This window comes from Canis lupus, chromosome 12 (genome assembly GCF_003254725.2).
Source record: "Canis lupus dingo isolate Sandy chromosome 12, ASM325472v2, whole genome shotgun sequence".
Taxonomy (NCBI): Eukaryota; Metazoa; Chordata; class Mammalia; order Carnivora; family Canidae; genus Canis; species Canis lupus.
This window is the reverse complement of record NC_064254.1, coordinates 66,442,584-67,019,299: the sequence shown is the minus strand read 5'-3', so window position 1 is coordinate 67,019,299 and position 576,716 is coordinate 66,442,584. Positions and strand designations below refer to the sequence as shown.

General features: G+C 41.2%; 9 protein-coding genes and 4 long non-coding RNA genes across 48 annotated transcripts; 5 read left to right on the top strand and 8 right to left on the bottom strand.

Annotated features, from left to right (window-relative positions):
• Nucleotides 1-826: 826 nt before the first annotated feature.
• Nucleotides 827-2,453, bottom strand: GPR6 (G protein-coupled receptor 6). The gene has a single exon (XM_025444647.3). The coding sequence runs from the start codon at nucleotides 2,451-2,453 to the stop codon at nucleotides 1,365-1,367; it is 1,089 nt and encodes a 362-aa protein (XP_025300432.1). The 3' UTR covers nucleotides 827-1,364.
• An 88,541-nt stretch (nucleotides 2,454-90,994) lies between these two features.
• FIG4 (FIG4 phosphoinositide 5-phosphatase) lies at nucleotides 90,995-215,071 on the bottom strand. 4 transcript variants are annotated; one of them, XM_025444479.2, is made up of 23 exons: nucleotides 215,000-215,071; nucleotides 198,282-198,380; nucleotides 196,706-196,829; nucleotides 189,067-189,223; nucleotides 184,753-184,803; nucleotides 177,314-177,462; nucleotides 174,016-174,144; nucleotides 171,389-171,489; nucleotides 169,977-170,139; nucleotides 169,390-169,487; nucleotides 165,038-165,171; nucleotides 163,657-163,773; nucleotides 161,836-161,881; nucleotides 161,015-161,163; nucleotides 159,686-159,852; nucleotides 146,656-146,794; nucleotides 140,095-140,153; nucleotides 138,759-138,906; nucleotides 135,934-136,017; nucleotides 133,657-133,852; nucleotides 131,295-131,377; nucleotides 127,795-127,881; nucleotides 90,995-91,325 (listed from the first exon to the last, which is right to left on the bottom strand). In XM_025444479.2, the coding sequence occupies exons 1-23, from the start codon at nucleotides 215,054-215,056 to the stop codon at nucleotides 91,148-91,150; spliced, it is 2,715 nt and encodes a 904-aa protein (XP_025300264.1). In that variant the 5' UTR covers nucleotides 215,057-215,071; the 3' UTR covers nucleotides 90,995-91,147. The 4 variants fall into 4 exon arrangements, with proteins under 4 accessions (XP_025300264.1, XP_025300263.1, XP_025300266.1 ...); XM_025444478.3 differs by lacking the exon at nucleotides 215,000-215,071 and adding an exon at nucleotides 214,203-214,497; XM_025444481.3 differs by lacking the exons at nucleotides 198,282-198,380; nucleotides 215,000-215,071 and adding an exon at nucleotides 195,691-195,827.
• Nucleotides 215,072-215,307: 236 nt separating this feature from the next.
• AK9 (adenylate kinase 9) lies at nucleotides 215,308-343,320 on the top strand. 6 transcript variants are annotated; one of them, XM_049092455.1, is made up of 41 exons: nucleotides 215,308-215,368; nucleotides 224,069-224,196; nucleotides 225,677-225,740; nucleotides 227,117-227,169; nucleotides 227,271-227,367; nucleotides 232,162-232,274; nucleotides 235,040-235,228; nucleotides 240,486-240,614; nucleotides 243,848-243,922; nucleotides 246,962-247,060; nucleotides 251,652-251,791; nucleotides 251,872-252,052; nucleotides 255,716-255,860; nucleotides 258,052-258,165; nucleotides 258,256-258,351; nucleotides 261,665-261,813; nucleotides 272,610-272,766; nucleotides 273,596-273,710; nucleotides 275,662-275,732; nucleotides 277,955-278,113; nucleotides 289,636-289,725; nucleotides 290,196-290,396; nucleotides 290,723-290,844; nucleotides 297,842-298,054; nucleotides 299,749-300,012; nucleotides 300,959-301,083; nucleotides 303,838-304,057; nucleotides 308,264-308,329; nucleotides 316,035-316,241; nucleotides 316,596-316,814; nucleotides 320,185-320,398; nucleotides 323,114-323,315; nucleotides 325,447-325,593; nucleotides 325,692-325,912; nucleotides 329,515-329,711; nucleotides 330,763-330,932; nucleotides 331,154-331,252; nucleotides 333,318-333,420; nucleotides 334,550-334,664; nucleotides 342,881-342,926; nucleotides 343,119-343,320. In XM_049092455.1, the coding sequence occupies exons 2-40, from the start codon at nucleotides 224,080-224,082 to the stop codon at nucleotides 342,895-342,897; spliced, it is 5,475 nt and encodes a 1,824-aa protein (XP_048948412.1). In that variant the 5' UTR covers nucleotides 215,308-215,368; nucleotides 224,069-224,079; the 3' UTR covers nucleotides 342,898-342,926; nucleotides 343,119-343,320. The 6 variants fall into 6 exon arrangements, with proteins under 6 accessions (XP_048948412.1, XP_048948411.1, XP_025300416.3 ...); XM_049092454.1 differs by lacking the exons at nucleotides 342,881-342,926; nucleotides 343,119-343,320 and adding an exon at nucleotides 335,067-335,745 and having other exon boundaries at nucleotides 299,749-300,009; XM_025444631.3 differs by lacking the exons at nucleotides 342,881-342,926; nucleotides 343,119-343,320 and adding an exon at nucleotides 335,067-335,745.
• LOC112658438 (uncharacterized) lies at nucleotides 265,604-276,416 on the bottom strand. Its single transcript, XR_003135701.3, has 4 exons — nucleotides 275,581-276,416; nucleotides 272,931-273,036; nucleotides 272,318-272,507; nucleotides 265,604-266,158 (listed from the first exon to the last, which is right to left on the bottom strand). It is a non-coding gene; the product is annotated as an uncharacterized LOC112658438 (long non-coding RNA).
• On the bottom strand, nucleotides 283,814-285,622 carry LOC125752272 (uncharacterized). The gene is made up of 3 exons (XR_007401355.1): nucleotides 285,571-285,622; nucleotides 284,981-285,297; nucleotides 283,814-284,056 (listed from the first exon to the last, which is right to left on the bottom strand). It is a non-coding gene; the product is annotated as an uncharacterized LOC125752272 (long non-coding RNA).
• LOC112658437 (uncharacterized) lies at nucleotides 324,016-343,319 on the bottom strand. 3 transcript variants are annotated; one of them, XR_003135699.3, is made up of 5 exons: nucleotides 342,860-343,319; nucleotides 341,344-341,518; nucleotides 338,279-338,394; nucleotides 334,082-334,240; nucleotides 324,016-325,570 (listed from the first exon to the last, which is right to left on the bottom strand). It is a non-coding gene; the product is annotated as an uncharacterized LOC112658437 (long non-coding RNA). The 3 variants fall into 3 exon arrangements; XR_004804122.2 differs by having other exon boundaries at nucleotides 341,381-341,518; XR_003135700.3 differs by having other exon boundaries at nucleotides 343,108-343,319.
• Nucleotides 330,781-333,847, bottom strand: LOC125752273 (uncharacterized). The gene is made up of 2 exons (XR_007401356.1): nucleotides 333,185-333,847; nucleotides 330,781-333,090 (listed from the first exon to the last, which is right to left on the bottom strand). It is a non-coding gene; the product is annotated as an uncharacterized LOC125752273 (long non-coding RNA).
• Nucleotides 343,321-343,441: 121 nt separating the features above from the next.
• ZBTB24 (zinc finger and BTB domain containing 24) lies at nucleotides 343,442-356,201 on the top strand. 10 transcript variants are annotated; one of them, XM_025444590.3, is made up of 7 exons: nucleotides 343,442-344,058; nucleotides 344,244-345,227; nucleotides 347,810-347,977; nucleotides 348,433-348,516; nucleotides 349,192-349,275; nucleotides 353,425-353,506; nucleotides 354,587-356,201. In XM_025444590.3, exons 2-7 carry the CDS (start codon nucleotides 344,273-344,275, stop codon nucleotides 355,284-355,286), a joined length of 2,073 nt encoding a protein of 690 aa, XP_025300375.1. In that variant the 5' UTR covers nucleotides 343,442-344,058; nucleotides 344,244-344,272; the 3' UTR covers nucleotides 355,287-356,201. The 10 variants fall into 10 exon arrangements, 6 of the variants coding, with proteins under 6 accessions (XP_025300375.1, XP_048948415.1, XP_025300377.1 ...); XM_049092458.1 differs by lacking the exon at nucleotides 343,442-344,058 and adding an exon at nucleotides 352,644-352,795 and having other exon boundaries at nucleotides 344,273-345,227; XM_025444592.3 differs by lacking the exons at nucleotides 343,442-344,058; nucleotides 354,587-356,201 and adding exons at nucleotides 352,644-352,795; nucleotides 353,991-354,562 and having other exon boundaries at nucleotides 344,273-345,227.
• An 8,252-nt stretch (nucleotides 356,202-364,453) lies between these two features.
• Nucleotides 364,454-373,849, top strand: MICAL1 (microtubule associated monooxygenase, calponin and LIM domain containing 1). Of its 3 annotated transcripts, none has more exons than XM_049092452.1 (25): nucleotides 364,454-364,511; nucleotides 365,541-365,832; nucleotides 365,949-366,156; nucleotides 366,426-366,530; nucleotides 366,857-366,961; nucleotides 367,081-367,236; nucleotides 367,865-367,965; nucleotides 368,118-368,375; nucleotides 368,639-368,754; nucleotides 368,925-369,051; nucleotides 369,163-369,244; nucleotides 369,359-369,497; nucleotides 369,891-370,093; nucleotides 370,202-370,290; nucleotides 370,388-370,441; nucleotides 370,638-370,721; nucleotides 370,849-371,005; nucleotides 371,283-371,359; nucleotides 371,639-371,924; nucleotides 372,033-372,148; nucleotides 372,270-372,383; nucleotides 372,492-372,585; nucleotides 372,765-372,864; nucleotides 372,968-373,041; nucleotides 373,576-373,849. In XM_049092452.1, exons 2-25 carry the CDS (start codon nucleotides 365,575-365,577, stop codon nucleotides 373,701-373,703), a joined length of 3,231 nt encoding a protein of 1,076 aa, XP_048948409.1. In that variant the 5' UTR covers nucleotides 364,454-364,511; nucleotides 365,541-365,574; the 3' UTR covers nucleotides 373,704-373,849. The 3 variants fall into 3 exon arrangements, with proteins under 3 accessions (XP_048948409.1, XP_025300325.3, XP_048948408.1); XM_025444540.3 differs by having other exon boundaries at nucleotides 364,456-364,511; nucleotides 365,538-365,832; nucleotides 370,400-370,441; XM_049092451.1 differs by having other exon boundaries at nucleotides 364,456-364,511; nucleotides 365,538-365,832.
• A 138-nt stretch (nucleotides 373,850-373,987) lies between these two features.
• On the bottom strand, nucleotides 373,988-376,698 carry SMPD2 (sphingomyelin phosphodiesterase 2). 2 transcript variants are annotated; one of them, XM_025444542.3, is made up of 10 exons: nucleotides 376,547-376,698; nucleotides 376,339-376,435; nucleotides 376,174-376,250; nucleotides 375,899-375,992; nucleotides 375,721-375,810; nucleotides 375,442-375,524; nucleotides 375,171-375,303; nucleotides 374,975-375,079; nucleotides 374,477-374,630; nucleotides 373,988-374,393 (listed from the first exon to the last, which is right to left on the bottom strand). In XM_025444542.3, exons 1-10 carry the CDS (start codon nucleotides 376,594-376,596, stop codon nucleotides 374,005-374,007), a joined length of 1,272 nt encoding a protein of 423 aa, XP_025300327.1. In that variant the 5' UTR covers nucleotides 376,597-376,698; the 3' UTR covers nucleotides 373,988-374,004. The 2 variants fall into 2 exon arrangements, with proteins under 2 accessions (XP_025300327.1, XP_025300328.1); XM_025444543.3 differs by lacking the exon at nucleotides 375,721-375,810.
• A 286-nt stretch (nucleotides 376,699-376,984) lies between these two features.
• Nucleotides 376,985-408,103, top strand: PPIL6 (peptidylprolyl isomerase like 6). 13 transcript variants are annotated; one of them, XR_003135665.3, is made up of 9 exons: nucleotides 376,985-377,142; nucleotides 381,276-381,371; nucleotides 384,363-384,551; nucleotides 387,810-387,872; nucleotides 388,006-388,153; nucleotides 392,785-392,841; nucleotides 396,895-396,988; nucleotides 399,439-399,509; nucleotides 403,101-403,239. XR_003135665.3 is itself a non-coding variant. In XM_025444545.3 (9 exons), the coding sequence occupies exons 1-8, from the start codon at nucleotides 377,008-377,010 to the stop codon at nucleotides 405,050-405,052; spliced, it is 915 nt and encodes a 304-aa protein (XP_025300330.3). In that variant the 5' UTR covers nucleotides 376,985-377,007; the 3' UTR covers nucleotides 405,053-405,081; nucleotides 407,897-408,103. The 13 variants fall into 13 exon arrangements, 10 of the variants coding, with proteins under 10 accessions (XP_025300330.3, XP_025300331.3, XP_048948410.1 ...); XR_007401350.1 differs by lacking the exon at nucleotides 396,895-396,988 and adding an exon at nucleotides 396,211-396,446; XM_025444545.3 differs by lacking the exons at nucleotides 396,895-396,988; nucleotides 399,439-399,509 and adding exons at nucleotides 404,962-405,081; nucleotides 407,897-408,103 and having other exon boundaries at nucleotides 403,101-403,236.
• A 6,806-nt stretch (nucleotides 408,104-414,909) lies between these two features.
• CD164 (CD164 molecule) lies at nucleotides 414,910-429,251 on the top strand. Its single transcript, XM_025444557.3, has 6 exons — nucleotides 414,910-415,203; nucleotides 418,021-418,104; nucleotides 419,450-419,521; nucleotides 420,760-420,795; nucleotides 424,476-424,532; nucleotides 426,664-429,251. The coding sequence occupies exons 1-6, from the start codon at nucleotides 415,023-415,025 to the stop codon at nucleotides 426,828-426,830; spliced, it is 597 nt and encodes a 198-aa protein (XP_025300342.1). The 5' UTR covers nucleotides 414,910-415,022; the 3' UTR covers nucleotides 426,831-429,251.
• Nucleotides 429,252-438,692: 9,441 nt separating this feature from the next.
• On the bottom strand, nucleotides 438,693-574,843 carry LOC112658433 (coiled-coil domain-containing protein 162-like). Of its 2 annotated transcripts, XM_035697563.2 has the most exons (45): nucleotides 574,766-574,843; nucleotides 574,269-574,379; nucleotides 570,513-570,626; nucleotides 569,268-569,462; nucleotides 568,000-568,153; nucleotides 566,188-566,345; nucleotides 563,145-563,297; nucleotides 561,277-561,378; nucleotides 557,162-557,323; nucleotides 548,869-548,981; nucleotides 548,345-548,480; nucleotides 547,876-548,079; nucleotides 540,062-540,254; nucleotides 538,117-538,244; nucleotides 530,800-531,000; nucleotides 529,935-530,056; nucleotides 527,902-528,130; nucleotides 524,094-524,296; nucleotides 521,535-521,690; nucleotides 519,244-519,337; nucleotides 518,601-518,738; nucleotides 512,281-512,435; nucleotides 511,128-511,239; nucleotides 509,713-509,762; nucleotides 509,184-509,360; nucleotides 500,770-500,887; nucleotides 498,158-498,323; nucleotides 493,585-493,723; nucleotides 485,729-485,882; nucleotides 483,580-483,675; nucleotides 482,302-482,457; nucleotides 473,887-474,116; nucleotides 472,803-472,941; nucleotides 471,479-471,599; nucleotides 461,979-462,088; nucleotides 454,439-454,588; nucleotides 453,480-453,533; nucleotides 452,652-452,819; nucleotides 450,423-450,575; nucleotides 450,066-450,197; nucleotides 449,324-449,476; nucleotides 447,481-447,690; nucleotides 443,996-444,116; nucleotides 440,585-440,712; nucleotides 438,693-438,900 (listed from the first exon to the last, which is right to left on the bottom strand). In XM_035697563.2, exons 2-45 carry the CDS (start codon nucleotides 574,338-574,340, stop codon nucleotides 438,775-438,777), a joined length of 6,345 nt encoding a protein of 2,114 aa, XP_035553456.1. In that variant the 5' UTR covers nucleotides 574,341-574,379; nucleotides 574,766-574,843; the 3' UTR covers nucleotides 438,693-438,774. The 2 variants fall into 2 exon arrangements, with proteins under 2 accessions (XP_035553456.1, XP_048948407.1); XM_049092450.1 differs by lacking the exons at nucleotides 557,162-557,323; nucleotides 561,277-561,378; nucleotides 563,145-563,297; ... (4 more) ...; nucleotides 574,269-574,379; nucleotides 574,766-574,843 and having other exon boundaries at nucleotides 438,694-438,900; nucleotides 450,066-450,200; nucleotides 548,869-549,097.
• Nucleotides 574,844-576,716: the final 1,873 nt, after the last annotated feature.

Sequence of the window (576,716 nt, the reverse complement as noted above, 5' to 3'; positions counted from 1 at the left end):
ATTTTGTTCACTTCTGTATTCCCAGCCCTGGAATTGTGTCTAGCAAACAGTAGGCACTCGATAAATTTTTGTGGACTCTAGGAAAAAGGTTTGCTTGTGGTATTTCCCTAAGGCCTAAGACATGTGCTTGTGGGCAGATTTCTTCGTAGATGCCCAGAGTATGTCCATATATGTTAGCTTCACATCATCCTGTAAGAAGGGGAGGAGGGGAACCATTTAACTGTGACTCATATCTATTGGTGGAATCGGAATGTTTAGTCCCTGGGAGTCTTAACACTCTGTTTTGAAGATACAAGCACCTCAGAAGGGGCTGCTGGGTATACCTTTGCTTACCTCATGAGCACAATGTATCTTGGAATCCTGTCTTTATTTTATAAGGCTGTGAATTTTGCTGCAAGAACTGGGCAGCAAAGATATGCTCAGTCAATATGAATTTTAAACATTTCAAATTCTTTCCAGACCGGAAAAGCTACAACTAAAAGTTGTGGTTTCAGAATTCATAAGTGCGCATGTAGGAAGAGGAAGGAATAGTTTCAGGCATCCCCTGGAGTTTATCTTCCAAACCTGGAAACCAGGGAGTAGATGAATTTGCACAGATCACATCAATAACCTTTTAGCGTCCTATGAATATCGTTACGTGACTGTCTGACTTCCTCTCAGCCCCCATTCCAAATCTGTAGTAGGTATTTCAGTGACAGTTTATGAACAATGTGCAAATGCGTATGCATTTTAATTTTTTTTTTAGATTTCATAGGAGGGAGACGATACATCATAAATTTTTAAGTAAATGTACTAATCTTCCAGCTCTTAAATAGTAATCCAGTAGTCACATGGCCAAAATTACATTTTTATTATGTTTATTTGTGTACAAAATATGTAGTAATTTACCGATGCATGTGCAGCAAAATATTCTATCACATACAACAAAAATACACCTTTTTTACTCTTCTTCTTCTCCTGCCCCTGAAAATGGCAACACTGTTTTGGCAGTTCAGCAGCTAAAAATAAAGTGCTATAATTAAGCAGTATTGGGATGTCTTCACTTGACAAATGTGATGTACGAGTTGAGTGCACAACCACACCTTTGCTAGTTTTCTCACAGAACAGGAAATCCCACATCCTGAACAGCTCCAGAAGATACAAATATTTGTATATATATGTACACATGTATACACTGTATATGTAAAGTGCCAATGAGCCTCTTTTTTTGTGAGTTTGGTGTATTTATGTTTAGTTTCTCTCTCTCTCTTTCCGAAGTCGGGATCGCAGCCCTGGGATCTCAGGGTTCATCAGCAGGCACCGAGCAGCTCACGAGCGGCTGGCTGGTTGTGGGTGTGGTGTCGGCGAGGGGACGGAGGGGGCCTTCAGACCTCGCTGGGGGACCTAGAACGGAAGGGCACTTTGGACTGGAAACAGCCACAGAACAGGAGCCACAGGGCACGCTGGATCTCCTGGTTGCGGAAGGCATAGATGATAGGGTTGATCATGGAGTTGTAGGTGGCGGGCAGCAGGGTGGCGTAGGTGTAGACTGCCGGGTCCTCGCGGCTGCCCACCACGCAGTAGATGGCGAAGGGCAGCCAGCTGGCGCCGAACGTGCCCAGCACCACGGCCAGGGTCCCCACCCCCTTTCTGGTGGCCGCCAGGTGCGGCGGCGCCAGGCAGTGCTGCTGCAGCGCGATCTGGTGCGCGTGGCGCCAGACCACCTGGCAGATGCGCACGTACAGGTGCAGCATGACGCCGAAGACCGCGAAGAACGCGGCGGACAGCAGCGCCACGTGGCTGCGCGTCAGCGGGCGCACCACGCTGCAGGTGGCGCGCTCCGCCAGGCAGTTCCAGCCCAGCACCGGCAGCAGCCCGAGGCCCAGGGACACGGTCCAGGTGGCGGCGAGCAGCAGGTGCACGCCCAGCAGGGTCCGGCGCGAGTAGTAGGTGAGCGCGTTGTAGAGAGACAGGTAGCGGTCCACCGTGATGGCCAGCAGGCTGCTGACCGAGGCGGCGAAGGAGGCCACGAGGAAGCCCACGGTGAGCAGGCTCACGGTCTCGGAGGGCACCACGTACTGGAACACGAAGTGCAGGATGAGGCCGCAGCCCGCCAGCAGGTCCGCGGTGGCCAGGCTGCCCACCAGCACGAACATGGGCGTGCGCAGCGCCGGCGTGGACGCGATTAGCGCCACCACCAGCGCGTTTTCGCCTGCGATCACGGTCCCCGACACGCACAGGAGCACGTCCCAAGGGTTCACCGCCGACAGCAGCAGCCCCGGCGGCCCGGCCGGCAGCTGAGAAGACAGCTCCAGGGACGCGTTAGCCGCGCCGCCGCCCCCCAGCGCCGCCGCAGCCGGGGGCCCCCAGTCGCCGCCGTCCCGCGCCCCTGCCGCCGTGGCCGCCGCCGCCGCCCCCTCGGCCGTCACCGCCACCACCTGGGACTCGTTGAGCGAGGAGGCGCTCGCGTTCATCGCGGCCTGCCGCTGCCACCCTGCGTGGAGAAGAGGAGAGCCGAGCGTCAGGTGTGGGGTTCCAGCCGCCGGGCACTTCCCGGGGCGTAGGTGCCCGGCTCCTATTGCCCACCGCCCCCCCCCACCCCCGGGACCCCAAGGCAGAGCGAGGAAGGGCCTCAAGTCAGTAAATACCTGTTGAGTGACTGAGCGAGCGTATGCGTGCAATGCACACGAATGTCCGCACAGACAGATCTGAGTGTTTGCACAGATGCTCGCCTGCACTCAGGTCAGTCCCGCGAGGGTGCCTGGAGTTGCGCACGCACCCGTGCGCCCCGAGCTCGGGTCCCGCCTGGGGCCTCCCGACCCGGGCGCTGTCGCTGTCCGCGGTGCTGAAAGCGAAGTTTCTGAGGCCCCGGAGGTCCCCGGGAAAGGGGGGCTTGGGGAGGGGGTGCAGCCGGGCGTGGCCCCGTTTCTCCGGCTGGAGGGACTCATGCATGGCCACGCTTCACCCCTTCCCCCGTCCACACCCTCAAAGTTGGTCTCGGGAGCCGGGCTGCTCACCTGGGGAGTCAGGGCTCCTGGAAGTCGCTGACCATGGGCGCTGGGCCGGGGCGCCGGGCTGCGCTCCCCGCGCGGACTGAGCCTCCGCCTGCGGGGCGGCCGGGCCCGCGCGGAGCAGAGCGCGGGGCGCCTGTGGCTGTGCGGGCGCCGCCGAGAGCGAGAGGCGCAGCCGGAGGCAGAAAAGGCGGCTGCGAGCAGCGCGCCCGCTGGAGAGGGATGGGCAGGGCGCGGTGACGTCAGGCTCCCCGCTCCCGGGTGCGAGGCTGCACTCGCTGGGCCCCGCGCGCATCACTAACCCCGCGGCCCCGTCTCTCCTCCCCCGAAGCACGGCTCAGGGGGGCCGAGGAGGGAGGAGAAGCCGGAGCGGCCGCCTCCAATGCAGAGCGTCCAGGAATGGGACGAGGGAAGGAGGAGAGGGAGAGGGGAATGAAGTCCTGGAGGAGGGGGAGCTCCTGGGGAGGGGGGCGGTGCAGGTGTGAGCTGCCCCGCGGGGCCCCGAGAGCATCAAGGCCAAGTCCGCCCCTGGAGCAGCGGACGGTTCGGCGGGGAGGCCTGACCACAGACCCGCTACCTTTAAAAAATTGAACACCAATAAAAAATAAATTTATAAAAAAAAATTTAAAAAAATTAAACCATACAGTACTGTGTTGGGGACAGGAATGAACGGACTAGGGGAAAATGAGATTTTTGAGAGGTTGTTTGTGGCACAGGGTGTCAGTTGGGTACAGCCAGAGAAGAAATGTAGACTTGTGGGAAACAGAGAAAAGATGAGACATTTGAGGAAAACAGTCTTTTTTTTTTTTTTTTCTTTCCTGTTTTGGGAAATAACCTGTGCATTTCCTCTCTCTCTCCCTCCGTCCCTTCCCCTGCCCACTGACTTTCTAGAACTCTACACAGCAGGTTTCACCATAATTTCCTAGCCCAATGTTTCCCCATTTCAGTGTGGATAGTGCCCTTGGAACTTGCTCTTCAATTAAATACCAGGTCTGTGTCTTGTTAGAAAAGAAGAAAACAGCAAAATGTGATTTACTTTCCTGGCAACAGACTTTGCCCTGTTAATTAGTACCCTATAAAACAAATTACAGGATGAAAATAGTGATAACTCAGCTGCACCAGACTTCAGTAGGCAGGAGTTTTATTTTCAGCCCAGATAAATCATCCTTTTGGTTTAAAGGTGTTTTGTTTTGTCAGTAAAATACAAGTAGTAGCCTTCTTCTTCTTTTTTTATTCAATCAGCCAGAATTTCCAGTAGTTGTACTTGGGCAAAAGCTGAAATAATCGACTCCTTCTAAGGCTTTAAAATAAGTGACTGCGCGTTGGCATGATGGCATAATACTGAGGTCACAGCCATGGTTTTCAGGGACCACACGCTCTCGGAAAAGTGAAAATAGACAACATTTGTTATTGGTGCTTCCCCTACTTTTCCCTGTGTATCTCCTTATCTTCTTCCCTTTCCTGGCTTCACTTTGCCTCTAGCTGCATGGGCTCTACAAGGAAAAACCAAACTGAAACAAAACTCAGACTGTGTAGAGGCTGGGGTGGGAGGTAGAGTTTTTACCCTGGCTTTTCCCCTCTAAACATAGTCCCCAAGTCCAGCGTCCTTCTGGACACCCTGCCTCAATGCAGCTGAACTTAACTAGAGTTCTAGAGGAAAGAAAGACAATTCAATTCTTTGCTGCAATAGATACTGTTGGACCATGGAAAGAGTTAATACACAGTTTCTCCATCTGGGAAGTTTTAAAAATTCTCCAATCACCATTTTTATCAATCCTCAAACTGACTGAAGTTCTAAGTTTCTAAAAAGAGCCATTTTGAGCTTCAGTAAGGGATTCTCATGTAAAAGCCAAGAATGCTTTACAACTGTCAAGTGAATTGCCAAACCACCGTAATAACACATTAATCACAAATTTCCCAGACAATCAGATAAAGGCCCAGGAGAAGGAGAATCCTTCTTAATGTCTAAATGTGTTACATTTTTACAGGCTGCAAGCAGCAGAAAGTGTGAGATTCAACTTGAACAGAGATCCTGTGTCTTGGATATCCTGCAGCTTTCATCATTGCTAAGAGTGGACTTTTCGGTGATTTTAGGAGGAAGATAGGCACATGTAGAATTATGTCCATAAATGCTGGTTGAAGGTTTGTAGGTTGTCTTTTGGTCGTGCCAGTCTGTGGTTACCTCTCTCAGGTGCTAGACTGAACCTTGAAAGTAGCCAGAACATATTCTTTCAAGCTTCTCTATATCGCCCCCCTGCCCACCCATCTCTTGGGAGGAAAGAAGAAAGGGGTATGGCCACCAATTATGAATGAATATTACATGCCCTTCATTACCTGCTCTGCCAACAGTTCCTCCCAAACATCCTCCCTTCCAGTGGTCTTCTAAAATGTTCAGCCTATGAACCATATGACATTTTCCACTCCCAGCCCAGCTTATGGAAGGAGATTGACACCTGACCCAAGGCTAGGTAAGACCAGCCATCCTTTACTGAACCAGTGACCAGATTCCTCTTCTTGAAAATGTGAACTAAAGCCACTTGGTGACAAAGGGCCAGTCGGTGTCGAGCTCTGGACATAAAAGATCATTACAAGTTAGGGCTGGAGCACTCATGTTGATCCTTGTGTGAAATGAGTAATTAGAGAGATCCAGGTGCAATGAAAGAATAAAGCAGATGTGCAGAGAGGAACAAAGATTAAGATAAAATGATTGAGAGATGAAGGGGATGACTTTAGTTGCTGAGGGTCTGGTTCCTGACTCTGGGAGTCCGGATCCCTGGATCCCTTGAGATTGTTACTTGTGTCTCTACTACGAACCTTCCTAATCTTGAGCTACCTTGAGTGAATTTCTGTTCTGTGATCATTGATACTTGATGAAATGTATTATTCATCTACCAGCTTGTCTGGTTCTGGCTATGTGTGGGGCATGTGAAATTTGGTTTCTGGATTGTAGTCACAGGTTAAATTCATCATTGCCAACCCTGTGACATGCCCATCATATCCTCTGGTGCCTTTTTATTCTACCACTATCCAACCACTAACATGAGAATGCTTTCCTTGTCTAAGGTTATGCCCAGAAATTATAACCTCTCAATCACAACTCCTTCTCTGGCTCCCCTGGGTATCTCTTGCCCATTTCAGCCTAAGCCAGTGATTCCCAACACTGGCTGCACATTAGAAGTGCATAGAAAGCTTCTAAAAACTATTTATTCCTGAATCCCTCACCCTAGGATTCTGATTCATTTGGTATGGAGTGAGAACTGGGCATAAACTTTTCTAAAGACTCTGATAGAAAGCCAGGGTTGAGAGCACTTGTCTAAGTGATCGTACCGTCTCCTTCCTTATCAGTTTAGCATGCAGCAAAACTCCTGAAGTGGCAGATTGGAGTGTGAAATAATTGCAACAAAGGAATTTTAGTAACAATCCAGTCACTTAGTTTAATTTCTAATGTAAGGCATTAACCAGATCTCCTCTGAAAACCTTCTATTTTCTACACCCACAAGAACCTCCTTTATGGTCCAAGATGATTACTGACACTTGCTTCCCTTTTGGCTCTGATGAACTCCATAGTTCCCATCAGGGAAATCTAAACTCTTGTTGTCCTGGACCCTCTATTTTTTGGTAACTCTTGGGATACCTGTTCATCTGCCTCCTTCCTTGTTCCGAGTTCACAGCCATTTCCCAGGTGTGCCCTCTCCTGGCCCAGATTTTTGCAAATCCATTCTGTTTCACAAAATTAGAGCTGTAGTCAGTCAAGCTGTCTATAAAACTAGGTTGGAAAGACCCATGCTAACAATTCTGTCCCATGTGTCTGGACATCTGCAGAACCCCCCCACCCACGACACACCCTCACTCTACGTGGTTCTTAGAGACAAGCAGTATAGTTTTCTACTGGAAAGTATAAGTCTATTCGATGGTGCACAGATACTTATGTTGACAGCTCAGGAAGAGAGCAGGTGTTTAGCGAGATGTATGAAGCTGTTATTAAGAAAGATTGTTGCTGAAAGAGGCAGCAATCACAAAGGGCCTTTGAAAAGCCCACATTGTTTGTCCAGATCCAGGATATTGGATGGAGTGTAATCTTTTGGGGACACATGCTGAGGCAGACAAGTGATATTCAAAATATCTTCATTTCTCTGCTCTCACTTGTCTCCAGGCTTTCCTCTCCCCTTCAGGCACTGGAGGTATGTCATGATGTCCCAGGTACCTACCTACTGCTTCAGCATGTTCAAACATATTAGGGATAGTCTTGCTTCATGCCAGGTGAGTAGTCTTTACTCCAAAGGGCTGTTATTCTGGAAGGTCAGCATAACCTGATGTTCCCACCAAATTTAGAAAAAGAGCAGACCACTGTTATTATCATTACATGTCCACAAGTTGCAGAACATTGTGCAGGGCAGTTGAAATTTTTTATTCAATTCAGTGGTGAGCAACATTTTTTTCTTTTTTGCATAAGAAACAAATTAGGAAAAATAGTAGCATTTAAAGACATATGTCCTGGAATGCTTGGGTGACTCAGTGGTTGAGCATCTGCCTTCAGCTCAGGGCGTGATCCCGGGGTCCTGGGATCGAGTCCCACGTTAGGCTCCCTGCAAGGAGTCTGCTTCTCCTCCCTCTGCCTATGTTTCTGCCCCTCTCTCTTTGTCTCTCGTGAATAAATAAATAAAATCTTAAAAAAATAAAGACATATATCCTTTTTCATAAATAACAAAAATAACTTTCATGGGGTTTTATAGAGATATGTTTAATGTTACAATACAGATTCAGTTAGATTAGATTATTGGACATGAGAATGACAAAGTTGGGCCTACTGGTATTTTTGAAAAGTAACACAATTATTTATATTCCCCAAATGAATGAGAACATATAATGTTTGTCCTTCTCCGATTGACTTATTTCACTCAGTATAATACCCTCCAGTTCCATCCACATTGAAGCAAATGGTGGGTATTTGTCATTTCTACACCCAGTGCTCATCCCGTCAAGTGCCCCCCTCAGCGACCGTCACCCATTCACCCCCACCCCCTGCCCTCCTCCCCTTCTACCACCCTTAGTTTGTTTCCCAGAGTTAGGAGTCTTTATGTTCTGTCTCCCTTTCTGATATTTCCTACCCATTTCTTCTCCCTTCCCTTCTATTCCCTTTCACTATTATTTATATTCCCCAAATGAATGTTATTCTGTACGTTGGCAAATTGAACACCAATAAAAAATAAATTTATTATTAAAAAATAAAAAAAAAGAAAAGTAACACAGAAAAAAATCTTCTACCACGCTCTACATTTTCAAAGTGCTTTGGACCTCACATGGCAAGTTCATACTCTTTATCTCATTTCATTCTTTGAAGCAATCACATAGATTTTGGGGTTATTTTCTTTGCAGGTGGAGCAATTGAAGTTCAGAGAGGTAAAGTGAATTATTCAAGGGCACACAGGACATCAGGGGTACATTATGTACAAGATGTCAGCAATATTATGGGAAAGCAAAACAAATATCATTCAATGTGTGCAAAAGTATGTAGACTCCAAAACTCTAAGATGCTTTACTTGGAACAGATGTATTCAAAATGATGGAGATTGAATTTCATAACTTCAATATTACTTTGAGTAGCTGTTTATAGATGACCCTTTTCTGCCTTATAAACTGCTTTTTAAATGTATTGTAAAACATTAGTGGGTATTTTTTTAATTTTTATTTATTTATGATGGTCACAGAGAGAGAGAGAGAGGCAGAGACATAGGCAGAGGGAGAAGCAGGCTCCATGCACCGGGAGCCCGACGTGGGATTCGATCCCGGGTCTCCAGGATCGCGCCCTGGGCCAAAGGCAGGCGCCAAACCGCTGCGCCACCCAGGGATCCCCATTAGTGGGTATTTTGAAAGATAAACTTTCACCCATAGTCCCATCAGTTAACTAGGATTGCTTTCTTTTTTCCCCCCAGATTATAAACTTCTTGAGGATTGGACCAGTTCTTAATTTTTCCATCAGTATGATCTATATGGCACATAGTAGGTACTCAAGAAATGTTTAATGAATGACTATTTTCAGAATTTACCACATGCATACATATTATCTAGGACATACATATTTTATCTCTATGTACCTAGTATGCCTACTGTATACATAGTAGACAATTTAAATTTTCACTTCATAATAAAGAGTATGTTGTCAATATTTTTATGTCTTGCATTAGTTATTTTATAGTTACTTTTACTTAATCATTCACACAACAAACATTTATTGAGCTCTTACTACATGCTAGACCTTGTGCCAGAAAATGAAGAAGCCAAAATAAGTGCCCATCTTCAGAAACAAGTAAAGATTCTATGATTATACAGCGGTAATGGGGACACTCGGGAGAAGACTCATCCTAGCTGGAGGAGTCAGAAAAGGCCTCTCAGAAGAGATGGCACCCAAGCTGAATTTTGAAGGACGAGTACCAGTCATTTAAATTAGGAAGACATGGAAGTGTTTCAGGCAGAGGGAGCTACAAGTTCAGAGGCATGAAGTCAAAGAAGCCTAGCACAGGCCACTGGGACTATGGGTAGTTAATTGTGGTTGACATGTCAGACCAAAAAGTAAGAGCAGAGATACACTGGATAGATGGAACCAACTCATGCAGGACTGGTCTCCTATGCCACGGCCGGAGTTAGACTTTATCCTGAAAGTAATGGAGAACCAGTGAAATATTTTCTTAAGCAAGGGTGGTTGATTTAATCAAATTGGATCCCTCTTACCTACCAACAACTATATGATGAATGGAGTAGAGAAGGGTAAGAGTACAGTGAGGCAAACCTGTGAGAAGTCTGTTGCAGGGATCTATACAGGAGATTCGAGGGGTCTAATGGGGTAGTGATGGAGGAGATTGGAAAAGTTGATGGATCCTTTGCTTGTTTTGGATATTATATTATTTAAAGTAAATCTAGATGCTATGAAAGATATTTCTTCAGGTTTTAGTGACATAACATACTAGAAGATTGTTTCTTACTCACATGAAATTCAAAACAGGTTTTCTGACCGGCAGACAGCCTTTCACAAAGTCAGTCTGGAAATCCAGCTCTTTTCATCTTTAGTCCTACCCTCCTCTAGGACTCCAGGTTTTCAGCTTTCATCATTTTAGCATTTCACTATTCTGGTGATTAGGAAATGAGCTTGGAGAATTCTACCTGGAGTATTTTGTGGGACATGCCTGGAAGTGGGTGGGGAGGTAGACAGACAGATAAAGGGAGAGAAGGTATCAAGGATGACTTCCAGATTTCAGGTGTGGACAGGAGTGGGATTGGAGAAAGGCAACGTGGTTAATGCAATTGTGAACATACCAAGTTTAATATGGGACATTCAGGTGCAGATCCCCAGTAAAGATGAACAGAGGGGTTGTTCTAAAACTCAGCAGAGAAGGGCACCTGGGTGGCTCAGTGGTTAAGCATATGCCTTTGGTTCAGGTCATGATCCTGGGATCCTGGGGATCCAGCATCAGGATCCCTGCAGGGAGCCTGCTTCTCCCTCTGCCTGTGTCCCTGCCAATCTCTATGTCTTTCATGAATAAATAAATAAGATCTTAAAAAAAAAAAAAACCTCAGTAGAGAGTGTAGATTGGAAAAGTAAGTTAAAGTACTAAATAAATTAATAATAATAATAATAATTAATAATACTAAGGCTACTATTCATTGAATTTGTACCAAGGCATCCTTCGGGTAGATCCTAGTATAATCCTCATTTTACAGAAGAGATACTGAGGATTTAGGGGTGAAGTAACACCACATGGTTGGAAAGTGAGAGAGTCAGAATTTGAACACCACTCGTCTGAATCCAGTTGAAGGGAGTTGATAAACCTAAGCAAAGAGGACTAGAGACAGTTCTTTGGGGGAATACAGTCTTTACTGATGGAGAGATGGGGAAGTTGAGAAGAGTAGTCAGAGAAGCAGGACATATCATGGGAACCCAGCCATAGACAGAGAGTAGAGAGCAAGTGTAGAAGTCAAAGGAAAGGTGAGTTTCAGGAGGAAGAGAGTTCAAGGGATGTCCTGAGAGGCCAAGGAAGAAGTATTAGCGGAACAGTTTTCAAGAGATTATTGGTGACTTCACTGAAAGTACAGCAATGGTAGGCAGCCCGGCTGGCATGAATGGGCTATGAATGAAAGATGAGAAAGGGGAGTGCTGTTTGGCTTGAAGAGGAAGGGAATAATAGGGCAGTAGCTAGATAGAGGTGTAAGTTCAAGGGAGAACTTTTCCTTAAAAATGGAAGAGATTTGAAGGGGGAAAGAGATGGCTGAGAGGCCAAGGTTGACTTGGGAGAAAGGAGCTATTTGAGGAGGTGAGATGGTAGGAAACAGGAAAACAGGTGGAGGGACAAGAATGACAAGGGGTCCAGATGGATCCATACATGTAAATTTTAAACAGTGGGGAGCCAAACACTTCAGTGATCTCCTTGTCATTCTTTGTGAAATTTGAATAGGAAGACCTCAGGTAATAGAGGGTAAATGGAAGGGGACTTTACAGTTATCATTTTGACGGCTGCACAATATTACATTGAAGACATAGAGTGGTATTTAATTTACCATTCTCCTACAGTTAGACATTTAAATTGTTTATATGTCTGCTCTTGTAGATAACTCTGCAAAGACTACTTTCGTGAGCATAATTATTTTTATCTTGTATGAGTATCTCGACATGAAAATTGTCAGCCAAAGGGCAGAAACATTTTCATGGCTCTTGAAATGCACTGCCAAATTGCTTTTCAAAATGACTATAATCATTTACCACTGCCAATAACACTCTGTTTAAGTATACAAGTTTCTCCGCAGCTTTTATAGCACTGGGTTTTATTATTTTAAAATGTTCTTTCAATTAGAAGGGCATATGCGGCACCTCATTAACGATTTCAATTATATTTATATGATTTCCACTAAGGTAGACCACTTGTCTCTCTTTCTTCAAACCATTTGAATTTTCTCTTATTTGAATGATCTGTTTTTAACCTCTGTCCGTTAGGATTTAAAGCTGGTTTTATATAGCTGATCAAGTCTATAGTAGATATTAATCCTTTGCATGTCAAACTTGAAGGAAATTTCCTCTTTTTCACTTTAGTTTTGATTCTTCGAGAGTATTGTATTTTTATGAAGTTTTTTTTTTTTTAAGATAACATATACATCCTGTCTAGCCTAAGAAAGGCATTTACATGGCTTTAGAGTAGAACTTTTCTGACATTTATTAGAGAAGAGAGAGGACAGAGATCTTTTGGGGACATGAAAAGTCCTGGAAGAGCCTGGATCCTAGAGAGGCTGCAGTCTCCTCTGAGTGCCAAAAGCCCAACTCTCTGGCCAGGGCTGTATGATTTACACAAGGAGGGTAATGGCACATGAGGACAGCAGAGCCTTTGGGCAGGGCTAGGAGACCATGACTCTCAAGTTATGGGACAGAGCTCCTTAGAGCAGTCAGAGATTAGGATGTCAGCTACAAGGGAGGCCAGTAGGCTCTCGGTAATGGAAGAGCCCAGCCCAGTGGGAGCACAGAATAGACCAGCCTTGGACAAGGGACATCTGATTGGAATACAACCCACTGCAAACTCTGAACGGAAAATAATCCCTAAACAGAGAGAAATAATTACAGGAGAAGAGGAGAGGGGAGAGTAAAGTCACATTTATTCAGATCCTTGCCATGGACCAGGCACATCATTTTACCCACCCGTGCCCCTGTGGGACCATCTCACTTCCTTAGAAAAGGTCTCTGCTCTGGAAAGGGGAGCTGAGGTGTCTTGAATTCCATGCAAAGCATGGTGGCTTGAGGCAAAGGGAATCAGCTGGGGGGACAGTGAGCAAATTTTGGAGGGTCCCTACAGGTCAAGTGGAAGAATTTGGACTTGGTGCAAGAGGAAACAGGGATGCGGGGCAGATTCTGAGTGGAGAGATGATTCGAATGGATGCTTCAGGAAGACAGCAGGGAGTGGAGAGGAGAAAGTGACTGCTTTTCTGTGACATACTTGTGGGGAAGAAGCAAACAAAAGCAGGCCCATCAAGGAGAGCAAGCGGGAACTGAGACTTCTGAGTTGCTGCTAAGATAACTCACCATTCTGGATGCTTATCTGAAATGTAATCCCCTGATCTTCTGAGAAGGATTCTAAAACCTAGGAGAGGTTGCTAAGGGAATAAAGCCCTAAGTATCACAAACAGCTGAATCCATAAAATAATTTTCCAAAAATATCATGAGCTCAATAATCTAGCCAGCAGAACTTGGGCTCTTCCCTCTCCCCCTCCATCCAGACCTCCTTCCTATGTACACAGAGGACAATCCTAGCCAAGGATTTTCTTTACACCTTTGTTTTCAGGGTGTCGGTGGCCCCAGGTGTTCCTTCAGCTAGAGACCCTGCCCTCTCATGGGTTCTCACATCCTCCCAACTTCTTACTTGATGTAGATTGACATCCCTACCCTGTACCTCAAGCTGGATGATGCTTCAAGCAAGAATGATTGATTCGAATGACTTGTATAACATGCTTATTTTATTAGGTGGATGCGGATTAATTAGATTTTTCTTTTGAACTTTAAAAAAAAGAATAGATATCTACGTATAGTCATAAAGAGACATTCCTAAAATGAAGACAACAACAACAAAAACCAGTGTATACAGCATGGACTCAGTTTTGTAAAAGAAATTATGTTTATGTATATGTCTATATGCTACCTATCAAAATGTTAGCGGTGATTACCTCTGAGTGGAGGCTGTACTTATCCTTTTAAAAAATGTGTCGTATTTAGTGCATTGGCAGAACCCAGAAACTATCTTCCAGTATCCATTCTCCTTCTGTTCTATAATAATGGAACCTCCAATTTTAGCTGGGCACATGGCCACCTAGAATTAAAAGCATATTTCTAGGCATCCCTTGCGACGAGGTGTAGTCATTTAACTGTCCTGACCAGTGAGATACAAATGGATGTGTTGTATGGCACCTTCCAGAAGGTGTTCCTGAAAGGAAGGGGCATGCCCTTCTCCTTCCTCCTTCTTGCTTGCTGGAATTTGGGCATGATGACTGGGGGTGGAGAAACTATCTGGGATTCTGAAGCTGAAGGTTTTGGAGCAACAAGAGAGAAGAAGCCTGGGTCTTGGATTAACATGGGGTCAATATACCAGCTCTGGATGCCCTACATGAGACAGAGTGATTTTTCCTCTTAAGTCTTGTTTAAGTCACAAAAATTTGAGTTTCTGTCACTTGACAGCTTAATAAAATCACGTATAACATTTTTGTACATTTTAAAGCCATGTCTGGTTATATCGACAATTAGAATCCACGTTCTGTATATGAAATGATTTCTCTTTCAGCGAAAATCTTTCATCAAAACCACCTGTCCCAAGTTTCACTCATACCTGCCCTCACACTCCGCTCAAACAATTGTGTCAAGTCAGCACTTAATACTGTGTTCACCAGTTTTGTTTTGTTTTGTTTTATAGAAAAGACACATTGTCCCATCCCTAGTCCATGGACTGTCTTACTTTTCATTCAAAAGGCTTCACAACTGTCCTGGAATAAGATATTGATGTGACTCCACTGTGATGATTTGGGCATATTTATAGTAGCCTTTTAGATTGCTGGAGACACTGAGTTATGGCAAAACTAAAGCTGAGATGGTCTAGGTGGCCCTTTCCCTGCCCAAGTGCGGTCCTTCGATCAAGATCTTGAAACTGGGGCTTGTGAGGACCAAGAGAAAAGTCAGTGTGTGTGTTTGTGTTCGTGTGTGTTTGGCACAGCTGTGTGTTACTCATGTTTTATGTGGCCATGTAGGGCTTATGTTTTGTTGGCACATGGGTGATGCCCACACTTTCAAGAGGTGTCTGTGTATTCATGTGTGTCTTGCGGGCATGTGTTTTTTGAGCCTTTGTGTCTTAAAAGGGTGTGTGCATATGGGGATGTGAACTGTACACCTGTGTCACATTGGGGGTGTGTGCAAGGACATGCATATTATGTAGGTGTGCGTTTGTGGTTTCTGTGTGTGATCGTGTGTTTGCACACACGCGTGTGTAGTGATGTGTTACATAACTGTGACCGAGGAGGTACCTGGTGTTACTGGGTCCTAAGAATAGTTGCAACTGATTTGGAAGCCATTCCAGAATCAACGATACGGAAAACCCCTGCCCCCGCCCCCAACGCCTCATACATTTCTAGATCAGAGGTGTCCCCATTCATTCCGAATAATAATGCGATATTTACATTATGTCTACTTATCTAAACTACAGGCAAGTACCAACGATTTCATTTTAAGTTGGCCTCAATTCAGCTGGTACTTTTTGCTGTTGCTGCTCCAAATGACTAAAGTCATTTTTTTTAAATTAATTTTTTTCTAGGCATTTGTTTACACTGTGAAAGGAAAATTATCCTGAAACATAAGGAATACTTAATATAACAAAATAAAAGGGAGCTATCAGATGAAGAAAAGCAGATGTCACTGAAACATAGTGTTGACATTTCAGTTATTCTCACACATTTGGTGTGAAAAATAGTCTCTGGCGTCCCACACATCACCACTATATCCCTGCAAAGAGTCCATCATCTCATGGAGCTCCTGGGTGGCTCAGTTCGTTAAGTGGCTGACTCTTGATTTCCACTCAGGTCATGATCCCAGGGTCTTGGGATCAAGCCCTGCACTGGATTCCACGTTCAGCAGGGAGTCTGCTTGAGGATTCACTCCCTCGCCCTCTGCCCCTCCCTCTGCGTGCTCTCTTTCTCTCTAAAAAGTGAGTAAAAAAAAATTTTTTTTTAAAGAATTCATCATCATCTTTTGCTCTTCAGTTCACTTATGTGGCTGTTACTCAGCAGGCCTGTGTTCATAAAAGAGAAAAAATGGGGGGGTCTCCATTCTTGTGGGAATATTTGCAAATTACATCTCAGTGCATGTAGAGGTGCCTGACTTCTCAGGATCATATTGCTCATCTGAAGTTTTTTGTTTATACACAACATTAAGGTGCCCATGGCCTTGGAGGTCTCCAAGGAGAAAACACCCCCAACTTTGCATTTCTAAGCCAAGCTAAGGAAGGGCTGTTAAGCATTTGCTGGGAGGTGCACTTGCTACATATGAGGTGAGGAAGTAGGTTTGGGTAGGTTTGGGGAGAGTTTCTAGAGCCTTATGTCCCTCCTGGTTGATTCTGGCTGTGTTTGAGAATATGTCCAGACTGCAGACACAGGATCGTTAGCATGGGCCATCATGCACATAACCCTATGAGGAATAGTGTTACCCACACTTTAAACTGGAGCTGAAAGTCCCTTGTTCAAGGTTATATAAGTAGTAAGTATCCACTTTGGGGTTTGAATGCAGATAATTTGGTTTCAGAACTCTACTCTTAACTACACCTCCTACCTGAACACTTGCAACATGGACTACACAGGAGGCAGGCAGAGATTGGGGGTTTTATTGAGGCACAGACTTGATGCCTGTTCTGAGAGGCTCAGCTCATGCATGCACTTGGCCAACAGCCCAGCATCTTGGCGTGATGTTCATCTTATTGGGAAACATCTCATGAAGTGGAGAAAGCTCTCTTTCCTCCTGGAATGGGTTTAAAATGTTGATTGGTAGCATAGGGAGAAACATGGACCTCTAGAAAATATTTCTATCAGCTCCCCCAGATGATGAATCCATCAGGACATCCTGTGGGCTCCACTTTCAAAAAAGAACCAGGAACTGACCATGTCTCCCCTCCTTCAAGGCTGACTCTAACCATCTTCATTCTATTCTCAAATCTGACCAAGTTTGTTCTATTCCTGACACAATAAAGCTTTTAAGATGAAAATTAGACTCTCCCCTTTCTCTGATCCAAAGTCTCAGTGGCTCTCATCCTGTGAGGCCTGGCATTGGCCACGTGGACCCCAAAAGTCTCGCCTGACCCTCTTCCTCTCTGAACACAGCTACTGCCTTCCTTTGCCCTGACTCCACTTCAGTCTCACTAGTCGTGTTCTTTCTCCAACACACCAGGCCTGCTCCCAACACAGGGCCTTTGCACTGGCCATTCCCTTTGCTGTTCCCATAGATATCATGGCTAACTCCCTTACTTGCTTTAAGTCTGCTCAAAGTCACTTGCTCAATGAGGCCCACTGTGACTCCCCTATGTGCAACTTGCACTCCCACCCCTTGCTTTCCCCTTTCCTACCATTTCCTGCTCTACCTTTTCCCCAGGGTCCTTTTTTGGCTTTTAGCACACTATATAATTAATCATTTATTATGTTCTTGTTTATTGTCACCCTCCCCTCACTAGAACATATGTTCTTTGAGGGCAGGGATCAACACATCATTTACTAATGTATTCCAAGCACTGAGTAGAGGGCCTGACACATGCTGTAGGCTCAGTAAATGTGTACTGAGTGAATGAGGAGGAAACCTGCAGCCTGCCAACATTCTCCTCTGTGGAGATTTTAGGAGGCCTGTCAAAGTCCGATGAGCAATGGCCTGGGCCTGGTGATAGTGGAGGGCTGATAGAGCTTCCTGGACTCTAGTGGGAAGCCCTGTGTATTCTGCACAAGGAGGGCAGGGGTAGGGTGAGCCATCACTGCTTCTGTCCAAAAGGGATGGACTTTATCATAGCTTCACACAGCATCTTTTTGAAATAAATATACTAAGAACAGTTGGAAAATGCCATTTTGTCTTATTCATGCAGACTGCCTTAAGGGAAGGACTGTATGGCAAATGCTTAGCACTGTGCTTGGCACATTTTACATGTCCCATAAAGGCTGGTTGTTATCAGGGTTATCTGTCTGCCTGTGTATGAGGGAAGCCTGGTTACTGCCATGAGCTTTGCTCCCTGTTTTTCCAAAGCAGCTCCCTTTCTGCCTCCTAGAGTTGGAGCTATGTTTGGGCTCAGCAACCAAGTTCTGTTCAGGAAGCACCCAAATCTGACATGCACTATATGTAAATCCCCCAGTCTACTGAGGACATTTGCTCTGCCAAGGGGATAGGCGTGGCCAGGAGGCAAGACTGGGGAAGCATATCGTCTCTTTCCAAGTCCAGGGGGGTCATTGACAGATCACTCTCTGGTTCAGTGGCTTTTTAATAGCCTGAGGGATTGAAGGATAACTGAGCCAGTTTCTTTAGCATTCAAAGATTCCATCACTTAAAAACATCTGTCACTCCAGACCATCTCTAGATACCGAGCCAAATGTCTTAGTTGGCACATGTTCCACTCTGGGTAACAGGAGTAGCAGAAGGCTCCATCTCCGTGATGTTTCCTGTTGGTTTTTTGCAGGGAGGGGACATAAAAAACCACAAAGTTATTATCTCAATGTTCTGTAGGTTACAAGTCCCACATGGATCTCACTGGGCTAAAGCCAAGGTGTTAGCAGGGCTGCATTCCTTTCTAGAGGCTCTAGTGGATAATCTGTTGTTGCCATTGCCTTTTCCAGCTTCTAGGGTCTCCCCTATATTTCTTGACTCCTGGAGCATCCCTCCATCTTCAAGAGCAGCAATGTCTGTCATCCTTCTGATCTTTCTTCTATAGCCCCATCTCAGACTAACTATGGTCAGGAAAGATTGTCTGCTTTTAAGGATTCATCTGATTATGTTGGACCCACCTGGATGATCCAAGATACTCTCTAGGTCTCTAGGAGCTTAGTCTTAATTACATTTTCAAAGTCCCTTTTGCCATATGGGGTGATGTATTTCCAGGTTGCAGACATTGAGATGTGGATATCTGTGGGGGCCATTATACTGCCTACCACAGCCAGCAAGATGATGATTATCTTTCAGCTATAAAATTATCCTTATGTGTATGGAAGGCTATATACTGCAATTTTAACTCTCATTTTCTCCAAATATGGCCTTTTTGGTTACCCACTGATAGGGTTTTAGAAGACATTGTTCATTGCTTTCGTACAGAATCTTCCTATTTGGACAGCGCCACATCTTTAGTAAGAGGAACATGCTATCTATCCTTAATGTAGGGTTGCTGAGGTTCACCAGGGGTCCTGAAATCCAAAGATGAGAGGTTCAAGCCAGGTCTGACTGACAGGGGAGGATCCTACATCATTCAGAAATACCAAGGGGTCCTGAGGCATGGGAACCAGTCATCACCAGGACTTGTCAGGAATGAGTGCCCTGCAGGTGGGCTCCTAGTAAAGGGCAAGGCTAAATGGGGGAAAAGCAAAATCTGCCTGGGCTTGTCCACTTCTATGGTGAATAGACATGGGAAAAAGGGACTGGTAAGTGTCTTGCTAGGGAAGTGGGTCCTTTTTAATGGATTGCTCTTGAGGCAGGTCTTGTGTAATATCTGAAAGACAGAATTTGTCCTCCAGGTGCCCAAGTGGCTCAGAAACATAAAATGGTTGATTTGCTGCCTTGGGTCAGAGCAGATGCTAAATTAAGGCATTTGGGAGCATGGGCATGGAAGGAGCCAGAAGGAAGGGCAGAGGCACCTGGGTGGCTCAGTCTTGATTTTAGTCTCACTCTCCCCATCCCAGCCCCATTGCTGCCACTCTGTCTCATGCTCTCTTTTTCTAAATAAATAAATAAATAAATAAATAAATAAATAAATAAATGTTAAAAATCTTTTAAAATTTTTAAAATTTTTAAAATTAAAACATTTTTTAAAAAAGAAAAGAGGAAGGACAGGGTTGTGGCTGGCAATCCCTGGATAGAAGTGGGAAACAGTGAGAAATATCAGTTAAGACTTAGAGAAGAGCAGAGTCTGCTGAGAAACTGACAGGTCCCTGATAAGTCTCAGATACCTCATTCCTCTCCTTTTGGACTTTGGACCAATAGCTGACTAGAATTCTGAGGCTCATTCTCCTTACCCCCTCCCCCCCACTCCCACTTCTGAAAGAAACATTGACCTTCTCAAAAGTTTATTTCAATTATGAGTTGTAAAATAACACACCAGTCGTCTGGCAAACTCTTCTATCAAGTACCCTGACAACTGATGCTCCACATTTTATGTGCAACAGTTCTTGCACATTAACCATAGGCAAATCTCTTACCAGAACCTACTTTTAATTTCATCACAATAAGGATAAGCTTTGACTGTATTTTAAGGCTGCATTTTATCGAAGAAAGAAAGGATCTGTGGCCATGTTCAGAAAGGACAGCTTGGATCTTGACCGTAAAGATGATTGAACTATCATGACCAGACACAAACTCTGTGAATATTCAGTGGAAGAGCAAATATCTCTCTACCTGCAGACTCTCTGGAACACTTCCTCTGATAGCACTCTCACTCATGATGATGATCCGGAATTCATCAAGAAGTTAACTTGAACACTTTTTTAGGAGGCTGGAGAGTGTGTTGTGTGTTTTAGAACTTCCCATTAAATACGGTTAATATAGAAATACCTCAGGGCTGAAACTACTGAGAAACTCGGCTACTTAGGGATGACATATTTCCTGGGAGCACCTGAGGGTCAAGATTGTTCTGTTTCATGGGAAGTAGCAGTGAGCTACCCCTCGGGATCACACAAGTGTGGCTGTTGAAGCCAGCAGCATCTGATGACTCCTGGGTGGCTCTCTGAAGTCAATTTGAAGACATTCTCAGGCTACAGATGTTTTGCCATGTACTAGAGGCTAAAAATCTGAGAGTGACCTTGACTGACTCCTCCTCTCATTCCATTTAATCTTGCCTCATCTCATTGCACCCTATCTCATTCCATCTCATTACTTAATTAACTAGTTCATCCAATGTTGAATGCCTACTGTGTGCCAGGTACTATTCTAGTGCTCAGGATATGTTAAAAAGTAACAAAATCCCCCCATTTCTTATATTCCAGTGAGGGAAGATAGATAATACACCAAATTCATAGGTAATTACATAGCCTAGTAAGTGATAAGTTCTATGAAGAAAAACATAACAGAGAAGAAGATGAGGGTGCTCAGCTTCCCGTTTTAGATAGGGCAGTCAGGTAACTTCCTTGAGAAAGTAATCTTTGAGCAAAAATTTAAGAGGCGAGAGCTGTTTAAGAGCTGTTTTATCGAAGAACATTCCAGAGAACAGTAATTGAAAAGGCCCTGAGGCAGGAAATTGCTAGTATGTTGAGGAAAAGCAATGAAGCCAGCAGGGCTAGACAACAGAGGGAGAGAAGAGGAAATGGTCAGAGATTTAAGGGACATGCTGCACTGGGACTCGTGGCCATTAGGAAGACTGGCTTTCACCATTAGTGGAGTAGAGAGGCTTTGGAAAGTTTTGAAAGGAGAGGGATGAACTTGTACATTAACAGGGTTACTCTGGCTTCTGTATAGAGGAAGAAGGAGTAGAAGCAGAAAGATGAGTTAGCAGACTCTTGCAATATTCCAGGCAAAAGATGGGCACCTACGTTGTGTGAGGAGGTGACGACAAAACTGGGTGTATGTGTTATGACAGAGAAACAAGTGTCAAGGATGACTCAAGGCAGCTAGAAGGATGGGTTGCAGAGGAAGATGAGGAGTTCAGTTTGGGACATGGGAAGTTTAAGATGCCTATCAGATGCCCATGTATGGTTGTGAAGCAGGAGCTAGATTTATAAATCTGGAGTTTAGGAAAAGGATCTGGGCTGGGGCTATTCATCTGGGAGTCACCAGCTTGCAGACGATATTGAAGACTACAGGGCCATGTGGGCTCAGCAGGGAAGCGGGTGGACATAGACAGGGGAGAGAATGGACGCAGGCCTGAGCTCTGGAGCCCTCCTATGTTGAAGGACAGACAGATGTGGAAGAAAGAGCCAAAAAGCCTTAGGAGGAAGAGCCAGTGAGGTCAAAAAAGAAAAGTGGGAGGGTACGATGTGCTTGATTGAAGTCAAGGAGGGGGACTGTTTCAAGGGGGAGATGCTCAGCTACCAAATGCTGCTGTGTGTTAGATGTGACACAGCTCAGGGGCCAGGCTGCAAGGAGGAGTTTATTGGAGGTGTTGACAATCAGTCCTGACAGCTGGCAGTTCTTTCTCCGATGGTTGTCTCAGGCCACCATCCTCATCCTCCTTGATCCCTCAGCCAGCTCTGCCTCAGTGTAGACGCACTTGGCCACAGCACAGTAGGTGTTAGTTCCTTCTGTTGCTCCTGAGCACCTGAGGTGTGGCCTGCCTGAAGTGAGATGTACAGCGAGCACACTAGAGTTTAAAGGCCTAAAACAACAAATGGACATGTTTGGGGACTTTTGAGTTCAATAAAACATATTATTCAGATCAATTCTATCTGGTTTGATTTTTTTTTTTTTTTTTTTTTTTTTACATTTCACAAACGTAGCTACTAGAAAATTTAAGTTACCCACGTGATCTGCATTTGTGGCTTACATTATATTTCCTTTTTTTTTTTTAAAGATTTTTAAAAAATTATTTGAGAGAGAGAGGTGAAACCAAGAGCCAGATGCTCAGCCAACTGAGCCACACAGGTGCCCCGACTGAGCCATCCAGGCACCCCGACTTGCACTATATTTCTAATAGGTAGTGCTGGGGTACACCCTTTTTCACTCGGCACCCAAAGTAATCTTTTAAAAGGACAAAATTGACCGTGTCAATGCCATGCTTATTCCCTTCAATGACTTCATGCTGCTTTACAGCTACAACTCCCTCATCTTTAACCTGAGGCTCTGAGGGCTGGGCCTGCTGTGAGCCTAACCTCCAGGCCCTGTCTCCTTTCTTGTGCGTGCTCAGGGCACACTGGCCACCTTCCTTTTCACCTGGGCTCTGCTAAGATGCAGCTCTGGCTTGGGGCCACTTCTCCAGCTTCTTGGCGTTGCTCACACAACTTCCTAGACTCAACGTGTGTCACCTCCTCAGGGAATCTCTCCATGGTCCTGAAACTAGGAGAGGCGTTCCGCCGCTAACCTCAGGGCCTCCTGAGCTTTTCCTTAATAGCACTTGCCTGACCATCACCGCTTGCATTATCAATTTTGTTTTTTCTCTACAAAGCTGTGTGCTCCCCAGGGCAGAGTCTGTGCTGTCTGTTCATTAGTATCCTCTGCACCCAACACAACAGACAGAGGAGTTTTACGTTTTACGTTACACTGTTACATTATATTGTTATGTAGAAATTATTTGTGCTCTTTTTCTTTTAAATTGTTATATCAAACCTTCTGATGTGGTGTTGCAGAGTTAAAAAATACTTAAAAAGACTTTAATTATTTAGAGCATATTTTTAAAAAATATTTTATTTATTCATGAGTAACACACAGAGAGAGGCAGAGACATAGAAAGAGAGAGAAGCAAGCTCCCAGGATCACGACCTGAACCAAAGGCAGATGCCCAACCACTGAGCCCCTAGAGTGTAAGTTTTAGTTTCACAGCAAAATTGAGGGGAAGAGACACAGATTTCCCATATATTCCCCTGCCCCCCACAAGCACAGCCTCCCCCACTGTCAACATCCCCCACCAGAGTGGCACATTTGCGACAATTGCTCCATCTAGTCACCCCTTCCTCTCCCCAAATCATCTCTCCGAATCTTTTTCTTTCTACTGTTTCCATAGTTTTGCCTTTTCCAGAATGTTATATATTTGGAATCATACAAAATGTAGCCTTTTCAGATTGGCTTCTCTCACTTGTCAATACACATTTAAGTTTTCTCCATGTCTTTTCATGGCTTGATAGCCCATTTCCTTTTATCACTGAATAATATCCCATTGTCTGGATGTGCCACAGTTTATCCATTCACCTGCTGAAGGACACCTTGGTTCCTTTCAAGTTTTGGCAATTGTGAATAAAGCCACTACAAACATCTGTGTGCAGGTTTGCATGGACATAAAGTTTTAACTACTTTGGGTAAATTGAAAGACTATTTTTAAGTTGAAGAGAATTGCTTGCTAGCTTTGTGGGGTTTTTTTTGTAATTTATTCTTCTTGCTGTTTTAAAAACTAAAGTAAAATTTGCGTAGATGGACGTGCACAAATATCAAGTGTATGATTCTGTCTTTTGGCAAATCGAAATATTCGTGTAATCAACATTCCAATCAAGATATTGAAGACTTCCATCACTGTCAAGGAAGTTCTCTGTATTCCTTTATAGGCTATCCCTGCTCTCAAATACAACCACTCCCTGATTTTTATAATCAGATATTAGTTTTGCCACTTCATAAGCTTCATGTAAATAGAATCCTACAGGACATAGTTGGTTGTATCTGGCTTCTTTCACTCAATGTCATGTTTTTGAGATTCATCCACGTTGTTGCTTGAATCAGTGCTTTGTACCTTTTTATTTCTGGGTAACCGACTAGCTATATTACAATTTTTCTATTCACCTCCTGGTAGATATTTTTGGGTTGCTTGCAGTTTGGGGCAATTATGGATAAAGCTACTAGAAATATTTGTGTACAAGTCTTTTGCACATGTTATAATTTTATTGTAAATACTTAGGAGTGGAATGATTGGCTCATGTGGTAAGCATGTGTTTAAGTTTATTTTTTTTGTTTAAGTTTATAAAAAGTTGTTAAGCCAACTTACGAGAGCTTCAATTTTTTCCCATCCTCATTAACATTTAGTCTTATTAATTTTCAGTCTTATTCCTTTCAGTCATTCTGATGACTGTGAAGTGATATCTCATTGTCATGTTAAGTCGCATTTCTTTGATGACTATTGATGCTGAGCATTTTTTCATAAATGTTCTTTTATTTGTTCAGGTATTTTGCCTATTTTAAAACTGGGTTGTCTTGTTCATTTTGAGTTTTTTTTGTATATTGTAAGTAAAGCAATTTGTTTCAGATATATTATATGAATATTTTCTCCCTATCTGTGACTTGACTTTTTACTTTCTCAAATGAACTTCTTAAAGAGCACAAGATAAATTGATTTCAAAGTTCATTTTATCCATTTTTTTTTCATTTATAGTAGATGCCTTTTGAATCCTAAAGAATCTTTGCCTACCTCAAAGTCTCAAAGATTTTCTGTTAAGTTTTCTTCTAGATGTTCTATAGACTTTACATTTAGGTCTTATTCTGATTTGATCCCTGCTGTGGTGTGAGGTACGTATTGAGGTTGTTAGTTTCTTCCTCTCCCTATAAATATCCAATTGTTCCAGTACCATTTATTGTAAAAACGATTTCATATCCCACTGAATTGGGTTGATATGTTTGTTAAAAGCTTTAAAAACAAAAACAAAAACGTGTGTGTGTGTGTGTGTGTGTGTGTGTGTGTGTAGGAGTGTGTTTCTGGATCCTATTCTGTTCCATTTACCTTATAGGTAATGTCTGTCTTTCTGTCAATACCACACCCCCTTGATTGCTGTAGCCTTAAAGTAAGTTTTGATTTCAAGTAGTATAAGTCTTCTGATATTATTCTTCTTTTCAAAATGGTTTTGACTATTTTAGGCCCTTTCTCTTTCTACACTCATTTTAAAATCAACTTGTCAATCTCTACAAGAAAACTCTGTGGGAATTTTGATTGGGAGTGTATTAACTTTATTGATCAATTTGGAAAGAATTGACATTTTCACAATATTAAATGTTCTAATTCATTAACGTGATATATTTCTATTTGTTTAGGTCTTTAATTTCCCTCAACAGTGTTTGGCAGTTTCCAGACTGTAAGTTTTTTAAGGTTTTTGCTGCTGTTTTAAATATCTAAATTTTTCAGTTTTTGTTCACCAAAATATTTTTAAAAATAATTTGTGAATGGTTGATGTCATTATTCTGTGACTTGCTAAATTCACTTATTAGTTCTAGGAGTTTTTTGTAGATTCCTTAAGATTATCTACAAACACAGCTGTGTTGTCTTTGAATAAATTTTTGCTTATTCCTTTTCAATTTCTGTGTAATACAATTCTTATTATTGCCCTGCTTCACGGGCCAGGACCTCTAGTAACATGTTGAAATGTTGTGATAAAAGTGGACATTATTTATATTCTCAGTCATAATAAGAACATGTTCTATATTTTTCTATTAAGTAAAGTGTTAGCTTTATCAAAATAGAAGTTCCCTTATTTTCTCAGTTTTCAGAGTTTTTGTAATGAAAAGGTGCTAAAACTTTAAAAGTGCTTTTTTCTTTATTTGATGCAATAATCATATATTTTTTCTCCTTTATTTTATTAATATGGTGGATTACACTGACGTATTTTCTAATGTTGAACAGACTTTACATTGATTATAAGCCAATAAAGAGATAAAAGGGAGAAACCTCCCTTTCATATATTGCTTGATTCTATTTTCTAGTCTTTTACTGTTCATGTTTGCATCTATGTTTATGAAGATTATTGATCTGTTATTTTCTTATAATATGCTTATTAGATTTTTGTATTAAGATTATGGAGGTTTCATCAAATGAACTGGAAAGTGTTTCTTCTTTCTATTTTCTGGTGGAAAGCTACAATTTTACCAGAGATGAGGAATGGGGGCTGGCATGGGGCCTGGAAAGTATGTGACAATGTGCACACGGAGTCCTGGCCACTGAGTGCTGGAGGGTGCAGGGTATGAGTGCATGATGCCCAGGGGCTGAGGGCTGAACAGAAATTTCAAAGACTGCACAGGCTAGGACACCTAGGAGTTTGAGCCCAGTCTGAACAGAGTCAGTTTGCAGAGAACCACAAGCTCTGCCTGAAACAAAGTACAAACTGGAACAGATGTGTCCATTTTCTTAACTTAGTTGTTCTAAGTTAGATGCTCTTCTTTCTCTGCGTCCATTAATACTAATAATATCCAACCTCTCTAAGGTGCTTACTATGTGTCAGGTGGGCTGCTTTGAGTGTTTTACTTTTGTTGATTTATCATCCTAGCAACCCCGTAAGGCAAGGAATATTTTTTATCTCTCGTTATAAATGCAGAAATGAAAGTACTAGGAGATTAAGTGACTTGCCCAGTACTACACAGTTAGTAAGTAGCAGAGCTGGGCCTTGAACTCCTGAGCTGACTCCAACACCCACATTCTTAACTACAATTTTTCTACTTCAGTTTTCCCCAAGATGATACCACAATTGTTTCTACTTTCTTTTCCCCAGGGGAATAGACCTTGAAATATCCACAGGGTCCATTCCCCTTCTCTTCATTTCCTGTCACCACCACCTGGGTTCAGATTCTCTTCATCCCATGTCTAGATTTGTTTCATGATCTTCCGATCATTTCCCTGCCTCTATATTGTATCAGAAAGATATTTCTAAACTGTAAATCTGATCATACAAAAATTTTTTTTCTGTTCAGAGTCCATAATGATGGCACCTAAGGTCTGTTATGATCTGGTATTCACCTTCCTACCCAACATTTTCTCCCTTCCTCTTTCTTTTTCTCTCTCATTCTTTTCTCCCCAGCTTTATTGAGGTGTAATTGAAAAATAAAATTATACTATGTTTTAAGTGCATAAGGTAATGATTTGATCGACATATACTTTGTGAAAGGAGGCCCACAACCCCACAGTTAATTAACCCATCACCTCTTGTAGCTACCTTTTGTATGTGGTGAGAACATTTAAGTCCTACTCTCTTGGCAAATTTCAATTATGTAACACAATATTATCAACTATAATCACTTTAGACATTAGATCCTCAGACTTTGTCTTATCACTGAAAGTTTGTACCCTTTTACCAACCCTCCCCATCTCCCTTACCCCCCCATTCTACTCTGTTTCTATGAGTTCCACTTTTCTCTCCTTTATTCTTTGCCACTCCAGCAATATGCAACTATATGTCATTTTAAAACATTATTTTATTTCATGCCTCTGCGTTTCTGCCCATGTTGCTCCCTGTGCCTCAAATACTTTCTGCCTACTTGTCAGCCTGACATCCTCACTTCCTCTCTCAAGCCTGTGCAGGATCCTCCCAGGCTCACTTAGGCCCCTCACGACCCCCACTGCGGGGCCCGACAGATTTCTGGTCCCTGGTCAGCTCCCTCCTGCATCCGGGCCACATCTCACTCATTCCTGGCATATGCCGAGCACACAGTAGGGACACGACAAATGCTCCTTGAGATGTGGTACACGGCAAACTCCTAGCGCCAGCTGAGTGATGATGTCATACTGCCCTTCCCTCCCGTGAGTGGGGGTGAAGGTGAAGGGCGTCTTCTGAAACCTGATGCACCAGGAAGGGGGATGTGTGAGGCAGTGGGTTTTCTGGTTTCACAGCTTTCCTGTGGCTGGCCTTGGTTATGAGCAGCAGGCCAGCATTCTCATGAGAACAAGAGATTTTTTTCTTCCTTGTTTTTTAGGCCAAGCTGAGATCCCACTTAAGTGTTTCATTGTTCTCTGCCTGCCTCCTTTGCCTGATTGTTTTTTCTTAGAATTGTCTTTGTCTCAGAGGGAGCCCTCACAAGACCCAAGAGATCACAGGGAGCTGAGGGATACTTCCTTGGGGTGGGGGTCCTAGGCCCGAGCAGAGGAGCAGGGGCCCCAGCACCCTGGTCTTCCTCTCGCCCCCCATTTGCACGTGAATGGGAAGGGGGCTCTGTTAACCGAGGTGCAGCTAAGCAGCTCGCCCACCTTCCTGCTTGAACTTGCCAGAAAACTGTGTCATAGGATCTCTTTTGGTTTTGCTATTTAAATTTTTTTTTCCTCTTTGAAGAAATTTTACTAAGATTCTAAGCAGGTAACTGACTAACATGCAGCTCTGGGGAGATGGGAGGGTGCAGACCCTGATGATCCAGGTGATGGGGGAGGGAGCCTTAGCCCGGGCTTGCCCAGAACAATTTCCTTAAAGCTTTGCTGTCCTGGAGCGGGTAGTCATGGACTCAAGGTGCTTCCTTCAGAGGGAGGCCAGCCTGTCATCTGACCCGACCAGCAAGCTCCAGACTCCCCCAGGCTGGCTCAGGTACCCCAGGGCACTGCCTCCCCCATGCTGTGTTTTTCCTTCACAGCACTACCAGAGTCTACACGTATCTGAAGGATTCTCTTATTAATGATTTCCTCCTCCACTGGACCATGAGATCCACAAAAAAGGAATCTGCCGATGCCTCGCACATACTTGTTGAATGAGTGAATGAATGTTTTGGAGCTTGGGAGAGAAAGAGTTTTATAAAATTCTTTTATCATAATATATTGTCCCCCTCTCACCAGCGTGACACTGACTGAGACAAGGCCACTTCTTACCTGCTTGTCCAGCCGTGGAGGAGGTTGCCATTGACACATGCTCGGTCTACGCCTGAGTCCACGTCTTTGCTTTGGACTGTGCCAGGCACTATGGTAGGGAACCTGGTCAGGGTTGAATTGTGTCCCCTCATCATTCATAGGTTGAAGCCCTAACCCTCGATGTGATTGTATTTAGGGACGGGGCCTTTAAAGAGGTAATTAACCTTAAATGAGGTCACATGACCTAAACCAGTGCTATGAGGTCCTAATGTGATAGGACTGGAAAGGCCATGTGAGGACACAGTGCTCACCTACAAGGCAAGGAGATTGACCTCAGGAGAAGTGAATCCTGTTTGATCTTGGACTTCCCGCCTTCAGAACCATAAGGGAATACATTTCTGCTATCAAAGCCACTAATTGTGTGTTGCTTTATTATGACAACCCTAAAAAATTAATATAGGACTTTGCTGTAAAAATAAATGAGGGGTATGGAATGGTAAGGGACAGAATCATTGGTTCCATGGGGTCTGGAAGACTTTGAGGAGAGGTGGTATGTAAGTTGGTCTTGAAGAAATGAAAGGACTTTAGCAGATGGCTATGGAGCACCCTCCAGGTGCCAAGCTGGTTCCAGACTGGAGGTTTTATTTGTGTGACTCTCCTTGGTGCTGACCACGTTGTTGGGGGGAAAGAAGTTCCAGTTGAGGAACTGGAGACTAACTGAGGTTAAGTGGTTTGTCTAAGATTACCCTATGGATAAGTAGCAGAAGCAGAATTTGAACCCAAGACTGTTTTAGACCGAAGCTGCTTTTCTTTCCATTACACTAGACACAGAGGTACTAGAGGATGATGATGATAATAATGCCATGCCCACGAGAACAATGAGCCTGGCATGCACATAAGTGATACACATCATCTCATTTAATCACCTTCAAAAAAGAAATGAGGGAGGTACTCTGATTAGCTTTCTCTTATAAACTGCAAGAAGAGGTACTGAAAGGCTTAATAAAACTCATTCAGAATCACACACAACTAGTGAGGGATGGAGTTAGGAAATGAATCTAGGGGGATCCCTGGGTGGCTCAGCGGTTGGGTGCCTGCCTTCGGCCCAGGGCGTGATCCGGGGTCCCGGGATTGAGTCCCATGTTGGGCTCCCTGGATGGAGCCTGCTTCTCCCTGTGCCTGTGTCTCTGCCTCTCTCTCTCTCTCTCTCTCTGTGTGTGTCTCTCATGAATAAATAAATAAAATCTTAAAAAAAAAAAAAGGAAATGAATCTAGGCTGGCTTTAGAATCCATGTACTTAACCAATTCATTAGATTTTTACACATGTGCAGAGGTCTGGGGGCTGGGAAATGGCATAGGGGAAGGGAGGAGTAGGGGTTGAATGTTGCTGGTTTTCTAGTTTCTAGATTGAGAGTCTTTTAGAACCAGGACTAATTGGCAAAATTTTGTCTGAGCACTAATAGTAGTAATAACCAGCAATAATAAATATTGTAAAATATTTGCTTTCTCTGGGGCAAACCGATCAGGGTAAGGACAGTGTGTCTCCTTAAATCACCTCTGCACTTTCCAAGGGGCACAGAGTTCCCGGTGGTTCTGGGATTGAAGCATGTGTGAACTGAGGCCAGTAGTGGGTGACTAATAGCCCTTGAGGATGCTGCAGATCCCTGGGTCCTCAGCCTCACAGCTGTGTTTGCTACAAACTCTATATCCAATCGTCCCTCAGCCTGGGAGTGAGAGCTAGTGTTGGAGGACCAGGGTCCCAGGAACCTGCAGCTTGGGGTGGGCTGAGGCTCAGTCTGGTTCCTTTAGGTGGCAGGCAGCTTCTCACCAACTCAGCAGCCCTGGCCTGTGAGGTAGCAAAGGTACAAGATAGCCCCCTTTCAGTCATGGTGCCTGGTGAATCCCTAGTGCTCCATCACTGCACACCAAAGGAGACTCTTTAGTGCTCCATTATTGTGTACTGACAGTGGGTCTGTGTAGGATGGGCTTAGCTCAGCCCCAGAGCCCCCTGAGAAACAGGCCCAGGGCCTCCTTGCCTTCCCATTTTTTTGCTCTCCTCGCCAACAGTCCTCATGGAAGCCCATGGTGGTTGAAAAACAAGACATCTTGACATCTTCCCTCTAGTTTCTAGATTTCTCTACTTGGATCCCCTGTCTCTGGGTGGAGCTTCTCTGCAGTCAAATGGACAGACCTGGGTCAGAGATTCTGTAGAATCCCTGCAAGGACACCTGGGTCCTCCTTCTGAGAAGAGACAGTTATAGCCCCTTGGGGGACTTCACCTTCCAATGTTGCTGGTGTTTCTTTCTTTCTTTCTTTCTTTCTTTCTTTCTTTCTTTCTTTCTTTCTTTCTTTCTTTCTTTCTTTCTTTCTTTCCTTTCTTTCTTTCTTCTTTCTTTTTTCTTCTTTCTTTCTCTTTCTTTCTTTCTTTCTCTATCTATCTATCTATCTATCTATCTATCTATCTATCTATCTACTTATTTGCTTATTTACTTATTTATTGAGAAAGAAGTGGAAAAGGGGACAGAGGGAGAGGGAGAACCTGAAGCAGACTCCCCACTGAGTGGGAGAGCACACCACTGGGCTTGATCTCATCACCCTGAGATCATGACCTGAGCCAAAACCAAGAGTCAGACCAGGTGCCTCTGCTGTTTCCATTTTGAATATCAAAAATATGTATATTCCAGAGGCAACTCATTATAGAAATGTTTATTAGTTTAGGCATGAGTTATCTGAAGGTTTTCCTATTCTCCCTCATGCTTTACTTTCTGGCCATTTTTTGCTCAGGGGTCAGAGGTTTCTGGGCATGGAAGATTAACCTATGTTTTACAGCCATGATTTTGCTGGTGGTGGTTGGAGAATGAAGGGGACCAGAACATGCCACCCCCAAATACGCCTCTTTATCATAAGCATTATTTTGAGCTGAAGGCAATAGAGGAAGAGCAGATACAGGAAAAACTAAAAACAAAGCCTAAGCTCCCCTTTCATAAAGGAAACTTCCGTTTGCAAAGGTGTCCCCCTCTCTTGTGGTAGGAAGGGAAGGACGCTTGACTAACTCTTATAATGGAGAAGGCGCTGGCTTAAATCTGCATAGCAAACCCTACTAAGTCACCCTTGCTAAGGATACTTTTCCTAGCTACCTTTTCATAACTTCCTCCCCTACCCCAAAGCCTCCAGCTCCTCATCCTTTATCTAGCCTCTGTCCATACCTTGTCACCTTTTGGGGTGGGGTATATGCCCCCAAATTCTATATGCCTCCTTGAGCCACATTTTTCTTTGTGAACTTCTGTGCCTACATACAAAATCTTTTCTCTAGTTAATCTTTTATCAGTTTGCTTTACAGATTCCAGCCATTGAATCTACAAAGGTAGAGGAAGAGTTTTCTTCCTCCCTACAGTTTTGGCAGCCATGAAGCTGGGACACTTTACTCACTCAAGTCTTGGAATGTCTGATAAAGGGTAGAAACTCTTACTTAGTCAGCCTGCAGGTCTCGGCCTACAGAGTCCAATGGACAGAGGGCAATTCAAAGTCTCTTTGTCTTTTCCTTGCCAAATATAGATTAACAAGAGAAAAATATTGATAAGAATTCATTATCTGCATTGTGACTCTTGTGAATTTGGTTTTGAGTACTAATTGGCTATTGGTCCTTTCCTTCCCAGGGATGGTCACTGTTTTCCTGTTTGTCTTCCTTCATGTCCTGAGAGCGTGTCTTCACTCACTGCCTGCCAGAGGCATGGGTTGGTAGGTCAGTGTCTATAAGTTGGGGGCCCCATGATTCATAGATGACCAGACAGAAAGATGGGTTGTATCCCATTGTGGCTGACTTCCTAGTGACTGTTGCCAGGTCTCAGAGGGTTCATCTAAGTCATTCTCCTTTTTGAATATCTTTGGGAGTGACTTTGAATCATGAGGGCTGCCATTTTTGGAAGACCTCTTGCATCCATCTTTAAACTAGAAAAAGGCTTATTGGTTTTTGTTTTGAGTCACAATTGAAGTAGGTATACTTTTGGTTAAAAAAAAAAAAAAGCCCCAAATCCCTTTTCCTTTGTCTAACCTCTTCTCCACCCTCTGTGCCCCTCTGGGATGGTACATGAGTTCCCAAATTCTAACCACCTCCACCTATAATGAAAAATGTTTTTTCTTTTGTTAATATGTCTTTTGTCAGTTTAATTTCTAGGGTTCCAGCCCTAGAACCCAGGAGGGTGAGAAAAAAGTTTTTTCTTCCCCCAGAGGAGGCAATGTGTTGTTAGAGAGAGAGAGAGAGAGAGATAACTTTCTCAGTTCCATGGTCAAAGATGAGCAGGTTGCAGAATTAAGAAGTATCAAATAACCATCCCCCCTTCCTCTTTTTACTCTTCATGTAAAGGAGGTGTGTGGCTTCCATCAGGAGGCCTGCAAAGGTTGCCCTGTGCTGCTTCACCTGCTTTACTCTGCATCCTCCTGTCCCTCTAGATTTCAAACCTCATTTGCATAGCTCTGGTAAAACTCATAAGCAATGCAGGACCAAGGAAAATGTCAATTAACCAAGAAAGTGTTATTTAGCAGCCTTTAAAAAAAACCACCTGGAAGATTTCTACCAAATATTCCCAACATCCTGTGTCTTTTCTGTTTGGATTCCACCCAACACACACCCCATGTTCACCCCCAAAAATAGCATTCTTTGGCACCCATCACCCCTCTTTGTTCCCTCCCTGCCCATCGAGGAAGCTTTCTCCTCCCAATAGTCTTTGCTTCTGTCTAGAAAGTCTGTCTTCCTGAAAGAGCTGTGGTCTCAGGAGTGGAGAATCAAGGGGGAGATAACCAGCAGTTATAGAGGGCCACCACTGGCTAGGTACTGCACTAGATGCTCTATCTTTTGTACTAAATGCTTATAATAATCCTACAACATATAAACCCTGTTTTAACAGGGAGGAAGCTAAAACTCAGAGAGATTAAGGGATTTATTCACTATCAGAACAGCTGGTAAAGCCCCCAGCTGATTTCCCGTGCTCCTCAGTCAGTTCTTTCCATTCAGGGTAGAGTCCCCAAAGCAACAGGGGTTTGCTAATCCTCACAGATATCCATGACAATCTCTGTGGCTCAGGCACAGAGACCAAGGAAAATGAAGGGTGGCAGGTGGAGTTTCAAGCCCAGGTGTTAACACTTGTAATTAGCTGCCCAACAAAACAGGGCTGACCAGAGAGCCCAGAATAAACTGGAGGCTTAAGAAAAGCCAGCAGGAGGTGAGCAGGTTTCCAGCCTTTGCCTTTCCATTCCTTGGATGACCTTAGGAGATTTTGGAAATGCAGCCTTGAGGACCCTGACTGTGTTTTCAGAACTAGTAGATTGGGAAGCTAAGTGGAAGTTAAGGTATGCTTGAGAATGTGATTGTTTCTTTTTCAAGGAGAGCTTTAGTCTGAAGAGGAAGAACTTGGCTGCTGCATTCTGTGATCTAGCAGGAGCAGCAGACTTGAACTGCCATCTTCGTGTTGCTATAGGAACAATTTCCTACACATTTTCTGAAATAGACCTGGGTAAATGCTGTCATTGTCAATGCCTGTGCTGCCTGCCACTGGTTCACCTGGGAAAGAATGGCCAGGTGATCACCTCCCAAAGATAGAACCTGAAGACCTCCTTCCCAACTTGAAAATTGGCAATCCCATTTCTAATAATAGAGGTGCCTACAGACTCTGCCTAGTGGTACACTCAAGCTTTCCCTTTGGGCTTGTTTCCTAGGTGAGCAATGATTGGTGAGGGAGATGCTGTTGCTTCAGTTCAAGGAATGCATCCTGGTGACTATGATTCATCTTAGGAGCCTTGGCTCAGGGAAAGCACAAAGTAGCTGCAGATGAGAAGTGGGGTGTGTATGTATTCATTTTGGTACACATGCACACACACACAACCCCCAATTTGATTGTTGCTGTGCTCCACCATGTTCCCTTTCTGGAGGTCACACCGCATTTGGTAGACAGAAATCCACCATACCTTAGGATTCAGGCAGAGCTCACTTCGCCCAGCATTGACACCCACAGTCTGCACACCATTCTTATTTTGCATTGTGTTCAGGACATCTAATTTTTAAAGGAAGATGAGGACATATTTTCAAGGTGGAATTCTCCATGTGGAAGCAGCCTCAACATAAGTGAGAAGAGAGGTAGAGTAAGACTTGGAAGGCTTGCTCTATCACTGATCTAGCAGTAAGACCTTGAGGAAGTCATGTGACCCAGCTGGATGACATTTTTCTCATCTGTGAAGAAGGATGATCAAATCTCTCTCACAGCCAGCTTGATATAGCTAAGTAAATTGATCTATTCATTCCATAGTTATTTAGGGCTGAGAACATTTCAAATGAGCATGAGACAAGGTATCTGCTCTCATTGGAATGTACATAAATGAATGAAAAAGATAATAAGTAGGGAGTAAATACTGTGTAGATGAATAAGCAGAAAATGTGAAGGAAGAGATGGGATGATTGCCTTAGAAGGGGGAGTTGTAAAGAAAATAAAAAAACAAAAAACAAAACAAAAAGAAGGGGGAGTTGTCAAAGCAGATATCTCTGAAGAAGTGACATTAAAACTGAAATCTGAATGATAGGAGGAAACCAGCCATGCAAAGATGAGGGAGAAAGTCCTTTAGTAGAAGACACATGTAGGGCAAAAGCCCTGTTAAGGAACTAACTTGGAATATTTGAGGAACCAAGAAAGGGTAATAAGCTTGGAGCATGATGGGTAAAGAGGAGAGGAAGGCAGGGGCCAGGTCCTGCAGCCCTTGGTAAACTCAGGAAGTGAATTGAGATTTTATTCTAAGAGAGACAGAAAGACATGAAAATGCTGTCAGAAGTGGTGAGGTGGGGAATATCACAATTTGATTTTTGTTTTTAAAAAATTTCTCTGGTCACCATAAGGAAAGTGGAAACAAGCAAACTAGGGAGGAGGTTATTGCATGGGTCCAAACTGAAGATGAGGATGGGCTGGTCTAGGCTGATGAGAGAGAATGAGAGAGAGAGAGAGAGAGAGAGAGAGAGAGAGAGAGAGATTGACACTGCTGAGCCATGGTTGCAGATAGATAGTACAGAGTTGTGCTGGTGGACTGGAAATGTGGGGGAAAGATAAACAGAGGGCAGGTTAGATTTTTGGCTTACACAGCCGGTAGAGTGAAATGGGGAAGACTAGGAAAGGAGCAGACTTGGAGAAATCAAGAATTCTATTTTATTGGGCAGCCTGGGTGGCTCAGTTGTTTAGTGCCACCTTCAGCCCAGGGCGTGATCCTGGAGACCCAGAATTGAGTCCCACAACAGGCTCCCTGCGTGGAGCCTGCTTCTCCTTCTGCCTGTGTCTCTGCCTCTCTCTCTCACTCTCTCTCTCTGTATGTCTCTCATGAATAAATGGATAAAAAATTTTTAAAAAAAGAATTCTATTTTATTTTAAACATGTTAGATTTGCAATAGGGTCTTTTAAATATCCAAGAGGAGATGTTATTTAGGCAGTAAGGTATAGAGCCCAAATTGCAGGAAGCAGGTCCTGGAGATGGAAATGAGGAATTCATCAGCATGGAGGAGGTATTTAAAACCGTGGGATTGGTTGAGTTCACCAAAGAATGGAAGCTATGCAAGAACTGAACCATTGGCCTCTCCAACATTCAGATGATGTTGAGTCCCTAACGAAAGGGATTGAGAAACAACAGTCACCACAGTAAAACAGTCACAGAGGAAAAGAAAGCAGGAGAGTGGTGTCCCAGAAGGCAAGAAAAGAAGAGTGATCAGAAGGAATGAGTAGTCCAACTGAGAGGCCAAGTGATAAACTAAGAAAAGTGACCCTGAATTTGATAAAATAAGAAAAGTGATGAAATAAGAAAATGGACATAGCCTCATCAAGCAGTTGTGTGGAATGGAAAAGTACTTTGAAAACCATGAAATGCTACTAGTGCTTCTTCAAAGGAGCATTTGTGCAAAAGATGTACCCAAGGAGAGCTTTTTCAAAATATGTCTGGATCTCAGTCCCTGATCAACTGAATCCAAATCTTGGGGGTTTTTGAAAAGCCTCTGATGCAACTCTAAGAGCTACCATTATCCAGTTGTAAGTTAGTGTTACTATTATCTCCATGTCCTACTCCCAGTTATATCCTATGTCACTGTCACCCTTTACACAGATGTCTTATGAATATCTTTGTGGGAGGGCAGTTTATGTTCTTTATCACCATATATACTGATAACGTATAACAATCGTGTTCAATGCCCCTACTGTAATATTTCACATAAGGGAGGTGGGTTTTGCTTTTTTGTTTTTTTGTTTGTTTTGTTTTTGTTTTGTTTTGTTTTGCCTTGTTCAAATACTCTTGGAGCTCTGGGATTATTAACTGAAGTATTCACAGTCAGTGTTGCAGATAGAGGTTTTTGCATTAGTTTGTGAAATCTCCCTAATCAAACATGAATTCCAGTTGGTTTAGATGAGAAAATGAATAGGTAACCAAATATGCCCAACAATCACCTCTCAAGGTGCAGCAAACCATATGTGTTCCAACCTATGGCAGGTAGCCAAAAGTGACCCTGCAGAAGGCTTACTCATTATTTCTCTTCTCTTCCTTCAACTCTGTGCCTTTGACTTTGCATATTCTTCCATTTTCGGGCCTCTGAATAAATGAGAATATGTGGAATAGTGAAGAGAATATTTTTTTAAAGTTCTCATAAATGCTTTATTGATTTAAAAAAATTTGAAAGTAATGAATAATTGTATGACAATTGCTTCTGAGGAGGCTGCTGAGCCTCTGGGAAAATGCTTATGAACACATTATTATGTCAATTATCACACAAATAATCAAATGGCCTTCTTCTCACATTCATACACCTGGATATGGCACAGGAGGGCTGTCATGGGAGTTGCTCTGCTGTGATATCTTTATTAATGAGCAAGAAGCAGAGGTAAATATTGTGCTAATTAAATCTACTGTGGATACTAATCTGGGAGGCACAGCTAGCCAGGGGGAAGCGCAGACGCCACACTAACTCACTCTGAGCTTTTAAGTATGTGGAATGAGAACAACAAAATGAGCTTTGACGACAGACGATGAAAATGAAGGGAAAATATCCTAGATGCACAGATTATTGGTAAGATGATAGGAAGAAGGAAATACCAATTATTACTCTTGCAGCTAGAATACTGAATTAGCATGGTCCTGCCCACAAATCAGATCTCCAGAGAGGACTGGAATATTAGTTGGAAAATTAGTTTTCAATGACAGGAAGGAGGAAGCCAGGTGGTTTGAGACCATGTTTACAGACTAGGGCCTGTTGAGATGCAGTCAGCAGGGCCCTAGAAGTAGGGGCCAGTTGAAGCAGCCTGCCATAGTGGGAGAAGTTAGGAGGCAATTGAGGAAAAGGAGAACTGATGTAGGACCTGCCATAGTGGGAGAAGTTAGGAGGCAATTGAGGAAAAGGAGAACTGATGTAGGACCTCCTTCCTCTACATAAAGGTAGAGGGTTTAGGGAGACAAGAGGATATCAGCGCTGATGTGGACTGCTGTGTTGAACCTCCTTGGACCTGGAAAGTCTGTTTGAGGGCGGGGCCCATGAGGAAAGACCTGTGCCCTCCCCAGTAAAGTGCTACATTCATTCACTCAGTGTAATTCTATCCACATTTACTGGGCAACTGTTGCTGTCAGAGTCTGTGTCAGGATCTTGGGACATAAGGAAACTAGAAGAACAGATACATCAATAAATGATGTCAATGTGCAAAGGTAAGCTCAATGACTCATCCATGTCCCAGGAGTGTTGTGGCACTAAGGAGGGTGCAAACCCTTCATTGTTGGAGCCTAAGGCTATTAGGGAAGACTTCATAGAGTAGATACTGAGTCTGGTTTCTGAAAACCAAGTAGGAGAGTTTCCCAGATGATGTGCTGGCAGAGACAGAAAAGCTGGGAGAGATGGGAAACTAGGGAGGAGAGAGGCATTCTAGAGAGTGGGGAAGCATGTGCAAAGCCATAGAGGCATCCCACAGCAGGGTGTGCTACAGTGGCCACGGGTTTGGGGAATACCTGAGGCATACGGGTTATACATTAACATCACTAGTGTTGAACCATATATGGTTCTCCTTTCTCGCCCAGCACAGTTGAGATTACACTTCCTGCCTTCTTTGTGAGGACGTGGTGTGTTGAAACACAGAGATCGGGGAGTTGTTTGTTACGGTAGTATACCCCAACCTACCCTGACTTGTAGAGGACATGTGGGGAATGATGAGAAGTGAGGGTAGAGAGATTGGCAGGCCAAAGACCTTGGATGGGATATTTGGGGGGCTGTTTCTCTCTGTGTCGAGGAATTTGGACACCTGGGCCATGGAGAGATGTGAGAGGTGCTTGAAACTTGAGAGTGACATGATTGTGTTTGGTGGCTGGCTGGAAGGATGTGGCTGAGGACAGAGATCAGTCAGGAGATAGTTGAAGCAGCAGAATAATACTGAAGGCTTGAAGTGAGGCCATGGCAGTGAGATAGGAAAAGGTTGATATAAAACTAGGAGGACTTAGCGGCTACTTATATAATTGGAAAAAAAGAAAAGCAAGATTACATTTAGAATACTCTTTGGTCTTTGGCTTGGGTGACTATATAGGTCATTTTATCATTAACCAGGGCTCTGAATAGTGGACTGTTTTGGATGATATATCATTTATTGCTTCCCCCCTCCCCCCCATCAATTTCCCAAATGAGCTTGGTGCTACACCCAGTAAAAGGTCAGTTCATGGGTTGTAGCTTCTTCCTCTACACTGTTTCTCAGCTACAGCCTGAGTCTAGTCCCACAACTAAAATCATTCCCAATGAGTGTTTCATGGTCCTGCTGCCCTACTGATAGAGAAAACGGTCAAGGTATCCCTCTAGAAGTTTGGGCTATGAAATCAGCATCTACCTAGGCTTTGCACCACACACTTGTGGCTTTTGGTGAAGTCATACCACTTGGAACAACAAGTAGTAACAATCCAGATCCTGTTAGACTCAAAATGCTCATAAGTCACCATGAACCAAGAGAAGATGAGTCAGGTATGATCCCTGACCCAGAAAAACCACCCCATAACAGTGATGAAAGGAACTTCTTGACTGGTAACTTAGGACCTAATGACCATCAAAAGCCATGGGGCAGTGTTTTTCCCAGATGTGACTTGATCACCCACTCTTCCCACCAGTCATGTAGGTCTTTGGAATTCTATGGCTAAGTTCGTAGGTTAGCCACTTGAAATGATCACATACCAAACCTAAGAATTTATGTACTGCTGCCAATAATAGAAATAATGAACATTCATTGAGAAGTGGCCCAATATATAGAGGTTCCCAGGACCTGGACTCTGTGGTCAGCTTCTTTATTTATAGGTGAGTGGGTACACCCTAATCCTAGGGCTGGCTATCCAGATTAGCACAGGGTTCAATCTAGGGGGCTGCATGGAGAATGGAACAAACTGGCCATTTCTGGTTGGCAATGACATGAGGATCATGATTCTGGTCAGAAACGGGCACAAGGAGAGGGACAAGAAGTAAGGGAGAAAAGGTACAGTTTGGTGCTCAAACAATTGCCATATGGCTGCCATGGGTCATGAGGGTGCATTCTAGCCTTTTCCCACTGAGAGAATTGGCCTGCTTGGCCTGTCTTCTCCCAAATTTGGCAGCAGGAGAGGCCTGAGTCTATGGGTGCTGGACATTCGGATGAATAGAGCCCAGTGATGACCTCTGGGACCTCAATAAGAAAAACAAACCCACAGTGCAAGCTACTTATTCAGCCCCAATATCCATTCTAGGGTCCCCTTCCTCAGAATAAGAAATACATGGGAATTAGGGGGGGTGACAATTACTAGGGTCTTGGAGCTAGCATCTGTGTGTTTCATCCACCTCACAGGTTTTGGACCTCAGTGCAGCAGCTAAGAACACAGGCTGACTTCACTATATAATATTTGAAAATGGGCCTGTCATTCTCTCTGAATCTTGTTTCTTTCCTAGAAAGTACAGATAACAAGACCTGCCTCAGAGAATTATTGTTGTGAGGGTTAAATAAGGTAAGTTATGTATAGACGAAGACCCACACTCCCACCAACAACTTCATGTATGGAAAGGTGGTCTGAAAAATGGAGGATGGGAACCCCATGTTGGGCAATTTTTCATCATAGAAGAAGAACTTGGAAATCAAATGCAAGAAGGACCTGGTGGCCATGGACTTAGGTCATAGGACCTTTACTCCTCTGATCTCCCAACTACAAATCTCCAGTATAAAGTTTGTCAGAATCTGCACTCAGAAATTATGACTCACTTGGGATTTTCTTTTATTCTTGGTTGCTATGAATAAGTCCCACATGTGTGGTGAATTTTGTGCTTACAACCATCTGCCAGCAGGCTCAATACATATAAATATTATCTGGCTGCAGTTCACAGTTTTACAAGGTCTCTGAGCTCACTCCAGGGAGCATGTTTCTGCTCATACCTGGAATCCTTGACCTATGCTTATAACACCAAACTGAAGTGCTATTTCAAAGAAGAGAAGAATGAAAGCAGGAGGCTCAAGGTGGCTGAAAACCTAGCTGATAAACAAAGCAATCAAGTTTTCCAAAGATCAAGTGCAGCAGCTTTTCTCAGATGTTAATACTCACAAAAACGATGTTGAACATACAGAAAGAACTCAGTACACACTAGTTTTGAGTAGTTCAAAATGGTGCCCCTGACAACAGGAATTTGGCAATATTTAGCACAATTACAAATGAATTTGCCCTTTTACCTAGTCTCTCCACCTCTAGGATACTACCTCGCAGATACTCTGGAAACAATACTTGATGATATACACATCAAACTAGTCATTAAGCACAATGTGTAGAGCCAAAGACTGGAAACAACCCATACGTCCATAAACAAAGAATCTGTGGAATAAACCATAGGACATACTTTAAATCGAATGCCATGCTACCTTCAAAGAGAATGAAAAAGATCTCCACAAACTACTATGGAGTATCTCCAAGATACACACATGCACATATGGGTGTGCACAAGCACACAAACACTCATTTTTAAAAAGTTACCATTGGGGAAGAGAGAGGACAGGAGGAAAGGGCGTTGAATAGAAGCTAGACTTCTCTGAATGTACCTTGTTTTATAGTTTGACTTTGGAACCAGCAAATATTCTTTTTTTCTAATTTTTGATTATATTCGAAGAGTCCCCTACAAATTGACAGCAAACTAAAAGCAGAAAAACCTTATATATCTAGTTGGTGGTATAACTACTTCTGGGAGGGTTATTTAAAAATATAATGCCACAGTATTTTCCACTGCATACCCCTAGCGGTATCTATCCCGAGGACAAAAAAAAACACCAAGATATCCAGAGACCTTCCTCTGCATTCAGTGGTCTTATTGGTGGTGGCAGCATTGATATTATTTTGAAACCAGAAAATCAGATAAAACAAATGTGTTTGCCCTAATCTTATTAAAAAGAAACCAAGATTTTCAGTGCAAGGAGATACAATACAGACTTATAAATGAATAAAACCAGGAAATTTAGATAAAATCCTGTTTTTCTTGCTTCAAATTGAAAATATCAGTATTAACTCATGACTTATTTTTTCATTTTCTAAAAATTCAGATTTTCCTAGTGATGTCCACTGAAAAGATTTGGAAGCGATAGTAACTCAACAACAATAAACGCCCCTTGTTCCCAGATGGTAGTTTCTAGATGCCTTTCCCCACTAAAGGGAACAAGGGCTCCTTGAGCTGGAACATCTTGTCATGCCTGAAATCAAAGAAGCTGTCAAAGATTACTATGATCACATCAAAATGACATGGTAGCCAAAATGAAGGGGCCCCCACTTACCAAGGATGAGACAGTTTGAACATAAAAAAAATACTTCACTGGAGTGAAATATGTAAAAGTCCTAGGTTCATCATATACTCCATATCCCCCACACCTCTTTCCCACAGCCACAATAAGTGAAATCTCCTCAGTCAGCTTTGGAAGTTGCCAGAACACCAACTCATTATCCTGCAAATCAACAAATAAAGGAAAATAATCTACTAGTTATCCTGCCTTTCCTAAACTGTACTTCATGGCAACCAAATAGTTACTGTGGGAAAGTTCTTGATAGAAGACATGCAACTAGTAAATGCAGTAGGAATGATAACATAGTAATCATGATAACATATGATAGTTATGATAGTTACTTCCCCTGATAGTTATCATACAACATGATGATAATATAGCACTAGTTTGCAAAATCTAACAAAATAATGGTGGGAGGCAACAGTCACCAATGGCTGCTAAAGCCATTAGGTTAATGGTTGTTGAGAAGTTCTATAAAGTTTGGGTCAGGCTGACACCATCTGAACCCAAAGATGAAGGTCAAATGAAGCCGATATCATGCACCTCCTCATGTGATACAACAGGAAGTATACAACATCACCTGTGAAATATTCTTCTCCCTCCTCCCCCCCAAAAGAAGAATCTGAATGCAATCAAATCCTAGATCTAATTCCCAGTTCTCAGGAAAATATGGGTATAGACGAATATGTTAAATGACACCATGAGTAATTTAACCAGAAATGTTAAGTACGTGGGAAATTCTACGGGTCATATGACTTAGTTTAATCCAGAAATAGATGACATTTCTTAAGTCAAGTGGAACAATTATAGATAAGAAGAGATTTAAGACATATACCAACTTTGGTGACATTTATTAAGATATATATATATATATATATATATATATAGGGGTTAATTTATACTGTTTTTTTTTAACTTTTCTGTAGGTTTCAAATTTTATTTTTTTTAAAGATTTTATTTATTTATTCATGAGAGACAGAGAGAGAGAGGCAGAGACACAGGCAGAGGGAGAAGCTGGCTCCATGCAAGGGAGCCCGATGTGGGACTCAATCCCTGGACTCTAGGATCACATCCTGGGCTGAAGGTGGCGCTAAACCGCTGAGCCACCGGGGCTGCCCAGGTTTCAAATTTTAAAAAAATTATAGGGAGGCAAAGACTAATCAGCCAAATAAGGTGTGTGGCTCGTGCTGATTTGAACAAGCCAATTTAAAAAGACATATTTGAGACAACTAGGGCTCTATTGTCAATAATTGTTAATATTGTTGGGTATGACAATTATGTAGTGGTTATGTTGAAAAAGTCACTATTTATTAAAAACTGATAGTGAAGGAATAACAAATGAAAATATATTGACATAGGGCTAAAGCCATAAGGTATAGTAGCAAGAACATGTTGGGTGTTGCTAGAGCTAGATGTTGGGCTCAAATCCTGGTCCCTCCACTTTTTAACTGGGAGAACTTGAGTGAGCTTTCTGGGCTCTCTTAAATTCAGTTTCTACCAAATACCACCTGCCTTGCAGGAGCTGTGAGCATTAAATGAAATAATGTTTATGATAGTGCCTAACCCATAGATCAGATTTGGCACAGTTTTTCTTTTTTGAATGTAAAGGGCTAGCCCATTACAGATGCATTTGCATTTAACCAATGACAATATTTTTATCTAGTGGCTCATGATAGATTTTCAAGCATTCACTATAGGCTAATGACTAAGCTGTTTTTTTTTTTTTTTAAGATTTATTTATTTGTTTTAGAGAGCACACAAGCAGGAGGGGCAGAAGGAAGGGAGAGAGAATCTCAAGCTGCCTCCATGCTGAGCACAGAGCCTGATGTGGGGCTCCATACCAGGACCCTGAGATCACCACCTGAGCCAAACCCAAGAATCAGACACTTAACCAATTGTGCCACTCAGGCACCTCATGACTAAGTTAATCTTTATATCACATGAGCCAGGTCACAATAAAGGGCAGAAATCAAGGAGAGACCTTAAGGAATGGGCAGCTCCACGTTGGTCATATCAATGAGATGGCTCCATAATGGTCTGACAAAATGAATTTCTATATGTAGAATAGTTAGAACGGGGCCTGGCTCATGGTAATATTATATAAGTATTATTATTATCATCATTATTATTATTGATGATCTCGCAGAATGTAAGTTAACTTGGACTTCTGCATATTTCTCCTTTTTCTGTTTCTCTGAGCTCCCTCTCAAGTACTGAGATGACAATCTATAAATTGATATATTTTTCTTAGGCTTAGAAAGGATGACTCAATCTCTTAATTCACAGATTCTGCTCTTGTCTTAGACTTGAGCCATTTTGAGTTTCCATTTTGACTGCATTATCGCTAATGGGTCTTTGGTTGTCATAGTTAACAACTGCCTTGACCCATAATGATGAGGGAATCAATGGTCCCATGGGGTCCTCCCTTCAGCCTCATCCTGCTGCTCCAAGGGAAGTCTGGTCCTCGTTGCAGTCAGTGGTAATCAGGGATAGAGACACGAGGACTTTGCTAATACATCAAGAAGTTCTCAGAGAAGAGCTTGGGCTAACTAGTACCCCAGGAAGTCTGCCAGTTTGTAGCCTTTTTGCTAGAGACAAAATTTCTATGTCTCAAATTCTTCCCCTGACCATGGGATGCAGGGTACACATCCACATCTCAATGTAGCATGTAACCTGTGAGTTGCCCTGCGAGTGGTCACTCTGGGCTTGGAGATGCCGCAAACAATGAATGTGGACTCGAAAATGTGACCTTCATGAGGAATTTGCAACATTGGTAAAATACAGCATCCCAAAACAAACGAGTTGGCAGCAAGACCTATGATTCTGAGGCCACATCAGTCTTGGAGTAAAACATGTCATTGTCTTCACCTCAGTCAGAAATTGCAGGAAGTTCAGCTTCCTAGAACCCACCACTGCCTCAGTTATTCCTGGGTTCCCCGAGGCTCATATTCCCAGCTTCCCTTGCAGAGGGGTGGTCATCATTAGCCTCTTCTCTCTCTGGGTTCTCACCACGAAGTCCACTGCTGGGCTTCTGATGCTCACCCAGAGAGAGTGGTTCCAATGCTACTACAAAGCCCCCTGGAGCCTCCTTTCCCTGGCCATGTTGTAGCCCAATCTTCTGATGTCATATTCCTTTAAATGGACAGGTTGGGTGACAGGTGGTGTTGCTAGCAGTTTTGGAGAAAGGCATGTAGGTAAGATGGTTGGGGGGCTGGATGGCTGGTTCAAGAAGCCAGTGGACCATATTTGCCAGTGTTAATTGGTGAGGCCGGGTCAGGTCTTGGGTTTCAAGGAGAGAAGTCCATGGGGCCTGTCGAACTTCGAAAGAGCACGAGGACATCTTAATCTGACCCAAATGATAAGGAACAGCCCTCTTCTGAGAGAAGCCAGCGGGGTTTAAAAGGACCTGAGTGGGATTGTTTGCCCAGCATTCATTTTCATAAGCTCTTCCCACACAGCAACTTTACACACCCATCCTCTCAGTACCTTGCACTTCTATCCATTTCATACCAAAATGACACCCAAATTCAAATCCCAGCTCTACCACTTAAACACATGCCTTTGGGCTTATCATTTAACCTCTCTAAGCCTCAATTTCCTCATCTATCTTTTTTTTTTTTGAAGGATAATAATTATATCTGCTCTGTAGTGTTGTTTGGAACATCAGATCTACGCAAAGCAGTTGGCAGAGAGCCTGGCACATGGGAAATGTTCAGTGAATGTCTGTATCATCACCACAACCACCAACACCACCATCGGCATTTTGATGATCTGAATCAAAAGAATCTGTTCATTTTTGTATTTGACATCAGTAAAGCCCCTCTGGGCTTATTTTCTGCATGGAGTTACATATTGTCCAGGAGCCAACATTAAAAATAAAGGCATCCCAATATTTAGTCATATTTCCTGAAGAATACTCATGAGATTCCAGTCCATGGTCAACCCCAGTCCTCGGCAAACCCCACTTCCTGTCCTCTCCAGTTCTTCTCTTATTACACCAGCTTCTCCAGAACCTCTTCCAAGTGACCCACGGCCCTAAATCTCTCCCACACCTGGCCTCGTAGTCTTCCCTTCTCCTTCCCTCCTACCCCTGCCTCTTTTACAACCTTTGCAACCTCTCCCATAGAGTCTCTTTGAACACTGTTTTCCCTCCTAAAAGATGTAGACCAGAGCTGGTTGGCAGCAGACTGGAGATTTCCTCAATGAATAAAAATGTCACTGGATATGTATGTGGTGCCTTTTCATATGCCTTCTAATTCAATTCTGAGTGGATAAAGGCAACATTATCTTTAATAGGCAGATGAAGAAGACAGGAAAAGTCAGAAATACCAACAGGTTAACAAGTCTTGGCCCCAGGCAATATATGACATGACAGTGACTTGGGGCCATCACTGATTGGTCTAAGCTGGGTATTGGGCCTCAGCTGTCTGTCCATTCAAGGGCTTTCATGGGGAGACTTGGTTTGAAGACCAAGGAAGTCTTTGAAAGTCAAAACTGTAGATTGTGGGGCACTTGGGTGGCTCAGTGGTTGAGCATTTGCCTTTGACTCAGGTCGTGATCCCGGAGTCCCAGGATTGAGTCCCACATGGGGCTCCCTGCAGGGACAATGCTTCTCCTTCTGCCTGTGTCTCTGCCTCTCTTTGTGTCTCTCATGAATAAATAAGTAAAATCTTAAAAAAAAAAAACACACACACACACAAAAACTTAGATTATAGATTATAAAATTTGGATTTTTAAAAAATTGAAATCGTGTTTTTTCAAATTTATTGAAATCACATTGTCTGTTTTGTCATGAAGATAAGCCAGTCTATAGCAAGACCTAATAAGCAGGAGACAGGAGAGAGACAGCAGGTGGAAAGAGCTCTTCTGCCTTCTGGGTCCCTCCATCCAGGGGTTCCTGAGGCCTTCGGTGATATTGCTGCCCCTTCTTTCCATAATTTCCTCAAGGCATAAGTGGTTTCAAGCTATGATTCTGTCCCTTATAACAAAAAAATCTAATCCACACCCATGATTGAGAGAGGCTGCAGCCTGCAGGCCTCACTAAAGGTGAGTTAGAGCTGGAGTGAGAGACAAGAGTGTGGCATGAGGCAAAAAATAAAAAATAAAAATAAAAATAAGGCCTCCAGCTCTCTTGGGCATGAAAAGTGGTGACCAGCAGCTTTATCTGTGGTGCTGGAAAAACCCCAAGTTCATCTGCAGGCAGGGCAGAAACCAATAGAGAGTTTGTACAGGAGTGGGGAGGGGCAGGCCTGGGAGGTCAGGTTGCCTTTAGGGCTGGGGCTTGGCTGTCTCTCCTCCACCTGCCTCAGACCTGCCCCTGTCTCTGCATGATCCTTCTGTGCTCACCTGCCTACCTGTGCCCAGCACCTGGCTCCAGCAGGAACTTCTCCTGCCTCAGACCATTGCCAAAACTCCTCGCCTCCCTTTCCCTCTCAGGTCAAAACCTGACTCCAGGCTTTCCACCCTACCTTTCCCAGCCACTGGGTTCCCCTTGGCATTTGCACGGGCATGTAAGGGCCTCATCTGAGCTCCAAGGGAACCACAACAGATGTTGTGTCCTCCACTGGCTGGTGTCCTCCTGAGCTTGTCCTCCCTCAAACCCTGGGGGTCTCCTTAGGGAACATGCACACTCACTCCTACAGCCATGATTGTCCTATTTGAACGTGAGATCCAAACTGGGATGGGAAGTTCGCTTTTAAAGTACCTTCCAGATGTTGCTATCTCTAGTTCAGTCTGGGACCTGTTGTGAGTGATAGTCTTTATTCCTGTAGGTGTTACTGTTAATTATAAAGTTTCCAGTAGAGGGAAAAGTAGTTGACAGTATGCCTGTGTTTAAAGATTCAGTCAAAATAAATAAATAAGTAAAGATTCAGTCAAAAAAATACCAGCCCCGCTCTACAACTGAAATCATCAGTCCAAGTAATAAAATTCTTTTGAATCCTACCAGGTATATTTTTAAACATTATAGTTTAGGACTTATTTTTTTTTAGAACAGTTTTTAGTCCACAGCAAAATTGAACATAAAATACAGAAAGTTCTCAACACCCCTGAGTAGAGTGGGAGCTTTGTTACACCTAATGAACTCACATGTGCACAATGTAAGCACCCAAAGTCCATTGGTTACATTATGGTTCACTCTTTTTTTTTTAAGGTTTTATTTATTTATTCATGAAAGACACAGAGAGAGGCAGAGACCCAGGCAGAGGGAGAAGCAGGCTCCTTGCAGGAAGCCCGATGTGGGACTCGATCCCAGGACCCAGGATCATGCCCTGAGCTGAAGGCAGACGCCCAATTGCTGAGCCAACCAGGTGTCTCTGGCTCACTCTTGATGTACATTTATCTTATGTGTTTGGACAAATGTAGAGTGAAATGTATCCTTCTACAGAATAGTCACACTGCCCTGATCACCTACGCTCCATCTAGTCCCCTCTCTCACTCCAAACCTCTGGGAACCACTGGTCTTTTTACTATCTCCATGGTTTTGTCTTTCCCAGAATGTCATATACTTGGAATCAGACAGAATGTAGCTTTTTTCAAGTTAGCTTTTTTCACTTAGCATTATTGAAGATTTCTCCATGTCTTTTCCTGGCTGGATGGCTCATTCCTTTTTATCGCCAAACAGCAGGCCGCTGTATGGATGTACCACAGTTTGTTTATCCACTCACCTACTAGAGGATGTCTTGGTTGCTTCCAGGTTTGGGCAATTGCAAATAAAACTGCTGTAACTATTTGTGTGCAGGCTTTTGTGTAGACATAAGGTTTCAACTGCTTTGGGTAAATACCAAGGAGTGGAATTGCTGAATCATGTGGGAAGACTATGTTTGATTTAGTAAGTGTTTTTAATACACATTATCTGGTTTTATCTTTAGGGTAAACTTCTAGGGTTTCTTGGATGAATCTCACATTTCACAGGTTAGCAAACTGAGACTCCAAGGGGTGAAATGACTTCCCCATGGTCACCAGACTGAACTGTGTCCTTCCTGACTGGGAGGAGGAAAAAAGCTTTTCCCCACTGCTGAGTCATGACCCCTGCCACGTTCTGGCCCATCAGGCAGCCCCATCAGCTAGCTCTGTTTCCAAAGCACTTCTCTCATGTTGCATTTGGCAGGGTTACCTAGAAATGGGGATCTGGTGGACTCTAGTGCCCACGTCAGCTCCGGGCTTGCTTGTAGCAACTCTTGCCCATTGCTCACTGCTTCCTCCCCAACGCACACCTCACACCTCTTCACCCTTGATTCTGTAAGAACAAGAGACCGTCTTTCTCCTGAAAGGTTGGGGAGCTGCCTGGCTCCCCACACATGGGGGCAACACTGGCTCAGACCACAGTTATCATGGGGATGGAAAAACTCTTGTTCAGCAGCACGGTGTCCCATAGGCTGTGCCATTCTGTGGATGCCAGGGTATTCCCACCAGGTGAGAGCCTGTGTAATGTGGGGAGCAGGGGGAGGAAGGCCAAAGAGCGGAGAGAGAATAGTGGCTTATGGTTTTGCACATACTGATTGGCAATAGAGGGAAGTTTGAACCTTGTTTTCTCCTTGGAGGACAAGCAACCTGACAACAGGCAATTATTCGTCTTGTGGGTTTCTTCCTTTTTTTTTTTTTTTCCTTAAAGACTTTCAAGCTCTGTTCTTTTGGCAATTATTTGTTTAAAATCGTTTCTTCAGAATTGCCTGTTTATACTTCCCTAAATGTACTACATTGTGTTTCCTGTACGGTATGTCCTCTTCAGGGGACATAGAGAAGCCATGCTAATAAAGACCATGCACATTTTGTTCTCTTAACAATTTGTGTCGTGTGTGTGTGTGTGTGTGTGTGTGTGTGTATACAAAACACTCAGAATCTGGAAATTTTCTTTTTGTTAAGATGGATGGGAAATTGCTTGTGGTGTGATCAGGATTGTCTTTTCACAATTGTGAGTGAAATCAATTTATCCAGCCTGAGGAGCTATAGGAAAATGGGAGGGAGGAGCTGCAGGAAAATACAGCCACTCATTCCTATTCCACCGCTTGATTTCTTTTTATTCCAAGCAGCAAGGAGACAGACACAAAAGAAGGTGACATAATGGCTTTTAAACATGGACTAAGCATCAAGCACATCCGAATCCATGGGGGAGAAGCTCCTATGCTGGGCCCCTTCTCACCCCCCCCAGCCCAGACCTGGCCCTGTTCCATTTGGCTCTTGTCTCTTCCACTGGGCTGCTTCTGAGTTGTATCCTTTATAATAAAACTGTAAGTGTTGTGTGAGTGTGTGTGTGTGCACGCGTGTAAAATATATATATTAAGAAAAAACATTAATTACGCATCAGAATATATTGATCACTAAGACTAGAGGGGTGAATGTTTGTAATGTGCCCTTTGAGGAGCCTTTGTGGTATTTGGAAGCCTTAGAAAGCAGGTGGGTAAAACAGAAGGCAAGGGCAGGGACAGTGACCGACCACCCCTGACGACGCTCACCGGTCACCACGACAAAGCATCCTTTCAGCACATACACGAGGCACTGGACCTGCGCCTCTGGAGCCCTGAGCGTTGTGTTTCTGGTAATATGACGTCATGAGGACTGGTGATGCAGGTGTGGGACTTCTGCACATCTGTGCCAAGGGGAGCAGGTGAATTAGTGGCTGACCCTTGTACCCAGGGATGCAGACGCCTGTGGACTCAGGGAGCCAAGATACAGGGCCGAGCAGAGGAGCTGGGAGAGAAGTCTGGGAGGGCTTCCTGGTGGAGGTGACTTTTCTTGTTAGGTGTTAGTGGAGACAGGTGGTGTGCAGGAGGGAGGGCCTCCTGGCTTGGGTGTCACTGGAGGAGGGGAGGAGCAGGCAAAGCTGGCGGGGCTAGAGTGTCATCCAAGCTGAGGATAGTCTCGGGGAAACAAGTTGTCTTAAGTGGAGTTGGATGGTAATGGGGACAGTGAGAGCGCTGTCATCACACGAGCTCAACAATTCTTTCCATCCGAGGCCCAGAACCCCTACCAACTGAAAACAATTTCCAAATGGTAAAGTGAAATAATACTAATGCTGTTGCCATTAGCTAGGAGTTTGTTTTTGGTTTTTGGTTTTGGGTTTTTTGTTGTTTTCAGAAGCACAGGGGGGATTTTTTGCCCTTCATTCGTTTCTTTCTCCCTCTTAATAATAATAATAATAATAATAATAATAATAATAATAATAATAAAAAGTGTGATACATTCAGTCGTGGCCGGAAATGGAACTTGCTGAATAGAGAATGCTTGCTCCCTACCCCCAGGAAGTTTAGAAATATTTTTAAGATCTTTAAATATATAAGAATCATTCTATCACAGACACTTGCAGGATGCTCATATTAATGTGTATTTATTTCAAAAATATCTATATGAGCTTATTATGCAGGAGGCGTACTGCTGGGTGCTGGAGATTCGGTGCACCCAGGGGTGTGAGTGGGAGTCAAGAGATGCAGACACCTGCAGTGGGACAGGACCAGGTATAGGGTGTAGACGCCAGACACAGGATGCCCTGACCAGGAGGGAGCCACCTCTGAGCCTCCCCGTCTCCCAGGCCTTCTCTGCATCTATAAACACACTCCAGGCTCTCCCTGCAGGAGAGAAATTCCTGGTCCCTCACAGGAGACACCACCAGCTCTTTCTTCACCCCTCAGCATCTGAAAAGGGAGATAATAATGCCCATCTCACAGAGCTGTGTGGACTGAATAACTGAATACAGGTAAACTAGTCAGAATGGTGCCTGGCACGTAATAAGCACCCAGTAAATGTGAGCTATTGTTATTAACTCAGTCTTCGGAAGGAGTGGGAGGCAAATGCATCTACTTAGTCCATCAATCTGAACCAGAACCTATTCTGTGTCTATTGGCCTAAAAATAGTACATATTAAACAAATTTTAAAAGCAGGTTACAAAATAGTTATTACGTTACGATTTCCGTTTGGGGAGAAATGCATATTTTTACATAAAGATTAGGAGGCTGGATTGTGTACCCCCCACATTTACATGTTGAAGTCCTAACCCCCAGTACCTCAGAATGTAACCGTATATGGAAATAAGGTATTTAATGAAACAATTAAATTAAAATGAGGTCATTCGGGTGCATCCTAGTCCAATATGACTAATATCCTTATAAGAAGAGAAAATTCAGACACAGACATGAGCCCACACAGAGGTAAGACCATGTGAGGCCACAGCAAGAAGGTGGCCATCTGCCAGGCAAGGAGGGAGGCTTCGGAAGAAACCAAACCTGCTGACACCTTGATCTTAGACTTCTAGCCCCCAGGACTGGAGGAGTCAATTTTTGAGTCCCCCAGTTCTTTGTTCTGGAAGTCCTAACAAGCTCATACAACAGAGAAAAGTTTTGAAGGATACACCTCAGTGGTTATTCTCCAAGTGAAGGAACTTCAGCAGGTTTCAATTTAACTTATTTCCTGATTTTAACACAACCCGATACTTCTTATCACCGAGTTTCACAGAGGATGGCGAGACAAAGCCATACCTGCAGACTGAGTTCCGCGCATGGTAAGATTTCAAATCCCTGCTTGCCACCATCCCATCACGTCCCCGGCTTCTCTGCCACCTGCGCGCAGGGCCGGTTGCGGGAGGGACTGGCCCCGGGGCCAGCCTGCCGTGGCCCTTCCCCAAATGCTGCCATGGGAAGAATGAGCATCCATCCAAACCTGAGGGATTTTCCTGGGAATTGAATAGGGCTTCTGGAAAGGATTCCACTCAAGAGAAAGGATGGTCTATTTTTACCTAATGAATACTTGAGTCTTCTTGGTCACATCTACAATGTTAGCTTTTCCGGTAGGAGTTCTTCAGGGCCCTTCCAGGAACACCCCAGAGAGGCTGCACAGCCTGGTGTACGTCCCTGGGGTTGGTTAAGTGCCTGTGCCTGCACCGATAGTGGGTTTTCTGATTCCTAACCTGTTAAGGTAATTCCGAATGAAAAGAGGTCAGTCTCTGAATACCCTTTGCCCACAAAGTTGCCACGTGCTCGGACCCTTTCCAGAGACAGGACTTCAGACCAAGGGGGGCAGGGAGGGGCAGACAATGGAAGACTACAGAAGCCTCCTCTCCCCGATGTTCTCCTTGATCCCAAGAGAAAAGCCAAAGAGATGAAAGCCAATCCGAGGAGGAAGAAAGCACCAGTGCAGTTTCCCTCAAGGGCCTGGCCTCAGTCTATGGCATTAACCCCTCCCCGGGGCAGCAGACGCTCCCTCACACCCCCACTTGGCCCCTGCCTGAGCTGCTCCCCTAGCTTGTCCGCAATGGGAGATGGAGGGGAATTCTTTTCACCATGTAGATCTATGGAATTTCTGGAAACTGGCAGTTCCTAGGCCACTTGTGAGGAGGGGTTCTCAGTTTCTAGCTGGTAGGGGTGTTGGGAGGCACTGACCTGCTCTGCTGCCCTGGCAAGTCTAGTGCCACAATGGGGGTGAAAGGAGTGATTGGGGAGTGGCCCCAAGGTGCCTTCTGCCTCAGTGACTTCCCCCAAGCCAAAGAAAGTCAACCACGTCTAACATTCTCACGGCTGAAGGTGGAGGATTGGCGCCCAACATTGTGTGTTCAACTGGTGTCCAGAGCCCAGCAGGGAATGCTTCTTAGGGAGAGTGCACAGTAGCCCCTACGGAGCATCACCGGGTGTCACCCCAGAGCCCGGAGTTCCCACCCACCCTGTGCTGTGACACCCATGCTGGGGCTGTTACCCTGAACTTGTAGGCTTTGGGGCCTGGACACATTACTCAAGCTTTCGCAGCCATGGGTTCCTCATCTACCAAACCCAGAGAAGAATGCATGTTCCTCACAAGTTTGTCAGGAGGATAAGCGTCCAATAAATTAGCCATGATCAAAAATAACAAGTCAGCACTGTGTGTACCAATAAGGAAAGAGCTCTAGGACATCCAGTTAAAAAAAGAGAAGGGCGCAAGTGGCCACAGAAAACTAATGCAGTAGGTTCCTATTTATGTAAAACGGAAGGAGGGATGGGGTATGTGCACGCTGGGTGGCTGGACAGTCGTTTGAGGTTTTAAGTCATCTCTTCCCTTGTTTTTCCCTCCTCTGCCACGGGTCTCCCAGATGGAATGAGCCAAGAGGGTGGACTTGGCAAAGTCTCCCCACCAGGAGCTATCTTCAAGGCCCTGGAGCTCCAGGAGAGCCAGTGATGACTCTGGAGCCCGCAGCCCCAGCAGTCCTTGTCGCAGACCAAGGCAGCCGCTCCTTAGGCCAGCAGCCTGCAAACAAGACCCCTCCATCCCCACCGGTGCCTGCCCACGGCCCCAGGATGAACCCTGGCTGTACCCCCATGACTTGGTTCCATCTCTGACCAATTTAATGTCGTATATATATCTCATATATATGTGTGTGTGTGTGTGTGTGTGTCTATATATATGGAGATAGAGATAGAGATAGATAGAGATAGAGATAGGGATAGAGATAGAGATAGATAGAGATAGCTATAGATATGTCCCTACACTCCTGCATTATCCAAGTACAACCAAGACTAGTGGGAAGGACCTGGATACCTGGGGAGGGACACCTGGGCCCTCCTCCCCCAGCTGTGGAAAGACATGAGGACCTCTCAGCCATGGTTCTCTGGAGGAGGGCTCTGGGGCTGCTGAGGTGGGACAGAGACTCACTATTAAAGCCTCCCCTTCCTTTTTGGCCCAATTCCTGGGTGTCACTCTCTGCTAGGAGCCTCCCTGCCTTCTGTTCCTCCTTCATGGCTGAGAGCTGCTCCATCCTGGCATAGGTTGAGGGCCCGAGGGTCCTGGGTTTGAATCTCAGCTCCATCACTGTTGTGACCATGAACAAATTATCTAACCTGTTTTCATTAGTCTCCGCATCTATACAATGGTGAGTATTGCAGTACCTACTTTACAGGGTCAGGGTCACGATGAAATCAGACGACGTAAGTAACTGCATAACACGCGGCAAGCACACAGCCAGCATTTAGTAAACACTAACTAGAATCACTAAAGAGAAATCTTTAAACCGGTGGGATGATTTACTTAAGAGAGCACTAAAAGATAAGTGGACAGAGAGAAGAGGAAGACACCACAGGACACAGGGTTGCTCTCTGGAAGCCAGAAGGGCGTGGTTGCGTCAGAGCCTGGCCGAGGAGGAGCTGAGGGGACCTCCTGTGGTCCCCCCAGCTCTCGGCTTCGCTGAAGAGGGAGACTGGGTGTGGTGCAGGGCAAGCACTTAATCAAGTTTTATTGGACAGTATTGGGAAAATATAAAACGAAATCTCTCCCAACCTAGAAAACCCCTCCACAAGGGTAGTAGAAACCTACATGATGGCAGTTGAAGAAGCATTAAACCAGAATGTGATGTGCATTGAAGGGGTTCAGAGGATGACACCCCAGAATATGCTGCTCTGGTGTGATGATTATTTTAAGCTGAAGGCAACTGAGAAAAAGCAGACACAAGAAAAACTCTCTGCCCGCCCCCCCCTTTCTACCAGGAAGGGCCGGACAGTTCTTAATCACCGGAGACAATTTTAGACTCTCACCAGCCCAGAGATGGCACCAGAGAATCCACATAACACATCTTACTAAATAACTCATTGTAGTTATTATAAGTATTTATATACATTTGAAAAGGACAGAGAAAGACACAAAACAGTGAGGGAAAGAGAAATCGTTTTCCTTCTTTTCAACAGGGAGAATTAAGTCTCTTATTTTTAATCCGTACCTACCCACTCTTACGATTTGTGATAAAAACCACAGCAACTATAAAGATTACTGAGAGCTTGCTAAAGGACAAAGAGGTGTTAATTTAGCATTCACAAAATTCCTATAAGATCCATAAAATTATGGATCCATGTTACAGATGAGGACACTGAGGCACGGGAGATGATCGTACACGTCTTAGGTCACGCAGAGGTGGAGCCAGGGTCAACTCCAAGCACTCTGGATGAATGGACTGATAGAGAGGGACGGATGGATGGATGGGACCTGGAAAGAGGTGAAGAAGGAATTGCCTTGCTGAACATAGAGAAAATATTTATCTTCAGCTAAGTGCAGTATCTTGTAGACTTCCCACAAACCTTTTGCAGCAATTTCTGAATTTGATTGCAGTTTAAAAAACTCCTCATCTCTTTCCAGGAGCAAAACAAAACGAAACAAAACAACCCCCAACGTTACCTTCTTCCCTCGGCTGCCTCTCCCTACACAGCCGTTAGACGATCCACGCCCACCCCTGCATGAAATCTCAGGTCCCACAGCCTTTTCTGGTCAGTCTGAGACATGAAAAGTCCAGTTCTGTCTAAAAGCAAAATTGCAGTCCTCATCCCATTGAAAAATTCTTCCCTTTCCAATTGTAGGTTGAACTCAGGCTTGGAAACCTGCAGCGGTAAAAGGCAGTGTGGGTGGTTTCTCCGCTCTTCCCCCGCTGACTGCAGGCTACCTCTTTTCACCCTCACTCCCTGCACTGCGCATGCTTGAGGCAAGGGGGGCAGAGGAGGAATGGGCAGCCCACGGGCCCTTACTTGATATATTTGCACTTATTATCTGATGGTGAATTCTCTAGATAAGATGAATGTCCATAGTCTGGCTCTTTCTCTTGTGGGACACAGATTAGAGTCATCTCAAAGAGTGGGTCCACCTTGCAGGCCCTTGTTACCTGGGACAGTCCTACTCCAGGATACCCCAGAATGAAACATGCTGTCTCTGGCAGGTCACTTAGAACCCCCCCCACTGATGCACCACCAGCCCCTCTCTGTTATAGTTGCCTCTCTCCTTACAGGAAGCCACAAAAGACATAACCCTGCTTCCGTGGTCTTACCTGGGCCGTTCTCTAAAGAAATAGGCCCCTCGCTTAAAAAGATAGAAAAGGATAGGGCGCCCAAGTGGCTCAGTCAGATAAGTGTCCACTCTTGGTTTTGGCTCAGATCTGATCTCTGGGTCATGAGATCGAGCCCCTGGTTGGGCCCCCGCTTATCACAGAGTCTGCTTGAGTTTCTCTCTCCCTCTTCCTCTGCCCCTCCTCACTTTGTGTTCACACACACGCTCTCTTTCTCTCACTGAAATAAATAAATAAATAAATAAATAAATAAATAAATAAATAAATAAATAAATCTTTAAAAAATAGAAAAAGAAGGAAGGAAGGAAGGAAAGAAGGAAGGAGGGAGGGAGGGAGGGAGGGAGGAAGTGAGGGAAGGAAAGAAGGAAAAAAACCTTGAACATAGTCATTAAAATTGAAAATTAAGTTTCTTCTCTGAGAGGCACCTGGGTAGCTCAGTCGGTTAAGCACCTGACTTTTGGTTTCAGCTCAGGTCATGATCTCAGGGTTGTAAGATCAAGCCCGATGTTGGGCTCCACACTCAGTAGGGAGTCTGCTGGAGATTCTCTCTCTCTCCCTCTGCCCCTCCTCCCACCCTGAGTGTGCTCACTCTCCCTCTTGCTCTCTCTCAAATAAATTAATAAATAAATTTTAAAAAACAGTTTCTCTTCTGAGAAAACACCAAGTGGTGGATGACGCTGGTGCTGTGGTATGGCCCTGAGGGCCCAGGGTCCCTGGATTAAAGAAGTCTGAAGAAAGAAAAGAAAAGAAGAAAAGAAAAGAAAAGAAAAGAAAAGAAAAGAAAAAAGAAAGAAAAGAAAAAGAAAAGAAAAAAGAAAAGAAAAGAAAAGAAAACAAGATATCTTTTTTTTTTCATGTGTCAAATTGACAGAGATTTTAAACTGTTAAACTATTCAGGTTTTGTAAGGGTGCAGGTACCCTTTATTCTCTTGGTAGGCATGTGAATTATAAAAATGTTTCTGGAAGATACTTAGAAATATTTATCAAAGTGTTAACAAATGCACACCAGGTGGCTGGGGAAAGCTTACATTCGGGAAAGCCTTGCATTCAGGCACAAATCCTGAATAACAGTTTTTCTGATGGACTAAAGGGGGACAAATCTCTGCATCCTGAATGAGCCTCAAAGTCAGGAGCCTCGAGTGTTTATCAAAATGACCCAGCTGTACCCCATCAGAATTGCTGATGCCACACAACTTGAACTACAAAGTTTGCCTTCTTTGTTCTGGGAGCCAGTTGTTCTGAAGGCTGGACTTTCTGGCACATGCTTTGCTGTTGCAAGTAAAAATTCTACTCAGTACTCAAGAAATGGTTTGGGTTTTCCTTTTCTTTTGTAAAACGTATCATTGTATTAATTAAAGGAAAAAATGAAAGTGGAATTTTAAAATGATGAAAGGAAGATGAGGGAGGGATGTTACTCGATTGTTTCTAGAAAAAACAGTTTTAGGTGTTCTACAATTACCAAAACCACAAAACGTAACAGAAATCACCCATCTCTGTGGATCAGGTGTGTTGTTAGTGCCCTGTTGTAAAGCAATTTTTTTGCTATAGTTGCTTAAAACCTCTGTCAGTAGAGGAGGCGACAACGAGGCCATTCTGGCAGTTAGCTCATTCGGTTAAAACGCCAATTAAAAGAAAATAGGCAATGGGCAAAACAAAAATCTCACCAATAGACACCTCACTGAGAAGATACACAGATGGCACAGGAGCATATGATGACATGCTCCTCATCATATGTCATTAGAGAATCGCAAATTAAAACCATCGTGCGATCCATTACGTACCTATCAGGATGGTTCATATCCCAAACACTGACGATGACGACGACGACGACATTGGCAAAGAGGTGGAGCAACGGGGATTCTCCTTTATTGCTGTGGAAATGCAAAAGGGCACAGTCACGTTGAAAGGGAGTTTGGCAATTTCTCACAAAGCTGACCACACCCCTACCATGCAATTCTGCAATAGCGTTCCTTGGTTTTTACCCAAATTTGGAAGCCACCAAAATGTCCTTCGATAGATGAATGGATAAATAAATTGTGGTATACCCAGAAAACACAGTATGATTCAACAATAAAAAGGAATGAGCTTCAGGCCACAAAAGGACATGGAGGAAACTTAACTGTATATTGTTAAGTGAGCAAGAGACAGTCTGGAAAGGCTACACAGTGTGTGATTCCCACAATATGACATTCTGGACAAGCCAAAAGTAGGGAGACAGTAAAGTATCAATAGTCCCCAGGGATTGTGGGGAGGGAGGGAGGGATGAACAAGTAGAGCACAAGGAACGTTTATGGAAATGAACTACTCTGTACGATGCTGTAATGATGGATACATTTGTCAAATCCATAGAATGTAAAATGCCAAGAATAAATCTTATTGTAAACTTCTGTGTATAGAAAATTATGTAAGCTTAATGTGGACCTTAATTACGTAAGAAAAATTTAAAACAATAACATAAACACATAATCTTTAAATAAATGTGAAATAAACTAAATAGACAATATAAACAATATATCAATATTGGCCCATCAACTGTGACAGACGTACCACACTAAAGCAACACGTCAATAATAGGCAAAAATGTGTGTGAGGAAGTGAGGGATGGGGTATATAAGAACTCTTTTCTCAGCTAAATTTTTCTGTAAACTAAAACTGCTATAAAGACTAAAATCTAAATTTAAAAAAATGAGTCAAGCCAATTGTTTCTCTGAGTTGGCACCTCAAAAGGTGGGTCCAGTTTGACATGGTTTAGAGTAACTGTACTCTGTGGGACATTATTTTTTCTCCAAGACCTTTGACTGACGTGACTCCATGTGTTAACGCCATTGTGAAAATATCCCTAAATTTGCTATGGTTAATTGGGAAATTTTCAGGACCCGAAATGGTGAAGAAGTGGTTTCTCTATGAACGTTTGGTCCCCTCTGTCCCCAGTGCCAAGAGTCTCACCATTTCTCTCTCTTTCCAGCACACCAGCTCTACCCCCACCCCCCACCTCCCTCACCGATACAGTCAGCTCCTCCTGATGGAAGGGCATTGGCTTTCCTGGTTTGTCCTGAAAACTTGGCTTTTCTGAGCTTTCCCTTCTTTCATATGCAAGGGAAAAAAGTAGTACCAGATCCCTCAGTTCCCATAAAACAGTCTGCTCCCACCCCCAGAGTGTATTCAGTTTGAAACGGTGCATGTCTTGGCATTGGGCAGCCCAGGGTGGGGGGACCCCAGGTGAGGGCAAATCAGAACTCAGAGCGAACATTTGTGTTAATGGCTTCACAGAAAGCTGTGAGACTGGACCTTGGAGAAGGGTTGGCGACAGATGTGGCTGTAGAATCTGTGCAGACATATTGATCCTGGGCTTTTGACTGCATATACACGGACACCCACCCCCTGGCATTAAATAGGGGTAGGTCAGCCGCAGAAGATCCAGATCCCAGGCAGTCTTTACTGTGAGAGGAGACAGCAGGAGACATGTGGGACATTCTGAAGGCTTCCCTTGAAGGGCACCACCCCTTTCCCAACCTCCTGGGCTGCTCTCCAGGACTCCCTGGCCTGCCTGGTTCTCCTACACCTCCTCCCTTGAGTTAAGTAGAACGAGGTAGAAAGAAGTTGAACCCTCCCGTAGCTCTTTTGTCTTCTTTTCCTCCTGCCCTTCTACACTTCTTTTCTTAGCTCTCTAATGTAGTAGCTGGAATGATCATCGGGAAGAGGACATCTAAAAAAGTGTAGCTGTCTGAAACTGACAAGTAGACTAGGTCACGAAAGTGATCTCTTGGCAAGCCTGTGTCCCCTCAACCAACATGGATCAAGGCCCTTCCACACATCAGAGTCTGTTCTTGGTGCTAAAGACACAATGAGGCACAGGGAACTGCTGCCCCCATCCTCTGGCTCTAGAAGCTCTCATGGGAGAGGCAGACACTGAAGAGGTGATGACAACGATAATTCTCTGGAACCTCAGTTCCTCTTAACATGAAATTCTAGCATATATCTTAGGAATTCCACTTCTGGTATTTATGCATTGAATCATTCCCATTTGAATGGAATTCAAGAGCTGGGGAAGAGAATAGAGCTTGGGGTAAGAATGGAGAAAGGGGATATTGTGGATGGCAGGGCTGAAACAGAGACACTTTCATTGCAGTGTTGGAAGAGAGAGCAAAGAAACTGAGCATCTCCCTTGGGAGGGAGAGAAGTGGGGATGTTTATCAGAAAGGCTAACAGAAGGGATGTGCACGAAGTTATCACAGTCGGAGCCAAAGCTGAATGACCTTGTGTAATAGGGGAGGGACTTGATACACTTCTATGCAGCTAGGCCTCTCAATTGTCCAAGTTATTTTGAAAAAGCAAGAGCTGGATGTCAGGAGCTGACAACTCTAAGATATAAAATCAGAAAAGCTTTGAAACTTTGGTTGGCAAAGCAGGCAGAAAGGTAAATCTCTTTTATTGGGCATAATTATTTATAAGAAAGTAAAACTTTTAACCATTCCCCTGAAACGTTGAGGAAGGGAAAGCCTAAAGATTCTTCTCTTAACAAAGGGAAGTTAATTATACAGTATACATTACTACTAATGCAGGATGTGCAAATGTTATTAATATTTTCTTTATCTAAGATGCCATCCTAATTATTTTATTTTAGTGGATATAATAAGTAGTTTCATAGAGTCACTTAAGCCTCTACTTCTCAACTTATATTTTCATATAAGGTATTAAACTCCTTAATGTTGGATTTCCTAGGGATTTTCTGATACTGTGTTATATGGTTGGAGAGAAATCTTACCATAGATACTATTGGAGAACAAAGAAAGGCAATCCCCTGTTGACCTGGGGGCATTCTAGGGTGTCTTCTCAGGGAGTGATTTTTTTAGGCTGGGTCTTAAAAGATTGAAATAACATTAACCAGGAGACTAAAGAGGAGATCCAGGTCCTTTTCGCACCCGGTCCTTCTCTTGGTCTGCACAAGACCATTCTGACCTTACCTGGTTGTGTTTTCAGTTTAAGAGGGAGTTGAATGGGGCTATTTGAGATTAGTAATAATATTAACAAACCACCCCTCGTTACATAATCTCATTTGAGCTTCACCAAAGTCCTGTGGATAAATGCAAAGAGTTCAATTTATAGGACATTGAGGCTCAAAGATGTTGAGCAACTTGCCCAAAATCATGCAGGTAGTAAGTAGCAGAGCCAAGATTTCTCCCAGGTCTTCCAATGCTCAAACTTGTCTACTGGTTTACCATTACCCTATGCACATCAGAAGGAATGCCCCGCATCAGCACGGATGTATTTTATTGTGACCAGAAGGAGATGGGATAACATTTGGAACTATTTTAGAATGGAAAAATCCATTATTTGAAATCTTAAAAAAATATTTTTTGACGTAAATGACTCCAATAAATGACAGTAAGCAAGACAAGTTGGGAAAGAGACAGGGCCAGTGCCAGCATTACATATTTAGAGTAATATTAGTCGAGCCAACTTTTACAAACCAACAAAAAGGAAAAAGTCAAGAGAGCATCAGAAATCGATAACGCAATTTTAGTGTTAGCTGCATTTAAGTGAGACAGCTCTGACTCATTCAACATGTGATGTCAGGCCAAGCAGGTTACAAGGGGCAAAAATATATTTTGGGGAAAAGTTGAAAAAAGGAATGATAAATTTGAATATACCACATCTTGGTAACTTATCTCTGTGATGGAGATAAAAGAAACCATGAAGGACCTACTCAGAACCCTGAGGAATTCTATACTTTTTCTTGTCTTCAGAGCAGGACAGAGCATGCATGACCCTATAGGAAGCTAAGGCCACATGCGAATCACTGCGAACAAGTGGAAGGTGCATGAATGCTGGGAAGCTAGAAAAGGAGAAAGTTTAAGGGAACAAAACAAGAAAAGTCCTTAAAGCTCCACGGCCTTTAAACTCTGCAGGCAAAGAGTGATCTATAGCAACATAGAGAAAGAAGTAAGTATTTAACTGCCAAGAAAAGGAGGATCGCTAATGGTTTTTGGTGGTCCGATCCACAGTTTAAGAATACTTGCCCTCAGAAGGGGTCTTCTGTTATGTTAACTTTACCTCTTGTTTACAATTAATATGCGATTTAAGCGCCTGCTCTGTCCTTAGAGTCCCTACTTTTTTTTTTTTTTTTCTTCTCATCCTTTATCTTCTTGAGCTAGCATCTATGGCAGGCCTCCCTGGGTATTGCTGTTGGGAGACAGGATTGGCACATCACATAACTGATGTTGCTGTTCTACTTGGAGAGGCAGTATCTGACCCAGAACTCTCTGGAGCCACGCAACAAAAGATCCGTGTAGGTTTTGTTTTCTTCTATTTGTATTTGTTATCATTTTCGGTGAGAAGGATGCTTCATCCAACAATATTTACGAATTCCTTCCCTAAATTACAAAAATCTCCACTATGAATATGACTCTGCTGACTTTTATGTCTCCCTGCAGAATTCCCCAGAGCATAGAAAAGATTATTAAGATGGGCAGTGAGATTCCTGCAGGCCAGCGAAGATGAGCTCTAGAGCGAAGGAGATGTGCACACTGCCTGGTTTATAGCAAAATTTAGAGCAAGTTCTGAGGCTGTGACTTCCGGGGACAGGGAGCCCTGTGCAGGAGGAACTTGAGAATGGGCCCTTTGCTTCCTCTGAGTGAGCCAAGCTTAAGTCATTGCTGGCTCCCAGAGTGTCCTCCAGCTGTAAATCTGCAAAAGGCCACAGCAACTTAACTTTTATCAACAACTGCCCAGGTTATTGCGCCCATGAACTCAGCGTCCATGCAATGCCTCTGGACTGATGGGCCAGGCCGGCTGGTCATAAACTGGACCTGCAGGTCATAAACTCTTTACACTCTCAGCTGTTCAGGTTTTCCATCTCCGACACCTACTTGTTAGATAACTGGGACCTTGGGGTGTCATGAAATAACCAATGTTCTTTGGAAATTCTTTCTTTCTTTTTACCGAGAATGGAACAAATCCACCCATGCTCGTGGTGTCGGCTCTCAGGAGACTGGGAGTGATTCATCTCCACTGTAAAATGAAGGGTTTTAGAGGATATGAAATACTGTTGTTCAACAAGAAAACCCCTAGATTGTTTTTTCTCCTTCACTTTATTGAATTTTTTTAATACAAAAGTTATCCATGCTTGTTATTATAACGCAGACAGGGAGGAAGCTGACATTTGATAGTGGTGTCTCCTCTGCATCCCCCACCCATCCCCTCGCCCTTCAGTCAAGTGTGTCCTAGCCTGGCACGCATCCTTTCATGACTTTCTTGAAATGTGTCTGCACGAACTTCGGTGTACCTACACCGGGGCCACAAAGCTCGAGTTCTGACCCCTTCTGTGGGCTTCTCTCACCTTCTCAGTTGGAAATCAGGCTTTCAACACTTCCTTCTTCCTATGCATCTCTATTGTGCTCAGCGATTCTAGAGTAGCTCTTACTCAATCCACTGGGGAAACGGGATGAAAGATGGTGGAGGAGACACAGTCTGGGGGATAGGCTCCCTAGGTCAGTGCTCTCTGCTTCTTGAGGGGCCAGTGGTCAAATAAATTGAGTCGAGTCTCTCTCTGGTCTAAGCTTGTTGAGGGCATGAGGATTGACACAGTGAGATACTGTGTTGACCCTGGTGGAAAAAAAAAAAAAGGCAGACTCTAGAGATATTTGACCAAGCAGGAGAAGCTGGGGAGAAGATGGTTGTTCTCCTTTCATAGCTGGTTCTGGAATATTCTGCAACAGTGAGTGGATTATTCAGGACTCTTACTTCTCCTCCTCGGCCTCCTGCTGAGGACAGTGTCAGGGCTCATTAGCACTTTCAGTAGAGGCGAGCCCTTGCTGCGAGAAGAGGTGAGAGCAGTCAATTTTGCCACTCATTAGCAACTCTGGGCAGATAGTGGTGGGAAGATTGACCCTATTGGCAAAATGAGAGCCTGCTTCTCTGGGGGCACAGTTATCCATCTAGTCCTTTTGTCATCTGCATGTCACCCAGCGTTGACTGTCTCCCAGCGTTGACTGTCTGCTGGTCACACAGAGCAATGAGCAAGACGGTATTTTTTAAGGTATTAGTTACTTTATATAATCACTCAGTGAGTTGCCAGTGTTGTGATCCTCACAGTAATGGCGAGATGGCAGGAGGAGGACTCTCTCGTGTAAAACAGACACGACAACCATCCTGGTATCTCATTGCTCTAGCCTAAAGGGTAAGGATTGGGTTCAAGAACATTTGGGTGCTTCATGTTTATTCACATGCCCCACAACAGCCCACTCTGATCAGCCTGCCATGGTATTTGTATAACATTTTACAGTTTGCAAAGCACTTTGGCATGTCCTTCAATTCCTATAAGAACTCTGTTAGGTCATGACTTCTATCTTCACCTCATTGACAACTGAAGATCATAGCAGTTAACTGAGTCACCCAAGGTCACATCAAGTCTGGGTCTCTTTCTCTGACCCCAAAGTATATTTATGGGGATATACCAGGGCTTAATAAACAGGAAGAGGAAAGGCTTCCCCTGACATTGATGAAGTGAGGAATGTAAAGGGAACAGAGGAAATCTAAATGCACCCCCACACTCCAAAGGTGAGTTTCAAACCTCAGTAAGACTGGGTATTGAAGGGATACCTGGGTGGCTTATTCGGTTAAGCATCTGACTTCAGCTCAGGTCATGATCTCAGGGTCCTGGGATTGAGCCCAACACTGGGGAGTCTGCTTGTCTCTCTGCCCCTTCCCCTGCTCCTGTTTCTCCCCCCCTCCAAATACATAAATAAAATCTTTAAAAAAAAAAAGTATTGGTCATTGAAGGTTCAGGTGAAGGGTTGGACCAGCTAAATTAGGTGGGAAGGATTTCTTTTTCTTGCCTCGTCATCTTTGGAACACTGACTTGTTTTCATACAATGTAGCTCCTCATGCCACAACATGGATGAACCTTGAGGACATTTTGCTAAATGGAATACCAGACACGAAAGGACAAATATTGTCTTATTCCACTTATCTGAGGGATCTAGAGTAGACACATTCACAGAAAGTGGAACAGAGATGACCAGGGACTGGGGTAGGGGGAATCAGGAGTTATGGTTTAATTAAAGCACATGAAGTTTCAGTTTGAGGTGGTGACAAAGTTCTGGAAATGGATAACTGTGATGGTTGCACAACATTGTAAATGTAATCAAACGCCATTGAATTATACACTTAAAATTGGTTAAAATGATAAGTATTATGTAGATTTTACCATGATTTTCACAAAAAGAACAAACTTTTAAAAAATGTAGTTTCTTTAGCATAAAAAGCTTGATTTGTGGGTTCTTCACAAAACCGATCTATGGCAATCTGCCACGTTAATAACTTGAACTACTTCCTTTTCTGGTTGAGCAAACACATTGATATTAAAATATTTTCCTCAAGGTTTTTGTCTATTAACTATTTTGTTTGTTTTCTTTTGTTTCTATTTCTAAGCTCAGACCAAAAGCTCTTAGGAATTCACAGAATTATAGATAGTTAGGTAGTTCCTTCTTAAGATAATCATTTCGTCTTTGTTAATGGATCATTTTTTTTTTGTATTAAAAAAAACTTGCTGTTAGAAAATGAATTGAAGTTTCCACATGATTAAAAGCAGTGTCTCATTAGGAACTTACCAAGTTTGGGAGACCCTTAATAAATACCTGAGGATCTATATTGTAAAAAAAACAAAAAAACAAAAAAACAAAAAACAAAAACAAAAACAAAAAAACAAACAAACAAAAAACACCTGTGGAGAAACTGGAAGAACCACAACTTTTTTTTTCAATGTTCAAATCAAGTTTGAGTTCAATTTGTTAAATTGAAGGCATAGACCTAAACACATCCCTTTAAACATCTTTCCTTGCAAAAGCAAATGATGGGGTAAAAAGAGTATGTGGGAGGATTGAACAAAGTAACATCAAGCAGAACCTTCAGCAAGGTAGGCGAAGAACCACAGCCAGTATGGGCCCGGGCCAAGGCGGGTCTGTTTGTTTGAAGATTTTATTTATTTATTTATTTATTTATTATTATTATTATTATTATTATTAATTTATTTGAGAGAGGAGAGAGGGCACAAGCAGGGGGAGCAGCAGAGGGAGAGGGACAAGCAGGGAGCCTGATGCGGGGCTGGATCCCAGGACCCCGGGATCATGACCTGAGCTGAAGGCAGATGCTTCCCGTCCTGAGCACCCAAGTGCCCCTGCCCATTTGCTTTTTATTATAATAATAAAAAAACAAATTATGGTATTTTATTATGGTAAGAAAACCCATAGCAGGAAATTGCCCTCTTAACACATTTTCTAGTATGTAGTACACCCTTGTCAACTACACGCACACTGCAGGGCAAATCTGCTTTTCTGTCTTGCATGACTGGAATGCTCTACCATTGACTAGCAACTCCTGCCCTTTCTCCCTCCAGCCCCTGAAGCCACCACTCCGCTTTCAGCTTCTATGAATTTGGTTTCTTCAGATACCTCCGGTCCTTGTTATCATGCAGGGTTTGTTCTTGGTGCCTGGCTTATTGACTTAGCATCGCTAGCATACCTTGTCCTCAAGGTTCACCTGTGTTTGGCAGGTGACAGGATTTCCTTCTTTTGGTGGGGGGGAGGGGGTGCTGAATAATATCCCATCGTGTGTGGTAACACCACATTTTCTATATCCGGCTGTCTATGCGCCTTTAGTGGTTTCCACTGCTTGGCTCTAGTGAGTAACATTCCTGTCGAACAGCAGAGCTTTTCTTGGTTTGGGGGTGCATTCTGTCTCCAAAGCTATTAACTACAGGACTGGGGGCCAGGATCGTTTTCTCTTTTTCTTTTCTCTTTTGCTGTTTACATGTTTTTATTTCTATTTTTTGTGCTAAGAATTTTCCTCAGGGATGCCTGGGTGGCTCAGTGGTTGAGCGTCTGCCTTTGGCTCAGTTCATGACCCCAGGGTCCTGGGATCAAGTCCCCCATTGGGCTCCCCATGGAGAGCCTGCTTCTCCCTCTGTCTGTATCTCTGCCTCTCTCTGTGTGTCTCTCATGAATAAATAAATAAAATCTTTAAAAAAAATTTTTTCCCCTCAAATGTCTGAGACTACTCAGGTCATTCACTGAACACTGAAAAGTTGAACTCTGTGAGCTGTGTGCGGAAGGGCCTGTCCATGGACGCGTAGGGTTTAGGGTGAGGATCTATAAGGTGATTCAGGGAAGACTTGGGTTTCTTTTTCCTTCTTTCTCTTTTTTTTCCCCTCCAGAAACCCCAACTGTCATTATCCTTCTACCCTTTCTTTGGGACCATTCATTTTCTTCATAGAGAATGTACTAGTTTCCTGCCTGTGGGCTCTGTGCCTGGGGTCAGTCTCTTGGGGGGGGGGGCGGGGCAAGGCCCAGAGCCTCCTGGTTCAGACAACAATGTTTACTCTTAGAACAGCCTTTCACCCCCACCTTTCTGCTGTGGCTCAGCCCCTCGTGGCTCTGCTCTCCTGGGTGGACAGTGTGACCACCGCTTGCTGCTGCTCCAGATGGACAGCGACCCGGGGACCTCATTCCTCCTTAAACGGAATTTCAGCCAAGCCTCTAGTTTCCCACCTCCTACCCACCAAGGCCTCCCTCCCGTGGCTCATGTGGGTGTAGTTCTGCACCCTCCGTGGGCACCTGGTGGTCAGATTTCTCTGCTCCTTTACTTTCTTTCCTCTATTTTCCGTCCTACCAAACCTGGTGACGTTTCTCACCATTTGCTGTGGTCTCTTTTCCAATTCTCTTTGCCCTTTTTGGTTTGCGTGTACATTTTTTTTTTCCCCTGTTAGTCTCATTTTCCTACATTTTCAACAGGGAGCAGAGATGCACACTCAGGTTCAGTCCACCGTGTTTCATTGGAAGGTCGTTCCACGCCACCTCTTGAGCACGCAGGTGCTTCTGCATTACACTCAGGCTCGCATCTGTTGTTGCTTGGCTGCCTCCCCTGTGGACTCTGGTTTTTCCGAGGGCAGCGGTCTCCTTGCCTCCCCAGCCTCTAGCAGAGAGGGCCTGAAGCCATGATTTACTCAACTGAATGGAACTTAATTTACATAGCTGGTGCTGCCCTGTTCTTCCAATCCCCTGTTGAAGATGGTCCTGATGAAGGAAGTTTTTTAAGACTGGAACAGAAATAGCAGAGTCCGACTCCTATAGTGCCTTGTTTACAGTATATACAGCTTTTTCTGACTCTTTCGGGGAAGTGCTTATTTTACTTAGAAGCAATTGCTTTTCAAAGGCTGGCAATTCTCATTAGTTACCAGGTGAGTGGATCTAATGAGCAAAGTCTTCTGACTGAGCCCGGAAAAGCAATGGAACAAAATGTATAGTGGGGATTTTTCCCACCTTGCAAACCAAAATGCTCCTGAGCTCCACATAATTGAAAGAAAATTGACGTGAATCATCTAAGAGGCATTTTCCCCATGTGCACCGAGAGAACTGGGCAGGGAGGGGAGAGACCTTTGAGGTCCAGGAAAGGGCTGTGCAGAGGAGAGCATCTGCCTCTTAGGGAGACGTGATGGAGCATCGCTTCTCTGCTTCTGGGGGCGACCTCTGAAAGGGCTGGTATTCATTTTCTAGGGCTGCTGTACAAACTACCACAGGCTGGGGGGCTTAGAACAACAGGCTTATTCTCTCACACAGTCCAGGAGGCCAGGAGTCTGGAATCAGCAGGGTTGGCCCTTTCTAGAGGCTCTGAGGGACAACCCATGCCCGCCTCTCTCCCTGCTTCTGGAGGCAGCCTGCATCCCGGCATCACCCCCACCTCGGCCTCTGCCAGCACATAGCCTCCTTCCTCTGTGTGCGTCTCCAAATCTCCCTTCCTTGTAAGAACATGGGCTGTAGGGCCCATCCTAATCCAGTCTGGCCTCATCTTACCTGGTTACATCTGCAAAGACCCTTAGAATAGAGCCTATTCTAAGGTTCCAGGCTGGTGTGCATCTTTTGAGGACACAACTCCATCCAGAAAATGGCCTAAAACCCTTATCTTCCTGCCTCCTGCTTCTAGGTGTAATTTTGGAGACTATATTTGTAATCAAATACTTTTTAGTTGCTGATGTAGGAGAAGACATGGGAGACACCCCCCGCCCCATCCCCGAGAGACTCTCCAGAGAAGAAGGTGCCTGCAAGATGAGGAAGGTGAGCTTGCCGGTGAGGCTTCTGCTTGGGCAGGGGGTTCTTCACCTGGGCTGCACCCTGGACCCACTGCGGCTTTCTTTTTTTTTTTTTTTTTTGTGATAGTCACACAGAGAGAGAGAGAGAGAGGCAGAGACACAGGCAGAGGGAGAAACAGGCTCCATGCACTGGGAGCCCGACGTGGGACTCGATCCCGGGTCTCCAGGATCGCGCCCTGGGCCAAAGGCAGGCGCCAAACCACTGTGCCACCCAGGGATCCCCCACTGCGGCTTTCTACTCCTGCTGCCATGCCATCAGTTGTTTTCAAAGCCTCCCAGGTGGTTCCAACCAGGAGGTGCAGCCCCAGCTCCAGGCCCTCTCCCTGGAACAGCTGCAGGGAGAGGGCCCCGCAGGCCCCCGTGGAGGCAGGTCCCGGGCGGGTGTGCGGTCGCCGGCTGCTGAGAAGTCAGCACCAGCACGGGTGGATTTTCTTTCCGTGCCTTCCTCTGCTTTGAAGGAGAACAGCTTCATCCGTACCAGAAACTCAAAAATGAATAAGGAGAAAGAGCATTTGGGGAGGGGCGGGGTGTGGATAAGAGGAAGGTTAACATGTGATTTTATTTTTCAGAGATAATTTTTGTTCTTATCCAAATAGCATGTGCTCATAGAAATGGGAACCCCCCCCCAAAAAAAAGCATAGAGAAGAAAAGAAGATCACCCATAATTCTGTCCCTCTGGGAAAACAACGGTGTGGTGAATGTTCTAAGGATTTTTTTTTCTGTGCATAGATAAATACACAATATGGATTTTACCAATATGGAATTTTGTGGCTTTGGAGTTCAAGTTCTTCATTTAGCAGCACAGCCTTAAATATATATCAATAAATGCATACTGATAAATATTTCCCATTAAGAAGCCTTTAGATCTTAAAAAAAAAAAGCTTTTAGATCTTGAACGGCTAGATTTTATTCCTTTGTAGAGAATATATCATAATTATTTAACTAATTCCTATAAGAGAATGTCAAATGGAATTTTTCCCATTGTCTGCTTAATGGGACAAGACCCAGAGCTGAGAGGGAGATGCCCTACCTCTCCATCCTAGGGAGGACCCCCACAGCCATCCCCACCGTGCTCCACTGACCTCCGTGCCACCCTCAACTCTGTTTCTATAAACCCAAGGTGTGGAAATTGGAGGAGGCATCGAATAGGGAGCTCCTGACCTAGGAGAGAGTGCTTCCCTGGCCCCACATCCAGATGGATGGTAGGATTCGAGAGCATCTGCGAGGAGAGACAGGCAGCTCACCTCTGAACATCTGCTTAGAGCACAATTGCTGACCTGCATCCGGTGCTGAGTGAGCAGGAGAGAAGGAACTGGTTAGAGACGGCATGCAGAGAGAGAGAGAGAGAGAGAGAGAGAGAGAGAGAGCAGCCCGCACGGCCCCACCCACCATCTGCAGTGATAAGAAGGCACGGGCTGCCTGTGGCCAAGTGGGTGCTGCGGCAGGGAGCCAGGCGTGTGCTGTGTTGCTGGGACCCTGCTCAGAGGCGACAGCTGGCTGCAGGGAAATGGATCAGCAGCGAAAGCCTGTGGGTTTTCCAGTGGGGGCTGGGATTGACGGGGGAGGTCAAGGTCCAGTACAGGCCCATGTTCCACGGGACGGGAGGCATCGCACAGGCCTCCCCAAAGAACCTACCACATTTGGGGGTTCCTGTTAACCCCCTTTCAGATTTAAGAGTCCACTGGAATGACTCGGAGGCCTTGGAAAAGCACTTTGCTAATGATTTCTAGTTCATTATAAAGAATACAATTCAAGAAAAGCCAAGTGGGAGAGACGCACAGGGCAAGGTATCTGTGGTGGGAGATGCAGAGCTTCCATGCCCTCTCTGGGTGCACCCGGCCCCCACCCTCCGCCAGCACAGCAACGTGTTCATCAACACAGAAGTTCCCCCTCATTGTTTCAGTTTTAATCAGGACGTCATTACCTAGACTTGGCTGACTAAATCCTTGACCACTGGTGATTGAACTCAGTCTCCAGATTCTCTTCCCCTCCTTGGGTGTCGGGAGGTGGAGCTGAGAGTTCGAACTCTAATCACATGGTTGGTTTTCTGGCCACCAGACCCCATCCTGAAGCTATCTAGCCCTCCCACCCCCCCAATGGGGTCAGGTCATTAGCAGGCAAAGACAATCCTATCACTCAGGAAATTCCAAGGATTTTAGGAACTGTGTGCTAGGAACCAGAGACAAAGAGCACATACATACATTTTGTACTATAGCACAACATAATACACATTATCTATGTGCCCAGCACAGGGCTGGGTGTTGGAAATCTAAAAAGGAGGAAGGGATGGTGCTTGCTTTTGAGGATCTCTGAATCTGATGGAGAGGATAGGAACAAAACAAATTTCAGCAAATGCTGTGATTTATGCACCTCCTGGACTCGAAGGAAGAGTGACCAGCTGTGTGCTGGGCAGCAGGTGCTTTTAGAACTGTTCTCCACCAAGGAAGAGACAAATCTTTACTTGTTCATATTCCCCTGACTGTTCCGAACACTGCCATAGGATTTTATCATCGACACATTGCTTATAAAGTGACTGCTTTTCATACGAGACTGTAAGAGTACAAGGGTTTCCAGGTCAAATCACCGTTTGACAATCAGAAAGGGAGGAAGAGAACACTCAACAACTAGAGATAACCTCTGTATACAGTGTCCTTCGTAACATCCAGTAAAAATGCAGAAAGGCTCTTGATGGGAAGATAATTAGGTCATGGTTTTTATAGAGGTGGCGCTGCGTGTGCCTGAGCATGGCACCCTGAACCTCCACACGGGAGTACCAAGGAAGGCCTGTACCCACAGGTCTAACTTTTGAAGATAGAAATCAAATTAACAAACCACTCAGTGTATGTTCTAGTCTCCTATTTTGACAAATATATCTTCGTAATGACTTGGATGGGCCGGGTTCAAGTGTAGGATCTCTTTTTTACTAGAAATTCGTGGCCCTACCCTCGGTTTTCTTTTCCTACTTGAGATGTGGCCTTCCAAGTCATTGCTCCATATCTTTGTCAGACAGCCTCACATCCGGCCACTCCGTTTGCTCTGAAGTTCAACCAAGGAGAGACTGGAGACACGGTGGGCTGCGTTATACCTCCTTAGACCAGGAAAGAGGGGCCCACCCTGAGCTCTGAGCTTAGAGGGCCCAGCTCTGATCTTCTCTCCGTGGGTCAGGAATCCACTGAGTCAAGGGGATGTGTCCCGTTGAGAGCCTGTGAGCCCTCTGCTTCTGGGCCAGGCACCAGGTATCCAGGACCCAGTGTTCCTTATGTGCTATGGACTGAATGTTTGAGTCCTCCCACCCAAATCTGTGTGTTGAAACCCTAGTGCCGAGTGTGATAGTATTCGGAGATAAGGCCTCTGGGAGGTAATTAATTGGTCATAAGAGGGAAGACCTTATGATGAGCCCTTATATGATCAGTGCTCTTAAAAGAGATATGAGGGAGGTGATCTCTGTCTCTACCATGTGAAGACACAGCAAGAAGTTGCCATCTGTGAGCCAGGAGGAGTTGCTAGCCCCTTGTCTTGGCATTCCTAGCCTCCAGAAGTGTGAGAAATAAATGCCTGTTGTTTAAGCCCTCCAGTCTATGGCGTTCTGTTCTAACAGTCCAAACAGACTAACTGGGGACTGCCCCGGTGTCCCTGAGCCCACTGCTGGGCCCTAAGTGGGCCTCTTCCTCAGGCCCCCCCACCCCCACGGCTGACTGCCACACTGGCACTTGTATCTCTGGGCCTGAGGGCTAGCAACGGTGGCTGTTTACAGGTGTGCGGGCACGTAGGCTGGGGTGTCTACTTGTGGGGGAGTTGGAGCCAAGCACAGGATGACGAGGATGACGGGAGGGGGTAGATGCTGCGGGCCAGCCCCTGCCGTTCCACCACATTCAAACATCACAGAACTGCACTTAATGGCAACATAAAACGGCCCAACAGGGAAAGAAGGAAAAACACGTCTGTGACATAGATAAATGGGGCTCCCACAGAGGGGTTGCAGCCCAGCTCACTATCTGAGACAGAGGGTATTTCTTAAGGTGCAGAGACATGCCCTGGAGTAGCAGGATGGGGGCCGGGGAATCACCCTGCTAAGCTGATGGGCCATTTTTGGAAAAGAAGAATTTGAAGGAAGCCCTGAGATTGAAGAATAAACTCTATGCCGTAAAGAAATGCAAATCCAGCCAATTTCAGAGACTGGCTAACTTTCATGAAAAGTTTTCCTGGGAGTGAAGAGTCAATTGCCAAACCAGAACTTTCTGGGAGGTAAGACCTTTTCGGGGGGCTAAAAGACCATCCAGAGAAAGCCCGTGGATCCGCCACTGCCACACGCACATGCTGAGATCAGGCGGGAGCAGGGGCCAGGGCAAGTAGCCATAGGCACCTGTTTCTCCAGCTGCATTTCTTCTAGAACAACCAGCAGTCATGCACTCATTCGGCACAATTCCATGAGGGCCTATTAGACACCGCGTATGTGTTGGGGGCTGAGGTGGATACAAAGAAAGAAGGCGTAACCCCAGCCTCATGCCTGCAGCCCGGAGATCTTTCCCGGCAGACCGGAGGCCACAGGGCAGCGGTGGGAGGGCTGGCCTGGCTTTCACACACCGAACCATTGATCTCAAGGTCATACCGTGTCTTAGGTCTCAGTTTCCCCATTTTTACATTGAGGGCTTGGGTGGAGGAGAAGCAAGGTTGCTTCCACTCCACTTTTTCTAATTCATGTCAAGCTCCTCCTCCTGTCCCTGGCAGGGACACCCATTTGCACGTAAGCACCCGTGCCCGGGGACCTGAAATCCTAGACACAAACTCCGTTTCCACAGTTCTCACCAGGCTCGTGGGCAACACGAACAATCAGAAAGTGAAGCTCTTGCTCTTCTCCAGCTCCTCCCTTGGGTCTCCCCTGGCTCTGTTCAGGGGAGCCCCTCAGGTATCTCTTGGATTTCGAGGTGGGTCTCACAGGTGCTCACGAACCCTGTCTTGCCTGAAGGTTTGTCGAGAGACACTACGGTTTGGGCCTCGTGGTTAAGAGCCCAGCATCAAGGACCGAAATGTCTGGTTTAACTCCCAGTTCCTCTACTTAGAAGCAAATTACTTCTCTCTGGGCTTCAGTTCCTCTTGCGTCAGATGGGATGAGAACATTATTAATTTCAAAGGATTGCCGTGACAATTAATTGAGTTATCACACATCAAAAGTTTGGAACAGGGACGCCTGGGTGGCTCAGTGGTTGAGGCGTCTGCCTTCGGCACAGGGTGTGATCCCGGGGTCCTGGGATCGAGTCCCGCATGGGGCTCCCCGCAGGGAGCCTCTGCCTCTGTCTCTGCCTCTCTCTGTGTGTCCCTCATGAATAAATAAATAAAATCTAAAAAAAGAATAAAAAGTTCGAAACAGCATTTGGCACATACTAAGTGCTCAATAGAGGTCTCTATGTGCGCATTTAGAGACGGCTGATTGTCAGAGACCGCAGGGCTCCCCTAAAAGAGGCAGAGAGCGTTTGTATCTCTGCAAAACGCTTATTTGTGTTTGTATCTTTAGCTCCGAGCACCCACCTGTTACAGGATGAGCACTTGTTTGGGGGAACAAACGTGAGCCCCGAAGCTGGATGAAGGAAGGGTGCCAACTGGGAAAACAACCACAGTGCCACCACCAGGAAGACTCAGAGGCACAGGGGCACCTGGGGGGCTCAGCGGTTGAGCGTCTGCCTTTGGCTCAGGGCGTGACCCCGGGGTCCCTGATCGAGTCCCGCATCGGGATCCCCGCAGGGAACCTGCTTCTCCCTCTGCCTGTGTCTCTGCCTCTCTGTGTCTCTCTTGAATAAATAAATATAATCTTAAAAAAACAAAAAAGACCCAGAGGCACAGGGTGGGTCCTGGGCGAGGAGAGGAGGGTCCCCCGCTGCATCAGGACATCCCCCAGTCATACACTCAACAGAAAGCCAACTTGCATCAGACTCCAATTCAGCTCCACCGTGGCCGGCTCCTCTTCTTCTTGGAGCCCTGTCCTCAAAGGGAAGAATCATGTCCTTTTCCTGGGGGAGGGGACAGTGAGGTGGGGCCTGGGTTGGCCATGGTGGCCTTGGGAAGGGACACCCGCAGACATTTAGGCAGACTCATCTCTGCTTTGACTCTCCATTTCCAGTGATAAGAATGCTCTCCTCTTCCTGACACCAGGAGGTCACCTTTCTCAGGAAATTTATGCCCTGCCTTTAGGTAGAAATGAGGAGGTCAGAGAGCCATTCCTGCATCTCATGTTCCTTGGTTGTCTTCGGGTCAAAATTACCAGTATGCCAAAGTGGCGTATTTTGGGGTGGTATGTTCCGATCCCTTCCAGGATCCTGTCCCATTCAGATTTCCCAGAATTGCATCCTTGCCCACATATTACTGAGGAATATGTGGGGCGATATGCTGGGGAAGGTCCATCTACTAGAGTATCTGTCACCCCTTCTGTGATCAGCCATTGGTTGGCACAAGCCACCGCTGAGACTCTCCTGTTCCTTTTTGCAAGCTACCCACACACATTGGCATTTTGCAACTTCTAGGTCTCTCTTGACTCAGAACTTGCTAGGACAGAGATTAGGGATCTCATTGGGGAAGTTCAAGGCCATGAGGCCATTTCCCCTTCCAGAGCTTCTGTCAGGAAAACTCTGTGTGGATTCCATCAGCCTTTTCCTTCCAGGTCCTGGCAGCCTATGGCAGGGAAGGAAACGAGTACTGGCTGAGCCCACACTCCTGGAGACTCCGATTCCCACCTCTGTTCCTTCGGATGTCCAAGATAACTCCACCAGAGCCCACCCTGGCCTCCTTGGTCCTAACTGTGGGCTCTTTGTGGATATGGCCCATCATGAGGCTCTTGGTTTTCCAACAGCAAAGCCAGAGAAGCATGCTTGCATTGCCTCCAGCTAGGAGCTGTCATGTGGGACACATGCCTGCTGGACACTGGAATATAAAATGTTTCTACCTTTTCTCAGCACACTGGTTCTCCCCTGGGACCAAGATTTTGTCCCTAGCCTCTAATCCTGGGAATCCAAAAGGGCTAACACGGGACAGCCAAGAATTTTTAGTTGTGTCTCAGTTTTGGGGGGTCTTGCATGTTGCCAAGTATTTGGTGGGGCTGCAGCAGAGAGTGGCCTTTGGTCTTCGGTGCCATCTGACCACCTGGACTTTTTTAAACCACCGTGTCTGACCCTGGTCATCTGCCCTCACAGGTCACCACTTCTTACCATCTCTTCCCATCGATGCCTTGCTTGGGGATAGAGGGATTGTCCTGCTAACTGCAGAGCGTGGTAAGTTTTAGAATACGAGAGGCCGCCCAAAGCCCTGTCTACCATCACGTAGCCGTGTGTCTCTGAGATCGTACCCCAGAGCCCCCAAGAAGCACAGATCCTCAGTTCTGGAATCCTTAAACCCACCAATAGGATCTCAGACTTTCCTCAGCCCTGGAGAAAAAAAATGCTGGGCCCTGTTCTGGTTACGTCTACACAAGGCGTCACCCCAAAACGTAGGGCCTCGCAGCAATCATTGTATTATGCTCATGGAATCTGTATGGGGACACCTTACCTCTCTCCGCTCGGATGTCGGACTCTCAGAAAGGTACAACTTGACAGCTGGGAGCTGGAGTCATCTGGAGGCTTCTTCCCTCTCTTGAGCGGTTGTGGATGGCGGTGGGGACCTCAGCGGGGCCTGCTGGCCAGGACACGTCCCTGGGGCCCCTCCCTGTGACCTGGGCTTCCTCACAGCCTGCCTGCTCAGGGCTCCACAGGCCAGTGTCGTCGGCTCCCAAACAGAGCTGCGTGGCCTTCTAAGACGACTCTCGGGCCCCACGTCATGCCTCGGCCACGAGTCTCCAGCCTGCCCAGACTCTAGGAGAGGGGGCCTACCTCCCAGCTGCCTTTGAGAACATTGCCACAGTCACACTGTAGGGACAGCATGAGGCACGGGGACATCGCCGTGAACATCTTTGGAAACTGTAACCTGCCACAGCCCCTCCAACACCCTCTAAAGTCTATTCTTTCTTCTCCATCATCTTTTCCTAATGTGGGTGGGTGGGGAGGGGCGCAAAAGAAGATTCCTTTTTTTTTTTTTTTTTTAATCTTCTAACATTTTGGTGCTTCTAGTAGTCCTCTCTTTTCTCCCTGTCACTGGCTTGTGGAAACCAAGACAGAAATGCTTCTCTCTGTTTCCTTTGCAATCAACGGCTGTGATCCCTACCGGGGCCGTGAGGGGAGAGAGGGAGCAAAAGAGGGAATCATCAAGGGCATCTCCCCAGATACTCTCCCACCTCAAGGAAAATAACAAGGATCCCAGAGACTTGTGAGCATTAAAGTGAGAACCTCTGCAAAACCTAGCAACAAATTTGAACTTGAGCCTGTCTGCCCTTCGTCTGCAGAGACCACCGCATGCAGGCCTGGCCCTTCAGTGGAGTGGCTGTTGCTACGCAGGGGTGACTTGAGGACGGTGAATTAATATAAACTTGACTCGATGGTAGAGATTCATAAGTAGTCCTTTAAGAGCATCCGGAGAGGGCAATGCTATTTCCTCAGGCCCTGTAGGGCTCTAAACCGCCTCTCCGGCTCTCAGAGGCCATCCGCTCGCGGGCCTCGCGGGTCCCCAGGAGCCCCTGTGGCAGCTCCTCATTTCAGGGTAGATCATCTGTGTGAGCTGCCCGGGCCGCCCCCCTGGGGGGCTCGGGGGTGCATTGGCCTGGCGAGTGGGGCCTTCTCATATGCGACGTCTGGGTCCCCAAAGAGCGGGGTCTTCAAAGCCCCGCAGCCTGCGGAGTCACTGCTCACTCTTGCACCCGAGGACACGGAGGGAGGCCGTTCCCGCCCCCCCCTCCACAACAAGGAGTCACCTGCGCCTCCCACTGGGGCTCCGGCCTGAGAAACCGGGGACCGTCCATTGCCCGCGGTGACAAGGGCTCCCCTACTACCTTCTCTGCCCTTTCTTCAGAAAACGGGAGGAAAGTCAAACGCTCATAATGAAAACAATTTTTCAAGAAAACATGTGGGAAATTGCTTTGTCATTTGCAGCAAAGGGGAAGCTGGCCTAAATCCCCCCCTTTTTTGTTTTTATTGGAGTTCGACTTGCCACCATATAGTATCATGCCCAGGGCTCACCCCATCACCTGCCCCCCAGGGCTCGTCCCCCGGTCCCCCGTCCCCCCGCCCGCCTCCCCTCCACTACCCTCTGTCTGTTTCCCAGAGTTGGGGTCTCTCAGGGTTTGTCCCCCGCTCTAACTTTCCCCACTCAGTCCCCCCCTTCCCTTACGATCCCCTTCACTGTCCCTTACGCTCCCCGCACGGTATGACGGGCCTACATCCTTTTATGGGGGAACAGTGACCCTCTCGGGGCAGGGAGAGTGTGCAAGGGCCCAGGCTGCGCTGGCCTGGACAGGTGACACCTGTGCTTCTCTGCGCTTTCCACTCCAGTGCGGCGTTCTCAGCCGATGTTTTTGGGGTCACAGCCTTCTTTGTGACCCCAGCACGTTCGGTGATCTACGGGAAGCTGTTAGAAAGGCGACAGGCTACGCCAGGTTGACCCAGCGTTGGGCCGAGGTCATCGGAGGCCCTTTCCAGGCCGTGTGGCTGTGGGGACAGGATGGGCGGCTGTAGGGGCTGCCTCCGGGGGCTCTGGGGCCCCGGCCCCCCGTCTCACAACACAGCCCAGCACCCCTCGGTGCTTGTTCCTGAGTTCCCTTGCTCGGTGGTACCCAAGAGCTTCGGTGGCGAAGGGAGTCGGGCACCCGAGGACGTCGTCCCCATGAGGCTTGGTTTTATGCATTAATCTCAAGCTAAGCAGGAACATCCTGATGGCCTGGGGCCCCCTGGGCGCTCCCCTCTGGTGCCCCTACTTCCCACGGGCCGTCATGCCGCCCAAGGAGCCCTTCCTGGCCTGTCTGCCCTGTCAAACCACGGCCCCTCGAGGCAAGCTGTGTGTTGCTTGCCATCGATCCCCCAATCTCTAGCAAAGGGTTTCCCACTACCCGGGGCTCCGGTCCTAACACTGTGTCCACTGGTCTTACTGAGCCACAGGCAAGAGCCGCATCCTCCCTTGGGTAACTGGTGGACACACCTGGGGAGACCTGGCCCGTAATCCCTTCGTCTCCCTAAGCTTGCTCCCTGCCTCGTACATAGCGGATGCACTGGAGAAAAGGGAAAAAAAAGTTTGGTGAGTGGATTAGCTGGAGGTATATTTAAGCCAAGGAGAGACTGATGCATTCCTTTACCTGGCCTAGTCCCTTACCTTAGCCAAGCAGGCATCTCCCCATGCTCTGGGGGGACCTCAGGTGGGGACCTCTCGTGACAGGAAGAGTCGCATGGGAGGCTGGTGGCTATGTAGTGGGGAGGGGAGGGGTCAATGCCCGGAACCCCCCAGGAGTGCTCATTTCTGGAACTGTGTCCAGATCTGGAGATCTCTGGCTGACTACAAAGGTGGAGGCATATCTGGGGCTCCAGGTTTGCCTGGTTGGGCCACCTCCCAGGCGCTGGGGCTCCCATCAGCCAGACATGGGCACCATGGCCCTGCCCTCCTGCAGCATCCCACCCTGCACACTGTCTGGCAGGCAGCCCCCTCCCCATGAGGCTGAGCGGGACTTTCCCTTCCTCGTGGGCCCCAGAGAACACTGTGTCCCAACAGAGGAAGGAAGCCCCCCTGTAAATCTCCCCATAGGAAATGTCTGCCCCATTCAAGTCCCCACCCTATTTCATAACATGTTTCCCTATGGAAGGAATGGCTAAAGTCGTTGGCTCCAGAAATCCCAATCGGAAAGCCTTCTCACTTTGAGGAACGCACATCTATTTTTTCCCCAAAATACATAGCATTTTTAACTTTGAGACTGATCTCAGTGCATTATTTCTGCCTCATAAACCGGGTTCATTCAAAACCCATGGCGCTGACATGGACTCAGTGGGAGAGTCACAAAACCCTGGCAACAAGAGCCCTAGGTCCATGCTCTGCAGGGGCCCCACGCTGCAGACGGGCACTGGGGGTTATTCTGTATGTTGGTAAATTGAACACCAATAAAAAATAAATTAAAAAAAAAAACAAAAACCTCTGGCAATAAGAGCCCTAGGTCCACGCTCTGCAGGGGCCCCATGCTGCAGATCGGACCTTCCAGGATGCTCTGGGTCCTCTAACAACCAGCAGTTTCCAGTCAGCGCTGGGCCTCAAACTATGTTTTGAGATCAGCCTGTTGGCACATGCTTGCCACCCCATAAGTACTCATAAAATGTTTGTTGAGCTGGAGGTAGATCCTCCCATTCCATCAGATTTCTGTTGCTAACAAGGGAATCCGCACCTCTCAGTGTGTCTTAAACAAGGAGCTGATAGGTTGACACTGATACCTGGAGATGCAAAGTGTCATTGTGATCCTGGTTAGAGCGAGTGGCCACTCACAGAGGCCAGGTAATAAATGGAAACCAGGTTAGAGTCCAGCTCGCCATGGACCCACATGGGGGCTGCGGTGGCCACTTGCCCAGATAGCGAGTGTGTCGTTGGATCTGATGTACGTGGCAGCTGGAGTAATCTCCACACTGGATCCTTGGACTGAACACGGTTAACAATTCTCAGAGTAAGCAGGGCCGAGCCCTTGAAATGGCTCCCTCCCCATATACCAAGGTTGTGGTGAATCAAAAATACCACACTCCAGGGCCTAAAGTGGAGATTAGTGCCACTATTCAAGAATAGTTTCCTATTGTTCTGGATTGGTCCTAGCCCCTGGGAGGACATTAAGTCTCCTGGGTGAGTGTCAGTGGATCTGGATCCACGACCCAGATCCAGATGAGCCCCTTTGCTACAGCTGTCAACACCCTGCAAGTTTTGTCTAAAAAAATAATAAACTCCCCCTAATAAGCCTGTAAAATGGAGATTCTTAATGAAGGTAGTAATTTGAGTTTCCTGAACAGAACTTTTTTTTTTCTTTCTTTCTTTTTTTTTTTTTAATGCAGAAGACTCTCAGAAGATGTATAGAGACATTTAATTATATTATCCCAAAGATTCATAAGAAAAAGATAAAATAGATTTTTTTACACAACTTTAATTAACCTAAAATGATGATTAGAAAGATCGTATACTTCCATGTACTAAATGTTTTCTGTGAGCAAGCTGACCTGCGAATTTCTGCCTCTGAAGATACAGACAAAATTAAATGTTTTATTGAACTGAATTAAAGATGACTTCATAATCAGGGAAGTGAGATTCATGAAAGCTTTTATCACACATGATTTGCCAACATGTGGTATCTTTTCTCAAATTGATTTTTCAGAGGTATTAGACTTGATTGAGGCAATGCCAAACTTAACAAAATTGCTATCCATATCTTTTGGAAAAACCCGGACCTTTATAGTCCATCTGGAAGTGGAAAATTACGCTATAATTCTCCATAGTTCAGTGAATAGTTTAAAAAAAAAAGCACATTAATATAACCTCTAGTATACCTTCCCCTGCTAAAAAGCCATCAAAAATAAATACATGGGGTGAAAATACACACAGTTAAGAATTTTCAGCTTTGTCAGTGGAATATTTAATGTTATAATGGCTCAATCCAACAGAATTTGGAGTTGGCACTGGCTGATTCTTTTGGATGTGATAAATAAAAGAGAAATCCATGTTCAAATAAATCTCTTTTCTCCAGAAAGGCAAGGCTTATGGTCTGTCCATATAGCACATCCCTGGTGGCCACAGACAGAGGCATGCAACAGGTTGGTGAGTAGGGGTCAAAGGAAGGTGCACTCACATCTCCCTTGGATGTCTTTCAAAGCAGGAATGAATGAACATTGTTTTAATTAATGAGTTAGACACTCAAAGGCAAGAGGATGATTCAAGTCTCCCGCTGGTTCTGAGCCTCCATAGTGTCATACGGTTGCCAGAGTTACTCTCAAGCATTCACTCGACAGCGTGTACTGAGTGCCAGTTAGAGGGGCTCTGGGCTGGGAGATGCAGAGGAGGGGGGCTTGGCTCTGCTCTCCCAGTGCTCAGTTTCCCTGGGAAGACAGATGCACGCTGCAGAACTGTATGGTAAGTGCTGTCAGAAGCCAGGATGCTGTGAACAACCAGAGCAGAAAGTGTCCAACTGAGGCACCCTCCTCAAGACCCTCAATGGGTCCCACCTGTCTAAAAGGTGACCCGTAAAGCCTGTCATCCCTTAGCATATTAGTTCTCAAAGTGTGGTTCACGGAGGCATGGAGTTCCCCAGACTAGGTCAGGGAGTCAGCCAGGTCAAGCTCTTTTCATAATGATACGAAGATACTATTTGCTTTTCTCACTGTGTTGACACTGGCACTGATGGTACCAAAGTAATAGGGAGAAAACTGCGGGAGCCGAGCATGACTCGAGGCAGGGACACACGGTAGTACCCTGTTGCGTCACCCACCGCTTCCCATGAACAGCTAGCTTCACTTAAGAATGTCCCTGATAAAGTCCCTGATTAGACCTCCACCCCTGAATGTAGTCTTTTGAAATTTTGTGCGATCACAGGGGAAGGGCACCTAAGCATTTCGGCTGCATACCCAAGTACGGTGGCCGCTTTGAGGAAAATTGCAATTGTTTGAGTTGTGAGCTGGATTAGCCACTCTTTCCAAGGAAGACCATCTTTACTCGAAAAAAAGGACTGTCAGACCAACCATAGTCATCAGGCTTGGCTATCTGGCAGCCACTTTTCTTGAAAGTGAATAAAATCAGCCTGTCTGCCGTTATATAGAAAACTGGCTATATTTGTTGCCAATGATAACATTTGAGCTTCCAAGCAAACATTAGAATTTTGGAAATTCTATGGGCTTGGCAGCTACTCAACACTTAAAACTGGCTACAAATGAACACGTCAACATTTGGAAGATCTGTCTATCTCAGGGAACCAATATTTTCCAAATGACCAACGCGTGATGTAACAAAATCAAGCTTGGGTAAAAGACCCATTCGAAGTGTAAGTAAGATATACCAATTTTAATGCCGCAGACTATGGGAAGTTCACTGATACAGTTTTGAATTTCACAATGCAACTAACCTTTAAGAAACGACCACTTACTGAGCTTTGGGATAGTAAGAAAAAATATCCATAATAATCCAAAAGGACTATTATCAAAATACTTCTCCATTTTTCAACTATGTATCTGTGTGAAAATGGATTTTCTTCCCATGTTTTAACCAAAATAACATATTAAAACAGACTGAATGCATAAGATATGAGAACCCAGCTGTCTTCAATAAGCCAAGCCAGACGTTAAGAAGATTTGAAAATGTGAAACAATGCCAATATTCATTAAATTTTTTTGAAGTTATTTTTCATAAAATATGCTATTTCTGTTGACCTCTGATGAGTTTATTATTTTTTGTTTTGGAAAGGTTATTTTTTATTAAAACTATAGGGTTAAGGTGGGATGGCCTTATTATTGCTATTTTCAATGAATTGATAAATATTTAAAAGTTACCAGTTTCTGGGGTGCCTGCCTGGTGCAGTCGGCTAAGCATCTGACTCTTGGTTTCAGCTCAGGTTATGGTCTCAGGGTCCTGAGATCGAGCCCTGCATTGGGATCCACACTCAGTATGGAGTCTGCCTGAGTTTCTCTCTCCCTCTGCCTTTCCTGCTCATCTTCTCTCTCTCTCTCTAAAATAAATAAATCAGTCTTAAAAAAATAAAAAGAGTTACCAGTTTCTTAATGTGGTAAATGTAGATAGATAAGACCCATATGGAGGTCTTTCATAATTTTGAAAATTGTAATGAGGTTCTCAAAAAGTTTGAGAACCACTGCATTAGCCTATTGGGTCCTTCACAATCTCACCTGACCTGTCTTTCTTTTCTTTTTCTTTTTTCCTTTCTTTTTTTTAAAGATTTTTATGTATTTATTACATAATTATGTATTATGACAGACACACACACACACAGAGAGAGAGAGAGAGAGAGAGAGAGAGAGAGAGGCAGAAACACAGACAGAGGGAGAAGCAGGCTCCATGCAGGGAGCCCGATGTAGGACTCGATCCCAGGTCTCCAGGATCATACCCCTGGATGAAGGCGGTGCTAAACCGCTGGGCCACTGGGGCTGCCCTTCTTTTTTTTTTTGACCTGTCTTTCCAACTTTCTCCCTGACCTTTCCCTTCTCATCACCTCCCCGCCCCCCCTTCTACCACCCTCCCTCTGTCCAGCAATGCCAAATGACTTTCTGGCCTCCCCACCCCCAAGAGGCTGCCCATCTTGTTCCTATTGTTCTTTTGAATACCCTCTCTGCTATCCTTGTCAGGTTTCTAGTTGTTCTCTTAAAATCAAGCTCAGTAAAAAATTTCCCTCATTACCCTACGTAGTTACATCCTCCTCAGGGCCCCAGGGGCATTGGGCAGAGCAGTGATCTTGAGAAATCATTTTGTATCAGATTGTTTACACATCTGTCTTTCCCTCTATGCTGCAGGCTGCTTGGGGCAAGGAGCAATCTTCTTCCCCCTTAACTCATTAAACTCCAGCAGCTAGCATGGCTCCAAGCATACTGCTGATGCTCAATAACTTTGAGAAGGAAAGGAGCAGAGGAGAGGAATTTCATCCGAGTCTCCTGCCCTGACCTGATGACTCTGGGTCAGAGGGAGGGATCATAGTGGGAGGTGTGGTGAGGCAGTCCTCGGAGGAAGGCCTGGGCGGCTCACATGTGCACCCTAGCTGCTCAGCACACACATAAACCTTCTTCCTTCCCCTTCCAGAAACGTCTTCCAACAGAAGCTGGAGATCCTTACACGCAGACTTAAACATGCACTCCCTCCCCAGAGGAAATCATCCAGAATCCAATGCATGTCTAGTCATCAGAGATGATGTCATGGCACCACTCTTCCCTGACTGCTGGATCTTTGGGATGCACCTGTCTTAGATGCTCTGCCACTGTGGGACAGGACGGTAAATTTTATCATCAGCCTAATCACCTCTAAAGTGCAACGCTTGAGAGGTGAGGAAGAGACAGGGGAAGAGAAGAAAACTTTGTACTTAAATTATAATTCCCACTGTAAAAGGAAAAGTGATGGTTATTTGGGGAGTGCTGGAATGTTCTACCTTTTAACAGCAAAGAAAAAGCAGATGGTGGCACTGTCCTTGTCTCTATAACTAATCTTGGGGCAACAGGATTTGTGACCCTCTTCTGGTCAGCCATGCCGTGTTTCTCTTTGATCAGCATCTTGGCTGCTGCCTGGCTTAGCAAATCCTATTTCCCAGTCCCCTTTTTCTTCCTCTATAAATTAATACCAGTGGTTTAGTTTTGTGATTTTCTTTATGAAAAGTCTTCTTCAATTATAGAGGATCTAGTTTTTACTTACCAGTTGGATGGCAATGACAATGGGAGTCCACTCAGATGAATGCACTCAAGAAATGAACCCATAAAATATTTTGTGTGTGGGTAGCAAGAGTGAAATGGTAGCTTACTGTTCTTTATTAATAAATGGCCCTCCAGCTTCTGAAAATGAAAAGGGGACTCACGAGTCTATTGATGAAAGCTGCTCATGTGCACGCAGATATAGAAACCTGAACTTCGCTACGAGTAGGTCAGAACACGTGCGGTTTCCAGAGTCATCTATCACCTCTTCCAAAAGGGAGCAAATTAAGTCTCAATAAGGAAGAAAAATAGATCATTTTTCCTTCAATAAAGGATTCATTCAACCATAATAATCATCAGTTAGCCCTATTGTTTGTCAGGCAGGAGAGATTGTGAGAGGTGGTGTAGATCTCAAAGGAATAAAAAAAAAAATGCCAGACAGAGGGGCAAACCAGAAAAAGGGAATGTATCTTTAAACTGATTTTAAAAGGGCAAAACGTGATTTGTAAGAAAAGCGTGTTTGGGATAATCGGCCAGCTTTGCCTTCTCTGGCTCCTCTAAGCAATTTGTTCTGACCAGCCAGCCCCAATGGCACGTGTGAGGACAACGGTGAAGCACATCATTTCCCAAAAGGAGAAAAGGCTTCTGACTCAGCAGCTGGTAAATTCTAGGAAGGAAAAAATTCATGGAGTTGGGGGGGAAAAAAAGCTTTACTGTGAAACATATAATAAGATACAGGATAATTTTTGAACTCTCTACCTGCAGAAACCCAACAAAGTTGGAATCACATCTTCAAGTGGCAACTAATTTATTCTCATAGAAGAGGAGAATAAAATCAATTTGAATTCTGACAGGAGTTGTTTTTCTGTTGGGGAAATGGAATTCACATAAAACAATTTCAATTTGGATCCACAACATCTAAAATTAAACTCTTCTGAGGACAGGTCACAGTCATATGGATTTTTGCCTCATGACCACAGACTGATTTTTTTTTTTTTTTTTTTTTTAATGTCTGATCATTTGTGCAGTAGAAGCTTCCAGCCTTCTCAACATCATTGGTAGCAGCGTATAAGTTGGAAAAGCTCAACCAGGACCACAGCATCTCTCCGTTTCCCGAAACAAGATGTAGCTTCCTCTGTTGTCGTGTTTAGATTTCCACCAAGTGGCTTTAAGAAAGCATGTCCCCCACCATCACACACACACAGTCCTAGTAGGTTCACACTGAATTTTGATGTGAACATGTGAACATTTTTACTTCGCTCTTAGGTGTGATAACATGGTCAATAAAATTTTATTTCACAGAATGTCATCATTGTTTGCTGATATTTCAATTTATGATCTACCGTGTTTCAAGGTTCACTCATATTGGTTGATCTAAAGAATTAAGGGGGCGCCTGGATGGCTGCGTCAGTTAGGTGTCTGCCTTCGGCTCAGGTCATGATCCTGGGTCCTGGGATTGAGTCCTGCAGCTGGCTCCCTGCTCTGCGGGGAGCCTGCTTCTCCCTCCCTCTGTCACTGCTCCTGCTTGTGCTCTCTCTCTCAAATGAATAAATACATACATAAATACATACATACATAAAATCTCAAAAAAAATTAAAAAAAGTTAAAATTGAAAATGCCACGCCGAAGTAGGAAGGCTTCTCTTCTCCCTTTGCAGTGACAATGGCATGGTGAGAGTGGAGACCTGGTCTTGCTCTGAGTTGCTCAGGCACCAGGTGAGCAAGTGGTGGCGACTACACACTATCGGTGATCTTATCAAGCTAACATTTGCCAAATATTTGCTACGTGATAAACACCAAGTCCAATGCTTTATAGGTATTCTCTTGTTTCTTTCAACCACCCTTTATATTAAGTGAGAAAAATTGAGGCTTAGAGATCACTTGTAAGTGACAAGGGTCATAGCTCATGCTCTAAACTAAGTACATGTTTCTTCTCTTTGGGTCTAAAAATTAGAGCATGGGTGACGGGCACTGGGGGTTATTCTGTATGTTGGTAAATTGAACACCAATAAAAAATAAATTAAAAAAAATAAAAAATAAAAATTAGAGCAGCCTCTGTACTTCCTTTTACATGTTAGCCTTTCAGTGTTTTCATATATACATTCACTTCATTTACATGCTGCTTGAGGTCATTAACTTCTTTCTAGAGATTAAATGTTATATCTAGTTTGGTATCAATTTGTAAGGCCTTCCTTGTACAGCTAAAGTGGAAGTGATCTGAATTAATGGGAAAATTAATGGTTCGGATATCATTTTATGTGGAAATAATGTTAATTTGTTATGTTAAAAACCATGTTAATCATGTTTAATTAAACAGTGGCCTTATTTTGAGAACATTGTCTGCCCCACCATCACCAACCACCATCACTGCACCACACAACTATCTATTTTCTGAGCATCATGTATGTGCCAGGAATCCTGGCTACCTGTTTCACATACATTCCCTCCAAACTTCACAACACACCAACAGAGGAGGCACTGTGGGCCTTACTTCCCAGCCAAAGAAGGATCTGAGAGAAGTCCTAGATTCTAGATCTTCACAAAGGTTTTATTCTCGTCACAAGGAGACAGACCTCCAAAAAGCCATGTTTAAAAATAAATTTTAAAAATGAAGATCAGTGTTTGGTCTATAACTTGACACTTCCCTGGCAATGTGAGATAATTTCTTGATTTGGGAAGACTCGGGAGAAACTGCACATGCAGTAGCAAGCTACCGAGGGACATAACCAAACCATGCCAACACAAATTTTCTCTTGCCTGCTGTCATTCTCTAAACCAGGTTTTATGATGACAGCAATAAAAACATATCTACTAATTAGGGGCTTTTTACCTGCATTGTTGAACTTTCCACAGAATTCCAGCATCTCGGGGTTAGAGATACCTTTTTGTTTGTTTGTTTGTTTGTTTTTTAAAGATTTATTTATTTATTCATGAGAGACACAGAGAGAGAGAAGCACAGACACAGGCAGAGGGAGAAGCAGGCTCCCTGTGGGGAGCCCGATGTGGGACTTGACCCTGGATTCTGAGATCACACCCTGAGCCGAAGGCAGACGCTCAACCACTGAGCCACCCAGGTGTCCCAGGTTGGAGATACCTTAAAGGTCATTTAGGCTGATAGTTTTCCTTCTCCCATTAGACAGCTTGGTTTTCTACTCTATTTATGAGGAGGGAGAACAGAGGCATTTTATATATATTATATATATATTATATATAAGCATAGGCATAATGAGATCATATCACTTATGTCAAACTGTCAGACAATGCAGAAAGTTGTCCACGTTATGTTTGACTCCACAGAGAGCAAACCATGTGTAGGTGATGAGTCAACCCTGACTGGACACCAACTGTCTAATCAGGTAACACAACTGTACACCACAAAAGTTATACAGGATAACACATTTTTAATGCTTTCTTTTGATAGAATTTTATATTTATAAGAATTGTTCAAAAAAATCCCCATTTATTCTTTCCCAGATTTACTAATTATTAATATTTTGCCCCATTTGTTCTTTTTTTACTGAACCATTGGGGAGCAGCACTTTATTGACATCTTGTCCCTTTATCCATAAATATTTCAGCATTTATTTCCTAAGAACAAGAGTTTTCAGTGTAATACATTTTTTAATCAAACCCCAAAGTTAACATAAAATCAGAATTCATTTAAAAAATATGTTAACAATAAAGAAAAATACTTTGAAGAAAAATTCTTCATTTTGCACAAGAGAGTTTTTTGGCGTTTTGCTTACTGTGCTACTCCTAGACTCTACCACAGATAGTGCCTGGGCACACAGCAGACACTCCATAAATACTTGTTAATTTCCTAATTATGGTGTGATACTATATTGGCTGCATTTTTTAAAAGATTTTATTTATTTATTTATTTTAAAAAGAGAAGAGACAATTTGCAAGCGGGGGAGGGGGCAGAAGGAGAAGGGAGAGAGAATCTTAAGCAGATTCCACACTGAGCATGGAGCCCAACGTGAGGCTCAATCTCACAACCTGAGATCATGACCTGAGCCAAAATCAAGAGCTGAATGCTTAAGTAACTGAGCCGCCCAGGCGCCCCTGTTGACTGCATTTCTAAACAAATGTTTCTAAACTAAAGCAAAGACAAGGAGAGCAAAAATATTCAATCATTTCTTTATTTCCTATAATTTATAGTTCACTAGTTACAAAAAGGAATAACTCTCAGATGTAAAGGACTCCTAGGAAATTAACTTTTTAAGATGAGACAAAACAGACGACAACGTAAGCAATTTCATGGGTGGACCTGCTTTCTCGTCAGAGGTAGCGGTTCCTGATGTATTCTCGGTACATGGAGAGGTCTTCTTTTCCAAGGGGCTGCATGATACCTTGACTGGCCTGGATGTGGGCTTGGAAGATTTCTGTAGATTTTCTATCTACTCTTGGAGGCTGAACTTCGTAGATATTGTCTTGTGAGAAAGCTGAGATAGGTGTTCTGTAAAAGGGAAGAGAAGACAAAGGCTACATGAAAGAAAATAAAGTGAAAGACTCACAGGCAGCTATGGTCTCAAAGCATTCAGGAGCTACTGACCTTGACCATGTGGACTTAATAACGGGTTGTAGGCCCCCCACCCCCACCCCGCATTCTCTAAGCTGGCTTCCTCTCCCACCCAGAGGATGGAGCTGGACCAGCACCTGCCTGGGAAGTCTTCTGTGAAGCACAGGCTAGGTGGGCACCCATTCTCTGTTCTAGCAGCCCTGGGGACACCCATGTCTGGGCACCCATCTGCCTCCCTCGCATGACTGGAGTAACTTTAGGGGGGCTGTATATTTTTTGCTCCTTGACACATCATAGGAACTCAATGTGTTTTTTTTTGGTGTATTTATGGAATTCATTTATTTGTTCTAACAATTATCTATAGTTTTTAAAGGAAGATTTAGTAGGAATCAGTGAAGTAAGAGATACTAATTCCTTCCTCACATTGATAAGAAGAGCAAACGAGTTTATACATGTAAAGGGCTCACTTAGCATAATGCTGGGCACACTGTAAGTGCTCAGTAAACATGAATTATTATTAATAATTACAGGTGCATAATTCCTTATCTGCAATTCTGAAATCCCAAAAGCTTTAAGACCAAATGTCACTTTGATGGTAAAACCTGACCCAATTGAAATTCATTCAGTGGCATATCCTAACCTGAACCAACAATACCCATTCCATTTTGTGTGAATATTAATGTGTTCAGTTATCAGACAAGTCCTCACATCACACTGGGGATGTACCATCCTGTTATGCTAACACCCCCAAAATTGTGAATTCTAAAACACATCTGGCCTCAGGCTTTTGATAAGAGATTGTGGATCTGTAATAGGCAGGCTCCTTCCTTTCTGAGGTATTGAAAAGCACCCAAGAATCTCTTTATTCAAAAATATCCCTCCATATCCCACCATCCAGGCTAACTTAAGGCTTGAAATTTCCTTCACCCACTGGAGAAGGTGTTGTCTCCAGAAAAGCCTCATCAAAATGCAGTTTGGTGTCTGACACAACCTTTACTCAATGAACACTGAGCACCTACATCCTTAGCTGAGAGCTGGCCTTCAAGGGATGAGTCAGTCAGCCAAGTCAGGTGTGATGCAGAATGAGCATGTGTGTAGAGTGTGGATGGAAGGTCAAGAAAGTGCCACTGATGGGGAGGACGGAAAGCTAAAATGTTGTGAGGGACTCCACACTCTACCACTTGACCCACGGCTGGCCCTGTGAGGTGGGGGATACATCTTATGGCAAGATAACACAGAGGGAGAAGATCTGAAGACTCTATTCTGCTGGGCTGGAATCTAGCCTTACTCATCATATCAGAGGCATCAGGAAGGCATCCTGAATATGTGGTTGTTTGCTTAGCTGGGACCCCTGATGCTGGGGGCAGGGGGGGATACCTTGCTGTCAGGAGCAGAATTGGGCCTGAGTCCCAGTAAGTCTGAACCTGGAATGTCAGCATTTCAAGACACATCAGGAAGTGGAGACACACAGTAGAAGACAGGAGTCGTACAGTAACACCCCAATCCTCAGAGGATGCGTTGCAATCAAATGTGGATCTTTCTTACCCAGAAAACAGTCAAGGTAGCTCACTGTGCTTTGTCTTTACCTGGAACACTAGCACATCCTGCCATGGCTGGAGATGCATTACATTACATCAAAATAAAATATAGCTGGAGGTGAATATTCTTCCTGGAAGCCAACCTCAACTGTTTTCATCTCAGGATCATACAGTTCAATTCAATTTTGGTATATAGTTTGTGAAATACCCCCATTTTTTTTGAAGCACTTAAATTATTTCACACAATCTTAGAATGTAACCTTATCTAAGTAAATAAAAAAAAAAAAGGAAAATGATTTACTCAAAGTTAAAAAAAAAAAAAAAAGACCAAGGTGAAAGAATCCTGAGATGTCTGAATCTCCGTCTGTCCTCCAGCCTGGCTGCAGTGCTTTCTTCGAAACACACAAGTTACAGTTATTCTGATGTCTGTGGAGAACACGCTGTGATGGTGAACAACTAGGATGATGAATACATGAACTCTTCTCAATTTTCCCTCATAAAAACATGCAACTCTCCAGCCATTTACATAATTCACACTGAAATGTTAGAATTCTTTCATGGTTGATAATATTTAGGGTCAAACCTTTTTAATCTGAACCTTTAAAATGAAGACTCCATTAGGGTTTTTAGAGATTCTCCTCAAAGTACCAGCCAGAGCAACTACTCCTGAACCACATCACCTATACCTGTCTAGAATCTTCCCCTTCTCAAATCCCTTTTTCATATAGTATCTTACTTAATCTTCACACTTGCCCTGGAGGCAGGAAGCACTGGGATTATATGCTCCATTTCACAGATGAGATATTTAAAGTCAATTTTAAAATGGGACCAATGGTTTCTATCCTGTCTTGGAAGCCAGACCTTTGCCCAGAACCCTCTGTGCATCAATGAAGACCTCTCTGGCAGAAATCACACCAGACACCCAAGAGATGCAGGAAGAGGCTATCTTGGGTACTAAACCGTAATGAGGCTTAAGGGGAAATGCCAAGTGACCAAGTCATTGTTTTGTCCTTCTGCAGAGGCCTCGGCTGAATATACAGGTGGGCAGACTGAGGAATGTAATAGCACCAGGGCACAGGAAGCACTGGGATTATACCCTCCATTTCACAGATGAGATTTTTTTAAAAAAGATTTTATTTATTTATTCATGAGAGACACACACACAGAGGTAGAGACACAGACACAGGCAGAGGGAGAAGCAGGCTCCATGCAGGGAGCCTGATGTGGGACTCGATCCCGGGTCTCCAGGATCACGCCCTGGGCTGAAGTTGGTGCTAAACTGCTGAACCACCAGGGCTGCCCACAGATGAGATATTTAAAGCCAACTTAAAATGCCTGTGGATGTAGGGCTGGGACAACCATGAATGGGGCCATAGACCAGCCATTTCTGCCCAGTGCCTTTGCTTGCTTACCAGTAAATCAATCAGGAGTCCTCACCCTACTTCTTCGTTAACTGCTTCACTGCCATGTGGATGTCTGACATTTCACCAAGTCTGAAATATCAGCCTGAAATGGCATCAGATTGAGTGGCGGGTGGGTTTTGGGCTCCAGCACCACCTCACTATGGTTTCAAAACAATGTAGGGAGTCAGAAAATGCATCAACTATCCTCTTTGTCCTTTTTATTCTTCTAGATTCAAAGCCTGTATTAATCAACAAAATTGATATTAAAATGGCTCTTACTGGGTTTGGGCTGGAAAGAAGCTTAAGATATACTCAATATTTTTGGCATAATCAGAAAAATGAGGAGGAAGAGGCAGATTCAGAGAAACTCTTGTTTCTTCATTTTACTCAGACATCAAGAAGCCAGTTTCAATGAGCTCCCCATGGTCGTAAGGCAGGGGTTCTCCAAGTGTGGTCCCCAGGCCAGGCGTGTTAGCATCACCTGGGAACTTGTCAGAAATCTAAATTCTCAGGCCCTACTCCAGACCTACTGAATCAGAAACTCTGAGGGTGGGACCCAGCAAAGATGTTTAATAAGGCTTCCTGGTGATTCTAACACTTGCTAAGTTTGAGACTCTTTGGTCTAAGGAGGCTAAAATGTATCCAAAATGCTAAATAAGATTTATTTGTGGTCAGTCAGTAGCACTGTACATGTTTAAACCAGAAACCTTTTTTCAAATGATATACCACCACTAACCTTCCATCAACAATGATAATTTGATGTTTAATTGTAAATATATAAGCAGTGATATTAGATGCACCACACATTTCCTAATGAGGAGACACATTTGATTTTCCCCATTGGCTTACACACCATTTCCAAGGTGGGAAAGAAACACAAAAACATCCAAAACCCTCACAAGGGGCCGCTGGTCAGCACCTTGTCTCTGAGGGTATTGGAGAGAGATGGATAACTCAATAAGGCTTTCGAAACTACATGGAATAGTCTTTTTATTAGCTTAGATGGCATCTGTTTCTAGATTAAAAGACCAGTACTTAAACACTAAATGATGTGGAAACTGTGAAACTACTTTCTTTTATTCATTCTGGTGGAGAGAGCTAGCTTATTACTGCACTTTCATGGTGGAAAAGATGGTTCCACTTTTCTCTCTTGGCCATAAACAGAGGGAATTTTGTTTTCAACTTGTCCTCGGAGCCCCGTAAAGGGATAAGACCTACTGCCCCTAATTCAAATGCCAGTAGTATTTCTGGAGATAAAATATTATAATTACAAATGTGCAGGCTCATTTCTTTTTATCTACAGAACCTCATTCCATCTTCAAAGAAGAGCTCTGTATTTCCCCTCAAGGAATGTAACAGTCTTATTTAAAATAATATATTTGCCAGTTCATTTATGGGCTGCTTAACCCATACCTCTTTGGTACACTCAAACACCAAAGATCGATGACACTTGGCCTTAACTGCAATTCCCATTCACAGAAGAGAAACACTTCAGGCAGAAATTCATAAGATGCACCACATGTTCTTAAAGAAAATACTAAAAAAAAAAAAGAAAAAGAAAAAGAAAATACTTACTTGTGCCTTTTTATGCCTTTTCTTAAATGTGGTATTCCTCACTTGGTTATATTATATGACCATGTCTGACAATAACCGTATCTTACACTTGGATGTAGAACTAATGTCTGAATCTCCTTTAAAGTTAAATTCCTATTGAGGCCTTTTTTCCTAACACATACAGAATACTCAATAAACATGCTGCTCTGACAGGAAGATATTTAATTGGTCAGATTGAAATGTCTTCTGAATTCAGTTATGTCATGGTAATTTGTGGCTGGCGATAGAAAAATGGGACAATATTTGTATAATTTCAATAATACTATCCAGGTGATGATACTTTTGCATATGTTAAAAGGTTATAGCTTTCCTATGATTAGCATTTTGGCATATATCAAATCCCATTTGGCATTTCCAGAAAATTTAGTAATGGTTCTGGTCACAGAATATCTATCCCCTTCTGTTGCCATCACAAATTCCAAGTTTATGTTTCTTTCACATCACCAAATAACTCTTTGTTGGTCGTAACTGATCATCAGGTCATTTCTTTCATCATTTCCTCTGATTTTTGAGAGAAAACTGTAATGAGGCCAGGTTCAAAATTGATCGGATGCTTCTGGTCTCGGTGGAGTGAAACCTCAGCAAATGCCTTAAAAGCACCAGCCCTTGATTATTAGTCTATCTGTCTTTCTGCAGGTTTTACAATTAGAAAATAATGGCCCTTACCTAACCAGCAGAGGAGTCTATGGTACACATTGCCATGAAATACATTTCTCTCTCTCTAGCCTTTACTACTGCTCAGAGCCTTCAGCCCTCAGTGTGTGGATGCCAATCTTACTTTTTTTTTTGGACGATCCATTGCTTCTCTTTAGTTGCCTTATTAGGTTGCTGGTATCTTTCCAATAAGGTACTCCCAGTCATGAATCTATTTACCAAGATGGTGTGGCGAGAATGTGTCTGCTTTATCATGTTAAAAACTCAAGAGAATGTTGTGTATTACTTACACTCTGTGCATAAGTATAGACACCTAAATCCAAAATGTAGCTCTTAGATGCCTAACTCTGGGTAATGAACAAGGGGTAGTGCAAGGGGAGGTGGGCGGGGGACGGGGTGACTGGGTGATGGGCACTGAGGGGAGCACATGACAGGATGAGCACTGGGTTTATACTGTATGTTGGCAAATTGAACTCCAATAAAAAATATACAAAACAAACAAAAACAAAAATGTAGCTCTTTACTATACCCATCCAATATGGTAACCATTAGCCACATGTGTCTACTTAAATTTAGTTAAAATTAAATAAAATTTAAAATTAGCTTCTCAGTAGCACTGGTCACACATTTCAAGTGTCTGCTAGCCACATATAGCTAATGGCCACTGTTTGACACAGTGTAGATACAGATTATTTCTATCATCACAGAAAGATCTATTGGAAAGACTTAGAACCTCTTTCCTATTATTCTTTCCTCATAAATTCTGTGTACTTTAATGTCTCTCTAAGCCCATTACCCTAATAAATCTCTGTATACCATTTCTTATTCTCTGATCTTTTATTTATATATTTACTAGGAATATTTATATACTTACTAGGAATACGAACTCCATTTTGATCACCTCTTTATCTCCAATGTCCAGAGGAGCCCCTGGCATATGGTAAGTGCTCAAAAGTTATTCATTGACTCCTAACTCTGGGAAACGAACTAGGGGTGGTGGAAGGGGAGGAGGGCGGGGGGTGGGGGTAAATGGGTAACGGGCACTGAGGGGGGGCACTTGACGGGATGAGCACTGGGTGTTATTCTGTATGTTGGCAAATTGAACACCAATAAAAAATAAATTTATTATTAAAAAAAGAATGAATTAATGACATCTGGTTAAAGATTAAAATTTTACCTTGGTTTTCTAAATTCAGAACCTGAATTCATTGTGATTGGATTACTTGAGATGACGAGGAGGTTAGGCTTTCCCACTAGAGGCCTTGCTCCTAAATTCCTTTCTTCAGATAATCCATATGTGGACAAGGTAACTGAGGGCAGGCTGGAGTGCCTTCTAGCAGGGTAAAGCCATCAACATTGGTCAAAAAACAATGGTTAGGCAGAAGGGGTGAGTCCTTATTCTCTAGAGGTGAGAAAACAGCGACTCAGGCAGATTAACAAAGTTAATAAATGGCATGTGTCAACCTTCAAATCACCTCTAATAAAACAAAAGGCAAAACATAGCCCTCTATTTTGGGATCCGAGAAAGCAGGCACTGCCTCTATTCCCTTTTATAAACCTGTCATGCCTATTTCAACACTGGCCGTATGGGTCAGCACTTGTTATTTGCTGCCTTGCCCCTCTTAGGGTGCTTTCACATGTCTTCAGGTATATACATGTGATATCATAGAGTGAAGGTGACAGACTTGAGGGGCAAAGTCCTTACCCATGTGTTGGGAAATTAAACCATGTTATTACCTGTTGATGACATTCTAAACATTATCAAGGTAAAGAAATTAATTTACTTTTTTATTCCTACTAAAAGACAGTAAGTCTATATTAACACACAAAATGCTATGAATCTATGGGACCCATGGGTGGCTCAGTCAGTGAAGCCTCTGACTCTTGATTTCAGCTCAGGTTGTGATCTCGGGCTCAGGAGATCGAGCCCTCCCTTGGGCCCTCTGCTCAGTGGGGAGTCTGCTTCTCCCCCTCACCCTCTGCCCCTCCCCCTGCTTTTGCACGTGTACACATGCTCTCTCTCAAATAAATAAACCTTTTAAAGATTTATTTATTTGAGAGAGAGCGTGTGTAAAATCCTAGAGGAGAACGCAGGCAACACCCTTTTTTGAACTTGGCCACAGTAACTTCTTATGAGATACATCCATGAAGGCAAGAGAAACAAAAGCAAAAATGAATTATTGGGACTTCATCAAGATAAGAAGCTTCTGCACAGCAAAAGAAACAGTCAACGAAACTCAAAGACAACCTACAGAATGGGAGAAGATATTTGCAAATGTCCTATCAGATAAAGGACTAGTACCCAAGATCTATAAAGAACTTATTAAACTCAACAGCAAAGAAACAAACAATCCAATCATGAAATGGGCAAAAGACATGAACAGAAAATCACAGAGGAAGACACAGACATGGCCAACAAGCACATGAGGAAATGCTCCGCGTCACTTGCCATCAGGGAAATACAAATCAAAACCACAGTGAGATCCCACCTCACACCAGTGAGAATGGGGAAAATTAACAAGGCAGGAAACCACAAATGTTGGAGAGGATGCAGAGAAAGGGGGAACTGTCCTGCACTGTTGGTGGGAATGTGCACTGGTGCAGCCACTCTGGAAAACTGTGTGGAGGTTCCTCAAAAAGTTAAAATTAGACCTGCCCTACGACCCAGCAATTGCACTACTGGGGATTTATCCCAAAGATGCAGATGCAGTGAAACGCCGGGACACCTGCACCCCGATGTTTATAGCAGCAATGTCCACAATAGCCACACTGTGGAAGGAGCCTCGGTGTCCATTGAAGGATGAATGGATAAAGAAGCTGTGGTCTATGTATACAATGGAATATTCCTCAGCCATTAGAAATGACAAATACCCACCATTTGCTTCGACGTGGATGGAACTAGAGGATATGATGTTGAGTAAGTAAGTACTCAAGTAAGTCAATCGGAGAAGGACAAACATTATCTGGTCTCATTCATTTGGGGAATATAAAAAATAGTGGAAGGGAATAAAGGGGAAAAGAGAGAAAATGAGTGGGAAATATCAGAGAGGGAGACAGAACATGAGAGACTCCTAACTCTGGGAAACGAACAAGTGGTGGTGGAAAGGGAGGTGGGAGGGGGGTGGTGATTGGGTGACGGGCACTGAGGTGGGCACTTGGTGGGATGAGCACTGGGTGTTATGCTATATGTTGGCAAATTAAACTCCAATAAAATAAATAAATAAATCTTTAAAGAAAATGCTACGAATAGAATATATGATCCCTAACAAAGTCTAATTATTTCAGCCTTATTATGCCACTGAAAGCTAATGCCATGTCACAGAATAATGGACAAATCTGATTTTTTTATATACAAACATGTCCAAATACTTTTAATAGCTGCTGTTGTAACAAGATGATTGTACTGTCCTCCAGCAGAGACACTGAAAAGGAGATTGGAAATCTCATAGGCAAGTTAAAATTCATTAAAGGGAAGATGACAGTAATGCCAGTCTTTAAATGACCCACCACAGAGGAAGCAAAAAGTGGTGATGAGAAGAAGGTGAAGAATATAATCTGTGATGGTGGAACATAGAATGTATCACTTCACAGACCAGAGACACAGGCTGCTGTCTGTATGGGAGGCCCTTCAGAGGCTCAGCAATAAGCAACCTTGACTCCACAGGGTAGACTAGGTCTTTTAAGATTTTGATAGGACAGAAGTAGGTGGCATTTTGGTAATGGAGAGAGCATGAAGACAGCAAAATCCTTATTGTGTGTTTTCTCAAACACTCATCTGCCTTCAACCTGTCAGGGAGCCATGTCAATGACAGGCCAACCAGAGAAGCACTGCAGTCTCACAACAGTGGAAGATTTTATGCCTAAGCCTAAGCAACAACAACACAGAACAATTATTTATAGAACACAATGACCTTAATATATCTCAAAAGATTTATGCATTTGTAATGTCTAAGGCTGCTAAACTGTATCTTTTGAAGACTCATTTGTCATTTTTCATCAGATCTACTAGATGAAAAAATTGCATATGTTTACACACGGACAGGATACACACATAAAATATTTATATATGATACTTATTTATCCTTGTATACACTCAAATACAATATATATTTATGCTTACATACATTATATACACATATGCTGTTTAGACATAATGCTGTGGAAAGATGCAATCTATATATTTCAACCTTCCCCACAAAATGATGTACTTTAAATGACTCTATGTGAACTCATTTTTATCATGTTCGTTTTATGGACATTTACAATGTGCAGATACTGAACCAAAAGTACAGTTGATGAGTGTTTGGAGTAATGGAACCAATAAATCTAGACAACATATTGTAACATTTACTATTTCTTAGATACAGTTGGAACATCTTGCTCTTAAAATGTGACTTTTTATATTGTCATATGTAAAAAAATCAGTGTATTACACATAAGGGCCCTAGAGGCTGTTATAGGTTTGTCAGGGAAAAGTTTTTGGTTACATTAAATCACTGCCATATGTATATGTCAATTAAATATAAAATATTAACAATGTTTACCCAATATTTACCATGGAAAAACTACTGTGTTTCAGAATTATCAACGTATTTCATTTTTATTGTAAAATAAAACATAGTTACAGGAAACCACACAAAATGGACACATAGAAATATTTAAAGGTGAACACCACCCAGGTCAAGAAATAGGAATTCTGGCAGCTAAGCAAGCCCCTTTCATGTGCCCCATTCCCATCATAACCATAGTAGCCATTATCCTACAGGATTCACTTCTTTGCACTTTGAAAAATGATTTTTTCATTCAAATGTGCATCCCTAGGCTTTAGTTTAATCTTGCCCATTTTCAAGAGTGTGACATGCCTTTTTTATTTTTTAAATTATTTTTTAAAGATTTTATTTACTTGAGACAGAGACTGAGTGACAGCAAGCAAGAAAGAGAGAGAGAGAGAGAAAGAGCACAAGAGCGCACACAAGCCAGTGGAGAGGCAGAGGGGGAGGGAGAAGCGGACTCCCCATCAAGCAGAGAGCCAGATGCACTGATCCCAGGAGCCCAGGGTCATGACCCAAGATGGAGCCAGATGCTTAACCGACTGAGCCACCCAGGTGCCCCCACATGCCTTTTAATCTATAGATTCTCTCTCCCTTCTTTTCCTTACATACAATTCATCGGTTGAAGAACCCAGGTTGTAGTTATTCTCAGCCTGGATTTGCTGACCACATATTTATGATGCAATTCAAAATGTTCCTCTGTCCTTTATATTTCTGCAAGTCAGCAATTGCTTCCAGAAGCTTGGTGAGAATTTGCTTCAATTGCTTCGGCAAGACTATAGGTGGTGGTGTGTTGTTTCATCAGGAGGGTCATACTGTCTAAGTTGTTTATCTCTTTTGATGTTAACAGCCAATAAAGCTCAATGCCTGCATCTGGTAACACTGGGGATTGCCAATGCTAATTATTTCTTTTTCATTAATTAGTTGTAACACTGTTTTTTGTTTGTTTGTTTTTTTTTTTTTTAGATGCTTTCCCTCACCTCTTACTTGGTTATCCAGTGGTACAATTCATACGATTCAAAGTCTTACATGCTTGATTTTTCCACTTTATTTTCCAGTTTTCTGTAAAATGAAATGATTCCCTATAATCTGTCATAGTGATCAGGAATTTTAAAAAACATTATAAACTTATGGATGTAAACGTATTTGATGAGTCCCATTCCACTGCAATTATTACTATTATTGAAGTTCAAACTGTCCTATCTTTGTTCAGTGGGAGCCTTTTCGAGTTCACTCCTGTGTCCTCTTGATATGATCCCAGCAATTTTAATAGCTTTCTTGCTATCTGGATTGACAAGATGTCCCAGGTTCTTTGTCCATTTCCTGACACTGACCGGGAATCAATGACATCTCCCGGAGCTCTGGTTCCTTTTAGTGGGGAACTGGTATTTTCAAGACCACAATGTGGGTACTAGGGATTCTCCTTGTTACTGGGCCATTGCATGTGTGCACATGTATGTACATACACATTTATGTGTGTGTTTATGCCATGCTGAAGAGAGTCCTGCATATCAAGGACAAAGAGGATGACAGAATTAGAATAGCCCATAATTACTGATTTGATTTATCCCCTGTTGAACATACATCAGCACCGGAATAACAATACTATTGCCACTAATAAGATTCTTGAAAACTCTCTATCTTCATGGCTCCCCAAAGCACCTCCTCATCTTTTCAGAGTTGTACTATAGCCACATTGCTTGAGCATATAGCCATCACATACTATGCTCTCTCTCTTTTAACCCGCATTTTGATTCTATACATTTCTAATTCACATTGGTCTTTAGGTCACTGGCTCTCGAGTCATTTTAATTGCCTAAAGCTCATTCTCTAGTACCTTCCATAAGAAGGGCTCATGGGAACAATATGCCAAGTTCTTACTTGTTGGTAAGTTTGTCTCTGCTTTTATACTTAAAAGATTTGGAAGTAATATCCTCAGCTCGCGTTTTTTTTTTTCCTTGAGAATCCTAAATATAGTACTCTATTTTTTTTTTTTTTGATATAAAGAGTTGCACGTAAAAAGTCTGAGGATCATCTAATTTTTTTCCCTTAGAAGTCTTCCCTTCTGTTTGGATATCTAAAGGATCTTTTTTTTTTCTTTAAAGTCATTTACTTACTATACTGTAACATTACTATTCTCTTGTATGTGGTGTGCTCTCTCAATATAGAGTTTTAGGTAGTTATTTATTTCACAAAGTTTTTATGGCATTACAGTTTTTAGTATTTTTTTTGTTCTCTTTTTTTAAAAAAGATTTATTTACTTATTTGAGAGGAAGAGAGAGAGAGAGGTTCAGAGGGGCAGTGGAAGAAGGAGAGAGAATCTCAAGCAGACTCCCCACTGAGTGTGGAGCCTGACATGGGGCTTGATCTCATGACCCTGAGATCATGACCTGAGCCGAAATCAAGAGTTGGATGCCTTAGCCTACTAAGCCACCCAGGCACCCCTACTATTTTTTTGTTGTTGTTCCCTTGCTTTATTTTTCTTCTTCGAGACTCCTATTATCCATATTAAATCTTCTTGACCTACTGCCAGTATTTGACACTTTCTCTTAAATCTTTGTTCTTCTTCATTTCTTTTTGAAATTTTAAGTTTTGTATTTTAAGCACATGTTGAAATAGAATCATTCAGTTTTGATCTCCTTTACTGACACCTTCCTGGCATGCTTTCATGGTCTGCAGGGAAACATTCCTGCTCTGTGTTCTTCTGTTCTTTTCATAACTTTATATGGGATTGGATCTTGATAGTTTTCTGACACTTGTGATGCGAAATTAGTTTTCCTGAGCCTTTAGAAGGTGTAGTTCAAGAAAGTTTGGTGGATTGACATAACTCCTTCTTTGGTTGTTTTTGTGAAGCATTCAAAACCATGGCATGCCACTTTCTGAGATGTCCTGAACCTCTCCCCTTTTTCTCCTTTTCTCTTTTTTCATGTCCACTGTCATTGTCTTGCTCAATTTGGACTCCATAGGGAGTCAGAGGGGTCCCCTGAGCTGGAAGGGAGCTTTGGTTGTTTGGTTTCAAAAGTTTATGTGGCCTCGACTGCCCCACCTCCTTCCAGAATCCACCCAGAAACCCTGCACTCAGCTATACTGAATTGGGTAACACCCCACCCCCACCAATTTCAGCTGCTGTGCTCAAACTGGCCTGTAGTGATTCTAGTTCACTCCTGTTAGCTATTCAGATGCATCAGATACCCTGTTGTTCCTTCTCTGCTTCTTCCTCTTGTACAAACACTGATGGAATGCAGGTCTGGTGGCTGTTGGTGGTTTACCTCTACCACCTGCTTATATTTTGGGATCTGTGGGGATACCTTACTACCTCGTTTTGAGGTAAATGCCGATGGGTGCTTGGTTTTGCTACCTAGTTGTTCTGTTTTACGTGAGGATTCAGAGTTTTAAACTATGTTGTGTTGTTGTCTTTCTCCCAGAACCAAGTAGGCATGGCTCTTATTTTAGAGGGGGTAAGGGCAAAGGGAGAGAGAATCTTAAGCAGACTCCACACCCAGGGTAGCAGAGTCTGATGCAGGGCTCGATCCCATGACCCTGAGATCATGACCTGAGCCAAAATCAAGAATTGGATGCTTAACCAAATGAGCCACCTAGGTGTCCCCAGGAATAGCTATTTTTAAAAGAATATTTTTCATCCATTTCCAAAGCTGATTCCTAAATGTGATACATTACTGCCTGCATGGCTATACTGTCCTTGCTACCGAGGTAGATGTTGCCACAACACCTCTGCTCATCCAGGCAGGGCTGCTCTGAGGGAAAGTCTTCTCCAGCTTGATTCCCATTTCTACTCTGTCAGGACTTGCTTTCCTCCAGGACAGCTGTATCCTGCAGCTGTGCAGATGCAGCAGCTATTCAGTGACGCAGAGACCTTGGGGAGCCCGTAATCTTGTGGTTCATCTGCATCTGGCTAACTCGGCAGTGCCTATGTAGTAGCAGCAGTCCAAGCAGAGTTAGGAAAATTTAAAAACTGCCTATCAGCTACTCTTTTATTGCAGTGGATGGGAAATGGCTGGTATACTAGTTAGATTTGGGTCACGGGGCTTAGTGGACAAGGCAGTCCTTCCAGAGGGCTGCCCAGGTTGCTTATTCCACTCTCCGGGCTGGGTGCCTTCACCTTTCTTGCCTAATGGGAGTGAGGACTGCTAGTGCAAATGGCAGTCATATGTTTCCTATTCTCTCCCTTTCTGAGAGTTTTATTTTCCTTTGCAACCACTGTATATTGGGAGCAGACAGGTAGTCTTTTCGTTTATGGGTCAGTAGACTACAAGAAGTCTCATCTGGACCTGATAAAGACGGCTGCGCAGAACCCAGATAGCAGCGTTTAGCTTCCCCAATATCTACCTGAACTCCTTCCAGTGTGCAGGAGCTGAAACATGGGGAAAAAACCCAAGACTCCCTTGCAATTCGGGTTCAAAATGTGATTTAGGTTCTACTCACCACATGTACTCAGAGGAGGCTTTGGTTTAGAACTGAGTTATATGGAAAGAAGCAAGCTAATGGCTATCAGTTCTGCCGACTGCAGCAACACGTTCTTGGGTTGGTCACAGCAGTGGTGGCTTCCTGATTAGAGTTGAGGGGGCAGCTTCTGCACCCAGCAGCTACTTGTGATAGTTTCCTGAGCAAGGCAAATGCAGAAGCCGCTCTGTGGTTTGCCATATGGTTTTGTGAGTTGTTCCTAAAAGCCTGGTCTAGAGTTTTCTTCTTCTTTAGCCCTCCAGTTGATTCTGAAAGTCACTTAAAATCCTATCATACATCATTTTCTGTTTAATCTATCTAAAATGGGTTATGTTTTCTGCAACTGAGCTCTGACCAACATATCCTGCCAATGAACAGAACACATACAGCTCTGGCTCTCTGTTGCTTTATCAAAGGGCAGGCAGCCAGTTTTCCCAGGTGACCCCTGTTCCTAGATGGGCCAAGCGGGACGGGGATACTTCCAGCAGCCGGGCATGAGTATGTCTGAAGGGGCAGTCCAACACAAGCACATTTATGAGTGGCAATGGTGGTACTTTTTACATGTTGGCCATACCCATTGATATCTTTATTTGTCCACGTACAGCAGAGAGACACTGTACATTCTGAGAACTGCAAAACAAAAATGTCGTTTGTGTTTTAAAAGAACTTTTGGGTTTAGAGAAATGAAGCGAGATGATTTTCCAATCTAAAATATGTAAAATGCTTCCAATTTAGCGTTTTATAAACTGTATGGTTTCCCTCTCATGTGTAGGGCACGCGACCTATCTTAGTATAAAAAGAAATGGCAGTTTTTCCTCTCTTTCAGCTATGTTTTATTGCAAACACCAGAGGAGCAGCCAGCGATATTTGGCTCCATTGTTTTGCAGGCTGTGACTTGAACATTTCAGCTGTTGTGTGATGACAGCATGCTCGGCTTTCAGCCACAGGCAACAGGGGCTGGTTACCCTGTATGGCACTGGGGCTGTCCTGCCAACAAACGACAGGTGGCACATCAAACATGTAACAGCTGTTCTCAAAGGGCAAAGAATGTAACTGCACCTCCCAGAGTCAACCTCTCCCTGCCTGATGTAGGCCCAGACTCTCCCTCGGGTAGCTGGTCATCCATCAGACATTACACAGTGACCTCTGGAAGCAATCTGTGCCTTCTGTCCTCAAACTTCCTGGCACAGCAGCGGCAGTGTGCCTGCCACTCCTGAAAACTCACACCAAGGGGTTACAGTAATGGTCATGTGTCTTTTTTCCCTCACAGAGGGGAAAATCCCCAACTTATATTCTTCATGCCCGCTCAGAAATTTCTACCTTTTCGGTTTACAAAATGCTACCACTGACTTTGCCATATCACATCATTATATCCATGGTATCCCACATTGTTTTTCCAATAAACTTTTTATTTTAGAACCTCTTAGCACTTATAGAATCATCGTGCAGAGTACAGAGAGCTCCCACATAGCTGCACCGAGGTTCCCCTGTTATGAACACCTTCCATTAGTCTGGGACATCTGTTGCAATTAATGAACTGATACGGGCACATTATTATTAGCTAAAGTCCATACGTGTCCATTCAAGAACCATTACATTCACTCATCATGTCATCTTAGGCTCTTCTTGGGGGTGACAGCTGATTTTCTTGGTCTTAGATGACCTTGATAGTTTTGAAGAGCGCTAGCCTGCATCTTTTCAGAGTTCTCCTTTACTTTACTAACAAGGAGAATCACAGAAAATGGTCCTTTGGAAGGAGGTATCAGATGGATCATGAGCCTTCAAATCAAAACCTAACAGACCTGAGTTTTCAGAAAGACTCCCATGGCTTCATTTCTGTCAACATTCATCTGTGATGGAATGTTGGGGCTGCTGCCTGGTGGATATGTGGACAGCCACTGAGGGAACTCCTATGGAGCAGGGGCTCCCTAACCTGGCTGATCATTATATTGAAATGGAGGCTTTTATAAAACACAGTTCCCAGGCCTTAGCCCAGATGTACTGAATTACAATCTCTACCAACAGGGTCTTAAATTCTGCATTTTGTATTCTGTATTTTCTTTAAAAAAATAATAATGCTAATTATGTATTTAATATAGAAAATTATAAAGCATGGCCCATAGTCTGTTAGTATTATTATTATTATAAATAAAAGTATATATGGAAAATTTAAAGAGTAACCAAAAGTCCAAAATGAAAAGTGAATGCTTCCCTATAATCTATTTAATCATTTTCTAGGGACATTTTGGCTGTTCTGTTTTTACTGATGTCCTTTGCTTGCTTTGGGATTTGTGCTCCAACAAGTTCCCAAGATACTGCAGTGTTATCAGAGATTTGGAACCCACCAAATAGAAGAAATTCAATGTCCTTCAGCTGTGGAGGGACAGAATGGCCCTTTCAGGATGACATCCTTTATAAAATCATAAGTCCCTGCTCTTGCCTCCTTCCCCTGAACAAGTCAGCCCAAGAGCCATTAGATGAGGCAGAGCCAAGGAGAGGCAAGCCTGTGACAGCCTGTGGGTATCTGAGCCCAAGTGGAGTTAAGAAGGCATCCACACTGGGAAGGAAGGCTTGAAGTGGGAAATCGGAGGTCAAGCAGGGTATGGAGGGCGTCCCTATAGAGTACAGATTGAAGGGAGTTAAGGTCTGAGTGGGTGAGGAGGGTATCCATGTGTAGGGGCAGCCTGAGGTGGTATGTCAGGGCCTGAGCAGGGAGAGGCAGGTGTGGGTATCAGAGGGAGAGGTGGCCTGGGGTCCAAGGCGATGAGGAGGTCATTCATGAGGGTGGGTGCCTCTGCAATGGAAGTCAGAGCCTGAATGGAGGGTGTCTATATGGGGAAAGCAGTAGATTCAATGGTGATGGCAGACTGATTATATCAGGGGGATTAATCAAATAAATAAGCATAATAAGGGTAACTGGAACCAAGTTTTCAGTTGAAGAAAGAAGTCTCTAATATGGAAAGGGAGAAGGATAGAAACCCTGGATATCCTACAATTAGAGGTATCAGTATGAACTTACAGATTTAAATATATGTATATTTAAACTTACTATACTTATAAATTATATACACTTGTATTATATACTACATAAAGCATATGTAGCATATATTTGTATATACATATATTAGTGCACATTTGTATTTATACATATGTCTATACATGTTTACACAGATACATATGCAAATGTGTTCATGTCTTTCGAGTGCACCTGGGCGCAGCAACACCCCAACAGCAACAGATAAACTTAGTGCCCAGACCTTGGCTTTTATACCATTTTCCACTAAAAAGAACCAGGGATCCTTGGAGAAATGACTGATTTCAGGGCTGGGGCCAGGCAAAGAACATGATGAGCTTAGAACATCGTGTGCCAGAAATCAAGGGAAGTGTTCAGAGAATGATGAGGACATGTCCAAAGAACACAGGAACCAGGTTGAAGGGGCTCAGGTGAAACTTGGGATAATTTGACCATCAAAATAAATAACGGCAGTAACGGATTATATCCCATTGAATAAAATAAGAAGTCAAGACCTCATACTGAGAGAAATAACTGAAAAAGTTGTAAGCTGCATAAAGAACAGGATATTTATGTAGTTTGAAAGTATCTCCCACGAAGTATTCATCGATTAAAAGAAAAAAGAGCAACTTCATAGGGGAAGAGCTCAGAAGGACACCACTTTCAACCAAAAGATGGAAATAAAGTTCATTAGTAATGGGACAAATTGAAATTGTGCGCCTTGTGATAGGATGCAATGGAAAGAATACACCATCGCTTCTGTGATATTCCTGCGTGTATTCATTTTGTACCCTAAGCCAACATTTACTACGTCCTAGTTTCCAGGGGTTAGGTGATTGTGGTTGAAGTCAAATCGCCAGGGTGACAGGCAACTCAAGGTTTAACCAGGGCTGGAGAATCCACTTCCAAGTTCACTCAACATTGCTGGCAGGCCTGTTTCTCACTCGCTGTTGGCCAGATGCTTCAGCTGCCATGTAGGCCTATCCACTAGGGCTGCTTGTGACATGGAAGCTTGCTTCCCACAGAGCAAGTGATCCAAAAGATCACTTCATAACTTAATCACTTCTGCTATATGCTCTGGGTCACAAAGACCAGCTCTGGTACCACAAGGGAAGAGACTGCATAAGGGGGGGTAGGTAGATAACAGGAGGTGGGGCCAATCTGAAGGTTGGCTACTGTGCTGTGAAGGTCTATAACCTGAAAATAATCACAACAAACCCAAATCCTTGGCCACTGTACAAAATAACTGGCCAGTATCTGTCAAAGTGTCGAGGTCATGAAAATCAAGGAAGAATGAGGAACTCCAGGGTGAGACAGACTGAAGCGACATGACAACTAAACACGATGTGAAATGTGAAATCAGATCCTTTTGTGTTTAAGGACATTATTGGGACAACTGGCAAAAACTGGAATGGGCTCAGGGGATTAGCTGGTAGCAATGTATTGATGTTCATTTCCTGATTTTACTAGATTGTAAATTGTGGTTTTGTTGGAGAGTGTTCTAGTGTATACCCACTCAAATGCTAGAGAGACAGAACATCAGGCCTGAAACTTACTCTCAAATGGTTTGGGGAGGGGAGCATGTTCTTCTGTAATTGCAACTTTTATGTAAGATTGAGACTGTTTCCATATTAGAAATGAATATAGGGACGCCTGAGTGGCTCAGCAGTTGAGCGTCTGCCTTCGGCTCAGGGTGTGATCCCAGAATCTGGCATCGAGTCCCACCTCAGGCTCCTCATAGGGAGCCCGCTTCTCCCCCTGCCTGTGTCTCTGCCTCTCTCTCTGTATCTCTCATGAATAAATAAATAAAATCTTAAAAAAAAAGAGAGAGAAATGTATATAAAGACCTATGACAGAAATTTAAGTGTCTAAGGGAGAAAATCCTAATTCTTCTACAGGTAGAATTTACATGATGGTAATTTTTGTAGGTCAAAAATGTATGAATATTGGTAATTCCAAAGGGCTCATCTTCATACAAGAGCACCCCAATGAACTAATCACTATCGAAGATAATGAAATTATACATTTCAATAAAAATACAAAACAACTTACAGTGCCCTTTCATGGATCTCTCTCCTGCACTTACCCACTCTTTGTCTAGCATCGCTAGCATCTGCCTCCCTGTACACCCCCTTCCATCAGCACACAGAGAAGCTGCTAAGAATAACTCGATCTTAGAAACAATCCCTTGATTTCATAGTCCCCTTCAGATAGGTTCCTATTTCTTTCCACTCCTTCGCGTTTTTTGAAAGAATGGCTTCTATTCCATGTCCTCTTACTCGCCCCCTATTTTTTTCCTTAAACTCATTCTAAATGGGTTTGCAAAGCTACCACCCATAAACACTTGCTCATCAAGGCCATCAACTTTCCTGCTGATTTTTCTGTCTTCAACACTGCTGCCCACTCCCTCCTTCTTGAGACATTTTCTTCCCTTGGTTTCTATAAGACCATATTTCTCTTCAGTTTCCTTTTTTTCCTCTTTAGCTTGCATCCTCGCCCCCTACAATTCATCCTCCAGAAAGCATGCACAGTCATCTGTTACCGATGTGAACTGGAGCATGCCAATCTACCCAAAACCCTGCAGTGGCTTCCCACTGGGCAGAGTGCCACTAAGCCTTCATGGGGGTCCTGTGAGATGTGGCCCCTCCCAAGCCCACTCCATCCCATATGCATCCCTCTCGGCCTCTCACTCAGCCTTCTACCTGCTTCTCAGACCCGCCAAGCTTGTCCCTACCCTGCTCTTCCACGTATGCCCTCTCTGTTTCAATCATTCCTCTCCAGTCATCTTGGCATTCCCAGCCTCCTCTGCACTCCAGTCCCAGCACACATGTTAACTCCTCAAAGAGACTTTCCCTCAAAACCTAACCTAAAACAGATTCCCACCCTTACTGCCCCAATCCTTCTCTCCCATCATGTTGGCTTGTGTTCTTCAGAGCACATATCCTAATAGGAAACGTGTTATTTACCTGTTTATTCGTTCAGTGCTCATCTGCTTGTCCTCGATCATAAGTGCCCCGAGCATCTCGTCAGTCTTGTTCTTTACCGTACCTCTAGTGTCTAGAACAGTGCCTAACACATAGTAGGTGCTTAATAAATATTTGATGAGTAAATGAATCACCCGCTGTTTCAAACTGCTAATGATCTCAATACATCAGAGGTCTTATCGCTATGATAATAATGATAGAATCTGAGAGATGACCTTCCTTCCAAGTCACTCTGTCCCCACTTAGATCAAATGAAGCACCTCTTCACAGCATGGCTGGCAGGCCAGGTGGTTATCCAGCCCCTGCCTGAGCACTCTCAGGAAAGGGAGAACTCACGATTTTTCATAATGGAATGTTTACATGTCATTGCTGAGAGCTCTACGTGTTGGAAAGATCTTTCTCTTCAGTGACCCTAGATCTTCCTCCATGTTTCACTCCTATTAGTCCCTAAAGCAGCTTAAAAAAGCTCTGCTTCACCTGATAGTGGCTCATATATTCCTTGAGGGAGTGAGCACATGACTCCTAATTCTCTTCTCCCAGATAAATACTCACAGCTATCTCAACACTTCATGTGACATGAAAAATGAACCAACACCGTGTCCGAGGAAGGCCTGTAAAATTTTAGCAACTTGGTTTAAAGCAGTAAAAGCTTTCTGATGTTTTACCTGAGAAATAAAATGTAAGAGTGCCCTTGAGTATTCAGAGAGCTCAGTCTCATTTCTCATGACCGTCCTTCTGTTCTCTTAACACCTGCTCCTCTGCCTCACAGCCTCCCTGAGACTGAGTGAACCGCAGCCGTCACAGCCGGCCAGGCCCAGGAGCATCTTCTCCGAGACAAAGACCTGTCTTTATCAGCATATCATTATGGCTCTATATTCTCATTTCTGGATAAATTTTACATTTTAATAAGATGACAGAGAACTCTCGTGATGTCACTCTTTGCTAATGAGCTTTGTGGCAAGGGCTCCTTGCCAAGGGCATTAAACAGTTTATTCTGCGAGTGAAAAACCAGTTTGGATCTGACTCCTCTTTGGGCTCTCATTGTGTATGTAGTGCCGGAGGAAGAACAGATGGTTGTGGTTAACAGGCAACCGCCTAGTGCGTATCTGTACCCTGTGACTTCCACAATAGAGTAAGCACTCTATAAATGCTACTGAATGAAGGAGTGAGTGAGTGAAGGAAGGAACCAGTGAAGCAGACGGTCTTGGGACTAGTGCTCTACTTTACCAGGTGAGGCTGTGACAGGGGATTCAGACCTCAAGAGTACCAGATGCAGGACCAGACCCCAGGGCTCCTGTTTCTCAGGCTTAGAACACCTGCCACAGATTCACGCTGCCTCTCTTACTGGGCACCTGTGCAAATGAACTTCCAGTTAACTTATGGGGCACAAGGGGCTTTTTTGTTTTTAATAACTAAGCCATTGTAGATGATTTCCTCATATCTGGCTTCCCCAAACTGATGATTTCAAGCCAATCACAGTCAGCCCACAACCCTTGGCACTGACACATTTCAGGACTGGATGTGACCCAATCCTGGCCATGGAAGCAAGAGGAAAAGTTCTCCTACCAGGTTCTGGTGCTCCCTGCTGCTAAGGAGGAGATACTGGGAAAATGTCCATCTTCTCCTTTTGGCGCTACCATGTCTGATGGGGGCACTTGGATCTGCTGTGGCTGTCTTGATACCGCTAGTCTGAAGATGCGGATACAATGAGGATAGGAGCCAGAAGCTTCCAGGAAGCGATCCCATGAAGCTCCTCAGCCAACCAATTCTGGAGCCACCCTATCTACAATCTTTCAGTGAGGTGAAATTATAAATCATCTTATCCTTTATTTTTAGATTTTATTTATTTATTTATGAGAAACACAAAGAGAGGCAGATACATAGGCAGAGAGCAAAGCAGGCTCCTCACAGGGATCCTGATGTAGGACTCCAACCCAGGACCCCGGGATCATGACCCTAGCCAAAGACAGACACTCAACCACTAAGCCACCCAGGCATCCCATCCCTCGACACTCTTAAAACCATTCCTGAGGACCCTAATACGCTTAAATGTTAACATAATATGTTTTAATGAAAAATAACTATACTTTCCAAAACAAAAGAAAGTTCGTGACAAAGGAAGTAATGTTTGACATGTTCATGATCTCTAATGTCTTAATATAAGACAACTGAATTCTTAAATCTGTGTCTGGCTGAATCTGTCATGATAGGTTGGTTTTGGTTGAAGTATATGAAGAAACTCTGACCTCACAGAGATATGTAGTTAGAAAATGAAGGAGTATTTTATAAATCATTCCAGATAATTGTGACTGTTTTTTTTGATATTGCACCATAACTTGACACATTTTTTTAAAAGATTTTATTTATTTGAGGGAGGGAGAGTTTACAAGTGCATAATAGAGGAGAAGAAGGGCAGAGGGAGAGGGAGAGGCAGCCTCCCTGCTGAGCAAGGAACCAGAGGCAGGGCTTGATCCCAGGACTGTGAGATCATGACCTGGGCCCAAGAAAGATGGTTAACTGACTGAGCCAGCCAGGTGCCCCTTGACAAGTTTCTTAAAGGCTAGGTTGCAATAGAGATGTGACAACACAATACTGACATTAACAAAAGTTTGCAAGAAGCTGATTCCAAACCTCAAGGATTAGTGGAGGGAGTAACTGCAGATGTGGTACAATTAGCAAGAGAAGTAGAATTAGAGGCGACGTCTGAAGATGGGACTGAATTACTGCAATCTTGTGAGAAGATGTTAGTCCATGAGGAGTTGCTTCTTAAGGATGAGCAAAGAAGTGGTTTCCTGAGATGGAAACAATCTACTCTTGATGAAGATGCCACGAAGACTGTTGAAATGCCAACAAAGGATTCAGAATATGATATAGTTGATAGTTAGTTGATAAAGCAGCAACAGGATTAGAGGGGACTGTCTCAAATTTAGAAAGAAGTTCTATTGTGGATAAAATGCTATCAAACAGCATCTCATGCTACCAAGAAATTGTTCATGAGAGGAAGAGTCCATCGATGCAGCAAGACTTCATTGTTGTCTTATTTTAAGCAAATGGCCAGAGCCACCCTAGCCTTCAGCAACCATAACCTGATAAGTCAGCAGCCACCAAAATCAAGACAAAACCCTACACCAGCAAAAAGATTATAACTTGCTAAAAGGTGAGCATTTTTTAACAATAAAGTATTTTTAAGTTAAGGTCTGCACATTGTTTTTTTACACATGATGCTATTTTACACTTAATAGACTACACTGTAGTTTAAACATAATTTTTATATGCACTGGGAAACAAAAAATTCATTTGAATTGCTTCATTGCAGTATTGCTTTATTGAAGTGGTCTGGAACCAAACGTATAATACATCTGAGGTATGCTAGCAATTTCATTTAGAGTTCCCAAAAAGATACCCTAAATTAAATTTTGCTTTTTCTGTTAAACATTTACTGATTCTTCTGAGATTATCAGAATGTTTTTCCTAGCTCTATTCTATTATTAAAAAGAAATGTATCTAACATAGTAACTGCAGTCCATGTACTTTCCTGTTTTCTAACCAAATCATAAAGGAACTACCAATTTAGCTATTCATCTTTTGAAATCACCTAAAAGAGTTTTATTTTCAAAGAAATATTACTTTGATGTACAGTGGTGGTTGACTTTATTTTAACATTAAGTAACAAATTTCTAACACAAGTATACAGAGTAAGACAAAATGGTTAAGAAAGTCTAGATAGTCCCAATCCCTTTTTACTTCTGGAGAAGGATAGGATACATTCTATCCAGATATTCTGGGGCTTAATTAGTGTTTTGGTGATATCACACATACAGTAGAAAGAAACCATGACCCTTTACTAATGGATGTAAACCACCTTAGAGAGTTTTTCAAAAGCTAATGGAAAATGGGTTTGGGAGGAAATATTTTTAAAAATGGAAAAATTTTCATTCTTTTCAACTGAGATCAAACTGCCATGATTTTTTTAATCATAAGATTATAAGAGCAAGTTAAATATAAAAACAAAGCAAAACTTTTAGAGCTTCATGTATTTGAAAACAGGCAAATGGAAATCAGAAGTCATGGTTCTATTCTAGGCATGCTGATCATGGGACTCTAAGAGCTAGTTACATATGGGGAAGGAATTCTTTTGAAGAGCTTCTGCAATTTGGTAGCAGCAGGGAACTGAAAATCAGAAAAGTATGGATCAAGGTGGTGACATAGGTCATTCCTGACCTCAGTCCCCTTTGTAAGACCAACTGGCAAATATCCATAGACAAGACAGCAATGTGAAATCTCAGAACCCATGGATGATGCTGAAGCACCCACTTGGAAAACAAAGACTGAGAAGGATGACCTTAGAAAGGCTAAGAGGAGTGGCTACACTCTGATCACATTGCCCCTTCCCAGGGGCACAGCACCGTACCAAGAGGGGCCCTCTGGGCCTATGGTTTCTACAGTGGGAGGAAGAAAGATCCCGAAATGGACATCCAGCTCCCCCAGCATTGCAGGGTCCTTCCCAGGAGGCCCATTTGGATCTTGCCTCACAGGGGTCACAGGAAATCTGTAGGACTTGACCACTGAGAATCAGAAGCAGAGAAGGTAGGCAGGGTTTACAGTAACCAGTACTCAATTTTGGCAGACCACATTTCTCTTTGCAGCTGTGCCCCAGCAGAGATCCTAGGCAGTGCCTGTGCTTATATGCATAGCCAAGCTGGTGGCCCTGTCTGGCAAGGGGGACTCGGTGGGCAGTGGAAATAAAACAATGCTAATTAATATCACAAAAACATATGAATGTGTAATACTGGTAATAGTAAATATATAATCAAAGTCAGATTCTCTAATATTGTAATGGTAGTGTGTAATTCATTTTCAACTCTAGTTTAAAGGTGAAAAAAATAAATGCCTAAAAAAATAACTACAGTAATTTGTTATTGGATATATAATATAAAAGATGTAAACTGTAACATCGGGAACCTAAAATGTAAAGGGAAAGAGATGTTAAAGTATACAGTTTCTGTATGCTATTGAAGTTGTCATTACCAGTTTAAAATAGGTAACAAAAAGAGCTACAGCATACTACTACAAAAAGTCATCATATCACAAAGGGAAGACAATTTAGAAGCAAGGAACAAAGAAGCTACAAAACAGAAAGCAATGAACAAAATGGCAAGAGTAAGTCTTTACCTATCATCAATTACTTTAGACATAATTGGATTAAATTCTCCCATCAGAAGATACAGAGTGGCTGGCTACATGGATAAAATGCAAGATCCAACAACATGCTGCCTACAAGAGACTCATGTTAGTCTTAAGGACACATACAAACTGAGAGCAAAGGGATGGAAAAAAGATACATCAATTGCTTTTTTGTAGCCAAAAAAAGCAGCGGTAGCTATACTTTTATTAGACAAAATAGACTTTAAGTTAAAAATGGTCAAAAGAGACAAAGAAAAGTAATTATATAATGGTAAACAGGGTCATTTTACCACAAAGATATAAGAATTGTAAATACTTATGCACTTAACTATATAAAGCTCACAGAACTAGAAGAAGAAATAAACAGCAACACAGTAATAGCTGAGAACTTTAATATCCCAGTGTCAACAACAGGTAGATTATCCAGACACAGAGTCAATAAGGAAATAGCAGATTTGGAAAACACTATAGACCAAATGAACATATAGACACACATAGAATATTCCATCCAGTAGCAACAGAATAAACATTCTTCTCAAGCATACAACAAAACATCTTTAGGATAGATCATGAGTTAAGCTATAAAATAAGTCTCAACAAAGTCAAGAAGACAGAAGTTATTATCAAGTATCTTTGACTACAATATAATGAAACTAGATATATCAATAACAGGAGGAAAATTGGAAAATTCACAAATACATGTAAATTAAACAACACACTGATGAACAACCAATGTATCAAAGAAGAGATCAAAAGAGAAATAAAAAATAATAGCATGAGACAAATGAGAATGAAAACACAATATACCAAAACTTATGGGATGCAGCAAAAGCAGTTCTGAGAGGAAAGTTCATAGAGATAAACATATTCATGAAGAAAAAAAGAAAGATCTCAACTAAACTTAATTAACTTAACACCTTAAGGAGTTCTTAAAAGAAAAACAAATTGGGACGCCTGGGTAGCTCAGTGGTTGAGCGTCTGCCTTTGGCTCAGGGCGTGATCCTGGAGTCCTGGGATAGAGCCTGCCTCTCCCTCTGCCTATGTCTCTGCCTCTCTCTCTGTGCCTCTCATGAATAGATAAAAATCTTAAAAAAAAAAAAAAAAGAACAAATTAAGCCCAAAGTTAGCAGAAGAAAGGAAATAATAAAGATTTAAGCAGGGCAGCCCCGGTGGCCCAGCGGTTTAGCGCCGCCTTTGGCCTGGGGTATGGTCCTAGAAACTCAGGATCCCGTGTCGGGCTCCCTGCATGGAGCCTGCTTCTCCCTCTACCTGTGTCACTGCCTCTCTCTCTCTCTCTCTCTCTCTCTCTGTCATGAATAAATAAATAAAAATCTAAAAAAAAAAAAAAAGATTTAAGCAGAAATAATGAGAGAGACTATATGAAAAATTTTAAAAAGACTCACAAAATCAAGTACTGATTCTTTGAAAAGATTAACAAAATAGACAAACCATTAGCTAGACTCCCCAAGAACTATCTTGAAGAGTTATCTGCACCCCTATCAATGTTCATCACAGCATTATTCACAAGAGCTAAGACATGGCTATCAATGGAGGAATAAAGAAAAATGTGAGATGTATATATTTATGAAATATGTGTGTAATGGAATATTATTGAACCATTAAAAGATGAAATTCTGTCATTTGTGACAACATGGATGAACTCTGAGGGCATTATGCTAAGGGAAATAAGTCAGACAGAGAAAGACAAATACTGTATGATCTCACTATGAGGGGTGATGGATGTGACAACTAACCTTATTGTGGTAATTATTTTATGATATATATCTATATATGAAATCAATACATTGTACACCTTAGACTTATTCAATGTTATATGTCAATTATACCTCAATACAGCTAAACCCAAATAAAATAAAAAAAGAAAATCATGGCCCTATTTTAGTCTATTTACTAATATAATGTATAAGTTAACTAATCAAGACAGCAATATTTGTCAGCTGAAAAACTCATGAGATACCTGATAAGATTGAGGTGCTACCTCTAAAACTGAAAATAAGCTACAGGTGATCCTTGAACATCATGGATTTGAATTGTGCAGGTCCACTTACAGGAGACTTTTAAAAAATAAATACAGTATAGTACTGTAAATATATTTTCTTTTTCTTCTGATTTTCTTAACAATTTCTTTTCTCCAGCTTACTTTATTGTAAGAATATAATATGTAATATATAAAACATACCAAATATGTGTCACTTGACTTTTTGTTATCAGTAAGGCTTCCAGTCAACAGTAGACTATTAATAGTTAAGCTTTGGGAGAGTCCACAGTTAAATACAGATTTCTGACTGCTCAGTGCAGGAAGCGTTGGTACCCCTAAACCCCATGTTGTTCAAGGGTCAAGTGTACAGTCAAATAGAAACTTACAAAAAGCTATCATTTGTCTTGCCATTTGCTTCAATTGGTTAACCCTGGTATTTCTCCCTCACACTTAATTATTGCATGATATTCCTAAAAGAGGTTAAAAAAAAAACAACTATCAAATATTGACTAGTCCTCATTTATAATTTATTTAATGCTTGCTGTGTACCAGGTATCCTCCTAGGGCCTGGGGATACAAAAATAGATCCACCGTGCCCTCAAGTAACTCACAGTGTTTTTATTTATTTATTTATTTACTTAAAAAATTTTTTTTTAAGATTTTATTTTTAAGCACTCTCTACACCCAACACGGGCCTTGAACTCACAACCCCAACACCAAGAGTCGAATGCTCCACCAACCGAGCCAGCCATCCATCCCTAGATTGATTTTAGATTAAAAATACCACATATTAGGAGTACCTGGGTGGTGCATTCAACTCTTGGTTTTGGCTCAGGTCATGATCTCAAGGTCGTGAGATTTAGCCCTGCGTCAGGCTCAGTGATCAGCACAGTCTGCTTAGGGACCCCTGCTCCCTCTCCCTCTGCCTCTGCCACCCCCGTTTTCTCTCTCTCTCTCCCCCCTCAAATAAATAAATATTTAAAAAAAATACCACATATTGAGTTCTAGTTACCAAAGACTTTCTGTTCCCATAAAATGGGGAGGGAATGGCAGAAGTATGTTTATAAAACATGAGCAGACTTCTAATTATGAAAACATAGTGTAACTGATTTCCATGGTAGTATTCCTCAAATTTCTTCATAGGACCATAAGGATAATGAGTAATAATATAAAATGATAAATAAGAAAAATTATTTATATAATATTAAAAGACTATTGATGCCTGTTGGTGAATATTAAACATGATCAGGACTTAACATCCTGGATAGTACAGCTATGTTTAAATATGAAATCCAAAGTGTTTTTGCCTTTCAACCAAAAACTTAACTGCAAAGACTTCTCATATATAATAATCAAAGAAGGCAGGGGCCACGAATACATCATACCTGGGCACACATTCTCACTGTGCAAAAGGAAGCCACGGTGACATAGTACGAGACTCAATCATCATCCCATCTGCTCAAAACCATCCCACTCACCTTCCTTACACAAAATTGATGGTAATTTGGTAAACTAACAAAATAGCAAAAGGTTAAACAGTTACAAAATGTGATTCCTGTATACAGAGCAAAGAAAACCAATGAGTAATACCCCTTTACATATCAGATATCTAAATCTGTTCCCCCAGGACTGACCTGCTTGCTCATATACAAAGTAAGACAGTGTTTTATGGGCTAAAAATACATTTAGAGCCATAATAAATTCTTCATCTCTATCAGCAATTGAAGAATTTTCCCCCCTCTAATCTGAACATGGGTCTCCAGAAAATTTTAAGTATGTATAATATTATCTATTTAACTTGGACTCGTTTATAGAAAGAAATTTTACTTGCTTGTTTTTTTAAATCAAGAGTAATAAAATTCGTGACACCTGGGTGGCTCAGCGGTTGAGCGTCTAGATGCCTTTGGCCTTGGGTGTGATCCTAGAGTCCCGGGATCGAGTCCCACATGGGGCTCCCTGCATGGAGCCTGCTTCTCCCTCTGCCTATGTCTCTGCTTCTCTCTGTGTCTCTCATGAATAAATAAATAAAATCTTAAAAAAAAAAAAACAGTAATAAAATCCCCCAAACTTAAACTTATCTACTCTCTGTAATCTAGAACTTCTTGAGCACCAAATCATCTTGTATGTGCTATTACTGTCATATATGAAACACTTTAGCCTCCAAACTTAAATCTGTCATCTATCCCCAATCCCAGTGACCTAGATTTAGTCAACAAAATTAGAAAACAGCCTCTCACATGTTCCTCACACCCAATCCACTGCACCGAGTTTTACCAAGCTGTATAGATTCCACCTTTGCAAAATAATCCTTTCTTTATTTTAACTGCCAATAGCAGACTGCATCCAATTCTTGTCCTGATGTTTCTGACTGATATGTCATTTATCTCCCGGCCTCCAATCCATTCTCCACGCTATTTCCAGAGCGACCTTTCTAAAATGCAAATATAAGCCTATCACTCCCCTGATTAAAATAGGCCTATAGGGTAAGGGCCACACTCTCTCACACCATCTCTGCTTGATCTTGTTCCTACCTGCCTGTGTCTCTCATTGACAATCCCCTTGCATTAGACATAGAATTAATTAATTACGTATGGATCTCCAAAAGTGGTGCATGGTCTTGAACCTCTGCCCAGAGCCCTCTTAGTCTTCTTTAACCAAATAACTCCCATCTTTCTCTTAAAATTTAGCCTGAGAATAAAGCCTGCCTGGGAATCTCTGAAGGATTTAGGTTCTTCTCTACACCCCCAAAGCCTCCTCTGCTAACATCTTCATAGCACCTCCCTACCACCTAGAAACACTGACCCTACATAGGTCAATGCAAACCCTTAGAGGCAGGGACTATATCCCATTCAACTATGCACTTGGAACACCTAACCTGGCACATAATGAGCATACATTGAATATCTGCCATTTAATGCCTTTAATGTCTTATGTGTACGATAAGTATACCTTACCTTACAGAAGAGCTATGTTTCTGAAAACAACAACAACAACAAAATCCATATTAAGGGGGTATTTAGGACCGCATGTGAACCCGAGAAAGCACCCGTAAATGGGAGTTACCAAAATAAAACTGGCAATACATATAATTTAAAAATATACAATAAAGACAGTTTGATACCTTAAATTAACAACAAAAGTATCTACAATTAAATTTACATTTATTATTCCTTATATGCTAGAAATCTTTCAGGATACCCTCCCTAAGAGTTTCACCAAACTCACCTTGTTCTATTAAATTTATCTTAACATAGTATGCAGATGCTATTGTAGATAATATTCAATTCAAGAGACATTCACTTTATGTATCTAATGGCACTTTCATTCTGACTTTCAGCTCCCGCTTCCTGCTACCTCCTCCCCTAATGGGCCCCTCCTACTTTTCGATTTATTTTACATAACAAGTGTATATTTTTCAAGGCCTACATTTATTTTACCCACTATGGACAGACCACAGAATACTCTCTTCCCTTACTGATTCCTTTTCTTCCTGACTTCTCTGTTTCTAATTATTCCCGAGAGAAATCACTCACTCACACACACACACACACACACACACACACACACACACACACATTGATTCAATCAACATTTATTAAATGCCTACATGCTGGGAACTGAACTAAGTTTTTTAATTCATGTGGTTCCAGAAAAGGTGCATTCATATAAATCCAATCTGTGACTATTATTGAAAATAAGAAATGCACTTTGCACAGCAAACCAATATATAGCTGTATTTATGCAGAGAAATAAAATTCCACTTAACAAGACAACTATACTTTGCACCATGCACTAGAATTCTCTCTTGGATTCAGTTCAGTTTCATTTTATTTCATTGTGTGGAGGCCCACTCGATCAGTTTCATGGCCCACGAATGAGTCAAGAATTACAGTTTAAAAAGCACTATTCTAAAATACACGAAAGAGGGGTGCCTGGATGGCTCAGTCAGTTAAGCATCTGCCTTCAGCTGAGGTCATGATCTTGAGGTCCCAGGTCTGAGCCCACGTGGGGCTCCCTGCTCAGCAGGGAATCTGTTTCTCCCTTCCCCTCTTTCCCTTCTCCACCCCCTGCTTGTGCTCTTTCTCTCTCAAATAAATAAATAAAATCTAAAAAAAAACAAAAACAAAAACAAAAAAACAAAAACCTGAAGGAAACTTGTGTTTTGGAGAGATTACTGTATCTGAACAAAACAGCTAAAACTATCCTGGAAGGACAGAGAGAGGATGGTGAGGGAGAGGAGATGGACAGAGAGAGAGGAAGGTAAAAGTAAAAGAAGGGCAGAAAGTAGACAGACAGGGATCATGTAAGAATAGAAAAGATAAAAAGGAAAAGCCAAAGAGAGTAAAGAAGAAGACAGAAAAGTAAAGACAGGAACGAAAGGGGAAAAGAGACAGTCATGGCCACTTCTGGAGTGAGCAAGAGGTCACAGACTAGTTTCCTTGTCAACTGTCATCTCCTGCCTGTGGAGGGAATTAGCTGCTTCATCACTGATCACTGCCTCCCAAATGCTCTAAATCCTTAAACCTTTAAAGACTGTACTCAGGGTGTTTAGGAAAGATAACAAGTGTTGTCCACGAAAGTGGAAATATTGCACCCGCTGCAGAGACCAGAGAGCATTGTCTATAGAGGGCCAGATGAAATCAGTGCGGGGGACCCCAGAAAGTGACTCCTCGTAAGTAGGGAATACATCACTGAAAATGATTCATGAAAAGAAAACAAAGTGGAGTGAATCATGGCCACTGTGCTGTGCTCATCTCATCAGTGTGAAAAGGTGCGCTAACTCTGTGTAAAAGCACCCTGTGATTTGTGAAGCGCGTCCCCTAACAGAAACCCTTACCGAGGGGCATTCACCGTAAAGTCAGTAAATGCTTCTTACTATGAGATGGACTTGGGGAATAAATTCAACCTGATGGTCCTAAAAGAGTAAACATACAAATTTACCTTATTTTGGTTCATCCTGTGTTGGAAGAACCCTAAGTTAGTATTAACATCCAAACTCTACGTATTATATTTTGAACTATTTCTTAGAGGTAGTTTTTACACAGTGAGACATATTCCTGGAATAGGTGAGCCACAGAATAGAAGGTACTAATAATATGTGTGTTCATGCTCTTTTTAACCTACACTGATTGGCATTTGTTGCTTAAAAACTCCCAGAGAACTGGTAGGAGTGTAAAATGGAAACAGGTCGGTCTTGCATGAATACAGTGAATCACTGGTGAGCCACGCAACAACCCACTTGCCCTGGCACAACCAGTCCTTCCACTCGGGTCCTCTTCACTCTGCATTTGGTCACAGGTGCAAGTGTAAATACAACAGAGGAGAAGAAGAAGAAGAAAAAAAGCTAAAAATTTGGTGTGCTTAGTTTTTTCTTCTGCCAGAAGGGAACAAAGTAGGGGAGGGCAGAGGATTTATAAGCAGGAAACAGAATAGGGGGAAAAACTAAAAAATGTTCAAGGATAGGGAGAGAAAGGAGACATTGGGAGGGTGGCTGAAAACTAGGGAGATGCTGGTGAGGTGGGCTTCTACACAGGGATGCTCAGGGGGCCTCATACAGACTCTGAGAGTAATGGGAGGGATGGGGTAGGGACAAGATTCAGAACATTTTAGCAAATATTTCCTGAGAACGCAATTTAACATACTATTCTTTGTATGGGCTGCCCTCTAGGAACTTATCCTTAGTAGGATAATAATTGTAAAGAGCAGCAATGCTGTTCTGACAATGGGTAAATGGCCTCTATACCATCCTATGAGTCAAGCAAAGTATCCTTGCCTACAAGGTATGTCTACATTGGGGACAATATGCTGGGTATTGGAAAAAGAATAATTTTAAATATTATATTTAAATATGAAAACAAATTCAATATTAGCAAAGCAGAAACATTATGCCTGCATGCAGAGATGTCTACAAACCCAGATGAGGTCAGAGGATCAAAGGAAAGTGAGGGCTGTTCACACTAATTACTCAGTATTTCTACCACTGTTGTTATAAAAGCAGCTGGTAACTCTGGGCATTTATAGCTCAGTGATGGGGAGCTAGCCTATCTGAGTTTGAATCCTGGTTCTTCCACTTGCTAGCTGTTTGACCTTGAGCAAGTTTCACAACTTCTCTGTTTCAGTTTCCCCATCTATACAATGAAGATCATAGAAAGATCATAGGGTTATTATGAGAATTGAGTTAATTCAGGTAAAGTATTAAGTGAGTGTCAGTAAATGTTGGCTGATGTCATCTCTCTCTAGTCACCATCCATACACTCAAGGAGTGGTATGAGTCAAAGGGCAGGGTCACATTCAAACAAAATACAGCTACAAATACAGAGTATTTGGGCTAACAGTGTAGACACTGACCAGTTTGGATTTAACATCCACTTCTAAGAAATGTCCCCAGAACCTTGGGTGAAAAGTGTCCAGCTACCCCACCCAGGTTTCAGTACCTCCCTTTCAGGGGCCCCAGCTACACTGGGTCCTTGTCAGTTGTTTATGGTCAATACTTTTTATATTTGGTGTTGTATTTACCTCACATTTAGAAAAGGAATATTGGTTTGCCTCAGGATTTCAAGAAAAAATGGTAAGACTGCAAATTATCTGACAATGAGTGGACATGTATGTATATAAACTTAAACTTATTACTGTTTTTAAAATATATTAGAACCTAAAACATAACAAGATAAGAATTTCAATAATTTCATACAAATCTAATTGCTCTTGATCTTGGCATAGCTTTCAAAATCTAAAAATGAATAGTTGACATTTTAAGAAACTAGTTAGAGAATTTCAAGTTAAGTCAGGCTCCCATGAATACACACAAAGACACAAACACCCAAAACAACTACAACAACACTCTTGGACAGTTGCCATGATGACACAATGCTGAACCTATCAGGCTTTCTGATATCCTGTTTAAGATGCTGTGCAAAAAGACACTCATGTTAGATTCTTTACTAATTAAGTGCAAAGATTAAAAAAATTTTAGACCCATAAGGTTTCCATATGGGTTAGGACCCAGAAAAGCAAATATTAAATATTTTAAGAAAAGAATTTAAAGGTAATTACTGCAAGGCCAATTGTGGATCAAAGTGGTGTAATATTGAGGAAAATACAAAATACTTTTATTTTGTATGCTATATTCACTTTTTTTCCCAAATTGTGCCATACTATTTTAATGGAATAATCAATGTGTATAATGCAATTTAGTTAATTAAGAGAGGTTTTTTCTTTTTTTTTCTTTTTCTTTTTTTTTAAACTAACACATTTAAATACTTTCCTTTCCTTTTCTGGTCACATTTATTTTAATTCATTTGGGAGCCCAAACTTCCATTTGCTAATGAGACTTAAGAAAGGAAAAATGGTCTCTAAATTAATAGGAGTTTATATATTTTTTAAAAAGAGGAGAAAAAGAAAAAAATAATGACAGGGAGAGAAGGGAGGAATAAGTACCCTTCTGGAGGCTGTGATAAACCTCTATCCCATTCCTTCCCCCTCTCTGATTAGCTATCTCTGCCTCCCTGGGAGGTTTCTCTCTGTCTCAGCTGCTAGATTCAGATCCCCTGAAGACTCAGTTGAAGAGCTTTCTCACTCTATTCTCTTTTCCTAGATGGTCTCATCCTAGCCAGTGGCTTTAATTATCATCTATAGACATGTACATCCCCAGAAGGAAATGACCATCCCTAGCATAATCCTAGAAGTTCCAGAACACCTGACCCAGTTGCCTCTACACATGGCTACCTGGATGCTACTGTAAATCCAAACTAGATCGTCCTTTGGCATGCCTTACCTCAGTAAATGAAAGCTTTGAATTGTCCTAACACAGGTGTCCTCAATACCTATCTGCTACATGAATAAATGCATCAATCAAACAATCAAACCTGATACACAAACCAAAAAATTTAAGGGTTATTCTTGATAAGGCCTTCTTTCTCTCCCTCCATGATGAGTCAGTATCCATCTCACCTCCTAAACATTCCCCAAATCTATTCCATTTCCTAATTCCTCCCAGCCACTACTCTCTAAGACTCCAGTCTTTGCCTGCATTAATACAACAGCATCTTAACTACCAATCAGGAGCATGCGGATATAGTACACAGAGAAGTCAGGCAATCAGTATTCATCAAAAAGTTATTAAATGAACTGATAAAGTTGCTCTAAGGGAAGAGAACATTTGTTAAATGTCAACTATATGCCAGATGCTGATCTAGACACCTCACATATATACCACCTCATTTAATAACCACAGGGATCCATTTTCTAGGAGAAACTCAACTGAGTATACGGCATCAGGAGCCGCTTCTGGTCACAACCTTTACTTTGTTTGGTCCCAACAAGCAGAGAATAATGATGAAAATGAATATGAAGATGATGATGATGATGATGGTGGTGGTGGTACTGATCACAACTTACTGAGAACTTTTTCCAAATACTGTTCTCAGTACTTTGAACGCATTACTGCATTTAAGCCTACTACCTTCCTACAAAGTAGGTGTTACTACCATCCCATTTTGCAGATGAGGAAACTGAGCCATAAACACTTAAGTTACTTAATCAAGGTTAAAAAAAAAAGAAATACTAGGCTATGATCTAGGATATGAACCTGATTCTGTTTAAAAATTAACTAAAACACCTGTTTAACTTACAGCACACCATTAGAACCAGTGGGGATATACAGCTGGAAGAGATAAACTCATCACTGCCCTCAAGGGTCTTGTATTGAACTGGAGGAGCCTATCTCCAGGGTCAGAACTATTTTGTCACTCCCACTTCTACCCACGGGAGAGCCGAGTTTATGGAGAGAGTCCGCCACCAACTCCAATCCCACCACAGGGTACACTTCAAGTCAAAGCTGCTGGTCTCTTCCCCATCCCCACAGCTACCCAGCTTTTTTTGGAGATTCTTTAGGGCTTATACTAATATGGTGACAAACTGAATCATTTTCTTAAAGAGTTTGAAAAAAAAAAGTACGACAAATGACATGAATACAAAGATCTTTTAAAGGTCTAATCTAATACTTACAGTTTTATAACACCATCTGGGCACCTGGAACAGAGCTGCTGGCTGCTCCTGTCTTGTTTATGTTGACTTTGACCCAGCTGAACAAATCTACAAGTTACAATGGATAACAAGTGAACTAAAGAAGGGGCTACTTGCAATAAATTCAGTAGATTACACAGAGATGGTATGAGCTTCCACAGGACAACAGTCTGCTTATTTCAGAAAAGCACACGAGAGTGCCGTATGCAACACAAAAGGGGGCCTGATTTTACAGTGGGTTTGTTACAAAGGAAGGAGGGGGAATCCTGTGTCTCTGTTTACTTAAACACGATGGAGAACTTGAACCACAGTGTTCCTGAAGCCAAGGAGATGAACTTTCATAGCCTCAGTTATCTAAGCCTTACCTGCAGCAGGAAGTGGTGAACATGAGGGGAGGCTTTTGCAGTGAGACAAATGACAAAGAAAGAACAGGATCAGGCCAGGGATCCATCTCCCAAAGCAGGGACACTGCTGAAAACCCAGCACATGGACTCTGTTTCCTTAGGACCACGAGAATCCCCAAGTGTACTCTAGCCACTCCAGTACTTTCAACTGTGAAGGATGGGGAAGGAGGGTGCCTGTGGAGCCCCACTGCCACACCACCCCTCCCTAGAGAAGCCTGGAACAACACTAATTCATGCTTGAAGCTGAGAGTCACAGGGAATCAGGGAATTGCCCCAGCCAGCTCCACAGGACAGGAGGATACTTAGCAATGGGCCAATGGGCCAAGGACCACCAGCTATTTATTCCTCAAGTGCATACTTGTCCTAGTGTGGTCTGTGCTACAGGCATCCGTAGTCCCCTCAGGGACAGGGCTTGTAATTGTGTTCTAATGTGCCCCTGGGAGGTTATGGGGCATGTTTAAAGGGCTGATCCCTTTCCTACTTTTCTACAAATTCGAATATTTTCTTTTGATGATTATAGATACTTGTATCATTATTTTTTTATTAGCTTTTTTTTTAAAGATCAAAAAAATTGCCGTAGAAACTACCAATTACTAAGTAGTTAGGGCGCTATTGGGAAACTTCCAAATAACTTATATTTTTTCAATTTTGATCTTCAGCAAATAAACATTTTTGATCCATTTTGGGGAAAGAGTGTCACATGACACCTGTTACTAGTACAGAACTTTCAACTTCCTAAATCATGTACATAATCACTGTCAGAATTTTTTATTTTTAAAGGAAGATTTGCCGTAGGTCTGAGGCTCTGAGTTGGTAAGCAGAACATCTCCGGGTCTGGCTGAGACCGCAAACCAAAGATATCAGAAATGCTAAAGGCAGAGGAAGGTATAGAGCCTAGGGCTATGCAATTAGAACAAAACTACAAAACTGAGAGATCTTCAGCAGTTTGAAGGTGGTTGAGGTCAAATGTAGGAAAAACAGGCAAGAGAACAGGAAGTTAGAAGACAAGTTACAGTTGCCAGTTCTAGAGCATCTCTCCTCCTGTCATCATTCTGTGGTTGCCCACGTGGGAGCTGCTACAGGCCTGCCAGGCCAGGGCACTGTCTTTACACCCACAATCTTTGCTGGATACTAGCCAACTGGGTGTAGGACTGCAGTGGGAGGAGGCCAGAATGACATAGGCTCTCTGCCCTTGAAGCTCTGCTCTCTGGATCAGAGGAGGCACCAGGAGAGCCCCAGGGCCCAGCTAGGGCCAGAAGGGGTACCAGTCGGTTCCTAAGCATCCATAGCCATCCCCTGGCACAGCTACACCCCCCATACTGATGGAGAGTGGCTGCCCCTGCCATAGCAATGCCCATGACAGATGGAGAGGGGAGGCGCTTCTGTTGCCAGAGGGGGCAGTCTGCCCACAGAAAAGAACTACTCACAGAGAGGGGAAGAGATGACTAGACCTCTGTTTCTTCCCTTCCTCCCAGGCCTGCCTCACAAGCAGGGGCAGCTGATATTATTAAGAGAATAAAGAGGTTGCATGGTCAAAAATCATAGATATCCATGAAGCCCAGGGAAGGGCTCCTGAATAAGTCATTGAATGGCTCTTTCTGTGCTCTTAGCCTAGAAAGAGGGATAATAATATCTTTCAGCCTACTACACAGTTGTCTAAAGAACAAATAAAACACTGTAAAGTGTTACACAAATCAAAGGAGGAGGTGTTGTTCTTAGGATATCAAGTACAGAACTCCAGAACATGGATTCCTTCCTCCCCTGCAGTACTCCCTACCCATGCGCCTATCCTCATATCCTTCTTAGACTGTTTCCCAGCGATACTCTGGCTAAACAGGGTTGTATGTCACTCCCTGAGAAGGGATAACTAAAAGTGGGCCTCAGAGGCAGACTGAGCTAAAAAGGCTCCAAAGGAAAGTCATGCCTGAAGCAAGAGACACTTTCTTTTCGCTTAGTTAACAGGAGCCTAAACCCCCCCGCTCCCTGTAACAAGCAAAGTAGTATTAGACAGTCACTAACCCCAGATAATTCATTCTTCCAGACCATATGGCTTACAAAGGCTCACTTCAAATGCTGAAGTTTAGCCATATTGCTGGGACAGCTATGATGGATAAGTGACTGTGCACCTGTGTGTCCAGGCTGAATTTTGGGTGACTAAACTGGCTTCTGTTAAGGCAGTAATGTGGGGTCATACCAGTGCCTCTGCAGTTAGGAGATGCTATACATTTTTATATCTTACATATTATAGCAGATCTTACTAGCTTGGAGTAAAAAGCTGTCAATATCCAGTTTGATGGATTCAACAAATGAAATACTCTCCTTAAAAAAGAATGCAGGATCAAAGCTCATTTATATCACAGAGTTTATGTAAGCCAAACGTGAATGAAGTGGAATGGTATTCACATGCAATAATTAGGTCTTCTTAATGCATGTATTAAGCTGAGGAAGTGTTTACAGTGGTCATCGTGGGTTCTTGAAGATTTCCAGGTGAGGGATTCTTTTGAAAATCTGATTAACTGTGAGTCTTCTCAGAAACACATGTACACACAAACACACACACAATTATGTATACATACTCAGGGAACACCTTTTGGTGGATCCTCTTTCAGCTTAGTCTAATAATGGTCTAGAACATTCTGACTCTTGATGCCCTTATATCACCACTTCCTTCTTCCACCACTCCCACCAGCACTCCACAGCTAACGCAAATGCAAGGTCCTCAATCATCAATATCCCAGGTTCATTTTGTAAGATGTTATCTGATCTTGAGATTTTGTGGATGCAAGAATACAGAAATGTATGTGTACTTCAGTTTGCAGCTTATGTATGGGCAGTGAGAATACATGGATACATCATAAATTTTTATCATTGAGGGGACTGAGAGTATCAGGCTTTAACTCCAAATAGAAATCAATATTTCAGAATTTGACCTTCTAAACACTACCACTGTATTCCAAGTGGAATTCATGTCTTTCTATATTGTTGACTATTTTCATTTTTTCAAGTTATACTAGATATAAGTTATTGTGATAATACATTTGCATTTTTTTTCTTAATTTCCACGTAAAAGTAGTTTACCTTGAGTAAATGGAGAAATCCTCTTCTGAGAGACCATCTGAGAGGTTAATTCCATATACTTCTTTCATGGGCTGGACCACATTCTAGGGTTACAAATAAAGAGCCAGGAAGAATTTTTAGACATCGAGCATATTAATTATTTCCAAAGATGAAGAACATGAGCCTGTGAAATTTTCCACAAAAGCAATCACAATATCTCTTCAATCTATTCAATAAACTCAGTTAATGGTTTTTTTAAAAATCTGATTTTGTTTCCACTAAAAATACTTTGTTTTAGAGTAAAAAGCTATTAAATAACTACCAGTTCCCTTTGTATAGTATAGGAATTAGAAGACTTTTTCTGCAAAGGGCCAGATAGTGAATATTTTAGGTTCTTTGGGTTATACCATCTCCGCTGCAGCTACTCCACACTGCTGTTATAGTGCCAAAGCAGGCATACTGATATGTAAACAAATAGGCATGGGAGAGGGCCAACAAATCAGGCAGTGGGCTGGATTTTGACCATTGGCAATACTTTGCCAACTCCTGGAATAATGAATTCAGTTCTTACATTATCACATTTTACTTGCCATAACTATTTCTGTGACTTTTGGCTATTTCTGGAAATTAAATTTCCCTAAAGCTACATTTGGTTATTTTGAAGTTTACTTCCCTTTTATGTTCCTTAATATTGGTAAATCAGATTGAACAGGGTGAATTTCCCACTCAGGCTATACAAAGATTATGAGGCCCAGGTCCAAACCCCACATTCCAACAGTGTGCTAAGGAAGGAAATAAATGGACCTCAGGTGGATATGCTGCTCAAAAGTGGACAGGGTTCTCTTAAAAATTCTGAAGTGCTGAGAAATTTATTGTTCTACGTGGGAATAAAAACACTAATTTTATTTCAAAATGAAACTATTTCAATAATGTCTATGCTAAATGTATTAATCTCTTAATGATCTAAATGTGAGATCTGAAAGCATAAAACTCCTAAAAGAAAACAGACAGTCAGCCCACCAATATATTTATGGATAGATCCCCTCAGGCAAGAGAAACAAAAGCAAAAAAAACTATTGGGACTACACCAAAATAAAAAGCTTTTGGACAGCAAAGGAAACCATCAGAAGAAAAAAAAAAAAAAAAAAAAAAAAAAGCAACCTACTAAATGGGAGAAGAGATGATATATCCAACAAGGGATTAATATCCAAAATATATAAAGAACAGCTACACTCAACACCTAAAGAACAAATTTTCCGATTAAAAAGATAGGCAGAGGACCTGAATAGACATTCTTCCAAAGAAGACATCCAGGTGGCTAACAGACACATGAAAAGATGCTCTACATCACTCATCATCAGGGAAATGCATATCAAAACCACAATGAGATATCACCTTACACCAGTCACAATGGCTAGTATCAAAAAGACAAGAAATACAAGTGTTGACAAGAGTGTGGAGAAAAGGGAACCATCATGCCCTGTTGGTGAGAATATAAATTAGTGCAACCACTGTGGAAAACAGAATGGAGTTCCTCAAAAAATTAAAAATAGAAATGTCACATGATACAGTAATTCCACTACTGAGTATTTACCTAAAAAAAGACAAAAGCAATTCAAATTCAAAAGATATACACACCCCTATGTTTAATGAAGCATTATTTACAATAGCCAAGATATGGAAGCAACTTAAGTGTCCATCAATAGATAAATGGATATCGAAGATGTGGTACACACACACACACACACACACACACACACTGGAATATTACTCAGCCATAAAAAAGAACGAAATTCTTGACATTTTTCACAACATGGATAGACCTGAAGGTTATTATGCTAAATGAAATAAGTCAGACAGAGAAAGGCAAATACCATAGGATTTCACTTATATGTGGAATCTAAAAAACAAACAGAAATAGACTCATAAATACAGAGAACAAAGTGGCGATTGACAGAAAGGAGGGGGTTAGAGCATGGGAATAATGGGTAAAGGAAATTAAGGGGTACAAACTTCTAGTTATAAAATAAGTAAGTCATGGAGATGAAAATCACAGCAGAGGGAATATAATCAATAATGTTATAATAACACTGTATGGTCATAGGTGTGACTACACTTATCATGGTGAGCACTGACTAATGTAGAGAGTTGTGGGATCACTATGCTGTACACCTAAAACTAATGTAACATTGTCTGTTGCCCATACTTCAATTCAAAAAAAAAAGTATTCATCTCTATAGTGCCTCAAATACCACACATTAGAATAGTGTGCATGAGATAATGTGACCTTTTCTGACTCCTAGTCTTTTAACAGAAAGTAGAATTTTAGAGATTGTTCTCCAAAGCCTCATGCTGGACCCGAGGTCACACCTATCCTGCACACCTCGGTCACTTTGGCACTGTCTCCCGTGTCCGTCATCTTCACTGGAGTGGAACGCTGAGACACAGAGCCCTCCTCTTCCCGGTCAGTCCCAGAGTCATCCTCGGAGCTGCTGGACACAGCCTCCTCGCTGGGAGGTGGTGGGGCACTGGCTGCTGTTTTCCGCTGTAATACAGCTTCTTCTCTATTGCTCTTGTTCCTTTAAAAAGATGAACATTGCTACAGAGCATCTTTAAACCAAACCATTGACAGTCACTATGTATGACTCTGTCCAAAATCTTAATCCTAGTGAAGCACAAGAAAACGGGGGTGAGAAACTAGTTTCTGGGTTCAGGTTACGAATAAGAGAAAACCTTAACATTTTACCATGTACATGTACTGACCTTATATGAATTTAAATCCTGTTGTAAATTCAAAAAATAAACCAGTAAGTAGGGGTAAACCAATGCAGAAAAGTCTTCTTACCACCTGGTTACTGTGCTTTCCTTTGGTAACTGAAATCAATATTTTCAAAATTTATGGTGCAATTGTAGACTATATGTTTGTGACATTAGTAAAATTATCTACCTATAATTTGTAAAAGTTTCAAGAAGAGTCAATAGCCAAATCCATGTAAACTTCCTTTCATTCTATGATTTGATCAATCACAGCATTAGTTCACGATTTGTACCATAGTATTGAGCTACTGATGAACATAAACCAAAATTTAAAATTATTGTTACCAGTACATAACCATATTTGCTAGACATTCCTGCTAATAGTAGGGAATAGATGGGGGTTAAAAAACTCCAAAAACCCAGACTTATAAAAGTACTTACTTTTAGTTCCAAATATGAGAGTAGTAAGAATATTGCTTTTTAAAACTCAGATAATATTTTATAGAATATTTTTGGCTTTTATGAAAAAAGTTTTAATATTTCACTCTTTAAAAACTACTTTCTACAAAAGACTTAAATACTGTAATATTTTAATATTACAATATTATTTAATATAATATTAAATACTGTAATATTCTGAAATGTTCTAAGAAAGGAAAATGCAATACTGTCTGACCATGGATTAAATATTTTAGAAAATAAGCTAATTTCTGACTTTCTACAAAGTAAAAATTAAAGTCAATGGCATTTCTGTGCTACGAAATGTAATTGATCAACTTGTATTTGTAATTGTAATTGATCAACTACAGTAATGTAGTTGATCATGTACATATTTATTCCAGGAACCTCTTGAATTCTGAACTCCTGAGGACATCTCTTAAATTCCTTAGTTTTCAGTTCAAGGCTTAACATGCCGCTATTTAGAGCCATATATTTAAGGCATAGAAATGGTGTATCTGGAAATAGTAATACATATCCCATTGTATAAACCACATGTAGCTAGAATCCAACCAGGATCTCACACATGCTCACAAATACAGTTAGGACTCAATTATCTACAGCCTGGCCAGGGTTTCCAGCCAGAGTCTAGAAAAAAGTCTCATCACTGGGATTACTCAAGTAAATGGCAGAAACCGATCCTTATGCTAGAACATATAACATCTCATTCTAGTTTCTAAGCATGAAGATGTAAACATGGTTTGACTTCTTCCTCACATTACTGGATATAATAGTCTTCCCCCAAACAATGTTACAGTAATACACAGAAAATCTATTAGTTTCTCTACCTGAGCATATTTTTTTTTAAATCTTTTTTTTTTAATTTTTTTAATTTTTATTTATTTACGATAGTCACAGAGAGACAGAGAGAGAGAGGCAGAGACATAGGCAGAGGGAGAAGCAGGCTCCATGCACCGCGAGCCCGATGTGGGATTCGATCCCGGGTCTCCAGGATCGCGCCCTGGGCCAAAGGCAGGCGCCAAACCGCTGCGCCACCCAGGGATCCCTGAGCATATTTATTTTAATGGTTCCTCTGGATGCCAACAAAAAATAAATAAAATGACTATAAATTTTTATGTAAGTATTTTATGTTGTGGGAAACAGAGGATGCTAAGTTATTTCTAGGACATAACACATAAGATCTGCTACCTATTCTTATGCCATCTGTGATATTCCTAATTTAAAATAACAAAATATACCATGTTGCTGAAATTCCTATAAATTCTTTCAATGTTGCATTGTTTAGTGATCTCAATGCTATGAATAAACTACCTGTATAGATGCAATACGTGGAATGTGCTCCAAACTATGTGACTTGCAGTTATTGTTTTTGGTGAAAATTAACTGCAAGTGTCATATTATTTTACATGAGTCTTTAAAATTTCATTCTATCTACAAATCTTACCCCAATACTGATTTTCCGGTTTCATCTGGTTTCCGCACTGTAAATGGACTCGGATCAATGCCAACAGTCTTAGGCATAAAGTCACTGGAGAAAGAGGAAAAGAAAGTCCATATGAATCGCTTTTCATCCAGATGATAATGGCTTCTGTTCAATTCACATTCTTATACCATGCCTTCTTAGCCCTCAGAGCTACTTATTCTGAGCCAAATGTTCAGGGGAGCTTAGGTGATCAAGGCCATAAAATCCCATGAACTAATGGCACCGGTAACTTCAATGCTCTCAGTCTTCACTGTGAATTTTCTTCATGATTATGAGACTGAGTGGTTTTGAATTAAAATTTTCTCTACTGGAATGGAGTTATACCTAAATTACTGCCAAGATGTATATGCTTTGTTTATATGTCACAATTACTTTTCAGGTAAAACTAAACTCATAAAACTAATGGCCAAACACTAAGCTGCTCAGTTTTACAGACAATGTTTTTATTACATTATACCACCCAGGGAGGCTGACATAATGATCAAAACACAGCAGAATGAAGTATCAGCATCTACCTCATTAAGCTGGGGTTAATTCATTAAAACACTGTTGGAACACTTTAAATAGAGACTCTTAGTTTACCACATACTAAGATAAGCTGAAGCTACTTCCACACTATGCAAGACCTACCTCCTGATTATTGCTGTAACCAGACTGAACTCCTCCTTATAGATGCCAAAAAGGTAAGAGAAGAGTCGCATGATTTATGCTGATGAGACTTATGGCTCTGGAAAGGATACTGCCCCCAGTGTGACCCATTACATTTTTTGAAGGAAAAGAAAGTAACATTGAATTTGACCCAAAATGCCTATTTGGCAGTTTGAAAATGCTATTTTAAAAACGTAAGTGGTTTAGTTTTTCTTTCTTTTTGAACATATATAGTTGATACTTATTATTGGGGAATCCGTATTTGAGAATTTGCTTGTTTCTAACATTTATTTGTAACCCCAAACCCAACACTCAGAGCTTTCACAATCACTTGCAAACATGCATGTGTAGAAAGGTGAAAAATTAGAGGAACTCAACAATGCTATGTTCTAGCTGACAGAGAGCAAGGCAACATTCTGGCTTCTTGTTTCGGCTCACACACTATAAACAAGTGTCCTTTCCATGGACTATTTACTGCCATGTTTTTTGCCTTTTTGTGCTTTTTGTTGGTAACCTTGTTGTCTCAAATGACCCCAAGCATACTGTTGAAGCTCTCTAGTGCTTTTAGGCCCAAGAAAGTTGTGTATTAGAAAGAAAATATGTGTATAGGAGAAGCTTTGTTCAGGTATGAGTTATACTGTTGTTTGCTATCAGTTCAATGTTAACAAATAGTGTTGACTGCTAGGAGCTCGATGTTAGTAAATCAACAATATATATTAAATAAGGCATTTTTAAACAGCAACACACGTAATATGGTTATGTATTGACTGGGTGATAAAAATATGACCAGAGGCTTGCCAGGAACCTAACCCTGTATTTCCCCCAAAGAATAATGGTTTAGTACTCTCTAATCCAGCTGTTGCAGGAACTTATTAGAACATAACTCCTGCAAATACAAAAATTAACTGTATATTCATATATGTATGACATCATTTATCCTTTGCTGGGTTGACATATTCTGGAAATGATAATAACCTTATGGTTACAACTTCTAAACTTTTTTTTTTTTTTTAGATTCTATTTATTTATTTACGACAGACATAAAGAGAGAGAGAGGCAGAGACACAGGCAGAGGGAGAAGCAGGCTTCATGCAGGGAGCCCGACGTGGGACTCGATCCCAGGACTCCAGGACCATGCCCTGGGCTGAAGGCAGGCGCTAAACCGCTGAGCCACCCAGGGATCCCCAACTTCTAAACTTTTAATAAGTTTAACTGAAAATCAACCAAGTAAAAATTCTAAACTTTCCATCTGAAACCAAACTAAAATATAGAGTGGTCTAGGAAGAAAAACCACAGAATGTGTTTCTACGTGTGCATTAATTTTAGGCATACGTGTATCACATTGGATGAAAATGTAAAATACAAAAATGTAAACTTCAGTATAAAATGTAATAATCAAAAAGTGATTTGCTTTGTCTAATTTTCTTATTCTAGTTTCATCACTTTTCTAAAAGATCCCAACAAACTCTGAAAAATGAAGTATATTAAAGAGTGATGGACCAAGATGAAGAGTCTGGAAACAATGTCACATGAATTATGAAAAGACAGAATGAAGGATATTTACCCTAAAAAAAATTAACACTGCTTCCTCAAATATCTGGAGGGCTGTCGTACAGAAAAGGAACCAGACTTGTCCTAGTCCTAATAAGAATTATAATATGATAGCTACAATGTACCTGTGACTTGGCTTGTATGTGTATGATACACATGCCCCTATCTACGTGAAAAAAGAAACTCAGATAAGTAAGATAATTTTCTCAAGGTCATACAGGTAGGCAGTGACTGATCTATGATTCACATCCCTACCTTTCTAGTACCAAAGACTATACTTTTTTCCACTAATTTATGCTGGCTCTTGATTTCTATGTTCAATTTTTAAAAGTGTGTTTATTCCAAATAACAAACTAGTATCAATGGGAGGCAGGTTTCAACTTACCAAAGGGAAGAAATGAACTCCAGCTGTCTAACACTAGAAGAGACTGCTTCCTATAGTGGGCTCCCCATCACGGTGGTTTTCAGAGGCTGTACAATCCCCACTAGTGGGCTTTTGGAACGGACTTATGTCAAAGCAAGATATGTCTATATAGACTAGGAAAACTAAAGTTCCTAAATCCTTAGTCAGGACACTCACAACATACCGTGCTGAGCTTGTCATAGCCAAGCAAAAGGTATCATCAAAACTACTCAGTTCGTACGGTCGGAAGAACTCGTTGTGGATGTCAATCTCTTCTTCGTATTTGTGGAATTTCTTCACTATCAACTTCTTTAAGTTTGCAGCACAGATAACTAAGAGAGATATGCCTGTTACTTGTAAAGTCTTTAGATTACATCTGGCGAACGAGGTTCAGCTCCTGCTCCTAGCACTCACACACTTGGGAGAGATGAGGTGTGTGCACAGAATATACGGTGCAAAGTCAAGTGTGACAAGCTCCAAGGAGGCAGGAGGGTCCCCTGAAGACAGGGTGGGAGCAGGCAGTTATTTTAGAAATCAAACTACTCAACTCTTTAAATTCCTTTTTTGCACTTAAATATGTACCCTCTGCCTTCTAGATAAAAATCATGCAGCTATTTCACTAAATTTTCCTTTATATTTCAAATCTGTTTATGGCCAATATTAGACCGTTAAAATCTTTTTCCTTTCTCCTAGAACAACAAATCTTCGCCATATGAGTTATGATTTTTCCCAGAATTTCAAGGTTATAAATACTTTTTAAAAATTAATTAATAATTTATTTAAAACTTAGTTTATGGCCTTTACCACCCAAAGTTGGAATACCTAACCATGACTAGATGGGAGTCTTTAAGTGGAAAGTTCCAGATTGGCAGTCAATCTTACTTAGTGCCCTTTCATAACTGGGAAAACTGGCTTGTTTAAGGTCAGGAGAATCAATAACAGCAGTACACTCTATTTAGAACTGAGCAATTATTTCAATTTGCAAATATCATTCGAATGTATTATACATTTAAGCTCATTCACTTAATATAAAAATTTTCTTGTCTTTCGACAAATTACTGAAATTAAATTTTAACCCTACTGACTAAAATGCACTTTTATATACACATCTGTGTCTTTTTTCACAGTTTAGATACAGGAAAAGTTTTTATTTCTCCTTGTGAATGGGTCTTCACTTCCTTCCCATTACCCTCAAATATCTAGAAATGTAATTAGTACTAATTTTAAATGGTAAACTAATATAGTATATCTATTAGACATTTAAGGGCCATACCTACTAACTATAAAACACAATACAAGGTACTGGCCTACTTAGATAAAAGAAGTATAACACAGTCTCCACACTTAAAAAGCTGTCTAAGATGTTACAATCCCCTAGTATAGCAGCAACATAAAACTGAGTAGTCATTCACGTCTTTTTAATGAAATATTATATGCAAAGAATTTAATGCTTCGAGTTCATTTAGGAATAATTCCAAAATACGTTGTTATAAAAACTAAAAGAGAAACAGTGTACCTACCTTCATCATATGGCAGTGGTAAATGTTTTATTACCTCTGGTGTCCACCAGTGAGTATAACTATAAAATTAAAAAAAATAAATAAAAAGGTTAAGAGGGACCAAACATAAATGCTGGTTTTCTACAATTCACTGAGTAAACAGGGTTTACAGAGTAAGATGCTGCCTCTATTTCAAAGTGAATTTTTTTCTTTTTAAAACATGTGTGTAAAGTTTTGGCATAAGAGGTCTTCAACATGTTTGTTTCTTTTCCAACACCTTTCTTGTTTCAACCATATCACAGATTTATGAAAATGCCGTGAACACATCTGAGAGTCAAGATGCTCTGATGTTACTTACTTTTAGCTAAAAAAATATTTGGGTATACTAAGCCAGACTCTAGGAGCTGCTGTTTACTTCTCCCCAGTGACTGTGCCTGCATTACTCTGCAAGCCAATAAGCAGCAGGACCTTTACCCAAGTTCTACAACCAAGACTCTCTTGCACATGGTTATATAAGAGCCAGATTTACTTTTTCCACTCTGCTCTGGGTATATGAGTCTGTGTGTTTAGTGAATTACAACAGCTAAGTAAAATCATTAAGTGAACGGAGAGTCCTAAAGAACAAATTCTCTTAGAAAATAGTAGAGGCCCTGTTAATCTTTAACTGTAAATATTCACTACTTGATTACAGAGGCCAGAGGGAGGCAGGGAATTTCAATCATCTGGATTTCTGCCAAAGGACTCATCTGCTGTGAGCAGAGAATCTGAAAAAAATCCTGAACTGCCCTTTCTCTGAACATTGAACTTAATTCTGAATCAAATTCTGATAAATTGGGCTTTTAGGATGAAAATGCTGTATCAAAGTTCATGAGCACTAGGAAGGAGAATGATGTGAAATGGTATATCAAAATGTATTAAAAACATAGATTTTCAAAAGGTTCAGGAAAAAAAGCCTATGACCAAAAATGCTAAAAAGAGAATTTTAAATAAATGAAAGGCTTTCTAAAAATAAAACACTGACATTACAATCTTGAATAATCCCAATTATGATGAATAGGGGCATTTAAATGAAACAGGCAACAGAGAGAACTCTCCTAAAGATGGCAAGTAGAATACATAACCAAAGATGATAGAAAAAAGGAATATGATGCCTAATGAACTGTGAGGGGGAAAGTGAGATAATAAAAGGAAAGGCTCTTCAAGTTTTGCCTGAGACCAAAGCTATGCTTTAGAACAGTGCTTCTCAAAATTCACTGCACAGATGAACACTTGGGAGATCCTGTTGAAGAACAGATTCTAATTCAGTAGGTGGGGCCTGAGATTCTGCATTGATGGTCAGCTCCTGCATTTTGCCAGAGGGGCTGGCCCTCATGCTGCTTTTTGAATAGGAAGGCTTTAGAACATGAAAAGAACACAAGAGGGTTATGCCTCCTGCTTGTCAATAATTCATTCAGTCTTTCAATCTTTACTGAGCGCCCACTGTGTGTCAAACACTATTCTACGTGTTAGAAATGTCACATTGAAAATAATGATAGAAAAAAGGGGAGCTGCTTAATTCCAGCACTATTTCTATCTTCAATAGTCATGAGAAGTTTCATGCAAGAAAGATAAAAACAAGAGAAGAGAGAAGCTTGTACAGTCCAAGAGATGGAACAAAGCAGCAGAGCACCTCTAAATCATTCAAGTGTCCTTGCTAAAAATGGGCAAAGGTAGTCTTGATGCTCAAAAGTGAGAGGGTAATAGATTCCACAAACTATACACTGGTGAGTGCGATGTCATTTCCTGCAAGATCGCCGAATCAAGTATTAAGTAGAGTATTAAAAAGATGGCCAGTGACTTCTATGAATCCACAACCAAAATATACCAGTCTAATCTCATTTGCATTTCTCGTAGGAGAATCAGACTGTCAGATCATAAGAATGAAAAAGCATAGACTAATCGCTTAAGGTATGTGTGTGCATGTGTGTGTGTGCATGCCATGTGTGCACAGGTGTAAATTCTATTTTGTAATCACTTAATCTTGGCAGAGGAGGAAAACAAAGAAGGTATCAGCTACCATATAAGAAGTTTCCTAAATAATGTTGCTCACAATTAACTTACCTAAGATAAAGAAGTAAACTTTCTAAAGAATGGGTTTAAACTCAGAATGTACCATGTGGAGAAAAAGAATTAAGAGATGATCTTTTCATGACCTGAAACAGGCACAGATATTTTTTCTGAATATTATTAAGCTGTTATTTCCCTAAGCAAGATAAAGCAACTTAATATTTTTTAAAAAGTCCAGCTTCTGTGGGTGGGTCTCAGAAGCACAGAAGCCCATGAGAAATACCTGTCCCAGGGAAGATGAGCTAAGATGGATGGAGGATGAGAGCCTCTGAGAGGACAACGCAAGATGCCAGAGATCTGGTGCCACTTCTTCCTTTGCATACAATGCCTAATCAGTCAGCTGCTCTCCTCTCCTTCGGTCCCTAGTATTAACAGGGTTCAATTCCACTGGCTTACTCACATAGGAAGGTTTGGGAGACTTAAAAAAAAGACTCAATTCCCCTAAATTGGGAGCCCTCTGAAATAACATATGGACTTTAGCAAAGCAATCAATACTTGTGAACAAGATACACAGATGTGGGCAGGAGGACAATATAGTTAAGTGAGGACAGCAGAGTAAGTTACAGCCATGTAAATAATTCCAACCACAAATTATGAAACAATGTTAAGGTAGAAGAAGTTGTCAGGTGGTGTCCCATAGGCCTCTGCCATCTACCTTATTCCAGTCAACATTTTTCATCAAGGATTTGTATGGGGATCAAGATGGCCAGCTGGTTAAATCTGAAGAAGCTGTAAATCTACAGGTAATAGTTAATAATAAAAAGAATACACATCTAAACCCCCTTTTGGGGAAGCAGGCAAAGCATATATGAACATGACCCAGAATGCTCAAATAAGCATACAAGAATGGTATAGATAAGGCATGGTGGCAGGACATGTTAAAAACACTCAGGAGTTCTAATGGACAGGAACCTCGGAGAGTCAACATTGTGACGGCACTGCTAAAAATAGCTAGTGCAATTTTATAGTTAATGATAAACACAGAGTATCCAGGACAAGAGGAATAATGGCTCCAATGGTCCCACAATATTTGGCACAAATCAGATCAAACTGTGACCATTACTGAACCCAGGTCTGGGTAGCACAGTTTAAAAAGAACATTGACATTGACTGGAAGCCCTAAGAGGAAAGCATTCTTAATCCCAGAGAGACTTGAAACCACAGTCTGTGAGGAACAGCTGAAGAGAGTGGGGCTGTTTAACCTGGAGTAGAAGAGATTCAGAGAAGGTATGAACTTGTCTTCAAATATTTAAGACTATGAAGTGGATAGGGAAATTGTGTTCTTTGGGTCTCAGTAGACTGGACTAAGATTAGTAGGTAGAGTTACAGAGCAGCAGATCTCAGAGTGATATGAGGAAGAAGTACATAAGCAGACTGTTGGAAAAAAACTGCCTCAACCAGACATGGCCCAGAGGACAAACCAGGACTAATCTGCACAGGCCAGATGACCTCTCCTGGGGAGACACAGAGCAAACTGACATAGCAGACAATGAAGAGAGCCGAGAAACCTCCCAACTCTGAGTCAATGAAGCAATTAATGCTTAATATCTCCAGACATCTTGGTGACATGATAAACACTAAATCAATAAATAGCATCTTAGATGATATATGACATATTAACCTAATTCAAAGAAAGCTTCATTTAGTGGTTCTAGGCAGATAAAAAAAAATGTGGGATTTTGAGTAATAGAAGCAGCTACCTCAAGAGGACCTGTTTTGGATAAACTCTAGTCAGAGCTACAATTATTCCACCTTCCCTTATCATTCAATAAAAATATATCACAACAAATCACTGGTAAACACAGTATAAAACATAGGACTGTCATCAAGTTTAGAAACACAAGCAAATATATGTAAAGTGTTTATTGATATTACATTATAATAAGTGATAAAATAATATTATCTAAGTTTCTAGATTTTATGGTCATCCTGTAAGATTTTGAATAAATGTCACAACTAGGGAATATTTTCTCCTTAAAGAATAATCACAGTACTGACATCTATCGCATTTACCATGTGCTAAGCATTTATATAAACCCATCTGATGCTGAGAAAAACGCACAAGTTAGATAGTATTATTATCTCTATTTTACTGATAATGGCCACTGAGACTTAGTTATGTAACTTGCCCATAGTCACAGCAATTTTAACTAGAGGCCATCTCTCTGAGCCTGGCAGCTTGAGGACTACGCTGATTCTGTGTCAGACCCAGTACTAAGTAGTCCCCACACATTTTCTCAATCCTCAAAATGACCCTGTGAGATGTACATAGTCATCTCCATTTTACAAATGAGGAAAAAAGATTTCCAGAGTTCAATAGGTCTGAGGTCACACACTGGCAGAAATTCTAGCTCAGCCCCACCCAACCCTGAAGTCCATGCTGTCACCCAGTTAACTGCCTCTGACTAAATTGTTCATTTTGGGGACACCTGGGTGGCTCAGTGGTGGAGCATCTGCCTTCAGCTCGGGGCGTGATCCCAGGGTCCTGGGATCAAGTCCCACCCACATTTGGCTCCTTGCAGGGAGCCTGCTTCTCCCTCTGCCTGTGTCTCTGCCTCTCTCTCTCTGTGTCTCTCATAAATAAATAAATAAAATCTTTAAAAAAATACAGATTAAAAAAATAAATTTTTCATTTTATTATAATATTAACTGTCACCAAAATAACCAGTATAGTCCAAAATAAAAACACTGAAATTTATTTTACAGGATCTGTAAGTACTATTTATGAGCGGTATCTTCTGTTGATAGCATGAACTAATTTTTGGAATTGTGACATTCTGGAGCAAAGAACCCACAAAAACAGGAGACCAAACCAACTGAGAGAGCCATATTATCTACTTTGATAAAACTTTATTTTCAGTGGCAGGCTTGCTGCTGATTCTTGCTGAATCATCTAACAAGCTGAATTATCTCAGTCAAGACACATTCTCTCTGCAACCTCAGTTTCCTTTTTTTTATTTTTTTTAAGAAAATAGGGACATAACAGCAGCTTCTTTTGATGCCACAAATAAGCTCCAACACCGCCTGCCTGTTATCAGTTACATAACTCAAGGTAAGCAAGTGGTTTAATATACACGTGTAATATACTAGCTAATTTGTGCAGCAGACAATTGAGTTTTGGCTGTTCCCAAGCTGTGTGTTAATAGCTTTAATACTTGAAGGTGAAACAAAATTTTGGAAAAATCACCCACATTTACCTATAGTCAATTGTATCACCATAGCTAAATATGGGTATTTACACTCATCTCTCATCAAATAAACATAATTAGTTCCAACTTTTTTGTCAGCAAGAATTCAGAGGCAATCATTTAAAGTGAAAATCAGCAGTGCTTCTTTAATAGGGAAGGAAACTCAAATAACAAGCTGGTTATTCCAACAATATGCACTTACCAGAACAAATCTGAGAAACAGAAACTCTGACACATCCCTAATATTCTAAGCACCCCGAAGTGACACAGAATTTGGTAACAGCTGTAACATCAGCACTTGCTAATTGTCCAGTTGCCTGTCCACACAATTAAGCACAGGCTGGCAGTGACCCCCATAGTATTTGGGAAGCACTGTTGCACAAAATATGGGCTATATTAAACTGATGCTGTGAGAAGAGCATTATGAGGGAACTTGACATTGTAGGCCTTTGAGCCGAATGCACCGGTCTCCAGCCTCCTAGGTGAGAACATTTTACTCGTGTGGCAAAACTCCCTATGTTAGTATGTGATGCCTCCATTAAAAGAAATGAAAGTCTTCTCACTAAACCCTCACGATGACTCTGGGAAATGTGTCCCATTGCTCACATTCACACATAAGGAAAATAAGGTGGGGAGAAGTTAAGTAACTAACCCAAGGTTACCCAGCTACAGAGTCAACCTGACCCTGAGGCTACACTACAGGTAAATACTTTATTTCTTTTGAGAATATTAATATCAACTCAACTGTCATCAAAATAACCTGAAATAGCTATTAACTCCAGAAAGCCCTGAGTACAAAGGGATATGGGAGTGGTATCTGCCACCAGAGTCACTGCTCTCATTTCCCGATTTTGCCAGGGTCACTAAGAGCTGGCTGTGTTTCTGGAAAGAAGGAATATTAGAATTCCAAAGTGATGCTGCTTGGACCCCTCACCTGAAAAATCAAAAACTGACTCCTTAAATGGGAGGGTTCCTTAACTTGCAGGAAGCACTCAGAAATAATGTGCATGGTTTGCTTTAGTGAAAGAGCTACAACTTACGTTCAGTGATGAAGTTCTGAAACTTTCTATCTTATGAAAAATGCAAACCCCCCCAATTATTAATGACAATTTCCCAGACCAGTATTAGGACACCAACAATACTGAATTCCTTATGGCAAATGTGTAGTAAAACTGGTGACTTTAGTAGTTTTTAGTAAAACTGGTGATTATTGCTCAAAAATGAAAGTATTTCATATTCAAAATAACACCAAATCTGAATTTCCATAGGAGACCAGGAAGAAAAATACCTTCTTCTTGTTGGTAAAAGCCTCATGGTATTTTTATGATGCAAATAAAAATCTGTCGGGAGTTCCCAGAGATGAGGCTTCCCTTCAGTGGGATGAAAAACTCCTAGAAAGAGATTAATGGAATCTTGTCTATCGGCATCTAAAAAGCAAAAATAGGCATTTTAGGAAACCACTACTGAGATATACAACTGAAGAGAATGTTTTCTCAGGAGGATGAGGGTACAACTGTGATTTCATAAAACACACCTTTGAAAATAATAGTATTTATACTTCAGAAGTCATGCACACACACAAAATCTAAAATAGTCACCAAGATTCTGAGCAGAATTAAAATCTTGTTTCAAACTGCTTCCTTTTTTGCTCCATTCCTCTCATAATCTAGAGGACAGTGAGCACATACTGCTTCTTGAATTTTGAGAGACTCTTAATCTTCAAGAACTGCCATCAGCCCATAGTGATTTTATTTTTAGGGTGACAAATTTTCACCATTCCTTAGTCTACCTGAAACAAATACATCTTCCCTTTTGTTACAAAGACAAGCAGAGCTGTGGGAAACAAACAAAATGATCCAACTGCTATCTGTATTCTGTTGTACAACCTAGAACAAGTTGCTCTGCATAGTTTCCACTTCTAATCCTTGAAAAGATATTCTCCATTTCCTTAGCAGAGACAATGTTTACCACATTTTCTGTCCTCCTCAGCTGTGGGTCTGGCCCATTCCCTTCTGTGTTTGACAATGAAGGTAAAGTGGGCACATGGATAACAGCCTCATTCTAACTATTCAATCACTCCGAAATTACTAGCTGCATATGTACATGTATCGTATTTCCTTCCTTTTTTAATTATATTTTGGTAAAAATGATGATGAACACTAAAGGGTCTCATGAAGCACCATCTCCCCCACACCCTAGTATCATCCTTCATTCTTTCCCTTCATTCTGCCTTCCATTCTTGTGTCAGAGCCCTGTTTATTCAAGTTTGGGGCTGACATCCACAATTAAATAATACCCTATTTCTGAAAATGAGCATAGAACTAAAAAGACAGCATAGTAGAAATGACTGCTTTCAAAACAAGAGAACATTACCATAACATCAGTCTTCTTCCAATAGCTACGGTGAACATAGATATTTCTGAAATTAGCAACACTGTTCTCATTGGACTATTTGGTCATTTCAGCAAAAGCAGTAAATGAAATATGGCACATCAAACATGTATTCGCATTATTACTTTTTGACAGGAAGTGTTCCATTAAAGTAGCATTTACTTTTCAGGCCAAAAGTAATATATAAAAGGAATGTGTTTATATGGGTAATATATTTAGGGCCTTTTTGCCACTTTTGAGAGAAAACAAGTACTAAATGATGCAGACATTATCACCTCAATTTGCATTCTCCTTAAACAATACAAAAGTAAACATACCGCTTTTTAAAAAAGACCTTTCTTTCTTTCTTTCTTTCTTTCTTTCTTTCTTTCTTTCTTTCTTTCTTTCTTTCCTTTCCTTTCCTTTCCTTTCCTTTCCTTTTCTTTTCTTTTCTTTTTTTTCTTTTCTTTCTTAAGAGAGTGTGTGTGAGCAGGGGGAAAGGCAGAAGGAGAGGGAGAGAGGGGGATCTCAAGCAGACTCCTCACCAAGCAGGGTGCTCAATGTGGGACTTGATCTGAGAACACTGAGATCTTACCTGAGCTGAAACCAAGTGTCAGATGCTTAACTGAGCCACATAGGCACCCCCCCATATTGCTTTTATTAGTAATTACATGGCACTTAATAATTCATAATATGCAGGACCTCAAGATATCTTAATACTATCTTGAGAAGCTTTTCGTTTTTTCAGTCATGTTTTCAAGGAGTCTTTCATCCTTTAAACCTCATAGTTGCTTCCTTTAAGTTTTAGCTAGTATGATAAAATGTGAGATGTGAGAAGTAATCAAATAAAGGATATTCCTTTGAAGGATCATAATGAAGACTTGCTGAATGTGCTGCTGTTTCCATAAATATATATCTATGATGCATATGGTCATTATAACTAAGGACTCCAAGGCCAATTTAAGGAACCTGAGGATATTTTCCTGGCTACTCTTGACTGCAAATAAGACAACCACCCTTAGGAACACAGTAGAACTTTGAATATGGACAAGAGCTTGAAACAGGTGGGTTCTTTGTAGTTATGGATAACAAGAGGGCAATGATTACCTATCTTGGTTTTTTTTTTTTTTTTTTTTTGATTACCTATCTTTGTACTCAATCATGCTTTAAAGGAAAAAAGAGTAATGTACCATTCACACTCCACTCAAATAGCTAAACACTAACCAGTTTTATTATGTATGTATTAAATAGATTAGGCTTGAATGTAACAATTCTTATTTTTAGTTAGCAAAAAAATATTTTAGAACTAGAATATTTATTATTCTAATATTAAATTAAGTTTGTGATGAAGTGGCCTGTGAAATTAGTAATGGAAAGGAATATTATTCAATAAATAGTACTGTTTAACTATTGCAGGGGAGGGAACAATAAAGAATTAGATCCCTACTTCATACTATATATTGAAATAAATACCAATTAATATAAGAAAGACAAAGATCAACACCCTAATAGAAAAAGAGAAACATGGAATTTTTGAAAGAAAAAAAACAGAAATAGACAACAAACATACCAAAATTCAACTTTATGTTACCAAACAAATGCAAATTAAAACAAAATACCATGTTTTACCTATTTAAGGTGGCAAATACTTATCAAAATGGGCACTTCCATACTCTGCTGAGGGGATATTAACTGTGATACAGTATCCTTTTTCTAAGTCAATTTGGCAACACAGGTGTTACTTGCTTTCTGAAAGTCTGCATTATGCCACTTTGCTTGGGAAAGGCCTACATTAGTACCTGTTCATGTTAATGGAAAGAAATCTGAAGAGGATTTTAACTTTTATGGAAACAGCTATTACTGTAGTAATGTAGGTCTTTCCTAAAAGCAAAGTGGTATAACTCAAACTTCTGGAAAGTGGGAGATATTCTTCCCTTTATGCCATTTCAGCTTACCAAAGTTTCCGTGAGATATGTATATGGGTGTGTGTGTGTGTGTTTTTCCTGTCAAAAAGTAAATACATATATATGTATATGTATTTATATATATATTTAAAAATGTGTATGTATAGATATGTGTGTGTGTATATATATAAATATAAATATAAATATATATTTTTTTATATAATAAAAAAGGGCTTTTTTATATAGTTAAAGCCCTGAAAATATCCACACTCTCTGACCTAAAGTATGCTTCTGGAATTTCCCATAAGATAACATCAAAGATATGCAAAAAAAAAAAAAAGTATATGTTTAAAAATGTTTAAAAGGAATCTAAATGTAAAATAATAACTAAATTATGATATTTCTAAAGGACAGACTACCATAGGCTACTAAAAATCATGTTGTAGAAGAATATTTAAGGTCATAAAGATTACTCACATTATCTAAAGGGCAAAAGCAGAATATAAATATTATGTGTATGGAAAGATTATGTTCTCCTTAATATGAACGAATGGCTATCTCTGGAAGGTGAAGGTTATATGATTTAATTGTGACTATTCTACGCTTTCTATAATTCACATATCTTACTTTCATATTTGAAAAGAAGAACTGCCATACATTCATTCACCCAAGAACCTACTATGTTCTGTACTAGGGACATAGTAGTACACAAGCCTGACTCTGGCTCTGGGGTGGGGCTTACATTCCAACTGACAAACAAAAATACATATAAGGAAATAATGGACAAGGCACATTCAAGGGATGTAAGTTCTATGAAAACAATTAAAAGAGAGTGACATGAGAGCAAAGGGAGAGGATGAGGACACTTAAATTGGGTAGCCAGGGCAGGGGTAGAGGCTGCAGTATCTGAAGAAGTAACACCTGAAGTGTAAAAATGAGAAAGAGGTGGTCACATAAAGCTCTGGGTGCTCTGCCCATGCAGAGGGACAAACAAACACAAAGCCCAGAAGGAGGAAGAAACTGGGCAGCTCCAGGACCAGGAAGGAGGCCAGGGAGGCTGGAGGGCAGTGGATAGGGAAATAGCCACATTAGAGACAGATGGGGCCTGGGCATGCAAAGTTTTGTAGGTCACCATATAGAGTCATATTTTAAGTGCAATGGAAAGCCCTGGAAGGGTTTTTAAAAGAGGCACGTGATGCTATCTGACTTAAGCTTTTTGTTATTGTTGTTTAAGATTTTATTTATTTATTTGACAGAGAGAGAGAGAGAGAGAGAAAGCATAAGCAGGGGGAGCAGCAGACGGAGAGGGAGAAGCAGGCTCCGCACAGAACAGGGATCCCAACATGAGACTCAATCTCAGGACCCTGGAATCATGACCTGAGCCAAAGATAGATGCTTAACCAACTGAACCACCCAGAACCACCCAAGTGTCACTATCTGACTTAGGTTTTGAAAAGATCCCCCTGGCTGCTGTGCAGAAGTGTGGAGGTAGAGAGCTGAGTCAGGACTTGTTCAGACAAGAAGTAACCGTTTCTTGCACCAGCACAGCAGCAGTCAGGATGAAGAATAGCAAAAGCATTTAGGGTGTACTTTGGAGGCTGAGACAACGAGATGCACTGAGAGATGGGACTGGGACAGTGGGGCTAAGTAATGAAAATATAGGAATAAGGGTTGATTCCAAGGTTTCTGAACTGAGTGATAGGTACTGAGGTGGAAAAAGCAAGTGGAGAAACAGGTTTGAGTCAGTCAGGAGGTTCTATCTCAGAAATGATCAGTTTGAGATTCTTATTAGATCTCTATGGTAGTAAGAAATTTGGGCCCGAGACCTTTCCTTCCTAGTGTCATACCCATAAATATTTTCTATCACATGGCAAAAGGGACTTTGCAGATGTAATTGAGGTTACTAATCACTGACTTCAAGAAAGGGCAATTATCCTGTATTTTCTGGGTGGGCCCACTGTAATCACATGAACCCTTCAAAGGCAAAGAGGAAAGTAGAAAGGAAGGTGGAAAGATTGAAAGCACAAGAAGGATTCAATGTACCACTGCTAGCTCTGAAGATGGAGGGGCTACAAGTCAAGGAAGGCAAGCAGCCTTTGGGAACTGAGAATGACCCCCAGCCAACAGCCAGTAAGGCCACGGGGACTTCAGTCCTTTACCTGCACAGGATTCTTCCATCAACCTGAATGAGCCTGAAAGCCTCCAGGTAAAAGCCCAGGTTGGCCGACACTGACTTAACTTTGGCTTCTTTCGACTCATTGTCTTCATTTTTACCAGCCTTGTGAGACCCTAAGCAGAGAACACAGCTGAGTAATGCTGTGCCCAGACTTCTGACCCACAGAAACTGTGACATGAGTGTTGTTTTAAGATGCTAATTTTGTGGTAATTTGTTATAGAACCTATAGAAAGCTAACACAGTATTCAAGAAGAGAGGCTAGCTAGGTGGGCTTTTGGATAAATGAGTCCAATGTTCAGTAGAGAAGTCAAGGTTAGAGACGCAAAGGTGAGTTGTTAAGTGCATGGTATTTATGAGCTGGATGAGATGCCCTATGGTATAAGTGTGGAGAGAAAAGAGAAGAGGGTTTAGAAATGGGGCTGGAGACATCAATAGGGAGATTGAGTGAGATATCACAGAAGCGAGTTTCAAGAAACAGGGGGCGGCCACCTGTGATAAGAGCTGATGAAAGGCTGAGCAAGATGAAGACAGAGAAGGGACCAGTGAATTTGGCGATATGGAGTTGGTTGGTGATTTGGATGACCACAGGTTCAGTGGCATGACAGGGCAGATGCCTAGTGAAGCAGGTGGAGAGAACAGGCACACAGAGAACTCAAGAAGTTTTGCTTAGGAACGCAAAGGAAAAGGACTGTCGCTGGAGGGGGATGTGGGACTGGGGATGGAAGGAAAGGTCAGAGGGAGAATACTAAGGAGTGCTTTCATGCTAATGGAAATGAGGCAGTGGAAAAGGGGAAACCGATGATGTGCAGGAATGAGAGTGTACTTACAGGGAAAGCATGAAGGGACGGGATTCAAAGCATGGCGGAGGGGAAGGCCTAAGATGGGACAGGGCTACTCCACTCATTGTCATCCAGTAGAGAAACTACAGGTACAGGTAAGGACAGGCTCTGCATTGGGAGGGAAGATGAAGAGGAAATTCAGCTCCATGACGTGTTCTCAGTGATGTACAAGCAAGGCCACCAGCTGAGATTGGGGTGTTGTGGATTTTAGAAGACATGAAATGGTCCTTTTGGAAAGTGGTCATTTCCAAATAGTCCCTGCCTAGTATGAATATACGTAAGAAATGCAGTAAGACTGGAAGGCTGTTTTGAGTGTCCTTTGGAGAGCTGCAGGCAGTTTAAAGTGAGAGTAATTAGCTGCAACTTTTTCTTTTGCCACGTTTAACTGCTTTGGTTGCAGGAGAGGCGAATAATTATTGTTACTTAAAATGTTCTTAAAACATTTTGCCTAGTGTCTTCTTCCTGCTAGAGCCAAACCCAGCTCATCTACTCTAAACCTGCTGTTAGAAGCATGACTTGAGAAGGCTGTCTCACTAGTCTTGATAAACTAAAATCTCTTCCTCTCTTGCATGCCCCTGTTCCAGTGGTGAGCAGAGTGGCGGGGGGCGGGGGAGGGATACCTCCCACTACCTTACAGCACTATCATAAAGCTGAGTGATGCCACCTCCACATGTTTCCCATGTGTGGTACGCTTTGCAGTCTTTACCTTGTAAACTTTTCTTTTTTAAAATCTCTGTTTGAGAAAGACATGATTCCCCTCCATGCATGCACACACATGCACCACAATTTTAAATTGCACGTGTGTGTATGTATGCATGTACACAGCAGATCTATTATTAACTGCTGGACTCCTATAGCTTTTTTCTTTTTTATATTTCTTATAGTAGGATTTAAATTCAGTAAGTTTCAATAAGAAAATTCAGTTTACCAAAATGTAAATGTAAATGTAAAAAAAAAAAAGTTAGGTTAACAAGGTGCTTCAGGCAGTTATAATTATAAAGCTCTTCCTAACATCTGAAGGGAGTACCTAGGTATCCCTTCTTGTTGGCCGATGTAACCAACTATGTTAAAAACCAAAGGTACTTCTTAAAGACAAACCTCAAAGCATGTTAATAATGTGAAGCCTCAAGAATGTTTTTTTAAATGATCATGTAAGAGACTCAGATAGGTTGCCTATACAGATAGGTTGCCTATACAGCAATAATCAGTCTATACAAACCAATGATAAAATTCCTAACAACCTAGGGCAATAGAAGTAAAAATAAAGAAATGGGACTATATCAAGCTAAAAAACTTTTGCACAGTGATGAAAGTCATCAACAAATGAAAGACAATCTACTGAATGGGAGGAGATATCTGCAAATGAAATGCCCAATACCAGGGTAATATCCAAAATATATTAAGAACTCACACACTCAATATCAAAAAAAAAAACAAAAAACAAAAAAAAACAAACCAAACAACTGATTGAAAAATGGGCAGAAGACCTGAAGACACACTTCTCCAAGGAAGGTATCCAGATGGCCAACAGACACATGAAAAGTCACTCATCATCACTAATCATCAAGGAAATGCAAATCAAAACCACAATGAGACATTATCTCATATTTGTCAGAATGACTAGTATAAAAAAAGCAAAACAAGAAGAAACAAGTGCTGGTGAGGAATCAGAGAAAAAGGAACCCTTGTGCACTGTTGGTGGGAATACAAAATGGTGTGGCCACTATGGAAAAGAGTGTGGAGGATCCTCAAAAAATTAAACCTAGAACTACCATATGATCTGGCAATTCCACTTCTAAGTATTTATCCAAAAAACCCAAAAACACTAATTCAAAAAGATGTACCTCTATGTTCATTGTAGCATTATTTACAATAGCCAGGATATGAATGCAACTTGAGTGTCCATCAACAGGTGAATGGATAAAAAGATGTGGTATATGTGTATGTACACACACACGCACACACACACACAATATTACTCACCTATAAAAAAGAATGAAATCTGGATAGACCTAGCGGGTATTATGGTAGGTGAAATAAGTCAGACAGAAAGACAAATATTCTATAATTTCACTTACATGTGGAATCTAAAAAATAACACAAATTAACAAAATAACAAAACAGAAACAGACTCACAGATAGAACAATCTGGTAGTTTCTAGAAGAGAGAGAGAATTGGGCAAATTAGGGGAAGGGGATTAAAAGGTACAAACTTCCAATTACAATTAAATAAGACATGGGGTTGCAATATATAACATAGAAAATATAGTTAATAATATTGTAACAATTTTGTATGGGTAACAGATAGTAGCTAGATTTACCATGATGATTACTTCATAGTATATATAAATGTTGAATCACTATGTTGTATACCTGCAACTAATATAATATTGTGTATCAACTAGATTTCAATGACACAAAACACTCTCAGGTGTCCTGTTTCCCCCGTGCCAACAAAGTAGTGCCAATCTTTTTGATCTTTGCTGATGCATGAAGTGGTACCCTACTATAATTTTATTTTTCTTATTATGCATGAGGTTAAACATCTTTCATATGTTTAGAATCTATTTCCATTTCCTTCCCTATGAACTATATGTATATGTGTCTTTCGCTCATTTTTTCTGTTGAAATACTGGTCTCTTTATATTAATATATAAATATTTCTAAAGGAAATTAGCATTTTTTGGTAGGTTTCAAATTTCTCCCTAGCTTATCTTTTGACTTAATTTGCTTTTGCCTGTCAACATTAAATTTTTTTGGTAACAAGGGGGAAAAAATTCCTAACAACCTATTTTCAAGTATTTTCCTGAGGAATAACATGAGGAGGTTAAGTTTTGTAAAATTATCTTGATTGCTTTAATGAAGATGCTTCCATAATTATTTTATCATTATATGATATCCACTGTAATTTTAAAATAAGTTGTATACCCCGATGACATCATGCTTCTCAAAATAAAGTCTGTTTTAGCCACATTATTCATAAAATAATTGTTTTCATAGTAGTTCCCCCTTTCAGTTGACCACAATTCTGCTCTACCTTTCCATTATGTGCATATTACACTTTTTCACAACCATCTTCTATCTTTTCATAGTCCTCCTTGGTTTTTAATGATGTACAGCTCCATAGTCATTCTCCCTGTCCCCTCGTATTATTTAAAAACACTTTACTTGGTCCTTATCTGTCAATAATGATTCCCATCACAGGCACAACATAGATGATAGAGGCAGAGAGTGGATGTTCCCTCTCCCTCAGGGCAGTTTTCAACATTTTCCATGGTAACTCACCCCCAGAGAGATACGTACTTGTTGGCACACAACTTACACAAGTGTTAACAGGTTGAACTGTATCTTCCCAAAAGATATGCTGAAGCCTTAAGCCCTGGGACCTGTGCATGTGACCCTATTTGGAAGTTGAGTCTTTGCAGATATGATCCAGTTAAGATGCAGTCACCCTACATTGGGCAGCCCATAATCCAGTATGACTCATGTCCTCACAAGAAGAGAGAGACTCACAGAGAAAATGCCATGTAGACAGAGACACAGGGAGAAGATGTCAGGCAATGTTAGAGGTAGAAATTAAAGTGCTGCAGTTGTAAGCCATGGACCACCAGAAAGTCTCAGAAGCTAAGAAGCCAGTAAGGATCCTCCCCCGGAGCCATCGGAGGGAGCATGGCCCTGCTTATACCCTGATTTTGGACTTCCTGCCTCCAGAACTGTGAGATTAAATAGATTTCTGCTGCTTCAGGCCACTCAGTTTGATTTTGTTACAGAAGCCCTAAAGAAACTAGTTCAACAGAGCATAGCCAGTAAGAATGCCTTTAGAAAGATAACCTTAATTACTGTTTTAATTGGTAAAAACAAATGAAACCAATTATAATTTGTGTTTTGCTGATTGATAGTAATTAATTACTTCTAACTCACATTGTAGCCAATTTGAATACATCAATACATATTAAGGTCTTCACTGGGAGCCAGAGCCTAGTATAATAAAGGATGATGGAAATACATAAATATTTTTACTTTAGAAATCCAGAATTTAAACTTATGCCACAGGCCAGAATTCCTAAATTCTATTTCCCTAACTCTCAAGTTTTGCTTGGATTACTATACTTTGAGTTTTAAGTTTTGAACCCAGCTCAAGGAGTCAGGCATAGACTATCTAAATACTCTTAAGGTCCATAGTGGACTCTGTGGTTTATGTTACACGTTGAGCTAACTCAGAATACTATGATGGGCTCATGATTTCAAAATAAATAATCTGAACAGACTAAAAGCATTGCTGATAGGCTACCTGCTCTGAGGCTGGCATACTTAGTCCTATCAATTTTTTAATTTTAGGAAAGGAGGAATTGGGTAAAACAGAGGTAACAAATTAACTCATGCATTTATTAGTTTATCCCACATATATTTTGTGTGCCAAGAGCAAAGGACTGGGGACCCTGGGGTGAAGAAGCCACACATGGGGCTCTCAGGTCCCATGGCAGGAACTAATTGCACAGGTAATGATTTAACCACACAATTGCACTACGTGCTACAATGGAAAAGCACAGAACACCATGAGAACAAACACTGGAGGACTTTCTTTGAGGAAGTTAATTAAAGTACAGTGAGCTCTAAAGGTTGGCTAGGAATTAGAAGACTGCAGTCCTGTATTCCAATGGGTGGACCAACATGCAGTTAAACCTGTGGCAGAAGCAGCCTAATTTATTCAGGAAACTGTGAGAGGGTCAGTGTGTCTGGAGAGTAGCAACAGAGGGTAGGAATGGAGTAAATGACAGGACATCGAGGTAGGCGGGGCCTCTAGATTGCCTTGTACTTCCCTCCCACACCCACCAGGCTAGCAACCAGTCTCTGGCTCTTCCACAATGTATGAACAGGGAAGGTCTTAACTTGATATGGTGAGCTCCAAGGTGGACTCTATGACCCACCCCCCTCCTGGTCTTCGCACCTTAGAATGATACTCTCTGCTATGGGGTGAACTGTCTTGCCCAAAAGATACATTGCAGCCCTAACCCCAATACCTGTGAATGTATAATTGTATTTGAAAATAGGGTCTCTGCTGATGGAATCAAGTTAAAATGATGTCATACTAAATTAGGATGGGCCCTAATGCAATAGGTAAAGTGTCCTTGTAAGACAAGGGAAATCTGACACAGACATAGACACATGAAGGAAGGAGGCCATGTAACCACGGAGGGAGAGACTGAGGTGCTACAGCTGCAAGCCAAGAACACCAAGGAATGCTGGCAAACTACCAGAAATTAGGAAGAAGTGAATAAGGTGTCTCACTTATTGGTTTCAGAAGGTGACTGGCCCAACAACTTGATGTTGGACTTGTAGCCTCCAGAATAGTCTCTATTGTTTTGAGTCATCCAGTTTGTGCTATTTTGTTACAGCAGCCCTAGCAAACTGACACAGATTTCCCTTGTGTGGGGCTGGGATCTATGATTTGCTTCTGAACAATGGGATATGGGAAAGGGATGCACCATCACTCCCACAATTACAAGACTCTCTTGCTAGCAGACTCATTTCTAGAGACTCACTTCCCCTTGCTGGCTGCAAAGAAGGAAGTTATTAAGAGTCCTACGGTCACAGAAAACTACAAGGAACTGATTTCCACCAACAAATAGGCAAGCAGGGAGTAAATCCTTCCCTAGTCAGACCTCCAGATGAGACCACAACCTGGCTGACATCCTAACTGCAGCTCTGTAAGACTCTATGCAGAAAATCCAGGTAAGCTGTGCCTAGACTTCTGACCCATGGACATTGTAGAATAATAAACGCATGTTGTCTCAGGCTGTCTTTAGTAATCTGTTACACACCATCGAAAACTAACACATTTGTATTGCAGCATAGCAAACTGACTTTGTATTCTCTCTGGGAATGGAAAATGCTGAAAGCTCACTCTTATGGGTGCTTTCATGCATGCTTCAGAAGTTCCCATCATAGGGACTCTCTCACAGTTTCCTTGGTGTGGACCAAGCATCTTTTCCTATCAGTATCTTAAAACTCCTTCCTGAAGAATGCAGTGATCACCTCCTGGTTCTTGCTGCTAGGGGTCCTGTGGCCAGGACTGAGGTCAATCCCATGCTAGCACCCTCCCTCATGAAGCCTATGTCTGGTCACCAGTAAACACTCAAAGATCCTTTGGCCCAACCACATCTAGGAGGGCAGGCCATTCCCAACATAGCAGCCCTCTCTTCAGCCCATCCTCTACTTTGGTTTGCTATGCAGCAACCCAAGGTTAACAGCTCCAGGGGGTCTATCCAAGAGCAGAATATGAGGATTCGATCTGTGATATCTATTATGCTGGAAATTCTATCAGGATGGTGGCAGCAGAAGTACCATTTTAACAACTTGTTACTTTCAGTACTCACAAGTCACAAAACAAGATATAATTTAGTGTTAATGCTATTATTCATTTCTAGTTGACATTTGAAAAATTAGCTTGTCAAGACTATGAACCCTGTTTTAAAAAAATAATGATTAAGTACCCTCAAACAAATTTATCTATGGATTGCAATGTGACAGAAGCCAAGGAATCAAAGTACTTTGCATTGCTGGGTCGTCTGGGTGGCTCAGTTGGTTGAGCATCTGCCTTTAGGTCAGATCATGATCTTGGGGTCCTTGGATCAAGCCCTTCATTGGGCTCCCTTCTCAGCAAGGAACCTGCTTCTCCCTCTCCCTCTGTCCCTCCCCGCTCACTTGTGTTCCCATTCTCTCTCTCTCTCTCTCTCTCTCTCTCACAAATAAGTAAAATCTTTAAAAAAACTTTTTTAAGTATTCTGCTTTATTTAAAATCTATTATGGGTGGCAAAATGCAAAACTGCACTATTTAAAACACAAAGTTCATTCCTTTATTTATTGAACAAATGTTTATTGAGTACCTTCTAAGCAAGATTCTATTCTAAACTTTTAAAATAAGTAATTCAGACTTTACTTATAGTGACTACTTAAAAAAAGTGTATGTATAAGAAGTAAAATGCGTATCAGGTTAAGTTTTAGAAATGCTTATTATTCCAGAATTACCTGAAAAGGCATTGCTGTAATATCTAGACAGGGTCTGCATGATATCTTTTGAGTGCTGGGTCCATGGTGCTATCTTTCTGTAGGTTTTTACACGATGAACAAGTTGAGAACCACCATACTGAAGGGACAGGGTATCCCCATGATCTTCATAGAGTTCCTCAAATAACCTAAACCATAGAAAAGCAAACATTAAAAAAATTTACCAAAAGCATTATACATGTTGTTCACTTAGCCACATATGAATTCCTATGAGCCTGTCAAGGAGATTCTTGATGATAAATGCACATGCAAAATACATGCTATAGTAATAGTCTAATAAGTACCAAAGTCCTAGAAAACACTAACATGGAAGTGGGGGCACTAAAAACATAGCCCACCAAAACCAGACCAAAGTGGTTCTAACCTTACTGAAAGAGTCCTATATTCAGCAGTCAGATCAATTTACCTCCCACAACAGAATTTTCTACCTTTCTGAAAAAAGGACATGCTCTTGTCACTGACAGATAAACCATATTCTTTTCTAAAAACACGTTTGAATCTTGTATTTCTTCAGGTGCCTGTTAAAATTTTCAGTGCTGTGATATCTGTGGATCTGGCCATTTGGAAGCTGATCATTTTCCTCAACAGAGCCTTTATGACTATCTCAGATGACCAATAACAACAGTCACTGTATTTTTAAGAAATTGCACTTCATGCAGTGCCATAGATCCAATGGACAGTGAAGAAACAGTAACCTTTAATAAAGAATCAATCTTTTACATGTTTTATAATTTTAATTTTAATTTTAATTCACATGACTTTTTCTTTTTAATGCTCTCTGGATTTGTTTTTTTGTTTTTTAAGATTTTATTTATTTATTTATTTGAGAGAGAGTGTGTGCATGAGTGGGGTAGGGAGGAGTAAAGAGGGAGGAAGAGGAAGGGGGAAAGAATCTCAAGCCAACTCCTTGCTGAGCAGAGAGCCCAACTTGGGGCTCAATCCCAAGACCCTGAGATCATGACCTGAGCCAAGGACCCTGATCATGACCAGGTGCCCTTGGATTTGTTTTTTAAAAAACCCACTAGTCTATATTTGTCTAAGGCACTCTGGATTTCTCTAAAGAGCACAGTACTTACTGATAATTAACACAAACAAAAAATAACAAAAACCATGGCAATAACATGGCAACACAGGTCTTTGATAGAAATATTACAGAATTAATTTGAAAGAGGTCTTTTAGCAATATAATTTTTGAGAAGCTAAAAGAAACAAGTTCACAGAAGTCATTATTATTAATCAGTTTTGCTTTCTGTTATTACCAGCATTCAAAAGGCAGAAAATAAGATTTACCTAACTGCGTCTGTATCAAACTGTAGATTAGGCTTGTCGATCAGTCCCAAGGAGTACAGCTGATAAGCCAGAGCACATTTTCCCACCATAAACTGTGCTGTGTTAGTGCGGTCTAAACAGTCTACACAGTTGGTTCGAAGAACACCAGTCTAAAGAGAAATAAGTTAAGACTTTCACCCATTATTCAGTGACCAAAACTATTATCTCACTTTAGATCTCTTTTCTTAAAAAATAGAAGAAAAGCTGTAGGCAGGGTATTATTCCTGAACAAATAAGGAAGAACAGTATAAAAGGTTATATTTGCTGCTCACTTAATATTGATGCAATGGCATCATTACATCTTCTAGTCTATATTTGAATTTTCTCCCTGAGTTTAAGATAAAACAGCTAGCTAACATTTTCCACATGTACCAATTAGTAAAGTATATGTATTTTTTTGATATATCTCCTATATATTGGTATAGACCAAATATTCAGTAGTTGAGGTCATATCTTTCTGGAGCATTATTAATATATGTATAAGTGATTATTTCTGGCTCATTTTCCAAAGTGGTTCTAATTTATTCTTTTCCCATTTCTGTTAATGTTTTGATTTTCAAGAATAAAATTTATAATGCATAGAAAAATCCACAGGCCATTATTATTTTGGCTGCACATCATTTGCCAGTTAAATACTAGCAGTTAGGCTTTTAAAAATCATTCCCAAAGAGTTAATAATTTTGCATTAAATAAGAAGTATCTCTTTCTCATGGATGCTTTCAGAAAACATCATACACTACAAATACAGATTCTTTTTATTATTAATATAGTATCATCTATACCTGCAGGCGACCAGTGGGAATCACACATCCTCCTAGTTCATTCCACCTGTGTTTAAAAATAGATGTTTAAAAAAAAATAAAAAAATAAAAATAGACGTTTAAGAAAAATTTTAACAGCATAATCTATATTCATTTTTTGTTCTAGCTCTTTATAAAGAATCAAAGTAATAGGCCTGAGTGCACCAGAATACTCAGCTGATTCTGTTTACTTTCATTCTTTCTGGTAAGTGACTATACAAATAACCGAGATGGAGTGCTATCCATGCTCTCTTTCCTCACAGGGAACCCAGGAAAGAAGCATTTTAACTTGCCCCCGTGTCCCACACTCAGGCATTTGTCACCCATGTTCAACCAAAATCTCTCTCGCTTTAATTTAAGGCCATTTCCTGTTTGGTTTCTACAGACATGAATAGTAATTGCAGGGCATCTTTCTAATAAAATCTTCCAAGTCTTATCCTTCTCCCATCAATATTAAGATTCTCTACTTCCTCCAGCATCATTTCGTGGAGCTTTGTTGCATTGGTTGGTTGTTTTTGCAGACCTAATTATTTTCCTTTCTACTTATTCTTTTCTCCACGTGCTAATGAATGCCTGGGAATATGTTCTAAGTGCTAATATAATGATATTGATGCTTTTAATGATTTAAAACATTTTAATTTCTTAGAATATTTTAATTATTTAAAAGAAGGTGCAGTACAGAAGAGAGTTAACACAACAGGCCTGCCTGCTATCCTCAGAAACACCTGCTTATATGGCTGGCCCTTAGCTGGCATCTGGGAACTCGTGTTCCCACCATTCCCAGACGGATAAGAGTGGATCACCATGCCTAAGCTGTCTGTAGAAACAATATGGTTTTACTGAACATCCTCTTTCCTTATGGGAGTAAGGAATTTTGGTATGTGCCAAGCAGAAGCTGCCCAGGGGCCCGGCCTCCAATAAAAAACCATGGCACTGGGTATCTAATCATCTCCTCTGATTGGCAACATTTCACACGTGCTGTGAAAACAAGTTGTCAGGGGAATTAAGCATGTTCTGTGTGACCCCATTAGGAGAGGACTCTGAAAGCTTCACCTATTTCCTCTGGACTGTGCCACATGTGCCTTTTCCTGTGATAATTTTGCCTTGTATCCTCTGAACTTAATAAATCACAGCCATGGGTACGACAATATGCTGAGTGCTTTGAGTTTTCCTACTACATCATTGAGCTGGGGAATGGTCTTGGGAACCACTGTCACAGGTACCCTAAAATTCAAACTATAACGAAAAGATGATTTCTAAGACATACACACTACAGTTGATTGTTTTTTGCTCTTTGCTTTTTTTTTTTTTGTAAACAATTCTAGTTAGCTGAAAATAAAATGATGGGGATATATAATATCAGTTCCTTAAAAGACAGATAAAACATGGTCCTTGACCTGAAGAAGCTCACAAAGTATCAATAAAGAAAGATTTGTAACCAAATAACTATCATACAATGATAAATATTATTTTCACAGAAGTATTAGTATTTGTAGAAAAAAGTTCCTGTTCCTATTTAATGCTGAATAGAATTTACTGCAAAAAATTTTACTTTACAGAAATATTTTGTGTAATGTTTACTCCATGAAGAGATAAAGATTCTGTGGATTCCATCTCAAGATAGATAACCAGAGGAAATCTTGTGCCCAGCAGGAATGTTCATTCCATAATCACATGAATGTCTTATCTCCCCAAACAAATTCATCCATCTTTCAGGTACTGCAAACTGCTCATATTTAGAATATTTTTATCTATAAGAACAAAATGCTTAGCTTGATTTCAGTTTTTAAACACCGTACGTACTTTTCATCTGGCCGCAAAATGCTACAGTAAGAATCGGGGCGGTTTACAAAGAAACCTGTTTTCTTCACCACACTTTCCGCAATCACATTCAGTCGATCAAGAACATTACACAGCTTGCTGACGGGAGGAGAAAGAATGAGAACAGTGAGAAGAGCACAAATTTAATACATATTTACCTTCACATATAAAGCAAATAAAGGCCCTAGTAAGCATATTCAGGGATTTTTAAAAATCTCTGGTTTGTATCCAACAGGAACGTTGTAATAATGAGTTTCTATAGTATAATGTGTACTCAATAACTAGCAAGATTTGGTGCAAAGAGACATTAAGGCCTGTATCAACCCTTGGCAAGCCCCAATCTTGGCACATTGCATCCCCTGGAGAGCCTTCCACTACTGAAAAGTCACGTCAGCCAAATCAATATGCATTCATAAGAGGACTGTGAGGAAAGCATGATGCACAGTGTGGGTGGCAGGGGAAGAAAACAATGGAAAATAAATATAAACGGCACCCACCTGTAATCAGGCTGATTCTCTAGGAAAATGTGTGCCTATGTGTGTGTGAGTGTGTGCATGGGTATCTAACTACATGAAATGATTCAGAAAAAAAGTGCAATGAGCTAAAGTACAAAACAATAAAGTATCATTAAAAAAAATTAACAAGACCTCAAAATAAACCTACTGTTTATATGATGCCTAGGAGATGAGTAAAAGGGGAATTTGAAGTTAATGAGAGAAAGTTCCTTGGATGAGATGTTTTGAGTCAGATCTAAGATGGGTGCAGGAGAGGGGGGGAAGTGCCCCAGGGAGGTGGGGGTTGAGCTATAGGCATAAAAGGTCAGCAGTGGGACCCTGGCTGCTACACTAGGGGCTGAGCATGCAGTTTCATTTTTCAGGAACAGAATGGCCCCAGAATAAAGAAAATGTTATTACGTTCTGAAACCAGCCAGGTGTTGGGGCTCTAATACTACGCTAAGGAGTCTGGACTTACTATGAACACTCAGGAATTACTGCAGGTTCGTTCACAAGTGAGACTGTCTGAACGTGGTATCTGAGAAAGTGATTAAACAGGAGGATGGGATGAAACAGGGAAAGGTGAAGCCAATGCCTGGAAGGGAAAGTCTCAGAGCGGCGATGTCCTGAAATGACTAGCTACTTCAAAGAGAATGTGCAAGTGGTCTAAGTCGTGGGCAAAAAAAAAAAAAAGAGTTTGGTCAAATAATGTAAGCACTCAAATTGTACATCAGCAGCAAAAAAGTCCCTCAGCAGGTTCATGGAGGAAATTAAAAGAGAGCATTCACTTTACTGTAGAGAGCAGCTTCCTGCTATTTCACATCACAAGAGAAGGAAAATACCAGAACCAAACATGAGTATCTACTCACCTTTTGGTGTACTTGGCCATATCCCAAGGAATGTAAATAATGGTGTGTTCAGGAGGCAAAAACTGGTTGAGGTACGTCACAGCAGCTACAAGTTCTTCACTCAGAATTCTCTCATGCTTTCTTTTCTCTCGTTCCTTTATCAAAAATGAAAGATTTTCAGGGTTCTAATTACCTTAAATCAGAGGAACAGACTTTTATTTTATTTATTTATTTATTTATTTATTTATTTATTTATTAAGGTTGAGGAACAGACTTTTTTTTTTTTTTTTTTTTTTTTTTGAGGAACAGACTTTTAACATGTTTACTTTCCAGTGATGGCAAGAAGCCTAAGTCTTAAATATCCTGAAATAAAACCTAAAATAAAAATAATATAAATGCAAAGAAATAAATACTTCGTTGAATTAAACTCAACAGATAATTAGCTTCGAAAATTCAAGGAGATGAGATTTTTTTTTTTTTTTTTAAACAACTTCCTGCAGCCCCAGGAGGACTGGTTCACCCTCCTGGACCTGGTCTACACATTCCATAATCTGCTTTGGCAGGGGAGAACTCAAGGAACAGAAGAAGGGAAATTCCCAACTCCAGCGAGCTAAGAACCAGATGGAAATCAACTGGGTCTGGATGGATAATCCTTAAACTGGCTGAAAGTGCTTCTGTAGCCTACCTGTGTTTTTAAATTTGACTCTCCTAACACACCCTGTGAGGCAACCAAGGCAGGCACTTCCCCCTGCCCCTTTTATACTGTGGTTACACCCTGTGAGGCAACCAAGGCAGGCACTTCCCCCTGCCCCTTTTATATTGTGGTTGAATATGGTTGAGAGGTGTTCATGGGACCAAATCTTACCTTCTCCCTCCCTGCCCACTGTACCTCCTTACATATTACATGCCTCTCACTCGAGAGAGGCTAACGCACTGCTGTACAGCTCTGGGGCTGGCATGCTGGCAGCAGCCTGCTAGCCACATAGCCGTGGGCAAGGCTCTCATCTTTCCTAGGCCTCTCTTTCTTCATCTATAACATGGGGTAACAACAGTATCTTCCTTACAGCAATAATGTGAGGTTTAAAAGAGACAAAGCATGATAATCTCTTATCAGAGCATCTGGCACATGGGGACTATTCATAAAACTTAACTACTTTTATTGTTGTCCTGTTCAGGACTTCACTTAGAAACAAAAACAATTCAGTGATAGTAACACTGACATGGTGTGGAGGCACTATTGCTGGCATCAAAATGGGTCTCTGCTGTTTTCAATCATGGTGATTAGTTATCAGTTGTCATGAACGTAATTAGATAACCACAGTGGAAACAAAAAGGGTATCTATTTTGCACAGCTGAATGAATCAAACAGAGGAATTAGGAAAGATTAAGAACAGTGTTAAATCAGTTTAGGATGAACATGTATTTAGCTTTTACATCTAAGAAGATTAAATTATGTATCTGGAATTTTTCTCAAAAGCACTTTAAATCAACTAGGGAAACAAAACCTTTTTGAAATTCCCTGATCAAATCTGACATTTCATGAGATGGGGAGGAAAGGTTATCTCATCAACCTTTGATTGTGTCTGCGTAAAGAATCTGCTTTGTGCACTGCTGACCATCACGGATTAGTGTACTGGGTTGTTTAGGCAACGTCCTTAGGGTCACAGACCCTTATTACAACCAAATGAAAAAATCACATTTACAAGTGGTCTTGTATATCATCTCAAGGGTTCGGACACTCTCCCCATGGCCATCCATGGCTAAAAATCTCTAGCTACAGTTATGCTTGAATCCAGGTTGACTTCCTAATCGTTCCCCGGTAACAGCATGGAAGGTGTGTAGATGACTGCAAAATGTCAACCAGCACCTCCAGCTTCCGTAACTCGGGAGGGTGAGGAGGGAGGTGGTTCACAACACACGGTAAAAGAGAAAAGAAATCAAGAAAAGTATTTCACTTTAGTGACTTCATATGGAGGCAGAATAAAGAGTGAATATCCCTCAGTATCACTCCACAGACACAAATGCATTCTTTGACTCTAATCACAAATTAACAGTTTTCCCAAGTGAACTGAATAAATAACTTTTGTTCCTATGAATAACTAAGGAGAAAAACAACAACTTTTTTCTGTTCCACAAAACAGCAACTTAATCTCTAAACTATTTTCTAGTTAATATCTAGTTATTGCCAGGATTTTTACGACAATGGAATGATAAACAAGTACAATTTTGAAGCCCACTGACTAGCTTTTAAATATTAAAAAATTAAATGTACATTTAGGAAACCTGGGCAAGAACACTTTACAATCACATGTATTGGTTATCATTTTTTTGAATCTCTGTGCTCAATGCAGAATTATTTCAAACATCATGACCGAATCTCCATTTAGCCATAGCTTTTAACAACAGTATTCATGTTTGTAAAACATGAATAAGAGTCAATGTTCCCTATTTCAGTGAATGGCATCACCATCCATACACCTGTGCAACCAGAAACCTAGGAGTCAAGCCTGACCTCTCCCCTTCCCTTATCTCACATCCAGTCAATCGCCAAGTCTCCAGCCTCAACATACTTCTCTCCAGCTCTGTCTACCACACCACTGTGGTTTGGGCCAGGGTCACCCCTTTCTTAGGCAATTTGAATAGCCTCCTAGTGGTCTTCCAGCACTCTTTAACCTTGTGCCAATCCATATGGTCTCTTTGTTGAGGTCAGGATAGTCATTTTAAAATGTAAATCTGCTCAAAATTCTCTCAATCATGCAAACCCTTTGATGGTTTTCCATGATGCTCTCAGGATAAACACCAGACCCATTGACACACCTTACAAGGCTGTGTGGTCTGACCATAACTATCTCTTCAGCCTCAGCCCACAATAGTACCCTCATCATCTCTGAGGGCCAGAGAGCAGTACCCCTACCATAAGGCCTTTCCTTCCTCAAACATACCATATGCCCTCCTGTCCCAGGGCCTTGATACCTGCTATTCTGAATTGAATACTATTCTCTTCTTGGCCTGGTCAATCAATGCCTCTTCCTTCAGTCTGCATGGACTCATCATCTCCTCAGGGAGATGAGATCATTCTCTCCCATTATAAGCTCTCATGGCCCCATTTACCCTGTCTTGGTACTCTGCCATACTTCACCATCCCCTCCATTAGACTGTTAGCTCTGTGAAGGCATGAACTATTTCTATGACTGCCTTGGCACAAAGGAAACCTTCAAGAATACTTGTTAAAAATGGGAATCCCTGGGTGGCTCAGTGGTTTAGCACCTGCCTTCAGCCCAGGGCGTGATCCTGGAGTCCTGGGATCAAGTCCCACATCAGGCTCCCTACACAGAGCCTGCTTCTCCCTCTACCTGTATCTCTGCCTCTCTCTCTGTCTCTCATGCATAAATAAATAAAATCTTTTTTAAAAAAAGTACTTGTTAAAAATGAACTAAAAGGACACAGGATTCCTTGTGTTTTTTTTTTTTTTTTTTGATGTAATTGAGTTATATTTATTAACCAATCTCTCAGAACAATCTCAGACACTACTAATTTATTGGTCACTGCTACAACCACAACATATCAACACCCTTGTTTTTCATGCTTTCAGGGTTTTCTTGTCTGTGGACTGAAATTCTTTCAATGCACATGGATGCAACAGATACAAATACAATTTATTATCTAGTCTCCTGCTCTCCATCCTAGGCTGTTGACCCAAGGGCCCACTCATATACACATGATATGCTGACCACATAGTGTACTCTCACCAGGAAACACAGAACTATAAGGCCATGCCACTACTTTGTCCACCTGGTTCTTAAACCACGGCAGTACTCCAATTTCCGAATCCAGCCCCTAGAACTTATTACTACATATTAACCTTCCTAAGAGATCTCTGGATGGTCAAGGGGATGGGCTGTATCAAGGCTAGGCTGTGTGTGGTTCTGTGATTTCCATGCTTCCATCTCTAAGCTGTCCTGGAAACTTAGGCAGAATTTCACTCATTTCCACTTCACCCATGGAAATCACTTCCTTCCCTGGGAAACATACTGCTGCTTCTCTCAGGTACCCAGGGAAGAGGCCACACAGAATCTAAGGCCAAAGGACAATAGCTTAGGCAGTCAGGCACAGTGCCCTAACACAACACAGAAAGTCTATAAACTTCTCCTCTGAGAACTTCAATTTATTATATTATATTATATTATATTATATTATATTATATTATATTATATTATATATACACAAAACCAAAAAAATATAGAGAGAGACAAAAACAAAAACAAAAAACGTCTCTTCTGAGGAGAGGTAAAGCAAACTTGTAAACCCCTTTGTGCTGAGGAAGAAATTTTCCAGTGCAACTGAGTTTTATAACCAAACTGAGCACATCATACCTTCACTAAATTCAAGATGATGATGGGGGAGCCAAACCTTTGAAGCATCTGGTCAAAGTGAAGGGCGGCCACATGTGCAAATGGATCGGCCTGATCCACTAAGGGGGATAAAAAGGATGAATAAATACCAGAATGAAAAATATAAAGCACAAATAAAAGAAGTATACGGTTTGGTTTCTTTTTTTTTTTTTTAATGTTTAAAGAAATGCAATTCAACTAATCTAGCAGTTTCACTTCCCAAATACCTGTTGAGCTTATCCAGATACTGATTCTTCACATATTATTGAATTTGACTGATTCTTACATTTCTTTTTTTTTTATTTTTTTAATTTAAAAATTTTTTTTAATTTTTAAAATTTTTTTGATTCTTACATTTCTGAAGTAAAATACAATTTACTAGCAGCCAAAATTAAAGAAAAATTATAAAGTTATTGAATAAAATAACAGAAGTCCTTCTTATAGATTATCTACCTTCCAGTTCTAAAACTTTGTTGGAATCTATGATTTTATGGACTTCTGTGACAACAGTTCATCATCTCAAAGTGTGGGTAAAGAAGAGTTACTATTAAAAAGATTGCTCCACGTACATGTAATAGGTGGTTTAGGCATCATAGTTGAAATGTCCTGAGACCAGTATAAAGGAACAGATCCTCTAACTTGTACATATGAAGAATAACTTCCTGCAGTAAAAGACATCACAGAAGCATCACAGAGTATTTGCTCAGTCTCCACTTCATTTGCAACATCACCCTGAAAAGAAAGGTGACATTAAAGATACCTTATATTCTTAGAACTTTTCAGTGAAAAAAATTTCTAAGTATACAATGAAATTATAATCCCCATTCTTTAGGACATTATAAAAGAGGTAAATGTTGATCAATATTCAATGTGCACATTAGAAAAGGAAAACCATTAAAATGCAACAATGAAGGCAATTAAAAATAGCTGAGAATAGACTAGGAAAAAATCGAATTAAATAGCTAATAATACAAGTAGCAGACAGAGAACAGCTTGAGTGATATAAATGGCAGAGAGGGAGAGAAAAGGAAAACAATTACATGAAATTATACAGGAGGTTAGGAAGACCAGCAGAATATAAAACTTCAATTCTGAAGACCGGGGAGGAATGAAAGGACAAAAGAGCAAGATTCAAATAATGCCTGATGGACAGAAGGGAAAAAGGTTTTGAGTTAGCTTTACTCATAAAAGTATAGAAGGATACGACAAAGAATAATTTTGGAGGCATTGATAACATGTCTGTTTGATTATTCTCGAAATATTTGAAAATTGTAACAGCAAAATTGCGATTTTTCTTAGAGCACTAGTTATAACTATTTGCATTGTGGATATAATTTTAAGCACAATGTTGCTATTTTAACACAGGATTAAACCCAATGTCTCACTCAATCTGTCTACTCAGTCGTACATCTGCGTAAGACTCAAGCTGTCTACTGCAAATAGAGACGAAATACTTCGAGGGGATAACAGGACTGATGGCATGATAGAATTTGTTGTGGTTATTTTCTAGGAGTGAGCATATTAGGAGACTGCCTGGAGCCAAACCAAAGCAGAGGCGAGGGGGCAAAGGGTTTCCATGCCTTGCTATACTCTGTCTTCTCATCAAGGATGCTCTACCAATGACTGCTCCCCTCCACTTATTCCTCTGATGGAGGTGTTCTGCTATTTTAGTCACTACACTAAATATGCACTACATTTTTTTCTGTATATTACAGAAATGGCTCATCCTCCAAAACATGAGACATGTTTCCTAACTCCCCAAGGCAATGCATAACTTGCTCTAAGATAGTCAATTTTTCAGAACATCTGTATACTAGTCACATTTCTGACAAGCCTCAGATAGTCCGGAGCATTAATTATTCTCTTGATCATGTCCCGAAGTAAGAAATGCCACTTTCTAGAATTCCACTTTGCTTCCTCTGTTGGCAAAGCTGATGTGAAAGGTTAAGATGTCAGCAGCTCTGCTGCTTCTCCACCTTACCTCACAATTTGCACCTCTCTTGAGAAAGCGGGTCCCGGCAAACTTACTGGATCTTCTAGCTATTAGAGTCACATAGACTGGTCGTCCGTAGATCAACAGCTCTTAGAAATCAAGTTAAAGCTGTTTGAGCACTCACACCAAACGGTCACACCACACCAAGAGAATCATTAGACCCTAAATATACATTTAAATATATCTTGTCCAGGGGCACCTGAGTGGCTCAGTGGTTGAGTGTCTGCCTTCAGCTTGGATCCCGGGGTCCTGGGATCAAGTCCTGCATCAGACTCCCCTGTGGGGAGCCTGCTTCTCCCTCTGCCTATGTCTCTGCCTCTCTCTCTCTCTAGGTCTCTCATCAATAAATAAATAAAAATTTTAATAGATAGAGATAAATAAAATCTTGTCCAGAAGGTTAAAGAACACCAAAAAGCTCCATTCAAGAAGGGAGCAGCATTGGGTCTGTTCTTCCAAACTAGGTAGGTAGTAAAGCAAAAAGAGGCCTCCCGAGGGAGTGGTTTCCACGAATTTCAGAGGAAATGGTAAAAAGGTGTAGGGTTAATGGCCAAGGGAAGAACTGGTCTCTCACCACCAACTAAAGGATATAGACAGGTACAATGAATTCTTCCTTAGTCTTCAGAGATCAGACACCTCTCATAGAGAGTATATGTCACTTAACAGGGGATTAATCATGAAACAATATATAATAGGTAGGGAATGCAGTAAGCATAATACTGTAAGAGTTGCCCAAATTTGTCACCCAACAGCAAGAACTAAACACTGTGAATTGTGTAGTTGATATGCAGCTTTGATTATGTCACCTTATTTAGCTTTCTGAGCCTCAGTTCATCTTCTGTAAAATGGTATAAGAACTAGTAAAGTAACTTTATGCAGTGGTTGGCAGGACTAGGTTACATAATGTGTGTAAACCAGGGTCTGTCCTATGGTAAATGCTGAATAAATAGCAATTTTTTTTTTATCATCATAAAGACTTCTGGAATCCATTAAGTGCTTGGTAACTAAGAAACGAGATTCATCATCTAATCTAATGAGCTTTAAAACTATAATCCATGGTTATGGATTTAAATAACCATTGTTATTTGCTATTTAAATAAACACAAACAAAAACATTTACTGTGCATAATACCTGCCTGGCCCTGAATTAGCTCTTGGTGATACAAAACAGTGTAGAACTACCTCTTAGAAAATGCCTTTAGAAACTGTAGCACATTCTTTTTTGGTGTCCTTGGTGGTGAAAACCTTGTGTTCTTTCCAGGTAGATTTCACTTTTGGAAACAGAAAAGTGAAATTCAGGGCTGAATCTCATTATTCAGTGAATAAACCAGGCAGATAATACTACTCACTGCTTGGAAATGATTATAAAGTAATGAGCCTGACTTGCAAGTATAGCACATAAATCTCACTCATCCTCATTTCAAACTTCCTCTGTGCCTTCATCTAGCATCTCTTCTCCCTCATTTGCCATAAAGAAAGCGCCACCAGCCCTCTTTAGGACGAACCTCTCCAGGTATAACCCTTGATGCCACTCCTCCTAAATGTTCTGGTACAAGAAAAAAATATTACTAATCACATTCACCCACTTAATGATCGCAAAATAACCACTTCTTTAAAGTTTTCACCATAGGTATTAAAAAAACCTAAGGTAAGAAAGAACATCAACTGGAAAACTAGCTGGGTGTACAAACGTCCTTTTCATCTCAAAAAGGGACAGGAAAAACCTAAATACCACTCCTCGAAAGTATACAGTGTGTCTCTCAAAGCCTCATAGCATAAGAACACTTTCTGGAAAGGTTTCAACTATAGCTAGAAATTAAATAAAAGGGGAAAAAAAGTATTGATAAAATTGAACTCAAAATCAGCTTAACCCAAGGTTCAACCTATATCTACTTAATCTGTTATATCCCTTTCCAATCCAGGATTTTATTATATTATGCCTGAACCACGGCAATTTCCTAACTCATGTCGACTACTCAAGTCTCATTTTATCTAATCCAGCCTGAAAATAGCTGTCAACTCAACCTTCCTAAGAATTCCCCTCTATGTTACCCTCTTGAAAAACACTTTCAAAAGTTCAGGCACCAAACCCAAAATACTTACTTAGTCTGACCAGCAAAGCAATTTGGTGACTAGCAATCTGACTCCCTGCAACCCACTACATTGTACCTCCCAAGGATTTTATATGCAACTCCCATGAACTTTTCTACCCCTATACTTGTGGTGCTTTCTCCTCCTATGAGCTTGCTCCCTGCTTCCTTTTAAAGTCCTACTTTTGTTTAAAGTGAAGGCAACCCTCACTTTTCCTACAAGCCTGCCCCATCCTCCCCACCTGTCAGTGATTCTGCTCCTCCTCTCAGGTATGAATGATATTTATTGCCTATATTACTTACTCTGCACATAGTATTTTCTTCCCTGCTGTTTATCTCTCCATGTACATAACAGATCTGTTCAAATGGTCTGCATTACTCTTTATATTTCCACTACCTGATATCATGAGTAAGTTTTCCTGCTAGGTGCACAGAATGATAATTATAATCTGATAATTCATATACAGTCTGCTACAGATTGATACACCATAAGTTTAATATTATCTTAGTTTTTTTAAAAAAGGATACTTGACTGCCCACAGAACCCATGAATAATATACAACAGCCAGTCACGATGCACAGTATTTTTAATTATATCCAGAAGTTCACCATTCCACACATACTTCATATAAGGCTCACTACAGATCCCAAATACACCTGAAAAATAAAAGTCGGTGTCAGACATACAAGGAAATTGGTCTACACTCATCTCATTTTTAAGTTCTTAATTTTTTGTTTTTAACTTCAAAATAAAATGCCTGATTAATAGCACTGCCATTTTCAGTGGCTGGAATTCATATCATCACCCAGAACACCGTGTTGATTCAGTACAAAGTGAAAGAATGAACACATTTTTTCCGATGTGTGAAAGTTTTTAACCTAAGAGAAAAGAAAATAATAGGGAAATTAAGGACACATGGACAAACACATGATGAAGGCCAAAGATTCCAGAGTACAGTGGCTGGAAGCACTGCTCTGGGGTCAGAGTGCCTGGATCCAAACACTGGCTCTGCCTCTCATCAGCAGGGTGACAGAGGTAACCAAGAGTGTTACTACCTCAGTGCCCACTTTCTCATCTGTACCTGCATCATGTGGTTGCTGTAAAGATGGTAACGTTGGTAATGCGCATCAAGTGCTTCAAACAAGCTTGGTGCCTTATGGATACTTCCGTAAGTGGTAGTTATTAGCATATCAGGCTTCTTCTAGATGAAGTACTTAATTTCACCAAACGTGATTCAGCATATTCAGATACATTGATTAAGCATCAATGAGTTTTACTAAACTTATATAAAGTGCAAAATGAGAAATAAGTATGATTATGGCTTAAAAGACTGTAACAGTGGGATGCCTGGGTGGCCCAATTGGTTGTGTGTCCAATTCTTGATTTCAGCTCAGGTCATGATCTGAGGGTCATGGGATCAAGCCCTGTCCTGGGCTCTATGCTCAGTGGGAAGGTTGCTTGAGGATTTTTGTCCCTTCCCCCATCAAATAAATAAACCTTTTTTAAAAAAAGACTAACAGTTCTGGATAGCAGGCTATTTTTCTTCTCAAAACATGGTATGGTAAGAGTGTTCATATACTGCAACAAATACACTTGGTTTGATGATAAAACCTAAACTTTCCCTACCCTTTCAATGCTTTACACAGAGCATGAATTATACACACAGGAACTAGAGTCCCATCTTTGGCACTTATCAGACTCTGTGACCTCTGGCAAGTTACTTTACATCCCTGAACCTCAATTTTCTGAACTGTAGAATGATGATACTACCTCAGAGACAAATTCAGATTAAATAATACATGCAAAGTGACTAATATACCACCTGACATAGTAGGGACTTTTAAAAAATGTATTATTTTCCTTTCTACCTACCCCTTTATCTTCTACTTCTACCCTCACTCTGTTTCCTATCAGTTTCCCCATGTGGTAGAAGAATAGTGCCCACCTCCCCCCCCCCCCCCAAAGATGTGTATGTCCTAATCACCAGAACATGTGAATATGTTATGTTATATGGCAAGGAAGAAATAAAGTTGCAGATGGAATTAAGGCTGGTAATGACCTTGAGATGGGGAGAGTATTTTGAATCATCCAGATGGGCCCAATGTAATCATAGGGTCATTATTTATAAGTGAAAGAGGAAAACAGGAATATAAGTGTCAGCGTGATATAATGTAGGAAAAGCCTTGGCCAGCCGTTGCTAGTTTTGAACATGGAAGGGGCCCCAAGCCAGGAACTATGGGCAATCTCTAGAAGATGGAATGGCAAAAAAAAAAAAAAAAAAAGGATTTTCTGCAGTGTCCAAAAGGAGCAGAGCCCTGCCAACATCCTAATCTTAGTCTACTGAGAGACCTACTTTGGACTTCCAACTTCTGTAACAGTAAATTTGTAGTTTTAAGTCACTAAATCTGTGGTGATTTGTTTTAACAGCTATAAAAATCTAATACACACTGTTATTCATATCCATCACGTAGAATTGTTCCAGAGACAGTAAAAAATTAAGTAGCTTTTAGAGGCTTAATTCAGATTTCAGAAAAAATATTCAAATTCATATTCAGGATGACATAGTAGTACTTTTAGTTTTTCTATTCCTAAGTGTGATATTTAGAAGAAATGATGCAAGTAAATATTCAGCCACACATTATCTTGACCTCCACCTGTCTCTATAGCATAGGTTACAATTTGGGAGCCTAAACCAGGGCAAATTTATGTGATCTTGACATTCTGAGGTGGAGAGCATGCGCTGAGTTTGGCCTTAGAAGGGATAGTCAATCTAATAGATTAAGGGCAATGGCAGGGATGGCATCCAGTTTAAGTAACTCTCTAAAGTCTTCTTAGAGTGACCAAGAACCTTTGGCAAAATGCTAATAGAGCATAGGCTCTTCTTGAGTGTCCTGCAAGGACAAACCTTCTGGAACTTTAGATTACATTCTAACTCTGCACCCACATCTTTATTATCACTATTATTAAAGTTGCACAGAGCAAAGTGCCCAAGACACTAATGACTTACTATGTTTCCATAATAAATCCAACTCAGCTAAACTGCTTTAAGTCTGAAATGATTCCTTTACAATATTCACTTTAGCAATGCCTCTGGCTTTAGCTCTCTAGACCAACCCAAAAATCTAGGGATAAAAGTACCAATCCTGCTTTGTGGTTGGTTTGTTTAGGATCTCGAGGGTGGCCCCCACATGTAGTCCTGCAGTGATCCCACAGTGGTCCTGACAGAACCAAGGCCTATGGGGACACCTGGGTCAAACTGGGACCAATCAAAATAAGAACAACCTCTGATCCACTGCATTGGTTCCTTGGCACACTGGCCATGTGATCTTAATCTCTATGTCTCAGTTTCCTACTTAATCTTTATTTCCTTAAAAGTGGCATCATACCTACTGAGCAGAGTTTTTATGAGAATTAGAGATATTGTAGTAAATGTCTACAACACAAGAGAGAACTCATGGTGAATTTTTTTCCAAAACTCTATGAAGGAATAAAAGGTGATGGTATGTATTCCCCAATATTAAAAAAAAAAAAATTCTCTGTTCAAACTTCATCAAAAGTCTAGATCTAAGTGTATTCTATTAAAAATACATGAAAATTTGCTAGGAAAATGTCAACATACAATTTTCTGGCTGGCCCACAAATGAAATCACATTGTGATTAATGATCTCTATAAAAATGAATTAGTCAAGTTTATATATCCAAAATAACCTCATGTAAGGACACAGAGCAATAAAGGACAGAGGAATATGAAGGAAACATGAGTTAATGAGATGCCATTTCACAGATGCTATATAACCTACATTAGATGTGCTGAAAACCACCTACCACTTCCACCTTGTGTAATTAATCCTTCATCTTCAAAGATGTCGAAACTCTCCTGGCGAGTCTGAGTTGTTTCTGACTTTAACATCTCCAGGGGCATTCGCAAGACAGTGAGATTATACTGAAGTGAGTGGGACAAATCATAGCTGTAACTGAGAACATAACTGAAACTTAGTAAGAATTATAAAAGCAAAACATATTTCAGTCTTGGCTCCCATATGGAATTAAAAACTCTGAATGACATTAGCACCTGTTCCATTACTTGAAAGTGATGCTATTCATTTTTTTTTTTTGAAAGTGATGCTATTCAAATAAGCACTGTAAAACACAGTAAACCATGTAATTCGAAACTTAAATATCATTCCATCCTCAAAAAATTAAAAACAGAAATACTATATAATCTGGGAATTCCAATTCTGGGTATTTACTCAATGAAGATAAAAACACTAATTTGAAAAGATATATGCACCCCTATGTCTGTTGCAGTATTATCTATAATAGCCAAGATATAGATATGGAAGCAACATAAGTTTCCAGTGATAGATGAATGGATAAAGATGTGGTATATCTGCACAATGGAATATTACTCAGCCACACAAAAGAATGAGCTCTTGCCATTTGCAACAACATGGATGGATCTAGAGGGCATTACACTAAGTGACATAAGTCAAAAAGAGAATGACACATACAGTATCATTTCATTTATATGTGGAATCTAAAAAACAATACAAACAACCAAATAAACCAGAAACAGATTCATAAATACAGAGAACTGGTGGTTGCCAAGGGGAAAGAGGTAGGGGATCGGCAAAAACAGATAAAGGGGATTAAGGGGTACAAACTTCCAGTTATAAAAAAAAGTCACAGAGATGAAAAGTACAGCTAGGAAATATAGTCAATAATATCATAATAATGTTGTATGATGATAGATGGTAGTATACTTATCATGGTGAGCACTGAGTAATGTATAGAATTGTCAATTTACTATGTTGTACACCTAAAACTAATATAATATTGTATATCTACTATGTTTCAACTAAAAAAATTATTGCATGACTTAGGCATTTGCACAATTAGAAATATAAAATACATGTATCTATTGGCCCATTTGCATGTCTTCTTTGGAGAAATGTCTGTTCATTTCTTCTGCCCATTTCTTGACTGGATTATTTATATTTTGGGTGTTGAATTTGAAAAAATGTTCCACATCACTCGGCATCAGGGACATACAAATCAAATCCACAATGAGATACCACCTCACACTAGTCTGAATGGCTAAAACTAAGAAGTCAGGAAACAACAAATGTTGGTGAGGATGCAAAGAAGGGGGAACCATCTTATACTGTTGGTAGGAATGCAAACTGGTATAAGCCACTCTGGAATACAGTATGGAGGTTCCTCAAGAAGCTGAAAACAGAGCTACACTATGACTCGACAATCACTATTTGGTATTTACCAAAGACACAAAACATGGTGATCCAAAGGGGCACCTACACAATGGAATATTACTCAGCCATCAAAAAAGATGAAATATTACCATTTACAATGATATGGATGGACTGGAGGTTATTATGCTAAGTGAAATAAGTCAATCAGAGACAGACAATTATCACATGATTTCACTCACATGTGGAATTTAAGAAACAAAACAGAGGATCATAGGGGAAGGGAGGGAAAAATAAAGTAAAATGAAATCAGAGAGGAGACAAATCATAAGAGATTTTTAACTATAGGAAACAAACAGGATTGCTGGAGGGGAGGAAGGTGAGAGCATGTGGTAACTGGGTGATGCAATGTGCACTGGGTGTTATATGCAATAGATGAATAACTGAATTCCACATTAGAAACTAATGATACATTATATGTTAACTAACTGAATTTAAATAAGTTTCAAAAAAGAGAAATATACAATACAATGTGAGTGATCAACATTCACTGATTTGCAATGTGCATTTTTTGCTTCACAATGAAATCAGTCTAACTTCATGGCCATGTACAAAGGGGTCACATTCTGATACATATCAGAATGGAGTTCTATAGATGTTACAACATCCATGCAATAGTGCGTGGTCTGTACTCTATGAACAAAAATATTTCTATTATTTATTAGTGGTAATATCATAACTGACTTCATAATAAAACAAGAATAAACAAATGATACAGCCATTACAATAAAAAAATGTTTTAGGAGAGTAATAGCCATCCAAACAGTCTTTGCAAATAAAATTTGGCCCTGAGGCCAAAAGAAACCCATTTTACAATCCTGATTTTTAAACAATTAATAATTTAAAAAATATCTATAGCCTGTACATTTTAGCACAGAATTTCAGAAGGTATCTAGAATTCTTTTGGTTTACACAAATGTACATTTTAGTAATATTTTCAGATGGCTACAATTTTGTCTAGAAACTCACATATTATTTCAATTATGATTTCTTCTTTAATTTATTCATACAATTTGATTGAAATTGATTTGTTTCATCTATGAAATTCAATTTTACCATATTTGCTAGATGGAGCCATTAATTTTACCAGCACCTAATCTCAGGGATAAAAGTTATATTAATAAGTTGGTTTTTCAGGGTGCCTAGGTGGCTCAGTCAGTTAAGTGTCTGCCTTTGGCTCAGGTCATGATCTCAGGGTCCTGGGATCAAGCCCTGCATCAGGCTCTGTGCTAAATGAGGAATCTGCTTCTCCCTCTCTCTCTGCTACTCCCCCTACTTGTGTTCTCTCTCTGTCTCAAATAAATAAATAAAATATTTTTAAAAAGAGGGTGGTCGGGATCCCTGGGTGGCGCAGCGGTTTGGCTCCTGCCTTTGGCCCAGGGCGCGATCCTGGAGACTCGGGATCGAATCCCACGTCGGGCTCCCGGTGCATGGAGCCTGCTTCTGCCTCTCTCTCTCTCTCTCTCTCTCTGTGTGTGATGACTATCACAAATAAATAAAATTATTAAAAAAAAAAAGAGGGTGGTCTTTCAATCACATTTACAATAGCATCAAAAAAAAAAAAAAAAAAAACCTCAGTAATAAATTTAACCAAGGAGGAGGAAGATCTTACACTGAAAATTAGAAGACACTGATGAAATAAACTGAAGCTGCAAATAAATGGAAAGATATTCCATGTTCATAGATCAGAAGAATTAATATTGTTTAAGTATCTATACTACCCAAAGCCATCGATAGATCCCTATCAAAATTCCAAAAGTATTTTTGACAGAAATAGAAAAAACAATTTAAAAATTTGTACAGAATCACAAAAGATCTCTAATAGCCAAAGCAATCTTAAAAACAAAAAAAAAAAAAAAGAACAAAGATGGAGGCATCATACTTTGAGATTTCAAACTTTTTACAAATCTATAGCATTCAAAGTAGCATGGCATAAAAATAGACACATAGACCAGTGGAACAGAACTGAAAGCCCAGAAATAAGTCCATGCATACAGAGTCAACTATTTGACAAGGGAGCCAAGAAGACACATGGGGAAAGGACAGTCTCTTCAATAAAGGGTGCTGGGAAAGCTCAACAACCATTTACAAAGAATAAATTGAACCCTTGTCTTACACCATTCACAAAAATTAACTCAAGGTGGATTAAAGACTTAAATTAAGACCAAAAATTGTAAAACTCCTAGAAGACGACAAAGGGTGAAAACTCTGCCATTGATTTTAGCAAAGATTTTATGGGTATGACACCCAAAACACAGGCAACAGAAGTAAAAATAAACAAGTGGGATGACAGCAAACTAAAAAGCTTCTGCACAGAAACAAAAACTCAACAAAATAAAAAGGCAACGTATGTAATGGGAGAAAATATTTATAAACCATTTATCTGATGGGGGTTAATATCCAAAATACATAAGGAACTCATACGACTCAAGAGCAAAACAAAACAAAAAACCCAAAAAAGTCCAATTAAAAATGGACTAGACATTTTTCCATAGGAAATGGCCAACAGATAATTGAAAAAAATGTTCAACATCACATCAGGGAAATGCAAATTAAAACCACAATGAGGGATGCCTGGGTGGCTCAGCGGTTGAGCGTCTGCCTTCAGCTCAGGGCATGATTCCAAGGTCTTGGGATCGAGTCCCATTTCTGGCTCCGTGGGGAGCCTGTTTCTCCCTCTGTCTATGTCTCTGCTTCTCTTTTTGTGTCTCTCGTGGATAAATAAATAAAATATTTTTTAAAAAATTCTAAAGCCACAATGAGATAGCAACTCATACCTGCTATAATGGCTATTATCAAAAGACAAGTGTTGGCTAAGCTGTGGAGAAAAAAGGAACCCTGTGCACTGTTGGTGGGAATGTAAATTGGTGTAGTTACTGTAGAAAATAGTATGGAGGTTCCTAAAATATTTAAAAACAGAACTACCATATGATCCAGCCATCCCACATTTGAGTATATAGCCAAAAGAAATGAAATCATCATCTTGAGAGCTATCTGCAGCCCCATATTCACTGCAAGCATTATTTACAATAATCAAGACATGGAAACATCCTGAGTCCGCAATGGATGAATGGAAGAAGAAGATGTGTCTGTGTGTATATATACATGTATGTGTGATCCCAGAGCTCAGTATGGGGATACAAACAAAGTTGAAGTCATGGAGAAGACCATCTCTAACAGTACACACACACAGAGGGTAGGATACTACTCAACCATTAAAAAAAAAAAAAAGGAAATTCTGCTATGTGCAACAACACGGATGGATTCGATTCTGGATCTCAGGATCACACCCTGAGCATGAAGGCAGATGCTCAACCACTGAGCCACCCAGGCGTCCGTTTAAGAGCTGTCATTGCCCAAATTATAATTTCATTTAGTTGAATGTTTTTGTCTTTTTCTTTGTGAAAGGAATCCAGTTCTCAACATATATAATAATTAGAATGAGAAGTTTGTTATTAGCTATGGTCACTCCAATCTTTCAAAATCCTCACCTATGTATCTTTAGTAAACTAATTTTCTGTCTTCATAATGATTATTTTAAATTTATCAGCTGTTTTCTAAGTTCTGGCCAATTATTTCCTGAACTCGTAAGTAAAAATAGAAGTCCTTAGATGGATATCTTTCTTACTTATTGGGCTCCCTGCAAGAAGCCTGCTTCTATGTCTCTGCCTCTCTCTCTGTGTCTCTCATGAATAAATAAATAAATCTTAAAAAAAAAAAAAAGAAAACTCTTAATCTTGTGATTTCAACAAGTACCTTGAATCTGTTTTAACTTATGATTCTACATTTGAACATATTTAAATATCAACCAAATGGTTATTACTGATAAGCTTTTGAATTTCTGAATTTTACATGACTGCTTTGAATATGCCTTCACTTAAAAAAAAACATGGATGGAATTTGAGGGCAGTATGCTAAGCAAAATAAGTCTGATTATTTCCATATGTTCTTCACTTCTATGCAGAATCTAAAAAAGCCAAACTTATAGAAATAGAAAGTAGAATGGTAGTTTTCAGGGGCTGGGGCATGGGAAAAGGTAGGGTGGGCAAAAAGGAGACACGCTGGTCACATGATACAAACTCCCAGCTATAAGATAAATAAAATCTGGGGATCTAATGCATAGCATGGTAACTGTAATTAACATTAATGAATTACAACTTGAAACCTGTTGATAGTACATCTTGAATGTTTTTACCACACACACACACACACACATACACACACACTCATAATTATGAGAGGGGATGATTATCCCAATAAGATTGAGGTAATCACGTCACAATACATATGTGTATCTAATCATCACACTGTACACCTTAAACCTATAGATGTTATATGTCAATGATATCTCAACAGTGGAGGGAGATGTTGATTTTTAACTTCTAAAAATCAATTTTTCCTGGTTAGAATAATTGCTTTATTCCCAGCTGAATCCAAGAATGCAGTATATCCATTTTAAAGCTTCCTAATTAGACACAAAAACCTTAACTGAAATAAGCTTTCATTTATGGGATGACTTGATCCCAGAGCTCAGGATGGGGATGCAAACAAAGTTGAAATCATGGAGAAGACCATCTCTAACAATACCCACCAAGTCTCAGTGACAACTTGCAGATGCTATAAACATAAAATTAAGCAATAAAGACAGAAAAGCAGGTGACTGAGATACACACAATGGAAATATACATTCAATAAACACTTGTGGAAGTGAAAAATCTTTCTTTAGGAGCCCTTCACTATACCACTGTTAAAATAATGAACTTCAGTTTTACATCAATGGAGACATAACTCATTCTATATAGGACACATTTTTCTTTATTTCACAGATAAATAAGTGGTTAACTGTATGAACAATTTAAAAAACTTTTTAAATAATGCAAAGTACCCCATCAATGCATAGCACCAATAGCTACAAGTCCTTGTTTAGTCTTTGGGACCTGTATCCTTTTTGGTGCATGCTATTTTGTGTTCTCCCTTTTTATTTTTTTATTTTTAAAAAAATTTTTTAGAACTATTTATTTATTATTTATGTATTTATTTATTTATTCATGAGAGAAACAGAGAGAGAGAGAGAGAGAGAGAGAGAGAGAGGCAGGCAGAGACACAGGCAGAAGGAGAAGCAGGCTCCATGGAGGAAGCCCAACGTGGGACTTGATCCCAGGTCTCCAGGATCATGCCCTGGGCTGAAGGCGGCGCTAATCTTCTGAGCCACCTGGGCTGCCCAATGTTCTCCCTTTTTAGTTTGGATATTATAGCTGACAGAATTTTCCATTTAGCATAATAACTCTGTATCTCCTAAGCCTACATATTGGTCACATTGGTGGTGATATAATACTCTACTGTAATGCTCTGTTAGAATTTACTTGCCTGTCATTCAGTTACTGATATTTGAGTTGTCCCTACACTGGCTGGGTTACTTGTTTGGGGCTATCATAAATAGAGAAGCTATACATGCCTCTTTAGAAACAGGAATTAATATATTCTCTCCTAATTTATTTTCTTATGATATATTTTCATAAATAAATAATGCCACATCCCTCTTCAGGAAAACTATTAATTTATGAGACCATTAGAGGTATGTTGGTATTGTAACAATTCTTCTTATTATGAATTTTTACCTAATTTTGATAGATTGCTAACTAAAACAATCTGTGAAATTGTTACAACTCTGTATTAGAAACTGATGAAAATTTCATTTTTATAATTAAAAATTACAAAATAATGCATTACAATTCCACCTAAAACAAGGATAGTTTTTATAATGAGAATAATTACCCTGTAATTTGTCCATTCAATATGGACCATTTGTCCATTCAAATTCAGATTTGTAAAAGGAAGAAATACCCATTATCTTTATGTGTTTAGATGAAATAATTTGATCAATAAAAAAAAAAAAATACAGGAAGTACTATTGTGTCCTCTGATTCTGTTTTTACACCCTGGAAAATAATATAACATTTAAGTGACAGACAGGAGAAAAACTAAATTCAAACTTACCTAAAGTAAAAATTGCTAGACAGGTCCACATTTTGAAATATTCGCAGATACCTAAAAAACAAAACAAAACAAAACAAAACAAAAAACACCAAAGCATATTACATTCACACAATACTATTATATTTTCATGGTTTAACATATACATTTATATTTGTAAATACTCTCATGAAAATTGAGGAATTCAGGGGGCTCCTGGCTGGCTTAGTTGGTAGAGCATGCAACTCATAATTTTGGGATTGAGTTTAAGCTCTATGTTGGGAATAAAGATTACTTAAAAATAAAATATTAAAAAAAAAAAAAGACAAACACCCACCATTTGCTTCGACATGGGTGGAACTGGAGGGTATCATGCTGAGTGAAGCAAGTCAATCGGAGAAGGACAAACATTATATGGTTTCACTTATATGGGGAATATAAAAAATAGTGAAAGGGATTAAAGGGGAAAGGAGAGAAAATGAGTGGGAAAAATTAGAGAGGGTGACAAAACATGAGAGACACCTAACTCTGGGAAATGAACAAGGGGTAGTGGAAGGGAAGGTGGGGGGTGTTTGGGGTGACTGGGTGATGGGCACTGAGGGGGGCACTTGACAGGATGAGCAATGAGTGTTATGCTCTATGTTGGCAAATCAAACTCCAATTAAAAAAAAAAAAAAAAAAAAACTCTGAGGAATTCAATCCAAAACTGCAGTGGGAATTTCATCTGAAGCATTTTCTAAGTCTGTTGATTGTCCCTTCAGAGACCCTTAACTTTACAGTCTGACCATTTCCTCATCCCTGATTATGCCGGAGCGGTAAAGTCATGCACTTACATGTGTGGAGCACTTAGACTTGGGGCAAGACAGAAGTAAACACTATCTTGTTTTTACAATTATATGTTCTGTAAATGCTTTGAGGTTAGAGGGAGGAGAGTAACAAAAACAAGCAAAAAAATGTTTGCAAAAACCGTAATTTTAAGTTGTGAAGTTTTGCAACTGAAAAGAAAGGGCAGAGTAAAACATCTGCATATCTACACCTCAGGATTAATAAATGTTAACATTTTTTTTCATATTCTTTCAACTTTCTAAAGACTTTTGATCACAAATGGGTACTGAATTTGTCAAATATATTTTCTACAAACATTAAGATGATCACAATTTTTCCCAATAATAAATATTTTATTGTACTGAACTGCTCTAGCATAATTTTCTAGTGTTGATACAACCATGCATTGCAGGGATAACCTCTACTTGTCATTATGTATGAAATGTTTAGTAGTACTGTATTTTACTTCCTTATATTTTACCAAATCTTTTTTTAAGCTCATTTATTTTTTTTTTTAGTAATCTCCACACCCAACATGGGGCTCAAATTCATGACCCTGAGATCAAGAGTCACATGGTCCTCCAACTGAGCAAGCTAGGCACCCCAACCAAATCTTTTTACTAAAAGAAATTATTATATTCTATAGTTTCTTAAGTGACTTAAAAGTTTTACCTATTTAGTAATAGTACTTCAGTCTACTATAATAAGCTTTTAATACAATTATATCTTATTCTGAAAAATGTCCACTGCTACACAGTATTAATCCTAAAATAATTTCACTCTTCAAAGAAAGTCAAATCACTATACAGAACCACATAATTTATTTTACTATTCCTGGCTAAAGAATCATGAAGATGAGGTTTATAAATAATATAAACTTTTTCCCATCCCTTGGATTCATATGTGCTGGTCTGATTCACTTTTGTAAAAAAAACTTATTACGGTAGTTGACAAAAAAATGTATTAGTTTCAGGTGTATAACATGGTGATTCGACAATTCTAAACATCACTCAATGTAATAATAATATTATTATTTATTAATTAGCAGGCCTATTATATAATTATAAAAGCGGGCCTATAATATTATTATTAATTATTATGTTTAATAATATATTATTAAGTAGCATAATATTATATAAATATATATTATCATATTATATTACAATCATCTGTTATAATACAACATTATCACAATATTATTGACTATATTTCCTATGTTGTGCTTTCCAGCATCATGACTTATTTATTTTATAACTGGAAGTTTGTACTTCTTAATCCCCTTCTCCTGTTTTGGTTATCCCCCGACTCCTCCCGCTATGGTAACTACTAGTTTGTTCTTTATATTCATGAGTCTGTTTCTGGTTTTTGGTTTGTTTGTTATTTGTGTTGTTTTTCAGATTCCACATATAAATGAAATCATATAGTATTTGTCTTTCTCTGCCTATTTCACTTAGCATAATACCTCCTAGGTCCATCCATGTCCTCATGAATTACAAGAGCTCTTTCTCTTTATGGCTAATATTCCACTGTGTGTGTGTGTGTACCACAGTTTCTTTATCCATTCATCTACTGATGGATCCTTGGGCTGTTTACACATCTTGGCTATTGTAGATAATGTGCAATAAACACAAGGGTGCATGTATCTTTTCAAACTAGTGTTTTTGTTTTCTTTGGGAAGTACCTAATTCACTTTTAGTCAATATACTATGCCTGTCTATAAGCTATGTAAGATATAATGGTTTTTCAGTTAGTGCAAGGCAAAGACCACTTTATCTGTTAAATTCTTCTTATTTTAATCTGAAACAGATTATTTTTTAGCAACCCAACTTCCAAACATCACTGGAGTCCAAAACCTACTAAGAGGGTCTTAAGCAAGAGAGCCACATCACCTTTAAATTTGTGTATCTAAAACAACACTATAAAAGTATAGAGTGTAGTTAAAATCTAAACTTAAAAACATTATAATAAGGCATGCCTGGGTGGCTCAGTCAGTTAAGCATCCATCTCCTGATTTCAGCTCAGGTTATAATCTCAGGGTCAGAGACTGAGCTCAACATTTGGCTCCACAGTGGGGGTTGAGCCTGCTTGAGATTTTCTCTCCTTTTCCCTTTCTCCTCCTCTACTCTCTCTTTCTAAAAAAAAAAAAAAAAAAAAAAAAAATTACTAAAAAAAGAGAAACAGTAATAAACTGCCTAACTTTGTTCCATTTTAATCTTTATATATATAATAAACATATTTATATATTAAAATAAATCAATTCTACTCTTTTCTCTATCAACTTATTAACAGACATTTCCCACATTCCCAAGGCTCCAATAATTTTCCTCTGGAACTTTTTAAAGATTTCAAACCTACAGAAAAATTGGAAGGAACAACAGTACAATAAATACCATTATGTCCTTCATCTGAATTCACTGTTAAATCTCTCTCCTTAAACATACACATATACATTCTCTCTCTTTAACTGTGCATTTCCTTTTCCTAAACCTTTTCAGTAAGTAGCAGACATAATGCTTCAGTAAGAAGCAGACACTTCACTCCTAAAAATATATTCACACACACACATACATTATGAAAAAACATAATCTAAATAAGAATATCATTACACTTAAAATTTAATACTGATTCAATATCACCTGGTATATTATCCATATATAAAATGTTCCAGTAAAGTCCTTTATAGCTATGTATGTAAGTGTGCATACATTTTAATCTAGGATGCAACAGATATTCATGTGTTACATTTGATTGTTATGTCTGTTCTGTTTTTTTCTGTCTTTGATGACATTGAGATTTCTAAAGAGTCCAGGCCAGCTGTCTCAAGAATGTCCCACAAGATGGATTTGTCTGATTATTTCCTCATGCTTAGATTTAAGTTAAATGTTTTTACAAGGTATTGCCAGAGGGGAGGATGGGTGAAATGGATGAAAGGGATTAAGAGGTACAAACTCTCAGTTATAAAATAAGTCACAGGGATGAAAAGTACAGCACAGGGAATATAGTTAATATTATTATAATAACATCATATGGTGACAGATGGAAACTACACTCACTGTGGTAAGCACAGCATAATAAAACAAAAACATATATATTTTTAGCAAGAAAACTACATAGGTAATCTGTGTCCTTTCCACTGCCTCATATTGAGAGGCAAATAATGTTAGTTTTGTCTCATTATTGGTGATGTGAAGTTTGAATATTTGAGTATGTATGTTTGCCATTTTTTCTTTTGTAAATAAAGAGATTCATGGAGAATATGTTGAGACTGAGCAAATATTCTGTTCCTCAATGATAACATCTCACTTAATGGCTTTAGCAGCTTTTGTTGATTTTCAACTAAATCAACTGTTATAATAGAGGTTTATAATAGACCTTGAACAAAATTATAGAATTCTGAGCTAGTATTTTACATTTTTAACATAATATCTATAATCTTTTGAGTATATTTTGTTTTCTAATTGGTCTACCATATTAAAAACAAACAAGCAAACAGTAGTTACCACCACTACGTACCGAGCTTCATCAGGATGAGTAACTCGTACAGAATCATTAGGTATATAGATCATATTTGTATCTTCAATCTTATATATTGCATGACCTCCAATATCTGCCATCTTCCTCCTTTTAGTTATTAACACAATATAATAGCCTTCTAAAAACCTGACAAAACCTACAACAAAAAGAGACAAATATAATGTTTCCTATACTTAGTAATGCTTTTAGATACATATTTAGAAGGTAAAAGATTTTTTGACACATTTCCTATTTTATTTCTGATTTATAGCTACAAATTTTCAGTTTTATTATAATTAATCTCTAGAAATATCTATACTGACATTTATCTCACTTAAAAATATTATTCTAAACAATTTTATTTCATTCATTCTTTTATATTTAGTCTCATTCCAAACAGGACTGAGGGGCTTTAAGCAAAACAATACACTAAGATTAGGGGAGTTGTTATTTAATAGGTACAGAGAGTTTCATTTCCCAAGATGAAAAAGTCCTAGAGATCTGTTGTGCTAGGCACATATAGTTAACACTACTGTAGTGTATACTTAAAAATGGCTAAGATTGTTAATATATACTTAAAATGAATCAATATATATGTGAGCAACAAGTATATAAAAACAAACAGAAAACCAAATAAGTTCTCAGAAACTTACAAAACTATGCTAACATGCACTGTGAATCTCAGTGGGGGATAAGCATTAAGTATCTCCCTAGATTTGTCTGATGATAGAACTTCATCTTCTTTTTTAAAAAGAAAGTAACCATGAATAAATGTTTTGAGAACACACTTTGGAATATGCTGCTCAAAAGGAAAAACAAACTACATGAACTCTTGATTACTCATACCAAAACCCAACTTGAGTCAGCTTTTAAAAAAGGAAATTTATATTAAGGATACTGAGGTGATCCATGACACCAAGGGGCAACAATTTCACTGGACCTCAGAAAAACACCTAGTCAAGACGCATCTCTGAACATGTACTCCATTCTTGTCTCCCTCCATAGACTAGCCTCCTCCATAGACCAGCCTCCTCCACTTCTCCGGGTTATATAGTGGGAAACACAGCTGCTAATGGCTTTATAACCAAGAGCTTCACTGGAAAGAAACAACTTTTTTTATCAAGTTCAATTCCAGAATTCCTAGGGAAGGACCTGGATTGGCCCAACTTTGGGTTGGGTGCCTAGCCCTGTACGTATCAACAGTTGCTAAGGTATAGAATCACATTGCACTGGAAGCCATTTATACAATAACGAGGCAACTTAGATGGGGGCAAGGAGAGATGGTGCCAGATTCCAGAAAAGTGGAGGGTTTCAGCAAACAATATATCCAGTAAATTGCATATCCCTCATGCAATCTTCCACAAGCATCATTTGTGATAGTTAAGCTTTTTATTAATATTGGAGCATTAATAAGTTATATTTTATGTCAAATCATTGGAGTGAACATGCTGTATATTGATGGTTAAAGAGAGGCCAACTTAAAAGTACTAAGTTCTCACCAGCACGCTAACTACTCTATAATCTCGGTTAAAAACTGTTTGGTTCCCAGAACTTTTGCTTTGAGAGTGAAAACTAACTCCTTTTGGGGGGTAGGGGTCACTTCCAAAACGGTAACATGAGGAGCCCAGCAGAAACTCTCGCCAGTGAAACAGACTAACTGGTGAAATTGACCAAAAAAAAAAAAAAAAAGAAAGAAAGAAACTGAAAAATTCTGAGAATTGTCCTAATGGCAAATAGCAAATGGAGAAATATTTATTCAAGAAAAGCTACTAACCGTGGTCAGAACAGCAAGTGTGTGGTATCTGAATCATAATCCACTTCTCTCTCATACCCCTCTCTCAGTCCAGTGTAACAAAGTACCTACTCCTGGCAGGAGTAGCCAAGAAGACAGTGCTTTCCCTCTCTTCTCACTTCTCAGTCCAAGGCCACGGTTTCTGTTCAGAAGGTACAAGCATGACCAGAATGTCTTGTCCCCTCCAGCTCTGTGTTGCTGGATCTCTACTCCCAGGCAAGCCCCACTGAGATCAGGGTCTTCCTTCTTTCTTCTCGCAGCTCCTACTTGTAAAGTGGAGGCTCTACCCTAGCATAACTGGTCAAGAATACTGGGTCCCCACTGCCCTCACCCTAGCTCCCTCCTAGGATGAGTCAGATATAGTCATATAGCTGACTTCTTAACAGAAACAGTGGAGGCCACAAAGCTGTGGGATAACATGTTCAAAGCACTGAGAGGAAAAAAAAAAAGATGTCAGCCAAGAGTCTTATCTCTAGCATAACTATCTTTCAAAACTAACTTTCTCATGTGCATGTGTTCGTGCATACTTGCACTCTCTCTCTCTCTCAGAGTGTTATATTCTATAAAGTCTGAGCCAGTATCTTGATACTATGAATTTTTGCTCTAGAACTGACAAATACCCACTGTCTGTCTTGTTATTCTCAGATGACAAAAAAAGGAAACTGGTAATTGACTATATTAACATAAATGAACTAAAATATATAAGAGAAAGATGCCTCAAGGATTTTATGAGCCAGGCTACTGAAGAAAATATGCCATTAAAATAGTGAAAAATACTTGTATTTTAGAGATCCACAAAGCACAAAATGCTTTCTAAAAAAAAAAAAATGTTCATTTACTTCTTTCTTTGCCTTAGAAACTAGCAAAAATTCCCCCCATTAAAGATAAAGGACATAGGGATCCCTGGGTGGTGCAGCAGTTTGGCGCCTGCCTTTGGCCCAGGGCGTGATCCTGGAGACCCGGGATCGAATCCCACGTCGGGCTTCCGGTGCATGGAGCCTGCTTCTCCCTCTGCCTGTGTCTCTGCCTCTCTCTCTCTCTCTCACTGGGTGCCTATCATAAATAAAAATAAAAAATAAAAAAATAAAAATAAATAAAGATAAAGGACATAGGAATAGGGAGGAAAGGCTGATGACAGTCACATTAAAAGGAAGTTAGAAAGAAAGTTATCTTTTTGGAAAGATAAAAGTAAAGCCCTCAGAAGCAGCATAAAAACACTCAAGGGCTTAAATAATAAATATTTCCAAAATGAATGAGTTTTCCTTTTATTCTTGTTATACTTACTTTTTATACAAAAAAATCTCTGCAATACTTTCTCAACCTACATTCCAACTGAATTTTAATCTTCTGTTTTTAGCTCAAGACTACTTATACCTTCTACCTTTCTCTTCATAATTTGAATAAAGGGAAGTAAATATATTGCACAAAAGAGACTCTTCTACTAGCATAAATGCCTTCAGCTTATTATATTTTTTTCTTCAGCTTATTATAAATGAAATTATTTTCTTCTTCCTTTTTACTACCAACAGGAATTGTCACTCTCTTTTTTAAAAGGTTCCAATCAAAGATAGCCAACAATTAAAAGACTCCAGGAAGGCAAAGACATCTGCCAGGAGTTAGCCTGTTCATCTCTTGAACACACTAAAATGAGAACAAGTTTTTTCATCTTCACTGCGTACTTCTGACCCCACACCAATTTTACTGAGTACTTCCAAGAAGCTAAGATGACAGTCATCAAGCAAAAGTGATTTCTCCCTCTTCAAGCACAGAAGGCTGTTTCCTTTGAAATGGACACCAAGCAAAGTATATAAAAAAGGACAATGTAAGAGGATGTAGTGGGAGTTCTGGTGGCTGGAAAGGACCCCACTAGCCCACCAACAGGGAAGAATGCAATATCCTTGCTTCAGGGGTCACTATGCCAGCTAGTCATTATCTTAAAAGCCTTCAGGGAGAATAGCACTCTGGCAGAGAAACATGAAAAACCTCTACAAGGTACCTTTGCACAACAGAGCCCTCGAGAACCAAAGTGACTCTCCAACACCAAATCTGAGGCTCACACTTTGTTGTTGTTGTCTTCCTTACTACCTTGGACCTGCAATCCATTTCTAAGGGTGTTGCTTTAAACAACAACTGAGTCCCTCACTTAGTCGGCTACAATGATATTTATTCTACATATGATATTTATTCCCCCTCAACATACTAGCAGCTTAAAAAAGTACCCTCCGACAGGTGACATAGGCAGAAAAAGGCCATAAACCAAAGCTATGTACCAAAAGGGGCTAGGATGGTCACAGAGCTAAGCCTAATAAAGACTACAGGTAACCAGGGCCACTTGGGTGGCTCAGTTGGTTGAGCATTCAACTTTGGATTTCAGCTCAGGTCATGTTCCTAGGGTTGTAAGATTGAGCCCTGCATTGGGCTCTGCACTGGATGTGGAGCCTGCTTAAGATTCTCTCTCTTCCTCTCCCTCTGCCCCACCCTGCTTCTCCCCATCTCTAAAAACAAAACAAAAACTACAGGTGACCAGCCATCAACTCCACCCATGTGCCCCAAGACCAGATAAAACAACTTTGGGAGGGATGCTCATGATCCCATCCAGTGATTTCCTAAACCTCCTGCTGGCCATCAAATAACAATGGAGCAGGTTAGAAATGTACAAGGTAGACAAATGTCCCATGTCTAGGGACCGGCAATGATCCATGAGCTTTTCATGGGTACCAAGCCCATGAAAAGAAGAGTAAATAAATTGAAAATAAGGGTTTAGAAACTTGAGAGCAATTTGAGATTGCTACAATCCAAGTGCCCGACCAATGAACTTGCCCTGAATAGGGTATAAGCTAGTTCAGGTATTACTAAGCTTGTAATTATAACATGCGATGTGTCACATGTGGTCCAGGCTGCAGACTAGTTATGTACAGTAGGAGCATGTGTTGGTCTATGACATATTGGTGGAAAAAATCTGGTCCATTACTACAGATAACTTAGACTCATTGCTCTTGATTCTTACAGATGATGAACTAAATTAACCATGATAACAGTCTAAAAACAATCCAGCAAAATACCATTCATAAATTAAGCATGCAGAAAAGTGAACCGAGAAAACATTTTGGCCACAGAATAGAGGACAACCATTCTAGTTATTTCCCATATGTACTATTCTGACAATCAGACAACATTTTTCAAAGACAGGCATTTTGTGTTTTGCTAGTAGGTATCCCTCATTGTTTCTAAGACAGTACTTAATAGACAATCACAGACTTTCATTTAACTCCCTATTTATTCTTCACTGATTCGAAACTTTATTTACATGGTTGGATGAGAATACATAAAATACATTTCCATAAAAATAATAAATCCTCACTTAGTACATTATTGTGTCACTTTACTGGTAGGTCAGTCTTTCAGTGGACTTCATTATCCAAGGATAGTCTCAATCTTCAGAGGCCTCTCACCATAAGAGAAATAGCTACCACAACACTTAAGAATGTCCTCCAGAAGAAACAAGATACCTTCAGCTCTCACCAAGGTTTATTAGTACTTGTGTATAGAATAAATACCTGGTTATAAACCTGCTTATCAATTGACAAAAATCAAACTTCTGGTTTTAGAAGTTTAGTTATCAATAGATTTAAAATGAGGCAAAGAATACTGTTAAAAGCAACTATGCCAAGAACAATGAAGGATGACTAAAGAACCATAAAAACAAAACAGTACAGCAGTCTAGAGGCCATTTAATGTAAAGGCAAACTGCCCAATACAACTCCAGAATACCCAAGGGCAGCTATTTTTAAACAGCTCAATAACTGATCTTCACTTCGTTACTCTTAATCATCAAGGAAGGTTCAATTTTGGATAATAAACCCTGGCTAATGAGGCATTCAATATAATATAACATATACCTTAGGAAATTTCTACTTTAAAAGTTATAATAAAGTATCAGCATTTAAAGAAAAAAGTTTAACTTAATAACCTAATAATACTGAAATTAAAACTTGCTAAATTTAAGAGACATTGCATTTCCAGGTTTTTTTTCTTTAATTTAAAATATATGAAATATATGAAACACTTAAGGTAGAACTTAATGCTTACAGAATTTATGGAATTTAAACACATGAATTCGCTTGACATACATCCACACTTATCTATAAATATATCTATATATATTTATAACCTCTATTGAGTTAACCTCTATTGAGGTTATAAATATATAAGCTCAATATACTTGTCAAGACTGAGCAGAAAATGTAGTAAAGAGGCCATTCCTAAGAAGAGCCTAAACACATCTACAACTCTTGACCTTCCCTGATGAACACCTAGACATAAAATGGACCTAAAGGGATTATACTGGAGAGTTATGAGAGCACATTGAGAAAAACTTCAAATACTGCAGAATATGAATATAACCAAAGTTTCAACAAATATGGAGTCATAGAATAGAAAGTGCTGATTAGAAAAATGTAAGAATTTGAAACTAAGCCCATATTAATTTTGTTAACATCTATAGATACCAATCACTCGGTTGACATTGCACACAGTCTGGCAGGTTTAAAATGTACAAAGATAAAATTGTTAAATCTCTTTAAAAAATTTCAGGCTCAAAAATAAGCCTCTGCCAACAGAGAAGCAGAGATACAATTGCCCTCTGCTTGAATGCCAAGGCCCCATGTGATCTGGCCCCACTCAACTACATGCCAACATTCCAGGAACCATGGACGTCTTCATGCCTGTGCCTCTGCTGTCATCCCTTCTGGGGTTCTCTCACCCCTTCCTCACATCCATCCAAATCTTATTCTATTCTACCTCTTATACAATCTCCACCCCACTTAACTTACCACTGCACACCTTGGCTCTTAACCGCAATCACGGAGTTATCTCGTGTGTATTTGTGTCTGTCCCTTATCCTAGTGTAGTCAGCCTAAGACTCTCAGGGACAGATCCATAGTACAGCAAGGACAGGCTGATTAACTCACTGCAAAGAGAGATGGTTTACACACCAGAACTGTAGGGCATCTCAGTACTGTCCCAAAGGTGGACAGCAGAATCCTTAAAAGACAAAACCAGGTCTGTATTTGTTTGTGAATAAACAAAGTAAAAGAGTCATTATTAGATTGAGGGAAGGATGGAATTTAAGTAAAATTTAAGTAGAGAGGTTCAAACCAAAGCAGAACTGTATATAAAGTGATCAACATCAAATCTGGACTCTGAAGCTGACTCAGGGTCCCATTTACTTTGAAAACAATAAAGTTAGCATAGCTAGAAACCCATTATCTGAAGCCCTCCATGTGAGTCGTAAGTCTAGATTGCTTCTCTGTGTGAAAGTTATTTTAGTCATCCAGGTAAGAGGGGGATATTTTCTCTCACTGATATAATTTTAAACAGCAAAGTTTCTAATAGTCTATAATTCTGGAGAATGAAGTTTTTCAGTGGGTAAGAAAGCAGTAGCCAAAGAAGAGGATTATGATACTTTATGCTGTTAGCATTTCCTTGGAAGAAATCCCTGTTCACTGTTAAATCAGTTATACCAGTATCTGTTTTCCAGTTGATGAATGGCAGGGCAGATGTTTATAGTCCAAGCTAATTTTTTACTTTTTATTCTTCAACAAGCTATACAACAGACTTCTTAGAGGCCAAAAACTACTTTTATATTTATTCATAGCCTCTATGAAACTGAGCGGCACATACCAGATGCTATATAAAGACGACCTGATATCTGACTGATGGATAATGAAATTTTAAACAATCAAAACCACAGATAATGGGTTATAATTATAAAACCACATAAAACAATTTTTTAGTAGTCTATATAGGAAAAAAAAAGAGATAGTAAGAAGGAGGTACATTTCTTACCTACAACACCAAAAGCTGAAACAGCTCGAAATAACCCAGCAGATCCTTTCTGTCCCATCTTTGTTCTATTTCCTAGATCCAAGCGGCCAAGAAGTTCTCTCACTTCTTGTTGAGTATATACATGCTAAAAATAAGCAAATTTAATCTGTGAGGTTGTGCCTATTCTTAGGTTATTTATTGCCTGTAAGAATCACTAGTTATTTCGTAGAAAAGTACATAATAGTGCATAACTAAGCTATAATTTTAAAAAGCCAAAAAATTCTTTAACATTAGCAATTATGGGTGGTTATTTGATCACATATTGCTATAACAAAAAATTGTACCAAAACCTTATCTTCTGGGGCACCTGGGTGGCACAGTCAGTTAAGCATCCAATTCTTGGTTTTGGCTCAGGTCATGATCTCACAGGGGTTGTGGGGTAGAGCCCTGTGTCGGGCTCTGCACTCACTGTAGAGTCTGCTTCTGATTCTTTTTCCTTCCCCACTCACTCGCGCTCTAACAAATAAATAAACTCTTAAAAAAAAAAAAAGAACTTATCTTCAAACCATACATTTAAAGGGTCATAGGAAAATTTCAAGAAATCTATGAACTCCTTAAAACCAGGTGCAAAGTTTTGATTGTACATACCAATGTGTATTTTTATGAGGCCCACAGCTTTTCTTAGCTTCTCAAAGAAATCCCTAATCAACTGCTCCCATCCCCAAAGAGAACCAAGAATCAATACATTATATTAATAAAAACTCCCAGAAAGGGGGGAGAATGAAGACCAACATTACTCATGAGTGCTGGAAATCACAATATATAATTTATCCAAAATTATTATAACATAGAAAATAGTTTGGTGAAGAACCTAGTGAAAATGGGTTGCAAGCTGTAGCCACCAACATATTTGAGAAACCAGCTATTGAGATGGATTCAAAATATTCACAGACGGAACTTCAATACAAAGGATAAGTTAAGTTCTCTCATTTGAAAAATTAAAATTAACTATTCAATACCACCATGCCATATTTCACTTCTAACTAACAGTCTCATGTTTTTGTGCTACCTGAATGAAGTGTATATTCCTGCTCTGGATAATATAACATATAGATAAGAATAGCTTAACATTTTTCTCATGCATATAGCAAGTCACCAGAAAATCACCTAGAGGTGATTTTTAGCAGCCTAATAAAAAGTCTGCAGCACAGATCCTCCCTGACTTCGTGTAGCTTCATATTAAAGCACAGTAATAAATAACCTCTTCAGTGTATGCAATATTAAAAATTAGATTAAATCCTTAAAATACCACTTCTTTAAGAAAATACACTCATTATCTTATCCAAAGAGTGTGCTTTGTAAAACAAATCAAAATGAAGGACAACATGTAGTTGCAGCATTCTTTGTAACATCTGTAATTCCTAGAAACCAGATTAGAGATTTAAATTCCAGCCAACCATGAAAAATAATTGTGATTGTTGGATGCCTAATTAAAAGAGAAAAAAAATATACCAATAAAAGCTGTGAGGATATTTCATATCCTTTAAACAACAGGTATAAAAGTCACAGTTTGTATTCAGGTTTCCAGGATACTTACCCTATCATCAATTATGACCAAATCTTTTGGTTCTGTTCTATCAATCTTTAAAACACGATATTTTGTTTCTGCATGATTGCTCCCAACTAGAAAGTATCTCTATAAATGAAAAGAAAAGTCATTAGTTTTTTTAAGACATTTTTCCTTATACACATTTTATAACCACTTTGGTTTCTGAAATTAAATACTGTAATAAGGTCAGGTTACATTCGAAAAGAAATATTTCTGTCAAATGTAACTGGCAGATTAAAGAAAGGCTGATTCTAAAAGGTCAATTTTAAAATTGAAATATTCTTAGTGATGTCATGATAAACATCGGTCTGGAATCTGAAATGTACCCAGTAACCCAGGTAAGATTAATTTAATTATACTATATAGAGATTAACCTAATTCCAAACTAGAGACTAAGGTTTAAATTTTGCCAGGAAGAAGCAACTCTAGTAAGAATCAGAAAGCTCAACATATAATCAGGAATGCTTGGACAATTATAGCAATGAAAATACTGAAATTTTATCAAATAAATCTTTATAAATTTTCTGTAAAACATTGAAAATGACTTTTATATAGCAATAAAAACCCCAAAGTCCTATAAAAAGATTCAAATGAGTGTTAGTTTCCCAAATGGCTTTTTATAGATAAGCTACAGGAAATAATTAATATTCTTTCTTTCCTGAATACTCCCGTGGTGCATTATACCTGACCGCATTAGTCTTCTTAAACACTAAGAATAAAATTAATAATTAAAATATTTTTTAAAATCATAAATTTAAAGAAAGTGTTTTTAAGAAAACTCAAACAAGGTGGGTAATTTTTAAGAAAATAAGTAAAACCCAATAGGAAAAATACAAAAAGATATTTTGCTCTAAAATGTCCTTGAAAGTGGCACACTTTTTTTGACATAGTAAAAATTGAGAAAACATTGCTATACTCAACTGGCATCTTACCATCTTATGGGTCAGATAACATTCTGATACACAAAACAATTTAATAACAAGTAAGATCCTCTAGATTAATGGCCAAACAGAAATATACAGACCATGGGAATTCAGAGCAGGAAAGGTTAATGTGTGGTACTACAGGTACATAAAATGTCAGAGGAATCAGGACTTGAATTGAGCTTTAAAGGATGGGTAAGGGCAGCCCAGGTGGCTCAGCGGTTTATTGCTGCCTTCAGCCCAGGGTGTGATCCTGGGGACCGGGGATCGAGTCCCATGTCGGGCTCCCTGCATAGAGCCTGCTTCTCCCTCTGCCTGTGTCTCTGCCTCTCTCTCTGTGTGTCTCTCATGAATAAATAAATAAAATCTTTAAAAAAAAATAAAGGATGGGTTAGATTTTTAAAAGTAGGATTTTAGTGTCTATCAGAATATGAGCTTGGTTACATTGTTGTAACTTGGTTTTATTGATGTAACACTAGATCTGCAGAAATAGGTGGAGTTTTTGTTATTAAGTATACATCCATTTACAAAAGTCTGATCTAGACTTCCAGGCTATACAGAACAAAACTCTACTTTAAAAGATGATTGGTTCTGGGGGCATATGCCCCAGTCCCTGCACCACCCTGCTAATGCCTGGACAGGGAGAAGGGGAGAGGGGTGGTGTCTGTAATTACTAAACATGAATTCAATTAAAAGATGACTGATTACCCCAATCTTAAGAGGAAAGCTAGCCAAACAAATGGAACCCCTTATCTCCTAGGAGGGTTAAGGTCTAAATGACACTGCCAGTTATAATGAGGTAGAACTAGAGCAATGTTAATAAAAATTAGTAAACTAACTGGAAACACCCAGTGATGAGGACTTGATGCACTGGTGGAGCAGTCAGAAGGGTAAGGACAATGAGAAGGAGATCAAAGATTCTCAGCCTGGCCTCAGCTAATCCCTGTCCCTGAGACCCTGCCCCTCACTGAATGAAAGGGGGTGGTAATCAATTTAATAAAATTAACTTTTTTAGGGTGGTGTGTAAACTATACATGTTTGTTAGCAGAGAAGGGAGTCACCTTTTTGAGGACTTGAGGAAAACAGTCCCCACCAGAGGAAAGAGCAAGTGCAAAGACCTGAAAGGGAAGCAGTTTGGTGAGTTTTTTAGAGAAATGAGGTTGAGCGAGAAAATGCTCACAGAAAACCTAACACAATGAATGGTGTTCAACACAAAGAAGGCACTCAATGACTGTTAGTTCCTTTTCTCCCCTTTACTTTTTGAGATATTAGTGAATCTATGCCATTGCATTTAGAGATAGAAAAACAGAGGGGGGGAAAAGAGTCCTCTGGAGAAAGAAAAACAGATATTGGACCAGAATGGAGCCAGAATGGGAGAATGCACAAATCTATTAGTCATCAGTCTTTGTCCTCAGGAGAGAAGAGCATGCAAATTAACAACCATGAATAGTGTGCTGTAACAGACAGATGAACCGGATGATGACAACACAGGAAGGGCAGGTCATTGTGGGGAGGGTGAGAGCAAGTGATCCAGAGGATGGTGTCCTGACGCTGAGTTTGGCCTTGAAGGACCTCTCAAAAGAACTCCATGTACAGAGCCAAGATAAGATGATTGATACCCACCATGTCCACCTGCAACAATCCTCTCTCATCACCTGCTCCTTCCCAAAGCACGTATATCTATAGCACTTACTTCTGAAGGCCTTATCTAAATTTATTTAGGACATGTTTGCCCCCTTCACTTAATTATAAGCCCTGGGGAGACTAGGGCTGACTCCCTATCCTCTGTGGTTGCTACCTCTGTTCTGGTAGCACAGTCGGGTTCCACAGGCATTGGGTAAAGTATTAGGTAAAAGAACACTACCTACTGGGGATCCCTGGGTGGCTCAGCGGTTTAGCACCTGCCTTCAGCCCAGGGCGCGATCCTATGGTCCTGGCATTGAGTCCCACATCGGGCTCCCAGCATGGAGCCTGCTTCTCCCTCTGCCTATGTCTCTGTGTCTCTCATGAATAAATAAATAAAATCTTTTTTTAAAAAAGAACACTACCTACCACAAACGAATCATTTAATTTTCCAGGTAACTTTCTACAAGGTTTACACAAACCCATCCTCTTTGGGTAAGTCAATCTCTCAGTAAGGAAGCACATCATAGTTTTAAGGGAGGTAAAATTCCAGAATGAAATTCCTAAAATTTTAATAGATCCTAGAAAATGTAAAGAGTAATTGCAATAGGACTGTGAATTGGCAGTTTGTCATTAAGACGGATGTAACTCCTAAGTGCTAGTGGGCAAATGCCTTAATGGCCCTTAGAACACCCACATGGGAGGGCAGATCTACATCTCCCATATCCAGACTCTTCCGAAGACTCTTGAAGCAGAGGAACCAACAGCCAAAATTCGCAGAATTTACAAACAGATCTGAGTGGGGAAAAAGAAACAGGGAGCAGTATATCTTTCCACATTCTCTCTTCTAAAGTGGTCCAAGAATCCTAAAAATGTTTTGTGCAGAGAAAAGCGACCTCATGTGGAGCCTGTTAATGTGAGAAAGAAAACCACTGCTCTCTCATTTGCCTTGCTGTGGATAGAATCACTTGCCTGCACTGCCCTCTTGTGGGCAGTTAAGCCATCAACTTTTACACCAATTTTTTTTTTTTTTTTTTTTTTTTTTTTTTTTAAAGAACATAATCCAATTACTTTTGTTTGAGCCTGGGTGGTATGGACTGCAGGGAATCAGGTTTGAGGGGAAAGACTTCTGGTTACACCATTCCCAAAGAGATCAAGTGAGAACTTCTGAGACCAGAGCTCAGAGGAGAGATCTTAAGAGTGTGTCAGCAGCACATACATGGCCTTTAAAGTCATAGGACTGGATTAAACCTAGTATGGTTTAATCTCCTAGGTTTACTCTCCTAGTATGGAGAGTGAAAATAGAGATGGAGCCCCAAAGAAAACTAGCCTGAAGCACTCTATATAAAATTATTCAGAGGCTGGATACAGAGAAATAACTAGCTTAGAAGACTGAGAAAAAAGGCCAGTGTTTTCGGGGGAAAAACAAACAAACCAGGACAGCATGATTCATCAAAGCAAAGGGAGGGGATCATTTGGAAAAGGAGGGAGCAGTCACACCATTATCAAATGCTGCTGAGATTGGCACAGCCGCTCTGGAAAACAGTATAGAGGTTCCTCAAAAAGTTAAAAATAGAGCTACCCCATGACCCAGCAATTGCACTACTAGGCATTTATCCAAAGGATACAAACATAGTGATTTGAAGGGATATGTGCACCCCAATGTTTATAGCAGCGATGTCCACAATAGCCAAGATATGGAAAGGGCCTCGATGTCCATTGACAGATGAATGGATAAAGATATGGTATGTATTATATATATATGTATATATAATACATATATATATACAATGGAATATGACTCAGGCATCAAAAATGAAATCTTGTCAGTTGCAATGACCTGGGTGGAACTAGAGGGTATGATGCTAAGCAAATAAGCCAGTTAGAGAAAGACAAATATGGTTTCATTCACATGTGGAATTTAAAAAACAAAAGAGATGAACATAGGGGAAGGGAAGGAAAAATAAAATAAGATAAAAACGGAGGCAAACCAGAAGAGACTCTTCACTCCAGGAAACAAACTGAGGGTTGCTGGAGGGGAGGTGGAGGGGGGAAAGGGTAACTGGGTGATGGGCATTAAGGAGGGCATGTGATGTAATGAGCACTGGCTATTATATGCAACCGACAAGTCACTAAATTCTACCCCTGAAACAAATAATACACTATATGTTAACTAAATTGAATTTAAATTAAAATTTTTAAAATATTTTACTTATTTGACACAGAGAGAAAGAGAGATAACAAGCAGGGGGCGGGCAGGCAGAGGGAGAGGGAGAAGCTGGCTCTCCACCACAGTGTGGGGCTGGAGCCCAACACGGGGCTCAATCCCAGGGTCCTGGGATCATGACCTGAGCTGAAGGCAGACGCTTAATTGACTGAGCCACCCAGGCGCCCCTAAATACATGTTTTAAAAAAAGGAAATGAAAGAGAGAAAAACAAAAAACTGCTGCTGAGAGGTCAAGGAAGACAAGGACACAGAAGTGCCCAGGGAGTCCGATAATAGGATCTTGTGAGTGGCCATTCTGTGCACAATCTCGGTGATGTGGTGGGGGCAAAATCCACAACACAGCTGTTTGAAGAGCAAATGAATAGTCTTCTGTTAAAGATGAAAAAGTCAATACCTCTGTTTCTCCCAAACACCTTACTAAAATTACAGTAAAGGTTTTTATGTTCTTTTTTTTTTTTTTTTTGTAGACATAAGCCCTAAGGGCAAAGAGAAGAGTGGAGATAGCAACAAAAATCATTTGAAACTGAAAAGCGTCCCCAAGAAAGCTGAATTCTAAGCTGGCAGTGGGGAAGTCAAGAAACAATCCAATTTATACCAGAGAACCTCCAAAAGCTGTGGAAATTTGTGGCGTCTATTATCTCTGGAGAGAGGAGTGTAACATTTCAGGAAATTGAAGATAAAAAGAAGATAGCTCAAGCTTCTAAATAGGAAAAAAAAAAGAACAGGCTTCAAACCAAAGATCAAGAAGGGAGTAATATTAGAAATCCTCAACAGCAACACCAGAAGACGGGTTGCTTTCCCATCAAAATCCTAAGGGAAAATGCATTTCAATCTCTAATTCAACATTAAATCTGTCAATCAGGGCAGCCCGGGTGGCTCAGTGGCTTAGCACCGCCTTTGCGGGGCTCAGTGGTTTAGTGCCGCCTTTGGCCCAGGGCCTGATCCTGGAGACCTGGGATCAAGTCCCACGGGCTCCCTGCGTGAAGCCTGCTTCTCCCTCTGCCTGTATCTCTGCCTTTCTTTCTCTTTCTCTCTCTCTTTCTCTCATGAATAAATAAATAAAATCTTAAAATAAATAAAAATAAATAAATCTGTCAATCAAATGTGAGGATGGGATAAGGCCATTTTCAGAACGCACAGGCTCAAAAAAAGTACTGCCCATGAACCCTTTCTCATGAAGCAACTGGAGGAGGTACACCACCAAAATGAGGACATAAATCAAGAAAGAGGAAGATGCAGGACCTGGGAAAATAAGGAAATCATCACGAGAGAGGCTCTCAGATGATGTGAAGGGAGATCCCAGGTAGCAACTGTACTGCCTTGGGAGCAATCAGCCCAGATTTGAGCCACTGCTTGGAGAAGATAAAACCGATAAGAATACCCACGCCCCTCCCTCCCTACTGTGTGTGAGTGTGCTGAGTGTAGATTTACATGTCAGAGAAACTTGGGGTTAAATTCCCTGCAGGTCCTTAGTAAGAACTAGGAATTGTGGGAAGAAGGAAAGACCATCTCCAGGACTGACAGTCTGAAGTTCAAACAATGAAAAAGGAGATAAATGCCCAAAAGCAAGTGGGAAGGAACAGATGAGGGCAATAACTGAAGTGTACAGGATTTCCATAAATCAGGCACGTGCCAGATGGACTGCCCGAGTGCACATGCGCACACAGGTCCGTATGACTCAACACTGCTGGGGAAAACATTTGTGTGTGTGTTTGTATGTATGCTGGAGGGGAGCTGGGGTTGGCAGGAATTGGGGTAGAGAAATAAAATACCCTGAGAAAGCTTCATTTAAATGCCCGGTAAAGTTAGAAGACGAACTGAGCTGGCCCTCTTTGGAAAGAGAAGTATCACTTTTGAAGAAAAAGTTTAAAATTTCAATATGTAGTTTTAACAGCAGTGACTTAGTATGAAGATGAATGTGTTTCTAAAATATATACATGAACTGCAAATGGAATATAACAGGTAATCCATTTAACAGGAAATTCAGTATCTACTAACATTATTATCTCCTTTTATAATGACAGGCTAATCAATCACTCACTTTTCATCTGAGGGAAGAAAATCAGCTTTCTTCAAAGAGAGGTTTAGGTTGCCTGACAGCTTCAATTAAAGTTAAACTTCACTTGAACTTTTGGAATAAAGGTATTATTTTTAAAGATCATCATGAAGTTACTTCTCACAATCTAACGGTATTGTGGGCCTGCCTCTTCACCTACTCCAGCAACCCCACAATCAGTACCGCAGCACGAAAGAAATGAGCCACTGACAGTCAAAAAGGAGGTCTCTAAGTTCACTCTTCACAGCTTCAGGGCTTTACTGATGGTGAAGCTTTAAATCCCATGTGGAAGTAAGTGGAAACCCCATCTTCGAAATCAGCTATAATCACTATGCTTCTCTCTCCCATTTAATATCCTGTGGTTTCCTGCCCTAATCCCTTATACTGCTCTGTCCTGTTCCCTCATTATACAAACTTAGGCTAACATCCAGGCTAATGAAGCTGCATTCTTCATGATGTGGTTCTTACTTATTTTATTCTATTTTGTATGATGGGGTGGGGGGGACTTCCTTAAAGCCTTTGGAGCAAAGTAGAAATTAAATAAACCCACACCTACATACATAGGTACTAACAATTTTGAGCTAGAGAGTAAAGAACACAGCCTCAGCCTGTGTAGGGGTGAAGACACAAAAATCCACCACACTTCTGCTCAGCTACCAACTTTAAACTCAACTAGTATATGTTAATTTGCCATAAAATGATCACTTATGGAAATGGTAAGACCTCTAGGGCATTATATATTAAGCAAGGGCTATAGATTGGAAATCACCTAAAGTAAACTGCAGTTTCCTCCAGCATAACTTTAGCCTGTTAAATCTGTGGACAACTCCTAGTTGTACTGCGCTATGCGAGCAGTCGGGCTGGATGTGACCTTAGTTTACCTGTAGGTCTGGGTCGTAGCACAGACAAGGGCCAGGGCATCACCACAGGAGCCAAAGGGCAGCATGAGGGTGCTGGGCACCAGAGAGAACAGGTAAGTTTTGGGAGGAAGCAGACCTTTCACAAGGCAGAACTACACCTTCTGCATGCTATCTACCAACTTACTCCCCCTTTCCTCTCCAGTTACCCTTCTAAATGAAGGCTCAGGGCAAGAGGCAGCCCATCTTGTCCACTCTCTTTTGTTCCCCTAATTCTTTCGTAATCAGTTAATACACTCCCATCAACCAAAATAACAATGCGCTTATTCTGAGTTATATACTTGCCAACGATGACTTTTGTCAATCTTTCACATCTTTGCCATTTCGACAGGTGAAAATAGGAATCTATTTTCATTTTATTGCTTTAATTATTAGCAAGGTGTATTACCTTTTTATATTCATACTTCTTTTGTCAGATTATCTATTCATATCCTTGTCCTTTTTGGGGAGTGTTTTATTTTTCAGAATGATTTCCAAACCCTTTGTATATAGGAACATACTGCTTTATTTGGTGCTCAGGCTACTAATATTTTCCTCATAGTCTTTTGACTCTTCTATTTACACTTTCAGTTTTAAATGCTCTCTATTAGAAAAGAAAAAAAATCTCAGTGATCTAAATTTCTACCTTATAAAGTTAGAAACAGGTCAACTGATTAATCCCCAATCCACAAGAGGAAGAAAATAATAAGCCTAAGAACAGAAACTGATTAAATAAAAAGCAACAACAAAGAAAATTAACTAAATCAAAAGCTGATTCTTTCAAAAGAGTACTAAAATTGATAAATGCCTAGCAAAATGGATCAATAAAAAATGAGAGAGAACACCAAATACCAGTATCAGGAACAAAAGTGAGAGTTTTACTACAAATCCTACAGACATAAAAAGTTTAATAAGAGGGGCACCTGGGTGGCCCAGTCGGTAAGTGTCTGCCATTGGCTTAAGTCCTAATCCCCTGGGATAGAGCCCCACATCAGGTTTCCTGCTCTGCGGGGTGTCTGCTTCTCCCTCTCCCTCTGCCCCCCACCCCCCACTTGCACACACTCCCTCTCTCTCTCAAATAAATAAAATCTTTAAAAAATAATAAAACAAAAAATTTTAACAAGAGAATATTATGAACAACTTGACGCTAATAAATTCAACAACTAAAATGATAATGGACAAACTTCTTGAATAATACAATTTATCGGGATGCCTGGGTGGCTCAGTGGTTGAGCGTCTGCCTTCAGCTCAGGGCATGATCCCAGGGTCCCGGGATCAAGTCTCACATCTGGCTCCTAGTATGGAGCCTGCTTCTCCTGCTCTGCCTCTCTCTCTGTGTCTCTCATGAATAAATAAATAAAAATCTTTTAAAAAGAAAAAAGAAAAATACAATTTATCAAATGTGATTCAAGGAGCACCTGGAAATATGCATGACCCTACAGCTGCTATAGAAATTGATGATCAAAATCTGTCCCACAAAGCAGCCCCAAGTGCCTTCAGTGGTAAATTCAAGCAAATATTTAAATAAAGAAATAAATGAAACAAAAGTGCAAAGAAGAAAATCTTCTTGTAGTAGGTCATGGGCATGGAATTTCATTTTATATAAAATTAATTATACACATTAGAAACATCTTAAAAATTCAAATATTAATAAATCTTCATTTTAAATAATTTTAATTTATAGAAATATTTCAATTAAAATAATAACCTCACAATTTCAAAAAAAGATTCAATATTACTAAGATTCAGTTCTCCCCAAATGGATCTATAAATTCAATGAAATCCAAATCACAATCCCAATAGGCTTATTAGAAATTGACAAGCTGATTATAAAATTCATATGTAAACATATAAGATCTAGAGTAGTCAAAACAACTTCAGGAAAGAATGAAGTTGGAAAGCTTACACTTCCTGATTTCAAGACTTCTTATCAAACTGTAATAATGAAGATAAGGTGGTAATGCCATAAAGAAAAATAAATTGATCAACAGAACAAAATAGAGTTTAAGAATCAACTCACATAGGGCAGCCGGGTGGCCCAGCGGTTTAGCGCCACCATCAGTCCAGAGCCTGATCCTGGAGAGCTGGGATCAAATCCCACATGAGGCTCCCTGCATGGAGCCTGCTTCTCCCTCTGCCTATGTCTCTGACTCTCCCTCTCTCTCTCTCTCTCATGAATAAATAAATAAAATCTTAAAAAAAAAAAAAAAGAATCAACTCACATTTATCCAACTAATTTTTCACAAGAGTACCAAAGAAATTCAATAAAGAAAGAGTGAGATTTTCAACAAACGAGGCTGGACAACTGATGCATGGAAACTCAAGCCCTGTTGCCAGCCTCCAAGAACCTTTAATGATCCTCATCTCCTGGTATTCATGCCTTTTTATACTCCTTGCCCACAAACAGGGCTGACCTGCATAACCAACAGAATATTAAGGAAACAGTGGAATGTGAATCCTGAGGATAGATCACAAAAGACATCCTTCTTTCTCTTGGATGTCTGGGTAAATCCAGCTGCCACATCATAGACACTAAAGGAGTCCTATGGAAATGCCCATGAGGTGAGAAACTGAAGCCTCTAGTCAACACCCAGCTGAACTTGCCAAGCATGTGAGTGAGCTACCTTGGAAGTAAATCCTCTAGCCTAGTCAACCCTTCAGATGACTGTAGCCCAGATGACACCTTAACTGCAATTTCATGAGACCCTGAGCCAGAACCACTCAGCTAAGTCCTTCCCAGACTCCTGATCTACTGAAAATATGTGAAATATGAAATATTTATTGTCGTCTGAAGCCACTAAGTTTTGGAGCAATTTGATACACCACAAGAAGTAATACAACCACATACAAAATTATTTTAATATAAAACTCACCCCTAAATGTAAAAGTTAAAAGTATAAATATTTTAGAGAAGCCATGGAAAAATATCTTTGTGCTCTAGAAATAGGTAAAGATTTCTTAGAACACAGAAAGCAGTAACCACAAATGAAAAACTTGATAAATTAGACTTCATTGAAATGAAAAACTTTTGCTCATCAAAAGATCATTAATACAATACGTACATTTATCAGATCATCACATTGTATACCTTAAATATCTTACAATTTTATCAGTTATGCCTCAGTAATACTGAAAAAAATGAAGAAAATGGAGTAGGCAAGCCACTAACTGAAAGAAAATATTCACAAAACATGTATCCCAAAGACTTCATTCCAGAATATATAAAAAACCACAAATCAAAAATAAAGAGGGATGCCTGGGTGGCTCAGTGGTTGAGTCACCCAGGCGTCTGCCTTCAGCTCAGAGCATGATCCCAGGTCGGGGAATCGAGTCCCACATTGGGCTCCCTGTGCGGAGCCTGCTTCTCTCTCTGCCTTTATCTCTGCCTCTCTCTCTGTCTCTCATGAGACAGACTTTTTTTAAAAGTCTTTTAAAAAAATAAACAAATAAAGAGACAAACAATCCAATTATTTTTAAGTGGGCAAAAAGACTTTGACACTTCATAAAGGAAGATGTAAAAACCGCCAAAAAGCACGTGAAAAGATGCTCAGTATCACTAGTCATTAAGGGAATGCAAATCAAAACCATAATGAGATACAGGCACAAGACTAACTAAAACTAAAAAGACTGACAACACCAAGTGCTGACAAGGATTTGGAGCAATAGGGATTTTCATACCTTGCTGATGGGAGTGTAAAATGATACGACCTTACATCACCTCTGTGACTAGCAATTTCATTCTTAGGTATTTACCAAAAGAAATGAAAACTTACATCCACAAACATGCTTATTCAAGAATGTCCACAGCTGGCTTATTGACAACAGCCTAAATATGGAAAATGGTCTAAATCAATAGGGAAAATGGATAAACGAACTGTGGAATATGTACACAATGGGCTACTACTCAATAATAAAAAGGAGCAAACTACTGATACAACATGGATGAACTTGAAAGACATGCTGAGCAAAAAGAGCGAGGCTCAACAGAATATGTACTATATAAATCCACCCGTATGAAATTTTTCAGTAGGCCTATCTAATCTAAGGTTAAAAAGGAGAGAATATCAGTTGCCTGTAAGGAAAAGGAGACAATTGACTGAATAGGGACACAAGACAATTTTCTGGGGCAAAACAGTGGTATGGTTAACATATGTGTGTAACTTCTTGTCTAAATTCTACAGATAAGATTTGTGCATTTCAATTTATGTAAATTTTAAAGAAAAAGAATACTTTGAAATAAGTGGTGAATGGGGAGCAGAATGAGTTATAGCTAATAAAGATAATTCGGGAGGCGCCTGGAGGCGTAGTCAGTTGAGTCTGACTTTTGGTTTCAGCTCAAGTACTGATCTCGGGGTTGTGAGATCCAGCCCCGCATGGGGCTCTGTACTCAGCATGGACTCTGCTTAGGACTCTCCCTCTCCCCATCCCCACTACATGCTCTCTCTCTCAAAAATAAATAAATAAATCTTCTAAAAAATTAAAGGTAATCTTGGAGCTGGTGATGGATATGTGGGAGTTTATTAAACTATTTTGTTTATTTTATATTTGTTCAAAATTTCCATAATAAAAAAGCTAAAAACAAACCAAAAAACCCCAAAGACACACAAACCACAAACCCAATGTTCTAAACTCTGTTTCATCAGGAATACAATTACTCCGTCAAGTAGCCATAAAAGTTTCTAATCACTGACTCCCAGTTTCTAGAAGTAATCTGTCCCAGTCCAGTTACAAACTCTCTATGCCTGGCATCAGGTATCAGACCACACTCCCAACAGCATTGTCCTCTCCGCCTCATTCTTCTCTTCACTGAATAATAGTGAATAATAGTGAGAGCAGTAGTAATAGGATTTACTTCTTCAAGGTTTTATGAGAATTAAATAATAAAATATATGTAGAGTATTTTGACCAGTGGCTGGCATAGAAGTTCCATAGGCATTAGCTATTATTCTCATTAATACAACCTGCTACAGTTTCTTTTTTTTTTTTTAATTCCTAGGATCTATTTAGTGGCCAGTAATTTTATGCTTTTTTCTGAGCTATTTATGTCCCTTAAACTTTGAGCTTATTACTCAAATAAATCTCTCTACTTAAATGTTTAAGTCAAATATATAAAAAAGAATCACATACTTTACTGATGAGGAAACCAAGGTTCAAAGATTAAATGCAGCAGACATTTCTCAAGGTGATTGCCCCGGGCCAACCATTCCTGGAAACAAAGTTAGTACTGCCAGACGCCATTCTGGCCGTGATGATTTGTCCACTTGGGGGCGGATTCGCAACCATAGCTGAGTCAATCAGATTCCTTCTTCTAGTACCTATGGTATGTCCTTGGCAGCACTCTGAATGGGTTCTCTAACCCTGCTGCCTTGTTCCTGCCTTTCCAGAAGCTGGGCAATTAGCTCTTCCAGCGATTCTATGCAATGGCTCCGCCAGCACCCTTCTGATAAAACTCATCTTTTATCTCTAAACTGGCTGGAGTTAGTTTCCATTGCTTAGAGGACTGAGAGGGGTAACAACCAAGTTCTAGAACACACATTTCTTCATGTTAGACACTCACAACCAGTATCCACTGGAAGCCTACTGTTTGCAAGGCACTGTACCAGATCTGTGCTATGAGGACCAGCAGGTTATGACAGGAAAGGGGTGGGCCTTTACAAAGAGAGCAGCAGCAGAAAATACTCTGGGTGGGTGAAGGGAACTGAAAGCAATACAGTTCTACTGCAGAACAAGGCCCATAAAGGCACAGAGGTAATCCTCAGTAAATAGGTGTTGAGTTGATATTAAATTAGATATAAAACCAGACAGGTTTGGAACAAATCACATATGGCTTTGAATGCCAAACTAAGAGATTCAGCATCTACTGTCTTCAAATGGGGGTTGCTGAGCCCCCCTTAAGATTTCTTTTTTTTCCATTTATTTATTTATTTATTTATTTATTTATTTATTTATTTATTTTTATTGGTGTCCCCTTAAGATTTCTAAGCAGAAGAGCTCCATAATACAAGTAGTGCTTTTGTGGTTTTTTTTTATTATTTTACTTATTTACTCATTCATTCATTCATTCATTCGAGACACAGAGAGAGATTGAGAGGCAGAGACACAGGCTGAGGGAGAAGCAGGCTCCATGCAGGGAGCCTGACGCAGGACTTGATCCCAGGTCTCCAGGATCACGCCCTGGGCTGAAGGCGGCGCTAAACTGCTGAGCCGTAGTGCTTTTGAAAGAACACTAACATACATCTCAGCCAGTCCTAATAAATACTCAGCTTACAAATGGGATGAAGTTTCTGTGTTTTAAATATAGTATTTATGTTTCTAACCAGGGACATTTTATCAGCACACTACAGAAAGCAGAAGGTTTTGTTTCAATGTCAAAATACGTCTGTACGACTGTCCTCAGAGAACAACTGAAGATATCTATGAATATTAGATAATTCCATCTTCTGGGCTGGATCTAATCAAATGAAGTCGTCAACAAAAATTAATTTACGGTCAGCAATGTTTCTCCACTAATTGTGACCTGAGGCAGATGTGCTATTGGCACCGTGTTATAACCAAGAAACTGTTAGGTACCTACTTTACGCAATGGAAGAGAGCCCAAGTTCCACTGAATATGCCCCATAAAACACTCTACGGCACAACAGGAAGGCTCCTGGCATATGCATTCTTATTAGCATGCAGTGTAATTTTAAACACAGATCCTAACATCACCATGACCTCAAATCAGAAAGGCTACGCTTTATTTTCCAACCACACAAATGACAAAGTATGTACTTCTACAGGCACACTTCCATAAATCTTAGGGAAGTAGACTCTAAACACAAAAACGTATCTTATTCTACTACTAAGTTGTTGACATGGCAATTCAAAGTAATGAAACAAAAAGTGCTGTAAAACAGTCCAACGAAAAGCAAAATAATGTTATCCACACAGATGTCTTTAAACAAAATAAATTTTCCTTCCCTTTCCAATAAGGAGAACCAAGTATTTTAGCAATAAAAGGGCACATTATTGGGGATCCCTGGGTGGCTCGCCAGCTGAGTGTCTGAGTGTCTGCCTTTGGCCCAGGGCGTGACCCCAGGGTCCCAGGATCCAGTCCTGCATCGGGCTCCCTGCAGGGAGCCTGCTTCTCCCTCTGCCTGTGTCTCTGCCTCTCTCTGTGTGTCTCTCATGAATAAATAAATAAAATCCTTTAAAAAGAAAAAAGGCACATCATTAACAGCAATCCTAGTGATTGGTATGCCGCGGACTATGAACACACACAAGTTACCCATTCAAAAGTCAAAAATATTTTTTTCATACTCTTGCCTGTACTGTAAGCAGAGAACGGCAGACCGCTAATGGACTTTCTGAAAGTTTTGTTTTGTTTTAATCTGAAAGTTTTCTTAAAAGAACCCAGTAACTCGTTCAGAACTTCGTGAACAGTTTCCGAGATGCCACAAGCACCTGTTTCCAGCATGTTCCAAGCGTGACTCTTCCGTGGAAGCACGGACAAGCCAAAGCAGCAGTGCCCTGGGTGCGGGGACAAGGCGAAGCTCCCTCAGACTCCCGCCCAAGGCTGGGATTAGGGGCCCGGGGAGGGGGGATGCTGGGATTAGGGACCCGGGGATGGGGGGATGCTGGGATTAGGGACCCGGGGAGGGGGGATGCTGGGATTAGGGACCCGGGAGGGGGGGATGCTGGGATTAGGGACCCGGGAGGGGGGATGCTGGGATTAGGGACCCGGGGAGGGGGGATACTGGGATTAGGGACCCGAGGAGGGGGGATGCTGGGATTAGGGACCCGGGGAGGGGGATGCTGGGATTAGGGACCCGGGGAGGGGGATGCTGGGATTAGGGACCCGGGGAGGGGGGATGAGGGATTAGGGACTGGGGGGGGGATGCTGGGATTAGGGACTCGGGGAGGGGGGATGCTGGGATTAGGGACCCAGGGAGGGGGATGCCGGGATTAGGGACCCGGGGAGGGGGGATGAGGGATTAGGGACTGGGGGGGGGGATGCTGGGATTAGGGACTCGGGGAGGGGGTATGCTGGGATTAGGGACCCGGGAGGGGGATCTGGGATTAGGGACCCGAGGAGGGGGATCTGGGATTGGGGCCCCGGGGAGGCTGATGCTGGGATTAGGGATGCTGCACCGCCACACACCCCCGCCCCGCGTCGCGCCCCACTGCGCCCCGCCGGGAACTTACAGCTCTGGTCTCATACAGAACCAGCTTCTGGACGGAGCTGATGATGGGGGCGGCGGCCGTGGGCATGGTCGGAGGAAGGGGGGGCTCCCCTACAGGGCACCAGGCCGCGGCCCAGCTGCGGCAGCCTCCAGACTGCCCCCCGGAGGCCCGCGGAGAGGACACCTCAGACCCCCGGCCTCCAGCCGGGCAAACACCCCTCGGGCACCACACAAACAGAAGACCGGGGCCCAGCTCAGGTGCTTCCGGATCCCCGCTCCCCACCTCCAGCCAAGCCCCGCCCCGGGCACGTCGGGGGCGGGGCTGGAGGATCTACCATAGAGAGGGCGTGAAGAGGCTCCCGGAGCCTGCGTGCTGCCGAGGCCGGAAGCCAAGGGCGCCATTTTGGATGCGGGCAGGGGGGGAAAGTGGGCGGGGTTAAGGTCCCGCGGTTAGCGTAGGCTCTCCTTTATCTGGTCCTCCTCCTTTGGAAAGGGGGACGGTTTGATGGGTTGGTTCTTTTGAAGCATTTCTCCGAATTGTAGCTAGGTCCATTCGAAACTATTTTTGGTTTTTTGTTTTTGTTTTTTCCCTGCCTACCTCTGCCTTTTATTGTCCTGGAAGCCTATCTGATAGCCCTTCCCCGAGAGTCGGTGTCTTTCCCCTGGCATCTCTTTGTTACCCTGAAATTTCAACCTGGATGAAAATCAACAAAATCCATCGTGTCCTGAAGTTGTGTGGTTCAAGGAATTTTTTTTTTTTTAGCTCTTAGATCATTTTTTTTTAGATCATCTTTTAAAAAAAATTTTTTTAAAAATCACCTGAAGTTGCACAATTTGGGCGGAACTTGCCACATATTTGTGGCTGAGACGGGCCATTTGTAAATTCTACCGATGGACTGCCGAGTGTAGCGCGCCGTGCGGGTTAAAATTAGGTTTCTCCCATCGGATGTGTGTGAACTTGGTGGGTGGGGTACATACCCTCTCTAATCATCACCTTCTCTGTTTGTGAAAAGGAATGTGTTACAAAGTTAGGAGCGAAAGTGAATAGGTAAGACTCTAAGAAATGAATGAATGCCAGCCCCGCCTCCCGAGGCGGAGTCTCCCAAGAGGCCCTGCGCCGTGCACCTGCGGGGGTTTCCTAGGCAACCGGTGCACCGACCGCGGGGCCGGGGAGTTCTGCGGGGCCGGGTAAGTGGGGGTCCTCGCCCCCGCCCCCAATTCCGTCTGTATCAGTTGAGTGCACTCTCACCTCCTGCAGGGACCGCAGACCAATTCCTTTTCTTACGAAACTAAAACTTTGGGATCTCTGGGTAAATTGCTTTTTAAAAACATTTTTTTTCCAGGGTGTTTAAAAAATGTGTCTATTTAAATTCAATTTGCCAACATACAGTATCACACCCAGTGCTCATCCCAGCAAGTGCCCTCCTCCTGAGTGCCCGTCACCCAGTTACCCAACTCCTCCCCCCACCTCCCCTTCTGCAACCAGAAGTTCATTTGTTCGTTTCCCAGAGTTAGGGGTCTCTTACGGTTTGTCTCCCTCTCTAAATGTTCCCCACTCAGTTCCCCTGCTTTCTCTTCTAATCCCTTTCACTATTTCCTATATTCCCCGTATGAGTGAGACCATATGTGGGTAAATTACTTTATTTATTTATTTATTTATTTATTATTTATTTATTTATTTATTTATTTATTGTAAATTACTTTTAAAACCATCTTCCATCCCAACGACTGTCTTCATTCCCAAGATACTGAGCACCTGCTATGAGAGTATAAGGCGTTGCCCAAGCAGAAGTGCTAGGTCTCCCAGGAGATGGGCCGCCTGTAAACTGCAGAACCCTCTGCTAGGGATTTTGTCAACCGCTAAAAATGTGAGGGAACTTTTAAAAATTCTATTGAATTATGGTATAAACACATAACACAGTGTGATAGTACAGATTATGTTACCCAACAGTGAGATGTTAGAGATCATATTTAAAATTTAAAGTTGAGAAACTACCAAATTTTTTAAATAAGTGTTTAATTGTTATTTTAATTTTCTTTCATAGTTTGGTCCTACTTTTGCCAAGAACTAGAAAGATGGTCATGTCAGTTCTGGCATTTTACATTGACTTGGATCTATGAACTGGGAAGAATATTTCATTGTTTTGTTTCATAAATGGAAACCAATTCTTCTAAGTATGAGTATTAAGTACTTGCACTATGCTTTTCTTTAGGATAACAACTCTTAAAATATCTGTTGAATTCTGGTTTCCGGTATTTAGTTTTCAACTATTATATCATATTGTAATATAGCACTTCCATTAGAACATTGTCTTAGTTATGGTTCACCCAGCAGCAGATCCTGAGACAAAAATTCGAGGGCAAGTGCCTTGTATGGTGGGAAGTAATCCCAGGAAACAACATCAGTAAGCAAAAGGAAGCTGATTAAGGGAATATTATCAAGCAAATTTCTCTGTAGGCTGAATTCACTGGAGAATCCTGAGATGTATATCTCAGAGTATTTCCCCCTTAAGGGCAAAAGAGCTGGAGGATTTATTCACCAACTCCCATCAGTTATTATCTGAGGCCTGCTTTGGCAGAACCTTAATTCCCTGGAACTTCCCATCTGCCCTGTGCTCAGGCCCACTGGATATGGCAGCTGGAAGTTGAACCCTTTGGCAGAGGGTCACACATGCTAGCAGTGGGAAGTCAGGCTGGCCATGCACGGGAAAGGTACCTATCAAGTGGTTATGGGCACTAATAGCACCTGCTACATTCCAACCTTTGTACTACTCGTATCCACCCTTCCCCCACATAAGTTCACACCATCCCCTCACCAGTTCTTCACGGTGGCGGCCGGTCCCGGTTTCTAAAACAAAAGGACTTAGTAAAAGATGATTAGTGGGACAAGCTACAGAATCCACTACTGCAATTAATCCTAGGCCTGTAACAGAGAATTCATCACTTCTGTCCTCTACCACTCATTCTAGATTTCCCTTACCCTTGGCCAGCTGCTGGTCTCAGTTGTTTTCTTAGTATGGTAGCCAGCCTTTATCCCAGAGGGGTATAACCCCCTTGTTACCATGATTTTGTCAGGTTGTGCTCGCTATAATCATCACAAGAGGTGTCTTAGAGAAACCCCTGGGTTCAAGACCTGTATCTCCCTGCACCAAGTATGTAGCAGCAACCCTATCCTCAGCTGCCAGTGCAGTAACTCCTAATGGGCATGGGGAGCCACATATGACCAGGCAGCAGTTTCAGATTCAGTGAAACCTAACAAAGGGGATCCCCCGATAGAAGCCTCTCTCTTGCATCAATCAAAATCAGGACCTGCAGTCCAGCAGAGCCTGAAGTCATAGGGAAAGGTGGTACAAATTCATGTCAATCACTGAGAATGGTGGTAGGACAGACCATTCCTAACCCTTAGTTCAAAACATATTTTGCATCTTGAAGTAGTATCTCAATCCCACACAATCCCAAATGGAGCTTTACTTGTACCCTTAAGAGGCTACTCCAATATTCTGTGAGACCAGCAGATTCTGGATGAAGTGTGATATGGGGTATAATCAGTGGATCCTTCTTATCATAGCTCCTTTACTATAAAGAGGGTCCTTTGATCCAAGGCAATATTGTATGGGATCTCATTGTGATAAATGAGACACACTCCAAACCTTCAGATAGTGGTGCTGGCCAGGCGCTGTGGGCAGGGAAGGCATACCCATACTAAGGTGCCCTCTTCAAGGCAAAGGGGTGCCATGTGATCAGTTTGTCACTGAGTGGGTATATCATCATCTTGTGGGGTTAGCCTCAGTCTGCTGCAGGCAGGTGGGCAATATTCAGTGGCCTTGCTGTTGAGCCTATGCATGGCTTCCAATTCTTCCACCCCTACAATTATGCCTCCTCCATTCATGAGCCCATTTTGGAAGCACTGAAGTGACCAGGGATAAACACTGGCTGGCGTGTACTGGGTAACCATCCTGCTTTGTGAGATACAAAAGTCCACATATTTTGTGTCCACTCATGTTTGTTTTCTATGTGGCATAACGAAATTAGCTGGGCCCTCCACTCAGGGTCTCACAGGGCTGCAGTCATGGTGTTGGTTGAGCTGCATTTTCATCTGGAGGCTCTACTAGGGAAGAGCTTGCTTCCAAGCTCATTTAGATTGTTGGCAAAATTCATCTCTTTGTGGTGGTAAGACTGACGTCCTACTTTTCTTACTGGCTAGTGTACAGGGGCTGTTCTCAGTGACTAGAAGCCACCCACTTGTTCCTTGGATGCAGTCCTTTACAACATGGCAGCTTAATTCAAAGCCAACCAGAAGTCTCTCCAACGTGCTCAATGGGATCTTATATAATATAATGTAATCATGAGAATAATATTTCTAATACTTTCGCTAGATTTAGAAGCAAGTCACAGATTCCATCCACACATAAGGGAAGGAAATAATCACACAAAGATGTGACTTTTTAGGGGTCACCCTAGAGTGTATTTGCTGCACCCCTCTCGTAGTTTCATTCATATGCCTCTTTCCCAGAACTCTTTTCTTTCAATCTTATTCCTCTCAGATCCTTGACCAAACCATTCAGTTGTCCTCCAAACTGAGGACTTAGGAATACTCTTTAAATCTCTGCCCACAAGGAACATTTCCCCTAAACATCATCACTCAGGGCTATGCCTGAGTGGGATTAAAGTCTGGAAGCATCCCACTTACAGTTTGCACCAATATATTATGATTCATTCGTGATTTTTAAAAATTTTCTATCAGCTCTTCCTAGGGAATACCATATGAAGTGTGAACTGGAAGAGACATTGGTGAGCAAGAGATAGATGACATGGGGTCTGGGCTGCTTATTTATGAAACTTGTACCCTCCAGACTTGCTTAGAACTGATCCCAATGTTCCATTTTTATCATTTGGTGGACTGCTGCCTGCCCAACTTCAAGACTTGATCTGACATACTCAGCTCATGATGGGCACTTCCAGTTGCATAGTCACCTGATGTCCCATGGCCAGGCATTCACTCTCTCCAAGAGCCCAGAGCATTGCCAAGAGCTGCTATTTGAACAGGGGATGCTTCTCTGCTGCAGAAAGTGATGATCTACACTGAGAGTTTCTGTTGTGGCTTTGCTAAGACTCCAAAAGTATTCTTACCTACTATAAGTACCTCCCTATAGCATCATGGGATCTGGCCAGGTATATTGCCCAAGAAGCAGGCCTCTGGTACCATACACTAAAACTGCTGCAGAGCTCTCTCTTGCTCTGAGCTTCACTCAAAACTAACAGCTTTCCAAGTCATCCATTAAATGTATCAGAACTAGAGACATAAAATACTGCACCTCTTTCTTTCAGAGGTAGAATATGTAAGGTACAATAACTTGTCTTTTACCTTCAAAAGAATATCTCAGGATGACCCAGACCACTGGCCTTTTAAAACCTCACCAAAGTAACAGGCCTTTAAATCTTTGTAGATTTATCTTCCACTTTCTGCTGTTCATGTGTCTTACAAAGGCATCCAGAACACTTCCCGCTTCCTGCTCACCCAATATTGTAGATCAACAAGACCCCTTTGTACTATATTTGCTACAAAGAAGGAGAGTTCTGGAATAAAATTGAATGTTCCTTGCTGACTGTTCTGAGTGAATACAAACTGCTTCTAATCTTCTTTTCTGATAGGGATTTTAAAAAAATACATTTGCCAGATGAGTAACTACATAGCAAGTACAAGAAGCTATGTCCAGCTCGTAAAGGTCTCATGGGCACAGTAGTTACACATGGCGCTATCACTTGGTTAAGTTTTCAGTAGTCCACCATCATTTGTCATGATCTATCTGGTTTTCTCAAAAAGCCACACTGGAGAATTAAGCAGGGCTATGATCTTTTAAGTAGTTTTGGGTAGCACCCTTCCATATTGTTCATTCAGAATGGATTACTATTATTTATCTGGCCCAGGGGCCATGGTAAGCAGTTTCATGAGCTTCCCCCTGGCTTCGCTACCACATTGGTTCTTACTCCATAGGCAGGGAATCGCTGGAAAGGTTTTACCAGCTGCACTCCCCTTACGTACTCAGGGACCAGGAAAATAACCACAAAGTAGTCCTGCAGATCCTGCAGTGTAAGACAAACTTAAACCAAGACTCCAATTACTTCTGGTTCTCCATTTGCTTTCACTATTACAGAGGGTCATGATGGCATTTTGAAGCCACTGTGTTGGTGTCAGCTCAGACCCTGTGTCCTATTGTTCTTGAAAGAGGAGGATGGTCCCATTTCCTCAGTGTGTATTCCTCAGTTAATGGTTGTAGGTTCTCTTGGAGAAGGATTGAGGAATCCCCATTGTGAATACTCATTACAGTATTGTAGGGTCTGTTCTCAAGAGCTCCTTGCTTCTCCTTCAATAAACGGGCTTTGGAGCCTGGAACTGGGAAAGGAATCATGATTTTCCACTGTGGCTGCTGGCATCAGCCTTTGACTCACTTCCCCTTCATCCTTTTTAGAAATGTAAGTTCATCAACATTTTCATTGACTGCTCATCTGTTTCACCTCTAAAAATTCTGTGGCTTATCAGCCATCACCACAGGTCTCTGGGAGGTCTTGCTGGTTGCCATGCTGGACGTGCTGTCCTTCTAGTAATTATACCTACTTAGCCTCTGAAGGTTAAGTGCTGCCATCTGGCCTCTGCTCTTCCAGACCCTGTCATCCCCACTGAAACACAGGACCCCAGTATCAGAGCAGCCTTTCCCCCTGCCTTCAATCCTGGCCTACAAAAGATAGCCATCCCTGAGCTTATTAATGATACTAGTGCCCCCCTACTAGTTCATTCCTTATAGTCTTAATGAAGGGAATGTCCTCCGGCCATCCCAAAGAGCAGAGTTGGCTGGTGCAATCTCTGGTCTCAGTTAACATGTCCTCATTTAACAAATCCATTTAACATGTCACCTCTGTGAGCCTTTGACACCCTACTCCACCCTCTGCTCTCTAGAGGTATAGGTTAAGTAAGGACAAGAGGCTATTTTCTGCACAAATGCAGTAAATAAAACGTAAAACTTAACTTTGCTCTGAGCTTCACTCAAACTTAACTTCTTCTGCTGAGATGTAACTGCAAACCGACTGCTAGATGGGTGGAATGGGGGGGGGGGGTCCCTGGGCAGTCCTCAGTTGAGGCTCTCTATCAGGATGTCTAAGGTCCATCTTCCTACTACTCATGCCTAGTTTCCTGCCTAACACAGGTAATCCTGGGGTTCAGAGTACTTAGACACCCACCTAAATATTCCATCGCAGGCCTTAGGGCCCTGATTTTAGTGCACTTAATACTTTTTAATAAATGTACCATCTCTCTAAAAGGTTTAAATGCATTTTCTTTTTTTATAACTACATTTTATAGCAGCATTACTCATTTTTTGGTGCTAAAAATAACTTGCAGTTTTAGTTCTTTTGTCATGAAGTTTTCATCTCAATCTTTTCAATGTACTAGTAATAATTCTTCCTATGTTTTGTTTCATAATGATATTTTAAAATAATATTGGTATATTAAGCCTATTTGAATATTCTTAAATTCCACAGAGACATATAATCATACTCCATTTACCTGGAAGCATATAGCCCCCCAAATCCATTTTCGTCATTCCATGAACAGTGTCCCAGACCACTGGGACATAGTTTTGTTCCATTTTTGAAATCTGCTTATTAAAGTTATTATGTAAGTTTTTTGTAATTTTCCATTAAGGGCTTATATATCTTTTATAATATTTAATCCTGGTTACTTTATTATTTTGCTGCAAAGATAAGTCTTTTTATCATTAGTTACAGTTTCTAGCAATTCATGCTGTATAGAAATGCAATTAAATTTTGTATAATTTTGAATCCAGCAAATTGGATTACCAGATTAATTCTCAGAATTTACCTGTAATATATTTGTTTCCTATGTAGACAATCACATCAACTGGGAATAATTACAGTTTTCTTTCTCTAGTCTTGTTACGACCTGAAAAGAACATTTTTAATATTTAATCATTAAATGTAATTTTTGTCTTTTGTTAATACCTTTTATTAGGTTAAAGAAATTCCCTTCTATTCTTAGTTGCTAAGAGATTTATTTTTTATTAATCATTAAAGGGTGTTGATTGTCTCATACTTTTTCTACATCTATTAGAATGATCATACAGTTTTCTCTTTTAATATGATAAATTAAATCTTCATATTAAGCCAGGCTTGAGTTCCTGGGGAAAGCCCAACTTGGTCATGATGTTACTATCTTATTATAATTTTCTGGATTCAGTTACCCTAATAATATTAGGATTTTAAAAATCTTGTTCATGAATGAAATCGGTACATATTTTTGCTTTTTCACACTATTCTCTGATTTAGGTAAAGGTTATATAAGACTGATAAACTGTTGTAAGAAGTTTCCACTTTATCTTTCTCTGAAAGAGTGTCTGTAAGATTGTAAGTCTTGGAACTCTGAAAAACCATATGGTTTTTCTAATGGCTATAGAACCAGTCAGATTTTCTCTTTTTTTCTTGAGAAGCTGATTTTTGTAAGAATTTATCAATTTTGTTTAAGTTTTCAAATTTATTTGGGATAATTTTGTTTATGGTATACTTGAATTATCTGTATTATATCTATAGCATTGTTATCTTTGTAGCCCTTCCTCCTTTATGTGTCTAATATTGCTTGGTCAAGTAAACAATAAATCAGTAAGCATTATGGAAGATTTAAGCATAAAATTCACAAAGTTGATGTAAACCTCATTTGAAGAGTACTATATCAAACAAACATAAATCACATATCCTTTTCAAGGAGTTTTTAATGTAGTAGGCCATAAGGCAAACCTCAACAAACTTCAAAACGTTAATATACCATGGAGAATATTCTCTGATTAATGACCATTAGAAACAAAAAAACAACAAAATCGTAATTTCAAAATATAAAAAAACACACTTTTAAGAAACTGATGTCTAATATTTTTAAATTGTGCCTACTATCTTCTTGATCAATCTTGACAGAAGCTTTCTATTTATACATTTTTTTCAAAATACTGGTATGTATCTTTGGTGATCCTCTCTATATATGTTTGTTTTATATTTTGTTAACTTTTAAAATATATTTTTCTATTTTTCCTGTTTCTTTTTACCCCAACATCTTAAAGATGCTGAGCTCATCTCATGTACTTTACAGACTTTCTTTGGTTCTAATCTATTTAAGGCTTCTCAGTACTACTTCAGCTATATCTCCTTAGTTTTGTTATGTATATATTTTTATTTTTTTCAGCTTTACATATTTTCTAATTTCCATTCAGATTTCTTTTAGAGCCATTAGTAGTCCCTACACATATACACATACATACATATATGTGTATCTATGTAACATATATATGTATGCATATATAACATTTATTTTGATCTTTAATTGAATACATACATCATAACATATATGTTTATGTATGTATATATGTATTTTTCCTTAATTTAGTCTTTCAGAAACTCTTTGGTTTAGCTATTTTTTGTATAACATATAGCTAGATTTTGCTTTTTTGTCTCAAACTAAGAACCTGCTATTTTTTAAAATATTTTATTTATTTATTCATGAGAGACACAGAGAGAGAGAGGCAGAGACATAGGCAGAGGGAGAAGGAGACCCCTGCGGGGAGCCCCATGTGGGACTCGATACCAGGACCCCAGGATCATGACCTGAGCCAAAAGCAGATGCTCAACCACTGAGCCACCCAGGTGCCCCAAGCTGGTATTGTTTTAATAGATAAGTTTAATTTATTTGTAAGTATCAGCCAAATCCCATTTAGTGGTGTGGAGTGGCTTCTGGACTAAGTAAATTCTCAGGGTATTCTCACTCTCCCTAACCTGCCTGCCTCTTCCAGCTAAATTAGTCACTAACAATCTTACTCTTTCTTATTATAGTGTTTTATATTATGAATTCTCAAGAGGAAATAGAAGAGCATTCTTTTGCAGACATATTTAATGAAGATGAAGCTGAATATAACTTTTTGCTGTCTAAACCTGTTTGCTTTGTTATATTTGGGAAACCAGTAAGTTATCTCTTCTTATTATTTACTATATTTTTTTGATTTTTAAAATTAAAAAATTCATAATATTATGTTGCCATACACGAATGAAAACCACATAGTGTGCTAATTTTTTTGACTGTTAGACTTCGTTGTATGACTTCAAAACTGATATAATATTGTTTGTAAGCTTTATCTTGTCTTATGCACTGTAATTGAAAAGAACCTACATTGCATGTATCTTTGTTTTCGTATTAGGAAGAAATTGAACTTATCAAAGCATTGCACCATGACAACTGTTAGTCTGTGATCCAAGGTTATTTCAAACATAGTTTGCATGTAAAACTTCCTGTGAAATTTGTTGTAAGGCTCTCTCGGTATGTGAAAGTAGAACACTACAGAGACAAACTGGGGCTCTCTCCTTAATATTTGAAGCTATTGAGACACAATGTGCTTTTTCTTTGCCCACAGTGTGTTCGAGGACCTATATGTTGTCTTCCCACAAAATAAGAAGAAACCAAAAATGACTGACATAAGATAGCCTGCCTTTCCAGGCATTTCTAGTAAGGACCTCTAGATAAGAGGTATTTTCAGTCATTGAGCTAGTTGGTAGTTACCATTAGAGAGCCTGAGCTGGTTATTAAAGAGCCTCTTCAGAACAGCAGAGACTAAGGGCTGGATCCCATCCTTGATTTAATTTTATATAGACCCTGGAATAGGTACCAAGAAATGATTCCAATAACTTTTCATTATGTTTCTTTACATATAATAGAGTTTTAAAAGTCAACAGTGAAGCAGTCGGGTCAAGTGCTACTTCGTTAAAGTGATCTTTTGTCTTTAAAATATGATACTTTTCAAGGATGTCCATAAGGAAGGAATTTTTTGTTCTTAGAAGTTACTAAGTGGAAGTCTGTTGAAACATTCATGATTAGAAACTTAGAAAGGAGATAAAGTGATGGACTTCAGTATAGTCACAATGATGTATATGTATTCAAAATTACAGAATTTGACAATCAAAAGAGGACAGTATCTGGACTGCAATGCCATAATGGTACAGGTGCCTGGTTTCAGGGCTATTTTCTTAATTTAAAAAAGTGTTATTTAAATACTTCAGGGACGCCTGGGTGGCTCAGTGGTTGAGCGTCTGCCTTCAGCACAGGGCATGATTCCAGGGTCCAGAATTGAGTCCCACATCTGGCTCCCTGTGGGGAGCCTGCTTCTCCCTCTGCCTGTGTCTCTGCCTCTCTTGTGTCTCTCATAAATAAATAAATAAATAAATAAATAAATATAAATAAATCACTTCAAAAAGTGTGGCAAATGTGACAATTAGTAGAGGAAAATTAAGCTATAATATCTAGGGTCTGCTGTTCATTTATTTTGTGGACAAAAAGATTGATAATATTCATGTATTGAAACCATCAATAGAGTCTTTTAAAATGAGAATATCTATTTCGCTGGCAAATGCCTGTCCTTTTGGGTTTTAAATAACATCTTTCTTTTTAAGGGAGTTGGGAAGACAACCTTAGCTCATCAGATAACACAGGCATGGAAATGTATTCGTGTAGAAGGTAAATTTTACCTTTCCCCCCCAATATTTTGTTATAAAAATTTTCAAATATGCATAAAAATGTAAAGATTACACCATCTATAGTCTATGGTTAACATTTTGTTATAATTGCTTTATCATACATCGCTATCAACCTAGTAAATATTATCTTCATAATAGCATCAGACATATTTTTCCTTTTTGGTTAGTCTCCGTTTTGTTCATAGAAGTTAGGATGGTTTATGAAATGTCTTTGACTCCTTTCTACTTCCTCTAATTCTCTAATTCCCTCATTTAGAACTATTGGGTACATGTGTGTTTTGGGTGTCTCCTTATGAAAGATGAGAAGGAACTCTCACAGCTGCTCTTGAGAGCATTTTTCAAGACTTAATTATTTTCAATGATATTTATTATTTTGCTTTGCATCTTTTGCAGTATATAATATGAGGACTGCTGTCTTTATATAAAATATTCTTTTAATCGATAAGACTACTTATGTCATAATAGAAAAATAAGCAAAAGAATGAATTGGCAATTCATAAAAGTAGAAATAAAAATAGACAAATATAAGAAAAGAGATTTTTTTTTAGAAAAAGAGAGTTTGACCTCATTGTTATTCAAAGAAATGCTAATTAAAATAATACTGATCCACATTCGCCTATCAAATTGATAAGAAATCTTTAAAGTTTCTATAATCATTTTTGGCAAGAATGTTATGAAATGAGGACTCCACATGCTGTTAGTGAAATTGCAATCTGATACAATTTTGGGGAGAGCAATCCATAGATTACTAGCAGCTAGGGACATAATTCAGTTCCTGAATCCAGGATGTCTCCTACAAGGGATGGAATATTTCCTCTTAAAAAAGAAACAAATCATTGGAATTCCAGTCTCAGGCCCCCTTTTTCTGATCAGTGTTTATCTATTTTTACCTTTCTTGATGCATACTTTCCTTTTATATAACCAGAGTGCAAAATTAGTGGGCTTGGATATAACTTCTATGGCTATAGAAGTATCTGGACTAATAATACTAGTGTATACTTTTGAGGGGCACTTTGCAATTTCCAAATAACAGTCATGTACATAATGTCATTTCATTCTCATGTTCTCTCGCGTACCATACAGGGCATAAGCATGTGAGGTCAAGAGGTATTTAAGAAGTTAGCTTCCTCAAGATCTTTTAGCTAGCAAGTGGCAGAGACAAGTTCTCTGTGGGATACATCTGCCTCATGCTTTGGTTAGGCTTAAACAACATGATGCATATAAATGTGCTTTGTAAACTCTTAAAGTGATATACAAACATTAATCTTTGTTACCAGTTATAAAATGCACAGATGTGTTTCTTAATTTGCCAATTATAATATCAGTTGGTGCTAATATTTTGAATTCATATTTTAGCTTTACCAATTTTGGAAGAACAGATGGCCAGTGAAACTGAAACAGGAATTAAGGTATATCCAAGTTTCAAAGTTATTATGTCTTAATTTTTTTTAAAAAGCTCTGTATCACAAATGTATATACACTAACGTACACTGTCTTTACTGGTTCTTAGTTGCAATCAATGCTGCTCAGTGGTCAAAGCATTCCAGATGAACTTGTCATAAAGCTAATGTTGGAGAAGCTCAACTCCCTCGAAGTTTCTCACTTTGGTATGTTTATCTTTATAAATCAGTGGCTATCAAAGCACCTTAAAACTTGTGCTTTAGCTGAGGCATGCATATTTTCTGGAGTTGTTCTTTCCTCTGCCCTGATGTGGAAAAATCTCAGAGCCTGAATTCATTTAAGCAGCTTATATATTTTTATTTGCTTGCTTACTTTCTTTTATTCTTCAGATTCTACGTTTGTAAAAAAAAAAAATGAAAATGATTCAGTCTTCTTAGAGCATTGTGTTATCCAGCAGAAGCATCAACACTGCTATGGCCCTTCTCACAGTGCCAACAGCCTCTGCTGACTGCTTTCCCACTCCTCAGAGTTTTAATACTGAGTCCTGTCTGTGGCTCACTAGGCTCCTCTGCACTAATCCACACTTAAAAGGCAGAAATGGGAACTAGAATGGCACGAGCTTAGCTTCTGGCACCAGCTAGGGGCAAGACTTCCATCTGTTGTCTCAATCTACCTTTTCACTCTGGACCCAAGAAGCCTTCCTGCCATCAAACAGATGCTAAGCAGGGGTTTAGGGCCTAACTTTTCTCAACACAAAGACTGCTAAAGCTCAGAAGGGCTAAACAGAAGAGAAAACCCTATGACATTTGCAAAAGAAGGAAGAAGAATAAAGATGTGCCGGGGAGAAAATTATCTGCCTGAAATAGATTTATTGAATGGAAGAAGAAAAACTTAGCAAGCTGTTTTATATCCTTGGGGAGTAAGAGGACGTTGTGACTATTAAGAATGCAGGGATAAAAATAAAATGCAGTAAAGTCAAAAACATGATTGCCAAAGCAAATCAGTAGTGGAAGTAGCAAAAGCAGACGTCACTGCAAACTATGTCTGTATCTATATTTATATCTATAGGTAGAAAGATTTCTCTACAGATAGATGATATATAAAACGAACTACATCTATCCATCCATCCATCCATCCATCCATCCATCCATCTATCCATCCATCTCTCTATTATATATGTGTATATGTTAGTCTATCTGTTGCTCAGTGATAAAGATGATGAGCTTAGGAAAACACTCAGAATGTAGGAGGTTAAATGAGTAAAAAGGTAAAAAGAACAATGACCGAATTCCAATATAGGTCAATAAATGATCTCCCAAAGCGTAGTGATTGAAACTGAAGCATGTATACATACAGATAGGCAGGCAATTATCTTCTTGTTTATACTTCATCTCTCCTTACTTCTTGAAAAATTTAGAGTAGTTTACCCACAAAAAGATGTTATAAATGATAAATATTGGCAAAAAGAAGAAGACAAAAATGAAAAAATAAACCTCCTCAGCTGTGCCATTCGTGACACTCTGGCCTGTCAGGTGAGAACCAGGCTCCATGGAAACAACTCGCTTTTGTGCTGCTTCTGCTAGGAAAGAGACCAGGTTTTAAAGTCATTCCAATATAGATGTCTGCTTGCAGTCCAGGATACCTACAAACAGTTGCACTTGAAATGCCTAATAAGCTGTCCAGGCAGTAGCAGTGATTATAGTAATAGCAGGGTGGTGCTGGAGAGCACAGCACACAGAGTGCCAAACAGCTTTCTATCATCCCTTTGTAATTCACAGATATTGGGCAGTGTTGTCAGCAGAGGGAATGAGAGGGAGGAATCATGTAATCCCCCTGTCGCTTAGAAGGGGAAGGCATGACCTCTGGAGACTGATGGTCTCTGGAAATGTCCAATCAGGAGGGCTGAGCTGGGAAAGGGTTGAATTCAGTCTAGGGCTAGGCCCCTCCACCACACTACTCATCCTTAAAATGTGTCAGACCAGGGGTTAATGTCAGCCATCACGTCCCAATGTCTTGACAAGTTTCCAGTAAGGTGGTTAATCAAATGGAGGATAATTTTAACAATAGGATCCAAACCAAACCAGGAAAGTCAGAAGTCAGGGAAATAAAAAGCAACAACAGCAGGAGGTGGCAAGTAGAGAAAGTTCTGGCCCAGTTCCTGAGACAGGGCCAGTGCATGCCATGGCTAAATTCTTGCAGGGGTATGTTGGGTTCAAAGAAACTTGACTAGAATGGATGCCTTAGGATACCACCACTAACTCAAAGTCTTTCAAAGACAACAACAAAAGCAAATGAGTAAACCCAGTTGGAAACAAAAGATTATAGCAAGACAGGAGAGAATCATGGTTATAGCTCGTATACCCCAAACCAAGGATAAGAGATCTCCCTTTCTGCCTTTTGAAGTTAAACTACTTAGGATTGCTTCCCTGGATAGCAATCCTGCACATAGTTAGCGGAAAGTAAAGTATTTGAAAAAGCTTAGAGGAAGTGCCTAAGGATTTAATGAAATTTTGGATTACTATGATATTTGTTGGTCTGCTTTTGTAAAATAAAAAACATTAAGCATGTGATAAGCATGATCTTAAGAGAAGATTTTGAGATTGGCTTATTAGACACATTCATTCATTCACCTATCAACAGATGCTTAATAACTTTTTAAAATCACACTATTCTAGGCATTGCATAGGATAGCAGTTCTCAAACTTTTTAGTCTCAGTACTCCTTTATACTTATAAAAATTGTTGAGGCCCCCAAACAGTTTTTGGTTACTTGGGTTATATCTATAAGTATTTATCATATTAGAAATTAAAACTAAGAAATGTTTAAAATATTTGTTTACAAATCATAAAAATCACATGTTCACATTAATGGCACATTTTATAAAAATAATTATATTCTTCAAAGCAAAACACAGTGAGAAGAGTGGTATTGTTTTATATTTTTGCAAATCTCTTTAATGTCTGGCTTAAGAGAATGCCTAGCTGGATTCTCATATCTCCTTCCACTCAATCTATTCCAATATATTGTTTTTATTGAAATATATGGGGAGGGATCTCTGAGTGGCTCAGTGGTTTAGCACCTGCCTTCCGCCCTGGGTGTGATCCTGGAGTCCCGGGATCAAGTCCTACGTCGGGCTCCCTGCATGGAGCCTGCTTCTCTCTTTGCCTGTATCTCTGCCTCTCTCTCCTGTGTCTCTCATGAATAAATAAATAAAATCTTTAAAAAAAAAAAAAAGAAATATATGAGGAAAATCCAGCTTCACACAGATATGTAGTTAGAAAAGGGAAGTATATTTTAAAAGCCTTTAGAATAATTGTGAATATTCTTGATCCTACATCAAAACTCATCAAGTAACTTTCTTAAAGGTCAGTTGCCTTGTAGAATCTGAAACCACATCAAGGAACTTTTCAGACTCTGTTGCATTAAAATCCATTCGTCTTATCTTGAATTTGGATGGGTTTTTTTACCCAGGCATGATTTGGAGGCACCATGCAGTAGTTATTTTGGAAAATACTGATTTACTAAGTTGTACAGGTTTTCCAAACATTGACGCTTTTCATTATACATTATCAAAAAATCACTTTTATTAATTTCACCACCAATTTAAAATTTCATCAAGAAAAGTTTTAAAAATTGGGAAGTTGTTAAGTTTATGGCAGTAGATACATGTTTTCTAAAATTTGAATTTTTGCTTGAATTTTATTCAGTATTCAGCAACAAATACTGTCAGTTGTCCTTGAAGTGACCAGCTCACTCCATTCACTTTTTATAAAATGTCTGCCAAATATCCAGAACTGAATAACCATAATTTTTCTGTCAGTTCTTTTTTTTTTTTTTTTTCTGTCAGTTCTTTTAAGAAAAGAAAAGTCCTATTAAAATAGTAGAAAAATTCAGAACATGAGGGACACCTAACTCTGGGAAACAAACAAGGGGTGGTGGGAAGGGAGGTCGGTGGGGGGTTGGGGTGACTGGGTGACGGGCACTGAGGGGGGCACTTGACAGGATGAGCACTGGGTGTTATGCTATATGTTGGCAAATTGAACTCCAAGGAAAAAATTTTTTAATTAAAAAAATTTTAAAATAAAATAAAATAGAAAAATTGACTGAAGTCCTTAATTCTGAGAGAATTGAGACTTTATTTACAAGAGAAAATTTTCTCAAACAAGAGAGTGACATAATTAAAGAAATACATTGGGCAGCCTGGGAGGGGCTCAGCTGTTTAGCGCTGCCTTCAGCCCAGGGCATGTTCGCGGAGTCCCGAGATCGAGTCCCACGTCAGGCTCCCTGCATGGAACCTGCTTCTCCCTCTGCCTGTGTCTCTGTCTCTCTCTCTCTCCGTCTCTGTGTCTCTCATGAATAAATAAACAAAATCTTTTTTAAAAAGGCTATAAAAATAAATACATTAAGGAAATTAATGTGATAATGGCAAACGGGGTGAATTTTAATGAAAAGATTTAGGTTTCAGGGTGGAGATGCAAGCCAATGTGCTAAGCCAAATCATACTGGTAACATTTTGGTTTTTAAAGCTGTATGGGGAGAATGTGAGTGTTTTACTAGTCCCCATATTTATACAAATATTATATATGTACATATTCTATAAAATATTAGCATTAGAAAGAAAATAATATGCTATAACCCCTTCTAATATACCTTTATGGCTTTCCTCACTTCCAAGAATTATTAGCTTGGAATTTCTTCCCCTAGTGCCTCATATGCTTAACATAAATTGATTGGGAATTTTTAAAGAAATAAAAGTAATTAAGAAAGTAAAGATGTCTTCTCCTAGCTCAGTGATTTTATTTATGATCAGAAAAACATCATTCGCAGTTACATTTCATGTAGCAATAAACTTAACCATTAATTAAAAATATTTGACAGATTTTAAGATCTATATTAATATTCATTAATAAGCAAATAATATTTTATAAAGTAATAACAAATCCATGCTCTCATATGTTGATAACATTATACAACTTTACAAATTATATTTTATCCAACAGGTTATATTGTCACTGAATTACCATCACTTTCACAGGATGCCATGACTACTCTGCAGCAAATAGAATTAATTAAAAATTTAAATTTGAAACCTGATATTATAATCAATATTAAGGTAAGCATATTAGTTGCTTTGTTACTATAGTTAACATTCTTTTTGATAGAAGTGAAATTTAAGGAATGTCTTCAAAAATATTAATGGGATATCTAGTGGCTCAGTCAGTTAAGCATCTGTCTTCAGCTCAGGTCATGGTCTCAAGGTCCTGGGATCGAGCCCAGTTTTGGGCTCTGTGCTGAGCAAGGAGTCTACTTCTCCCTCTCCCCCTGCCACTCCCCCCTCATGTGTATTCATTCTCTCTCTCTCTCAAATAAATAAAAATCTTAAAATATAAATATTAAGTAGTTAAGGAAATAATAATTTATATATCAACCGTAGGGACTGAGTTACTCTTTCTTTCTTTCTTTCTTTCTTTCTTTCTTTCTTTCTTTCTTTCTTTCTTTCTTAAGATTTTATTTATTTATCCATGAGACACACACACAGAGAGAGAGAGAGAGAGAGAGAGAGAGGCAGAGACACAGGCAGAGGGAGAAGCAGGCTCCAGGCAGGGAGCCCGATGTGGGACTGGATCCCGGGACTCCAGGATCAAGCCCTGGGCTGAAGGCAGGCACTGAACCACTGAGCCACCAGGTGTCCCACTGAGCCACCAGGTGTCCCTGAGTTAAACTTTCTGATACCTCTGTGCTTTGGCACCTGCAGCTCCATCCATGGGAAATACCTCCCTGCCTCTTCAACAGCATCCATCATAGTCATCTTTAGAAAGTCAATTTGGACATCATCTGTTTCCCCAATGACCACCCCTTTCACACCAACACACATATTAACTAACTCATTCTCTCACTCTCACACTCACTTTCTTCTTTTTTCTCTCTCCCTTCCTCTCCTCTCTTCCTCCTTGTCTCCTATATCTTACTTACCACAGAAAAGTTAAATACTTCTCTGATGACCATTCATGTTGCTCTTGTCTATCATATTATCTTATTATGTATTGTAATTGTCCATTTTCCTTCTGGACTCTGCCTTTTTTGATGGCAAGAGCCATGTCTTGCTCATATAAACATCAACTAGCACAATAAATGGTACCTAGTAGACACCTGATAAGTTTGACAGTTAAATGAAATGAAAGAAGGAACAAATGAGTTGGACATATGAGTGTTAAAGAACATTACTAGATTGATTAAGAATCAAAGCTGCGTCCTGTTCCTAATCTCTTTTGTCAACAGAATTTGGTAGATCACACTTAGGAGACACAATTTCCTCTTTACAAATATAATAACTGCCTCATGTGGGTATAAGAAGAATTCAGTGAAGCCAAGTCTGCTTGTTTATATGAAAAATTAATGATAAGCTTTTATACTTTCCCCTGCCTGATTCCCCAAAGCGTTTCACAGCTCAAAACAAATTCACTGATTCTCCGCTCAGATGCTGGCAACCAGAAGTGTGTTAGGGTTAGTTCTGAGAGAGAGGATGTGTTGTAGCACACATGGTGTAACCTGCAGCCCACCACAGGTCATGGTTGGAGGCCAATCAAAATTCCTGCATAGACCTGGAGACTGTCACACGTGTGAACATATGTATAAGAGAGAGAAGAAAAGATCTCAAGCAATTCACTAAAACCAAATATAAATTCCAAGCCATGGAAAACATAGATTGTATAGGAAATTAACAGCTGGTAGAACAAGAGAACACAGATATACAGGCCATGAGCCTCCAAATGCTTGCTAAATTTGAAGCATAAATTTGGTTCTGAGTCTGATGAGCCAAAGTAGGAGGGGAAATGTGACTAGTTATATAAAATTCACATTGTCCATGAAAAGATAAGACATTGCTCAGGAAAAACAAAAAGAGAGAATTGGAATTAAAATTTAAATAAGAGAAATATCTTAAATGGGTCTTAATATAAAAGATCGTCAATGTAGAGAATGACATTTATATTATAAATGTGATAGTAGGTATCCAGGTAGTTTCTACAATCTGACACAAGTGTAATCAGAGGGCCTAGTGTGAGACAGAACTCAGTACGTAACACATTTCTCTGGTGATTTGGCCTTATTTGGGGATAAATCTTGGAATTTCTAGAGCAGAAGTTCTTAGCCTGTAATCCAGGAATCCATCAGCATCCAGGAACCTTCTGAAATTATTTTATTGCGTATGTCTGTTTTGTGAAGCAAAAACCAATGGGTTTCCTCATATTCTAAAGGGGTCTCTACTACCAAACAACAACAACAAACTGATTAAGGTCCGGTGGTCTACTACAGCAGTGGTCCTCAGAGTACAGTCCCAGAGCCAACTGGATCAGTAGCACTCAGAAGTTTGTTACAAATACATATTCTTGGGGCCCACCTCAGAGCTATGAGTCAGAAACTCTAGAGGGTAACCACCCCCTCGAGTTTTTTATCCATGTTGAAAAGCCCTCTATATGACTCTGATGCCCCCTGAAGTTGGAGGGCCACTGCTCTGAGGCATGTCCTGCAGACTTGCACTCATATTAGTCACTTCCTGTAAGTGAAAATACGAGGCAGCTGAAGGCAGTAGTCTTTGTCAAGGACCCACAGTACAGGTATTCTGGGTTGCTAAATAAGGAAGGGCAAAAATACATTATAAAAATTACCTGAGAGGGTTGAAACCTATCTTGTGTGAAAGATTAAGAAACCTAAATGAAAGTGTTGGTTCAATAAATACCCATCCCATAGAGGTGGCCCGAAGAAATCAGAAAAATGAGGAAGGGAGGTTCTGAAGTTTCTTGCTTCCCTTGTTTCTCAAAGTGTGGTGCATCAGAATCACGGAGGATGCTTGTTAAAATTACTGATGTTGTTCCTTAGTGCCCCGACTACGATCTATGCCAAAGAATTTCTGGGCAAAGGCAGCACAGTAGTACAGGGTACATATACAGAAAAGATCAGTGGGATCCTGAAATCATTGAAAGTCGTAGGAAAAAGAAGAAAGAAGCCCAGAAAGAAGGAAAAGGAGAAGAGGAAGGAGAAGAGGAAGAAGAGCAAGAAGAAGAAGAGGTAATATCCCAATACCATATACTACATTCTTAAAATTTGCTAGAATTAAATTAAATGATAGTGTGGATAAAGAAAACAGCAAAGACTAGAGAAAATTACATTTAACATTTTTATTTAATATGTTGGCAGTAGGACAAATATTTCATGCTTCTAAGGACTATTAGATCATAATCTAGAGGCCATCACGTTTCTTGTCAGTACAGAAGTCGTTCCACATCCTAACGACCAATCTGCTTCATTTCACAGCAACAGAGCTATTGGTCACCTACTGTGTGTCAAGCCCCTTGCAAGCTAGAACGAGGAGTCAGAGCAACAAAAAACAAAGGGTAATATGGAGACCAAGTAGCCAAGCAGAATCCAATTTATGAAATTAATGTAAGCCCAATTCCAGTATCTAGCAAAGGGAGCACATGAAAAAAAATCTAAAACTCAACTTCACATATACGTGTTGTTATAATGATCCCAAAGTCAGTGCTTGTAAACATAATGCAGTAGGTATCCACATAGCAAGTAACGCTGCTGGTTAGAGCAGGCTAATAGGCTAGAGTAGGGCTAGTTCAAGGCATAATTCATCACTATCAGTTTTCCAAAGTATCTAGTGCTCTAACCACATTTTTCAGCATCCCTATCCCCACACCTGACTTTCTCCACTCGTAGGCTCTAACCTTGCTTCCTATGAAGATCTGTATGTAATAATACCTCAGGTCAGCCTCCTCAGAAATATTTGCATTTCAGTGTTCTGGAAAGCCTGGAAGCTTTATAGTATTAACATAATTAAGCCATTGGAGAATAGAATATGAACTATGACAAGCAGTGGAAGAGATATCTTAGGCTGAAAACCTACCCAGAATCCCTCAATACTTATCTCTTCTTTGTATGTATCACAATCTCAAGACACTTTATGTAAGTGACATGCTATAAAATAATTTTGCCAGCAAAAACAAAAACAAAAACAAGCCACATAATGCAATAGAGCACTGAAAGAATTTCCTACCATGATTTAATGTGGAAATTTTAATGTGAAGAAATCTGTTAACAGATGATGGGCTGGATTTGGCCCCCTGGGCAGGTGGGCCATAGTTTGCCAGTTCCTGCTCTACAGAAATATACCTGTGACTTCTACTTTAAGTTATTTATATTTTTAAGGAATTTTATCTATTTTTATAATTGCTACAATTTGTAATTTATTGTATGTATGTTATAAATAAATACTATTTTTCTTAGACGTATACTCTGCAAAATCAGATGTTAACTTAAAATGGATATATTGCAGATCATTTGTCCAGTAGAAAAGATAACCCCCAGGGACATGTGATCCTGGAGACCCGGGATCGAGTCCCACATCGGGCTCCCTGCATGGAGCCTGCTTCTGCCTCTGCCTCTGCCTCTGCCTGTGTCTCTGCCTCTCTCTCTCTCTCTCTCTCTCTCTCTCTTTCTCATGAATAAATAAATAAAATCTTAAAAAAAAGAAAAGATAACCCCCCAAAGTTTCAATTTTACTACCCTATAGGATATTAAAGAGCTTGTATCCAACTTTGTAATCTTAGTTTTGCATTTATATATACTTCAGCTTTGTCATCCTCTTGGTTTTATCACTAACGGGTTAGATGAATCTTTGACATTGGTTCTTTAATGATAGTTTGATCTTAAAAGTTCTCATCACAAGAGAAAGATTTGTTAACTGTGTATGGTGACGAATGTTAACCAGACTTATTGTGGTGATCATTTCTCAATATTTACAAATATTGAACCATTATGTTGTACCCCTGAAATTATTCTAATATTATATGTCAATTATATCTCCATTTTAAAACCCTATTGATATAAGAAAGCTCATTTAAAAACGTTAAATAGGGGCTCCTGGGTGGCTCAGTGGTTGAGCGTCTGTCTGCCTCTGGCTCAGGTTGAGATCCTGGGGTTCTGGAATCGAGTACCGCATTGGGCTCCCAGTCGGGAGCCTGCCTCTCTCTCTCTCTCTCTCTCTCTCTCTCTGTGTCTCTCATAAATAAATTTTTTGAAAAAAAATAAAAAATAAATAAAAACATTAAATAACCTTCTCTGTGCAAATAAGGCATTAGATAATAGCCAGCATCTGTTCTCTATTTTCTTTCTGAAAAGGAAAACCTCAGGGCACCTGGGTGGCACAGTTAGATAAGCATCCAACTCTTGGTTTCAGTTCAGGTTGTGATCTCTTAGGGTCATAAGATTGAGCCCTGCATGGGACTCCGCGCTCAGTGCTGTCTGCTTGAGATTTTCTTTCCGTCTCCCTTGTATCCCTCTCACTTGTGCTCTTGCTCTAAAATAAATAATTTTTTTTTAAAAAAAAAAAGGAAAACCTCATAGCAAATGGGAATAAATGTGTCATTTTAGCATGAGTAAAATATACTGTCTTAAATCAAAGACAGTAAGATAGGGGAGTCATAACTCACTTAGTTACAGGGTCCATGGTTATGTCAATTTGTGATGTCGGCCAGGAACATAATCGGGAAGAGTGAGGACTAGGGTAAGCTAGGACTGCACGGTTGAATATAGTAGCCAGTAGTCCAATGTGGCTATTTAACTTTAAATTAATTAAAATTATAGAAAATTCAAAACTTAGCTCCTCAGTAGTACTAGCCACATTTCAAATGCTCATTACAAAATATGGACGTGTCTTCCAAATTGGACAGCACATTTCCATCACTGTGGCAATTCCACTGGACAGCTAGTGAGTGCATGCCCTTCTTCAGAGGACAGCTGCCTCTCAGCTCCAACTGAGCCAACTATTGCTATGTGGGAAGGCTAGCCTATTTTTCCAGGTTGTTTGATTTTTCCAGAGAAGCCAAAATCAGCATTTTAAAATAAAAGTAGTTGGCAACTAATCCAAAATTTCAAAAACACAATGTAGCCCAATGCTATGGGATGTAATCAAATTATGGTCTTCAGACCGAATTCAGCCTCATGCACCTGGTTTGCTGTGACGTCTGCCTAGAAGCGCAGCCATGTTCAGAAGTCAGACATGCAAACATGCCACCCACTTGGGTTGATGGCCACTAATGTCATGAAACTGTTCATTCACCCTTATTTACACACAAATGTTAACTATCTCCCTGAACTGCTGTAATGCCTTTCTATATGTTCTCTTGGCTTCCACTTTCCTCCCCATCCCTGGTCCATTCTTTACAAAACCCAGAGCCAGGTTTTAAAAATATGACCCTTAGTGACTTTCTATTACCTGTAGATGAAAATTCAGACACCCTTGCATGGTTTACAAGGCCATGGGCCTGGTCTCGCTGATCTCATCCCTGGCTGTCTCGCCCTTCCTGCTCACTGTATTCCAGCTACTCCGCTGGCCTTCAGCTAGTTTTCAACTATGCTGGACTCAATCTCACCTCCAGCCTTTTCACTTACTGTTTCCTCTCCCCTTGGCCTACCACACTCTCCTCCAGATCTTCATGTCCCCACATCCTCCTCCTTGCCTAGGTCCCCACCGCCCCCAGGGATGACATCCTCAGAGACCATCCAGCAAGTGACTCTGTAACCCAGCACTGCAATAGAAATATACTCCCTCCATATGTAATTTTAAATGTGCTAGCAGCCATTTTTTTAAAAAGCAAAAAGAAACAGGTGAAAATAATTTTAATAATATATTTTATTTAATACAATATGTCCTAAATATTATGTTCAACATATAATCAACATAAAAATTCTGAAAATTACATCTTATTTTTCATGCCAAGCTTTTGAAATTTTGCACTTACAGTGCATTCCAATTCATGCTTGCCACATTTCAAGTGCTCAGTAGTTCTGTGTGGCTACAGCGATTGTGCTGGACAGTAAAGATCCAACCCTTTACCCTGCTTTATTTTCCTCATAGCACTTACCACTTTCTGAAATTATGTTATTTGTTTACTTATTATTTGTCTACCCCACTGAATATAAGCTCTGTGCAGCAAGTACTATACCCCCTGTGCCTGTAAGGGTGCTTCGCACACAGTAGTTGCCTAATAAGCTTTGTACTGACTGAACACATGAGTATGCCAGTCAAGCCCTCTACTGGAGAGAGAAGATTGCTAGCATCTTTTGAAAAAGACAGAGTATATGAAGCCATTTTGAAATGTGTCATCTTTGGCCCAGTAATTCTACTTTCTACTTTTAGGAACTATTCTAAGGAAGGATATTAGCAATATAAATATCTATAAAGCTATTCAGTAAAACATTATAATAGTGAAACATTTGAAATGATCTTGTTCAACTATAGAATAATGATTAGGTGATCATGTATTTAGGGATATTAATATATTATTTAACCATTAAAATAGTATTTAAAACATTTCAGAAAAGTTATAAAGTGGCTTATTTAATAGATAAAATGACTCAAATAGTATAAAATGTGGATTTATGTACATTGGTGAAAACTAGAATTAATATAGAATTAATATAATAAACTATGATGATAATAGGAATAATATGCTCTTAAACACCAACCAGCTCATCAACTCAGCCCTGATTGAACCTTTACATGTAGTATTACCTCTGCCTTCAAATGTCACTTCTTTAGAGAACCCTTTCATGACCACCTGATATAAAATAGCACTTTTACTCATCACTCCTCATCTCCTCTACCCTGCATTTTTTTTCTGTAGTACTTACCACCATCCGTTATGTTATATATTTACTTGTGTACTTGTTTCTGCTCCGTCTTCCCCAGATGGAATGTGTGCTCCATGAGGCCCTGGGTCTTAGTTGATTATGTTCACTAGTTTATCTCAAGCTCCTACAACAGTGCTCGGCACTCATCAATCTTGAATGAATGAATGAATGAATGAATGAATGAGTGAATGAACTATAAGCTCAGGTATTTAGAGTAAATCTAATTTCTTAATTCTGTCTCTAAAAATCAGATGTTCTTCCCCTACTCTTCCCTACCTATTGAGGAGGAAAAAAATTAATAAGTATCCAAGTTAATTTAAAGTTTTATTCCATTTGATAAAGGCCCCTTAGGGTGTTCAATATCTCTTAAATAAAAATCCTCGGTCTCCCTTCTACCTGCTTCTCTTTCCAAAAAGGCATGTAGGGGGTGACGGGCACTGGGGGGGGGGGGCACTTGACGGGATGAGCACTGGGTGTTATTCTGTATGTTGGCAAATTGAACACCAATAAAAAATAAATTTATTATTAAAAAAAGGCATGGAGGCGTAAGAAGGGAGGGATGTAGCTTGTAAATTAAGTAATCATCAATATAAATATATTGGAAATCCCTTCTTTTTCCATTTAGGCATTTATTGCAGAAATGCAGATGGTGGCTGAAATTCTTCAACATGTAGTTCAGAGACCTGAAGATTACTTGGAAAATATTGAAAACATTGTTAAGCTTTATAAGGAAATAATTCTTCATCCTTTAGAAGTAAGAACAAGATATATTGATGAAAATGGAAATATTGATATTTGTGTTCTCTCACATTTTTTCATCCTCTGTGCTATTATCTGATTCCCCACTACCTAAGTTTGATAGAATATATCAATATAGATATAGAATATATCTATATTCCAAAGGCCGTTTGGCAAAACAACATTATTTTACTCTTAAAAAGCAACAGTGGTATTGAAAAATGATAAATGAACTGCATTTTCCAAAGTCACTAGAGGAATTATTTATAGTTGGAGGTTGGAAAACCCATGTTAAGGGACCATTTTGTAAAAACATTTTCAATCTATAATTTATGGATTTATTGAAACAAATGTGCATTTAAGATGCATCTTTTATTCTAAAAGGAATTGTTAATTTATTTAAATTATAATCTAACGAATTATCCCCAGACTGGTTACTATGGTTATCCCATTCAAAGTTGATTATATGTAAACATGATTAAGGCCATTATATATTGGAATAGGAAGGTTTCAATTAAAATAATTAGCATTTTAAAAATATGATTACTAAAGTTACAATTATGTGAAAAGCATATATGGTTAAAAGTCTAGGGCAGACTCTGCCAAATTTGCGTTGGCGACTTATTCAACAAACATTTATCAAACTTAGATATTTGGCCACACACCATGCTGAGCAATGGAACTACAAAGATAAAAAAAAAATCCTCAAGTTGCCTTTTCCCATCTGATAGAGAAACTAAAAGGATTTGTTTCATGCTCTCTTTTAAAGTTTATATATTTTTATAGACAAATGAGTGGATCATTTTCATCTTCGTTGTCCATCCCCAAAAGGGGAACCAAATTTAATTTCTTTCTTATGTATGACTTTTATTCCTCCATACCTCCTCTACTATCCTTGGCCTTTAAACATAGCTTCTTAAGAATACTTTGCCTGTCTATCTATAATGTTCTTTCTTCCTTCAAACAGAAATATCCTGCATATTCCTCAAGTGGCTGGCACTGAGGGTGAAATAAAGCATAATTAAAACAAGGTTTAGAAAGTTAGAAAACTGGGATCCCTGGGTGGCGCAGCAGTTTGGCGCCTGCCTTTGGCCCAGGGTGCGATCCTCAACACCCAGGATCAAATCCCACATCGGGCTCCTGGTGCATGGAGCCTGCTTCTCCCTCTGCCTATGTCTCTGCCTCTCTCTCTCTGTATGACTATCATAAGTAAATAAAATAAAATAAAAAAAGTTAGAAAACTATATTCATGGGCATGAGATCATCTCTTTAAGTATAAGGACCAGGTCTTGCATCCTGGAAGTCAAAAACCTATAGACTTTAAGCCTACATGACACTTGCTAAATAGTAAGATAATTGACTTTTATGACAATTCCAGGGTACTGGTGTGTGTAGAGGAAGGTGGAAGAAAGCCATAAAAGGTAGGAGCCTGCAATTCTAGTCTTCTCTGACCTGGCTGAGATCTCAATTCAGTTGAGAGGACAAGATCACCATAATTCAGTGCTCCGTCAAAAGACATGAAAGCAAATGGAAGCATCTTTTTCTGGTTTACAGCCTGTTTCAGGAGTAATCCAAGGCCAAGTTCTCATTCTTATCAGTCTTCAAATCCCAAACTAACTCCCAGTCTGATCTTCTGTATGTATCTTTAGTCTTAGGAATGTTCATACCCTTTGACTTAATAAGTCCACTCTTAAGAATCTAGCTTAAGAAAAGAATCTGAATATAAAAAAGTATTATGTACTTTCTTGTTCATAACATGTCTATATTTAAATAAATAATACTGGCATAATGTGCTATCTAAAACAAAAAGAAGCACTTAGAATCCAACCTCACATAATATTGTGAAAAACAAAATGCCCTGGATAAATAAGGAGATGATTTTGTTCAGACTATTGCAATGGGGAGAATATTCATTAATGAGAAACATCTCAAGGAAAAGGAAGAGGACCTATCGTTTTATGGAGGCAGGTAAACAAGGAAGATATCCTCAAGTCTTAGGGAATGATGGAGAAGGATGAATACAGAGCTTATCTGAGTCCTTGAGGAAGAGTAGAGATGGGTCGTATCTCTCTCAATTCTTCCTACTTTCTGGGATTCCAGAACTCAAATAGAGTTCAACATTTCCAATGTACAAAAATGAAATCTGGGGGCACCTGGGTGCTCAGTGGTTGAGCATCTGCCTTTGGTTCAGGTCATGATCCCGGGGTCCTGGGATCAAGTCCTGCATCAAGTTCCCTGCTTCTCCTTCTGTCTACGTCTCTGCCTCTCTTTCTGTGTCTCTTGTGAATAAATAAAAGCTTTTTAAAAAAGAAATCTGGTGGATTTTAGATTTTAATATTAAAAACAAAAAATAGTGGAAGAAAATATAGGAGAAAATTCATATAATCTTGAGATAGAGAAAATCTAATTTAAATGAGAAAGGAGGGGATCCCTGGGTGGCTCAGTGGTTTAGTGCCTGCCTTTAGCCCAGGGCGTGGTCCTGGAGTCTTGGGATTGAGTCCCACATCAGGCTCCCTGCATGGAGCCTGCTTCTCTATCTGCCTGTGTCTCTGCCTCTCTCTCTCTCTCTTTCTCTCTCTCTCTCTCTCTGTGTGTCTCTCATGAATAAATAAATAAAATCTTAAAAAAATGAGAAAGGATATCCAGAAACAATGAAAATAGATATATTTTATTATAAAAATATATTATAGAAGATGCCATAAAATCAAAGGATAAATCTTTTTTATTTTCAATGGTAAAATATTTGCAATTGATATGAGTTAAAGACTTTCATGAATGTTAGGAAAAGAAAAAGTCTAATTAAAAAATTGCACAGATATTATGGTTAGGCAATGTACAGAGATGGCTATCTAAATATTGAAACTCACCCATAGCCAGGGAAATAAAAAGTAAAACAAACCAATTTCATTTTCAATGATCAGTTTGGCAGAAATTATTCTGTGAATATATGCTAAAAGATAGATGTCCCAAAACATTTTATATTTAAAAGGACTCTAAAACATCAGTGTAAAGAAGAACTGAAAAAAATCAGAAAGAATAAAATTCATGATAAGAAGACTAGCTTAGGCTTTTGCAAAAAAGCATTTAAAATAATATATATTATATCATGTATAATAAAGCAAACTATTTAGCTTTATTTTTTTTAACAATTTAGCTTTAATGATTTCTTCATAGTATGTTAAGATTCTGATCTGTGTTCAGTTTTGTCAATGATCCTGGATTGTAAGGTTTCTTTTCTATTTTATGCAGGAAGTAATGGCTGAGCACAATTCCCAGTATCTCATTGAGCTAGATGGAAATAAGCCCCCAGAGGAACTCTTCATGGTAAGTGCAATGTTTGTAAGAATAGCCCAAGGTTTAGAAAATCAAAAAGTCACTGACTGGATTGTACTTATTTTAATAAACATCAAAAGTATATTTACATTTTAGCACTATGTATTTTTGAAAATGTCATCTTGACACTTAAAAATATGATGTTATATCTATTTATCTGCCCATTTTTAAATCAAAATTGCATTTGAATTTAAAATCTCTGTGTAACAAAAAGTGCTTCAAAGAAAGGAAAAGCAAGTAAGAGCCAATAAGCATGTGATTAAGATGCTTACTATGAGTAATTAGGGAAATGCAAACCAAAACCATAATGAGTTACCACCTCACACCCACTAAGATGGCTAAAATTAAAAAACAAACTAACAAAAACCAGGCAATAGCAAGTGTTTGTGTGGATGTGGAAAAATTGGAGCCCTCATATGTTGCTGGTGGGATTATAAAATGGTGTGGCTGCTTTGGAAAATAGTTTGGTAGATCCTCAATAAGTTAAACATAGAATTACCATACGGCTCAGCAATCAACTTCCTGGTATATATACCCAAAATAATTGAAAACAGGTGTTCAAACAAAAACTTATACATAAAGGTTCATGGCAGCGCTATTTACAATAGCCAAAAGGTAGAAATAAGCCAAATGTCCATATACTGATGAATGGAAAAATAAAATGTGGTGTATCTATACACTGGGATATTATTCAGCAATAGAACAGAATCAAAGTTTTGTTAGATGTTACAACATGGATGAGTCTTTTTTTTTTTAACATGGATGAGTCTTGAACACATCCTAAGTAAAAGAACAATTACAAAGGATCCCATATCATATGATTCCATATGATATCCAAAATAGGCAGACCTATCAAAATAGAAAATAGATTAGTGGTTGCCTGGGGTGAGGGTTACCACAATAGGAGCTCTCAGGATAAATGTGGAGTGACTACTAATACGTAAAGGGTTTCTTTGAGGGATAATGAAAGTGTTCTATTATATGGTCTCATTCATTTGGGGAATATAAAAAATAGTGAAAGGGAATAAAGGGGAAAGGAGAGAAATGAGTGAAAATATCAGTGAGAATGACAGAACATGAGAGACTCCTAACTCTGGGAAACAAACAAGGGGTAGTGGAAGGGGAGGTGGGCGGGGGGGCGGTTGGCGTGGCTGGGTGACGGGCACTGAGGGGGGCACTTTATGGATGAACACCGGGTGATATATGTTGGCAAATTGAACTCCAATTAAAAATAATAATAATAAAACTTTTAAAAATTAAGAAAGTGTTCTAAGATTGATTATGGTGGTAGTTGTACAAATCTATACTAAAAACCATTGAATTATACACTTTAAGTGGGTGAATTATATGTGAATTGTATCTCAGTGAACCTGTTTTTTAAATAAAGAATATACTCCACACTACTGTTGTCCATTCTACTTCACTGGATGCTCTACATCTCTCAAGTTGGAGAATCCCAGAGCTTGCTCCTTGTTCACTCTTCTCCATCTGCCCTACTAAACGCTGCTAACTCTTAAATTTGTGTTACTATCCCAGACCTTTCCCCTGAATTCCATGCCTGTATAATCAACTGCTACTCAGTGTATCCATTTGGATGCCTTGGAGTTATCTCAGATTTAGGTGTACCAGAAAAAGTCTCTGATCCACTGTCACCACCACCTGCCCCAGGTACACTCCTCCCACAGTTTTCCCTTCTTGCTAAGTGTTAAATCCACTCATCAAGCTGCTCTTCTATTTTTCTCACATCCTATATTTTTTTTAATTTTTATTTATTTATTCATAAGAGACGCAGAGAGAGAGAGAGAGAGGCAGAGACACAGACAGAGAGAGAAGCAGGCTCCATGCAGGGAGCCCGATGTGAGACTCCATCCTAGAACTCCAGGATCATACCCTGGGCTGAAGGCAGACACTCAACCACTGAGCCACCCAGGCATCTCTCTCACATCCTATACCTAAGCAGGTTTTTCCTGCTTAGGAAAAATCCAGAATTTGTATTTTATAACACAGGACAGACTTTTCTCAAGGTAGAGGGCAGAAGCTCCAACAGGCCTGGTTGAAACTTGCCAAGCCTGTTAAGGCCTCATTTGCCAGTGACACCCTGGCCTTTCTGCCCATTCCATTGGCCAAAACAAATTACATGGAGAAGCTCAATATCAGTGGGATAGGGAAGTATATGGTACCCACAGTGAGCTGGGAATTAACAAGTGAAGGCAAGGAAGGATAAATTATGAACAAATAGTACAATCTACCACAGATTACCATTCACTATCAGAACTTTGTCAATCCACCATCTCTCATCTCAGAGTCAGTGTTTCATATTCTTCTGCAGGATGTCCTTATTAGTTTCTAATTCTGCCATAGGAGAGTATCATAGATGAGGTGGTTTAAAATGGCAGAAATTTATTTCCTTATAGTTTGGGAGGCTAGAAATAAAAAAATTGAGGTGTTGGCAGGGCCTTGCTCCCTCCAACACCTCTAAAGGATAATCCAACATTGCCTCTTCCAGCTGCTGTTGGTCCCAGGCATCTCTTGAATCATGGCAGTATAACTCCAATATCTGCCTCCATCTTGACATGTCTGTATTCCCTCTACCTAAAGAAGTCCCACCTCTAAGGACATGAATATTTGGGGACCAAAGGGCAGACTTTCTGGGTTGAATTGTGTTCCCCCAAAAGATATGTTGAGGTCCTAACTTCCAATACCTATGAATGTGACCTTATCTGGAAATAGGATATTTTTAGATGTAATCAAGTTAAGGTGAGTTCATACTCATTAGGGTGGGGTCTAACCTAATATAGTGGGTATCCTTATAAGAGAAGAGACTCAGACATATAGGGATAAAATGGCCATGTGACAACAAAGGCAGATACCAGAGAGATATGTCTACAAACCAGGGAACACCAAAGGTTGCCAGCAAACCACCAGAAGGTAGAGGCAAGGAAGTATTCTACAGAAGCTCCTCACTTCTTCAGAATTGTTGAGATGTTCAAATGCCAAAGTATTTAAATATTTGTTCTTTAACAAATTTAGACAGTTATGGATCGACTTAAATATCTGAACCTGAAAAGAGCAGCTGTTCTAACTAAACTTCAGAGTGCAGAGGAAGAAATTGCTGACATAATGGAAAATGTAAGTTATTTTTAACTGAAAGTCCATCTTTTCACTCCATGATGTGACCTTAATTTAATGTATTCTTTCAAAGTACAAAAGGAGTTTCCTGAAACTTTACCTTTCTAAAAATGGATTTGATTTTTAGGAAAAAGATCTAATATTATCACAATATTTTTGTGAACACTGAAAAAAAGTTTTGAAACAAAGACAATACAATCATAACAATTAACCACAAGAATAATGAGAAATAAGCCCAAGTTCATTTTTAAAATTTTGCAACACTGAAAGAAGCAAAGACATAAAATCCCTCAACTCTATAGGCACTCATTTATTCCTTCAATCATTCAACCCATTTTTTAAATAGCTACTGTGTTTCTGACGCTGATGTATTATGGATATGACAGTGATCAAATTATAATTGCTAAGTGCTAAAAAAGTTCTCAGGCCTTTTTTATTAAGATTTTATTTATTTATTGAAGAGAGAGAGAGTGAGAACACACTCAAGTTGGAGGAAGGGTGGGTGGAGGGAGAGAATCTTCAAGCAGACTCCCCGCTGAGTGTGGAGCCCATCGCATGGCTCTATCCCACGACCCATGAGATCATGACCTGATAGCCCAGTAATATCATCTAGGAAGCTCTTTAAATATGTTAATACCTAGACCAGTTAAAACAGAATCTGGGATAGGACTCTGGTATTAATTAAAACAAAACAGGATATCAAAGCCCTATCAAAAGTACAGGCAACAAAGGAAAAAAATAAATAGATGAATTGGACTTTACCAAAATGAAAAATATATTTGTTCATCAAAGAACACTACCAACAGAGTGAAAAGATAACCCACAGAATGGGACAGGATATTTGTGAGTCATATATCTGATGAGCGATTAGTACCTAGAACATATAAAGAACTCCTACAACTCAACAATAATAAAACCACCCAATTCAAAAATGCACAAAGAACTAAAAAGATATTTCTCCAAAGAAGATTTACAAATGGCTAATAAACACATGTAAAGATATTTAACATAACTAGTTATTAGGGAAATGCAAATCTGAACTACAACACAATACTACGTTATATCCATTAGTAGGATGGCCATTATCCAAAAAATAGAAAATAAGTGCTGTCAAGGAAGGAGAGAAATTAGAATGCTTGTGCACTGTTGGTGTCGACGTAAAATTATGTAACACTATGTAAATCAGGTTGGTGGTACCTCAAAACGTAAAATACAGACTTACCATGTGATCTAGCAATTCCACTCCTAGGTATATACCCAAATGAACTGAAAGCAGAGACACAAACAGACACTTGTACACCGATGTTCGTAGCCACTTTATTCACAATAGTCAGAAGGTAAAAGTGACTCAAGTGTCCATCAATGGATAAATGGATAACAGTGATATACACACACATACATATGTACACATGCACGCACAGACACACAGACACACACACTGGAATGTTATTCAGCCTTAAAAAGAAATGAAATTCTGATACGAGCTAAAATATGGATGGAACTTGAAAACATTTTGCCAAGTGACACAAGCCAGCCAGACACAAAAGGACAAACATGATTCTACTTATATGAGGAAGGGCGGAATGAGGAGTTATTGTTTATTGGGTGCAGAGCTTCCCAATTGTTTGGGTTAATGAAAAAGTTCTGGAAATGGATAGTGGTGATGGTTGCACAACAGTGTGAATGTACTTCATGTCATTGAATTGTAAATTTCATGTTATGTATATTTTACTACAATTTAAAAAAACCTCAAAGACCTCCTTGCAGATTCTACTGTGCAACCAGGGATGAGAATCACTGGTTTGAAGGGGGGTGAGAGAGACACAAAGACCTCAGTGAGAATTTGAACTCCCTGATGAAGAGTGTGAAGCCTGTTACATCTGAGAGCTGTTAGAAGGGAAAAGGATGTGTGGTGGAGGGGGGGAGGGGAGTGAAGAGGAGTATGTGGTGGGAGGAGGGACAGTGTCAGCCTGGCACCTAGCACAGTAGATGGTAACAGCATTGATTTTCTAATAAGACAGATGTACATTTGAACTCCAAATCTAAAGCCTACCAGATCTGTGATTTTGCTTAACCTTATGCTTTATTCAGTCATTGAAAAAGGGATGATAAGGCCTACCACATAGTGTTATTATAAGGATGATATGAGATGATGCTTGTGATGTTCCCAGAACCAACAGTAATATTCAGAATATCTGAGAGCTATATTGCAGGGCAGGCTGGCTTCATGGGCTAGCAACCCATGCAGTCACACAGGACCCCATCCTTAGAAGAGCCCCACAGTTTTTTAAATGAAATTCTTAACAACTTTAGAGCAAGGGCCCTGCATTTCTACTTTGTCCTGGGCCTGGTGATTTAGCTCATGGAGTACAAGGACCTTCACCCAACTCAACAGAGCTGGAAGTGGAGCTGAAGAATCTCTTGTATGCCTTGCATTTGTGTCTAGTTGCTAGATCATGGATGGATCCAGAAGTTCATCAGCAAGAGGCTCAGGTGAAAGGAGAGCTTGAGTGTAGTGGCTATAGCTGCCAACTTTCTCATGCGTACTTCTTACCTTGACTGTGTCTGAGGTCCCCCTCACAGGATCCTCTGGATCAATCTTTCAGTCTCTCCAGAAGGTGAGCCTCCAGTCTTCTGATTAAAGGAGAAGTGGTGGCAGGATTGAGGGACAGTTGGCCAACTGAGTGAAGTGGGCAGTAACACTGACCCCCGGCACTTCCTTTTAAAGACTTTCAGCCAATTATCTGGTCTTTTGCTCTCTGTCACCCGTTTCACAGGGACCTGATGTCAACAGGTCCTGATCCCAATAGGATTTTGCAGACTGAGTCAACTCATTTCTTGTCTTGCCCATCCCACACATTCCTGCCACCACAGACGCTGAGCCCTCACTTCAATTTAAGTTAGTTTCCACCGTCTTTCTAGTTTATAAAAATGTGTAGTCATGCTGGTCAGCTGTCAGCTCTTCTGGTGCCCCTTCCAGCCTGTGTTCTCATAAATTCATATTTATTTTTTTTGCATTCCGCGGCTGTCATTTTTGCGAAGTTTTAGGAAAGCAGCAAATACAAACGCATGTATTGAGTCTGCCTTGTTTAACCAGAGGCAGTCCTGAGCATTTTTAGACTAATATCAAACTCGTTCGAAAGCTCATTTTCTCATTGCCCCTCAGCATCTGCTAGACGTGTGGCCTTGGAGACTTGAGGTTCAGAGAGGAGCATGATCTGCTATTTAAACAAGTTTCCTTTGAGAGAATGCCCAGTGTCTGCTTTCAAACACTTTTCCCAAGTTTGTGCTAGAAGTAGGGATGATGAGGAAAGAGTGACTGCCTCCTGACTTAGGTAGATAGGTTTCAGTCCCTAGTTGATTGTCTGTAGACTCCATAGAGAAGGGTGGTAACCCAGCATGGCCCAACGATGAGCTTCTCTGTCTCATTCAACTCCCCTAACTATTGACCATTTCCTTAACATTTAGCTACTTCTTTCAGCCTTCAATTTTGGACATGCGTGCAGCATCCTTGCGGCGTGCATGCCTCTTTAGTCTCTGATGCTACAATGGTCCATAGGTACTATTCTCATCTGTCCTCCATACTCAGCTCTGGAGCCAGCAGAATACATGTGACATATACATCTGAAGGTTGGAAAAAGCCAAGCTGGACCCCTTTCCCCCAGCTGTTGCCTACTTTCCCCAATTCTTTTGTTCCTGATCAGCAGTCTGCAGTCTCTGGAAGTGGTTCTTAACTTTTCTGGAGGTCGCTGACAGAAAGAGATTTTATATTTTAAGAAGAACAAAAGAGCTAAGTAAATGCAAAAAAAAGCAATCTACATATAACATCTTACTATTTAAAAACTTAGTTAAATTGGCTAAGAATCTGGTTTTTCAAGCCTTTTCTTTTTTTCTTTTTTTAGAGAGAGAGCACACACGTGCACAAGTGGGGGGGTGGGGGGGAGGGAAAGGGAGAGAGAAAGAGAGCATCTTAAGCAGGTTCCATGCCCTGCATGGAGCCTGAGGTGGGACTCGATCTCATGACCCTGACATCATGACCTGAGCTGAAATCAAGAGTTGGATGGTTAACCAACTAAGCCACCCAAGCACCTCAAAGCTTTTTAATAAGAATTTTTCCAAAAAAAAAAAAAAATGCTTGATAAAATTTAAAACAAGGTCTTAGGGCAGCCTGGGTGGCTCAGCGGTTTAGCACCGCCTTTAGCCCGGGGTGCGATCCTGGAGACCCGGGATCAAGTCCCATGTCAGGCTCCCTGCATGGAGCTTGGTTCTCCCTCTGCCTGTGTCTCTGCCTCTCTCTCTCTCTCTCTTTCTCTCTCTCTCTTTCTCTGTGTGTGTGTGTGTCTTTCATGAGTAAATAAATAAAATCTTAAAAAAAAAATAAAACAAGGTCTTATAACAGAAATGAAAACTATTTGTTGTATTAAATTCTGTACAAATACAGAATGGTTGCAATTAAGAAAAAAGCAAATATTTGCTTTCCAAATTATCTCTTAAATAGTAAAGCACTATCAAATAAGAAATGAAACACTTAATACTGTTAATTTTACCAAAACTATGCCCACATTTTTAGGGTAGTATTTGTTTTTAACAGGATGAGCTATTGCGTACTCTCTCATCTTATAAACTCATTGCACCAAGATACAGATGGCAGAGAAGCAGATGGGGACGTTTATGTCCTGTGGCTTTAAAAGAAGGTAACATTTATCCAGGATTACCAGATTTTTCTGTGAGGTAAGTAAGATTTTCAAAACTTAATCTTAAAACTTGCCCATACCCCTTTTCAGTTGTTTATAATTATGGCATATCTTAAGTTTTCTAGGCAAAATATACTGTCTTTCATCAGAAGAAGCATTAAAAACATTTTTACTGAACCCACGTCCTTATCTTCTTCCACCTATGCCGGCACCACCATTTAAAGTATTCATATTTGGACCTCAGTCTTCAGGGAAAACAACACTTAGCAATTTACTTGCAGAAAATTACAAAGGAAAGGTAACTACTTAGCTAGCTACCTACCTACCTATCTATCCTTGAATATAATTTGTAGGACTTTAGGATTCACAGAATTTGTACTCTGTTTTCTTAATTTTACACTGTCAGTTGGGTAATTGTCCTACTGGGCTTGTCCTACCTTTTGCAAAAGGCAGCCACTCCAAGCCCATAGCCTCTCCTGCTTCCCAACAGCCCACGGATCTGACTGTTCTGTCATGCAGACTGTGCCACCCATTACCTGTTTGGGTTTCACTCATCTCCTGTTTCCTGGGTCACAGTCCTCCTAGCTCTCCGTCCCTCTCCCCATGCAGTCACTCCTGCCATCATTCTTAGTATCGACAAAGATGAGTCTCTTAGGTGACAAACATCTTTGTCTTGTCAGTTCCTTGGTTTCTCTCCCCAGAGATCTTATTCTCCATCCTGAATAAAATGAAGAAAAATTATTTTTAGTTTAGACCAAATAGCAGCAGAGGTGGTGAGAAGCAGGCAGATTGGGGATATAATTTAGTGAGGGATTAGAATGGAGAGGAGTTCTCTGCAAAGCCAGAGTGCTGGAGTGGAGAGCAAAAGGGGGAAGGCATGAGATGATGAGGGCTGAAGACACACTCAGAACAGTGCAGCCCTGGGAAGGGGTTTGACCTTATTCCAAATGCTATTCCTTTGTACGCAGGTGTAATATTTTCTATTTGCTTTTAACTTTTTATTGTAAAATGTGACAGAAAAGTGAAGGTCAGTGAATAATCACAAAACAAACCCATATGACCACCGCCTAGGTCAAATACGGGATGGCCACCACCCTGGAAGCCCCCTCATGTCTCCTCCCAGTATCAGTCCTCTTACTCCTTCCACAGAGGTAACTGCTGCCCTCAACTTTATGGTATTCACTCCTCTTCTTTTCTCTTGTGGTTGGTTTTACCATGTAAATGTGCATCTAAATACCATAGGTTAGTTTTGCATATTTTCTTAACTTTCTAGACTGAAACAATTTACGTTCTTTGTGCCTGGCTTTTTTTGCTTCACATTATGATTGTGATGTTTATGCATGTTATTTATACATGTTAGTGCATATAGCTGCAGTTTATACATTTTTTATTGCGTTCTGTTGATTGAAGTATATTGTAATCTATTTATCCAGTTGAGTGTTAATAAAACTTGGGCTGATATCTTTATATACTTTGGAGAAATATCTAGAAGTAAAATTCCTGGGACATGGAGTATGCATTCATTCAAGTTGTGTAGATAATGCCAAATTGTTTTCCAAACTAATTCTATGAGTTTACAACTCTATCAGTGGTGTGAGTTCTATTATTTCACATGCCTGCCAACTTTCATTGTGATCAGTCTTTCTAATTTAAGCCATTCTAGCGGGTGTATCTCATTGTGATTTTAATTTGCATTTCCCTGAAAATAATTAGGCTAAATACTTTTTCTTCTGTTTATTGATTGGCCATTCAGCCTCCTTTTGAAGTATTTGTTCAAGTCTGTTGTCCATTGAAAATTTTTTTGCATGCTTTTGGTAGGAATTCCTTATATTGTCTGTATACAAGTTCTTTCTTGACAATACACATTATGAATATTTTATACCATTCTGTGGTTTGCCATTTCACATTACATTACAGTATGTGTCAGACAAAGGAATTATAATTTTAAAACAAAAAGAGCTCTTACAAATCAATATGCAGATGAAGTCCCAGTGGAAAAAAATAGCAAAGAAGCCATTCACAAAACAATAGATGCAATAGAATAGCCAAGAATCATGAGAAAAGGGTTATCACCTCCCTGATAACAAGAGAGATGCCATGTTGATCTCACTGTTGGGAGTTGAAAGATCACTATTAACAACCAATATTGTTGTGTGGCTAGGATGGGGGAAGTGCACTTTCATACACTGCTAGGAAGAGTATAACCATTAGGGATGACAATTAGAAATATGTAAGAGCCTAAAGTCCATACATATCCTTTGAACTGTTAATTCTATTTTATAGATTTTTCCTAAAGAAACTATAAAAGATATATACATAACTTTGTTCATCATAGCCTAGTTTATAATAGCAAAAACATGTATACCTAAGTGTATATTATTAGCATTTTAGTTAAATAAGCTGCAATATGTTCATCTGATACAATACTGTGTATCCATTAAAAAAATGATGCTGTAGGGGCACCTGTGTGGCTCAGTGGTTGAGGGTCTGCCTTTGGCTCAGGTCATGATCCCAGGATCCTAGGATCAAATCAATCCCACATCAGGCTCCCCCTGGGGAGCCTGCTTCTCCCTCTGCCTATGTCTCTGCCTCTCTCTCTGGGTCTCTCATGAATAAATAAATAAAATCTTTTTTAAAAAATGATGTGTAAAAAAAATTTTTAAAAATGATGTGTAGATGTATATTTTTTGTCATGGAATAATGTAATACAAGTGTATTGAAGGAAAAGCAAACTAGAATCTAAAAGTGTGAAAATATTATTTAAACTTAAAAGGCATGTAGAAATCTATTTCTAACATCCTAATATTCAATACAAAGTATATTATCTACCTTACAATGGACTTATATTCAGAATATATATATAGAATTATAATCCAATTTTTTAAATGGGCAAAAGTTGAACATGAAGGTAAAAGAATGACCAGTAGCACATAATAGAAGCTCAAATTTTTTGTGATTAGGGGAATGTAAATTTAAACTGCAATGAGATACTTCTTCATACCCACTAGAATGGCTAAAATTTAAAAGATTCACAAAACCAAGTGTTGGTAAAGATACAGAGTAACTGTAATTTCTATAATTGCTGGTGGAAATATAAAATAATTCAACCATTTTGGAAACAGTTTAATGGCTTATTATAAAATCAAATATCCACTTACCATATGACCCAGTAATTCCACCTCTAGGCATTTGTCCAAGGTAAATAAAAGCATATGTCCACAAGAAGACTTCCTCATAGATGTTCATTACTAGTTTATTTATAGAAGCCCCAAATTGGAAAAGTCCAAATATCCATCAAAGATGAATGGATTAAAAAAAAAATCTTCATACAGGGATACTACTCAACAATAAAAGAGAACTGATTACTGATATATACACTTACACTGATGAATCTCAAAAAGATTGTACTAAGGGGAAACGCTTGGAAAAGATTACATACTGTATGATTCTATTTATATGAAATTCTAGAAGAGGTAAAACTAATATATAGTGACAGAAAACAGGGGTGGCCAGGGGCTGGGAACTGACTATAAAAAAGCATGAGGGAACTTTTTGGGGTGGTATGAATGTTCTATATCTTCATTGTAGTTGTTGTTATGTGTACTTATTTGTCAAAACTCATCACACTGTATATTTAAAGTGGATTTAAGTTTATTGTAAGTCATACACACAAAATTGATTTTTTTTTAAAATGTGTAGCTTGAAAAAAATGTGTAGCTCGAATATATATTACATGACACATACATATGTAAGCATATCATACTACATGAAAAGTAGGACTGAATTTCTATGAAGGCATGTTCTCAAAAATCGTTGGATTCTGAAAATAACATACCTCAAGTAGCCATTGAGATGTTTAAGGTAGATAAGTCTAGATATAGAAATAGATATAGATGCACAATGTGTTCAAGAATTCCCAGTGATTTCTGCTTCTGTTGGTTTTCTCAAATATTCTTTGCAGGTAATTGACTATGCCAAGCTTGTTCAACCGCGTTTTGATAAAGCCCTTGAAACGTTAGTAAGAGATACCATAGCCCAGGCCACTGAAACGGCGATTAAAGCTGTGAGAGAGCAGCTTCTCATAAAACTACAAGCTAAAAGACAAGGTGAACCGTCTCTGTCAAATGTGTGTTCCGAGCGTAGGTCAACAATTCAGCCTTGGCTGCCTGAGGGCTGGGACTTGCTTTGCTCACCTTGGTAACCCTGGCACCTTCTACAGTGTCGCCTCTTAATACTTTGTTGGAGACACAAATATACATAAACCTGATTCGTAAACAGAGAAAAGATTTCAATCCTTGACCTCTAAGGAAAGGAATCAGAGAGCTCAGAAAGAGCTTCCCAATTTGGATTTACTTTTGTGAATTGGCCAGAGACTGAATAGAATTTATACCTTTATTGATAACCAGTAGTGACAAGGGCACTCCACCGGATTCTCGTGGAGTTTACGTTGCTGCTGCTGCTGCTGCTGCTGTCAGCCCCAATCGTAATTAATGTCTTCTCTTTGGAGGTATTAATTTCAAGTTCAAAACAGTCATAAGGCAACAAAACTGAAAGAAGCCCTAGTGATCAATTAACACAATTCTGTAACTTTACAGATGAGGAAAACTTTTCACATAAATTGCAAAGCTTCTACCATTTTCTGTTCTTGAAACTGTTTAAATAGTAAGGAAATTATCCCTTCCTGCATGGCAACGTTGAGCTTTTGCTAGGAAAGAACAGGTTATTTGCCTAATCTGCCTCTTCTTTCTCATCAGCCTACAAATAAGTAAAAGAGTCCAACATGGTGCCCAACAGCAAAAAGACCAGCACTAAGATTACGTGCCACCCTTGGATGCCTGGGTGGTTCAGTCGGTTAAGTGTTTGCCTTCGGCTGAAGTCATGATCCTCGGCTCCTGGGGTAGAGCCCCGTATCAGGCTCCCTGTTTAGTGGGGGGGGTCCGCTTCCCCCCTCCCTCTGCCCCTTCTCCTGCTTGTGGGCACTCATGCACACATGTGCTCTCTCTCTCTTTCTCTCAAATAAAATCTTTTAAAAAACTACATTATTTGCATGCCATCCAAATAATGAACTTATATTTTTAGTATATTATCCTCAAAATGAAAACCAAAAGTTTTAAAAATATTCATGGACAACTCATAAACTAATGCTTAATAAATATTGATGAAGACTACAAAGAGGGCTTGTTATTCAATTTGTTTAAGGCTGGACAGAATGAATTCATTAATTCATTCAACCTGAGTACTTTGTATTAGGTGTAATTCTAGGTATGGGGCTACGGAGGTGAACAAGACACATGAAACTCCTATCTTTGTGGTTGTCACATTTTAATGGAGAATAGAGGGGGAAAAACAAGTGAACAGATAGAAAAAATAGAACACAGTACCGGGTCAGGTGGTGATTAGGGCAGGGGTGCTGGAGTGTTCTGATGAGCAGGGAAGACCTCTCTGAAGAGAGGACATTTAATTGAAACCTGGATCAAGAAGGAATTAGCCAAGATCCAGGAGGAAGAACAGTGATGGGTACTATTTCTTAGACTCTGTAGTAATTCCTTTCACATCAAATTATGGCACAAAATCATAGATTTTAGGTCTTTCCACAAATTGCTTTCTCCCACTAGAATATAGAAACAGATGCCATCTCTGTATACACTGCAAACTTAAGAAGCTCTTCCTTTTCTTTTTCAAATTCCATAATTACTCTAAATCTGACAGTAGGGTTCTTAAAAATTGTTTTATTTTTTATTGTTTTTTTTATTTATTTATGATAGTCACAGAGAGAGAGAGAGAGAGAGAGAGAGGCAGAGACACAGGCAGAGGGAGAAGCAGGCTCCATGCACCGGGAGCCCGACGTGGGATTCGATCCCGGGTCTCCAGGATCGCGCCCTGGGCCAAAGGCAGGCGCCAAACCGCTGCGCCACCCAGGGATCCCTTAAAAATTGTTTTAAATGGAATTTTCTGGTTCCACTAATTAGCTGGTTCTACCGCTAGTTTTGCTAATTTCACTTCTATAGTAATACGGAGGATGGCAGCTAACATGCAATAGGCTGCTTGTGTGCCAAGCATTTTCCTCAGTGTCTGAGTCTACTCATTTAATCCTTAAAACAATACTTGGATGATTTGATGATCCTCATTATGCCCAGTAGAAATCAAAACAGAGAGATCAAATGATTTGCCAAAGCCACACTCCCTGAGTCAGAACTCACATTCAAGTCTGCCAGTCTTTAAAGCAGATTTAATGACCATCCCTGTCTCCCCACTGCCAACTATATTTTGCTAACACAACCCATTACTATCTTTTAGAACAGTCAACTTTAAGAGATCTTGAAAGAGAATTTGAAGGGAAAGAATATGGCAAGTTCCCAACTGATCCGTATAAGACCTTAGAAGAGTCGCGGTCTTCATTTGATGAAGATGGTAAAAAATATATATATTCCTGATGTTCTTAGACAAATCTTTCCTAATCTAAACAGATTAGCTGTTAAAGCATATAATTCTTTCATGCAGTGTTCACCCATGAATCCCAAAGAGAAAGCCTTTTAGAAGACAATGAAGACAAAAAGAGTTCAGAAAATGTCCTTCAGGATCAAGCCTCTAAAACTGGTAAAGATGGTAACAAAATGAATGGCTCATGCCATGCATATGGATCTTATTTCCATTTATTTCGTATTTTATCATGTTTATATTGAAGCTTAAAATGATGCCCCATATTGGACACATAAGTTGAAAAAAATGGGTTTTTGCTTATAGATTTAAACTGAGCAGCTATAGAACAGAAATAGATTTTCTAAGAAAAATCTAATAAGATAATAAATTCTTTCTTAAGAGCTGTCTAACATTCTGGAATCAGAACATCACAAACCTAGAGTGTGATCTGTGAAATGTTACCATTTAGTGCTATTTACCCTTAAAATTTTTTTCCATTCGTATATTAACGTAATTACAGTGTAAACTATTTTTACCTTTTTTTATTTATAAGTCAACATTTATTTATATTACTTCATTAGGAAGTATTTTAATTCTCATTTTAAATTACTGCACAATTTCCCTATTCATAGATAATAGTTTTAGGTAGTACTTTGTGTTGTAAACTTATTTTTCAGATTTTTTTCACTACTACAAATAATGCTTTAATGACGTGTTTACATTGTCTGCATGCTGACATTGGTGGAATCACAAGTTTAATTAGTATGAAGATATAGACAGAGCCAAATTGCTTTGCATAAAAGTTATTCCAAAAAAAAAAAGTTATTCCAAATTATGTTCCCCTCAGTAATATACAAAATATGTATTACTGTTTCCTTGGCATATTTTCTTTTAAAATATAATTCAATTTTTATTTGACTATTTCTGAAATTTAATATTTTAATATTTATTAACCACATGTTTCTTCTTTTCTGAGGTGACCATTTTTGTCTTTGGCTCATTTTCTAAGTTTCTATATCAGTTATATGGTTTCTATAAAACTTTCTGTATCAGTCACTTATTTTTCATTTTTTTTTCCACATTGGGTCATTTGTCTTTTAAATCACTTTGCTATTTTTGAAGTAGCGGGATTTTTCATAGTTTTATGGTCAAATCATTACTTTCACTTTATTGATTTCTTCCATTTCCTTTCAGATTTTACAAAGTCATCTTCTCAGCCAGAGATTTAATATATACTTATATTCTTTTTTTTTCTATGGGTCCAACCTTTTGGTATTGTTTTTAAATGCTTCTGTAAATCACTGTGTTATATAATGTAGAGCTGATTTTTTGTTTGGTTGGTTCCTCTTAATTGAGACAGATGTGTGCTTGGCTGGTGTTTATTTTAAGCCTAGTAGGAATTGAACTGGGTACTGTCAGAAACTTATGTATGGCTCTCCTCCTCCAATACACACACACACACACACACACACACACACTCTCTCTCTTCACAGGAGGACCCGAGATATTAAAATTTTGGCCAAGTAACATCTGCCAGCCTCATCCCAGCTGCTGCCGAGTTCCTAGCACCAAAACAGAAAGAAAGCCCCTTCCCCGTACTGCCTGTTTTCTCTGTAGGGGAGGCAGTTCAAGGTAGAGGCATGCCCTGGTAAAAAGACAGTCTCCCTGCAAGCCTTTACCTCTTGAAGCCAGGAGATGGTTAGTTACATCAGGAGCAGCAAATTTGATATATTTTTTTTTTCCAATTTAGATCCACTGGCATTATATGAAACTAAAATTTCTCTTGGATTTGTTATAGGTTAAGTCATTATTTTCACTGCGGATATTATGTGCCTTCTATTTACCTATTTAATTACTGTGATTGTAATTTCAATTTAAAAAAATTTGGGAACACGAGTCCTGGTTCCCTGGACCCATACATACCACACTCTTCTTTGGCAATCGCCTACAATGTAATACTGGTTTTTAGGTGTTAGCAATGTTTTATTCACAGATGAGAAAGAAACCAGTGAACCATCTACATTTAAAGGAAGTTTTCAAGGCTCTGGTCAAGATCTTAAGTTGGAATCCAAAAAGGGAAAATTAATGTTTGGGTAATTTGATTCTCTTAGATTTTGGATCTGAAAATCACAAATAATTCCTTCAGAATTTTGAAGGAGAAATATGTGATTTTAAAAAAATTATTAATACTCTATGTTAAAGGCTACTCTATTGTAAACAGACATGCAAGAACACACACACAAAAAGATAATGTGATATATTGTTTTGGTGAAAAAGAATATTGTGAAGACAAGGGCTGGCCATCCCCAGCATGTGGCTACCAGAATAAGTTACAAAATGGCTGGTGGTACTCAGCTGTTATATCAATATGCTTAGTAGGAAGAGGGAGAAGGCAAGGGACAAAAACTAGCGCTCCACCCAGCTGAGTTATTCCTCTTTAAAGAGATAACAGGAAGACTCACCAGGGAAAAAAATAAATCTGCTTGCATGTTATCTATGGGCCACCTAAGTTATAAGGGAAGTTGGAAGATGTAGTGTTTTTAGCTGGGCACGTTGCTGACCCCAACAAAATCAGGATTCTGTTACTAAGAAAGAGAAGAATGGATATTGAGTGAACAACTAGCAGCTTCTAGAACATTTGGTATCTTTGCCTGGTTATTTCTGCCTCATCATACCACCTTCTCAAGGCTACAGGAAGGAAGATTGTGGGTTTTTGACTCTTCCACTCTGGCTCTCAAGGAACTGCTGGTTCTGTACATCCCCAACAACAAACCTCCCACTTCACAGCAGAGGGCAGTAAGCAGTTGCTCTTGGAAGGCCCTTTGGAGATTTCTGGGCTAGGATAGATTGGGCTCTATCAGAAGACCCTGGTGATGGAGCACTGGGGCAGCAGGTCAGGAAGCACAGCTGGAAAGGCAGAGGTCGAGGAGTCAGGTGCAGCTGCCAATCTTCTGTCTTATTAGAGGAGTAGATGAGTACCACATCATGATGTAGCCTATGGGCCAACTCAGCTGTGTAAGGAGTTAGCACACAGTGAGGGCAAGAAGGAAGTACAACACTTGAAAAATCAGCCTGTGGCACCCTTTCTTCCACCCCTGCCTACTTGCCTACCCCTTATCCTCTCACAGTTTCACATGGTCCCATGCTTATAATTGGAAGCATTCATCTTGTTTTCTGATTCATCCCCTAGATGCTCACGTTTTAGCTTGACCCTGGAATCCTTTGGTCCCTATCTCTTCTACCTGGCTTCCTGGGTATTGACTCCTGCTGGACATGACTTCTTACCTCATTCACTTTCATTCTGATACACTGGCTTTAAGCCACTGCTCTGATGTTTTATGTTTCCTGACTTAACCTTTCCTCCCTAGTCTATCTCCCTCTTCTTAAAGCATGTACCGTGGTAACACAAAACTAGTACTTTCTTGGATCAAGTATTAGCAATCATGTTCTATTGCCAATAGCACTGTCCACTAAAATTATTTTACATTAGACCTATTAGAAGACTCAATAGAAGAGGTAACTGCAGAGCATCCAGAGGTGGTTTCTATACTAGAGGAGACTATAAAAATGACGAAGGATATGAACTTTGAACAGCCGTATGAAAAACATGCTGAAATCCTAGAGGAAATCATCAAAGAGGTAAGAAATCCAGATCCGAATGCTTATGCCCTTTGGTAATTTTTTAATATATCAACAATTATGCAATATCATTTCATAGCTTTGAAATTAATTCTTCATTAACTTTTCTTTAATGGGGTTCAGTTGGTTAAAATATCGTGCCCGTGAAGCCAATACCAAAGTTAGGTATTTCATCTATGAGCTAATTAGTTGGAAACAGACAAATTTCACTCCATAGCTGATTTATTTCACCCGACCACCTTGAACATGTATTCATAAGGGAAATGAATGGACACACAAGTGATTGTTCAATCTAAGGGTAAAATAAAGCCTCAGGTGGTATGTTATACCGCTGGCAAATCAGAAGGTTTATCTTTGGCCTATAAGAAACAATATATCCATATGGATCTATTTTGTACAGAGACCTTGAGTAAGCTTCCAGGGCAAAAGTCAAAGACAACAAATCTGTTTTGGACTCTCAACAATCTTCTTTGGTGGGCTCCTGGAGCCCCAGACTGTACCCAAGGTGAGTTGCTGTCTCCTCCAAGCTCTCCATAGAGAGCTTTCAACTTTGCAACTTCTTCTGTATCTCCTCAAGTTGTTCTGACACCAGTTGGTTACTTCAGGAAAATTCTGAGGACCTACTATTGCCCTGTAATGTGCTAACTACTAGGGATATGAGGATGAATTAAACACAGCTCTTTAAGGAGCTATCAGTCAGGTGGGAAGGCTGAGGCATAATCCAATCTTCGAGTTATCATGTACTATGTGGTAAGTACATATGTACAGGGTGTAGGAATCCCACCTGCAACCAGGGCTGTCATCTCCGCATGGAAAGTGAGACAAAGTATCCCGGAGGAGAGACACACAGGTAAGGGACATCTTTAGCACTGTGGAAGTCCCATCTTTGCCCTTCGCTGAAAATTTCCTTCATTCTCCTCAGAGGTTATTCTAGAAGATACACATCTACAAGGAATACTAAAAAGACCTCTGATATAGGAAGTATATAGTGTCACTAGATGATAAACTGCCACTCTGGGATGGTGGAGGAGTTTAAACCACGTGAGATTTTAACATCAAATCTCTTATCAGATTGTCTTTCTCAAGAGAACAGAGACCTGTGTAGGAGATTGACTTGTCATCAATTTTGATGGTCTCTGTGAGTAGTAAGGCTATTTTTAGAAAGTAGTTGGATTGAACCTAAAACTGCTCTAAAACAAGAAAAATAAGGTTCTTAAAAAAAAAGTAGCCAGATAAAGAAATGTGCTCCTTTATGTCATTTGCTCATTTTTAAATAGTTTATTTTTGTCTTCATTTATAGTCATGTGTTCTGAATATGAGTCCTTTGTTAGAAGTGTTGCAACTATCTTTACAAATATCTTCTATTCTGAATACTAGGAGTTAATTTTAATGAAGTCCAATTTATTAACTTTTTCTTTCATAGGTAGTGCTTCTTATGTCCTATTTCAGAAGTCTTTGGCTGTTCAAGATCAGGAAGATATATTTTCTCCTAGGTTCTCTTCTGTAAATTTTGCATTGCCTTTCATATTTAGATCTGATGTCCACTTTGGATTAATTTTTATGCATACAAAAAAATACCCAAATAGCCAATAAGCATATTAAAATGTACTCAACATCATTCATAAAAAAAAAAAACATCATTCATTATCAGAAAAATACAAATTAAAACCACAACATGAGGAAGGGGATGAAGAAGTGCAAACTTCAAGTTATGAAAGAAGTCAAGGGGATGAAAAGTACAGCATAGGGAATGTAGTCAATAATATTGTAATAACTCTGTATGGTGGCAGATGGTGACTACATTTATCATGGTGAGCATTTTCTAATGTATTTAATTGCAGAATCACTATGTTGTACACCTGAAATTAATATAATATTGTATATCAATCATACTTCAATGACAAATAATAATACATACATACTTTTACACGGATTTTTTAAAAAAAACTCACATCATGAGGATTAAGGTTCATTTTTTTTAATATGGATATCCAGTTGTGTTCCAGCACCATTTATTGAAAAGACGAACCTTTCCCCACTATCATAAATCAAGTGGCCACGTCTGTGTGATCTATTTCTGGACACTGCATTCTGTTCCATGGACCTATTTGTCTACCTGCATTCCACTACCACACATATTAACTCCTGTAAGTTTATAATAAATTTTGAAATCTGGGGCAGCCCTGGTGGCTCAGCGGTTAAGCGCCACCTCCTGCTTCTCCCTCTGCCTGTGTCTCTGCCTCTATCTCTCTCTGTGTGTCTCTCGTGAATGAATGAATAAAACCCTTAAAAAATTTTTTTTGAAATCTGGAAGAGAGAATCCTTCAACAGCTTGTTTCTCCTGTCACTGCATCCTTCTCTGTCATAAGCTGTTTTGTTCTGCTTGCTTTTTCAAGAGTATCTTGGCTATTATGGGTCCTTTTCACTTCCACATAAATTTCAGAATTATCAAATTGCAGACACATGCAAACATACACACACACACACACACACACACACACACCCCTATTGAAGTTGTGATTGGGTGCATTGTAATTGTAAATAAATTTGATGAAAACTACTATCTTCACAATATTGGGTCTTCTAACCCATGAGCATAGAAAAGCCTTACTTTATCTTGGTCTTTAATTTCTCCCCACATTGTTTTATAGTTTTCAGTATAGAGGTCTTCAATATCTCTCAGCAGGTTTATTTGTAGGTATTCGATGTATTTTAGATAATGCTGTGGTCCTATTTTGTTTTCAAATTGTTGTTTCTGTAATCATATTTTAGCCTCTTTTTCTGTTGTACTTCCCACTACATTTCATTTTCTGATCTGAAGCTCATAGCCCATATACAGAACAGATATAAGTGATGGTCTTGGGCCTAATATATGATCACGTCCAGGAAAAGAGAATAGGTTTTATTTCATTTGCAAACTGAACAGTTAGGCATGGCTCCTGGAGTGATGGGTTAAGGAAGACTCTGAAACATATCTGTATCTCAGCTCCTTTTAGAATCTTTTAGAATTGTAGCTTATCAATATTTTGAAGCCTTAAAAATACAGAAATAATGATAGGTATCATTTCTACCAAAGAGATAGAAGAGTCACTCCCTTGCGATGGAGAAGGCACAGAAATTTTTTTTCTATACAAAATTGCTTGCACTTTTACCTGGTTTCTGCCTTGACCTGCTACAGACACACAATAGAAGCAGAGAGTGGGGGACACTGGGAACTTCTCTCTGCTCCTATTACTCTACACAAGTGCATTGACTGAAGCTGTTACATAGACTTATGCCAAAGGTATTTGCCCAGTACCTCACAGAAAAAATGTTAAGGGAACAACATCAAGGGAAGTGAGGCTGTTGTGTCAAACCTGCCAGTGAATGTTTTCTAGCCCATGAGCTATCCAGCTGCACATCATAACTGCAGCCTGTTTATCTAGTCACTGCATCCTTCCCTGTGTGATACATCATTTTTGCTCTGCTTCCCTCATCACATGATTTTTTTCTCTAAAACATCTCCATTTCTGCCCTTATATCTGTGTTCTTCACATGGTCATGATATTTTACTGTGCCTCCCATGTCTCTCTGTGTCATGTACTTCCTCTGATTCTCCCAATCTCTTCTCTCAATCGCTCTCTCTCAGGTATATTTCTTCAGAGTGGTAAATATTTGTATATACAAGTGATAAACATATATATGTATGTATATGTACATATCTACACATACTCACAAGTGGTAAAATTAAAAATAAACAGGGAATAGCATAGAATACAGGAATCCAGAGTTAGCATATTTAAATGCAGGAGGAAATTTTTTATTAAGTTAAAATCACAAAGGGATAGAAGGATGAACAGTGCATGAAAATGTTATACCATTTTTCTAAATATTACTTTCTCCCACTCAACCCTCCCCTGAGGATGTCCAAAGGGAATGCCACTTTATTTTCAGCTAGTCAAACATCTGAGAGCCCACTTCCATGGCTCCCGTGATGACTAGGCCAGATATAGACTATGCACCAAGGCCTCCCTGGGGCCCCCTCCCTACCACTTGCCCCACAAGGCTGAGTCCCACCACTGCTCTCTTGGACCATACACTCTGGAATTCTTTAAGATCGGAAATCCTAAGGAAGGTTCCCCCTTTTCTCCACAATAATCTCAACTGGGGAATCTCCTTCAACAGATTCCTACACCTAAGCTGTTTTGCTGATACACCCAAAACCTATATTGTCAGTCCTCACCTCTGGAAATGTTCCTCCCCTCGGCATTGAAATGTCCAGGCCTGAGTGCCTCCCTTCAGAACCTCTTCCCTTGAGGCAGTGGATGTGCCCATAATGTTTCACCTTCTCCCTTCTCTCAGAGTCCTTTGAGATAAAATCAGAATGAAAACCTGCATTTGGACCTGCACAAACACAGTGGAAAAGTCTTAAAGCAAATTCTTAATAGAGAGGCTACTTAATAATAATTCTCTCTATAAAAACACCATGAAAATCATAATCTTAGGACAAAGGTCAAAAAGTATTTATAATAAATATAACATTAATTCATTAATATAAAGATTTCTTACAAATCAAGGAAAATGGAATACCATATATAAAAGCAGGCAGGGATGTCTGGGTGGCTCAGTTGGTTGAGCATCTGCCTTTGGCTCAGGGTGTGATCCTGGGGTCCTGGGATCAAGTCCCACATCGAGCTTCCCATAGGAAGCCTGCTTCTCCTCTGCCTATGTCTCTGCCTCTTTCTCTCTCTGTGTCTCTCATGAATAAATAAAAAATATATTTTTTTAAAAAAAGCAGGCAAAAGATACAGATTGTTTCATCAAAGAAGAAATGCATGTGGTTAATTGGAAATTTTAATGTTCAAATTTTGAAAAAAATATGAAACTTAAAACAGTGGGATACAAGTTCTTGTCAAATTGCCAAAGATTTTCAAAAATATATAAAAATCCATACTAGTGAGGTTATAATGAGATGGTCAAATAGAAAGAGTGAAAATTGATACAGATGTTTTGGAAGCAATGTGGCAATGTGTGTGAAAGGTCTTTAAAATGCTCATTCCCTTATACCTTTTGACATAAAAACACATAATCTAGGAATCTAACCTAATATAATATTTGGGCATAGATTTGTATATACAGATATTCATCACAGTGTTATATTAAAATTTAAAATTATGTAGATATTTAGAGAACAATTAAACAAATTAAGATCTACTCATTTGATAAAATACTATGAAGGCATTAATTTAAAAAAACTTAGATGGAGAAATTATAAATTATATCTCTTTTTTTTTTAAACAGATTTTATTTATTTATTCATGAGAGACAGAGAGAGAGAGAGAGAGAGAGGCAGAGGGAGAAGCAGACTCCATGCAGAAAGCGCAATGTGGGACTTGATCCTGGGACTCCAGGATCACACCCTAAGCCAAAGGCCGGTGCCAAACCGCTGAGCCACTCAGGGATTCCCTATAAATTATATCTCAGTATTGCTTTCATTTTAATATCTTTGATTGAAACTGGACAGTAAAATTTTCATTAACCATCTATATTTCTTTTATTCAGCTTGAGTTGTATATGCCATATAACATTATATTAGTTTAAGGTTTGCAACATAATGATATATGTAGATATTGTGAAATGTTTACCACAATAATTTTAGTTAACACCATCACTTCACATATTAGTTTTGTGTGTGTGTGATCAAAATTAATAAGATCTACTCTCTTAGCTACTTTCGAATATACAATATAGTATTGTCAACTATAGTCAAACCATGCTGAGTATTATACCCCCGGGACCTATTTACCTTATAATTATAAATTTATACCTTTTGACGACCTTCACCTATTCTCCCCACTCTCACCCCTACCTCTGGCAACCACCAATCTGTTCTCTGTTTCTATGAGTTCAGTTATTTTTAGATTCTACATATAAGTGAGATTATAATAGTATTTGTCTTTCTTTGTCTGACTTATTTCATTTATATTTCTTTTTTAATAGTTTTCTCTTGTTTCCCCTAATTCTCTATGTTAAGCACTTCAAGGTGTTTAAAATTCTTCTTTTAAAGGACTCTTCATTCAGGGATCCCTGGGTGGCACAGCGGTTTAGCGCCTGCCTTTGGCCCAGGGCGCGATCCTGGAGACCCGGGATCGAATCCCACGTCAGGCTCCTGATGCATGGAGCCTGCTTCTCCCTCTGCCTATGTCTCTGCCTCTCTCTCTCTCTCTCTCTGTGACTATCATAAATAAATAAAAATTAAAAAAATAAAGGACTCTTCATTCAGATGGAAAGTAGGTAGGTAGGTAGGTAATCTTAAATTCTGCAGAAGCGGGATCCCTGGGTGGCGCAGCGGTTTGGCACCTGCCTTTGGCCCAGGGCACGATCCTGGAGACCTGGGATCGAATCCCACGTCGGGCTCCCGGTGCATGGAGCCTGCTTCTCCCTCTGCCTGTGTCTCTGCCTCTCTCTCTCTCTCTGTGACTATCATAAAATAAATTTAAAAAAATAAAAAAAAAAATTCTGCAGAAGCTGGTTATACCCATCCTCGTGACATCTCTTCCCCTCTGATTTCTAATATCCTATGATTACCTAATGACACACAAACTTGAACCCCTCAGAGTTGGTGTACTGCCAGAGGGAGGCTGGGGGCAGAGTTTAGCAGAACTCCTTAAGCACCTTCAAGGTTTATTTTCACCTGATTCCTTCCTACTGCTTTTAGAAACCATGTCAGTACCTTCTCAGCTCTCGCACTGAGGGATAAAAAGCAAGAGGGAAGTGAAGAGTGTTGTCATTAAAACCAGCAAGCTGAACTGGACCCCTGCTACTCAAAGAGTGGTCCATGGACCACTGTCACTTGGGAAATGTTTGAAATGCACACTCTTGGGCCCTACCCAAGACCTCCTAAATCAGGATCTGTAATACTGAATAACAGATAGCAAAATGTATTGTTATATTTATTTAATAAGGGCTTTTGCTTCTCGTTCTTAATTTTTAAAACTTAGCTTTATTTCTTTAAAATTAAGTGTTTCTTTAAAATTAAATGACTTTTTTTTCTTTTGAGTCAGAAGAATTCATTGTTGATGTTCTGCTTAGAAGATCTGTCTTTTGCTGAGAGTGCCATGTTGAAGTCTCCTACTACTATTGTATTATTTTCTAAGTATCTCTTTACTTTGTTTTTTTTCATTTTTTATTTTTATTATTTATTTATTTTTTAAATAATAAATTTATTTTTTATTGGTGTTCAATTTGCCAACATACAGAATAACACCCAGTGCTCATACCGTCAAGTGCCCCCTTCAGTGCCTGTCACCCATTCACCCCCACCCCCCACCCTCCTCCCCTTCCACCACCCCTAGTTTGTTTCCCAGAGTTAGGAGTCTTCATGTTCTGTCTCCCTTTCTGATATTTCCTACCCATTTCTTCTCCCTTCCCTTCTATTCCCTTTCACTATTATTTATATTCCCCAAATGAATGAGAACATACAATGTTTGTCCTTCTCCGATTGACTTACTTCACTCAGCATAATACCCTCCAGTTCCATCCACGTTGAAGCAAATGGTGGGTATTTGTCGTTTCTAATGGCTGAGGAATATTCCATTATATGCATAGACACAGCTTCTCTATCCATTCATCTTTCGATGGACACTGAGGCTCCTTCCACAGTGTGGCTATTGTGGACATTGCTGCTAGAAACATCAGGGTGCAGGTGTCCCAGCATTTCATTGCATCTGTATCTTTGGGGTAAATCCCCAGCAGTGCAATTGCTGGGTCTTAGGGCAGGTCTATTTTTAACTCTTTGAGGAAACTCCACACAGTTTTCCAGAGTGGCTGCACCACTTCACATTCCCACCAACAGTGTAAGAGGGTTCCCTTTTCTCCACATCCTCTCAAACATTTGTGGTTTCCTGCCTTGTTAATTTTCCCCATTCTCACTGGTGTGAGGTGGTATCTCATTGTGGTTTTGATTTGTATTTCCCTGATGGCAAGTGACTCTTTACTTTGGTTATTAATTGATGGATATACTTGGAAGCTCCTGCATTAGGAGCATAAATATTCATAATTGTTAGGTCTTCCTGTTGGATAGATCCTGTATGATATAGTGTCCCTCTTCATCTCTTATTAGAGTCTTTGGTATAAACTCTAATTTATCTGCTAGGAGGATTGCTACTCCAGCTTTCTTTTGAGGATCAGTTGAATGGTAATGGGATCATGTAGCCCATTCACATTCAGAGTAACTATTGAAAGATATGAATTTAGTGTCATCGTATTACCTATATAGTCCCTGTTTTTGTGGATTGTTTCTTTGGGCTCCCTCTTTCTTTTCAGGGTCCTCCTTAATATTTCTTGCAGAGCCGGTTGGTTAGGTGGTCACATATTCTTTCAGTTTCTGTCTATCTTGGAAGCTCTTTATCTCTCCTTCTATTCTGAATGACAGCCTTGCTGGATAAAGTATTCCTGGCTGAATGTTTTTCTCATTTAGTACCCTGTATATATTGTGCCAGCCCTTTCTGGCCTGCCAGGTGTCTGTGGAGAGATCTACTGTTAATCTGATATTTCTCCTCATATAAGTTAAGAATCTCTTGTCTCGAGCTGCTTTAAAAATTTTCTCTTTATCCTTGGAATTTGCAAGTTTCATTATTAAATGTTGAGGTGTTGAGTGGTTTTTATTGGGAGGGTCCTCTCTATCTCTTGGATCTGAATGCCTATTTCTCTCCCCAGATTAGGGAAGTCTCAGTTATGATTTGTTCAAATATATTTTGTGGTCCTCCTTCTCTCTCTTTCTCCCAGTCTCTTCTGGAATCCTAATTAGACATACATTCTTCCTTCTCAAGGTATCATTTATTTCCCCAAGGCTTTCCTCGTAGGTTCTTAATTGTTTTTCTCTTTTTTTCCTCAGCTTACTTCCTTTCCATCAACTTGTCTTCTATGTCACTCACTCTCTCTTCCACCTCACTAACTCTAGCAGTTAAAGTATCCAGTTTGGACTGCATCTCAGTTAAAGTATTTTTAATTTTGGCCTGATTAGATCTCAATTCTGCAGGAACAGAGTCTCTAAAATCCTTTATGCTTTTTTCCAGAGGCACCAGTAACTTTATAATTTTACTTCTGAATTGAATTTTTGACATCATATTTAAATCCACGTTCAATAACTCTATGCCAGAGAGGAGAGCTTCCAGTTCTTTCTTTTGTGGTGAATTCTTCCTTCTAGTCATTTTTTCCAGTGTAGAGTGGCTATATGAGTGAGCTGAGTCAAAAATATCAACCACAACCTAAGTAAAATGCACCCTAGACAATTATGAAGAGGTCAGAGACCAGAAAATAAAAGAAAAAGAACAGAACAAAATAAAACAAAAGGACCACTAAAATGAAAAACAAATTTTAAAACAAAATAGTAAAAAACAAAAAGAAGAAAAAAAGGGGGTGGTGGTGAGGAAGTGGTAGTGGAGAGAGAATTTAATCTTCCTGAGAGGACCTAGAGGGTGATCCTCTTGATTCTGAGTGTATTTTGTTCTGTATGTTAGAAGATGCTCAATTCCAAATTTATATAAACCAGCAATACTTATATAAAGACCCAACATCGACCATAAAAACATAAACAAGATAAAAGAGGGGGACAGAATGGGAAGGAAGAGAAAGTATAGTCTCACAGAATGAATCAACATGGTGTTCCACTTGATTCAGGGTGTCTTTTGGTCCGTGTGTTAGAAGGTACTGACTTCCACCACTGTAAAACAAAACAAGACCGAAAAAAAACAAAAAACAACAAAACAAAAACCCGTATCTCCTATCTACCAAAATTAAATTGAACGTTGAAGGGAATCCAGAACTGAAAAATAAATGTAAGATGTGTAATTGTAGAAATATGAAAGTCAAAAAAGGAAAAAGCTTAAAAACCAAGAGTTGGTAAAATATTGTAGTTAAGGTGAGAAAAGAGAAAAAAATATTGGAAAATTTTAACCTGATATAAAAACAAGTCATAATGAAGAAAAATAAAAACAATCGTCTACTTTTATATACTATTTTCCCTCAGTCCTGGAGCTTTCCAGTGCTGCTTGTTCAGTAAACTCACTTTTCCCTTGTCCTTCCAGCAGTTCTTCTGGGGGAGGGTCTGCTGTGCTGATTCTCAGGTGTGGGTGCCCGGGAGTAGATGCCCCGCCCCTTGACAGGCTCTGGGGTAAAGGGAGCTCCGGAGCTGGCCCTCGGAACCGGAGGGGGGCTTCTCCCAAACACCTCTGATGTGGTGCTACGGCTCTTTACCGAGATTGGACCCCAGTGTGCAGTGAGCTTTCCCTGGGCACCCCCTCCTCTTATAGTGACTCCAGGAATCTTGAGGCCTCACTGCCCCTCCTGCAATTCTGCTCGATTTCCCTGCTAAGCACTTTCCCATCAGGGACATGGATTTTTAAAGTTTCCAGCTTCTCCCGGGCTGGGCTTTTGTGCCCCGAGGCTTTTGAGGCTCTGCTTTTGCCCAGCTAGTTGTGGTTCCCCTCTCACACTTTATTTTTTATTTTTTTCACCTTCCTACCTTGTTTGAAGTGAAAACGGTTCTCTCTGTAGCATTCCAGCTGTTCTGTCTTTAATCTCAGGTTGAATTCGTAGGTGTTCAGGATGTTTTGAAAGTTATCTGGGTAATTTTGGGGGACCAGATGAGTTGAAGACCCCTACTCTTCCACCATCTTGCCTCCACTTGAATCAGAAGAATTCAAAAGATAACTCTGAAAAATTATAAGAAGATAAGGTCTGCAAAAACGATTTGCACCAGGAGTATCTTGACTTCTCTGTCTATGATGGTAATATCAGTGTGTCATTTTCCACAGGTAGTGGAAGAAAACACAAATAGGTGTTCTGGTGCCCCAAAGTATGGAGGATGGATAGTGGACAACTGCCCTACTATAAAAGAGCTGTGGATAGTCTTAGTCGATAAAGGAATTATACCGGATTTAATAATCTGTTTATCAGATACAGAAAACAACGGTTGGTAAATATTTATCATGTAAATCTAAAAGTGAAGTTTTTAATGCTGACAATACATTTAGTTAAAATACAAAATGGAAAGCCCTCCACTCTCCCTACATACAAATACCACATGAGCCATCCCGTCACAACCCAGAGGTACACAAAATGAGGCACCCTCTCACCAAGTATATGGCCAGGAATGGTGTGCTGGATCATTGGCTGTTCCATCAGGTCCTTACACTTATTCTTTGGAGCTGAGAACTTAACACCCTGTCATCATTATAACTTCTAAATGAAAAACAAGTAAGGCAGAGAGTAAAGACTATACATTAGTCCTTATTCACTTCAAATGGGAAATATCAAGTACCTAAAGATAGCAGAACTAAATTTTAATTATTCTGTCACTTTGAATGAAGCTATAGTAATCAAAACAATATGGTACTGATGTAAGAACAGACACCTAGGCCAATGAAATAGAGTTGAGAGGCCAGAGTTGAGTTGACCCATACATATATGGCCAACTAATCTTTAACATGGAAGCCAAGAATATTCTTTTGTCTTGCTTTTTAAGGAAATGTATTTGAAAAAGAGTTTTCAGTGAGAAAATATGATATACCACCTCTTTTCATGTTTTAGTTATTTTCACAATGCCGATATATACCTCTTAGAAAGGATTTCAGACAGTCTCAATATTTTGAAGAACCTACGGTCCATTTAGAGAAATACTTAAAGGGAAATCTATTTGGATATAGGCAGAAATAATTTTTCAACATTAATTTCCAAAATGCATCTTATTATATTTTATAGAGCTTCAAAATTAATGTTATTCTCTTTATCTGTATTTCAGGAAAATATTTACTTAATAGACTGTATTTAGAGAATAAACATGAGGTTGACTCTAAGATCTTTGAAAGATTATTAGATGAACTACAAAAGAAAAAAAAAGAGGAAGAAGCAGCAAGGTAAAAATCTGCCTAGCATAATAAAATAAGTTGATGAATTTTTTTATAGCTATTAAATAGCTACTTACAAGTTACATTTATGAAATGCCTTTAACATCAAAACAGTGGTCTACTAAGTAGATCCAATTCTAATTAATTCTAAGAAAAACAATAGTTTTACAAATACTTTCAGAATGTCTAAGTGCATCTGAGTTGTGGATGTTTTCATAGCCCCAAATCAGATTTATTCTAGAACAAATGTTTGCTCTCAGAAGACATTGTAAAACAAAAACAAAAACAAACAAAAAAAGTGACCACAGATAAGAGTATTCTTTTTACCATGTTTATCTGTGACTTAAATAATTTTGCTGACTAGTATCCACAAATCAAAGAAATTATTTGATGAAAAGTAAAAGGGGCACCTGAGTGGCTCAGTTAGTTAAGCTTCCGACTATTGCTTTTGCCTCAGGTCACAATCAAGCCCCAAGTCATCAAGCCCCACATTGGGCTCTGCACTCAACAGCAAGTCTACTTGAAATTCTCTTATGTACTTTCCCCTTATCCCTCTCCCTGCTCTCTCTCTCTCTCTCTAATAAATAAATATTTTTTTTTAAAAAGAATGGCTTTAATTACTGTTTTCCTGACGTATCTTCTATAAGAACTGTAGTAATATCTTTTGAAGAGAAAAGAAGTAACTAGATTTTCACAGGATGGGGAAAGGATGCAGCGAACACTGAATATGGAGAATGACAGCCCTATAAAATAGGAAAACTGCCCCAGCTGCCCCATGAGCAGCTTATATGAATGGGCTCTACATGACTCCTGTTGGTGAATACTTGGTACAGGTTTTTGATATTATTTTTAAAAGGATGCAGTCAACTCTCTTATACTTGTTTCTTTGTGCAATAATATGCTGATTCCTAAAAGCTAATAGAATTTCTAGGTCAAAGGTATATACATTTTAATTTTTAATAAATATTGCCTTTCTCCATCACTTTTTCTAAATAAGATTGAAGTATTTTCTTTTTTATTTATTTTTTTAAGATTTTATTTATTTATTCATGAGAGACAGAGAGAGGCAGAGACACAGGCAGAGGTAAAGGCAGGCTCCATGCAGGGAGCCCGACGTGGGACTGGATCCCAGGTCTCCAGGATCATGCTCTGGACTGAAGGCGACACTAAACCGCTGAGCCACCCGGGCTACCCTCTCCATCACTTCACTGACTTTCTAATACCTGTCTTCACCATTAAGGCAGGCTTAAGGCTTCAACCCTAATGAAAAACAGATTCCCTCCAGATATTTAAGTTTCCATATTTCTGGTCTCTTCAACTTTCATTATTGCTGTGTTGAAGAGAAACGAAATCAGGAAATAATTTTTCTTAGTACAAAGATAATTATTTATTCAGTATAGAAAATTTTTAAATGCAAAAAATAATAAATAAAAAAACTCTCATAGTGGCAACATCCAGAAATAATTATTATTAGCAATTTGATTAGTATTCTTCTAGGCTTTTTATCATCATTTATGTAAACTTTAAATACAAATTTTGAATTCTATTATACATTGTTTTATATTATACTTTTTTGTCACTTAACATTTTTTGTGGACTTTTCTGGCTTACTCAAAAGGGGAAATGGTACAACTTCTCCCATTTACCTTTTCAGCTTAGAGTTAGATAATTCTTTATTAATTTTGACAGAGTTCCTAATTAATAGCCAAAAAATTTTAAAGTATAACATTGCAACTTTTCTTACAAAAAAAAAACCCCACAAAACAAAAAATGGGGGGAAAACCCTGAAAATTAAGTGGCTTCAACATGAGCAAATTAAACATTTACATCACAAAGTTAAGTACAATGAACACTATACACAATTTACTCTATTTCTTACCACTATAAGCTTCAAATTCTATAATATTGTGAGATATCTGAATTTCCAAAGTTGATTAAATTTTGGATCTTTTCATTTCAGAAAAGCCACTGAAGAGGCATTGAGAATAGAAGACCAAAGACTGTTGGAAGCTATGAACGAGAAAGCGAAAGGCAAACACAGATTTATATCATTAATAATGTGTCATTTAATTTTGTGTTGTTACTGCAGGCAGCTGCAGTATTTCAGGTGAATTCCAGACAGTGCGACCATATTTCCCAGTCTGCCCATGAGAGGTTTAATGCTACGCCTATGGTACTGAAATATTTATTTGAGGCACTTTCATTCTCAGTGTCTCCATTTGGATAAAAAATTATGTGGTCACTAGAGTAATGGAGTCATAGGAAAAGACCTCCGACATCCTCTACAGTGTATGTATACAGCAGGCAGTGTAGGCAGCATGTCTTAAAACGGCTGCCCTTGTCACATGTATGACACATGGCTGTTGGAATTACTTCTTCTAGAATGATCTTGCACGAGTTGAGAAAACAGCCCATCTCTCCTGCTATGCCCATTGTCTTTGAACTTAAACTTTCATCTCCGTTATAGAAGAACAGACTCCAACAGTTTTTTAAGACTGAAGTTCCTAACCTGGAGTTCATGGATCAAATTCAGTGGTCTGTGAGCTTGAAGGGGAAAATAATTACAACTCTATTTTCACTAACCTTTACCTGAAATTTAGTATTTCCTTCACTTCGTAATGAATATAGGCAACAAACCCTAATAGTATCAGTAGTAGCTTGACTTCATTGCCAGTAGAAACAAAGATATTTTCATATCACATTACAATTTAATAGATCTTGTTTATGCTTCATCACTATTCCAAAGTGATGGTAGTTTTATTAGGCCAGTTGCTAGTTCTTGTTATTTAATGCATTAGTAAAGATGCACAAATATCCTACAGCACAAAATTCATTTTGATATCTTCATAACTATATTTCAATATAAGTGGTTTCTCATGTATTTTGTTTGATGGGTTTGAAAGCACTATTCTAAGGAGGGTAAGTTTCACCAGACTGCCAAAGGGTCCATGACTCTAAAGAGTGAAAAGTAATCTATTTAAGTTTTCCTTTGTAGGCAAAAAGCCACCCCAAAACTAAAACAACTACCATTTTTATTCTGTACATGTTGGATCAGGACTTAACACGGGGTTTATCTTCCTGAGGAGCTCAGTTCAGGCTTTGGGTGGCCACCTCGGAAGCCAGCCCTCCAGGCCCTTGCAAGCCTTCAGAGATTGCAACCCTAACTCACATCTTCCTTTGGCTTCGTGAGAGACCCAGAGCCAGAACCACCAGTTAAGCTACTCCCAAATTCCTAACTCCAGAAACTGCAGGGATAATGTGTGATTATTGTTGTTTTAAACATGACGTTTTGGAGTAATTTATTATGAAACAATAAATAACTAATATAACATATACTTAGTAAAACAGATAGTATAAAGATCTTAAAACACTTTTCTGTGCATTCGTAACTTACCTGGTACACAGATTGTCCATTAAAATTGTAGAAAAAGGGGATGCCTGGGTGGCTCAGTGGTTGAGCATCTGCCTTCAGCTCAGGTCACGATCCCGGGGTCCTGGGATCGGGCTCCCCTGCACGGAGCCTGCCTCTCCCTCTGCCTGTGTCTCTGCCTCTCTCTATGTGTCTCTCACGAATAAATAAATCTTTTTTTTAAATTCTAAAAAAAGTATTAGAACTTTTTACACGCCTCTGCATCATTATATAAGCTTTTTTTATTTGTGTGTTATATAAAGCACCTAATATGGATAAGAATTCAACTTATAAATAACTATAATAACAACGTATAAATGCATATTGGAAATATTTGATAATTTTTTTTTTTACTATGAGAGATACTCAGTTGAAAGACATTGTGAGTTTTGCTGTATAGCACATAACTTCATCCCAAATCCTAGTAGGATTCAGCAGATGCTGCTTCTTCCTTGGGTATATCACATGATTCCTCTTGATGACACAAAACAGTCACCACAGTGTAAGTCACCCACTTAGAAGCCACATGCACTGCAGTCCTGGTACAGACCCAGACCTCTCAGGAACACTTTAAGTTGTTTTGCTCTGGGTGTTTCATCACCAGGTTCAGATCAAAATTTGGATGCCAGAGATATCTCATACCAGATGGCCTCGGAAGATATTCACTGGGGGAAGAAATTTCCACCAGAGTCCAGAAAACTTGAAACCCCATGCTCCAGGAGGGCAGGGCCATTCCTTATTCTTTGTTTTGGCCTCAGCACTTACCAGAATACTTGGCACCCAATTAAATACTTGTTGATCTAAACTGAATAATAATTTATTTCTCACTTTTTTTTTTTTCTAGAAGTAGAAGAGACTGAACTAGAGGCTGATGAGGAGATTGAAGGTGAGGAGTCAGAAGTTCAGGAAGTGCCTGGGGCCCTGGAGGCAGCCAAAGAGACCAAGGGATCCTTACCTGAGGAGTCTGAAGCACCAGAGGGCCCTGAAACAGAATTCGATTCAGGTTAGACTCTACTGAGGGCTGTGTCCTTAATTCTACTCATGTCTATTGGATGTATCTGTGTGTGCGCGTGCATGCCTTTGTGTCTTTTCTATGTTAATCAAATGGAAGCAGGCTAAAAATGGTGACATGAGCTCCCAGAGAGCAGCCATTTAGTCCAAATCACATGGCTGGTAGTGTGGTAGGAAAGCCAAATCTTCTCTGCCCTGGTGCTGGCACTCAGGAGTAGGGCCAGCTATGCAATCTGTGAGTCATATGATTCAAAAAGCAGGAAACAGTGCCTTTAAACATACTAAAATATCATGCTTTTTCTTTTCTCCCATGGCCTCTTTTCTCAATTTGTCATGGTGCTTTTTGTTTGCTAATTAATCTCACTCTAAGAAAAATTTTAAATTTTATTCACTGGCGTAAATTTTACTGTTCGTCTTTATGTTTTACAATGCTATTTTTAAACGTAGATGTAAGAGCATTTAACTTATATGCACAATCACCAAAATTACACAATTTGTATTTTGCAGCATTGACACGCGTACGCATTTCATTCCTTTTTTTTTTTTTTTTAATGAGTGTGGGAGGGAGAGGCAGACGGAGAAGGAGAGAGAAAGAGTCTTAAGCAGCCTCCAAGGTCTGTGCAGACCCTGACAGGCCTCAATCTCACAACTCTGAGATCACGACCTGACCCGAAACCAAGATTTGGTCACTTAACCGGCTGAGCCACCCCGGCTCCCCTTATATGTATTTCATCCTTAACAGAATATCACATCAGTTTCATGCATGATTAACTAACTGAGCTTTTTATTTCACTTCTTAATATGCACATATATTCTATGAACACTCTCTACCTTTAGTTTCCTAACGCTTAAGGAAAGACTTGGAACTCTGGGTTGCCCTATCTTTTCCTTTCCTTCCATGTCATCCTTTTCAGCCTAAGTGTTCAGCTAATATAGGAAAGTAACATGAGTGAGAAAGGTTCCCTGGTTGTTCATGACTCTGAATGCTATCACCTTTCAGCATCTGAAGCAAGGTCTAGTTTAAAGGAAAGTGTGGTTTCTCAGGGCTGCTTGCTGGCATCCTCCCCGCCCCCCACCACTCGGTCACACTCCCTCATATGTGGGCCCCTGGAATTCTGTGGTCATGACAGGGCATCGGGGATGCTCATGAGAACATGAGGGCGAGGGACGGCAAACGCATACTGTGCATGTCTCTGCTCACATGCCCTCTCTTTTGTCCCATTGGTAGTCCCTGTTTTGCTTACAAAATAGTTCAAAGATAAAATTACTAAAAATGTCAAAATGACAACCAAAGAGCCTTAATCTTTTAAAAAAAATTTTAATCTATTTATTCATGAGAGACACAGAGAGAGAGAGAGGCAGAGACACAGGCAGAGAAAGAAACAGGCTCCTTGCAGGGACCCCGATGTGGGACTTGATCCCGGGACTCAATCCTGGGGCTCCAGGATCACACCTGGGCCCAAGGCAGAAGCTCAACCACTGAGCAACCCAGGTGTTCCCAAAGACCATTAATCTTACATGTGAGGCCACTCTAGGCAAAAGACCTTGTGCACCTGCGCTGGTCACACACTCATTAAGGCAGCCCTGCCTCAGAGGTCCAAGTTGGTGGACTAGTGAAGGGCAGAAGGAGTCTACAGGCAACGAAAGTCAGATACTCTCAGGAACCAGAGAGTATCTTAAAGCAGCAAGATGGGAGACCCCACTGTGGTGGGAATGAGGCACCTAAATGCTTCAAGCAAGGTTAGTATTGGATTAGAAACTAATCCTACAAACTAAACGTGTTCGGATGCCTGCGACTAGATGCCAGTCTGGAGCAATGAAGTGCTGGGAACCCGCTGTCAGCTGGTGAAAGAACCAAGACCAAGGGGAATTTTTACAATGAGCAGTCCAAGTTCCATGTAGATCATTTTTGCTACAAGATTGGCATTAGCATTATGGGACAATAAGTATAAAATCGGATCCCCTGTGCCAGACAGAGGAGTTAGCAGAATGAAACATGCAATTTCCTTTCAGGAGTTCCATGCCTCTGTTGACTTGAGCTCCTACCCAGAAACTTCATTGTTTTTTTTTTGTTGTTGTTTTTGTTTTTGTTGTTGTTGCTGTTGTTTCTGTAAAAACAAGTGTTTTTTTGTTGTTGTTTGTTTAAAATCAATTAATTAACATATTATTAGTGTAATTAGTTTCAGAGGTAGAGTTCAATGATTCATCAGTTGTATATAAGAGTCCTCCCTCATTACATCATGTGCCCATCACCCAGTTACTCCATCCCCCCACCCACTCCCCTCCTGCAACCCTCAGTTTGTTTCCTATGGTGTGTTACCCTCTCTGATTTCATCTTATTTTATTTTTCCCTCCCTTCCCCTATGTTCCTCTGTTTTGTTTCTTAAATTCCACATATAAGTGAAATCATGATATTTGTCTGTCTCTCTCTGATTGACTTATTTTGCTTAGCATAATACCCTCGGCTCCATCCACATTGTTGCAAATGGTAAGATTTCATTTTTTTTGATGGCTGAGTCATATTCCTATATATATAAACCACATCTTTATCCATTCATCTGTCGGTGGACATCTGGGCTCTTTCCATATCTTGGCTATTGTGGACATCGCTGCTATAAACATTGGGGTGGAAGTACCTCTTCAAATCACTATGTTTGTATCCTTTGGATAAATACCTAGTAGTGTAATTGCTGGGTTGTGAGGAAGCTCTATTTTTGACTTTTTGAGGAACCTCCATACTATTTCCCAGAGCAGCTGCACCAGTTTGCATTCCCACCAACAGTGTGAGACAGTTTCCCTTTCTCCACATCCTCGCCCACATCTATTGTTTCCCAACTTGTTAATTTTAGCCATTCTGACTCGTGTGACCAGAAACCTCATTGTTTTCTTCCGGATCTAATCAATTTGACAACAATTCTTCCACCAACCTATCTTTGGCAAGAAGACAGGCCATAAAATACCAAAAGAAATAAAAGATACTGACATCTATTAAATATGACATGTCAAACATATCCTCATAGTTCCAATATCCACAATATCTCACGATTAGTATTTACTAACATAACAGGTCTAGGGGACAATTTACTTTTGTTGCTTTTTATCTGATTATTTCCCCCCAGGGAACCTACTTTGGATGTTCTAAAGCCAGCATCCTACTCTAGTTAGGGTCAATTCTAGCCCAATTCTAGACAACGTAGACGTAACTGGGCTTCTCCAGGGCAGGTTCGCTTCTGTAAAATGTATCTGTTTCGGTCATATTAAGCCATATTCTATTTCACAGAAGGGCCTGTATCTGATTTAGCGAGTGATTACTTCTTCTATCCAAGGGTCTTCTCCTCTAAATTACTTAAGGAGGCAAATTTTTTTCTCACCTAAAACTGCCCTGTCTAATCACAAAAAGACAAATACTGTATGATTCCACTTATATGAGATACTTAACATAGTCAGAATCATAAAGTCAGAAAGTAGACTGGCGGTTGCCAGGGGCTCAGGGGAGGTGGGGAGTTATTATTTAATGAGTACAGAGTTTCTGTTTCACTAGATGAAAAGAGTTATGGGCTGAAAGGTGGTGATGGTTGCACAACAATGTAGATGTGCTGGATACCACTGAACTGTATACCTAAAATAGTTAAGAGGGTAAGTTTTATGTTATTTGAATTTACTGCAATTAAAAGAAAAAAGAAAAAAACCGTTCTAACATAAATCCATTACTTTTGGAATTTTTAAGCTTTGTCCAGAGTCCCCCGATTTGGTAGGCCAATGATGGCTGCCAAAGATATGTCACATCCAAATTACTAGAACCTGCCAATCTTACCTTATTTGGAAGAAAGATCTCTGTAGATGTGACTAAATATCTTGAGATGCAGAGATCACCCAGGATTATCCAGGTGGGCCCAAAATGCCATCACAAGTGTCCATATACATTCTGTATGTTAGTAAATTGAACACCAATAAAAAATAAAAAAAAAATAAAAAAAAAGAATACAGTGAGGAAAAATAGAAAAAAAAAAACAAAAACAAAACAAGTGTCCATATACAAGGGAGGTAGAGGGAGCTCAGACTCACATGCAGGGGAAAAACCCATGTTTAGGTGGAAACAGACATTGCCTTGCCATGATGTAGCCTCAAGCCAAGGAGTGACAGCAGCCCAGAAAAGCTTGAACAGGTGAAAAGTGACTCTCCTCTAGCACGGCAGAGGTGGCACAGCCCTGCCAACACCTTGATTTCTGACTTCTGGCCTTCAGAATTGTGAGAGAATACATTCCTTTTTTTTTTTTTCTTTTAAGACACCAAGTTTGTGGCAGTTTTTTTTTTGTTTTTTTTTTTTTTGGCAGCCACAGGAAACTAATACATAGCCACAATAGGTTTTTTGTTTGTTTGTTTTTTGTTTTTGTTTTTGTTTTTTTTTAATGCCTCATGCTAGAGAATACATCTTTTCCTCTGTCTTGGTCCACAAGGTAATCATTTCCTCTGTCAATACTCAGGATGACTGAAGCTTCATCACAAACCTGTTTTCACTCTAGCCTTCTTAGAATGGAATGACATATGTGTTGCTTAGAATCAGTGCTTTCAGGGTCATTACATTTGGATGCATTCAGAGGCTAATTAATCACTTTGATCGTCCTCAATTTGCTTAGGTATAGGCAATTACGTGGAACTTGCAAGCAGCTGAGCTTAGAGTAACCATTGGCTCTCATCACGATGCTTTATTCTAAGCCTTTCATGGTCCTGTAATACAGTCAGCTATTAATAAACATTAGGAAATACATTCTTTTAATAAATATTTATTGAATCTCTTCTAAGTGTCAGGCAAAGAAACAGGCGCTGCCCTAGGTACTAGGGACTCCACAGTGATCAAGATAGCCAAGGAGTTGTCATTCTATGAGTAAAGAATAAAACAAGTAATAACTAAAATGATTTATGATAGTGTTAAGTGCTATGGGTAAAATATATGAAGATACTAAAGCAGAGCCTAGTGATCTAGTAGATGCTCAATAAATGTTTGTTTAATGAATGAGCAAGGTGGAGACCAGTGGGGTGATTTGGAAGAGGCAAGACTAAACATCATGATCAAGGAAGAGTGTCATCTGGGACAAGGCAAGGCAGAAATGCTGAAAAGGGTCTGTGCAAAGATCCTTCTACTGCAGAGGTTCAGAGGTGGGCACAGTTCAATGGGCAAGAAAGGAATTGAGTGTGACTGGGACATGGTGAGCAAGAGAGAAGTGGGGGAGGATGAGATTGAACAGCAGAGGCAGAGGCCAGAGGCTTAGAATGTTTGAAGCTCTGAGTGCAGGTATTCACTATGATCTCTTTAACATTTTTTACATTTCACTTTGGCTACTATATGACACCTTATGTCATTGTTCTGCACCTCAAGTGCTTTGTTAAACAGGGTTAGGAATATTTACCAAACAGTTTTTAGAGGGGTAGGAACATCTTATTTAAAGCACCTAATGCTATGTCTGGAAAGCAAGTGATGCTTTGGCATCATCATCACCTGGCTAGCACTTAAAGATTTGTTCTTCATCAGCTTTATGTGACTTCTAAAAAGGCCAGAGTTCAGGATTCCTACCCGCAAAAAAAGGCTAAACTAAACCTCAGCACTCTCAAAATCAATAGTTACATCCCCTCCCCTGATATCAGAAGGAAAGGAACCAACATTTTTAAAAAGATTTTATTTATTTATTCATGAGAGACAGAGGCGGAGACACAGGCAGAGGGAGAAGTAGGCTCCATGCAGGGAGCCCAATGTGGGACTTGAACCCGGGTCTCCAGGATCATGCCCTGGGCTGAAGGCAGCGTTAAACCGCTGGGCCACCGCGGCAACCAACATTTTGGGCTTGTGGCAATCAGGATAAATTCCTGGAGCTGGAGATTGGGGGTCACCCTCCCTCAGCCATGCAGAGAAGGGTAACATGAGAACAAAAGCACAGCTCTGCCCGGAAAAAGAAGAGTGAGTTAGCAACACTGTCTGCTACTGGATATATAATATAAAGTGCCCTTCGTTGCTCCTTTGCTAAATTTTCACTAAATCCCACATTACTCTCCAATGCTTGTTTTTAAGTAGACTGTTGGGAAATGTGTTAGTCTCCTAGGGTTGCCATTAACAAATTACCATAAACTTAGTGGCTTCAAACAGCAGAAATTTATCCTTTCACAGTTCTGGAGGCTAGAGGTCCAAAATCAGGATACAAATATGGTCTCTCAACTGGTGCAGCCATTCTGGAAAACTGTGTGGAGTTTCCTCAAACAGTTAAAAATATACCTGCCCTATGACCCAGCTATTGCACTGCTGGGGATTTACCCCAAAGATACAGATGCAATGAAATGCCGGGACATCTGCACCCCGATGTTTATAGCAGCAATGGCCACGATAGCCAAACTGTGGAAGGAGCCTCGGTGTCCAACGAAAGATGAATGGATAAAGAAGCTGTGGTCTATGTATACAATGGAATATTCCTCAGCAATTAGAAATGACAAATACCCACCATTTGCTTCAACGTGGATGGAACTGGAGGGTATTATGCTGAGTGAAGTAAGTCAGTCGGAGAAGGACAAACATATGTTCTCATTCATTTGGGGAATATAAATAATAGTGAAAGGGAATATAAGGGAAGGGAGAAGAAATGTGTGGGAAATATCCGAAAGGGAGACCGAACGTAAAGACTGCTAACTCTGGGAAACGAACTAGGGATGGTGGAAGGGGAGAAGGGCGGGGGGGTGGGAGTGAATGGGTGACGGGCACTGGGGGTTATTCTGTATGTTAGTAAATTGAACACCAATAAAAAATAAATTAAAAAAAAACAAATATGGTCTCTCTCTCTCTCTCTCTCAAATTATCTTACTGTACCATACTCACTCTTCTTGTGATGCTGTAAGATGATAAAATGCCATCGTGATGAGATGAACTGGGTTGAGTGATGTATGCATTGTGGCGTAACCGTTAGGCTGCTGTCGACCTTCCGACAGTATGTCAGAAGAGGATCATCTGCTTCTGGATGCGGCTGACCACAGTTAACTGAAACCGCAGAAAGCAGAACTATGGGTGAGGAGACTACTGTGTATACAGTAAATGATCCGCATCAAAATCACCTAGGTTTCTGATGGCCAACAGACACATGGAAAGATGCTCAAAATCACTCCTCATCAGGAGGACAAGGAAATACCACCTCACACCTGTCAGAATGACAAAAATCAAAAACACAAGAAACAGTAAGTTGGCAACAATATGGAGAAAAGGGAACCTTTGTGCACTGTTGGTGGGAATGCAAACCAGTGACACAATGCACAGTGGCTACTGTGGAAAACACTATAGCAGTTCCTCAAAAAAAATAAAAATAGAACTACCCTGTGATCCAGTAGTCACTCTACTCAGTATTTACTGAAAAATACAAAGACACTAACTTGAAAAGATTTATGCACCCCCGTGTTCATCGTAGCGTTATTTACCATAGTCAAGTTATGGAAGCAGCCCAAGTGTCCAGTGATGAATGGATAAAGAAGATGTGCTGTGCACATACAATGGAACATTATTCAGTCATAAAAAAGAATGAAATCTTGTCATTTGGATCTAGACGGTAGAATGCTAAATGGAATAAACCAGTCAAAGACAAACACCATATGACCTCACTCAAATGTGGAACTTGAGAAACAAAACAAATGAACAAAGGAGAAAAGAAGAGAGAGAGAGAGAGAGAGAGACAAACCAAGGACAAACTCTTCAATATAGAGAACAAACTAATGGTCACCAGAGTGGATGTGGGTGAGGTGATGGGGAAATAGGTGAAGGGGATAAAGAGTATGATTATCTTGATGAGCTCTGAGTAATATATGGGATTGTTGAATCACCATATAGTTCACCTGAAATTAATCTAACATCGTTATGTTAACTACATGGGAATTCAAATAAATAGACATTTTTTAAAAAGAATCACCTAGGGGCATCTGGGTGGCTCAGTCGGTTAAGCATCTGACTTCAGTTCAGGTCATGATCTGGGGGTCCTGGGTTCGAGCCCCTCAGCCTGACTCCCCACTTAGTGGGGAGTCTGCTTCTACCCCTCCCTTTGCCCCTCCCCCCCACTCATGTTCTCTCTCTCCCTCTCTCAAATAAATAAATAGAATCTTTAAAAATAAAAAAGAATCACCTAAGTTTCTTTTTTTATTATTGGAGTTCAATTTGCCAACATAAATTTCTTATTTTAAAGGCTCCTGAGCTCCACCCAACTTCTGGTTCAGTAAGTCTAGGATGGAGTTTAGAAATCTCTATTTTATTGAACACCTCTAGTGATTCTTGCTGACAATTATGAACTGTCATAAGAAAAAAAGTGGGCTGAAAAAGGTTTTATAAATGATCACCTTTAAGTCATAGAAAAAAAATATTGTACCTATTAAAATCTAATCCCAAAAACATAAACTCAAGGATGACTCAGCTGCACCGTGTATCCACAGGTCCCAATGAATTGATATGTTGAATAGAATATAGAACTTGAAATTTGGAAAATGTCTATCAGACAGTGACCATAGTTCTGATATAATTGATGTTGAATTATTTGTTTAAAAACCATCCAGGGGTGCCTGGGTGGCTCAGTCAGTTAAGCATCTTGATTTCGGCTCAGGTCATGATCTCAGGGGCATGGAATCGAGCCACACATTGAGCCACATGTTGGGCTCTGTGCTCAGTGTGGAGTCTACCTGAGATTCTCTCCCTCTCCCTGTGCTTGCCCACACTTTCTCTCTCTCTCTCTCTCTCTCTCTCAAATAAATTAATAAATACATAAAATCTTTTAAAAATAAAAATCACTTGGATGTCCAGTCAAGTTTGATTTAACATACTAATTATAGGAAATGTAGAATTCATACAAATAGAAAGATGGGAGAAAATCACCATAGTTCTGCCAGCAAAAGGAAATAAATATTTAATATTCTGATATATTTCCTTCCATTTTTCTAAGCATGGTATTTTGTTTTGTTTTGACTTGACTGGATTCAAGGCTAAGAGAAAGTTTTTCTCTGGAATATCTTAAGTCTTATAACAGAGTCACTCTTACAAAGTTTCAGTATGACGGTTCATACTGAAATTGTTGATAAACTTCCTCCAGATAGTATTATAAGAGGCACAACTCCTCCACACTGTCGAACGCCCACTAGTGGATACATCCACTGGGAAAGGCCTGTCCTTTCCAGCCCATTAGAACTGGCCACGAATTTCTGCAGCTCGGTGGGATTAGGACTGTTGATGATTCCATGGGGGTGTCTCCCAGATTCCACAGTTTCTCCATTCCTGAGGTTTCAGTTCTGATTTTCAGTTCTCTTAGTCATCTGGCCTGTATTTTTGAATAATTTCTTAAGCATCTAGTGTGGTATATTGTGTGAATTCTTGCAAATCTATTGCTTTCATGTGTGAAAAACAACTTAGATGCTACTAAATTATTGTCATAGCCTTTTCCTTTCAGAATTCTGCTGTTGATATTATGCTATTGTCTTCACAAGGAAAAATCTGATATTACTTTATTTGTGCCCTTTTTTTCTTTTCTGCAGGGATGCTTAAAACATATTCGTCAATACTACTTTTTTTTTCCAACTTTGCTAGTATGTGAGTGATTTTTCCTGGAATTCAGTGAGCTCTTTTTACCTTTATACTAGTCTTTGTCTGGTTCAAAATGGTCTTCTTCAATTGCATCTTCATTTATTGCTTCAGATTCCTTTTTCAGGATCACTTTTTATTGCTTTTGGTTAGATAGTTTTTGTTTCTCAACCACATTAATCTTCTTTTCCCTGATAGTTTTTAATCTCTTTGTTCTTTTTTCTCTGTATTCTTTGGAGAGCTGTTATCCTTCACTGTGAGATTTATTTTCTGCTTCTTATTGCCTCTCTCCTAATACATATTTGAATTCTATTGTCATTTTAGATTTCCTTCCATTGTTTTCATATTGCAACTAGTTTCTTGTATTTCTATCTTTATCTTAGGTTGGTCTCTGACTTTTTGCTTCAGGATTCCTATTTCATAGGCTATGTTGTCCTCCTGTGCTTTTTGAGTACACCAACCATGTATTTTTTTTTCCAACCATGTATTTTCTAAAATTTACTCTGCTTTATAGAAGAAATCTTTTTCTTTTTTCTTTCTTTTTTTTTTTTTAGAAATCTTTTTCAAAAGCAAGTTCTTCATCTAAATTTGGATTGATACTCTCTTCCCCTTCATTATAACATCTTTTCATGGGCCTTGTTGTTTTGTCGTTGTTGACTTCTCCTTGAATGGGGCAGACTGTGTCCAGCTGTAGCAGGTAGAGCAGGGTAATCAAAAGGAAGGGTAGGTAGGAGCCACATACCTATTTATAGGAGCCACACCCAACCACCCCCCCACATACACACATATGTGCCTTTCACTTTGATGTTTTGCCTGGTACTCTCTAATATGGACCTGAAGGTCAAGTTAATGTGCGTTGACCTAGTTCAAGTGGTGATATTTAGTAAGTATTCATCTTGCCTTACTCTTCTAGACTGCAGCTGGATCTCTGTCATCTCTGACTATTGCATCCCGTAATTAGTCAGAGACACTGAGACAGTTTAGAATTCTCCGTATATTCTTGGTGTTGTTGCCTTTGTCTTCATTTATACTTTAGATAACTGAACACTTTAGAATTAAATATGCCTGGAGGCTTGTCCTCTTCTACATCCTACTCTCTTGAGTATTAACTATGGAATTCTATAGAAAGAGGACCCAACTATTACTTTAGCTTGGAAGACAGTTTCCAGTGTTACAGAATGGATATATCTCTATATATTATGTTATATGTAATAATATTATAATTATTATAATTATAGTATATAATTATAATAAGTGTCGTAATTCATACAATATGTAGAAATATGATATATTTCATATAATATTATATAAAAATGTATTTGGTCTACACAAAATTTGGGTCTCAGAACTAGGAGAGACTATGGAGTGAGAAGTTAGATAATTAGTTCTTTTTTCCCTGAACCACTTATGCTGGATCTGCATGTGAGGCATGTCTTATCTTGTCCAGGAAAACAGTGTTTGAGCTATACCGTCAATAGCGATATTAGTTGAGATTCTCCTCAGTTTTGCCACACCTACACCCACAGCTGGGACTTTGATATATCATTGTCTGTCATTGCTGCTTTATGATCTTTTGGTGTATTTTCATGGGTTATCTTAAGAAATTAAAAGAAATATCAGGAACTGATGGTCTGATACCATGTGAACAGAAGTTTGAATAATATTTAACAACAGTTATCCACCAGAATTACATGTGTCATGTGTCAATTATTATTTTAGTCAATGTCCTTTTGTATATTTTTAAATATTCTTCACTTTCTGCCTGTATTATTAAATATTTTACACCATACTTTACTAAACAGGAACTGTAGTTTCACTTAAACGTAGTACATACAATTAAACTATGTTTTGAAATTTTCTTTGCACCAAAAATTTCATAAAGGAATAAGGTTTTAAAATCCAAAGCTAACTATTAGATTTCTTTTTTTAAGTATCTGAGCTTGCTGAGGATACTACAGTTGGAACAGAAATTTCAAAAGGATCCAAAGAGGACCTGGAAACTAAAGAATTATCTGAAACAGGTTAGATTATAAAAGTAGTTAATGTGTGAAAGTACTTTTCATATTCTTTTACAAAGGATCCTGTCCCTTATTTTAGGCATAGTACCAACTTCCTACTTATTTCTTTCTATGTTGTATGTCAGTTAATATGTATTAATTTAGCTCATTACATTAAAAATGTATGTAGCCAGCATATAGTTCTGTTTTTCATCCAATTTTATTTTATACATTCTATTAACAGTTAAAGTTGCCACATGAATTTCTTATTAATTATCCATAATTTTGGTCTTATTAGTAGATAATTCGTCTGAGCCAATATAAGAAACAAAGCATAAATTAAAATATGAATTTATGAATTTATATTACTTAGAAAACTAAGTTTCTTTCAAATGTTTTTAAAATATTATAAACTATGAATTATTTTGGCAATATAGCTAAAGATACAATTTTTTTAAGACCCTTTCTTCTTTTCTCTAACCTTTACTCAAAAGTTGTACTCCCTGAGTTTCCAGAAGATGCTTATCCCGATGTTCCTGAAATGGAACCAATTAAAGAGAAGATTAAATATTTCAACCACATCTGGAAACAGCTGGAAGCAACAATCAATGAGTCTTTCATTCCAATTTTAAACTTGGAGATTGCTGACAGAACTCCAGAGGAACTACTTCAGAAAGTAGTTGAGACTATGGAAAGTAAGAGCTGTAATTGTAACATTTATTGTCAGAACAGGTACTCTTATGAAAAGTGGCCATGAAAGTTTGCAGCCTTTCCTGACTAAGTAGAGCATTCAGTATAGTCTGGGTCGAGGTTTAAAATAATTAAATCTGCCAATCAGAGCAGCACAGGGCACAAAGACCACTGGCCAAACCAGCCAGTTGTCACATAAAAAATTTGTCAAGACCCATGCGCATACAGATTTAAAGTAAGAGATCACTTTTCCTAATCTCTGGCTATTGCACTATGCTAATATCCTTTTATCCTAAAAATGTTTTCCCAAAAGTTACTTTCTTTTTTACAGAACCTTTCCAGTATGCTGGATGGGAGCTAACTATGGAAGATTATGATGAAGAAACAGAAGACTATCAGGCCGAAGCTGAAGTTGATGAAGAGGTAGAAGAAGAAGAGGAGGAAGAGGAAGAGGTATGATTCCTTTATTATTGCTCATTCACATGGGTCACATCCTTGAAAGTGCATATATCCAGAGTGGCAACTGGCACTTTCAGACCCCAAGAAAACAAGCAGGCATCCTCAATTTTATAACTCAGCATTTTTCAACACACTTGGCCTCCACCCAGCTTCCCTTGACCCCTGAAATGCCAGGGCTACTTAGACAGTATATTACACCTATGAAGAAAAGAAAAGGGAAATCTTTTAATTTTCTTGCCATGCAAACATCTATAGGTATTAGATACAGAAACATTTTTTTTCATATTTTATTTTATTTTTTTTCATATTTTATTTTATTTTTTTATTTTTTTTAATTTATTTTTTATTGGTGTTCAATTTACTAACATACAGAATAACACCCAGTGCCCGTCACCCATTCACTCCCACCCCCCGCCCTCCTCCCCTTCTACCACCCCTAGTTCGTTTCCCAGAGTTAGCAGTCTTTACGTTCTGTCTCCCTTTCTGATATTTCCCACACATTTCTTCTTAAGGGAAATGGGTGTTCCATGTAAAATGGGTGATGGGCACTGAGGGGGGCACTTGACGGGATGAGCACTGGGTGTTATTCTGTATGTTGGTAAATTGAACACCAATAAAAAATAAATTTATTATTAAAAAAAAAAAATAAAAAATAAAAATAATAAATAAAATACAGATAGCAACGGCCTCTTTGAGAGGCTGCTTGCATGATAATAAGGAGAAGTATGGGGGGGGAGAGGAGTAGGTCATTATCAGGCACTAATCTACTCCCTTAGCACCAGAATTTTGATAACCATTCTCATTTGATAGCTACCCAATTTAGGTATCTAGTCACTTTCTATCCCTAATAAAATAGGAAGTGATTTTTTTTTCAAAAGCAAATTTCCATTTATTCAAGAGGTTACTGATCACAAAATTTAAACTTTAAGACATAATTTTTTTAACACTTTGAGTGTTTTTGTTTGTTTTTGGTTTTGTATATTTTTTAATCTTTTTTTTTTTTTTATTGGAGCTCAATTTGCCAACATATAGCATAACACCCAGTGTTCATCCCAGTCAGGTGCTCCAGTGCCCGTCACCCAGTCACCCCAAACCCCCTCCCACCTTCCCTTCCACTACCTCTTGTTCATTTCCCAGAGTTAGGAGTCTCTCATGTTCTGTCTCCCTCCCTGATATTTCCCACTCATTTTCTCTCCTTTCCCCTTTAATATCTTGCACTATTTTTTATATTCCCCAAATGAATGAGACCATATAATGATTGTCCTTCTCCGAATGACACTTCACTCAGCATAATATCCTCCAGTTCTATCCACGTCGAAGCAAATGGTGGGTATTTGTCATTTCTAATGGCTGAGGAATATTCCAGTGTATACATAGACACTAGCTTCTTTATCCATTCATCTTTCGATTGGACACCCAAGGCTTCTTCCACAGTTCGGCTATTGTGGACATTGCTGCTATAAACATTGGGGTGCAGGTGTCCCGGCGTTTTACTGCATCTGTATCTTTGGGGTAAATCTCCACCAGTGCAGTTGCTGGGTCGTAGGACAGCTCTATTTTTAACTCTTTGAGGAACCTCCACACTGTTTTCCAGAGTGGACTGCATCAGTTCACATTCCCAGCAACAGTGCAAGAGGGTTCCCTTTCTCCACATCCTCTCCAACATTTGTGGTTTCCTGCCTTGTTAATTTGCCCCATTCTCACTGGTGTGAGGTGGTATCTCATTGTGGTTTTGATTTGTATTTCCCTGATGGCAAGTGACACGGAGCATTTTCTCATGTGCTTGGAAGTGATTCTTTTAATTTGGAGTCTTATCAATTCTTTCAAGTTTTCTAGACCTGATTCCAGCATAGGAGGAGGTTCTCCACAACACAACACCAAGTAGTTCTTGGACACCAGCAGAGTCTGAGAAATCAACTCAATTCTGATACTATCCACCTGGTGAGAGGATCAGATTCCACAGATTAATGGTTCAGTCCTAAAGGACCACTCCCCCATACCCCACCTCAGACCCAGGTTGTTTCCTCTGCTTCTGACTGCCTGATTAGGGATTCCAATAACCTCCTCAATTAATTTGCTAAGACAGCAGAATTCAGGAAAACATTTACCTACATTTATCAGTTTATTAGAGGATATGATGAATGCTAATCCACAGCCAGGTAAATTGATACATAGGACAAGGTCCTGAACAAAGAAGCTTCTGTCCTTGTGGAGCTTGGTGCCCTGCTTGGTGCCACAAGGAAGCTTTTCTAAAAGAAAAGTCCAAAAAGCTGTCCTCTTCGGTTTTACGGGGGCTTCATTACAATGTCATGACTGACTAAGTCATTGGCCATTGGCTGATTCAAACTCCAGTCTAATCCCACCTCAGAAGGTTGAGGGTGGGACTGAAATTTTCAACCCTTTAATGAACAGGCACTAACTTGGATGAATCTCAAGGTGAAAATTATGTGAAATTATGTGAAAAGAAAGAAGCCAGACAAAAAAAAGAATATATCCTGTTGATTCCATTTATATAAAAATTTAGAATGTGCCAACTAGTTATAGTGCTAGAAAACAGAGCACCAGTTGCCTGGGGATGGAGCAGGTAGGAGACAAAAAGGGACAGGAAAGAGAGATTTTGAGAAGAAATGTGAGCGAACTTCTGGTATTCATGAATATGTTTATCATCTTGGTTGTGGTAAATACACAAATGAATACTTGTGTCAGAACTAATCAAATTTTTTTGTACCGTGTTTTAATGTCAGCTATACCTCAGTCAAGCTATTATAAGTGCTAATGGTTGTTATCTCTGAGTGATGGACTTATAAGTAATTCTTATTTTTTTAATTTTTAATTTTTAAGTGCTTATCTATACTACCTGTTTTTTTAACATTAGAAAGATACCATTTTTACAATAGGAAAAATCAACAACAAAGATATTTCCCTTTTGCCAAACAGAAAGTACAAAAAGAAATGACAGTTCTAATGCCACTGCAGAATTCAAGATATGCGCAAGTGTTTGTCTTTTCTCATCAATCTTGCCTATGCTTGGGGTGCCCTTAAATCTGTATGTTATATCTTTCTGTATCTGTGGGAAATTAATTCTTGCCTCTTCTCCATCTCTTCCTTTTTTTCCTTCCATAATACTTAATACTTACTAGATCTCTTGGGTCTATCCTCCAAATATCTTTATCTTTTCCCTCAAATTCTCCATCTCTTTGCTTTTTTGTTCATATATTTGTAGATATGTCTCCATTCAGTCTTCTCATTTAAGGCACTTGTTGGGGTCCTATTGCTGTTGTAACAAATTACCACAAAGTTAGTGGCTTAAAACAACCAAGTTATCATTTAGTTCGCAAGGTCAGCTCTCTGAAATGAATCTCACAGGGCTAAAATCAATATTAGCTATGTTCCTTCTGCTAGAGGGAAACCTTTTCCTGTCTTTTCCAGCTTCTGGAGGCCTCCTGCATTCTTTGGCTTATGGCCTCTTCCTCCATCTTCAAAGCACATTACTTCAACCTTTTCTTTTCATCATCTCATCTCTTCTTCTGCCTTTGACCTTCTTGCTTCCCTCTTAAGGACCACCACCTGGATGAGCTTCCCATCTCAACATCCTTAATCACAGACAAGGTAACCCACTCAGGTTCTGGGGATCTTTGGGAGGCCATTATTCTACCACAAGTTGTTATTCTCTTCTTAGGATTATTTGCACATTTTGTTGGTGCCTGTGAACTCTTTCTAGTGTTTACTTGAATTTCTATTAATGTCCCTATTATTTTTCCACTCAGAGATTGGGTTCTGTCCATCTCTGTTGCAATGTTTTGTGATCTATTTGATCTGACTGATCCTGCAGTTGGCTAGGCTGCCTTACTGGGTGGTGGTTTTCTAGTCATTGCTGAGGCCTAAGACAAGCCTGATAAGTATATCTCATACTTGCCCAGATGCAGGGTTGGGGAGGACTCTTCCTACCCATACACCTCTTTCTTCGTCTTTTGTGAGCCAGAGAGACCACAAGAATTGCCCTGGTAGTTGCTGATATTACCATTCTCCAGGAAATCCAGAGATCTCTGTAAAAAATTCCTCCTAAGACTTGACATCTAATACTCTGATCCCTCTGATGTTTGTCTCCAAGTGCTCATCTAGCCCATAGTGGTAAATAATGCCATATGGTTTCCTCCTCTCAGATGTTGATGGATTCTAGCTGCCTGCCCAGTAGTGTTTAATATTGAGATGGTGGTAGAGAAAAGAAGGAGGTGTCTTCAGATCACCATTTTCCCAGAATCCTTTGTTTTAAGATATCCCTAACCCCACCCTATTGCCTCTATACACATACCTCACTTTCTGTTTCTAAAATTTATTTAGGGATAATTCTAGATCCACCTATTATAAGGAAAAACTGGAGTCAACCAATGTAAGCCATTACAATTAACTTAGGACTCAAATGGATTGAGATATAAAAAGCAAGTCCTAATGAAAAAAAAGAGGAAATAGCATTCTGAGTATCAGTAAAAGTAGAATTCAAGGGAAAGTGCATTAAAACAACAAAGAAAGGATACTTTACTGCTGTCAAAGATAAGCAAAACTGGGCATAGAAGTGATAAGGACATGTTTTCATCAATAGAGAAAAGAGCCCACTGTGAACTGAAATCTGATCTGCACAGAGGCAAGTGGAAGTTTTAAAGGGACAATTAGGGAACAGAGAGGACGACAAGCAGGAGCCCTGGAGATTCAGGGAAGTGAAAATCTACCAGTGTCCATTGATAGGTGAATGGATAAAGAAAAAGTGGTACATACACACACACACACACACACACAGAGGAAAATCTTTCAGCCATAAAAAAGAATGAAATCTTGCCATTTGCAATGACATGATGGAGCTAAAGGATGTAATGCTAGTGAAATAAGTCAGAGAAAGATAAATAGCAAATGATTTCACTCATGGAACTTGAGAAGTAAAACAAATGAACAAAGAATAAAGAGATGAACCAAAACAAAACAGACTCTTAAAAACAGAGAAAAAAGTGGTAGTTGCCAGGTGGGAAGTGGGTGGAGGAATGGGGGAAATAACTAAAGGAGATTAAGAGTGTACTTACCTTGATGAGCCCCGAGAAACATATAGAATTGTTGAATCATTATATTGTATACCTGAAACTAATATAACACTGTATGTTAATTATACTGGAAATTTAAATAAATAAATAGTTTTAAATACCTTAGTAAAAAAAATTAAAATAAAATAAAATTCTCATGAAACAAAATTATACTGACTTTCACAAAGGTCAGAACTTATACTTTCAGTTGTGTTTGAGTACATATGTTTTTACTGTGAGTTCAACAATGCTTTTAAACAAAATTGCATTTTATAATTTAATACATTATAAAAAGTCATAAAATAAGAACAAAGATTTTAGAATTCAACACAATTTTTAAGTGTCACATGACCTTATTTTAGATTTATTAGAAGTTGGATAAATTTTACATTTCAGCTTCAAAATAAAAAAATACATATATTGTTTTCTAGCCCTCCAAAAAAATCACATATAAATGCTTTGCAGTATGGAAGAAGTAGAAATTATAATTGTCAGATTTTAAAAAATGATACCCAATTATATTTGAATTTCAGGTAAAGAATAATTTTTATGTGTGGTACAAATTTTTACTAAAAATTATTTGTTATCTGAAATTCAAATATAACTGGAAGACACATTCATATTTTTTTAAGTCTGCCAACTACTTTAAGTGAATTTATTAGCAGGAAAAATTAAGCATTCAACTCAGAATCTGGGAAAAAAGCACAAGAAATAAACCCAATGAGTGCAGAAAGGAGATAAAGGCAAAAATTTAACAAAATAGGGAAAGAAGACAAAAATGAAAACAGTAGCCCTAATTTCAAAAAATGAAAAGTTGGTTCATTGGCAAGTGTAATCAAATAGACAAACTTCTAACAAGTCCAATTAGGTAAAAAGAAGCAGCCAATAACATTTGAAACAAAAATGGGCATATAATCAAATATTAAACACAGAGTGGTTTAAATTATAGGAACTTTATACTAAGTCAAGATAAAAGGGATTTTTAAAATATGAATTGCTAGTTTGCTTAGGAAGAACAATAAAAGCTGAACAAACAAGAATGATAGAAGGGAATTACAAATCATTTCTAATATACCTTTGTTGATTAGATAATTCCTGTGTTGCTTAAACCCTTCCATGTAATAGGGGCGCCTGGGTGCTCAGTTGGTTAAGCATTCGACTCTTGATTTTGGCTCAGGTCATGGTCTCAGGGTCGTGAGATTGAGCCCTGTATTATGCCCAGAGCAGAGTCTGCTTGGGAGTCTCTTTCTCCATCTCCCTCTGCCCCTCCTCCTACTCACACTCTATAAGTAAGTAAATAAATAAATAGATAGATAGATAGATAGATAGATAGATAGATAGATAGATAAAAATCTTTTTAAAAACATCTTCCTCATGGTAGAAAAATAACAATACTTCCCAGCTCATTTTGGAGCATTTGCATAACTTTCATACAAAAATTGAACAAGAATGGTGCAAGAAAAGTATAGACCAGCCTCCTGTTTTCACCTTTTACAGAAAGTTGTTCATTATATCTTGTTTTGGGGGGGATAAAAGAGGCTTGTTGTAGAATAGTCTTGTAAAGTATTATCCCATGGGCGTTTTTAAAAATACTGTGTCCGTACCTAAATATATGTCTATTTTTACAGTCTGTTGGTAGGATATACTTTGAAAAAGGGTCTGGAAGGGTACACATAAAATTGTTGAGTGTTTTAAAGAGATTACTGTTATAGATTAGATATTATTCAGGATGTGAGCTTATAGGGATACAAGAAACTGATAATTAATTAAATTTGCCTAAGAACTGGCCTTTTGTGGACTGTTTAAAGGCATCTTGTTATGGATTAAATATTATTCAAGAAGCATTATTTTTTTAATTCCATCTTTTGGTCTTACATCAAAATACTTTTAACCCTGTTCTCCAAACTTAACAATATTTGTAGAATGAAGACAGAATTAAAGAGAAGAAAAGGCACTTGGGAGATACAAAGCACTTTTGTCCAGTGGTTCTCAAAGAAAACTTCATCCTACAACCAGGCAGTCCAGACGAAGCAGCTAAATATCAAGAAAAGATCTACTATTTTTCAAGTCCTGAGGCTAAAGAAAAGTTTCTAGAGCATCCTGAGGAGTACGTGGCTCATAAAGAACCATTAAAGGTGAAAACAGTATTCTTATCCAATCCTAATAATTGCTCCTGGATGCTTTTTCAAGGACTGACCGCCAACCTTCATCATTTTACTTAATAAATAGTAAAGTCCCCAGTCTGATAAAACAATATGGTGTAATTATCTAAGTTTCAAGAACTATTTTTTGGAATATAACATAAAATAATTCTCTTCTTTAATTTCTGCAGTAATCAAACCAACGTGTTGTGTCAAACCAACACCTAATATTTGTCTTTTTAGCTAAAGGAAAAAGACACAGCTAGATTTATTGCTTGCTACATGAAAAGCCACCTGTGCTGGTTGGTCTCTCTAGAGACTCCAGAGCAGTCTGCTGACCTTAAGACAGGATTTTGGGGATGAATGGGATTCAGGGATTGGTGGACTTTTCATGGGTTGACACGAAAAGTCCACCATTTATTAGAAGTGTGGTTCCTCAGATGAGATCACTATTCACCTGATTCACACTCAGAGGTATGATCATAGGGACAAGTCTGTGCCTGACTGGTCCTCTCTCAGGAGCAAGGGCTGATACTGATTCATTGGCTTGAAAAGGAGTCTTATTATACAACTAGAGAACAATCCATGTTTCCCCAAGTTTGTGGAGTTTCAGTGTGGAATGATGCAAAAGTTCTGGAAATGGATAGTGGTGACGGTTACACAAAATTGTGTGTATACTTAATGCCACTGAACTGTATAAAAATAGTTAAAATGAATATATTTTAAACCACTGGATTATATACTAAAAATGGGTGGATTTTGTGGTATTTAAGTGTGCCATCTCAATAAATAAATATTTGAATTAAACTGAAAAAAATGTTTTAAATGGTAAATTTTATGTTATGTATTTTACTATCATCATAAAAAACACATCCATTTGAAAAATAAAGCACATGCATCATTGCATCAACTTTAGACAAGAACCTTCATTTTTTTATTTTGCTTTCTCACCCTCTTCCACATGGATGTATATTCTCTCCAGTGTATATAATATTTTATAATCTGTTTTTTCACTCAACATTGTATCAGTGGAAGTTTATATATTTCTACATAGATGTCATGATACTTCATCATTTTGATGTACCATTTTAACATCTAATTGACGTTTTTCATAGCATTTTCATAGTGCGGTTTTTCATTGTGGATATGAAATAATATTTAGGAGGTCTTCGGGCATGTCATTTTTTGTTTCTCTTGAGTTTTTTTATTAGTATAATTTCCTAGCTTGGGATTACAAAATCAAAATGTACAAGTCACAATACATTGTCACTTATACTTTCAAAAACATCAATGCCTTCTCTCCTTTATTTTTTTCGAAGAAGTAAGCTCCACGCCTAACATGGGGCTTGAACTCATAACCCTGAGATCAAGAGTTGCATGCTCTACTGACTGAGCCAGCCAGTGCCCCTAATTCCAATGCCTTCTTAAACAGAACATATAGAACACAATTTAAACTCTCCTGAATAATTTGGGCTATTTTTGTGAACTTCAATTTTTATATGGTGTCCAGGAGGATTACTGAAATATGTGTATGGTTGTGCCCTCTGACACTACTGGTGTTGTGAAGTGATAATTCAGTCTTGCGGGGAGAGGCAATGACTAACCCTTATGTTTTCTAAATTACTCAAAACTTTCTTTTCTTCCCTCTCCTCCTGCCCTATCTCTCCCCAATCTACCTCCTGTGGCAGGCTCCTCCAGTAAGAATATGCCTTCTGGGCCCCCATGGCTCTGGCAAAACCACCTGTGGAAGGCAGTTAGCAGAAAAATGGGGCATTTTTCACATTCAGTTTGAAGAATACCTTCAAGAAAAAATAATGCTCAAAACCGAAAAGAGAATTGGAACTGAATTTGAAGAAGATTCTGATGAAGAACGGTTTGCAAAACAAGAACTTGAAGAACTTGCAATTCAGGCCAATGTCAAGATTGAAGAAGAAAATACAAGGAAGCCAGTAGTAATATTAATACTGTCTTTGCAGATAATTATGCTTACTGGTGTTACTTTTGGGAAGTAGAATATAAGCAGTATAAAACTCTATAAAGTTTCTCGGAAGAAGAAAAAAATTAACCACCCCACGTGTTAAATACATATCTTACTGCTCATCTAGAATACAAAATGCTAAATTTTACATGACTCCAGTAAAAATCTGAAAAGCTTTCCCTGACAAAACTGTTGTGTAGCATTTATTTGGGACTATGGTATTTGATATGTCTGACCTAGACTATAAGGTTTTGCTTTATTGTGTTCTCTGTTTTCTATCAAATATCATAAAAATCTGCCCCAGCAACAGCAGAGATCTCAAAATATTCTAATGATGCATGTAAGAAATTTTATATATATCTTAAATGGTTTCTTTCTGGGGTTGTAAAGAGAAAATTCTTAATTCTAACTCACCTTTTAACCATTTCTGATAGAGGTAGACCCTTTTCTTCTCAAATTATCCCCTGTAGATGGGCCCAGCTATGGATTGTATCCCAGATGACTGGCTGGCTGGCCCATCCTTCAATCAGGATCTGAGCTGAATAACTATAAGATAAATGACAAAAATTAGTTAAACCTTATGGGAGTGTGAGATAGACTGAATAATATCTTAGCACAAAGTGATGAGACAGTTATCCTGAGGCCATGTTTGAAAATCATTCATACTAATCACTAGTAACTCCTTTTAGCTATAATATATAATTTAATATTTTAAACCATATTAAATGTTGATTTTTTAAAAAGAGTTCAAGTTTTAAAGTGTTAACAAGCAGAATTTTATTTTTTTTATTTTTTTTTAACAAGCAGCATTTTAAAAATGACCTAAGAAGTAAAGGTCTCGCCCTAATCAACTATGTATAGAGTATTATTTATTAATACAGAGTTTTAAATTTTTTCTCGTCTCCTGATTTTTGTTTTAGCTTCAAGAAGTACAATTTACAGAAGAAGAAGAAGCAATCAGATTAAATCTAATGGAAAATGAGCCATTGCCTCCCGAAATTCTTGAAACAATTCTTTCTGAATGGTGGCTTACAGAACCAATACGGTATCTTATTTTATATAGGGTTATATAATTGTTGACTTTTATTTGCTTTATTCTGAAAAGTTAAACACATAATCCAGCCTAAATTTTAAGATTTTTTTCTTTTACTCTCTTGTAAACTAGCGATTCTACACATTAAAAACGTTTGAGGAATGAATTTTAAAATACTGATGCTAGGGGCCCCTTCCCCAAAACAACAATCAAAATTTTTAGAAGTGTAAAGTTGAGATCTAGGCAGTGGTATTTTTGAGACCTCCCCAGGTGATTCTACTGTGTAGTCATGGTTGAGCACCCATATTCTAAACCCATGTATGCTAATGATGAACTGGACTCTTTTCCTTGGAGCCTTTCAATAATTACAGTTAAGACCACTTAGTAACTGTCCAGTGTTATCCCTTTCTTAAAAATCAGGAAGAAGCATGACTTTAGAAAGGACATATATCAGAATCTCCATACCATCAGGGTTTAAAACTTCACTGCAATTTCCTAACTAGAATGATACTATAGTACCAATAATAACAGACACTTAGATGAAACTGTATTTTATTCACATTGGTTATAGGTCATCGACTTTGATTTTAATTTCCTGTTGCCCTAATTAGTTCATTAGTTGTGGTAAACGTAGGCAGGTCAACTGCAACAATGTAGTCATGGGGGGGGGGTGCATCTTGGTGGCTCAGTGGGTTAAGCATCCAACTCTTGATTTTGGCTCAGGTCATGATCTTGATGTCATGGGATTCAGCCCCACATTGGGCTTTGCACTTGGCGTGGAGTTTGCTTGTCCCTCTCCCTCTGCCACTCCCTGCCTTCTCAAATAAATAAGTAAATCTTTAAAAAACAAAACAACAACAAAAAACCAATGTAGTCATGGGTTATTCTTCATTAATTTAGCTCTTGACCTCACACTATACATTAAATTTTTTTATTTTTATTTTTTTTAAAGATTTTATTTATTTATTCATGAGAGAGAGAGAGAGAGAGGCAGAGACACAGGCAGAGGGAGAAGCAGGCTCCATGCAGGGAGCCCGATGTGGGACTCGATCCCGGGGTCCAGGATCATGCCCTGGGCCAAAGGCAGGTGCGCTAAACCTGCTGAGCCACTTAGAGATCCCCTACATTAAAATTTTTTTAAAAAATCATATGAATTGAGGAATTAAAAATAAAAAAGTGAAATTGTAAAAAGTCTAAATAAAATAGCTATTATGCGACCATCAAAATATATTAAAATGAAGAACTTGTAATAGCATGAGCAATGTTATTATATAACATTAAGTTTAAAAAGATACAAAGTTATTTATAGTATAATAGCAAGATGGAATAAATAGAGGAATAAATTGGAAAGAAACAAAACAAAATGACAGTAATCTCTAGGATATGAGATTGTGGATAATCTTGCCATTTTTCATGCTTTTCTCTATTTTCCAATTTTTCTGTAGTGGGATTTGTTGCTTTTCTAATCAGGGGAAAAATCAACATATATTTGAAGGGCTATTGCATGAGTCCTGGAGAGATATAATAAGCGCCTGAACTAAGATGTAATGGTAGAAATGGAAATATGGGTACAGAAGAGGACAGGCCAGGGCTTAGCTCTCATATGTGAGAAGCAAGAGGGGGCTGGAGGAGCAGTCCAAGTATCTCTGAAGTTTGGTACCTGAATACCAGTGAGTCAGAGGCAAGAGCAGTGTGGAAGGGTAACAATGAGTATGATTTTTGACAGTATGATACGTATACAATTCCTGAAGGGCACTTCAATGAAGGAACTAAGAAACCTTTTGAAAATTCTGAATTGAAACTCAGAAGTTGGGTATAGAGGTAGAGCTTGACAAAGAAGTGACAGCTGGAACAGTAGAGATGAAATTGTTCCTCACGGAAGAGACATTGGTGAAGGCATCCTTAAGGAAAAAGGCATACATCTTAGAGCCAAAATATAAAAATCTGCCCACTTACTAAGACAGGAAACATTTTTAAATGTCAGATAAGGACTCAAACTGTCAAATGTTCATAGAAGTCCTGTGAAGAAGACAGCATATATTTAAATATAAATACCTAAAAGAAGTCAAATTTTAGGTAAACGGGATAAATTCTCATTCAAAAGGAGATCAATATCGACTCTTTCAAGTAAACAAAACCAAGTTCTTAAAGCCTGGTTGTTTAATAATGAAAATATAGCCATGTTCCAGTTATTTTTCTGATCCTTATCATTTCCTCTTACCTGGACAAGTTTTCTAATTCTATTTGAACATAATCATCTAACATATATGGGCCAGGTTGCCTACATTAGTAATTGTCATTGATCATAAGGGGATCCAGGAAAGAGGGTAAAAACTGTCTCATGAAAGGAAGCATCACGAGAAGAAAAACTGCACAAAGGTGGAACCCCACTAGAGGCAGGCTAGCCAAACCTACCTTTACATAAGGGTGATACAGTCATTAGGCTGGGCATGCCTCCCAAGCAGAGAACTTATTTTCTCTTACTTTTTCACTAAATATTTAAGACTATTTACAATATAAGAGAACTTATCTATATTATGAACAGAAGTATAAAATATTATTTTAATCTAATTCAATACATTTGGGAGAAGACATACCATGCTTACCCAAGTAGAAATATTAAATGAAATAAAAGATACTACAGTAAACTTCTAAAACTATTCATTTCACATCTTATATAAAGTTGTGATTTATTAATTTTTTAATTTTAAATCAATATTTATAAGGCAATATTTTAAGTGAATAAATTATGAAATTTCCACCAAGTTCCACAGGTTTTATATTAGATGGTTTCCCACGATATCCTGAGGAGGCCCTGTTTCTGGGGGAACATGGATTTTTCCCAGATGTTGCTGTTTTTATACAAGTCGATGATCAAGATATTTCTGATCGACTCCTTCCTTCTCAAATGGAAAAGTGGAAACAGAAACAAAAGAAGAAATTAGAAAGGAAAAAACTCATCAAAGAAATGAAGGCTAAAATCAAGGTATGTATCCAATAAAAAATATGGGAGTAAATTTAGTCAACATCTGTTCAAGTTATAAAATGGTCTTTCACAGTCAATATGAAAACACTTTTTATCAAATATTAACACTATTTTTAATTAAATAGTTAAAAATTATTTGAGACCCATGTGATTTGCAATATGTTAATACTTTTCTCTACAACACGTCTTTAAAATTAAAGATAGTGGCAGCACAAACATATCCTATACCAGACACAGGAGAGAAGTAGAAGGAGAAGCAACATAAAGAATTAAAATTTTTTAAAAAAAGAATTAAAATTTTGATGGCTTTTTCACTAGTTCTTGGAGTGATGCTACCATCCAACATGGCCATGTTAGCCTACAATGAAACAGATCCATATATCAATATAGGATATTTTTTCTAAAACTGAAATCTGGGGAGTATTACATAAAATGCTCAAAAGTGTCATAGGGAATCCAGCCATTCTACTTCTAGGAACTCATCTAACAGAAATGAAAATGGATCCCCATAAAAATGTATATATGAATGTCCATAACAGCATTATTCATAACAGCCAAAAAGTGAAAAACATCCAATATCCATCAACTGATGAATAGATAAACAAAATGTGGTAGCTAGGGTACAACTGCATTCCCACCGAAGATGGTGAGATAATAGCCTCCTGAATTCATCTCCTCCCACAGACAAACTGAATCCACGGCTATACATGAAGCAGCTCCTTCTGAAAGAAATCCAGAAACTACCTAAGTGACTTGTACACATTGGGCAAAGGAAAAATACCCATATTGCCCAGATCAAAACAGTTGCTACCTGAGACTCCAGCTTCCAGTCAGCCTATGCAGTGTGTGATCCTCCCCTTTGAGACACTGACAGGTTGTGGCACACCCTTCAACTATTGGGAGCCACGGAGAACAAAGCAAGTAGCTTGGGCAATCACAAAGACTTGAGAGACAGCCAAGAACTCAGTCCAGGCTGATTGATAAGATTCATCTCCTACGCAGGGCCACTCTGTGAGACTAAGAGATGTGGCTTCTTAACCTAATGTGCAGAAAACACAGAGTCAAAGAAAATGAAGAAAGAAATATTCTTCAAACAAAAACTCCAGAAGTAGACTTCACTGAAACAAAGATAAGTGATTTACCTGATAAAGGGTTCAAAATAATGTTCATAAGATGCTCACAGGGTCCGGAGAACAATGCATGAACCAAGTAAGAATTTCAAGAGAGTGATTGAAAAAATATATGAAAGTACCAAATGGAAATCACAGAGCTGGAGAATACAGTAACGGAACTGAAAAATTCAATACAGAGGTTCAATAGCAGACTAGACACATAGATCAATGGAACAGAACAGGTAGCCCAGAAATAACCCCATGCCCAAATTATCAATTAATTTACAAGCAAAAATCCAAAGATACATGATGGAAGACAGTTTCTTTAGTAAATCCTGGGAAAACTGGACAGCTACATACAAAAAAATGAAACTGGACCCCTATCCTATACTATACACAAAAAGCAACTCAAAATGGATTAAGGATTTGAATATAAGACCTGAAACCAATAAACTTCTAAAAGAAAACATAGGGGGTAAGCTCCTTGACATTGTCTTGGCAGTTATTTATTTATTTTTGGACTTGACACCGAAAGCAAAAGTCAACAAATGGCAACTAATCAAACTAAAAGGCTTTCGCACAACAAGGAAGCCATCAAGGGCAAGAGAAAATGTTTACAAGTCATATCTGATTTGCATCTGATTAGGGGTTAAAATCCACAAAATATGAAGAACTTACATAGCTTAATGGCAAAAAAAAAAAAAACCCACACAATCTGATTTAAAAATAGATTAAAAATCTGAAAAAAATTCAGAGGCTGTGAATAGACATTTTTCCAAAGAAGACATACAGATGGTCAATAGGTACATGAAAAAGTGCTCGGTATCAATAATCATCAGGGAAATGCAAATCAAAAGTACAATGAGAGGGATGCCTGGGCAGTTCAGGGGTTGAGAATCTACCTTCAGCTCAGGGCATGATTCTGGGGTCCTGGGATCAAGTCCCACGTCAGATTCCCTGCGTGGAGCCTTCTTCTCCCTCTGCCTGTGTCTCTGCCTCTCTCTCTTTCTCTCTCTCTCTCTCTCATGAATAAATAAATAAAATCTTAAAAAAAAAGTACAATGAGATATTACCTTACTCTTATTAGAATGGCTGTCATCAAAAGACAAGAGATAACAAATGTTGGCTGGACTGTAGAGAAAAGGAAATCCCTGGCACTGTTGGTGGGAGTGTAAACTGGTACAACCACTGGGGAAAATAGCTTGGAAGTTTCTCAAAAATTTTAAAATACAACTATTTTATGATCCAGAAGTCCTACGTCTGAGTGTATATCCAAAGGAAATGAAAACAGGAGATGGAAGAAAGATCAGCACTCTCGTGTTCCTTGCTGCAGCCTTTATACGATAGCCAAAATATGGAAGCAGCCTAAATGTCTGTCAATGGATGAATGGATAAAAAAGATGCTGTATTTACAATGGGCTATTATTCAGCCATGAGAAAGAAGGAAACCCTGCCACTTGCCAACATGGGTGGAACTTGAGGGTATTATGCAAAATGAAATTAGCCAGACAGAGAAAGACAAATAGTACATGGTATCATTTACATGTGGAATGTAAAAAAAATTCAAACTCATGGAAACAGAGAGTAGAAAAGTGGTTGCCAGGGGCTGAGGGGTGGGGGAAATAGGGAGAAGTTGGTAACAGGTACAAACTTTCAGCTATAAAATGAATAAGAGCTGAGGAGCTAATGTATAACATGGTGACTATAGTTGGTAACATCGAATTGTGTAGTCAAAATTTGCCAAGAGACTAGAACTTAAATGTTGTCACACACACACACAAAAAAGGGCAAATATTGAGGTGATGGATGTGTTCATTAAATGGGAAGAGTCCTTTTAAAATGTATACCTATATCAAATCATCACAATATACACTTTAAATATCTTACAGTTTGGGGCATCTGGGTGGTTCAGTCGGTTAAGCATCTGCCTTCACCTCAGGTCTTGATCCCAAGGTCCTGGAACTGAGCCCCACGTCAGGCTTCCTGCTCAGCGGGGAGCCTGCTTCTCCCTCTCCCTTTGCCTGCTGCTCCCCCTGCTATGTGCTCCCTCTCTCTCTCTCTCTGTCAAATAAATAAAAATAAAATCTTTAAAAAATCAATAAATATCTTACAATTGCATAAAGCTGGATGAATGAATGAATAGATGTGTGGAATATCCATATAATGGATACTAGTCAGTATTAAAAAAGAACAAACTTTAGATAACACACTACAACATGGATGAAAATCATAATGCTTAGTGAAAGAAGCCAGGTCAAAAAAGAATCGTCCATACCATATGATTCATTCCATGTGTAAGACGTGTCTTAAAAAGGCAAATCTCTAGATCTAGACAAGGTTAAAAAGAATGAGGCTTTCAGATCTGGAACTAGGAAGACGAAGATGGGACATGAAAGCAGTGTGAAGTAACATGAAGGGCTTCCACGCTGAAGAGAGCTTGTGGTTGGTCCACGTGTCCACAGGGAAGGAACAACCTTGGCAGGAGGAAGGTATGGGGAGATGTATTTTGTTATTAGTAAATTTCACAAAACAAAACAAAACAAAAAAACCCCACCGAGATCAAAGGCATTGAGCTATTTGTCAGTAAATCAACTAATCAATTAGTTCCAACTCTCAGAGATACTGACTTAAATGGTGTAATACACTATTAGGCTGTATTTTATTAGCGTGATAAAAGATTATCAAACATTTTCAACACATTGCTTCCAAGTACTTCCCTATTTCTCCAGGTACGTAATCTGCCTCTTTACCAAAGCAAACAAATAAATAATAAATTCCAAATGGTAGTCTAAAGTTTGTAGAAAGAATGTCTGTTCCCAGGTGCTGTTTATGGCTCTGGAGGGAAATACCTCATCAGAAGCTCCAGAGGTTCAAGGACGTAGTAGGATAATGACCACCATCCCATGGTTTTCTGGAAAGTTTACCATTCTTCCGTCCAAATGTTATTCCCACTTTGGGTATATATTATATATATTCTTTCCAAAGTGGGAATAACATTTGGACGGAAGAATGGTATATATATATATATACCAATACACAAAAAGTAATTGTATCATTATCCATTAAAAGTTCTAAATGTCTCTTTCTTTAACAGGATGATATGATTTCTAAAAGAAGGGCTGAACTTATAGCAGAGAGAGAAAAAAAACAGAAAGGGGAGGTAAGTAAATAATAAAAGGGTTGCTTTTTTTTAAAAAGGCAGACTATCCATAGTATAATATTTCTATATTATATATGTTTTTATATATCAATAGTATAAAATCAAAAGATGCTTAGAAAAAGTCTTGAAGTCCACAGAGTTCATGTTTGAGTAGTAAGATTGTATATCACTTTTATCTTTAGTTTTTTTGTTACCCCAAAGTTGTCTGCAGTGACCTTTTATTATTTTTATTATCAGAAAAATGAACCTTTTTAAAGGAAAGAAAACCACCAGAGGGGTTTAAAATAATCAAATTCAAAATATAATGCGAAGGTAAACTATGCTTCTTTTTTGCATTTTCATTTTTGCCTTTCACACTTGCAGCCCATGCCACAGGGAGATAGGCTGGGAGCCTGGGGTTGGGGTCTAGACACGGAGTCTATGCCTCTGCGCTGGGCCTAAAACATAGATTATGTTGAGATAAAGAATGGAACGAGGCAGAGCCTGTGAACCCTCAGACTTCTATATTCTGCCGGATACTCGGTGCAGCTCCTTTTCTCCATCTGCTGATTTTTCAAAAAGATAAACCCTGAGGCTGGTGGATTCTGTTTTGTTTGGAGAGGAGCTGTGCCCGAAATGACCTAGCTGACCGCAGTGCTACTGCCCCGCTTACTGGGTACAGAATTGAAGAGGGGTGTGTGCTAGACACGCTAGTTCTGCAGTCACCTGAGGCTCCTGTCTATATGGGCAGCTTACAGGTCGTCCCTGTAACCAAGGCCAACAGTAAGGTGGTTCCCAGCTCCTGCCATTTCCTCCTGGCATAAAGCACCCTGTACCCTCTTTTCAAGACTGACTCTTCCAGGATCTGATTTCCATCTGTATATGAAGGTTCGACCCCACAAGGGGAAGGAGAAGAGAGGAATCACAGGAGATAGGACTTGCCACACATGGAACCGTGTATCCCCCTCGTATGGACATGCTGGTCCTAAGTACAGGGACCGCTGATACCAAGCACCCCAACCGTAACAGGGGGTCAAAACATTGCAGAATAGGGGCGGGAACAATTGTTTCCTTGTCCAAAGTATCTACAACCAAAAGTAGGCCTAAAACCATTAGCCTGAGAAAGTTGTGGCACCGTCTAAGGACCAAGTACCCTCCTCTCCATTATTGGCCCGAATCTGCACTCATCCAGCCAGCCAGTCAGCCGGTCTGTCAGCAAACCTTAATCTGACCTCTCACTGCATGCCTGATGCTACTCAGACACTGGAGGATCAGCCATGAACAGAACTGTCAGAAGCTTCTGGCCTCATTCTACTGTTCATTCCCTGAACAAACATGTTCCGAAATTCTACTCTGTTCAAGGAGTCATACTGAGGTTTAGGATTTTTTAAAAAGTAATAATAAAATAAAACCCCATGTCCTAACCTGAGCTCAAGCATAGTTAACTACCTCCAGCCCTTGGGAATCCCTAGTGGTCCCCTTAAGAATCACCCCACTTGTCTCAGCAACATATTACCAAAACACTCCAGATTTTGGGGTTCTTGCTGACTTTGTTCACTGCCAGCTCCCCAGTATGCAACATAGTGCTGACACATAGTAGGCACTCAACAGTTGTTTTGCTGCTGTTGTATAACCTTGAGCAAGTTTCTTAATTTCTCTAAACCTAGGTGTTTTTCATTGTAAGGTAGAAAAAAAGTTAATAATACCTAGTTTCCTGAACTAGGAAAGTTTCCTGAACTTTAATTTTTCTTCTTTGCTATTGTTTACTTAAATCTGCTTTTTCTTAAGAGAGTTACTTTTTTTCATTTTATTTATTTGAGAGAGAATGAGGGAGAGAGCTAGAGAGAGCACAAGTAGGGTAAGGGGCAGAGGGAGAGGCAGGCTCCCCACTGAGCAGGGAGCCTGATGCAGGGCTCGATCCCAAGACCCTGGGATCATGACCTGAGCCAAAGGCAGACACTTAACCTACTGAGCCACCCAGGTGCTCCAAGAGAGTCAATTTTCAGGATAAATTTTAAATGTTCTTAATTTATCATTTTTTCTATTTGTTAACATTAGACTAGTGGGATTTCTTACTATTTTTCATTCAAAAATTCAATATTCTATCCTTATAAATCAAGTGGGTTTTTGTAAACTGTTAGCTCTCCTGAGACTTACTCTTACAAAACTGGCTGTGTATCCCACGCAATTAATTTATACAAACTGACTTTGGGAAGATAATTCCTGAGATTTTTGATGAATCAAAGATGAAAATTGTGTATTGATTTTTTTTAACTCCTTTGATGAGAATTTTACATGTCTTACTATTGACTCAAAGGAAGACTAAACCAAATGCAGCGTCTCAAGGGTCACACAGTGTGGTTGCCGTAATCAGTTAATGTGATACCCTGACTCGAATCCATGCTGACTCTACACAGACCTACAATGGAAAGCAAGCAATGGAGCTTGCTTTCATGAACAGAACCGGAGCCTTCTCATCATTTGCCTTTTGTAAGGCATGTGCAGCTCCGTGACTCACCTTTTCACAGCTAATTGGAGAACCACATGCAAATAAAGCCCTTCCCAGGTTTGCCTTCTCCTCCTTAACAAAAACCGTTGCCCGTCCTATCTGAATTTTTTGCAGCAGGTAACAGATTTTTAATGTCAGAAATTACTTCTGTCTCATGGGGACTGCCTGCTTTAATTTTGTAGGAAAATGTCGCCATCTGGTGGAACTTCAGGCTCCCAGTGTGACTAAAGAATATTCTAAATACAATCACTTAGTAGAGAGATTTTGTTTGCATACTTTCCAACTCCACCGAGGCCTTGCATCTACTCCTGGTCCTTACTCCAGAATCTTGGCTCTCTTCCTCTTCCCCGGCTCCTTCTCTGGTGCCTCAATCTCTTGAGCTGTAGATAGCCACAGATAGGAGAAAGCCATAAAGAGCCAGGACAAGGAGCCAGAGCCGCAAGTCAGCAGAACTGGGAGGGACTACACCCAGGTGAATAGTTCATAGAGATAAATACCTTCAGTACTAAGGGGAAGCCAAAGTCAGGGTCCAAATGATGTTGAAACAAGGCTCAGGACCAAGCACCAGGCCAAGACCATCCTTGAGGCCTTCCAGGGACGAGACAGAGCGTATGGGTCCAAAGGTCTATGTGCAGAGAGCTCTTTGGGATGGATCAGAAAGCAAAGGTGTGTCTGAAGGATAGAGGTTGGGGATTGAGGGTTTTTTTAAAGTTTTTATTTAAATTCGAGTTAGTTAATATACAGTGTATTATTAGTTTTACATGTACGATATTGTGATTGAACACTTCCATGCATCACCTGGTGCTCCTCACAAGCGCGCAAGTCTATACTTCTCTTCTCTCCATTTCTTCCTATCTCCTTTCCTTCCTAGTTGTAAGAATTCTGAGTGTAATCTCCATCACCCTCCTAACATAAACTTTTTAAAAAAGATTTTATTTATTTATTCATGAAAGACACACACACACAGAGAAGCAGAGACACAGGCAGAGGGAGAAGCAGGCTCCATGCTGGGAGCCCGACGTGGGACTCAATCCCGAGTCTCCAGGATCATGACCTGAACCAAAGGCAGACACTCAGCCACTGAGCCACCCAGGTGCCCCCTGGCATAAACTTCTACTCAGTTGTAGCCTTGCCCCTACCTTTCTACCTTTCCCTACTCATAGAAATTTATGAGAGAGCTTATCCCAAATCTAGTCCTATTTCTCAGAGACCATGAATTTTATTTGTTTTCTGTTTGTCCTCTTTATTTTCTCTTTTCCTCTCCCAGCCATCTCTGGGATTGTTTGAATCCCATTTTATTTATCTATTGACTTTTTAGTTATACCTCTATGTATTATTTTGTAATGGTTGCTCCCTATTACATATACATCCTTAGTTTTTCCCGCTCTACTTAGAGTCAATATATTCCATGTAATACTGTAGAAACCTGTGACTGTAGAAGTCCATTTACACCCACCTCCACCCTTTATGCTCTACTTGTCATTTGTTTTACAACCAAATATATTATAAACTCCATAAGAAAAAAATTGTAAAAATTGTAGTTTTTGCTTTAAACAGTCATATGTATTTTAAATATATTAAGAGGAAAATAAGTCCTTTACATTTATACATTTATACATTTCTGTTGCTCTTCATTCATTCTTCATTCATTCCTGTGGTGTGATGGAAACCAGAGGGATGAGAATAATGTGGTCATTTGAGTTATTTTCCCGTTACTTGACTGTTTTCATGATTTTATCTGTAACTTTGCTTTTCAATAGTTTGATTATGATATGCCTACATGTCATTTTCTTCATATTTATCTAGTTTGGGATTCACTAAACTTCTTCAATCTGTAAATTTATGTGTTTCACTAACTTAGGGGAACTTTGGACATTATTTCTTCAAATGTTTCTTCTGTCCTATTTGCTCTCTGTCTCCTTCTGAAAATCAATTTCACATAGGTTATCATTCACTGTTGTTCCAGGGGACCTTGGGGCTGTTGATTTTTTCAGTCTTTTCTCTCTTCTTTAAGTTAGATCATTTATTGTGATCTATCTTCAAATTCACTGATTCTTCCCTCTTTCATCTCCAGTCTATTAACCCCATCTGATAACTTTTAAAATTTCAAATACTGTAGTTTTTAGTTCCAAAATTTCCATTTGGTTTGTTTTTATATTTTTTAGTCCCTCCTGAGATTTCCTATCTTTTCATTTATTGTGAGTGTATTTTTCTTTTCCTCATTGGTCATAGAGATAACAACTGCTTTAAAGTTCTTGTTTGGGGTCACTGGGGTGGCTCAGGCAGTTAAGTGTCCGCCTTCAGCTCAGGTCATGATCCTGGGGTCCTGGGATTCAGCCCCCCATGGGGCTCCCTACTCAGAGGAGAGTCTGCTTCTTTCTTTGTCTCTCCCTCTGCCTCTCACCCTGCTTGTGCTCGCAGTCTCTCTCTCTCAAATAAATAAATGAAATCTTAAAAAAAAAAAAAAGAAACAAAGAAAACATTTTTAAAATGCAGGAATGGCTAAATAAGAATAAAAAGATGTATGTTTTTATATGGAAAGAAATTTAAATGCATTGCTAGATTATATTTTTAAAAAGCAAGTTGTACAATATAGAATGATCCCATTTATGTGTAAAATATAATTTTGTATGTGCAGGAGTATGAAGGGTGTAAACATCTAAAGGATCTTAACCAAGTTGTTAACCAAAATTATTTCTAGGAAGGAAAATGGAGATAGAGATAGAGAGTGTGAAAGGAAATATTTTTACCCTATATAATGTTATATAATTTTATCCTTTTAGCAAAAATGAATTTATTTTTTTCATTTTTTTTAAAAAAGACTTTATTTATTTATTTTAGAGAGAGAGTGAGGGGAGGGAGAAGAAGAGAATCTCCAGCAGACCCCATGCTGAATACAGCACCTGAATCAGGGCTCTATCCCACAACCCAGAGGTCATCACCTGAGCTGAAATCAAGAGTCAGGCACCCAACCATTTAAGCCAACCAGACACTCCAAAATGAATCTATTTTTAAACTTACATAGTTTTTTTTTTAATTAACAAACAAGTTGGAAGAACTATTAAGTAGAGCCAAAAAGAGGTGAGTACAAGTTCATCTAGAACTGAGATGTCCCTGGTTTGCAGTGTGTATTCATCCCACCATACTTCCAATGATCCTTAGAAAATCAAATCTCAGGATTTGATTTGATTTGATTTGATTTGATTTGATTTGATTTTTTTGCCAAAGGGAAAGGAAAAGGAAAAAGTAGCAAGAGAACCAAATGGTTTCAAAATTCACGCAAACAAACAGAACTGAAAACCACCGCCCCATAGCCAAACTCCTTTCAGAGAGAAAGGAGCCTCCACACAGAGCAGGAAGCGACCTAATCCCCTCATCTTCCTCCCTGCACCTGCAAGGCCAAATCCCAGCTCAAGGTTCTCTTTAAAGGAACCAGAGTCTAATCAGTAGAAAGATGAGGAAACAGGGGTTAAGCAGGAGATTGCAAGCAAGAGATAATGAAAGCGCAAATAGTGGGGCAGTTCGGAAAAGGAGAGAGTCTAGGGCATTGTTTAGGATTACAGTCCTTGGAAACTGGATGTACAAAGATGGAAGGAAAGGAGTTAGGAAAAGTTCTGGTTTCCAACCTAAAGTTAGTGCTCCAACTGATACAAGGAATACTTCAGGGGGAAAAGAGTGTCACAGCAGTGTAGGAGGATAAATGTTAAAGCCTGTACAGCACCACCTAGTACCGATATCCTGCCATGGTCTTTAATAATCATTTATGTATTATTTTTCTTTCTTCAGATGGGCTATAAACCCCTGAAGGGATAGACTGTTCTGTTAATACAGTGCTTTATGCAAAGTGACAAGTAATAGCTATCGTGACACAATAATAGCTGTCATTTCATGCTTACCACGTGCTGACTTTTCTAAATAAGGACTTTGCATGTATTAAGTAATTTAATTCTACCGTCATCCCTGTGAGATAGGTACTTTTATTATTCCTATTTCACAGATGAGGAAACTGATCTTGTCCAAGCTAAAACAGCTAGTGATTTATTCTCCTTGAGTTCCACTAAATATTGTTACTGAAGACTACCAAAAAGATGTAACGTTCACGGATGGGGCTAGAGAGTATTAGCTAAGTGAAATAGTCAGTCTGAGAAGGGCAAATACCAAATGATCTGACTCATATGTGAAGTTCAAGAAGCAAAACAAATTAGCAAAGGGAAAAAAGAGAGAGAGAAATCAAGAAACAGACTCCTCTTCGCGACTTCCATGGTGGAAGTCTACCAACCTGCAGTGGATGGTCCTGTGAAACTGCTCCAGCTTCCAGATCAAGAGGAACAAGCAGACATACAGTGCCCAGCCCAATAACCAACCTGAAGGCTCACAACTTCTCGCACCAAATGGGCAGACTCACCACAAGGCTGTGGGTGTGGAGCCAGCCGCCCACCACAGAGATGTAGTGGTGGTCATGAAACAGAGATCTAACCAGTGAAAACTTGCCACCTCCAACATGTGAACTACCATGAACAAGAATGTGTGGGCCCTCAGCAGCATCAGGCGCATGATCCACAAGAACCAAATATGGCCCAGATCTGCACATGGCTGCTATTTGCAGAGCCAGTGGCATCCTGAGCACCAGGAGCCTGTGATGGTGAAGAGGGAGATGGCACTCCAGTAAGAACTCCTGAGCCCCCCACCCCCAAAGCAATGGAGATATCAACCACATGGGGAGGTGGATGGAAGAAGAAGAAGAAACAGACCCTTAATTACAAAGAACAAACTGATGGTTACCAGAGGGGAGGTGGATGTGGGAATGGGTTAATCAAATGATGGGGATTAAGAAGTGCACTTGTTGTGATGAGCACCAGGTGATGTATGGAATTATTGAATCACTATATTGTACACCTGAAACTAACATAACATATGTCAACTAACTGGAATTAAAAGAAAAATTCTACATAAACAAGTGTAACTTTCTGGCAACCATAGGCATAAATAGGATTTAATATCTTGCTTATGTATTTACTTCGGGATCAGTATGGTGTCAGAATCTTAAAGGAATGAAATTTCTGGATGCCAGATACTTAAAATTGTACTGTGTACTCAATGAACGTTGCCATACCAGCCAATCTTCAGCTACATAAAATACTCCAAATGATTAGTTAGCAGAGTGGTTTGTTGCATATTTTATATATATATAGTGAAAGAGAATATTTTCTTCCTTAGATTAGTAGAGAAGATGAAGACTTTAGTGAAGAAGAGCCTGAAGAAGATGAAGATGATATTGACAACATCCTTGAAGATGAATTTCCAAAAGATGAGGAAGTGATGAGCGAGGAAGATGAAGAACAGGAAATTGATGCACTTGAACGCCTGAGAGGTGAACTGGGAGAAAAATTTGAAGCAGATATGAATAATTTACAAGTAATACAGGTTATTACTTTTCCTTCATTTTCCATAATTCAAAATGTAACATTTGAGAATGAAACAAACGCAACTTGGTTTATGCCTTGGTTCCTTTTTAATGTTTCAAAAGAAATGTGTATTTTAGGGCTATCTTCCCTTTTGCTGGCACCACCTGCATTGTTTCATGAAAACAAGTGAATAAATCAAGGGCAACATGGAAGCCACATGGAGTCAAAAGTTTTAGCTGCCAATATGCAGCCACTCAGAAGCTGAAAAACTTTTGTTCTTTTGACTGAAGTAGTCAGTTACCAGCAATGTCTATGTACTGTGACCAGATTTCGTTCCATTAAAAATATTAGGTTTTATTTTTTTTTTCATCAGGATGAACTTGAGAAGCTTTTGATACCAGTAATTCTGATTAATGGAGCTCGGAAAATCCACATTGTACAATATAGTATGAATTTGAAACTGAAGCCACTGGTGGAGAATCGTGAGAGTATTTTTGAAAAATGTTATCCAATAGCATCACACCTGGCCCAGAAAATGCTTAGCTATACCTATAAGTATATAAGTGCATTTGGCTACTGGGACCCTGTGAAGGTAATGTCAGCAAATGCATCTAAAGACTATGTATGTTCTTTCTTTTATTTTTAAAATATGTCTAAGAAGACAGAGGATAATTTCAAAAATTATAAGCATTGTACAGTACTCTTAAAAACATGATTGTTTTCTTTCTCAAGTATGAACAGTAATCAAAGGGATTCATTTCTTTCATCTACTTCTATAGAGATAACACAATTCCAACTTGGTTTTAACTTTGTAGCTGAAGATGGGTAGCTGAAGATAGCTCTAAAGAGCCAACCTCAAAAAAAATAAATAAATAAATAAATAAATAAATAAATAAATAAATAAATATAAAGCGCCAACCTCTGGTAATAATTTGCCACTTAATTTTAGGCAAGTCATTTAATGGAACTAGGGTCTCAGACCCTGTACTAAGATCTAGTTCTGTACTAAGAGCCTGCCTGGTTCCTTACCTTTAAGATGAAAGAATAATCCCACCAAGGCCACTGTGATCAAATCTGAGAGTATAAAGTCCTCTGGAAAGTGTGAGACACAATATAAAATGTGACATCAGCGTTCATAATAAGCATTTCTAAGTACCATATTTTTATGCAGTGTGGACAGATTTAATCCAGTTGGAATTCATATTATGCTGAGTGAAGTAAGCCAGTCAGAGAAGGACAAACATTATATGTTCTCATTCATTTGGGGAATATAAATAATAGTGAAAAGTAATCTCAAATGTGGGATGATTTTCAACAAATCTCAACCAAGAACATGCCAACCTCTGTTCTAGTCCTGGGAATAGAGTATTGGACAAAATAGACAAGGTTTCTTTTGTCTTAAAGTTTATATTCTAGTTGGATTGGGGAGACAGGATAAGCAATAAATAAGTAAACATACAAATATCTTGAGATGATATTAAGTTCTATAAAAACAATTTAAAAATGTCATGCAATAGCGACTTGTTCGCTTGACCTGTGTACTTTCTTATTTCCATCAGTGACATTGCACAGTGGAGAAGATCATGGCCTCTGGAGCCAGATTTTCTGAGTTCAAAACCACTACTTATTAGATGAGTGACCTTGAACAAATTACTTAACCTCTCCGAGTCATTCTATTTGCATAATGGGAATAAGAATAGTCCCTATCTTACAATATTGTTACAATGATTAAATGAGTTAATTACTGTAAAGTGCTTACAACAGTGTTTGGCTTTTTCTAAGTTCTCAACAAAAGTTATTGTTGTTATTAATATATATTACTGTTATTGGTCACAGAGAAAAAGTATTTTTGGAGGATGGGATCCAAAATGGAGCCATGTGCATTTACTGGAAACCTCCTTCCTGGTTGATATTGACACAATCAATTTCAGTTCTACTTAATTGTGCCATCTTCTTTATCTTAGCTGTAGAATGTCAAGAGAAACCTTTTCAAATATCATGCTGGAGGATAGAGACCTATGACAGTGCCCTCCATAGAAAATTGGATAGAGTTAAACGTGTATTAGAATCACCTAGAAAGCTTTTGAAAGATAGTCCTGCCCTTCTCTCTGAGATGAGCAAGAAAGGGGAAGAAGTAGACAAAGTCAGAACCCTATTTAGGGAGAAACGGCTCGTGTCCAAACATAATTAGGATTATACAAAAATGCCTTGTGGAGAAAGGAGTTCATGGTCATAGGAGGGGTTTAAGCATAAAAGTAATCATTTTTTCAGGGCTGTTTGGGAATCTTTCTGGGCGCATGACAGTTTGATATTTCTTATTTGATGACACCATGGGTATTCTGGCCTATAGAAGAGAAAGGATACATGCTAGGGATTTTGAGCAATAGCAGAAACTACTGCAAGGACTCTCACTTAATTTGGTAATTTAAAATGGAATCATTAGACTTTCAGCTTTTTTTACTACCAAATATAATATATATAGCAGACATTCCCACATCACCCCTGAGTTTCTTCTTATACCCAGCATTTACTCCAGCCCAAAAATGATGACATTGACAATACCATTGACCTGTGACAACTGTCTTGGGGTAGCTCTGGGTAAGGAGTGATACAGAACCGTACTGCTTCATACCTATGGGCTGATACTTGGCCATCTGATGCTCTAAAAAAAAGATATCCAGACCTAACATCAATTAATTGCCCAGTTTTCATCCTGAACTAATGCAAATAGGTGGAAATATTCCTCCCACTCCATTCCTCTATCTATACGTTAAGCAGCCTTTCAGGTATTTTTCCCTTTTGTTGCTGCTCTTGATGTTTATGTGAGTGGGATTTTGCCTATAGAAAATGTGGATGAAAAGACTGTGGGATTTGTCCTACCAGTATGCCCCCAAAGATAACCCGGGATCCTGCCTGTATTAACCTCCTCGGGTGCCATGACAAAGTACTACAGACTTGGTGGCTCAAATGACAGAAATGTATTTTCTCACAGTTCTAGAGGCTGGAAATCCAAGATCAAAGTGCCAGCAGGGACAGTTTCTGGTGAGACCTTCCTTCCTGGCTTACAGATTTTCACCTTCTCACTATGTCCACATATGACCTTTCCTCTGAGCTTATGCAACTCCTGGTGTCTCTTCCTCTTCATATAAGGACATGCAGATAGGGCCCCACTCTTATGACCTCAACGTTAATTACCTCCTTAAAGACCCTACCTCCAGTCAATCGGAGAAGGACAAACAGTGTATGTTCTCATTCATTTGGGGAATATAAACAATAGTGAAAGGAAATATAAGGGAAGGGAGAAGAAATGTGTGGGAAATATCAGAAAGGGAGACAGAACATAAAGACTCCTAACTCTGGGAAACGAACTAGGGGTGGTGGAAGGGGAGGAGGGCGGGGTGTGGGGGGGAATGGGTGACGGGCACTGAGGGGGGCACTTGACGGGATGAGCACTGGGTGTTATTCTGTATGTTGGTAAATTGAACACCAATAAAAAAAATAAATTTATTTAAAAATAAATAAATAAATAAAAATTAAAAAAAAAAAAGACCCTACCTCCAAATACAGTCACTTTGGGAATTGAGGCTTCAACCTATGAATTGAGGGGAACACATTTCCATCCATAATACCACCTGTTTGTGAGGATAAATTGGCCCATGGATATATGCAAATAACTTTACACTTCTTGGCAAAAACATACACTAAATACATTATATAGGAAGTAGGAGAACTATAATTGTCATAAACTGAAAGCTATTTAATTAAGATTTCATCAATTGCATGTGGATATAAAATACTTTGTTCTTTCTACACACTTTTTCATAATAATATTTGGCTATAATTATTTTTCTTATATTTTGTAAGAGATTTTCTTATTTTACAAATTTGTTCAAATGGATTTGGGGGAAATGCTCTATAACTTAAAGTTAATTCATGAATTCAATGGTGTATATATATTGCAGCTAAGTGAAGGAGAGACAATCAAACCAATTGAAACTTCAGAGAATCCATTCTATGCTGTAATCCATCGCCAGTATATTTATTTTTTATCTAGTAAGGAAACTAAAGAAAAATTTATGAAGAACCCAATCAAATATATCCGCCAACCCAAACCTAAGCCTACTGTGCCCATTCGGATTGCAATTCTGGGGCCTCCAAAATCTGGAAAAACTACAGGTAAGAGTGTGTTTGCCTTCATTGTTTTTTTTTTTTTTTAATTCCAGAATAGTTAGTATACAATATTATATTCATTTCAGGTGTATGATATAGTGATTCAACAAGTCCATATATTACTCAGTGCTCATCAAGATAAGTGTACTCTTCATCTCCATCACTTATTTCACTTGCCTCCACACCAGCCTTTCCTCTGGGAACCATCTGTTCTCTATAGTTAAGAGTCTGTTTTTGGTTTATCTATTTTTTTTTGTTTGTTTCTTACGTTCCACATATGAGTGAAATCATGTAGTATTTGTCTTAGCATTGTACTCTGCAGATCCATCCATGTTGTTGCAAATGGCAACATGTTCCTTTTTATGGATGAGTAATACTCCACTGTGTGTATAAGTACACAAATATCACCTGTTTTTTATCCATTCATCCATCAATGGACACTTTTTTGATTCCATACCTTGGCTATTGTAAATAATGCTGCAGTAAACATAGGGGTGCATGTATCTTTTCAGATTGGTGTTTTTGTTTTCTTTGGGTAAATACCAAGCAGTGGAATTATTGAATTATGTAGTATTTCTATTTTTAAGTTCTTAAGGAACCTCCATACTGTTTTCCACAGTGGCTGTACCAATTTACATTCTCACTAATAGGGTACTAGGGTTCCCTTTTCTCCTTGCAACATTTGTTGTTTCTTGTCTTGTGATACTAGCCATTCTGACTGGTATGAAGTGATATCTCACTGTGATTTTGATTTGCATTTCCCTGATAATTCCCTGATTGATGTTATGCATCTTTTCATGTGTCTATTGACTATCTGTATGTCTTCTTTGGAAAAATGTCTATTCAGGTCTTCTGCCCATTTTTTAAGTGAATTATTTGGGAGGTTTTTGATATTATTAGGTGAGTTCTAGTAATTATTAGTTGAGTTCTTTACATATTTTGGAAATTAACCCCTTAATGGATATATCTGGTTCAATAGGTTGCCTTTGTGTTTTGTTAATGGTTTTCTTCACTTTTCAAATGTTTTGGTTTGATGTAGTCTGAAAAGTTTATTTTTTGCTTTTGTTTCCCTTGCCAAAGGAAATATGTCCAGAAGAATATTTCTATGGCCAAAGTCCAAGAGATTACTTATATTTTCTTTCAGAAGTTTTATGGTTTTAGATCTTTTTTTTTATGGTTTCAGATCTTACATTTAGGTCTTTAATCCATTTTGAGTTTAGTTTTGTGTATAGTGTAAGTAATACAGTTTTATTCTTTTGCATGTAGCTGTCCAGGTTTCACAACACTATTTATTGAAGAGACTGGCTTTTCACCATTGTGTATTCTTGCCTCCTTTGTCATAAATTAATTGACTGTATACATGCAAGTTTATTTTTGAGCTCTCTACTCTGTTCTATTGATCTATATGTCTGTTTTTGTATCAATACCATATTGTTTTGATTTCTTATTTCTTTGTTGAAAAAGAAGTGAATTTTAATAAGATATCAAATTATAAAAGCTTTATTATTATTAGAACTTAAAAAAATAGGTCTGATTCCATCATTTGTGGCAAAGCTGAGATTAAGGGCTCTGTGGCTCTCACAGGGGCTTCCCACTGGGGTGGCCCTAACTGTGGTCAGCTAATCTGCATTCCATATAAGATAAGATGGGCTCTCTCAGTGTCCTCTACATTCCACTGTCTCCAGACATGATGTATCGGGGTATATAGACCACCACACAGAGCATGTCTACATTTAACAGTTACTGGAAGCCATTGCCTATGGTCTCATTTAGAAAAGTAAAAGGTCAAGGTGAGTCCTCTTTCAACCAATAGAAATATCTATGTAACTTTGGATAAATTATTCCATTTTAGTGGGCATCAGTCCTCTCCTTTATAAAACTAGAATTTCAATATCCATTCTACCCAACTGATGGATCGTTGAAAATATCAAAGTCACAAAAGATAAATTGCCTCATGAGCTGTAAATTACTATTAAAATGTCAGATATGAGGCACCTGGGTAGCTCAGTCAGTTTTGCGTACAACTCCCGATTTTGGCTCAGGTTATGATCTCAGGGTCATGAGACTGAGCCCCTAATTGGACTCCACACTCAACGTGGAGTCTGCTGGAGAGATTCTCTCTCTCCCTCTGCCTCCCCCCCACCCTCCCGCTGCTTATACATATTCTCTCTCTCAAATAAATAAAATATTTTTTAAAGATTAAAAAATAAAACGTCAAGTACACCATTATAATTTTTAAAAAATATTTCATATAGGATTAACTGAGACCTAACTGTTCAGGGGTATGCTATTCTGATTGCAGCATGAAGTCCATGAATGGATAGACAGGGAAATAGTACAGTCCAGTGACACAAGAGCATTAGAGTATTATTTTGTATATAATACCAAATATTAATAATACATGTAGGATGCCATGTAAGGCTCTCAAGATTTTTGCTTCCTTGTGCAGAAGGAAGAAAACACTTAAGTGTTAGTTTGATTATGAAAAAACCCACAGAGTTGGTTCATTAACCAGACCTATCAGCCACATACTTGAAGTACTAATAATGACTGACCTTTGACAAAATTAATTCAATAAAATGTAACAATTTTAATTTTCATAATTTCTTTGGGGAATGTGAAGATTAGGCCACTGCGGATGTCAGTGAACCAGAAATTAAAAATAAGGTTAACTGGTGAATTTGTGAAATGGAGTAAGTTTAAAGTTTTAATGTTTTACAGTGGCCAAAAAAATTTCAAGTGAATATGGCTTAAAGCATTTGTCAATAGGAGAAGCTTTGCGTTATATATTGAACAACCAACCAGACACAGAGCTGGCACTCATGTTAAATTGGCATCTTTATAAAGGAATGACAGCACCTGATGAACTGGCTATTCAAGCCTTAGAAATCTGTCTGATGGAAAGTATATGTAATACTGCAGGGTAAGTGGGGATGGGGATGGGGAAGGAGTTAAATCTTTTAAGAAATTACTAACAGAATTTAAGATACTCATCTTAAACAAGGTTTAAAGCTCTGGTAAAGGCTGTGATCTACTTCTCAAAACTTAGGCACCTACATGGTTATATATTTTAATTTTCTGTCAGGCTAAAGCTTGGCTTGAACACTTATATGCTAGAATTCAAGCTGGCCACTTCACTTCCTACAGCATCTCTATGTTGTCCGAAAATCTCTAAACTTACACTGCCAACCAAGGAGGCCACTATGACTTCCAAAGCCTAATAGACCCTCTAACTGCCCCATGGAATGTTGAAGGAGTGACCCTCCCCTTTCCCCTAGAAGTGGGGAGATGGCCCAGCTCTCTGCACAGGTAGCAGTGCCCCTCCCTTAATGTTACATTTGGAGAGCCCCAGGCTTGAGCTATCTCAAGTTTTTTGCTCAACCATTACTCCCCCAATGCAGCCACTGGTCACACCCAGTTGTAAAAGCCAGTGCAGCCTAAGGCCCTATTCTTGAGCCCATGTCACTGACCTAGAATTACACTGATTTACTCAAGGTTGTATTACTTTAGGAGGCTTTTTTACCCCTCCCCGCTACTGGTCCTTAATCAAGTCTTCAGATAGTCCTCCTAATTTCTATTATGGAAGAGCAGATTCTACGGTGTCAGATTTTTTTCCTCCAGAGAAGACCCTGGGACTCACACAGATTGAGTTACATCCTTCCTGGCATTCAGCTTTGAGATCTCACAAGAGATCTCAGTGAAGACAACCTTGAGTCAAAAAGGGTTTATTTTACCTTAATACCAGGACAGTGACTAGCCAACCACTCTGAATTTTTCTAATCTTGAAGACCACCCAAGAAATCCTTCACAAGCAAAGAAATTAAGCTACTCTCTGTTTTGAAAACCCCAAAACACAACAATGGCAGTGTCATAACATTCTTTATTAGGTTTGTCTGGCTTCATTAGTTTAAAATCCTCTCTGCCATGGAACTTAGAACTAGTGCTAGAGACTTGGCTGGAGAGCACTGAGTAAGGGGATCTTGTGACTTCCTCTAAATCAGCCTTTCCTGATGACCATCAGCCAGCAGGCCCTGTTTGCTCCCATGTCAGAGGGAGTTTCCTGACTTTGGGGGCCACTCCTCTTAGAATTTGTGGACACCCTTTATTCTTCCTCTCAATTTGATAGTTATGTTCTCGTTATCTCAGATTGTCGGACTAACTTAAATTCTCTGTCATTTCTGTTCAGAAGCATAATGAGTCCTGATGGAATGATTCTCTCCCAGATAATTACGAGTCCTCTCACCAACTCCCCATCTCTCCTCCCACCACCCCCAGCCTTCCCACAAAACTTTATTATAAAAGCAAGCTTAGAGGGGCACCTGGCTAGCTCAGTCAGTTAAGCATCTGCCCTCAGCTCAGGTTATAGTCCCAGAGTCCTGGGATCAAGCCCCAAATGGGGCTCCCTGCTCAGCTGGGGAGTCTGCTTCTCCTTCTCCTTCTCCTTCTGCCCCTCCCCTCCTGCTCTCTCTCAAATAAATGTATAAATAAATATTTAAAAAAGAAAAACTAAGCTTAGAGCACAATTGTTTTCCCATATTTGCTCTTACTAAGATACTATTCATTGTGTCAGAGCCTATTCTAGTTCCTTTACATACTAAATCTATAAGTCTTTGGGACAACTCTTAGGGTTGAATATCATTTCCCCATTTTACTGAGAACTCAGGCTCAGAAAGTTCAAGCTAGGTCTCAAATCTAAGTCTGTTTGCCTCTGAAACGTGTATTCTTTTCACTGTTTCATGCTTAGAATAATAGCACCAATTGAATGACACAACATTCAAGGTATTATTTGTTACCTCTTGAGTTCTGCCCAAGCCTAGCTCTGTGAGGCTAAGTGTATGAATTCAGAGCTGTGTCTGTCTGTTTGCTGCCCTACATCTGGCTCTTGGGCTGACGCAGCTTAAAAATATAGAGATAAAGAGGGCAAAGTGCAAAGAAGATAAGTCAAGTTATAAAATAAAGAGCAAGAGGCTATTCCTAAAACTGGTTCTAGAAGACAGGAAGGAAGATATGAGAGAAAAGAAATTTGGAATTATTTTCATGTTTCTCCTTGTTAGTGTTATCATCGATGGCTACCCTGTAACTAAATATCAGATGAGTGTCTTGGAAGCTAGGTCAGTCATCCCCATGGTCATCTTTGAGTTGGATGTTCCTTCCAAGGAGATATTCAAAAGATTGTTCCTGGAAAAAAAAAAGGAACAAAGGTAATGTATGTGATGAAATCAACGATTGAACTTTAGTCATCCAGGAAAAAAAAGTGTATTTTTAACAGCTTTTTCCATTCATTCTGTTTCTCTATTAGTTTGCCTTATCCACTGCACAATAGCACACAGATTATAGCTATCAAAAACTCAAAACACCGCAAAAATATTGTTGAGATTAGGCAATATTATCAAGAACAGCATCATAACTGGTATGTGATTGATGGATTTCACAACAAATGGTGGGTGTGGAATGAAGTCACTAAGAAACTTCAAATGGTTAATAAATATATGCAGATATACCTGGAAAGGATAAAAGCAGGTAAGAAAACACTAAATTTTTAAAATAGAATAAAGTAAAAAATTAAACTAGCATAAAACATCTTTTAATATATATTCAGAATCCATGAAAGAAAATGTTTGATTATATATTCCTATAAGTTTCTTGACTTTTCTCTAAAAATACATAAAACAGAAGAAAAGTTATCTATATCTGAATTCTCTAAAAACAGTGATGACTCTAAAGAATTTTTCTGTAACGGTCTCATAGTCATCTGTTTAGTGACTTGGTTTAACTATGGGACTACAGAGAAGATATAATGAGGTATGAGAGCAATGTGACTAAAAGAATATTGTACGAGAAAGAATGCAGTGAGGATTCTACATCATTAATTATTTGGGCATAACCAGTGTCTCTGGTTCTCTTTGAAGACTGGGAATTTGTTTTCATCTGAGGATTACAAGGCATGATGAGCATAAGGGAAGAAAGAATTGAGTTTTTAGAAACCTACTCACGATGTTTTGGATAGCATCACACTAGTAAAACACTCCACGGCAGACTTTGAAAGCAAAACTTGAGTCTCATTTATCTTTCTGTTAACCCATTTCACCCTCCCTGCCTTAGATTGAGTTCCCTGGAAACAGATTCAAGATTAAACAAGATTAAAAGTAGTATGCAGAAGCTTTATCAGAAAGTATTCTCAGGATTTGAGTTGCCAGGTTTAGCAAACAAAAAATACAAGATGCCCAGTTAAATTTGAATTTCAGATAAATAACAAATAAATTTTTAGTGTAAGTTGTCCCAAATATTGCATGGGACATATTTATACTAAAAATTATTCATTGTTCATCTGAAATTTAAACTCACTGGGCATCCTGTATGTTAATCAGGCAATACACCTGTGGGAAGTGAGGGCAAGAATTGGACAGAAGGAGAAACTGCATATTGGATTTGCATTAGATCCAATAGGGAAGCCCTGGAGTGAGGATGCACCCTCAGAGGCTCCAAATTGAGGGAAGGAGCCAGGCTCTATATCCCTCTATTGGCCTGTCATTGACCACAGGTTACTCTGGGAGGGGGGATTAACCTGTGACAGATGGGAATTCCCAGTGCACCCGTGACCCATCAGCACTGATGCTCCTAGCATCTGGGGGATGGCTGCATCAGGATCTGGATGAGGCGCCATGGTATCCACTTCATTATTCCGTATATAGTTGCCTCTGCCTTGAATAGTTTAATCTAATTGGAGTCTATCTTATTGATCTTCTGCTTCAATTTCCACCTAATAATCTAACCTGTGCCTGATTGTTTAAATTTAGTTTTGACTTCTTTTTTCAGTCCACATTTCCTTTGTATGCTATTCAAATGATCCTCTCCTATCAGGGCACCAAAGTTTACTCTGACTAATGAGGTGGAGTAAGGTCAGAGCTGGAAGATTAAAGAGATTCCTCCTCATTCTGCCAAATCCCAGATTAAGATATATAGCCATCGCCAGATGTCATCAAGATTACAGAAGAAGAGATATTTGAGTATCTTTTAGGATTTGAAGCCATGTGATTCTAAATTACCCTGTTACTAAACTGTCAGGATTGGTGAGGTTCAGCACATCTAAGCTAAAGAGCATCTAGGATTATAATACTGTAGTACCATATAGTATAATGTTATAGCACTACCTAATACTATATACTTTAATAATATATTATTATACCATAGTACTGTACATTATAATGCTTTAGAATAAAATTATGCCACTGTAGTATTATAGTAGTGTAATATTCTTTGTATGAAAGGAATATTAGGGCTTCTCAACTTTTTCATGTGTCACATACAACAGATGGAATAGGATATTAGTTTATGCTGCATAACAAATTATTTCAAAACTTAACAGCTTAAAATCACACACACACACACACACACACACACACACACACATATTTCTGTGGGTCAGGAGTCCAGTCACTGGATTCTCTGCTTCAAGAACTCTCACAATCCTAATCAGGGTATTGTCTAGGATTATTGTCTCTTCTAAAGGCCCAAGTGGGAAAAAATCTACTACACACTCATTCATGTATTATTTTTGACAAGATTTCATTCCTCGAGGGTTGTTGGATTGAGGACCTCAGTTCCTTGCCGGCTGTTGGCCACAGACCACCTTCAGTTCCTTCCCATGTAGACCTTTCTGACATGGCACCTTTGTTTTATCAAGTGAATGGGTTGGGCGGGCAAGAAAGAGTGCCAACAGTACAGAAGTCATGGTCTTTCATATTGTTTTAGTTTCCTAAGCATGCTGTGACAAAGTACCACAAACTGGGTGGCTTAAACAACAGAAATGTATTCCCTCACAGTTCTGGAGGCTAGAAGCTAAAAATCAAGGTATTATGAAGGCCATAGTCTCTCAAAAGACTCCAGGGGAGAATTTGTTCCATGTCTTTCTCTTAGCTTCCAGTGTTGCCACCAGTCCTCTGCATCCTTTGGCTTGTAGACCATCACTCCAATCCTAAGGATCAATTTTATATGTTTAATTGTCACATAACAAACCATGATTTATAATTTTATAGTTAATTTAAGACTTTCCTAGGCATAATAATAATTTATAAAAGGCAAAACTCACTAGTGAAAGGGACCATTAAAAAAAAACATATTAAGGGTCAAGTTTTACTCGTTCTAACTAAGATATGTAAAAAAAAAATTCATTTTCTATAACATCTCTTATTTCTTTGGAAGCCCCATTCCAGCACAGTACTGGGGAGAAAACTCTTAAGCCTGTTCACTGAAGGACCTTGGGCTCTTCCTTTTTAAAATGGACTCTTGGGGGTAAACCTAGTCACTTTTGGAAAAACATTTCTTCCCTTCTCTTGTGTGCCATCTGGGCACAGGGTCATCATCTCAACAAACTATTTACTTTTTGAAATCTACCTCAGAGAAAATTTTAAAATATGTAGCAAATTTGCATGTGTGTGTCTAAGTGGGTATGCATACATGCATATACATATATATATACACACACACATATATATGGTTTATAACATATACACATCATTTATGATAGATAAGAATTAATTTATTTATTTATTATTTATTATTTATTTTTTATGATAGATAAGAATTAAAAGCAACCAAAACATTCATCAACAGGTAAAGGGCTAAGCAAACAATACATAATTTATACAACAGAATACACTACATTAGTTAAAAAGAATTAGGTAAATCACATAAACCAATATGGAAAGATGTCAAAGACCATAAGTAACTGATCAAAGCAAGTTGCAGAGTAATGTTTACAGTATAGTGGCATAAGCGTGCTAAATGCAAAAAGTAAATGTGTATAATGCAAGGAAAAAAAGAGAAAAGAGTCTGAAAAAGATACAAATCAACAGTGATTACTCTCAAGAGGAATGTTGAATCGAGAGGTCGAAGGTGTGAAGAGAAACCTTTACTTTTTACTCTGTGGCTTGGAATTTTACAAAGTATATGTGTCATATAATGTGCGTGTGATTGCAATCATTTTAATTTCTAAAATCACCGTGTTTTCTATTAAAATATATATTTATATAAAATATATATTAAAATGCATAATATATATTGCTATATTAAAATATATAAATTTAATACTGTATATATAATAGTTCCCCCGTTCCTATCAGGAAAAGCTGCCTGCATCGACAAGTTGTGCATCACACCCCAAGATCTGATGGCCCGCCTGGGTGAATTCGAGCAGTTTTGCCCTGTCAGTTTGGCAGAGTCACGTGAACTAGTTGACTGCTCGATGGCCGGGTCCTTGGAATGGGCAGCAGAGTTCAGAGGGCACTATTATAAAATGAGTTCTCAGGAAAATCTGAATGTAAGTTGTTCCCAGCGCCACGTATTTACTAGGGAAAGAAGACGCCCGGTGTCAGGACTCCGCAGATAAGGAAAGGGTGGGTGCAGCTGGGAACAGCCAGGAACTGGAGACCAGGAGCCCCGATACCAGAACCTAGGACATGCAGGCCAACGAGGCACCTCGGAGGTCAGTCCTGACGCTGCACCCCAAGATACATTTTGGCCTACAGGGAAACCCAACGGGGACTCCCACCAACGGAGGGGATGCTGAGCACCAGGACCCAGGACCCAGCCCGCAGCTGGGCGCCCCGGGGATTAAGCTCCCACAGTACAGAAGGGAAGGCCTAGTCGGGAGAAGTGAAGCAAGCCCTCACCCAGGTGTCTCCTTTCCTTTGACAGGTTTTCAGCACTAGGCGTCCCCCTACGCCTGTGTACTCTCTTTCTGTTTAAAGCAACAGGATACAAATCCATTGTAAAATCAGGTCTCTAACTTGTTAAGATAAAGGCTGGGCTGGTCGTTGAAAACTAATCAGGTGCCTCTGAGCATTTTGCTTTCCTCTAGAGTTAGAAGCTTCTGTCCCACGGTATGGAGGAGATGGCTCTTCCTTCCTGCCCGTGCCAATGGCCATCCCAGAGCTTTAAAACTGGAAGTGGCACTAGAGCTCGCGTATCTGGCCTGCCCCCTCCCTCGCACAGAGTGTCCTCACCTACCAAACAGCCCCTGCGTCCTTCCTCGCACCCTAGATCAGGAAGACAGGCCCGGCAGGTGACTGTGACCTCTCCAGAGCCTGGCACGCAGTGCAAGCTCCAGGAATCTCTTACATGCGAATGAGTGAGTGAGGGCGTGAGGGCGTGAATCCGTGCGAGTGAGCAGGAGCGGGGTCTCCGATGCCATCACCCGCAGCAGTACTGCAAGGGGCTGCCAGCCGGGAAGGGAGCCCCCGCGGCCAGAGAGCGGCTCCCGGATGGTTTTGCGGCTGAAGCTGGACAGTAGCAGAAGGCCTCCTCGGGGTTTTTGACTGGCTTCGCACTCCTGTTTGAAACGGTCTTATTGCTGTAATCATTTCCTTCAGAAATTTTTGAAGAACCCAGAATTGTATGTGCCTCCGTTAGCACCTCATCCACTGCCACCTGCTGACATGATCCCCAAGAGGCTGACGCTGTCGGAGCTGAAGAGCCGATTCCCCAAGTGTGCGGAGCTCCAGGGCTACTGTCCAGTGACCTATCAGGATGGAAAACACAGGCAGGTCCTCGCCCTCGTGGGAGTTGAGGCTGGTATCTCTACCCAGAATACGTAGTTCTCATAACGGTCTTAACATTTTGGTCAAAAGGTCACTACTATTTCACTGGAAAATATTTTCTTTCTTTCTTGGGTTGTATAGGTAGAGAATTCAACATTTTTGACATTTTATGTACACAGCACTGCACATTAATTATACAATAGTTGTTGTTTTTGTCTTTCAGATACGAGGCCCTAGTACCCGGTAGCATTAACTATGCTTTAGAATATCGTGATCGTATATATATTTGTGAGAGTAGAGAAAAACTCGAGAAATTTTTGAGGTGAGACCATTCACTAAGGTACAAATATCGAATATCTTCTATGTTCAGCGCACCATGCTGGGGTGTGTGTCTGTGTGTGTGTGTGTGTACATGCATAAGTATATATTTGTGTGTATAGACACACTCATGCATGCATACGTACGTACATGCATATACACATATATACATACACGTATGATGGTAGATAAGATTCATGCTGTCCCAAATCCTGAGCTCTGGAGTAAGTTAGACTTCACATGCCTATCAATAGCAGACTGTGATGGCACTTAGGGTGAGGAAATGCCAGGAGTTCCAGTAAAGTGTAGCCCAAAAGTCTGACAGAATTGTCTGTTGGGAGAAGGCCTGAATGAGGAGTGAGAATTGCGTAGATGAAGGGAAAAGGGGACAGGCTCCAAGCAGAGAGACCGACAAACAAACCTGGCCCAGGGGAATTACAGAACTGCAAGAAATCCAGCATTGCTAGACGTGATGTAGAGAGTAAAAGGGTCAAGACGTGAGGCTGGAGATGGTGAGCAGGGCCAGAGGGTGAATGCCAGATAAAATCATCATAAATCATTTGAACTTGACCCAAAAGGCAGTATGAATACATTAAGGTTTTGAGTGTTATGAGTAAATTTGCTTTGGAGAGAGACCATCATTGGAGTGTTGATCATGGTTTGGAGACAGAAATACCACTGCTGAGGCTATTAGAATGATCCTGTCCAAAATAATATAGCACGTTCAAGGTCACCCGTGAAGACCAGTGTGGAAAAAGCCGTGGGCTTAGGACCAATTTGAAGAGAAGAGGTTGCAAGGAGAATAACAAAGAAGAAGCTACAGAGAGGTGGGAAAGCCAGGTTGGGGAGGCTCTGGGGAGGAGGGCAAGAAAGTCTGGAGGGGGGGCAATAAGTTTAAAGGCAGTTTAGAGTTCAAGCCAGAGAAGAGCTGAGAAGTGTGTCAGATTTCGGTTACAACAGGTCATTGGTGATCCTGGCAAGATTGGTTCAGCAGAGTGTGGTGAGTGGAAGGCAACTATCGCGTGCCACGCGGTGGATGCCAGGTGAGGAATTGAAGACCTTGCTGAGTCCAGAGACGACACGCACAGAGGTTACCCACAGCAGCCGCGAGGGTGAATCACCTGGGGGAAGCAGGCTGGATGTGAGAGCGCAGGACAGGGTGGCGTCTGCTGCGGACCCCAGAGTGGGGAGGAGTAGGCCCCACATAAAGAGAGCAGAAGCTACTTCTCTACCGCCAGAAGCTTCTATGTTTCACGACCAGTTGGAAACCAGATTTTTCTTTTTAAAACAAATTATTCTGTGTGTGTGTGTGTGTGTGTGTGTTTAATGTTCACAACTGATTTAAATTTCTAAAAATACTACGTGGATCAGATCGGATGGAATTTGTGCAGTAGTTTGCGATCTCTACTGAAGCTCACTGTTTAAAGAAGTTTCAAAAGAAAAGACACTAGTTGCCAGAAGTGATATAGGATTGAAGGAGTGAAGGTCGTTTTTCTTTGTCCTTTTTTTTCAATGAGGAAGGTATGGGCATGTTTATTTTTTATCTTTTTTTATGGGCACATTTAAATGCAGGTGAATGGGAAGGATCCAAAAAAAGAAGGAAAGCCAAAGGGGAGAGGGAGAAAAATTACTGTAGAGAGGGAGGCGGGAGGGGAATCCAAAGTCGAATGGAGAGGGTGGAGACAACCCTGACACGGGAGGTAAGCTCCCCCACGGAAGGAGGAAGTGTGTGCGGCTCTGCTTGTGGTGAGCAGTTGAGGAAGTGCCATTAGAGTGGCTTCTGTCTGTATAACCTGACATCTGTGTCCAGGGTTAGTTGGGAGTCAGGAGGACACAGCGTTGCTGTGAAAAAGAAGGAAAGTGAGGTGCAGTGAGCAGCATGCAGGACCAGGCAAAGTTGCAGGTCTCAGATCTCTAGAAGCTTCCATCTTCTCACTTGTCACATTCTCTCCAGTGGAGAAAATGAGCTGGTGAACTTGATCTCTCAGTTGTCCCTTACGCAGCCACATTCCGGTGTACTCAGTGGGGGTGTTTGTGAGCATCCCATCTAACGAACTTTGTGTTCTCAGGTTGCCAGAGAAATACTGGAATCAGAAGCTTCCATACAAACTGCCCCCGTTAAAGGAGCCCATCCACCTCACGAGTCTTCCTTTGCCTGGATATCTGGAACAGGTTCACTTACATGATTGTCTGTGCACATGTATTAGTAGTATTAGTATTTTTAACAATAATTTTTATTTTGGAACAATGAAATTCAAGGCAGAGTTTTCTGATCTTAAGCTACAAATCCACTCTTACCCTATTTTGGTTTCGGGTGGCTGTGAAAATAAGAAGTGAGAAAAGCCCCTGCTCTGTAGCTTATTTCTAAATACCTGCAATAAAGTGGAGAGAAAGTAGATGGTCAAGAAATTGTTTACATTTGACTTGTGGTTAGATTCCCGTTTTGAATTTCAGTGTCTGTAAACCGTTTTAATTTTGAAAGGTGCAGATTCAGTCTGGGAGAGGTTTATTCACTGCTTGGAAGTGTTGAGTTGAGATACTACCAAGACTGAGCCACCAAAGTCATATTTTCCCCAAATTTGGGGGGCAAATGCCCCCAAATGCTACTCAAGTCACATTTTATTTATCTAAATACAACTCTTTTTAAACATAATAAAACTTACCAGTAATCAACCACTATTTTAAAAGCGCTTTTAAAAAACTCCATAAAATTAATGCCTAGGGCACAATCTCATACCTTTCTCACAAATTCTTAACCATTTTGTTTATCCTGACTTGCTTAGATGGCGAGTCTTCAATCTGGTTTAATATCAAAAGGCAAGATGAGGCTCACCCAGAGAGGAGTATTCTCATAAAAGGGCCACGTTTCATCAGGAGGGGCTCACATCTTCTTTGCCCGCTCAGGGCTCCAGAATCTTTGCTGCAACTGTGGTTTCTGGAATTCCTTGCCGGGTGGTCAAGGGTCCTGATAGCAGAGGCAGTCTGGCAGCTTCTGGCAATGGAAATTTAAATGGGCCAAAGCTTTTTCTTTTTATCTTTAACATTTTGTTATGGAAAATATCAAATGTAAAAACAGAAAGAATTGTGTCATGAGGCCCATCTATCAGCCACCTGACATTCAGCAATTGGTAATTTTCAGTTTTCCTGACCAAAAGTGCTTTGTGTTCCTTTCCATGTTGGTTAAGTGGTCATCTAACCACCTTATAAGTCCCATCCCCAACCCCAAAGAATAGCCTCTTTATCTATTTGCCACTAAAAGTCAAACTCAAATATACATGTGATTTATACTGTCCCCCTGCAGGGTGTCGCAACTTCCCTAATTAAAGCAATGAATGCAGTGGGATGCTTAAAGCCCAAATTCCCCTTCTTAAGTGTAAAGAGATCTGCACTACTATATATAGCATTTCACCTGAAAGGTATGTCTTCTTTAATGATGCGCTACCCAGAACTATTTCAACATTATTTGTAGTATATGTGATAAATATATCGGATTGTTGAGCTGAATCGGCTGCTTGCATTGGTATGGATGCCTGTGTGTCTGTGTGGATAGCAAATATTTTAATGAAAATATCAAATTTGAGTTTCCAGTTTTTAAAGCAAGGGTTACAAGTAATACAATTTGCTTTCAATAATCCATGCCATAGAGAAAGGTGAACAGAGGCAATTATGATCTAAAATGGAATAATCCCTAAATCTTACTTGGGATTTGGATATCTTCTCAGCTATGCAACTCTCTCACACACATAGTTCTCTTTCTTTTCAGTTTAATGACTCACTAACCTAACAGGAAACATTGGGTTTTGTGACATTTTCCACAGCCTTCAATCCTAAAGGGTCTGAATATACAAGAAGGAAGTATAAGAAGAAGTTGGAGCAGTTTATGGAGAGATGTGAACTCATTACATACCTGGGGGCCAAGATGACCAGAAAATACAAGGAACCTCAGTTTAGAGCCATTGACTTTGATCATAAATTACAGATCTTTCTCTCTCTCAGAAATATAGACCCAGTCAATGGGTAGTTTGCTTGGGCAACTGCAACCAGGAGACAAGAGTTATCTGAAAGGGACTGAGGAAATAGTTTGAAAATCTGGCCATCGGTGCTGGACTTCTCCCACCTGAGTGAGCCCTCAGATGGACTCAAAGCTCTGCCAGTCAGGAAGGAGTGCTCTTCTGGAAGCATACGTCTTAACATAACTTAAAAAGGTGTTGCTCTTTGCCTGAACATTCATGCTCTAACAACATTGTCATCCCATGTAGAATATTTAGGTAACTTATTTTACTTAACAAATCTATTGTTCAATTTCCTTTTAAATATTTTCATCCACTGTTGAAGAAAAGTACTCAGTAAATGTTAGTAATCTTCAAGAAACAAAATTAACATTGATATAAATAAAATAGAAAATTGGTTACACTGTCAACATAAAGAGTTGTAAACTTCATTCACATAAGACACTATCATTTTCCCAACAAAATAAAAGCATTTGAGATAACTAAATGGCTGCCTCTTTTCTTTTTCTTAAGTATTCAAGAAGCAAGCTTTATGCATTATATTTTTCAAGATTTTATTTATTTGTTCATGAGAGACACAGAGAGAGAGGCAGAGACACAGGCAGAGGGAGAAGCAGGCTCCCTGCAGGGAGCTCCATGTGGTACTCGATCCTGGGACTCCAGGATCAGGCCCTGGGCCAAAGGCAGGCGCCAAACCACTGAGCCATGCAGAGATCCCGCTCTGCATTATTTTATAATTAGAAATCAGGGCAGCCCCGGTGGTGCAGTGGTTTAGCACTGCCTGCCGCCCAGGGCGTGATCCTGGAAACCTGGGATCGAGTCCCATGTCAGGCTCCTGCTTCTGTCTCTGCCTCTCTCTGTCTCTCATGAATAAATAAATAAAAATCTTTTAAAAAAATATAATTAGAAATCACCTGGAGTTTTGAGGAGGATGAAATCTGGAGTCTTATCATATGACATCCAGACGAATGTGTTACAGGAAAACTCACTAAACTGAATTTAAATGAGATTTGTAAAATAAGGTTATCAATTTTTCAACAGTAGTATAAGAAATGTAGAATATGAAATGGCAAGATTGGCTCTTCAAAAAGTAAAAAAATACAACCATTAGCTATATGATCTTGGATCAATCTCAGTTTCTCTGAGCCTTTATTTCTCAATCTCTAAAATGAGTGATTTAGGGATGCCTGGGGGGCTCAGCAGTTGAGCATCTGCCTTCAGCTCAGAGTGTGATCCCCGGATCCGGGATCCAGTCACACATTGGGCGCCTTACAAGGAGCCTGCTTCTCCCTCTGTCTGATACAAATTCTGGTAAACAAAGGGAAATGAGTTTTTAAAAAAGAAGAAGATAAAAGAAGAAGGAGGAGGAAGAGGAAGAAGAGAAGAAGAAAATGCCAAATGATGGCCAAGGAGTAATAAAACTGGTACTATTGGACCCCCCTGGAAGCACCATGAGGCTGTAGTTATTTTGGAAGGCAATTTACTGATAGGAACTATGGCGCAAAAGAATAAATGGGTGGAAAACAGACCCTTGTTGCTTTAATTTGAATTAATAACAATATTGGACAATCTTCCGTATGTTAATCACCAGTTGCACTTCCTCTTTTGTGGATTATTTCTTCATGCCCTTTGCCCTCTTGCTCCTTGGGTATTTTTAAATTGTTTTGCATGAGCTCTTTATTGATGTCATATATACATCATGTATATGTATATATTGTATATAATGTATATATACATCTATTACATGATGAATGTGTACATCAATCCTTCAGATTTGCAGTAAATAAATCCTATTTTTTACCAAAGTAAAACCTGTTCATCTTTCTTTTATGATGTTGAATATTTTTCTAAGCTCTGGAAGTTCTTTCATCTTCAGAGCTTTATTTTTTTTTTCATCTTCAGAGCTTTAATAAATATTCTGTTTTCTTCTACTATGTGTGCATGTTTATAGTTAATTCTTTTTTTAAAAAAATGATTTTATTTATTTATTCATGAGAGACACAGAGAGAGAAAGAGAGAGGGGCAGAGACACAGGCAGAGGGAGAAGCAGGCTCCATGCAGGAAGCCTGATGTGGGACTCGATCCTGGGACTCCAGGATCACACCCTGGGCCAAAGGCAGGCTGCTAAACCGCTGAGCCACCCAGGAATCCTATAGTTAATTCTTTAAGGCTTCTAGAATTCTTTGTGGGATATGATGTCAACTGTGGTCTTAAATTCATCAAAACTGGAAGTACTAAATACGGTAGTTTTTAAAGATTTTGTTTTATTATGTGTATTTCGTTTATTTTCAATTCATTTGTTGAAAGTTTTCATGAATTTGGTGAGAGGGAAGGAGCTCAAGAATAGGGAAGGAATGAAAGATATTTTACATATGCATGCCTCTGTCTAGTATTGGGTGATTTTTTGTTTCACCATTTTTGTTTTTGCTTTCATGAATGAAGGCTTGAGTAGAGCTATACCTAGAGAGCCTGAAATCCCTTAACTATGGGTGGTTCTGGGAAGAATTCTTAAAAGGTTAACATTCGAATGAAATGGGCCGTTCAGAGTCAAGGCAGGGAAAATCAGAGAAAAAATTAGAATTGAGATTCCAACCATAGGGTGAAAGATATTCCAGGAATTGAAAAATATGTATATTTTACAACCTGTGAGTCAGAAAGACTGACTCAGTGGAAGACTGCTCAGTTTATACAGTCATGTGTATATTTCCAGTCCAGGGTAGGAAATAAAAACATAAACAGATATACATCATCCCTGCAAAATGCAGACAATATGGGGCCTAGAAACTGGAGCACTACTGAATTAGTGCTGCAAAATCTCTATGAGGTGCTGTATCGTCCCTATAAAGATGCCATATGGGCACTGGACAATGTCAGTTACTCTTCTGTTCCCTTCAAATACATTGAAGTCATGAACTTTGGATTCTAGTTTCTCTCCCTGCTACAATTATCCATCAGTCAAGCATCATAGCCTGCAAGGATGTTATTGATGCCCTTCATAATGTTGAAGGACCTCTACCAACCTCTAAATCCCAAGTGATCGTGATCTTCTCCTTCCTTCAAACCCCTACTGGGTTCTTCATTGACCCAATTCACCCAGAAGCCAGTCGGTACTGGGCTTTGTTGGTCTTTGCAGCTTCTAGGGCCAAAAGATGGGGAAGAAAGGTGAAGGTTGAATTTGGAGAGGAAAGAGAAAAAAAATCTGGATAGCCTCTTACCTATCAATATTCACTCTGTAAGTGATCCTTTAGTAATTTGTAACCTATACTCTGATAAATCCAATTAATAATATCTCAAATTCTGTCCTCACCTCTGAACTCCAGATCCTTGTCTACATCTGCCTACTGTATGTCATTACTTGGCTAGAAAAGAGAGCCCACGTAATTATATACAGCCAACTGATCTTTGACCAAGGAGCAAAGGCAATCCAATGAAGCAAAGATGGTCTTTTCAACAAAAAATGGTGCTGGAACAACTGGACATCCACATGGAAAAAAAATGAATCTTGACACATTTTTATACCCCTCATAAAGTCACCTCAAAATGGATCACAGATCAAAATGGAAAATGGAAAACTATAAAATCCCTAGAAGATAACATGAGAAAAAAGTCAGAAGACCTTGAGTATGGCAATGACTTCTTAGATCCAATACCAATCGTGATCCATGAAAGAAATGATTGATAAACTGGACCTCATTCAAATGAAAGACTTCTGCTCTGCGAAGACTGTCTAGATAATTCAGCCACTCGTGGTGCTTCTGGGGGTGTCCAACAGCACCCGTTTTATTACTCGTTGGCCATCATTTGGTGTTATCTTCTTCTTTTAAAAAAATTCATCTCCTTTCACCTCATACTTCCATTTCCTAGAATTTGTAGCAGGCTAATAATCCCAAATATGAGGAAAAAGATTTCAGCACAGCAGTTTTTAACATAATACATAACAGCACACAGTCCAGCCACAGGAATGGTCAAATACACTATATTTACTTGATGGATCTGAATGTAACCATTGAAAACAAGAAGTACAAAATCCTTTCCCTGTTCTCCACATTTTATTTACTGTCATTACATTACTTTTTGTCTGAAGACCTGGCAAATGCTGCTGAACCTAAAACTGTTCTAAAAAATAAAGTCTATTTTAAAGGGGAAATAATAGGTGAATATTGAAAATATCAGCCTACTGAAGACTTCTTGCCTCCACTGTTGCTGTGGAAAAGTCAGCTGTCAGGTTGACCGGGTTTCTTTTATCGGTAATTAATATTTTCTTTCTACAGTCTTTTAAGATCTCTTTACCTTTGATGATCTCCACTTTGACCACAATGTATCTAGTTGTAAGTTTTCATTTGTTTAGCCTTCTTGGAATTTATTATGTTTCCCAAATCTGGAGATTTGTGTTTTGCACCAATTTGGGAAAATTCTCACCAGCATCTTTAAATATTGTTTCTCTCTCATTCTCATTAATCTTTCTAACTGAAATCCCAGGTCGATTATATGACAAATCACTCTTACTCTGTTCTTTGTGTCTCTTGACTTCTCTACCATGCTTTCAATCTCTTCTTTTCAGACTAGCTTTCTGGCAATATTTTCAGATTTACCTTCTAGGTAGATGAACCATTTAGTCTGTCCATGGAGTTTTTTGTGTAGTAATGTATTAAGTATTATTGAACTATTATCCATTGATTTTTTTAATTTCATTGATTACATTTAAACTTCTGGAAGGACTATCCGAGTAGTCATTCTTTTTAAAATTCTGAATGGTCACAAATTTTGAGAGGAGTCTTTTCCTCCTCACTGGGAGCCAAGGCCAGGAAAGATATTTTCTCTTGCTATCGCCCTTTGCCAGAAGGCAGATTTTTTTTACCCCCAGCCCACCTTTTCATGGAGATTGTAGCCCTTAAGAAGGACCTGGTTTCTGCAAGAGGATCTCTGTTCTGACTCCCTACCTCATACCCATCAAAGGAGGTGTTGTCTTCTGGTTCCAGTTTACCCATTAAAACCTAAACCACAAGCTTCTGGTTTCACAAAACACCATGGCTTAGGGTTTCCATGACTCCAAGCGTAGCTTATTACTCTGATTTCAAATCCCTCTATTTTTTTGGTCCCTTACTTTCCTTTAAGTTCTGTTATGCATTTTCTGCTGTCGTTTCTAGCTATCCTGCAGTGGAATTGTTTTTCATAATTTTCATAAAAGGCTTTCATAATTTCACTTCCTGTATTGTCAGAATCAGGCATCCTTTCCATTGCAGATAGTTACATAAAACACAGGATTCTCAATTACATTTTAATTTCAGATGATCACATGCATTTTTTTAGCATAAGGTGTCCCATGCTATATTATTCATTGTTTATCTGAAATTCAAGTTTTGCTGGATGGCCTATGTTTTTATTTGCAAAATCTGGCAACCTTGCTTCCAGTCATCCTCCCCGCTCATTGACAGTGCTCCCAGCCACAGAATTTTCTGTCTGCCAAAAGTAGCAAGCTCATTTCCAGTCTCAGAGCCTTTCTGCTTGCTTTTCCCTTACCTGGAACATTCTTAATTCCAGATCTTCAGATAGCTGGCTCTGTATCATTTAGATCTCAGCTCAGCGTCACCCTACTAACTTCACTTTCCCTTTCTCTGCCAATCTCCATCCTCAGTCCTTATAAAGCTTAACAGTTTCTGAAATTACATTATTTGTTTACTGGTGTTTTTGTCCTTTCTCCTCTTAGTAGATATGTAAGCCTCACGAGGGCAAGGGCCTTGTTAGTTGTTGTATCCCCAGCACCTGACATAGAGCCTGGTACTTGTTAGGCACTGAATAAATATTTGTTGGATGAATAATTGGCACCCCAAAACCTGTTCTGCAAGATTTAAGGTTATGAAGATCTGCTGAAGGTAGAACAGCTGGCTGGCTGTAACCAAAGAGAACAAGAAAAAATATTTCAAGAAAAGTCAATATGAATCCTAAACAAAATTGCCTTGAAGAAAGGACTAGTCTCTGGGGTGAGTGGCAGATGCTGGAAGATCCCCCAGAGCCCCCTCCTGTCACAGAGCTTGGGGTGTAGTGAGCAGTGATGGAAACGGGGAGTGGGAGTGCCTGGCTTAACTGGGCCCTGAGTCATCTTCAGCTGTTGGATTGAGGACCTGCATAGGAGCAATGTTTTTCCTGCAGTTCTGTGGCAGTGACAAATCATGGGGTAGCTGACTCCTCAGATTGACTTCTCTTTCTGCTGCTGTAGAAGTCAGGTAGAGCAGCCCATTCCACCTGGCCCGCCACGAGTCCTGGGGTTTAGAGACAATTCAAGACAAAGGGAAAACCTCTGAGAAGGGGTTAACTAGTAAACTAGTAAAATTTAAAAAAGAGTCAGGCTGGTAATCACATATTCAGTTTCAGAATCTTGGAGGCTAATAGATGGCATGCTGGAGCTCTGGAAGTATGTATTGGCGGGGGGGGGGGGGGGGGGGGGGGGGGGGGTGGGGGGGATAAAGTACAGATGATCCCTGACTTAATGATGGCTTGAGAATTTTTCAATTTTACAATGATGCAGAAAGCAATATGTATTCAGTAGAAACTGCACTTCAAATTTTGAATTTTGATCTTTGGCCAGGCTAGTGATAATGCAGTAGGATCCCCTCTCGTGATGCTGGTCAGTGGCAGTGAGCTGCAGCCCCAATCAGCCATGTGATCATGATGAGGGTGAACAACCAATACACTTACAACCACTCTGTACTCATACAGCCATTCTGGTTTTTTACTTTCAACACGGTATTCAGTAAATTACAGGAGACAGGGGATCCCTGGGTGGCTCAGCGGTTTGCTGCCTGCCTATGGCTCAGGGTGTGATCCTGGAGACCCTGGATCGAGTCCCACATCCGGCTCCCTGCATGGAACCTCTTTCTCCCTCTGCCTCTCTCTCTCTGTCTCTCATGAATAAATAAAATCTTTAAAAAAAATTACAGGAGACAAGCAACATTTACTACAAAATAGGCTTTGTGTTAGATGATTTTGCTCAACTGCAGGCCAAGGCCAGTGTTCTGAGCATGTTTGAGGCAGGCTAGGCTAAGCTATGATGTTCAGTAGGTTAGGTGTGTTACACGGCTTACAATATTTTTTTTTTTGGCTTACAATATTTTTAACATGATATTTTCAAATTACGATGGGTGTAACACAACACACACACACACACACACACACACCCATTGTAAGTGGAGGAAGATCTGTATAAGCTATTAGGTGTTGGTGAATCATAAATTGAGAGCGTGGAAATGCTGAAATAGTTGGAGAGAGAAGTAGGAGAGGACTGAATTTGGCTGGGGCTTGTAGACCATTTCAAGAAGCTTGGCCTTTACTAGGAGGGTACACGGCGGGGGGGGGGGGGGGGGCGGTGTCAAGGGGGGCACATTGGATTTTAATCAGGGGAATGACTCTAGTCTCTCAAATGTGATCTGCATTTGGGAAGATCTCCCTACTCCTGTGTATTGGAGAGAACAGCCCTGCAGCTAAGACTGGTTAGAAACCCTTAATAATCTATAGAATAAGGATGATGAAAGTCTGAATAACAATAATAATCATTTTAATCATGGTAGATATGAATTAAACCAGACACTAAATTCATTACCCACCTAATCTTTGTTTGCCCACAGCTACCCAACCTGGCTGACACTTGGCCTTGACACCTCCATTTTACAGGTAAGGTAAAACAAGGTTCAGAGGACCAGTAATCTGCCCAAGCTCACTGAGTCCCCAGAGCTGTCGGACTAGAGAGAGCACCTCTCTTCACGCCCTTGGCCCGGGGAAATTGGGCGTGGGAAGGAAAAGGACAAGACAGACGTGCAAAAATAATTAGGAGGCCAACCGTAATAATGATTACATTCGCATTAGATGATGACAGTGACGATGATGGCAGTACGTGTAAATGATGTCATTCATTCGTCACACATCCGAGACCTTCACGCGACCTTCCGCATCTGGGAAGAGACAACACCGATCCGGGTTGACACGTGTTACGCCTAATAGGACAGAAAACTGACACCATCGCAGCGACGGGCCCCGCCCCCGGCGTTCGCCAGGCCCCGCCCCGCGTCCGCCAGGCCCCGCCCCGCGTCCGCCAGGCCCCGCCCCGCGTTCGCCAGGCCCCGCCCCGCGTCCGCGGCCACGTGGTCCGGCGTCCGCGCGCAGGCTCCCGGCGCCGGCGCTTCCGGGTTGGCGGCGGCGGCCGCGGCGCAGGGACCCCGGCGGCGGCGGGCGCGGAGCGGGGCGCCAGGGCGGGCCCGGCGGAGGTGCGGGGGTGCGCCCGCCAGGCCGCCGGGTGGGCTGGGCGCCCCGAGAGGTAGGTCCGCCCCGGGGCCTGCCAGCCGGGGGCGCGGGAGCCGCGGCCGTGTCGGCCCCCGCCCCCGCCCCGCGATCGAGCCCTGTCCCGCCCCGGGGCCTCCCCTGCGTCCTGCTCCTCGCGCCGCGGGCCCGGGGGCTCCCGGGGAACCGTCCGTCCGGCGCCAGCCTGGGGGCGCGGGGGGGGGTCGTGCCACCCTTGCAGGGCGAGGCCCGCTGCGCCGCGGTCATTCCTCCAGCGCAGCTCCCCCCGGATTCCTGTCGCTCGTGTCCATTTCCTGTGCCCCTTTTTTTCTGTGTTTTCGCAGACAAGATGGTTAGCAGGGCGTGAACTCGAGACACCGTAGTTTCCCATCCTGACGTGTGTGCAGCGGTGCAAAGTTAGTGCCGAGGAAGGACTTTCGAGATGGTCGGCTCCCATTCCTTCGTTTTCCGGGGTTGGAGGACGCAGACCCCGAGGAGGAACGCGGCGGCCGGAAATTCGCCGAGCTAGGTGACGGTGTCCAGCAAGGGGGAGGGTCCCCAGCTACGTTTTTTACGTCGCTTTCTGAAAGTGGTGACGTGGGAAAGTTGGGTTAACAGCGTGACGCGAGTCACACGCCTAGTCGTTCGTCTGGACGGGGATGAACCAGTTAGATGATGCCGCCTCCTCTTTTGATCACCACTTTCTTATTTCAGGCTTCACGCTCCTTGGTCCTCTGAGGAAAATGGCAGACACATCCTCAGAGCCTTCTGGGCAGCTGGTCGTCCACTCAGACACGCACAGTGACACTGTTCTGGCCAGTTTGGAGGATCAGCGGAAGAAAGGCTTTCTCTGTGACATCACTTTGATCGTGGAGAATGTGCATTTCCGGGCTCACAAAGCCTTACTCGCTGCCAGTAGCGAATACTTCTCAATGATGTTTGCCGAGGAGGGGGAGATCGGCCAGTCCATTTATATGCTGGAAGGCATGGTTGCCGACACCTTCGGTGTCCTGCTGGAGTTTATCTACACGGGTTGTCTCCAGGCCAGTGAGAAAAGTACAGAACAAATCCTGGCCACCGCTCAGTTCTTAAAAGTCTATGACCTGGTAAAGGCTTACACAGATTTCCAGAATAATCATAGCTCCCCGAAGCCATCGACTCTGAACACCGGCAGCACTCCAGTGGTGGTTATTTCTAATAAGAAGAACGACCCCCCAAAACGGAAACGGGGAAGACCGAGAAAAGTCAACAGTTTGCAGGAGGGGAAATCACAGCTGGCTGCAGAGGAAGAAATACAGCTGAGGGTAAACAACTCCGTTCAAAATAGGCATAACTTTGTGGTCAAAGAGGGAGAGAGTGGCTTGCTGAATGACCAGATTCCAGCAAAAGAAATGGAGGATTCTGAGTCGGCCTGTGAGCCAGGTAGAGGGGAGGAAATGCCTGCTGAGAAAGATGAGAACTGTGACCCCAAGACCCAGGATGGGCAGGATAGCCAGAGTCGGTACAGCAAGCGGAGGATCAGGAGGTCCGTCAAACTTAAAGATTACAAACTTGTCGGGGATGAAGACGAGCAGGGTTCAGCCAAAAGGGTCTGTGGAAGGAGAAAGCGCCCCGGTGGCCCCGAGGCCTGCTGTAAGGACTGTGGCAAAGTGTTTAAGTATAATCACTTTTTGGCAATCCACCAGAGGAGCCACACGGGTAATTACACTTTCGCAGCTTCCTCCAACAGGTGTTGGAGTAGTGATGATGATGATGATGATGATGATGATAGCTTTCATTTTATTGTGCAACTTCTATGTGATGGGCGTTAGAATAAGGCCTTTCTATGCGTGTTATTGCATTTAGTTCTTACAACAAGCCCCCAAGGTGTAGGGAGTGGTATCCCCATCGGGCAGGTGAAGAGACCCAAGTCCTAGAAATAATTTGCCCAGGTCCTGTTTAGTGACAGAGCTGGGATTTGAACCCAAAGAGCTTGATTGCAGAACACTGTTCTTGTTTGGAGTCATTGGTTCAAGGCTCTAATGCCCGGGGTTCAAACTAGCCAGATTTGGTCCATTTTCAGATTCGTGAACGTTCTTCATCTTGACTGCTTTTGCCCAGGTCTGCCCGGGACAGCTTTCTCGCTCACCCATCTAGCTGTAAATGTCTTCTCCTTCTTGGTGCCTCTAGCCCAGTGTTGGCCAGTAGACCTCTGTGGTCACTAGCCTCTTGTGATTTGAGCACTTGACCTGTGGTGAGTGTGACCGAGGAACTGAATTTTTTATTTTAATAATTTCACTGGGACCGTATTGGACAGTGCAGCCCTAGGCAAAAATCCCTTCCTTCTGAGCCCTCCCTTACTGAATTTGCTCTGTTGGGTCGGGTTGTAGTTACCAGTTAAATACCCCTCACCTAATTGTAAGCTTAAGTAGAGGGGGACACCTGAGTGGCTCAGTGGTTGAGCATCTGCCTTTAGCTCAAGTCATGATCCTGGAATCCTGGGATCGCATCCCGCATCGGGGTCCGACTGGGAGCCTGCTTCTCCCTCTGCCTGTGTCTCTGCCTCTCTGTGTGTGTGTCTCTCATGAACAAATAAATGAAATCTTTGAAAAAAAAACAAAACAAAAAACTTAAGTATAGGGACTAGTAGTAGTTAAGTCTCCTGTCACCTGGCAACTTGCCGTCCTCTGACCCAGCTGGGTCTAGCCCTGTGATCCTCAACCTGCCCACACAGTAGAATCAGCTAGGGAGCTTCTAAAACTGCCAGTGACTGGCCACCAGCCCCAGAACTTCTGATTTAGTTGGGGGCCTTGGTGTTTTTTGAAAGATGGGTCGAGAACCTTGAATCTCTGGTTCTTTAAACAAAGTAGACACTTGGGAAACATTTGTTGAACTGTAACAGAGGATGGTTAAACAGAGGGTTAAATAGTTCTGTAACATTTGTTAAGGAGAGCGGCATGTAGGATCTTCCCTTTTGCCCCCACTGTTCTGACATTTGGCAGTGAGTCACTTTAGCATGGGTCTGTTTTCATCCCATTTCGGTGGCTGCCCGTAGAGCCATGCAGTTCGGAAACTCCCACCTTTTGGTTCCAGAAAATTTTCTGAAACTGTTTCATGGATGGTTATCTCCCGTCGGTTTTCTGTGCTCTCTCTTTCTGGAACTTCCTGAAATTTGGATGTTGAGCCTCTGGACCCACCTCCACCCTCTGAAGTCCTTACCTCTTATTTCTCATCACTTTTAGCTCTTCGTTCTGGGAGAGTTTCCCTTTATCTTTCAATACTCAAAGTTTTATGTCTACTCTATTTTATTTGTAGGACCCCTTTTTTATTCTCTAAATTATTATTTTTTAAAAATTATGATCGTGAATGCTCTTTTTGGTTCACAGTGTATCTTCCCTCCCCGAGCTCGTTAATAGCAGCAGTGACTTGTTCCTTAGTTTTTAATGTTTTCTTTCCCCCATGGGCAGCCTCTGTTTTCCGCAAGTTGCTTTTTTTTTTCCTTATCTGTTTTGGTATCTGTTTCAGCTACTAAAAGGCCTTCCTTGAACAGTGGTGTGTGAAAAACCATATTTAATCCCATTGTTGGAATGGTTGAGTGAAAGCAGCTGGCCACTGCAGTGGGGTGGAGCGGGCCTGTACACAGCGGCCTCACTGGAGGGGGGGCCCACTTCCTCCCCGACACCTGGCCTTGCACCTGCAGCCCTCTTACGCTGGCCTGCCACGTTCCAAAGATGTTCCACCCTCCCGCCTGGAGGCTGTAGGCCTGGCTGCCAGTGTCTATAGAGTGGGAGCGGGGGAGGAGGCTGGGCAGTCTCATCACCCTAAATGTAAACTTGGCCTTGCTGTCCCTGGAGCAGTCCCACTCCCCTGTGCCTGGAGACCTCTAATCCGAAGACCCTCAGTCCAGGGACTGTTTTACCTTCTTCAGAGAACAGTGCCCATCCTTTGTTGGAGAGCAGGCCAGTCCTCTGGCTCCTTGGGTCCAGTCAGGGGGGTCTCAGGGCCTTTGAAACAGATGGTCATTTATCCTCCCTTACTCCGTTTTCAGAGAGAACAGGTGCCACCAGTTCCTGAGCCTTGTGGAGGCTCTGTCTTGGGTTGTATGTATCATAGCACTCCGCCCTGCTGGCATCGGATGCGTCTGTTCCAGCTTGCCAGAGTGCTGATGTTTTCTCTCCTGTTCTGGCCCTTTTGGATAGGTGCCTGTTAGCAGAAATCCCTTTTATTGTCATTTTAATCTAGGAGGAAACAGAGATGTGCATGTTCTTGCTTACACTGTGCTTCTGGGCCTCTTATTCCAGGGGAGCGACCTTTCAAATGTAATGAGTGTGGAAAAGGCTTTGCCCAGAAGCACTCCCTGCAGGTCCACACCCGGATGCACACAGGCGAGCGGCCCTACACCTGCACCGTGTGCAGCAAGGCTCTCACCACCAAGCACTCGCTGCTGGAGCACATGAGCCTGCATTCAGGTAGCTGGGCTTGCAGCAGAGGGCCAGCTGCCACCAAGTTCCTGGGGTGGGCGTTTCCCACGTAGTGTCACTGAAGGGGACAGAATTACACCTCTGCCAGACTAAGGTTTAGACTTGTGCACAGCATTGTGTCTTATGCTAGGGCTTATAAATCGGCTGCTGGGCGGGAGCTCAGTGTGCAAACATGTTTTGTTTAACCCCCAGAGTGTAGAATGATTTTACTTGGGTGACTTTGGGGGAAACTTGTATTTTCCTGTTCTGCCCCAGTCCCCACCGCTCCCTATTGCTTTACGTACCTTTGTACATTTATGGACCTGTGCTTTGACTCTGAGGGCATTTGGATATGTAGGCAAGTCACTTGTATCATTCATAGAAAATGGGGACCGGGGCCCACTGTGTTACTGTTCTTTATAGTTTTGGCTTGTTTTTTTAGTGTCCTGTTTTTTATTTGGCAGGACAGAAGTCTTTCACCTGTGATCAGTGTGGAAAATATTTTAGCCAGAAAAGACAACTGAAGAGCCATTACCGAGTCCATACAGGTACAATAAAGTGAGAGAAAATTTGGATTTGGGGGAGCAATTCACAAATACGAATTATTTTGAAACAATAGGTTCATATTGTGGAATATAATTTGTATTTAGGGAAAGAATCTTAAAAAGCAATCTAACTTAGATATCCTTGTGTTATTCTCTTACCTGGTGATTTATATTTAATTTTTTAATAGTACAGTTTGGTGTCACAGAAACCCTATAGAATTGACATCTTTCAAAAGTGCCACTTGAATAAGAGGACACCAGTTGGTTGGTTATTAATGGTGCTTAGACAGAAATATTCCCCACCCCACAATTGTCAGTTCAGGCTTTCTCCCACCCAGCTGTATCCACGGTCCTTTTTTTCTCTCCTGCCAACTAATAAGAACTAAATGAGGGGTTGGAAGTGACATTTGACATCAGTTGGCTACAGTCACACCCATGCTTCAGGGAAAGAAGAGTACTTTTAGGGACATGGGCAGGGTCCCAGCTCTCCTCGGGAAACAGGGAGTTGAGATGCATAGGAAAATACTGTTACCAAATTAATAAAAAATATTGTTGTTTTATTATAGTACCATATTTAAAGTGATTATTTTTCAGGGAGGTGCTTTAACACAAATCACTGAAGAAGTGCAGGGAGAGAGCGCGTATATGCACTGACACTTTTTTTATTGTTGCGACAAGGCCACTCATTACCGGAATGCAACCACTGCCATCGCAAATTCATGGATGTGTCTCAGCTAAAGAAACATCTGCGAACACACACAGGTAAAACTCCCATCCCGTCCTTCCTTTCTGGTACGCTGCACGTTTTCAGAAGAGTGAGAAGGAGTCCCCTCCTTGGGCTCCATTTATTATAAATTGGGTGGGAATTTTAGAAGACCATGTAAAAGCCCAAGGCAGAAGGCTGTCAACAGTGTTCTGTGGAGAGATCCCATCTCTATTTCTTAGTAACACAGAGATGACTTAACTGAGCACTATTCCTGTATGGAAATTCATACAGGCTCAGTCGGTTAAGCATCCGATTCTTGATCTCAGCTCAGGTCTTGATCTCCGGGTCGGGAGTTCAAGCCCCATGTTGGGCCCCATGCTGGCGGTAGAGGCTACTTAAAAAAAAAGGAGAGGGTAGGGATAGAGGGAACATTCCTCAGCATCTTAAAAGCCATCTACGAAAAGCCCACAGCAAATATCATTCTCAGTGGGGAAGCACTGGGAGCCTTTCCCCTAAGATCGGGAACACACAGGGATGTCCACTCTCACCACTGCTATTCCATGTAGTACTAGAAGTCCTAGCCTCAGCAATCAGACAGCAAAAAGAAATAGAAGGCATTCAGATTGGCAAAGAAGAAGTCAAACTCTCCCTCCTCACAGATGACTTGATACTGTACATAGAAAACCCAAAAGACTCCACCCCAAGATTGCTAGAACTCATACAGCAGTTCGGCAGTGTGGCAGGATACAAAATCAATGCCCAGAAGTCAGTGGCATTTCTATACACTAACAATGAGACTGAAGAAAGAGAAATTAAGGAGTCAATCCCATTTTCAATTGCACCCAAAAGCATAATATACCTAGGAATAAACCTCACCAAGGAGGTAAAGGATCTATACCCTAAAAACTACAGAACACTTCTGAAAGAAATTGAAGACACAAAGAGATGGAAAAATATTCCATGCTCATGGATTGGAAGAATTAATATTGTGAAAATGTCAATGCTATCCAGGGCAGTTTACACATTTAATGCAATCCCTATCAAAATACCATGGACTTTCTTCAGAGAGTTGGAACAAATCATCTTAAGATTTGTGTGGAATCAGAAAAGACCCCGAATAGCCAGGGAAAGATTAAAAAAGAAAACCAGAGCTGGGGGCATCACAATGCCAGATTTCAGGTTGTACTACAAAGCTGTGGTCATCAAGACAGTGTGGTACTGGCACAAAAACAGACACATAGATCCATGGAACAGGATAGAGAATCCAGAAGTGGCCCCTCAACTCTATGGTCAACTAATACTCGACAAAGCAGGAAAAACTATCCACTGGAAAAAAGTCTCTTCAATAAATGGTGCTGGGAAAATTGGACATCCATGTGCAGAAGAATGAAACTAGACCATTCTCTTATACCATACACAAAGACAAACTCAAAATGGATGGAAGATCTAAATATGAGACAAGAATCCATTAGAATCCTAGAGGAGAACACAGGCAACACCCTTTCTGAACTTGGCCACAGCAACTTCTTGCAAGATACATTCATAAAGGCAAAGGAAGCAAAAGCAAAAATGAATAATTGGGACTTCATCAAGATAAAAAGCTTCTGCACAGCAAAAGAAATAGTCAAAAAAACTAAAAGACAACCTACAGAATGGGAGAAGATATTCGCAAATGAGCTATCAGGTAAAGGACTAGTATCCAAGATCTATAAAGAACTTACTAAACTCAACAGCAAAGAAACAATCCAATCATGAAGTGGGCAAAAGACATGAAGAGAAATCTCACAGAGGAAGACATAGACATGGCCAACAAGCACATGAGAAAATGCTCCGCATCACTTGCCATCAGGGAAATACAAATCAAAACCACAATGAGATACTACGTCACCCCAGTGAGAATGGGGAACATTAACAAGACCGGAAACAACAAATGTTGGAGAGGATGTGGAGAAAGGGGAACCCTCTTGCACTGTTGGTGGGAATGTGAACTTGTGCAGTCACTCTGGAAAACTGTGTGGAGGTTCCTCAAAGAGTTAAAAATAGATCTGCCCTATGACCCAGCAATTGCACTGCTGGGGATTTACCCCAAAGATACAGATGCAGTAAAACGCCGGGACACGTGCACCCCGATGTTTATAGCAGCAATGTCCACAGTAGCCACACTGTGGAAGGAGCTTTGGTGTCCATCGAAAGATGAATGGATAAAGAAGCTGTGGTCTATGTATACAATGGAATATTCCTCAGCCATTAGAAATGACAAATACCCACCATTTGCTTCAATGTGGATAGAACTGGAGGATATTATGCTGAGTGAACGAAATAAGTCAATTGGAGAAGGACAAACATTATATGGTCTCATTCATTTGGGGAATATAAAAAATAGTGAAAGGGAATAAAGGGGAGAGGAGAAAAAATGAGTGGGAAATATCAGAAAGGGAGACAGAACATGAGAGACTCCTAACTGGGAAACGAACAAGGGGTAGTGGAAGGGGAGGTGGGCGGGGCTTGGGGTGACTGGGTGACGGGCACTGAGGGGGCACTTGACGGGATGAGCACTGGGTGTTATGCTATATGTTGGCAATTGAACTCCAAATAGATGGATAGATGGATGGATGGATGGATGGAAGGAAGGAAGGAAGGAAGGAAGGAAGGAAGGAAGGAAGGGAGGGAGGGAAAAGAAAAAAAAAAAAAGAAGGGGGCAGCCCGGGTGGCTCAGTGGTTTAGTGCCACCTTCAGCCCAGGGTGTGATCCTAGAGACCCAGGATCGAGTCCCACGTTGGGCTCCCTGCATGGAGCCTGCTTCTCTCTCTGCCTGAGTCTCTGCCTCTCTCTCTGTGTGTGTTCTCTCATGAATAAATAAATAAAATATTTTTAAAAATAAATAAAAAAGTAAAAATTAAAAAAAAGAAGAGGAAAGGAACCAGTCTGAGTCTGGTTCTGTTTCACTTTTAATGAGAGAATCTTTTTAGAAAAGGAAGCAGAGTGAAACAAACACGAAGGTAGCCCAGGCACTGAGGGTTTTCTCATTTTCTTCCCTAGAACCAGTAGGTATAAGCTTATGCATCGCCACCTCCAGAGAAATCAGCTTCGGGGATAAAGAGGAGGCAGGATCGATCAGGGCAGGTCACACTCTCAGTTGAAGTTAAAAGTGTGGGTCTTTTAGACCTTATGGTAAGGAGCACTTCTTAAAAATAAACCTGTTAGATTTCCTAAGAAAAGCTTCCTACTATAGGTTGGTTCTTTAATGATTCTGTTAAATTGTCTACGAAAATTATCTGTCAGATTGGTTTATGCAGCTTTGAACATTTTTTTTTTTAAGCACAAGTTTTTCTCCTTAAAAATAATTTGTTTTCTTAAAATCACTGGCTCATAGGGTAGGAGTTCTATGAACATGGATCTCTGTACAATCTTTCTGCATTAACAGGTTCTGTGAAAGTTAACTCAGCCGTTGAACACCCATTCACGGCACCGCTCCTGGGTCCCGAGGACACAGCGGCGAGTGGGGTGGCCAGAGCCCCTGCTGCTGAGGGCTGCTGTCTGACCAGGGAGGGCAGAGAACACATGGCTGCCTGGCAGGTTAGGTGGGGGTCAGTGCTGTGAGGAGCTAAACACAGGCTAAGGACAGGCTGTGGGAAGGGGAGCTGCCCTTTTATGTGGGGACTTGTCTGGGAAGGCCTCACTGCTGAGGGGACACCTTGGATGGAGATCTGGATGTTCTGGGAATGAGACAGACATCGGGGAGAAGAGCATCCAGGAGAAGAGCATCCCAGGCAGAGGGAAGGGCAGATGCAAAGCCCTGAGGCAAAAGAGTTTCTGACCTGCTAGAGAGATGCCAGGAGGCACTTGTGACTGAGGCTGCGCCAGGGCGGTGGGCGCCAGAAGGCTTCGGGCAGGTGCACAGCAGAGGCGTCTGGGGCCTGTGTCACACGGGGCTTCGCAGCCGGGCTGCAGGCCTCAGTCACCCAGAAGCTTTATTTCATTCTTTTTAAAAAGATTTTTATTTATTTACTCATGAGAGACCCAGAGAGAGAGAGAGAGGCAGAGACCCAGGCAGAGGGAGAAGCAGGCTCCGTGCAGGGAGCCCGATGCAGGACTCGATCCTAGGACCCTGGGATCACGATCTGATCTGAGCCCCCCAGGCGCCCCTGATTACTGCTGCTTGCTTTATGTTGGATGTGTATCTCTAAACACTGTCCCTTTTTTAGGTGAGAAGCCATTTACCTGTGAAATCTGTGGCAAATCTTTCACAGCAAAGAGTTCCCTTCAGACCCACATCAGAATCCATAGGTAAAGTTTACAGATACTTTTCTTATGCGGGAGTCCTCGAGCCACCCTGGTGTTGGGTTGGGTGACATATGTTGCTTATCTAGCCCTTTTCCCCAAATTACTACATGGGTTGAACTTTCCGTGTAGTTTACTATTTTATCTTTTCAATAAAGCAATTCCTCACTTAGGCAAAGTCAGGAACACTGGTTCTGGCTAGCAGAAGTTTCGTTACTTGAATTTTTATTTTGGGCTGGGGACTGATCCAAAGCTTAAATCTTCAGTCAAAAATAGTTACTGAATTTGATGTTTTCTGAGTAAACGTTTTCACTCATACAACTTGCAGATCTGATTCTAAAACAAGTAATTAAGGGTTACTCAACTTGGATGTTTTGTTTTGTTTTTTCGTTTTTAGGGAGAGAGTGGGAGATAGAGGGTTGGGCAGTGGGGAAGGGCAGGGAGGAGAGACTTTTTTTATTTTATTTTATTTATTTATTATTCATGACAGACACAGAGAAAGAGGCAGAGACACAGGGAAAGGCAGAAGCATGCTCCCTGCAGGAGATCCCAGGACCCCGGGGCCACACTCTGAGCTGAAGACAGAGGCTCAGGCGTCCGTGGGGAAGAGACTCTTGAGTAGGCTCCATGCTCAGCACGGAGACCAACTAAGGGCTTGATCCCATGCCCCTGAGATTGTGACCTGAGCCAAAATCAAGAGTTGGTCGCTTAACCCATATACTTATTTGGCCACAAGAATCTGGCAGTGAAAATGAACACAAAAAGGGGCTGTATGTGTAATATATAAATATTTGCTTTCCTATCTGAAATACAGACTATGGAATCATAAAATGTTATCACTTGTAGCCCAGCCCCACCCACCACCCTTTCTCAGCCACCACCTCCATCCTTTTCTTTTTCTTTGAGAATTAGAAACAGAAACCCCTGAAAGTTGTGACTTGCTCTGACTCCTTAAGTTAGTAGAAGAACCCATGACTTATGACTCCTAGTCGAGTTAATTTTCCTCTCTTCTTGACTTCTGCTCCCTAAATAATCAGGAAGTGATAAACAGATCTGTTTTTAAGATAAAATGTGTATTCTTTATAGAGGAGAAAAGCCATACTCCTGTGGCATATGTGGCAAATCCTTCTCTGACTCCAGTGCCAAGAGGAGACACTGCATCCTGCATACGGGCAAAAAGCCTTTCTCGTGCCCTGAGTGTAACTTACAGTTTGCTCGCTTAGACAACTTGAAGGCTCACCTGAAAATCCACAGCAAAGAAAAACCGGCCTCAGATGCCAGCAGCGTTTCTGGCAGTAATAATACCGAAGAGGTCAGGAATATTCTTCAGCTGCAACCGTATCAGCTCTCTGCATCTGGAGAGCAGGAAATTCAGCTTCTGGTGACCAACTCCGTGCATAACCTCAACTTCATGCCCGGCGCTAGCCAGGGAATTAGCATCGTCACTGCAGAAAGCTCTCAGAACATGACCCCGGACCAGGCTGCGAATCTCACCCTGCTTGCGCAGCAGCCGGAACACCTGCAGAATTTAATCCTTTCAGCCCAACAGGAGCAATCAGAGCATATGCAGGGCCTCAACATGATTGAAAGCCCGATGGAACCCTCGCAGAGCGAGCCCGTGCACGTCATCACTCTGTCCAAGGAAACCCTGGAACATCTTCACGCCCATCAAGAGCCAACAGGGGAGCTCGGCTTAGCGAGCGCTTCAGACCCGGCTCAGCACCTGCAGCTGACACCAGAGCCTGCTGCGCCACCACCCACACCGCTGAGCCAGGAGCAGAGCTGACCTGTGTGCACAGTGTCACCTGTGGGGCCCTTCCCCGCCGGCTGCCTCTGACCGTGTGCTGGAAGGCAGGCTTTCTGTGACGCTCACATCCAGAGCCTTCCACACCCCAGCTAGCTCACGGTTCTGTGCTTTCCACCTGGGCAACAAGGTGTGTGATTTGTGTCGTGTAGGGCGTCCTGATTGGATTTAGCATTCAGTATCGATGAATGGTTTTCATTTTCCTCTACTACGTCCCTTAAAGTCTTGGGTCCTTTCTGTTTGGAGGCATTGAATTAGACTTCTCGAAGTCTCCAATGCTCGAGGCCGCAGGCTCTGGTCTTGCAGACTTTGCTATTTATATTTTTTTAGAACAAAGGAAGTCGTACGTTGGTTGAATTGGGTAGAATGGTTTGTTCTACTTCTTTTTTTCTGTTCGGCAGCATGATTGCTTCTACAGATAAGTCAGGGCTGAATATGACAGATGACGATCTTGGAGAATCTGTCCTTTTTTAATATCTGCTAATCCCCTAAGAGTAACTGTCAACATTTAATCTCTCTGGTACAGTGGGCTGCTTGTGTCATGCTTGAGATAGATTCAAAGACATAAACTGAAAGTCTGTTTTAACTCAAAATGAATATCACAAGGAAGTCAAAAAAGTACAAGGTTATTTTAAAAATTCTGAACTCTTCTGAGAAACATGGATTTACATATTTTTTGGATTTACATATTTTTTTAAAAGCAGGTTACTGAAAATTTAAAAGTCTAATTAAAGTGTGAAATTGGATCAAGAGACATTCAACCCATAAATTCTGAATTTTTGTCAGCAGTGATACTTGTTCTTCCTCATGAAGTTAAACTATCTCAGTTACCCTGGAATATAAAATTTTATTCAGTGTAATTTAAGTGTCAAATATACTCTACTGAATTCTAATTGATCCTGAAAATGATCTGTGTATTATATCTGATAACTTTCTGGAGATGGGACCTTATAATCTATTTTTACTGCAAAGTATGTTAAATCTCACAAATGGACACCTCATTTTAAAAAGTACAATCTTTGCCAAGTCTCAAAAATAATTTGAACCTCAGAGCCTTAGTAGCCAGTCTATAACTGTAGGATTTTAAATAATTTTCAAAAGTTGAAATTACGTGTGGGTTAGGTTTTCAGGCCCAGTGCACTTTATTAAATGCTTCTAATTGCTTTCTCTCGAGTAAACTGATAGAAGGTTTTAGAGCAGAGAGGATGGGCACTAGTACATCTGAGTTACCACCATGTTGGTGGAGAGTAGGGTGATCCTAAAATTAGCAAGATCTGTACATCAGTTACTTTCTTGCTTCAGAATTTCCTGGTGGCCACATTAAAAACGAAAAGATGAAATTAATTTGAATAAAAGTATTTAATTCAACTTATGCCAAATACCATTTCAACATGTAATCAATATTAAAATGTATTAATAAGATATTTTATTTTTTTTTTTAAGATTTTATTTATTTATTCATCAGAGACACAGAGAGAGAGAGAGGCAGAGACACAGGCAGACGGAGAAGCAGGCTCCACGCAGGAAGCCTGACTATGGGACTCGATCCCGGGTCTCCAGGATCACACCCTGAGCCGAAGGCAGGCGCTAAACCTCTGAGCCACCCAGGATCCCCTAATAAGATATTTTATATATATATTTTTCACATTAAGTCTTCAAAATCTGGTGTGTATTTTCCACTTAATACACGTTCATTTTGGATGCTAATGTTCTTTGGACACACCTGGCCTGTATTTATATAGTTCATACAATTTACAGTTGAAAACCTAGCTTCAGGGATCCCTGGGTGGCGCAGCGGTTTAGCGCCTGCCTTTGGCCCAGGGCGCGATCCTGGAGACCCGGGATCGAATACCACGTCGGGCTCCCGGTGCATGGAGCCTGCTTCTCCCTCTGCCTGTCTCTGCCTCTCTCTCTCTCTCTCTGTGTGACTATCATAAATAAATAAAAATTAAAAAAAAAAAAAAACCTAGCTTCACATACAGTTGCAGACAGAATTTCTTTTCAATAACTGAAATGATTATTGGTTTAAACTTCTTTAAAATTGAAACCTGGGCACCTGACCAGTTCAGTCAGAAGAGCATGCGACTGTTGATCTCAGGGTTCAAGCCCCACGTTGGGCAAAGAGATTACAAAAAAAAGAAAATAAACCGAAGAAACAAAAAACAACCCACCACCAGTTCCTTGATCACGCCAGCCACACTGTGAGTCCTCAGTAGCCACATGTGTTGCAAGTGGCTTCTGGTTTGTATGACACAGGCCTACCTGTTTCTAACTTGAGAGCCAGTCTCAGCCATAAAAATATCTTCTGGATAAATTCTATTTGGTTTAACCAGCCATCAGAGGAAAAGGAGAAAACGAGAGCTTTATAAATCTAGCCTCTCTTTTGTGTCCCAGATACACATTGTGCCCTCTGAAATCCCACATCCTAAAGTTCAGTGCCCCCGGACCCAAAGGAAATGTCATGTACATAAAAATGTTTCTATTGTGTGTTTGAGAAATTGCTGGCTCAGTGTTTCACAAGCTATTTTGTACTAAACTTGTACAGTCCTTAAAGTTTTTTTTTAAATTGTTTTAACAAGTGCAGAAATACAAAGTGTACTTTACAAGAAATAGAATATTTTGCTTTGGGTTACTGACATGCACCTTACCACTTTCAAAAGTGAATCTTTGGTTTTCTCTCAGTAGAAGGCTAGCCTTAGAAAAAGCTCCTGCCATCAGAATAAGTTACTTACTCCTGTGCTTGTACTTAGGCACCATGCCCAATACGGGGCTTGAACAGTCCTGATGGTGAGCTAGAGTCACATGCTCTACCCACTGAGCCAGTCAGGTGGCCCTGCATCTGCTTCTTAAATCTCTACCTCTACTGTATTTTCTGCAGTTGGTTCCTGTATTCTGAGTGTTGTGAGCAACTGGTTGAAATGCTGAAGAATATAATGATATTCTCATCACTGATGCTTACATCTAGGTTTTCATAAATTAGATAATAATGTCTGCCATATTGAGTCTTTAACCATAGGCCAGGGGTGAAGCCAAGCATGTTAGGTCTGTGTCTTAGTGCTCCTCAACTGTCTTCTGTGTTGTGGTGCACCAAGTAGGATTTCTCCAGCTCCCTGCAATTAGGGGACTCCAGTCACCTCTATGACTGGCATATTTGCTTGCTAGGGCTGCCACAACAGATATGAGTGGGTGGTTTAAGCAACAGAAATACATTTTCTCAATCCTGGAGGCTAAAAAGCCAAGTTGTTGGGAGGGTTGGTTTCTTCTTTTCCTTCCTGTGTCTTCACATGGTCTTCCCTTTGTGTGTTTTGTCCTAATCTTAAAAGGACACCAGTCAATACTGGATTAGGGTCCACCCTAATCCTAATGACCACATTTTCACTTAGTTACCTCCTTAAAGGTCCTATCTCCAAACTGAGTCACATTCTGAGGTGCTGAGGGTCAGGACATCAACACGAATTTGGTGGGGGCATGATTCAGCCCATGAGTGAGGGAATCACTAAGCCTACTGGCATCTGGAATGAGGGAAAGCAGAGTCTGGGATGCACCTACAATCTGTCTGAAGCACAGTCTTATTTTACTTAATTTTCATGACATTTCTATGAGGTAGCTAATATGCCTATTTTACGGATGAAAACATTGAGGCCGGAACAGATAAAGCCTGTTGCCCAAGGTCACACGGTAATTGGCAAAGCCAGAACTGATGCACGGGGCCGGCTGATCCCACTTCGCTGCCTCTACCAGATGGGCTTTCGATCACCAGTCTTTTGATACTTTAAGCTGGATTTCTATTTATATATGATCTGCTTGATATAATAGCAAATTTTTGACTAGAATTGAGGATCTGAGGCAGCTGGCTGGCTCAGTCAGTAAACAACTCCTGATCTTGGGGTTCATGGGACCCAGCCCTATGTTGGGTTTGTAGAGCTCACTTAAAAATTGTTCTGGGTCTAACATCTTAGCACACAAACTTTTTACACAAAACAATAGTTGTAAAAGGGACATAGTCTTTGTCCTACAGAAATGATAACTACCATATTAATACTCATTAGAATTTTATTACTTAGATTTTTTTTTTTTTTAAGATTTTATTTATTTATCCATGAGAGACACAGAGAGAGAGGCAGAGGGAGAAGCAGGCTCCATTCAGGGAGCCCGATGGGGGACTCGATCCCGGGACCCCAGGATCACGCCCTGGGCCAAAGGCAGCGCTAAACCGCTGAGCCACCCAGGCTGCCCTATTACTTAGATTTAAAGCTTAGAAATTTACCTATTGGATGAAAGTTACTGCTGACATGAAAATGTCTTAGCATGAATTAATGGGAGCCCTTTTTTCAAACTCCTAAGGATTTTTTACATTTAGGGTAGACTTTTTTTTTAAGAGATGGGGAGAGAGAGTGTGAGCATGGGAGGTGGGCAGGGCAGTGGGAGAGAGAGAATCTTAAGAAGGTTCCACGCCCAGCTTGGAGCCTGATTTGGGACTCGATCCCACAACCCTGAGATCATGACTTGCGCTGAAACCAAGAGTCAGACACTTAACTGACTGAGCCACCCAGGGACCCCTTGTTTAAGTTGTGCTACTTGTGTTAAGCTTGCAGATGAATTCTTATCCTCACTTTTCAGACTACACTAAGCCTAAATCCTTAAGAATTGCAAGAAAACTCTTGGTCTTTCGTAAACAGCAGGCATGGAGGAGTGGCCTTGAAAAAAGTCCGCCTTGTCTTTTGTAAACAGGAGGTGTCAAGGAATGACCTCTACAAGAAGCAGGAATGTCACCATGATAGTTTGTCTAGCTTTCAAGGTCTTTGCACATAATTAAGCAACAGTTACATTTTTGTTGGCTGTTATATGCATATATATTTGCCGTAATATATGTAGTATATATAATATATAGTTTATTGTATATAATGTAATGTATATAACATATATGCACACACTATATATATAAAATCATTCTCACTTAAGATGTACCACACTAGGAGAGCTTTTAAAGTAAAATTCATTAAATCATATTTTAAACACAAAATATAGGAATTTGAACATGGCTTAGGTTACATTACCAAGACTTTGTAGCCTTTTTCTTTTTTTTAAAACGTGAATCTGAAAAGTACTACTATATCCAATATGACATGCAGAAGGAGGGAAAAATTTGAGCAAGGGTCAAGTCAGGGAACTAACTTCCTTGGTCTAAGAGTATAGGTTTACTATTTATTTTGAATTTCAGAATCCGTAGATTAGTATCTTAATATCCAGTAGATCATTTAAAATACGTATTTGAAGATTTTCCAAAAAGAACAGTTTGGCTTTTGGTTTTAGCTCATAGTACTTTTATCCTTGTTGGATGAAAAGTCAAACTGAAGTGTCCTTAGGCGAAACTGGAATTAAAAACAAAACTCTACATTTAAAAAATATCCCTCACAGAGAGAATTCTAGTAGGGTTAGATGGCTCTGGACAATGTTCACCTATAATGTTAGTATTTGAACTACGAAAGCGCTCATTACCAAAAGCAAGGAAGTATTTAAACTGATCCTGATCCTATGTGTATTTTTAATCTCTGTCCCCCGTGTTATCTTGGAGTCTATGAAATCATGTTTTCACTTCTGGAGACAGTCCTGGAATAGAAAGCAGCATATAGAGGAGGAGTAAGTTTGCAGGGAAGAATAGAAAAGATCGAGGGACCCAAACGTGTGGTTCACCCAGTCTTGTCAGCTGAGAAAGCTAGAAGCCGTTCTTGATAGGCCCTCCTCCCCTGCCGTGCCCCATCCATCCCCACCTGGTGTCTTTTCTGCAAACTCTTGAATCCACTACCTGTCCCATCCCCACTGTGACCTTCCTGGCCCAGGCCTGTCTGACCCTTCCTACCCCTCCTCCCACCCTTCTTCCCCTGGAAGAGGTGATCCATTTGGGCTCCCCTCTGTGCCTCTAGTGGCAAGCAGAGGCTCTTGCTAAATGGACGGGACAGTGTGCTATTAAAGCAAATATGGTCATGCCTCTGCTTAAAATCCTGCAGTTTCCCACTGTAGTCTACTCAGAATATAATCCAGCACAGCTTCCCCTCGTTTCCCTTCCCCTACCCGCTTGGGCCCCTTCCCCATTCTCACTTTCAGGCACACTGGCTTCCTTGCTGTTCCCGCAAATTCACTCACCAATATCCTGCCTTTGGGCTGGAGGCACGTGATGTCTCAGGCTTCGAAGCTTTCAGCCCCTACTCTGCCTGATGTCTGCTCATCTGTCAGCAACCAGTATAATGTCTTCCTCAGGGAGGCCTTCCCTGACCCTCTAATTCCCACCCCCCTTTTAAAAAAGATTTTATTAGAGAAAGAATGAGTACAAGCAGGGGGAGGAGCGGAGGGACAGGGAGAAGCAGACTCCCCGCTGAGCAGGGAGCCCAAAGTGGGGCTCCATGACCTGGGGATCATAACCTGAGCCAAAGGCAGACGCTTAACCAGCTGAGCCACCCAGGTGCCCCCAACCCTCTAATCTCAATCAGGCTGCCCTGGCATATCTGTTCACAGCACTCTAGACTCAGCTCCTGACGATAGTTACCTCAGGAACTGTGTCAGCCTGGTCACAGTGTGCAGCCTAGCTCCTGGCCCAGGACTGTGGGTGTGGTGCTTGACCTCACAGACCTACAGGTGCAAGGCCATATTACAGGGTGGCTGGGACACGTCACCTGCAGTGCAAGGGAGGGCACCGCTAGGACACGGAACACAATGTGGGTTAGAAGAAAGGGAGCCTGTCTCAATGGCTTGGGGTCTGGCCCTTCGAGTCTGTACATTTCTTGGGGTCGCCAACATTAATAGGATTTTTAGAATGGAAATGAGGAGGCTGAGGTATTAAACTGCCTTAATTTAGAAATGATAAGGCTCAGGCATGGTGGTTGGTGACTTTTTCAAGGTCACACTGAGTGAGTGAGTGAAGCCGGAATCCGACCAAACCTGGATTCTAGACCAGTATATTCCCCATTGCTTTCTGCTCCAGTGTGTATCTTTAATAGGCAGAGAATGAAACCCCGAGTCAGCAGATGTTCAGCACTGAAGTCATTATTGTTCTGTGATCTTTTTTAAAGATAAATTTTACCGTTTTATCACTCAGAGGGCCACATAATCCCGTTTGGCTGCCAACAGCAAAGCCATGGAGTCAAGGGCCAGATCCTGTGGGCCTTTGCAAACACACTAAGTTGGGGCAGCCAGCTGTTTACATCTGCTAATGAAAGCGAAGTGGGATGATTCTCAAAGCCTGGCAACCCGTTGATTGTGGACTTTAGAACGCTTTTTACACTGTATTTAAATATGGGTGTGTCTGATTTGGAGCACATTCATTTCAAGCCCAGTGACGAGTCACACTCAGGAGCTAAGGGCCCCGTCTGGGAGGCTGCCCTAGTTTCCTGAGTGTGTCCCTGCTGAATACCCTGCCTCTCCCCCCCCTCCCCTGCCTCCCTCTCAGCTCCAACCGGGAGCAGTGAGTGTGCAAGTCTTACTGGGCCCCTGAGGGTTTTCAGAGGAAAGCAAAGTGAGAAGAAAGGAGGCGGAAAATAAAAAAAAAAAGGATCTCAAGGAGAGGGACCCTCCCGTCTATTCCTGTTTTGTTAATGTTTCTCGTGTAACCGTGTCACTTCCTCTACACAAGAAACGTTTCTTTTTTTTTCTTTTTTCTTTTCTTTTTTTTTTTTTTTGCCTGGGGCCTGTCCAAAGAAACGTTTCTTATAATGCCAGCCTTTCATTCGTCCCGGTGACCCACACGGTGCGGCCGAGCGCAGACAGACCGGGCCCCAGCCCAGCTCCCCTGCCACTTGCTGTGAAACATGGTGCAAGTCTGTGCCTCAGTTTCTCTAACAGTGAAACGGGACCGTTCTGATCATTGAAATTATGGCTGTACTCCTGGTAGCTGCTCAACGAGAATTGATTTCATTAATTAGCGGGATGACCTTGGGCCCCTTCGCATTCAGCCGTGTTTCCTTATGGGGGGAATAGGAGGAAGTCGATGCCAAAGGTCTCTGCAGGCTCTGCGCGCCGCCAGGCCGCGGGGGCTCCCTCCAAGGCGCGCCTCGCCGCGGGTCTCGGCTCTCCCGCACACCCCTCCTAGCTCCCCTCAGTGGCGGTGGGGCCCGCCCCCCGCCGCCCCCCGCCGCCCCCGCCGAGGCCCTCACGCTTGCCGCTGCGGGAGCCGCAGGCTGCCCAGTTCCCAGGACTTTAATCCGTGCCCGTTGCCCGCGGCCCGGGTCCGGGGGCGGCCTTGTCGCCGGGGAGGCTCGGGCGCCGGGCGCCGGGCTCTCCGGGTAGGAGGGGCGACGAGGCACCTACGGACGCGCCGGCGGCGCCGAACTTCTTGCCCCGCCGCGCGCCCGATCGGCCCGGAGCTGGGAAGCGGCCCGCGGCGCCGGTACCGCACCACGGTGGGTAGGCTCGCCCGCCGGGAGGGGCCAGCGCGGCCGGCGCGCGTCCCGGGAAGGAGCCGCGGGTCCCGGGATGGAGCCGCGCGCCCCGGGAAGGAGCCGCGGGTCCCGGGATGAGCCGCGCGCCCCGGGATGGAGCCGCGGGTCCCCGGGATGGAGCCGCGGGTCCCCGGGAAGGAGCCGCGGGTCCCCGGGATGGAGCCGCGCGCCCCGGGATGGAGCCGCGGGCCCCCGGGATGGAGCCGCGCGCCCCGGGATGGAGCCGCGGGTCCCCGGGAAGGAGCCGCGTGCTCCGGGATGGAGCCGCAGGCCCCCGGGAAGGAGCCGCGGGTCCCGGGATTGAGCCGCGCGCCCCGGGATGGAGCCGCGGGTCCCGGGATGGAGCCGCGCGCCCCGGGATGGAGCCGCGGGTCCCCGGGAAGGAGCCGCGGGCCCCGGGATTGAGCCGCGGGTCCCGGGATGGAGCCGCGCGCCCCGGGATGGAGTCGTGGGCCCCGGGCCCCGCCGGGACCCCAGGCGGAACTAGGCGTCGGCAGCGCCACGCCCTGGGCCACCACCCTGCAGCCGTGGGCGGCCCGCGGGCACGAGATGCTAATTAGACGCGGATAAAGCCCGCGGGCCCCGCGCCGCGCGCCGAAGCCCACACCCCGCGGAACTCCGGGACCCGCGGCGCCCCCCGCGCGCTCCCGCCGCCCGCCCCGCCCCGCCCCGCCCCGCCCCGCCCCGCCCCCCGGGTCCCCGCCGCCCCGCCCCGCCCCGCCCAGTCCCCGCCGGCCGCCGGGCAGGACGCGGCCCCCCCGCCCGCGAGAGGCCGGTGAGTAGCCCCGCTCCCGCTCCCGCCCGCCGCCCCCCGCGCCCCGCGCCGCCACCCGCCCGGGGCCCGCGGCCCGCCTCGCTCTCCATCCTCCGCGCGCTGCCCCCGCGCACGTCCCGTGTCCCGGCCCTTCCGGGCTCAGGTCTTGCCCCTGCGGTCCCGCGAGCCCCAGCACAGACCTGCGCCCTTCCCGGCGGCCCGGGTCCGGGCGGCCCTGGCGGGTGGCGCTGGTCTCCGTCTCCCGCCTCGGCCTGGGCCGCCCCGCGACGCCCCCGTTACCCCGTGGGCAACCCCGACTCCGCGCCCTCCGACTTCCCCCAGCCCTGGCGTGAGAAGGGCCCCCGACGCCCCCCGAGCGGCGTGGGGGCTCGAGCGGGGGACAAAGGGAGGCCTTGTCCCGGGGACATTCCTGGGCGCGCGCCGGGCGCCGGGGGCGGGGGGGCGGGGCGTCGCGGACGGGCGGGGGGCGGGGGGCGCGAACCGGCCGGGGCCCCGCCAGTCACGGAGGAAGTGTTCGCACCGCAGTGAGTCAGAAATAGCTGCAGCCGTCGGCCTGGGGCGCCGGGCGGGGCGAGGCCGTGGCCCCGGGGGCGGGGGCGGGCGCTCCTGCTGCCACGCGCCCACGCCCCGCGCGCCCTGCGGTCGTCGAGGGCTGCCCGGCCGCGCAGGGGCTCTGCTCCCGGGGCCCAACCTCGCCGCCCCTGGGGGCGCCCCCTGCGCAGCCTCCGGGGAGGACCTGCCCCCGGGGCCCCGGGGAGGGACGGGAGCTCCGAGGCCCGTCGCCCCGCTGCCGGCTGGGCCCTACACTGCCGAGCTTTCGTTTCCAAATTTGGCAAAACCGCCCTTGGAAGGGGGGGACCGGCCTTGCGGGCGGGCTGGGGGAGAGGAGCGGGGCTGCCCCCTGGGGACAGCGGCCGCCTGCCCCCCCCCCCCCCGCCCTTTCCTTCCTTCTTCCTTCTCTCCTTCCCTCCCTCCCTCCCTCCCTCCCTCCTCCAGCCTCTTCCCGGTCTCCTCCCTCCTCTCCAGCAGCTGCTGCGCTCGCCCCGGAGCCTCCGCGGCCCCCATGGCTTCCTCCGCCTCCACCAACCCAGCACATGCCCACTTTGAGAGCTTCCTGCAGGCCCAGCTGTGCCAGGATGTGCTGAGCAGCTTCCAGGGGCTCTGCGGGGCCCTGGGGCTGGAGCCCGGCGGGGGGCTGCCCCAGTACCGCAAGCTCAAGGCCCAGCTCAACTACTGGAGCGCCAAGTCGCTGTGGGCCAAGCTGGACAAGCGCGCCGAGCAGCCCGTCTACCAGCAGGGCCGGGCCTGTGCCCGCACCAAGGTGCGCCCGCTGCCCGCTGCCCGCTGCCCGCTGCCCGCGTCGGGGCGGGGCGGGGCGCGGGAGGAGTCGCAGGAGGGGCGCGATGGCCATGCCCACGCTGCCTTGTGTGCTCGCAGTGCCTGGTGGTGGGGGCTGGCCCGTGCGGGCTGCGGGCCGCCGTGGAGCTGGCACTGCTGGGGGCCCGCGTGGTGCTGGTGGAAAAGCGCACCAAGTTCTCTCGCCACAACGTGCTGCACCTCTGGCCCTTCACCATCCACGACCTCAGGGCCCTCGGCGCCAAGAAGTTCTATGGGCGCTTCTGCACGGGCACCCTGGACCACATCAGTGAGCACCTCGGGGGCCTAGAGGGGCGGTGAGCCGCGCCTACCCACAGGCAGTGGGGTCGGGGTGGGGGGGGGGCTGCTGGGACAGCCAGGGGGCAGAGTGGACTTTAGCCGGGTGACCCGCAGGACTCAGGTTCCTCATCTGTGGGACCAGCAGTTGAAATGAGTGACGTCTAAGATGCTTTCCAGCTCTGACCAGGAGCACACTGGGGCCTGGCGGACCTGGGGGACCCCGGGGGGGCCCGGTCCCTAATCTCCTCTCCCTTCCAGGCATCCGGCAGCTTCAGCTGCTCTTGTTGAAAGTGGTGTTACTGCTCGGGGTGGAAATTCACTGGGGGGTCACTTTCACTGGCCTCCAGCCCCCTCCTAAAAAGGGTGAGTACGTCTCTCCTCCTGAGACTCCCATCTGCCCAGGGTGTCTTGGCCTGTGGGAGGAGGTGGGGACTGGGCGTCCATGGGTCGCCTTTGCCGTGGCGAGGCCCCGCACAGACCACACTGGGCCTCCTTGTGAGCACGTGCGAAGCATGGCCTTCCTCACCTACTTCACCACTGTGGTGAAGGTGAAGGTTGACAGTGCGTCACTGCTCCCTAAACTAAATGGCAGAGCGCTTTACACATTTGTTTGCTTTACTGGCTTGTCCTGGGAATGGAGGGGCCCCTCCAGACTTGCCCACCCCTGTGCCGCACACCTTCTGCCCCAGGGAGTGGCTGGCGTGCCCGGCTCCAGCCCCACCCCCCGGCCCCACTGGCCAACTATGAATTCGACGTGCTCATCTCTGCTGCCGGAGGTAAATTCGTCCCTGAAGGTGAGTGAGCCCTTCCCTCAAAGAAGCCAGCCTCGCGGGCTCCTCGTGGACCTTCCTAGGCTGCTGAACCCCTCACTCTCTTGCCAATACCTACCCGCCCCCCCCGCCCCCACTTCTAGGCTTCACCGTGCGAGAAATGCGTGGCAAGCTGGCCATTGGCATCACGGTCAACTTTGTGAACAGGCGCACGGTGGAAGAGACGCAGGTGCCCGAGATCAGCGGCGTGGCCAGGATCTACAACCAGAGCTTCTTCCAGAGCCTGCTCAAAGCCACAGGTCGGACACCCCCTCACAGGACCCACACCCTCACCCCACCCCCCCCCCGACTGTGGACTGGTTCCTCCCTCCTCCTGCCAGACCTGTTCTCAGTCCAAGGAATCCCACACTTTCCCATCTTTGTAGTCATGGTGGCAAAGAGCCTGTGCCCTGGGGGCGTCAGTGGGCCCAGCCCCACCTGGCCGCCCAGCGTGAGAAGTCTTGGAAATCTCTCACGAATGCATGGGATTTTGCTTTGTGCTTCTTTATATACGATTTAATATAAAAATGATAAAAATTCAAGGTGAAGGTGGCGCTTCAAGAAGATGCCCCCTGTGTCCTTTGGCTTGGCACCACCCTGACTCCCTGGGGTGTACACACCCTAGTCTGCAAAGCCAGGCTTTCATCTGCAAGGACGGTGAAGGTCACCCAGCTGCCACCCGCCCAAGTTTCTCTCTTTGCTCCTGGACCCAGGACAGGTGGGCCCATCGTGCCACCAGAACTCCTGGGCCGCTGGGTAGGGGCCACCTGCTGCAGTCTAAGCTGTGATCCCAGCTCTCAGAGGTCAGGCATGGCTGGGTGTTTGGAGAGGTGACACATAGTGAGGAGGAGACACATGTCCCCCTGTGTTGTCCCCCTGCCCCCCCAGGCATTGATCTGGAGAACATCGTGTACTATAAGGATGACACCCACTACTTTGTGATGACAGCCAAGAAGCAGTGCCTGCTGCGGCTGGGGGTGCTGCGTCAGGTGGGGCCCGGGCTCAGGCAGGGAGGGGCTGGGCAGTGGGCCCTGGGAGGTAGAGGCCAGCCCTGGACACAGTGTCCCCCCTGGTGAGGAGGGAGCCTGGCCTCTTCCGCCTTTGCCCTTTGACTCCGTGGGTTCGGATCTTTGGCTTGTAGGATTGGCCGGAGATCGACCGGCTGCTGGGCAGTGCCAACGTGGTGCCCGAGGCTCTGCAGCGCTTCGTCCGGGCGGCTGCTGACTTCGCCACCAACGGCAAGCTCGGGAAGCTGGAGTTTGCCCGGGACGCCCACGGGCGGCCTGACATCTCTGCTTTCGACTTCACGAGCATGATGCGGGCAGAGAGTTCTGCTCGAGTGCAGGAGAAGGACGGCGCCCGCCTGCTGCTGGGGCTGGTGGGGGACTGCCTGGTGGAGGTGAGGGGTTGGGGCTCCAACTAAGGGAGAGGTTGGGCTTCCTGGGGCTTCTGGAAACAGGATCTCCTTGTAGAGGCACAGGGGTTCTGTGGCTGGGGGGAGGAAGGTTGCCTCCCGGGAAGGAGGGGATGTAAAGGTTTGCTGGTTGTGGGGAGGAGCTGAGGGCTGCTTGGTGTGATGTGGAGCCCCATCGGCTAGGATTTTGGGGGCTCGGGCACTCCTGCTGGACTTTCACAGAGCTGTTTCCTCTCTCTACCCTGCAGCCCTTCTGGCCCCTGGGCACTGGAGTGGCTCGGGGCTTCTTGGCCGCCTTTGATGCCGCCTGGATGGTGAAGCGGTGGGCAGAGGGTGCTGGGCCCCTAGAAGTGTTGGCGGAGCGGTGAGGCCTGAGTTGGGGGGTGAGGAGGGCAGGGCTAGAAAAAGGACAAGGATAAGGGGGAAGGTGGGGGTGCCGGGTGAATAGATGGGGGCGCGGGCAAGAGAGAAAAGGAAGGCCTGCCCGTTCTTGGGGGATGGGCAGTGATGGGCGCCTCCCACCTACTCGCTCAGGGAGAGCCTGTACCAGCTCCTCTCACAGACCTCCCCGGAAAACATGCACCGCAACGTGGCCCAGTACGAGCTGGACCCGGCCACCCGCTACCCCACCCTGAACCTCCGGGCTGTGACTCCCCATCAGGTCAGACCCTCTGGCACCCACCAGATGTGCCGCCCGGGCCTGCCCCGTCACTGCCCCCCGGGCTGGGGTGGGGGATCAGGCAGCCTTGAGACCTGAAAGGGGCCGCCCTAGGTGCAAGACTTGTATGACGTGATGGCCAAGGAGCCTAGGAGGAGACCCAGCGACAAGCCAGACGCAGGGAAGCCAGCCACAGGTGAGCAGACCTCCCTCCCCCTCCCACACGGAGCCCCGTGCCCGTGCCTGGGGTCTGGGCTCCCTTGGAGTCAGGGCCGTCGGGCGCGGCGCAGCCTCCTCTCTCGGCCCGCAGGCACCCAGGAGGAGCTGCTGCGCTGGTGCCGGGAGCAGACGGCGGGGTACCCGGGTGTCCACGTCACCGACCTGTCCTCCTCCTGGGCCGACGGACGGGCTTTGTGCGCCTTGGTGCACCGGCTGCGGCCTGGCCTGCTGTGAGTTGCTCCCTGGCTCAAGGGGACCCTGGCACCCCGCACCTCCTTCCTGCCCATCCCTCCCGCGGCCTCAGGCACTGTGGCCTTGGGGGGAGCACTGTGGACGGGGGCTAGTGCCCCCACATGCTGGGGTCCTTCTGCCCAAGCCCCGCACCCCCACACCCCCACCCCCGAGTCTCGTGAGTCACATGCACCCAGCAGGGAGGTTTGTGTGTAGTGGCAGCCCCCGAGGCCACCGGGTGGGTGGGGGCGGGGGGTGCTCCAGGGCAGAGAACCCCTCATGCCCTGTGCTCCCTTTGTGCCCCACCAGCCCCTGCCTGTGCTCCCGGCCTCACCCCGTTGATGGGGTCAGGTTCTGGTCCTTTCCTGACTCCTGTCCCTGGCGTCCCTCAGGGAACCAGCAGAGCTGCGAGGGGTGGGGGCCCTGGAAGCGACAGCTTGGGCGCTCAAGGTGGCAGAGCACGAGCTGGGCATCCCGCCCGTGCTGTCCGCAAAGGCGGTGGTGGCAGGGAGCGACCCGCTGGGTCTCATCGCCTACCTCAGCCACTTCCACAGCACCTTCAAGAACACGGCCCACGGCCCGGGGGGCCCGGAGGGTAGGTGGGGGGACGCGGGCCTCGGGGGCCGGGTATCCAGGGCTGGGCCGGAGCCGCTGCAGGGGCTGTGCGGACTCGCCCTCCACCCTGGCACCCCTCCCCTCGCAGGCCCCGCCCGCCAGGGCTTTCCCGGGACCTCCAGCGCTGTGCTGTTCCTTGGCAAGCTGCAGAGGACCCTGCAGCGGCCCCGGGCCCAGGTGCGGCGGCTGGGCAGGGCCAGAGCGGGCTGGGGCATTCCTAGGGGGGTCCCTGGGGTGATGGAGGGGCTGGGGCTCAGAGCCATGCTGAGTGTAGGACGTGTTGCAGGAAAACAGGGAGGATACTGGTGGCAAGAAGCCGCGCCTGGAGGTAAATGCATGTGGGGGCTGCTGAGCCCCCCCCCCACCCCCCGCTCTGTTCCCTGGGTACCACGCGTCCCATAACCTTCCTGTCCAGCTGCCCTTCCTGGCTCACTTCTCTTCCAGACCTTCCTATCCCCTGCACGCAGCCACTCTCCAGCTCAGCCTGCCTCTCTAGCTTCCCCCCTGAACACTTGCCTCCTTAGGGAGAAGCTAAGACCCCAAGTACGGAGGAGCCACCTGTCCCAGAGTCTGATGTACCCCCGACACCCCCATCCCAACACCAGGAGGTGAGAGAGGGGGCCCTGTCGGCGGACAGAGGCCCGGGGAGGGCAGGAAGGGGTGTTGCAAGGATAAGGAAGACCTTGGCAGCTGGCCTGGACCCCTGCTGACCCTGTGGTCTGGGGGTCGGTGCAGGCCGGCGCTGGGGACCTGTGCGCACTTTGTGGGGAGCACCTCTACATCCTGGAGCGCCTCTGTGCCGACGGCCGTTTCTTTCATCGGAGCTGCTTCCGCTGCCACACCTGTGAGGCCACGCTGTGGCCAGGTGGCTACCGGCAGCACCCAGAAGATGGTAAGCGGGCCCGGCCGGGGGTGAGGAGCTTGCAACTGGAGGGAAGCTGGGGTGCTGGGTGCAAGGAGGCAACAAACCCAAGAGGGCACTTTCTTCCCCTGAGTTCAAGGTCTTCTCCATCCTATCCAAGTCCCCGAATGTGGGGTTCTAAGGAAGCAGGAGGCCACCAGAAATTCACCTGTACATCAAGTCCTGTCCCCCCTGCCCTGAGAAACTGAGTATCTGGGTGTCGGGCTGCGCACGCCTCACGTCTTCACCTCTGGTCACCCCTTCCCAGGACACTTCTACTGCCTCCAGCACCTGCCCCAGGAGGGACCCGAAGAGGATGGCGGTGACCAAGGCCCCGGGAGTCAGGTAAGAGCTACGAGACCGCGTGTTGGGGTGCAGGGAAAGAGTGAAGGGGTCCCTCCACGCCCAGCGGACCTTGCCGGGAATGAGAACTGAATGTTCTCTAGAAGGAAAGCTCCATGCAGGCAGGTTTTTCTTACCTATTGATGGATCTCCGGTGTCTCCAGCGCTGCCGGCCGCCGTCGGTAGCATCAGCGGATGAATCCCAGGGCCCGCGTGGGTCGGAGGGGCGGCGTCACCCCTCGGCGGCAGGTCACTGACCAGACCGCCCGCTGGCTTTTCCAGGACCTCCCCGCGGCGGAGGAAGCGAGCATGCCCTCAGGGCCCTCGCCAGCCGTCACTCCCCCAGAGGGGACCAGAGCCGCCCCGAGCCCCGGCCAGCCCACCCAGCCCACCCGACGGCTGATCCGCCTCTCCAGCCCGGAACGCCAGCGGCTGTCCTCCCTTCAGCTCACTCCCGAGCCAGAACTGGAGCCCCCACCCAAGCCTCCCCGCAGCTGCGCCGCCTTGGCCCGCCAGGCCCTGGAGGGCAGCTTCGTGGGGTGGGGAATGCCAGTCCAGAGCCCTCAAGGTACTTGCCTTGCCCAGGTGCGCTGGGTGGTACCGGGACTCCGGAAGGGGGTGCTGGGGGACGGAAAGGGAGGCACGGGGCCCAGGCCACGTCTACCCCTCTGTTCAGTTCTTGTGGCCACGGAGGAAGAGCAGGAACAGAGTGCCTCCTCCAGCGAGGAGGAGGAGGAGGAGGAGGAGGCGGCGGCAGGGGAAACCACGGCTTTGGGCTCAGACATGGAGCAGGTGAGAGGAAGAACCTGGCCTCCTGCCCGCGGAGGCCAGCACCCATCCTCTTCTCCAGCCCCTATCCAACGGCAGGGGAGGGAGGGAAGCCCTACCCCTGACTGGCCTGCCCCTGCCGTAGGCTCTGGTGACCTTGGCCAAGAACTCAGGCACCATGAGCAAGTACCCAACGTGGCAACGGACTCTGCTGCGCCGGGCTAGGGAGGAGGAGATGAAGCGGTTCTGCAAGGCCCAGGTGAGGTCTACGGGTCCGCGGTTCTTGGGGGGGGGGGGAGGTCAGCTTCTCCAGAGCTGTACCTGAGTGACCCAGAGACTCCTGGGCCTCCTGTCTCGTGCCCCTCAGGCTGTCCAGCGGCGACTACATGAGATTGAGACGGCTCTAGGGGACCTGGAGGCTGAGGGCATGAAGGTGGAGCTGGCCTTGAGGAGCCAGGGCGGTGAGTAGACAGCAGGGACGAGTTAGGACATCCCTCCGCCTCCGAGCGCTGTGTTCAGCCCCTGCAGTCCCTCAAACCACCAGACTCTGCTCCCAGCAGGCGCCACCCCTCACGCTCCCGACACCCATGACGCTGGTCGGAGGCCTTCTGACCGCCCTCCCGTTCTTCCTTCCCACCAGGATCCCCAGAACAACAAAACACCCTGTGGATGGAACAGCTGCTACAGCTTGTTCAGAAGAAAAACAGCCTGCTGGCAGAGGAGGCTGAGCTCATGATCACGTAAGGGGCAGGGCGTCGTGACCGTTGGCACACTGAGCAAGACCCCAGCCGGCACCTTGGGCACCCTGGGCAGCTGTGCCTCTTCAACCCCTGCTCCCCACAGGGTGCAAGAGCTGAACCTGGAGGAGAAACAGTGGCATCTGGACCAGGAGCTCCGAGGCTACCTGAACCAGGAAGGTAGGTGGGATGTAGGGAGAGGTGGGCATCTGGGGCTGGTGTCTACACAGCCTCAGTACTTAAAAGATACTGACCCAGCAACACAGTCCTCTACTGTGAGTGCCTACGAGGAGTTCTAGGAGGGAGCCAGAGAACAGGCTCCAGGCCCCTGCTCTGCCCCGACGTCCGTCAGGCCTGCACAGCTGGGCTGGTGTTAAGATTGCTTACTTTACAAACAGTGCTGCTGCGGGGCGCCTGGCTGCTCCGGGGAAGAGCAGGCAACTCGATCTCGAGGTTGTGAGTTCAAGCCCCACACAGGTGTAGAGATTACCTATGTTATCATATGTATGTGTTATATATATGATGTATAGATCAATGCATCCAAAATAAAATAAAAACAGTGCTGCTGCTCAACAGTGCTAACCAACCACTGGCGTGGGCAGGCCCAATTTTGGGTATGAGTAAACAAAGCCACGTGGGCTGGGACTGGGCTGCACCCTTCCTGCCTCCCTGCCGGGTTACCGTCCTTTAAGCTTTGTCGTCCATCATCTTCAGGAGCCCTAAAGACCCCTGCCGATCGGCAGGCTGAGGAGCAGCTCCTGAAGAAGCTGCTGGATGTGGTGAACCAGCGAGATACACTTATCCGCTTCCAGGAGGAACTCAGGCTCAGTGAGCTGGCCTGAGCCAGGGCCCCAGGGCTAAGGGGAGGGGGCTGCTGGCCTTGTCTCTACCTGGAGGACTACCTCACCCCAGGACTGTGCCACCCTGCTGGTCCGGGCTGCCTGGGAGGGGGCCTCACTGTTTACAATAAAAGTATTTCTGACACAGACAGGGCTTGGGCTGCCTGTGCATGTGGGCAGTAGGGTGGGCAGGGAGGGCAGATGTGTGGGAGCCCGACGATCTGTATTAGGACAGTCTGATGACAGTCATGACGAACCCTGGCCCCTCTACAAGGAAAAGGCAGAGCCACAAAAGTGTCAAGCTTTATTGTTCCTCAGCTCCGTCCCCCTCCTGCTGCCCCAGGAGCAGGGCTGGCTGAGACTCCAGGCCCAGATCCTGAGCCTCCCTTGCCCTTCCCAGCACGTGCTGGAGCTCAGCGCGAGCCCTCGATAAGCCCTTGGCCTCCTGCATGTGGAAGAGGTAGACTGCACCCGCCCCCAGCAGCACTCCCACGCTGGGGGTCCAGAGGAGTATGGCAACTTCCCTGACCCCTCCTCCAGCTGCCAAGGCACACAGCAGTGCCAGCAGAAGCAGCCCTAGGCCAATCACGTAACCAGCGAAGGTGGCCCACCACCGAGCTTGAGCCACGCCCAGGTCCAGCTCTGTCCAGGCCTCCTTTAATACGCTGATCAACCTCGACCTTTCTGCTGGTCCTAAAACAAAGGCAGGGCAGTGGGTCAGGATGGAGGGGCTGCTTTGTGGGGTGGGACCCAGGGAACGGGTGGGGGTGACCTACCCTGAGTAGGGTCGGGGGTGTGCTGCGGGGGGCTGTGTCTCACACACAGAGTAGCCATCAGGGCTTCGTGATCAGAGAGGGGGGTGCCACTGTGAGGATCGTGGCCTGTAGTGGTCCTAAGAGTCTTACAGGAGATGTAGAACCCAGAAACCGCCTAGGAAAAGTAAGGGCCAGAGAGAAACCTCTTTGAGGGCCTCTCCCCGTTGCCTAGCCGTCGGTGATGATGAGACTGGGCCTGCTGGACAGAAGGTCGGCACAAGTTGGGTCAAGACACACACGGGATCCCTGGGTGGCTCAGCGGTTCAGTGCCTGCCTTTGGCCCAGGGTGTGAGCCTGGAGTCCCAGGATCGAGTCCCACATTGGGGTCCCGGCATAGAGCCTGCTTCTCCCTCTGCCTGTGTCTATGCCCCTCCCTCTCCCTCTATCATGAATAAATAATTAAAATCTTAAAAAAGAAAGACACAGGGGTTAACGACACCCCGAGGGGACAGGCCTGACCTTATACAGCACATAGTCAATGCGGATGCCAAAGGGAAATGGCTCCAGCTCCCGCTGGCTGACGTAGCAGTTCTCAGGTACCATCGTGCAGCCTTCTTCAGAGCCCTGGGTGAAGAGGTGCCTCATGCTAGGACGGGCCGGGGAGAGAAGCTGCGGATGCAGACGTGGGAACCACCAGGCGGCGGGTCCTCCTCACCTTGAAGTCCCGGGTCTCGTGGTAGGCATCATGCAGGCCCGTGCACTCCTTCAGCAGGCGGCAGCCCAGGTCCTTCGGGTGCAGGTTGAGGTCCCCACACAGCAGAACCACGTCGGCCTTCTTGGATGTGTGGCTGGGGAAACCGCGTGGGTGAGGCGGGGCTTCTTCCCTGCCGGCTCCGCCCCCCTGCAAGCGGCGCCCCGGCCGCCCCTCAAGCCCCCTCAAGCCCGGGCCCCAACCCACTTCCCCTGTCAGGCCCAGGCTCACACACTGGATGAACTGGGCCAGTTCCCAAGCTTGGGCCACGCGGTGTGTGAGGTAGACGTCCTTCTGGCGATTGTACTCGGCATGGAGCTGAGCAAGACAGGGGAGGTCAGCAGGGCAGACGACGCTCCCTGACGCTCTCCATCGCGCTGTGCCCGTCGCTCGGCGTGATACTTGGTTATAACCAGGGCGGCTCCGGCCTCGCGACCCAGGCCCGAGGTCGGCCGCCCCCGCCCCCCGCCCGTCCAGCACCGCCGCCGGGCCCAGGCGCGCCGGCCTCACTCACGTGGGTCACGTAGGCGTTGAGCACCAGTCCGCTCAGGTGCAGCACCAGCAGCCCCACGGCCTTCCCGCAGAACCAGTCTCCATGGTGGATCTGGGGCGGGAGAGGACGCGCCGGTGCTGCGGCCCCGCCCCCGCCCAGGCCCCGCAGCCCGAGGCGGGGCCCCCGGGCTAAGGCTCACCATGTAGGGGTACCCATTGAGGGTGTAGACGTGCTGCGTGAATTCCTGGATCGGATGCTTGGAGAACACGCACAGACCGCTGCCAATGACGCCGCTGCGAACCGAGTCCCGACGCATAGCCAGCAAGGCCGGAAGCGAACGGCCGCCTCTCCCCCGCCCCCCCGCGCCTCCCCTCAGCCGGCCGCCGGGGCGCGTCGGCGGCGGGCGGGCTCGAGGCAGCGGCCCCGGGGCGCACGGGCTGCCGGGAGCGCGCTCCGGGCCGGGGGGCTCCTCACCTCCGGAAGTAGTGCGCGGCGGGGTAGGCGGGCAGCAGCTTCTGCCTCAGGCGCTGGAAGTCCTGCTCGCTCCACACCTGAGGGGAGGTGGCGGACGCCTGCCTGCGGCCGTCCCGGCGGGCTCCCCCCCGCGGGCTCCCCCCGCGCCCCCGGGCCCCCGCCCACCTCCTCCAGCAGGGCCAGGTCGAAGCTCTCCATGTTCAGAAGGTCTCCCAGGCGCTTCATGCGGTCGCCGCGGTGCTTGCTGAGGTAGGGGATGCCCCTGGGGACGAGGAGGGCGGGGCGGCGGCGGCTGCAGCGGCTGCAGCGGCTCCGCGGCGGCGGGGAGCGCCCCCCAGGCCGCGGCCCCGGCCCACCCCGCGGGCGCCCTCACCAGCAGTTGAGGTTAAAGATCCTGAGGCGCAGGGAGAAGTTGGGCTTCATGGCGGGCGGGCTCCGGGGCCGCGGGGCGGCCGGCGCGCACAGGTGGTCGGGCCCGCCCCGCGCTCCCCGGAAGGCGGCGGCCGGGCCCCGCGCTCCCCCGGCGGCCGCCCCCCCGCGCGGAGAGGCCGGCGGCGGCGGCGGGCGCTCCCGGGAGGCGAGGGCCGCGCGCGGTCCCCGTCCCCGTCCCCGTCCGCGGAGGCGCTGTCCCCGGCCACCGGCGCCCCCTCGTGCCCCCGGCTTCCGGGATCCGGCAACAGGCGCGAAGTGGAGCGAAGCCCCGGCCTGGCCGCCCGCCCCGCCCCCTCCCGGCGTCCCTCCTCCCGCGGGCGGCGGGGGCGGGGGCGGGGGCGGGGCCGCGCGGTTGCCCTGGCGACGCGCAGCGTTTGTGCCCCGAGCGGGCCCCGCGCCGCCATGGCCAGCCCGCCGCCGTGCCTGCCGAGGTCGGCCCCGTGCCGCTCGCCGCCGCCGCCCGAGCCGCCGCTGCGGGTGAAGGTCGTGGGGCTCTTCACGAGCTCCAGCTTCCAGAGGGCGAAGAGCGCCGCTGAGGTAACCGCGGGAGCTGCCCTCGTGCGGGCGGCCCGGCCTCGCGCCCCCTAGCGACGGGGGCCGACGTTCCGGGGGGCGGGGGGGAGCGTCCCGGCCGCTCGGTGCCCGCTCCGTGCCCCCCTCCGAGCGGGGCCACCTTTAAAGGGAGGTCGGGGCAGCCCGGGTGGCGCCGCAGTTGAGCGCCGCCTTCGGCCCAGGGCGTGACCCCGGGGTCCCGGGATCGAGTCCCGCGTCGGGCTCCCTGCGTGGAGCCTGCTCCTCCCTGTGCCTGGGTCTCTGCTTCTCTCTCTCTCTGGGTCTCTCACGAATAAATAAATAAATAAAATCTTTAAAGGGAGGTCGGCGCGAGGGAGGGTTCAGGAATCTTGCTGGGCGACGGAGGGCAGCCCTCCCCTCTAGGTACCCACATGCTTCCATCTCCACAGTAATTTTTACTTGGCGTTATGGGTTTTTAAAAATTCGTGGAAAAATGTTTAGGAAGAAGTGATAACGCGTGACTACGGGTTTCTGTTTGCTTTCTGTTTTGCCACGAACTCCCTCCCCAAGTGTTTTTTTCGGCAACTTCATTTGGGAAGTTCTTTTGGGATTTTTTTTCCCCTCATCTTTACATTTTCTCTAGCATTTACTGCATTCCAGTCGAATCAGGTGCTTAATGGAATTTCTCAACAAATGACCCTCAAGTGCTTTGGAGAATCCAAGTATTTCTTTGTAAGCACAGCAGAACGATATAAAAAGGAAAAAAAAAAAAACAAAACAAAACACTTGAAGCAGCTGGAAGAATGTGGCCAGATCAGCAATGGTGCACTGCACATACTATCCAAATGCAGGAGAAATGCAGAACTGGGCACATCTTTGGGGTTTGCTCCGGGAATGCTACTGTTAAGGTGATGCCGAATCCCACCAGTCTGCAGGACCATGCCGTGTCCGTGTTTGAATCTCCCGAAGTATCCAGCTGGATACCGGACACCAAATGTTCTCAAACAAGAAATCTTAAGCAATTCCTGCTTTCTTGCCTGCTCTAAGCCCACAGAGTTTAAGTTTATATCAAATTGTTTGATATAATCCATGATATCAATACAATTGAGTTTGTAATTATATCAAATCAAGCAATAGTAACTGTCGACCTTAAAACAGCCAATTATTTTACCAGCAAAATGGGTTTGATAATAGCACCCAAATTGCAATTTGGGATGTAGCAACGATGGCAAACCAAAGGCAATCTGGGAGATCAAAGGGCAGGAACATTATAGAGAAAAGGAAGAAGCTGGGAGGGGCTGCTTGGGAGGAAAGCCCCTGGATAGAGAGAGAGAGAGAGAGAGAGAGAGAGTTCAGGGTAGTGATGGTTTCTCAGTGAGTCATGATCTTACTGGCTGCGCTTGTTGCTGAGCAAGGCAACATTCTCTCTTCCTTCGGGCTGGAGGAGTAAAATACTTACTGCTCCTGGGAATGCAGGTTTGTCTCCTCCTGACCTACTGGGACTATAGTTGCCAAGTGGTGGTGGTAAGGCTGAGCACTCCCCCTTCTGGCTTCCCCGCTCCATTGTCAGCGAGGTTCCCTTTATCCAGTTTCATGTAACTGATTTGTGAAATAGGTGTTTACATCAGGAAGAAGAGAACACGACACAGGTCTGTGAAAACGATACATGGATCATCAAAATAGGTAGACATCATGGGCTGTTAGCTGGACTGATGGGATCTATAGTTTATGGCTCAAGTTGTAGTTCATGATTTTTTTTTTTTAAGATTTTATTCCTGAGAGACCCAGAGAAAGAGAGGTAGAGACACAGGCAGAGGGAGAAGCAAGCTCCACACAGGGAGCCCAATGCGGGACTCGATCCCGGGACTCCAGAACCACGCTCTGAGCTGAAGGCAGGTGCTAAACCGAGCCCCCCAGGAATCCCAAGTAGTTCATGAATTTGAGGAATTTTTTCCCCTTTTCTTTAGCTCCTTTCCTGAGGGCATGTTTTCTGTGCCTGCTCTACACTATAGAGAAGGTGTTGGCAATTTTTTTTCTGGAAAGCCTCGATATTAAATTATTAGGCCTTCAGGGCCCTAGGCTCTTAGACCACTAGGCTGTGTCCTTGAACAAAAGCAGCCACAGACCGTATGTAAATGATGGTGGTTTCCCAATTATGGATACTGAAATTTGAGTTGCATATAATTTCACATGGCACGAAATATGATTTTTTTTCAACTGCTTAAAATCTAAAAATTCTTCTTAGCTTTCAAGTCTTACAAAAACAGGCAGATTTGGTCAGCTGGGTCAGTTTGCCAGCCCCTGTGGTAGAGGATACTAAGTCAAGAAAACTATGTCTTTGATATATGTTAATTTTCCTTTTCTTAAGCTTTTGCCTACTGTAGCCTTATTTGAATATGAAACCCTATCAGTGTAAACTTAGTTCTACCATAATAAAGGATCTTTGAGTCATTTCTCAACATGACCCTTTGAGTGAGCAATCCTGAACACCTAATTTACTGTCAGAGATTTAGGTTTGTAAGACGTATTACACAGATTCTAATTTGGATGTAGTCCATTCTAGACACTAAATTATGCAGAAAGTATGATGAAGTATGCTTAATTTGAAAATCGTTGGGCTTATTAGTTATTCCAGATGGCCCTCCAGTTAGAAACACCATTGCCTCAAATTGAGCACAGACCCTGGAACTGGGACAAAGGAACATGATTATTTGTTGGTTGGGCAGGAGTCTAAGGAAGTAACCCAACTGCCATTGCCCACCTCGGCTCCCCCTGGTCCCAAGAGCAGGATATGCTCAGGCCCTGGCTTTGGCTTTCTCCCCCTTGGAATATCCACCCCTGATGAAGCATGCCAGGCCAGTGTCCTCTCTTAGACCACAGCCGGTCCTCTAGGCACTGTCGCTAGTGGAGAAAGTGTGGGGCACAGCAGCCAGCTGTCATTCTTCCCTGTTGGACAGATGTGCTCCTTAGCCCCACTCAGAAAGGTGAGGCCTCACTGCTAGTGCCTCATCTGCCTTCTCTTGCTTGACCAGGAGACAAGATGCAACATATCAGGAAACAAAAATTTTTTTTAAAGATTTTATTTATTTATTCATGAGAGAGAGACAAAGACATGGGCAGAGGGAGAAGCAGGCTCCATGCAGGGAGCCTAATGCAGGACTGGATCCCCAGACCTGAGATCAGCGCCCTGCCCTTTTTTTTTTTTTTTTTAAGAATTCTATTTATTTATTCATGAGAGAGACACACACACAGAGAGAGGCAGAGACACAGGCAGAGGGAGAGGGAGAAGCAGGCTCCATGCAGGGAGCCCGACGTGGTACTCGATCCCGGGTCTCCAGGATCACACCCCGGGCGTCAGGCGGTGCTAAACCGCTGCGCCACCGGGGCTGCCCCCCCGCCCTTTTTTTGACAGGGATTATTAACCAGTAAGAATTTTCTCTGATTCATATAGACAAAATAATATATGTTAAACGAAAACACGCTCAATATCTAAACCTAAACATATTTATCATTTACTTCACTTTTTCCCAAAGGGTGTCTTTTGGGCATTCTCCACATATCAATGAATTAAATTAACATTTATTTTAGTTAAAAGTATCTGTAGAAGGAGGTGGGTGGGGGGATGGGTTAAACGGGATGGGGATTAAGGAGGGCATTTGTCCTGATGTGTACCAGGTGATATATGGAATTGTTGAATCACTATATTGTACACCTGAAACTAATAAAACACTGCAGTTAAAAAAATAAAGTAACATCTTCTTTTCATTAAAAAAAAAAAAAGTATCTGTAGGTCCACTGAGGCTTAGTAAGTTTAATTTACGGAAAAACTGGTCCTTAAAAAACACGGCAAATCACAAGACTTTGGCATAAACTCATTTATTTGTTCATTTGCTCATTCCTGTGCTATGTTGGATGGTCCATTGTGTGCCAGATGTTGAAGCCAGAGGGAGTATGGGAAAACTAGGATATAGTCTTGGTCCCCAGTGTGAGGTAAACACCGGGGTCTCTGGGAGCAAGCAGGGGGCATTAAGCCAAATTGTGTGGCCTGGGTGTACACTGTATAAAACCCTCCTGAAGTCCCCATAAAAATTGGGGGAAATGATTTCTACTTTAAAGGAGAATGTACTCTAAAATAATTATTCTGTCTTGAAATCTAGAGTCTGAAGAGTAATTATCCATCCAAATTTGAAGATCCTATAATAGTTCCTCTTCAAGAATTTGCATGGGATCAATATCTACAGGAGAAAAAAAGGGTAAAGGCTATTCGGGGTATGGGAAATGAGTAAAGTTTTGTCTCAATTATTTATCTATGCATTGTTTTGGAAAAACTGGAGCAGTGATTTTAGAGCAACTAGATTTGGTTTCTCTAAATTATCCACTTTTCCTAAATCATTTCAATCACTTTACCAGGCTGATTTTAAGAAAAACATTTACATTTGGAAGACTTGATTAGAGAGGTAAGTTTTAAATTCTCAGTGCTGCTATTTCCCTTGCTGATGGCTAGCCCGCTCTCCCCGCACACTGCTTACTCATACTTCCTGTGACCCCTTGACACTCAGAGTCCTTAGCCTGGAAGGGTTGGGTGGTGTATAGCACAGATACAGTGGGGGGCTTGTGTGTGGGGTGGTGGTGGGGGTTGTGGGGATGGGAGGGACCTGTGGCCTAGGGAGCTCTGATGACAGGCACCAAGTTCCCACAGGGCAGCCTTGTCCTAATTAAAGCTTCCTCTCTGCCTTCTCCCCACTAACACTGCTCTTGGAAAACCCCAGGCCCCAGGGCTAGCAGAGCTTGCCTTAGGGACAACAGATAGGTTTCCTCTCGGGTGCCAGCCCCGATCTAGGGTTCTAGGTGCTGCCTAGGTGCTGTGATACTAAGAGTTCTAAGGTGGCATCCTGGCTCAGCAATACCTCATGTTGGGGTGAGGCTGGAATGGGTACACTTCCTGCTTGCCATCCCTGGCCCAGAACCGTAAAGTCCCCGTCCTGGTTTCCCTGCCCCACCGCATGTCCCCCGTGACTGATGAAATCCCATGTCCCCTGACCAGAGCAGTGGCTGCACGAGGACATCCTGTGATCCTGTGGTTATCACACAGTGTTGCTGGATGACACCACTGCACTGTAGTACACACGAATGCTGCAAGACTGAGTCCAGGATACATTTGTTAAGTCTCATACCATTCTCATGGCCATGATACATTTTCACTGGCATTCAGACAGAATGGTAGCAAACACCTATGTACGTGTTCATCATATGCTAGATGGTGTATATATGTATAGATTATGGTAATTATGCATATATTAACTCCAGTCCTTACAACAACGAGGGTGACCAGTGGTCCTGCTTTGCCTGGTTCTGAGGAGTTTCCTGTGAGCAGCAATTTCAGTGCTAAACCTCGGATAATCCTAGACAAACTGGGGCAGCTGGTCAGGACACTTGGATACCTTAACATAAAATACATCTTTCTTAATTTTTGGTCACCAAACTTCTTACACTGCCTACCAGGAGAGCCATGAGCTCATGCTTTGTGGTCTGTACCCAATTCCTCCTAAAGATTCCCACTGTATTAAAGATTAGTGTGGATTCCATTCTGCAGTTTCCCACCATTTCAGCCTGGGTTACTGACCTTGGGATGGTTCGTGTTCTCTTCCTTTCACTTTTCTCCTAAGACCTGAATGAGGCTTAGGTAATCACAGCTGTTTCTTTCCACCCATTCTTTATTCCCTATCCTCCCCTTTCTTCCTTTTCCCACCTTCATTTCTTGGACACTTGTCACCTTATCCTTGTTTCAGGCCAGTTTTTGTCCTTCCTCAATGAAAGCATTATGCTTTGTGTCACATATCTTGCTTCTTAGCACATCTAAATGTTAGGTCCAGGCTGGCCTTATGCTTCAGCAGAATGTAATGCCACCCCTGAGTGGTGGCTTCTGGGCCTTTGGAAAAGCCTTTCTCTCTCTCCAAAAAAGGCAACATCTTATGACTCAGTGCTAGAAAGCCCCAGAAACCACTGGGTCCAGCCCACTATCTTGAGGTATGTGAGCAGGCCCCCTCATACCCAGAGGACACACAAAGATGAAGGATCTACAGTGTCAGCCTCCAAGTAAAGTCTACCTTCTACTGTACTCCCACGAGGTGACATAGATTTCCCATGAGGTGACATAATTATCCACATTAACCATACCTGGGCTAAATAAATATCCCTTTTTAAAGTTTTCCATTCTATAAAATGTGATAACTAACACTGATAAATGTAAACAGTTTAGGGACTCTTGACCTACAGGCTCTATCAGTGATTTATATAGTTCAGCATGAACAAGTTTATTGTTTTCCTCGAGCCAGGTTTTGATATGGGCGTCGAAATGGGAAATGAAATCTGGGAGAAGAGCTGGGTGTGCAGCAAATAAGGCAAGCCACTCCCCAAACCAGCATTTCCCCATCAGCATGCCCTCGGATGTTGTTAGACACGCAAATTCTCAAGCCCCATTCTGGAATCAGAAACCCGGGTGGGGCTCAGGAATCTATAATTCTGCTTGCCTCCTAAAATTTGAGAACTGCTGTCCCAGATTATTCATGCTTTTGCCAGGACTGGCACCAGACCATAATAAACCAGATCTCTTCTGAGGGGCATTACTCATGGCCATACACTGGGATTTAGGAGGTTGACTGTTAGTATTTGGAGAAACACACTCATGCACTTCATCTTCAGGGGCTTAGGACCGAAAGATGTGGACAAAGGTGAGTTTTTGCCCTTCCTGCACCTGGGGTCCGTCAGAAGGCCCGCCGGCCCCCAGGAGGTATTTCCTTTCCCTGACCCTACCCCCTCAAAAAAGCATTCTTTCCATCCTTGGCACTGAAAACCATGTTATTACTCAGAACCCCTAGCCTTTCCAAGCATACACACAGTAAAACGTACTTCAGAAATGAAACCAGAGACTGCATTTTGTTTTCAGGTTCACACAGATGCTACGCACACAGATTTTTATTACCAGATCACTATTTTCAATCACTGTACTATTTTTAATATTACTTTTAGGTCATTCTGCTTTCAGTGATGTCAGATTCTTTAAAATGTTCTTGAATTCTGTTTGAAAGCAAAATTCTAAAAGATGGCAAAAAGTCTGTTTTGTTTTGCTTTTAAAGATTTGGTTAGAGTCTATCCCAAGCTGTGGCTTGTGGGTTTGGCAAGGTCGGTTTTATCCCCTCCCAACAATACATTTTTTTTTTTTTTTTAATCCTTTTCCTCTATAGGAGTTCAAGAATGAAATTTGGGAATATTCTTCCTATGTGATGTGTTTTGTTAACGATCAGCTCCTGGGTGACGCAGCTGATCTTCAGAAATGGGCTCACAAGATGTGGGATATAGTTGACGTTAAGCCCCCTGAACTATATGAGGCGCTTACTGTGGATTATTCTGCTAAATACTTAAGAGATACCAAGGCAAGTTTCACTAACTGTTAATGACAATAGTGGAATCTTTGATCATTTATATTGATTCAGCATTAATTACTGATCTCCTAACAAAGGAATATAAACAGTGGAAGACTAGTATTTAAGTTAAAGATTACATATAATACTGCAGGTTTTGGCTGAACAGTGTGTAAAGCAAGGATACCTCACAGCAGGCACACTACACAGGAGGAAAGCATCTCTGCTCAAACCTTTCTACTCCCCTTAGAGATATGCATTAATTATTTTAAGACCTAAAGACGCCTCCTCCTGCTCCTGTAGGTTGAGACTACTATCCACTCACGCTTAGTATGAAAAAATTTTAATTCGTACTTTCTAATGCCTTAAGTGGGAGGTGCTGCACTAAGAGAGTGGAAAGTTGAACTGAGAAGAAAGGTGACATTGTAAAGCAGGCACATAGGTGGCAAGAGCAGGACCAGACCAGCTAAGGCCCTGGGGTGGTTTCCAGTGGACAGTCATGAAGCCGGAGGTCCAGGAGAGTGAGAGACAAGACAACAGGGGGGAATGGCAATAGAGATGAAAGTACTTTGTAATTTTGCTCAGAAACTTTGTTATGCCAACAAGAACCACGTGCTGCAAATCATTTCATGCTTATAGTGGCCCGTGCCCACAGAAAGACCCAGCGCTAGGATTTTTTGTTTTTTTTAAGATTTTATTTATTCATGAGACAGAGAGGCAGTGACACAGGCAGAGGGAGTAGGAGGCTCCCTGCAGGGATCCCGGAACTCCGGGATCACAGCAGGAGCCCAAGGCAGACATTCAACTGCTGAGCCACCCAGGCATCCCCAGTGCTAGGATTTGAGCTGTAAAAAGGCAAAGACCTTGCTTCCTTTATCTTCATTTAACTGTTACTGCCTTGAACACAATCTGAAACGTAGTACGAGCTCAGTGAATGTCTGGTTGAATCAACCATGCAGTTGGAAAATACTAGAAACTCTGAGGGTATGCGGAGGAATGTAATGTTCACAGTAGTTAATTTCCAAAAGGACAAGAGCCTAGAAGTACATCGTGTATTCAGGGAATGGCAGGGGACACAGCAAGGAGGCCAGAATTAACAGGAAATGAGGCTGGGAAAATGAGAGTTACAGTCCCAACAATACCATGCTACCCTGATTACCTTGAGAAAAGGTATGCTTTGAAAGGATACTGGAAACCTCACAATTGACTGGAAAGTTGGGAAACCAGCTTTTGGAAAGCAGGTGGGAACCAAGGGAGGCCTGGCAGCCTGAAATGGTAGCGAGGGTCAGGTCCCAGGAATGTGCAGTTAGTATGCTGCCGTGGGTGCCTGCTGGCCCAGGCTTAGAGAATTAACTTCTCAACTGGTGTCTGCATTACTCCCTGGAGATCCAAGGCCCCCGGTGGGAGCACCTCACTAATCAGCCCAAGTCATATGCCCACACACCCTGGCTCTCAGATCGGTGAGAGGGAGAATCCGGCCCCCCCTTAGTGTCTTTAGAGGGTGGTGGGTCAAGTAGGGAGTTCCCCAAATTAGAAACATCTCCAGATGTTAAGAAAGGGGAAATACCCCAAACAGATCCACTAAAGAAAAGCTGAACTTAAGTCCATTCTGAACTAAGGAGTTAGATTTTTTTCTAGAAGGAAGCTGAGCCAACAGAACTTTTTCATAAAGAGTACGACATAATCTTTGCTTTTTTGGAAGAAGTTTTAGGGCTGTACAAAAACAGGGTGGAGTGGGAAGAGCTTGGTGGCAGGGGGACCTACTTGGAACACTGCCAGAATAATGTGGGCTAGAGATGATGACAGCCTGAATTAATGGCAGTGGAGAGGGAGGACCCGGATTCCAGAGAAAATCCTTACATTTTTTTGTGCAGAGGCTAGATTTTTTTCTTGCTGCAGGGACTTGTTTACTTCTGGGTTGGAATGATATATCAGACAATTCTGTTTAAATGTTTGGCTACTAAGTGACATGACCTTGTGTTGTGTTTGTTTTTTCATTAGAATTGTTATAATTATCTACTGACAACTGCACAAAGATAATATATGGACACAGAGGGAAGTTCAATGATGCCTGAAGGGACTTAACCATTTCATAAATGAATCGTGATTTCTAGCGTATCCTCTTTTTCTGCCCAAGCCTGTGAAGTTTACTATGTTGTACCTTTATAATAAAGCTAAAATATTCTTTTTTAATTCAGGACTTGTGGTACAGAAGCCGAGAGGCACAAAAAAGTCCATCATAATTATTATGGATATAGTACTTCATTCCTGGATGCCAAGTAATGTAATATTATTCCAGTCTTTTAATTAAAAAAAAAAAAAGGCTCAAGTGATAGAAAGTAGTGACAGTGATACCGTAAAAGTGATTTCATTTATGTTTCCTAGATTCCTAGAAACAGGGCAGGGCAAGTTAGATAGCTTGTTAAATCCGATGGCATCTCTATGTTTGAGAATGGTGTCCAAGATCTGAAATGTAACCCGTTAGATGTGCTCTGCTCCTTAAATGAATGCTACCATGATAGAGACTGTGTTTTCATTTTGGATGCCTCCTTGTGAAGCTACACGAGGTCCCACAAATGTTAGCTGTCTCTACCAGAAAGGATGCCAGCTGAAAACAAGAGCTGGGGGCACCTGGGAGCCGGAGAGCATGGTTGAAATAACACGAAAGCACAGCATATTCTCTTTCCCCTGGTCCCATACCTCCTATGGATATGGTCTCCTTGTTTCCCCACTCAGAAAGGACATGGCCTGGCTCTGGGTAGCTAATCTTCATGTCTGTCAAAATCCAAAACATGCGGTAACCAAATCCATGGCATTCAGGTTGGATATTTCCCAAATTTACACAGGACAGAAAATTCCCAGTCTGTTTCTTTTCCCAAAGGCACCAACCAGTGCTCCTCTCCACACCTAGCTTGCAGTGTAGGGGACATCTAGGCCATGTGATCTCTGCCTGGTGTTACATGTTAAGGTTATTCAAAGCTTGGCTAATAAAGGGTTTTTAAAAAGTATGTTATTCAAATAGGTTGTAAAGACTTGATATAAGAAAATGAAACAAACTTTTCAGTCTTTATTTATTTTTTCTTTTCAGTCTTTTAAATTTGCTGTTACATTATCCACTGTTAATGCTTTCAAAATCTTATCACTGAAAACATTATTCTCCTGTATTTTGGGTAACTTCTAAAACTATCTTCCAAAAATAAAAAAATAAAATAAATAAAACTCTCTTCCAAGATACTGACCTGCATTATCTTTTTTTCCCTATTTTAATAGCATGATTTTGTGTTCTTGGACATTTCTATTGATTTTCATCCAATTGGAAGACTGATTTTTGAGGTAAGAGGTTTTTTGCTGTTCTTATTTATTTGTTATTTATTTATTTATTTATTTGATACGTGGGAAGTGGAGGTAGGAATCTGTAACTGTCAAAATATTAAATATTTAATCTTTGAATCCTTTTTATTTGTAGCTATACTCTGACGCATGTCCCAAAACGTGTAGAAACTTTAAGGTCTTATGCACAGGAAAAGTGGGGTATTCTCAAAGTGGCATCAAGCTACATTACGTAGGTTCAGTTATTCATCGAGTAGTACCAAATGGTTGGATACAAGGAGGAGGTAAGTTTAAAATCTTAAATACAACTTAATTATAACATCAAATCAGAATATCCCAAATGTTGTCTACCTTTGTGAAATGCACGTAGAATTAGATGTATTTAATATTAGATATTATATATGTTGAAAGGATATGTTATATGGCCAAAGGATTAAGATATTCATACTCTTTTTAAAAATGTCCTAGATTTTGAAATAAACACCCATGTTGGGCTCCATGCCCAGTGTGGAGTCTACTTAAGATTCTCTTCCTCTCCTGCTGCCCCACCCCGCTCCCTCTCTTTAAAAAAAAAAAAAAAAAAAAATGCTCACCTAAAAACATAGGAGTACCTAAAAAATCCAGTGCTTTTAAGAGACATTCTAAAGGTAGGAATTTTAAAATAGAATGAATATATGGAAAACAACTTATTTCTCACCAAAGATGTTACATTGTTACAAAGTAAAAGTAAGAGCTAAAGCATTTTGATCTCCATTTTTGCTCTCTTTTCAGGTCAATCCTTTGACTTCACACAGACTAGGTCTCTCCTAACAGCACAAAATTAAATTTTGAAGGCCTTTTGGGAAGAAGCCCATAGGGAATAATCAGACAGTAATTTAAAAATAATTGGCTTAGAGTGTAAGATTTGCTTGAACCTGATGAAATATGCAGAAGCTGAAATTAATAATGCTTAAATATTTTTCTACAATTTGGAATGTTCTGAGGCTGATGAAAAAAATGTAGATTTAATCCAAGCATTTGTATGAAAACAACTATTTTTCCCTCAGTTTCTCCAAACTGAGATAGCACCCATAGTGTTATCTAACCTCATTATTTCCTACTTCACATACACATATGGTATGTATCTTCCTATGTCGATAAACATACACAATTTTTTAGGGTCCACCTAGTTTTTCATATTGCTGTACCAATTTACAGTTGGCCCTTGAACAATAAGGAGTCTGAACTCTGGGGGTCCATTTATACACATTTTTTTTTACAGTACAGTGGTAGAAATGTATTTTCTCTTATGACGTTGTTTTTCTTTTAAATATTTATTTGAGAGAGAGAGAGACTGCGCATATGTGGGGTAGGGGCAGAAGGAGAGGGGGAGAGAGTCTTAAGCAGACTCCACACTGAGCGTGGAACCCCACATGGGGCTCAGTTTCATGACCCTAAGATCACGACCTGAATCAAAACCAAAAGTTAGATGCTTAACCGTCTGTGCCACACAAGTGCCCCTTCCTTATGATTTCTAAAAAACATTTTCTTTTCTCTAGCTTCCTTTATTGTAAGAATATAGCATATAATATACAAAACATTCAGACTGTTTATGTTACCAGTAAGGCTTCTAGTCAACTGTACACTATTAATAGTTAAATTGGGGCGGGGGGGGGGGGGTAAGTCAAAAGTTATATGGGGGTTTTCAACTGTGCACGGGTTGGCATCACTAACCCCTGCATTGTTCAAAGGCCAACTGTAATTCTCCATAGGTGAACATTTAGATTGTTTTCAAGTATTTGTTGGTATAAAACCATCCTCAAGGGGGCCAGTATCAGGGTCTCCTGAAACTTAGTTTAGTGTTGACTATTGTGTGGTGGGCTCTCAGCTATGTTCTTTTTTGTTTTATTTTTGGTTTTTGGGTAGAGGTACACCTCTCCTTCCAGAGCCCCAGAGCAAGATTTGTGAAAAGTAGGTGATATTACTTGCTTGTTTACTATTTGAAATAAAAATTCCAAACAGTAAAATGCACAGATCTTGGGTCATGATTCCAAATAATGAGGCAGCAATGTTAAGGACAGTTGGGAAAAAAAAAATGCTGATTACTATGGATTCAAATCCAAACGATAAACATAAGTTGTACTACTTAGTACTTAGTATCTCTGAATCAGTTTCTTAATCATAAAATGGGGGAAATTATAATATCATAGGATGTGGTGAGGATTCAGTGACATGGTATACTGGAAGTACCAAGTTCTATAAACGTTTTCCCTTCAGATATCAGACTCCCACCAGGCTGTGGGGAGAATTTTGGAATATGGGTGCTAAATGTGGTTTTCCACTGTGCTTGAAGCTGCTTCCCAACACCACTGCTTTCCTGATGGGACCAGCGGGGCCTACATGGTCTACAATACCCCCAGCCTCCCTTCATCCTCTGACATCTCCTCTCACTCTCCTCCACACACTGGCCTACTTGCTGTTTCCTAAGAACATCAAACATACATGTGCTTGGCGTCTTTTGTTGTTTTTCTGCCTGGAACACACCCCACCCAGCTATGCCTCAGATATCCCTTGCTTCAGCCTCTAATCTGTTTTGGATTTTGGCCAAGTTCATCTCAGCAAGATTTACCCGACCATCTTATTTAAAACTGCCACTTTCCTATCCACACAGGATAGTCTCTTCACTCCCTTCCCTGCTGCTTCTAGCCCCTTATTTTTATTTTTAAAATAAAATCTTTTCTTTTTTCTTTTCTTTTTTTTTTAAGATTTTATTTATTCATAGAGACAGAGAGAGAGAGAGAGAGAGAGGCAGAGACACAGGCAGAGGGAGAAGCAGGCTCCATGCAGAGAGCCCGACGTGGGACTCGATCCAGGGTCTCCAGGATCACGCCCCGGGCTGCAGGCGGCGCTAAACCGCTGCGCCACTGGGGCTGCCCTATTTTTTCTTCATAGCACTTTTCATCACTGGAAATACTATTACTTATTTATTAGAGAGTTTGTTTAGTGTCTGTTTCTCTTCATTAGACTATAAATAAGTTCCATGAGAGTAGAGGATTTTATTTATTTTGTTCACTGAATGGTGTCTGGTATATAGTAAGTGCTTAAAAAATATCTTTGAAAGGATGAACAAATAGATAAACAGGAAACATACATTCTGCTCACTTCTAAAGCACAAAATGAAAGACGATACCAAGTCGTGAAGCCAGTTTGGTGAGATTTTCTTTTTGTGGCTCCCACAAGGCCCACTGACTTCTGAAGGAACTCATAAGACAGAGTTTAATACATTATGTCAATCATCATCAATATAATGATGGTGAAGAAGGTGGTAACGAGAAGATGTCTTCCATAAGCATGCAATGCTGCATGACCATGGCCACCAGTGAACGAGCATTATGCTCTTCCAGGCAACGCGCTAAGTGCTGTCGGTAGAACATGATTTTGTTTAATTCTCAGAATTACCTGGGATGCACTTACCATTATTCCTGCCTATACAGATGAGGAAACACCTTGGGAAAGGGAACTAACATCAAAATTAAAATCAGACTCGTCTGATTTTAAAGTCTACTACTTTAGAACCACTACTCTGCATTGTGTAGTTTGTTGCCAGAAGTACAGAAATAGTATCATATATATAAGGCTGAATTCAAGTACTGATGGAAATGGTGTCAATATAAAATATTTACCTGGGAGATGTGAAGCAAACGGCAAGAGGAATGGTGGGTGTTGGAGAGACAGGGCAAAGGAGTGTCACGAACACTGAAGTGAGTTAGTCAGTAGAAGTTGCAAACCACAGGCAGATTTGTCTGAGCAAAGCAAACTCTAGGATCTTAAGGAATTGGTGCTGGAGGACCTTCGACTTCCCCATTGCTGGATTTAGCCTTCAGCCCCTGCAGTATGCTCCTGAGAGATGCTGAGGGCCCAGGGGGATATCAGGTGGAGTAGGGTTGAAGACTGCAGGCTTAATGATTAACTTCTGAACCAGTTTGTGAATGGAATTTAAATGCTACTTGCCAGTCCTGAATAAATTCTCTCCACATGCTTGCTGTTGCATATGATTTCTTTAAAACAGTGTGCTTTTATTACAGGTAAATCACTCACACTGCGTTAAAAAGGCACAGTCTTTCAACAGAGATGTATTGTACACTGTACTGGAGGAGGGTGAATGAGAGGGGAAGAAGTAAAGAGGTGCTGATGGGGAGGCTGGGGGTGCAGAGCTTAAGACCCTTATTTCCACTGGAGTCCGCTATTTCCCTTTTGGCTGTAGATAGAGAAAAAGCAACTTGTGCATGGAGGATGTTTACAGTAGGAGCACTGCCTGAGCCTGAATATTTTTATAAGGCATATAATGCAAAATAGGACATGACAAATACTTAAAAAAAAAACAACAACAACCGCCTTCTGACATTTTAAAGGAACTTCCTTTCCAAAATACTGGCTAAATAAATGAATTATCTCTCTAGGGTTCCAAGGAATGAAAATTTGGACGTTTATTCTTTTTAGTGCATCTATTTTTATTCCTTCTCTAAAAAGACCTCACGTTCCTATTTCATTCTCCCAGTTTGATCTTTCCATTTTCCCAAAAAGCAAGGTGGACTATGGGATAATTTGTGAAGCAAGCAGGATTTATATGAACATGCTTCCTTTAAATTGTGATCACAATTATAACATAATACTTCATCATTTCAAAGGTTTGGCACTATAATTTAGCCTACTTCAAAGAGTTATGATCGGGGGAAAAATGGGATCATGAATGTTAAAGTGCTTACAAAATACAAGTGAAATCATTATAGCAATATCTTAATGGTTTAGATATTAAACAATTATGTATCTTAGGTATAAGTGGAATCATAATTTAAAGCTTTTCCCCCTGACCATTACTCTACCCTTTTTTAGTCTCTAAACAAAATTCTAATGTTTGTTTATTGTTCTTTCTCAGATATAGCATATGGAAAAGGAGATGACGGAGAGTCGATTTATGGACCAACATTTGAAGGTATGTACTTTACATTCTGTCAGTCACATATCAGCTGGTAATTCAAATCTGTCAAGACTGGACAATTCATAACTCCAAATAAGATGATGTTTAGCATAATTTGTATTTGTATTTTTAAGGCTTGTAATTTGCCATGCTCGTACCCAGAATTTAGTACTTTGATAATCATCCCATTAAGACTGGTATTGGGGATCCTGGGAAGATGGGGTAGTGGTGATGGCCTAGTTTTTGAATTTTTTGAAATTCCAATATGAAAACAGATCATACAAGTAGATAGAAAAACTAAAAACCCATGGATAACATTTACAACAAAACTAGGTGACAAGGTATCTAAATGAATTCTCAATACAAACAGATGAGGACAAACTACCTACAGCCATGAAATCTGCATGGTGTCAGCATCTGTGTGGGAGAAAGCAGCACATCTGATGGCCTTGAGAATAGCACCCCAAAATGGCCAACAGTGGGTGAGTGCAAGGGCTCCCTAGTACGGTTTGAGAAGCCAGAGCAGCCTAACCTCTCTGGACTCTTAAAATTGATCTGAAAGGGTTTCCAGGACAGGTCCACAATGAGGAGGTGTTACTGTGAATGGATTCAAAGTTATGCAGAATATAAGGCAACGGTGACAAAGAAGGAATGAGGACAGACCCAAGAAATCTCAGAAAGCAAGTTGCCACGTTGTTGAACACTACATGAAAACAGCACAAGAGGGAGCCTTCTGAAATCAGAAAAGCTATCTCCCTTCTAAAGCCACACACCCTTCTAAACATCTAGGAAAACTAATTTTACATAAAAACAGGCCACAAAAAGTTTCATGGTTATCAGATGTAGTAAAAGAGAGTAAGGAGCAGAGTAACATCACTACAGATAATGAAAGTACACTAGAAAGACATGCTCACAAAACAGATTAAAACTGTACAAATCTCAGATTGAGCCAGAAGCCATTGAAAATATAAGACAGGAAAGAACTCATAAATCAGAATTAGAAAAACAGACTTGTGGTTACAGAACTAGGGAAGAATTAGCAGTAAAAGAACACTTCAGAAATAAATTAGAAGGAACATGGGTCAAATAAACATGACAGATATGTAAGTCTTAAAATAAGTCAAAGGTGGAAGGAGGGAATTTTTTTTAAACCACGAAGAAATGAAGAAAGTTAAAAAGGATTTATAAGAAAGTGACAAATAGCCAGAAAGAGAAGATCCAACATATGGACAGGTGTCCAAAGGATTAAATGAATGCAAGGGAATGAAACAAATACTAAGAACTAAGAGTGAAAACACTGTCCTGAATTTAAAAAGGACTTGATGGGGCAGCCCCATTGGCTCAGTGGTTTAGCGCCTGCCTTCAGCCCAGGGTGTGATCCTAGAGACCCAGGATTGAGTCCCAAGTCGGGCTCCCTGCATGGAGCCTGCTTCTCCCTCTGCCTGTGTCTCTGCCTCACTCTCTCTTGGTGTCTCTCATGAATAAATAAATAAAATATTTTAAAAATAAAATAAAATAAAAAGTACTTGATGTTCTAGTTTTGTTTTTCATGGTGGTTACACAGCTACACACAATTGTCAAAATGCATCAAACTGAACATTTACAATAAATGTGTATTATCATATATTTATATCTCAAGTAAAAATATATGTATAAAAACCTTACACTTATTGAAAGAGAAAAATGCCATTTGATAAGATTAAACCAGGGCAACCAACACTAAGACATATTTTAGCAGCATTATTGGACAGTTAAGAAAAAGTAAAATTTCTTTGGCCAGTAGGCAAAAAGAACAAGTGATTTATAAGGGAAAGAAAAGTAGGTTATCATCGTATTCTCTGACATCATATTATCATGCCACAAGAAGATGGAGTAATACATTTAAGATGCTCAAGGAAAGGAAACGTGAGCTAATAATTTTTTTTGTTTGTGAGCTAAGAATACATATATTTTTTAAAGATTTTATTTATTTAGTCATAAGAGGCAGAGAGAGAGAGAGAGAGAGAGAGAGAAGCAGAGACACAGGCAGAGGGAGAAGCAAGCTCCATGCAGGGATCCCAAGTCTCTAGGAACACACCCTGGGCTGAAGGCAGTACCAAACCGCTGAGCCACCCGGGCTACCCATGAGCTAAGAATTTTTATATTCAGCCAAACTCAATCAGAATTATGAGGGGCACACAGACTTTTCAATATGGAAAACTTTAGGGAATAATGTTGCCACAGGCCCTTCTTGATCCTGAGGAATTTCACACAAATTATGAGAGAGACCTTGACATAAGGACTGGTGATAAGCAGTAATCACAGAATGACTTGCGAAACTAAAATTTAACGAGGGATAAAGTGTGAGAGTATGATATGTAATGACTCTGTCTTTAGCCTGCCTCTTTAAAACTGGAAGAAAATAGGGAGAATATATGCAAAAACTTTTAACTATTTTCAGTAGTGATAGTACTAATATTGTTATTTTGAGACTGTTGTATATGTAATATGGAAAAAGTTAGTAATTATAGGATATTCTAAATTCATTTTATGTGTCCTTGAGAATCATGATTTTCAATGCAGAAAGAAGGGAGATACAAATGAAATATGACAGAGGCTAATAAGTAAAATATCCTGTATTGGATATATCAGTTTAAACTCACAAAGTATCATACCTACATATATAGCTCTATCCACTGATTTGGTCTACAACAACCAACCTAGTGGCATCACACACTCCTAGCGTTAAGATTGTTGTTCTGAAATCTCATTTCTCATTTAAAGATACCAGGGCTCCTGGGAGAAATGGCAGATTTCAGTTCCGGGACAGGAAATTACAAAATGAGCCTGGAACTTCATGTTCAGTCATGCTATTACCAGATAGCAAGAAAGCTATTAAAGATTTACCAGGGTTGGGATGCCTGGGTGGCTCAGTGATTGAGTATCTGCCTTCAGCTCAGGTCCTGATCCCAGGGTCCTGGGATTGAGTCCTGCCTCTGGCTCCCTCTCTCTCTATCTCATGAATAAATAAATAAAATCTTAAAAACAAAAAACAAAAAACAAAAAAAAAGATTTACCAGGGTCATATCAAAGGCCTTGGGAGACAATTTGAAGGGGCTCTCACTGGCCAAAGATTTGAACTTCAAAAAGAATAGTAACCACAAATAATTGAAACCCAACAAATGTTTTCAATCCATGAGTTCCTAATGACATATTATAAAATAAAGTCTAATAGCTTGTCTTTGGGGGAATGATGGGAAATAAATTATCTTAAAAACTGATAAGATTTTTTTTCCTATATGAACTGTACTATAGATAAGAGAAAATTGCTAGTTATAAAAGTATCCAATAGATAAATGAGAAGGAAATAACAAAGTTAAAATAGCACCACTTTGCTGCCCCCAGTGAAATAATGGATCTAGTATCTGCTAACTTCACAAAAACAGACACAACCAGACATTATGAGCCTTCTGTGGAAAGAATGCATCACCTAAGGGACAGAACATGAGTCTGATTAGGCCTCTGGGCCCAGCTGCCAATCTGAAGGAAATACAACCAGTTCTGACGTAATATGGTCTTAAAGATCTCTGCACTGTGCAAAATCCTGCAATAAAAGCTACAGGACTTATGACAAAAGCGAGGTACCAAAAACCCTTTCTTAGTGACACATTAAAATAAGGAGTAACCTGATGCAACAGTAATAGTTTAACATATACTTTATGGTCAAGAAACACATAAATACTATAATAGATACGGCACTCTACCTTGAAAGCTCCCTGACGTTTGTGGAGGTGGTGTGGAAAGAGCTGCGGCTAGTGAATGACTGTGAAGTGGTGGAAGGCGGGTTCTCTGAAATCGGAGGCAAGTTGTAACATCAGACATGGGTGGACGCAGCTCACAGTGCGGTGCCCTGTGGCCGATGTCGGAGGGGTGTGCACGTTCCTATGTAGTTTGCAAGGTTCGGCAGGGTTTCTACACTTACCTGGTGTTTCTCCTAGAAATTGCACATAAACTCAGGTGAGATTCATGATGCTTGGTTGTTCCCTAACTTGTCAATCAAGTTGAAACTCATTTGCCTTTTCAACACAGGTATTAGAGGCAAAAGGACAGAGAATAGAGAACCATGCCGAAGTGTCCCATGCAGGTGCAATCAGCAAACTTCTGACTGGGAGAAATTCTAGAGGTGAAATAGCTTAGGTTTATAATCAGATAAAAGTAAGTCAAGGGCCAGAGGCAGAACTTGAAGAGTAAGACTTAAAAAGGCCTAACAAGTCTTTTAAAATGGCATAGACTAAACTATATTACTTAGTAGCTACTAATATTTTATGGACTATTAACATGGTTGACCTGAAGGCTTATCAAAAACATAAACAGTTGATCAACACGTATTTTGCATGTTGTGTGTATTATATTACCATAGTCTCACAATGAAATAAGCTAAAGAAAATGTTAAAATCATAAGAGAAAATACATTTATAGTTTTATACTGTACTTATTGAGAAACCTCCATATTATGAAGTGGGGACCCCCACTCCCCTCAGATCAAAGCAGTGCTGTTCTAAGGTCAACTGTATAAGGAAACACTAAATATGAGAGCATTTAAAAATCAGAGGAGTGGTTATTTTTGAACCAGACAAGGTACTTTGGGGAAAGCTAGCCTGAGTAGGGATGGAAAGGGTGCTTCCCTTATAGTAACTAATAATAACTTTAACTATATATTAGTTTTCTTTAAAAAAAAATTATTTATTCATGAGAGACACACACACACAGAGGCAGAGACACAGTGGCAGAGGGAGAAGCAGGCTCCATGCAAGGAGCCTGACTTGGGACTTGATCCCAGGTCTCCCAGGACCACACAATGGGCTGAAGGTGGTACTAAAACGCTAAGCCACCCAGGCTGCCCTATACATTAGTTTTCTGTGGCTTTTGTGTCTTTTTTTTAATGCAAAGAAAAGATTTTTAAAAAAGTAATATTGAACCAATACCAAAGTGAAGGGAAAAGGAAAAGCCAATTTCCTTCTACATGCATGTAGAGCCAGCTTTATCCAGTGAAACCATGCAAGTGACACCATTTATTTATTCATTCATTAATAAAACATGCAACTCTTAGGTGCCTACATGGGGCTAGGATCTCAGGAAACAAAGATGATGTGACCAAGCTTCCGGCCTCAAGGATTTTAGGTCTGGTGCAGACAGATATTTAAACAGATTAGTTACAGGCACAGGGCCAGTGGCAGTTGCAGAGGAAAAACTGAACACTGTGGGAAAAAAACCAACAGCTGCCTGGGAGAGTTGGGGGCAGTGGCCCAGAGCAACTTTGGCTGGGTCTTAAAATAAAACATACAGATGGGGAAGGGATGTTCCTGAATGCTTTCCTGATAGGCTTTATCCCTGATGAGAATCTATCCCACCTGTCCACCCCATGGCCACTGTCAGGACTCCTGTCTGGAGGCACAGTATCAGACAACTTGGGCTTCTGCCCAGCAGGAGACATACCTGCCCCCTGGACAGCCCTGCACTTCGGGTGATTATCTCTCACTCCTATCTTTACACTCTTGGGGAGAGTTAGTCTCTGAATGGAGGTGACTGTCCTCTGGTGCCTGGCCCAGTGTGTTTAGGGAAGCCTCCATTACTCAGGATGTCTGCACCTACAGAATTAGAAATTCAGTAACCCATCAAATGAAAAGGAGAGATGCCCCAAAGGAGAGATGAGTGACTGCTTGGAACAGCAAAGGAGTTGTCCTCCGTCTTTCACACCGCCCCCGCCGCCGGCCCCCTGTCACCGTGGAGGTGTATACATCGGTCAGGCGGTCCTTCCTTCACGTCTCTCTCATTGAGCCCTATGACCAAGAGCTGCAGAATTGAAACTTGGGCCTTCCTTGCCAAAAACAACTACAACCACAAAAGTCATTTTTATTAAGCTGAGCCCAGTAAATTTAAAAGAATGTAATAATTTAACTGATGATTGTTTTATAAATTGGTTAATCTTTTTTTAACTTGAAGAAAGTCTATTTTGCCATTTATATATATATATATACACACACACATATATATTTTTTAATTGAAGTTCGATTTGCCAACATACAGTATAACACCCAGTGCTCATCCCGTCAAGTGCCCTCCCATTTTGCTGTTTTGAACCACTTTTTAAATTGTCTTCCCACATCCTATGCTGAATGTTAGAAACTGAATATTAGCCCTTTTTTCCTCCTTGCATAATACCCTTAATTCTTCCCACTGGCTGAGGATTGGCGACTAGGTGGTTTGGGCTGACTAGAGAAAATGTCATTTATACAAAAAGCAAAAGAAAAAAGGAATGTATTTTAAAATACTGTATTATCCTTGTTATATTAAGAAACAAGTTTCTTAATATTAGCTTGTATCCTAATTGACAAATATAGCACTTAGTATCCATCTGTCTAATTCTTAAATCTCCTTGACTTTAAATGAAAGCATTCATTAATAAAAGGCACAGAGCCTGATGTACTGTCAGTACTAAATAACTGAAGATAGTATGGTCTGGGTAGCCATTTAAGGGCTATTTTTTTTAATTGTGAGACTTATATATGGAAAGTGCATATGTACAATTAAAACATAATTATAATGCAAACCCCCATATTACTATCCTTTCAGTCAAGAAAGAAAAACTGTCAGCATGCCAGAAGCACTCTATTTGTCCATCCTCAGCAATAACTCCTTCAGAGGTAACCACTAGCCCGACTTTTTTCCTTGCTTTTCTTGATAGTTTTACCACCCATGTATATGTCCCTAAACAATATAAATTTTGCCTATTTTTGAATTTTATGCAGATGGAATCCTACTGTAAGCATTGTGTGTCATGCTTCTTTTGTTCATCACTGCCTATGAAATTCATTCATGTTGTCTATGGCTGGAATTCTCACATTGTCACTAGCGTTCAATATTATAAATACACCCTAAGTATTTATCCACTCAAGTGTTCATGAATACTGGCTATTCATTCCTCATGTCACACACACAGTCAACATGTTTACATATAAATGTTTCATTAAAGCAACAATTAAAATATGCTAAGTAGTACACTTTCAGGTACTTTTTATATAATAATAAATAGTAAATAGCTGTTATTTAAATATGACAGTAAAAATAGAACAGTTGGTTTACAAAATTGATATTGCAGGAATCAGGTCAGATTATATGGAAGTGTCCTAAACTGTTTGATTATACTTTTACCAGAGAGAATGCATGGCAGTTTTCCCAGACTTGTAGTTGCTTCCTTTATAAGCACCAGAATGAGCTCTATTTTAAACAAATTCAGAAACTACTTTTCTTCAGCACATAAATTCGGATATTTATGTCAAATAGTTACATTTTACCCGTAATGTATGTTATAAATGATGCCAGTTTTAACCAGAGAGCAGTAACTACAATTTCGTATCTTCCGTATCTTATGGTAAGTGGCAGAGGCAGGAATTCCTGAGTCACTGACAATGTAATGAGAGAGTTCTGAGCTCCTACCATAAGCTTTTAAACTTCCTTCCATGCCTCAATTAACATGACCTAAAAATAAAATTATTACTAATTACGCTATGCTAGTTTAGCCAGCACCCAAATTTTAAAATTTTTAAAATTTTTGCCAAGCAATAAAAATATGTTTTTTGTTCTTCCTACTTCATTTTTTTTTTTTTTTTTTTTTTTTAATTTTTTTTTTTATTTATTTATGATAGTCACAGAGAGAGAGAGAGAGAGGCAGAGACACAGGCAGAGGGAGAAGCAGGCTCCATGCACCGGGAGCCCGATGTGGGATTCGATCCCGGGTCTCCAGGATCGCGCCCTGGGCCAAAGGCAGGCGCCAAACCGCTGCGCCACCCAGGGATCCTGTTCTTCCTACTTCAAAACATTTTTCTGTCGGTTGTCAAAATTTTTCCTTTCCATTCAGGGCTGCTGATAGAGTTAAAATAGTCTAGAATAGTTAATTATCCCATTCACAGACAAAGTGGTGGGGGGCTGTGGAGAGGGTTAGTAGACTTCTGGATTAGTTTTTTTCCCTGTCCTAAAAAAATTGTGAGCCCATTAAATGTACACTTTTGTTATATAATGGAAAAGTCTTAAGCTCTGTATTTAGCACTCAGAATACACTAGGTGTTCAAAACATATTCGTCAAATGAACAAATATTGAATTAAACCTAGGATCTTCACTCTTCATCTTACTTGTGAAAGAAATTTTCTCTATTAATGTAAAAATATTATTTGGATATCTACTTTTCAGAAAAGCTTCTCTCGGAACTTTATTTAGAACACTATTATGGCACTGGTTCCCGTCTTTAAGTGAGTAATATGTTCCAGCATGGCTGGAGGTCCACTCCATTCCCCAAGTGAGCTATGAAGGAGTTTCCTACAGCCCAGTCGTAGCTGCAGCTCATGCTGAGTTTATATGGGAAAGGTCACCACAGCTTGTTATTCACAGCAAAGCCCCCCTCCCCCCCCCAGAGGGATGCCTTCCAGGAGCAGGAACAGGTGGACTTTTACCCAAGGGCTTTACCTGGTGTGGCACATTCAATTCCCCTCTGCTCTGCCGTCACTGCCAGTCTTGAAGCAACAAGCCTCAGGTCCTTAAGTTCCACAGCAACATTCTGTTAAAATGATCATTCACAGAGTTATTTAATTTTTACACATTTTTTTAGGTAAACACACTTTATAAGTCAGGGGCTGCCAATACCTACATATTAACTTTAAAAGTTAATTAAGCTTTGAAAGTTTTCTTTCCTATTGCTTACAGAATTTAAATTTATCATATTATCTAAGAACAACGACAAATACGATTTTGTTAAAGCTCTGAACCTTTGCTTTGGGCAGACTTCTATGCCATGCAATTTTCAGTAACATTAATGGATTATTTCTTAATTCCCCTGAAATGAATATGGAGCATCAATGTAATTATATAAACTCATTTTTTATAGACTCGTTTATATAAAAATGGGTCTATATGCCTTATTTGCATTCCATAAGATTTCAGAGGTTTATACTCAGTTTGTAATCTAACAAGCAAAAAGTAACTACTACAGATATGGCTTAATTACTTAGTTGGTTTAGCTCTGAAACTTAGAATACTTAGCAACTGCATTTACCAACTAAACTCAACACCCAGGAAACAATCTAGTTAGGAAATGAGTAGAAAACATAAATAGAGACTTTTCCATCCAGATGGCTCACAAACACATGAAAACACATGAAAAGATGCTCAATATCACTTATCATCGGGGAAATGCAAATCAAAACCACAATGAGGGGCCCCTGGGTGGCTCAGTCTGTTAAGCATCTGCCTTCAGCTCAAGTCATGATCTTGGGGTCCTGGGATGGGGCCCCCGGTTGGGCTCCCTGTTCTGTAGGGAGTCTGCTTCTCCCTCTCCCTCTGCTGTTCCCTCTGCTTGCACTCTCTCATGTTCTCTCTCTCAAATAAATCTTAAATCTTAACAGTTAATGTTCATATCTTTCAATTATTTCCAGAATTTTATATAGTTATTGAATGAAAACTTTAGTGGACTCCTCTTCCACCTCTTCCTTCTGTGTTTTTGAATTTGGAAGTAAATCTTACCTCATGCTAGAAACAGCACTTCCTGAAAACCGTAGCCTAATTCACCACCATACAATTCTCTGTTACCCTTACACTAGAAAAGAAAAAAAAATCAACTTTCCACAAAATCTTGGTCAATCTATATAAGGTTTAAGATGAACATTTATTTAAAGACTAGTAAAACTAAGCATGAATTCCTTTCCTTTCGTCACCAATATTTAAGGCCATATAGCCAGTTAATGTGCTATGAGGCCCCAGGAATAAAGCTAGACTGAGACAGGGTCCCTGCCTGCACACACGAGAGAAGAAAAGCCATGTAAACAGTGGCACAGTGCTATGGACTACCACAGAGGTCTGTATGAGATGCTGTGAGGGGAAGGGTCAAATCCAAAAGCCCTCTCAAAGAGGGTATTTCTAATGATCACATCGGTAGTTTGAATGAAATACTAGTGACAAAACAGCACAAGAAAACGTGCTGATCTTTCTTAGCAGTGTCCTTCCTTTGACATTATTTTTTTTTCTTTTTTTTTTCCTTTGACATTATTAATGTACTTCCTTTTACATTGTTAATTTCCTTAGCACACTTGTTTTTAGGTAATGATAAACTAAAGGTAGACAAATGTTCAAAATAGTTCTAATTAAGACCTTATAGCTTATCTTTTCTAACAGTCCAGTTGAGTGAAACATGAAACAATACAATTTAGAAATATCTTAATGACCTACTATTTACTGTCTCTTCTAGATGAAAACTTTTCAATTCCTCATAATAAAAGGGGAGTTCTTGGAATGGCCAACAAAGGCCGTCACAGCAACGGGTCACAATTCTACATCACACTGCAACCAACGCCCTATCTAGATAAAAAATATGTGGCTTTTGGGTATGTGCATTGTAAGTTTGTCTATATATAATGCTTATATACGTAAATGTGGTTTGGGGCACCTGGGTGGCTCAGTTGGTTAAGTGCCTGACTCTTGATTTTGGCTCAGTTCATGATCTCAGGGTTGTGGGATTGAGCCCCAAGTGGGGCTCCACACTCACCGTGGAGTCTGCTTGTCCCTCTTTCTCTGCTCTCACGCTCTAAAATAATAAAATCTTTTTTAAAAATGTAGTTCAAAAAGATTTGGTACATAGTTTATGAGTAACTGAAGATAGAATTTTAAAGCAAAAATAATACAAATACAGACAAACGTTTAGAACAAATATTTCATAAGAAGCTTGCTATTTATAAAAAACACATAAAGCATTAAGGCACAGCCATTGTAATGTTTTGATCATCCATCCATCCATCCTTCTATCTTCAGCCTCAAGGATATTGTCATTCTTTTTTTTTTGAGGATATTGTCTTTCTTACTTACTATGAACAATACTGTAGTGCTTCATCACAGAGATATATTTAAATGCATAAGTGAGGTGAAGCCATTAAGTACCTATTAACAATGTGAAAAGATATATGAAAACTATTCAAATTCCAAGTAACTTTTTTAACTGAACAATTTAAAATGTGGAAATAACTCAGGTAATAATTATTAAATTATTATTAGAAAATTGCTTATAGGCATGTGGACCTAAAATAGAAGATGAATGTACCCTTTATCACTCCAGTGTTTATGCCTGTGTTTGAATAGTGAAGTGAATATGAGTTGAAGCTTACTTGGCCTTCCTTGAAATGATGCAGTGTTAGAATTTTTCTTTTTTCTAAATAAGTATTAGATTATTCCAGCCACTCCACTGGGATAATTACTTCATCCCATGAAGAAATTTCACAGTAGTTTTAATTTAAACTGCAATTATCCCTACAGTATAATGCAAGTGATATTTCTAGACTGAAAAAGCAGAAAGTGTATTTTCATCCAAAGGAAATTTCTTTAAAAAGACAATTTTATATTAATAGATGCATAACCTAAAATGATGTGTTGTCTTCTATTTTCCCTGATCCTAATAAACCGTATTTTGATTTTGAAAATGCATTCTTCAATTATTTTAAGATCCAAATAACACACAATTTCTTGGATCATTTAAGTATCTTCCTGTCATCTTAACCACATGATTGGTGATCCTTCATATCTTCCAAAAGGTACCTTTCTCAGACACAAACATGACTACTTAAAATGTTTAATGCCTCCTTCTTCACCACCTCCACCCCCAGATGCATATAGCCTCAAATCTACAGTGGCACTCAGGGCCTTTACTGTCTGGCCCCACATCTTTTCCAGCTTTCACGTCTGTTAACCTCCTGACTCATTCATTGAACCAGTATTTTGTTAAGCACCTAGTGTATGCTAGTCATGGCACTCAGTCCTGGGGAAAGAGTGAATAGGCACAACTTCTGCCCTATTTAGGGAGCTTATAGTATATTAGAAACCAACAACTGTAAGCCCGTGAGACATAGGCTATGCCAGTTCTGTAGAGAGTACACTGGGGATACAGGAGAGAGAGGGAAGACACCATCCAACTCCTCTAGTAAAAGCAAACACAGATCCCTAGAGGATAGCAGTGGAGTGGAGGATGTGGTCTCCTTCTAATTATTATTTTCTATGTGATTTATCTTCCTCCAGGGGAATCTTGCTCACTCAATTTCATTGTACCTCTTTTATTGTTCTAGCCCAAGTATGATATCAACTGATCCTTTAAATCTCCAAATCAGAGCTGAGTCTGGGCTGAAGTATTTAAACAAGACCTTAAAGAAACACTAGGGATAAGCTGAAAGGCAGTACCACAAAAGGCAAGCAGATACTTTGACAAAGTCTAACTTTTTCAGGGGTACCATCCTTCCCCACTGTAGGGCTGCCTCTGTGTTAATGCTGTCTCTTCCTATCATCTCAGAGCATCCCGTTTATCCAAGCTTCTGGAATCCCAGACCTGTTTAGCAAGGTCCACAGAGAGACAGATCCTCCTTTTGAGCCCTAGTTTCTCATATATGAACTCACCCCTACAGATGGATGACACTAGAAATGCCTTTCAGGGGAGACTGTATCAACCCATAGTTTTGCCCAGCAGTTTTGCAGGGAAATATCAAAACACAAGCCTGTAAGCTCTCCATTCACACATGCATAGGTAGAAGAGGTATGTGTTGGGGACACTGGTGTGGGGGGAATTAATTTCATTATGAGGGACTTCCATACGGGGAAAGGGTCATAGAAAGCTTCATGAGAAGGTGAGGTGAGTATTGAAATTCAAGTAAAATTTAGCCAGAGAAAACTGAAATCAAAATGAGTAAAATCAAATTTTAGGAAGAGTGAAGAGCCTTTGCAGAGGGGCTTTAAGGAATAAGGAGAGCCTCTTAATTACAAGTCATTTGGTCTGGCTAGAGCTTAGTACCCCGGAGGTGAATGGAGAGACAGGAGGATGGAGAAAAGGAGATGGTCAAGGCCCAGATTCCAAAGGTCTATAGGTGTCATGCTGCTAAGTAGGTACTCCCACCCAAAGGGGATGGGAGGCCACGAAGGAACTAACTGGAAACAACATGACCAGGTTCTCATTTTGAAAAAATTCTTTGAAGCAAAAGTAACTAATTAATTGGCAAAGGATGAAAATGAAATTGGAAAGGCCAGTTAAGAAGGGATGATAGTAGTGCCATAAATGAAGTCCTGGTCCATGGCATCAGCAGTACAGAGAAGCAAGGAAAAGAAAAATTCAAGAGACACTTGGAAGGTAGATTCAACAAGACCTCATGATTATTTAGATGGCGGTGGGGAGATCATGGGAAGAGGATCGAGCAGTGGTATGTCAGACTCTTCTGCAGTGAGGCAAATATACTACAATCTGTGCTATCCAGTGTGTTAGCTGCTAGCCACATGTGGCCACTGGGCCCTCAAAATATGGCTGGTACAACGGAGGAACTAAATTTTAAATTTAAATACCCACATGTGGCCAGTGGCTACCGTACTGGGCAGTGAAGAAGGTCTAGAGAAACTCCTAGGATTTTAGAACTGGTTGGGTGGTTGAAGCCATTCACCAAGACAGAGAATATGGGACAGAAGTTCATGAATTCAGGATGGACAAGTTATGCTTCAGATTAGGACACCTACACACGTGAGGCAGGTGGCAACTCTGGAGTACCATCAGGAGGTATTCAAGGGGGGCAAAGGCTGGAAATGGAGATTTGGAAATTCTCACCATGGCAGCTGGACTGCAGCCGGACCAGACTACCATTGCTCCCAGGACAGCCTCTGGACCTTTGCTTATCTGCCTCCCTTTAGTCTGCCAAAATCCTGTTCAAGGCTTCAGTCAGAAACCTCCTGATTACCCAAATCATACTGTTTCTTTGTCCTCCTTGACACACTGTAAAAACTTGCATCTTCTGTTTTAACACCTGTCAGTGGAGAGATGCACAGAGTGGGTGCTCCTTCAGTATCTGTGAAACCAATCTAAAGAACAGGCTCTACATCCTCTTCGGTCAGAGGTGAATCTGTCTATTGACCTCTTGCTCTTCATCCTCAGAATGTACCTTGTGTTGGGCTCTGTGTCATGGTTTCTGATTGGGATAGTCTGAGGCAGACAAAGACATGACTAGAGCATGACCAGTGTTAGCACTGTCATGTCCCTGTGAAAGTTCATGAAATGGAAATTGCACCTTCCCCCAGCCACTGCCTCAACTCAAACACTGGCAAAGGGTACCAGTCCTATGTTTAGGGCTGTCTCTCTAGCCCAGGTTACTCTCTTTCAGTTGAAAGAACCATCATATGAGTCTAGCTCCACTCAGGGAGTTCCAGCTCATGGCCAGCAATGTCTACAGAGATCCAAACAAGCATGGCTTTGAGCTTTTATTTACATATTCAGTGACCTTGATCAAGTGCCTACTATGGGGACGGGCACTGTGTTAGGCAGTGAGTACTAAGTAAAGCATAAAGGATGTCTTCATGGGAGAAATTAATCCAAGAAGCATATAAATAGATGTTCAAATAACCCTGATAATTCCTATAAAGACAATGGGAAGCTTGACATAAGCAGGGATGGGTCTGGGAAACTTCCCTGAGGAATGATGACTGAGCTAAAATCTGAAGGAAGATCAGGAGGTGGGGAAGCAAAGGGGAAGCGGGGGTGGGGGGGGGCTGGGGGGGCAGGAGCAAAACAGACAGCTATGGCAAGAAAGCCACCAACATGGGATACTGAGGTACAGGTCAGTTCAGATGGGGCAGAGAGCCAGGGGAGGGCGCCACAGGACAGCACTGGAGGGGGGTGGGGAGGCCAGCCAAGGCAGGTCGTGATGGAGACTTTCGGTCTTTTATCATAAGAATAATGGGAAATTATTGGAGTGTTTTAAGCAGGGAGGTGAGATCAGACTTACAATTTCTTTTTTAGATTTTCATTTTTAAGAGATCTAACAGTAATGAGGAGACAGATTGAAAGGGTCCCAGAACAGATGTGGAGGAATTATGGCAAAGTGGACACATCTAGAGCTATTTATGATACTTATGACTGATGTTAATGTGATTTATAGGAAATAGCCTTAGCTAAACAGGATAGGATTCGATTTAGGAAAGGAAGCTAATGTGAAAGTTTATGACTAAATTTTCCATTTTTTTCCTCCTATACAGGCAGTTGATTGAAGGCACAGAGGTTCTTCAAAGACTAGAACTGGTTCCAACAGAGAATGAAAGGCCAAAACTACGATGTATAATTATTGACAGTGGAGATCTGTATGCCTGATTTTCATATCAACATTTTCTAACAACTTATTATTATGTATCTATCAGCTGTTTATATATTTAAACAGTGCTTGATAAAATATAATTTGAAAGCTCTGCAGACTCTGTAGGTTAGCTCACCCAACACCTGATCCCTCCCCATTTTCCTTTCTTGTCCGTGCCACAGAGACTATAAAAGCAAAACATTCAATTTCCCAGCCTCCTTTGCAGCCAATAGTGGCCATGGGATACCATCTGGGCAGTGAGACAAGAGTAGAATGCCAGTGGTCTTGCCCCTACCCCGTCATCTGGTCTGGAACACAGACAGGCTGGAGCCATGAAGGAAAGGCCAAGAGAACCGGAGATGTCAGCCCCAACTCTTTAACTGCAGAACCAATCCCAGCAAGTACCTATCTCTGGGCTTTTTACTGTGAGACAAATAGACTCCTGCTTGCTGACATTGCTACTGGTTGATTATTTTGCTACTTGTAGACAAAACCATTCTTTCCTTTTTTAAAAAAAGATTATTTAGGGCAGCCCCGGTGGCGCAGCGGTTTAGTGCCGCCTGCAGCCCAGGGTGTGGTCCTGGCGACCCGGGGTCGAGTCCCATGTTGGGCTCCCTTAAGGGAGCCTGCTTCTCCCTCTGCGTGTGTCTGCCTCTCTCTCTGTGTGTGTCTCTCACGAAGAGGGTCTGCCTCTCTCTCTGTGTGTGTCTCTCACGAATAAATCTTTAAAAAAAGATTATTTATTTATTCGTGAGAGACACACACAGAGAGAGAGGCAGACACACGCAGAGGGAGAAGCAGGCTCCCTTAAGGGGATCCCAATGTGGGACTCTATCCCAGGACCCAGGGATCACGCCCTGAGCTGAGGGCAGATGCTCAACTATTGAGCCACGGAAGTGCCCGCCAAAACCATTAATTTAGCAGCAGTACCTAATGGCTTCCCAATCCTAAAGCATTTAGAACAGAATTATGTTGTTTGTAAACTACATTTCTGCCCTGAGAAACTTGGTAAATAACCAAATAGAAAAAGAGACCATAAAAAAGTTCATTGTAGTATTTCATGGTTTATACACAGCACTCAGAAAAGGTCATGTACTTTGGCTACTTTTATAGGACAGAAAGAGAATGCTTCTCTCTGAGCCACACCAACCATATGAAAACCAAGTGCTTGGGTTAATCATCTCAACCCAAATCAGCCCTGCGGTGGTTGACTCCTGAGATGTTACTGGGGATCCTGCTTTGTCAGCTGCTCCTGGGGAGCCTTTAAAACAGACTGCCGGACCTTGTCCTTGATCTACTGAGTCAGTCTCTAAGTGTGGGAGAGGGACTCTGTACATTCATTTAGCTCAACCCAGAGGTTCTTGTTTAGCCAGCTGGGCACTAGTCATTTGGGAATCCGTGCAAGACAAAGGTAACTGGTTTCAACCCCCTCTTTGTAGTTACTGAAATGGGTGACTCTTTTGGTGGTGACCTTGCTTAGCTGCCTCCACCACCACTGCCATTGCATTCATGCTCTGCCCAAAGCCATTAAGTTTTGGGGGTTTTCTTGCCCATTTTGGAAAGTCTTCTAAGAATCTCTCCTTGATACAATCTTGAGGCAGGCCTCTAATGGACTCGGGGGTTGCCAAAAGTAGGCCTATGCTTTTTTTTTTTTTTTTTTTTTTACTTTGCATTTTGAAAGGATTATACATTTATAGGAAGTTACAAATATTACAGAGCAGTCCTGATCACCCAGATTCCCCAAAGGATACACCTTACACAAAAACTGTACCAGGCAATTGATAGTGGTACCATTTTATCATGTGTAGATTCATGTGATGGATACTACAGTTAAGCCACAGAACTTTCCAAAAAGACCTCCCTTGGCTACTCCTTTATAGTTACACCTACTCCTCTGCTCCCCACCATCCATCCCTGACAACTGAAATATGATTTTTTTTCTAAATAACAGCTTTACTGCTATTTGGTATAAGATTTTATACTAAGACTGGAGGTGAATAGGGAGAAAGCATATTGCCTATGTCACATTCTCAAGTGACCCAGAGGCAGCACAGTGTTCAGAATGTGTGTTCTGGAGCCAGACAGCCTGGGTTTGATCCTAGCTCTGTCATTCCCTAGATTGATAGACTCAGGCAAGACTTCACTGTGCCTCTATTTCTTCACATCAAAGCGGAGTACCTACTACCACAGAGTTGTTGTGAGGGTCCAAGGAATCAATAATTTGTATGCAGGAACTAGAATAGGACTTTTAATTAATGTATGCTCAATAAATTGCTGGTGTATAGCCTTCAGGTGTTGGCCTAGGAAGTTGTATTTTTTAAAAGCTCCCCAATGACTAATAGTGAGATTTAGGAAACACTAAAGAGGAGATAGCTCCTCTTTCTCTATTCTGAAGAGTTTTGGCCAACCTGAGACAGGCTAAACTATTTGCATGAAATCTCTAGATTCTCTCTCTCTGGGCCTTTGGATGGGTTCCTCTGGTCATACCTGGGACATTTCAATGGGGAGCTGGGCTTGCCACAGGGACTCTTACCAACTGGTAAAGCATGTGATGAACGAAACTGATACTTTGCTGAGATCCTAGTTAAAACAAATTACAAGCATTAGTCATGTAATAACAAGCAGCAGAATAATTCTCACTTGCTCTTACTTGCATGAACCTGTGTACTAGGGAATTAAGCACTTTATCTGATATTGTGAAAGAATCGAGATATTTCCATTGGTGTAAGAAGCTGATTCCAGCTCCCTTTACTTTTCAACTTACCTGCAAAGGTATAGGTAGAACTCTGCCAATGTTCTAAATGATGACAAGTTTCTGGTCCCTTTGTTTGCTCCCATTTCTTACTCTCAGGGTGTGCAGAAATTTTAATCACAAATCCGTAAGGCGCCTGGGTGGCTCAGTGGTTGAGCGTCTGCCTTTGGCTCAGGTCCTGATCCCTGGTCCTGAGATCGAGTCCCACATCAGGCTCCCTGTAGGGAGCCTGCTTCTCCCTCTGCCTGTGTCTCTGCCTCTCTCTCTCTCTGTGTGTCTCTCATGGATAAATAAAAAAATTTAAAAAAAGAACAAATCTGTAGGCAGTGGTTCTTATTACCACCATTTAAAGGTACATACAGTGATACTTCTGTAGAAGAATGATGTAGATGTGTAGCCACGTCATTTGGAGAAATTGAAGGATTCAAAACTTATCCCAATTAATTCCAAATATAAGATTTTGATTTAACCAAATTGAAAGACTCTGATTTGATTAAACAGAAGGAATTCTAGACTTTTCCACATCTGCAAGTATGAAAATAATGGTATTCTGATTTACACAAAATGTCATGTGATCTTGCCCTAATCACTAATATGGCAAAATCAAACGCATATTCTGTAACTTACACTAAGGCACGTTCATAAGGGGAATGTGGTATCTGGACATTTTTCTTATTTTGGGAGATTTAAGATAAACATTTAAAATTCTATCTAAAGAATTTGTCCCAACGGCAAGCCATGACCTATTTGTTAATGAATAAATAGTCTGGCAACCTCAGGATTCCATACTCTGAATTTTTGTGCTTTATACGTATCTTAGGAGTGTTTGTCCCATTACCTAGCATTGTGGCAAGCAAATAGCTTTTCACTTTCCTCATTTGTAGAAAGAAGAGATCAAAGAACTGTTAGCTCTGTCTGGCTATAAAACTTTAGAGACCTCTGAGTAAATTTATGAAATCAGTAACAATACTGAGTTTCAATTTCATTAGTAAAATGAGGGCACATCTGTCTCACAGTGCTTTGAGGACTGAGATAACACCAAGTCCCTGTTATGCTCAGTCTTAGCTATGATCATTAACATCACATTTTCAATTGACTGCATTTATTCAAAAGCATATCCTCCAAATTAAAATGGAGATAATAGTAGTAATGCACAGTACCAGGGAGTCGCCCGGGGTGTTTAGCTTGAACTTGGGTTGTTCCTAAGGAATATGTTAGAAAAACGGGTTCCTTGTTTTCTAATGGACTAAGAGATACAATGGGAAAAACTCGAGCAGACCCAGGGTTTGAAGCAGAGTAGAAATAATGCCTCAGGTGCCAGCCTCAACAGAATCTATGGGCAAGAGTTTTGCGTCTGTACCCTGCCCTTACATATATTTGTAAAACCAAACCAAACCTTTACAACAAAACGCTTTGCTTGATGTCATCTTGTGCATGACTGACTGTTAAAAACTGCAGCAATTTAGGAGGATAGGATAGTCCTCTACAAGTTATAATGTAAAGCGGTCTTCTCAAACTTTAAAACACATGTACATACGGATCTCAAGAAAAAATGCAAATCATTTGGGAGGTCTGAGATGAGGCCTGAAGATTTTGTGTCTCTAATATTCCAGGTGGTATGAATGTACCAGTTCATGAACCACACACTTCAAGCAGCAAGAGTAAAGCTGTGATTTTCAACCTAAGTTGCGGATTAAAAACACCTGGAGAGCTTTTAAAACTCCTGATGCCCAGGCATTTTTCCAGAGTAATTAAATCGGTACCCTGGCATCAGGATTTTTCGAAACTTCCCAGGTGATTCCTATGTTCACCCAAGACTGAGAACAAACGCTCTCAAGTGTAATGCTTCCTTCTGACATCCTGGAAGACATGGAAGAAATACCCATAGTCAAAGCAGGCAGCTTCCTAAAAGGACAATAACCCTAGTATGTTACCGGCAATCCCAGTCACAGTGTTAATAGTAAGAATGGGAATCTACAATTTTAGCTCACTTTAGTGACCTAAAGTTTATTTAAATATTATGATTGTTTAATATATGTTGTTAAGACTGTTATAAATGCCAGTCTTTGTTCTGGAACGATGAAGGGGCTTTGGAAGCCTTCCCTGAGCTAGCTCAACAGATGCCACGTCAAATAAGCCAATGCTTTCCTGGTCTTAAGAGTGTGAAATGTCCTCTTAAAGGCTATCAAAAGGGCAGCCCCAGTGGCCCAGCAGTTTAGCGGTGCTGTCAGTCCAGGGTGTGATTCTGGAGACCCGGGATCGAGTCCCACCACGGGCTCCCTGCATGGAGCCTGCTTCTCCCTCTGCTTCTCTCTTGTCTCTCTCTGTGTCTCTCATGAATAAAAAAAAAAAGGCTATCAAAAATCTGAAGGCTGGAGTTGAATACCCAGGTGACAGACTGTATAAACGAACGTCCTCCATGGTGGGGGGTATTCACGGTAGTGTGTAAACAAGCTGATCCACTGGGGTAGGGAAAGAACTTTTATTATATTTTTAACCTAAAAAAAAGTTTACTAATGCCTCCCTTTGGGTGTCAGATGGCCACGTGCATACGCTGGACGCCATACCCTGAGAGAAGAGACGTTCACTTAAGGCCGATAACGGGGCCTCATTTAAGTACCTGGCTGCACTCTCATCCTTCTGGCGATGTGGGACCTGGAACCCTCAGTTTGTCTATATCAAGCGAATCTCCAGCAAGTGTAGCCAATGAGACAAATGTTCCGGGGAAATCCCTGGGGGGCTCAGCGGTTTAGCGTCTGCCCTTGGCTCAGGGTGCGTGATCCTGGAGACTCAGGATCGAGTCCCGCATCGGGCTCCCTGCAGGGAGCCTGCTTCTCCCTCTGCCTGTGTCTGTGCCTCTCTCTCTCTCTGTGTGTCTAAGATAAATAAATAAAATCTTAAAAAAAAAAAGTAATGGACGTTATACTATATGTTGGCAAATCAAATTTCAATCAAAAATATATATAAATTAAAAGCCTGCTTCTCTCAAAAAAAAAAAAAAGTTTCTAGTCACGAGGGTACAAAAGGGCCCCACGGATTAGAGTCTTCCAGAAAGTTTTTAAAACTTCAAGTTGAGACCAAAAAAAAAAAAAAAAAGTTGATAGTCAACATTTTTCGGTGTCTTCATAGCGAAGCAGATCTCAGAAAAGCAATTAACGACCGTGTGCTATTTTATTTGGGTAAATGTACGTAATTAAACTTGAATGCGAATAACGGGGTGGGGTGGGGGGAAACGGCGTTAAGAACAGCTTTTATAAAAAATTAAATAAAATAAAAAAACAGCTTTTATACTCCCCATCTTGAGCCGCGGGTACAGGCAGGGCCGGGCGTCAGAGGGCGCTCACCTTTCCCAAAAGCCCGAGCAGGGACGGAGCTTGAAACAGGCCGGTTGGAAAGCCGGCCGCGAGGTGAAGCAACCGGGCTTCGGGCCCGCCGCTGTTCCCGAGCGTCGGTGTCCTCCCCGGTGAGGCAGGGGCCGGAGCGCACCGGCGATCCCCCCCCGCCCCCACCCCGGCTCGTCTCCGCCGGCGGTGGCGGCGCGGAACCCGGGGAAGGCCGGCGGGCAGGGGCGCGGCAGGCGGACACGGCCCCGCGCGCAGCGGGCCACCGGCTGCCGGGCGCTCGCGGGGGGCGCGGCGGGGCGCGACGCAACCACGCGGTTCCGTTTCCCGGGGCCCCAACCCCGCGTAACTCGCAGAAAGACCGATTTTCCGGGAGAGGAGCGCGGGTCCGTCGGCGAGGCGGGCACAGCGCCCACGTCAGGCCCCGGCCGGGCCTACACGCCCCTCACGGGCGCCGCCGCCGCGCGGCCTCGGGCCCCGGAGCGCCACCCGCGGAGTCACGTGGCCCGCGCGCTGCCAGCCGCGCCGTCGCCCCCGGCCGCCGAGCGCCACCTCAGGCGGGCTGTCCCATCCGAGCCGAGCGGGAGCCGTCCCCGCCGCCGGAACCAGAACAGCCCAGCTGCGTCTTGGGGGGGGCTCTCCGAGGGCAGCGGGGTCGTTCCCTGCGTCTGCGGAGCTGCTTCGCCACGTCCCGGCCGCTGTGAGACGAGAGGCGCCTCCCGGGTCTCCTCCCGATGCCCCTGTCCCCCCCCCCCGCGGCCGTGCCGTTGGTATCGCCCGCCCCGCGCCTCGCCCCCGCACGCCGTGGCCGGGGGCCCTCACGTGACCCCGGCGCGCTCTCGCGGGGGCCGGACTCTCCGAGGCGGTGCCGCAGGGGACAGGACGCGCGGAGCGGAGGGCGCCGCAGCAGTCGCCGGAACGCCGGAGCGCAGGCCGCGATGTCGGGGCTCTCCCGCCAGCTGTGCTGGGCCGCCGCCTGCCTGGCCGCGCTCTGTGCGCTGACCGCGGCTCAGAGCTTCAGCTCGGACCCGAACGGGACTACCACCACGACTCAGGCGACCACCGACGCAGCCACGACGCGGGTGACGACCGCCGCGCCGGCCACCACTCCGGCACCAGGTGGGCGCCGGCCCAGCGGGCTTCCGGGACTCGCCCGCCCGCCCGCCTGCCGCGTCCGCGGTGCGCGCGGGGCCGGGCCGGGCGGCGCTCCAGCAACATGGCGGCCCGTCCGGGAGCCGCCGGGCCGGGGGGGCGGGGGCGGGGGCGGGGGCGCGCCCCGGGGGGAGCGGCGGCCGTCGGGCTCCCTGCCGCCCCGAGGTGCCCCACGCCGCCGTGCTTTTCAAAAGTGCCTCGTAATCCCCAGTGTCACGTCAGCTCCAGAAGGGGGACGTGGCCGCCTCCCGCGTTGGCGGCGGCGGCCGTGAGGTGGACGGTGGGGCGGGCGACGCGCCTCCAGACCTGCCCACCCGGGGCCCCTGCTCCGAGAGCCGACGTCCCGGGCACCGGCGACCGCCGCCAGGACGGGAGGCGTCGGTGCTCGTGGCCGGGGTCTCAGAAAATAAGTCGCCTGCGATCTGACCGTTTGGACTTTGCGGATCAGTGTGGGATCCGGCTGAGGTTTGGGCGTTTGGTCAAATTAAAAGTTTACACTCCTCCCTGTGCGCAGAGGAAGAAAAGCCACCCCGTGGTGTGCCCGATGCTTCGTATGTTCCCCCTTTTGGTGTTTTAGGCTGAGCTGGAAGATAGGTGGTGAAATCCAGGAGGAAGATGGAGATGGACTAACTGCCCGGAGCGTAGGTTTAGTTGATTGTGAAGCTGGGGTTGGAACCCAGGTCTGCCGATTTTCTTTCTTTTTCTGTATCTTTTTCTTTTCTTTTTTTTCTTTTCTTTTCTTTTCTTTTTTTTTTTTTTTTGTTAAACCCTGTAATCGATTGGGGTACTGTGCTTGAGTCGTAACGCTGAAATCTCGAAGCAGAAATTGGCAATTCCGTGACAACACAAAAGAGAGCAGGGAAAATCGATTTGAGGTGAAAAGGAGCCCTAGGTATTTAAAACCCTGCAATCTAGTGTGATGGGTTATTCTAGTTAATATTGGGTAAGGAATAAGCGGCATCCTGACCGAAGAATTGCTGAAGTGGCAGATTTTTACCGTGGCTTCCCCACCCCAACCCCCCGCCGTGATCCCACTATTTTGAAGCTTCTTCTCTTGGTCTTTGTGTTTCATGAAAGTTTGATATATGATTAATAATGAGATGTAGCACAACTCAAAAATTGTTAAACGAGGGAGGTAATAAATTGCAATACAATACTGGACATTTCTGACTGCGCTGTTTTTAAGATGATAGGGCGCAGCATGTTTTGTCTCCGGCTTACTCGGCAGTTTCTTCGCAGAATTGTAGTTTTGGAGTGTGTATTTTTCCAAAGAGAAGCTTGGAGATACCCAAGTTAATTGCCTTTGTGTAACTGAAAGTCCCACTTGTGTAACTCAAAGTCCTACAAAGGAGATGATTTGTTTTCTCTAAGTAGCAGTTGGATAAGCCGCAGTCTAAAATGAAAGGTAGTAAGTTTTGTTCATTGACTGTGCTATTCAAACGTTAGTCATCAGGCACAAAAGATTTTGGACAACTAGCATTTTTTTTTTTTCAGTACACAAACCTCTGCAGAACTTATTTTCTACTTTGTGAATCCCTTACTCAAGGGTATTATATACATTCCAGTTCCTGAAAAATACTAGTGATAAAATATTGAAATGTGTTGCCTCTGTGCAGAACTTTTTTTTTTTTAAAAGCACGGGGAAAGCAAATGTGAATGTTTCTTTGGAGTCCTCTAGCTTCCAGGAAAATGGATAGGGTAGAGCCCTAGTCTAGACTTTTTGAGTTATTTGGCCTATATTATTGACAAAGACTCTGCTAATTCGTTAAACTGTACGTACGTGAATGTAGCCCCTCCAGGTGTTACTGTCCCTTATCCTCCAGTCATGGAGGACCCTGGAAATAGCGGATCATTTATGAATTACAAATCTGGGGTTTTCGGAATGAACATCATCGGGGTTTGGGTTCAACCTGTAACAAATTTTTATTACTTTAAAAAATTCCAGCATCTTAGCTGATGTTTCGGACCAGTGATTTCGTGTGTGTGTGTGTGTGTGTGTGTATAGTGTTGGCCTTACATAACACTGCCTTTTTTCCAATTTTTTACTTTTTAAGGATGCTTTAAAATGGCTCAAGAAACCCTGAGTGTCTGTGAAATAGTTGTTCTGTAGCAAAGGGTTGTTTAGATAGGTAATGGGCATTCCCGCTAGCTTGTGGGATTTTTTTTTCTTCCCTTTCTCTTGGTGTTTACTTCAGTTCCATAAGTCATTTATAATGATTGGAATTTCTTATTAAACCGGTGTATGTACTATTTTTATGTGTGTGATTAAAAACATGTAGATGGCCTACCCTAACAAATTTTTAAGTGTATATACACTATTGACCATAAGCACAGTGTTCTACAGATCTCCAGAACTTTTCCTCCTACTGGAAACTGTCCCCTGCTTGAGCAGATCTCCATTCCCCCTGCCCCCAGCCCTGGCAGCCATCATTCTGCTTTTCTGCTTCTGAGTTTGACTATTTTAGATACTTAATATTGGTGAAATGATGCAATATTTGTCCTTTTTTGAACGTCTAATTGAGTATAATGTCCTTACGGCTCATCCATGTTGTAGCATATGGCAGGATTTTCTTTTTTTATGGTTGAATAATATTCTATTGCAAAATGTATAACTTTTTTTTTTTTTAAACCATTCATCTGTTGATGGGCTATAACATCTTACCATTTCTCTGAATTAGTAAGTCTGGTACCGTACTTAATGCTCACTTTTGTTTAAAAAAGGTAAGTTGTACAAGCTTAAAGTGACGTCTCAACTGATTGGTTTTATATGCCCCTCCCCACCAGATCCCTGTGACAACCGCAACAGCTGTGTTTCCTGTGTGAACACTAGCGTTGATGCCACTGCCTGCTCTTGGATAGAATGTAAAGGTAAGAAGCTTTGGGATTGCTTTAATTTTAAGAATGCAAACTGTTAGAACATTTTACGATATCGTACGGGGTATTCCTGAATAACTTGAAAATTAGTAGAAAATTAGGAATATTGTGCACTACTTATTTTGCAAATCAAATACTTTTCCCTTGAAGTGCTTATTGCTTTGAACATTCCCCCTAAAATCTCCAGTCTCCCATTCTGTCCCCACCCCTTTAATTCCTTAAACTTGATAATTGAGGTTCAGTAGCTTTTAAAGGAAGAGAGATTTTAAAGCCTTTGAAGATTAAATGGACAAGTACACTGCAATCAGCTGTGGGAGAAAGTTGTGAGATTTTCCCCTGAAAACAGTTTCCCAGAAAAAGGAGGCATTTATCTGCTGCAGGTGTCCTGCTAGAGGAACTACAGAGACCTTAACAAATTTGTTGGATACTTAAATATGGGAGAAGAATGAGATGGGAAGAGAGGTGGTAGTTTTGTTCACTTTTAAAATTAGCCTGATTTGAGGGGTAAAGAGCTAGTTGGAGATACTTTGAAATGGCAGTAAGGTTTTTGGTAGAACCATGGGATTACAGCATATTCTGTCTTCTTCATGTAAGGTAGTTGGATTTTTTTTTTTCCTATCAGGAGAACAGTTTATCTTCTTCATTAAATCTAGGATTTCTAGGCATTATATCACTACATAATAAAGTTTAAAAACTGATTTTAAAATTAAAGTATTAGCTTAATTTGGGGTTAAATTTTTGTTGTGTAAGTGACTTTTTTTAAGTCATAAAATGGAATTTAATGGAATTTAAGAGTGTGCCCCTCTCTCCCATTGTGTATGGATGGCAGGGCTGTCATGTCTTGGGCCTTCAGTGCCCTACTGTAGGATATGTTGGGGAAGGGTCTCCTAGAAGTTTAACTGTCAGGAAATCAGTTTTAGAAAGTGTAGAAGACCAAGCAGAGATCTGGAACAGAGGTCATCCTGCTGCTATTGGGGTACCTCCCGTGGTTACTAAGCCTTTATTAGATCCTGACCACTCTCCCTATTGATTCATCCCTCTTGTGGGTTCCAGCAGCCTTCCCTATTCAGTAGTCCTGGCACAATTCTGTGTTTCTGATTTATCTGTTAAATATATTCATGTGGAGTATAGAAGAATATTTGGAAGGATTCTGTGTAGTATTTCTTAATCATGGAGAGAAGGAGAATAACATTATTTTCTTGGTCTGTGGACTTCTAAAGTGTTTATGCTTGAGTTTGATTTTTGGAAGCAATTCTGGAGCTTAGTAACAAAGTCAAAGATAATATAAACAAGTGATTGCTGTTCTTTGTCTCCCTCCCCCTTTCTTCCCCAACAACAGAGAAAAGCTACTGTTCACATAATACAACCGTTAGTGATTGCCAGGTGGTGAATAGCACACAGCTCTGTTCTGGTAAGTATTCACATTGGCTGCTGTGGGGAGTGGCCAAGAGGCGCGGAAGATCTTTGCCTCAGGAAGCCTTATTTCAGTATTTGGTTTGGCCATCTCCATAATTCTAACCTTTTAGAAATTTGGTTATAAATGGCATATTCATATGATCTAGAAGGACAATATTTTGAAACTTAGTTTAGTGATTTGACTGTACTGTGGAATGCTGTAGATATAGATATCTCCTTTTTATTTTTTTATTTTTATATAACTCTTCTGGAAATTCACTATAGTTTAGAGCCTCTGTTTGCATTTTATAGGACTGGACTCTTGTTCTAGCACTTTTCCTGGTTATAGTGCTGGTGATTGTCACAGTCTCTAGCATAGTTTGTTTTATGGTAAAATCTCTTCTGTATTCATCTGCTTTCTCATTTTTGTACTTTATTATTTTTTTAATAAAGTTTTATTTGAGAGAGAGCAAGCATGAGAGGGAATGAGATCACAGGCAGGGGAAAGAGAGAGTGAGAAGCAGACTCCCTGCTGAGCAGGGAGCCTGAGGCAGGGCTTGATCCCAGGACCCTGGCTGGGATCATGACCTGAGCAGAAGGCAGACCTGACTGAGCCACCCAGCTGCCCCAGGAACAAACGATTTTAGTATCTGTTATTAATGTGTGTCAGAAAACAGTGATAATTGTATCAAACCTGTGGTTTCATAAAAATATTGCAAAATTACAAAAATATCACAAGATTAAAGCATTTTAAAAGATACTAATTTAGAGAAAAATTGGGTAATTCTACTTAATTTGATTGATGTATCAGAATTAGTTTGGACTATGTAGCAGCAATACAACCGTTAGGGACCCAAGCTGTTTACTGTCAAAATATCTTTGACCTTGCTCTGTAAGGTGAGCGCTCCATAGCTGGAGCCAACATATTGATTTTCCTGCCAACAGGAAGAGGAAAGAGGCCCATATCTACCTACAGATGCTTTCTAGCAGTTACACTGGGCTGTCTACCTTGGGGAGGCTAAGGAATGTTTGTCTTTCCTCAGGGGAGGGAAGTGTCAACTATTGTTTGGTGCTTCTATTTCTAAAGAAGGGGAGATCAGTATTTGGTAGAACAACTGTCCGTTTCCTCCATAAGGTTATACTTAAATGCAAAAATTGTAAAAGTGGTACTCAAATGTCTGCAACTTGAAAAATAGTGTAATAGATTGTAATATTTTAGATTGCTTTGACTTAATGCCTGTTTGTTTTAAATAGCACCGGAGCCCACTATGATGCCAACCAATTCTACAGGTAATACAAGATAATTCCCCCTCTTTTAGGATTTTTAAGGTCTCTTGATGGACTTTTTAGTACTTAAATACCTAAAAGTTGTTACTATAATTTTAAAAATTAGTAGATGTGTTTAGTTTTGGATCATAACGATTACGTTAATATGAACTGTTTGTGCCAGTGACCTGTAACTCCAGTGTTTGATATTCATTGAATATGGGAGGATTTATCATATCTTTGGTTTGAGTTTGAGTCCATAAACTGCTTTTTGTGGGTTTTGTGAAAATCTTGGGAAATACAGAAGCCTAAAAGAAATGAAGATTCCTTATGATTCCCATCATCCAGAGGTATACCAAAATGTTTTCAGTCATAAAGTTCTCCTAGTCTTGTGTATCTCTTAATAGATAAACTTACTATGAAATTGGAGAATATGTCCATGCATATTTGATTTGTTTTCTCTCTTACATTGTTGTATAGACTTTACTCATCCTGCACTTGGTTGGATAGTTATGTTAGGTCATCTTTCTCCATGCAGCAGATGTCTTCAGGGAAACATTTGCTGTTATCCCTGATAGTGATTGATTCAAACAGCATTCCTAGGTCAGAAGATAGGATTGTTTTAGGACTAAATAGTGATTGCTTTCCAGAAAGATATGCTTTTCATTCCCATCAACAACTAGAAAGTTTTTCACTATACTTTCAAAGGATTAGATAATTTCTCCTTTTAAAAATCTTTACAAAAGTGATAGGAGGAATAAATCATGAAAAAAAAAAAAATCTACTCCAGGACAAGTACTAGGCTGGATGATAGAAACTGGAGACCGAAGACATTTTGTCTATCATAGGAACTGTGAAAGAGGTAAGCACACTGTGCTGAGACATTTGTAGGAAGGCCTATATATGGAGTAACATGGCAAATGTGGTGACAGTTTTCTGGAGATGTTGATTGAATCTGAAATGATTCTGGTAAATCATGAGGACAGCTTCCCAAGTGGAGCAAGGTGGTCAGTACATGTGAAGGTGATGTGAAGGAGTATAATTAGGTCAGGGAATTGCATTTGGAGTACGTGGTGAGGAAATGTTGAGCTGTGGACACTCAGCAGGATAAGAGTCAGATTGGGAAGACAGATTGGAACAGGAGACAAGAGCGAACACAGGGAGATTAGAATAGATAACCTGTGCAGGGCATTCTGGAGAATTCATAGGGGAAGAGTTGCAGATGCATGCAAATAGTAGGAGGGGTAGGGCTTGAGGGAGGTGACGGCAGAGCTCTTAGCTGACAGTACAGGTAAGCTGATCAGTGTGGGCAAGAGTGTAGTGTCCACTATAGCAGCTTGTAGGGAGAATAGGGCCTGAGGCCCAAACTCCAGGGCACCGTAATGTCTAAGGGTTGGAAGAGGGCCAGAGAGGAAACCGAACCGAGTAGGGACGGGCAGAGAGATGGATCCAAGAATGTGTGTGTGTGTGTGTGTGTGTGTGTGTGTGTGTGTATTTTAGGTATATTTTTTTTTTTGAGGAAGAAGTCAGAATCTATTACAAGGACCAGAACTCCTTTTGAAAGACTTGAGCAGTGGTGAACTGGCTCATACCAGGTTTTGGTAGCCATTTGTGCATAGCTCTTCCAGCTACACTACACACTCGGTGAAATTGTGCTGGTAGCTTCAATTACTATGGAAATATTCATTCGATAGGAATCTGCAAATGCTTCAGAACTTTTGGAGAGTACATATAAGTCACTGACTAGAAGACGTTAAAGATTGATGAAAGCAGAGATATTGAGAGAAAAATTAATCAATTTCCAGAAGGTGAGATGTGAACCGAAAGGGGGAAACAGTTTCTTAAACCATTATGGATTCACTTTTAATTTCTTCTCTGTGAATCTTGTAGTTTTCATGCTTGCTCCACACTGGGTTCTCCAGCGAAGTACCGTGGAGTCTCCCTTGTTTTCTCTCTCTGGTTCTGTAAAGTGGAAGTCAGGGCTTGCTTATAGAAAATGCATGTTGAGTGGCAATTAGTGGTTGAAAAACAAACCTTTATATGGTCTCTTTCCATGGCTACTGCTGAAAGAGAACAAATGAGTTAAGGGATTATTAGATGATGTAAGGAGAACCTAATAATCCTTTTATGTAAAAGGTGTTCAGTGGGGTTAATTATTATAGTCTTCTGTTAGTAGTTATAAATATTACAAATAAAAATATTTGTAAATAACCTCTTATAATAGAATGACTAGATTATGTCAGAAATATAGTGGGAAATGTTCATAATATATTAAGTGGAAGACAAACCATTAAGTTCCAGTACTTTTTAAATCTTTTTGTTGTATAAATTCCTAGAGAAGTGGCCAGCAGGAAGTAACATGTTACTGAGTGGTGGGATTACATAATTTACTGTATTTATAAAATTCTCCATCACCAAGAGCTTTTGTAAGTGCTGAATTATTTTTTAATGAAAGGAACATAGGTCAGTGGAGGTTTATTCCCTAGGTATTGGGTAATTTTGAAAATTTTATCAAAGTATTTGGTCAAAAGTAAAAGTGTGTAAATGTGTTCCCTATTTGCAAAAAAAATTAGTTTGTGGCATGTTTGGAGGATTGGTAGTAAGAATCAAATGGCAAATTAGCAAACTTTTTTCCCTACCATTGTTAGATAAAATTTAGTAATAGCGTTTTAAGATTGAAAAGAATACATTTAGTTTATAAAGTGTTATTTTTTGCAGTTACACAGAATGTATAGCAACTAAAACTTTTAAGGGATTAAAAGTCTGAAAATAACCATATCCTTTAATCTAGGAATTCTGTATAAGAATCAACTCTATCAGAGATGAAATCAGATATTTCCCTGCTAGGTGTTTATAGTATGGAGAAATGAGAGATGACCTAATTGTCCATCCAAGAGTAAGTAAGTAGGTAAAATGTGTACAGCAGTGCTCATGAGAGGAAAGGATACAAACACGTATGAGAATATCCCAGCAGAGTTGTTCTCATTTATTAGAATCTGTTAGTGGTATCTGTACTGAGAGAAGTCGGTTAATAATACAGTGCTCTGGTTCCTAAATTTGTTTACATTCAAATTAATTCTTCTCACGAGAGTTCATTTTCTCTACAGGCATCATCAGGTAATTTAAATTGGGGGAATCTGTAGCCCGAGGGGATCTGTTCTTAAAATAAAATTTTATTGGAATAGAACCATGCCTGTTGATTTGCATGTTGTCCTTGGCTGCTTTACACTATGCAGCGCACAAAGCCTAAATTACACACACTGTCTGCCCCTTTAAGAAAAGTTTGCCAGCCCCTTGAAATGAAGAAGCCACGCCAACCTTGATACCTACCTGGGAAATACTGAGCCACACTTATTTCTTACCATGACTTTTTAAGTTAATAGTTTCTGTCATAGAAGCATTAAAAAAACGATAGTTCCCCTCACCTAAACACTAATTCTTCTCCTGTTTGTCCTTTTACAAACTTTATCCAGATGTTAACATAGATAAAATTTTATAATTGCTTAATGTTTTCAAAAGCTTAATTTAAAGGCTAGTATTCTGGCTGTGGAGATAGGTGTTAGTGAACCATTACCTGAAATGTGGCCTTTATTCTCTAAAAGGAAAACACGTTGAAGTTGGTAGCCTTATTTTAAAAAGACTAATTGCTAGATACTGGGAAGTATGGAAATTTAAGTTTTTAATAAGTTTTGTTTACATTTCAGCTAAAACCACAACTCAGCCTTCCTCTTCTACAGCTACCACCACAGCTACTACATCAGGTATTTGAGGATTTTTTTAAAAACTAATAGTAAGGTAGGAGTTGTATATACAGCATTGCCTTTTATTGTTTTTGCCAACAGCTTTATTCATAATGGTTGTGAACTAAAACTCATCTCTTCAATTTGGAGGACTGAGATAGGAGGCTGTTAAAGCAGTAATGGTACATTTGCTGCGAGTCCTTTTCTCATTTTTTAATGTGTAACCAGCCACATTGGCGTGATACATTAGAGTTCAGAGAGAGTGTTCTTCCAAAACTTTTTTAGTACAATTTGTAGGTGAGATCTGTCTTATAAATTACAAATTAAATACTGATTACTATTAGGAATTAGTTGTGTACTGTATTAGATGGTGGCAGTTGGAGTGAAGATAATATAGCCATCCTTTTAAGTACTGAGAGGTCTAAAAAGCCAAGATCAGTGCCAAATGTGCACTTCTGCCATATTTCTCACCATTTCTTTACATGCCTTTTTTTTTTTTAAGATTTTATTTATTTATTCATGATAGAGAGAGGCAGAAGCAGGCTCCATGCAGGGAGCCCAATGCGGGATTCGATCCCAGGACTCCAGGATCAGGCCCTGGGCCAAAGGCAGGCGCTGAACCACTGAGCCACCCAGGGATCCCCTTTACATCCCTTTCTCTTTTTTTTTTTTTTTTTTTTAAGATTTTATTCATTTATTTATTCATGAAAGACACACACAGAGAGAGAGAGAGAGGTAGAGACACAGGCAGCGGGAGAAGCAGGCTCCATGCAGGGAGCCTGACGGACTCGATCCCAGGTCTCCAGGGCTAAAGGAGGCACTAAACCTCTGAGCCACGTGGGCTGCCCCCCTTTCTAACCTTTAAAAGTGTGAGAGGTAACAGTTTACTAAATAATGATTTGATGTGTTGTAAACTAGCTCATATTTAGGTGATGCCACAGGACATTGCAGATACACAGGTTATGAATCCTTCCCCCCATCCCTATTTAAAATACTGGCATTTACTGTGTCTCTGCCTCTCTCTCTCTCTCTCTCTGTGACTATCATGAATAAATAAAAAAAAATAAAATAAAATAAAATAAAATACTGGCATTTATCTCTCGCCCCATTCGTTTGGCTTATTCTTGTGCTACCTTTCTTGGTTTCAGGGAAACTATTTTGTCTTCACAGGAAGAAATACAGAACAGTTGTAATTAATTTTAAAGCTGGCCAGCTTATTATACAGCCACCAGAACCAGTGTTTGATACTCTATTTAATTTTTTAAATTTTTTTTTTTTTTTTTTTTTATAATAGTCACAGAGAGAGAGAGAGAGAGGCAGAGACACAGGCAGAGGGAGAAGCAGGCTCCATGCACCGGGAGCCCGATGTGGGATTCGATCCCGGGTCTCCAGGATCAGGCCCTGGGCCAAAGGCAGGCGCCAAACAGCTGCGCCACCCAGGGATCCCCTGATACTCTATTTAAAAAAAAAAAAAGTCACTTAAAATAAATTGCTTTTTATTAAAATGAAGGGTGGCCTACTTGAAACCTTTTACGCCCTAAAAAAAAAAAAAAATGTGTTCTGTTTCCTCCTGAAACATTTTACTTCCTGAAAAGAGCATTCAACCTTTTGTGGGTTTTTTCCCATAGTGTTTGGTAATGCTTATAAAATTTACATAGTAAGATTTACGATACCTTTAACAACAAGTACTTTTGTTTGTTGAAACTATAAGTTGCAGATACTTAAGATATATTTTTGTAGTTTGAAAAATTGCAACCAGATTTTTGCTCACCATGTATATTTAGTAAAATTTAAAAGTATGATTTTTCAACACAGATATTAATATTTACTGTAACAACAATATGTTATCTGAAGAAATTGCAAATTTTTAAAGTGCTTTGTATCTTCTCAGGCCATAGTTTATGTACCAAGAGAATCTATTTCTGTCATTTTCGTGTTTGAATTTATATGGTAGGTTTGACCACCTGATATCATTGGATGGAATAAATAGGATAAGTTCTAGTTGTAAAGATCTGACTCCAAGAGCAAATACTTAATAAAATTTAACTCATGGGAAAGTCAAAGTAGAGGTTCAGGGTGGGTCTTGAAATTATGGATAGAGGATTATGGGACTTATTAAGTATTGTTATTTTTTTCTTCCTAATTTAAACAGGTACAACTAATATTACTTTAAGTCCAACTTCACAACCTGGGCGGAAGTCTACCTTCGATGCAGCCAGTTTCATTGGAGGAATTGTCCTCATCTTGGGTGTGCAGGCTGTAATCTTCTTTCTCTATAAATTCTGCAAATCGAAAGAACGAAACTACCACACTCTGTAAACAGACCCATTAAATTAACAAGAACTGGTGTGTGACTCACTGAAACCAAAATATTATCTTTCAAGATGTCCCACATGGAAGACGCTATTCCAGGATCTTTATATTTTCAAAGGATGCATATAGGATACTTTGGAGCATCGTCCTTGAGGAAAAATCACTTAAGTCATTTTGCTCAACAGGAATATTTAAAATATTCTGCATGAATCCTTGTGGCTGTCTTCTTTTTTATTTTAAATGGCTGCTGCTGTGGGATTATGTTCTCTCTTCTTGACATACCAAATGTAACTCTGTAAGTGATGGAAAACATTGTCCTACGCAGACAACCTCATGACTCTTTTGGCAGTTTAAATTTAGTCCTTTTAAAGCCTAAAAGCTGCATTACTTTCATCCTATCTCAGGATGTAGTTTAGTGACCAGAATTGAGAAGAATGTGCCAAATGAGCATCAATCGGGTGGACTTTTGGCTGTCCTTTCAAAAGTGGAATAAATCTATACATTTAGTATCCTTAGAGTAAACTGTATCCTTAGAGTAAAATTTTGTGCTTGATAACAGTTATTTTTTCTACATTAGAAATAAGATGCCACACAGGGAATTACATTCCAGAGTTAAACGAGTGGAAAGGATACAGACCATTAAAGAATAGCAGGTTATCATCGTTCATACTTGTAAAGCACCTTAAATCACAGAAAATAAAGAACAGTGCCTTAAAAAGACAGACGGAAAGGTAGACTGTGACTTCAGATGTTTGTGATTTATTCTTTCACAGGAGGAAAGGTGAAGGTTGGTTTGATGATGTAACTGTTGACGAGCTGTAGTAGACCTGCTTTTAGATACCGTACTGTTAGTATTTAATTGAAATTTTACTATTTTATTTCAGACCTAAGCAAGTTAAGCTAAAGGATGTTCTACAAAGTTGAAAGCCTTCATATAGTGAACTTCCCAACATTTTTCTTAGGCTGTTAAAAAGTATAAAAATAAAGTTGACTGATTTCTATTTTCCTTGGTACTTTAGGCAGTATCCTAACACTGTTGTACCTTGAGAGAATTTTCACCAAGCTTCCTTGAAAAGTAACTTTTTTTGAGGCAAGAAGGAAATAAGTTGTTTTAGGGTCATTTATTAATTCTTTAATGAGACAATCATTTTAAGTTTTGAGACCAGAAATGTGACCAGTATAATTTCAGAAAATCTAAGGAATGTTAGTTGATTTGGATCACTGTAGATTTTTAACAATGAATGCCCTGGATTGACAGATTGTGCTTTCTCTTTTTTTTTTTTCTCTTTCTCTCCCATCCTTCTTATTAGTTTCAGTTCCTATAGTATAATAAGCATGCATACTTTAGGTTTTTTTAGTTTTCTTAGGAAGCACTAGTTTTTTCAGTTTTAGAGGATGCTGCTCCCCTGCTTTTGACATATTGGATTAGTTCAGAGGTTTACATTAGTTTTATAAAAGCTTTGCTTTTCTAGGTCATTAAAGGGTTTTTTTTTTTTTTTTCTTTTTTTAGCTTTTTTAGCCTATAGGGGCTGAGTTTAGCACTTGGTTTTCAATATTTTGTAGTAGGAAATGACAGGTTGCTTTGGTCCATTTCATAAACCCAAATTCCTTGCATTTAGATATGATTATATTCAAGGTTCTTAAAATGAAGATTTACTGTTTCTTTGTTACTTGCTGGTACAGTTTAAGTTTGTTTCACTTGCACATTTGTACATACACCAAATGTTTTCAAGTGCCTTAATTGTTTAAAATCTCTGGCTTCAAAGGTTTTTGGGAAAAAGGTGGGTTTACCTCACATTCTTGTGTTTTCATTAGTAATATTCTGAGATTAGTTCTAGGAACCTCACAAAAATTTTTATTATGGTGCCATGGTTGTTAGTTTTTAGTGAGTGCTGTAAGATCCAAGATTCATTTTAAAATATACAGAATTTCCTTTCTCCCAAAGTGGCAAAATTTAGCTACAGTGGTACAAATATCATTTACCTAGATGTGAATACCTTGTCACACGTTAATGTCAACACATACAGCAATTTCTGTGAAAAGTAGCTGATGAAGCCTCTCGTTTTCTGTAATTTTGAATACTGCTCTGGCAACAAAACCATAATATGAAACCAGTTAGATTCTGCAAGAAGAGCTCTTACAACAGAACTCACAGCCTCCCCCCCTCACCTTCCTTTGGTATCTTGAGCCATTAATGATTTTTTTTTTTAATCCAGAAGGTATATTAAGAAACCTTTTCAGATTTTTCTCCTGATATGTTCATGTGGTTGTAGTTCTATCAAAACACCTTATTTTACCTTACAGACCTTCGTTGCACAGGCAGACACTGCTGTATTTAGAAATTTCTATTTCAGTTCATTAAAAACTGCAAAACCAATCTGTATCATGTACCAAACTGATTTAAAATAAATCTACATGTTTATTGAATCAATCTGTTCTTCTTTATTAACTGAAGTGTTTTTGCATTTTTTTTTATTTTTTTATTTTTTATTTATTTTTTTAAATCTATTTACCTATGATAGTCACACACAGAGAGAGAGAGAGAGGCAGAGACACAGGCAGAGGGAAAAGCAGGCTCCATGCACTGAGAGCCCGATGTGGGATTCGATCCCGGGTCTCCAGGATCGCGCCCTGGGCCAAAGGCAGGCGCCAAACCGCTGCGCCACCCAGGGATCCCCTGTTTTTGCATTTTGATTATGAAATTTAATGTTAGCGAATTGACCTGATCAGTCCGCTTGGGGATCGGTGGTCTACTGAGTTTTTATTGCTCTCCACCACCAGCAGGCCGCGACTGAGATCCGCGTTCGTCGGTGGAGAGCAGAGCCTTAGAAACGGCGCTTTCAGCTTTGCCGAGGGCAGTCCGTGAGCCTCTGCCTTGCGTGGCCTTCCCGGGGAAAGCTGTCCTGTCGTCCTCTCCCCTCTGCACAGAGCTCGGTTTTCCTTTGTTGCTTTTTTAAGATGTTTCTCTGTCGCAGGTTTGAACAACTTGATTATGATGTGCTATCGTTTCTTGAGCTTGGGGTTTGTTGGGTTTCTTGGGTCTATGCTTTTCATCAGATGTGGACGTTTTTCAGCTGTTGTTTCTTCAAATATTTTTCTTTCCTTTCCCTTCTCTGTTGGGGATCCTGGCTACTGGAAGTTGATCACAGCTCATCCATGCGCTATTTAGTTTTTTGATCTTTTTCTGTTTCATGTCCGATTACTTGTTCACTAGTGCTACAGTTTAATCTACTGTAGTCTTACCCAGTTTTTCATGTCAGATGTCTTCATTTCTAGAAGTTCTTTTTGGGTGTTTTTAGATCTTTCATGCCTACATATTTATTCTTTAGTTTTTGAGCATACCGTGAGTTTTCTAATGCCTATGTCTGCTAACTGTAATACTGGGTCAGTTTGATTTTTTTTTTTGCTCATTCTGGTGTCCTACTTTTTCCTGTTTCCTTGCATGCAAGGTGTGAATTATAACCTGTTACGTGCTGGTTATTTTTGTTCTGGGATGTAGAAAATAGTTTGATCCTTTTTAGGTTTAAACTTTGTTAGGTGAGAGCGGAGCAGCATGTATTGGGCTGATAGTTCCCCTGTTGTGAGTCAGGAAGACCCTTCAGAGTACCCGGTGCCCCTGGATTAGGAGGCTTTCTAGTCTGGCTGCAGGGAAGGCTTTGCTCCTAGCCTTGTGTGGGCTTCCAGGTACGGTTCCCCAGAAACCTTCCCAGCCTTGGGTAGTTACCTCGGGCATATGCTGATCAGGAAGTTGCTGAGACTGCACCCTGCAGACCTGTGGAGTTCCTCTCTGTGGCTTTCCACCCTGGTCTGCTGGGAACTGCCCTGGGAACTGCAGCTGCCTTCAACTGCCTTGCCTCTCAGCCCCATCTCCTCAACTCAGGAAGTCCACCGGGTTCCGTCTTGGTGTCTTCTCCTTGGGTCATGGCTCTGAGGCAGTAGGCTGGGTCCTAGTTTTCTCTTTTAAGAATCGCTGTCCTTTGCCCAAACTCCAGTGTATTGAAACCCATTGTTTCATGTGTGCTGTCCAGCTTTTCAGTTTGACGGTAAATGCTGTCTCTTACTTCATCTTAGCCAGAAGAAAAAGATCAAGATGTAGATTTTAAAGTCTTAGTTTTTGGTTTTGTTTTTTAAAGATTTTATCTACTGCATGAGAGACAGAGAGGCAGAGCAGAGACACAGGCAGAAGCAGAGGGAGAAGCAGGCCCCATGCAGGGAGCCCGATGCGGGACTCGATCCTGGGTCTCCAGGATCATGCCCTGGGCCGAAGGCAGATGCTCAACCGCTGAGCCACCCAAGCGTCCCAAAGTCTTAGTTTTTAATTCAAGGAATATATACATAAGTATTCTTAATTTTTTTTAAAACTATTTGAGAGAAGTATGTCTGCTTTGATCATCCCTCAATCCCTTTCCCTTGCTTGTTCCTCCACTTTGCAGAGGTAATTACTGGAACTGGTCTGGTGTTAAACTCTCCCCTCCCCCCCAAATTTTTTATAGACTATATGTGCCCTTAGAAAATACATTAATTTGGATTTTTGTTTTAACATCAGCCTGCAACTTTTCACTCACTACTTCTTGGAGATTTTTCCAAGGGAGTGTATGTAGCTATCCAAATTTTTAAATTTCTCTGAAGGTGTATGTAGTATGAATATTGTAACTATAGAAGGATAGGTTTGCAATTTTTAGTTTTTACTAACACTTGCAGAGAGTATCTTTGCACCTGCCCCCTTGTTTACATGTGAATTTCTCCCTGAAGTAAATATGGAGAAGTGGAAATCCGCATCATAGGATATATACTTTGTCCTTTTTGTTTAACTCATTCTTTTTTAAACATTTAAATTCTATTAACAATGTATTATTGGGTTTCAGAAGTAGGGGTAATTGATTCATCAGTCTTATGTAACACCCAGTGCTCATTATATCACATCCCCTCCTTAATGCCCATCCCCCAGTTAATCCGTCTCCCCACCTGCCTCCCCTCCAGTGACCTATGATTAAGAGTCTCTTATGGAAAAAAAAAAAAAAAAAGGGTCTCTTATGGTTTGCCTCCCTCTCTGATTTTGTCTTGTTTTGTTTTTACCTCCCTTCCCCTATGATGGATCCTGTTTTGTTTCTTCCACGTATGTGTGAGATCATATGATAATTGTCTTTCTCTGATTGACTTATTTTGCTTAGCATAATACCCTCTAGTTCCAGCCACATTTTGGACATTTTAACAGATTGTCTTCCAATTTCCACCAGCCAGGGGCCCTAAGAGTTTGCTATATCCTGTCTGTCTGATACTGGCAAAGTGAAGTTTTTAATTTACTTGGTTACCGTACTTAATTTGTATTTTGTGAATTGTCTTTTTCTATTGTCTTCACAGTTGTAGGATTTTTTTTTTATCTTAAAATGTGTTGCATGCTCATCTATGGTCAGTGGAATTTCTTCAATATTTTTTTTCAAGTCTTTGATTATGATGTCTATCACCAGAGTACAGTCAGGAGATAGAAGCCACATAACATGAACAGGGAGGGGAAGTCTGACCTAGAGCAGATTGGAGTGAATGGACATACTATCTGTAATATTTTAAGAAACATACAAAGCGGTAAAGAATTCTAAAGAGTACTGGCAATAGCAAATATAAGAAGTGGGCCAGTATCTGTTCTCCCTCAAGCTGAGTTCCAGAAATAGAGGGGTTACAACCTTGGCTCTCTGGATGAAGTTTGTGGTAGCTGCAAATCCACTGCCAGGCTGCCTGGGGAAATGATAGACCAGTGGTAACCTGTGAAGTTCTCCAGGGCGGTGCAGGGTAAGCCATGCCCAGGAAGTACCACGCCAGTGACACCCCACTGCTAAGCTATGTGCACTGCTAGAGTTTTGCCCAGAACCAGGAAAAGAAGTTCCTTCAGAACTGTCTACTGACAAAAACAGCATGCCACCCAGCGACGCAGCATTCATCCGTATGGTTGAACTTCCTCGTCATGGTAATGGTGGAGCCGGCAACATGTTTCTGTCATTTTAGTGACCTTCCACTACTTAATATTTATTTTGCCCTTGCTGAGAACCTCAAGTGGTCAGTTCTTTTCTTGGTAGTGACTCAAATATTACTACCAAGTGGTCTGAGTCTTCCACTGTTCTACCTGTTTCGGTTGTGTGGTTTTTCGCTAACCTTTACCAGTGGGTATGGAAATACTCGGGCACCCAGAGAACCACGTGGTCCAGATACGGTCCTTGCCTCCATTGTGTACCAGCAGTACAGTCTCCCCTGGGCAATCAGGATTGATCGTTCAGCTGGTGGGGTAACACCTTTTGCTGCCTATTGGTTTAGTGGTTTACAAATCCCAAGATGGCCAAGTGGCAGGCTCATCTTAGATCTTGTGTCAATAGACCCATCATTGTGTCCTTGGTTGAAACAAACCTTGGGAACTAAGCCCTCCAGAGCACCTCCAAATCAGCTTGACGTTGCTGAGATGAGAAGTATAATCATGAGGAGTCACTCCCACTTCTACCCCTTGATTCCTGGATTCCTATGCCACCTCCTGTGAGGTACCTATCCTTTCAAGGTGGTATCTTGCAACAGTTTACAACTGAGTTTCTGGTGAATTATTCCACCTTTTTTTTTTTTTTAAGATTTATTTCTTTATTTATGATAGACATAGAGAGAAAGGGAGAGACACAGGAGGAAAGATAAGCAGGCTCCATGCCAGGAACCCGACGCGGGACTCGATCCTGGGACTCCAGGATAGCACCCTGGGCCAAAGGCAGGTGCTAAACCGCTGAGCCACCCAGGGATCCCCTATTCCACCTTTCAATCAAACCAGCCACTTCTGGTGTTGGGGGCTGTTAATTTCACAGGTATGAGTTCACCCCAACATTTCCTTTACTGTGATATGGATTCCTTAATTAGAAGCAGTGCTACAGGAAATGCCATGACTGGATAAGGCATTCTGTGAGCATGTGCATCAGGTAGTGCTGGGAGAAACTGTAGACCATATCCGGAATGTGTGTGTTCTACGAAAGTGAATCTCTGTTCTCTATGATGGAACAGGCCCAGTGTAGTCAAATTGCCATCACATGGATGGCTATTACCCATGAGATTGACACCATATTGCAGCCTCAGTATAGGTTCCGGCTCTTGACAGCTTAGACAGTTGTTAGTAGTGCACACCCACCTTGGTGAGGGGACATCCATCTTGTTGAGCCCATGTGTAGCCTCTAGCTCTGCCACCATGATCACGCTGTTCATTGAGCAAGCACCGGCTTGGCTGGGGAATGACACTGACACCCATCAAGTACATTATCTTATCCACCTGATTAATAAGAGCCCTCTTTTCCTGTAGATGCCCTATGGTGATGTGAGATGTGGAAATCTTCACAGTGTGTTCCCATTCTGAGATCCATCCACACACCTTTCTCCACATTTACTTGTCATGGGCCTTTACTATTTCTCCCGAGTCCCTGACTATCCAACCTAAACCATTAGCAACTACTCAAGAATTAGTGTGGATTTGTACTTCTGGCCATGTGTCAGCTCAGACACAGCGGATAACCAAATGTACTACTTATTCTCATGGGGAAGATCTTGTGCCCCTTTTATTTAGGTCCGCTCCTAAATGGAGCATGCTGTTGCAGCTGTCCACTTCTGGGTGGATCCAATAAATCCTACAGACTTGTCTATAATTTTTTATTTCTTGGCTAGCTAGTTGTTAGAAACACCCCAGGCCAGAGTATTGATTGAGGAAGAGGACACAACAGGAGTTGGTGTTGAAAGTCTGAGCCACATGTTCATGGAAGCTATCGATACCTTTCAGAACTGCTCAGGCAAGTTGACTGTAGACTGTCTCCACTGATGATAGATTGCTGCCATGTATGCTCACGTTTTTAACTGGGTAGATTCTCCTACACCCGAACCAGGCTACCCGTTCACCACCCATCCCATGGTTGGGTAATCCGTCTCTACAATGCACAAAAGGAGAATAGTTATCTTCAGAAGAGGGCATAGATTTGCTCCAAAATCCTAGGGTTTTGCCCCGTGTTTCTGCTTGACAAAGGCTCCATACACGCCAGGTACTTTTACTATCAAGGGTTCTGTTGGAACATAGGACCTACTAGAACAGCTATACTGTAACTCAAATTCATGACAGAGCTTTCTCTTGCTCTAGTCCGCACCTGAAGTTGGTATCTTATAGGTAACTGGGTGGGTGGGTTGAATCAGCAAACTCAATATGGCACAAGTTGCCTTCAAATCCAAAAACGCCTACTGAGCATCATGCCTTTTTTCATGGTATATAGTATGAGCTGAAGCAACCTTCCTCCTTGGAGATATTTAACATGTATCCAAAGCACTCAACCCCCAGAAACATCACTGGGGTTAATGACCAGTGGAATTTTTGTGGAATTTGTCTTTTACCTTCTAGTTCTCATTTGTGTTACTAAGGCACGTATTTACTACCTCCTACTCATATCCAATCAGCATTATGTTATCAACATTGCGGACCAATGTGATTTTTGTAGAATATCATGATGATCAAGGTCTCTACAGACTATATCATGGCAGAGAGTAGAATGGACAAAGCCTTAAAGTGAGACTTCGACAGTACACTGCTGCCCTACCAGGTAAAAGCAAACTGCTCTTCATGGTCCTTACAATTTGTTATGGATCGAAAGGCATAAATTAGGTGAACAACTGCATAACAAATGCCAGGAGGATATTCATTTGCTCTAGTAAAGATACTACATCTGAGATGCCAGCTGCAATTGGGATCACTATCTCATTAAGATGTGAACCTGATAGTCCCTAGTCATTTTCCAAGATCCACCTGTTTTCTGCATGGGCCAAAGTGGTGATTTAAGTGGTCATGTGATAGGCATCATCACCCTTGTTTCCTTTAAGTTTTGATGGTGGCATTAATCTCTGCAGTTTCTCTAGGGACATAATATTGCTTCCAGTTTACTTTCCTAAAAGGGGAAGTTCCAGGGATCTGCAATTATCTCTTCCTACAATAATGAGCCTTTAACTCATGGGTTAGAAAGCCAATACAGGAGTCTTTTCAGTTGTTAATTGTTGTCTATTCCAATTATACAGTCAAGAACTATGGAAATAACCACATGGTGAGTCCATGGATCAACTGGGTCCACTGTAATTTGAACCTGAGACTCCTTCTCTTACCTCACTGTATGCCTTCATTTTGACTGGTGAGCTAGAGCGTATTGTGGGTTCCCAGGAGTTACAGTTTTATTTTTTAGGAAGGCTTCATGCCCAATGTGGGGCTTGAACTAATGACCCTGAGATCATGAGTCCCATGATCTGGCTCTACTGACTGAGCCAGCCAGGGGCCCCTTTGGGTTCCTAGGAATTATAAATAATTTAGAGGTAGTGCCTATTCTTCTCCAAATGGTCTGGATATTTCTTTTTCTCTGATGAACAGTAACTCTAGCAAATGATTACAGATCTCTTAGGAAAATGTTTGGAAGAAGATTTATGATTTATACCTGCAGTAGTGGCGTAAGTGCAGGGTCCTTCCTCAAAGGGATCCAGCCTCTCATGAGGTCAAGGGGCCCTGGTCTGTGAATTGACTCAGGTATGGAATCTCAGTGAGAGATTATGACTCTCCTCTCTGCTGACTCGAGCCAAATTTTGGCTACCAGAGTTTTTCCGGTTATATAGATCAAGTGATATTCTTGTTGGCTGCCTATACAATTTCATTTGGGGGGACACATTAATCACCAAAGATCTCTATGTGTCAAATCTATAATCTGACTGCTGATATGTCCCAAATGCCCTTTATGATAAACATGCCCACCTTGTCCTTGGTAGTTACCTTCTGCTATTCTAGGATCACATCATGACCATTGAAATGAGAGAGCCCATCTCAACAGCCATGAGAAGCAAGATTGTGATTTTGACTGTCGTTGTAAGTTAGCATTATGCATAATTAAAATTTGTACTTGAATTCTAACAGTATTACCCCTGTGACTACAAGAAATAAGAGACTCTTTTCAAGGTTACTTGTGGAAGTTCTCTGGTTTTCAGACCATGATCTGAGCTGAGAATTAAAGGTCCAGAGTTTGTCATTTTCTTCTGTTAGTCCCAAAGTGCATCCAAGAAAGTCCATCCCACATCCCAGTATTTATGATCATCATTATTGCCATTAGAGTCAGTGTAGTAGCAATTTAGGCTCCCAAGGCACATGCTTCAGTAGGTACTTCATCACAATCATCATCACATGGGTAATGGTTTGGTTAATTGTCATGCCAAAGGATCACTAGTATTCCATTTCTAATTGTTGAGGAGCTCAGCACTGTATTCAAGCCCAACAGTGCAACCAAACAAATCCTCAAACCCCATCTTTGTGAGTCTGTCCCCTAGGACCACTCCACTACTGGTATCAGTTCTGTATTACTCATGGGCCAATTAAGAGATAGAAACAACACAGTAATCAAACTGTGAGAAAGTTTAATATTATTAACTATACCAAGGGATTGAAGTAATGGGAGGATTGGCTGGTAAGCAATAAAGAGAGCTCTGAAGAATCTAGGGATAGCAGATTTAGTGAGCAGCCACTGCCTTCCAGAGCTGACATCCATTGGAAAGGGTGTGACCTCATTGGATAGGGTGTGACCAAGGCTCACTGGATGCAAAGAAGTTCACTGAGGCTGTGAAGGAGCCCTCACAAAAGGAGAAGCAGAAGGAGAAAACCCTTCACAAAAGGTGCCATGCCAGTGACCCTCCCCCTGAGGCTGCATGCACTTCTGTGCGTGCATGCACAGAAACCTGGTGCTGCAGAAGCCCTATACACTGCAGGAGCCTGCTGAGAGGAGCACCCCCAGAACCTGGAAAAGGAACCCTTCCTCCTTCTCCAGCGTCTCTCCAGTACTCTCTACTGACAAAGCTTAAAATCTTGCAATTGGCAAAGAAGAAATATTTACAGGGTCTATATTAATCATATCACAGCTGACAAGGATGAGTTTAGAGCTGAGAGGCATAAATTAATAACGGGCACCATACCTTGTCAGGCTGAATTTTCAGCTTTGATATCAAAGTCATCAGTCTTATCTCGGCTTTTGTTTTTCATGTTCTATTTCAGAAATAAGTTTGTGTGTATGTCTACGTGCATGTGTATGTGCATATAGATCTTGAATCTGTTCGGAACTCATTGTGTATAGTGTAAGGTAATAATTTATTCTACTTCAAATAGACTCAACCTTATCCTTAATTTGAAAAGCTACATATATCGTATACAAATTTATGTATGAAAATGTTTCTCTGGTCTGTTCTGTTCCATTCATCTACCTATTTATTCCTTTACCCAGGATACCTTTTCTTGTCTGAACAAAAAAATTGGATTAGGACTTTATAAAAGTCAATATTTGTGGAAAGAATTTTAAAAAACTATTAGGAGAGGAAAATGTTCTTTCTCTTTTTAAGGTTTTATTTATTGATTAGACAGAGAGAGAGCACAAGCAGGGGGAGCAGAAGGGAGCCTGATGTGGTGCTCGATTCCCAGGACCCTGGGATCATGACTTGAGCCAAAGACAGACACATAAACCAACTGAACACCTAGGAGCCCCAAGAGAGGATGATGTTCTTAAGTGAAACAAATAGAAATAAGTGCTCTGAAGTTTACTTCGATTAATCTGTTCTGGTTTTTCACTTACTAATAAATACTGCTTAGCAGCAATGCCCTCTCTCCTGGCTTACACACCTCATCAGTAATTGAGAACCCATAATGAGAGGTTGTTGGTTGACCAAAGGCAAGGCTTAGGTTGTAGAAGTCCAAATCAACATTTAGGTCTTAAAACCTAGGGCCAAACCCTACTTCACTTGGGACATTCAAGGATATAATCATCTCAGTCCTTCCACACTATCTTCATAGTACTACTAATAAAAATTAGCTAAACTTTAATGGAGGTTAGAATCATTTTTATTCATTCAAATGCTCAAAGAAATAAAATGTGGAAAGGACATATGATTACCAGTCAAGTCCTTGTGGGATTATGGATGGAGCTGTGTGGACTTGAAAAGCTGAACGTTGAACATTTTCTGCTACATTAGGTAGAAAGATGCTGTCCGTCCTTTTTTGGTGCTTGATAGGTACCTGCAATATAAAAATTAAGTAGATATTGGAGATATCATTAAAAGTCACTGTTACTCATAAGACCAAGATCTTTGGCACAGTCTGGGTTAGGCCATTTATTGTGCCTTCTTGTATTTGCCACTTGTCATAAAGGGAACTGGTCACAAATTAAATCTTTCAACAGAAAGCCATTTTCATCTAAGGAAAAAAGATATCCCATATGTGGAGTAATCTAAAAATTCCTTAATATTTTATCATTTGTGTCAGTGCAGTGTTTTGTTTCTTTGGTGGTCTTACATTCCAGCCACGTATAAATTCCTCTTCAATCTGTATTTATCTGATTTGTCTTATAGGCCTTTCTTACGAAGTCAGAGCTTAGATAGATTTGAAGAGGCTCCAATTCTTTTGTGCCTTTCCTGGACCTTAGGCTTTTTGCTTGAGGTTTTTATACACAATCCAATGGTCCCACAAAATGTCCCCTTATTTATTAGAGTTTGTTTAGATTGTCACCCTTCTAAATCTTTCGAATACAGTGGAGCTCCTCAAATGCATTTAGCTACTTAGGCAGCCTTCTCAACCATGAGTTGTGATTACCAGCCAGCCCCACGAGAGCAACATTTGCTTTTGGGAGTAGAATGGGGATGGAGTGAATCTTAAAAGCCCTTGTGGTCCCATACACACCAACTGAATATTGCTTCCTTTTGGAAAAGGCTTTAGCAGAAACAGACATGTACTAGAATTTCACCTTTTGGTGAAAGGTGACTGCACAGGGATTGGTGAGTCAAGCAAATGGCAGGTATTAATGTGGTCCTACTTGGTGAAGAACCTCAAATGGATGTTCCTGACCTGTTTCTTCCCTTTCTGTGTATGATTCCTTAACTGCATGTTCAGAAATACTGCGACATTTTTTTGGTCCAATAACTAGAATTACACCCTCAAAAGAGACCAAGAATTGGCATAGTTTCTCTGGCAATATGATTAAATATTTTCCTTTTAAGTTTTCTCAAAGCAAGAGGCAGGAATTCTTAAATGTGTTGACATGAACTTCTAGAGGAGATTCTGAAAAACAATGGGTAATACTTATCAAAGTAACACAGAGAAGGCAGTGGAAGAGCTTGTAAATGTTTTACCTAAACTAAAAGCTGAAATATTGGAAACAATTTTTTACATATGTGCTATACCTTGACCTAATCTGAGTTCCAAGAATTTCTTTGGTGGGTAGATTTCTTACATGTTTTTAAAAAGACTTCTGCAACTTCTGCTCTGCCAGGGAACTCAGATGAGAGATCTGGTGCTGTTAGTTAATTATTGTAGATGATGGGAGAAAAAGAAGAAATTCAGAGACAGAACACAGCAAGATGTGGATACTCACTTCCACATTCATTTATTTAATTGTAATTGAGTAAGTGCTTTTCTGCCGAATTGTTTCGACCTCAGAATTCTATTATTGAGGAGTAGCATCAGCAAGATGGCAGAGTGGGAAACCCCAGACCATCCTTCTTCCCACAAACACATTGGTTCAGCAATAATTCACGAACAAATTGCCTTTGTGACAAATCCAGAATTTTATTATCTAGACTCAAGTATCTAGATAAGAGCCTGATACATAATTTTTAATGTAATTTTGAAGTGAACCTAAAACCATAATTTCATATTTACATTTTTTCATTATTTCACATATATAATTAAATCTATCATTACTTACGGTGTCTGGCCTTTGAATCCTTCTTGGTATTTTACTGCTCATAAGATTAGTCTTTAAAAGGTGTTGCTGGGAGTATCTGGATGACGTGGGAGCAGAACGTAGGGAGTACTGAGCCCGAGGTGTAAGGCCTATAATGCCAAAAAATGTTAAATTATATCTCTGGTTGTAGTGTACGGTCTTAGATTTAATTCATAAAACTTTAGAGCTTAAAATGATCATCTTATCCAGCTTCATCAATTCTGAGTGAAGATGTCAAAACCTGGATGGAATCTTTAGCCTGAGGATCACATAACCAAGTGAAAGAGAAGGATATAATGGGTGACACGGACTATGGTGGGTAGGAGTGGACAGAGATATTCAAAGTAATCAGACTTGGTAATTAACTGGATTTGTAGGGTGACAAAGAATAGCTCCCAGATTGCTGGCTCAAGCAACTGGATAGATGTTAATCTTATTTTATGGTGGATTTTATGATCCTGGCACCTATATTCTCAATAAATAATGGTAACAAAATTAGAAGGGTAGATATAAGTGGGAAATAGAAGTATGTAAAGAGAAAACAGTTAAAGATTAGTTCAAGGACCCTGAAAAAGTAGGATCAAATGGGATCCCATGCATTGGGATTGGCCAGGAAAAAAAGGAGCTCCGTTTCCATCTTATCAGGAGGGACAGAGAAGCAGCTGAGTAGCTAATGCAGGTGGGCTGGGGTCAAAAAATAGAGCGGGGCGGGGGTGGGGGGGTCCGATTTGATGGCTTTTAACTGTTCTGTGAAACTGGAGGTAAAGTGTTGGCTGGGGAGGAGGACAGAATCCAAAGGTCTGAAGGGACCAGGAAGATTTTAAATAGTTACTGGGAAGAGGAGAGAGTGAGCTGACCCCATCCTCTGCTCAAGGGGAGGCACATGTGAGCTGGTTCTAAGACCCCTGAGCATCATAGTCTCTGGCTTTTGTGATTTGTTCAAACTTGCCGAGTCTGAGGCTGATTCTTTTTAACTGCCCCATCCCCGCAATGACTCCCACCCAAGAGCTGGAACAGAGGGTAGCAGCCATAGCAGTGGCAATCATCTTGCTTCCCAAGGACCTCCACTTCCTCTCTGCTCCTGGCATTCTTAGAGCCCAGAGATGGAGAGAGAGGAGAGAGAGAGAGAGAGAGAGAGAGAGAGAGAATTAGTCCTGGTGATAAACATCAAACCCAGATCAAGCGAACTTAAGCCAGTCTACCCCTGAACATTTCACAGTTTTGTCAGCCAAGTGATTTCATTTTTTCCCCCTTAAGTATTTTAAGCATAACTGCACAAGAACATGTTCTAGTGTCTCAGGAGCTGCAAGATCCTAAGGGGAATCCATGCTAATGCCGAGTAAAGAGAGCTCGCCCCTTAACCCTGCCTTTGCCTTTGATGCTTCTGAGATGAGGAGAGGGGTGGCTGCTGCTTCCACTCCTACAGAAAGGAGAGACCTCGGGCACCTCATGCTTTCAGCTGGACAACAACTGAGAGGGGAGTAGAATGGCTGACTTTGGCTTTTTCCAACTCTAGGGTGGTACCTGGCTATCTATCCCCTTGGAGGCTGGGTACTAATAGACAGGTGTGACCCAGTCCCTCCCCTCTAATGAATCCATGCATAGGGAGTCCTCCATCAATCTCATCCTGTCACCCAGAGGGAGATAGATGGGGGCTGGGCTTTAGGAAGAACTAGCTCTGCTTCCAGGGAAAGAGGCTTTTCCTCCACTCCTGCCACATCCCCAGTCCTGGGTATTAGGGTTCCACCCCGCTACCTATCTGGTGCCTCACTCTGCTTCTCCTTCCTAAAATGTGCAGTTGTTGGAGGACATGGATGGCAGTTTGAGAGGACACATTAACCCAGAAAGAGATTAAAAAGATGCTTGGCTGGCTCATTTGGTAGAGCATGTGACTCTTGATCTCAGGGTGGTGAGTTCGAGCCCCACCTTGGGTAGAACTTACTTATTTAAAAAGATGCTTGGCTGGACTGGAAGCAGAGGGAAGAGGGAGAGACAGAAAAATCCCAGGGAGTGTGGAAAGGAGAGTACAAGGTACAGAACTGCTCAGGGTCAGTGGCCAAAATAGGGCCCTTGGATATTTTTGATATTTTTTCTCTTTGGACAGGGCAGCTGAGGTGGGGAACCTCAACCCTGCTGTCAGGTCCCAGGAAGCAGGCCCAGAGTCAGGAAGAAGAGCCTGGGCTTTACAGTTGAGCCCAGCTCTGGTCTTTCTTTTTCTTTTTCTTTTTCTTTTTTTTCTTTTTTTAAAAGCTTTTATTTACTTACTTGAGAAAGAGAGAGATAGAGAGAGAGAGAGAATATGGGTCGGGTGAGGAGCAGAGGGTGAGGGATAGAATCTCGAGCAGACTCCATGCTGAGGGTGGTGCCCGACATGGGGCTTGATCCCAGGACCCTGAGATCAGGACCTGAGCCGAGATCAAAAGTTGAACGTTAAGCTGACTGAGTCACCCAGGTGTCCCCCCAGGCCTGTTCTTAGTAAACCCAAAGTAATTCCAGCTTTGTCTGCTTGACCTTTGACACTGATCTTTCTGTTTCCAAGAGGCTGTGTTTTCTCGTATCTTCAACTGGCACAGAGCCAAAAGCAAACATAAAAGACACACATGCATGGAAGTGTAGTAACCAACATTTGCACAAATATTTGGTGTTTTTATACTATGTGGCAGATGTGCATCGTTTCATTTAATCCTCAGAATACCCTTTTGAAGTGGGTATTCCCATTTTACAGAAAGGCTAAATTAACCTGTCGAGGGTCACACAGCTTGCAGTGACAGAGCCAGGATTTGAACCGAAGCTCACACACTTACCCACCAGGCTTTACCAAAATAGGAAAGCAGAGGTTTGGCTGATTTTAACAATAAGTCAGTTGTGATTATTGATATTTGATGGTATTTTTGATAGTCAGATCTAGAAGAGAACTTAGAATTTATTTCATCCTCAACTTATAGGGGAGGCAGCTAGTTTAGAGACATCCTGGGTTTGGCCTCTGCTCTGTGCTGCTTGCCCAGAGGCGTGTTTCAGTGCCATTCCCATAGGACGCCTCCCGCCCCCAGCACCCAAGCATCATAATATCCTTTCTAAATAACATCTGAGAAATGTGCTCATCTGAGGCATTAAGACAAAATATAGTGAATTGCCCAATGTTCTTTAAGTGGTGTATTACATACTTCTGAGACCAGTTTTTATGACCAAAACTTTTTAGTATAGGATGTCAGTACTCTGAGGTGAACTAGAGTAGAAGGTCGTGACTGCAAATCAGAATTAAGTGTGATTCATTCATGTATCATTCATTCACTCAACAGACGTCAGGGAGCTCAATAACCAATAACTCAATAGCCACGGGGTTGCTATGGCCAGTCCCCACGATCCTCAATTCAGAGCAGGGGACCTGCTTACCGCCTGGTGAGCTCATCTGGACGGACCATCGCTCAGCGTCATTAAGCTGACTTTGGAGCTCTTCTAGGCGCTGGAAGGCATCCAGCTTCACACTGCGCTCCTGGGCCAGCCGGCTTCTCGTCTGAGGGGAAAAGTGCTTAGGAAGCAGAGATGCTTTTTGGTGCATACTTTAATTCCTGGGGTTTTTTGGAGAGTGTGAGTCCAGGCTGCTCCAGGAATACAAGTCCACATACAGTCCTGGTCAGGCTTCTAACGACAGCTCCAAGAAGGCCAGGAATGTACCCAAAGAGGAGCGGAGGCAGCCCTGGACTGGGAACCCCTTATTTGCCTTATTATAGCCAGGAGTTTACTCACAACATTTTTTTCTTTTATGTTTATTTCTCCCTCTCACCGGAAGGGGAGAGGAGGAAATGGAGAAGGGCCCAGTTCACAGAGGACCTTGTAGGTCAAAGCCACCAAACTACCACAGGGAAGGGGGAAGCCTCTGCACAATTTCACGCAGGGGGAAGACCTGATCTCTGTTTGTTCAGCTCATCATCTTCAAGGATGTCCTGAGCACCATTCCCCAGGTCTTAGAGGAGGCCCCTACCAAGAGGTGGTCTCTGTGTTTACTTGTGTGGCCCTCGGCTAGCACAGCTGGCCCCTAGGCCCCCAGCCAGGGAGTAGCTGGGTCCAAAGTACACCTCATCTGCATAACTCACAGATATTCTTTCTTTTGAAATTTATTTTTATGTATATAAGTGTAAGTATATATAGGTCATAGCAAGTAATTATAAAAATTACCTAAAAGTATAAAAGTAATGTAATTATAATTGTATTATAAAATTTTAAAGTATAAAAGAGCAATAATAGTATAGTGGATTGAATAATGTCCCCCCCCAAAAAAAAAATATACTCATGTCCACCTAGAACCTCAAAATGTGATCTTACTTGGAAATGGTCTTTGCAGGTGTAATTAACTTATGATGAAGTCATACTGGATTAAGGGCGGGCCTTACATACCGTGACTGAGGCCTTTATAAGAAGAGGAAAAGGCTCAGACACAGAGGGACACATGGGGAAAGGGCCATCAGATAAGGAAGGCAGAGGTTCGAGGACGTAGTTACAAGCCAAGGATTGTCAAGGCCTACAGGCAGCCACTGCGAGCTAGGAGAGAGGCACAGAACAGACTCTTCCTCAGAGCCCCGAGGAGGAGCCGACATCCTGATTTCAGGTTTCCGGCCTCCTGAACTGTGAGAGAATACATTTCTGTTGTGTTAAGCCATCCAGTTTGAGGTAATTTGTTACAGCAGCTCTAGCAAACTAATCCACATGCTAATCTCAAGAATTCACCCACATGTGTTTTAAATCCCACTCTTGTCCGCATAGACCCAACAAGAAGGCCTGTGAACCCTTGGAGGGGTAACCACAGGCTCGTCTTAACAAATGTTAAGGGGCAGTTTCTTGTGTGTGCAGATGCTATCAACTGTAGTTTAACTTTCAGTAGAAGATTAGAAAAACTTCCTAATACAAATTAGGCCCAAGGTCCCTGTTTGTACTACAGGGATTGGTGTAGGCCCTTCAACCCCTATGGGCAGGAACCAGGAAAAACATATCAAGATTCCCTGAGCCAGGCTGGGGCTAAACCAATTTGAAAAATAGTGGCAAAGGAAAGAAATGTGCTTAGTAAGGACCTTGTGTTGTGTTAGGGCTTAAAAACGACCCCACCCCCCTTCACAGAGGTAGGTGCAGTGATTTACCCAAGATCCTACAATCAGTTAGAGGCAGAGCCAGGATTTGAATCCAGGTCAATCTCTTTCCAAAATTATCCACCTTCATACTCTCAGCTAGAAGACATACAGCCAATATTTATGAAGAGCTGTATATCGGTTTTGGTTCTAAGTGCCTCATTTGAATTACCTGATTTCATCTTTCTAAAAAAATCCCGTGAAACGAGTATATTGTTCTCCATTGCACCAACTGGGAGACTGAAGACAGAGAGACCACATCTAGCCTAAAGGCATGCTGTAAAGGGCCCCACGGAGTGAATCAGAAAGCCTGACTCTAGGGCCTCTGCTCTAAATGGTCTCCCCAGGAGCAGGACGTAAGCAAGGACAGTTATGCTCTCCAAGGTCAGATGGTCAAAATCTTACCTTGGAATTGGAGGTTGGAGCTGGACTGAAGAAGTCACTGTGGGTAGTAGGGGCTCTTGGGGGCTGAGGGTAGATTGTTAGTTGGCGGGCAGTGGGCCAGTAAGCCCAGGGGCATTGGAGCTGCCAGCAGAGGTGGAGAGGTAGTGTAGAAACAGCCGATGATTGTTTTTACATACATATACTAAAAACATGTATTTGTTGAGAGAAGCCTCAAAATACTTGTTTTGTCTACTTTCAGAATCTCTACCATTAGACAAAAATGAGCTGTTAACTAGAGAGGACTTTGAGAAACTAACATCCTATTTATTTATTTAATAAATAATGCAGGGCTCAAACTCATGACCCTGAGATCAAGACCTGAGCTGAGATCCAGTTGGACGCTCAACCAATGGAGTCACCCAGGGGCCCCCAACACTTTATTTTTGTGCTGGTTTTTGGGAAAGCGTAATTTGAAAGATAAATATGCGACACTTAATTTTTCTTAAGGATCCATGTCACATTTTAGCTTAGTTTTCATAAAATGAATGTGAAATCCTAATTTTCTTTTATTCTAAAGCTATTGGTTTTCCTCTCCATTTCTTCAAAAATACTTCCTCTAGCATTGCCTCAGTTTTTGTCCTTTTTTTATTTTTGCCATTTATTTTTGTAGATTTCTCCTAATTGATCTCCTCCTTGAGCACTCGAAACACTTGGCCAATAATTTAACTTCCCAACTTCTGTTTCCTAATATCTCTGATGAATTAATTGATTTATTCCTTCAGTGAATGCACGAGAGGTACCTGCTCTGAGATGCTACTTCTTTTGCCTTTTGTATTGGATTACATTCGATGGTCTCCTTTGTTGGAACTTGCATTAATCCACATCTACATCTATTATTTCTTGCCCTTTTTTTTCTTTTCTCTCTCTCTTTTCTTTTCTGTAGGGGTGTATTTAAAAAATGTATTGTGTCTGGAAATCACTTTTACTTTTCCTTTTTGTCTCTGAAGTTCCAGAAACACCTTGAATAAAATCCTCTTATAATAGCTTCCATGATACTTGCTGCTTTTCCAGATTACTGTTGGAATTTTCTAAAGGATCCCTGGTTCAAAAATTATGGCCAAGTGGAAACATGTTTTTCATGTGGGTTATAAAGGTGCCAAGATTCTGGGTCTTGAGGCAGCGAAGCCATCCATCCCCTCTTACTATAAGCAGCCCGAGCATCACCCAGCATGGGCAGTATTTCCATTATCCTGGTGGGCCCAGAAATGACAAAGGTGGAGGACACCAGAGGCATGGAGAATTCCAGAAGGCCCCAGCTCTGGCTGCTGCACCCCGATTGGCTTTTGAATGGCTACCACCTGCCTCTGGAGTTACCTGTCGGAGTTCTCTCTGAATTCTCTTCTGCTGAAGCTGGCCCAGTTTGGAAGCCCTCTCAGCTGCTTCAGTAAGGAGCTGCAGGTGCTGTTTCTTTTGCTCCACATCTTCCAAGAGCTTCTCCATGCTGGAGGTTTTCATTAGATCCATCTGTTGCCGGTGGTGAGCTTCCTGGGCCACTCTGTGTTGCAGCTCTCTCAGCAGTTGTGCCTGTGGGGAAAAGGCGAAAGGAAACAGAGAAGGCACACAGTCTTTGCTCTGAGCAAGGGAAGGAGAAGTTGCCCGACGTAATAACCTCCATAGGGCCCAGGGGCACAACTCTGTAGAGTATTCCTGGGCTCAGGGTCCTGGAGCCCAGCAGTTCTGTCCTGGGCTGGCAGGCAGCAGGACTACCAGGATTTAGGCCAGCTTGGCATTTACTGTAAGCCCGGAGGCAATAGTCAGTGGGAGAACAACTGAAACAAATAACAAAAGCCAGGCAAGTGGTAATGCTACTGCCCAGCAATACCGGGTCGAACAATCTGGCCTTTCAATGCCCAAAAGGTGATGATAATATGTATGTTATGTCGCTTATTGACCACATGGTTATACCTACCACAGACTACATTTGCAGTGTCACTGAGCATTTATCATGAGCTAGCAGGGAAGGGTTAGTCTGGGGAGGAGGGGTGACATAATGCACGCAAGGAGTAGAGAAGGGAGGTTCTAATCTTGCCTCTGTTTTAACTTCCAAAATAGCTTTGGGGAAGCCAGGTTCTAGATGGTTAAAGATGGAAAAGGGTAGTAATAATCTGGTTCCGTTCTGAAACTTTTCCAATCAGTAGCACCGTAAGTATCAGAGGGTCCATCCTCAATTATGATACTAATACTAATGATATTTGCATGGCGATGTTACAGTTTGCATAATTACAATGCCATCATTCACTTGGTGCACAGTCATGGAGGATGTAGGGTCTAAAAGGAACAAATTATATGTTATGTTTTAAATATGCCCAGCTTTTCTGGGATCTTATTTATTTTATTTTTTAAGATTTTTTTTTATTTATTCATGAGAGGCATGCAGAGAGAAGCAGAGACACAGGCAGAGGGAGAAACAGGTTTCCTGTGGGGAGCCTGGTGCAGGACTCGATCCCAGGACCCCCGGATCAAGCCCTGAGCCGAAGGCAGAGGCTCAACCACTGAACCCACCCAGGTGTTCCCTCTCAGGCTTTTATTTAAACTTGGCTCTTCTCTCTCTCTCTCGACCTAGGGTCTTTCTGCTTCATTCATGCTCAGGGAGTTGGCACAGTTACTAAGAGCTTAGACTTGGAAACACCTTTGTTTTGGTGCCAGCCCCTACTGAGCAGCAGTAACTTCTGAAATTAAGGCTTAGTTTGGGTCATCAGGAAAGGACCCAAGATCCTGTTTGGGGAAAAAGGTTGATTGATGGCTGGGCCACACTCCACGTGCACATGGTTGCTGTTGATGGAAAGTATGCTTGGAGATGGAGAGACTATGTTAAGGGCAGAGACCTACACCCCAAGATGACCTCTGGGTAATAAGATTCTCAGAGAAACACACACACATACACACTACACGCCAAAGAATGATCTTTTGTATGGGTAGTGCTTCCTTGCCTTAGCCAAATGCAAATAAAAACAAAAGCCTCTTGGCCTCTTTCCTTGGTTTCTGGGCCAGAAAGGAGGAAGTGGGCCATGGTTGTCTGACTGTGCCATGTGCTCAGCCTCACGCTGTGGAGCCCTGGTGACTGGTCCCAGGCAGCCTGGTGCTGCTTCCAGTGCCACATTCAGCTTTGCAGAGCGAGTTCGGAGAGCGGGAGGAAGAGGGGTTCTAGGACTCATACCTGGTTATCCTGCTGCTTGCGCATCCTCACGTTGTCGGCCTGAGCCCTGGCCAAGGCCTGCCTCAGAGCCAGTAACTGTTGACGAAATAAAACCGCTTCTTGTTCTGCCATTAGCTTGATGCTCAAACACTCTTTCTTCCTTTGCATCGCTTCCTGTGAACATCCCAAACACAGGAAGATAGGAAATAAGTTTCCCTTCCATAGTTTTAGTCTCTTCAGAGTCTCTAAACCACTTCATTATCCATCGTCTTTAAAACTTCCGGTAGAAAGGAGCTCCCCTGGTCACTTCCTCTGTGTCTTCGTGTGACAGGTCAGAGTAAATAAAGACTTTCAGAAACACAAGTGAAAGTGCCCAAACCACTAGTATTATGTGCTTTGGTTTCAATTTGCCTTGAAGTAGGTTTTTGATTTGTTTTCCCATTTTCGTCAGATAATGTTTGAAACTCAAAGATTTGCAGTGTATTTTTATGAAGCTGCCTCAGCTCTTGGTAAAGTCTCCCCCTCCATCTTTCCCCTGCTCTGGAGCTAAATTCTCTGATCTGTTCTCCCATTTGCTTCTTTGCCATTTGCTTCTGGCTCTTTCCTACTTCTCTGGAGGCTCTGACACAGCCACTTCCCATGAAGACTCCCCGACTGCAGATGCTTTCAGTTGGTTGGCTTTGCCCCCACTGCCAGGACACCAGTTCAGCAGCTGCAGCCAAGGAAGCCAGCCTGCCACCCACCTCGCCGGGCGGGGCCTCACCTTCTCTGCCCTGCTCAGCTGGCCCTGGAAGCGAGCCTGCTGCGCCGCCAGCCTCCAGCGGCCCAGGCTCCTCGCTTTGCACGCCAGCACAGCCAGGCTGCTGTTGTCCTGCTCCAAGGCCTGCAGCTGCTCCTGCTGAGAGAGGCTTCCTTTCAGAAAAGGCTGCCCCCAACGCTCTTCTCAGGAGGAAAGGGCACAAATCCTAACCTCAGAACCGAGGACGACATAGTTGTGCCCTTTTTAAATGCCTGGTGCAATGCTTTCTTGGGGAAGCCAGACTGGAATGCATACAGAGTGAGCTGGGGTCAGATGCTGGGATGAAATGCTGGTTTCCCATTGCTAAATGAAATCACGTACTTTGGCTGGGTTTTCTTTTGTTCCTTCATCAGGTCGAGCAGAGCCCCATTTTTTCTTGAGGCTCCTCAGATTGTCAATCCCTTCTGTTCTTACTTCGCCGATGAGCTCATATACTTTCTGGATTAAATTAATCTGATTCTCATCCAACTTTTCCTGCAAATTGCAGACTCAAGTTTAGGAAGGGCAGTGGAAGAAGAGTCATTTTGCCTTCTAAAACCCAACTTTCAGAAATGATTTCACGTGAAAAAATCACCCACCCAATTATTCCATCAGTTATTATCTGGAAGTCTCAGTAGCAGCCCCTTTAGCATTGCCTTAAATCCGCAGGGCCTCATCACGTGGACCCTACACATCTTAGAGCCCCAGTTGTCAGATGCCGGGGTAAGTTGAGTGGATAGAAAAGTGGAAGGTGGGCAGCCCCGGTGGCGCTGCGGTTTAGCGCCGCCTTCAGCCCAGGGCCTGATCCTGGAGACCTGGGATCGAGTCCCACGTCAGGTTCCCTGCATGGAGCCTGCTTCTCCCTCTGCCTGTGTCTCTGCCTCTCTCTCTGTATTCTCATGAATAAATAAATAAAATCTCTAAAAAAAAAATATATATATATATATAAAATAAACCTTAAAAAAAGAAAAGTGGAAGGTCACAGGTGGAAAACTGAATCAGCCCTCCTCTGATAAAAGGTTGCTCGAGAATTCGAACCTAAGGATTTTTGCTATCAGGTTGACTCAGCGGAATCTGACCAGATAAAACACTATAGATGAGCCACTAATGAGGAACTACATTAAAAATAGATAAAGTAGAGGAAGGAATCAGGCTGGCTACCTTCCCATTGAGGTTCCAGCAGAAATCTCATTATGAAACAGCCTGTTCTGAATGGCTTGTGGATAATGGCTTGTGGTAAAAGGGCTTGATCGTTGCTAAGTACAACCACAGACCCTGCCTCCTCGGCTGAGGGGTGAGAGTTGGGTGTCCTCTCATCTCTGGACCACTTCCCTGGAGAGGAAAGCAGGAGCATGCTGCCCAGCTGGGCAGCCAGCAAAAGCTTCACCACCTATTTGGGATCCTAGAGTAGAACATGGATTCTCAGCTTTGGGGGGCCTGTGGAACTAGTTTAGCCTGAGAGAAGCAGAGAATCTATTTTCTGTCTAGGAATTCTGGTATAAGTAAAAAAAAAAAAACAAAAAAAACTTAAGAAAATGTTTAATAATTTCATACCCAAAAGATGACTTAGCAAATTCCAGACTTCACTGTCTATTCAACCTTTTCCTGTAGTATCAGGCCCAACGCATTTTGGTTTTGATTCTTTAATATTTGTAAACACTTGCATTTTTGAGGCCTCCTCATAAGTAAGAAGGAACCTCTAATCCTCTCTGAAATGACCAGGCCAAGGCAGAGCACTGGTGAAAGCTCCTCATGTAACAACTTCAGGGACCACCTGGAATGTCCCAGGAGAGACCATGAAGTAAGGACTCATTTGGGGCTGGCTCTGGGTAACACCCAATAGCAGGAGAGGGAGCAGGTTTGTACTGGAATTCACATTTGTGGGGCAGCTGGACCAGGCTCTGTGATGGCCCATTTTAGGCATGGGGCCTCCATCTTACAGCTGCTCAGATACCATAAGAAAGTGGCAGGCTTCCACAGTGCTGTGGACACATGGGCACCCCGCCACTCCTCTTCTGGATGGACCTTCACCAACAGGTCAGCAGCTCCCTGACGCTCGATGTGAGAGAGTGGCTGGCAGGCATTTGGCAGGTTGAAAAAAAAAATCTCTGAAAGCTAATTCAAATTCTCAATCTTCCTAGTGAGCTTTCGGGACGTGCTATTGCTACCGACCCTGGGGTCTGGCCTGGCTTAGGGCACTGCGCTCTCCCGTTCAGATGGTTGTACTCAGTAGGCAAAACAGTGACATCAATCGTTGGGGTTTCGGAGGAGACACCCCCCACCTTCCCTTTCACAGCAATCAGATGGCAACAATGGCAACCGGCAGCAGAGTGAGGAAAACAGCAAATACCTAATTGTCTAAAATTCAGTGTCTATCATGGCAAAATCATGACCACCCATTGCTGCCCCTCTCTGCAGTGAACGCTTAGAGCCAGAGAGCTCTGGGGCTGCACAGGCTCTTGTTACCACACAGCCCATTCTGTCATCGATCGCTCTGTGCGCAGCGTCTGTGGAGGTCACCCACACTTGGCTCCCACAGGACTGCCCAGACGTCCAACACGGCTCACTTACTTTTATGTGTAGACATGTCACAAACAAAGCTTGGACTAATGCTTCATATTCTTCCTGGACTTCTTTTCTAATCTGATGTTTGAGATTCAGATTCTCCTCTTCCAAATCTGTGAGTCGAGCTCTCAGAGCCGTGATTTCCATGATCATATTATGACTGAGCTCTGCAACCTAACAGCAGAAATATTGTTTTAATGGAAAATAACTCAAGAAATCCAAACTGCCACTACAGAACAGTTCCTTGTATATCAGTGTCAAGTTTGCTCTTCTACCTTGAATCTAATGAAAGAGGTAAACATCCTGTTGTACAAATATGAGCGGAAGAATCCAAGGTTGGTTTAAGGTCTCAGAACAGTGCCAGACACGTGGTAGGTGGCCAATGAATAGTTGCTGAATGAATGACCCCAGAAGAGACCCCGAAGCACTTTTTAATTGGATAAAACGCTTCAGCTGTCTTCGCCTCCATTTCCAAACTGGCCTTCTTTGACACCTCAGCCTAAATACTTTTTCTTTGGAATTCACTTAAACTGGCCTCAAAAGAAAAACAAAGCCTCCAACCCCAACCTAAAAGTAGCAACAAAAAGAAAAATCAAATCAATAAAAAATAAAACCACCAAAAAACTAAGAAAAAGAAAGCCCTTATCGCTTAAAAAGTGAAAATACACACTACGTGTTTCTGCAGTGGATCTTCATTGACGAGACCTCTGCGGGTCACTCTTGATGAGGGCACACACACACAAAAACCCACTAGGAAGTCCCCTGGCTGGCCACTGCTGAGATTGTGGATTTGTGAGATGGAAAAGGGAAACTTTTTGGTAAGAACTGACCTACCTGACCAGCACCGTCTTCAGGTGGATCTGAACCTCTTCGTATGATATCTAATTCCTGAAGAGGAGAAAGCAGGGCACAACCAAACTCAAACATTTATTCTTCCAACCATGGCTCAGTTCAGTACAACATGCTCCACACATCTCCTATCTGTGTTAATGGAGCTTCGTTTTTAGATTGTTGGGCTCCATGTGGAGCCTGACCGCGCTTATCGACCCACTGGACTGTAGGACGCCTAATGTGAGATCAGAAGACAACAATGACTTCCAGATATCCACACTGTGCCAGAGACTTGGCTACAGGGAGAAGCCAAACTGGGGGTGAAGCCAAGACTCATTTGATATTTGAATGCTTCATTTGATTTTTTTTTTCAGACTTTTGCACTTTTCTTAGGTAAAAAGTAATATTACACTGAACCTCTGATGCAATCCATTTTAAAAGTATGCAGTCTAGAACAGGAGAAGTGACTCCTGGATCCCACCAGTGGGATTCATTTTAAGGAAATCTCAGTGAGACTCATGATGTGCATCTTGAAGATAGAATTTACTCAAGGATCCTGGCTTCTCTGCTAGACCAGGAAGTGTGTGAAGTGCTTTATGTTCGCTGAGGTTAGAAGATCAGCTATGCATCTTCCCTGGCCGAGGGGGTGGGGGGGGGGGGTGGGGGGGGGGAGGGGGGGAGGGCACATGACACAGCCCCTTTGTTACTAACTTTATATTTCCCACTAGATACCTTCAAAGCACACAACCCAGTGTTGCTGGGCCATCATCCCTGCAACTGAGGCTACCAGAGCCCCCCAAAAAATGAACCAATGAGAAGAGACATTTAGGGAGTTCCATTTACCCTCCAATCTTTCACAAAACACCTCCCCCACCCTCTGTTCTAGTCTCTCTTTGGAGTGACTCCTGGGCCTCCCTACTCACACCTCTCCCATCACACTTCTTGTCTCCCTGGGGACATACTTGCTCTTTCTGGCAGAGCTTCTGCCTAGCATGCTCCAACACATGCTCATAACACATGGAATAGCTCTCGAAGTTGCTGCGTTCTCTTGCCATCACATCACAACCCAAGGAGAGGAGGCAGGCCTCAAGGTGATCTTTCCTGAAAGTGATCTGAAAAGGAAGGGGCATTATTCACAGCAGCTCTAGCAGGATAGCCTCACCACGCCAGGGCACCTGTTGCCTGGGCTCACAGACCCACGTCCATGTCTCCTCCACAGAAAAACACGGGCTCTCGCCTTGCAGGTCTCTTTCGGGTCTGCTCTTAGTATTTGCAGGTAGGGACAAGAGTACAAGGGGAAGCCTATATGTCACATATCTAAGTATTCTGGATACTTAGTGGTTATAAATCAAACTAATAAGCTACTAATTCTCCTACTTTGAAAAATAGATCTTCAAAACAACTTGGAAGGCCAGGCTTGAATTTCTCATTCTTGGGCTGCTCTGAGTTCTTTGCTGAAATGTGGTGACTTGGAGAGAGCTGGTCACCGACCTCTAGGTTACGGTATGATCCCCTTGTCTTCCCACCTCTGGCCTCACATCACACCATGGAGGGCCCTCACATGTATGTAAACAGACACTCCGGCTATCTACAGCCCTACACAGCTGCCCTTGACCACTCCTGAGGCCAGGGTATGCACACTGGCAGTAAGGTCCACTCTCCCCGTGGGGAGCAGGATCTGGGGAATTTTCAGGGAGGAATCCCAGGAATTCCTAAAGCGTGGTCTAGAAAGAAGGCCAGAGATCTGAGTGGGCATGTCGCCTTGGCTGTGGGTATTTCTCACCCTTTGAGGAAGAGTAGGGCTAGAGAAAAGCCAGAGAAGGCCTCTGAAGAATGAGCATCTTGCGGGGACCCCTCTTGCTCTGGTTGAAGGGCCTTACTGCTACTCTCTTGATAGTCCCATTCCTTCCCTTTCTCTAAGAGATTGGGCATTCTTTTGAAGAGGTAGCCATTATGGAAGAGGGGAAAAAGTTCACCCCTCCAAGCCTCTCAAGAGAAATGGGAGCCCATATGTTGGAGATAGGACAGATGCATGTCCTAATGCTCGTGTGTGTGCGTCTATGTGTCCACATCAGTGAGCACATCTCTGTGCATCTGTGGATATGTTTGTGTGTCTGTGTCTGTATCCATTATGTGTATGTATATGTGTATTATGGCTCTCTGGGTGTGTCTCTATCTGTGACCATCTGTACATATCTCTGTGTCTATGTGTGTTCCTTTGTGTGTATCAGTGAGTTTGTCAGTGTGTGTATCTGGATGTCTTATGGGGCCCAGACCCAGCCTGCATGCTTACATGAGCTTCCTCTGTGACACTTCCAGGGTCAGGAGGGCTCCAGGCTCCCTGGCAGGGTGCAACAGAAGCTTTTGGCCTGGGGTGGGTCCTGTGTCTCTGACTTGATTGTCCCAGTGAGGCCCAGTACACTGTGCTCTTGGTACAACCTCAGCGCCCCTACTGACTTCCAGAGGAAGCCCAGTCAGGCTTTGCCAAGGCGAGTTATTGAGGCAAACTAGCAGAGATGGCCAAAAGTGATAAAACTCAGTACTGATGGAGTGAGGAAAGTGGCTCGCTCAACGCTGCCGACGGCAGGGGAAAATAGTGTGGCATTTTGGGGGGCAGACTAGCTGTTTCTATGAAAAGATTTTAAAATGTTCATGCCCTCTGGCCCAGGAATTCCTCTTCTAGAACTTTATCTTTAGGGATAAAGTGACACACAAAAAACATATGTGAGCAGATGTTCTTTACAGTAGCCTTCCCAAGAAAAAGAGCAATGGAAAAGATCAAAAGTGCCTCATAAAGGGAAACAGGTTGAATCTTTCTCACTTGTCTGCACAATGGGATACTAGGGAGCCACCAAAAATTATGCTGTGGACGTATGTTCATTGACAAGGAAACATGTTGGTAACATGTACTCGAGTGAAAACAAGTACACTATAATGGAATAATTTAATTTGGTTTTTGAAAGTTAATGAACAAAGAAAATTATGAAGTTTGGAAGGAAATATGCCAAAATAATAATAGGCGTTATCAATGAGGGTAAGCTAATGAGTATGTTTTCTAATACATCATATTTCTATTTTCTAATATAATCAGAACATGTATACATGATTAAGATAATTTTATATAAGAATGGACATATAAATAAAATGTATATCCTGATGAAAAGATAAGAAAGCTTTTGTAGAGATCATCACCCACAGCAGCTTGGCAGGGGGCATTGAAGAGATACAGATTGGAAACCATAGATGAACACGTCTGCTCATGGGGAATTTAGTGAACAGGAGCCAGGCAGTCAGGGGAGGGCACTCGGCATCCTTCTCTCATTCTCTGGGGCTTCCTCTAGGGGTCCCATAAGGGGCGTGGGAGTAAGGGCAAGCCACCCTGCTCTAGAAAGGGAGCAGGAGGACAGCCAGATTTAGCTTCTGACATCAAGGCAAGGGGAACCCAGATTCCATCCCTTGGTTCTTGACTTCTTTATGGTGACAGGGTCGAGGCGATGCAAATTTAGGACAAAGGAAACACTTCCCAGACTGAATATGATGAAAGCCTGAAACATTGAGAAGTCATGAGACCACATCCAAGGCCATCAAAATGTGGCTAGTGACCCCTTCCAGGGGGGCTGGGTTCAGTGCCTGAAATCAGCCACAGGGACTCACTCTTCACTGTCCTGGACAGCAGTCTCTCTCTCTCTCTCTCTCTCTCTCTCTTTAAAGATCTTATTTATTTATTAATTATTTATTTATTTATTTATTTAAGAGAGAGAGAGAGAGAGAAAGAGAGAGAGAGCACAAGTGGGGAAGAGGATCAGAGGAGAGGGAGCTCAATGCAGGGTTCGATCCCAGGACTCTGAGCTCAGGACCTGAGCCCAAGCAGATGCTTAACCTGCTGAGCTACCCAGATGCCCCTGGACAGCAGTCTCTGGATCTAAGCATTCCATTAAGGCCTCCAATGGCTTTTTAGCAAGGCAAACGCTTCTCAAACTAATGTCACCACAGTCACCATGGTAGATATAAGATCCCCCCAACAAACAGAAATGCAGACTTGGACATCAATGGCCTTCTGCCATCCCTTCTTAGCCAGCGTGATACTTTACCCAGTAAGGGTGAGGCACCTCTGGGTGAGTCTGTATTATACCAGAGTGTAGGAATGGCCAGGACTCCCCTTGAGCATCTCTAGAGGCCAGAGAAATTGTCTTTTGTTACTGTGTTTCTTAAAAGCTGTTCTGCAACCTACCCTTGCCTTCCTAGGTCACTAAATGTCAACTCTGTGTCAAAATGCAGCATGGAGTGGGTTCATCTGTCAGCTTCCCCCTCAAGGCAGGCCCCTGGGTTCATAAAAACCACAGAGCAGCTGTGAATAAATGGTCATAAAAACCATGACCTCCAGTGGGCTGATTCCTTCATCAACAGTTAAGCCTGAACTGGGATGAATGGCACTGGCTGGAAAATCACCAGAATATTCTGGAGAGCCAGCCTAGGGTGAAGCATGGAAGGTGCTAGGCCTTGTTATGGCAAAATCTGGCTCTGCTGGGAGCAAATTGCACCTCCTTGGTGTGTTTCATCTTGGAGCCCCTCATAATTGGCCTAATATCAGGCACACATAAGGGGTTTTGATGATGTTTCTAAAAAACCCACCTCTGCTGACAAAATGCTTCGGTGACATCCCACTGACTCTGGGATGAAATCAGACTTCTTAGGGATTGCCTTCAGGCCATTCGGTTACTGGCCCTGTCTATCTTTTCAATGTCCTCCTCTGAACTCTGCTATATTTCCTTCTTAGATTTCTCTGCCTTTCTTCCCCAGCCCTTCTTCATCTGGCTAACTCCTATTTGCTTTAAGACTTGGCCCAAACAACACTTCCTCCAAGAAGTCTTCCCTGACTATTTCTTCCCTACGCCCTAGGTGGTTGTATCTCCTGTGTATGCCTCTTTCAAAGCATGTAACGTGAAGTGCCTTTTCCTGACACTTCTGGGTCATCTGATTTCATAAGCTCTTTGAGGGCAAGAACTGTGCCTTTTGCCTTTAATCTAATAAAGTGCCTAGAAAAAAAAAAATAGGAATCTACAAACACTTGCTCAATGAGTACATGACTGTTGGCATATGAATGGAAATGGTTCTGGAATCCACACAATAGATTATAGTTCTGATTTGCAATAAAAGTCAGTTTCTAAGTTTAGGTCAGTGTGTTTGGTATAAAATTTGGGCAAGATGGTAGAGCTTATTGCAAAGATTGGTTTTCTAGAATTTGGAGAAGGAAGCAAAGATCAGTAGAGGCCAATATGGATTCCAGAAAACTCAGGTTAGATGAGCCTTTTCCTCAGGAAATGCAGCACAGTGTACCTGGATTTCAGCAGGATATCTGGACAGGTTTCTCCTGATGTCCTTGTGGAACAATGGAGAACATAGGCTGGGTGACGGTACAACTGGATGGGCTGCTGGCCACTGACAGCCTGTGCCCAGAGAGTGTGGTCAGCCTGAAGGGGACCCACAGTGGGGAGCACAGGGTTGGGGCCTGTCATGGCATACACTGTTAGTAATGATTTGAATGAGGATACCAAGGACAGGCTGACGAACTCATGAACTTGGGAGGGAGAGAGAGCGTGCTGGATGTAAAATATCCAGATTTTTAAGGATTTCAAGGAGTTTAGAATGGGTCAAATTGAATAAGAACAAGGCTACTAATATGGCAGCAGCAGGATGCCTGAAGGCAATGTGTGGGCTTCAGGTGACTGTTAGCCTAACGAGTCATCAGTGTAGTGGCTGCCAGTACCCAGCATACTCATGGGCATTCATCAAAGCACAGCACACAGGACACATAGGCTTTCTGCTCGTCAGACAATCTTGAGTTTAGAGGGGACTGAGCAGAATGGTAGGGCTGCTCATATAAAGTGATTGAAGGAAATGAAGGTAACTTAGTCTAAAGAAGAGAAGGCTGGGCTCAGGTCCTGGATGTTTGCTTGTGCAAGCTGTGCTCCGCACAGAGGCACCCAGGTAAGGGAGGAGCACAGTGCCTGCTCCCTCTCCCAGTTCACGGCCTGGGCTGGGGCTACACCCATCTGGAGGAAGGAGTAACGATTTGTAGCCCACCACCCAGGGGAGCGCCCTTTTGGGTTTGTGCTACTAGGGCAGGCCCTTCAGTGTAGTTTTACCAAGGCCTCACACATGCTAGCAATGGTGCTAATTGAGCTCCTCTGATTGACCTGCCTTTAGATACCTAAAGACTTGTGAGGGGTCACAATCATGATCTGTGGCGTCCCAGGGACAGAACTAGGATCCATGATGGAGCTGGTGGGGGGGCCAAATCCAATTCAGGAAGATCTCCTTGAAACAAGAGCTGCCAGGAATGGCTGGGGAAGGGGGTGGGTCTGGAAGAGAGTGAGTTCCCTGTCATTGCAGATGATCCAGAAGAGGCTAGAAGTCCAGGCATAGAGTTTGGAGGGATCTAACATCCTGGAGTCCTCTCATTCCAAGACACAAGCAGGCAGATACCAACCTCTTCAGTGCACCTTGGGTTTCAGTTATACCCAATACGGGTTTGCCCTGATATCCACATTTCTTTCCTAGACAATCCCATCTTCAACATTGGAGTAAAGTTATATACATATGGGTTGAGCAGATCTTGAGCCACAAACTCAAGATCTCAAACTCAAAAAAACTTTTTTTGTTTGTTTTGTGGTAAAATATACATACCATAACATTTGCCATTTAAACTGATTTTTTTAAAGTAACCTCAACACTCAAGGTGGAGCTCGAACTCTTGACCCCAAGATCAAGAGTCAGCTCTTGATCTACTAACAGAGTCAGCCAGGTGCCACAGTTTAAACATCTTTAAGTGTAAAGTTTAGTAGCATTAAGTACATTCACGCTGTTGTACAATCCCTAGAATCCTTTTCATCTTGCAATACTGAAACTCTTATTCCTACTAAACACCAACTCTCGTTCCTCTTCCCCCAGCTTCTAATAACCACCGTTCTACTTTCTGTGTCTATGAATTTGACTATAGTAGGTACTTCATAGAAGTGGAATCATGCAGCATTTATGCTTTTGTGACTGGCTTTTTTCACAGCGAAGAAGGTCTTCAAGGTTCATCCATGATGAAGCACAGGTCAGAATATCCTTCCTTCTTTAAGGACAGCCACAAATTTTCTTGCTTCAAACCTGTTTCTAAGCATGTCCCACCTTAATCACCTCTGTACCTCTGGTTGAGAACCTCTGAGCTACAGGGACCACAAGGAACCACTTCATCCCCTCATCAGAATACACAAGGACCATATTTGAGTATAATTGAAAACTTAAATGAAAGATATGTAAATAATCAAGCTCCGAGAAAAAAAATGTGTCCCCAACCAAGCTAGAGAATTCTCTATCTTGTAATTAAAAACTGAAGTGTTTATTATGAAATTATGGGGAATATTTGAAGAGCTTAGAAAAATATAACTTTGAGGGAAATAATTGTTTTTAAAAATTAAGCATGTTTTGCTAAATCAGGTTTTAAAAAAATGATTGAATTTCAAAGGCAACTGGATTCATAGCTACTTACTGTACTTATGCTTCATTTGTTAATGATCCTAAAGCTCTGCTATGGCCAAATAGCACATATACTCTCTTATTTTGCCTTTTCAGCACTGTTTAGAAATAATCAACAGTTGAAAATTCTAAGAACTGTGTGTATGAGTATTGTATGTATTAAATACATATTATTGTTATATGTAGAGCATATTATGTAGAGCTGTTATGGATTTAAATATATATACACACAAAAAAATTGTTGATACTGGCTTCCTTTGTGGAGGAATAGCTGGGTATGGTAGAGTGAAGGAGTAGAAATGTTACCTTTCTGATAGTTTTTTTTTGTTTTTGTTTTTGTTTTTGTATTGTACATTAAAAACAATGTTTCCTAGGTAGTGGAATTATAGGCTATTAGAGTTTCTCTCTTCCAAATTTTCTATATTAAAAAAATCAACACAGGGAGTGCCTGGGAGGCATAGTCAGTTAAGCGTCTCACTCTTGATTCCCGCTCAGGTCATGATCTCGGGGTTGTGAGATAGAGCCCTGCATGGGGGGCTCTGCACTGGGCAAGGAGTCTGCTTGAGATTCTCTCCCTCTCCCTCTGCCCCTCCCCCCCTCACTCTACACATGTGCACGCACTCTCCTTCTCTCTCAATAATAAAATAATAAAATAAAATAATCAACACAGGAAATGTTGCTAAAAAAAACTTGTTCATCAACAAACTCCAAGGTTACTTTAAAAAATTGGCCAAATCTGATATTAACCACCAGATATTAATTAATCTGATATTAATTTCTCTCCCATACTTTATTAGAAATCAATCTTTTTCCAAAATTAAAATGATAGCAAGTGATTACTACTTTGAGTTAAGCCTCAGAATTTGTATCTTTATTCTAAGGGAGTAAAGGAAGCATTGGGAAATGTCTTCCTTGTTTGAGTTTCTGTTACAAAAAAAAAAAAAACCACTCTAAAATGACTTGACTTTCAATACATACCTCTAGTCCACCATCCTGGTAGTTTTCCATTAATCTCTGTATAAATTTCTCAACTATTTGTGGTCTGCTAACTGAAAAGTCTTCTTTCATGACATGGTGCTTCCAAAGGTCTAGGAGGAGAAACACACCAATGCAAATATCATGAAACATTGAACAATAATTAATGGCTACTGTCTGAGATGTATCACTGGACGCAAAAAACTGTTATTTCCAAATACACAAAAACTAATGGGTGAGTCAGGGGGAGGAGGGGAAGGTGGTTGAGGACACAGAATCCTCCAGAACATAGGAATAAGGAAGATCTCTAACAAGATTCCTGACGAAAAGATTTGGAAAAGAACCTCTGAAGCCCAGTGAACAATATTTGTTAAGTCCTGAATCAAATGTTATTGTTGGTCCAACATGACATCCCTTTTCATTAAGTTCCTACATATATCTGAACAATTATCTTGGTCTAATACAACTAAATAAATGGAGAGCTATTATATTTACCGTCACAGACTAGGAATGTTGAGAGCTGACAGATTATGGATTGAAGGGCAACAGGTTGACACATGAGATGAAGCATATACATAATTATTCAAAGTAGTATTGCTTAGGACAGCAGTAGCTTGGAAGCAACACAGGAACTATGGTATATCCTTTTTTCTTTTACTTTTTAGATCAAATCATTTATTTTTTGTGTTACGAAAACAAAAATAAATCCAAGCAGGTAAAGAAATAACCATATTGTTTTAAGTGTCTCAATCTGGATTCTGTGGTATATCCTTTCAGTGGAATAGCATGCAGCTATAAAAAAGAGAGAAACTTCTCCACACGATATGAAAATAACTGTAGATTGTTACGTGAAAAATGCAAGGTGAAGAACGATGAATATGAAATGTTATCTTTTATAAGAAAGATGTGATAAATATAATAAAAGAGGGGATTTCAAACTTATTCAAGATTATTGCTCCAGAAATTCAGCATTTTCCAGTATCACTTCTCCCCTCTTTCCTGGGTCATTCACAATAGCACACATTATTTGTTCCACCTCATAAAAATTCTTCTCTTGACTCCATGTCTCCTGTCAGCTATTGCTTCATTTCTTTGCTCCTTTTTTTTTTTTTTTTTTGGCAAAACTCACAGAAAGAAAGGCCTGTCTTTACTGTTGGTGACTTTTCTCAAAATCTTTCTTAAGCCTACTCCTCTAGCTTTTACCCCCCACTGCTTCTCTGAAACTGATTTGTCATAAATATCAATGACCTCAACATGACTCAAAATATTCATTTTACTCAACTACCAGAAGCATGTCACATAATTTGTCACATTCCTCCTGCTTGAGAAAATTTCGTCACTAGACAGTGGGATACCACTCTGTCCTAGTTTTCTCCTAACTCACTGTTTGTTCCTACTAGGTCCCTTTTGCTGGTTTTCCTTTCCCCTCCCTACCTGCAGCTCTTAACATTAGAGTGTCCTAGGACTCAGCCCTGGGTTTGCTTCCCTTTTTCCTATCTACATTCACTCCCTTGGCCATTTCATCTAGCCTCATGACTAAATATCATCCATATGCTGACAACTTTCACATTTAGATCCAATACTCACTTGGCATCTCTTCCTGGATGTCTAAAAGGCATTTCAAAGGCCATTTGGGTATAAATAAATTCTTGATCTTCCCTCCATAACTTGCTATCTCAGTTGATGGCAATTCTACTTTCCTAGTTTCTCAGGTCAAAAGTCTTGGGAGTTATCATGGACTCTTCTCTTTCTCCCACACTTGATACACAATCCATTACTGGTTACTTCGATAATATGCCCTGAATCTGACCACTTGGTATTTCTACTGCTCCCAAACTTGTTTGAGCCACCATCTCCTCTTGCTTGGATTATTACAAGAGGCTTCAAAGCAGCCTCTCCTTTCTCCTACCTTTTATCCTTTATAATCCATCGTCAACACAGCAGCCAGAGAAATTCTATTAAGATATATCAGGTCAGGGGCACCTGGGTGGTTCAATCGGTTAAGTGTCCGACTCCTTGATTTTGGCTCAGGTCATGATCTTGGGGTCGTGAGATTAAGTCCTATGTTGGGCTCCATGCTTAGCAGGTCTGCTTGAAATTCTCTCTCTCTTTCTCCCCTCCCCCTCTCCCCTCTCAAATGAATAAATTAATCTTTAAAAAATGAAATGAAATAAAATTAAAATAAAATAAAATAAAATAAAATACGTCAGATCATGTCACTCAAAATCTGGCACAGCTTCCCCATTACATTCAGAGTAAACACTAAGAGTAGGCTCTGCATGATCCGTCATCTTTTCATTCTTCTTCTCTGTAGGTTTCATTTCCTATTGCTTTCCCTCACTCTCTCCACTCCCACCACACTTGAGTCTTTCTGTTCCATAAAATGGTAGGCACCCTCTGTATGGGCTGTTCTTCTGTATAGGCTGTTCTTTTGTCTGTTTGTCTGCCCAGATACCCACATAGCTAACTCCCTCATGGCCTTCAAGCCTTGCTCAATGTATCACTTTCTCTGTGGAGTCCATCCTGATTACCCTATTTAAAATTGCAAGTTGGACCCTTCAAACTCCACCACCACCATCCTCCTTATTTTCTCCATTATTTTATTTCTTGTGTTTATTGCTTATTATCTGTCTATCCCCTTCTAGATGATAAACTCCACAAGAGTAAGGAGTTTTGCTCCATGAAAGTAAGGATGTTTCTCCCAAACAGTGCCTAAAATATAGTAGTCTAGCACATACGAGGTGCTCAGTAAATAGATACTGAATGAGAGAATGATTTAGTGTATGCATTAAGAAGCACTGACAGTATATATTAAAACTAATAAAAATGGTTACATGGGTGGCAAAAGGAGGTCAGTGGCAGTAACTAGATCTTTAAATACATACATTTTTTGTATTGTTTTGATTTTTGAACCAGGTGAATGTATTCACTGTTAAGAAAATCAAACTTAAAAATATTATGACAGTGCTCGAGCTGTGGAAATGTCAACACTCCTTAACTTCCATATGGAAGAGCAAAAGCACGCGTGTATGTTTACTTATGTTGGGTAGGGCCTACTTTCTTGTGCACAGCCCCAGGAGAGTCTTGGAACAAAGAGAAACCTATGGACTCAGAGGTAGAAGCCAAGCCCCGCCCCACTCCCTTTTCTGTCGTGGGGTTGCTGGCCATCAGCAAGAGTACACACAGGGCCACTCCCTGTCCCCAGCTGTTTCTCATTTCAGATGTGATTTCCTATTCGTACTTTCATTTTTCTGACAGGAAACTTGGTGGATGCTAGAGGAAGCATCCGGCACAATCCTCTCAGAAATGTGGATACGACAGAGCAGGAGCCCCTGGTATTTATGTTATTTATGTTATAAATTATGTTATTTATTGGGTGGTCCTGATTTTGAAAATGGGGTTCCAGAATTCTTCTATTGAAGAATTCAATTCCAGTTGGCTATTTTCCATCATAAACATATACATCTGCCTTTGTTTTTCCTTTGGGATAATAAAGGTGAGTAGACCCAACACCATTGTCTTGGTATAGTTGGAGTGGAAAATGCAGAAGAGTTAATGTGCCTAGAAGTTCACACTTCTTAAGATGTTTAAGACTTTTAGAAGTCTAAGCTTTGACAAAATAGAGCTTATGCGTATTTCAGAAATTCTTCAGACAAGAAATTGGATACTTTTTCCAGGGTAGTTTAACTTTAGGTTTCTGGCTCACAGAAAAGCCACATACTTCTGGTTTGGGGGCGATCACCTGGCAAATGCCCACGGAGCTGGTCTGGGGTTTAGCTCTGGGCTCAGCTGAAGGAGAAGTATTTTACCAAAGTGCTGGGAAATCTTCCCGCCATGCTTCTTCCTCATTAGTTCAAGTTCAGACATGCAAGTGCTTCTGTAGGCAGGAGTCAGGGGAAACCAGGGAGAGTAGAATTCATCCAAGAGAAGTAATTCCTGGCCAAGTGGAGTTGGTGGTCTCCAAATGTGTCTCAATCTCAGTGTGTGTGTGGTCAAGGCTTCTTTAAGATGAAGCAGGTTTTGACAGCAGCATAGAGGTGGGAAGGAGACAGCACACTGGAGGTTAAATTAGGCTTTTGTTCTTTCCTCTCACTGTGTTCCCAGGTCCTTTGACTGAAGGAAACTTTGACTTCGTGGTGGCCAAACCACTTCCCCTCTCTCCCTCTATGAACACTCCCCCTCCCCTCCAGTCAAGCCTTCTGTCTCTAGGAAAGGTAGCATTTCACTTCTCTAACACAAGCACCAGCTTCCACACCTAAGTGGTTCCTGGGTCCTGACCCAAGCAGAACCGAAACTTGAAGCACACAACTGCCAACCAACATTCTCCCGACCAGCCAGGGGTCTCCAAGAAGGTGGGTAGGTTCAAACCTTGTTGCTTCAAGCATATGTATGTATGTATTTTGTACTGTATTTCTCAAACTGCTCCCTAGAACACTAGTCCCTTGAGTTGATGATAGGTATTTGCAAAGGGCGCAAAGGGTTCTGTGGTCGAACAAATTTAAAGAACATTTCAGTGGGCCAGGGGTTGGGGTAACTGGGTGATGGGCATTAAGGAGGGCACTTGATGTAATGAGCACTGGATGTTATACGCAACTGGTGAATCACTAAACTCTACCCTGAACTTAATAATATACCATATGTTAACTAACTTGAATTTAAATTAAAAAAAAATTTAAAAATAAAGAACATTTGATACTCTCTCGTCTGGAGCTTTATAAGTACACACTATGATAGTAAAGGCTCTGAGAAGGTCTGGAGCAAAGAAACCACAAGTTTCCCAAACTTATTTTGACAAAAACCAACCAACCAAACAAACAAATAACCCCCACCCCCACCCCCAACCCCTGTAAAATGCAATACAAATCCTTTTACAGTGAAAAATGAAGACTAAGAGTGTTGATTGATCGAAAGAAGTCTGTTAAACCGGAGAATGTTTAAAAAAATGACTTGCAGTATCTTAAACATTTTACTTAAATTAAAAAATATATACAAACAAATATGCAAACATTTGCCAATTTTCTAACACAGAACTTAGGCCTTTTCTTTGCATGCACCCACTCATTGGAGTTCTGTACTATCTTTCTTCTATAAACCATAACACATTGTGTGGTTTTCTAGTGTGCTGTCTGTTGGTTTGCTTGTTTCTTTCTTTTTTATGGAGAGAAAATTAAGAGACCATGAAACAGTCTCAACATATCATTTTTTAGGGCAGTTTGAGGTTCATAGAAAAATTGAGCAGAGAGTACAGAGGGTACCCATCTATTTCCTGCCCCCCACCCCCCAACACACAGCTTCCCCAACTATCAACATCCCACATCAGTGTGGTATGTCTGTAAGAACTGATGAGCATACACTCCCATGTCATCATCACCCAGAGTCCATAGTTTACACTACGGTTCACTGTTGGTGAAACTATGGGTTTGACAAATGTATAATTGGCATCTACCCACTATTATATTATCATACAGAATAGTTTCACTGCCTTGAAAATCCTCTGTATTCTGCCCATTTATCCTTCTCTCCTGTCTAGACCCTTGGCAATCATTGACCTTTTTACTGTCTCCATAGTTCTGTGTTTTCTCAAATTCCATATAGTCGGGATCATACAATATGTAGTCTTTTCAGGTCGCCTTCCAGCATTTTTATCCATGTCTTTTCATGGTTTGATAGCTCATTTCTTCTTAGCATGAAATACTATTCCATTGACTGGATGTACCACAGCTTATCCATTTCGACTTGGTTTTATAGAACAGATCTCTTTTTTTGTACTCCAATTTCTTTGATTTCCACAATAATTAACACAATGCGGTTCCACTGTACTTGAACCACAATGACAAGCAAAACTGGCATGAACAGGTTTGGAGCAAACAATGACCAGTGATGCTGGGTAAACATAGGTAACCCGAAGACTGTGATTAGTATTTTGCCGGCTTGTGTTACCAAGGGAATGGAAAGCTTCAGGTGAGCCTGTGAGCCTGTTATTGTAGGGTGATTGAGAGAACGACTGCACTAACATGTTGAGAAACTGGTGTTCTGGGGCACACCGCTGGGAATGCTGGCCTTGACCAGGGTGTCTTAAGGGTTCGGAATGTGCTTCCTTCAAGCGAGACATTGCTCACTGTTAACATGTGTGTATTTATGTATTTCTAATTACCTACGGTACTATCACTGGCTAATATCACATAGCATGACATACCTAGGGTGAAACTCATCAACAATGAGAATGGATCTCAATCCACATTCCTAAGAGGTTTCTCGACCTTTTAAAATTTTTTGTCTGAGGATTCCTGGGTGGCTCAGCAGTTTAGTGCCTGCTTTCGGCCCAGGGCGTGATCCTGGAGTCCTGGGATTGAGTCCCACATCGGGCTCCCTGCGTGGAGCCTGCTTCTCCCTCGCCTTGTCTCTGCCTCTCTCTCTGTGTGTCTCTCATGAATAAATAAAATCTTTAAAAAAAAATAAAATTTTTTGTCTGACTTCTCATCAGATGTGGTTATCTCTTTAACCTCATAGCGTGGCTGATGATAAACATGTCCCAGGATTAGAAGTGTCTTCACTATTTCTTAGTGCTTGCTTGTGGATTGCCTGCAAGTAGTCACTTGAGGACACCTCAGTGTGGAGTGTGACATGTGACTTCTTACATATGGATTTAATCTATTTAGAAGTTCTAACATTTTCTCCCCACACCCTTGGGATATATGCACTCCACTTGGGAGATTGCTGACCTTATAAATGCTCAGAGAAGTTGAGAAAATCAATTAAGAAGGACTTCAATGCCAAAATGTCAAATGTGGGGAAGAGCAGAGTCTTTTTCAATCAGCGGAACCCATCTCTCTGCTAAGCCAAGCCCCAGAGGCTTAACAAGGATGTCTGGAGCTACTTTTTAAAGTTCTCAGGGGAGCACTAGTTCAGCTACCACAAACTAGCACTGGACCCGGTGTGGCTGCCACATTTTCAGATGCTCACTGATAAACTGGAAACTCTTTCAGAAGTTATACAAGAAGATTAAGCCCCAAGACAAAGTGGGAAGGAGGGAGAAGATAGAGAAGGATTGGAGCATTTCTTTCTGGCTGGTAACAAATGTAGACACCAGAGATGTAAGACAGGGAGAGAGAAGACCCCGAGGGAAGGACAAGAGCCTGAGATGTCCCCTGGGTTTCAATACTCTCCATTCCCAGCTGCTTCTGTAGAAACTCCTAGCCCAAAGCTAACCTTGACCACAAATGGTGGTCTCTGCATGAAGTGGTCTCTGTTGGAAGCCCCGTCCACTATGGTTGCTTCTTGCTGAGATGAACAGTAGGTGGGTGGGGATTCCAAGGTTTTATTGCCTTCTTTGAAGGTTCCTGGTCCACAGGGGTCTCAGGAGGACTACACTGAAGAAATGTCTATCAAAGCACCCCTGGTACACAGTGGGGACTCCATCACTTGCCCTGGGGGAACTCACTACCGGAGGATACCCACATTGAGTTATGCCTAACAGACCAAAAACAAAACCAACAGTAACACAACACCTTCACTATTGGTATTTGTTTTAAAAGTCATGAGTATAGAATCTGAACAAGAGTTTGGAATTGGCCAGTACTCTGTAACCAAAGTAAATTTTGATAATATCAACCTTATGACCATTAAAAATAACTCTACCCCTCTCCTCTGCCTGACTCCTACCAGCCTTTTACTGAAGGCTCTTTCCAAGCACCACCAAGAAGCACTCTGCACAAGGCAGCACACAGCAGAACTGCAAAGCAAAAATGCTTCCTCCCTTGCCCCCCCATCCGGGTGTCTCATTAAAACCACAGCCTGAAACATGCAGATGGTTGCACCTGCTGCGTGCTTGTGGATTTTCTCCCAAGCCTCGAAGGGAGCCGCCTGGATGCAGCAAACACAGCACAAACAACAGATGCTCTGTGTCTTGTTAAATGTTCTGTAATTGAAGCTCAACCTCACTCAGCTCTCTGGTGACATTTAGCTCTCTGGTGACATCCCCAGCTGAGAAGTGGCTTGCCCTCTCACTGCATGGCCTTTTGCCAAAGTCCTTTGTGCAGAATTCAGTTACTCAAAGCACTGATAAAAGCGACAATGTCTTACATGAGGACATAGATTATTAATTCACAATACAATGTCTGTGGACTTTGTCTCAAAAGGAAAGCCTAATTTAGTTTGCTAATCAAACAACTTCTCCATAGTTTAAAGGCTGTGGACTTTCCTATAGAATTAGTAGGATTAGGAGTAGACATTGTAGTTTAGACAGGATCAGTTATATAATCAATGGCACCCTGTGCAAAATTAAAATGCAGGGCTTCTTATCCAAAAAGCAGGGGGAAAAAAGTACTACTTATAGGTACTAAAATACAGTGTTTTATTTCTTCTGCAATCTCTCTCTTGACTTGTCATGGTATTTTTATTTGTTTTTAATGTTGCACTCCCCAGGCATAGGAATGCTCACAAGGCAAGTGCGACCCTCACAGGCATCCAGGGGCTCCACCCTGTGATCAGAAGCATGAGTATATACGCAGGTGCTGGATGGTGGCCCCATATGTCCCGGCGAGGGGCAGAGAAGTTGAGCCAGGCATCGTTCCTTCCTAGGGGCCCACTGTGGACAGGCAACCCCAAGGGTATTGTAACCTCTGTATAAATCAAAGGATAGGCAATAGGCTTGCTCCATTGAATCCACCCATTAGATGTACCATGATGTTGCCAGACTAGAGTCCTTGAAATACTACCAGGTACACATATCCTGATCTTCCTCCTGCTTGGGCTCCCACTGAAGCAGAGGAGAGCAGCAATTGCTGCATAGGGATGCTGAGGGGGAGGTTAGGGATGCCTCGGGTGCCAGAGAGCAGAGGAGTAGGCAGCAAAGAACCCCTCCTGGCATGGTGGGGAGGCAGTAAGAAGTTGGACTATGTATAAGGCAAAGGCTCCGAGTTCTTGGTGCATGCTCCATTGACTTACTGAATTCCACTTGCAAAACACAAATTTTAAGTTAAAATTAAGCATTTCAAGATGGCACCCATAGGGCATTAAGCCCCAAGTACTCCTGAGTCCCATGTGAGTGCAATGATCACATGTCCATGAAGTGATCCCGACTTTAGACTTCAGATGAAAGGAAATAATTGTGATTGACTTCCTACCCCAAATACATGTATTTGTAAGATGTTGACATATATGTCATATACATGTATTGCATATATACGTACACTAGATATATTACAAATAAGAAAAGCATGTGTTTTACCCATTTCAACTTTATTTCACTTATGAGTTAATCAGCAGAATTGAGACTGAACTTAACAAATGTTTTCTATTTAAAAGACTTTAAGTGGAAAGAAATACATCAAAGTGTTAGTATTCTCTCTGGGCCAAGGTGTTAAAAACTAATTTTTGTATTATTTTCTGGACATTGTGGTACTTGTTTTTAGCCATGGAAATGATACATGGATTACTTTCATAATCAGGGAAAAAACCAATAAATGCTTATTTTGTAAAGTAATAAAATAAACACACTTTACCTGTAGGGAGAGTACACCGCTCCTTAGACTTTTCTGATACAACCAGTGCTATCTCTCTGTTAACTTTTCTTAATACTTCTTGGATCATGTGAATTTCAAGATTTTCCAGAAGTTTCTGAAGCTAGAGTAAGAAGTTTGAGAGTCACTTTCTACATTCAGTTTGTAATCTGGGCTCCTAAGTCAAATTCCTCCAGAATGGTCTGGGGCTAGGTCCTGTCCTTCAGCTATTCTCTCCCAAGGAAGAAGGAAGGGTTCCTTTCTTGGGTTTCCAAGTGCTTCTGTGAGGATAGATACACCTCTTTGGAGACCAACATCTTTTCTTCCTGGCCCACAGCCCGATTGATAAATACAATCATTTTTCTACCAAGTGGTGCTAAATTGCAAAGTGCTCAATGTCTGAGATGACCTCATGTGTTTTGGGGGGGCCTCTAAATGTGACCAGTAATTTTATGAACTATTGTTACAAGAGAAACCCTTGGGGCTGAAACTCAATTTAGATATCCAGGATGATTTCATGAGAAGATTTAAAATTCCAAACATGACCAGGAGAAAACTGTCCCAATAGCTGTGAGCCCTTCTTTTACCCATTATGCTTGTAGAGCCCACATTTCTCCCTGTCAGAGGACCACTAGAAGTACTAGAAGAACCAGGGTTCAGAAGGGTAAGCAATGGGCTTGGGACTGGAGGGTGTGTGTGTGTGTGTGTGTTGCGGAGGGTTGGGGGGTAAGTTGCTGCTAGATTCCTGACATTCAGGGGACGTGAGTCTCTCCATTGACAAACAACTAGAGGATTTGCTTGCCTGTTATAGAAAGCACAGCCACGTGGAGACTGTGTCTCAGGACCAAGGTGAACAAATACCCTCTCGCACAGATCATCTAGCACATCAAATGGACTAGTGTATAAATCATGTTGTCTTATTCTTAGAAAAACAATCACAGGAGCTATTTTAAGCATTCCATTTTCCTAGGTGTGTGTGTTGGGAGGGGTGGATAATTGCGTGCTAGATTTTAAGTTTAAGATGCTACTATGTTCTCTATCATAGTCTTTTTTTGGTAGTAGTCTATCTTAATTAGAGGAAAATAAAAATATGGAGATCTAGACTTACAAAATGGAGATATTAGGAGTAGTTATTTGCTTAATCAAAGTCCCACATGCCTTTGAATACTTGGTTCCCTCCAAGCCTGTTCAATGATTTACATACCTTCAATCTACACTTAATGTTTTAGAAAAAAAAAAAAAATGCCACCTAGGTAGATCTGTAGTTTTACATGCTTATGCTATAAAGGAAATTTTCAAAGTTAGATTCAAAACAGTTCCTGCATACCTGCTGAGTTTTTATTTCAATTTCTGAAGCTCCTTTGGGGGGAAGAAAAGACTGACTACTTATTATAATATCTTCAAATTCATCTTCTTTCCCCATCCGCCTAGCGATAGCCTTCATGCTGGGGTAGAGAATGTCAGTTCTATTAAAGAAGAGAGACAGGAATTAGCAAACAAATGTACTTTTTTTCTTTTTCAGATTCTCTGATAATTATGTTCATTCATGTTCTGTTTCCTGTAATCATGTATAAAACTCCCAACCCATTATAGACCCTCACCTCGACAGTTGCCACTCCCTTAGTCAATATTAAATCCCTTAGCCTTTCCCATTGGGTACATTTAATTTCAGCCTTTATTCTTCAAAATAATTGACAGGTTTTCTCATTCCCTAGTTACGAGGAAAGCTGACCATAATAACCTATAAGATAGACTGTTTGGGCTATGCCACCAAAGAGAAACTTTTTGTGCCCAGTAAGGTCCAAGGATGGTGAGTGGATGCTTAGTGAATGCTTGTTTGATAACAGACACATGGAAGAAGCATCATGTTTTTCTTGCCACTTAAGGCATCCCAGCTAGAGTCTGAAGCTGTGAAAACACCTCCCCATCCCGCAAATCTAGGACCTCATGTTGCATCTTATTATACCTCTGGCTGCAAGGCATGACGCCTTCAGAGACTCAACACTTGGGTCTAATGGGGCAGAAAATGGGGAGGAGTTTGTAGCAGTAGCATCTCCATACCCAGTGCTCCCTGGGATGCTATGAACTAAAAAAGCTTAAGAGTCAGCACCATGAGGACACTTGAGACACAAGTTCCCAGAGACAGAACTCTAGGTAAAACTCTTTACCTAGAGTAAATGTTACCAGTGTTGCTTAGTGGAACCCAGCACTGTCCCTGCAGTCAGTAGAACCCAGCTTTCCCTGAAAAGCACTGGTTATAGAGACACATTGCCCAGCTTCCTCTACACTCAGTGGGGCTGGATGTACCAGGATTATGGACTAAATCTCACCCTAAGAGTAAGAGGCAGGAATTTGCCAAGCCTCAGATTCCACTCATTCACAAAAATTTGCACCTCAGCAGCAACACTCACCCATAGAGTTCTGAAAACTGTTTGTGAAAGGACAGAGAATTGCTGTCCTGGCCTTGCAGTTTGAGTCGGCCCCACTGCTCCTTTAGCACTTCCAGCTGCTTCCACAACACCAGAAATGATCTCAGGAAGGCAAGGGATGTCACCACATTGCATGGGTCCCTCAGTAGCATGGAGGCTTTGGGGCTGCTTTGGAACTGACTTCTGAATTCTGGCACTCTGGACAAATCTCGCTGAAAGTATTACAGAAATCCTTCTTTACTAATCATAGATCAATATAGGATAACCTTTTACATGTAGCCCATGCAGAACGAACATTTTAGAGAATGCCCAGTCTCCCCAGGAGGAATGGTTCATGGGCTTGCAGCACACTGAGAGCTTAGAGAGGGTAAGCATCCTTCTTAAATACACAGGATACAGAAAAGAGGGAAATGCCTCCATTTCAGCTTTCTGCTTGAGTCTTGAACCACTTATCTAAAAAACTCTTACTTGGGCATTAACATCGTATCTGTCTTTGAAAAACTGAGCCTTTCATGGTTAGCCTCTGCATTCTGGAAAGTGCCCTTCGAGATTTAATTCCCCATCACAGTAGAGCTGTAACATAACCTTTATTAGGGATTTTACTTGTTTTATGGATGAGAAAATGGAAATGTAAGTTTATCTCATCTCCTATTTCTCCTCCCAGCCTTTATAAGTTTATATGTCTTGGGGAATCCCTGGATGACTCAGTGGTTTGGTGCCTGCTTTTGGCCCAGGGTGTGATCCCGGAGTTTTGGGATCAAGTCCCGCATCAGACTCCCTGCATGGAGCCTGCTTCTCTCTCTATGTCTCTGCCTCTCTCTCTCTGTGTCTCTCATGAATAAATAAATGAAATCTTAAAAAAAAGTTTATATGTCTCTTAATTTGAACTTATTATTCAATAGGCAATTTTCCTTTAGAATTATGATTTGTTTACTCATTTATCTTTTCCTTAAATGTTTGTTGAGGGGCTGCTATGAGCCCTGGAGGATACAGAGGGAACAACGTTTTCAGGTCCCCCTCTCTTGCAGCCAGAGGTGTGAGGACAGGGGTCACCCAGAGTGACAGACAAAATGGGGACCTGCATCCAGGCCTGTTCCCTGATGGCGGTGTCTCAGGCACAGGGAAAGGAGCATCGCTTTGCAGATGAAGACGGCAGACCTGGATCATGAAGTTCTGGCAAGAAGGGCCTCAGAGAACATTCAGGTAACAGCACCTCAGATATTCAGGTTTCTGGGCTCAAAACAGGAAGAACCACCACCTAGTGTAACTGGATCCTTGATCAGGGCTATTAGCATATCTAAAGAAAGGCATGGCTGCCAGAAAGAGGGTTAGTCAGAAGCAGAGTTGGCAAGCAAGACCCAGGAGAGAGCCGAAAGCTCCTGCACACAGCTGACAACTCCTCAAGTAGCTTACCACCTCACTAAGCAGCTAACCCAAGATTTCCAGATTTGTTTTATCCTCGGAAATTTTTCATCAAATAAAATCTTATGCAGTAACCAAAAACATTCAACAGACCGAGGCCGAGCATGATGAAGGGGTGGGGGGTGGGCAGCCTACAAGCAATGTAGACCCCTCTGCTCAAAAAGGCCCAAGATGCCCCTTTTAAAGGATATGTGTGCATTGTCACCTGAAGACCCAGCAAAAATATAACAGTATGAAAAGCACCTAGACTATATGTGAACTAGACTATATGTGCAGGAGATTCAGTGGCTAATCTAAAAGCAAATGGAGGGGTAGGGGCAGTTGAGCTCTCCCCGGAAATGGAGGATGCCACTGGCAGATGCCAATATTGCACTCTACATACTCTGCTAGCACAGGGGGCGAGTTCAGATGCAAAACCCTCCCACCACCATCTTACTAAGACAAGCAGGGGCGATTGGTTATGGCACCGTCTGGTTGCCTTGCTGAAAGCCAGAACGGGGACCAGCTGCAACACCTCCCAGATGCTTAGCTGGGGCAGGCAAGAGCAAGCAGTAGCAGCAGCATTCTCCCCCACTCCTTAGCTAAAGCTGGTGAACACAAGTAGTTGCAACATTCTTGCACTCACTGGTTGGGGCTAGCGAATGTGAGCAGTCCCAGCATTTTTCTGCTCTCAGCCTAAAGTCAGAATATGCACACAGACAAGGCACTCTCCTGTCACATTCCTGAAGCCCTGGGGACAAGCAGTCAAGACGTTTTCCTGCTGTCTTTCTGAAGCTGAGAGTGTGCCCCACCCCTTACATTCTCCAGCTGTCTAGTTAAAGTCCGTGGATAATGCAATCCACACAGCGGATGCTCCTCGACTGACTGGACCTGGTGGTCAAGGGGGCTGACATTTCTGAGCTCCAAGGGAATGTATCAATCAGAAAGACAGTACTTGACAGGCCACTATTCCAGGGTATTGCAGACAGTAGACTGAAGCACAACTCTTTCTCCCTGTGAAAAAAGCCTATTTACTTAGCCTGGAGCTTCAGCTTGAGTGAGGAGCAGGCTTCAGGTTTTCCCTACATATAGAGGCTACGGAGGTGCTCCTAAGGAACATAAGCAGGAAGACACCATCCTTGTGCACCTCATATGCCTTAATACAGTTCAATAAGTTCTCCCAGAAAGGAGCTTATACACTTATCTAGAGTCCCAAATTTTGCAACTGTCACCCAGAGGATACCTTCAGATCCTTTGGTCTGGAGGCTAGCAGGGATTATGATTGTGGCTGCACAACATTATATTAGCATATATTTTTAAGCAATTTTATTTGAGAAAGAGAGATCACAAGTTGGTGGGGGTGGGGAGCAGAGAGAGAGAGAGAGAGAAGCAGACTTCCCACTGAACAGAGAATCCTACTTGGGGCTTGACCCAAGACCCCGGGATCATGACCTGAGTCAAAGGCAGATGCTTAACCAACTGAGCCACGTAGGCACCCCAATATATATGCAGATTTTAAAAGCTGCTGCCTGAGGATCTGGCTTCAGATCAGCCTGAAGCTTGGTGCTAAATGACATTTTTCCCTTTGGAACACTGACAAGCTTTGGTATATCTTCAACCATGTATCAATAATAAATCAGGCTGATAAGACAATCATAAAGGTTCAAAAACAACTAAGAGCTAGGACAAGTTTGAACAAGAAGTTTCTGTGACATAAGGGCATTTCAAGACTGAGAGACCCAGAGAAAGACATAATGCTATTGAGGTAAGTAATCCACCTGATAAAGAATTTAGGGTAATGATCATAAAGGTGCTCACAAACTTGCAAGAGGAATGGACTTCAACAAAGAGATAGGAAATATAATGAAGTATCAAACACAAGTCCACAAAGCTGAAGAATATAATATGTGAACTGAAAAATATCCTAGAAAGCTTAAAGAGCAGACTGGATGAAGCAGATGAATCGGTCAGCAAGCTGGAATGCAAAGCAATGGAATTCATCCAGATAAAGCAGCAGAAGGTAAAAGGAATTTTAAAAAATGAAGATAAGGGACCTGTGAAACAACATCAAGCAGAATAACACTCAGATTATAGGGGTCCCATAAAGAGAAAAGAAAGAGAAATGGGCAGAAAGCTTATTTTAAGAAATAATAATTGAAAACTTTCTTAACCTAAGAAAGGAAACAGATATCTAGATTCAGGAATCCCGGAGAGTTCCAAATAAGATGAATTCAAAGACAGCCACACCAAGACACATTATAATTAAAGTGTCAAAATTTAAAGAGAGAATCTTAAGAGTAGCAAGAGAAAAACAATTGTTACACACAAGGAAAACACTATAATCAACAGATTTCTCAGCAGAAATTTTGCAGGCCAGAAGAGAGTGACATGAGATATTCAAAGTACTGAAAGGAAAATTCTTTGAACCAAGAATACTCTACCTGAGGATTAACATTCAGAATTGAAGAAGAGATAGAGCTTTCTAGAGAAAAGCTAAAGGAGTTTAGCACTCCTAAACTGGCCTTATAAGAAATGTTAAAGGGATGTCTTATAGCAGAAATGAAATGGCATTATTAACCAGCAAAAACATACAAAAGTAAAAATCTCACTGGGAAAGGTAAATATATAGTAAAGGTAATGGGTTAATTTATAAAGCTACTATGAAGGTTAAAAGACAAAAGTAAAATTAACTAAAACTACAATAATTAGTTAAGAGATACGGAAAATAAAAAGATATAAAATGTGACATCAAAAACATAAAACATGAAGGGATGTGGCAGTTAAAATGTAGAGTTTGGAAAATGTTCAAATATGAGTTGCCATCAACTTAAAAGAGACAGTTATATACAGAGTATGATGTATGTGAATCTTATAGTAACTACATAGCAAAAACTTGTATTAAATACACAAAAGAAAATGAGATAGGAATCTAAACAGAACATTAAAGATAGTCATCAAGCCAGAAGGGAAGAAAGAGAAGGAAGGAACAGAAAAGAACTACAAAAACAGTCACTAAACAAGTAACAAAATGGCAGTAAGTACTTACCTATCAATGATTAAAATAAATGCAAACAGACTAAATTTTCTAATAAAAAAAAGCATAGAGTTGCTGAATGGATAGAAAAGCAAGGCATAGGTAAGGACACACACTTTCAGTGAAGAGATGGAAACAAGACATTCCATGCAAATGGAAATGAAAATAAAGCTGATGTAGGTATATTCATACTAGACAAAATAGATTTTAAAACAAAGACTATAATAAAAGACAAAGAGGGGCACTACATAACGATAAGGGATTAACCTCAAGAAGATAAAAAATTTCTAGGTATATATGCAGCCAATGTGGGAGCACCAAAAATATAAGACAAATATTAAGAGACCTAAAGGGAGAAACTCACAGCAATATAATAATAGTAGGGGACTTTAACACCCCATTTACATCAACTGATAGATTATTTAGACAGAAAAATCAGTAAGAAACATGGGCTTTAAGGGACACAAAGCCCAGTTAGTAAAAGGAAGGAAATAATACAGATCAGAGCAGAAATAGATGAAATAGAGACTAAAAAGATAATTTTAAAAATTAATGAACAGCTGTTTTTTTGAAAGGATAAACAAAATTAACAAACCTTTAGCTAGACTCACCAAGATAAAAAGAGAGAGCTTAAAGAAATAAAATCAGAAATGAAAGAAAAGGTACAACCGATGCCACAGAAATACAGGGAATCATGAGACAATTATTAACAATTATAAACAAATAAATTGAACTTCCTAGAAGAAATAGATAAATTCCCGTGCTTTCTATTGTCTATGAATATTTAAAAACAAATTGTGAAATAAAACTAATTAAAATAAATAATAACTTTAAGGCAAACTTACCTTGTTTATATATTCATAAAAAGAGAAGTCTTCTCTTCCTAAGTGTTTCAGAGAACGGAAGAAGGAACAGGAGACAGGATAAAGAACGAAGGAGGGGGATAGTGGGGGTGTCAGGGAAGGCTGACAATCCATCAAAAAACAGGGCCAGAAAAAAAAAAAAAAAAACAGGGCCAGGAGGGGGATCCCTGGGTGGCTCAGTGGTTTAGCACCTGCCTTCAGCTCAGGGCATGATCCTGGAGACCCGGGATCGAGTCCCGCATCGGGCTCCCTGCATGGAGCCTGCTTCTCCATCTGCCTGCACCCCTCTCTCCCTCTGCTTCTCTCTCTCTCTCTGTCTCATTAATAAATAAATAAATAAAATCTTAAAAAAAAAAAAAAAAACAGGGCCAGAAAATAGTAAATCGAGAGCCCAAAGGGCCCAGCATGCTTCTTGATCTTGGTACTATTTGGTGCCAGCGCTTACTTTGCAAATGCTCCCTCTGAGTGAAACATGTAATTCTGTTGTGGAACTTAGATGGCACATCTAAACACACTTCATTTTCCACTAATTTGCCTGAAGTAGACTCATGACTCAATTTCAGCCAGTAGAACACAAGGAAAATCTACTAGAAGGCTCTGGAAAGGATTTTCTTCCTTGGTAAAAAAGATAAAACCCTTTAACGAGAAAGCTTTCTGGCTCCTGTTTTCATCTTACAAGGATGAAGGACACATGTGGCGACATACCCAAGATGGCAGAGTGGGGGCCTACACCGACCTGAGTGACTGTACCAACCTGAACTGCCTCCTCCTAGACTTGTTTTAAAAGATCAGTACCCTTCCTAGTTTAAGTCATGGCCAGTAGCACAACCTGTTACTTAGAGCAAGTGCACCCTAACTGGCACAGAGGGGCATCAGCTCAAAGGTGGAAAATCTGAAAAAGCTTCTGAAAGAGTGGTTTGGCGGTTGAAACCTGAAGGATAAATAGGAGTTAATCAGATGAAGTGGAGAGTTAGGAGAAGGAGGTTTTCTGCTAGAGGGACTGGCTTGCACAAAGTTACTGAGGAGAGGCAGCATGGTACATTTGATAAAATGAAAGAAGTTGAGGATAGAGATATCAGTGGGTCAGGACATTTGGATTCTATTCTCAGGACATTTGGAAGTCACTGAAGGGTTATAAGAGGGAAGTGACATAATCAGGTTTTGCATTTAAAAATATTACCCTGGTGAATATCCTGGAAGAAGGCAAGAGTGAATACAGGGAGTCCAATTAGAGGTCATGCTCATAGCCTAACATCAGGAGATGATGCTGATTGAGGGTTGGTAATGGAAGATGGAGAACAGTGGACAAATCTGAGAGATATTAAAGTAATAGGATAGTCGAACTTAGTGTCTGATTGCGGGGTATGATAGAGAGAGATCAAAGATGAGTGTCCAGATTTTCTGGCTTGGACAACTGGACAGGTGGTAGTTAACTGACAGGGAATATGGAAAGAGGAGCAAGTTTTGGGCAGTGAAATAAGCCCAGTTTGGGACACAAGTTCTCTGGGATGGGACAAGGATGTTGAATGCATGAATCTGAGAAGATTTATATTTGGACAAGACACGTAGATGGTCATCACATGAGTCATCATGTGTAAAGTCATCAAAGTTACAAAAGCAGGTGAGTTTGCCTAGGGAGAGGCTGAGAAGTGGAACAAACATAGCAAATAAGAGTAGAAGGGAGCTCCAGGGCCAGACTGTTAAATTGGAATCTGGGTTTCTCTCCTTACTAGGTATGTGATTTTGAGCACACCACTTAACCTTTCTGAGCTTCAGTATTACCTGTAAAATGAGAATAATGAAAGTACCTACTTCATGGAATCATTGTGAGGAGAAGAGAAACAAGTAACTACCAAAGCGCTCTGAAAAGATCTCAGTCATAGCCAAGAGTTGTGTTAATAGTATTCAGGGGAAACTTATTGACTAGACACAAAATGCACAGTGCCTAGGTCCAACAAAGTGTTTTAATTCTTTTAAACTCAGAAAAGAAAGGGTATTGAGTTTGAATAAAAATATTTTAACATATGATATTAATTTTTTATATTAACACAGTTGTAGGCTATAATGATTCAATGATTTTTTTTTTTTAATGGAGGAAGGGGTCTGCAAAGACACAAGTGGGTAACGTTGTGGAAGTAAAAATGCAGACCTGGTTGTAGAAGTAGTGGGACAGAGCCTAAAAGATAACACATTGGGGATTGGGAGAGGAAGAGGGGGGCAGGAGGCGGAGGAGAGTCTGTGGGGAAGTCTGAGAAGGCCTGCTACCAATGCCAGAGGAAAACTAGGAGGGAGCTGTACTTTGGGAGCCAGGAGCAGGGAGGCTGCAAGGACACATTGTGTCAAATGCTGACAAGGGTTCAGGTTGGAGGGGACTGAAAAGTATCCAGGGGATTTTGTGACAAGGACCATGGTGCTCTTGATGAGGGTGGTGACAAATTGTAGTTTCTGAGGAGCAGATTAAAGGTAAGGAATCAGAAGTGGCTGCTGCAGATCTCTCCAGAAAGTCTGGCTCGGAAGAGGAGGCTCTTCAGATAGGGGCACCAGCTAGCTTATTCTGTGTCCAGACAAGTCTCTGTCTGGTTCCTAGATATGAGCAGAACTGTTTCCAGTTATGATACCAGGTGGGCTAGGGGCTCTTGGTACCTTAGAGCTTCAGAGGGACAAGTCCAGAGGAGGGAATGCTTGCTTAGGAGTCTATAGGCTAGCTGAGTGATGAGGACGAGAGCCCAGGCTGGAGATGTCCACCCAGGGTCCTCTCTCATACCTCTCCAGTCCTTCCGACTCCACTTCTAAATGTGTCTTCCAACTTTAAATGTGTGTGTGACTCATAAGGAAATCCAGCTAGTAGATGATTTGTTCCATTTGGTTTCAATGGCCCTCCCACCTTTGTTCTATTTTTAAAATGAAAAGAAATGAATGTACCACGGATCACAGGTGACTCCTGCTCCATTGCTGCTCCGAAGCAGCCTTCGCATAGTCCTGGGACTCACTGGGAAAGGCTGTTGGACAGAGGGGGCGCCCTGGTCCATCTCCCAGATACGAAGGGCCTGTAGTACAATACAGCATTGGCTGGTTATGTGGCCTGTTCACCAAGAGTACCTGAGTGTTTTTGTCCAGTGTGGCTTGCTGTCTGGAGGGATCCTCCAAGATCATATGATAGTTGCTCAGAAGTACATCTTCCAAAAGCAGTTGCATGCCCACCAGCTCTCCATGAGCCACCTTGAGGTCACGGTCACTCAGCCTACAGAGGCACAGCTAAAAACAAAAACGAACAACACACTCATTTTGAAGATTTCTTTGTATCCCTTTTACATGATTTTGGGGAGAAAACCAGGGATAATTATGTTTACAAGCCCTGCCTTCTCAACTATTAGAAAATCCATAAAAATCAGAGCAACATTTCTAGCTCAAAGTCCTCCTTGAACATCTTAGACTTTTGGCTTTGTATGGAAGTCAAGTCTCCCAGCACTTTACAGTAGCAGCTGTACATGGTAAATGTTTAGTATGACATCAGTTTTTCTTTAAAAGTACAGATATAAGAACACCTGGGTGGCTCAGTGGTTGAGCATGTGCCTTTGGCTCAGGTCGTGATCCCAGGGTCCTGGGATCAAGTCCTGCATCAGGCTTCTGGCAGGGATCCTGCTTCTCCCTCTGCCTATATCTCTGCCTCTGTGTGTCTGTCATGAATAAATAAATAAAATATTTTTTAAAATCCAAACTGACTTAATATTGAACATAAGCAAAAGCAAACAGCATAGTTCCCATCACCTAGCCCCAAGAACCATCAACCTATAGCCAGTCCTGCACCTATCCCTATCCCTCCCCACTTCCATATTATTTTGAAGCAAATTTATGACTAATTTTCATGTTGTTCCTAATACTTTTCTATATTTTCTATTTTTAAAAATGAGAACACAATGATACTTGCTTAGGGAATCAGGGGAAACAAATAATCCAAAGACATTCTCCTTATGAATTGTGCTTAATGGGTTCTCTTCCTACCACTGTTCACAGGCAGGCCAGGGTCCTGGTCACAACCCCCCCCCCCCCCCCCCCCCCCCGCACTGCCCCGAGCTTCCAGCCTAGGTGTTTCTCTAAGAGGCTCAGAGAGTGATTGGAGATGGATTGCCATCTTCCCAGATCATTACCGGCCATGGAAATTGCAGCTGAGGCCATGAAGGAGGCCCATACTTGGTAAGAGCATGATTCTCTTCCGTCATAAGAAAGCATGACTCACCTTGTAGCACTGGGTTTACAGCTTCATAATCAAACACCTCTGCTTATCTCATAAATTATTTACCACTGACCTATGGACCCAATGACGCCTGTTTTGCAGTCTTCATTCAGTTCCGTGACAAGTGGGAAGACCTATCCTACCTGCATATTGTATTCTAGGGTATCTGGGCTGTTACTCATAACCGGAAACAGTCCTCCATCTTCCAGAAATGCTCTCCAAGGGAATAGCATAGATGCCTAAAAGAACCAAATAAGAAACACAATAATGCGCTACTGTGTCCATAAATAATAAACATCTTATATGAACAGGATTTCTGTGTCTGTACTCCAAAACGCCATAAGATGATTTATTTACTATGTAGACATAGTTCTTGATAGAAAATCTCTGATGATGTAGAAGAGAGAGTAATAATTTTTTTCCTTTTTTTTTTTTTTTTCCAGGATCTGGCTAAACATACAAGGGTATTTAAGATTTCAGTTTACTGGTCAGCACCAATGTTTGGAAGTTCCAGGATACTATAACAGTGGGACACACTTATGATCAACAAAAGTAAACTCACTCAAATGTTCTCAGTATTAAGAATTTTAAAATGCTTTCCTTCATCACCGTTGTACTCCAGTTGTAGGTAACAACTCAAAGCCAATGCCACAACATTAACATGTGGGCCTCTGCTTTCTCCATATCACTGTCCAACAGCTAAGGCATCCCCTACTACTTATGGCACCACATGCAGCCCTGGACATAGTAGGCCTGTCCATCTGACCCCATTCTACTCTTGCAGACTTGGTACTGATTTCAAACAATTCCTAGAGTTGGAGTTGATTCAGGTAACAGGAAGCCAGGACACTTGCATCTATCTAATCTGAGGCAACATGCAAAGGCAGTAGGGATAGGCCCAATTCCTGTCTTCTGGGACTAAATGAGGGTCAAGTCTTGGGATAAGAGTAACTGTCTTATTGCTAGGGAAGGTAAGAGTGTGGGACTTATAGGGGGTTGATATTGGTGTTACTTGGCTTAGCTTTGTAACGTAAAAACACTAAGCTGGAGCTATTAAAGTCGGAAAACCTGGGTTTGTAAGGTGGTTTTAAATATATGTTCTTAACTTCTTTGATACTCTTTCCATTAAGAGGTAGAATTTAAGTCTTCTCCCCTTGAGTGTGGATGAAAATTAGTAACCCACCTCTAGTGAATAAAATATGGCAAAATATGGGCTGCCTGGGTGGCTCAGTGGTTTAGCGCCGCTTTCAGCCCAGGGCCTGGTCCTGAAGACGTGAGATCGAGTCCCACGTCAGGTTCCCTGTATGGGGCCTGCTTCTCCCTCTGCCTCTCTCTCTGTCTCTCATGAATAAATAAGTAAAATCTTAAAAAATAAAAAAATAAAATATGGCAAAAATGTTGGGATGTCACTTCTGAAATTGGGTAATAAAAAAGACTATGACTTCCACCTTGGGTTCTGTCTTTTGTTGTCTCTTGAATTGTTTGCCCTGGAGGAATCCATCTGTCATGTTGTGAGGAAGCCCTGTGGAGAAGCTCACATGAATGAGTTCAGAAGTGGATATTCTGATGCCAACCAACAGCCCTGTGAGTGGGCTTGGAAGCAGATTCATCTCCTTGAGATGACTACAACCCGGGCCAGTACCTTGACTGGAGACTAATGAGAGATCTACACAACTAGCCAGGACTATACAATATACTCTTCCCAGATTCCTGAGCCTCAGAAACTATATGAGATGATGAATATTTATTGTTTTAATCTGCTAAATTTTGGGGTAATTTGTTATACGGCCATAGATAATCAATAAAATTTATGATCTAGTGCTGCCATGACTGCCCAGCAGTCTGATGTCTGGCCTGCCAGAACCTTAAGCTCTTAGTTATGGAAGGTGGGTAATACTGTTGGTACCCAGGAGCAATAATAGTTGCCAGGATAACATTTGATAACGCCTGTTGTAATCCTGGCTCTTCAAAACTCAGATGCTGGCCTTAATTTATGTAGTATAGTTGCTGTCATTATTATTTATCAAATAGAAAAGATCAACTGTTGGTTTTGCCACCAGCTGTGAGCTATGGTTTCAATTTTCCTGTTGAGTAGTTTGGAGGCGGAAGACTCTGACTATGAATAACAGAGCCCAGGCTGCTCTCCCATGTCAATGAAGGGGAGTGAAGCAAGGCTAAAGAGCACTAGAACATGGAGAGCCCCTACAAAATTTAAACCAAATGGAAACAAAGTACCAAAATCCTCGATGTACAAAACACCATTTATAGGTATAAAAATACCTCTCAACATACCTGGAGGCTCTGTGGATCTAGTGGCTGGGGCAGGCTGAGCTGTGAAGCAAAAATGCTCTTCACGAGAGAATTGCTCAGAGGTGGCAATCCGTGATACATGCCATCTGTGACAGACTGGTAGGCAGAAGCATTTCCAGCTGCCAAAAATGTTCTTCTACCAAAACACGGAGGGAAAGAAAAGCAGTTATTTATGCTTCTAAAGCTCAAAATATTCTTCAAAGTTACGGCAGCAGGATAACATTTTGAGATATACATAGGTTTCTTTCTCAATGATCTCATCCCTCACCCCTCTTTCTTTACACATCGCCCTTTACTCACAAGTCACAGCCCTCAAGGGAAAAGTAGATATACTCTAGACTAGCACTGTCCAATAGAACTTTATGCAATGTGGAAATGTTCTAAGTTTGACTGTCTCATATGGTAACCACTAGCCACATGTGGCTGTTGAGCACTTGAAATGTGGCTACTGTGACTGAGGAGTTGAATTTTAAATTCTATGTCAACTAAGTCAATCTTAATTAAGGTTTTAAATTAAATAGCCACATAGGACTACTATATTGGGCAGTTCCACTGTAGCTCTAGAACAAAGATATGGATTATTTGTTGAATTGATTATTTTAAGACTAATAGCAGAGGCAATTCTTGATATGTAAAACCAAATTTTAAGCTAAATAAGAAAATTTTGGGGTTTGACAGAGGAAGCTTTTTGTTTTGTTTTGACCAAAACTTGGTTTTTCATATCAAGAACCAAAAATCCTGAAGACTAGTGCATGAAATTAATACTATAAGTCGTAGAGAAGGAAGTATGCATGATAAATTACAATGACCTTTTTTTTTGCCCAAAAGGAAATAAGAGTTTAGTAAGCAAGGAAAGACTGTTTCTAGAACTTAGATCTAGTGGATACCTAAGAAAAGATGCTGACATGGGATACACTGACAAGAGGCTATCCTGAAACAGAGGGGACCTTATGCCTGCATCTTCCATGGGCTTAGGCCAAGTCTTGCATAAAGCAGACATCAAAAAAAAGGAGATTAGATGTAACTGAGGGACATACTAGCACCGAGGGAAATGAGGCAGGCTCCCAGAGACTAGCAGGTAATTAGAGCATTGGGGAAGGACTCAGGGAGTGCTTACGCCTCCACAAGAGAGCGTCCGTATGGGATGCTGGGCATCAGGCCAGTAAGAAGAGATCTGGGGTTGGACCAGATAAACCACAATGGATAGGTGAGGTAATCGCTCCTCCTCAATTGCTAGGATGATTTATAAGGACCCCCAGGAACTTACATCATCTTTCTGAGAGGAATGAAGGAGAAGAAAAGTGTGCTGTAAAGCCTAAAATTAAGGTCCAATATTATCTGGTAAGATCAGCAGGGCCCTGAATAACTTAATTACAAGTTCCCCTCCCCACTCTGTTCCCACAGATAAGGTCTTCTAGTCCAATGACCTTCCTTCTCACAGGGAACAAGTATAATCCCTGCTATACCTGAGTAGTGGTTTCAGTTCCCTGCCAGACCACAAAGGTATTCAAATGAACCAATCACATTCTCCTGCAGAAATGAGGGGACATCACACTGTCTTGATACTACAAAGCCTGTCTCCATGGTTCCGGGTTGTTCACTCCGTTCCCAAGTGTAACTCCTCTGAGGTCCTGCATTGCTTGCACTGTCCACTTCCCTGGGCTGTGAGTATATGTGACTAGTAAACTGCCATTGATCTCATCTATCCAGTATCCGATGTCATGTGTTTGACCATCCCCATAACCCTAGAGCAGAATCCTTCCCTTACCAACAGGGTGAATAGGAGATAACTAAAACAAAGGGAACCAGGGATTAATTAATCTTTAATTAATTAATTTTAAATCTGAAACTGACCACTTTGAAGCTCTAAGTTTGGCTGAATGACATGGAATTAGAAAGTTATCTTTCAGCCATCAGCAGAGGGGGCTTATAAACTTCAGTTCAAAGACAGATAAAGGGAGCTCTATATTTTTATATCAAACCATTGTAATAGGGCAAAAATCACACCACCTTTCACATTTTAATGAGAATTAACAAGAGATCGTTGAATGTTATTTTATACTGAGAGACTAGATAAAATAATTGATTTATCCGGAGAGTTCAAGGATGGGGACTGGAGTTGCTTCAGTGAGAACATTTTATCCTGTTCTTCACATCATTCACTTGTTTTCTAATGATTCTCGGTGGGCCCTGCTAGGGACCCATCATTCACTTGACCCCTGTGACAGTGATGCATCAAGCACCTATTATGTACAAAGCAAAGTGCAGGAACTGTCCAAGCTACAGCAATGGGTTTGACCTCCCAGCCCAATATGAGCCCAGGGAGGCAGAGTTCATTATCCAGCTGCTTCTGACCATCCTCTAAACTCCCATGGTACTTTCTATGCTCATACCTTTGTATAGATTGTATGGATCTCCTTAAAACAATGGTACCAAAAAAGCAGAATATTTTAACAGAAACGTTTATTTTCAGTCCAAATTAGGAGCACAGAAGCCCAGTATCCCATCCAACCTTTCCCTGGTTGGTTCCTTTCATATCGTTCCTGCTCTTCTCTCCCATCAATCCATAGAATGATTTCTCTTTCTCTCAGCCTCTGGGTCTAGCTTTGTTCTCATCCGACTTGTTCAATCTTTGACTGTAGTGCTTATATTTTTTAAATTTGTTTTGTTTATTATGGATGTTTTGACATCTTATTTAAAAACCTTTCTGTCTCATCAAGAGACCACTTATCCTGGTGCTAGCCGGTTCTTAGAGATAGCGAAGGACTCAGCAGGAAGCATGGCTTTGATATGCAAACCAACCAGTCCAAAGCCATACCTCTTCTATCTGACCCTTGGGTCTATGGAGGCAATTCCTCTGTTTTATTCATCCCAGGACTAGTCAACAGACAGCTAGAGACTACCTCTACAGCCCAAAGCCAACCGGAATTATTCAACCCAGCAGATCTTACACTGTTCACCCTGCCCTCCCTTGCCTTTGCAGGCTCTGGCCTCAGCACTCTCCTTGTTCCTGACCCACACAGATGCTTTCCCATGTGGCTCCGTGAGTCATGCCATACATCCTGTTTCTAGGACCTGTGAATATAATAAACTTTGTTTTTCCTGAGTCTTTTTTGTCCTCTTCTTGTGGCTATACCTGACTGACAATCACATAAAAGAACACAGAACACTGACGTGCTCTCCATCCTGGCAAGTTTGTATGGAACTTTGTAACTAAAGTGCCACAGACACCAGACACACACAATTCCTGGCAGAGTTTTAGAGCCCCAGATATAGCTTCGTGTGCATCCTATGTCTATTAACTTATGGATGCTTGGAGACTATTCAGAAATATAATACATTCAGATGTAAATGTGGCAGCTAGTCTAAGCTACAGAATCAGAAAATATGATATACTCTCTAGAGAGACCAGACTCGAACTACGGGCACCACTACCGACCAAATCATTGGTTCTTCTTTTCCCCACTTTAGTCAATTCCTCATCTAGATCACTGTCCTTTGCAGGACTCGTCCCCCTCCTAGCAATAGAACTGTTTCTAATGCTATGTGGAAAAAGGGGCCTCAAGATAACACCCAATATTTTTAGCACCAGATCCTCTTTATTCCTCCCTCTCCATAGACCCCATATTTTGGAAGATTTTTTTTCTACCAAACATCCATGAAGTATTCTCCTGACTTTAACTGGACACCACATCAGCCTCCAGCCCAAGCTCGGTGCTGCAGGAAGAGATGAAGAAACATGATATAAAGGAAGAAACAGAGCTCTGGAGTCTGACAAACAGGATGAAAGTTCTGCTGCAACAAGCTGTGTGACCCTGAGCAAGTTATGCAACTTTTCTGAATTTTTATTTGCTCCTCTATAAAAAATGGAGAAAATGGTTTCTGTCCCACAGAGTTGGCACATGGTGGGAGGTCAATAGAAGTAAATTTCTTCTCTCCTTTATCTCAGTTCTTAGAATTCCAGTTAAAAAAAAAAAAAAAGAAAGAAAGAAACGACATTTTGTTTACATACTAAGGTTTTGGGCAAATGTGTCTTTTTCATCATGCCTTTTGAAATACGAAATCAGGTCATGGGTTTCTGTCGCAACTCGCTTGGACCCTTGTTTGGTAAACTGTGTCCTGTGTCTTCTGCGAGGGTAGGTCTCATCAGCACAGCTTGTTGGCAGCATTCAAGAATCAGGGAAACTCACGGAAATGAAAGTCTGGCTTGTTGCTTGTGTCAGGGTGCACCTGCCAACCGCCAGCTCCTAATAAAGTCAGGTCTGAGCAGCCTACTAAAATGCCAGAATAGACGCGTGGAATTCTCTAAACTGCTCTGCCACCCTCCAGCTGCCTTACTGTCAATGGACAGTCAAGGGTTTCCTAAAACACCACTCATCTTGTGCGCGACAGAGCTACCCATAGTATGATCCCAGGCAAGCTGCTTCAAATCACAGGGAGCAGGGAATTCATAGGGCACATGCTAAGTTTTTCCTGGATGCAAGGATATAAAAAAGAAAACGACAAAACAAAACAAGAACAAAAACACCTGCAACGTAGCCCTGAACGTAGCCAGGCAAAAGTTGTGGCTCTTCACTTCTTAGACACTGGAGACCAGGACTGTGGTCATAAGCCAGGCCCAAGCTCACAGGAGGTCTTCTCTGTATCTCTCAGAAATCCCCAGATAACCCTGCAGCACACTTTAATATCTCTGTGTTTGGAGACACTTAAGCTGGACGAGCATAAAAATAAATTTAAAAATGAAGGGAGAACCAACGAAAATTTAAGGACTGAGAAGTTGGCGAGGCTTTCTTTAGAGATCCCTTTCTGTACTCTGGTTTGGGCTTGTTGCAAACATCACCGGTACCTTCAGGGTATCTCCTCAAGCTTCTCCTTTTTGCTCTAATCATTCCAAACGAACATCAGGAATACATTCAGACTAGTGGCATTTCTCATGCAATATGTTTTATACTGTTCTACAGAGGTCCTTTATTTTTTTATTTTTTAAAAAAGATTTCACTTATTTATTCATGAGAAACACAAGAGACACAGGCAGAGGGAGAAGCAGGCTCCACGCTGGGAGCCCAACATGGGACTTGATCCCAGGTCTCCAGGATCAGGCCCTGCGCTGAGGGTGGCGCTAAACCGCTAAGCCACCAGGGCTGCTCCATAGAGCTCCTTTAAAAGGGACTTTTTGTTTTGTTTTGCCTCCCTCCACTCCTGAATTACAAAGGAATTCAAGCCGTTAAATCTGGGGGTGGCAAACTTTTTCTTAAAGGGTCAGATAGTAAATAGTTTCAGCTTTGTGGATCTTATGGTCTTTGTTGCAGCCACTCAACTCTGTGTGAAAGCAGTCCAAGATAATCTAATCTATAACAAATGGGCATGACTATGTTCTAAAAACCTTCATTTATGGACACTAAAATTTGAATTCCTTAGAACTTTCAGGTGTCCCAGAATGCTACTCTTCTTTTGAAAAATTTTCCCCAACCAATTAAAGATATAAAAGCCATCCTTAGCCCACAAGCCATAAAAAAAAAAAAAAATCAGGCAGGGGTCTATGACAGATGTTTGCCAAACAGGTAAGATTGATTAGAACCACTGTACAACCCATTTACTTTCAACACAATGATTACTTCACCTGAAATTAAAGATAAGCTCACTTCTCAGGCATTTCTTGTACCAGCTAGTGAAGAACTCCTGCAGGTTGGTGGACATGCCTAGAGGTGACAGGCCCTGGGCAATGTGGTTCCAATGGTCTTGGAGGCCAATACCAATTTCCACCAGAAGCTTGGTGGAGGTCAGGTTGACGGACAGAGTGAAACTGTCATGCTTAGAAACTGCATCTAGGGTGCCTGGGTGGCTCAGTAGGTTAAGTGCCTGCCTTCAGCTCAGATCATGATCTCAGGGTCCTGGGATGGAGCCTCATATTGGGCTGAGCAGCCCGCTTCTCCTTCTCCTGTTGCCCCTGCTTGTGCTCTCTCTCTCCGTCAAATAAATAAATAAAAATCTTAAAAAGAAGAAGAAGAAAAGGAAGAAGAAGAGCCAGAAACATGCATCTATCCTGCAACCAGAGCGATCTATGGCTCATATAGTGGGAGCCAGATATTAAATGATTACAGGGCCACTATCTTGATGTCCTGGAGCTATATTCTTCCTCATAAAAAAGGGAACCTCTTTCTATATAGAAGCATGCTGCTCTCATTCCAGGTAAAAGTTCAGTTCATCCTTTTCAAATTCTGGAGAAGCCTTCAGTTAACATAAGCAAAAAAAGTTCCCTGGAGTAAACAGTCATATTTGCTCAGAGATGGTGAACTTTGGGGAAGGATGAGGGAACTCCCCCCTACTTCCTTTCTCTTGATTATCTAAGGACTTTTCCTTATTTGCAGGTTTAGCACTAAAATCATCAAGGGGGATGACATTTATCTTTTCACTTCTCTTTCCTGCCTTCTCTCCAGAGTCTATTTTTCTCTCCATACTGCTGTCTGGCATCCATCCTAGTTCTCAGGCTTGGGAGTCAAATGCACCTAGGTTCTAGTTTTAGTCTGCCACTTACTAACTGTGTGATTCCAAATACATACACACTCTGAAGAGCCCCAGAGGAAAAAGGCTAGAGGACATGTGATGAATAAGGGACTCATGGAGATATACTGTCCCGAGCGGTTCCCTCTAAAGTCTTTTGAAAGATATACTGAATATACTGAAACCAGACATAGGACACAGTGCCTCCATTCCTGCAGACTGTACCAGGACAAAGAAAGCCCCTCAAAGCAATTCCTAGGGGAAGCAGACTAGTTCCCCCTGGGAGAATCCTGCATACCCGGAATCCAAAGACAACTTCTGGGGTACAGTTCTATTTCTTCATCCTATGTAAATTCTTTACAAATTCTGACTTGGAGTTTCAGAATCAGAGGGCTAATGAATGGTCCTCCTGACAATTAGAGTCTTTATATCCTACCCACTTGACTAATCTATAGCTCAGAAAGCTGTTTGTCAATAAAAAGAAAATGAATTAGTCTAATTTTATTGTTCTGCTGAATTGATTTGAATCCAGAGATCCCTGATGCTCAGAGTAAAGAAAATCTGGAATAGAAAGAGAAAATATAGTTCAGTTTCCATTCTCTATAGATGCCCATGCTAATGGTGGAATGCAATTACAATCCACAGGTAAGCGCACAGCCTCCTGAGGTCCTCCTCATTGGCTAAATAGTTGCCCTGGGAATTAGTCAAAGCAAGTTAATTGATTTTGACAATTTAAGAACAAGCAGAGACCCTCAGGCCTAACCTCTTCCCTTTCCATACAAAACTTATTATTCATCCTAGAAACAGGGTGACTCTCAATCCAAACTAATTTTCTCATCAGTCATGATTAATTAACTAAATAGACCTTCTTTTTTGGTATGCAGAGTAGTTAATACCCACAATTTATTTATCTGAATTTATAAATTTAACTCAGCCAATTCCACTGGCTTCACAGTGAAATTGTGAAGTGCAGTGAAAATTCTTCTAATTAAGGGCTGGAAAAAAAAATAAAACTCTTGGAATCATCTTCAGATTTATAAAAAATATTATTCCCAATTAAACAACCTGAACATTGAAAACAGCAATTGTTGTGCCAACTAACCTATTTAAATCCCATTTAATAAAATCAAGAATATGATAATCCAAAACAAACACATTCTACATGGACTGCCTGTGCAGCAGGATACATTTGGTAGCCGCAGTGTTCTGGATCCGGTTGTGCCCCTGACTATTTTAAACTTGTTATTTAATCCTGCCAAGAGTGACCTTCCACGATGGTCATTCAGAGGCACCTGCCCCATACAATTAACTGGAAGGATTCATTCTCCAGCCCTTACCGGATAAGGTGCCTCACTGCAGCGTCAAACTGCAAAAATATAACCTCCCTACGAAGGAGGAGTGCCTGGGACACCTCGGTAGGGTCTTGGGGGCTCTGGAGGCTGTCAATCATTTTCTGTAGCTCTTGAAGCTCAGATCCTGGAAGATAGATGACATTTTAGTCAGATAGTGTGACCTAATGAGCCATCATTTCACCCCTGCAGCTAACTTATTACCTAAATGTATTTCTTTTTGTTTGTGAGTATACTAATTACATGTTTTGCAAGATCAGCAAAGTCTTACGTTCTAGTGGCCAAGGACTGATTTATCTTTCCTTCCTTCCTTCCTCAATAAGATAAAAATTTGCTTTGCTTTTCAGCAGAATAAGAACATACTGTTGAATGAAAGTTTTAAATTTTACAAGGCTACAGCCTCTAGATTGAAAAAAAGAATCAAACGAATGGGAAAATATAGGTCTCAGTAGATCTGTTAGGGGCTTAAAGTTATTATAGATGACAAACCAGCATTCATTCCTCATAGTCGTGCCATACAAATCAACCTCTCTGTCATTGGCTCATGGATTAAAGAAGACTCAAGACTATCCAAGGCAAGCAAGAAATATGCACTCCTGTGTGTGTGCACACACGTGCACACATACACACACCGTCTTCTAGGAGATTCTCATCATTTTAGGAGTAGGTATGAGATATCCTAAACAGACTTATTTTTTGGACCCTTACTGCAAAAGTGGGCCAGATATAACAGACTTATATGTGGTTGTTGTTGTTGTTGTTGTTGTTTTCTTATATGTGTTTTGAATGGAAATTTAAACTGGGGACATTTTGCAGCACTCAATGCCAAGTTGAGGAAACTGGCCTGCATCTAGATGGCTGTAGTATCTCCATTATTGGCCCAGGAGGGGAGCTAGTCAGAATGGGAGAGCATAGCAAGAAAATGATGAGTCCTTAGGGAGCACTGGTAGGGAAGTGGGGTGGGAGGCCACCCTTCCAGGGCTAAATAGAATGTCAGCTGATCTGAAATGTTCCTCAACTCCCACTGAGGACAGTGATAGCTTTCTACATCCCTGCTATGGGAAGAGGATTGTGGAAACTGATCACTGGGCCTGATATGTAGCCCAAGGCAGAAGAGAAATGGGATAGCTATGAGGCACTTCCAGAGTTTCTCTCTCAATAGCTTGTCCAGACTTGAGCAGCCTCCTCCCCTCTCTGACCTGGTTTTGGATATCTTCCCACATGCATGGAAGGCAGAGGAATTGAGGGAATGGGGAAGCTGTCCATGAAAGCCTGACTAGGGCAGAATCAGGACTGAGAAGAGATGCTTATAATTGTAATATATACTTTTGGCTTTAGGAAAAGATGAGCAGTCCAGATTTCATATCCATCTGACACTTTACATACAAGTAAAAAATGTTTTTTAGGTACTTGTCCAGCCCCTGAAAAATTGGATCCAATCATCAAAATTTTTATGACTTCTCTATAAATCTGATGGTCATATTATACTGAAAAGAAACTTCCACCAGAAGAGGAGTCATGTTAGGGTGAATTCTACAAGAATTTTAGGGGTGGGTGGGAGGAGGGGTTGTCAGTGAGCCTTGTTTGTTCAAGGCCTAGCATGATGGTCTGCAAGCGATACATTTTGTCAGGCTAAGCAGCAACCAGTTGGGGAACGTTTAGAATCCTCCGCAATGACGATGAAAAAAGAAAATAAAGTTGCCCACACCCTGTGATGAAAGCTCTGTTAAATGTAAAGTGTGTTTGGACAAGGGCTAGAAGGCAGTGAAAACAAATAAGAATATCTCTCTTGTTACAGTGGCTGGTTGCAGATAATTTTTCTCTTTTCATTACTTCCATTATCGTTTATGTGCATGCTGTGTGTGCCCCTTTACACTACGTCACTTCCCAGCAAAATTGTTCTGTGCTGATAGGTAGCAGAAACATTATCACCAAAACACAGATGTGGAGGTGAGGACCCGCCTTTCTTTGTTGTTTATGGATTTTAGGATCCTTATTTAGGTTTCCCTTTCTTAGTGGCATCAGGCTGCTGCTGGGTGGGAGGGAAGGTGGCAGGGAGGGCAGGGAAGGCAGTGGTGGTGGTGGGGTTGGAAGTAGACCCTCAGCCAGGAAACGTCGGGAAACATGAGCCTTTCCCCAGGAGTGTCCCATTTGGGAAATGAGAAAGAGAGAGGGAGAGAGAGGAATCACAATGGCCCTGTCTCCACGTGAATACTCACAAGCCAGTACATTTTGTGCCTAGTTTGTCTCAAGAGTTCCTGAAACCCTAAGTTTAGTGGATAGTATCTGGGCTTTAATTGGCCTCCTAAACCTTTACCAGGAAATCACAGTGTAAACTCCCACGGGCTGATTACATCCTCTGCTGATCCAAAGGGAGTTGCTGGCTTTCAAGGAAGGAGAGGATTTGGCAGGGTCCATAGAGCTTGTGCTCAATGTCGAAGAGCTGCTTCCTCGGTCAAGTGGGAGGACCAACGCTGAAATCTGGAGTGTCCTCTTAAAGAATATTTTAAAGCATATAAGCCCACAAAAGTCATTTTGTCAAACTCCAAACAGCTTGGCAAGAGCTGAGAGGAGCTGGGCGAGGATAGGAAGAGACCATCTTCTCTGCTCACCTTACTTCTTGCCTCCTTCTGGGAAGCGGGCCAGCAACTGAGGAACCAAGGCTGTTTTTTTTTTGTTTTGTTTTGTTTTTTTTAAGAGATGATTATCGTAGAGTGGGAATTTTTTTTTTTTTTTAAGTTCAGTTTGCTCTTTATCTATTTTCAGCAGAGTATGCAGAACTTTGCACATTCTCCCTGGAGCACAAATGTTTTCACTGGCAACAGGACAAGTGCATGTTTCTAATTGCACACCTTGGAAAGCCCGGGCCCCACATACTTCAAGGGTTTCTGGTTCAGAGGTCTAGAAATAGTAAGAAACCGATTCCCTTCATCTGGAAGGAAATCATTGTCCTCGACAATTCATCCTCACTTGCTACTGTTCCTCAGTGTCGCACTGGTAGGTGATTCACCCTTCTCTGGACTCGCCATGTGCCATGTGGCCCATCACCTTTGCGGTGTCCTTTCCTGTCTTACCCAGACCATCCCTCCTAGTTCTCTCATTGATTCAAGTGAGGGCAAGTATCCCCAGATCACCGTCCCTGCATGCTGTCCTCCCAGCTGCCGTAGGAGCTCCTATGTGGGATCTTCCTTTGGAAAGTTGCCTTTGACTCTATCTTGGCTTCTATCTCATCTCCATGTGACACTTGTCTCCTGGTCTCAGGGACAGGGAAAAGGCTCTAAGTGTGCTTTGGAACTTTTCTACTCTCTTGATTCTTACACTGAGGACGTGCTAGTAGTTTTGAGATCTCGGTAGTCTGCGCCAATTCTGCATTTTCTGCTAAGTCCGCACCAATCCAGCCCTTCTTCAGGATGCTCCTCCTCAGAGACAGAGAACCATCTTCCTCCAGGACTGCCACTCATTCCCTTCCCGAGGTCTCCCATCTGAACATTTACAGATTTCTTCAGTGCTCAGTAGCACCCTGAAAATCTACCAGCAAACAAGTGCGGGTCTCCCACAGACATCTTTATGCACTGGCCAGAGGGGAACCTGTTTGAGGACTGCTAGGTTTAAATAGGCATATTATTATGTCATTCCATCGGCTCTTCTCATCCTTTAAAATCTTTGGCTACTCTGTTATAATATATTGTGATTAATGAATAATTAAATGACTAATGATATCATTTGGCTGCAAGTCAAATTATTAAAATAATGAGATTAGTTTCCCTACTTTTGACCAACTCAGCTTACTAAGCATTTCAGTCTTTACCTTGTGTGTTTACCTTAGAATTTAGTGCTTTGTTACGGTTTATGGTTTAACACTTGGTAGATAAAACTAAAGCTTCAGTCATTCTTACTTTAGGACCATCAGGCTACTCTTAGCTAATGGAGGACTGTCTGCAAAAATTCTTGACAATAAATGCTTGGCTCTGACCTTGCCATATTAGCTCACATAGGCCAAAAAGGGAATGAAAGAAAATGAGTGTGTAGTAGGGGCATGCACATTCTTATAGAAATTTTAGAGACATTTTAACCCACAGAGCATCTCCATGAAACAGGTATTATCACCTCCATTTTATAGATGGAGAGATACCCAGAGAGTAAAGTGTCCAGCTTCCAGTAACCAATTGGTAGATACGGGGTAAAAAAAGCTTTACTTTTTTTAGGCTTGCCCACTCCTAGCTTGCTTTACTTTGTGTTCTAACCTGTAACTATGGAGTTAATTATTTAGAGACAGTATATCATGAGGTTTTTTCCCTCTGCCCTTCTTCTCACTGTCATTTATGAAAAAATATTTTAGTTCTATCTTTCTGAGTTTTAAGATCTTCATATTAATTAACTAAATGGAGGGGAGGGAAATCTTTTCACAATGTATGTGTATGTCATTTCATGACATTTTACACTTTAAATAGCTTACAATTTTATTTGCCAATTATACTTCAGTGAAGTTGGGGGAAGAAAAGAGCTTCACAGAATTTGAAGTGAATATTGAAGGTGATCTGAGTCACCTCTAAACACTTACCAATGCCTTCAATTCCTCCCCAGTCACCTTTCAGGAGGTGAGCACTTAGAGGAAATTCAAAACATGTTGCACAATTTCCAAGTTTAGCAAAACTGAAAAGGTAGGCCACAATGTCATGGAGAGGAGCCATCAGCTGTAGAGTTAGCTGTAAGGCTTGAAAAGCTGCCTATGGGTAAAATCAACACAAAGAAATTTTAAGAGGTTTTTAAGACATGTATAAAAAGATATGAGCATCGATTAGGAATAGTATCTTTAAACAAAAATATCAAACATTTTCACAATATAGGATAATAATCACAGGATAATATCTGAAAAACAGAACAACAAACCTATTCATCAACCAGATTACATGCCTTTGGAGAAGGTGACTCAAGGAGTGAGGGGCTTAAAACAATATGTTTCTCTTTGTTTAAGGCCATTGGTGACCATAAACACAGGAAAATGTGTTTGTATGACCACTGATGTATTACAAGGGTCACAGATAAACTCCTAGCAGGAACCCATATTCAGACAACATTGCCCTGAGGGAATACCTGTAAGCAAAGCATAGATATTGATCAATGTGGTTCAAACACACAACTAAAAAAATCAAACATCGATCTTAAATATTAATGTTCAAGTGAAGGAAAAGTGGAAAATTATGATCTAACTGAAAGAAGGTAGTATTTTTACGTATATATTTTAAAACACTTAAAAATTCTTCAATGAAAGAATAATTTTTTTAATTATTTGAGGAAACTCCATGCTGTTTTCCATAATGGCTGCCCCAACTTACATTCCCATCCACAGTGCACAAGAATTCCCTTTTCTCCACATCCGTGCCAATATTGCTGTCTCTTGTCATTTTGACAATAGCCATCCTAACAGGTATGGGGTGCTCTCTCATTGTGGTTTTGATTTGCATCTCTCTGAGGCTCAGCAATGTTGAGCATCTTTTCATGTACCTGTTGGCCATCTGGTTGTCTTCTTTGGAGAAATGTTTATACATGCCTTTGCCCATTTTAAAATCAGATTTTATTGTTGTTGTTGAGTTATAGACGTTCCTTACATATTTCAGGTATTACCCCCTTATCAGATACGTGGTTTGCAAATATTTTTCCCATTCTGTAAGTTGCCTTTTCATTTTGTTGATGGTTTTCTTTGTTGAGCAGAAGCTTTTTAGTTTGATGTGGCCCCACTTACTTATTTTTGCTTTTGTTGCCTATGCTTTTCATTTTATATCCAAAAAATTATCATCCAGACCAATGTCAAGGAGCTTTTCCCATTTTCCTCTGAGAGTTTTCCAGTTTCCAGTGTTACATTTAGTCTCTAATTCACTTCAATTTAATATTTGTGAGAAGTGAAAGATAGCAGTCCAGTGTCATTCTTTTGCATGTAGAACTACCATATGATCCTCCCACTTCTGGGTACATATCCAAAATCAGTATCCCAAAGAGATTATCTACACTCTTATGTCTATTCATTACTCACAATAGCCGAGCTACGGAAACAGTCGAAGTGTCCAGTGGATAAATGGAGAAAAAAATGTGAAATACACACACACACACACACACACACACAGAGGAATATTATTCAGACATTAAAAAAAGAAAACCCTGCCATTTGCAATAACATGGATGAACCTGGAGAATATTATGCTAAGTAAAACAACCAGATAGGGAAAGACACATACCGTACAATCTCACATGTGTAATCTAAAAAACAAATAAAACGTCGAACTCATAGAAAGACAGTTACCAAGGGGCGGGAAATGGATAGATGTTGGTCAAAGGGTGCAAATTTTCAGTTACCAGATGAATAGATTCTAATGCACAGCATGGTGCCTACAGTTAATGATAATGTATTGGATAATTGGAATTTGCTAGGGGAGTAGGTAAGTGTTCTTACCACACACAAAAGAAGGTGACTATGTGAGGTGATAGATATGTTAATCAATTTAAGTTGGGGTAATCATTTCATAATGTACACATATGTTAAATCATATTGTACACTTCAAATATATACATTTATTTGTTACATCTCAATAAAACTGGGGCAGGGGAAAAAAGGGTAAGAAACCTAGGTTGTTAAACAGATCTTCATCCAACAAAGAAAAATCAGAATGTTCCTGAATTGCTATTTTTCAAAACTGCACTTTACTTAGAAAATACTTATTTGAGTGCTCTGTGTATTTCTAGGTCTACTCTTTTTTTTTTTTTTTTTTTTTTAATGGTTAACAATGTTATCCTCTCCCAGCAAGTTAGGTACAGAGAACAACCCCTGAAAAAACAGGCTGATTACTAGGATTGTGATCTCAACTTGTCATTAAGCTTCAGGGCATCAGGGTGGGGTTCTCGGGAAGGGCTTGGGAGGAAATTGAGGATTAATAAGGAATGTGGGGAGCTCGAATTAGTGTGCATTAGTGACTAGGGAGAAACAGAACTCGGGAAATAACGAGGCCCAGGAGAAATGATTATAAAGCAGGCAAAAAGTACGGGGAGCTGTGTGAAGATTTCAGTTCTTATTTAGCTCTGGAAGAAAACAAGAGACGTTCTCTGAAATGGATACTATCAACCATGAGACCTAAAACCGCAGCCAGTTTTCATTCTGGCACACATAAAAAAAATACAAACCTTTTCTGGCAGAGTTTTGAACATAACCAGCACTTCAGAAGGATGGGGAATGAACCATAAATTGAGGAAGACTTTCCCGTCGGCAGACAGCAGACACCGTGGCCGGGGCTGAAACCTCCTGCAGCATTAGAAGAGACCGTGGGTAGGCACAGCATTTCTCTTTAAGAAAGAGGCGCCCCAAGTGAACTATTTATAACCACCGCCCTGCAGCCACAGCAACGGGCTGGGCTGTGGTGACACCGAGCAGGCCCAGCGTCCCAGCCTGGGCCAGCAGGCCTCCTTGTCAGGCCGGCACAGGTGGCCCCGGTTATAAATAGCCCTGGAGAAAAGCAGTGAGGCCACTTTTAGCCTCAGCCTCGGGTTGGAGGAAGCAGTGGGCTTGCAGGGAGGGAGGGAAGGTGTGGTAAGAATCAGGCGGCTCGCACCATCCTGGGGGTTACGTATTTTCTCACTTGTTTCTTATGACCTTAGACCGGACCTGTTCTGTCGTTTCACAGATGAGGAAATTGAGGCCCTATGAGATCTTGCCTGCCCAGCTCCTAAGAGACGAAGTTGATACAGGCAGATCTGTCCAGTTCTAGAATCCAAGCTCTAGGCACCAGCCTCTATTTTCCTTCCTCCCCTATCCATGTTTTTTGCCAGGTTCTCCAGACTCTGGCCCTCTTTTAACTTCCTTCTCCTCACTGCCCTCCCCTTCCTCCGAACACAGTATGATTTCTTAGGGGGGCACCATAGCTGTCTCTTTGGTGTAGGTTTACAGACAGACACATAATCCATGTATGTCTGGTTTAAGAATTCACACAAGCCCAGGTACCGACCACCTGGCCTGAGCGGCACAATGTCACCAGCTCCTCTGAAGCCTGACGTGTGCCTCCCTGGTGGCCCTCGGAGAAACCACCATCTGAATTTCACACTCATCACTGTTGGTTTTTCTTTGTAGTTTTACCACAAGTGATAAACCATGAAAAGATTATTTTGTTGGGTTTTTCCTGTTTTTGACCTTCACACCAATGGAAGCTCATGGTCTTTCTAGCACACTCATTGGGGAAGGTGGCACCTTGACCTGGCTTCTGTATCACCTCAGGAATGGGGTGGCCCACTGCAACAGAGGGTGGGGTGAGGGGGCTGCTTTCCTTGAACGGATTTGATGCCTTTACGTCTAATTGTGCTCATCTGGTGTGAAAATGGCGCTATGTGCAGTTGACGGGTGTGGATTCTGGCATCGGAGGACCCCGTTTTGAGACCCACTTCCATCCCCCACAGCTGTGTGGCCTTGGATGCATCTGAGTCCTTTCATACATAAAATGAGGATAATGCTTCCTAACTCACAGGATTGGTGTAAGCAATAACTTTTTAAAATAGCACCAAGCACATGAAAAGTATTCTATAAATTGTGAGGTGCTATACAAAGCTTGTTATTAGGGATGCCTGGTTGGCTCAGCGGTTGGCCGTCTGCCTTTGTCCCAGGGCATGATCCTGGGTCCCGGGATTGACTCTCACATCGGGCTCCCCGCATGGAGTCTGCTTCTCCCTGTGCCTGTGTCTCTGCCTCTCTCTGTGTGTCTCATGAATAAATAAATAAAATCTTTAAAAAACAAAACAAAAAAATCAAAGCTTGTTATTAGGATGCTAATGTGAGGGTATCTAGCAGAGTGGCCAAGGGTGGGTGGAGGGCAAGGGATGCCTGTGGCCCAGTAGAGAGGCATGTAAGTACCCTCAAGGGGAGAGGATGTGTGTGGGGGTACTTGTTAACAAGTGGGAACCTGACACACTAATGAGAGCACATCCTAAAACTGAGGCTTATAGGGACGGGCTAGAGACAAGTGCCACCTCAAGCCTGTCTCAGGTATGCTGGACAAGGCAGGCCTTGCAGGCAGAGAGACAGACAGTGGAAGGAGGTGTGCAGTGGGTATGGAGCCCTCACCCTCACATCAACCCCTGCCCAGGGCACCTGGGGTCCACCTCAGCCCTCAGCTCTGCTCTTCCCACTCTGCCCCTAGTCCTGGACAGTTGTGTTCACTCTTCTGGTTGCAAAGGCCATCTATTCGCCAGTGACACCTGAATCCACATGTGTACGCCTGGTCCCCTCCACAGCTCCAGACTCCCAACCTGCTTCCTCTTGGCTGGCAGTGTTTCAGATCATCTCAATGGAACAAGGCAAGAACTGAACTCCTTATTCTCTTCCACTCCAATCCTGTGGCTGCTCTGTGCTCAAAAGAACCACAAACCCCTGTCCCTAAAATCCGGAAATCAGGGAGTCATTTTTAGAGCCTCCCTTCTCCTTTTCTCTCCAGGTCCTCCTCATCCCACTATCCTCTCATACCTGTACCCAGTTTTCATTCCCACTTCCACTGTCCATAGCAAGGACTCTGGGTGGGAGGGTCCCGTCTCATCTTCCGGGGAGGGGCACTTTGGACTTCACAGGGATGTTTTTTGACTCTTGTTATTGTTTCTGGGTCTCTGGGAGAGATTCAGATGACCCTTTCCACTTATTAAGTAAAACGTAATTCATTTTAACTGAGGGCTGAATGTTTTGAATATCAAACATTCTGAGCATGAGACTTTTTAAATCATTAAAACTTTACATGAAGTAAATCATTGGCCTGAAAGCTACCTTTCAAGTCTCAGGGTTTTTTAACCAGGTCATTTGAAGCTTGGGAACAAAGGATGGTGTTAGATTGGAGAATTTCCTTTATTTCAGCAACCACAAAGTCAGACTACCTTGTCCTGGAGCAGATCAAAGGAAGTGTAATCCAGTCTTATCTCTATTGTTCAATTCACAATGTCCAAAGGTGCCCCCAAAGAAACATCAAATATCAACAATAAAAAGTCATCAGGCCTGTGGCTGATGAGGTTGCACATGAGGTTGCAGACCAAGGGGCTGGCAACAGCAGTGTGGTTGAACCAGTCCTTGGCCTTGGAGAAGCACATATATCCCTGAACCTTCTACCAAGTGTTATCCTCCGCTCTCCTTGTGGATGGCCCGTCAACTCCCTAGGCTGTCAGTTCCTTGACCTGCTCCACAGCATCCCCCTTCACCTTCATTCCCCTTCAGCCATCCACTCTGAGGCCACATTCCAGACCTTATCATTACCTGGGACCACATTATCTCCAAAGACTTAAACTCAACATCCCACTTTCCCATCTCAACCTTTTATTCCAGTTTTCTCACTCATTCAGTCCCAGTAAACCTCCTTATCCCTCTAAAATATGCTCCTTGACATCATCCAGCCCTCTGGTCTTCCCCCTTCCATCCGTCAGTTCCATTCTGGTCTTCCTCCCTTCCCTGCCTAGATTGGGTCTCACAGTGAAGCATAGGAACTACTCTCTCACCAGAACCTTCCAGTCTCTGTTTCTTTGTATTTACGACCCACCTACCCAGCAAAACCCCAACTCTGGATCCCTCCAGCTATTATGCTTTCTGCTTCTAGTTGCATGTTGCTGCGCACAGCTGGAGGAAATCACACCGCTAATTCTATTGATGCAGCAACAAGTAAATGGTTTCCAGCCTGAGCTGTGTCACCCTGGGACAGCCCTATTCTTTCCTTTGATCAGCTTTCATGCCCATTTCCTTTTCTAATAATTCCAAGACTTCTTTCAGCCTCATACCAAATTCCTGCCAGCAGATGATGATATGGTCTGTTATTTCATAACTGAATTAAAAGCCATTGGCTAGAACTTACCCTACTTCCTGTGGGCCCTGCCCCCTGCCCCCATCCTCTCTTTCAATCAAGGTCAAAGGCAGAGGTACACACCTGGGATATGAAATGAAGATGGCCACTGCCCTCAAGATTCTTACATTTATGAGGCAGCTAGACATGCAAACATGATTGAGGAGAGAAGCACGGTGCAATGGAAGCACAGTTGGCCCTTGAACAACACAGGGGTGAAGGGGTGCTGACCCACCCTGAAGTGGAAAATCTGTGCATAATTTTGACTGCTCAAAAACTTAACTGCGAATAGCCTATTGTTGACCAGAAGCCTTACTTATACATCAATAGTCAATAAACACATATTTTTATGTTATATATATTATATACTCTATTCTGATAATAAAGTTAACTAGAGAAAAGAAAATGTTATTAAGAAAATCATAAGGGAGAGAAAATATATTTACAGTATTTTACTATAGTTATATAAAAAAATTACTGTTTAAGTGGACCTGTGCATTCAAAGCCATGTTGTTCAAGGGTCAACTGTATGTGAAAGTGCAGCGAACATGTGGAATAGGAAGCGTCTGAGACCTGTTGGAAGGTTATTGGAAGAAATTCACCACTGAGGCTTCTGAGCTGTGATTCATTATCTTCCTCTCTACGTTTCTTCCTCTTTATGGCACTGCCATTTTTCCCCACTTAAAGAAATTGTGGTAAAATATACATAACATGAAAATTATCATTGTAACCATTTTTAAATGTCCAATTCAGTGGCATTAAGTGCATTCACATTGTTGTGCAATTGTCATCATCATCATCTCCAGAACTTTTTTCCATCTTCTAAAACGGAAACTACCAGTTAAATAATAATTGCACTGCCACTTTCGCATTTACTCAAGCCAGAGACTCTGGATAACACCCTAGATTCCTCCTTTTCTTTTAGCTTCCCGTTGAATCCAGCACCTGGCCAACTGATTTCGCCTCCTAAACATCTCCTCTCTCTACAGTTTCAGCAGCTTCCTAAATGAGATCTGAGACAATCATCTTACTACACTTTCCCTGCTGTTGAAGGACAAATGCCAGACTTCTGGATCTTGCCCATCCTTCTGTAGATTCTACTCCCCCTTGCTTATCCTCACAGACTCTGGGTAGGAACCACTCAAAGAGCCCACGTGCTGTCTTACATCTCTGTGTCACTCTACATGGGGCTCTCACAGCTTGAACTAAAGTTCTTTCCCTTGTCTACCTGAAATACTAACCATCCTTTAAGACCTAGGTTAAGCATCCCCTTTTCCCTGCAGCCTGCCTTGCTCCCCATCCCCATCTCCCCAATCTTTTAGATAATACTGAACATTTCCCGGTGGGTGCTTTTATTATACTTTTATTTTATTCTTTGTCACAATGTACTGTAATCAGCTATTTCCTTTTGCCTGAATGGCAAGGACCATGTCTATTCATTGTTGTACAGCACTTGGCACCAAGGTTGCCATGTACAGCTGTTCAGGCTGCACTCTGAGGCAGCCAGCAGTGGCCAAGATCCAGCTTATGTGTTACTTGCCAAGCTCTGCACCGTGGCATGGGGCTACACCTGCCCAGACAAAGGAGAGCCTCTTCTAATGGGCATAAAACACCATATGGGATCCTGCCAGCTCTGATTAATGTAAGAATTTGATTAATGTTAGTATCCTCTCTCTCCCTTCTGCACCCCTCTATCAGCTGACACCACTGCTCTTGGAGTGTGGCCAAGTATCATCCCAGTCTCCAGATTCTAGCCTCCTCTGGAACTATGAAAAGCAAGGAGGCCTCAAGGGGCATCCTTCTTAGGAGGAGAACTCCCATTGGCTCCTCTTCTATAGAGGTTTTGGTTTGAGGATAAGGTGGTCTCTGTTAAAACTAAACACAGTACATTGCAGCCTTTAAAAGATTAAGTAGCATCTTGGAATCTTAAACCTACAGAACTCACGGGGCTCTTCTGGTCAAGGGATGGCAAACATAAGCAGGGAGGCCACCTTTCCCCTGTTCTTGGCCATAGTAGACATTGCCAATCAATTGCAGCACTTTCATAAGCTTGGGATGTCTCAGAATCCTCAGCAGGGCATTCATTGTTAGAGTGGACATTTAAAAGAAAACTTCTTATCTTTGACCTAACCCAACTCCATATTTTAAGAATAAGTAAGTGAGAACCTCTGTCCTCCATGACCCTCATAATTCCCCAACTCTGTCCCTTCATCTCTAGTTAAACTTGTCCTGGGGTGATTCCCATCTATCATTTCATGAATATTTTCAAATGACCCCTTTCCAGGAAGTCTTTCCTTGGCCATTCCATTCCTTAGAATCAAGCTCTAGATACTCTAACACTAAAAATTTTAGCATGTTTAACTTTAGAGAGCTGCTTCAATTTCCTCACTCATCAGATGAAGAGTTAAGGTTCAGAGAATGAAGAGAAGTGATTGTCCTGAGGGCAGCTTATAACTGAGCCAGGTAAAGTCCAAATAATCTAACTCCCAGGCCATGGCTTGTTCCACTGTACCTCCTTGTGGCTGATGTTCATTTTTATTAATACTCAGTGCATGGAATCATAGACTTTGGAGTTAAAAATAATCTTCTATAATACTTCTAAAATCTTCCATATAAGACAGAAGTTCCTTTCTCTATTGCTCCATTCTCTGTGGTGTATTAAAGGGACATGTTGAAATCTAGAGAGTTTAGGAAGCAGGAGACAGGTTTAGTCGAAAAATACTGAATCTTCATCAGTCACTGCTAATTCACTGCCTAACTCTATGACTTGGGCTCTGGGGGTGGTGGTGCTCATTTTGCTCATACTTTTATTAATCAGAGCCCTGCCATGAAAATTATATTATACTAACTGACCAGATGATTTAGGGCTCTAGGTTCATCCCCTTTAAATTATGGTTTTCCTTAATCTTTAGAAAACACACAGTCATCTACAAAAACCAATAAAGGAATAGAGCAAGACTTACAAGTTAGAAAATTTTTTAAAAAATTTTCCTTTCTACTTCCTGACCTCCTAATTTGAGTGCTTAAAACAGAACAGATCAGAAACAAAAACAGACTTCCTGAATACATTTTATCCTAAACACGAATATAATGAACATGTGGTTAGACTTCTGGAAACTATTTTAAAAATTTGATCCCAAATGTAGATTGGGCTTATAAATGGTTGACTTGGCTAGTGGGTAGATGAGATAATGAAATTAAGAAGTCTTAGAGGATTATCCTGTGTTGTTTCATATAAGAGAAAGATATGCTTCAGCCTCATTGGGCAACAAGTGTCCAGTCAAACTCTTAAGCAAAATGGTCAGTCTTACTGAGGTCTGTTTGCCCTAAACTTACTTCAAATGCATTCTTCCATTGGGTAAATCCTGAAGTCTACCCAAGTGAATGCACTGGTTGAGTTCATGAAATAAACACTGGTGTCCACAAACTGGGCACCTATAAAAGTATCAAGGTAGGACTGGTCACTATTTTGGTAGCCAGCTGTCAGTCAGTCAAGGGCTTACAAACTCGAGTGTTTTCATTCTCCAGCTTTCTCTAGCCTGTTATGTCATCCTCATTTTTTTTTTTTTTTTTTTTTTTTTTTTTGGTGAGCTCTGACTTATCTGTCACCTCCTCTTTGAATTTCTCCCTGAGGCCCTGGGCTACAGTTAAGCACTCCCTCTTTTGTGTCCTCACAGAACATTTCACATAACTGTAGCAGATTATCTTTAAAATCTTTGAAGTTACTTTTTTGTGTAGGGAGCTTTCCCCACCACTGAACTGAGGGGGAAAGCTCTGTAATTTACTGCCAGTGTCAATGGCTTATTTACTTTTCTAAGTCCAGCACATAGCAAAGTGCCTGGTACAAAGTAAGCACTAAATAAATACTGGTTGGATAATGCATGAATGAATAAGTGAGTGAATGAGTAGTCTGATACAAATGCTCTTTCAATTCGTTCATCTGTCTGTGTTCTAGGATCATATTTATTGAATATTACTATTAACTTGACGCTAAGTTCTATACCTTAAGGGGAAGAGTAAGGAGGAAAGTAAGCTCACCCTGCAGGATGTTTTTGCTCCCCCTTGGAGCATAACTGTGTAACACCCCTTCCTTTTTTTTTTTTTTTTTTTTTTTAAGGAAATGTGGTTGCTGACTGCACAGGTATGCTAACTCCTTCATCTGGGTGAGTGAACTCTAAGCAGGTTAAGATCATTTGGGAAACTGAACAAGGTATGATAAGGAAGTATGGAAGCAGCTCTGCTCTTATCATTTAATATCATTCTACATGTGGTTTTTTTTTCTCTGTCAGAGAAATACAGAACATATTTATCCAAAGTGCTGGCATTATCAGTGTTATGTGTGTTTCTTATTTCTTCTGCTCCATTGAGTAAAATATTTGAAGTCAGGAGAGTTCAAGATCAAGTTTACTCATTTGTTTGCTTATTTTAGATGCTAGTTTATGTAAAAAGGTGTGACTGATGGAAATCTCTGAGCTCTCCAGGGGAAAACAAAACTGCATAGATTGAAAAAGCAGTGAAACAGCCCATAAACAAAGAACTTGTTCTGAGCTCAAATACGAAGATACTGTTCTTCTTAGAGTCTTAAACTCTTTCTTTTGCCCTTCTAAACCAGAAGATCAAGGTCAAATGCAATAAAGAAAGCAAGATTATTCCCATAGTAAATTTAACATGCCTCCTCCCTCTTCCCTGGGAGGGGTAAGGATATGGAGGGGGGAGTAAAAAATCCTAAAGGAAATTACACACCTGGGGTCAGCCTTGAGGCCCTCCTTGGAATCTCTCAACCCTTTCTTTTCTCGTGGTTGCCCCACCATGAAAAAGGTGTCCCTGATGGTAGGGAAATCTTCCAGCAGGGCTCTCAGGCTATTACAATATGCCATAATCTGACCCCGAAGAGCGTAGTGAGACATACGGCAATTGAACCTGAAAAATGAGAAGAGATGATGTCCAGAAGGTGAATCAAAGTTATTCCATCTTTCCCAAGAGGATCTGCTCCCTAAAAGATCTTTCAAAGATAATAGAGGACCTCATCAGGAAGAAAGTTCTATCTGGGTAAGGATGAAGGCAGAATCATGGACCTCTTCAAAGCGCCTCCCATCCTTCACTTCTGATGTTCTCTGTGTCAGAGGATAGTTTGGTTTGGTTTTATCCAAGAGAATTGTGTTTATTTAAGAACAAACCACCTGACTCATTGTCTGGATTTCTACATAACACTGCAGTTTATTGAATTGAGTCAGAGAAAGCAGCATATGTTGTTCACATATACCATACTTACTTCTGACAATATTCAACTATAACATCTCTCTTGACTTTACCAATTTCATCCTGTAATAAAAGAGAATGATAGTTCTTCTTTAGATGGTTGGCTATAAAAATTCTCCATCCTAGTACACGTATACAAGCTTATAACAAAGTAGGAAAAGGCCGCACAGTTGAGATATTCTTTCTGAAGGCCAACTTGCTGAGAGATACTCCTCCATGGTTCTCTCCTGCTCCTGCACACCTTGTTGAGTATGCCAGGAATGCAAGGCCTTGACCACTCTTTACCTGGGCCATTTATCAGGGTTCTGTTTGCAAAGAGCAACTTTGAAGGATGAGGTAATGACTTCCTCCAGGAAAAACAGCAAGCTTGCCATAAAAAGAGGTGGATCCCTTAAGCTCAATGTTATGCAACTGTGACCAAAAACAAAAACAAAAACAAAAAGCAAAACCCACTGCATACATCTAGTTTCCTCCATGTTGCCCCCTTGGGACTTGGGAGGCAGAGGGAACTGACACAAATATGAAACTCATGTCACCTGCTCTGCTGTGAGTCATAAAGTTCTTTGTCTCTGATCTAGGAGTCTTGTGCTTTCTAATCTGATAGCCCTTGGATAATCCTGAAGAGGAGTTAATGAGCTACAACATTTTTCACTTGGTCAATATTTTTTGAATATGGTAGTAAAAAAAGGTAATTAAATATCTCAACAACTTATTAAAATGAGTCCTTTGCATCCATTATTGCTCAGCAGTAATCTAGAAGTCTGGCCTCCCTCACATCACATTTATAGAACTGGATTAGGGAAATTTAAGTCTTTCCTTTTCAGTCACAGATAGGGAAAAAACCTAGAGACTGTAAACCTGTGATTTCTCTCCCAAATAACTATGTATTAGCCTAATGACTTTCTTGTCAAAAAATTAATGAGTAATGAAATCATATTCACAAAATTAAGCAATACTTTTAAACTGATTATGGACTTGAATTTTATATTTTCCAACAGAGTAGGCTGGTATAAATAGAAACATGGCATTAATATCTGGAAAATAGAAACATGGCATTAACATCTGGAAATCAGATAACATATGAATTAGATAGTTAAGAGCCCTTGCTCACCTTGTCTAAACCCCCTGAACATCTGTGGGTCACTCAAGAGTGGGCTAATGTTCCAGAGCAGGTGCTGAAACTAGTTCCGTTTAGAAAGTGACAAAATAAAATGTGGTCTTGGAAAAAATGTGCATATTTTTAAAACTAGAATGCAATCAGCTTGAATTACTTCCTTTCTACTTATTGAATTTCCTTTTACAGTTCCTTATATTTTCAATAGTCCTGTCCAAATAGGCTGAAAGCAACAGATTACAAGTTAAGAATTTTTATTTGCTCAAGTGTAAAAGATAATGAGAGTTTTAGGGAGCCCTTCTCACTAAACTCACAAAGCTCTTCATTCTGTCGTCCATGGTTTGTTTCTTGAGGAGGAAGGTGTTCAGCATCATGTCCCGCAGCCCCACCTTTTCTAGTTGAATAGACACAAAAGCCTCCGGAGCCCTGGTAAATGAACAGAGACATCTGAGCCCAAGGCAGGAAGTAAGTGGACATATAATAAAAAAATAGCTCAAGAGCTTACTGGAGGACAGATAGCCTGGGGCTAAGTGCTGGGCATTGCAACAGGAGAGCAGGTGGCTCTGTCACCATGGTTCTCATCTTCTTCAGATGTTCTAATTGTATTCACTAAAGATGCTGATGTGTCACCACCCTCCTTGGGGCCCCCATGTGCCTGAAGCATGTATCAGCAGTCCCTCCTCTGTCCTCAACTTCATGGCCTGGCTCAGTGTTTGTACTACTCAGGTCCCTTTGTGCCTCCTGGTCTCTACACAGGGGAATGTGGACTGAAGTGGCTTCCCAAGGGTCTTCTTGACTAGACATATTGGTCTTAAATCTTCCATCCACATTTTGGGAATGTGAACCTAGGGTATTTGAACTTGGCCATATGTCAGATTAATGACATCTTTGGTAGTAGAGTAGTTTGGTGCTTTTTTTTTTTCCATTTTAAATTTGCTAGAATTAAACTATCATTGGAAATACTCAGAATGTTTATTATTGAATACAAATATCTCTCTTTCTCTGTCATGGTGAAAAGAGATGAAGACACAGGACATTTCTGATTTATAGCCATCTCTCTGTAGAGGCTGTACCTCTCTGATAATGTGGCACCTATCATCTTAAGCAATGGTAAAACCCTTGTTAGAATGGTGAGGGTAGTTCTGTGCTTTTCAGTTTAAGATAAACATGGAAAATTTGGAGAGGCCCATATTCTTCTTCCTTGTGTTCTGTCTGTTGAAATATATAGAAAGAGGGAAGACAAGAGAAAGGAGCAAAGAGGTTGAAATAAGGAACCACTGACTCTTCATAAACTGCATATTGGAAGGAGTTGAGCCTTCTCAGTGTTCATACAAGGTCTTCAAAACTAAACACATGCTGATCACTTTGGGAATTTAGGCATCCTTTAATCCCATAATATTATGTTATTAATTGGCTTAAAAGAGGACACTTTTGTTACTTTAAACAAACCCCTAGTGCATGCAGTACCTTTTGGTAGCATGGAATTTTTCTGAAGGATAAGTAAGGTTGTCTGGAACTTTTGAAGTTGGGGCTAACAGTAAGTTCTCTACGCCATTCACAATTTTGGAATTTCTTCTTCTGGCTGGACCCATTCCACCATTTCTCAGATATGAACTCATTTCCTAAAATGTTTTAAACCAAAGTGAATTAAGTTTGTTGGATTTGTAAGGCCTATAGTATTGGCTGCAAAATTATCTCATAGCCACGCTGACCCCAAACACATATGAAATGCCTTCGTACATGTGATGGGGATGGGTTGAAGTGGAAGAGAGAGAAGAGAAACAGAGGGGAGGAGAGGAGAGAGTAAGAGAGGGAAGGGAAGGGTACAACGTAGGAGTGAGGCAGTAAGTGTAACTATTTCCAGAATAAAATGCAGTTGTCTAAATGGCCCTGAAAAAAAATTCTCCGTTCTACAAGGTAGCTAGTTGGAGTGCTCTGTACAGAGTGGCCTCTCAGGAAATACTGCTGATGGACTTCATGGTTACAAGATCTGAAAAACTGAGGCAGGGTGCCCACTGCGGTTCAGCCTAAGCAAATGGAGGTAGGCTATATATGCTCCCACGCACAATGTAATGTTAAGGAGAGAGAGAGGAGGGAGGGTGTGGAAGAAAAACTTTCCTTGGCATTTTGTTGTGGCAGCCTAAGTGGACAGATACAGGAGCAGTACATGCACGCTGCTTCTATACTTCCATCACCCTCTCATTCCTTAACTCTGACAGCCTTACTTTGAAGCAATCTTGCTTTCAACCCCATTAGAAATGCTCTCTCAGTCAGTAATAAGCTTTTGAGAATGTCAAATGGCCCCATTTTAATCCCTGCTCTTCTGGTTCTTCCCTCTACATTTAACTCTATCAGCTTTCAACTACTTATTCTTTTTTTCCTCTTCTTTTAAAAATGATAGCTTTACTGAGATATAACTGACATTTAACAAACAGTACATATTTAAGGTGTACAATTAGACAAGTTTTGGCACATGTATACAACTATGAAATCACCACTGCAATCAAAATAGTGACCATCCCATCCATCTACCCCCCTTCTTCAATCAACCACTGTTCTCTGCTTTCTCCAACAATAGATTAGAATGCATTTTCTAGAATTTTATAAAAATGGAGTCATGCAGTGTGTACTCTTTTTTTGGTATGGCTTCATCCATATTGCTGTATATCTCAATAATTCATGTTTGTTTTGCTGAGTAGTATTCCATTATGAGGATATACCACAATTTGTTTATCTATTCACCTGGTGAGAAACAGTTGAGTTCTTTCCAGTTCTTGGCTATTTTAAATAAAGCTGTTATTAACATCTGTTTATATGCTTTTCTATGAACATGTGTTTTTATATCTCTTGGGTAAATACCTAGGAGTGGAATGGCTGGATCATATGGTAAGTGTATGTTTAACTTTGTAAGAAACTATCAAAATGTCTTAGTGATTGATATTTTGCATTCCCTTCAGCAGTGTATGAAGGTTCCAGATCTTGCAGATCCCTGCCAACACTCAAAATGGTCAGTCTTTTAAATTTTAACCATTCTAATGAGTAGTTTCTCACTGGAGCAATTTGCATTTCTCTAATAACTAATAGTTTTAAACACCTTTTTTATATGTTTATTTACCATATGTACATTTTCTTTGGTCACACATTTCTTCTTGAAACACCTCCTTTGGTTTTGGTAGCAGTGCACAATTTTTGTTCTTTCTCTGTCTCTCTCCTTCCCTCTTCCCTTCCCTCATCTTCTCTTGCTCCCTTTCATTGTCTCCATTATTTATTCCTCCTTATTGTAGCATCAGTCCTCTTCCTGTCCCACACTTGTAGGAGAGCACATAAATACACATCTACACATATATTTCTAGATATTCACATACATTACTCTATATTCATGTATTACTGTATTTATTCACATATTCATATATGATATATAATAACCCTAATGTCTTCCTACCTCTGCCCTCATGCTCCATTCAGTGATTTCAGCATTTGCTTCTTAAATGGATTTAGGAAATAGACTCTCCTCTCACTCCCCATTTCAACAAGAATAACCCCACTTATATCTGTTTTATATATTAGTATTCTTCATAAGACTAAAGTAATTATTTTTTAAAAAGATTTTATTTATTTATTCATGAGAGACACACACACACAGAGAGAGAGAATGGTAGAGACATGGGCAGAGGGAGAAGCAGGCTCCATGCAGGGAGCCCGACGTAGGACTTGATGCAGGGACTCCAGGATCACGCCCTGAGCCGAAGGCAGGCACTCAACTGCTGAGCCACCCAGGCATCCCAGACTAAAGTAATTTTTTTTAATTTTTTTTATTTATGATAGCCACAGAGAAAGAGAGGCAGAGACATAGGCAGAGGGAGAAGCAGGCTCCATGCACCGGGAGCCCGATGTGGGATTCGATCCCGGGTCTCCAGGATCGCGCCCTGGGCCAAAGGCAGGCGCTAAACCGCTGCGCCACCCAGGGATCCCTAAAGTAATTAAATAACGAATTCCTCATGTCAACTATGTATGAATATCACCAGTGGTGGTCAATCTAGGCTCCTCATTTTTATCTAGTACCCATCTGCCCTTTCTTGCATCCTATGCCTGAGCTATCTGAAGGGTCTTCTCTCTGCCTGTCTAAAAGGTCATCTTTCAGGTTTTCCTGAATGCCCTCCCCCGCCCCCCCGCCCTGTGCTGCCCTTCCTAGTTCCCCAGATATGACCTCTTTTTTCTTTAGATGCCTTCTATATTTTGTTGAACCTCTTAAACAACTGGTGAGCCTGTTCGCCTTATATATACTGGTCTATAAGTTCCTCAGGAGCATGAATTGTGCATCAGTATTATCTGATAAGCCTAACTTATAGGAGGTACTGAATTAAGATTTAGGGGGGGAGGTTGAGATTTTAAAAATAAATATAACTCATTCTATCCTTATTTTCTACTTCAGTACTTAATTTCTATGGGAATTACTGTTTGACAGTGGAAACGAGGAATGAGTATTCTTGCCATACTCATAAATTTGGACTCTCCCATTAACATGAAGAATAGAAATAAATAGAGGTTGACAAATGTGATAAGGGGTAAATATGGTGAGGTGTATAGAATCTATAAGATTCAAAGAACGTTAAAAGACCACCTGGAAAGTTGATTTCTTAAAACTATGTTTCATTTTACTAGTGAACACACACACACACACACACACACACACACACACTATACTATTGTTTTAAAAAGTGGGGGAAAGTCTCTATGAACTGATTTAAAGTGATTTCCAGGATATACTGTTACGTGAGAAAACAAAGTCCAAATGAGTATATGTAAATAAAATCCAAAGCTCCTTTATGATGAAATCATTCAACAAACTAGGAATAGAGGGAAATATCCTCCACCTATAAAAGGCACCTATGAAAAACCTGTAACTAAATCATAATTAGTAGTAAAAGATTGAAAGCTTTCTCCTTAATATCAAGAATATGGTAATAATATCCACTCTTGCCATTTCTATTTCAGCCTTGTACTGGAGGGTCTAGCTAGGGTAATTAGACAGGAAAATGAAACAAAGGCATCTAGATTGGAAAGGAAGAAGTGAAATTATTTCTATTTGCAGATCACATAATCTTGTATATAAGAAATCCTAAGGAGGGGAGTCTGGGTGGCTCAGTTGGTTAAGCATCTGCTTTTGGCACAGATCATGATCTCAGGGTCCTGGGATCAACCCTGTGTCAGGCTTCCTGCTCAATGAGGAATCTGGTTCTCCCTCTCCCTCTCTCCCTACTGCTTGTACTCTCTCTCTCTAAAATAAGTGAAATCTTTAAAAAAATCCTAAGGAATACATACATACAAGTAAACTATTAAAACTAATAAACTAGTTTAGTAAGGTGGCAGGATACAGGATCAATATACAAAAATCAATTGTAATTCTATACATTAGCAATAAACACTCTGAAAATGAAGTTAAGAAAACAATTCCATTTATAATAATATAATAAAAAGAATAAAATATTTTGGAATTCATTTAACAAAAGAAGTATAAAATTATACACCAAAAACTGCAAAATATTGTTGAAAGAAATCAAAAGATCTAAATAAATAGAAAGACATCTGTGTTCATGGATCAGAAAACTTGAGATGGCAACTGTATCCAAAATGATCTACAGATTCAATGCAATCCCTTTCAAAATGTCAAATGGTGCTTTTTATGTGTTTACAGAAATTGACAAGGTGATCCTAAAATTTATATGAAAATACAAGAGACTCACAATAGCAAAAGCAATTGAAAAAGAAGAACCAAGTTGGGGGGCTCACACTTCTTAATATCAAAACTTAATACAAATCTACAGTAATCAAAACAGCAGTAGTAATAACATAAAAATAGACATATAGAGCAATGGAATAGAATTCATTGCCCAGAAATCCACTCTTACATTTTATGGTCAATTGATTTTTGACAAGGTGTCAAAACAATTCAATGGGGAAAGATGAGTTTTTTCAACAAATGGTGCTGTGACAGCATACCACATGCAAAAGAATGAGGTTAGACCCTTTCCTCATATTATATACAAAAATTGGGTTGGCTGGGTGGCTCAGCGGTTGAGCACTTGCCTTCAGCCAGGGCATGAATCTGGGGTCCTGGGATCGGGTTCTGCATCAGGCTCCCTGTTTGGAGCCTGCTTCTCCCTCTGCCTGTGTCTCTGCCTCTCTCTCTCTCTGTGTGTGTCTCTCATGAATGAATAAATAAAATCTTTTAAAAAAAGAAAAAAACCCAAACCAAAAATTAACCATAAATAGACCATAGACCTAAATGCAAAAGCTAAAACTACAAAACTCTTAGAAGAAAACAGAGGAGTAGATCTTTGTGACTTTGGATCCAGCAATGATTTCTTAAATATGACACCAAAACAATAAGTGACAAAAGAAAGACTAGTGAATTGGAGTCATTGAAATGAAAAACTTCAGCTTCAAAGGATACCATCAAGAAAGTGAAAAGATTGCCCTTAGAATGGGAGAAAATATTTGCTAATCATATAATTGATAAGTACACATATACTGATACTTGTATTCAGAATACATAAATAACTCTTACTATTCAATAATAAAAAGACATATTTTATTTTTTATAAATGGCAAAGAATTTGAATAGAAATTTCTCCAATGAAGATATATAAATGGCCAAAAAGCACATAAAAAGATGTTCAATGTCATTAGTAATTAGAGAAATGTAAATCAAAACCAATAAAGTACCATTTTACTCCCAATAGGAAGGCTACAATAAAAAAAAAAAAGAGACACTAACAAGGGTTAGCAAAACTCAAAACATATGTCTTTGCAAAAACCTGCACATGAATGTTCACAGCAGCATTATTCATAATAGCTAAAAAGTAAAAACAGCCCAATGTCTGTCAACTGATGAATGGATAAACAAAACGTGGTCCATCTATACAATGAAATATTATTCATCAATAAAAAGTAATGAAGTACTGATACATGCTATAACATGGATGAAACTTGAAAACATGCTAAGTGAAAAAATCCAGATACAAAAAGCCATATGTTGAATGATTCCATTTATGTGAAATATCCAGAACAGGCAAATCTATAGAGCCTGAAAGTAGATTACTGTTTGCTAGGGGCTAAGGGAAAGGGGGTGGAATGGCGAGTGACTACTAATGGGTACATGATTTCTTTTGAAAGTGATGAAAATGATCTGGAATTAGATAATGGTGATGGTTACATGATCTTGTGAATCATATACTTTAAAAGGGGTAAATTTTATGTTATGTGAATTATATCTCAATAAGAACCAAAGAAGTCTTGGGGAAAAAAGGGTTATACACTGTGTGTTACCTTTTGTAGAAAAAAGAAGGGACAAATGTCTCCATTTACTTTTGCAAAAAGACATGTAGGAAGAATAAAACAGAAAACAATAAAATCATTTATCTACAAAGGATAGGAGTGGAGGAACAGGATATTTTATGCTGGATGATTCATTCTAGTCAATATTCTAGAGTTATACACGAAGAAAAAAGTTGTTAGCAAATCACTAAAAATTAAGAGAGTTGGTAAAGATTTGGACATGTGTTGACTTCACATTAGGAAAGGAGGGAAAGAGTGAAGGAAAGAGGATAAAAAAATAGAAAAGAAGGGAGAAAGAGAGGGAGAGAAGAGGAGGAGAGGAAGGAAAGAAGGGAGGAGAAAGGCGGCAGGCTAACGGGAAGAAGGGGCTGAAGGGGTAGCTTGGCATTGGCTGTCATAGTGGTAGACATGTCAAACATGCCTCAGGTTTTTGTATCTTACAGGCTGACCTTCACATCAGCAGGAGAGGCCCATTGGGGCATGTGATAGAAGGATGCCTGTTGGACAGCCACCATCAAAGCATTTTTCTGAGCCGCTTGGCATGCAAGGGTCACTTGCATATTTTCCACTCCTGAATGGAATAAGAGCTAAAGAAAGAAAATGTGAAAGTTAGTAGGAATTTTGGCCATAAAGAGGAGATGAAGTTGAGGATTTGAGATCACCACCTATTTAACATGTAAACATATGAATCAAACTGCAGGATGATCTGAGATCCTTGCTTCTCAGCCACAGGACTGAATCTGGTCTCTCTCTAAGCACCATTTCATACTGGGAAGGCAGCCTCCAGGCCTGATTTGCTCTGTAGCTAGTGACCATCAGGTTTCTGATCAGAAAAGGATGAGTAGGCTCTGACAAACCAGCAAACATGTGCTCAGTGGCAGCCTTTTAAAGCAACCAAGATTAGGTTAATGCTTAAAAAATACAGGGGTGCCTAGGTGACTCGGTTAGGTAAGCATTCAACTTCGGCTAAATAAGGTAAGGGTATCATCATTACTTAGGAAGTTAGAAGCCTCTCTTCGACATGGGAGCCAAACGTATATGAATTGCAAATTGCTTAATTTTACTTTAGTGTCTTTAAAAAACACAATTTACCTTAAGGATGGATTCCTTTGTATAAAAGCTAAACTTGCCAACCTGGTTATCATCCACCTCAGAGATGGCTAAGACAAGAGTAGTAGGAGAATATCTGCAAGAAGAAACATGACATTGTTCTGATGTACCATGACATTGGTCAAGACATGCTCATTCCGATGGGACATCAGCAATGATAGCAAGTGCAGATATTACACAAGACTTGATATTTCTGCTCAAAGCCTGAAGGGCTCTGGGGTCTTTCAATCCTTGTTGGACTTGATCTCTCTGCAGTTTCCTTATGGTGATCACCAACTCCGAATTCTTTTCTCCTGATCCCCATTCCACTGTTTTATCTTGTTTCTCTTTGTACCTTCAACCTCATGTCCTCAGGCTCTTCACTGACTCAAATCCCTTTGTCCATTCCCTAAAAGCTGTCCAGTTTTTGCTCTCTTCCATTGTCCCAACAATTACCTAAATGTTCTTTGCAACCATGTTTATGCCTTGGGATACAGTCCTTTGTCCGTACCTATGAGACTTTGTTGAGTAATTTAATATCTATGAATCTCAGTTTGTTCATCTGTAAAGGGAGATAGTACCTATCTCATAGGGTTATGGCAAATATTAAGTGGGATAATATCCACAAACGTGCTTTTTAAAATGTAAGCCACTTGCTCATGTTTGATATATGTTGTTATAACAACACTCCAAAGTGGCAATTTTAAGAGATTAACATACATAAAAGCAAACTCAAGAGACAAGATCCTTGGATACATAAACCTTCCCTAGGTAATTCAGAAGGCTCCCCAGATCTTGCAGGATCTTTTGGGTCATTGTTGGGAAAACCAATCACAACTTGACCAGGCCACAGATCATTTGGGCACTTTGTGCTGATTGGTTGATTCCAGGTGAACAAAAATATGTCCTGTTTTACATCAGTATAAAATACCAGCTCCAACAGGAGGCCCTTGAAGAGCCAGAGAATAACTTGGCTCCAGGTTGGAGACGTAGCTAGCCTTGCCTGAGGTCCAATCACACTTCCTTCCTTCAGTTTCTGTAGACATCTCTATATCCTTATTATAAATTCTCTTTTTGGTTTAGCTAGTGTGACAGGATGAAGCAGGAAATATTTTGCCTCCAGGAAACTTTTGGCAGTGTCTGGAGACATTTTTGATTGTTACAAATGGGGAGGAGAAGGGGTACAACTGGCATCTGGTAGGTAGTGGTCAGAAGTGCGGATAAACAACCTCTGCTGCACATGACAGCCCCCTATAAGAAAGAGTTATCCAGCCCTAAATTTCAATAATGCCAAGGTTGAGAAACTTTAGGATACCATATTCTATGACCCTAACCCATCTCAGCCCACAGTCTCTTTGGAGAAGAGAGGAGTCCTTTAACATATTAACACATCAAAGTTACATTTTGAGCACTGATCCACACTAGAAAAACAAAGGTGATTTTTTTCCTCCTTGGAGTCATCTTTGCTTTCCTTGGGGTGGGGCCAGTACCAGGAATCTCCAGGGATAGAGCTAGGACCCTCAAGGGAAGGGCAGACTAGAAGAGAAGGAAAGAAGAGGGAGACAAGTTTCTCCTCAGCACACATCAAAGGCTGACTCTGCAAGGAGGAAAAAGATTCCTTTCTGCGACTAAGTAGACTCATGACCTGTTACTGTTAAGAGTGTTTTCTTTCCAGCAATGAGTTGAACCTATGGGGCATAAAGAAGTTTCACTGCTTTAAATCCATCTGTTGCTGGCCAACAAGAGTCTGACTGAGATACTGCCATACATGTTAGATTTGCACATTGTATTAGAAATGCAATGTTCAAGGAAACAGCTGCTCAAAAAACTTGACTGACTTCTTCCTGGTCTCAGGGTAAGTGGGAGAAGGGATCTGGACTTCTGATCCATGGTTCTTGCCCCCTGAGACAAACTCTCACACCCTTTTTTCCCCCAGAAGCAACAAAGTCAACCTGGCAGCCCCTGAGCCTGTGATTCTATCTCACTTGAGCTCTCTGATCCAGTTCTTCTATTTCTCAGTGTTTTTAAATTCAATTATCCCCCTTCATTGAGATCTATTTCCCCCCCTTTCAGTAAAAAAAAAAAAAAAAGAAAAAGAAAAGAAAAGAAAAGAAAAGAAAAGAAAAGAAAAGAAAAGAAAAGAAAAGAAAACAATAGCATCATGGCAGATAGAATATAAGAGAGGGAATTTAGAAATACAATTGCATTTGTGTGTCCAGTGTGGGAGAAATTATTTTCACTGACTGTTCATTCTACCATTACATTATTTTTACTTTGACTTTCTCAAGGCTCACCTGTCCACTCGATCACTGTCCTCCAGCAGAGAGGTGATAAAGACAGGGGGTGGATGGTCTATTTTGTCCTTGTGTGATGCAAATTCAAAGTGAACAGGCCTCAGATACAAATGGAACTCTTCAAAACCCATCTCCCGTGCCAGTACCTTATAGAGCCTAAAAGGGGGAGGCAGATAAAGAACCAAGGGCATTTGCCATTATTTTCCACTAAAAGAAAAGTGGTGAGAAAACCAAAAAATCTGAATAAGCAGAAAAACAAAAGTCAAAACAAGAGTAAGCCAAGTCTTGTATAAAGTGAATGAGTCACAAATGTCTTGCATTTAGTCTATGCTATGGCAGTTAAAGATAGCAATTAAAGTAGGAGGAGATGTGCTTGGGCACTTCCTCAACTTTCATTTCCTGCAAGCTGGCTTCTGTCCTCAGAGTGCTCATGGGGTCACCAATACTGCTTTCAATACAAGGTTCACTATTTTAGCTCAGAGCTCTTCACAGCTGGTCTCTGTCCTCTCTTTGGGGAACATCTTTGCACTCTTGGATGCTGGATTTCCATGCTCTTACCTCATGATCACGATCTCTTGGTCTTCATTGGCTTCTCTTCCTCTTTACTTTCAAATCCTAGTATTTCCTGGGGTTCCAAACCCAGCCCGCTTCTTATCTTCTCTGTCCCCCCTTGGGGAGTTCATCTTCCAACCCTCTGCCCTAACAATCACCCCCTAGTGTAAGAACCTGTGCTCCTACCTCTGTCCTGTACCAACTCTGAGTTCTACTCTCACGTATACATGGCTTGCAGCAAGGCTCCTTTCAGATGCCCCTCTGGCATTTCAGCCTTCAAAGTCTAGAATGTCTTCCCTTCCTCTCACACTCACATTCTAACACACTCCTCCATTTTGAAAAGTCGGTACATTAAGGCTGACTTCAAATGGCACCTCTATTAGTTTGCTAGGATTCTGTGACAAAGTACTGCAAACAGAAATTTGTCTCACAGTTCTGGAGGCTAGAAGTCTGAGATCAAGGTGTTGACAGGGTTGGTTCCTTCTGAGGGCCACAAGAGAAGGATCTCTTCTTGGCCTCTCTCCTTGGCTTATAGATGGCTGTCTTCTGCTTGTGTCTTCACACCATCTTCCTTCTTTGTGTCTCTGTGTTCAAGTTTCTTCCTCTTATAGGAACACCGGTCATATTGGATGAGAGCCCACCCTAATCATTTCACTTTAACTTGATTCCCTCTGTAAAGACCCTACCTCCAAATGAAGTCACATTCTGAGGTATTGGGGATTAGGACTTGAACATATGAAGTTGCCAGGGGACACAGTTCATTCCTCAACAGTGCCTCTTTTATGAAACTTTCTTTGATCCACTTACAAAGAATGAAATATTCCATTTTCTGAGCTCCCACAGTATTTTGGTTGTATGACTAAAATATCAGATTAAATTGTAGCAGAAACTCTGGGAAACGAACTAGGGGTGGTAGAAGGGGAGGAGGGCGGGGGGTGGGAGTGAATGGGTGACGGGCACTGGGGGTTATTCTGTATGTTAGTAAATTGAACACCAATAAAAAATAAATTAAAAAAAATAAATTGTAGCAGAACTAAATTTTTAAACTTTTAAATTGTGAGCTCCCTGAGATCAAGGATCAGAAATTACGGGGAGGTAGTAACATAAAGATTAATACATATCTTGACTAATAGATTGAATTCTGCTCCTACCACTTTCTAGTTATATGATCTTAGGCAAATTACCTAACTTTCTGAGCCTCTACTTCCTTGCTAGTAAAATAGTAGTAAGCTACCTCTTAAGGATATTCTGGAAATTACATGAGTGAATACGTATAAAGTTCCCAGTACAGACCCTGGCCATCGCAGGCCCTCGGTAATGGTTGGTGGTAGATGACTGGACCCTTTAGGTCTACAGGGCTTCTCGTGGGGACTAGAACATAATAGAACTCATACATGTTTGCAACAAACCCTTTAACTCCGCATCTTTCCTGCTTATAGTCCACCTGCACTTTGATGTCTTCCCATCACCTCACACTCATACCTAAAACCTAACTCTTTAATCTCTCTCTGTCTCTCCCTACCTGCTGACATTTCCAAACCTCTGTCAGGCCTGGTTACTGTAGCTGACTCATCCCTTTCCTCTTTCTAGTACTTCTAGTGCTTCTGCTCTGCTATTCAACTTCATCATTATCCAGTAAATATTCAGAGTGACTATGTAGGTCAGGCCTCACACCAGGTTGTGGGACACCATGGAAAATAACATGGACAGTGTTTTTGCAATCAGGGAGCTTACACCAGCAGGAAGACTGATAAACTGGTATGAAGCACCTAACTGAAAGGCAATGTGCTGAATGGAGAAGATGCCCAGGTGCAGGTGGATGACCTAGGTTAGCTAAGTGGTCAGAGAGGTGTGTAGGGAGGCCTGGGCGGAGAAGGAACAAGGTGGTCATTTCAGCCATTTATAAAGCTCTCTCCGGCTGCTCTGCGGCACAGAGGGAACTCAACTTGTAGGCAGGGAAATCTGTGGCCTGTTCACCCCATCTGGATCCTCAGTCCCCCTACTGACCGAGCTAAGTGTACACTCTCCAAACTCATTTCTATCAGCCGGTGGCGGAGGGTCACAAGCTCCAGAAGTTTGGAAAACGTCTCCAGAAGCAGCACATGAGAATCTTGGCTTTGGTTCTGTCCTTCATCTGCTGCAGACTTGAGTGCAAGTAGACCTATCTCCTCCATAAGGAAGGGATCTCCCATTACTTTAGCTGAAAACAGCTGAAAGAAAACAAAGTGTTTTTTAAAATATGAAAGAAGAAAGTTCACATATGAAGAAAAATACTATCAGAGGCATAGCCTCTGGAGCCAGATTTCCTCAGTTCAAGTCCTGGCTTTGCCACTTATAAGGTGTGAAATTTGCTATCTCTCTGCAAAGGGGGGATAAGAATAGTAACAGTACTTAAGTGGAACAAGTAGATAATAATTACCTAATAGGGTTATGGAGAGAGTTAAGTTAGTTAATGGAAACAAAAGTGCCTGGTATGTAGTATTTGCGCTTATCATTTTTATAAGTATTTTAAGCCAAAATAAAGAATAGAAGTCCCTGATATTTTCCAAGTATTTTAGAGGCCAATAATAATAATTTCCTATAAACTCTTCTAACTGCAGTTTCAAAATTTCAAAGTGTTTTCACATGTATTACCTCATTTCTATATTCATAAGATCCCCATGAAGTAGGAATCACAGGTGCCATTTTCCATTTTATCAGTGAGAAATCTGAGGCAATACTGAAACTTTCCAAGGTCACACAGCAGTACCAAGAGTAAACGTACGCTTCCTAGTTCCAAGTTCAACAGTTTTACAGTATGCTAAACTGCCTTCACAGTGCTCATCGTGGGAGAACCTGCTTTGGGGAATTTTTGAAATAACCTCATTGTTCTTTAACTCCCTCCCTCCACAGCGGGCTCCTCTGCTCTGACATCTTTGCTACCCTCTCACTTACTCCCCGCAGGGACCCAGTCTGGGAAGCCCTGAATCTGCCTTTCCTGGTGTGGCTCCCTAAGGGTGCACAAGCTCCCTTGTCTGCCCACTTATCTACCACAGGCTTTTTCTACTCAAAGATGCCATTTCTTGATTCTTGAAGTCTTTCAAAGTGATAAAGAAATCTATTAAGCTAATTTCTGCATGTCCTTTAAGGGCAATACCGGCCCCATTTTTTGGCCCTATACCAAAGGTTAATCTGAGTATTTATCATTTCTAGTTACACATTTGAACACCTTTCAAAAATAATAATAATTAAAACAGGTATGGCATCAGTGGGAAACTAGACAGGTATCTCAAATATTCACTATGACTTCTAAGAGAATTTAAAGTACATTTTAAAAATCTGGTACCATAATACAATGTGAAAAGAATCTGCAATAGGTGGTAGTAAAATACATGACTGATAATTTTGAGCCATACTTCATACCTGCCCCTCTCAATCTCTCTCTCTCTCTCTCTCTCTCTCTCTCTCTCTCTCTCCCTCCAGGTAGAATACTAAAGGAATTAAGTATTTTTAAAATGAAATCAAAACCTTAAGAAATTAGAATAAAGTAAGACAAAAACATGTGGAAAAAGATTTGCTTTCTGGATTTAGGAGGACAGAAGAAATCACAAAGGAAAAGATCAACAGATCTTACTACATAAAAATAAAGTTAAAAGATAAAAAAACGAGTTGGGAGGAATATTTGCAGAAAATATGATGGACAAAAGCATTAAAGTTTTCATTTAAGAGAGCTCATGTAAGTGGATAGGAATAACATTAGTATTCTAAGAGATAAATAATGGGAAAGAACAGATGATGCACAAAAAAATACAACTTGTAACAAAACATTTGGAAGGAGATTTAGTCTTGACAAATGCCGAGGAAATGAAAATTAATAGTGCAATGCTACCTGTTATGTACATAGAAAGATATATTCATATTTATATAAATATGTACAGAGAGACATTATATGTTTACACCTAATGCTGCACAGTGCAGCAGAATTGGTACTCTTTTAAAATTACTGGTGGCATTATAATTTGCTGCAACTCTTTTGGAAAGCAATCTGTCAACTTGCATCCAAAGACTTAAATTTTGTTTCAGTAGTTCCACTTCTGAGAGTCTATCAAAAGGAATTTATTTAAAATATGGAAAAATCAGGGGTATCTGGGTGGCTTAGTCAGTTAAGTGTCTGCCTTTGGCTCAGGCCCTGATCTTGGGGTCCTGGGATGGAGCCCCATGTTGGGCTCCCTGTTCACCAGAGAGTCTTCTCTCTCTCTTTTTGCCCTTCTCCCTGCTTGTGCTTCTCTCTCTTTCTCTCAAATAAATAAAATCTTTAAAAAAATAAAAAATAAAATAAAATATGGAAAAATCTGTAAGCATGGAGATGTGCCTTGTAACATTTTTAATAATAATGAAAAATTAGAAACTACGTGAACGTCCAACAATAGGGAAATAGTTGGGTAAGTCATGATTCATCCCTTAAAGGAATTTTACTTACAAAAGTGAGTGTAAAGACTAGTTAGCAATATGGAAAAATATATAATACAATGTTAACTAAGAAAAACAGAAGATGGGGTAGGAAGGATATGATTTTAACTATGTAAAACATGTATATGAAGAATATTTGAATTCAGAAAAAATAATTATTGTGAATGCATTTGAGTGATTATATTTAGGCTAATTTTTTTTGCTTTCTTTTTTTGCTAAAATTTTGATTATTTTGATCTATTTAAAATTAATTAAAATAAAATAAAATTTTAGTTTGTGCAAGATGGAATAGGAAGCCAAGGCAGACACATGGAAGGGATATTTTTGGCAGCTGGGACCCTTGAAAGTTCCTTCATCATACAGCGTGTACTCACACAGTGTAAGGTCAAATTGGAACTCTAGGCTCAACTGTGATAGCCTTAACAGAAAAAGAAAAGAATTAAAATCTAACTACAAATGCCATGTAAGTCATTAGGCCACAGTTTGAACCCACAGAACATTAGAGTTAAAAGGGGCTTTAGAGACCATCATGCTCACTTCCATCCTTCTCCCTTCAAATACACAAAAATAATGTTACAAATTAGGAAAGGGAAACTCAGAGAGGCTAGGAGACTTGTTCAGAGTCACGCAGCAAGTTAATGGCAGGGCTGAACTTGAGTCCAGGTTGCTGACTTCTCACGCAGCACTCACTCTTCTCTACCAGATCTCAGCTCAGGACAAAAAGAAGGAATTTCGGGAAGAGTTTTAGTGGAAATAAAATATTTAGCTTTAAAAAAATACATATTTTATTTAAATTCAATTTGCCAACATATAGTATAACACCTAGTGCTCATCCCATCAAATGCCCTAAAATATTTAACTTTTAATTGAAAATGTATATTGTTGGGGTGCCTGAATGGCTCAGTTGGTTAAGTGTCTGCCTTTGGCTCAGGTCATGAACCCTGGGTCCTGGGATCAACCCCTGCATTGGGCTCCTTGCTCAGTAGGAGAGCCTGCTTCTCCCTCTCCTTCTGCCTCTCCCCTCCGCTCGTGCACACACACTCTCTCTCTCAAATAAATAAGTAAAAATATTTTTTTAAAAAAATGTATATTGTTAAAATATAAATAATAAGCCAGAAAACATTTCCCACATACCTATGTACATCTCCCTTCTAAATTGTCACAGCATCCTGATAAACTAGAAACTTAAACCAAAAATGAAAAAAGAATTACATAAAAATGTTGGCAAGGCCTAAGACTATGATCTGTCTCTGGCCAAACAGAGGAGGAATAGAGCCAAACAGAAAAACAAAGCTAACTAGTAACATCTGGGTGGAAACATTCTCTTTGCCAAAGAGCCCCCCTTCCCCCTCTTCAGAGAACCCACATCTTTCTGGAGCTGTGTGCTGTACCAGGACTCAGGCTTGGCTGGTGTGAGCCACATATCCAGGGCCAGCCGCAGCACATGTCTCTCCAGCAAAGTGAGGCTGCTGGCAGATGTGGGTCTGCACGTGTGGCGGGCCTCCCGGAGGAGGTGATCAAGGGATCGGGCGATGAGTGATGCCAGGCCCAGGGAAGGGTGGAACTCCAGCAGATAAATGTTTTTCAAAGCTGGGCTTAAAAAGAAAATCCATCAATAACAATTTTACACAATGAAGAACTTAATCTGTTTCAAAAGATATTTGAATTTTTAATGTTTTAAGACCAATAAAATAGCTGCGATAATCCAAGGCATTATAAGTAACTGTGAGCTCAAAGGGGGATCGGAGGCCATCCATACTGCATCAGATTATACAATGTTTTCTTTGTGTTAATGTGAACCCCTTTAAAATTGGAAGCTGTAAGAGTTAATTCTTAAAAGTCCAATCTGATTCTTAAAATGTTTATGGCAAACCTGTAAAAATTCTGATAATCAGCATTTAGTCAAATATTTGAAAACAGAATAACTTAAAAGTGACTAAATATCAAACAAATAATTTCCATGATTAGTTTCTGTTTTTTTGGCCTGAGTCTTTATCCTTTTCCCCTAAAACGTTCATAAACAAAGACAAATTTTAAACTCTGTACACAACTGCTAGAATCATTCATGTTTGCTATAACAACATTCTATTTTATAAATGGATGAGGCCAGAAATGATAAAATGCCTGTCTGTAGATATTCCTTTGAAAATAGAGGATACAGCACAAGTCAAGGGCCTTTCTATACCTACATCAAACTAAAGAGCATAAATACTTCTGGAATCTTTTTTTTATTTTTTAATACTTCTGGAATCTATGCAAATGGGATTCCTCTTTGTTCTAGATCTTAAAAAATACAACCCCAAAGTTGGAAAGGAATTTCATCAAGCAAATAACATTTGCTTTTGAGATTATTCTGACAGGCCTTGGTATCCATATAGTCCAAGCATGTTCTGCCAAAAATCATTTCTGAACAATAGATTCTTGCCACAGCAAGCCGAGCACACACACAGCTGATGTGAAGAAATCAGTCCTGGGAAAGGTCCATGGAGAACATGCACTCTTGTGCCTGGAACCTCTAGGGCTCTTTCTCAAGGGATAAGGTTAGAATGTAGGATATGACATCCCATAGCATCCTGCCAGTTCTCAAGACGATAGCCACATAGCCCTCTGGGGCAATGTCTTACTGAAAGTGTGTCTCTACTGCAGAACTGTACACTTGCCAGGAGCACAGGGCCATGCTTCTGTTGTTCACAACTGTGTCCTCACCTCCTAGCACAGTGCCTTTACCTGTAGGCACTCAACAGATACTTGTCACAAGCTGAAAGGAATTGGACAATTTCTCCACCCATTTCAAGGCAATAGAGAGATTGTGATCACGGGCCACACAGACCAACCTGGAGCTTGTCACTCACTTGTTGGTTTCCTCAATACCCTCAAAGGCCAGGAAGGAATGGGAGTTCAAACTACATGACAAGGGGGGGACTTAAAATATATACCTCCTCTGAGTGCTCTCAGGAAATTTAATTTGCTCCTTAAAGGGGTAGGGGTCACGAGGTAAGTCTGCAGAAACCTTTTTGGTGACACTTACTAGAATAAATAAATTCCTTCTTGAGAAACTTTTAAGCAAGTTTCATATATGTTGGCTTATGTGGCACATCTGATTAAACCCTCTCATGGCATTTTAAGAGTAACTGCTTTTTTTTTTTATAGAACTTCTCAAGGGAATAAAGATTCTGCACCTAGTAGTATAATTTTAAATTCTAGCCTTCTATTATTACTTACAAAGCAAATGGATATTGAATATGCAAGAAAATCCCTGTTCTGCAGCTTTTACATCTACTTCACTCATCTCCCAAATACCTGAGAGGTACTTTATAGCATAGTATTTAGACTTAATATCATACCCTTAACTTATCTAAAAGATTAAATGTAAAATGTCTAAAGACAATACCACAGTACCAGCTATTGTTGATGGAAATAAGTTGTTTGCAAATGATGTTAAGGGGAAGTCCAAAGTGACGGCTATCATTCGGATGGCCTTCTTGCCAAAGCCTCTGGACATACTCCCGCTGACGCTCTATCTAGAAATGTAGCATAAAAGTTATAATTAGAAAAGTTAAACTTTCCCATGGATGTGAATTATGATCCTTGGTATGAGAAGAACAGCAATCCTTTGCATCCCTTCATTATTTGACTAATTTTCATCCAGACATGGTTTTGAGGATCCACTCACATGAAGACATGCTGGTCTCTCGGTCTGAACCATGGGTCAGCCAATAAAAACAAAGGCAACCAAGTTCAGACAATCTTAAGAGGCACAGGAAAACTTCTTTCTGTCAAATGATTGACTATAAGGAAAAAATTCTAATCAGGTCTAAAGTAAATGCACTGCAACAACCTATCTCCTGCTTACTTCTTGCCATTGGCTTTTCATCGGAGGACGTACACTGTAATTTTTCCTTTAGTGACCTAAAAATAGTCACAACATTTAAAAAAATAATAAACATAACTTTATGCATTAGTAGCTTATAAAAGGGTATGTTTCATTCTCCTTTAAATTGCAACAAACTCTATCATCTAGTGAAAATAAATTTTCTATTCTTTGTGGACCATTAAATATAATTAGGGTTGGAAACTTCCTCTTAAGACTGCAGTTATGCTTGGAATTCAACGATGCAAATGAGCTTACAAATAAACATGCTGTACGTGCTGCCCTAGAAAACCTGGATTCTGAACCCACAGTGAAAGGAAAACACTTCAGCTCTGGCCTGTTGTTTTCCATCCTCTTCTCACATGTAATATTTTAAAATCCAAATGTACTTACGTGCTGATTGAGGATGTCCCTCACGAGCTGCAAGTGAAGCCTCAGGCAGGTACATTCATCTCGGTAGGCCTTAATGAAATAAGGGTGGCTGAGATCAAACCGTGGGCGCCTGTGCATGATGTCAGTGATCACTTGTGCTAGAGCAAATCTCTCCTCAGGGTCCAACACGTGCTGGTAGGCTTCAAAGTAACTGTCAAGAAGCTGCAAATAAGGTTAATAGTCAGGGAACAGCAGAGGCAGCCGTAGGGCTCAGCAAAGAGAGGTGAGGCCCCACCTACTCCACGCTTTGGAAAGCCACGGGGCATCAGCTGGAGAGAAATGGCTCAGAACCTCTGGGTACCAGCCTGCTGTGGGCAGCTGCAGCAGCAATGCAACTCAAGAGCAATTGGTAAACCCATAGAGGTAAGGAGGGCAAAGTAAGGAACACTAGTTTTGCCTGTGTCCCCCCACTTCCCCTGCTCTCCACAAATAAAAGGGAGGTTATATAATGAGTAATATAACCATAGTTATAAGCTCTAATGAGACAGTGCATGCAATGTCACTTCAAACATATTTATCACCGACACTGTTCTCCACAGACTCATTCTCCTGCTATTTTATTTTATCACCAAATGTAGGCAGGAGGCCTTCCCTTTTCTTATTCTCAGCTCCATTTCTGACCCCCTTTTTAAAAAAAGTTTGCCCAAATTTAAATACAAATACAAATCAAAGCCACAATGAGATACCACCTCAACCAGTCAGAATGGCTAAAATTAACAAGTCAGGAAACAACAAATGTTGGCGAGGATGTGGAGAAAGGGGAATCCCCATATGCTGTTGGTGGGAATGCAAGCTGGTGCAGCCACTCTGGAAACCAGTATGGAGGTTCCTCAAAAAGTTGAAAATAGAGCTATCTTACAACCCAGCAATTGCACTACTGGTTATTTACCACAAAGATAGAAATGTAGGGATCCGAAGGGGTACCTGCACCCCAATGTTCATAGCAGCAATGTCCACAATAGCCAAACTATGGAAAGAGACAAGGTGTCCATTGACAGATGAATAGATAAAGAAGATGTGGGATATATATATATCTCGGGTTACTACTCAGCCATCAAAAAACCCACTTGCCACTTGCAACAACATGGATGGAATTTTGGATATTTTGGATATTTAGGATATTTTGCTAAGTGAAATAAGTCAAGTCAATCAGAGAAAGGCAATTACCATATGATCTTACTCATATGTGGAATTTAAGAAACAAAACAGAGGATCATAGGGGAAGAGAGGAAAAAATAAAACAAGATGAAATCAGAGAGGGAGACATACCATAAGAGACTCTTAATCATAAGAAACAAGCTGAGGGTCGCTGGAGGGAAAGGGGTGGGAGGATAGGGTAACTGGGTGATGGGCATTAAGGAAGGCATGTGATGTAATGAGCACTGGGTTATATAAGACTAATGAATCACTGAACTCTACCTCTGAAACCAATAATACATTACATGTTAATTGAATTTAAGTACAATACATTTAAAAAATGGTTTGCCCAAATTTCACCTAGAAACGATAGAATGGAAGCCTGAGGTGAAAGTTCCCTAAATACAAAGGCATTTATCCCAGATGGGACTCTACTAAGAAAGGCTTCGTGTACAGAACTCTCAAAGGCATCTAAGGAGCTTATTTTCTAGTGGAGGCCACAAGCCTTTTCTAAAAACCAAAGCAAGCTCCCAGACACTAACCCAGTAACCACTGAAGATGGCAGTTAGTGTGAGAATTAAGAGAGAGATTCTCTTTATTTTGTTTTTACATTCATCTGTGACCTTAAGAATTTATATTCTGTGTATAAATTCTATTTGTGTGTAATTAGTCATAGTGCTGATTGGAAAAACGCTCTTCAGAGATCACTGGGCTGGAATCCCAAACAGGGACCTAAGGGCAAGATAAGTAGTTCTGAAGAGTGTAGTTACTGTTCAGGCCTGTCCCACATTATATCAAATATATTAAGATGAACTCACATTCCAATAAAATTCATTCCTTAAGGGATATTTATAATTTTGCTTTACAAGTTATTTGGCTACGAGTAACACATTGAATTAACGATTGGCTATGATTTCTGGGCAGTGATATACTCAGATTCTTATGAAGTGAGAAGATATGGTCTATAAATTTTCAAATGCAATGAGATGTTTCTAAGTGCTCAGTTACAAGGTTTTTACATTTTACTGACATGTAATTAAGCATTTATTGATAACAATTTTGTATTTTCCTTTCATATTTCAGAGTAATGCATGTGTTTTTCCTCAAAGCACCAACATTTTCAGTGGTACCTGCAAAGCTCTTAGATCCTAATCACCGAGTCCACCTTGCTTGACGCTTAAATCAGCTCTAACTAGAAGCTTCTGAAACTTTATTCCATTCATTTCACAACAAAACAAATTCCTTTCCTCTGCCAATCTAATCCAACACATCCTCCCTCAGAGTTTTGGCTCAAGATGTCCCTCCCCAGTCTTCTTTCACTAGTTTCTCTTACAGAGTTTCACTCTTCTGGAAGATGTCTACTCCCATTGTATCCATATTACCAAAGTCACATAGGCTTGCCCAGTGTGTGCATTTAATTGGCAGCAAGGAGTGAAATGTTGAGGTTGCAAATTCTACCAACCTGACAGCCTATCACACTTTGACATGCACCAGAGAAAGAGTGTGTTTTATTTCCTTGGGTATTGGTCTTCCCGGTGGCTTCAGGACAGGAAGTCAGCCCTCTTCTTAACAAATAGAAATTTCCTAAAAGGAGATAAAGAGCCCTTCTCTTTGTGTGGCATCTATAGCTAAGAATGCAAAACCATAAAGAACTGAGAAGCTGCAAGCCCTAGCAACAGTGCAGGTAGCAGGTAGCAACAGTGCAGAAGGCAAAGGGGAGTAAAGGACCCACGTGGCAGGAAAAGAGGCAGGAATGTCTCTGTCTTGCCAGTCATGGCTTCCAAGGCTCCCAATAGAGGTAAACACTTGAGAATCAATAGCAGACTAGGAATCAAATACTGCCTTATTAATACATGTCCAGTATCTGGGCTTCAGTGCTGAAGCACAAGGAGGCGGAGCCTGGGGCACTTTATTTGACATTCAGTTTTGAAGGAAACCCTTTGAAACATTGGTCTAAGGGACCTTAGGTCAACTCTAGCACAAGAAGGAAAACACCAAAGGAGTTAAAAGCTCAGAACACACAATGCACACCCCAGGTTAGAAACTCACATATCTCAGTGAAAAATGAAGGAAGGTGGATTGCCAAGACTTTGAGTCCCAGGGACAATGAAGCAAACAGGGTGATCTAAATTACCTGTTTCCTCTGCTGATCTCTACTCTAGAATAGCATTCAATTATTAAATAGTAAAAGACAAAGCAGAAATAAAGGAGTGATGGGTAAGAAGGATGTCACTCAATAGCCTAGGGGGAGATTAGGAAAGAAAGAAACAATTACTTTCCCTAAATCATCCTGGACTCACTTGAACCTTTTTGATTGAGCCAAGGCAATCCCAGGAGCTGGTTTATAGTATTTGTATGCCTTGACCCGTTTTTTTGTACAAAGAGTCTTATTGTTTGGCTGTTTGGCAGAAATTCATGGGGGAGGGTTCTTGCTAGTGATTTTAATCTGCTGATACCAGGTTGCAGAGGTTGGCACTAAAATGCCAAGCTCATTTGTGTTGTTCACATGATTGCCAGATCTAGCAAATAAAAATACAGGTCATCTAGTTACATTTGAATTTCTGATAAACAACAAATACTTTTTTTAGTATAAGTATCTCCCAAATATTGTCATATTTTATTTGGCAAACCTAGCTATTGAAAAGGAAAATGTGGCCCTCTTTTCACATTGAGTAGGCTTTTTCAAGCTTTGGCTTCAACCTCGAGAAGCTCTCAGATGGACTGTTGCATAATTTTATTATTAATTCTTTCCCAAGAGGGTTAAGACCATGATTTTTTTGCTTCAAGGTTCTATTTATTATCTGTTTGCTAACTGGCCCATTTCCATTTAAACTCTGGGCTGGTATTTGCCTAAGAAGTCTTCCTAGTCTGTCAAATGTCACCTGTGTGTGTCAAGGGCCAAGTCTCAAGTGAAATAATACATGGTACACACTGACGGGAGGTATCAAATATTGGAGAAAATAGAAGAAAATCCAAAATGAATAGTCTCAAACCTTACTGTGCTTATATTATTTTTACCTCAAACTCTGTATTTCTGGGACTTAAGAAACTTTTAAAAAATAGCACTTTAGGTCAAATGAAAGTGCAAAACACAAAATCAACACTAGACACAATTTGTCATAGATTATTTATTTATTTAGCTCCAGACACGAATTCCAATCACCCTAAAAAATGTGTCATCTGGTGGCTGTAGGCAGAATTAGCTTTTGGAGCACATGTCACTTAGGAGCCCAAATAGCTAGCTGATGCCTGGCTTCTCTAAGAGTTCCTTAATCCACCTAAATTTACATCAGCTCTAATTTGATGAGCGTTTATACATAATATGGTTACTTTAAGGATTTAAGACAACCCAGTGTATTTGAGCAATTCTTAACTCTAGAGACTCCAATATATTCAATGATCAAAAACAGCTGAGCAAACTTGGCAGTAGAATCAGTACTGGGAGAAATCAATTGTACTCTAGATAAAAATATGGTTTATCCATTAAAAATAGGCTCTTTTGACAGAATTTCTGATTTAGAAGGCCACATTTTACAGTTTTGGCACAGACAGTTCAGTTTCTATAGAAAACTTATTGTAAGGGTGAGAAAGGAGGGAGACATTTTCAATGATTTTTTTTTCAAGTTAAAATAATTTCATTGACCATAGGAAAAAACTAGTGGTCAGCCCTGGTGACTTAGCATAGAACGAAGCGTAGGCCAAAGTGTGGAGAAATCAGTTTGTTTTTCAGTCCTCTCTGCCCTTCTATCCTTCTATTGCCATTGAGTCCTGCCGGGGCCTTCATAGGCAGCCCAGGAACACCGAAAGGGAAGGTGGAGGAAGAGGAGAGTCCAGAAAAGGAGGGCTGTTTAAAACTGGACCAATAAACTTGTTGAGTTTAGGGATTCTGTTTTATTTGCCTTTAATGTAGCCTTTTCAGTTACTCCACTCTGAGTCTAGATCTCTCACTTAGTTGATCAAAGTAAGTTTCTAATTGGCCGATCAAGGTCGCGGATGCAAACTCTGTAGAGGCCAGTTCCCCTTGAAAAGAGGAACAGCATTCAAAGCCCAAAGGCTCCCGCCCTTTGAGGCCAGCCAGGTGTTTTCAAAAATTGGGTGACCTACATCTCTATGAGTAATAGACCAGAAAGTAGATGAAATGGTAAACCATCTAATCTACTAGAAAAACAGTTCAAAGAAAACATTTCCACTTCCCCATCTTCTGACCACATCAGAGTGCACTGTAAGCTGGCTTCCACACCCGTACCTCTTCTGAGAGTCCTATGAAGCTGGCAGTGACCCTGGTGGCTGACCCCACTGCCTGTTTAGGAGTCATTTTTCTTGATGTTTCACTGCACTCCACACTAGTAACTGTCTTCTAATTAAAATGTTTTCCCCCCTGTGGCTTTCATACACCATTCCTTCGTTTTTTTTTCTCCCGTATCTTTGACGACCTTCTTATTCCTCTTGTGGATTTTTGTTCCGTGACCTTCCCCTACAATTTAAGTGTTACCCAGGACTGCATTTCAGACATCTCTGGCTTTTCCTACTCATTTGATTCATGACCATGGTTCAATGTTCACTCTCATACCTCAGCTCATACCTCCTCCTGACCTTCAAAACTACAACTCCCGCAAAATATTCACACCTGTTTTAGCAAACTCTCCTCACATGCCTGTTGCCACAGACTCAATGCTATCATCCCCTCTAAAGCATCCCTCCTCCTGCATTCCATGTCAGTTGAGAGTCTCCTCCCTGACCTTGAGAAAGTCATTTTTAATTCCACCCTTACTCTCACTGCAGCAGCCAGTCTTCAAATCCTGCCATTTTCACTTCTGCAAAGACTTTTCCAGTCTGCCCCTCCTTCCCATTCTCACTCTTCCATCCTTGTGGAGGTCCCCTCCTACTTTTCCATGTCACTGTTGCAATAACAGCACTTCTTTTCTGCAGGAGCTCTACCCCAGTCCATTCCCCACACTAATACCCCAGCAGGTGTTGAAAACAGAGCTATGCTCATATTTCCCCCTTACTGAAACTCACCAATGGCTCTTCGTTGCTTATAGAATTAACTGTAAATGTAGCACGGATTAGCAGGCCTTTCACAGTTGCATCCCTAACACATGCAGCTCGTTTCTCATCATGCTTTTAGCGCCTCGTCTTCTTATTCCCCAAACTCACCATCCCATTTTATACTCCCCTGATACCGCTCCTGCTGTTTCCTCTGCTTAAGAATTTTTCCTTCTCTGACAGACAACATCCATGCTCATCTCTTAGTAACAGGATTAAATATCTATTCCTCTGAGAAGACTTGTCAACATTTCCTTTACTCTGAGAGCACCTCACAGGGCAAATCCCTCCCTCCACTGTGGACTCTGGAGGTCTTGCACATACCTCAGTTGTAAGCTGTTAGTCACTGGGCTGTAATTTTTACTTAGAGATTGGATCAACTTGTATAGACTAGAAATTCCTTAAAGACAGAGATCATCTTCTCTCATTTATCCATGTTCCTAATGTCTGGAATAGTACACCTGGTACAGAGTAAATATTTAATGTTTGATGAATGAATTCCCAACAGTTAGTGATCATCAGAGGGGCTAATAATCCATGCCGAGGACACAAATGAAGAGCAGCGTTTCATTAATTACTAGTATATGAGCCATTGATGATACTGATGATGAATTTAGCAACCTGATGTTTCATTGCTTTAAACTTACCCTCATAACTTGGTGCACTGCGCCCACCTTGCCCAACGGCTTGCCTCACATGTGGTATATTTCTAAAGGCTGTAATAAGATCAATTTGTCTGCATTTAGCAAAGTGAGGCTTGTCCCTCACAGGACAATGAATGTGAATAGGCCCATCATTCATCCATACTAAAAAATATATATGAAAGCCTAAACTATATAGCCTTCTAACAAATTATGGCTATAAGATAAAGTAGTATCCTTCACATTTTATTTTTTATTAACGAGGAACCACAGTAAAGAAAATAAAATTTATTATTCATATCTTTACAAATACCTGAGATTTTTTCAATAAAATAATTATTTCCTTTATTAGGATTGCCCTTAAAAGATCCACTGAGTTTTCTTGGTTTTGTTTTTTAAATACTGGGTTTTATAAGAATGTTTAACAGATGTTTTGTTTTCTAGGGAAAAATACCTGGCGCTTGTTTTCTAGCAGAGCTGCTTCCCAAGTCCACACGTCATACAGCACAGCAAATCTGTCCACACTTGCGTGGGCCCATCCCCAGTCCTGGCCAGTATTTGACTTGGTGTCCTCTTTGTGACCTGGGAGAGAAGGGGATGAGAACGACCAGAGACAGGCCTTTCCACAAAGCTATTCTTATTAGAAAAGCAGCCCTTGAACTGTCAGCTCCATCTCAGGAATGAAAACACTGAATCAGTCACAGGGATTCCTAAGAATCAGCTGGAGAGCCATTGGCAAAGACTGGGACCTAAGTTCATACTCGTTGACTTCTAAGTCAATAGAGGTTTTTGTTTTTACTCTTTAATTTTAGTTTTAAAACTAATTTTAGAAATGTAACCAAAATTCAGCTAATATGAAATCTTCACTAAAATGTCCTCAGACCTGTAATTTAAAGGCAAAACACACATTTCTCCTTCTCTAAAAACAGGTCCCTGGTGGTTTAACAACAAACCCAGTTTAACCTGCTATTTCAAGTGATGCTAGCTAGCCAAGTGAAAACTCTTCAGAGAAGTTTCTAAGACATTCCTTAATTATGTTAATTACTCACTTAAATCAATAAAGGTAATCATTGTCATTGTTCTGCTAAAATATTTTCCCACTACATTAATGTTAATTGTCAGTGTCAGCATTATTATTGCTCTTAATTTTTGACAGGCCTATTTCAGAATTAAATCTCAAAAAAGTAAGAGATTTTCAGGTACTGAACTTTGAGTTCAATAATTATCACATATATGATGGGTACTGAACAAGAGAAAGATTTTGACCAGGCATTTCTCTAGCAGCAATTGGGAAATCATTTCACAATGGATGACTACATACTTACTAGCTCAGGTGAAGGATGCTCATGTGGCTAAATGACTACCGACTGTTTCAATCAAATTAAGTTCTCAGCAGCTTGAAATAATTGCATGGTATTATAAAGTAATATCAATAGAAATGATGATGCACTAGTATGTAGACTAACCAGTAAAGATAAAAGCCAAAAGCCGAAATTAAATGCCCTAGAATGTTGGATGCCATCACTGCATCCCATGATTCAGACACCAATGGTCTGTGGTAAAGAGAGCAGTGTTAATCCAATGTTAATTTAATTCTGTTTGGCTCTGAAAGGTTCATTGTCAAACATGCTTTAAGCAGCATTATATATCAATATGAAAATAAATTATTCTTAATTGCTATCTACATGTATTACAAAATAGCACAAACCTTGGCTAAATTTCTTTTTAGGTTTGCAAAACGTCTAGAAACTCTAAGCTCTTTCCAAATATAATGCTAATGTTGTCATATTATTCCAAAAGGATTATTCTTTCCTCACCTATTTCTAAAATTGGATATATTTGAGTGGTGCCAAAAGGAAGAAGAAAATGCCTATTATAGGTTATTTGATTACCCTGAGTAATGATTTCTCCCTTTGGTGCTTATCTGGCATTTTCCTACCCAGATCTTCTTGCACTCTGGTGGGTTTTTTTGTCAGGAACCCAGGGATGTCTCTGCTTCTAACTGCTGTTTGTCCAAAGTCAATCACTGTTTTTGTTCATTAAGGAAAAAAAAATCATTACGTTCAGTTGCTTACTTTGCTTCCCTCAGGGCACTGCATGACACCCTTTGCACCCAGGAAGTAATGCAGAAATGCCACTGAGGAATGAGTCTAAACAACAGTAAGAATTATAATCAAACTTTGAAAGAATAGTCTCCAACAAGAAGAGGGACTTGAGCTGGAGGCAGAAACGTATCTTTTCTAAAACAGGTATGTATTGGGGAGGTGTATATGCTTACTGAATTTTCAGATACTACTGGATAAGCATTTATATTTTGAGGAGGAAGGTGTTAAATAGAGCCCTTAGTATTTATTGTTTGTTTGGCTGGTTGATTTTTTTTTTTAAATCTGACTTCTGACCTTTTTCTTTCTCAATGTAATAGCTGGCCACAAACAGTAGTTCTGCCTCCAGCTCCTTCAGATCAGCCAGGGCTTCATCATACATGATGTGTACTCCTTGCTGGTCCTGCGTGTAGATGTAACCAGCTCCCATGCTGTAGTAGTCATCCTGGTTCTCCACTTCTGAGAATTCCATGAATTGGACACTGTGGACCTTGGGAAAAGAAAACCAAGCCTAGAAGTTACCGGAAAAGAGAGAGCTATATTTTGCCAGCCCAAATGGGCCAAACAGCAGCCTTCTGCTCCCACACAGTGGGCTGTCAGCATTCAGCTGTGGCCATGCCGCCTATATATAGCACTTTTATGTAGAGAAAGAGATATTAGTAAAGAATGTTAGCAGGGAAGGGTAGTGAGATAGATAACTAGCTGGTTGCGTTTTTTCTGATTAACTCGGGGTTACTTGGGAAAAGGCAGGCAATTGAGCGGAGTGTTATAGGTAGTCTCTGAAATCAGAGTGCCTATGTTCAGGTCTCACCCTCGGCAAGTCACTCAGCTTCTCGAAGCCTCTATTTCTTCCTCTGTAACATGGGGACAGTGGAGATACCACAACAGTTGTTCTAGGGAGCATGTGATGCTGTGCTGATGAAGCACTTGCGATCTATGAACATTTAAGACTTTTTAAATTTTTGATTATATAAATACTTTAAAAATGCATTAATATAGCCTCATGTCTTAGTAATATACTGAATTGAATAACATCCCCCCAAAATTCATGTCTACCTGAAACCTGTGAATGTGACCTATTATGGAAATGGAGTCTTTGCAGATATACATAGGTTAAGATGAGGTCATACTTGATTGGGGGGAGGGGCCTACTCCAATGACTGATTTCTTATAAAAAGAGGAAAATGTGGAGATAGGGGAGAAGGCCATGTGAGGACAGAGACTGAGATGGGAGTGATGCATCTACAAGCCAAGGAATTTCAAGAAACAGCCAGGATTACTAGCAACTGCCAGATACTGGGAGAGATAAAGAAGGATTTTCTCCTGGAGACTTCAGAGGGAACAGGGCCCTGATGACACTTTGATTTGGGGCTTGTAACATCCAGAACTATGACAGAATAAAGTTGTTATGAGCCACTCATTTTGTGGTGTTTTGTTATGGCAGCTCTAGGGAACTAATATGAGTAATCTGAGTATTCCAACCATACGTTTTCTTAGACGACTGAGGAGCTGTTGCATCTTAAGACTCATTATTCTAGTAATAATTCTTATAATTTCCAACTTCACTCTTGTCAAGCCTCTGAGTTCACCCCACCTCATGCTTTCACTCTGTCTCAGTGGAAGCCCTTCCACTTCTCCACCCGCATCCACACACTGCACGCGCGCCCCTCTCCTCCTGCTTCCTCCTGTACTGTAGGGAATGACTCTGTTCCCCTTCTCTGTGGTCACTCCATCCCACCTCTAAAACATCCCTTCTTCTTCTTGGATATCCAACTCCTCTCGAGCAGCTATTTCCCAATTGACCCTGAAACGTGTTCATGTCCCTCTTGGCCTTCTCTTGGTTCCACCTTTTGTCTCTCCTCCTCCTTATGATCCAGCCTCCCAAGATGTGATCTGCATTCCCTATCCCCACTTCCTCACCTCCTACCCCTACTGCTCACCTCCTATCTCACTCATCGCCATCCAGCTCCTGTCTCCATCAAACCAAACCAACTTTCACTAAGACCAACAGTGATCTTTTCTCCCCATCCAGCAGACCTTCTTTAGTCATCTTATGTAATCTCTCAGGAACATGTGACACAGTTTTGCACTCCCTGCCTCTTGATTCCCTCACTTCCCTGGCCTTCTGGGATTCCACATTCTCCTTGCTCTCACCAGCTTTCCAGCCTTCCCTGAGAAGTATTTTTCTCTATCAGGTCATTAAATAGTGGCCACAGTTAAGCCCGAGTCTTAGGATCTCATCTTTTCCTCCTATGCTCCTTCCTTAGGAGGTGATACACACTTTCACAGCTGAGATTAGGGACCATTTGCTCCCTAGTTGATATCTATAATCCAGACCTCCTAGAGCTCCAGACTCACATATCCAATGACCTATTTGGCATTTGTTCCTGGGTATCTCAAATGCCTCTCAAATTTAACATGATCAAACCATGTGGTCTTCTCCCACAAACCTAGGCCATTTCCAACTTCCCCATTTTAGTAAATAGCACCGCCACCAAGCCACTTCCTCTTGCATGAATCATTTCTGACATCTACTGCCTCACCCTCCAGTCTATCACTAACTCCTGTTAATTTGACTTCCTATCTCTCAAATCCATCACTTCTCTGGATCTCCACCACCCACCATCTTAGTCCAAGCTGTTATTAGCATTCACTGGGACTAGTCTAGGAGTTTTTGGGTGTAATTTTCAAGGCTGGGTACAATCTGGTCCCTGCGAACCTCTTGGACCTCATTTCCTTTCACTGTCTCTATATTTCCATCCTTATGGACCTGGGCCTGGCCCTCTTCTGAACATGCAGAGCTGTTCATACCTCTGGACCTCGTACATATTGGCCCTTCCATCCCTCAGTTCCTCTTTCCTTGGTAAGAACCTAGAGTCCATTCAAATAACACCTCTCTGGCAGCCTTCCTTATATCTCTATGCAGAGCTGAGTGTTTCTCCCCATGACTTATCTAACTCCATTATAGCACTCAGCTCATTGCCATGCTAGATTGTTGGCTTATCTACTCCCACAAGCTTTGAGCCTGTCATTCATTCATCCCTTCATTCACTCATTCATTCCACATACATTCTGATCAGTAAATTTACTAGGTGCTGTTCTAGGCACTAAGGATATAAGCAGTTAACAAAACTGGCACAAATCCCTGCCATCATGGAATTCTTTAATGGAAAGAGGCAGACATTAGATAAATAAGTAGCATATATAGAATGTCAAATGGTTTGGCACCAAAGCTTCCCCAGACTTAGTGCCCTGCACTAGAGTGTGGCCTAGTAATGAACTTTGGCCAGTGGGTTATGAGCAGAAACAACACGTGTCACTTCCAGTCCAAAGTATTTAACACAGACATACGTATTCCCTCTCCTTTTCTTCCCTTAGTTCCTGTGTCTGAAATGTGTGCTTATGCCTATAGGAGATGAATTTTGAAGACCAGATGGACAAATTCCTTCATGCAGAGTTATGTCTCAGTCATTATATTATTTTCTTCTTAATTTCTTCCACAACTATGTGGAAGCCTCCCCCTTCTAAAGTTTCTGTGGTCTAGTGAGTTGATCCTTCAATATTATGCTTAGAGGAGTGGCAGGAAGGGGAAGGCAATAATTATACGTCTGAGTAAGAAATAATCTGATCTTTGGAAAGATTCATATTTTTTAAGACTGCAAATTAACTGATTGCCAAGATAATTATTTGAATATAGTAAAAATATAGGAGAATTGATGGCCCATCATTCATTCTCTTCCTTCTACTGGTTTCTGCCATTACTTGCTAATATGAATTTTAGGCCTTTTGGCAATAAGACAATATTTTCCTGACCAGCTTACCTTTTTCTAGATAATCTTTACATTAATTGCAGACCATAAAAGTCCAGTATAAGAATTTCATTAAAAACTGTTAGGTGAGGGCAACCCAGTGGCTCAGCAGTTTAGCGCCACCTTCGGCCCAGGGCCTGATCCTAGAGACACGGGATCGAGTCCCACGTCAGATTCCCTGCATGGAGCCTGCTTCTCCCTCTGCCTGTGTCTCTGCCTCTCTCTCTGTGTGTGTATGTGTGTCTTTCATTAATAAATAAATTAAAAAAAACAAAAAACAAAAAACAAACTGTTAAGTGAATGACTCAATCCATTGGCTACAATCTTTCAAATATATTTCTTAAGTTTTCTTTTTCAAAAAATACTTTATTTATCTATTTGAGGAAGGGAGAGGGACAACTGGGTGGCTCAGTAGTTGGACAGCTGCCTTTGCTTAGGTTGTGATTCTGGGATCTGGGATCTAGTCCCACATCAGGCTTCCTTAGGGGACCCTGCTTCTCCCTCTGCCTATGTCTCTGCCTCTCTCTCTCTCTCTGTGTCTCATGAATAAATAAACAAATCTTAAAAAAAAAAAAAGAGAGAGAGACAGAGAAAGAGAGAGAACACAAGTGGGGTGAGGGCCAGAGGGAGAAGCAGACTCTCCGCTGAACAGGGGGGTCCCTGATGTGGGGCCGATCCCAGGACTCCAGGTTTGTGACCTGAGCTGAAGGCAGATCCTTAACTGATGGAGCCACCCAGGCATCTCTTTCAAATATTTTTAAAAGAAAATTTAAAAATTTATTCTCTGCCTCACATACTGAGTATATTATTATTATAGCCAAGTTGTTCTTCATTTGAAAAGCATCATACATTTTGCAAAGCAATTTCGTGTACATTGTCTTTTGTGATCTCATAACCATTGTGTTATGAACAGTGCCTTTCTTTTGTCTAACAAATATTTATTAAATACCTACTATATGGAAGATATATACTCAACTCTCTATTTCCTTTTGCCACCTGAATAAGCATCTCAAAATTTCCATGTCCTAAACTGAGATCCTGATCTTCTCAACAAACCTATTCTAATCATATCTCAGATAATAATGACTCCAAACTTTCAGATGCTGAGGCCCAAATTTTGGAATCAACCTGGACTTCTCTCTTTTCCACATTCCACATCCTATCTGCCTGGAAATCATAATGGCTGTACCTTCAAAATATGTCCAGAATCTGACCATTTCTTACCATGCTGTCTTTTCAGACACATTGTCTCTTTGATTAATGTAATAACTTCCTAACTAGTTTCTACTTCTTCCCTAGAATATCTTCAGTCTATTTCCAATACAGCAGCAAAGATCTTAAAATGTAAATCAAATAACATTACTCTTTTGCTCAAAACTCTCCAATGGCTCCCCTTCTCAGAATCCTTGCAATGGTCCACAAGGCCCTATGCAACCTGTTCCCCATTCCTCCAATCTCTCTACTATAATTCCTGCCAATTTCCTCCTCCATCACTCTAGCTTCAATGAACTCCTTGCTGTTCCTGCAACAATGCTATACATGGTTCTGCCTCAGGGCCTTTGCATTGGCTCTCCTCTGCCTATCACTCTCCTCCCAGTTAGTCATGTGGTTTGCTTCCTGATTCCCTTCCCTGGCCATTTTATTTATAATGGCAACATCCCAGCACCAACCTCTATCACCTTTCCTTCTTAATTTTTCCTCACAGAACCTATCACCATCTTTACTAGTCTACAAAGTCTAGATAGTTCTGTGATAACTCCAAAGTGCGGTGGCCTACAGTTAAGATGAATTCTTTACTCATGCAGAGCCTTCTGTAGGACTTGTTGCTTTCTAGGCAGCTATTTTCCAACAGTGAGCCAGTGACCTAAGATCTTTCTATTTTGTGGTTCAACATATGCCTTCTACTGGCTACAGCAAGGGAAGAAATCCAGAGAGTCAAAGACCAGCTCTTTTTTTTTTTTTTAATTTTTATTTATTTATGATAGTCACAGAGAGAGAGAGAGAGAGAGAGGCAGAGACACAGGCAGAGGGAGAAGCAGGCTCCATGCACCGGGAGCCCGATGTGGGATTCGATCCCGGGTCTCCAGGATCGCGCCCTGGGCCAAAGGCAGGCGCCAAACCGCTGCGCCACCCAGGGATCCCAAAGACCAGCTCTTAAATACTTTGGACTGGAAGTGACACATGCCACTCCTTCTACTGTGACACACGTCTAAAGTAAACTCATAAAGTCCCCATGACAGGTGGTAGATGTTTTCCTTTTCTGATATTGTCATAGAGTGAATACTTTTTAATACTAGCTCAAGACTTATCATCAGACCAAACGTACAGGTCCAGGGAAGACACTGACATCTTAAAGGGCTTCTCCAATGTCAGCTCCCCAGGCTGGTAAACCCAATGATCTTGGTCCCAGTCTTGGCCCTGGAGCTTGTGAATTCACCCCAACAAATAAATATCTGTGCTTCCCAGCCCGTACATGGGAATGAATCACATAGTTAGGCCTGAACATTCCAGTTTAAATGCTGACAAGGCCACATGCATGGAGTGCAGGTAAAACACATGGTCCTATTAAAGACCCTGAAAGAAGGCCACTTCCTTGAGTTTCTCACACTATAGTAGTAGCTGCTGGCAGCTTATAAGGGAGCTGTTATTCCTGTTACTTATGAGAGCATAGGAAAGCAATATTGCATACCCTTGAGAAGCTCATCCTACCATCAATGGGGCAAGATAGGATTTGTTTCCCCTCCCCTCCTCCTTGGCTACTCCAACCCCCATCCCAGAACAAACAAATTGGGAGAGAGCTCAGTGGTAAGAAAGATCCCTTTTTAATCTATTAGCAAATAAAAAGCACAGCTATGGTATGAGGTAGGCTCAATATTAGCAAGAGAAAGATATATTTGTTTAATAGGTGTGTTTGTTTCAAAAGCATCTTACTCTCCTCTCTAGGTCCACTGAGGGGCATACTAACTGCATTTGACTAACTATGAGCTAGGATCAAGTAAGAAGGGCAGAGGGGTCAAACTGTGTATGGTAAAGGGTACAGGGGATGGTACTTGTTGGCAAGGGAGACCAAAAAGAGAAGTCCTTTTTTTTACTTTTTTACTTTTTTTTACTTTAGTATACACGCTCCTGTATACTGAGTGAAGGATGGACTCTAGGTTGACTGGATGAGAAAATAAAATGTTTTTCAAGATCTAGAACTGTTCTACAGTGCAATATAGTAGTCTCTAACCGCTATTAAGGACTTGAAATATGACTTATCTGGGTTGAGATGTGCTGTACATATAAAGTACATGCCAAATTTTGAAGACTTCATATAAAAAATGAACTGTATCTAATTATTTCTTTATATTGATTATATGTTTAAATGATAATATTTTGGATACATTGGGTTAAACAGAGCATATGATAATCATTAGTATTATTCATTTCATATTTCTTTCTTTATTTTTATTTATTTATTTATTTATGATAGTCACAGAGAGAGAGAGAGAGGCAGAGACACAGGCAGAGGGAGAAGCAGGCTCCATGCACCAGGAGCCCGATGTGGGATTCGATCCCAGGTCTCCAGGATCACGCCCTGGGCTAAAGGCAGGCACCAAATTGCTGTGCCACCCAGGGATCCCTCTTTATATTTTTAAAATGTAGCTACTAGTATATTGTAAATTACATATGTGGCTCGTGTTATATTTCTATTGGACAGTGCTACTCTAGACTGCATATAAGAAACAGTTGATAATAAGATTTCACAGCCTTATAGACATGACAAACATAGGTCAGGGGTCATATGAGGTTAAAATATAACTTGTTTAGTAAATAGATACTATTTTTCACATTTGTCAAACTATCTTTTAAGAGGATAAAGTTCATATTAAATTCTACCTTTAGGAATAAACTTTCTAGAGATTGAGATGAAACTATTGCAAGAGTATTTACACTATTCCAAGAAAATGTAGGCATTTTCAACTTTACTCCCAAAGAAAGGGATTTGATATGAATTTTGTGGACTATAGAAAAATATATTCAAGAGATATTAAAAGCACCAAGGGGCAAACAGGGTTTTAGAGGGATAAAAGAGATTTTATTTTCAAAAATTTTCTACCTTTGTTTTCTAATCTATTTTTTCACTAGGGTCTTAGAAAACAGGAAAGAGGCAGAAAGGTACCGCTAGTAATATCAAAGAGGGTCGTATTAGAGTTTCTCTGTAAAGACATGTTAACTGACTCCAGGTGCTAAGAAGAAGGTGGCTTGGGAGACAAGATAACCAAGGGAGAAAAAAAAATCTCAGCAGAATCTTAACCTCACCTTGTGCTCGGCAGATGTTCCATGGACATAGTGGTGAGTTCCTAGGCCTTGCAAGGTGCCCAAGCCTCCTTTAGCCATATTTACCCAGGAACTATCTTCGATGGTGGAGACCAGACTCCCTGCAACCATTGTAAGGCCTGAAGTATTGATTGTCAGTGTTCGCTCAACGGATCTGAAATAGTTCAGAATTCCTAAACAGATTCGCTGAAACAAAGAAAGACCGGGTCAGGACTCTGCCCTTTGCTAGCCCTACAGAACAGAGTAAAACTGAATGGGGCCCTAGAAGTTGGCAAGACAACTCCATTGCTGAGAAAGAAACATACCACCCCTAGAAGGCCTGATTTTGTGAAAACCAGAACAAAGAACAGAATGTAAAAATGCATTGCTACTGGAATAGCAGGAAAGCCACCCTAGTAGACAAACAAATATTCCAGGTGCCTGAAGCCAGCATGCCATGCCATACACATACCTGCAGCTCCCTGATTCGCAGGTGGCGCAGATACAGAAAGGATAGGTAGGTCCCTCTCATCAGGACAGGACCCCTATCACTGGGTCCAGTCCCATCATCCAAACCCAACAGTTGGAGGGCCATTGCATAGCTGTACCTTTAGCAGGCAAAAAAAAAAAAAAAAGAGAGAGAATAAATGCTTTTCACCTCAAAGTGGCTCAGAAAATTCATATATACCAAATTGAAGTCATTTTATTTAACTTCAGGGAGTTTCACAGTAGTACTTTTTAGAACTATACTAGAAGAAAAATACTCTCTCTGTATAAATATAAAAAGAAATTTCCTTAGCAATTGCTCTTGTGAAAAATCCAGTCCTAGGGTGAAACATTAATTTAGTTGTCTGACCTGCTTTAACAGTCTTGCTTTTATTTCAGCTTCAAATATTTTTGAGTTAACATGTAATCTACCTATTAATCAGTCACTCAATTTTCCCCACAGTGTTTAATCCATTTTCTCGAGTCACCAATAAAATGATTTAATTTTACCCTTTCTCTTTTTTCTGCTTGACAGGCTTATCTGCATGTTGGCACAGACTTATTTGTGCTAGGTCATTTTCATTTTGTTCCATTGAATGGTCATCTTCCCTCATATTTTCATTCTATTAAAAAAGTAGCATTAGTTGAATTACATAATCATTTGCAATATTACCAACAAAATCACAATCAGGTCACCACAAAATTAAATCCCGTGATCCAAGGCATATTTAGATGAAAAAGCAGAAGAGCATCCTGATCCATTGCAATGTGGCATATGAAAATCTGGATTTCTAAAATTAATTAGAGGTTACTGTTTTTATTCTTATTTAGTCTTTGTTTTACAGAACTATTCATAGCTTTTAAATATCATCCCCCAACACACATCTTTTACATGATTCACTTACAAAAAGTTGATACATAGATTTGTAGATGTTCGAAACCTTGAGCATCTCTAATCTAGTCTTGTTCTGGCCTGAGAGAGATCAGTGGATTAAATGCCTCTTTCTACTTTTCAGCTAAATGATTTAGTTATTTAAAGTCTTGATCCTATTTTCACACGTGTAAAACAGCATAATAATAGAAAATAAGTTGCTGTGAGAATTAATGCATAATGATTGGCACCTCATAGGTGCCCAATACATGCTAGTTCTCCCCCTGGCCATGGATTATAGTAGTCAGTCAGCTCTCTAAGGATCTGTCACAGAATTCATGGTTTATGTTTATTTCTACAGGTATTTTTCCTGATGTCAAGCAGGTTGAGGTACACACACAGAGTCCTAAGGGAAAACTGTGAAGGTGATATTGATGAATGAACCTGCCCCTGACCCTCTGGCATCCCCTTTCTTAGCTGTCCTCTCTCCTGCCCCTGGGCATATACCCGTTCTCATAACACATAGCCTTTCATAGTAGTGCTGATACCCACAAAAACACTGAGTGGCAACAAGTTAGGTTGGAACCCCACTCTTTGGGTTACTTATATTCTAATAGTTGGTTTTTGGAATTCCAATAAGTCCTTGTGGCAAAAACTGCTGATTGCTCCCCAAGATCCATTTTAAATGCAACTCTTCCTACAGTAGTTAAATATTTATCTTGGCACCTGGCCACCCAGATGGAGATGACATTTCCAAGCCTCCTTTGCGTCTAGGTATAGCTATGTGACTAAGTTCTGGACAATGGAATGAAAATGAAAATGCCATGTGGCAGCTTCTGGGAGTTTCCTGAAGTGGCAGCTTCTCACCCTTATTGTCTATCCTGCTGCTTAGGACATGAATGTGACAGCTGGAGCTCCACCTCAGACCAGGTGTTGATCTCAGGTATGGAAGCCACATTTGTTGGAACTCCAGGATAGAAAGAGCATGGATCCCTGAAGACTTCATGCAACAGTCATCACATCATGCCAGCTCTGTACTTCCTACCCCTGGATCTTCATATGAGGGAGAGAGAAAGAAATTCCCATTTCCTTTAATCCTCTGCTATTCTCTGTTTAATTATGACCAACAGCTAAATATAATTTTGACTAATAGAGTACCCAAGACTCTAAAGATACACTATTGGCATTTATGATAGGCAGTGGAGAGGAAAACTTGGGACACGGATATTAGGAAGAGTAAGTGAGAGAGAAAACTGTCTAATCAAGTATCATTAAATGGCTTCCCATTCTGCCTTTGGGACAGTTAGCTCCTTAAGTGTGTCCATTGGTGTATTTCCATGTAAACATCCCATAGCTGTAGGACTGGAAAAGGCCGTAGGAGATGACATGGTGCATTCCTGTTCTTTGATACAGAAACACACAAGATCATCATCCCCAAATTAAGAGAATATCTGTTATTTTAAGAAAATCTGTGGGAAATCATTTGCTCTATGAGGGAAGTTGAATTTTAAGTTTCTATTTCGCCCAGAATTATGGGTAAGAGGGGCTCTACTGAAGATTTTTGCCTCTCAGGCCTCTGGGGCTCTTATCTTGCAATTCAGCATTGCCTGGCATGACTCCAGAGGGCAGGCTCAGTACCACAGCCTTTCTCTGATGGGACCGTGACTCTTTCAGCTGCTTCTTAAATTACCCAGAATTACATAGGAAGGAACAGAAAGTGACATCAAGTTACTGTGAAAGACTCTATGAAGTTTATGACTGAATAAGCCCACAGAAGTATTGCTGGACCTGTAGGCTGTCGGGAAGAAAGGAAGGGGGCACAACAGGGTAGGGTGAGTAAAGGGAGAGAGCCCAGCACCTTCTGGAAAAAGAGAACCAGCCACAGCCCACAGAGGTAAACTGCTTAGGAAACACCCAAAGTGCACAACTATTTCCCTTAGAGGACTGGACACAGTGCAGGTAAGCAGTGGGGCTGACCAGAAACCAGAATGTCAACATCACCTGCGTTTGTTCCGTCTTCCTAGGTAGGTAAATCCTCTGACATTTACTCTACCTGGTGGCTAGGTTTTTGCCAGCATGGTCTTTGCTAGTATTTTGACAGTTCTGAGATTTCTACTGATTGCAAATCTCATTTTCTTCTGGGAAACTGGCAGGGGCAGTGGAGTGGGAGATGGAGGGAGGGAATAATTAGAGGGAACAGAAGTCTATAATGTATTTCCCACCTCCTAAATGTCCCTACGGCTTATTTGTGTATATCTACAGAATAAAAAGACTAGAAGGATAGATACCAAATGTTAACAATATTATTGTTATATTTGGGTGGCAAGATAATGGCTGATTTTTATTTTCTTCCTTGAACTTTGCTATATTTCCCCAATTTTCTTTGACAAATACATGTCATTATTGTCAACAGAAAATGTTTATTTTTTAAATGTTCTATTGAATTTGGTGATGGAAGCCAGCCAAGAAGTGTTTTACATTTCCCTGAACTTCTTGCACACTGGAACTACTATATACAACAGCACTTTTGTGAGGGCACACCATGGACTCATTATATCTCTGGAAATGGAGGGGAACAGTAACACCGAGAGGGGAAAATGGCTATCTTCTTTCCCTCTCCTTAGTGTGGCCAGAGAGAAGCAAAAGCAGAGGCAAAAGATACAGTGGTTTCTGCCACTGCAGCACTCCATAAAGTTAAAGAGCAGTGACCAATTGAAACCATATCCTTAGAAATATGATGGTCAGTAGTAGTATTTAATATCTCTACATAAATAGCCATTTTAATGAACAGATGTTTTCTTGGGGAATGGCATTGAACACAAGTAAATTGATATAATACAAGTTTGGGAGGTTTGGGAGGATGCACTCAGGGCTGGCTGGTCTCTTCCTTCTGATTAGGATTACAGTTAAATTATTTTTAAGGTTTTTTTTTTCCAAAAGATATCCCCCAAAATGTAGTCCTTGTAGACCAGAATTATTTCTTTTAGTTATAGATGATCTTCAATTAACAATTATAAGAAAATTTGATATTTCTTCCTTATCCCCCAAACCCAGATCTTTAAGAGAATCTGGAAAAATAATTGTGTGTAAAGAAATGAGTAGCTAGCCTTACAGGCCAATGGTAAATAAAAGGCAGTTCAAACTGTGATAGAAACATTATTCAATATTAATAAGTTCAGACAAACATATTCAATATTAAGATGCAAGTTTTCTTATAATTTGCTGGTTGGGGGAAAAATGGTAAACCACTTTGGCAAGATCTATGGAAACATTTGAATGTGCATGTTCAGTGACCCAGAAAATATACTTCTAAATATCTAATCTAAAGAAACACACATGTGCCCAAGGAGGAATGTACAAGAAAGTTCAGTAGGAATGGTTTCTAATATGGTAAAAATGGCAACAGGTATCCACAGGGAAGTGTCTGTGTGATCTGTAGGAAATAATAAAATATAATGCAGCCATTAAAAAGAACAACAGAGACAGATTTCTAAGACATACTGTTGGGTAAACAAAGAAAGTTAGCAAAGATATCCATAGGGTAAGACAGATCATTTGTATAGAAAACTAAAACACAAAATTTTATTATATACATATATATTTTTAAAATGAGGACATATGTTTGAATATAAATGTACTGATAAAGTTGAAGCAATAATAGTGGAGGAAGTGAGGAAGTGGAATGGGGGCCAGTATTGGAATTCCTGTTAGTTAAAGTTAAAGCATTAACAAAAATGGAGAAGGAGAAGATGTTTATATATTATTTCTGTAGCTTAAAATTAATTCCCAACAACTTCTTAGGGAGAAAAATGGTAACTTGACAGTGCAAAAACCTAGCAAACATCACGAGCTACATGACATATCAAGTTTAACATCCTCAGCAATAAATCAGGTTGATAGCATCTGCCCCAGATACGATCTGACAAGAAGGGCACTTCACCTCTGGGGTGTTCGTCCTCCAAACCTATAACCTCGGTAGACATGAGAAAAACATCAGGCAAATTCAAATTAGGGAATGTTCTCTAGGTTGCCTGGTCAGTACGCCCAAAGACCATCAGGGAAAGACTGAGACAATAGCACAGATCTGAGGAGACTGGGAAATATGACATTTAAAGGCAGTCATAGTAGTGCAAAGAAGACATTAATGGAAAAACCAGTAAATTCCAAGTATCATCTAGTTTAGATATCAGTAATGTACCAATGCTGGTTCCTTAGGTGTGGCAAAGTAATATGTTAATAATAGGAGAAACTGGACAGGAGATTCCTGGGATCTCTTTGTACTCTTTGTAACTTTTCTGTAAATCTAAAACTATTCTCAAATAAAACGTTTAAAAAATAAAATAAAATAAAATAAAATGTTTATTTTCTAAAAGATTCCCTAAGGAAAGGCTACTGGTAAAGAGTATTCACTGAAAACTGACCAGAAACTGTCTCGTGGTTGTGCTATAATTAGTGCTTACATCCTTCAGAGCTGTCAGAACCGACTGTCCTATGAGGTTTGCTTTCCTTCATGCAGAAGGCCCTTAACAAAGTTTTTTTTTTATGGGGTTATTTATTGTCACTTGCCAACTTCAGAATCAAAATGCTGGCCACCGTATGGATGCTAAAATTCATACTTGACTGCTACATGCTTGCAAAATAGTCACAGAGCTTTAAAATTCATACCCATGTTCCTGTGACTTCTTCATCTTCCATCTTTAACTTCATCCTAATCTCATCTAGCTAGTATTCAACATTCAGAATAGCATCCGGATACTGTAGAAAGTGCCTCTTGACCAGAGCAGAAATACATAAGGAGGTCAGGTCACAAAGTAACGCCCACAGAAAAACGTGAAGGGAAGTAGAAACCCATGGATGGTTGCTTCGGGATTTTCTTCTTCAAACACTGTGCTATTTTCTATTCCCCGCTTGGAAAGCTCTTCTCTAGTGTGGCTGACTCCTTCTCATTCATCAAATGTTAGCTCAGAGGTCCCCAACTCTGAAAGAGCTTGGTCCATCTATCAAAGGGTGCTTCTCTCTACCCCACTGCCTCCTGTCCCTGTGGTTTTCCTCATTGCACCCACAAGGTAGAGAGGTAGATGTGCTCTAGTTCACCTGTTTATTGCATGTTTCATTCCCTGAGCAGCACAGCTCCTGGCACAGAGGCAGCATCTGTGTAATAGTCACTGAATGAATGAATGAATGAATGAACAGGAAACTTGCAGGAACAAGAAACAGGACACTAACAGTAGGGTAATTTGGGTGGGCTCTGTGTCTCCCCTCAGGCTCCACCTCTGAAATCTATAGGTAACCTAAGTCTTTTTAGGATCTGTTTACCATAAATCAACTTGAAAAATAGGTGCTCACATTTTTCTCCCTTTGGTCAATTCTACGAACAACATTTACAAGTCAGTAAATAGCCAGAGGAAGTGGTTTTCTTTCTCTCTCTCTCTCTCTCTCTCTTCTTTCCCCCTCCTATTTAACACTGGGCAACTGCATTCAAAACAGACTTTGGTGAAAGCAGAGACTGCATTTCATCATACCCTGACTTTCCATCTCATTGGCAAATGGAGGGAAGCAGCAACAGAGAATGACAGGAAGTGTCAGTTTTCCCCACTGTGTGGCTGGGCTCCTCACACTGTTGCTTAGGGTTTTCTGCCTTTCAACACCCACCTGAGCCATCATCTCCTGGTCTTGCCCTGCACTTTCTGCTTTTCCATGATAACCTCCTTTGTCCTCTGAGTCCCCATGGGCACTGCTACATCTCTGGCCTGCTGGCCTAGCCAGATCCCGGACCATCACTTCTCAATGACTTCAAACATGAAGCTCTTCACTTCTGACTCCCTCTTCTTTTGCCTCCTACCTCTCCTTTACTCATATTCACCTCTTTTCCCCCTCATCTGGCCTCCAGGAATTTAATTCCCCCATTCTCCTAGTCAAGGAGGAAAACAGACTTGCGGTGGCCATCAGATATTAATACCAGAATTCAGGTAAGGGAGGATTATATCAGGATCGAGAAGCACCGTCCAGGATCCTAGGAGCAGAGGTCTGGGATGCCTCTGCCTTCAATGTCCTCCAAGCCTTCCTACTCTCTACCTCTTTCCCCTTAAGTTTGGTTCAAGAAGCAAAAGAGCCAGATGTTTTGTCCCCTTGCCAGTACAAGGTCTTCTGGGTGACATAGACTTCACTGTGAAATGGCAATGGGATAGGAAAGATGCTGTTTTTTGTACTCTGGAAAGATGCAAGCTGAGGAGTGTCACTGGTAGTTGTGTGCCCTGGCAGGGAATCCAGAGGCCAGGTAGATCCATTCCATGATATCCTGGATCTGTGTCCGATCTGTTTGGCCAACTCATTTTTAATTAGATTCTCTAGATCCTTATCTAAACAGGTTGAAAAGTTGTAAAAGTTGTGGTGTGTGTGTGTGTGTGTGTGTACACATGCATGCACTTACGTTTTTGCTTCCAACCAATCTGTAATTCATTTAGGTTTCACTCTCTTCCATAACCAGCCTGGGATGATGGACCATGGCAGTGCTGGCTTCTCTCTCTAGCATTCTACTAAACTTCTTGATGCCTTCGACTTTATGTATAAATTATTACAATTATTTTTAGGGGTGAAACTAATAGGATTACTATGTAGATTAGGCTCACTAAAAGTCATGCCCTCTTACTTCAACTGGGCCCTCTAGCTACATGGTCATCCTTATATTCTTTTCTCATTGGTGGCCCTCTGGCATTTCCCACAGTGATCCACCTCCTCACATGTCACTTTAATTTTCCATCTCACTAATGCAGACATCCTCCCCCTTCCCTCTCTGAAACAACCAGGGCCAGGGCCATTTACAAGCTACGACATCTTACCTTTTTGTACCCGACAATTCTATATATCTCATTCACCTCAAGGGAAGTAATGCTATTCTCCTTTTCTCAAAATTACTCCTTCAACTGGTTTCTTCATCCCATCCCTTCCTCTTTCCCAGGTCATCTGTTTCTCAAATTTACCCCTTCATATCTTCCATCTCTTGTTCTTCTTCACTGCCCATTCCTCCCAGACCATAAACACATTGAGTATTCCTATCTTAAATAAGCAAAGAAAACAAAACTCTTCTCTTAAAGCAATGAATAAACAATAGCAGATTATTTTAAAATGTTACAGTATCATTGTAAAGAGAAATATCCAATAGCTTTGTGTAGAAATTGCCTTTCATTGCCAAACTTTAAGCCTATCCTATGTAGTAGCTATCTAGCTGGCTTCCCTGCCTCCAGTCTCTCCCCCTTCCAATCCAACTAATACCTTGCTGCCACATCAATCTTGCTAAAAAAATAAGGCTTTGTATATGTCACTTCCCTTGTAGGATAAAGCACAAATTCCTTTGTCTGAAATCTATGGGCATTCACAACTTGCTCTCTCCTCCCCCTTAAAAAAACTTCTCTTCCCTATATTTCCACATGAATCTTTCACTCAACCAAGTTGATCTTGAACATTCCACAGTGTCTTCTCTGCATTGGTGTTCATGCTTCCTTCCTAGGATCTGCTTCCCTCTCCACCACCACTTCCCTAGGCCCGACGATTCCCTCAAGCCCAGTATAATTTCATTCTCCTTCAAGAGGCTTTTCCCAAAAAAATCAACCCTGGGGGGACCATTGTGCCTCTAAACACTCACAATGTTTAACAATTGTCCAACTCATTTGGTGTTTATCACTAGAGTGTGCAGCTTTGTATTGGTATGTAAGTGGTTAGTGTATGTCCCAGCAGCAAGATCTTATATAACACCTTTTTATGTCCCTCTTTTTAATTATCATTTAGTCTTTTTTATAATACAAACAATCCTGGCTGGTTAATAAAGCTTTTATGGGGAGAGTCTCTGAAAGATTACCAAAGTAAATTTCTAAGGTCTACACATAGGTAGTGAGTTGAATAGAAAGGCATATTGGTTATTTCTTCCTGTCGTACCTGGTAGAGGTTGATGTTGCTATAAATATTCTCCCAGATTTGATCATAGTTGCATTGATGCAAACCCTGGGAAGCCACAAAAGTTGGATGAGATGGAGCCAGCATGATGGTCTTTGCAGCGTGGTCTTGGAGCACTTGCATTACTCGTTCAGGGCTGGAAATCTCAAGTAGAGCAAGAGGAAAAGGAATGGTTCAGAAAAGAGTTATTCCCTTCTTCTCAGCAAGAATTTGGTCATATAGACACAAAAAGAAAGAAGCTCCAGGTGGGGCTTTATTCAGTTAAAAAATAAATAACATCAGACTCAAACATCATGATTCCCTTATGTGCATCCATTCAACATCATAAATATTTAAATTTAAAACTCTGTGACCACCCTCTAAACACAATAGCAGACTGTATCCCTGGAAGTGCTGTGGCATCAATGAAAAGATAAACACCCATCGTTTTGGATACAAACACAGTTTGCTATTAGGAAACTCCAGGAGATGGAGGAAGAGGCAGCTGGGTAGTGTGAGGAAAGTGCAGGCTTTGTAAGAACACAGGCCTGGGCTCATATCTCTGCTGGAATCCTGACTTCAGCACATAGAGCAGAACAAGTCAGCCTAACAGGAACACTAATGATGTCTTTCCCAGGATTGCTGCAGGAATGCCTGGCATGTAGTAGGTACTGAATAAATGTTCCTTTTCCTCTTCTGGGGGTAAAGGATCAAATAAGAGTCCCAGAGTTGAAGTTCAATGGCAGTGATATATGCATTATGGTATTTCAGTCATTTTAATATCACAAGGAACTTCAAGTGTCATTTAGTCCAATCCCTACCGAAACTCCAATGGCTTTTTTTTGTAGAAGTAGAAAAATTCATCCTAAAATTCATATGAAATCTCAAGGGACTCCAAATAGCCAATGTAATTTTGAAAAAGAAGAACAAAGTTGGAGGACCCACATTTTCTAATTCCAAACCATATTACAAAGCTACAGTAGTCAAAATGGTGTGGTACTGGAATAAATTGGGCATACAGACCAACAGAAAATAGAATAGAGAGCCTAGAAGTAAACCTTCAAGTATATGGCCAAATGATTTTAGACAAGGATGTCAATATATTCAACAGAGAAGGGACAGTCTCTTCAGCAAATGATTCTAGGAAAACAGGATATCCACATGCAAAATAATGAACAATAAGCCTCTTTTGTACACCATACACAGAAAATTAACTTATAATGGATTAAAGACCTAAGCATAAGACCTAAAACTATAAAACCCTTAGACAAAAACAGATTATGAAATCTTCATAACATTGAAATTGGCAATGATTTCTTGGATATGACACCAAAAGCACAGGCAAATAAAGCAAAAATAAACAAATGTGACTATATAAAACTTTAAAGCTTCTGTCCATCAAAGGATACAATTAACAGAGTGAAAAGGCAACCTATAGAATGAGGGAATATATATGCAAATTATATATCTGATAAGAGGTTAATATCCAGAATATATAAAGAACTCCTACAGCCCAACCACAACTACAACAACAAAAATCAAATAATCCAATTAAAAAATGGGCAAAGAACTGCTATAAACATTTTTCCAAATATTATATACAAATGGCTGAGAAACATATGAAAAGATTCTCAAAATCGCTAATCATCAGAGAAATGCAAAGCAAAACCAAAATGAGATATCACCTCATATACATTAGGATGGCTAATAACAAGAAGAAGGAGGAGGAAGAAGAACAAGAAAGGAAGAAAGGAAGGAAGGAAAGGAAGGAAGGAAGGAAGGAAGGAAGGAAGGAAGGGAGGGAGGGAGGGAGGGAGGAAGGAAAGAACAAGCGCTGGTGAGAATGCAGAGAAAATGGAACTCCTGTGCACTGTTGATAGTATTGTAAAATGCAGGCAACTGATATGGAAAATAGTATGGAGATTCCTCAAAAAATTAAAAACAGAATTACCTTATGACCCAGCAATTATACTTCCGGGTTTATATTCAAAAGAATTGAAAGTAGGATCTCAAAAAAGTGTTTACATACTCATGTTCATAGCAGCATTATTCACAATAGCCATGAGGTGGAAGCAACCCAAATGTCCATCAACAAATAAATAGATTTAAAAAAAAAACAAAAACAAATAGATTTTTAAAAATATGGTGGATAAAAATAAATAAATAAATAAATAAATAAATAAATAAATAAATAAATAAATAAGGTGGATATACACAAGGAAATATAATTCAGCCTTAAAAAGGGAAGGAAATTCTGATATATCCTACAACATGGTGAAACTGGGTGGGTTAAATAAGCCAGTCATAAAAAGACAAGTACTGTATGATTTCACTAATAGGTGGTACCTAGAGTAATCAAACTCATTGAGACAGAAATTAGAATGGTGGTTGACAGGGAGTAAGGGAAGGGAAGAATGAGGAGTTGTTGTTTAATGAATATACAGTTTCATTTTCTAGGTGAGGAGTTCTGGAGATGGATGGTGGTGATGATTACTCAACAATATGAATGTACTTAATGTCACTGAACTGTACAGTTAAAAATGCTTAAAATAGAAAATTCCATGTTAAGTGTATTTTACCACCATTTAAGAAAAGAGATCCCATGTACTCTTCACCCCATTTCTACCAGTGTTAACATCTTGCAAAACCATAGTACAGTATCACAGCCCGGATATTGACATTGATACAGTCAACTTATAGCAGAGACCCACCACCACAAGGATCCCACATGTTGCTCTTTTATCGCCATATTCCTCTCTCCTCCTCACCAGTCTTCCCTTAACCCCTACAATCCACGAATCTGTCTTCATTTCTATACTTAGTCATTTCAAGAGTATTGTATAAATGGACTCATATGGTCTTAATGGGACTCACTTTTTTCACTCACATAGTTCTCTGGAGATTCATCCAGGTTCTTGGATATATTGCTAGTTTGTTTGTTTGTTTGTTTTTTTAACAGATGACTGCTATTCCATGGTACAAGATGCACCACAATTAGTTTATTTACTCGCTGAAATATATCTGGGTTGTTTCCAGTTTTTGGCTATTGTGAATAAAGCTGATAAAATGGGGATGCCTGGGTGGCTCAGTGGTTGAGCATCTATGTTTGGCTCAGGGCGTGATCCCAAAGTCCCCGGGATCCAGTCCCATAACCGGCTCCCTGCAGAGAGCCTGTTTCTCCCTCTGCCTGTGTCTTCTGCCTCTCTCTGTGTCTCTCATGAATAAGTAAAAAAAAATATTAAAAAAAAATCTGATAAAATGTTCATGAAAAAAAAGGGGAGAAGACATCTGGTCACATGAATGAATTCACATGCATGAATCTTGAGGACATTGTCCTAAATGAAATAAGCCAGTCACAAAAAGACTAATACTGTATGAGTCTACTTATATGAGACTTTTTATATATATGAAACAGAAGGTAGAATGGTGGTTTCTAGGGACTGTGGGGAGAAGTAGGGAATTGTTGTTTAATAGGTACAGAGCTTCAGTTTGGCAGGATGAAAAAGTTCCAGTATATCTGTTTCATGACAGTGTGAATGTATTGAATACCACTAAACTGGTGTTTAAAATGATTAAGATGAGAAATTTTATACTGTGAGCTTTTTGCAATAAAAATAAGATAATTTCGTACTGTATTTTTGTTTCACAAATGAGGAAACAAACTCAAGGAGGTTGTGCTATTAGGTCAGTGTTGCACAGAGACTTTGGTGCCAAAGCAGGAAAATTTGTTACTTTCTACTGAAAACTAAAAGGATTATAAAATTTTGGCAATAAGATTAGAAAGTTCCAAATAAAGCCTTCATAGTGAATCCATGGCTAATATTTCTTAAAAAGGAAAAGAAAATTCAATTTTCTGAGAATGATTTTATTTTTTTAAGTTTTTATTTATTTATGATAGTCACAGAGAGAGAGAGAGAGAGAGAGAGAGAGAGGCAAAGACACAGGCAGAGGGAGAAGCAGGCTCCATGTACCAGGAGCCCGACGTGGGATTCGATCCCGGGTCTTCAGGATCGCGCCCTGGGCCAAAGGCAGGCGCTAAACCGCTGCACCACCCAGGGATCCCCTGAGAATGATTTTAGCAAGAACTTTATCTACAAGGGAATATGGCCATTTCTTACTTTCAAAAACTTTGCCTGGAGTTGCATCAATACATCTATTCTTTTCCGTTCTTTCAGTTTGGTCAAAATCTTCTTTTGCCAAGGATCACATTTTGGCTTAATCTAGTGGACAAACATGTTCACACAGTTACAACATAATAGAATGGTTAGCAATAAAAGTTGCAAGCAAAGGGATTCAAGGACCTTCTGAAATGCCTTGATGCTAGAAGGTTGATTAGAGCATGTGAAGTCTTGGAAAGGGTCTATATGGGCTCACAGAGCATGGAGCGAGATGGGAGTGGCAGATCCTATTGGTGCCTAGCCTATGAGATGCATTAGCTTCATCTGGGACAACACAGCACCCTCCATGAGCAGGAGGGACCCTAAATCCATCCATCAGTATTGGACACCACACTTAATTTTTAGAGTGAGAGAAGTTCTCCCACAAAGACTCCACATATAAAATTTTACCTTACCCATTAACAGGGCGTATTTAAAAATTAACTCTATAGTTATAAAAACATCAATATACTTAATAACCTTCAAATTTATATCTAGCTCTAAGTTCCAGTATGTTATATCCAACTATATCCTTGATACTTATAGTTGGAAGGCAAATATAATATTCTAGAACAGAAAATCTGGCTTTCCCTACACCAACCACCCATTTGCTCAAGCCTCATTACTTAGGAGTCACCTTTGATTTTCCTCTCCTTTCCTTCTATTCACCTTTATCACGTAAGGCTTTTCTTTCCTACATAATATAGTTGATCCTCTTACTCAAGGATTTTGTATTTGCAAACTTTTCTCACTAAAATTTGTTCATAACCCCCAAAATCAATACTGGCAGACCTATCCTGATTATTCACGGACATGCAAAGAATGGTGAAAAATTCGAATCACCCAGCTCCACGTTCTCAGCCAAGGTCACACAAGGTGACATTCTGTCTTCTTGTTTCAGCTCTCATTCTGTAAATAAGTGTCCTTTTTGTGGTCTAGTTAGTGGCACATTTCTATATTTTTGTGGGGTTTTTTGTTGGTGATTTCAGTGTTTAAAATGGCCCCTAAGTGTATTGCTGAAGTGTAGCCTAGTGCTCCAAAGTACAGGAAGGCTGTGATATGTCTTATAGAAGAAATGTTTATGTTTGATAAGCTTTGCTCAGTCACGAGTTATAGTGCTATTGGCCATGAGTTCAATACTATCAAATCAAAAACATATATTAAATAAAGTATCTTTAAACAGAAACACACATAAAGCAAGGTTACGTATCAATCAGTTGATGTACCTAACCTTGTATTTCCCCTATGAGCAATAAATGGTTCAGTATTTGTTAATTCAGTGTTTGTGGCAACTTTATAGGACATAACTACCCCCAATGAGAATCAACTATACTTACCACTACCCCAAATCATCTTATTTAATCTGCTTACTTGGTATTGTTTGTGAATTGTGTACCTCTGGAACCAAGAGTCATTCCTGACATAGTATATACTCAGTGAATAGTTTTTGACTAAAAAGCTGGATTTATACAACTCAATTATACATTTGAGTGTTATTCTTGGTTCTAGCCAAGTAACCAAGATCACTAACAAGAAGAATGGAGTTCTGACCCAAGAGAGAGTACAGGAGAATAGGGACTTTCCAGAGAAGACAGGTCAACATGGCCAATTTCAACATAGACCCATAGGCAGGGAGGAGCTGGGAGGTCCTGGTGTACAAGGCCAGGCACCTACCCTTCCTCCGAGGGACAGTTTGCTTAGGGCATTGAGGAGAGGGGACACTAGGACCTGACAGACCTGATACTGCCAAGTTGCCTGGCTAGTATGGAAGATACTTTGTGACACTGCTGACATCACTGACAGGTGACTGTCACCACAGGTCTCCTTACCTTTATAAAGGAAATCCAGTTAGCTCTTTTTTTCAAGGTCATACCAGGTCCTGCCAAACCCAAGTTCTCTACTTTATCTATCTCAGCATCATATTCTGGAAATGTTTGCATTGTCTGTTGCTCCATGAAGATGCTTTGAAATTTTTGGGAAACCTGAAAAGGATTAAGGAGAGAGAAGTGGAATGCAGAAAAAGTCTCAGATTATAGGCAATTTCAAAAATAGCTATTGATTCCCTTTGGGACAATCTTGGAGTTAAACTAATTAATGAATCATGACTCTGTGACAGTAACAGGCATTGAATGCATATCCTGCGAGGGACAGGTATTAAGTCAGCTCATTACCGTAACTGTGTTGGAAGTGTTACTTGTTCTGAATATCTGTTCCAAAGATTGGAAATTATGTAATATATCTATTTATATGTAAGTTGAGATGGCCCCTAAATGGGAAGTAAAATTGTCCGCCTTTAGAAATACATTCTTTTTTCGTCCACCTGACAAACTAGAAAATCCAAAGGTTAGATAAATCTTGGTCCCAGAATATTGACCAGGATGTTGCTAGAGAGAAGGTTCCAGATGTTGGGATCTGTTCAAAGTTTTTAGGGTATCTCAGCCAATTCCTTCACCCTTCATTTTCAGACCGAGGCTACTAGCACATTCTGTCTTATAAATGCCTCCCACCAAAATGTAGAACACTTCTTCCCTTCTCCAGAGTGGGCCCAGGCTTCCTGAGCCTATGGTAGTACCTTCCTCATTGTACTGGCCATAATACGTTATGATTTCCTTACTACCTGGTAAACTTCTCGAAGGCACAGACTGTGAATCTCAAGAAGGAGCCACATGGCGATGGTTGCACAACAATGTGGATGTAATTAATGCCACTAAACTGTGCATTTATGAATGGTTAAAATGGTCAATCTTATGTATATTTTATTACATACACAAACACACACACGCACGCACACACACAGAACCTACCATGGTTCTGGCACCAACTAGGGGCTTAATAAAGGATTCTGGAATGTGAGAGCAAGTTCAATTTGTCACAGAGCTAAAGATTCTTTCAGTTAATGCTGGTAACTTGTGGGCTGTGCTATGCAATACTACTGCCCCTAGTCATAGGTGTCTGTTTAACATTTAAATGTAAATTTTTTAAAAATCAAAAAATAAATAAAAATAAATGTAAATTCATTAAAATTATATAAAATTTAAATTTTAGTTCTTCACTTACACTACCCACATTTTAAGTGGTTAATAGCTGCATGGTTAACATATTGAACTGTGCAGATACAGATCATATCCAACAGTGCAGGAAGTTCAAGGAGACAGTGCTAGTCTAGGGCTAGGGCAGCAGTATTTTTCTTAGAGTCAAATAATAAATATTTTAGCCTTTGCAGACCATACATAGGTCTCTGTTGCAACTATTCAACTCTGCAGTTGTGGTGTGAAAGCAGTCATAGGTAATATGTAAATGAATGGGCATGGATGAATTTCAATTAAACTTATATAAAAAACAACACAAAACAAAACAGATGGTGGCCTGCAGGCTGTAGTTGGCTGACCCTGCTCTAAGGAATTAGATAGAGAACCAGAATAAACAGTACCCAAATATAAGAACTCTGCCTACACATAAAAAAGAGCTGTTGTAATGTGATTATCCTGTGAGCACAAGCATTGCATATAATACTGTTATAAGAAAGTCAGAAATAGAAACTATCACTATATAAGGGAAACAAGTTGTTCTTTGGGAACAAGTTGGCTCAGCAGCCTCATCTTCTTTTGTTATCATTGACAATAGTCTACTGTGTTATGATTTATTTGTATTATTTTGTATTTATTTGTATTTATCTCATAATACTTGCTGATAATGAGGGTAAAGATACTCCCATAGAAGTGCTCTGTTGTAGGGGTGCCTGGGTGGCTCAGTTGGTTCAGCGTCTGACACTTGGTTTTGGCTTGGGTCATAACCTCACAGCCGTGAGAGGGAGCCCCACGTCAGGGTCTGCACTCAGCTCAGAGTTTGTTTCAGATTCTCTCTTCCTCTCCCTCCTGCTCACACTCACTCTCTCTCTCAAATAAATAAATAAAATCTTAAAAAAGAAAAAAGAAGGGCTCTATTGTAGATAGTGCTCTATTGTAGATAGTGATGAAAAGAAAGGCAAAAGCTAAAACATCATCACTTTCGAAGAAACCTGAGTACATGTGACACCACCAGTTTTAGGAAGCGTAAAGAACCTGTGTTACATACAAAAATAATCCTAGTAAAATCATGCTGGAACAAGCACAAATGGAAGTGAAACCTGAATGTCAAGGCAAGTGATGATAGAGAAGACAGTGGCTCCTTCTTACACAAAGAGCACTCAAAAACATTCAGATTTTATTTTTGCTTGTTTGGATCAATCAGTTTACTATTTTTACCTAGGAAATATACATACTTGCAAATATTATAAGCCCAGAGCTAGAGAAATATCTTTATTGTTGAAGCTCTGGCTGAAAACTTGGTATAATAAACTTGAAGCTGTCTATACATAATCTTATTTTTACCTTTGAAATAAGTTTTAACATGGTTTTTGTTAACATGAGGCTTTTTTAAAGGAAATGCAACACTGTGTTATAGCAAAGCAGACTGCTTGACTTTAAAAATCACTATGCAATATGAACTCTATTGAATATAAAGCATTTTGCCAATAGGAGAGCTATTATAACACATCATGAGGATCAAAGAGCTCGAGACTCTAGACAACTCCATTACGCAAATCTGCCGAATCTTGGCTACATTTGCATCATCTATTATGGACTCTAATCTACTTTTTTTCTTTAAATTCTGCAGAAAAATCAATCCTGCAATCCCTCTGGATTATATATACAAGGGTCCCAATACTCTTAATAGAGGGGAAGTTCAATTGCCATTCTAAATCTTACCTATTACTATTACAGTTTATCACTCTAGAAACAATTGTGGCAGGATAGTGGTATTTTGTGGCAAACAGTAGTATTTTCTTTCACAAACACCTATCTTTGTATTAAGAAAGAGTCCATCAAGTACCAAATTAAGAAGTTCGATTTCCTGAGCAGCATCCCTCAGCTCTTCCAAGTCATAGGGGATATTGAAATGGGAGAGCAGAACCCCCAGCTGAGGTGTCAGTTCTTCTCTTTCAGTCACGTGTTGGGGCAGGAAAAAAGCAGCTTCTCTTCTTGTCAGCCCTAAAAACCCAAAATCAAGAGCATGAAGACGAATAAGCACTAGTTGGGGAGAGAAAATGGAACGTCCTTTGAGATAACTGGAGGCAGGATCTCCTCTGCTAAAAGAAAGGGCCATTCTGCTTTACCCAACATCCTCTGCCATAATTTACAGGCTGTGCCACATTGGGCTGTGCCTATCTGACAAACTCTTGAGGCTGGCTTTCTGAGGGAGGGAGCAAGGACCAGTCTCTGTCACATGGCCTATAGGAGAAACCCACCAGATCCTTTGGAGAATGACTTAGTGGGAGCAGAACTACCTATATTCCTTTGTGGTAAACTAAGAGAATGATTTATAAATTAACCAGAAAATTAGAAGGTGAGACTTTATCTCCTTTTGCCTGGTTTACTCTTGTTCATTTCTAAAGACTCATTTTGGACTCGTTTCCTTTGAGATGCCTTCACTGATTCCTCACAACCAGGTTGGCTGTCTGTTCAGGTGCTCCTGTGTCACTCTGTACACATCCCAAGCAAATATGTCACTCAGAGTAGAAACCTAATTAGGTTTCTTAGTCTTCTATAACACAAGATAAGGGCAGGAAGACCATTATATTGATTCACACAAGGAAATTATTTTTTTATTTATCAAAATTTTTAAATTTAAATTCAATTAGGCAATATAAAGCACATCCTTAGTTTCAGATGTAGTATTCAATGATTTTTCAGTTGTGTAAAACACCTGGTATTCATCACATCACCTGCCCTCCTTAATGCCCATCACTAAATTATTTCATCCCCCTACTCACATCCCCTCCTTCAATCCTCAGTTTGTTTTTTATAGTTAAGAGTCTGTCATGGTTTTTCTCCCTCTCTGATGACTTCTCATTTAGTTTTCCCTCCCTTACCCTATGGTTGTTCTGTGCTGTTTCTTATATTCTACACATGAGTGAAACCATATGATAATTGTCTCTCTCTGACTGACTTATTTCACTCAGCATAATACCTTTCAGTTCCATCCACATCTATGTAAATGTTAAGTATTGGTCCTTTTTGATGGCTGAGTAATATTCCATTGTATATACATACCACATCTTCTTTATCCATTCATCTGTCGATGGACATCTCAACTTTTTCTACAGTTTGGCTATTGTGGGCATTGCTGCTATGAACATTGGGGTGCAGGTGCCCCCTCAGATCACTACATTTGTATCTTTGGGGTAGATACCTAGTAGTTCAATTGCTGAGTTGTAGGGTAGCTCTATTCTTAATTTCTTGAGGAACCTCCATACCAGTTTAAAACATGTAATATTAAAACTTAAAAGAGGTCTTAGACAAAACTTAATCTGAAAGGTTTATTTTGAAGATGAATAAATTGAAGCCCAAAGAGATGAAATGACCTAAACATGCAGGTTCACAGTGAAGCCATGACAAAAACATGTCCAGAACCCAGTACTCCCAACTTGAAGTTCATTGCTTCTTTTTCTATTTTCCAGTTATAAAGATGAAGATAATAATGGCTAAGAAAAATACTTATTTTTTCCATCAGAAAATATTACGTTAATACTTATTTATTAAGAAGGTATAACTTCTTGGTATATAGAAAAGCTTTAAACACATGTGCAAAACCACAATCTTCTTTCTCCACATTATCCTAGTGGAAAGAAGACTAATTTCTTACCTGAAATGCTGGTATTCACCGGGCCCGGAGATGCACAACCCCGGATGTTAGGGTCGATGTCATTGACCCAGACCCTTTCATTCTCCTGATCAGCCTCAGGACCTTCATTGACAGCTATATTCAACACTTTGGAGATAGGCAAATACTGGATGGACTACAGAAAAGCACAACCAAGAGGCTAAAAGTCAACTCAATTCTCACAGAAGCTTTCACACTTAGGCTCAGGAGCAAACCTTTGCTTTGATAGAGGAGAAGGAGGCAGAGTTGGGCCTTAGTAACCTGCTCAAACATAAGGTGCTGAATCTAGACCTGAGAGACCTGTTACAATCACCAATGCTAAGCAACATTAACCTCCAAGCATATCTACATTGATCAAGCATCCATAATGGATGATGACAAGACATTGTGTGAGGTGCTAGTGATATCAAGAAGAGTAAGTAGTGGGACCAACCTCAAAGAGTTTACAGCTTAGTGGGGAATGGGGACTTATGAGCAGAATGTTACTATACACATGACTGGGGAGAGAGGTTTCAGAGGGAGACACTATGGTGACTAACTAGGGAAGGCCTGAAATTAGGAAGATGGCCAGCTTTCTGGTTTGGATAACTGTATCTTATCACTGAGATAAGCCATAGAGGAGCAGGAAAAGATTTAGGTGGCAAAATAATAATCTTTCCAAAATGAAAATATGATCACATCACTCATTTCTGATGTCTCTAGCCTAGCCTCCTCTGTGCGTCTCCTCTGTGATTCTCTGTACTTTGTGCTTATACTTATTCTCTCTTACCATATTGTATTTCAGTTGACTATTTACTTGCCCATTTTCCTACCAGCCTGGGACCCAGTTACTTTTCAGGAAAGACCATGTTTTTGCTTCATGGCCCTGACACGTACCTGGCATATATTAGACCCTCATTAGACCCTAATTAGATATTGCTGAATTAAAAAGTGGGTCTAAATTGAACATCATAAATTCTGAACAAGCTGATGAAAACAAGAACTTGCAGAGTGAATATGAAATAATATAACAGAGACATCTTTGAGAAAACTAAATTAACGGAGGAGTAGTTTCATTAAAGCAAGCTTTCAGAAAAAAAGTTTTCAAAAGTTTCAAAGAAAAAAGCTAATGACTCATTATTTTCCTGTCATTTGTAGGGTAAGTAGAATACAGAAACAGTGACAATCCAAAAGTAGTTGACAAATGTGAATAAACAATGCTAACCATCATGGGAGGGCACCACATCATCACATAACTATGTTTCACACACCTGTAGGTAGTGGTGAATAGTCCTGAGTGAATGTAGGTGACACACAAACCACTTTGTATAAATTGTCAGGTCTTCTTGTGTCACTAAGTTAGAAGGATTATTTTTTCCCGTAAGGAAATTTTCTCGGGCAACAGACAATCTTTCAGCTCTCTGAAGGGCATCATTGTACTCCTCCATAATGTAGGCAACTTGTTTCTGTTTAAAAGTAATGCAGAGACAGAACATGGTTATTTGCAAGCCTTATTCTCTTGGGTCATTTGCTTCCAAGCATAGGGTAATGCTATTTGGGAGCCAAATAAGAGGCTCCTGGAATATCAAAGATCTTTCACATTCTGAATTTGACTGATAATAGCAGTGGTCACATTCTTAGGAGAGAGAGACTTTAGCACAGTCAGTGCATACAGATGTTTGGTAACTGAGGGTGGCTTCATAGCTGTTCAACTATAGCAGAAGAGGCCAAACCCATGAAGAAAAATGCATTTTTTATCATACAAAGTTTCCTTCAAATCTCATCCTTAAAAATAGGTGCCATTATCTTCTGCCACTGGTAGAAGAGGCAAATAGGTGCATCCATTAGTTCCTTTCCCATCTTTAGCCATGACTTAAAAAAACTGACAAGATACACTATTGGTAAGAATGTAAATTGGTACAGCCCTTATGGAAAACAGTATGGAGAGTCCTCAAAAAATTAAAATAGGAATGCCATATAATCTATGGTATATCTCTGGGTACATATTTGAAGAAAACAAAATTAGTATCTTAAGGAGATATCTGTATTTCCACATCTACTGAAACATTATTCCCAATTGCCAAGATATGGAAACCATCCATGAGTCTGTTTATGGATGAGTGGATAAAGAAGATGTGGCATATATAGTGGAATATTATTCAGCTATGGGAAAGAAGGAAATCCTAACACTGCGACATTAAGAATGGACCTGGAGGACATTATGCTAAGTGAAATAAGTAAGACAGAGAAAGACAAATACCGAATGTTTACACGATGAATTAAAAAAAATTGTTAAACTATAGAAACAGAGAGTAAAACAGTGGTTACCAGGGGCTGGAGGGTGGGGAAATATTTGGTCAAAGGATACAAATTTGCAGTTATGAAGGATGAATAAGTCTAGAGATCTAATGTACAGGTATAATGACTATATTTAATAATATGTACTGACAAATGTATTGACCATTTTGTTTCACTATAAAAAAAGAGCCCACAGATTCTATTTCTAGGTTTCCTACCTTGTAAAAAGGATAAAGTTGCTCCATAATCTTACTGTGCTGGCAAAACCTCTTCCATCTAAGCATGTGTAAATATTTACTCTGGGCCAGCTGGGTAATTCTCTCTGTATAATACTTTAACAAAAACAACAATAAAAATTAACACTTAGAATACAATTATAGTACAAAGACTGAATTAAGTTTTAGGAACACTAACAATAGGAAAATCAGTCTCTGGTTGTTTCAGAAAGATAGATTTTTCTACACGAAGATCATAAAATTAAGAAACCTAGCTTAAGATATCATTAAATTTAAATAAAGAAAGTATGTATTTCTAAATCTATATAATCTGTTGCCAATCTAACAGACTACAGTTTCATTTTTCAGTTAGTGAACAATTTTACTAGTGACATAATAGCCTGCACAATTATCTAAGACTAAGCTCAAAATTTCTTAAAAACTGAAGTTATGAGTCTAAAAAATACACAGCACATTACAGGTAAGATTCCAGCTTTTCATCTTAGACTAGAAATGTTATTTGGATTTAAAAATAGTTAAATAAACCTACCATTTTTGAATGTTTCATTTATGATAATAAATATAATAATGGCTATGATGGAATAAGTAGGACCAGATTTATCATTCTATCATAAACAACTAGAAAATAGGACAAAATAAACAAGACAACTATCTTCTGACATAAGACAACTCACAATGCAGGACTGTGGTCTTTGAGAAAAGGGAAACAAATGAAATGAGCTCTACAACTACCTCGGTTTTCTGCCTGAAGAAGGCAGTTTCTAAACAAGGGAGTAAGAAAGGGAATCCCAAGCAGAGCACAATAGTCTTTCTGAGTTAAGTAGAAAGACATCAAAGCTTAGGAGATCGAGTCAGCTGGAGTTTGCAGGACAGAGTACTGGAAAGGGGGATATTATGCAGAGAAAGGCTCCAAAAATCTGCATAGAGTTCTCTTCGAGTTTTTTTGCTATTAAGCTATGCATACAGAGGGTGACACTCCATGAGGCCATGCAAAGAATGACTAGGGAACTATATGCTGAATAGATCTCACAGTTTATTAGGGACAAGAGATGTTCAAGTTTTAATCACACAGAGTGAAGAGTCCTCATTGAACACCTGACACATTCAGTGTAGACACCAGAAGAGTCACACGTTAGTAATAAGGATAAATGACCCTAAGTGAATGTTACTCTAAATCTGATCTAATAAAGCTTGACATCAAGTCTTGAAAGTATGAAACTGATGTACAACTTAAATGTCTGTCATAATAAAGTCCAATACTCTCTAAAAGAATCCCCCAAAAATCAGCATTCAAAAATGTAAGATTGCAATGTCCAATGTAGAAAAAAAATTACTAGACACACAAAGAAGCAGGAAAGTGTGACCCAAAAGCAGGAGAAAAACTAATGAAGAGAAACAGACCCAGAAATGGCACCAGTGGTGAAATTAGCAAACAAGAACTTTAAAAGAGTTATTACTAACATGCCCAGCCTGTTCAGGGATTAAAAGGAAAATGTGAACATAATAAGGAGGGAAATGAAAAAAATATCAAAAACAGTCAAATAGAACTTCTACAAATGAAAACTATAATATGCGAAATGAAAAATTCATTAGATGGGCTTAACAGCAGTTTAATAGTACAGAAGAAAAGATTAGTGAACTTGAAGAAACTACAAGATGAAGCACTGAGGAAAAAAAAAAAGACTGAAAATAAATTAACAGAGCTTCATTGACTTATAGAATGATATGAAGTGATTTAACAAATGTGCAATTGGAGTCCAAGAGGAAGGAAGGAAGGAGATGGAAATTATATTTAAAGACATTATATTTGAAAAATTTAAAAAATTGATGAAAATTATAAAATCACAATCCAAGTAGTTCAGCCCATTCCAAGCAAGAGATACACCAAGAAAAACTCATCAAGGAACATACAATCAAAAAACTTAAAACCGTTAAGAGAAAATCTTAAAAGCAAACAGAACAGAAGGGCACATTGTGTTAGGAAATGGAAACTAAGCAGGCCAGAAGACAACGGAGCAACATCTTCAAAGTGATAAAAGAGAAAAACTATCAACCTAGAATTTACTTTGAACAAAAATATCTAAAATGAAGGCTAAATAAAGACATTAAAAAAAAAAGATAATTTATCCCTGGTAGATCTGTACTACAAGGAATGTTACAGGGCAGCCCAGGTGGCTTAGCAATTTGGCGCCTGCCTTCGGCCCAGGGCGTGATCCTGGAATCTCAGGATGGAGCCCCGCGTGGGGCTCCCTGCATGGAGCCTGCTTCTCCCTCTGCCTGTGTCTCTGCCTCTCTCTCTGTCTCTCAAGAATAAATAAATAAATAAAATCTTTATAGAAAAAAAAAAGAAATGTTACAGTAAGTTCTTTAGGCAGAAGATAAATGACATCATACAGAAACTTAGGCTATACCAAGGTTTCTCAAATTCAGCATTATTGACATCTTGGGACAGGACAATTCTTTGTGGTGGGCACTGTCCTGTGCATAGTTGGATGTTTAGCAGCATCCATGGCCTCTTCCCACTAGATACCAGTAGCAATCTGCTCCTCTCCCCAAATTGTGACAACCCAAAATGTCTCCAGACTTCACCAAAGGTCCACCATTTCCACTCTCCCCTTCTCTCCATGAGAATCACCCATATACACAAAAGAATGAAGAATGCCAGAATAAGAGGGAAAGAGAATGAATTTTGAATGAAGATAATGACGAAAGTTTCACTTGCAAATAGAATCTCAACATCTTTTATTTCTTTGTGATTCATTTATTCATTCATTGCTAACTAGTTGCTAATGAACTAATTTGTATGCCTAATGAGGATATAACTCATAACACAAAAGAACAAAGAATCTAAAAATCAAAACAACATACCTATTATAAGAAATTTAGAAAATATATAAAAATAAAGAGGAAATTCATTGTTCTGCCATCCAAAGACAGTGATTGATAACATTTTGATCTATGTCCATCAAGTGGTTTTTCTACATATCATGTGACCATTATTATGACACTTTTGTTATCTAATATTATATAATAATTTCTTTTATTTAAGATTTTATTTATTTATTCATGAGAGACACACAGAGAAAGACAGAGGCATAGGCAGAGGGAGAAGCAGCCTCCTTATGGGGAGCCTGATACGGGACCGGCCCAGGACCCTGGGATCAGGACCTGAGCCAAAGCCAGATGCTCAACTACTGAGCTACCCAAGCGTTCCAACATAATAATTTCTTAGGCTAAAAAATGCTGAATGATAGAATGATATTCTATCAAGTATCATATTGTTTTTCTTAAATATTTCTCCTAGTGTTAGATATGTAGGTATTTCTGATTTTCCCACTTTTATTATAATGCTGCAGTAGTAATCTTTATAGAAAACTTTTTCTACCACATTTTGAGTTATTTTCTTAAAAGATATTTCCAGAAATATCTTTCTTAGCTAAGCCAACAACTTTTTGAGGGCTGAGACTTTCCTAGTATTGTATTGCCTCATAATACCAGTATAAGGAGTAATTGATAGAAACTCAAACATTTTGTGACTATAACTAAACTGAACTGAACTAGGAGATATCAGAGACATGGGTCTCTAACAAAGAAGAGAATGTATACTAATCAAGTGCTGCAAACTACACAGGTAGAGAAAATCCTCCCCTAGCCAAAGTATATACCAGAAAGCCAACTTTGTTCATACGTTTCTATCAATTTCCAGATCTGTTTTTCACATTGCCACATGACTCTTACCTGCAATAGAAGCAAAGGTAAATTTTCAGGGGTGTACTCTCTTCTTAGACAGCTCTCTAGCTCCCTCTGCATGACATCTGCTTGAACAACAAGGGGCTTTGACTCTGCCACCTGAGCCCACGGCAAGAGAAGGTAAACGAAAAGAAGGAAGTAACATTATCACTGTTTATGACAGCAAATGACATACAGTTTCTGATAATTTTTACACAACACATTATACTATCATACTTCAGTTTCCAAATAACAAATTTTAATATCACAAATCAAGAAACTAAAAATTTTAAAACCTCACAAAAAGTAGAGATCTCCAAAGAAGTAGTGGCCTGCTCTTGATCTAGCAGTGATCTAGCTGTTTTGTTCTCATAACACTGTCAATAACATCAGCTGGTTGTTTGCAAAAAATAAAGTTTTCCTGATAAATGTTTCCAGAAAGTTAGCAAAATGCAACTATTGTATTATGATACAATTGTATATTACAATTACACTCTCCTACTTACCTGTAAGGTTTTCTTTAGAGCCAGTTCCCTTTCTCTTCTAAAGTAAGAAATGTCTTTTGGTATTTGAACAGAGCTGTAAAAAGATTTATGCAATAGAAGCTGTAATTATAGAAACTGTCATAAGCCAAATTATAGATAAGGCCCTGATTAATTTGTAACTTCACAGCTGCTCATTTCTAAATAACTACGTCATATTATATTGGATTGTTGAGAGCATGTAAAGATCACATCCTTCTTAGTCTGAATCTGTCTTGTGTATACCTCATGTTTGCTAACATTTTCCTTGGGCCAATTTTCCTCTCCTTTGCCGCAAACATGGTCTTTCTTACTACCAGTGATTTACCTATTGTCAATCCTTGAATACAGAAAGAGCCACAATGGTGGAGATTTTTCTTTCCCACACCTGTACTTTTCCAGTAACCTCATCTCTAACAGGTACTGTGCTTATCAGACATCTATCTCATCCCACATAAAACTAGTGTCTTATAATTTTAACAAAATGTTTTTATTTTTGTGTTCTTGCTAATTTATCAAACATGAACTGCTTTGCAATTTATTTTAACGAAATTCTTTTGTCCGAGCCTAGTTAAAAGGAGTTGTTTGCACCATGGGCTCTGACATGAGAAGGCACAAGCAGCACTGCTGTGGGGCCCAGTAATGGCATGGGACCCTGTGGCAGGAAGAAGGGAGCTTCCCGCATTTGGGGTAAGATATACCTCAAGGCTTGACAGCTTTAAGAAATTAGAGGACAGCACCCCTGGTGTGGACATCACTGTCTTAAGATGAAACTCTGCAAACATTGGCAAGGAAGCCACAGCAGGTAGCTGTGAAACAAATGTAAGAAACCACCTAGTGATTTGAGAGGGATTTTGGGCAGCAAAATTTAGGTTAATATTGTTCGTATGATCCTATTAATCCTCCTGGGTAAGTTTTAAGGAAAGATGAAAATACTTAATTTGTATACTTGTCGGCAGTTCCCCTCACTGGGGGCAGTGGTCCTGTGAAAAGACCAGTCAGGAGGTCCCTCAGTTGCAGGAGTTGAAGCAATTCATTGAGCCATTTGTGTTGAATTTCCAACTGAAGTTGGAGATAATGCCTCCCTTATCTCTTCATGTCTTGGCTTTGATAAAAAACAATAAGGCAAGCTCTGAAAGGGTCTTAAGAGGAAAAGCATTACTAAATCAAAGCCATAATTTCTGTGATTACTGGGTACCTGAATCCTGGCTGCAGCCTCATGGAGGTGGAGAACGGATAACTGACTAGAAAGGGTACAGGCAGTCAGGGAAACAGAGGAGCCCATCCCTTTTCTGCCCTCTTATCTTCCAATTTCTCTGGCATGTAAAAGATTGAGCAGTGTCCTGGGCTTGGCTGCCAGACCGTCTCTTAGTCAAATAATGTTTTTCATTTGTTAATCTCGAAGTGCCCATGAGTGAGATTGGTGGTGAGTATGTCAATGCACAAAAAGAGATTGACCTATTTGTTCATCAGGTATTGTTTATTCAATATTCATTCACTAGTTTATTCATTCAGCAAGCAATAATGAGACACTTAACCATTGCAAAGACTTGGGCTTATGGTGATAAATTGACAAAAGAATGTGGAAAAGAAAAATGACCAAGACACTATTATCCCACAGTTCTCAATAAATTTTTTCAATCTAGTGGGGAATGAAAATGCTAGAGTGATCATTAGGGTGGACATTTTACATTTTCCGTGGACTCCAGAACCTAGTGCAACACCTGGCAACCAGAAGTTGCTCAGTATTTGTCAGATTAATAGGTAGATTCTTGGGCAGCCCTGGTGGCGCAGCGGTTTGGCGCCGCCTGCGGCCCCGGGGTATGATCCTGGGGACCCCGGATCGGGTCCCATGTCAGGCTCTCTGTGCGGAGCCTGCTTCTTCTCCCTCTGCCTGTGTCTCTGCCTCTCTCTGTATATGTCTCTCATGCATAAA

What these genes read in the sequence shown, in the direction of transcription:
- AK9 (XM_025444631.3), top strand. Translation starts at nt 224,080, where the DNA reads ATGAATTCTCAAGAGGAAATAGAAGAGCATTCTTTTGCAGACATATTT. An exon ending in AAGAGGAGGAAGAGGAAGAG is followed by an intron (nt 290,845 to 297,841) that starts GTATGATTCCTT and finishes CAATATTTGTAG; the next exon opens with AATGAAGACAGAATTAAAGA. An exon ending in AAACTCGAGAAATTTTTGAG is followed by an intron (nt 331,253 to 333,317) that starts GTGAGACCATTC and finishes TTGTGTTCTCAG; the next exon opens with GTTGCCAGAGAAATACTGGA.
- CD164 (XM_025444557.3), top strand. Translation starts at nt 415,023, where the DNA reads ATGTCGGGGCTCTCCCGCCAGCTGTGCTGGGCCGCCGCCTGCCTGGCC. An exon ending in GGCCACCACTCCGGCACCAG is followed by an intron (nt 415,204 to 418,020) that starts GTGGGCGCCGGC and finishes CCTCCCCACCAG; the next exon opens with ATCCCTGTGACAACCGCAAC. An exon ending in CTCTTGGATAGAATGTAAAG is followed by an intron (nt 418,105 to 419,449) that starts GTAAGAAGCTTT and finishes CCCCAACAACAG; the next exon opens with AGAAAAGCTACTGTTCACAT.
- SMPD2 (XM_025444542.3), bottom strand. Translation starts at nt 376,596, where the DNA reads ATGAAGCCCAACTTCTCCCTGCGCCTCAGGATCTTTAACCTCAACTGC. An exon ending in GCCGCGCACTACTTCCGGAG is followed by an intron (nt 375,993 to 376,173) that starts GTGAGGAGCCCC and finishes CTCGGTTCGCAG; the next exon opens with CGGCGTCATTGGCAGCGGTC. An exon ending in CACCCCCGACCCTACTCAGG is followed by an intron (nt 374,394 to 374,476) that starts GTAGGTCACCCC and finishes CCTTTGTTTTAG; the next exon opens with GACCAGCAGAAAGGTCGAGG.
- ZBTB24 (XM_025444590.3), top strand. Translation starts at nt 344,273, where the DNA reads ATGGCAGACACATCCTCAGAGCCTTCTGGGCAGCTGGTCGTCCACTCA. An exon ending in GCACATGAGCCTGCATTCAG is followed by an intron (nt 347,978 to 348,432) that starts GTAGCTGGGCTT and finishes TTTATTTGGCAG; the next exon opens with GACAGAAGTCTTTCACCTGT. An exon ending in ACCCACATCAGAATCCATAG is followed by an intron (nt 353,507 to 354,586) that starts GTAAAGTTTACA and finishes TATTCTTTATAG; the next exon opens with AGGAGAAAAGCCATACTCCT.
- FIG4 (XM_025444478.3), bottom strand. Translation starts at nt 214,268, where the DNA reads ATGCCCACGGCCGCCGCCCCCATCATCAGCTCCGTCCAGAAGCTGGTT. An exon ending in AGAGAGGTGCAAATTGTGAG is followed by an intron (nt 170,140 to 171,388) that starts GTAAGGTGGAGA and finishes CTTTCTTTTCAG; the next exon opens with GGTGATGTTGCAAATGAAGT. An exon ending in CCAGATGGTGTTATAAAACT is followed by an intron (nt 91,326 to 127,794) that starts GTAAGTATTAGA and finishes TCCCTTTTACAG; the next exon opens with AACACCTATCTCAGCTTTCT.
- LOC112658433 (XM_035697563.2), bottom strand. Translation starts at nt 574,340, where the DNA reads ATGCAGAGGGAGCTAGAGAGCTGTCTAAGAAGAGAGTACACCCCTGAA. An exon ending in CAAAGGAATCCATCCTTAAG is followed by an intron (nt 518,739 to 519,243) that starts GTAAATTGTGTT and finishes TTCTTTCTTTAG; the next exon opens with CTCTTATTCCATTCAGGAGT. An exon ending in AAATTCCATGCTACCAAAAG is followed by an intron (nt 511,240 to 512,280) that starts GTACTGCATGCA and finishes TTCATTTACCAG; the next exon opens with GGCTCCGGAGGCTTTTGTGT.
- GPR6 (XM_025444647.3), bottom strand. Translation starts at nt 2,453, where the DNA reads ATGAACGCGAGCGCCTCCTCGCTCAACGAGTCCCAGGTGGTGGCGGTG.
- MICAL1 (XM_049092452.1), top strand. Translation starts at nt 365,575, where the DNA reads ATGGCTTCCTCCGCCTCCACCAACCCAGCACATGCCCACTTTGAGAGC. An exon ending in GGGCTGTGACTCCCCATCAG is followed by an intron (nt 369,052 to 369,162) that starts GTCAGACCCTCT and finishes GGGCCGCCCTAG; the next exon opens with GTGCAAGACTTGTATGACGT. An exon ending in CGGCCCGGGGGGCCCGGAGG is followed by an intron (nt 370,094 to 370,201) that starts GTAGGTGGGGGG and finishes CTCCCCTCGCAG; the next exon opens with GCCCCGCCCGCCAGGGCTTT.
- PPIL6 (XM_025444544.3), top strand. Translation starts at nt 377,008, where the DNA reads ATGGCCAGCCCGCCGCCGTGCCTGCCGAGGTCGGCCCCGTGCCGCTCG. An exon ending in GGGCGAAGAGCGCCGCTGAG is followed by an intron (nt 377,143 to 381,275) that starts GTAACCGCGGGA and finishes CTTGAAATCTAG; the next exon opens with AGTCTGAAGAGTAATTATCC. An exon ending in AATACTTAAGAGATACCAAG is followed by an intron (nt 384,552 to 387,809) that starts GCAAGTTTCACT and finishes CTATTTTAATAG; the next exon opens with CATGATTTTGTGTTCTTGGA.